The following is a 524,984-nucleotide window of genomic DNA, read 5'->3' on the forward strand; positions in this document are numbered from 1 at the left end:
TTTGAAAAGAAATTATAAAAATTACTTTATATTATATCAAATTTTTAAGGGGTTGAAAAGTTGAATAAATGATGGTTTTTGGTGTATTTTCGCTAAGGGTGCTACGAGCTATGGCCACAACTCTTAAATGCTTTAATAAATATTATAAAACCCCTCAAAAAAGCGAATGTCGAATATTGATATTGTATAGATGTAAGAGTTATAAATCAATATCAATATAATATAGTTTATTATTGAATAGATTATAGTATCAGATAGATTACTTTCATTTTAACTATTTATATATTAATTTAATATATCTATATAATAATCAAACTGATAGATTTATTATTAAAATATATATTTATTATATTTCAAAAATTGAATTCTTTATAATTTTTAAGATTTTATATAAAGAATCAATTATTTTTCAAAATATAAAATTTCAATTTTAAAAAATAGATTTAATTCTATTTAATTTTGAAATTGTATTTTCGAAATTAAATATTCAGATTTGTATAACGTGATTTATCAGTGTACGGGTCATTTGAAAATACATCAAAATTAGGCCTTTTTCAGTACTCTTATTTTAATAACTAATCATTATTTTGAAAAAAGCAAAGAATTTTCAATAACAATAAGAAATTAGCTCTTTAAAAATTTAGTTTTTTTATAAATATTTCTATTATATTCTAAAAAAAGTGGAAATTGTCACAATTTTCATTACAAAAAAGTTATTTTAATAATAACTATCATAATAATTTGATTTTTTAATAAATAATTAGATTTTTATAATATTTATATAATCAAATTTCAATATTCTCAGATTTTTTTAAATTATATTATTAAATAAAGAAAGTACACAGTTATATACAAACGAATTTTGTGTATAAAATGAGGTAATCTATTCACTGATATAACCTACACACCAATAAATCACATTATCTATTTTCTCTTTTTTAATTTAAATTAATAAATCTTTTAAAAAATTTGTAATTTAATAAAAGCTTTTTTTTGATTAATATTAATTAAATTTCAAATAATATAATTTATTAATGAATAGATTATATTATTAAATAAATCATTTTTATTTCAATTTATATTTTTCTTTTTTAATATATATTTTATTAATTAACCTAAATATAATCAAATAATAATATAATCTAAATAATCATAATTATTAAAATTATTTAAAAAGATAAAAAATTTAATATTCGAAAAGCTATTAAATTATGTAATTTATTATATATATATTATTGTCACGGAAAAATCTATATCCCGTGTAAAACCATATGAATTTCATGTGATTATAATTTTGTATACTTCTTGTAAAGTTATATTGATTATTACAATTTTCCTTATAAATAAATATATTCTTATCAAATTAATCATTAAGAGTTTCATTTATAATAGTTATATTTATAATCTATAAGGAAATTATTACTACCTATTCAAATAATCTCATTACCTATTCTAAATATATATATAAAGCTTAATCCTTTTAATCATTCCTCAAGTCAATCTAGTATATTACTATTTATTCTTATTATTCCATATTACAGTAATACCAAGTGACATAGCTATCCCCCGATAATTATTTTATTATAAAATGAATAGTTTTGCTTTCTATATTGAAATTCAAATTAATTTTTATAATTTTATAAAATTAAAAGAAATAATTATCATTCAATATATTTGTGTATAAATTTAAAAGGTTTTCTATTTAAATTCAAAAAAAAAATATAGTAAATTATATTTTTAAATTGAAAAGTTTCGAATATATTGATTTCTAAAATATCGAATCGAATTAAAAATATATTTTAATTATATTTATAATTTTTAAAAAGCTTTTTATAAAAATCCTAAATTTATTAAAAAGTAAATTCAATTAGTTACAAATATTTAAATAAAATATAACATTTTGAATAAAGATTTTTATAATTTCAATAAAATAAAATTCCTAATAAAAATTATATATCTAATAATAATTATTATTAATATTGAAAAATATAATAAAAATAAATCAATATAATCGAATAATCGAAAATGAATTATAATAATAATATATAAAAATAAAAAGAATGAAATTATTCTCTTATTTTTAATAATTCAAAAATAGATTCATTTTTTCAATTAATATATTAAAAATCGAAAAAAAAAGTAAATATCAAATATTAACATTAAATAAATATAAAAGTTATAAATTAATAGCTTTTCAAATATATTATAAAAATACTAATATTATACATTTATAATTATTATTATATTCATATTATTTAATTCAATTATTTTAATAATCTGAAATATTTATATAATAATTAAATTAATAAATTTATTAAAATATATATCAATTATATTTTGAAAATTGAATTCTTTATAACATTTAAAATTATATATAAAGAATCAATTATCTTTCAAAATATAAAATTAAAATTTCAAAAAATAGATTTAATTTTATTTATTTTTAAAATTATATTTTCAAAATTATATTTTCAAAAGTATATTTTCAAAATTATATTTTCAAAATTAAATATTTAAATTCGTATATCTATTTCTTCTTTTTTTAATCTAAATCAACAAATTTTTCAAACTCTCTATAACTTAATAAAAATTCTTTTTTAATCAATATTAATTAAATTTCAAATAACTTATTATCAATCAAATACTTCTATATCTATATTCGAAATTATATTAACTCTAATTAAAAAAATAAGAAGATTAGCTTATAAAAATACACTTTTAAATATAAAGAATCATATATTTCAAATAACAAATAAATATTAAATAGATATCAATTTATAAAAAAAACTTAATTATATTAAAAAGAAATGTTTTTTAAATAAAAGGTTTTTGATATATTATTTCAATAAGAAATTAACATTCAAATTCAATATAATAAATATCAAAAAAGGGAATTCTAATAAAAAAGTATTTTTTAATTAATATTATAATAAATATAGAAAGATAGATTATAATATAAGAACTTATTAAAATAATATAATAGATTTTAGATTATTAAACTTTTTATAATTTTAATTAATTGATTTAATTATTATTAAATAATATAATTTTGAAAATACAAATTGAAATGAAAGTGATCTATTTGATAATATAATCCATTTGAAAATATAATCCACTTGATAATATAATTCACTTGATAATAAACTATGTTATTGAAAAAAGTCAGGTAATTTTATTAAAAACAAATGTTCTTCAAACAAAAAACTTTGAGTATATTAGTTTAATGAAAGATTGATGTTTGAATTTAATATAATGAATTTTAAAAAGATAGGGATTTTGATAAAAAAACATTTTCTAATTAATATTATAGTAAATATAGAAAAACCAATTATAATATAAGAATCTACTTAAATCAAATGATGATTCTTAGATTATAAGATTCTTCATAGTTTTAACAAATTAATTCAATTGTTATTGAACAATATAATATTAAAAGAATGAATTGAGATGAAAATAGCTCACATAATAATATAACTTGTACACCGATAAACTATATTATTGTTTTTATTATCAAAATAAAGGTCATTATGCTATTCCTAATCAATATATTTTTCATATCAAAAGTAGAGTGTTTTCAGAAGAAATAGAGAAATTCGTTTGTAATAAAAATAAATGTTAATCTATAATTGAATGATTGTAAGAGACTTAATCAATATCAGTAATTTTTACAATGACATTGAAAAATAATGGGAATCTCTTATGATAAAACGTAATCAAGTTGATTTTCGAAACGAAATTTCAATTTTTAATAAGAGTTGTGGCCATAGCTCGTAACATCCTTTATCAATTCATAACAAAATCCCTATCAAAATAATGTTTTATTATACAAAATTAAATATTGAATAATTTTTTAAATCATTATATTATAAATTTGAAATTTTAATATAATATAATTTACTAAATAATAATTCAAAAAAAATAAGTGAAATATTTTTAATAATTTTTATAATTGAAATATAAAGCTTTAAAATTGAAATTTTTAGAAAATTCTAATATATAATATTTTTATTATACAAAATAATCAATTTTTCTAAAAATTTTGAAATTTTTAATTTCAAGATTTTATATCTCAATTGAAAAAAATATTAAAAAATATTTTATTCATTTTTTTAAACAATTTAAATAATTTTTAATCAATTTGAAGAGAAATTATAAAAATTATTTTATATTATATTAAATTTTTAGGGGGTTGAAAAGTTGAATAAATGATGGTTTTTGGTGTATTTTCGCTAAGAGTGCCACGAGCTATGACCACAACTCTTACAACTTTAAATCCGAAAATTCCTTAAATGATTGTAAAGATGTTTTGATTACTGTTCTTATGATCGAATCTTTTATAATGTTATATAGTATCTTGAAATTTTGGAAAAAAAAAAATTGAACATAATATAACACATTTTAGGAATAAACCGGATTATGTAGGTGAAATTCAAATTGTATGTTTTTATCGAAATTATCATTTTTCATTGAAATTGTTTTGAATTAACATGATAGTCCTTAAGAAAAGTATTTATTCTATTGACAATAAACTTCAAATTGTATACGATATTTGAAATAGATTTATAATACACAAAATTAATATACTTCTTAATCAAAAATTCGTTTTAATAAATTCAAGAGACTACCTAAGTAGTAAATCTTACTTCCGAAAAGTCAAAAAATGTTTTCATACCTAATTAAAAAAAATATATCAAAATAAATATATTATATTATTGGATTTTATTAATATAAGACCTAGTCATTGATTCAATGTAGAAATCTCATTCAGCTGTACTAGGTTGTATTATTTGAAAATTATTTTTTAAAATCTGCATAAATTACTTTGTATATCCATTATTATAATAACTACAATTTTTGAAAAAAAAGAATTATTTTCATATCATATGAATTATTAGATTGATAATAATTTATCATTGAAATTTTGATTACACTTTATTATTTAGAAGAATTTCACTCCACATGTATCAAATTATATATAGCAAGTAGTAATAAACTTAGATATTCTGAAATATTAATTAACAAAATTAATTTCTATAATGTCGTTTATCACTAAGTATACTATATCACTAAATAAACTATTTTCATCTCAATTTATACTTTCAAATATAGATTATTCAATAATTCTTGAATCGATTGATTGAAATTATAAAAATTCTGATAATCTAGAGTTTGTAACATTATTTTGATAGGTTCTTATATTATAATCTGTTTTTCCATATTTATTATAATATCGATTAGAAAATATTTTCTTGTTAGAATTCCCTTTTTTTTAATACTCTTTATATTAAACCTAAATATCAATCTCTTATGAAAACAATACATCAAAGCCTTCTATTTAATAAACACTTCTTCTTAATATAATCTGGTTTTTTTCATATATTGATATTTATTTAATATTATATTTGTTATTCGAAATATATAATTCTTTGTATTTAAAAATATATTCTTATAAGTCAATCTCCTTATACTTTTAATTAAAATTAATATAATTATAAATATAAATATAAAAAAGCATAATTAATAATGAATTATTCAAGATCTTATTAAAGTTAGTTAAGAAAAAGCTTTAATTAAATTTTAAGAGGTTTGAGAAATCTATTGATTTAAATTGAAAAAAAGAAAGGTAAATATACAAATTCGAATATTTAATTTCGAAGATACAATTTTGAAATCAAATGATATTAAATCTGTTTCTCGAAATCTCGATTTTATATTCTAAAAAATGATTAATTCTTTATATAACTTTAAAAACTAAAAAGAATTCAATTTTTAAAACATAATTAATATATATTTTAATAAATCTATCAATTTGACCATTATATAAATATTTCAGATTATCAAAACAACCAATATCAATTAACTGAATTAAATAATTTGAATAAAATAATAGATTTAAATACATAATATCGTTTCCTTTATAATATATTTGAAAACCTATTGATTTATAGCTTTTATATCTATTTAATATCAATATTCGATATTTATTCTTTCTCTGATTCTTAATATACTTATTGAAATATTTTAAGCATTCTAAATCTATATTCTTATTTTATTTATTGATTAAATATAGATTTAATAATCTATTTTATAAGAAGATTGGTTTTAATATATTAATTGAAAAAATAAACCTATCTTCAAACTATTAAAGATAAAAGATTGATTTCACTTTCTCTATTTCTATATATTATTATTATAATCCATTCTCAATTATTTAATTATATTGATTTACTTTTATTATATATTTCAATATTAATAACAATCATTACTATGTATATAATCCCCATTATAAAGCTGTATGATTGAAATTATAAAAATCATTATTCAAAATATTATATTTTATTTATATATTCATATCCAATCGAAATCATTTTTTAGTAAACTTAAAATCTTTATAAAAAGCTTTTTAAAAGTTATAAATATAATTAAAACATATCTTTAATTCAATTTAATATTTTATAAATCAATATATCTAAAGCTTTCTAATACATTTTTTATTTCTCAATCCAAGAATATAATTTGTTATATTTTTTATGTCTTTAATTTTAAATAGAAATCCTCTTTGGTTTATATCAAATATATATTCAACAATCATTTTCTCTTTCAATTCTATAATTCTATAACAATTTATTCGAATCCTTATATACGGAGTTAAACTGTCCATTTAATAATTGATTGTTGTATGAAATATTATATAATTAAGCAATCTTTCGAATATTTAGTTTTTTATTTTTTTGAAAATTTTCAATAGTTGAAACTAAATGTGTTTCTTTACTTGTAGATTCCGTAATAAATGATTGATAAAATGTGTATTGAATATCGAATAAAATATTAATCATGTAAACTTCAAAAAAAAAAACCCTTCATCGAAATTTATTTTATTTTGAAACGGCAAATCTTGAGTTAATTTACTTTAAATATAACATTGAATTCCTTTTAAGTAGAATAGAAAATAAGAGAATTGTATCACCAAAAACCAAATTGATGACTTTCATATCATTACAATTGAATTATATTTCTCAATAGACTAGATTTTATCCTGAGTTCTAGTTTTTAATTATAAATTCTTTTTTTTTTAATTGTATTATCAAGTTTATAACCTCAATCAGTACAATTTTTTTGACTGCTAATATCAAGAGATTCTTTTAAACTACTTAGAATACATTATATAGTTTATTATTTCATGTTAATTAAGTTAATATTATAGATTAAACTTGGGATTTTCATTTATATTGCATCTAATTAAAACTTCTATTGAAAATTATATATCATCATTAAATATAGAAAAGGATACTTTTTTCATGAAAGATTTAGATCAAAAATAATTTGATTTTTCAGATTTTAAAATGTTTTAAAATAATTATTAAAATATAATACCTAACTATAGACGGAACTATTTCGTATCTGTATCTGGAGAGTTTTTGAATGAGTACATATAATTTTAATTTGATAAACTTCAAAGTTATATTATAGAATTAATCAAACTTAAATTCTATTACAAATCCCATCATATTATAGTAATTTAAATAAGATTGAAAATACATGAAATGTTAGATTTCTCAAATAAAAAGTATTCAAATATATACTACCAGATCTACAACATGAAAGAAAATAATTCGAATTAAAATCCATATAACTTCTAATAACATAACTTATGGTGAGCCAGGTTATATAAAGAATCAGATCACATTTAGCCTATCATTAATTTCAAACCCCAATAGATTTTGCTATATATATTGAGTCGCTTTTTACACCTTTTCAATTTGAAAAAAATATATAGAATACTATTGTTATATTTCAATTAAAGAAATTTAAATCAATTAAAAGGATTATGAAGTATTTTGAAATTTCTAAATCAATTTTTATAATTAGAATTATTAAAAGGAAATCATATATTCAATTCTTTGAAATAATTCAAATTCTTTCAAATACAAAAGAAAATATTCTTATATAATAGATTTCATAATTTATTATTATTGGATTCTCTATTATATCTATATTGATAGAGGAAATAATCAACGAAATTCATCTTCAATATATTCAAATTTTTTCATTTCGAATTTTTGCTTTAATAGAAATTCCAAAAACAATATTCAAAATTTAAAATATATCATTTATATCAATTAGAATCTAATCAAATCAAAAAAACAATTCCAAAAAATGTTCAAATTTTATTTGATATATTTCATATATATCTTATTAAACAAAAGTATAAATTAAATGATATATATAATATAAACAAAATCAAATTTGAAACTGGAAGTATTCAAAATATATATATTATAATTATTTTCAAAATTCAAAATATGATTTCTATATAAATTTTAAAGAATATATTTCAAAACGAATAATTCTTTATTAATATAAATAAATGAATTTCAAATAATTATAAATTAAAATACTTAAAAAGTATTGAATAATCGATTTCGACTTTTGATTTTAAATAATTATTCAAATTATATTAGAAATAGTCTCATTACTTTTTATATAAAAGAGAATATTAATTTATTTACATCACCTTTTTATTCTTCTTATTTATTTTAATCGTTTAATATTACAATATATAAACTAATAAAACAATATTAAATTTGAAAAGTTGATCGATATTCTCAAATTAGTATAAAACAAATTCAATAAATTAAATAAATGAAACTCTTTCAAAATATTAAAAAAAGTATTTAATTTTATCAATATTAAAGTCAATTAAAGAGAAACTAATTTAATATTCCTTACTTTATTAAAAATATTTAATTCATTATCATTTAATTCCTTTTAACAATCTTCTATTTTATCAATAAGAATCTTTAATTGAGATTTAGATTTGTTTATATTCAAAAGCTCTTTTCCAAATAGAATAAAGCTAAGATAATCAAATTAGACCTTTAATAAAGTTTTAATAAATAATGATTTTCTTATATTATTAATTTGTCGATATATTAAAAAGAGTAATTAGATTTATAGAATCTCAAAATAGTAAAATAGTTCTATTTCGAAAACAATTCATTGATATTCAAAAACTAATTGAGATTTAAAAAAAGAAAATTAAAAACAAAAGAATCAAATCATAAAATCAATTTATGTTTAGTATTAAGGAAATACCAAAAATAATATATAAAGCAAAAAAAAAAAGAGAAAAAATTATAAGAATGATTATGCAAACACTCAATTGAAAAACCAAAAGAAGAGATTGAAAAAGAAGAGCTAAAAAATAACTCAAATAATTCAAAATTGGAATTGAATGAATATATAACTTATAGAATAAGATTATATAAAGAGAATTGAATTTTGTAATCCGGTTTCTCATATGACCCGGTTCACTATGAGTTACATTATTATAAAAAAAAATTCAAATATTTTCTTAAGAAAATGATCTTAATTAATATTCTCAATTGTTACTTAATGATTTGGCAAAAGAATTGTGAGTACCTAGGTATGTACTTTAATTGTAATCATAATAATGAAATTTTATGAAGATATAATAAATCTTTCGAACCAATTTTTTTTTTGAAAAGATTAGATATAGTACTGTTAAAAATTCAAAGGATTTAATGGAAATGAATTATATTAAAGTTTGGATTTTGAATGTTTAATAAATAATAGTTAAATATGAGTTTTGTACCTACATTGGTAGATAATATAAAAGTTTGATTTATATCCGATTTTTTTCTACCAATTTATGATTTATGAGAAAAAGAACGGGCTAGAAAATGTTATTAATTCTTGAGTATTAATTATTATTATGTTTCAAATTTCAAGAGTTTGAAAATACTATGATTGATTGGGTATATAAAACAGTAAATTTTCTACTTATTTTTTCATCATAATTTTCGTGATTTGTTTTAATTTAAATATAGAAGTAATGTTTTTCTAGAATAATTAAATTATGAAAATTGGAATATTTATTCAAAACATTTTTCATGTATTTATAGAACAAAGATTATCAATAAGGTCGAAAATAATACTTTTGGATTTTTTTGCAATTGAAGATCTTAGTCTTCATTAAATCCTAAGTACTTATGTATTATATTAAATAGAATTGATTTTACAGAATCTGAAATTTTATTACAATTTTATCAATCTTTTATAATTACATTTGAATTCAAACTCTGAGGTTTTTATATATGAAATATAATAGATAATACCAGTGTAATATTTAAGTATGGAAACAGATAAATTAAAATTACAATTCTTTTTAGGTCAATGAAGATTTTTCAATCTTAGTACAAGAAATAAAACTTTGTTCTTAGTTCTCCTAGGAATACTTTTCTTAATAATTACTAATAAATTTATCCTCATAATTGGATATTCATAAAAATAAAAAAAGGCGGTTAAACATTTTCATATAATTATTTATTTCTACGTATCATTAATTTTCTCTGTAAATAATTACCAATAAAAGCTTTCACAGCTAATTAAAAACAATATATTGATATTTAAATAAAAATATTTCCTTCCAAACGAATTGAATTACCTAATATTATGTTTTATATTAATATTTAATCTTATAAAATCTTTATTTAAAACTAAATCAAATTTCCAAGGTTTGTGATAATAATAATACCAATAAACTGAATTAAAAGAAGTAATTAAAATACATTCGGGAACATTTTTATAGATTTACTTAAAACTTTATCTAAAATTGTCTTCGTAGATACAACCATATATACCTTAATACGTTTAGTTTCAACTCTTTTTTTGGATCTTTAATTCGCAGATTTTAATATTTAAATTCAAGCGAAAATCCCAATTAGACTTTGAAGCAATAAAAAACTTAATTTGAAAACTAAATGAATAAGCCTAACTTAAATTTAAATTAATCAATAATAAATGAACAAGCTGAATGAGAAAATATGTGTATAGAAAAAAAATCTAATCATTAAGAGTCCATTCAACGAAAGCTCAAATAAGAAATGTGAACAATTGTTTTGTTATTCTATTATGATTTTCATTACTTAATTGTTTTATTTTCCACCCAAAAACTCAAATGTAATAAGAAGAAAAAGGTCATAGATCTGTCCTTGTGTGGGTATATTATATCAATTTTTTACTCTTATAATAATTCGAATATAATATATACATATGTATAATACTTAGTATTAAATATGAAAATTGAAATTTATAAACTGGAAGGTTTCTGAATTGACAGTAAAAAAAAAAGAAAAAAGAAACTTACACATCCATGAATTGAATTTTATTGTTATTAGATATTTAATTCATTTCCTATGTTATAGGTCGTTTTTGTTAATTGTTAACTAGCAGCTTTTGTAAATATAGAATCTTATAATTTCGTTACTTATCTAAGTATCAATAAATTCATTAATTATTCAATATGAGAATAATAAAAACAAAATATTAATATTCACATTTAGTTTTAGAATTCCAAAATCTTGATATTTTAAAAACAATAATTGAAAAATAACTATTGCAAGAATTATGTTGTTATTGTTGAGCTCATATTCTTCATTATATTATTTTATCGAATGTACAGATTCCACTCATATACAATGATGTATATCTTTGATTTATCTATCATTATACTTTCTTTCAAGTAAGATATATTATAATTCTCTAAATACTCAGGTACATTTCAACAACTTAATTAATATGAAATTCAATTGAAATAGTTCGTTTTGAACTAAAAGTTGTAATATCTTTAATTTTCCCAATCAATAATCAGAACATTATCTAAAAGCTAGGTGTTGAAAATTAAAAGTTCAAATCTTTCTTTAACTCTCTTTTCTTTTCAAGAGATGGGTTTTAATTGACAAAGCTTGAATATCAAGGAGATATTAGTTTTATTTGATTGAATAAGTATTATCCTGATTTAAACTTTATTATATTATAGTAGTATTCTTTATGAAAATCAAATTTCTTAATAATTGATAAAATCTTGAAACAAAAACTCAATATTTTAGATTAGTTTTCAAAGTTATATTGAAAATGTATTGTATTTTTAAGATTCTTTCTAGAATATAAATTGATTGTTTTATTTTACTATTATTTATATTTTAAATAGATCTTTATTTTAAAAATCATGAAAATTCATTATATATATCTAATTAAATATGAATATGAATTGAAATTAATATATTTTTAAATATATTTAAATGATTTCTTTTATTTATTATTATTTTATATTATAAGATTTTTTCTATTGAATATATTATTATAATATAATAAATAGCTTTAGAATATATTAAAAAGATTATATTTTATTTTCAATAATTTCTATTAAAATATTAAAGTATATAATAAATCTTTATATTTATATATAATTTATATACAAATTTTGAAATTAATATTCTTTCAGATATTTGTTTAAAAGAATTATAGAAATTTAAAGATTTCTAAATAAATTCAAAGTATTGTGAACTATATACATTTAAAAATATCTTAATTTCAATTTATATTTATATTCAATTAGATATATATAATGAGTTTTCATGATTTTTAAAATAAAGATCTATTTAAAATAGAAATAATAGTAAAATAAAACAATCAATTCATATTCTAGAAAGAACCTTAAAAGTTGCGGAAACATGAACACTTTGTGTTTTATGATATTTTCCAAAAAAAAATAGTCTAAATAAAATCACAAATTTGGATTTTAATCATATAAAAACTTAAAAATCAACACTTTAACATTTCAAATCTCGATTTGAAAAATTCTCACACTTCTTTATGTAAAACACCTTTAGGTCATGTTGTATCTTAATGAAAATATCATTAATTCAAAAAGGTAACTTTTCATAATAAAAAGTAACCTAATATCGAAAAGTTATTTAGAAAAAAGAGTATCAACCTTAACATGAATTTAAAATATAATAATAATAGAAAAATATTATTATTAACCGCATAGAATGATTAATAATATAATAACTATACTTATAATTAGCATTCTGTTTAATGAATGTTATTTAAAATCTTTATTAATATTCTTATCTTCATTTACTACATTTATAAGAGTGTAGCGATTTTTTTTTTCAACAAATTATTCGCATTTATTACAGATTAACATTAATTTGTATCTAGATAATGTCAGAATTTGTCGATTTCTCAAAAATAATTAAAATGAAATAATATAAAACTGTCTATTGGTTTAGTAACTTTAAAATCTATCTAAAATTGATTAATCAATGAACTAATGATTTTCTTGAAAACTCAATTTCTAATTGAGAGTCATTTTATTGATAAATAAAAACTCTCTTTATATAATTTAAAGTTTGCAATAATTAACATATTTCAAAATGTGTAATATATTGTTTTTATTTTATATTTGAAATGCAATTACTTTGTTTAATGAAAAATATGATTCATGTGTTAAAACATAGACTCAAAATACCCTTGTGCTTATTACAAAATTTAAAATTATTGTATATTTTGTGAAAAACAATTCATTTGACTGTAATTACGATATAGATAATAAATATAAGAAAACATTTCTATATGTATATTTTACTGACACCCTTTTATATAAATTTGATTTTTATTATTATAATTACTAACATCAATTATCTTTTTTTTTATATAGAAAAACCTTTTATTTATATTTGTTTACATCGGAAATGATCTGTCTTTTTATCTACCTAGGTATATACAAAATGTACTGAAAATAAGAAAAATCATTATATATGTAAAGTTTTAGCTTTTCCTCATAAATACTTAGTTTTTTTAGGCATTTTATCTATTTATTCTTTAAAAAGAAATTTTTTAATAAATAATTCTTGGTTTTTGATTTTATAGTATTTTAGTTCGATTGTTCATTTTAGAAAATATTTCGAGCTTATTATATGTCGTTTTATGATTAATTTTTATATATAACTATAACTATTATTTGCATAATCCTTTTATTCTATTTAGAATAGATATATATTGATTCCAATAATAAAAGGCTTGAAATAGTTTGAATCTCTTTTAAAGAAATTCTAAATCTTTTTTTCAAAGTTTTTATAAATCATAAATCCGTAAAATTTCAAAAACCCCTTCTTTATACTTAAGAGATTTCTTTATATTGTTTTTCTAATACTGTTTTCTTCTCATTATGTATTGCTTATTCCTCAATTAACAGATCAGTCTTATATCATATAAAAATGTTAAAAAGATTAATGAAAAAGCAATTCGACCTTTAGATGGTAATAATTCGAAAAAGAAGATTGATATAATCTATAGGTTGCTAGGAATATCAATCAGTTTTAACTTTATACATTTTAATAAAAGAATTATAGATTTATAAAGGACATTATGTATGGATATTGAATTTTCGTTTTCCCATGATAATCATACATATATTACATTTTTATTCATTTGTTTACATGTGTATTAATACTGAAAACAAATGAAACATTTGAATATAAATAATATTTAAATGTAATAATGACTGATAATAGTAGAAGCTTCAAATTTCAAATTTCTTATTTAATAACATCATTATTAAAATAACATTCAAAATGTAATAATGAACTTATTGTGAAATATAAAGCAATTTCAACAATATCAAAGTTAAAAAATTAAAAATATAAATGTGTCTCAAATTTTAGGTATTCTATTTATTTTATATCGATGTATAAGATGTCATTGAAAATAATCATATATTTCATAGCTACATTGAATTTAGAATAAGAAATCCTTTCTCTGAATTACTCACAACATTATTATATTTAGTTTGCATTATTGATTTACTATAAATGAAGAATTTTGAATCTGGATATTTCTTTCTCTTGATAACTGAGATTTAGTAAATTCGATAAATTCAATAGATTCAATAGATTTAAAATATCTTGTATGAAAAGGATACCAAAAATATAGCACCTACGATTGTATAAATCCTAATTGTTCAATTGTATTTCATCTCAAGAACTATCTATATACAGGGGATTCCCTTTCCCGTTTTTCATCGTTTCTTCATATTTTATTAATTTAATGCTGGGTTTATTTGTATTGATGAGATTAGTTAATGCTCAATACAGCTTTTCCTTTATTGTTGTATCAGCTGGATTATTGAGTTTGTTTATTCGAATGATTATTTTTGTTTATTAAGCTTTCATGTTTAATTATGAGTATTTCGTTGGACTTAAAGTAAAGAATAATATTGGCAGCAGTATTAATGAATATTAAGTAAGCTAGTGTAGAAGTAACTACGGTGATTTCCTTGAATTTATAAGAACTTAGTAAATTATAAATCAATCTAAATATTATAGAAAACAATGCTATACCTCAAAAGACACAAGACGAATGTAATTAGTTTCTTTCTGACTGATTAAAATAAAATTTATATAAATTCAAACATTTTCAAGCCCTAAATAAAACTCTTGGAACAAAGGAGTTTTACGAAAAGAATATCTCTAAATTATGATGATATTGCTAAATGAAAGATTTGAAATCTTAAATTGTTTGTTGTAATTTCAAAACTTATTGTTTATATATTTGTTAAACTTGTGATTCTATAAAGTGTACCTATGTAACTAAGAGATAAAAAAAACTATACGATTATTTCTATACTTTAATATTTCAACATTGATTGTCATAATCAAAGTGATAAGTCAATGTTTTAAATATTATTAGAAATAAATTGAATTCTTCGAATATATTATCAATCATTCTGCTTAAATATTATAGCTTTCATAAAAAAAATTGAATTTTTTTATAATGTATTACATAAGATTTACAAATGTCTTAATTGATTTTACGATGATAAACTCATATATCAATATTCCATATATTGATATTCTAAATACTAAAACTACTAATTAGAATCTAATATATGTATGTATAGATCGCTTTGTTTTTTGGAACGTTGATGTTCTGATTTCAATTTGAGAATATTAATCTAATTCAAATTTACAAATATGATGATATTCTAATCTCAATTTAACACATTATTATAATCTGAATGTTGTAAAAATATAATATATACATCTTATATATATGAACATAATTTTTTTTACTTTCAAAATTGAAAATTTTTATTATTATACCGAAATTCTATATCACTAAACTAATTCAAATCGAATTAAGCTTTTTATCTTATAACTCTTAGAAGTAAAATAATAAACCTTTTCGAAATCAAAATATCAATTTTATATTCAAAACAAATCGAGACCAAAATAATAATATGAATAAAGAAAAGTAGTAACTAAAATATTAGAAATACTATTTAAAGTAATATTCATTATGTTTTTGATGTTTGAATATCAATTAATAGGATATTACTATATAAAATTATGATTATTGATTTCATACGACTTATTGTGTTTTAAACTACTATTATCTCTTTTTATTTACTTTTGTTTTTGTTTAACTTTTCAATCTATATTATACCTTATACTGATTATGACTTCTCAGATGTTTAGCAAGATGATCAAGAATTCTTTTTTAAATCTTTGAATAAATGTGGAAGTATATGTATTGTGACTTTATTTTTAGTTTTACATAGTTGATAGAACTTTTGTTATGATTCAAATAGAAAACAATTTATATGATGTTGCAATCGGTTATCATTCTTTTGATAAACTTACTGTTTTTAGATTTTTTTATATAAAGAAGTATCAAAAGTATTAAAGATTTTATAATAATCAATATTTTGATCAAATATTTTGTAATTATAAGTTCAATCTTGGTTTTTATTTGTAAAAGTATTCGAAATATATTTTATAATATATATAGTTAATCAAAGATTCTTTACATTTTGAATCCAATAAACATAACTATATGATTATAGAGATTCGTATTTTCTCTATAAGGTCACACAATAATACAACTATAATCAATTATATTTTCATACTTAATGAAATTTATATACAAATTAAGAGGAATCTAATTTATTAAAAATCTTTTTCAATATGAAAATAATAACCATATCAATAGAATCATATAAACAAACTTTTTCTATAAGACTATCTAGTTCCTTATGTTGTTTAATATCTATACAAAAGTAAAATTCGTAAAATGATAAGCAAGAAATATGTTATAATTTTCTATACTTTGAGTTATTTGGAATATTATTCCTTGTAGATATATTGATTATTATAATAAATTACTCTCATACTATTGAGAATTTAATACATTCTTTTATACTATTCAAATCGATATGTATTTATTTTCTTATAACTTAGATCGCACTCTTGATAAGCTAGATTCTGTTGTAGATTCTAACTCCAAATTATAGATTTCGCTCTTAAATCTTAGGTTATAGCTGTCAGCTATAGACCCTTGCTTTGAATTATATTATTTATCATTAAATAACTATATTGTTGTCTTTTTGAGATAAAAAGTAATAAAACTCAATTCTTTTCTAGCATGAATGGCTAGCTTTTAGTATAGAATACATACTACTATTTTTTAAAGCATCTAAAAACATTTTCAAGAAGTCTCAATAATAACTTTTTTTCAGAAAAAAAATTGAATAATAATTCTAAATTCTAGTTCTATTTCTAGATTTTAATCGTTTTAGATAGCATTTAACTAGAATCAAGATATATTTAGATTTAAAAATAAAAATAAAAGTTAGAATAAGGATCTAAGTGATAACTTTAATATTCTACTACTCTACTCCTCTATCATTCTACTATTCTATTATACTCATTTTATCATTTAAGCATCTAAAATTTCCATTTTATTTTTTAAATATCTACTTGTTTAATCATTCAATTACTTAACTTTTCACTAATGTAATTTATCATCAAATGACTCATATCATTAAGTGAATCACTTTCATCTTAATTTGTATTTTCAAAATCATATTATTCAACAACAATTAAATCAATTAATGAAAACATTGAAGAATCTAATAATCTAAAGTCTATTATATTATTTTAATAAGTTTTTATATTATAATCTATCTTTCTATATTTATTATAATATTAATTAAAAAATAATTTTCTATTAAAATTCCTTTTTTTTGATACTTATTCTATTAAATTTGAATATCAATTTTTTATTGAAATAATATATCAAAAGTCTTTTATTTAATAAATATTCCTTTTTAATATAATCGAGTTTTTTTTTATATTGATATTTATTTAATATTTTATTTGTTATTCAAAGTATATAATTCTTTATATTTAAAAGTATATTCTTATAAACTAATCTTTTCATATATTTAATTAGAGTTAGTATAGTTTTGAATATAAATATAAAAGAATTTGATTAATAATGCGTTAATATAGTTTATTAGCGAGTGGATTATATTACTGAATGGATAACTTTTATTTCAATTTATATTTTCAATTTTATATTATTCAATAACAATTGAATCAACTGATTGAAATAATTAAGAATCTAATAAACTAGGATTTATTATATTATTTTAATAGGTTTTTATATTATGATCTATTTTTTGTATTTATTACAATATTAATTAAAGAATGATTTCTTATTAAAATTCCCCTATTTTTCGTGTTTATTATATTGAATTTGAATATCAATTTTTTATTAAAATAATGTACTAAAAGCTTTTTATTTAATAAATATTCTTTTTTATTATAATTAAAGCTTTTGTTGTATCGATGTTTATTTGATATTTCATTTGTTATTCAAAATATATAGTTTTTTATATTTAAAAGTATATTCTTATGAGCTAATCTCTTTATATCTTTAATTAGAATTAATAATAAATTATTTGATATTTAATTAATATTGATTAAAAAAAACTTTTATTAGATTATAAAAGATTTGGGAAATTTATTAATTTAAATTAAAAAAGAAGAGAATAAATATATAGATTTGAATATTTAATTTCAAAAATATAATTACAAAATTAGATAAAATTAAATTTTTTTTTTTGAAAATTTTTTTTTATATTTTAAAAAGTAATTGATTTTTTTATATGTAATTTTGAAAGTTATAAAGAATTCAATTTTTAAAATATATTTGATATATATTTTAATAAAGAGATTAATTCAATTTTTATATAAATATTCTAGATTGTTAAAATAATTAATATCAAATAATCAAATTAAATAATTTGAATATAATAATAATTATAAATACATAATATTTTCTTTTTTATAATATATTCGAAAAACTATTATTTTATAACTTTTATATTTATTTAATATTAATATTTGAGTTTTTCTTTCTATTTTTAATATATTTATTAAAATATTTCAAATATTTTAAGTTTATTTTATTATTTATTTATTTATTAGATATAAATTTAATAATTTATTCTATAAAAAAATTCATTGTAATATATTAATTGAAAAAATGAATTTATTTTTAAATTATTAAAAATAAAAGAATAAATTTTATGCTTTCTATTTCTATATACTATTATTATAATTCATTTTTGATTATTTGATTATATTAATTTACTTTTATTATATTTCTTAACATTAATAACAATTATTATTATAATATATATAATTCCTATTATAAAATCTATTTTATTAAAATTATAAAGATTTCTATTCAAAATACTATATTTCATTTATATATTTATAATTAATCAAAATTACTTTTTAATAAATTTAAAATTCTTACAAAAAACTTTTTGAAAATTATAAATACAATTAAAATACATCTTTAATTTAATTCAATATTTTTTAAATCGATATATTCAAAACTTTCTAATATATTTCACATTCTTCAATTCAAAAATATAATTCATTATATCTTTTATGCTTTTAAATTTAAATAGAAAATCTTTTAAATCTATATTAAAAATATATTAAATCATAATCTCTTTTTTCAATTTCACAAATTTATATCGATTCGCTTATATTTCAATATTTAAAATCAAATCATTTAATTTATAATATAATATTATAAATAATATATTATATAATTCGATAGATTATTATATATTAAGTTTTTTATTTTTAAAAATAGTTTTCATAATTGAAAAAGTATTCGAATTTTATTATTTATAAATTGATTAATAATTGATTAATAAAATATGTATTAAATTAATATATAAATAATTGAAATAAAAGTAATCTACTTAATGATATAATTTACTTAATGATAAACTACATTATTCAGATTTTGAGATATTTAATTATCAAACTATTAGAAAAAATGAAAAGGCATTAGGTAACAATAATTCAAAGTCGAGTATAATAAGTAATGAAGATCTAGAGGCTTGTTCTTATGTATATTATATTATATAATAAACTACTCTTATATTTCTAATAAACGATTTAATTACTCTTCTACTTTAAAATTGGAAAATAATTTCTGCTTATATCTTTTAGATTCTATAATAGATTCTATTTCCTTATTATAAAATCTGGATCGACCTTTCTGTTGTTTACTATAAGATCTAACTCAATATATAATTAATCTTTCTATTATTCATTATAAAGTCAATTTTCTTATTACTTATTATAAAATCTATATATAAAAGAAAGTTCAAAATATCAAATAATATTCTATCTGAAAAGCTACCTAATTTGATTCAAGAAGCTAATCTCTTTTTTATTCATTTGAGTTTACAATACAATAGTTATTGAATTGAAATTATTTACTTAGGTACTATATTTATTTCTTTATTGTAAAATGTAAAAGACATAAGAATAAATTTTCTCCCAATTTTAGGGTGTATAAGAGTAATTTGTTTTATATTATAACTACAATGATACAATAATATTAGTAGTAAGTATACATATACATATTTATAATATTATCTGTTTGAGAAAAACAATTTAAAATTCCTCTTCCTCAGCAGCTTCTATTTGATTTATAGTAGGTCAAGACTTTTCTATCAAGGAATATAATTATAAGTATTTGGTTTAATTTGAGCTATCATTGAGACATAAACAAGGCATTAGATTGTTTACTATCTGTTATTTATCTATAAGATTAAATACACTATTAACTAAAGAAAAATTAAATTGACTTTTTATTAATATTATTATTCATAAAATTATATATAATAATTCAAACCACAAGATATCAATAATTATTATTTTAATTCAATAATTTGTTTTTGGGAATTTTAAAGATAGTAGTAATACAAATAAATAAAACTTGTTTTTCCAGCTTTAATTTATTAGTAAAATCATAGTTCTGAGATGTAGTTAGTTTTGTTATTTATATAATCGATAAATATAGAAAAAAAGGTATATTATAATGAATCTTCAAATAAAAAAATATATAGTAAAATCATCTTTATGAACACAATATTCGTAATAACATAATTTTGTTATTAAGAGGAACATTTTATATACTAATATATTAATATATATATATATATGAGTATTAAAAGAGTATAAACCTTTTTTTTTAAAAAAAAACTTAAAAGGGTTCAAAAAATTTAAAAGCTTTAAAAACTTTTTAGTTAATGTAAACAATATTTTAATAAAAATTTATATGAAAGAATTGATGTTTTGCAAAAAGTAATAATTATTTGAATACGAATAACAACTCTATAAAAGCCTTTTTAGTAATCAAAATAAATTAAATATTTAAATTGATATTAATTCACTTTATTTTAATAAATTTAATATTATATTATAAGATAACAAAAAACATTAAACAATAATGAAATGTTCTTTTCATAATTTACATAGTCGATATCTTATAAATAGCTTCTTTTTATAAACTCAAAAACTTATAAAAATTATTACATCATTTTAAATGATTGAATGAAATAAAATACGCTACTTACTCTTAAAAACTGATTATATATTCTTTTAAATTCTAACTTTCTTGAAAAGAATCATAACCTGTTTTTCAATTTGAATTATGTTAATCTGAAATATATCTAGTTTATACCTAGGTAGTATAAAAAACCCATTATAAAAGAATCATTACAAATCTAATAGGTCATTCTCAGTACACCCCTCAAATAATAATTCTTGATTTCATTGGTGTCAATACAAATTCTCTTAAATTTAATTAAAATAATTAATCGTATTTGACTGTGAACAATTAAATAGAACGCTCTAAAATTCCTCTTTCTTTATATTTTATACATTAGAGAAAACAGGATTATTAGTATAATAAATATTCGAAATGACAATCTGATATATAGAAATTGTTTCTCTTAATGTTATTAAAACTATATTATAAATCTTAAAAAACTTCAAAATAAATCATAATAAGCTTAAATTCAATTAGTATTATCTTTTCTTCTATTAAAAATTACAAAAAAAGGAAAATATATATTAGTTAGTAATAACTATGAACTTATTATAGTACTAGGGCACAGCTGTTCGTCGAAAACCAAAATCACATCAGAATCATATAAAACTTATATAATTAGTTGATATATTTTCTAATGTTATTCTATATTTAATTCAATAAATCTTACATTAGTTTATTCTATTTCAATTTAAATTTAATAGAAATAGATCTATTTACTTTTAGGATGTTCATTGATTATAAAATCTATATAAAAAGTCAATATAAATTGAAAATCCTAAAAAATTTGAAATTCACTACTCAAATAAACGAAAACTAAAAACTTATTATTATTATTAATTGAATCTTATATAACGTAACTTATGATGAATCGGGTCATATGGGGAACCGAGTTACAAAATTCAATTCTCTTTATATAATCTTATTCTATAAACTATATACTTATCCAATTCTAATTCTTTTTCTTCAATTTTCTTTTCTAATTTTTCAATTTAATATTTATATAATCATCTTTATAGCTTTTTCTCCTTAGGTTTTTTCTCTATCTTATATATCATTTTCAATACTTCCTTATTATTAAAAACAAACTATATTTGTAATTTGATTCTTTTGTTTTTAATTCTCTTCTTTCGAACTTCAATTATTTCCTAAATATTAATAAACTATTTCCAAAATAAAATTATCTAAATATTTTGAAATTCTATAAACCTAATTATTCTTTTAATATATCAACAAATTAATAATATAAAAGGATTATTATTTATTAAAACTTTATTAAAAATCTAATTTACTTACTTTAACTCTATCCTATTTAAAAAAGAGCTCCTAAATATAAATAAGTTTAAATTTTAATTAAAAATTCTTATTTATAAAATAAAAGATTACTAAAAGAAATTAAATAATAATAAATCAAAAGCTTTTTATAAAACAAAAAATACTAAATCAACTTTTCTCCAACCAACTTTAATATTAAAAAAATTCAATATTTTTTTTCTAATATTTTAAAAGAATTCTATTCATTCAATTCTTTGAATTTACTTTACATTAATTCAAAAATATCAATTATTCTTTAAAACATAATATCGTTTCATTAGATCATATATTATAATATTAAATATTTAAAGCAAATAAAAATAATAAAAAGATAATATAAATAAATCAATATCCTTCTCTATATAAAAAACAATAAAGCTATTTATAATATAACTTGAATAATTATTCATAATCAAAAATCGAAACTAATCATCTGATAGTTTTTTGAATTCTAATTTGAAACCCCTTTTTAATTATTCTAATCCATAATTATTTGAAATTCATCTATTTATACTAATAAAGAACTATTAATTTTAAAATATACTTTTTAAAATCCATACAAAATTCATATTTTAAATCTTAAAAATGATTATAAATAATAAAGCCTTCTCAATTATATTAATATATTCAAATACAATTATTCATTCTTACTTATTAACTATAACTTTCTGATTCGATTTTTAAATAGAATTAATTATAATATATACATTTTGAATATTTTCAATTTCAAATCCAATTTCATTTATATTATATATGTCATCCAATTTATATTTTCGTTTAATGAGATCTATATGAAATATATCAAATCGAGTTTGAATAACATAGTTTAATACTGAGTGGGCCATATCACCGAATAGACTACTTTCACTTTAATTTACATTTTCAAATATAGATTATTCAACAACTATTAAATCAATTGATTTAAATTATTAAGAATCTAATAATTTAGAATCTATTATATTATTTTAATAGATTCTTATATTATAATCTATCTTTTCATATTTATTATAATATCAATCAAAAAATACTTTTCTATTAGAATTTCCTTCTTTTTTATATTTATCATATTGAATTTGAATATGAATCTTTTATTAAAATAATATATCAAAGATCTATTATTCAATAAATATTCCTTTTTAACTTTGAAATATATTCAATATATATTTTAAGAAATCTATCAATTCAATTATTATATATCATTTAGATTATTAAAGCAATCAATATCAAATAATTAAACTAAATAATTTAAATATAATAATAAATATAAATATATGATATTATTTTTTTATAATGTATTTAAAAAGTTATATTGATTTGTAGTTTTTATTTTTACTTAATATTAATATTCAATACTCAATTTTTTTTCATTTTTAATATACTTATTAAAATATTTCAATTATTTTAAATCTGTTTTATTACTTGTTTATTTATTAAATATAAGTTTAATAATTTAATTTATAAAAAGATTAATTTTAATATATCAATTAGAAAAATGAATTTGTTTTTGAATTATTAGAAATAAGAAAATAATTGCATTCTTTTTATTTTCATATATTATTATTATAATCCATTCTCGATTATCTAATTATATTGTTTTGCTTTTATTATTCTATTTAATATTAATTATTATTATTATTATATATATAATCTCTATTATAAACTCTACTTTTTTTGAAATTATAAAAATCTTTATTCAAAATGTTATATTTTGTTTATATATTTGTAATTAATTGAAACTATTTTTTAAAAAGCTTAGAATCTTTATAAAAAGCTTTTTCAAAATTATAAATATAATTAAAATACATTTTTAATTCAATTTAATATTTTATAAATTAATATATTCAAAGCTTTTCAATATATTTTATATTTTTCGATTCGAGAATATAATCTGTTTTATTTTCTATATTGTTAAATTTAAATAGAAAACCTTTCGAATTTATATTAAGAATATATTAAATAATTATTTCCTCTTTTAATTCTATAGTCTTATAATAATTCACTTGAGTCTTTATATATAGAAGTAAATTGTTTATTCTATAATTGATTATTGTATGAGGTATATTATATAATCGAGCAATTTATTGAATGCTTAGTTTTTTGTTTCTTTGAAAAGCTTTGATAATTAAAAATTAATTTACTTTTTTATTTATAGATTTTATAATAAATGTTTAATAGAATGTATATTGAATATAAAGAATGTAAATTAAAGTGAAAGTGACTCACTCGGTGATATGACCCACTCGGTATTAAACTATATTATTGTTTGGAGTTGCTTTTTTAATCTGATTAGATTTTAATTAATATAAATAATATATTTCACATTTTAAATAATGTTTTTGGAATTTATAAATTTATTTGTGGTTTGAAAATGGAATTTCTATTGAAATAGGAATTCGGAATAATATAATCTGAATATATCGAAAACGAATTTCGTTGATTATTTCCTTTATCAATATAGATATAATAAGGAATCTAATAATAATAAATTATGAAATCCATTATATAAGAGTGTTTTCTTTTATATTTGAAAGAATTTGAGCTATTTTGTAGAATTGAATATTTAATTTCCTTTCAGCAATTCTAATTATAAAAATTGATTTAAGAATTCCAAAATACTTTATAACCTTTTTAATTGATTTAAATTTTTTCAATTGAAATACAATAATAGTATTTTATATCTTTTTTTCAATTTAAAAAGATGTAAAAGGTGATTCAGTATATATAACAAAATTTGTTGAGGTTTGAAATTAGTAATAAGCTAAATGTTATTATAGTCAATGCAAGGTGACGACTAGTATATAATAGGATCCAGGAGAATATAAGACTTTTTATTAATCTCTTTCAATCCTTTTTGAAAGTGAAATTATATATAAAATGAAAACTCTATATTGAATAAATAATCAACCCGATATCGGTTCTATATTGATATTCCATAATAGAGCTCTTTCTTTTAGGGTTTTCGTTTTTGAAAGTTATAAATATTATAAAAGAATTCGAAAATTTTAAAGTTTATTCAACAAATTCCTTTTATTATATTAGTATATTTTCAAAGTCTTATTAAATTTTATAATAATAAATCTATTGCAATGTCTATATTCTTATTTTATAAGATTCAACTTTTTTATAATTTTGAAAGTTATATTGTAATACAAAAATGCTAAAAGCTAAACTAAACCCTTTAAAATCTTTAAAATTCGAAAATTCGGAGAATGATTATTTCCTTTCCTTTATTTTATTAATATTGATTTGCTTTTAATAAAGTAATGATTTATATTCAATAAAGCTACCTTCCCTTTTTCAACTTTTACCCCCGAAAGCTATAAGAATTTGAAAATCTGAAAGTTCGAAAATCTGAAAGCTCGAGAATCTGAAAAATCAAAAATCAACAATATCCCATTAGTATTGAACTAACCGGATATAAAAATCCCGAAAATCCTATAAAATCTTATAAAATATATAAAATCCTATAAAATCCTATAAAATTCTATAAAATCCTATAAAATCCTATAAAGTACAGAGAATTCTATAAAATCCTATAAAGTATAAAGAATCCTATAAAATCTTATAAACTGCAGAACTCCATTAACTTTCTATTGAATTCTTGAAATCTAAAAGAAATCCTAAAATCCTATAAAATACAAAGAATACTTGAAAGGCCTGAAATTCTATAAAATGTAGAGAATACTTGAGAGGTCTGAAATCCTATAAAATGCAAAGAATACTTAAAAGATCTGAAATCCTATAAAATGTAAAGAATATTTGAGAAGTCTGAAATCCTATAAAATAGTTTATTTGTATTCTCAAATGAATAACTCTAATATAAATATTGTTTTATTTTTTATTAAATATAAGTTATTTAATATAATATCAATTATTTGTAATTAACTTCTATTAATGAATTCTGATTGATTATATAATAGTTAGTTAGGCTCTTTCTTATATAAAAGACCTGAAATATTATATAAAAATATTATTATTTCGATAATAGAATTTAAATATATTATTAACATTTTATAAATATTATTTAAAATAAGATTCGCTTTCCAAAAAAGAAATTCTTCTCTTTAATATTTTCCTCTCCTTTTTTAACTTTTATTCAATTATTCTATTTCATTTCGAAAGGATATCAAAGATATATTATAAAAGTATTTTATAAGCATTTCTGAAAAGTTCGATTTATAAAAACTTTTTTTTTTAACATTCTTTTAATTCAATTTTATAAAAATAAAGGATATCTCAATAATCTGAATATTATCATTTGTATATTGATAATATATTATAGGTATATTATAGCCTAAAAGAGTTTTGAAGCTTTCAAAGCTTTTTTGAAATTATTTCCGAAAACTAATTGACAATTTGTTTTAAAAGGATTAAATGAAAAGAATTGTTAAAATCAATATAAAGTAATGATTAATATATAATAGAATCCAGAAGAATATAAGACTTTTTATTGATCCCTTTCAATCCTTTTCAAAAGTGAAACTATATATGATGTGAAAACTCTGTATCGGATAAATGATCGGCCCGATGTCGGTCCTACATCGACATTCCATAACAAATGTAACCCGGTTTCTCATATGACCCAACTCACTATAAGTTATATTATAAAAGAGTTCTTATATTTAAAATAAAAAAGTTTAATAGTTTTACACTTTTTATTATTAAGTAAAATTATATTCAATTGATGATAATAAAAAGATTTTAGTTTTAGATTTTTTATTATAAAGTAAAACCCTACTTCCAATCTCAATTAACTCTAATGATTTTAAATATTTATTTTATAATTATGAATAACGTGGTTTATCATTGAGTAGCCTATATTATCGAGTAGCCCACTTTCACTTCAATTTATACCTATCTCTTTCAATACATATTTTATTAATAATCTATAATAAATTCGAATAATCAAAAAGCTTATATATTCTTTATTATTGAAGCTATCTATAAAAATAAAAAATTAAATATTCGAAAGGCTATTATATTCTATATTATTTTTTATATAACTTTTTAATATAAAATGAAAGATTTATTTCTTTATATAGAAACTTAAATGAATTATTATAAAATTATAAAATTAAAAAAAGAGGTGATTATTTAATATATATTTAATATAAATTTAAAAGAATTTCTATTTAAATTAAAGAATATAAAAGATATAATAAATAATATTCTCGAATTGAAAAATATAAAATATATTGAAAAACTTTAGATATATTGATTTGTAAAATATCGAATTGAATTAAAGATATGTTTCAATTATATTTATAATTTTCAAAAAGCTTTTTATAAGAATTCTAAACTTTTTAAAAAACGGTTTTGATTAATTGTAAATATATGAGTGAAATATAATATTTTAAATAAAGATTTCTATAATTTTAATAAAATAAATTTTATAATAAAGATCATATATATAATAATAATAATAATTAATATTAAATGAAATAATAAAAGCAAAATAATATAATTAAACAATTGAAAATGAATTATAATAATAATATATAGAAATAAAAAGAATGAAACTATTCTTTTATTTTTAATAATTTAAAAATAAATTCATTTCTTTAATTGATATATTGAAACAAATCTTTCTACAAAATAGATTATTAAATTTATATTTAATAGATAAATGAATAATAAAATAAATTTAAAATAATTAAAATAATTAAAATATTTTAATAAATATATTAAAAATCAAAAAAAGAATAAATATTAAATATTAATATTAAATAAATATAAAAACCACAAATCAATAGTTTTTCAAATATATTATAAAAAGAATAATATTATATATTTATATTTATTACTATATTCAAATTATTTAATTTAATTATTTAATATTGATTGTTTTAATAATCTGAAATGTTTATATAATAATCAAATTAATAGATTTATTAAAATATATATTTAATATTTCAAAGATTGAATTCTTTAAAGATTTTAAAATTATATATAAAAAATCAATTACTTTTTAGAATATAAAAATAAGATTTTGAAAAATAGATTTAATCTTATTTAATTATGAAATTGTATATTCGAAATTAAATATTCGAATTTATATTTTTATCTTCTTCTTTTTCAATTTAGATTAATAAATCTCTTAAATCTTTTATAATTCAATAAAAACTCTTTTTGAATCAATTTTAATTGAATCTTAAATAACTCATTATTAATCAAATTCTTTTATATTTACATTCAAAATTATATTAATTCTAATTAAAGATATGAAGAAATTAGCTTATAAAAATATATTTTTAAATATAGAGAATTATATATTTTGAATAATAAATGAAATATTAAATAAATATCGATATATAAAAAAACTCAATTATATTAAGAAGAAGTGTTTATTAAATAAGAGATTTTCAATATATTATTTTAATAAGAGATTGATTTTCAAATTCAATATAATGAGTATTAAAAAAAGGAAAATTCTAATAGAAAAGTATTTTCTAATCAATATTACAATAAATATGAAAAAGTAGAATATAATATAAGAATCTATCAAAATAATATAATAAACTCTAGATTATTAAATTCTTAATAGTTTTAATTAATTGATTCAATTGTTATTGAATAATATAGATTTAAAGTGGTTGAATAGTATAAAAAGTAACGACCCGGTGATAAACCACATTATACTTATTTCAATATAATTTTAATATTCATTATTAAAAAAGATTTATGGATTTTGTAGATAAGTTTAGTAAAAGATTAGATTATATAGGTAATAATGAAAATGAAGATATCATTTGGCTTTTTATTTTTTAAAAGAAAATAAAGGGAAAAGTATATATTAAAATAATAAAAATCTATAAAAAGAGTTCCAATAAAAAGCTAGAATCTATTAAATTTATTAGAGCGATTTCTAATAATATTTTAAAGGGGTTAATTATTAATTATATAATAAATCATAATAAAAGTTTGAGGTTTAAAGAGTCTATGAACAATGATATATTATTTAAACAAATATAGACTAATATTACAACTAATTTTAGCACTTAAGAAGAAAAAGAGAATAAAAAGAACCGGGATTTTATTGGTTATAACTTATAATTACTAATAAAAAGTATACCAATCATTTCAAAAATTTAGATTAAAGTAGCTACTATAATCGTAATTATTTATAAGTGTCGTAGGTCGAAAGTATATGAGGGGTGAATATATATATAATATATATAATATAAAAGCATACTTATATGAATGACTAAAAAACTATATAAGCAATGTAACATATGATTTTGATTGAAAATTTTTTATGAGATTGACTTTCTTATTCTACAATTTAAGGGATTAGATCTCTTTTTATATTTATTCATTTAGAATCAATTTTCTTTATTCAAAATCCCTTTTCTAATCTGATTATTTTTTTAGATAAAAAATCTATTTTTCCTTTTATTTTTTTGAAATGATAATTAAATAATTAATTATTATTTTATCGATTTTATCTAATCGATTTATATAGCTTTCAATCTTTTATTATTAAATTATAATTCGAATTCATAATGAAAATTACTTTATTCTTATTTGAATATATATATATAAATTAAAAAATAATATTATAAACAATAATCTTTTTTAATATACATTATCTTTTTAATTTTATATATATATAAATAAAATAATAAAATAATAAATAAAACAATATTATATAATTTTATAAAGTTTTTGTAAAGTGATATCTATATACTATATATATTATTTTTAAAATATTATTAATTTCATTAAAAACCTTTTTAAAAAAATAAAAAGAATATTAATTTATATATTTTAATATTAACCTTATTAAAAACCTTTTTAAATAAATAAAAAGAATATTAATTCTTATTTTTAAATATTCAATAATATTTATAATATTCAATAATTATTATAATTTTCAATTATATTAATAAATATAAATAATTTAATTCTACTTAATAATTTAATCAATTTATTAATTAATTGATTATTAATCAAAATACAATTTAAATTAAAAGGTCCTTTATTTAAAAAATCTTTTATATAATAATATTCTTTATTTATATACTTACTTTTATTATAATATATAACATTTTCAAATATAAATTTTATTACTATATTATTTATTCATGTTAAAATTTTTTCTTAATTATATTAATTTAATTCAATTAATATTCTTTTTAAATACATAATTTCTTTGACAACTAAATTTATAGCAATTTATTTAAATTCAATTATATTTTAAATTATTATTAATTATAATTTAATTCTTTAACTAATTAGATTATTTCTATATATAAATATATATCCACTAATGAATTTTATAAAGCTTTTATTATTAATATAATCAAAATTGCAAAAGCCTTTTATAAAACTATTATAATCCTTTTTATAAATTATTTTAAAACTTTTAATATCTTTTAAATACCTAAAAATTCTTTTCATTACTACTAAATATTCTTTATTAGAATTAAATATATATCTTATTAATTTTAAAATCGAAAAAACAATATCCCACTTAGTTTTTAATACTAAATATAATAGTTTTCCTATTATTTTTTAAACTAATTTAATATCATTTAAATTCACTTTATTAAAATTTATTTTTAAATTATTTTTAACAATCATAAAAATAACTATAGAAATACAATTTTCTAAATTTAAATCTACAAAACATTTTTCAATATATTCTTTTTAAAAAAGTTTTATAAACTCTTTATTTAAATTTATTTGAATATCTAAATACTTTTTTATAAAATCTAAATCTTTTAGATTTAAATATTCTTTTAAATTTTCTATAAAATCTTTTATTAAAACTTCACTAAAACCTATAATAATAATATTACCAATGAATAACGTGATTTATCACCAAATCACCAATATCACCGGATCGCCATTTTTTATACTATTCAATTACTTCAATTTCAATACACAATACTTCAACAAATTATTATAGAAATATTATCAAAAAAAATTCGAATCATTTTAATTATTAAAGTTATTCGAAAATTTAAAAATCTATTAATTATTAAAGTTATAAAACTTTATATAATATTTCAATCTATATTATATAATAAAATCAATAATTGAAATAATTAAATAGAGATTTGAATAAATAATTATAATATTATAGAATTAGAAAAAGAGATAATAGTTTAATATATATTCGATATAAATTTAAAAGGATTTTTATTTAAATTAAAAAATATAAAAGATATAATAAATTATATTCTTGAATTAAAAGGTATAAGATATATTGGGAAGCTTTGAACATATCGATTTGTAAAGCATCAAATTGAATTAAAGATATATTTTAACTATATTTATAACTTTCAAAAAGCTTTTTATAAAGATTCTAAGCTTTTTAAAGAATGATTTTGATTAATTACAAATATATAAGCGAAATATAATATTTTGGATAGAGATTTCTATAATTTTGATAAAACAAACTTTATAATAGGAATTATATATAACGTAGTTTAACACTGAGTGGCTTATATCATTGAGTGGCCTATTTCAAAATATATCAATATTAAGCTTTTTTTAATATTTATATTTTAATAATTAAATATTATTTTTATAAAAGAAAAAGATACTAAATAATAATAAAAAATTAGTTTTTTAAAAATCTAGTTTTTATATAAATATTTCTATTATATTTTAAAAAAAATCGAAATTGTTACGATTTTTGTTACAAAAATATTATTTTAATAATAACTCATAAATCAATTTGAATTTTCCAAAGCAAATTAAATTTTTATAATATTTATATAATCAAATATTCTAATTTCAATTTTTTAAAAATTCTATCAATAAATAAAGAAAGTGTATGGTTATGTATGGACGAATTTTGTATATATTTTGAAGTGGGTTACTTGATGATATAGGCTATTTGATGTTAAACTACGTTATAATAATAATTGTTATTAATATTGAGAGATATAGTAAAAGCAAATCAATATAATTAGATAATCGAGAATAAACTACAGCAATAATATACGGAAATAAAAAGAATGAAATTATTTTTCTATTTTTAATAATTCAAAAATAAGTTTATTTCTTTAATTGATATATTGAAATAAATCTTTCTATGGAATAAACTATTAAATTTATATCTAATAGATAAACAAATAATAAGATGGATTTAGAATAATTGAAACATTTCAATAAATATATTAAGAATCGAAGAAAGGGTAAATATCGAATATTGGTACTGGATAGATATGAAAATCATAAATTAATAACTTTTTAAATATATTGTAAAAAGAATAATATTATATATTTATATTTATTATTACATTCAAATCATTTAATTTAATTATTTGATATTAATTATTTTAATAATCTGAAATGTTTATATAATAATTAAATTAATAGATTTATTAAGATATATATCAAGCATATTTCGAAGATTGAATTCTTTATAGCTTTTAAAATTGTATACAAAAAATCAATCACTTTTCAGAATATAAAAGTAGAGTTTTAAAGAATAGATTTAATTCTATTTAATTCTAAAATTGTATTTTCGAAATTAGATATTTGAATTTATATATCTATTCTCTCCTTTTTCAACCTAAATCAATAAATCTTTTAAATCTTTTATAATCCAATAAAAGCTTTTTTTCAATCAATATTAATTAAATCTCAAATAACTTATTATTAATCAAACTCTCCTATACCTATATTCGAAATTGTATTAGTTTTAATTAAAGATATAAAGAAATTAGTTTATAAGAATATACTTTTAAATATAAAGAATTATATACTTTGAATAGTAAATAAAAAATTAAATAAACATTGATATATAAAAAAAACTCAATTATATTAAGGAAAAGTATTCATTGAATAAAAGGCTTTTGATACATTATTTTAATAAAAGGTTGATATTCAAATTCAATGTGATGAATATTAAAAAGGGGGGAATTTTAATAGGGAAGTATTTTTTGTTTAATATTATAATAAATGCAGAAAAACAAAATATAATGTAAGAATCTATCAAAATAATATAATAGATTTTAGATTATTAGATTCTTAATAATTTTAATTAATTAATTCAATTGTTATTGAATAATATAAATTTAAAATAATTGAATAATATAAAAAGTGGTGATCCGGTGATGTTGGCGATCCGGTAATAAACCATGTTAAGTCAACCACCTTATTTTCTGGCCACCCCTGTTTTGGGCCACCCTTTTACACCAAAAATCGCTTTTTTGGCCTATCAATATCTCACTCAAAATTTAATATTATTATACAAAATTTAATATGATGAATCTATATATTGATATTAGTAATATACTAGATTTTTAGAATTTTAGGATTTTTCTGGATGGAGAGCTGAAGCTTCAAAATATCGATTTTTCAATTTGTATGTAAATCACATACAATTTCAAAATTCCATTTAAAACTCTTATAACTTTTTAATAAAAATTCATAAAAATAAACTGAAAATTTTTATTATATTAATAAATTATAATCAATGGAATAGATTCAAAAATATATTGAAATTTTTATTATATAAATATATATAGGGGTACTTTCGAAATTACAGGGATTAATAATCCCTGCAAAAGATTTATATCTGTAACTGTTAATTTTTTGTATATTTTTTTTGAATTTCTATATAGATATAAGATCAAAACTACTAAAAAAATGAACAGTTTATTTTTCCTTATTTTTATTGTAGTTTTATTAGAGTTCTAATTGAAATTTTGAATTTGTATGTGATTTACATACAAATTGAAAAATCGATATTTTGAAGCTTCAGCTCTCCATCCAGAAAAATCGCAAAATTCTGAAAATTCGTAATTGAATATAAAACAATTCAAATTATACTCATATAAAATTTTATTAAATTATATTGTGTTTTGATAGAGATATTAATAGGCCAAAAAAGCGATTTTTGGTGTAAAAGGGTGGCCCAAAACAGGGGTGGCCAGAAAGTAGGGTGGTTGACTTATATTTAATATTAACTTTGAATTTTTATTTATAAATATATATTTATTTGATTCTATATTAATAAAGTTTAATTTATTTAATATACTTTTTAATATAATATATTAGATTTTAATGAATTATTTTAATTTATATAAAGCTATATTTAGCTGTGATATTATATTATTATTATAATAAATTTCAGGAGATTTAATATATATATTTTTATCAATATTTTCTTAAACAAAAGCTAATATTATATCTATTTTATATATATACCACCCTTTATTTATTACTAAAACAAATATTAATTTCTAAACCATTTATTTTATTACATTAATAAATATATTTAAATAATCTAAATTATATAATTACTCAAATTCTTTAATTACATATCTAATTTTAAATTTAATATTATCTTTGAATAAATATTTAATTTTATAAATCCATTTTGTTTTTAAAACATTTAGCTTTTTAATATTATTATTCTTTTTAATAATATCGTAAATATTATTCTTTTTTAAAGTTTTTATTTTATAATTTATAACTTTTTCCTAATTTTCTTTTTGATTTGAATTTATAACTTCTAAATATAATTCAAAAATAATTAGATTTTTATTATAAAGTCTTTTTATTATTACTTTTTCTTTAGTTTTTATATTAAAATATAATAACATAGTTTATCAGTGCGTACACCATATCAATACGTGCACCATTCATTTTACATACAAAATTCGTCTGTATATAATTGTGCACTTTCTTTATTTATAAATCAAAATTTCTGAAAATTTAATATAAAATATTTAATTATATATGAATTATAAAAGTCTAATTAATTTTAAGAAAAACTTAATTTATAAAGTAGTTATTATAGAGATAACTATTTTGTAACGAAAATCGTGACAATTTTCACTTTTTCTGAGATTTAATAGGAATATTTATATAAAAACTAGACTTCTAAAAATCTATCTTTATATAATTATTTAACATTCTTTTTTTTTCTAAAATAATAATTAGTTATTAAAATAAGAATATTAAAAAAGGCCTAATTTTGATGTATTTTGAAATGGTACACATACTGATGTAATGCATGCACTAATAAACTACGTTAATATTTTATTTTTATATTAATTATTATCAATATTATTTAATTTAATTTTATAATTTTGATTTTTTGATTTAATATATAAGTGAGATTATATATATCTAATAATAATTGTATTCTTTTAATGTAAAAGAGTAGAAGGTGGTAATGGTCACACATGAAAAGCCTTCGCATATACCAAGCTTAGAGCACGTGGCTACACATAGTAGAATGGGGTGAATCGCTACATCGGGACAGCGAGGTGAGAGAGGCGGTAAGAGTTGGACACTCAATTCTTCAGGAGACAACTTTAGAGGGTAGAAAATTCGATGATTTTTGAGTCTACAGAAGAGAAGCTATAAATACTAAATGTTGGTAACACGTGACCTTGAAGTCACGTGTTTTAGCCTCACATTAATATATTTAAATTATTTTATTGAAATAAATAAATTAGAATTATATAAGATTTCCACTACTAATCTTTTATTATTATTTAAGTTAAAATCATTAGAATTGTTATTATTTAAATTATCATAAATATTATTATATATATCTACCTTTTCTTTTTGATTTTCATTTTTAAAAGTTTTTATATTTATTACTTTTAATGAATTATTTATAATAAAAATATTATTATTATTTATATCTTTATTATAATACAATTATCAAAACTTATAATTTTATTCTTATATAAAATATAAAATAATAGATTTTTAAATAATTCAAATTCTATTAAGATTCCTTTTTCTAATTTATAATCAAGCTTATTTGTTTTCTTTTTTTTATATTTTAATATATATATTAGAAACCCTAGAATTTTAATTCTTTTTAAATTAGATTCTTTATTTAATATTAATTTAAAAAGAAAGCTTTTTATAGTTCTGTTATAATATTTGTTTTTAATATAAATTATTTATTTTAATACATTAGGTTATAAAAATACAAATAGATCTTTATTTTTTATAAATATTAATATTCTTTTTATTAAATATTTATTTGATTTTTCAACTATTTTATTTTGGGAATAATAATGAGAACTTATAAATCCTAATATAATACTTTTTAATTTAACAAATAGATTTCATTAATTCGAATTAAATTCTTTAATATTATCAAATCTTATTATCTTAATGCTTTTATTAAATTGATTTAATATTAAATTATAAAAGTCTTTTAATATAATAAGAACATAAGATTTATATTTAATAAAATATATTTATATATTTTGTATAATTCATTCAATAAAAATAATAAAATATTTCTCCCTTTTTAATTCTAATATTTTAAATTATTTACAAATATTAATATTAATTCTTTCAAATTAATTTAATTTAATATTAGAAAAAGTCTTATTAATATTTTAAATCATTTTAATATATATATAGGTTTTATAATGATTTAAACTTATATTGAATTCTTTTAAATTTAATATTTTTATAATATAATCTTTATTTATATAATTTATATAATTTAAATATTTATATTAGAGATTTAAATTATTAAGATTTATATTTCTTAATTCTTTTTCAGATTCTATATTCAAATATATTTTAGAACTTTGAGATTCCTTTTTAGATTCATTTTTCGAATCTATTTTAGAATCTATATTCCTATTATTAATATTAATATTTATATTATAATTTAATTGATTTATTAATTTATAATTTATATTATATTATAAATAGAAAGCATTATTAATTCATTTAGCTTTGATTTTAATATTTAATAATTTATTTGGAAAATTATAAATATTATTAAAGGATAATATATTGCTAATGTATTCTTTTTTAGCTGCTTATTCAATAGTAATTAGAATTGATTTTAATAAAGATATATACTTAATTATTCGAATAAATATTCTTTTAATATTTATAATAATTGGAATATTCTTATATTCTAATATTAATATAGATTTTTTATTAATTATATTTTGGGATTTTATATGTTTTATAATTTATAAGCTATTCTTTATTTGGGTAGTAATGCTTTATAATTTCCGAATCTAATATAATATTATTTTTAGATTTAATAATATGATTTGTTAATAAAACTATAATATTATTTTTATATTTGAGATTAGATATAATATTGAAATCTTTTGGAGAGATCTGATTTATTTCTTTAATATTAAAGTTTTTAAAATCTTTTTTATTTTAATTATTTTTATTTTTATTGTTATTATTTTGATTAGCTTTTTTATTATTTTTATTTATATTATAGAACTTATTAAACTTTTCAAGATTATTCAATTTTTTTGTAATTTTATAAAGCTTATTTTTATTATTATTACTTTTATTAAAGTTTTTAAATCTTTTATAATCTTTATTATAAAATTCGAAATGCTTTTTAAAACATTTGCTCTTTAATTAATCTTTTTTATTACAATATATATAATTTGAAATAATATTTTAAAGCTTAATAATTTTATTAAACTTTATAGAATTTTTTGTTTTAAATTCTTTGAATATTAATTCAGATATTAATTTATTTAAATTAATATTATTATTATTATTAATTAAATCTTTAGATATTTCTTTTGTTTTTTTAAATTTAAATAAATCAAACAAGTCATTTAAGTTATTAAATATTATTTAAATTATATAAGTCTTCTGTAATTTGAATTTTAAATCTTTTAAATAAATATATAATAATAATATATAATTTGTATATTCATTTATATTATTAGAATCATTATAATTTAATTCTATTAATTTATTAAAATATCGATTTATTAGATTTAATGAGGTTTCATAATATATTTTATTTATAATATTCTAAAACTCTTTTAAATTAGATTTTTTTTTAAATCTTTTATCTAATTTTATCGATATTATAGATTTTAATATAGCAAGAATTCTTTTAGATTCTTCTTTGAAATTTTTTAATTTTTTATTATATCTTGAATAAAGCTTTTTAAATATAAATATATTATTAAATTTAAAATAATATTGTTTTTAAAATCATCATTTAAATCGTTTATATAAGGTATAATATCATTAGCTTTTAAAAAGAGCTTAGTTTTACTATATCATTCTATATAATTAAATCAATTATTCAGAATTGGGCTTATATATTTGATTCTGTAATTTATATTCAATAATCTTTTAAATATATAATATAATATAATATAATATAATAAGTACTATACAAATTAGAATTTTATTTAAAAATATTTTTTAATTTTATAAAAACTTTGTGAAATTATATTATATGTTTCAGATATTAATATGAATTTCGTATTAGATTTAATTGTTATCTTTTGATATAAATCTTATTATATATATAATAGAATTTATTCAAACTAGAGTATCTTTATATAAGATAATTACTATATTATCCATCATAGATGATATATATATACTAATATAACTTCTAGGGATTTAATTTTATTTGTTTAATTAGATTTAGTTTTAGGGATATAAGTTTATATATAAGAAGGTTAAAGAATTAGTGCTTTTATAGAGGTAGGAATTTATATTTTATTCTTTTATATTTTTCTTTTTTATTCGATTTCTAATATGATAGGGATATTGAATTATTTCAATTATATTCTTTTTCTTTTTAATATATTCAATACAAGTTTTAAATTTTGATTCTTTAGTTTGATAAGATTTATATTTGGATTTAGTGTTTTAGTTATATATGTATTTGATATATATTCTGGTAATTAGGATTTTTTAATAATTAAATTAAGATTTTTTTTTATAATTTTTATATTATAAATATAATATATAGATGTATTAAAAATAGAGTTTTCTATATTTAATTGATTTATTATATTTTGATTTTTGTTTTAATAAATTATTGAATAATATTTGATTTTTATATTGAAAATGATATAGTAATATAAGTTGTTGATATAATAGGCTTTTTTATTATTATATTGAATTATATTATATCGCTTATTATTTTTTATATTTATACATTCTTCAATCGATTAATCGGGATATCTGCATAATATATATAAGAATTGTAAATATATATATATATATATATATAAGGGAATACCTCTCGGTAATATGTTTTACCTAATAATATTATTTTGTAATACAACAGGGGTACATATAATATATATATATAAAAACTATATAAATTCGAAAAGAGGTGTAAGATCGATATTGATTTGTATTAGCGTATGTTTTTTTGTATATAATATATAAGGCATCAAATTCTAATCGAATTTCAATAGGATTTAGATGCGTTTTGAATATATCTAATTCTGGATTCGGAAATCGATTTTCTTTTAGATTTTTGAAAGCTTTTTCAATACTTTTTTGAAAGCTTTCTTATTACTTTTTCGATATGTATTGTATTGTATACTAAAATAACTTGCTTTTTAATTGTATATATAAATTACTGGGCTTATAATCTATTATAGGTCGAAAGCATATAAGGAATGATTATATATATAATATATATATATAAGAAAAAAGCATACTTGGGTGAATAACTAAAGGATTATATAAGCAATATGATATATGATTTTGATTAAAAAATTGTATAAGATTAACTTTCTTATTTTACAATTTAGAAGATTAAATCTCTTTTTATATTTATTCATTCAGAATCAGTTTCTTTATTCAAGATCCCTTTCCTAATCTAGTCATTCTTTAAATAAAAAATTTATTATTCCTTTTATTCTTTTAAAATAATAATTAAATAATTAATTATTATGTTATCAATTTTATCTAATCGATTTATTATAACTTTCAATCTTTTATTATTAAACTATAATTCGAATTCATAATGAAAATCACTTTATTATTATTTGAATATATGTATATAAATTAAAAGATATCAATATTATATTATATTATTATTTTTATTTATAAAAACAATATTATAAACAATATAATTATTAGTATTTTCCTTTGAAGATATCAAATGAGTATATTTAAGAATTTTTGAAATAAAAGTAGAATTTTGATTTTGTGTATTTTTGATAAATGTTTTGTAAATTTTATTAGAATTATATAGAGATTGGTTATATTTCCTTAATTCACAACTAATTATATTAATATATTTATTTATAATGAAATTTTCTAGATTATTAGTATTAAAGATTTTTGTATTAAATATATCTTTAATTAGTTGTATTTGTTTTATTTCTTTTTGTAATCGATTTTATTTGTTTGATTTAGTTTTCAGGTTTATTGTTTTAATAAGGAAATTTTAAATTTTATAATTGTGAATAATAGATAAGGAATCTTCTTTTACATTTTTTAGTTTTCAAAATAGTTTGTTATATTAATTATAATATATATATTTATAATTAATATATTTTTTGAAAATAGAATAATTCTTTTTAAAATTGTAATCTTTTTCTTTTAGAATATTGATGTTAATAAAAGTAATAATATCTTTTTTAAATGATATTAATATATCTTATATTATTATTTATATTATTTTATATATTATTTGAATTTAGAAAGGGGTAATATATTGATATTTGGGATTGTACAATAGAAAGGATTTTATAATTCAAATAGGGATTAAATATTTATGTCTTTTTTTTATTTTTTTTAAAAGCTTTTTTTAATTGAATAATTGTAAAAAAGTTTTTAAGTATTTTTGTAATTTATTTGATATTGCTTATTTTAGGGATGATAGAATTTTTGGTTTGTATTTTGGTTTTTTTAAATAAAACAATAATATTGATTAATTCTTTTAGATTTGAATTTTTTTTAAAATTGTTTATTTTGAGGATTTTAAATTGGGATTTATTATTTGTATATTGTATTATTTATTAAAAAACTTTATTTAATTTATTATATTAGAATTTTTTAGTTTTATTTTGAATTTAATAATATATTTATAAATAGTTTTTTTTAGAAATGTTTTTCAAAAAAGTTTTAATGATTTTATTTTTGATTAAAGCTTGATTTTTAATTAAATATTGAATAATTTGATTATATTGATATATAAAGTGTATAAGTGTATTAGTATTGTTTTTTTTATTTTGTTTATATTTTTTAGTAAAGTGTTGAAATAGTTTTTTGAATATATTTTTTAATAAATATTATTTGTTAAATGTTTTTTAAAAAAGATAGGTTTGAATTTATAATTTCAATTTCAATCTTTTTATTATTATTTTTATTATTATTTTAATATTCTTTTGAAGAATTCTTTTTATTTATAATAAAATTCAAAAATGGAAGTCTTTTTTATTTATTTTATAATTATATCAAAACTGTTTTATATTTTTGTATTATTTTATAATATTGAAATTTTAGAATTATAATATTCTTTTTTATTTAGAAAAGAATAATAATAAAGTATTTGCTTCATTTAATTGTTTTAAAATAGTAATAAATTATATAATATTAATATATCCTCTTTATATAAAAGCATTAATACTTTGTTTTTATTTGATAAGTTTAATCTTTTATTATTTCTTCATTTATTAAAAAAATAATCCTTCTTTTTTTAAAGTTTTAGAAAAAAAAATTTATTTTCAAAAATTAAATATAATAATTAAATTTAATATATCGAAAATCAAATTGAAGATTGAATCTCTTTTTTACATATAATTAATCTTTTTTTTTAAATTTAATAAGTTTTATATTATTTGAAATGATTTTTTTAATGTTTTTATTTCTGATTAATTATTATAGATTATAATTTTGAAAAAATAATAAAACTTTATATTATTGTTTTTGTATAATTTCAAAATCTTTTTATTTTATTTTATTTTATAAAAAGTTTGTAAAATTATAAAAAGATTTATTGTATTTATATTAATCAATATTTTTATTATTTTTTCATATATTGTTATTAAGTTTTTGTTAATTTATAACTTTTTATTTTTTAAGTTTTTGAAATACCTTTTAATTAAATTTTTTTTTTGTTTTTTATTTCTTGTTTATTATTAAATAAAAAAAGGTTATTTGTATGTTATTAGTAAATATTCTTCGGATAATTTTTAGTTTACTTTTATTCTAATTATATATAATTAAAATTCTATAGGGATTTTTTAATTTCATAGATTTTTAAATTTTTATTTTGTTTATTTTAATATTCTTTTATTTATATAATTTATAGATTCAAAAAGTAATAATTCTTACTTAACTTTTAAATAATATCAACAGTTTTATAAAAAGCTATTTCATTCGAAATAATTATAATATATTCTTTTGATATTATAATAAATATAAATATAAATATAATAATAAAGTTTTTCCATTTCTTTTTATTTTTATATTATAAAACTATATATTAATTTTGAGTTTTTAAAGAAATAATATCTCCTTTATTACAACAATTACAAATTATAATATTATATTATTTATAGATATTCTAATACTTTTACTATTTCGATCTATTTATTGTATTTAATAACTATTTACTTTTTGAAAACAATTTAAATGTTTAAATTTATATATAACTATTTATTCTTTTAATATTTTTATTTCTATATAGATTACTAATATAAAAGAATAAAAGGTAATAATAATTATATATAAAAAGCCTTTATATATATTAAGTATAGAGTAGATAGCTATATATAATAAAATAAAATAAATTGCTATATTATAATAATAAAATAAAAAAGGTAGTAAAAATTAGATATTCAATTCTTTAGGAGATAACTTTGAAAAATAGAAAACTCGATATATTTTTGAGTTTACAAAAAAAAGCTATAAATACTAAATGCTAATAGCACGTGACATCGATGTCACGTGTTTTAAACCTCATAATAGTATTATAATAGATTAATAATAGATTAACAAAAGTTATATTTAGAATTAGAAATAATCTAGAGGATTAATTTTAGGGATAGAATAATAAATTAGAATATTAGAATTTATAAAACAAATATTATGTAATGAAGTTTTTAGAGTTTAGGATTTAAGGAGTTAAAAGTTCGGAAATCTAGAATCTAAGAGAACTTCGAATAGAATAGAATCTTGAGTTTTATAAAGAATGAAGCTTTATATAAGAGATGGAATTTCATTATAATATAAAGCTTTATATTTAAAAACAATTATCAATTTCATTATTATAGTTATAAGAATTGCAATTAATTACAACCTTATTGAATTCCTATTTAAAATCTAATCTAAATTATCTCGAGAGATCTCTAGACGCTTCTATATGACCCTAGAGGCAGCTCCTGTAATAAGTTGACTAGTTGATTTATTACTATCATTTACTCTAACATATTCTACTTTAATTTTTTTTGGAATAAAATGCATCTTTATTTAAATTAATATTAATAATAAACAAATCACTAAAATATCATTGAAAATGTAAAACACTGTTTTCAGATCTATCTGTTATTACAACTAATATTTTTTTTAAATGCTATTCAGATTATAGTTTTAATAAGCTTGATTTTAGATGATTCTAGTATCTAATTATAGACTTTGTAATAAACTTTTGATTATGAATTCCTTTTTGAAAACTTTGAAAACATTTCTTTAAAGAAAATCCTTATGATAATATTATGATTAGAATTAAGATATTAAAGAGTTTATTATATTAATAAAGTGTTCACTTTTTAAATTACTGATTCTGCTACCACAGGGTCCATGACCTTACTGATGGTTGAGTTGAAGTGCCACAAGCTAATGCGGAAGGAGGTATACTCGTAGAGACCACCAAGAAATCACAAGCCGTGATCATTAAGTTAGATTCGACGTTTATTATTACAGTTCAACTACTTCGGGCCAATAAGACTTCAAGAAGGTTCAATAATCATATAGGCAAATTAGAACCCGCAGCAAAGTATACTGACATGGTTGAAAGCGAAGTTCTCTGAGCATGCTAGATTTTCTTCATTTTTCCATAAATTAAGACAAACTTTAAGCGATAAGGTCAATGTCCGCCATCGCGGTAAAATGCTATTTGCAGAAAAACTACCCCTCCAACTCTCCGTCACCGACTTAAGAGAGCTCAACTATCTGGAACCAAGTGAGGTCATACAGACTATGAGTTGTTATGTTGCCCCGCCCTCGATATCTAATATGCAAAACCCAATCTTCTCCGTCCTTGCTATCATGGAATGTGCAGCTAGAGAATATTCACCCTGAACCAAGCATTATCCAGACTATTCGATCGTCGGCATCTCGGTTCTGTTCGCATCACATTAGGGCCGTCTATCAGCAGATATGACATTGTACTTACAGAAGATCATGGTCCATAATCACTCCTCAGTCTCGACTCCTAACTGAGCGGCAGATTGATTATCGCTTTCTTTCTTGACCCGCTTCGATTGAATCTTTAAGGGTGCTTCCTCATCATCATCCTCTTGTCCCTCCTCAATAGAAGCAGCCTTGGACTTGCGTTTCTTGGCAGAAGTAGCAACAGGAATAGTGCTGGCGGAAGCAGAAGGAGAGCTGGTGCGCGATTCTTTTCTAATCTTCTGGAAATGTTGCCTTTCATTGCTTGGTCAGTTCTTGAGCAAAAATGATTTTGACAGGGGCAGTGGTAGAGACAGGATTTTCGAAATTCCAAAAAGTCAACTATTATGTAGACGAAGGAATACAGGGGAGATGACCTCATAATAGTAGTGCACAGTAACGGAGAAACACTGGGCTTCGATATTGATCTGAACTTCCTTGGTTGGAGATAGACCATTCAAACCATTCAAATCAAGCCAAAGACTAGAATCTTGGATATAAATCCAAGGACGAACACGAACCAGGGACAAGATATGAAATAAACCTTTGTACGTACCTGCAACCCTCATTGTTAAAAGGATGGCCTTTTCTCTGGAGCTCATGGGCAATTGTGGACCATTCAATAGCCTTGAGATTGTTTGCTTCAATGATAGCTAACAACAAATCCTTGTCGGCTACATGATCCCATTGAGAAGGCATTATTGATGAAATAATGGAAGATGGTAGGTGGCGTTCTTGTTCTTTTTGTTGCTACCTGGGTTTGTAGATTGATGAAGTTGTAGGGATGGGAAGAATATAAATGGAGGATATAATCAAGATCGGGAGAGATTGTGGAGGAGCAAACCGTGAGAATAGTGAATTTCCAAATAAGTGACATGATTTTTCAAAGTGGGTAGAGAGCAGGTATATGCACTTCAACACTTTCAATCTTCACTCTATCATTCATTCAGCTATAGTCCATAGTTCAATAGAATTTGACCATCTTCACACCTCTGGGGTGTACAGCTCAACCTTCACATTCCTTTGTCTACCTACATATGTATAGGGAGGGAGGGGAGGAGGCAGGTAGGTAGGTAGGTAGGTAGCATTCATGCAATCATGCAATCATGCGATGTTGAGCGCGGCTAAGCAAGTGTAGAGTGAAAGCAGGGCAGGGAACCAATGCAAATAACCGCAACCTTTCCAACCATGATTAGTAAGTAGCATTATCAAAAGCAAATGAATGCAACTATATCAAACACCCCCAAGAACGTTTGTCCCCATGTCGTTGGTGTCTCGGGTATTGTTTCCATCGCCAATGAATCACTTGGCTGTTGCTGCCACACTCTTGCTTGTTCCGTTTGTTTAAGCTAGTTAAGCATACGGAAAAATGGAAAGGAAAAGGAAAAGGAAAAGAAGTTCGTCTCATTGTTTTTTTGTTTGACAATTCTTTCAGGCCCTGAGGTTGTATTCATCGGTCGACCGCAAAGGGGCTCGAGCGATGGTTGTGATCACTGTGCCACACATTAGCATATTGAGTCTCTTTCTGATATCTTCAACTACCTTTCAGATCATTGTTTGAACACTTACAGCCTCACCAAAAGAGATGTATGTGTGCAGCTCAAAAGCATATCAAGTGCTCTTCAAGTTCTCTTTCAATAAACCCAGCCTGGAAAGTGCACAATCTACTACTCAATTCTGCGCAAGATTGGTGCATCAAGATGCATATTTCTATAACTTCCCCTCACAAATCCTCACATGCTTCTTTCCAGAATCACCATTCTTGCTACCCTCTAAGATTCTTGCTTCTTCGCCTTGGAAAGCAAGACCCCAAAACGCCATTTGCGCTCTATTGCATCAGCGAGGGAAGCATCCATACCCCGCTGTCTACACCACAAGGCTTCCCAGTCCTCCCAGTTTACTCTCGTTGTCCCCCCCTTAAAATAAACCGAAGATACTCGAAGTTACGAATTCTACCCTGCGGTCATCAAATTGGCTAGTCTAAGAGTGAATCAAACAATGACCAATGACGGAGCCATTAATCGCTTGCTATATGCCATACTCAGTCAAAAATGCCTCAAAGATGTATGGAATTCCCATTGAATGAAACCTCTCGTTGTGAGTGGAGCATTGACAATGACTGTACAGATTGATTGGAATAAAGTAGCGCATGATCCTATTCTTTCTCAAGAAATTACCAACGGTCACGCTGCTCGAATGCGCTACTCTCGATTCAAGAAACAAATGGACAATGCAACACCATCACCCGTCCATGCCAGGAAGATTGCTACTTCTCGACGTTCCAGGATTGAGAAGAAGAAATTCGCCAAACGAGAGCCGAAAATAAAAATCCAGAAAAATAGTCTCGATAGTGCGGACCTCCCTGTTCACTTGAAGTATGAGTCTCAGAACGCCCATACACGACTCTACACGAATACAAGTAACATTGAGACAAACCATAGCAACTCATTCCCCATACTAGAAGTCGCCAAGCGCGAGCCCACCACACCCATCACTTCCCAGTCAAAGATGAAGACCGAAGCCGAGTTCTATAAATCTCTCTCTAATCCAGCAGATTCCCCCTGTCTCCCAACCCTCTTGTCAACCAACTCATCCGCGTCTCCAAACAGTCCCAAGTTCCCTATCCCTGGTGTTGTTAGTTTCAACAGTCCCATGAGTAGCACGACAAGTCTTAACAACCGTATGACGGATGCTTTATTCTTTGGTCCGCCTATTCATGGAAAAGCTGGATACAAGGAGCCCTTCGGAGCTGCGTATCGAGACGAGCAGAGATATTGCTTTGATCCTTGGGTTCAAAGTGTTGGTGGATTTGATACCACCAGTATCGAGGACAGACATGGCATTTTGTTCAAGACGGAAGAAAACTATGATGATGGTTCTTATGAATTCTTATCGAAATAGAGATTCACGGAAAGTTGGGAAGTAGGAGAACAGAAGAGCTTGCTCAGCTTCGATGTTTAAAACTTGCTTGTCGATTTGAATGAACATATTTATTTTTATTTTTGGGACATCCGTGACTTAAGCAAATGGATCATTTTCCTCTGACAAATACTCCCGTCTGTCAATAAAGCCTAGAACCTGAGGATAATACATGCTTGACTAATCATGCTGTCCCAGAAGTGTCACGCCTCTCTCTTCATAGGCATGTCAATAACATAACAAATTTAACAATAGTACCAATTTCTCTAACGATACATCTTAAAGTTGTATCATCCAATATTACAGAGATGAAATTGAGTCATCTTCCTTCACTAGTCATGCAATATGTCATGTTCTCATTTCTTTCATCATTTTCCACCTCTTCCTTCACTCTGACATATGCTTCATCCAGTTCTTCATGATTACAGGTGGGTTTGTAACTTCTTCGATTTTTGAGACTGGTCGGAAAACAGTGGCTGGCCATCTGCGTGTCGATCTTGACGAGACCGTTGACACCGAGCTCATTTCGGTGGTGGGCTTCAGATAGCCGAGAATCAAGTGTTTGTAGAAAATTTGGGCTCGCCGCACATCCATTGAATCTCGTTTTGTAACTCTCTCTCTAGAAATTGGCGCTGTTATTCTTAAGGGAGTACAAGGACGGCTTCCAGCCTGAGATCTCGGTGCTGCTGTGACCCTGCTCCCACCAAGTGAGTGCTTTGTTGGTATACGGCCGATCATTCCAGAATTGTGTTCCAATTTTAGTATGGAATGGCTCTTCATGTACTTTGAATTAGTGAAGTATGACTGTGAGCTACCGCTTCCCGAGGCTTTAACATTTTTGGTGTCAGACCCAGATGGTGATTGTTCCCTTTCAGTTTCTGTAATGAGACCCTTCACCCATTGGCAATCTCTACCCTCATCTTTGACTTCCAGTGCATCCGTCGACTTTTGGATGTGATACCCCCTGCTCCTTCCAATGAATGAAAAGAAATACTTAGGATGAAAAGAGGGATTCAAGCTCCCCGACCTGCCTTCTCCGTAAGAGTGTATGTAATGTGCTGACATACAGATATACTCCTCGTAACCAAATTGCCTAGATATACGTTCCCATGAGTAACCGAGATGACGTGCCCTGCTGAGTCTCCTCCTATCTGACTCAGTCCACATTATACGATGAGATTCATTCTCGTCTTCATCTATCCCGTTTCTCCCCAGAAAACTCTTATATGCCACAGAAGCTGTCCCAGCGTTGGTACCAAATGCCTGGCCAATTCTTCCCCATGTCCACAAAAGACTCGATTTGCGTATTTTAAGCATATGATGCATCATTTCTTCAACTCGAGAAAGAGTCTGATGACGATGACCAGAAAGCTTTTCGGCCCTTCGAAATAGTGACGCCGAACTATGGGGATCGATCCAGAATTTCTTCTCGTACCTGGCAAGAAACTGAGCCCATGATTCTGAAACTTCTTCATTTCGCCATTCTCTGAAATTAGAAAGGTACATATCCTCCTGAGAAGAAAACTTTTGTCTTCTGCCACGCAAAGCTGGCATTCTGAGTGTGACGGAGCCTCAGCAAGGAGTAATATATAGAGTATCTTATCAGTAAAATCGTCGCTGCGAGGGATGTATCTCTTCCGCTAGGGTCTAATCTCTAAGATGAAATTTTTTAATACTCATCCGGTCTGTTAGCCGTGAATGTCCATGCCTCTTAGATTTGTTAAAAGGCTCACGCTTCAAAAGGCGCCAGTCAGCGCCAGCAGCAAACTTACAACAGCGTATGTCTTCCAAAAACTCAAATGTGGCTAGTCTTCTACGAAGCTGTACTTGAATGAAACTTTATGGTAAATGGGTATCGATAACTGTGTTATTGATGGTTTCCAACAAGAAAGAAGTCTATACAAGCACAAAATAGTAGAATGATGTTGCATTGAATAACTGAAGCATTGTGTATTCCAAGAAGGACACAGAACGAGAAGTTTAAGTATGTGATTACATTGATACCATTAAAGAAGGAACGCAGATGCATCCGGGATAGCCTGCTCGAAAAGTGGCCTCGGATATGGCAGGAACGGGGGGTTTGATAGATACTTGCACAGTTTCATTTATGCCTACCATATTGGGAAATGGAACCATAAAAGATGGAAGGACGCCGTGGATAGCAAGTCTCGAGGGGGGTTGTGCCCATTATGAAAGCTATTCTCCTATACTGCAGTCATGGGCTCGGAAGAAAATGCAATTGGACGCTAGACAATGGATTGTTTGACATACGAATGAAAGGTCTCCGAACAACTTTGGTGGACGTTGGTCACTTAAACAATTTGCAGTGCCTCTTGACTACAATATAAATTGTTTCACAGAGTTCTATACCTACTGGTATGATCAGAATGCAGATTTTCTTTACTGCAAAGATCTAAATAGCATAAGATGTCCTCCTTCCCATGCAACATTATGTGCCAAACCTCCGAACGCCAGAGACGTTACCCGCCTTTAAACGCCAACGTCATCGTGATATACCCGTTCCTAATCCACTACTTGCTGGCATCCTTTCCGTCCAGCCTCCGTCCTGTACTGTCGCCCTTGGCTTGAGGCTCTGGAGCCGGTTCGCTTTTGGCCTCCACTTTCTTGCCAGTCTTCAATGATTGTCCTTGCCCCGAGAAGTGGGGCTGTTTCGCATCTGCATTCTCTTTGTCCTTATCGGCTTGGGTTTTGACTGGTTTGACTTCGTAACCGAAGAAAAGTTTGTTGGGTGGTAACCGAAGAGGCTGAGGACCATTCGTTCTTCGAGCCGAAACAGCAGGAGTGTTCGTGCTAACTCCAGCAACAGGAGTTGACGCAGTAGGTGTGGGGGTCTTTGTGCCCTTCTTAGCGCTCAGTTTGTGACCTCCAGATACAAAGTTGGACGAGGCCGCCTTTGCGCCTTGCGCGACAGAATTAGACGTTGGTGCAATGGCATCGTAGTTGATGGCCTGTGCCATGGTTCCTTGACTGTGAAGCATACCACCTGCAGGTAAACCGCCGATGGCACTTCTGGGTGTGCTGGTTCCGCTGCCATTGCCCCTAACCGGAGTTGGCTCGACATAGCCTAATGGAGCTGCGAAGTCGACCTCAACATCCGTTTCGAGCATACTAACCCCCATCTTGTCAGTAACTGGTTTGACCTCTAAAACCGCAATATCGTAGATAGTATCATTATAGTGGAAGCTGAAGATATCGCCTTTAGTAACCGTAGAAAAGTCACGAAAGGCTTTTTCGAGTACGGCCTTTGGGTTGGAGATATCGAGAAAATTGACGGATTGAGGTTGGAGTTTGATAAGGGAGGCAGGGGGAAGGTCGGTCGATTTGATCTGGAAGAGATCTCCAGTTTCAAGTCCAAGGGTTTGCATCATCTGGAATTAGGAGGTTAGATCAAAAGTATACTATCGACGAGACAGAAAGGGTGCGTACCCAGTGTGGAAGATAAACCTTTCCTTCATCCGCAATAAACTCCAGTACACCAGCGTGCGTTAATTTTGGTCCACCAGGATGTTGGCTATTGATGAGCTCGAAAAGCATAGGGTACGTAATGTGCAGTCGAGTAAGCTTTTCTAGAGCAGATGGTGGCATAATAATCTTCCCTCCATAATTAAGGTTGTCTCGTTCAGGGCCGGGGATCATGACAGTTGGATAACATCTGTAGTATTCATCGAAACGTTTGGGAGGCCCTCGCATTCCGCGCTGCTGCAACATTTGATACATGGCAGCTGGGTCATCTCCTTCATAAAAGCCCGAGTACGACTATTGATTTCATCAGTATGCGAAGGGATACATTGCCTGCGGACCATTTCACATACCATTTTCTTTGAATGAGTGAGATCTGTGTCCGATGGTATGATGGATCAAAATCTGTATCGCAAAAAAATGAGAGCCTTGGAAATTCTGGTCGAGAAGCAAAGTACAGATATTCCTGTAAATCTTGTTCGCAATTAAATTATTAATATGGCCGTTGTAAGTAGATGTGGTTCTGGGAGTTTGTTGGTGTAGTGTGGAAGTTTATGGTAAGTTAAGCTCAAAGGCTGTCAAGAGATGACGCAGGAACCAGCTCTCTCTCTCGGTTGCTTTAAATGGCGGGGACTCTTAACTCCGAAACCTTAAAGCTTCAAATGTTTCCCGATCCTTGCAAAGAAGATACTCAGCATTTACTTCATATTATTCATATACCAGACTCTCGAAGCTTCTCAATTTATCGGGATAGCGAATTCATCAATAAGACATGTCTTCCAGATACGCAGCTGCGCGACCGAAACGTGCTGGCGAAGAATTTGCCCGTTCATATCGGAATGAAAATGAGGATGGTCCTTCAAAGAAACCAAAATTCGACTTACGGAATCCATCTGCTTTGGTAGCCGATGAACCGGAGGAAGATGCAGTTCTGGACGCAGATGTTATCGGAAGTCGAGGAACTGGTACCAAAAGAGGAGCGGTTAATATCGATGGTTATGATTCGGATTCTGATAATGAGGGTTTCGACGCGCGTGCAGATGAAAGAGCTAAAGGAAAGAAGGGCGAGGTAAACCTGGCGGAAGCGCTAGATGGATATAGCAAGGAGAAATCTGGTGCGACAAATGGGAAGACGGATATAGAGGAAGACGCGGACATGTTTGCAGACTTGGAGGATGAATTTGCGGATGGTGATGAGGACGAGGGTGAATTGAAGGCTCGCAAGAAAGGGAAAGAGGTACGATTCTTGAAGGAAGATGAGATCGAAGGTCAGGTTTTAGGCAGCAAGAGCGGAGGCCATGTATCTGGGAACTTTGCATTGGATCCAAAAGGAAAGTTATCAACGCATGCGATGGACGACCAAGAAAGCAGCGATGACGAAGAAGATGCCGTGTTGGCCGCGCAAGAAGAAGACGTGGACGAGGAAGTTGGCGCCGGTGGATTGAAGAGGAATGCCCCTAAGGTCGACGCCTTCAACATGAAGGCTGAACAGGAAGAAGGCAAATTTGATGCGAACGGCAATTTTGTGCGAAATGCAGCGGATCGAGATGCAGTGCACGATACTTGGCTGGAAGGAATTAGCAAGAAGGATATGAAAAAAGCCGCAGAAGCACATGAAAAAAGAGAGGAGGAACGACGGCAAAAAAGGCTCGAGGATGATGCCATGTTAATCTCAGACATTTTACGAACATTAATACTACGACTGGACAAAGCCGAGACAGTTCTCGAGGCACTGGCAAGACTTGGAAAGAGCCAAGTGAAGACGAAGAAAATACCGAAATGGAAATTAAAGAAGCAAAACCAAAAGGATGATTCTATGGATGTGGATGCTGAGAAGATTGAAGATCCAGAACAGACTAGGATACGAGAAGCTATAAACGCTATTACAGGCGCTGCTGATCAGTTGCTCATCAGAGGCCAAACGGATGTCTATGAGCAGGAGAGAGAGATGCTTATACGACAATACCGGAGAGAGACGGGCGAAGATTGGGAAGAGCCATCCGAAGAAGCTGCCGTGAACGAAGAGAACGGCCCAGCGCCCACTAAAATGTGGGAATATAGATGGACAGATGGTCGGGATGGGGCTGCCAAACAAGGTCCTTTTGATGGCCCGACTATGGTAGCATGGCGAGATGCGGGCTACTTTGGAGAGGGAGTCGAGTTCAAAAGAGTAGGGCAGGAGGGTAATTGGAGCAGAGTTGCGGATTTTGTATGATTATGACATGATACCCGGGATACAAATAAATAATGGGCGTAATTAGTTTTTAGTTGCATCTTAATGTTGGCTTATCTTGCTGCGACAGTGCAAAGACAAGTACATCGTTCTCGACTGATCACATGCGTTATGTCATCTCCAAGCGATTCACATATCATAGGATTAGTGTACTGCACCATATCTCAGCTAAAGGAAGTTTGCCCATTCTATTACATCTCCGGAATTGCGCCCACTTTTAGTCAGCCCTAATATACAACATAAAGTTCTACTATCTGCATTGCTTGCCACAGCAAATAGGAACGACCAACGCCAAATGATCATATCTAAAACCCTTCGAACCCTTCGCCATTCATGAAAGTTCCATTGCATCGCCATGACCATTGGTCACTGACAAATTTACACCGCCCTCCTCCCCGATGAGACGCTTTTCAAAGTCTGTAACAAATTTGACGCTACGTGCAGAGTCGAAGAAGAGAGTGAAGCTTCGTTGAACATCTTCAATACCGATTTGCTTGGCCTTTCTCTTGGCACAAATGAGTTGCGATGTGGTAATGAGATTGCTGGCATATCTGATACCAGTTTCTTGTCCAATCTTAGTAAGTAAGGCTAATGCATCGGGGGAAACATCGACTTCTTCCTCTTGAGCACGAATTGAGAGGATCTGCTGAATCTCTTCCTTGGCGTATGGGTGAGTGCTAACGATGACGACCCGATCCAAGAAATCAAGAGGTAATCCATGGGGACTTTTATAATTCGTGCCTCGAATTCTAGAATTTCCGCGGTTGCTTGCCATTATGACGATGGGTGCGAGCTCATCTTCCAACGCGCGATTAATATACGAAAAGCATTCGATATCCAGCATGTGCACTTCATCGATGAATAGAACGCCAGGTACAATCTCGGCTTTTCCTTCTTCTTTCCATTCTGCAACCTTCGTGTTGATCTGATCGCGAACCTCGCTTCTGATTTCTCCAGTGTCTCCTGAAAAGAGAGCTAAGAAACCTTGCGTTCTCGAATTGATGACATCGATCTCGTGTAAACTTACAGTGTGGACAACCTCCTTGCGCTTTTGCAGCTCTCCGTCGGGGCACTGTAAGAACTTTGTGTCTACACCCATTGCATCGTAATCTCTTGATTTCGCGTATGATCGTCCCAGCTTGGTAATTTTGCCCGAGGATTTGTCAATTGAAATAATATCACCTGCCATTACGCGCTCCTTTGTCATGGAATCGATCATCTTGCTTCCCATGTCGTATATCGTCTCCATGTCGGTGGTTTTAATGGTTAATTTGCCCTGCTTCGTACCACCCGTTACACTCCTGTCGGTCTGGATCTCAACGACCTCTCCTTCAATCATTTCACTCTCCTCCTTTATGCGCACGCCTATCGATTTTCGGAAGGCTTGAGTAAGGGCTTCAGTTTTTGACATTTCGAGGGAGAATATTTCTGAAGAAGCTAACATGGTAAATGGCACATCCGAGCCTAGAGATTGTGCCATTCCCATTGCTATCGCCGTCTTTCCAGTACTGACAGACACAAGTTAATATGGATTTTCACGACGAACTCTACAGTCACATACCTCGGGGGACCCGCAATCAAAACTGCTCGGCCTGCTATCTTCCCTTCCTTGACCATTTGTAAAATCACGGCAGCAGCTTTACGCGCCTTTTCCTGACCTACAAGTCCCTGGGAGGATGCGCGGGGCTCAAGACTATCCGGATCGACACCTAAGCCGCGAATATGAGAATGTGCGGCGATTAAATTGAGCCCGCGCAACTCTTTGCTCTCCGAGATGGTTTGAATTGACTAGAACATTGTGAGTTTTGATACCGATTTGACTTGGAATGAATTAATCTTACCGCAGCCATGGTGCAGAGTTTGCGATATGACGGAAATTTGAGATCTGAAAGAGGTGAACAGGCAGGGGAAAAAAGAGGACTTGTTGATGGGGGTGTGTGATGATGAAATGGACGAGGCGGAAGAGAAGTTCAGTTAGTTTAGTTAGTTCGTTTCTCTTATCCGATAGATAAAAAAAAGTTTTGGGGGCAGGCTTCAGTATCTGATGAGTGCCGCGTCGCGTTTCTTAGGCGTTGTCAAGCGGGATCAAGCACTGTTACTTGGAGGCCGTACTCGTCCTTCTTGTTGTTGTCGTTGTTGCTGGTGGTGTTGTTGTTGAGCTTTAAAACAATGATCGGATGACAGAGACAGGCAGATTCAAGTGCGAGTAAGCATTTCCAAGCTCGAATCTCTACTACGAGATCTACGACCAAAAAGACAAGACCACAAGGCAGTACAAAGTCTAACTGGATGCTTGTAGGCGGCCGGTCGGGATAAGTCATCAATCGTCACGCTGATCCAATGAAACACAAAGGTGGATATATCCAATCGATGTGGAGTTCTAGCAAAGAGTGATCGCTGACAGCCCACCTTACCTAAGTCGTGGCACTAAGCAGGTCCTGCTAAGCCCTTTGGCTCTTAGCTCCATCGTCCAGCATACAGTATCCCTGCTAGCGGAAGATGGACTTATTATTACCATTTTACCATGTAATTATCTAAAAACGCGTTGGATTTACTTGGCTCAGATTATATTCGATCGATATTTATCTGGTCGCCTCCATCAACTCAACCTTTCTTTCCTCATACGTTCCTTACAGATTCCTTACCTTTCCCTGCCGTACACCTCTTAATTCAAGTCGCCTGCGTTGTCTGCTCATCCATCCATCCATCCATCCATCCATCCATCCATCCATCCATCCATTCATACATACATGCATATTGCCCACAGCTTTTTTCACAAAGGTCTGAAATAAGGAGCGGTTTTTTTACAATACCAATATCAAACAAGCCCTTTCAACCTCACCCAAACTAAAAGTGATTTATAACCACAGCCCACACTTTTCTCCCCTACACTTCACAACCTACAACCTCTCAGTTTTTCACCATCCTCTCAAACTTCACGCCGACGAGGGCCATTTTCAACTACCCCTTACAAGTCTTTCAACTCTACGGAGAAAACTTTGCTAACAAGTCATCTCCGAGGATTTATCAATGCTGGCATTCTGCTTGGAGAAATCGCTTTCTTGTTCTTTCAGTCCGTTGTGCGGAAAGCCAGTCTCGCTTTTCAACATATTCAATTGAACATTGATATTGGGGTTTCTAAATTCGATCCGTGGCGAGCAAGGAGAAGAAGTACTTTTCTGTCTTTGCCAACTATGTCTAGCCGCAAAAACTCAGAGGATAGACCTCCTCTACGAGGACCAGCAAGTTCTCATCGTGGTGATATGCATAGGCCGGATAAAATTTATGGCACCAGAGACAGGCAAGTTAGTGAAGATGGACATGAGAAGCGTAGATCGGATGGAGATCACGAAAAAAAAGACAGCGGCACCAGGAGAAATGTGGAAAGGGCAGATCGAGGGAGCCGCTCTTCTGAGGAGACCAGCTCGACAAATATTCAACTTTCTAAGTCTGATAGATCCTCTCCAACGACAACAGGACAAGCAACAGTAACGACTGACATTGAATCAGTATCGAAAGGCAAGTCCAATTCATTATTATCTTTTCGAAGTTGTTTAAAGTTTGATTGAATAAGAAGCTACGGAAAGCTCCATTCTTCACACTAGCTCAAATATTGAAAGATTCTGTGAGGAAGACATTACTTTCCTCTTGAACAATCTTGTTTACTCGTCTTTGAGAAAGTGGCAACAATCTGTCCGATTTTGGGAAGGGGGGGGGGAGTAAGTCAACTAAAATATTTTGACTTTTGAACTTGAGTCTTTATTATGTTCGACAGAATTAAATTATGAAATCTAAGCTAACAAGCTATAGAGACATCTGTCAACCCTCTCATCAACCTTTCTAAACAAGTTCCTGTCACAGAATCATATCAGTTAGAATCTCTTATTGACGCATTGATGCAATTTGCCGACCAAGGGGATTCTAGGAGTCTTCTAAATCAAGTACGAAACTCGGCTGAAGAGAGTCTGAAACGGCAAGTTGAGGAAATACAGAAAATGGGTCCCATAATGCAAAGCTTCCCTACACACATGGATGTACAGAATAAGCGCAAAGTTGAGGCAGAAGAGGTTCTTAAGAAAACTAACGAAGAGCTTGAGAAGGCCAAGAGATTGCAGAAAGAGGCAGCTAAAACCATTGCCTCTCGCCTGGTTATCAAAGCCTCGCCTCCTATCGCAGATGACTCGAAGTACCTTCAGGAACGTTGCCGGAAGTTGGAAGAGAAAGTGAAGGACCTTGAGAAAACAATGACTGCCATGGATCAAAAAAATAAATTCTCAGATATCAACGACCGCTTTCAAGAAAGTCAAGCCGAACATCGTAAAGTTGTTACCGAGATCAAAAGAAGTGAGGCACGCTTTACAGAGAAGATTGAAGCCAGCGAATCCAAGATAAAGCGTGAACACCAGAATCTGTCTGACCAATTTACAAATCTTGATCAGCGACATCAAGCTACCCGCAGCGAAGTTTCTTCACTAGGTCCCCGCCTGGATAGACATGAAAATTCTTTGAAGAAGCATGACGCGTCGATCAACGTCTCAGAAGAAGAGATAGCAACAATTCAGCAGGAGGCTAGCAAACAATCTACTATCTTAAAAGCTAAAAGTGATGATATTGACCTCCTTACAAGAAAAGTCACCTCCCTTGAAAATTCATCGAAAACTCATAAGGTTTCCCTGGATGATTTTAAGTCGTCAAGTCTGGAAAAGATTAGTCAACTGAAGGACGAGACGACAAAGTTTTTTGAACTCCAGACTGCTCAAAGAGCCGTCCCCGAAGAATTTGGAGCTTACGAACAGGAACTAAACGCCATGAAGGACGCTCATAAGACCATCCTTAAAAGTCTTGGAACTAGTGTAGAGGAATTAAACTCCCTGAAGGACAAGGTTGGTCGATTGGAGCAGATTCCTCAAGCTCCATCTATTGCTATATCTCAGCCCCCCTCTAAAATAACAACTGGATCAAGCGCAACAATGATCGGGGTGATGCAGACTAGAATTCGTAATGCTCAAGAAGACATCAGGGTTTTGGATGAAAGAATCGACAAGATCGAGAGCTCTCTTGGATCTCCTAACCGCGCTACGCCCCAGGAAGATGCTAAAGTTAATGAGAAATTGAAAAGCACTCTGGAAAATTACGAATCTAGGCTAAGTGAGTTAGAGGACTCTCTCAAAAAAGTGGATTCTGTCAGCATGAATAAGCCAGTCACGAAAATGTCGCCATTTTCCACAGCAGGGCAGGATGTGACAGATGTCAAGAAAGCCTTTGAGTTTTACAAAGAGCAGCGGGAAAAAATGGACCAAATTTTGTCTAGACGCATCGAGGAGCATGATAATCAAGTCAAATCAATGCAACGCAATGATATCACTACCAACGAACAGATCGTTCAGATTCAAATTCGTATGGATGTATTCGTGGAGGATCTAAATCGCATTGCTCATCGAGTCACTGATACGGCCAACGACCAAAACGCCAATACTATCGCATTAAGGCACCTACATAGCCGATTCAACAATATATCAACAGATGATCTAGCGAAGAACATGCTACGTCAGTTGGAAGTTATTTATCCCGATGTTGGAAATGCCGAAAGAACTTTCTTAGAGTTGAGGAAGCTACATTCCAACCATATCACCCAATTGGAGAGGTTGAAGAGTCAAGTAGTGGCTCTCCAAAGCCACCCTGTTAGCAAGCAAAGCCCAGCAAATGCAGGCAATGGAGCTACTGAATCTTTACGCCAAGAAGTAGACTCGTTGACCAAAGGTCAAATTAAGCTCGGATCAACTGCTAAGAAGCTTGATGAAGCTACTACGAGCACTCAAGCTAGGTTAAATACGCTCGAACAGTCCCACACAGCCCTGGATCTTAAGATTCAAAATGTCAATGAAAAAATTGAGACTCAGCAGAAGAGTCTAACCGAAATGAGTGCGGATCTCATCGAAGCAGTCGGAGATCTGCAAGCTGGCCTAGAATATCTTCAAAATAGTATCGGCACAGAGCTCGAAGGTGATACTCCTGCGCCTGCACAGCCTACTCTGCTCCGAGCCCATCAATCTTCGGCCCAGGAAGCGGTGGCAAATGGCAAGAAAAGAAAAAACCCGACCAGTGAAGAGCTCTCAAAACCCGAGAGCTTGAACAATGGTCGCAAACGAGGCCCTTTGAGAAAGAGAACTAAGAGAGCCGAGGATGGTGAAGATCTTGAGTAATTGAACCAGAGACTCAATACAAAATAAAATACACCTTTGTAACTTTGCAGATAACACAAATCTTATGAAGCCCATGAGGCTTTTGACGGCGTACCAGCCAGAGCTTTTAGCTTTTTATGCTACTCGCATGCACAAACGACCATGGAAAATTCTAGCCTATAGCCAAGTCTAATTTTGCTTTTCTGTTTTCAGGAACCTTCAACCGCGGGATAACCAGTGTACGCAATTGGCAGCGAAGCTAGGAATTGATACTGGACTTTGTTCAGGGCTCAAAATGACGACCTTGTACATAAAAAAGCGAATTTGGGTTGAGGGATACACATGAATACATGAAACTGGTCTTTGCTAACTACATGATGAATATGTATGCTACCTGTTAAATACAGCCTTAATTTTCACCTGCTTTACTTTGAAACATAAGTGCGTTGATTAATATACTCTATGAAATGTAAAAGGGCTTCTTTAGATCTAAGATTAAAATTATGAAATTATCGAGAGAAAGAGTGAAAAAATTGATAATTAGATTCATACTAAAGAAAAGTCAAAATACTTATAAAATTAATATAAAGTTTTTATTATAAGTGATATAGTTTAACACCGAGTGACTTATATTACCGAGTGACGTATTTCAAAATATATTAAAATTAGACTTTTCTTAACATTTGTATTTTAATAACTAATCTATATATTTTTTAAAAAATAAAAGAAGATTTAATAGTAATGAGAATTTAAGTATTCTAAAAACAAAATTTTATATTGAAATTTGATTATATTAAAAATAAAGTGAAAATTATTATAATTTTCGTTATAGAAAAAATATTTCTATAATAATTACTAGAATAATTTGAGCTTCTAATAAAAGATGAGAAATTTATATTATTTATATAATGTCACGGCGCCAACTACATGTTCTATAGTTGCCTTCGTGCCTTAGGCACGGACTACTAGCGTGCCCTGCTTCCTATAAGTAGGGCCTCACTCTTTCATAGCTCTTTCACCCTTATAATACAATATAAGTCTTTACTCGTACCTTGACATATAAATAATTATAATTATATTTTATTTTAATTAACTTAAATTATATTAATAAATAAAGAAAGTATATAATTACATATAGACGAATTTTATATATTATTCTAAGAAAAGTTATAACGTGGTTTAACACCGAGTGCACCATATCACCGAATACACCACTTTTACTTCAATTTACACTTTCAATTTTATATTATTCAATAACAATTGAATCAATTGATTAAAACTATTAAAAATCTAATAATCTAAGATTTATTATATTATTTTGATAGGTTCTTGTATTATATCTTGTTTTTCCGTATTTATTATAATATCGATTAGAAAATGCTTTTCTATTAGAATTCCTTTTTTTTTGATGTTTGTTGTATTAAATTTGAATATCAATTTTTTGCTGAAATAATATATCAAGAGTTTTTTGTTTAATAAGTATTTCTTTTTGATATAATTGAGTTTTTTTCGTGTATTGATATTTATTTAATATTTCATTTATTGTTTGAAGTGTATAATTCTTTGTATTTAAAAATGTATTTTTATAAATTAATCTTTTTGTATTTTTAATTAAAACTAATATAGTTTTGAATATAGATGTAGAAGAGCTTGATTGATAATGAGTTATTCAAGATTTAATTAATATTGATTGAGAAAGAGTTTCTATTGGGTTGCAAGGGGTTTGAAAGATCTATTGATTTAAATCGAAAGAGGGGGGGGGTAGGTGTGTGAATTCGAATATTTAATTTCGAAAGTATAATTTTAAGATTAAATGGGATTAAATCTGTTCCTTGGAATTCTGATTTCATATTCTGAGAGGTGATTGATTTCTTGTATATAGCTTTAAAAACTATAAAGAATTCAATCTTCGAAATATAATTGATATATATTTTGATAAATCTATCAATTTGATTATTATATAAATATTTCAAATTGCTAAAACAGTTAATATCAAGTGGTTGAGTTAAATGATTTGAATGTGGTAGTAAATGTAAATATATAATATTATTTTTTTTATAGTATATTTGAAAAGCTATTGATTTATGGCTTTCATGTTTATTTAGTATCAATATTCGATATTTACTCTTTTTTCGATTCTTAATATATTTATTGAAGTATTTCAATCATTTTAAATCTGTTTTATTATTTGTTTATCTATTAGATATAGATTTAATAATCTATTCTATAGAAAGATTTGTTTCAATATATCAATTGAAAAGATAAACTTGTTTTTAAATTATTAGAAATAAAGGAATAGTTTTATTCTCTCTATTTTCGTATATTATTGCTATAACTCATTCTCAATTGTCTAGTTATACTACCTTACTTCTATTATTTCGTTTAGTATTAATTACTATTATTATTATATATATAATTCCCATTATAAAGTCTATTTTATCGAAATTGTAGAAATCTCTATTCAAAATACTATATTTCGCTTATATATTCGCAACTAATCGAAACCACTCTTTAAAAAACTTAAAATCCTTATAAAGAACTTTTTGAAAATTATAAATACAATTAAAATGCGTTTTTAATTCGATTCGATGTTTTACGAATCGATATATTCAAAACTTCCCAATACATTTCGCATCCCTCGATTCGAGAATATCATTCACTATATCTTCCACATTCTTTAATTTAAACAAAAATCCTTTTAAATCCATATCGAATATATATTGAATAATCACTTTTTCTTTTAATTCTATAATCTTATAACTATTCACTCAAATTTCCATACAAAAAAATAAGCCTTTCATTCTACAAAGAAATATTGTATATATTATATTATATAGCTTAACAGCTTTACAAATACTAAGCTTTTTATTTTTTTGAATAACTTTGATAGCTAAAAGTATTTGAACTTCTTTTCTTATTGATTGCATAATAAATAATCAATAAATTGTGTGTTGAAGTTGAAGAGTATAAATTGAAGTAAAAGTGATGCATTCGGTGATATGGTGCACTCGGTGTTAAACCATGTTACACTGAAATGAGTTATATACTAGTAAACTATATTAACTATTTTTAAATAGCTTTTTAGTTCTCTATTACATTTAGTGAGAGCATTAGTAATTAATTACTAATCAAACAGACACGCAGTTTCATTGGTTGAGAAACTGTGACTGAGTGGCAGTGTAAGATGCCCCCGCTTTGATAGATAGGGTATATATTTGATAGTTACACGGTAAGGCTTATCAGAGTTCGTATTGACTGAAGCTACTAATGGCGCGAATGGAATGTAATGATTGGGTATAAGTATTGGTGGTGACACAAGGGTGCAAACATAGATATCAATATTTCGCAGAATGTTTTCCTGACAGGATTTGAAGGGTTAGTACATGCGTGTGTAGTTTGTGTCACACTATGAAGATTTTGTATTGGTTCTTAACACACACCGCAAATGAGCAGTTAGCCGGTTCCAAGTTTCGCAAGAAGTAAACTTTTCTTTTAATTTCTCCCCTATACATATTTTCCATGCACCAAACGCCATTAGGGAATCTTCTCAGTCTAAGCAAACAACTCGGCATTATCCAGGGCATCCTTTGGCGCCTGTCTTCCCCCACTCGTTCTGAGTCCCAATTCTCCCTTCTTTGCCAGTCTCTCAATACCCTGTTCAGCTCTTGCATTATATCTTCCTGCCTTCTTCTTTCTGATCTCGCTTCTGACTTGGTTGGGCGACACAAACTCCTTGTTCTCGTAGATGATTGGTCCACCAAAACTTCCCTCTTGAATGACAATGGGTGTCAAAACAAATCTTGGTCCGATCTCCACCAAGTTGCATTCCGTCTCGCTGGCTCCCGAGCTTTTCGATTTGGATTTCGTGGAAGTTTCTTCTTCGGCGCCCTTCACTTTCGATGGTTCCGTCTCGCTGATCTGATAGTTTCGAATCCAGATTTTGCCATCTGCCAAAGTAAATCCCATAACATGGTCAATAAAAGGTTTCGACTTTCTTGCACCTTTTGGTACGCCGAAGATATGGAGGAAAAGTTCTTTCAGTACGCGGAGATGAGGTTCCTTATCAAAAGAGGCATCGAAAGAAAGGATGGGTCGGGAGCCCTTGAGGCAGTTTCCGGTGAAATGGAGTTCTTCCATGGTATGTACTGAGAAGCGTTAGAAAGACAGACTTTTGCATCGAAGGAGGATGATAAAATGAACATACAATTCTGCATATGCATCTTTACGGTAGGTCCATTGGGTGCCTTGCTCATCCACAGGTAAAGATCCTTTCCTTTTCTTGCCTCGAAGAAAAATACATTATTGCAATTATATAGTTCGGCCAATTCGTTCAATTGATAAAGCTTCGACTTGGTATCGAGTTTCGCATCTTTTTTACCGTGAGGAAGAAGGGACGCAAGGTCATTGAGCAGATGTCGATGTCTAATTGTGCAGAGTTAGCGTTTTTCTTGAGATTCTCTGCAATGGCACAAATTTATCTACCTGTAAGTAATTCCTCTCGAAGACAAGATCAAAACTCTTTGCTTATTTTTCTTCACCCCATTTGCAGGACCATCTTCCTTATGACCAGTGGTCTTTGATAACGACTTATAGACAGAAGCCATTGTAAATGGTGTATTGTGTTGTGTATATTAAAAAAATATATGTTCAATGCTATCAGGCGCAAAAAAGTTCTTGAAATCTCCAAACTTTCTTAAGAATTTCTTGATAGCGTAAGCGCGACCTTTAATCTTAGCGCGATCCTCAGTGTACATCCTTGCTAGCACATTTCGGTGATTCGGATGATATCTAATCGATCATTGGTTCTGCCGACCCAGCAGGTATTAACTGTCACATCGATCAAATCGCAGTCTGGTGGCCAGGTGTATTCGTTGTAATAACATGGAGGGACATATGGAGACGTGGAGACCCGGTACCGAGGAACTTTGCTTGGTATCGTATCGGAGTATTTGGTTCCCTGGGCGTAGGATAGATGAAGATCTTCCCCATGGCATCATGTTCCTGCATGCAATGTGAGTCTTTATTAAGAACACAGATCTAGAACTCCCAACTGGGATTCTGCCTACCCATTTCATGATTCTCGATGTATGTTCGATACCGGTACTCTATGGTGAACTGGATGGATATACATGATGGAGTCAATTTATGTTTTTCAAGCCTCCTTTGAAACCCCCTCTCCTCACGTAATGACGTCTTCCATTACGATCTCAATTATCAAGTGGTAAATCATGAATCTAGCTTGTCAATTTTCAGACTTGTATGGTACAAGGCAATAATCAAGTCTCCATGCGATGCTACCTACCTACTTACCAAGTATCTTCTGTTCTTCATCCAAATCAACCACAGCATACTCATATCCATTGCCACAACATCGATCATGGCAACTTTCAAATCCATCCACAATTGCCTTCTCAAGATTCCAGCCCCACTACTTCCACCTGCCTCACCTCACGATCCAACGCTTACCTCGAAAATCGCCTCCCTTCAGCTTCATCCAACTCTAGAGACTGCTCTCCACCTTTTAAATCTCGATTTACCATCAGCACACTTCTTAGCTCGCCATATGCAGTCGGCGCCAGCTTTCGAGGGCATGTATCTGCATGGGATTCTGCATCGAATCGAGGGTGACTATGATAATTCAAGAGCATGGTATAGCGATGTCAAGGAGTCAGAAATATATTCAAACCTTTGGGGACAGGGTGGTCAGACTTGGAAAGCGTGGAAGGAGGAGCATGGCAATGACGGCAACAGGGAGTCATTAGATAATGGTCAAAAGTTTTTGGATGCTGTCCAGAAATTCAAGGAGATGAATGGAAAGGGAAGCGAGAAGGAGAAGGCATCTCTCGAGAGACAAAGTAAGGAGGAGATTGATGGTGTTATTGAATGGTGTGTGAACAAGTTCGGCACATCCAGGATGATTGATGCTAGTTCTGCTTGGGTCAAACCTAGTGATGAGATCAAGAAAATGGGTGAAGATCAAGTCAGCGGAGACAGTGGAAAAAGAAAGTTTTGAAGAGAGAGTCTTTAGAACAGACATATTAAGACAAAAACCATTGCATTAGACAAGCATAGCGATCGTTGCAGACGTGAAATCCCAAAGAGGAAGAACCACCGGACAACATAATTGGAAAAAAAAAGGGAAGATATCCTTGAGCCCGCGCTCATCGAGTGCTGAGCGTTTTGCTTAGCCCTGACTTCGTAACCCCCCATGCTCCCGCAATGACACTTAAAGACGCCACACCTTTGTATCAACCATCAACCAATATGTCCGTGTAGTTGCGCGAAGTAAGAACGCCTGACTATTTAACAACATTTTCCGCCTCCCTTTGCTGCCTCGTCCGAAGGAGGAGGCGTAAGTGTAATATTTGTACCACTTGCAATAGTGGCCTGTGCAGAATCACCGTTATCGAGGGCTTTCTGGGATACAATTCGATAAATTTCTAGAGAAGGCAGACACTGTTAGGATTTGTGAATACGTAGATGAGTTGAAAGGAGTCATACCAGTTAGAATATTTTGGAAGGCAAGCTCGACGTTGCTAGCATCGAGAGCTGAGGTCTCAATGAAAGATAGGTTGTTTTCGCCTGCAATAACAAAGATCAGCATCACATCTTTGTCGTAGATATGAGGAATTCCTTACTGGCAAACTGCTTGGCCTCCTCCGTTGGCACAGCTCTAAGATGCCTTAAATCGCTCTTGTTTCCGACCAGCATGATGACAATGTTGGAGTCAGCATGATCCCTCAACTCCTTTAACCATCTTGTAACATTTTCGTAGGTTTGGTGTTTGCTAATGTCGTAAACCAGAAGAGCACCGACGGCACCTCTATAATAAGCGGATGTGATGGCGCGATATCTTTCCTGGCCAGCGGTATCCCAGATCTGCGCCTTGATTGTCTTTGCATCCACTTGAATTGATCGAGTTGCGAACTCTACACCGATGGTTGATTTCGAGTCTAGGTTGAATTCATTTCGAGTAAATCGACTCAAAAGATTGGATTTACCGACGCCAGAGTCTCCGATAAGGACAACTATGAGAGAAGAGATTAGAGGGAGCGACCACGGGAAGAATTATTATCACCAGGCAAGGCAGACGGTTGAGGGGGAGAGGAGAGGGATGCGGTATTTACCCTTGAACAGGAACTATCACACGAGACGTTAGCATATTCTGGTGCGTGGGTGAGAGGAATAGAATCTGATGGAGAGGTTGTCTACTTACGTCGTATTCGTCATTCGCCATGGTTGATGTTGAAGTAGAATAGTATTTATTATTGAAGGGGGGGAGAGGGTAACGGATTTCGTTGTTGCGATGGATAGATGGATGATGGGTGTGGATATGCGAGAAACCGGGGTTGGGGGGTTGTAAGGTTGTTTGGGAATTTGGGAATTTTTGGCTTGGGAGGGGGGGAAGTTTGAACTTTGGCGATTTTGCACGTTGGGCGGTGCTGTTATATCTCTGTTATATCTCGATTATATCTCGATTGTGCTTCACCCGTCTGAAACTTCTATCTGGACGATATTAGACAGTGAAAGTTAAAATTCAATTAACTGACGGATCGATCAGTGAGTCTTCGCGCAGTCAATTGAATCATGAGTATGATTAATACTCGGAGAGCTTCACTCGCCTCAATAAGGACCGCCAACCGTGTGCGTGTCTAACTTGATGAATGTCTAGTCTTCACCCCTCTGGCCCCTGGCTGGATGGTGACGCCTTGCTGGAGTGACGCTGGTTTTGTCTTGTCTTATCTCTCCTTTTTATTTGTCTGATGCTGGAGGGTCTGGCTGCGGATGGATAATTACTGACCAGGTACCCAAGCACGTCTCCGTCTGCGCACTGGACGGATGCTGGAAAGGAGTAGAATGCTGTCTCGCTGTCTATACTGACCATCTATCTGGCTACTGTTACTCCTGAGTAGTTAGTTCTCGGATAAAAGCGATGCAATACAAGTCTACAGATGCACCGCTGCTCAGATTCAATACGCAATCAAGAGGCGATGCTCTCGGTTCCTTTGTTCTCGTCCCCATTGGATTGTTTGAGAATGCAGACAGGTGGTTTCGAAATTCCATGTCAGAGCGGTTGGCTGCACGTGAGACGATACGTTGGGGAGCGTAGGTGTCACGATCATGAGCAGGTATATAGATACTCAGAGGAGAGGGAGAGGGGCTCTTTGAGGGCGCTTTAATGCCATTGATACCATTGATACCATTATTCACTCCACTCGACTTCCTTTTGAGCTTCTCTACACACATACCAGGCCCACTAATCAATTTTCATTCATCAACCACCAGGTGAACTCATGCGATTGACCACAGTCACGTGACACCGCATTCAATCTTTGTTTGCGGTCGCGGTCGCTCGACTTCAAGTTGTTGCAGTCAATTCAACTTATCCCCAAGCAGATAGCTTCCCCCAAAAGGAATCAAGTAAATGGAAAATTTCGCTCTCTTTATGTCCTGCAATGCAATCCTTCAATCTCTGGTGCAACCCATTCTATTCCGTCAACAAAATTTAATTCATCACACATCAAAATACTTTGTGCTATCTAAAACCCAACAAACCATTTTGCCTTCTGGCTAGGTACCTCTCATATTCTTCTTCCGTTTGACACCCCCAAAGTGAATTGGTTTGACGTTGGCAAGATTGAATACATTCTACCTCCCTCTACTTCTCTCGACCCCGTCATTCGACCTTTAGTTTGGCATCCTTCGTGCATCTGAAATTCATGGTGCCAAATGACTTCCAACCAACCGTCAAAAGAAGGGAGGTTCTCCTCACTTGAAGAAGAGGAGCTTTCCAAAATTTCATTAGAAACAACGGATGATGAGCAATATGGTTCGGATCACGAGTTCATTGTTGAACGCATTTTGGCCCAAAAAACAGAAGGCGGCCAAAGGCTGTTTCTAATTAGATGGTCGGGATTCCCAGAGGAAGATTCATCGGTAAATACCCTTTCTTAATATGAATCCCCAGTCAAAGGAGTACCCTAGTGCTTACATTCTGGTAGTGGGAGCCCAGGAAGAATATATTAGGTCAAAGCATTCTTGATGCTTGGAAAACACGACGAACTCGTGAGCTTCAGGGCTTAGATGCACCGTATGATGTCGGAAGACTGGAATCTTTAAAGAAGATCGCTGGTGCTGAAAAAGCACAACGTGTTCGTTTGCGTCGTGAGAAGAGAAAGCGCCTGGGAATAGTCGTATCGCCTCACGAATCTGATGCAGATAGTGTCGATGAGTCGCAAACTTCAGTTCCTGGCCCGCTAGTTAACTCAGCTGCACTCAGGGATGCAAGGATTTCCGAAAGACAACAGCAAGTTCAAGCTACCAGAAAATCTAAAGTAAGCCCAGTTATTTATTTGAACCAAAGACCTATCTGCACAGTGTGTGGTATTGGCACCACCCTCACATATCAAGTCTCTTCCAGTAGTGTTCCACGTTCATGGCTGGCTGGCAGAAACAGTCGCCGTGTTTTAGGAGAGATAGTATATCGAGCGGCGAGGGGCATGGTTTCCATTGTCATGTTTTCTGATAGCCTGTGATCCATATTTAGACAACAGGACATTGATTATCTAATTCGGTCGAGATATTAGATCTCTTTGACTAACTTCATCTGAAATTCAGGAACGTCAACAAATCGACTCTGATTCATCGTCTGACGAACCACTATTCGTAACTTCGCAGCGAAAGTCAACCTTGAGTGTCTCATCTTCCAGCAATCCACAAGCGCAGAAGGAGTCACAGAACGACGTTGTTTCTCATGTGACCGCCAGCGATGACCGACAGAAAGCAACAGCCGAGAGCTCTTCATTATCTAGAGGCAACCCAAAGATTCGAGGAGGGGGAGGTGCCACGAGGGGAGGCTCTTCTTCACTGTCACAGAATGTTTTTTTCAGTGGAAAAGCGCCCAGAAAACAAAAAGCGAGTTTAATTGAAGCAGCGGCAGATCCGTCAAAAGACCAGCGTCATTTCAAGAACAGGCATATCCTCAGAAAAGCGGAACTGGCTGCGAGAACTTTACCAGACCAGCAACTAGATCGTAGTGCTCTTCACCTGATAAATCCTTCGAGGGGTTCATCCTCGTCCGTACAACGACCAGAAACTCTTTACAGAACTTCTTCCGCTCCTCAGACCGAAGAGCCAATGGAATTAGTTGAATCACCTCTTGAGAAGCAAAATATCTCCCAGCGACTGCCTGCACTGCACCCATCTGAAATGGCATGGGAAGAGGTACAGCATATTCCGTACGAGAAACGAACAATTTGCTTCTTCTTTACTCAAGCCAGTGGGTGCCTTGATAGTAGCTGTAAGTATCTCCACAAGAACGATCCCCTCCTACCCGTTGCCCCACCCCCAGATGGATGGTTTGGGTCGCAGAAAATCTGCTTCTTCTATAACCTGAATGGAGACTGTAAAAATGGAGATATGTGTAGCTCTCTGCATGAATCAAACCCCAATATTCCGGTTAGGAAGCCGCCCCCCGGATGGGCAGCGCCAGATCCGTCTACTAAAATCATGCCAACGAAAGTACGGCTCCCAGCCAGTGTCGATGGTCCACAGTGGGTCTGCTATTACTGGTACCATGATAATAGTTGCACGAAAGGGGTTGACTGCAAAATGGCACACTCAGCCGATAACGACCTCCGAGTAGCAGCAAAACCTGGTTCTGTTACTTGTAGATACTGGATTCAGGGTCACTGTCGCAATGGTATAGACTGTTTTTTTGCGCATGAATCTCCTCATAACGGTCGCTCGATATCCTACACGAGCCAACCTTATTCTAACGCCGTTGATTCCGAACCCCTAGTGGAGAAAAGTGTACAGCCTCCACTACACCAGTCAAAGGTTATTCCGATATTCGGTGACGACGATGCCATAGATTTTGAGATGGACACATTGTCTGACCTTTCCCCGCTTGAGTCAAATATTGAAGGCCTTGAAAGATGTTTGAATGATCATTTAGTAACCGAAACAGTAAACATTACCAGTACCAAAATTAAGACAGTCAAGTTTGGTCCACAGACGCAATCTATCAAGCTCGACTTCACAAGCCTTCCCCTACATACTTCAGACTGGGCAAGAGCATTTGTGAGTGCAGAGATTTTGGATTTCAACCAAATATGTACCATATACGACTTCAAATTGAGATACAGCCATATTCAACACTCTACTTATTGGCAAGCTAGTATCAGCACCGATCCTACTGACCAAGATGTATGTGATACGGTCAAAAACATAGCTAAACATCTCTGTCTTCAGATGTCTGGTTTGGCGTGCATCTCGGACAATTACATTATTTTACTCTATCCAGCCGTGGCTGAAGAATGGAAGTATTTGGATGCAACACCTGATTTATCAACTGGCGCTACACTGAAATACTCAGTTTTTGGTTCTCAAAGCCCTATTCCAAGTTCCATGGAATCTGCCACAATTGACAAAATTTCAATGACGGCTCTCTCCTCCAGTGACATGATGATGAAAAGCTTCCATCATCTTGATTACGAAAAATTGACCATAGACTTGAAACTCAAGGACCAGAAGCTCAAGAAACCTATCACCTTCAACTTTTGTTTAATATTTCCTGTATCTAAACAGCCTCTTGCGGGATTGATAGCATCCTGGCTCAAGAGTTGTTCAAAAGACGACGGCAAGGTATACAACTATCAGAAGCCAGGATGTTGGAACCATTTCAAAAAGCATGTCAACGCTGGAGCTGTGCTGATACACTCATCTGCGCTCAGTCTTATCTCTGATACAGATCTCACACATGGCATGACGCTGGACGGGATGAACTATACATTTTGGTGTATTCAAGATAGTACATCTAAAGTGCCATTCTCCCAAATGCAAAAACAATCTGAGCTGGGCCAAGTTTTTATAAAACGTCTCTTACCTTTAGGGTATACTATACTCCTCACACCAAGTTTCTTGGTTGCAGAACCAGTCATGACACTCAGCTTTTTGCAATGGTACCAAAAGAAACTCAAAAACTCAATAAGTGGCTCAATCAGAGTATTGTGCTGCCACGAAATTCCGAGCTTTCTTTTAGAACTTGCGATTTCGAAGGCCGAGGAACAACAAGAATTGATGAAGCGCCTTGCTGGCGACCCGTCGATGCTTTCAAAATTAAGCGAAAGGGGATTAAGTCACGAACAGTGTACAGCGAGACTCGACCTATATTGGCTTCTTTGTGATATGCTCAGTAAGGACCTTCCTGCAAATCTATCTCCATTTGATCGTGATCCATCCGAAGAGAATTCGCGGAGTTCATTTCTCTTTGCGCCTCCATCCATCGATCAAAATGACGAGAAAAAGTTGGTCGCTTGGTTTGCAGGTTGGGCTTATGCGAATCTCGATAAATATAGACGGTTCTACGTCTTTGGTTCTGGAAAATCGAACAGAAGCTCTGGGGTTCCAGTGAGAATGATTCCAGAGTGTGAAAGCTTCCCACAAAATTCCAAGGCCTTCCAGGAAGGAGGTGCGTTAGCGTGGGCCAGGCGAGGAAGAAATCCGGTTTCAATTGGATGTACTACAGCACCATCGGGCACAAATGAACCTCGGGTTGAAAAAGCGGAAGTGAAGTTGAAGGAATTCAAATATGATTTTACGGATGAATGGTATCCTGAATGGAGGGGAAAACCAGGCGAAGGACGAAGTTCAAATCATATCATCGAGTATCGATGGAATCGTGTCTTTGAGTTGCTCAAAATTCCTTTCGAGGCGGGAAAAGTTGAATATTGATTTATGAAAGGGAGTTTTGAAGTTACTTGTGGATTTACATGAGCGTTCGTACACCCTTGCCATTATGATACCATATGCTTTGTCTTTCGTGCATGACGAAGCTACACAGAAAATAACAAGTTTAATGCCGTTGTCTGTTCAGACGATTTAGAGCCTGTGAGATAATCATCGTGCCAAAGTTTTTGCTGAACATTTATAGATGCTGTAAGTGTCATGGGTTTCCTGTAATAGTACATATTATTGGATTATATAGCAACATATAGTCCTAGATATTGTATTAGTGGTATGCAATAATTTTGAGGCGCTTTACCAATGAAGAAGCGGAATCGGGAGAAAGGAAGGAGCGATCTATTCCCCCGAGTCTATACCAGGCTATAATGATACTGCGGGCCAGCTCGCGTTGTTTCAGAGCCCTTGTGCCTGGGAGTGGGAGTACAGACACAAAGGCGAAGCTTTTTGTAACCCCCTCCAATTCCCTTTGAAGGCTCTATGGTTTTCCCAATTTATACCATAAAATGGCTCTCATCCTCTCATAAATTACCTACCACATAATCATACAATTAGCCTAATAAAGAGACCCTACGCCACACACAAAATTTCCATTAAAACTTTGGTACGATGATTTTATCGGTAGGCTCTAGAATATTTTGGAGCCTCCTCGAGTAAATTGAACAATAGAATGATAATAAAAGACTTGAGCAGCACATTAACTGCATTCAGAAGTATGCAGTTCTCAAAGATAGTCCCCTCGGAATTCATGAAATGAGGTCTGGGCTGGGCCCTTCTCAGGAAGATACAAATACAAATATGATCATGCATTCTATAAGTTATATATCCTTGGGAATATAGTAATCGAAACGATTGATAAGATAAAGAGAGACTTGTGCGAGGTGAAGGAAAGGAAGCGGTTAGAGTCTTTTTAAGTTTTTTTAGTTTTTTTTTTTTTTTTTTGAGCTGGTGGTACTTGTCTAAGTCAGTCGCTTGGTTGTAATATCACGAGGATGGATAAGTGTAGCCTCTTCGATTCGCTCTACTGACGCGTCATTTGGACTGTTAAGAGCAGATATCTATGTTAACTTTTTCCTAGTAACCCACTAGGAACGTGATGGCTCATAACATCAAATAGATAGTGCTAGGGTAAAAGAGAACAACGATGAGAAGCAAAGAACCATGGAGTGCACCAGCCCTCGCCCCTCATTTTCGCATCTCCATTGAACACGGCGTTCCCCCCAAACCTTGCATGGATATTAGCCGAGTTGTCGATGACAACAATTCAACTCTCAAGCCCCTTTTCGCTTGTAGAAGTGCATTTGGATTGATTATGTTGATGATTGTACCCATACCCCTTCCCAACTGTAATGAATTGTTTTTGCTTCTGATAGCCTGCCTGCTGAGATACTCAAACCGGAGGCTGTTATGAATACCTGCTCGTAAAAGGTAGCTGACGCCCTCCAGGTTAAAGTCCGCAGGCGACGATCTGCCTGCCGTAAGCGAATTGCAATTTTCCCTTCTTGTTCACATAGCTGCAAGGTTATTGGGTCAGACTCATGAGGGAGAGAAATTATGTATCTTGGTATCGCGGGCCTGTGGTTGTGGCAAAAGACGGAGAAGTGCCTGATGCTATTGTACAAAGGGAAGAGGAATATTGTGTGAATGAAGTAAATCCTTCGTATCTGTGTAGTGAGTGAGGTAAGCAACGTAGAGCATAGTCAATGAGATTGAGATATCTTATTATGGGATTGCATGGGATAAGGAAAGAGGTCGAGCACGAATACAATAAGGGGCCAGAAACATCAATGGTTCGTGACAGGCTCGCAGTCACTGGCTGTGCAGCTCGGAGATGAAAGGGCGATGTAAATTTAAATTTATTTGAAGGAATTGATCTATAAGAGGTCATTTGCTAAGAAGTATAGAGTGTGGTGTATGGATATTTCATATAACTCTATGAAGTATAGTAATGTAATTTGCTAGACTTATTAATGATCTAGTCCTCTTTATCATGATTTTTTGTATAGGTTATGTAGGAGGTGAATTAGCCGAAGGATTTAGAGGATTTACTACCACAATGTTATTCTAATGCTGTGTTACATACTTGTCAACTTCACAGAGTCATCTTGTAACAAATACATAGCATGAAGGCATCCCAAGGAGATACACCTGGCTGTTTCTCTCATTTCCAACCGCCTGTGCTGCTTTGTCTATCAAGCCATCCTCATGTATACCACTGTACATCGGTCGACTTTTCTAAGCACACAATAGTTGATAGATAGTTGAAGTATTGGGAATTTGCTCGCATCACTGAAGTCACCCATCCAAAAAAGAGTAAAATATAGTGAAGGTATCTTTAGATGGAGTGCGCTTAAATAATTTTGTATTTTGCCTGACAACAGAAGAAGGCTATTGATTCTTTTCCCTCCAAACCCAAAACGCCAGTATATGTAACAAGTATCATTTCCGAGAAAGAACTCATACACTCGTCACGAAACCTTTAAAATTACTACACTACTTGGATTTGCTTCCCTTCTTCTTCTTCTCCTTACTTTCCTTCTTCGTGGTATCTGTCTTCAAAGTCTCATCTTTCTTGACCTCTCCCTCCTTGGCCTCTTCCTTCTTGGCCTTCTCTTTAATTTCCTTCTTGGGCTTATCGGCCTTGGCCGACTTTTCATCCTTGGTCTCCTCTACTTTGGTATCTGCCTTTGTCTTGTCTGCTTTGGGATCAATACCCTTTCGTTTCAAGGTGTTCTTTCTCGCCTTCACCATATACTCTTCATCTTCACCGTCATCCCATCCTCCAAATGCTTCCTCTTCCTCAGTTTCTCTAATAGGTGTCTTGTCAATGTCCAACTCATCCAACTCCTTTTCAGCGTCCTTCTCGCCAGGCTTGCTCTTAGGAGATGGGCCTGTCTTCTTGAATTTAGAAACGAAGAAACCATCAACATTGTAAGCATGGGGGTAATATCTTCTTGTCATCTTCATGTTCTTGTCAAAGCTTTTGCCCATGTATGATGTGAAGCCCTCCTTACCAAAAGCTAGGCCAGTCTCTACGAGCTTAACATTTGGTCTCTTGTTGAGCACATATTGAACGACTTGCTCGTTCTCCTCAACGGTGACACTACATGTCGAATAAACGATATAACCTCCGGTCTTGCTTGCGTGGTCAACTGAGTCGATAGCTGAGAGAAGGAGCTGTTTTTGTAAATGAGGAAGCATGAGGAAATCTCGTTCTGTTTTGTTTGTCTTCACACTAGCATCCTTGGCGATGACTCCCGTACCAGAACATGGTGCATCAAGTAAGACACGATCGAAACCTCCAATAACTCTGGGGAATTCTCTCGCGTCATAATTGCACACGATTACATTCTTGGCTCCTAGACGATGGATATTACCGATCAAACCTTTAGCACGAGATTTGTTGCTATCGTTGGCGAAGATGCAACCTGTGTTCTTCATCAACGCGGCAATGTGTGTTGTTTTTCCACCGGGAGCAGAGGCCATATCGAGAACACGTTCATTTTCTTGTGGTGCGAGAGCCATCACGGGAAGGAAAGAAGAAGCGGCTTGTAGAATATAATGTCCGGCAAGGTACTCTGGAGTGGCACCCAAGGGTACAGCACTCTCGAAAATTTGCAGACCAACTTTGGACCATTTTCCCACTGGCTCTAAGACTACTCCACGGTTGATCAATGCCTGTGCAAGGTCTCTTCGATGTGTTCGCAAGGTGTTTGTTCGGATGACGACAGGTCTGGGGGTTTCGTTGGCCTCGAAAAATGCGTAAGCCTCCTTGGGTGGAAACAAGTTGAAGAGCTTCTCCGCTAAGAACTCCGAGTAACCGTAATATGCGCAAATGTCTTTAATCAACTGAGCTGTGTATTCGGCTCTGGATCTACCCTCTTCGGAAAGATTCGAGAAGTCATCCAAGACTCGGATAGTATCGTTAATTCGAGATCGTAGAAGCTGTAGATCAGGTGCCAATAAAGCATTAGTCTTGGGCGCCTCTCCGTCTTCGTCGTCGCTGTCGAATATATGGGGTCTATCTCCTGCAATGTTTGTTTGCATAGCAGCTTCCTCCAATTCAGCCTGTGCCTCTGCGGCCTCCTCAGCTTTTTGCTCATCCAATTTCCTTGACAGTCCAGCAATATTGGCAGCAGTGAGCTTTTCCTCGGCATCAGACTCGTCCTCATCCTCAGAGAACATTGCTTTTGGGTGATCATCATCCGAATCATAGACATCACTTCCACTGTCCGAGCCAAGGAAATCATCTGGAAGCCCAGGACCATCATCATCTGAAACGTCCAATTCATCAAACTCGTCATTCATGAGATCCGCCGCATCGGAGTCGACATCTTCCATCTCCTCATCTGACATGGGCAATGGTGCAGCCTTTTTCGACTTTTTCGCAGAAGGTTTCTGAACCGGTAACGAGTTTGTAAATTTTCCCTTTGTTGCGTTCTGTGCCGCCGAGTTCTTCTTGCCATTGGCAGCTCCATTGGACTTTTTCTCCGAAGTTCGACGTTTCTTATTAGGATCGGGAGCATATTGCATTGATTCTGCTCTCGATTCTGCTACTGACATTCCAGCTTTTCTTTTTAAATTGGTGAAATGTGCTTCATCGAGCGGTTCGGGCATGCCCTGCTTCTTCATACGTCTTCCGACACCCATTTTGAATGATTTCTTTGGATGTTCGTACTAAAAAGTTAAAAGTTGAATGTAAAGATTCGCAAATGCAGCAAATGCGACTTGAGGGAACTTTTTTTCTAGACGAATATAATTTTCTCGCAGATAAGGTTTAGCGCACTTAACTTATCAATCTCGGTCGCCGTTATTCCGATGCCAAGACTTTTTATCTGGTGCTATGGTCAGGTCACACAAACACACATGATGGAGTGGTGATTGTGAATTTGATTGTCTGTAGCTTGTTTTGCCCGCAGTTGAACTCCGAAGAACTATAAACCTCTCTACCCAACTTCTTCAAATATTATTCATAATGACTGAACTCACATTTGCTAAGTCCTTCATTCAGACTCTCGAGTCGCGGTCTCCCAAAATCACTGCCGATCATGTTGAAGATCCAAGAAATTATCCCTCAAGAGGGGCAGTATGTCTCCCTGGCACTCTTGTATACCTCGTTTTGCGTCACTTGCGTCACTTGCGTCACTTGCGTCTCCTTACCCTTCTCTCCCCTTCCGCTTTGAGTTGTTGCTTCCATACTAACAAGCGTGATAGGCGATTCTCCCAAAGATGAGAAAACCTCCTGCGAAACGTCAAAAGTTGAGTCCGGGACAGGAACGTAGCATCTCGGTATCTTTGAAGTCATCGCGAAACCCACCTCTCGACGTAACACTTTCCGCACTGTCGCCAAATACTTCTATTCTTAATTTGAAAGAGTCTTTGTCTGAGAAAGAAGGGATCCCCGTGGACAAATTAAGGTTACTTTACAACAAGAAACCGGTCGGAGATGCGAAAGTTTTGAAAGATGTTATTGGCGAAGAGGAAACCAAGATCGAATTTAGTATTATGGTAATGGGCGGGGCTGCTTCCGTGAGAAAAGTTGAAACGCCCGGAAAGGAAGTAGAAGCGCCAGTTGCACAAGGGCCCAGTGGACTCGAAACTCTTGCTGGGGAAGAGTTCTGGGGAGATTTGAAGGGCTTTTTGGTGCAACGATTGAGGGACGAAGAGCAGGGAAACAAACTACATCAAATATTCAAGAAAGCCTGGGAAAGTAGCGCTGAATGAGGTACATATATTCACGGGGAAACATAGCGAGGAGTTTGGCAATGTACAATTGGAAAGACACGGGCAAATTTGCCAATTCAGAAAGGAGTACTTCCGCAAAAGTCGCTTTTAATGTCTTCATATATCATCACGCTGAAATGATCAATCCGTCTTCAGAAGAATAAATTCACACCCATGCATAACATCGCATGCAATAAGCACCCAATGAAATACTGTTCCTTCCTGTCAAGTTCATTCCAAAAACCATGACGCTTGTATCTACTTGAGAGCGGCTGTACCCTTGCTGACTGTCTTCAACATCTCATTCTCTTCGAGGTCGGCTTCATCGTTTGCTTGGAGTTCATCGCCCGAAAGTCCGGATAAAGCACGCTTGAAAGATTCCTTGGTGGAGGCGTACATCATTTTAGGCTAGAAATTTGTTAGTGCTAGAAGGCGACAGTAGAAGATGGGACTTACGAAGGTACTGGCATCATCAGGGGACCACGAAATGAAAGTAAGCTTGGTTCTAGTAACAAATTAGCCCACAATCCATAAAAAACAAATGGTAGTAAAATTACCTTTGTCCCTCTCCGTTGGCCAAATCGTAGTTGAAGTCATAGACAGCATATCTGGGACCTTTACCCTGGGTTTTCTATAATCCTTATCAGCGCTTGGCCCATAATAAGAAGCTTTCAAACATACGTTCTTGTTAAGTGCCTTTGCGTTTACGAGGACCTCACGGAATGGTTCCCAGTCTGCCGACTCGCTGGAAGTGTCGACAACGACCTTTGTGCCTTCATCGTTGATCTTGTAAACAATCCACTTGATCTTCTTTTGAAGCTTCATCTCGTTGAACTTCTCGATGCATTCTTCGTCGACGGTGATACTGTAGACTTGTTAACTAATGGTCTGCGGCACTGCTCGGATTATTGGTAGGAACAGATTCGCATCAAGCTCGGTTGTCACCGCAAGTCACTGATGGTAGTGGGTTGAGTAGTGGGGTGAACTGACCCTGAGTTAGACTTTTAAAACGAGATTATTAGCAAGCGGTTGCGTGAAGGTTTGTACAATAGAAGCTACATACCATGATGTCAAGAAAGTCTATGCGACGGTTTGTGTTGGTAGAAACTGTCAAAGCAACAGAAAGTCAGCAAATGCCTAACACTTAACAACTAGACAGATAAACAAGTGGAATGACTTTGAGTCCAGATCAAGCTCTCGAACTGAGAACGTACGTTAAAGATTGTTCAGAGACCTGTTTTCCAAAGTCCACTGTATGTTGTGGGAATTGCGAGGTAGTAGGAGGAGCGAAAGAAAAGCTTGGGAGATGTTTATCTTTGGGAGAGTTTTGGATTTTGCGAACGGGGATGAAGGTCAAGAAATTGGTGGGGTTACTTGCCGGTGTGCGATCACCTGAGTGGGACGCTAAGAATACCTTGTCGTGCTTTCACACTCAATCTGGATGGGTGAAAGCTGGCAACTTGGAGAGGATTCTACCCCTTTCAAGACACACAAAATGCAAACGGCCTTTGGTGGACAACGAAGAAGACAGAAGTCGAGTCACAAACACGGATGGTGTGTTTCTGGATATGGATATGGATATGGATATGATAAAATGTCAACGGTGCGGTAGATATCTGTGGCTGGAGCAATTCCCCCCTAGAGGTGCTTGTACACTTTTTGGACGTTTTATCGGCGATTTTGGGGCAATGAAGATGTGCATATATATATGAAGCTCTTGTTGGCTGCTCAGTAGACATGTATGCACACTGTAGAAGCTACGACGGAAGACTTGAGGTTGCAGCCCTACGAGTAACAAGGCAATAATCTATTTCAATGGCTGCCTGGGTAGAAGCCACAGAAATACATCTGAAGCTGTGAGCTCCTGATTATATTTAGATGGCTGCATTTATCTCATCCATGACGAAACTACCTAGCCACCTGGATAGATGGACAAACCGGATTCGCTTACCACGTAGATATGTAGGAGGTAGGCAGAAGGATAATCGATGCTATCTCCAAGAAGCTGCGGGTAGATACCTCCACGAATATCATCAAGTGGCATGTATCATTATGAAGGCAACCCACCTAACTGATGCCATCTTACTATCTTTCCTAGATTGGATCACAAGGCAGATACCTTCCAAGAAAATTGACACGCAAACGAACACATCACCGATCTTGTATAATCAAAGTCAGCCACATTGTGTGGCCATAGAAATGAATTTGGAATTTTTCATATTTTAATTTTAGTTTCATTAATTTACATGGTCATAATCTCTTAAACACATCATATCGCTCCGTGATGCCATGCAGGACGAGGAACGAAAAGGGGTGAGTGGGGTGTTATACAATGTTTTGTCCGGTACCAAATTGTCTGGTAAAATCAAATCGCACAGACGGATGAGGCTCAGACGGGTATTTTATTTTATTTTGGCCAATAACTTTTTACATCATTCCTGTCATGTTGTTAGCATAAAGTTCATCACAACGTGTGAGATGATGTACTAACCTCCCATACCGCCCATTCCTCCCATGCCACCCATACCACCAGCTGGTGGGCCCTTCTCTTCTGGTGCCTCGACAATAGCAACTTCAGTGGTACCCAATAATGAGGCAACACCGCTGGCATCAACCAAGCCAGTGCGGACAACCTTGAATGGATCAACAATACCAGCAGCAATCATGTCAACGTACTCTCCAGTTGCGCTGTTGAATCCCTTGTTGAAGTCGGATCCAAATTCATCCATGAGCTTACCAACGACAACCGATCCTTCAGTACCAGCGTTCTCAACGATAGTGCGGGCTGGTTTGGTGATAGCGCTCTTGATAATGTTAATACCAAGTTGTTGGTCGAAGTTGGCAGGCTTAAGACCTCCAAGAGCTTGACCAGCAGCCTTGAGGAGAGCAGTTCCACCACCTGGGAGGATACCTTCTTCAACAGCGGCACGAGTAGCGTTGAGGGCATCAACGAATCGGTCCTTCTTCTCACCAACCTCGACCTCGGATGCGCCACCGACCTTGATAACGGCTACACCACCAGAAAGCTTAGCAAGACGCTCTTGGAGCTTCTCCTTCTCGTAATCGGATGTGGTAGGGTCGTTCATGACACCTCGGATTTGCTCGCATCGCTGAGCAATGGCATCCTTGCTTCCCTCACCGTTCAAGATGATGGTATCCTCCTTGGTGATGGTGATGGATCCAGTGGTACCGAGCATGTCTGCGGTAGCCTTCTCGAGCTTGAGATCAAGCTCGTCAGTGAAGACGGTAGCATTGGTCAAGATACCGAGATCGCCGAGGATGGACTTTCGGTTATCACCGAAACCGGGGGCCTTGACAGCGGCAACTTGGAGTTGACCACGGAGCTTGTTAAGAATGCATACTGCGAGAGCTTCTCCATCGATATCTTCAGCAATGATGACCAAAGGACGACGAAGTTGAGTAGACGCCTCAAGTGCTGGGATAATATCTTGGACGTTTGAAATCTTCTTCTCAGAAAGGAGAATCAATGGCTTCTCGAATTCCACCTTTTGCGACTTGGTATCGGTGATGAAGTATGGGGAAACATAACCGCGGTCAAATCTCATTCCCTCGGTAATATCGAGTTCGTCCTCCATGGTCTTTCCTTCCTTAACTGTGATAACACCTTCCTTTCCAACCTTTTCCATAGCGTTGGCAATCAATTTTCCGATGTGGGTATCACCGTTTGCACTGATAGTCGCAACTTGTGCGATTTCCTCGCTTGTTGTGATATCACGCTTGTTCTTTTGCAAAAACTCAACAACGGCCTCCACGGCAGCTTGGGTACCTCTGCGCAAGTCCATTGGGTTGCATCCTGCGGCGACGTTCTTTACGGTCTCGGAGAAAATAGATTTAGCAAGGACAGTAGCGGTTGTGGTTCCATCACCAGCGGTCTCGTTGGTTTTCGAGGCAACATCTTGGATAAGTCTAGCACCGAGGTTCTCGAATTTGTCCTTGAGGGAAATAGCTCTGGCAACGGTTACACCATCTATTCACCAATAATTAGAATCTTGAAACTAGGTAGCCGGGAGTTTTGCAAACCTTTAGTGATCTTTGGGGAGCCATATGCTGACTCAATAAGAACATTTCGGCCTTTGGGACCCAAGGTTGTAGCAACAGCTTTTGCCAAAGTCTCAACACCAGCAAGAAGAGCTGCTCTGCCCTCAACACCGAATTTGAGCTCCTAAATTAAAAACATGATCAGTTTACAATCACCAGATATCCATGTCGTATCTTAGAGCGACGTGGACTGGAGTTAATCCAACATACCTTGTGGGCAAATCTCAATTGTTGTAAAGGACGAAGCTTTGAAGCTGTCGATCCGTTCAGGATCGAAGCTCTTGCTCTAGAACTCAAAGCACGTTGCATCTTGAATCAATTGAATGAAAGACGCTTATGGAGTATAACAAATAAAAAATTGGATATTTAAAAGCTCTCAGAGTTTATAGAGAGAAGGCCTTTTTGTTGTTCAAAGTAAATAGAAAGAATGGAGACTTTGACATCTTGGAGATAATTTTTCTGGGCCCCATGTTCGGCAGAACCTTTCTCCATCGAATCTGCGAGAAACATTTGAGCTGGGTGAACGGAAGTTCCCGAATGGAGGGGCCGAGCTGCCGCACATGTATGCTTGATGACTAAGGAAATTGACTCTCGTTTTCAAACCTCACTCTAAACTTCACTCGTACTTCACCTCACTTTATTTTCAATGCAGTGGCTACTTTAATCTTCATTCATTGGACGATTGCCGATGAATGCAGGTTTATGTGTACTTGTATATCGTACTACCCAAGGTATAAAGTAGGTTCTGCTTTAAGAAATATTAGTACCAGTGAGTGGGCATGTATAGGTATAGTATGTAGTGCCTGCCACCTCCGAGATTTATGCAAAGAAGGAAAATGACACTTATGCGTGTGCATAGGTATGTAAATGTACGCCCTTAGTATTCATGGTGCTTTCTTGATCTATGCCGATACTAATATCGAGATCTCTTGACGTCCCTACGCCTCTCTTTGGTCACTTACCTCCCGGCGTCTTGAAAAGATCCGAATCGCCCTGAGTGTGATGACCATATATCAAACCCAAGTCTTTTATCTACGTTTCGAATCTGAACTCGGTGGAAAGTATTGAAAAGGAGTAGCGATTCAGTGTACGAAAATGTTAGCGAGTGCTTCCCGCGCCGACGTGAGAGTTCAGCATGCATGTACCTAAGTGAACATTGCATTCGAATGATACTGGCGCTGCATCTTTTTAAAGGCTTATCAAAGTCGAATAAAGCTTTTGCCGCTTGTACTCATGTGTGCTGTTAGTTTACTTCATTAGTGCGTTAGAAGAAACATACACACATCTTGATCTTCATCATAGCAAAGTGGATGAGCTTAAGAGCAGGTCCCAACTGCATATAGTCTTATTACTCTGAATTTGATATTGTGGTTTACGGACAATGGAAAGAAGTAATAGTGTTGCATGATTGCGACCTGTACAGTGACATGGAGCTGATACTTTTCAATTTCCACTTTTCAACGTGAGGTCAATCAATTCCCAAATAGTAAAAGTAAAAGATTCTCTTTATTAAGCAAAATAAGATGAATCCACATCATGTTTGTCCATCAATTTTCTAGGGTTATCATCCAAGCGAGGGGGTATAAATGGCCAACCCCGCAGTGGCTTCCTTTATCCACATCAGTCCTCCAATCAGCCTAGCCAAGGATTGATTCTATCGCATGTTATTGATATCATCTACCTGTATAAAGAAGCACTTTTCACCTTTTCTAGAAGAGCATATTATGTCAAGTGACCGTGTAAGTCTCAACCGCTCGCTCGTATGGGAGCCTGTTAGTCAACAAATCACATGGTAGCTTGCTTCTTGATCACTCATATGGAACTCTGCTAGCATTATATCTTATAAATCAGGGCTAAGCACCTTCTACCACAAACCAATGAGGAGTCTTGACTAATTGCACTGCTTCAAGCCCATATGGATATCAACGGATAGGAAAGGAAGTGAGGTTGAATTGTCGTAGAAGTGTTAGATTTCTATGAAAGATGGCAAGCAGGAGGAATTCTCAGGTGACAGTCATCTGATATGTAGTATGTCTTTGTAGGCTGAGTTTATAGGTGAATCCAATTCATAATCAGCTTTGATCATAATAACCTGGCTCGATCTGGAGCTAAATAATACAAAGGTCTCAAGTTTTTTTCATTCTTTGGATAACCCATAGCCTTACTGTTTACTACCAGATAAGTCTTCCAACTTCTTTAAGTCAAATCACAGCTAATTACTTGGCATTCTCATTAGAATTTCCATGATCCCTGATACTCCAAATGAGATCAGTTACAAGAAAAAAAGACAAGAACATTTTCTCATTCGAAGTACCCACTGACCAACATTGATCTCTGTGGACACCCACAGCCAAAGTAATTCGAGAAGGTGAAGGAGAGGTCGGAGTAGCACGGACCTCGCCTGTTGACTCAACAGTATTATCTAAGGTATATGATTCACCTCCACAATTCTGCCTATTGGCTTGCCAGTTTTTGTCTTTCTTCACAGATTGTTGCCTACCTCGATCACCTCTTGTTACTCTCCACCATGAGTAAAAACTAAGAGACAACCTTCCAAGCAAAAATGCATCTTGGGATTGAGAAACAAACTAACATACTACACACTCCTTCCAAATGGCAAGTAAACTTTTAACACTGCATCTTTCCTGACATTTCATGTTGAAGCATACTGATTTATCACAGAGAAACAGTCTTTCAGCCTCGAAATTCCTACAGGCCTTTGCTTGCTTTCAACTTTCTTCGACTTCAAACTACCTCATACAGCAACGAGCACTACTATCTTGGTTGGATAAAGGGAGAAAGACCACCCACATCTTCTTGATCAAGAATGCGAATGCGTTTGGAAGTTCCGTGGCATGGCCTAAATTCGCCAAATACACTCACTACTCAATTCAACTCAAGTGGAGACTGCTCACTCAATCAATCTGAGTCAAAAGTCTTGTACTGCCGTTGAAATTATTCTTCTAATACCTGCCAGGAGAAATCAATCGTGGCCACCTACAAGAACCTTAAGATGGAACGTTGCACGATTGTTGAGTCATGGTTCTGGGAGACGAATTCCCACTATCACTTGTCAGTTCTCATTCACAGCTCATCTATGAAGCGAGAAAAAGATTGCGCGTCTGCATAAGCTCACCGTATAGCTTCTGAGCAAATATCTCTTTCTAGTTTCCGAAAGAAAGAAGATTGCGTGCGTGTAGCAGCGTGTCACAGACGATTCATTGAAGTAACTTCGCCATCTACAAGAATATTAAAAAGAGAGGCTGCACGAGCTTTTGAGTCGTAGCTTAGTGGCCCGATTCTCCACCATCACTTGACAGTTTTGCCTCGCAATTTATCCACATGAATTGGGCAAAGGATGACACCTCTACATAGGCTCACTATGTAGCTGTTCTGCAAATCCTCCTCTCTCGGCAGTCACATTCATGACGACGGCATGCAGCAGCATCCAGCGGTCTTTCGTCGACAACCTTCTGAGGTAACTTCACTGACCAAAATCGACGTATTGAAGTGTCGCAGAATAGTGCCTTTCCTACCCTTGGCATTGTTCTGCAAAGCGCAGTTGAACTCTTCCAAGGGGGAGACATGCTGAGTCGCAGGGTGTTAAGTCAAATACAAAGTCGTATCACGCTGTGGGAGGCACACTACTGCCTGACCCGATTCAATAATGTTAGCATAAAAACTCACACGCATTTTCACAAGGCAAAAAATGTCATGAAAGATTGTTATTTAAAGCATCTATCTATGATACAAGGTCTTGTGTCCTCCGCTTTCTCTACTGCTGAACGAATGACGATGAAGATTTCCATTCGATGCGACCGGCAAATAACTTACGAAAACTCCTGTTGACCAAGAAAATTTCCGGAAACAAGAGCATATCGTAGTGGATTGAGGAAGCAAACAGGAAAGACTGCTCGCGCGGATACAGCAGTTTTGACAAGCAAAGCAAATTAAGGACCATATGTTTATGTCTATGAAACCGTTTACGCCCTCCGCCAAGCCCAAAGACTTCCTAAATATGATAACCAGGTTTGCCACAGAACGATGATGAAGTATTACGAAAGGAGTTTTGATAGCCAGCGTTCCATGACAACTCTAGTGCATCCAAACGCCAAAAAGACAGCGAAGAGACTTTAGATTTGTGGTAAAACAAGCATGAATCCAACTGGTCCAAAACCAATCGTTAATACAAAGAAAGAAAATGAGAAATGAAATGATTGCAAAATCGATATTGCTTTGAAAGTTACTAGACCATTTGGATGGATGAGAACTGGTATGAAAGTAACGCCAATACCAGTTGTGCCAAGGTTGTTCATCTTCGAAGGCAAAAAAAAAAAAAGACTCAAAGGTTGTTGTCATCGAAGTTGGAGGGTTGGTTGGAATCATAATCTTGAAAAAGACTATTGTCGGGAGATTCAAAATACTGTCCAGAAATTTTGATGGGATCGATGAACGTAACTGGTGCTCCATCATAGTCAGTACCGACAGAGTCAGCAAAGCTATTGAATGCGCCGGCGTTGTCTTCAAAACTAAGCGGCAAGGAACTCATGCTGTTAATGCCACCATTCAAATCTTGCATCGTCTCACCCGAGCCGTCGAAGTTCAAGCCATGATTCATAACAGGTGCTAAGCTGGAGTTTTGAAAGCCAAACGGTAGACTGTTGGAATTTGCGTTATTGAAATAATGGTAGTTACCAAGGGTGCTTTCATACAGACTCGTCTCAGCATTCATAAAGTTATGATTACTATAAGAGGTTTGGCCGTAAACTGGATTATATGCTTGAGCATTTAATGCACCTTGTGGGTTGTAAGTGCCGGAACCAGGGATAATGCCTCCATTGTAGCCATAAGGATTGAAACAAAGCTGGTTTTGAAGCCCAAAATTACCATTGTTGAGATGTGAGCCTCCTTGGCCAAAAACATCATCAACATCGCGAGCATGAGCACCGACAATTGTCTCTGAGTCATCATCACCATTGCCATAATCGACATTATACTCCATCTCATTGACTGCAACTTCCTCTTCAGCTGACTTGATAGAAAGGCCTGCAGCAAACTTCTTTAGTTTTTCAGGTGAGATTTTGAGCTTGAGTGGCAAACCGGCTAAAGGTGCCATAGCATAATTTCCGGCGACCTTCTTGCTTGGTGTCTCTGCAAGGAATTCATCATCGTCAGAGTATCCAAATGATTCATTCTCGAAATCGCTGGTCTCATCCAGATCATATTTACGCTCGGTCTTGACCTTAACCTTACGCTTACGATGACCCTTGATCTTAAGACGATTTCCGGGATCGTAATCCTCGTCTGATGGCATCTCGGCAGGATCAATTGACTCGGATCGCTCCTTCTTGATCATGAAAGACTTCTCTTTTTGGTCTGTCTTTGCCTTTGATGCTCGCTTATCGGGACGAGCTTGGGTGGAGAGGGTTTTTGTCGGAGTTTCCTCGACGATGGTCGCCTTGTTGTTTTGCCATTGGGCCCTATTGCGACGATAAGTTCCTGACCCTCTGGTAACACCAGGAATAACTAGACTCTCCTTTAAGTCCTCAATCTCTTCATCCCAAGTGACTGGACGAGTTGCTTTTGGGTCTTCAGAATTCATATCGCGAATGTATCCACGAATATTTGGATCAAAGGCATTCTTTTTTCCGAAAGGAGGGGGAACAAGGTGACCTTCAGTGATAAGAATCTCACGCAACTTATTGACATGCTGCATTGCAGCCGCACCAGAACTTCCAGGGCGTTGTCTGTGAGCGATCTTGTCCCATGGAATGGTTGTTTCAGAACGGCGAAATTCATACACCATGTTTAGAATAAATTTTTCCATCATTCTTGGTCCTATAGTTTGATTAGTTCTTGTTATTGAAGTAAATATGAGGAATGAAAGCTTACTGTGCCAAGGTACAAGCTGGCGTCCTTCGACTCGACCATTTGGATGAGTTGGCTTTCCAGCAGAGCCAATCACCTTGTCAACTTGACCCCAAGTGTTGTCGTCAGACTTGACCCCATCGTCTTCAGCCTCCCAGTCATCGTCATCGTCTTCAAGACCCTCGCGCAGTAGTGTGCTGCTCAAGTTTTCAAGGTGTTTTGTAGTCTCTCTCTTTCCTATTAAAAGATTAGCTCCGATACGACTTCGGTGTTTTTCCTCCTATTGAAGGATGTGTATTGATGACAATTTTTTTTTCTTGGAGCGACTTACTTGAGGAGTCAGTGATTCTAGAGCTCTTCTTACGCGTGCACTTAGTACTAGCAACTTTTCTTGGCGAGAGAGATCTGACTTTCTTTCTTCCATTGCCACGGACAGCTTTAGCTGGTGACTTGGATGGTGTGACTGGATCATAGCTGTCATCTACCTCGATCGAGGCCAAGAGACGATCTTTGGGTTTTGGTATAGCTTTGGCATTAGAGAAAATGCTAGACTTGGCAGGTGTAGCGACAGAACTACGACTGGAAGATTTTTGCTTCTCGATACTTTTGGGGTTCTGGTCATGGCCAAGCGCCTCGGTCACACTGGCATCTCCATCAATTGAAGTCATGCTTGCTGTAGATTGACCGTTCATGCGACTTGTGGTTGTCGTGTGGTTATTGGGCGAAGGGAAGGAGAATTATCTGGATCGAAGAAATACTTGTTAGCTTTTGTTGCTTAATTGAGCACCTTGTCAGACCTCCAGCAGATATGAGGTAGCTATTCCGAAAGCGGACTTGAGGAGCGGGGAATCTTAGATTGAGGGAAGAAAAGAGAGTGAATTTAGATTGGAGATAGGTAGGTGCGAAGATTGAAAATAGAATGAGATCGTGGAAAAATAACAACTGGACGAATCTACCAAAGGGGAAATGGTACATAAGTCTTAAGATCTGAATCCAGATGAAACCTGTCCCAGAGTTGTGGGTGGGTTTCCCACTACTCTGGGGGTTTCAGTGGAGACATCGATCGAACATGACGCCAAGTAAGAAAGCCCTTTGGGATCAGAAGCCAGATGGCAGTAGATGGTAGTTGATGCAAACACAATACATGAACGCATACTAGTGCGCAGAAAGAATTGAGTGCTTTCAATCCTGTTGATCTTGCTGGGCTTCAGATCACCGCAAAACCTCCGCAAGACAAGTATTGTTTCGGCGACGCTATCATCACCAAGAGGAAGAGTCCTCTGTGAGTCGGCAGAGCCTTAATCAGATACACCTCGATTGACTGAGGCTATGCTGATTTGAATTGGGCGTTGGGATAATGCAACTGCTAGATCGGGAAGGTGGGGTAGAGTGGTAATGGGGAAGTCGCAGCGATACTGCCATCAAGACGACGCAAAGAAATTTGAGTCTTTGGAAACATACCTGATAGAAGGCTTGAGATAATTCGAAATAGCAGAGCAGAGACAGAGGGACTCTATTTGCTCAAGTGATGAGGTGGAAAAAAGAACCGATGGTGGATTGTAAAAAGGTTGGGGGTTTGGAGAGAGAAAGATAGAGAGAGGGAGAGGGAGAAGAGCCGCAAGCGAGAACCAAATTTAAAGTATCAACAACTTCAAATTTGTGCCGGAATCTAATCGGGCCGGATAATCTTGAATTACCGGCCGACTCAAAGGAACATTTCGGGTGAGGTCAAGGACATGTAGATACTGTTGAGGTTTTTATGACTCTCTCCTGGAGTGTGAGTAAATGTTTGAGTCAAAGATTTACACTTAAAGTGGCCGTCATAGACTTCGACATGCATTCTGCTTCCGGTCTCAATACGTTTCTTATGGCAATGGCATTTTCAGAACATCCAGTTCACGTCTCGCTGATCTGAGGAGGCTACTACGAAAATTTGTGATACTCAAGGTTAGAAAGAAGTATGCGAAAGCCTCTGTTTGTGCTGGCTACCGGCTATCTAGTAGTATGGTTGGCAGAACTCGAATTTCTTCTTTGGAATAGGAAAGGGTCAGTCTAACTAATAGAGCTCATTCATAGGCTGCAAGGAATACAAACTCCGCAGAAGTTCTCCACGACGGCCCAGCTAGATATGCAGCAAGATCTACGGCGATCACTGCGCGAGAAACCTAGAAAATGCACTTCAACCAGATCACGCTGGCACTATTCCTCGACTCTGAGTTATCAATTGCTTCTTGCAATGATTCCACCTCCATTGACCCTATCTTTACGAAGAGAGAAGCGATTGACTAGATCGTTGTACGCAGGATCTTCCACCTTCCTTTAGTCACGACGCTATTCGAGTTAGAAATTTAGAAGACGACTCAATCAATAACTCCAACCACCTATTGAACGCTGTAACTTCACTACCGGAAGTTCCAATCTACCTGCACAAGTCGTTGGTGCCACCATATATTCATTGCAACGGAACCGAATATCTAGATGCTCCAATTCCACAAAGCAAAGTAAATAACGGATATTTTGGCCACTACCCAGGCAATCATGAAGCCTGAAATAGCTGCTAGTGAAATGCTATATCTGAATATTAGTATCTACGAAGCAACCACGACAACTGCCATACCGGCTGGTGCCTGTAACGACGGGAAACTTAATATGAAATACCAGGAGCTACTCGAGATGCTTATTCTACCAGCTAGCCTCTCTTGTCTTGAGCAAAGGCCTATATATACGTGCTAAAGCGATCCATCAGCCAGTATGTACCACAGTAGCGTGCTAGTAAACGTTGCTTCCCTACTGTATCCATCTTCTAAATCTTCATGACCCCATTCTGTGAATCAAATATCTAATCGACGCCCCGTGCTAACTGTGAGAAAGTAAGAGTCATGAAGTAGCCATTGAGATCGTGTAAGCCTGTTGGACTAGATGGAACGAATCAACACTTGGATAGTTATACTGTTCATTGTGGCTTTAGACGGCACATTTTGAAGAGAGTTATGTGACGAGCAAAAAGAGCCGAACATCACAATTTACATATGGGAGCTGTACTTGTGCCTAACAGCTTCTATCTACCGAGGAAAGATGCAGCCACAATTTTTACCATCATTGATGAGTTCGCCCAGAGATCCAGGGGCCAAATGGTTCACATTCAAGATGCAAATGGAGTAGAAAGACAATTTAGATGCTCAAAAATAGATTCATTAACTAGGGAATCGTATCAATGATAGCTTGAAAGTTTTCATTCAACATTGATTCCATGTTTTGAAGGCATAAATACTGATTTCGTAATTCACCACCGGTCAAACGAATTGAAGATCCGCAAATTCCATGCTACGTAAGAAGTGGCCACAAATTTCTCTCCTAGAATGTCATAACCGCAGACGCCATAAGCAACGACATTCTTCCCGACGGATAATTCCCACCCTCCAACGACCAAACAAGACCCAGCGTCTTCTATTCAACCAACAGAGGACTCTCCGAGCCGCCTTCGCTCTCATAACCTTGCCCAACAGACCAATACTGCTCCGCACTCATAGCCATTCCATTCGGTCCTGCAGCATGACTTCTAGATGCCATCATATTCTGTCCACCGTGACCACCCATACCAGTGCCGCTTCCGATCATACCGCGTCCGCCCATCATCCCACCATATCCACCCGCGCTAAAACCATATCCACTCTGCGACTGACCATCGGCATTCATAGCACCAGAGCTCGCACTAGTAGCACCCATACCGCCCGCACCCCCAACTCCAGCATACCCCTCCACATCGCCAAACTCAAGCTCACCCACCTCCCCACTAACACTCCCCGCCGCACTGCTCTCCCCACTATAAAAGTTTATTAATTCTTTATTGATATCGCACAATCCTACTCCCAGTTCCGGCCCCATCCGCATTCCCTCTCTCAACTGCGCGCTCGGAGAATCCTCTCGGTACATCTCTTCCTTAATCGCGTTTCTCGCATTCATCTCGCTCTTCACTTCCCTCTTGACTTTGTTTCTGTTGGAGCCCTGCCCGGAAGAAGATTCCTCCTCATCGTCTGCATTCTCATCTTCGTTGGAAAACTTGCGTTTCTTGTTGGAAGACTTGCTGCGGGGTGCGGAGGTGGGAGCCGAGGAGTTCGGGTTGGGCATGTTCGAGGGACCTGGGGCGGGCTTGATAGATGCGGCGTTGGGAGCGATGCCGTGGGAGCGCATCATGCGTTCGTAGCGTTTTGCGCTGGGAAATGAGAGGGTTAGTTGGGGGTGGACTTGGAAGTAGGGATATATGATAGAGGAATGAGAGAGGAAGATGGGTGAGTGGAGAAGAGGAAAACTTACGCGGCGCCTTTGGTGACGATCTTGCATTCTTTGGCTACTTGACCGAAGTCTACCTGTGTGATATTAGTAGCCGTCTTCAAAAACAGGTAAAGTAGGATTGTGGCGGGAAAGTAAATAGACTTTAAATGCGGCAGAGGAGGAGAAATACCTTTCCATTGTTGCTGTATCGAATACAGCTAATAAGGAACTTGAACTGCTCTTCGTTGGAAGCTGGAGCCATGATGAGCAAGCTGTTGTTGTATAGTGTATATCTTATGTGTATGGTTGTATTGTTGAAGTCTCCTAACTCGATAGATAGACTATTGAAGACAATGTGATAAGCTAGTCTTCTTTAAAAGTGAGCAGGGTCCTTGGTGTCTAAGTGGGAAAGAAGAAGAATTTGGCGGCAGCGGACGGAGAGATGGAGGAGGTCTTCCGATCTTGCAAGACTGACAGTTGGAGATGAGGGGAATGGTGAGAGAACGTCTTTCTTTTAAATGTCTAGACTGTGGGAGAGCGGTTGCTACTTACTGGCTTGTCTGAGATAGTCAAGCTATAGATCTAGGGCAGGCTGTCGGTGTTGAGAATGATGTGTGTGAAAGAATTGGGAATGTGGATATGAGGAGTTGGGCGATAAAAGATTGGTTTGGTTGTTCAGCCTCGGGTTCGTCAAAGAAGGTGGATTGTGGCATCATAGTTTTAACAGTGAATCTGAAAGATTTTTTTCCCGTAGATGAGGGGTCTTTCACATGGAGAAAGAGCATTTGTGTGTCACGGGTCATGAGTAGACAATGGAGTTTGATTCATGGGATATTGCATTGAATAGCAAACTCTGGAATAGCCGCAGCTATGATCGTTGATTCTGCACTTTTCCTTTCTCCTAGTTCTCCCTATGATATCATATCCTCCCTATCGCATTCCTAGAAACCCAATATCTCCCTCAAAATATGCTCCTGGCAAAGGAGGAAAAACGTGCCGTGCTTAAAGCAGAGCCAACTTGCAAATCAACAAAGTAAAATCCATCTTAATCTTGTCCATCCTTTCGACCGAGAGTAGCGAGTTGAATGAGAAAAGGAAAAGAGTCGTATTCACTCGAAATCCTCTGTCGATATAATGAAATTAGCAAATGTAGGTGTGAGTATAAAGTAAGAAAACACAATGCCTGTGTCTGATAACAATGCCCCCGAGTTAAATCAACGCAAAAGCCCACAATAAAGGCGACTCCGGAAGAAAGTTTGAAGCTTAGAGCCAAGCCTAGGACATAGCTCTCTTCAGGAATTCTCCAGGAATGTGTAATCATTGAGAGCCTTCCAATGTCGATAAGCATCAACACTCATATTAGACTGGGCAGCTAGGATTTCTTCGTCAAGATCAACCTGATTATCAACAGGACGCTCTCCAATGAGAGTAGGAGATGGCTCTTTGGCTTCGATGACAGACATTCTAGCAACGACATCTGAAATCTGAAGACTTTCAGAACATCCAGTAGAGGGGGTAACAACGGCGTTCTTTCCAAGAATTTTGGCATTGAGGGAAGGAACATGTTCTGGTAACTTGCCATCTTCGTCATCCAATACTGGCTCTGCTAACTCATCACCACTATCAACTTCTTCCTTCTTGACTTCCTTCTTGACTGCCGTCTTCTTTCCTCTGGGCTTAGGATTGGCTTTGATGGGACCGTTCTTTGGGCCAACCTTCTTCTTTGGAGAACTTCTCTTGACGGGAGTGGGAGGAACAGCACCATACCCATCATCTGGAGAAGGTCCGGCTTGCTTCTAGTAAGCATAGAGTCAGTAGTGTGTAGCTAGGTGTAGATGAAAGACGCGTTGTTGAGACAGCATCATACCTTCAACTTTTCAAATAGATTTTTGAAGCTTTGACGAGCGTTTCTGGCAAACTTGACATTAACTCGAGCGGCGACACGTTCGAAGTTGATCTATTTGACCAGTGATGTAAGTATGTAGTTAATGTTGTATAAAAATCAATGCGACGGCAGTACACGCAATTGAGATAGACGATGTCAGATGAGTGCCACTCTCTGCTATCATGTGGCATCAGAAGCCAATGAATCCACATGATATGAGCACAAACGAGCGCAACAACAGAATGACCCAAGTGATGATTCAACACAAAGAATCCTGTGCCACAAGGGGAAAAGGGAAAGAAAACTCACAGTGCTCGGAATCTCCCCCATCTCAGACATAACAGCAACAAGCATTTCAGTCTCCTTCGCGGTCAAAGTCAAGGTTGTCATATTTGCGAATGTCGATTCTGTACTCAAGTCAGCTTGAGTTTACCTGGGATCGCCCACCATCACCATCACCGCCCATGGAATCTTGAAATCCTAGGCGAAGAAGGAAAAACTTACTTTGTACGAGATGAGATAATTCCTTTTCGAATTATTGTTTCTTTGCGACGATAACTTTGAATGCGCAAGTTAATTTGTAGGAATGGCGAAGTTGTGGCTGTTTTTGTGAGATCGCGAGGTTGCGTTTGGATATGGTTTTGGTAGAGAGAAGAAGCGAAGCAGTTGAGTAGCAGCATAGCCCAGATAAATCGAGATATTATAATGATAACCAAAATAGCAGGCAGTCATGGAAGTAAAAGTGAAATTTCCAGCCATTTCTCACTTTTCTCTAGAGCATACGTGGTAATGTCTTTCCGTTTCATGAACCTTTGGGCCGAGTTTGAAAATGAATACCAGCTGTCCTATGGGAGATTCCATCCACTTCGGGTATCACATTATGCATGGAACATCGCGTGTTTACCTAGTTAGTTCTTTAACAGCGAAGGCAAAAGGAACTCATAGTCATGTAGATATTAAAAGAAGTAATGATTTGTAGAGATCCTAGATAGTGCTTTCCAGAACAACTTGAAGTTGCAGTAACCAACACCTATCTATGAATCGTCCCTTTTCCTAACGACGAGGAGTAGACAATTACTAGTATCCATAGCTGATAGCAACCTTCCTCTCCGTAATTCATAGTATCTATCATAAACCCGAATCGTCATGAACATAAAAGAAGAAGAAAATTGTCAGAACTTTAGAGATCCAACGCTGAACAGAACCACCTTTCGGCACCCACGACGAGCTTGGCTAGCACATATGTAACCTCGCTCATAGAAGCCACCAGTGACAGCCCAGAAGGATTGATGACTAGATATGGTTTACTCATCATCTTCTTCATTAGCTTCTTCCTTGACATCCTCCATCTCATCATCTTTAACATCAGAGAGTTCCTCGTCGGATTCCTCGGCCTTCTTGGCGGGTTTCTTTGCTGGTGTCTTCTTGGCACGAGGTCTGGGAGCAGCCTTGGTTTTAGTGACGCGGTTCTTGGAGGGTGTGGTAGGAACAGCAGGCTCATTGGTGCCATTGACATCGGATGCCTTCTTTGGAGAGCCGTCACCCTTGCCAACCTTGCCACCGGCCATTTCATCAGCAGTGCGCGATGAGGCACCAAAAGGAAGATCGTACTTCTTCTTAATGAAAGAGACCTTGTTGGAAACCTGAAGCGGAGAATTAGTTAAGAAAATGTTTGATGGCAAAAAGCGTGACTTACTGAGCGGGGATTCTTGTACTGCAAGAGTTGAGCGACCTTTTGAGTATCGACCTTTATAAAATTTCCCTAATCAGCTATTGGAAACAGTATTTGAATGTGGAAAAGCGGGCAAGGTAAAATGTGATTTGAAAGTGAAGGGTACGTGAGATGCGGTGCGCGCGACAGTTTTACACGCACAGAGAGCTACCAAGTGAAGGCGAGGCGATGTGGTAAAGCGCGAGAATGAAAAGCTTGTATTGATTTTCAAAAAAAAGTTTTGATTGAAAGAAAAATGAAGGTATGACACATGATTGTGATGATGAATTGTGGAAGTGAAGGATAAACACCAGAATGAGAGATTGCAAGGCGACGAGATGACTTACCTGGATAGAACCGCCGGTGGTATTGCGAAGACAACACATAAGGAAATCGACATCAGACTGGCTCATACCGCCGTTGCCTTGAGTCTGAGAGCTTGCGACATCGTTGTCGGACATCTTGATTGTGGTTGATGAAATATTTTTGGTGGAGGAATGGAATGCGACGAGATGATCTACGTATGCAAGACCAGTCAGCACGATGAAAATGTCGCAAAAGGATGAAAGGAATGATACGTACACGATGAACTTGCAAAGTAATGCAAGAGATTGATGTGTTACTGGTTGAAGTTACCGAAAGGTATGAGAACTTGAGGATGCAAGTTGATCGAGGCCGAGGAAAAAAGTTGTGTGAGTGGGATGGAGAAGTTGGGTTGAATGTGCGACGAGGATTTTCTTATATGTCTCCATGGGAACGGTGCTCACCGGAAAATTCTCTCATATCTCTCTCGCCTAATTGGGTGAAGCGGGAAGCAAACTTCACTATTCACTCAACATCATGTTCATTCTGGGAAGTTGGCCATTCTCACATGTTTTGTTTTTATTTGTATCAACTCATACTCATAGAATGAATGGATTCAGTAGAAACTTTGCTTTGAGCACCCATAGATATGGTATCAGGCGCGGGGTAATGCCTCTGGATGAATGATTTTATTGTTCCCAAAAAGCTCGAGTGGTCTCATTAAGTTACCCGAGACTACTGACCCTATCGAGTGATTACCAGACATGTTAGATCTTGATCTAGTGAGTCAGGTTAGAAGCCAACATCATTGTGCTAGAAGGGGAACGCTTGAGAAGGAATGTATCAAGTTGAGCAAAAGTCAACGACGTTTGAGTAGGAGAACATGTACTAGCAGGCTGTCAATAAATCCAAAGCCTTCGGACTTGATCTGTCCAGTACTCTCGGGATGGCTGTTTGTACATGTACGTGAAGTGAACATACGTCCGTCACCATGCATTTTCGAAACGCAGCCATAACCCCTTCGAGAAATGACTCCCTAAGAACACGCAGTTTCTTCTAAAGAAACTGTCAGTGCCGAGGAGATAATGCACGTATCCATGGTGTGATACACTGCATCATTCGCAAGACGACCTTCCAGAGAAAGAATAGTCAGTTTTAGAGACAATTTGCATGGAACTTCAAACGGATCACCACGGAAAATGGCAAACGAAACCACGAACAGGGCCTGTGACTCTCCGCTTCTGTGAGCAGAACCATGAAAACGACATAGCTACTGGATATACTAGTACGAATTTGCTTCCCCTTCACCTTAATATGTCTATCGAAGGACCCTGAGGGGTAACGGCCGCGGAAAATCATTTTTTCATCACGTCAATGCTAAGTGAAGGGTAAATTCACCATTATTTGTCTTGGCCCAAATGCACATGGAATATTGAACTCGAATCATACATCTACTACTTCTCTTATCCATCCCACATTTTTGTGTTTTTGTCCTGATTCCACGCAACAGACATTCTATTTTTTCTTAAAGGAAATGTGATTCAAAATATCACCGTCGAACAAATGAAAGCAACCCCATTCGACTTCATATGATTCCTGAATCCACTGTGACCATGAAAACTCACGCGTCTACCATACTCATATAATATCGTCTGCTGATGTATCCCCGAGCTACGAAATGAATCTTCCCCTGCAAATGATGGTTAGCCCGCTCCGCAGAAAACAGGCAACACAAATTACTTACAGGTTTGGAATATAGATAGAGATTACTGAAAATTGTGTGACAGCCCATCTAAGACCACGGGAGCTGCTTCCTTGATTTCATTGTCGGAGCCTTGATCACTGACAGTAAGGGTGTTCGTTTCTTTGTCAAATCCTTGATAATTGTTCAAGTCGAATTCCTCTTTGTTCTGAAACTCATTTTCGGAGTCATAGTCATGGCGCTCATTAGCAGTAATGATTAAGTTCGCTGCTGTGTCATTGTTCTTAGTAAGAATATATCCTTGACCACGATTTTGTTTGAACTTCGAGGGCTTCTTGGGGTCAATATTCTGGAGGTTGCCAACTCTGACCGCCTTGCGTCTGACGAGTCTGTCGTAAGCCGGGTCGGTCAGGATTTCTTTCTCAGCATCAGGTATAGGAGGATAGGTATATATTTCTGGAGGACGCATTCCAGTAATCTTAGGAACCAGCGGCTGTGCCTCTAATTCGTAATATTTCCTGAGTTTGGACCTGATCTGCCCAAAGCGAGAACGCGCCATGCAAGCATTGGAGCATCCAGCACGCTCAGCAACAAGTTTCCAATCAATCTGTATATGGAACGAAGATGTTAGTAAACTGAATCACATGATCGCTTATTAAAGGGAGAATGTCTGTAAGACAAAGTCAAAGGATGTGAAAAAATGAACAAGATGTAATATGTCGTAGACTTTTGAGTTAGTGGCATAAGAAGAAAAGGAAGCTTACATCTGGAGCAATATCGATACAATCAAAAATTATGAAAAAGAATTTGGCATCTTTCGCCGTTGGTCCGCGTGGATCAAAATTGTTAGCTCTAAGGTATGTTAGTAGAATAGAGTTGGAAATGTTGTAGTATACTGACATCTTAATTTGTTCATCAGTCATTGGAGGTATCTTGACTGCTCTCTTCTTTCCTTTTTCCTTTTTACCATCTTCCGCCTCGTCATCAGCTTCCACGCTTTCTCCATCCTCGTCATCCTGGCTTTCCTCCTCTCCCTCATCTTCCTCATCTTCCTCATCTTCTTCCTCTTCCTCATCTTCCTCGTCTTCCTCGGATTCCTCACTTCTCTCATCACTCTCATCTTCCTCGTCTTCTTCGGATTTATCTGAATCCTCATCTTCCGTGTTCTCCACCTCCTCTACCTCCTCTTCCTCCTCAATTTTTTCGGGCTCCTTACGTTTTCTAGACTGGATGAGTCAATCAGCATTAGAAAAGTTTCTATGAGTGAATCTTTCAGTTTTACCATCTTGGAGTTACGAAAGATTTTTTTGGTTTGGATATGTTGGAATGAATTTTATGGTCAAACCGTTGCTCAGTACCCGATCGATTTTTTCTTTGAGATAGTTATCGCAGTTTTCTCACAAGGTAGCAAATGTAGAAAAGATTATGTGTTTCGGTTGGACTAGTTTAAGGTTATAAATAAGCTATTGCAAATTTCTCCGTAAGCATAGGCCGATTTACCGAAAGTGAATAGCAACAGCATGAATGGGGGACGAACTGGTAAGAAATCACAGTTGTTTGGAATTCAAGACAAGATGTTTGAGTTAAACAAACTTTTCAGGAAACAGTTTTATGCTTCCAGAATATACCTATTGTTTCCAACATCTTTCAAACACAATTTTTTGGAGGGAACTAGAAGAAAGTGGAAATCGCGCGAAATTCACTTAGGCATTATTTGCCGCAATTTTATTGGTCGAGCGACGGTTCTGTGAAGTGAACAACATATGGACGGATTGAGAGTTTGTGATATTCTACCACTCCGAAGAATCTTGAGTAAACGTGCTTATTCTGCGAAAGGAAGCTCACGTATACCTCTATTGTGCAGAACAATTATGGTGGGAAAAGTTCCGTCTTTCTGCATGTCTCCCGTTAGTTCTATTTTTTTTTTGAAAAGATAAGAAATGTTAACATTGGGGAAAAGAGTCCTTCCAAGTCTGTGACGACCAATACGTGAAGCATATTTTCCATTGCTATGCTCCTGAAGATGTTGCTACCCGAAGATAACGGTGATGGTGTTCCGTTGAGCATCCAACCTTACAAACAATTTTGTTTCGTTTGCATGATCTTGCATCCGTGTTGAGAAAACAGGTTAGTGTAACCCGAGGAATAGTCCGTAGTCAGTGTCGGATTATAGCTGGAATGGATGTACCATATCAAGGATATCTGAGTATCTGGACTTGCCAATTAGATGGAAGTTTTTATTATCTAGAGATACTTCAACATGCAAAATGCGTTTGGCATCTCACACCAGTTGCAATCACCAAACTGAATCCGGATATAAAGTTCTCTATTTTTACTCTGTGTATCAGAAACCCCAACGATATCACATCTCGTTAGTTGGAAGTCGTCAATTCAAGCCCCGATTATTTTCGGCGCTTCTAAATCTCACGCGGCGATCTAGCCGCCAATATTCATGATTTAGCACTAAAGTTAACCCCGCAAAAAGAAACTTCCACAGGAGTAAGAAGACTTTGAGAATCTAAAATGTTAGAAGTTGATACGCCGATCTGAGAATGCCCAAGCTGATGTGTCAAATAATCTATTGCGCTCGTGTATGTTCCCTCGTTCATACTACCATATTCCCTTAACTCTCACCGAGAACAAACAGTATTGTTTCCAGACAGCTCAATTTGTTAATGTGGTTGCAGATGCAGAAATCCCTTAAGGTGCAGGGTTTCTCGGAAAGCTGCATTTACTGATTTGCCTCTCCCCTGCGAATATTTGCTTTGTTCAGGTGTATCCGCTTCCCCGTATTATGAAATCTAGAGATCTACTTCTCAATCTATTCTGAATCGATAGTAGTCAACGCCATTTTCTGCAAGAAACCCTTTTCCTGGCAATTTTCGAAAGGGAAGGAGAGATTTCTCAAATGATCCTGGATTATCGCTTAGGGACTCAGGAAATCAGGACATGACTGCCGCAATAGTGAGCGTTTGCAAGTGCATAGTAGACCGATCGAAACCGAAAACGCTGAGCTGAACAAGAAGATATCTACCTGGTAATAACCAAATATTATCTGGCTAAACAAACTTTGAGATGTTTTTTCACCCCTCATCTCACCATCTTTATAATTACTTTTAATTTATCTACCTGTCAGAATACTCGCTGCTCATCTGACAGAATACCTACCATCTCGTAGGGGGTCAAGTGTTCTCAATACATCAACTATTCATCGCCACGGAAAACATGAGTTCTTGTGTTTACGAGTAAGTACAAATGTCAATCAATGGCTTGTTATCTATGGTCCGCCTAGCGTCTTTGATGAATTTTCCAATTCTCAATGTTCCAGCATAATTGATCGTTTCTCTTTTTCTTATTGTCACACACGCCCTCAGTACTCTGCGATATGCATCATAGTCTTTTGAATTTAAGTTACAAACCACCAAGTCTGACACAATCACCAGACATGCCTCTTCAGGAATAGTCACCGTAATTGTAGGTCCAGAGGGAAGACCATTCTTCTTCCACGAGAGTCTCCTCTGCCAAAAATCTCCCTGGTTCCGTTTGCAACTCGAGAACCAAATGACCGAAGATTATGACTATGATTCCGCTAATGAACTCTCACCCATCGAATCATCCTTCCAACACTTCCAACACTTTCAACAAATTCAAGGAAAAGTAATATACCGCTACGAAGATGACATTCATACATTCAATCAGTTTTTCAGTTGGATGTACGGACCCATGTACCCGCTACCTCGACGTGATCCAGAAAACTATTCTACCTCGACACATATATCAGAATGGATAATGCTCCACCAACTAGCCGTTGAAATGGGAGTGATGGACTTGGCACATCAAGCTTTTTCCGAGTACGTTCTTTGTAGAGACACTCTACGGACAGGATATTGGATGCCCCTTCCCGCAGAAATCCAATTTATATATCAAAACCGAGCAACAACATATGATTTACGCAGTCTGATCGTGTTAAAGATGCGGCGTCTTTATTTTTCAACTGGGTTTGAAGGATTGCAAAGAGAACTGTCTGATATTTGCGGTTGTCATCCTGAGTTTCACACCGATGTTTATGTAGAGTTACAAAGACATTCGGAACAAATAACGCAGTGTGACCATGCGGACTGCGCTATTCATAGCCCGCAAACTGCAACTGCTGATACCTTGTACATTCCAACTACCAGCCACTTCCAAAATCCAGAATCTCCCTTGGAAGTCGAGCCACCTCCTACCTCTTCCTCTGAGTATCTAGATAACATCTCTAATCTTGATCTGAACAGCTCACCACCTTATTTATCCGATTGCGATACGACATCCACAGGAGAAAAGGATGCAAACTCCGAGCAAGCGAGAAGCGAAGCAATGGCTGAATATTATGAGAGTAGGAATACATTGATGTCTTTTGATGTGGGGAGCGGAAGGTCGATTTTGAATTAGCGAGACGGTTGGGTGTTGAAATGATATTGAGAAAATTACATTGATATTTTGGTTAGATGATGATGACGACGACGATGATGTTGATGGAAGCTAGTGTGTAGTCTATTCATATTTTGGACTAGTTCTGGAAACAGGGGCGGTTATTGTGGATACAACCAAATGGGGTTGAATATTCGCGCATCGGGATGAAGTAGAAAATTGACACAACGGCGCTATCTAAGAGCGGAAGACGGGAATCGGAATTTTTTGAATATCTTTAAAAGTAGAGCGAGAAGTATTTTTAGTGCCACAAAACTCGGATCACTAAGCTACATGCAATCCGAAATTGTGAGCAAGTACATGATCGGATGCACGGATTTCTAGATCTTTTATGCGAAACGAAACAAGCCTATTGCATGGATACCAACTTCCATTCAAGCCATTGTGTAGATGCGATTCATGAACCGAAGATATGGAACCTCCCAATAAGCTCACCATAAACTAAATCATGCCATAAACAACGAACGCAGAAAAAATTTGTAGCTCAAAGAGCCCAAAACACCAATCCAGCTCTGCCATCTCCCTCGCTTAACCTCGACCACCCTTATCTTCTCTGATCCTTTCCATTCTCTCCTCCACTCCCTCCCAAATCCTCATCCGAACAGCTTCCTGAAACTCTCTCAACACACTCTCACTCCTCAACCAGTTCTCCACACAATCTCTAGTATCTCCCGTATGACCCTCCCCCACCACATTCCACAATTGCCCCATCTTAGCCATCGCATCAACCAAAACCTCTCTCACATCCGAGCCCTCCCCCGTCATCCCAAATATCTCCACAACCTCCTCCTCCGTCGGGATTCCCCGATGAAACTTCCTCTCACCCAAACATTTCGCAATCCTAGCCAGCACACTCTCGCAGGCCTCCTCCATCTCCAAATACCTAGCAAACTTATACACTTTACACCACGCCACCAAACACCCCGAATGCCGATCAACATCAGAAGTCGGACACCCCAGTTCATTTCCATACATACAACCCACCAAATGAGCCACCACATCAACAGTGTAGAAGTGTTCCGGATCGGGATCATTATCATTGCCGTCTTTATCCTCGACTGTAAAAGTGATTCTCCGCGCGGTAGGATTCGCGCTCCATGTGTTGGCAATGAGTTTGGAGGCGTTGATGGCGATATCTTTGGGGATTTCGAAGACGTGAGAGCGCACTATGAGGTAGAGATTCATGGGGGTTTTGTTATTCGAAATCTTTTCTACTTTCTCAGAGATGTGACACGCTTCAGCTTCGGATTCGGCTTTGGACTGCGTATCAGGAGGCATCATTGGCAGTGAGGATTTCTTCTCGCAGAGAGCTGCTTTTCTCATGTAGGATTCGGGGGATCTGTGACATGAATACTGCTAGGATGGAATTTTGATGCGAGTCTTGGATTGTGGAGACAACAGTGAGAATTGTTGTGCTGACCACGAGAAGTGATATGGTGATTGATGGTGAAGGGAAAGAATCGTCTTTGGTGGCAGTTTGTTGTACTGCTTGTACTAACTTACGCGAGTGAATGATTCAGAGAGTGCGAGAAAATTATCTTGCCGACGTTTTGACGGAGGGGGTTTATTATATTGCATGGAGTCAATACCTTTACTAGTCTAATAAATGATATTGTTATATAGTAAGATCGTTCGAATGTTGTATAAGTATTAGACAATGATTCTCTTGATACTGAGGGAGGGGGCCGCAAGGGCTCTAAAATGACTCGTGCAAAGCGCACCCCAATCGATGTAAATGATTAGGCCTTGTGGAGAATTGTTTGAATTTCTTGCAATTGTATTTGAATGAAGATAGAGAAAGCTATGTCTTTCAATACCCGGTAGCTTTACAGTACGCAGCAAATGCAGCAAGTGAATATGATAAAAATTTGCACCGCAACCACAATTATGCGTGCAAGGCTGCGCATATTTCTGGTATCCCGTCTAATATTTATTGTATCAATCGATCCACTATTTATAATCCTACTCTGGATCGCTCAAGTTGAATCCCATCATCGCAGATCCCATGAACAGACTGAAGACATCGAGTCCTTCCATCTTCTCATCATCTCCTGGATGAGAACAATCGATGAACGAAACTGCACATGATTTGTGTCCTTTGTGTGCCTGGCCAGTCTATATGACAAAAGTATGTAATCAGCTAAACAACTCGACTTCAAGATGGAAGACTAGCAGACTTACAAGGTGTACATGAAAATGACAGGGGCAGAGTTTAGATCTATGAAGCATGCTAAAACTCTCATTTGAGTTCCATGGATCCGCCACTTCCTTTGAGCGTCGGCCCATGAGATGAAAGTTTCTGGAAACCCATTTAAGCATGCCTTGGAAGTATCCAGGGAAAGTAATGCAATTTGTCATTACTTCTTGCCGAAGCTTAGTACAACCACGATCTACATCGGCAAACTATCAGTGATTGCGTAGATTGATATGATACAATGGAATGAGCAAAAAGACTTTGTACAAGGGACACATGTTAGGCAAAGTGGATTGTACTTACCCATATGCATAACTGTGCTTGCAATACAAAATTCCCGCAGGATAGAATCTAACTTTGTCTCTTGCCAAATTTGGGCTGCAAGACCGGGTCCGAAGACAGTACCAAACTCAAGGTAGCCATCTTGAATGGCATCAATGGTACGATTCATCAAGTTATGAATTTCCCATCTTTCTGCAAGTGAGTACAGACTAACCAGAATTCTGAGGCTTTCATTGAACTCTGTGAGTAGCTCTAACTCGAGACGATTAATTTCGGCCTGAGATGGTTTGGTTTTGATGTATATCTTGGTTCGAGGCTTTTGAATAGTTCCTGTTTGTGATGATGGTTGTGAGTGATATGCACAATGAATCATTTCCAAATATTGCGCATGCGAGAGAGGTGAAACATACCATTGTATGTTCAATCGACAAGAAATTTGAAGACTTTTGGATTCTCATCATTGAGAAAGATCAATCCTTGCTTTCCAGCCATAGTGTCAAATAGTTTGTTGGACTCAAAGTAAGTGGTACATTGTTGAAGTATAGATTTGTGGACATTGAAGTTTTGACGCTGTGAGTTGATTAGAGAGGATATTGTACTGGGACGTAGAACAAGGATACATACAGAGTCACCAATGCCAACGTTGACCGATATAGTCTCATCGCCTAAGTTCCTGCGCATGTTAACTCTTATCCTGGCACTTTCCAGAAGAAAGCAATTGGCTACAGAGATAGCCAATTACTTGAGGAACTTGTTAGGCTTAAGACTTTGGCAAAGCATATTAAATCGATCGATCACAGCGGTGAAGTTGTAGATAGGATGGGGATATCGTGAGATATGTTCTTGCGTCCTACAGAGAACGAGCCTCTAAAGTGAAAGAGTGCTATGTATTGAGGGAGGCTTGAGGAATACACTCCGTATCTTTCTCAATTTCAAAGTCAACGTCTATGCCGTGCGATAATCTCAGTGAAAGGGTTCTGATGACAGACCGGGAATTCGACGAAGGGAAGAAAGAAAGAGGAAAAGGAAGAAAGAGTTTGGGTGAGTTTGAGAGGAGAGCTTGGGTTACTTTCATTGAAGATGCAGATTGGATGTGAAAGCAAACGAAGTGTTTGAACAAACGCAAGATGCTGTCACGTGTGTTAGGAAACATTGCCGACTTCAAGCATAAACGAGAACACACCAATTTCTACTTGAGGAAGGAGCGACTATGCACGTTTTAGCTTCTTTCCTATTAGATCACTAGACATTTAATTGCTGCTTGCTAGCTATTGACTGTATTCAAAGTAGGTATTCTGCATGGCTCATGTCATCGATGATGATTATCGCTTGAGTAGGAATGCATGTATACTTCTGATGAACAGTTTTCTAGATACCTTGTGTCTCACTGCATGGAAGACTACGGCATAAATTCATTCCATGAGTAATCCGATGGTTTAGTGATGGTCGTCGAGCAGCAATACTTGATTTTCCTGCTCATACTTCTTCGCCATGATCTCATCCTTGAGTATTTCGACTCGCTCACAGCATTACCTTTTGTGTACCAAAAAAGTTTCTCGGCCCGGTCTAGCGACGATCTGAAACATATTACCATCGTTAAGATACTTTCAGCAATTAGCCTTGCGTATTTTAGATCTCCGATCTGCACCCATGAAATGTTTCTGGGGAGGTATAAATCCCCTGGGCACATTGCATTTTCCTGGAGAAGAAATTAGATTGTGGCCCGAAAGTTTTTGGAGTATCGCCATCAGCAAGCGATCACGTAAACAGCTAACCTGAATAGCTGAATAAAGTGACTAACTCTTACCTTTGTTTTCTTGTTTGTAACTTGCACTGAGAAAAGAACCGCAAGTCAAAGCCTTCCGAAAAGGCTTTCGGTTCATGGTACCGAACCGGCTATCTGCATCGGGTCGGCTATCATAGATGTATGATTACATAATAGAATACTGTGAATGATCGTTGTCGTTCCCTATTTATAATCTCTAATATCAAATATTAATCTTCAACCTTGAATCAAATGTTAACGACAATCAAAAAGACCAGAGCACCACCATCAATTTTCCGTACATTATCGCAAACACACAGAAACCTAAGCGTCAAAGTGAAAAGATTTCATTCCCTAAAGCACAATCAATTACATTCCCTTGGAAATGAAGAATTTCATCCTCGAGCTCGGCCATTTGACCCCCGCCAATTGTTCTCCGACGGCACTCTAGTGACTCCCAAAGATATCGTCGAATACCATAAATCTAGTGGGATATCCTACTTGGCATATCCTGAAGCCGATTCTTTTTATTATGAATTCGGATTTTACTCCCCAAGAACAGTAGTGGTTGCAGTTGACGGTGCCTGTCCTGGCAATGGAACCATACAGGCTCAAAAATCCTCCTTTGGCGTGTTTTTTGGTCCAGACTCGCCTCTTAACACTTATGATACTATTACTCGACCATCCGGAGAGAAGCATACGAACAATTACGCAGAGTTAATGGCCATGCTTCATGCACTCGAGCTCCTCAAGCATCATAGCGAATTACGACAATGGATCTTCAAACACCCCCTGTTAATCGACTGTACGTTCAAAATAGGGGTAATCATCATTACGGATTCCAAGTTTGTACATGATTGTCTTATCTTGTGGCTTCCCAGCTGGTTGAAGAACGGATTCAGAACAATAGAGGGAAATCCAGTAGCAAATAAAGACCTCATTTTACGAATCCATCACATGATGGAGCTACTCTCAGGTGATCTAGATATCCAAATCTGGCACGTTAGAAGAGAGCATAATCGAGATGCGGATGAGCTGGCTATTCGAGCGCTTCGTACGTAAGTTATACATCGGGTACAATATATTGCCCCATGCAGCTGTCAACACGTTAGAAGAGAGCATGATTGAGATGTGGATGAACTTGATGTTGAAGCCCTTCGTGTGCAAGCTATACATCAGTGAAAATATATTACCTCACCAAGCCTTTAACATTTCAGATCTGGGATTATCTACCCTATCCCTCGAATAATGCATTTGGCGCATGATATTGAGATATTCCTCGAAAGAATTGTATGGAGATGAATTTGGGAGCAATAGCAATGTCCATGGTAGCGACTGGAAAAGACTGAGGAGCAAATTTCAGAACTCTCTTTGGACCGGAATACAAGTGATAATTCTTACATGTATCGAAAGCTCAGCCGTGCAGTTGTGTTTATCTTTCACTAGATGAGCCTGGCCATTATTCGTGTCCGGAAAGTGTCATCTGGAGAGCTAGGAGTTCATACAAGTATAAACTTGTAGACAAAATGCTCGACCGATTGATGATTGTGAGGCGGGAAAGCTACAAAAATAGAGTATTGACAATCAACTATTTTCGGATGGGAAGCTTCTCACTTCACCGTTGGAACTTATGTACAAGACTAATAAATTGGAATTCAGTCTTGAGCGAACATGATATGGTTTCGGGAGTGTTATCTTACACCACCGCACAATCTTTCCACAGCTTCGATCTTAACATAGATGATGTTTTTGAGGCTAGATTTCCCGATAGTATTGTCCTGTAGAGAACTCCACATTGAGTTCTATATTTTCCATAATGCATTTCAAAACGGATCCCAATTACTCGAGCAATCATTTCTTACTCACACCAGTAATACACACTCCCAGGAGATCAAATTGGTGCTGCTATACCATCTCCTCAATGTTCATCCCATTTTTGGATCATGGTACTATTACTACTCTCTCTAAATTTTTGTTCCCTACCTGAACATTAATAATATTAGTACCCCTCCTATATAAACAAAGATCTTTATTGCAACAGCATCCCGCAGTATCCAGCTTCCACAATCCATCCAGCAGATGCAGATCGAGGCTTTCGTTACGAGAGGAGAAATGGACTCGAAGTCCAATCTTCACGCACAGAAATGTAATCACACATACTACTCTACCATTCGACATACCTCCAGCAACAAGACGCCGACAGGTATATTCATCCACCGAACAATCTTGACGAGCCTTCGAGAAAATCACCGCGCCGAGGTTTTCCCCAAAGATTTTCTATAGTGGGATGGCTTACAACCAAGTCAGATAACATGGTTATATAGCGTAATAGCTGTATCAATCTCAAACGAGAGACCGTTTGGCCCTTAGGAGAGTCATAATCTCGGCCGCTCCTAGCTAGAGAGAAGAGAAAACGAAAAAGGATCATGAAGTAAATCAGATTCAAATTTATAAATTTGAAAGAACAAACAAGAAACAAAAATGAAATGTTCCACACCCCTTACTTATCCTTTCGTAAAAAGCTCAAAAAGTACAGAAAAGTAACCTCATGTCCTGCGTCTCCCATAGAAAATACATCTAGACAGACAATTCCAATAAACGTCGATATCTTTCCATATTAATATTATCTACCCCATATCCATATCCATTCCCACATCCATGCCCGTAACCATCTATATAAATCAAACTCCATTAAAAATTATTCCCTGTTCAACCCAACCCAACCCAACCCAATCCGATTTGATCCAATGTGATTCCATATTTAAGAGTTTCCAATACCTCGAGTGCAGTCTGATGATCGTAGTTATGTTACTTGTCGAATATGACCCGAAAAGTTAGCGATTAGAGAGATTGATTACATCTCGAATCTCGAATCTCGAATTTTAAATAGTCTTCGGATGTCGAGAACTCTTAATTATCAGACTGCAGCCCGCAGCTCGCAATATTAGAAACCGCTTTATTAATTGGGACACGCAACCCATTGAATACCCAACCATTGAACTTCTCACTCGAGACTGGCTCTTAACCGAATACCATCAGAAGTAAATTCACCAAACTCAAATCTTCCTCGACAACAAACACTCATCAATCGGTTGTTTCCACTCCCTCTTTTCATCCCCACAATACCAGCCCTCCTCAACCAATTCCTGTTCTTTCTTCCTCCACGACGAATACTTCCTCGCAGATTTATAATCCAGATCTCCCAAACGAGCTTCTACAACCTGGAAATTCCGATCCATACGAATATACAAAGAACAATCTCTTAGCGTCATCGCCACACAAAGTTCATGAGATGCTTTTTCCGGCTTCAAAGATGCTTTACCATCATATTCTGTCTGGAGATCGCGAAGGCGTTTGAGTAAAGGATTTTCGTGGATCCATTTTGCAAGTGATTGAACGGCAGGTGATTCACGAGGTTTGTGTAATATATGTGACGCTGATGCTTCATAATTTGCAAACTTTAACTTAGGATCATCATCGGTAAGCTTGAGTGGACAAAGATATGATTGAAGATCAGTGTTTTTTCTCTCCTCTCCAAAAGCGATCCGACGTGCGTGAAGGGCACACGTTCGACATCGTATGGCTTTCGATGGCATTTCATGAGATGGAGAGAGCCATTTTGGTTTAAATTCTACGACGGTTTCGTGTGCTGATTTCCCTGTGAATTTATTAATACGTGTAGCGAAAAAGAGCAACTATCAACTTACTGGGTGTCATATCTGTTACCAAAAGACCATAATCATCTTTCGCTAAGAAAGTACCACTTTGCGCCCTTGAACGATAGAATTTCCCTTTTGGTGGGGCAAGATGATTCGAGGTAGATGTACCACCAGGATTATCAAAACGTCTGAGATCGGTGTTCAGCCCAGGAATTACGTTGAGATGACCAATATAGACCAATTCTTGAGTAACTAATTGTTCTGGGTTGAACAGGGGTAAGATATATCCGAGCCATTGCTGGTGTGAATCTGAAGTTGGGGCTGTAGTAGGAACATCTTTTCGAAGACGTAATAATTTTCCTGGGCATCATTTAGTACCATTTTAATGTTATAGACCAAAAATATGAAGATATATTGTTCAATATCATTTGTCGAAAGGAAGTGAGAATAAGGTACCAGAGAGAAATTCTAATTCTTGATGACCCTTGTTCACTTCGGCAAGGTCTTGTGATCCTGGATCAAGCGTGATTTGATATATAACATTTGCAGCACCTTCTGCAAGAACTTTGATACTGATACGACTGGTGGGGAGACGATAAGGTTGAGCTGATAAAGGATTCATTATATTTGGATTTCTATCAAATTGATGTGAATGGAAAATTGGGGAAAAGATGACCGAGAAATGACTGAGGGAGGAATGAGTGGAACAGAAGAACAGAAACCGGATTGGGTCTTATGAAATAACGGGAACGAATGAAGCTTACTTAGTAAGTAATGTAATGCGTCATATCGGGCTTCTTCCGTTTGCCGTAATCGAAATTTAGCTTAAGCGCAAATGACGCTTGGACTTTTAGTGGTGGAGGAAGATGGGATGAAGTGGGAGGTATGAATGTATTGGAGCAAAAAGAGTCATAGAGAAATGAAACGTGATGAGGATTCCAGTAAAAGAATTCGGACGGATTTGGAGATGGAGATGGAATCAAATAGAATGGCCATTTACTTGGAAATACAATAATAATATGACCTAGCAGTGTGGTAATATAACGTTCTGTAGGTCTTGGACGAAAGTATGGTGAACATTTGCACCTGGAGACTATGTTGTAAAATGGCCAGCAGTATTGCATGGAGACTTTCGAGCTCAGTCATTCTCCATGCATCAAATGTAATCCCGACTAGAGTAAGACCAAGAAAGGAAGTGAGGTTTAATGAGATGGTTGGCTTCATGATGCTGGGAAATATGGAATGCTATTATCATATTGAAGTGTATGAGGGAAACATAGAGACTCATGGATCTGATATCACCGGAGAAAATTGGGGAAGAAGAAGCCTCCTACACTTTATCCCAATGTTCCTGCCAGAATCGCCCTTGAATGGAAGAGAACTCTTGGTGTTATTGATGTTATGGACATTATGGATGGAGATGAAGATGCATACTCCGGTGGTATATTGTATTCATGCTTCAAATTACACAACAACACTCCATACCTTCTCCGCAAACCATATAACACTTCATAGCTTCTCTGCCCATCGCATAACAACACTTCACACCTCTTTGCAAACCACGTAACACTTCACACCTTCTCTGCAAACCACCATGAAGCCTTCAGGCTGACGGCAATTGAAGGAATGACCCTGAAGAGGAAAGATCAAAATGCTGCATGAAGAGAGATGGTGGGCTAGAATTTCTATAGAACTTTCTATATGATTGAGTATCCATGTCTCTTTGGAGAGTAAAAGAGCAAAAGAAGGAGAGACGATGCAGAGATGCGGAGTGTGAAATGGACGAGATCAAACTACGATCTCTCGAGTGAGAAGCTGTATCTAACGAATGCCAAGCGACATTACATTCTATATGGATATTTTCCAATACTTTTGGTGAGTCGACATGAAACTGAATATTGTTGTTACCTTGTTAGCAATTCATCTCTTATCTCATCTCGTATATCAAATTAAAGCGTTCATGATCGGGTGAAGGATGAGTTAGTGAGACAAGTGCTGATCAGTGTTTAAGGTTGTCGTAAAAGTCCGATGTCAATCAAACAGAGATGGGACGAAAGGAACTGGGGGGACGTAACGGCCATAATACCATAATACCATAATACCATAATACCATAATACCATAATACCATAATACCATAATACCATAATACCATAATACCATAATACCATAATACCATAATACCATATTACCATATTACCATAATACCATATTACCATATTACCATAATACCATAATATGCATGAATGATTAATTATGCAAGGGTTGTACACATTCGAGACAGTAACGATGATTTTCCGGGATCAGTTCTGTTCCACGATGATCAAATTTCCGGGAAATTCCCTGTTGGGTTTTAAATAGAAATTTCTTCTTTTTTGTTTTTCTTTTTTACGAGGGACGGGAGGGGAAGGAAGCTTGGAGGGGATTGAGAGGCCGAGCACGTGCCGAGGAGAGAAGGAAGAAAAAAGATCTGGGTAGGACGACCAATGAGTGGTCAGGGCACATTTGAGTCTGTGAGCTGAGTGAAGTGAAGTGTGAAGTGTGAAGTGTGACGGGAAGTGAGGGGAAAGAAATGAAAAAAAAAAAAAAATCAAAATATGACGACGAAAGTTAAATAGGAGGAGTCGGGGATTTATTACTATATTTGCTGTCGTGATTATCGGAAGGACAGTAAATAGAGCAGTCTTTGCGATCGAATATATAGCACAGAACACAGAACACAGAACATATAACATATAACATAACACATAACATATAACACACAATATAACTATAATATACCAAACATAATACATCCTGTTGCGAAGAGATACATGTGTGATTATTCCTATTCCGTGTGAGTGATGGTATTATTATATTACTCTATCCTATAAAAAGGACCGGACATCGGCATAATGGCTTTCAAATGCCAGGGGTCCTACGGCGGGAGAAATGCGGAATGAAAAATTTACAAAGACTGGGAGGAGCTTCATTATCACTTTTATCGCTTTTTACATCCAATCCAATCCAGGACCCAGATCTTGTCCTGTCTCTCATCCACACGCACGCAAACATACACGACAAGAACATCAGACATTGATCATCTTCTGCTCGAGTGCCTATCGCGTCATCAAACTCACACCCTTCATCCTTTGCTTCTTTCCGTCGTCGTGCACACTAAGAGGATTAGCATCGACCGTTACGTCACACGATCATCAACAGCCTTTTTTGCTCGCACGATCAAATCCATCAACACCCCTCTCGAGTCGACGTCTTCTTCTATGAAGCTCCAGTCGGCGGACATCAATCCATAACTCCTTCGACATCGACCATCCGTCCTCAAACGACCTACTCCTGCGTAGGCACGTTGTGATCGTCGACATCTAATGTCACATCAACATGGCCTTCAACTTTAACTGGTCGCCGCTCACGGCCGATGCGGAATTCTATCAAAGAGCTCAAGAGATGCTCACGGCAGCTCTCAACAAATCTCCCAAACCTCCCATCATCAAAGATGACATTCTCGTCAACGAACTAAACTTGGGTTCGGTCCCTCCCGATTTGGAAATACTGGAGATTGGGGATTTGGCAGAAGATAGGTTTAGAGGAATCTTCAAGATGTGCTATTCGGGGGATGCTTTCTTGACTTTGAAAACAAGAGTTCAGGTACGTGTGCTGTGGCCTTTGCCGTCGTTGCCGTTACATTCTACATTCTACATTTCACACATTTCACATTTCACATTTCACACATTCCGCATCAACCTTCATTCTCCCACTTTTGATCGAACCCTTGATCGAACGACAAATGAGTTGTCATTGCAGAATTCTCGACGCGCATAGAGGGGAAGTCGCGTTTTAATTTAACCATCCAACTCGCATATCGCACATGCTTGACATATCCTATAACGCATAGCTAATATATCAACATAGGCTAATCCGCTCAACAATCATTTGTTCTCGAAACCATCATTCACATCTCCACAACCCCTCGCCGCAGATGCGGGGCTTACCATCCCATTACAAATCACGTTGTCGGATATCAAATTATCGGCGTTCATCATTGTCGTATTTTCAAAGTCCAAGGGATTAACCTTGGTCTTCCGAAATGATCCCCTCGAATCCCTCAAGGTCTCCTCCACCTTTGACTCGATACCGTTCATCAAGGATTATTTACAAAAGGAAATTGAGCAACAGCTGAGGACTTTGATGATGGATGAATTGCCTGCTATCATTCACAGACTATCATTGAGATTATGGTGTCCGGAATACAGAGCAAAGGAAGATCAAGAGATGGCCGAAGCGGCAAAGAAAACGAAAGACGAGGTGGCGGTAGACCCATTTGCAAGTCCACCACAAGATGCCGTTGATGCCCGTGGAAACGTTCTAGATGCGACGGAAATTTCCAATCTATCATTAGACGGGGGATCAGAGATTCACTCCTTGTTCTCGCAGAAGAACTTACTTCGATTAGCGGCACTGACTAACTCTCATCGAACATTGTCACTCTTCACTCCTTCTATTCGAGATGCGGTCTTCCGAGCTTGGGCACCTTCTGAAAGAGGAGATTCGGCTGGAACTACCACACCAGCAACTCCCTCACTTCAAAGACCTCAATCATCGCTTGGAAGTCAAAGTACCACTTATACATTTTCGAATAGAAGTTCCGATGATGGTCATGGCGGGATACCATCCAGACCGTCTTTGGTCAACATGAATTCGGCCACAACAGGATTAAGTCTTGGTGCAAATCGGGGTTCAAGATCACATCCTACAAGGAAGAAGAAGAATAGAGTGGTAAACTTGAGAAAGCCTAAAACTACGGAAAGTAGTGAGAGTGGAGAAAGTGAGACAGCTTCGACGACTGCAGTATCTGAACCAACTGTTCCATCCCGTATTCCAGAAGAGCCAGAAGATCTTCCAGTTACTCCACCATCCGGCAAGGTACGATTCAATAGTATTGATCTTGGAGATTCACCAAAGAAACTTCCACCATCTCGTTCTATGACTCCCGAACAAGTCAAAATGGATCAAATTCCATCACTTACTGTGCAGCCTTCTACCCCAATTAACACTCAGGAACAAAAGCGTCCTGCTTACAATCAATCCGCTTCCACTTCATACACCCCAGAGAAGTCAGCAATAACTCCACCACATACACCATTCTCATATCCACATGGTCTTCACTTCTCGACAACTGAATCACCATCAGGAATTCTCGAACAAGCTTGGATCATGAAGATGGCTTCTGAACTTGCTCGTCGTCAACATGATGATAAAACAGCTCGTCAAGGGTTCTGGTCTACATCAAGCAATGGAGATGATGCTCCTCCAGCCTATGAACCAAAAGCCTTGTAATGTAGGCTATATTACATTCAATTCAACCCATGTATAACATCTCGATTCTTTCCTTTGTTAATCATTTGACGGGAGTTTCATGGGAATAATTACGGACTTACGAACACTCCACTCTTTTGTGTTTTTGGAAGTACCTAATATCGATAAAAACTTTGGTGCTGCGATTTAGCGACTTACTTTTTTTGCTGGTCAAAAGATATGCTATACCTCATGGGAGGTTTGGCATCATTTGAATGTATGGATTTTGGGATGGGTTGGGTCGGGCAGGAAAGGGGTAGTATATCAATATTCTGGGTGGTTTTGGTGGTAGGTACACAAAAGTTGGTTCTTGAGGATTGTTTCGTTTTGAGCGATTTGGTTGCTTGGGGATTGTTGAGTCCTGATTTTCGAATTATGCGAAGAGGAGGAGAGAAGTTGGTTTGGATTTTTTATATACACGGGCTTTACGATTCCTTTCCTTGCAAATCGTTTTGAGCGATAATTCTCGCGTACTAACGAATTTCATTTGTCTTTGCCACCTTCAGATACCTTTCTTGCTTCGGTGCCACTTGTAGCATCATTTTAGAGAAGAGAAGTTTGGAGAGAAACAGTAGAGAGATGAGATGGATAGATGTAGTGAAATCCAATCCAGATATTATCTACATTTTTATGTGTGAGGGTTATGATATTGTGAATGTAGAGTGATTGTTAATCTGATAAATCTTCAATGAATCACTTTTCTTGTCTTTGTAGTTGAATGTACTGTTACTGAATGCCTACCCACCTACATACCTAGTAAGTATCCCGGTTTTACAGATCTAGTATCTAGTATCTAATATCTAATTATCTAGTATATCTAGATAATTAGATAGAGTGGGAGTTTGAATTCGAATTAAAGAGAATTAGGGAATTCTATTATCTGGATAGTGCAAGTAGTTAGTCGGCTAGTGAGTGAGCGAGTTAGTTTGTTTATTTGTTTTATAAGTAATAAATAATGAGGAATGAGGGTTTGAGAATGTTTTAATATTGTATTTTTGTGGGTTTGGTTGAGTAGCTGTGTGGGTGGGTGGGTGGATGGGTGGTGAGAGAGGGTTTGTGGGATGGGAGGGAGGTTTGGTGGGATAGGAGAAGGGAAGAGGGAAGAGGGAAGAGGGAATAGGGAAGAGGGAAGAGGGAAGAGGGAAGAGGGAAGAGGGAAGAGGGAAGAGGGAAGAGGGAAGAGGGAGGGGAGGGGATTTTAGATTTTTGGATTGTGGGGAGTGAGGAGTGAGGAGTAAGGAGTGAGTTAGAGAATGAAAAAGCTAATGAAATAGTAAGATACGAGGAAACCAGGAAACCAACAGCCCAGTATCGTATCCGAGCTAACATACCAATAGAAATGTATCAATAAGTTAATGTATTGACATATATATTCACTTATTAGTAATGTATATATAAGCTCACAAGATAACATAGGTATAGAGTATAGATATGTTAATATACTACTGGTACATCCACAAGTCAATATGCTAACGAAATAGGAAAGCTCGAAAATTAAAAAGCTAGAGAGAAAAGAACCTACCTACCTAGTATGCAAGCTAACATACCAATATTTCCACACACCGACACATAAATCGATACATTACACCCGCAAGTTCAATCAAGTCCACGAGATGACAAATTGAGATATCAATGGACTAGTATACAGTAATAAGCTAGCACCGTAAGATATTATAAACAAGCTATAGCGAGCGCGCTCACGCGTTATGAATATCGATATCGTGAGCTAGTGAGGGTAGTGTATCAGTATACTAGCGTGGTGATACATTGAAGGTGATAGATATATCATATCAACATACCAACAAGCCAAGGCAGCCCAAGAGTCACCACACTAACCAAAAAAAAAAAAAAAAAAAGGATGAAGTGAGAAATTCATGAATATAAGCGAATTTTCTAATCCCAAGCGAATTCGAACCGAGCACCTATTCAGATCTAGGTATTGTTTCAAGATGCAATATTTGATAATTTGAGAATTTGATGAATGGTTGATAGATAGATAGATACTAGGTACTCAATAAATTAGAGTAGTAGTAGCAGTAGAAGTAGAGGTATAAATGAAATGCAATGTAGAATTTCCATGATAGATGATGTACGAGACAAGATACATACAAAAAATAGACGAGTTTCTTTTTCTTTTCCTTCACAGAATTCAATGTGTTTGTATGAGTCCCAAGTATCTATCTACTTCTAATTACTTTCCTGTACTCCTACAAACTGACAAACATCGAGATGCTACTCTGATGTCTACCTTGACTGCCCCTCTCATCATCAGCCTTTATTTTACAACATTTCACCTCCTTTCTGATCCTTGTAAGACCCTTAGATATCGATTGTTATGTTGTAAATCGTGCTGACTCAATTTTGGTCGAGCATCTGAAAATGACCCGTGTACCCATTCTTCCTAATCCAACGCTTCCCTCGCAATATAGTATCAATATCGGCGAATGCCAGTCTCCGGTACCCTACCCTGTTTTGAAAACTATTCTTGGGACCTGTGCACCGTCCGTAATAGTGGGGAGAGCCTTCTAGCAATTTAAGCCTATGCAGTGGTGCGCCAATACTCCAATTATATGGATTTCCGATAGACTCCCAAGATTGCTTTACCCCTCGCGCATGTAGAATCGGGAACTCATTTAAACGTCCCCCAAACCCAATCGATGATTCGTAGAGCCCAAACACAATAGTGATTTCCATCCCCATTCCACTCCATTCCTATAATCAAGAATATACCCCTTCACAACGTTTCCAACTCTGCCTTTAATCTTTTCACTTCTTCCTCCTTCTCCCTTAATTCATTCCTCAACTCCTCATTCTGCCTATCCACCGTTTTCTTCCCCTCGGCCAGCTTCTTAACCTCCGCCCTCTCCCCGTCCTTACTAAATGGCTGTCCCGGTCTCTGCGTCATCGGTATAAAAACCGTTCTCTCCCCCACGCTTCCCACCATCCCTCCCCTCATCGTCCTCGTCGCTTTCCCCTTCCCCCCATTGTTTTTCTCTCTCGGCACGGGATTTGTTAGAACCTCATAGAATTGTTCATAAGGTTCATTAAAAACCATCTCGTCATATACCCAAGACCGAACCTCATTATCTCGATTTTGGGTAAATTGTAGTTGGTCATCGCCATAAGGTTCGAGGACGAGTCGATGCCAGAAACTTTGGGCTTTTTCGTTGGCGATTGGATCGTAGTAGATTTTTATTTGGATATCAAAACCACCCCAACCGGTCTCGGTGACTTGGAATGGATCGCCTGGTTTGACATTTTCGACCGCTAGAATCATGGGAAGATGAATCAGCACATTGGTTGCCATATAAGTAAAAGAGTACTGGATTCACAATCAATAGAGCGTGAGGCGCAAAGACTTGCGCAAGTTGACCAACACAAAAACAATAAAATACATACATCTCAAGTGCTGCGGATAAGTATCGTGTAGTTTGAATTGCACTTTTCGACACCAATATGTAATATCCACGTCGTCGACTCCCTTTACAAATACAGTCCATTGATGCGTATGTTCCTCTGGTGTCCCCTCTGGTTTTGGATATTTCGGACTGAATTTGTGAGATGTCGTACCATATACAAAGGGTCTATAGATTGAGACGCCTTTTGTGCGTTTTTGGGTATTCGGCGGTGCCATGCTTCCCGCAGATAGATCGATATGTAGCTGTGGTGATATTCTTGTTGTTGTTGATGAGGGGCAGACTGAAAATCGTAGATGAAGATTCAAAATGGCTGAAGTCTGAAGTCTGAAGTCTGAATTCTGAATTCTGTAGCTCGGTCGATAATTATTAAGGTTTAAGCCAAGCTAATATATCCATCCCAGGCTTGACTAGCCCTGGAAAGTTCTAGATCATTAGTGGTCAATGATTCACTTACAGAGGGCCATGACCATATATATACTGACGTCTACAAGAATACGATGGACGGGCGTTAGAAGATCCGATGAGTACCAGGATTGGAAGAATATCAAAAGATCGAGAATAGAGATCCATCAGATGTTTTCCTTCTCTTCCTTTTCTTGACCATTCTATACGAAATTCGAATCGACGACGAGTATACAGATATGTCAGTCACCAAGAGAATCGTCGTTTGTGGTGGGAATGGGTTTTTGGGTTCGAGAATCTGTAAATCAGCAGTTGCAAGGGGATGGGATGTGACCAGCATTAGGTACGTTGAAAGATGGAGTTTGGAGCTCCAATGCGATACCCCTCCATTCCTTTTGATTTTCACCAATTTCTCATATTCTAATACTAATGGTCTTCAATTCAGTCGATCCGGCGAACCAACTTGGTCTTCGGTATCATCTTCTCCTACACCACCCGCGTGGTCTCATAAAGTAACTTGGGAACGCGCCGATATCCTCAAGCCATCCACATATGCTCCCCTCCTCAAATCTGCAGACTATGTCGTTCATTCCATGGGAATTCTTCTCGAAGCCGACTACAAAGGTGTCATATCCGGTCGCGAATCCCCCATTTCCGGACTCTCTCGCGCATTTTCTTCATCCAAAGCCGGTTCTCAGAATCCATTGACTCGTCAACCAGGCGAGGATTTACATTCTCAAGAGAGAGATGGCCAAATAACCTACGAACTTATGAATCGAGATTCTGCTATTACACTCGCTTCTGAATCTTACAAAGAAAATGTCCCAGCATTCGCGTATATAAGTGCAGCAGGCGGAGCACCAGTTTTGCCTCAAAGATATATAGATACGAAGCGTGCGGCCGAAAGTACCATTGCCAGCGAGTTCCCAAAGATGAGGAGTGTGTTTGTTAGACCTGGTATGTTATATGATAGCTCGAGGAAGATTACTATGCCATTGGCGGCGGCGACAGGTTTGGGTGCCGCGTTTAATGAGCTCACGGGAGGAATGTTTGGGGGGATCATGGGGGCTGCGGGTGTCAAACCGCTCAAGGCAGATGTGGTTGCTGAAGCTGTTGTGGAGGCTTTGAGTGAGGATAGTGTTAAAGGTCCTGTCGAGGTCAAAGAGATTGAAGAATTGGCCGAGAAAGCTTGGAGAAAGGGTATGTTATAAATGAATAATGATCGAAAATTGCCTATTGTGGCTTTGTATTTGTATTTTAGACTATAGAGTGTTTGAACAACTCCGCAAAATCTATCCACCCAATCCCTCGCATAATTATATAGCTGTACCACGCTCAAAACTATCTCTAACTTCCGCAGTGTACTAAAAAATGGTTAGCAGATGCAAAGGAAATGAGAGCGTGAACTTTGCTTACCTTGTTGTAAAACCTCGACAGCTTCTGGTTGAACTGCTTGTTTTTATCATTGATATAAGTAACATCTCCATCCTCTCCATTTGCCGCATTCCTCGCCCTTTGTTTCTTCAATCTTGCCTCTTCCGCCTGTTGTAAATCCTTAACCAATCTATCCACGGCCGCCTTCTCTGGTTTGTGTTCCACAAATCCTGTCGAATCAGCCGTACTATAGAAAGTTCCATCCTTATCCACAGCAACCAATTCCCCATCATCTGTCTCCACAATCTCAAGACCTCCAGATGCCGCAGCTTTCTCTACAGCTGCCATCTTTTCCTTTTCATAAAATTCCATATCGGGCTTCAGATCGCGGATCTGTCGTTTATAAACCTTTCGACTGTCTTGTCGATAATCTTGAAATGCTTGATCATCTCGATGCGCCTCCTTTTTCTTAAGTCGCTTATCCCATCTTTCACTCTCATCGATAGTCCAATCCCAAGCTCGTTTGCGCTCGAAATCTTCGCCAGCAGCTTCGGCGTCGGCTTTGAGAAGATTGTGGGATGCGACCGCAGATTTGCGATTCAAGGATGTGAGGAGATTAGGATCGGTTGCTAGACGTTGCGATTCGAGAGTGGCCTCTTTGAGATTCGTTTGAGCGGACGATTTGGCGCGGGCTTGAAGAGCTTTGAATCTTTCTTGTCGTTCTTTGGCTTTGGCGGCGGCATCTGAGGTGGCAGAGGATGCGGTTGATGGCGTGGGTTCGCTGGTTTTCTTAGGAGTTGCGTCTGATGGTGTATCTGTTGGTTCTTCTGCGTTGGTGACGGTATCGAGTGGTTGCACTTCCTCCGATGATTCAGCTGTTGCGCGCGTCTTTCTCTTCTTTGCTGGTGGCATTTTCAGAAGATCTATGATAAATTTGCGTTTTTGGGATTGTAAGTCGAGTTCTGAGGGGATTTGACGTTCTCAAAGTAGTTGTAGAGACCCAATTTGGTTTGTGCTTTTAAATCTGGATGGATGTTTGCGGTTTGTGTAGAAATGATGGGATAATTGTGGTTGTTGTTGATGAGAAAAGAGCCTAGAGGCGGACGCTACTAAAATGGCGGTCTTGCTGACTAAGATCTCATCTGCTAATGTTACCCCGGATTTACTAGAGCTAAGGCAAGTGGAGCTTTCGCTGTTAATATTGCCTTATTAGCCGTTAGCTTCACATTTAGGATAATCAGCTGTTATTTACTAATGTAATCCGTATGAAGACACAACTTCAAAAGATTTACTCTCTTTCCGCATCGTCTTGACATCACAATGATGAATTGCCAAAAAGCTATATTGTCGATATACCGGCGCACTATCAAGTCCTCCAATTTCCCCGCAATCTCGAAATCCACCAGGCGATTCAAAGGTTATAAAAGTGAAGAACCGCTGGTCCTCCCAAGAGTAGTAATCGACCTCGACGCTCCCGAAAATCCTGCCGTGCGCGATTACGATGAAATAAAAGACAATGTCCTAACACCATTCCAACAACAGGTTGTCAGATCCACGGAAAAGGCCAAAACTAGACGTGCAAAACTGGTTCGCAAACAATTAGAACTGGGAGTGGAGGGGTTTCCTCGCAGAGGTGGAAGGAAAAACCAGCGAATTAGAGATCAATCTCTAGAGCATGAGTTAGCATACAATCCAGATGCTTCCCCGCCGAATGTCACAGCCATGGATTTAATGACTTATGCGCTGATGGGGAATCCATTCGTGGCTAAGGCATCAAAGAAGCCTCCCCATGTGAGGGACGTACATATGGAAGGGTTATTCACGGCTCATAGTATTAATTTTAAGGATACAGCAAATATGACAATCAGGGCTTTGACGGAGGACTTTGATATTTCGACGGATGGGCAAGGTGGAGAGAATGTGGATACAGAGGGGAATCGAGAAATTGTGAGAAAGAGGAAAGAAAGAAGTAAGATGCGAGAAATTGAAGAGGGAGAGCTTGTGGAGCACGAGGTTGAAACACAGTCTCGGGAACTCAACTGGGGATAGAAAGGGGCCTGGAAGATAAATCAAAAGGTTACAATCTAGATTATGAAAAAGGTCGGAGAGGGAGCCAGATAACAATCAGATCAGCTCTTACAATGAAGGGCCAGAATAATCTATAAGCTATCAGAAGATGATCCTGATCGTCCAAGAGTACCTACCCTAGACTCATTTTGATATCCCTTGTTCTTACAGCCTGAAAGTAGAGTCCCTAGAGCCCAGTAAGTATCGACAACTATCTTGTTACTTGACCTTGTATCTAAATGCTAGCCTAGAATTTGTTCTGATTCCTAATAGCGTTGGGAATCGATTTTCGAGAGGGAATTATCCGGAAGACAATTAATCATAAGCACACGCATTGATGGCTTTTTGGATTACAATTCCCGCATCTCTATAAACGCAACGAGATAGAATTCATGATGCAGAAGACGGATTAATTACAGAACTTCGATTCCAACAAAAGCTCATGACCCCTGTCGAAAGAATGCCTCTGCGGCAGCGTATTAGAAATTTTCTACTCAAGATGCCGTGGAATGCTAGTTCTACACGCTCATCAGTCATAGACCCTCGTCATAGGGGAATTAGTACAGTACTAGCTCATCTACGAGACTTGGCAATTATGATAGACTGAGATAACCATACAGGAAGAATTAGTTTACACTTCAATGGCTGATTTTAAATTTATGTAGTTTCCTATTTCCTCTCTTCGACCCATATATTACTGCTTGAGAATCATAATTCTTTAAACCTCAGTATTTCAGCCTCATCTCTCTGGCGATTATGACAGACATTACCGTGATTCCTTCTTTAAACTCGTCCCGTCTCCTTTCAATCTAAGGATCTACTAGCAGAGATGATCGCAAATCGGCATCGGGTCCGAATCCCGGTGCACAATAAATTTCAGTCACATAAGCCGCAATTATGAGATCTCACATCAGCAGTTGCTAGCTTCATATTGATTTCATGCATTTGTGTAAATCCATAGCCTCGTCGTACATATATACTTTTTCCACCATCAAAACAGCCTTGCTTGTTTCCTTCACGTGCCAATATACATCCTAGTCACCGCTATCCTCGAACTTCTCACCGTGCTTCTGACCCCAAGAGACTCACAGGGACCCCGAGTCAAGTCCAAGAGAACTCATTGCACAAAAGGCTGATACAGCATTGATTCTCGATTCTCCAGGGATCAGAAAGCTAGGCAGAATTTCAGCTCGAATTTGGGGCGTTTGATATATCGCTAATTACTTCTTCCGGATATGTAAGGAATGGAAAATGAAAGACAAAACGGGGAGGCGGGATGAAAAGTAAAAATTCGGTACGGAGTGCTCCGTGCACTGGTAAGGCTTAGAGTGCCAGGGCTTAGAGTGCCAGCCCTCGTTGCTTATTTCTACACAGCATATGCAATGAGCTATTCCTTGTCAGAACGAATCCGGAGGTGAGATCTAGTCATCATCTATTTTACGTGCGGCTCAAGAATGTGGGATTTGGAGATGTAACGTGGGGGTATGTGTAGGAGTGGCACGGTCTCGATATCCTTCCAGAGATATATATGCATGTGTTATGCAGTCATCATTGTGCAGATGGGTGAACGAACGGACAAGTGATGTCAGATGATTCTTTGAAAAATTATTTTGGCAAGCTCAGTAGAACGGCAACATAGAAGTCAGGCTCGCAGTAAATATGGACTATTCGGATTGTGTGTTTGATAACTAATACTTGCAGAGGTTGAAATAGCTATGGACAATTCGATGTGAGAATATGAAGTATGAACAAGTGACTGCAGAAAATTGCTCGCTCGCAGAGACGAAGAAGAGCATAAAAAGCGTGAAGAGAAGGGTTCGTAAAGTCATTATGAATATTCAAAATCAGATCCCAGCTGAAAGCAATGCGAGAAATATAAAATCTGAAACCTGCAGATGGGAGTGGGAGATGCATATTTCCCATTCGAGATATCAATCATCATAAAAATGACGTGATTTGCAGTCCATCGAAGATATGAGGAATATATATTAGGAAAATAGAAGCATGAATGGAAAATTTGTGATATTTCTTGGAATGAACAAGTGTCTGTCGGAACGTCATGGATCATGAAAAAACGTGAATGAGTATGTATCAAGAGTTTGGATCCAGCTGATTTCCAAACTCGTTTTTAAAAAAAGAAAAACTGATACAAGAAGTAGCAGTGAATTATCCCGAAGAAGATGGATATCATTGACTCTCGCTTGGATAGAAAGGGCATCAAGGGTAAACGAGCGAACCCCTAAACGTATGGCAGTGGCAAATTACCTAAGTCTGTTAGTTAATAATATTTTCTCCTTGGACAATTAGTTGAACCCACAGGTTACTGATTAGCTATTGTTGACCAGCACCGCTGCCTGGATCATATGTACCTTGGGGACCGTAATTATATCCTTGGCTTGTGCTGTTCGTGTATTGTTGGTGCTGCGATGTGGAATATTGTGATGAAGGGTGTTGTGGAGGGTATTGCGGAGAATATTGGGGCTGGGAATACAGCGGCGGAGCATGATCTGGGGTGAAGTATTGTGATGAGCCGTACATATTCGAACTAGCAGGTGCCGCTCCATATCCAGCTCCATAGCCGGGTGTCGATGGGGGCATTTGATTACCATAGCCGAGTATTGAAGGGTAAGATGGAGTGGAAGAATAGCCAGCTGTGTTTGCAGGGCTGCCCGGCGTAGCATAGGTGGAATTACCATAAGTAAAATTGTTCGTCGAGTAGGCGGTAGGATCAGATGGTTGAGATGATAGAAGTAATGGCTGGTTAGCATCGTCGTAAGATCTCCTCACTATCTGTTCACAACTTCGATCAACATGACCAATAAACCACACCTTGACATTGTACTCCACAGTATATATCTTAGCATAGTTTATTCTTGATGCTTCATCGAGTACGTGTCGACTAGATTCCGGTATCATTTTGACTGGATCAAATATCATCCTGCTCCCATCCTCATTGTCAACTAATCTTGGTTCAGGGGTCGTGTAAATTATTGCATGCTCTTCAGGATGTACGCCTGATTTGCTTGTCGCTCTTCCCTCGTAGGACATGATAGGTCTAGCCTCATGGTCAGTAAGAACGCAAAACAACAACAATACAGGAGGAAAGAACCCCATGATAGAAGACTCACAAACAAAGACAATGACCCTGTTTAGGGGATATAATAACAAACCTACGAACTTTGGCAAATATCTCTTGGCCATGCACCTCTCTACGTGACAGAACTGTTCCGCCACCGCCGCCAGCTGTGCTTCCGGATGGTTCAGACCAAAGAACTTTGAAGACCTGCTCCAGTTAGTACATACTACGAGATAACGAGATGAATTAATGTCATGCCTTGCCAAATCTGAATTCCCGAGCGCTGTGCAGCCTGTAATCTGCTATAATTTAGTAACAATTTATAATGTCAGACTATGAAGTACTCACGGGGATCGAAGTTCCTGTGCTGGGTAGAAGTGTTGTTCCGCTGAAGGTTAGCTACAATCGGTGGATCCCGATTGGGCCTTGGATCCAAACTCGTAGTGGCCAGCGAGTCAGTCACTAGTCCGATATTATTATTGCTTGTAGTATAATTTTGCTCGTTTGAATATTGATTTGTGTCTTCGGAGACTGTATTCAGTGGTGAGGCACCGTCAAGCCTCGGGATATGTGCAGCAGCCGATGAGCTCGAATGCAATTGGTCGTCATATTTCCACTCGATTGCACCCCCAGAATTGGTGCGATAAGATTGCCATTGTTCTCTTTTGCTATCCCATTTCCACTCACTCCATGGAGAATTGGAAGGTTCCTTCGACTTTTTTTTGTATTTGTGAGAGGTATGAGACGACATTACCACATTTGTATTATTCAGAAATCAAAATGCGAACCACAACACTAGGGATTCTTCCTGCCTTTATGAACGGCAAAGTGGGCACTCAGCAATTGCGGCTCAAATGTCCACAAAGTGGTGTAGAATCTCTCCATCTTCTCGAGGTAACATCATACGCTGTGACAAGAGCTATTGCTTCATTGCGGTATACTATTGGTACGATTGTCGGGAAACAGTATGTCTTTGAAAGTGGTTGCATTTGATGCGGGGCTATCTATTCGCTTAATTTGGCACCACCTTCACACCTCACAAGCTTAGTGACACCCTTGCTAGAAAATCAAAATGCCGCTTTAACAATTGACTTGAATCAACAATAAGACTGTGGGGGTTTGAAATGTTCTACACACCATCGTGCAATTCCTTTCTGGCATGGATTTGCATATGTTTGTACAAGGGGATGTACCACATTCAGCCTCAGTTCCGTTCATTGGATAGGCGGAGGCACACATAATAGAGGATATTCTGAGATCTCAAGGCTTCGTGCTTTTCTCTTTGCCATGTGTCTATTTCGAGTTTCCAAATCAGCCTCATTGATATCAATTAAGCAATTCTACACTTGAGAGCAAGACGATTCTGTGCCGTCAAGAGTTTCACCGGCAACAATAATTAGTTTACAGCAATACGGATGCGGGTAGCAGCCAATGGTTCTAACCGGGATACCAAACGGTCATGCGGCATTCGACAAGAGCGGATAAACATCCAAAACACGTTACAAGTGAAGGAGATTGCTCGAAACCCTCAGAGACTTCAAAAGCTTGATAAGGTCCCATCAGTTGCTGTGGCATCTTGCACCTCTTGCACATACAACTCCATGCCGTATAAGTCCAAAGGTCGCCGCAAGAGACAGAAGCCTTTCATCACGACAAAAGCAACTACAAAGCAAGACTGCCGACACACTGTTCACGATGAAGAATTGATGAGATGTCGTGAGGCCAAAGTCTCGGCGATAGTAGGGCAAGAGAAAGATCGTGGAGGTGTTTCAAATTCCAGCTCAACACCACGTGTTCTTACATACAACGAGCCACGAGAGAACCACCGTTCGATTAAAAAAGAGGATTTTGCACCCAGAAATCATCACTTGAATGGCATATACAGTGAAAACATTCTTCATATGGCATCTGAACTTAGAAGAGGAGATCCACCTTTGCCAGATATTCTGCATGAAGTTAACAGCACAGACAGTTCTGGACCTATTAGACAATCCCGTGAGACAGTAAAGCATTCGGGGCAAGCTATAGATGACAATGTCTGCAATCGTTCGCCGTCTGCCGCCACACTGCCATCAAGCAGAAGTCGAGTCCAATTGCACGAAAACTGTGGACAGCAATCCAACTCAAATCACGTGCATTGCAAAGTTTTGTCAACCAAATCAGAACCTTCCACTATTTACAGACAGACAAGTAAAAAAGCTGCTGCGTGTGATAATTCAAATCTTTCCGGGTCAAACAAAATTCTCAACAGACAAGCTGACATGAATTATTCTGTGACAACGGTGGATTCACCCAACGCGCAGAAACTTCTCAAGTCATCACCTCCCAGGCATGTTCAAGATGCTTCTTCTATATTTGAAGCGTCCATAGTATATGGTCAATGGCAAAATATTTCAAGGATGAGATCCCACATCGCTTCACTTCGCTTCTCACTTCAACATAAGCGCCATAGTCTACGTATGCTGCAAAATGAGAAATCTCTTGCAGACGAGGCGTACTTCAAACAAGTTAAAATGAGGGAACTTCACATGCCTTTTCCAAGCAAATGGTGGTCTGAAAAGACCACATCAGAGTTGCTTTGCGACTGCCAGAAAGCCAGAGACAGATATGGTTCTTTAGAAGATGAATACAATTATCTTGAGCGTGATCTAGACTCACAAGAATATGAACTTTCACGGCTTGAAGAGCATTTCTATAGTCAGATGAGGGACCCTTCCCTTTATTTACCTCCATCGACAGAGCTTTTGAGATATCCCGAGTGGACTGAAGAACCAGAGCACTTTGAACCACAAAAGCCGCAAGAATTGCACCCATTGGTGGATGCATATTTTTCGAAGCTCGGAGAGCTTGACAACTTTCGGGAACTTTATGATGATATTTTGGATGAGAAGTTGAGCCTCGAAGAGAAAGTAGACTTGAGAAACCGGTTCGATATGGAACCCCTTACTACCGAAAACCAGGAGTGGCTAGATAGCTCTCAAGCTCAATTGGACGATCTAATCTCCAAGATAACAATTTCCGAGGACGAGGAAAGAGACTTGCATCAAAAGTGCTTTTCATTAGGTCTCATAGATGAAGCTGGAGAGCCGGTAGAATCATCGAAATTAGACCAGTGTAGTCCATCCTTGGATTTAACTCTCAAGCCACTCGAAATTTCTGACCAATATTCTCAATCATCTCCATTGCACCTTTCAAAGCCAAACGACTTGGAGAAAGCCATCAAAGTATTGGATTCTGAGAATAATCACTTAGCACGAAATGAGCGATTCAATCGATGGTCACTGGAAAAGCTTCAAGTTTCTCTCCATGAGGTCAATATTTACACAAATTGCTTTGAGAAATACGATGAATCACAAGATCTATGTAAACTCAAAGAGGAAATCTGCGAAGAAGATTTCAGGAATTCCTGGTTTGCAGATGGCTTTACGGATCGTGATGCAAGATCTACTGTCTTGACGACTACCAATTCGACCTCTCAATAAATTACCTGCAGCAACTCAACTCACAGCAGAGTTTTCCCTTCAAATCTTGTATTCCTTCATGGTTCAGCTCACAATCGTACTGGTAATTTGAATAGTGCCGAGAGAGGTGTCAAGGAATGTGCTGTACCCTTTTCGAATATTATTCCTACTGCGATCTTTGGATGATCTCATTTCAAACTTGAACTTCAGTTGAGCACTTTCGACAAGCATTTTTTTCTTATTCCTGTTTTGTTTCTTTCACGAATGTTTGCATCAATCAAAGCAAGCAGAATTCAAGCGGGAGTCGGGATACATGGTGCTTGGGCTTCCAGGGAGTTATGTTCTAACACTTATCAAAGTATCAAAGTATTTCTTTGGGGGGAATTTCTTATCACGTTGTTTGAAACTATTTCTTTCCACATGCTTCTCCTAAATTATCAATCGCCTTTTCAATTGATTGCCTTTTCACCTGCTCAAATGCATAGTCATTGATATCAAATCTTCAACCAGCAAGGGGATGAATTTATCTTCATTTCATCTACAATTCTACATGGATGTACCATATCAGATGATCCGAATGATAGAAACCTTGCAATTTCTTTCAGGCTAGATAGAATTTCGACATCAAACTTGTACCCCCATCTTGTAAGCGAGCCAACTAATTGAGTCACATGGCGGAGATTAGAGACGGGTAAATAAGCAATCAGCACGGCCAACCGCAGATACGTTTGCACAGGCCAGCCCTGTCAGACTATCATTGAAGAAAATTCCGGTAATATCACATTAATAAATGAAGCCTCAGCCTATGGACTTCCCCATCTATAGAACACTACATATACCCGTAGTAGCTTACAGCTAATACTAGTCCCCCCCACTAACCCGGGCCGTCCCATAGCTTTGTCCTACATGTCACGACTTTGTTTTTATTCCAATCAAACATCTGATTAGTACACAGATCTAGTGTAGGGGTCTTTAGGCATAGCTTGTCAAAACGAAGTAATGTTAAGCCATTGAATATTACCCAGTCAATCATAAGTCGTCACGTCTAAAACCTCTCACAAAACATGTAAAGTTTCGAACCAAATCTTAAATAGTCACTAAAGCCCTTCCTCATTCCGATAGGATCACACGAGTTATGACGAACAGGGCTGTAAATCGCTGCTTTAAAATCCGTATAAGATACACGCCCGTCCAATTGTGATTAGAAATATGTATAAGGCTGAGGTATGGAAAGTGGCACAGGCGGTGAGAGCCCCTTTTTCAGACCGCTTTGATTGATATAAATTTGGCGGATTTCGTGCATGGAATTGAAAGTTTTCTGAGAAATTAATGCATGACAATGCACAAGGTGCAGTAACTCAGAATCTGAATGCAGTCTTGCCCAAATTATGCGGATGCTTATGTCTTTGGGCCTAATTAGATGTGGCGTGAACGTGGGATCAAGTGAGTGGCTGGACTACGATTAGTTGTTTATTCTGGCTTCGAGATTGCATTAGATTTTTTTAAGATTTTTAGATTTTTTTAAGGAAAAGCAGCGAGTTTCTTTGGAAGATAAAATGATCTGTGTCATATTTTGTATAGTAAACTCAAAGAACATGACGCGTGTGTGGTAGACCGTTGGCTTCTGTTCATTTTGAGGTAACGAGGCAGCAATTTTTGATCTTGTTAGTTGATTGTTGAGCGAAGATTATCACATTGGTATACCATTAAACTGTAGAGGGATTTGAACTCTTGGAAATGTGCCGCTTAGTGACAGCTGGGTTGAATGTTGCTCTCTCTTTAATACAATAGAGCCCACCAGTGGGTGTATGGACTGACGGGACACTACAAACCCTGACTTGGAAATATATTTTGAGTTATTGGTTGTAATATCCTAAAAACTGTAGCAATAACCTACAGGGGATTTAAAAAAAAGAAAGATAGATTCTGATATCAAACAATTGAAGAATGAAATAATCAAAAATATCGAAACTTGAGGAGTATCCCATCAGTCCGTACACCCACTGGTGGTCTAATATATCCAAAGAAATGGGTGTCATCAATCATGAAAAACTCGACCAAATGAGTGAACGAGCGTAAGAGTATTACCCTGCTTCAATAAAGAAAAAAGTGCTCTGATACTTGGGGAAAGCTTCGTATATGCATTGGTCTCTCGACCTCCAAGAAAACAAAATCTGGGAAGTTATCGGGAATATATGGACAAATAAGATAGGAAAAATGATTCAAGATGGACACAGTTATAGAAGAGAGCTGTGCCAAACGTTTGGCGCTAAAGAAAATAGACAAAACTGAGATTCGTGGCGCCAGAAAATATTCTTGCAGCGCATGAGAAAACTTTCGGATGTGGAACAGCTTAACGTATCGAGTTGACTGTGAAGGAATCTTTCTGTAAGCCAGTCGAAGATACCCCCTACTTATGCTCGCGGCGATTCCTACGATTGTTGGAAGATTGGCCAGATATTCTTCTGGATGGGCGATTCGAATGAGGACGCTGTGATCCAACTGGTTGGACATTTTGAGGCCAACCCGACTGACTGAGAAAGGTACCAATTGAAGTGATGGCCACCATACCAATATTTAACACACGGACATAATGCTCTACAGTATACACCTTGCTGTAATTTAATCGACTCAATGGGTGTAATAAACCCTCGGGCTCGTGACTTCGTTCACTATCGACCTGGATAGGATCTAAGACGAGATGCTCGTACACCGACTGTCCGTTACTGGCGACGTAGCTGTGCTCTTCGGGAGCCCGCGGTGTTGTATGTATGATTGTGTGTCGACCAGGAGCTGGAAGATTGGGCTTGAGCGTCGCTTGCCCTGAGTATGTTTGTATAGGACTAGCATCATTAGACCAGCACGTCAACATAGCGTAAGCATATTGTTGGGAAAACACACCAGCAAACAGAATTTCCATAACCCTTTATCACAACTACGAACCTTCGAATCTCACTATATGCTTGTTCTCCGAGAAATGTAGTGCTGAAGTGTGATCCATTGCGTGTCCCTCCGGCTGCAGGAACTTTTGGCTGTGCTGGCTCAGTCCACAGCATCATGAATACGCGGCCAACCTTCCAAAAATCATCTTGTCGATGGAGTCCACCATAGACCGTGTATCCTATATCCGATTAATGCTGGTGGTTTCAAAACTTAAGGATACAGACTTACTGGAATCCAAAGTTTCGGCATTGCCGGTGTTCGGGGCTTTGGAGATATGCTTTGCATTTATGATTGCCTGATTCACCTCCGGATCAAATGCTTCTGTTGTTTCTATTAGAGTTATGTTATAATGGAATTCAAGTGGCAATCATACCTGTAGGTACAGAACGGGGCGTTTCCAACAACATAGTTTCAAATGCACGCGCTGTGGCTTCAATTGATGAAGAGGTTGCGTCTGTGTTTGATTGGTATGCAGCATTGCTCGAAGAAGGATTTTCGGGTTGCCAAGCCACGTTTGAGTTATTGATAGCATAGTTCTGGGCTGTAGAATCTGAAGAATCGTAAAAATTGTGATTCGAGGTCGAAGTAACGTGCGATGGTCTTGGGGTTGCATTATTGTCAAAAGAATTAGAATCGCCGGTTTGGGACGATGGATATACATCTGTCAAATCTGATGTTCTGGGCGTGGCTGCTCGATTCTCAGTTCCTTCAGGGTAGCGATAGTCGTACTCCTCCTTTCCTTCGGCATTTACTCGATAAGAATACCAGTAGCTCTGTTCTGGAACCCAAATCCAACCACTCCAAGAAGTACTCTGGTCTAATCCATTCCCTTGACTCGTATGATAAGCCATGGTTGATGATTTGCTTATTTGTTACTTCAGCATGCGAACGTTACCTACATTATCGGGAAAAACGTGGAGCTTTTATAATTTGCATAAAACTGACTACCCAATGTATCAAGAGCCGCATTCGGGACTCCATTAGCCAGGATTTCTTCCTCTGTTAATGAATCAAAGCTCAGTGTAACGAATGTCCCAATATTTCATAATTGTGTATCGATTCACCAATACCGATCTAGTGGTAATGTGGACGGTTATGTTATTGGAAGTTCATACTAACTGAACCGATTTTTTCTTCATGGTTGCATTGTGGAATGTGGTGAGATCATTAGACCATCGGGCTTTCCTAATGAGGTCAGGCAGAGACCCTGTCTCGCAGTAATACAGCGCTGCTTTTGAGTTGACACGAATATTCACCTACCTAGATAGTTGCACACCTCTATTGGTCTGATTAATCCAAATATGTGTAGCTATCAGGCAGATTAATTTGATTTAAACAGATCCGCAGCTTTTCAGAAACGTTCAATGCCTTTTGTAACGCGAAGTATAGCAATTATTCACGCAGTTGAATGGCTCAACAATCAAGTGATACCACAAAGAATTCGCGAAATGAGATTCAGAACACATATTCGATGCTTCGTAAATTTTTCATAGTATCCGGTAATAAAGGATCCGCTATGAAGTCTCTTTGGGTAAAAACACATCTTCCTTGCCAGTCAATTTGGGAATCATCTTCTGGTGCATACTAACCTCCACCACAGGCGTCTATCTTTGGCAGGCCCAAGAACACCGAAGATTCGAACAATGAAAGCCATCAAAATAAAAGAGCCGGTATTCTTCCTCCCGAGAGAATAGTTGAAGAAGTTTCAGAAATTTCGAAAAATCGGAAGGAGTCCAATTGGGATCAGGGTGATGAACTAGACGAGCGTAGTGATGACGGCGAAAGTGAATCACGAACCGAAAAGTATAGATCTCGCTTTAATAATCTATTACAAGGAATAGATAAATGGCAAGAAGTCTTATCGGCAGAATTGCAAGCCAGGCAGAAGATGAGAGAGGTGGGGTTCAAGCGATCAGCTGTTTCCCAAGCAGATGCTAGCTTCATGAAAGAAGTTCAACGACTACAAGCAGAAGGTCAACTAGGTGCTTTTGAACAGCTCTCTAAGCTTGCAGATGCTTGCCAATCAGCACGCGATGGATTGGGACCTCTAGAATATGAAGGTTTCGAAGCTCAAAAGAAGCTCCAGGGACATGTGTGGGAATTGCAACAAGTAGAAGATGTGCTCTTTGAAAGCTTTGCATCCGAGCTTGGAGAAGGCTATGAAGAGTCTTCAGTCACTTCAGACTCAAGCTCAGCACATGATATTCTTGGTATTCCTGATAATCCTCCAGCCATTGCAAATAATCATGGAATTCGAAATCAACAAGACGAAGACACTGGAGAACAGTTTCACCCACCGACAAACATCATCACTGAGACTGAGAGACAACAAAGCTATTCTAATACTACACTTCCCATCAATGATCTCTCGAAAATAAAGTTGGATATACACAATTTAAGAATGCTAATCAGCCATGATGAATCTCAACCTCTTCCCGCAGTACACTTTAGACACTCAGTGGAATCGGTGTCTAGCAAAAATATGTTGAGCGATAGACCACTTCCGCTTGATAACAGTGGCATGGAAAAGCAGCAAAATCCGCTTTTACTGGGACTGGGGAGCCAAGAGGAGCTTTTGCACCAAGAGCCGCATTATGATTCTACATTGGTATTGGATCCAGAAGTTATTGAGCATGTTAACGGTGAAGGGCGGCAACTTGAACCAACTTCCGGTTCAGATTCTGGACTATTTGACCTAGATATGCTCGAAGAAAACGATATGAGCACTCTCACTACGAAACAACATTCAAGTACAGAATCATTTCCCGAGTTACTGACACAATTTGGTACTAAACGCGATCGAATCAACAAATGGTTACTGCATAAGATCCTTATATCTAGATCAGAAGCGAGTCTTATTGGGCTACAGCTACAAAAAGAGCCAGACACATCGCCATCCCCATGGGCGGAATTGATTGTTGCCTATTTTCAGTTTGATTACGATAGCTCGAAGCCTACAAATAGCCAGAAAATGAAGAACATGATCACGGAGAGAAGAACGTCAGAACTTCAGCAGTCTCCAAATTACCAAGAGGATATAACAATCACTTCACATCCTACTCTACTTTCTAAGACTACTATTGAAGATACCGTAGCTGCTCCGATAGCACACCCCGTTGAAAAAAACCGAAACTCTCAACAGCCTAACTCATCAATCGATATGCGAAAGACTGGCACAATCTGAATCTTCCAATCCTCGTTCAACCAAAGTCGATATACCCACTCTAATTCCGAAATGCGAATTATGATGATCCATGAGAGAATGGCAGCTTGACAGCACAGAATTTGTAAGAACCGAGAAGGAGTAGTGGGAATGGACCAGCAGCAGAGCTGCAGAAGATCCAGCAATGAGGGCATCGCAGGACAACCAGCCAAGAGAATCTCTACTTACAATAGCCATTCTCAAGAGTTATGGGTGTCGAATTCTGATGCCTCCCTCAACAGAGTAGCAATCATACAACCCTTGATTAAGGCGATCTGCGATTCGAATAATTCTTTAAAGTGGCAAACATCTAAGATATTGGGTTAGGTTGCGTGCGTGGTCATCTGGACAATTGTTTTATGCACAATGCTATAGAGGAGTTAATAAGATGGAAAACTTGATTCGGGATTGGCAAGAGCGTATCACATTAACTCGTGTAATCTTTAACGGATTGTACCGCATTGATGAGGGAGCAAAGTAAATTACGATACCCTGAGGGTCTTCATGCATTAGTACCGGGTGTCAATTCGTTGGCGATAATGAAGTGACATGTAGTAAGCGAGAATTATTCATAATGCGGCGAGGGTTTTGATCCCCCCCACCACCGCCCCTGGTCTAACGTCCACGTATCACTAATCTTAGGGAAAAAAAGACGTACTGAAATCTATCATCTCTCAGAAATAGAAGATCTAAATTCATCGCGCGCAAAGCGTTCATATCATGATTAGCGAAAGTGGGTCGCTATTATGACAGATATACGACAGATCATAGACTAACAAATCTTTCTACATCAACTGTTGATCAGGCTATCTTCACTTTAACTTTCAATAATCGTTGTTTGGATGGTTACACTCAATCTTCATGTCTTGTAACCACGGAGTCTATGCAGGGTTCATTTAAGACTCGGAGTTCCCAATTGGTATATACAGGGTATGAAATCATTCGATAAGCAATCACCCACATCATCTCTCCCGAGTGTTCCGTGCTGTGCTCACTGAGATCGACATTTCGCACCTAAAAATAATCTTCAGGGCGGTATACATCATCTTTGTTCAAAGAGTAAGCCTCATTTCTTTACGGATCACTCGGAAACAAAGAATTAGTCCTAATTCCATTTGACAAGAAATTAATCGCGAAAACGTTCTTGTAGAGGTACGTATTGATCTCAATTTGATTGGGCTGCGAAATTGCATCTTGGGGTTACGCGAATCGGTAATCAGGGGAAACCCTTGGAATGGTTGTATTGTCACACTCATAGTATAGGGAATAATTGATCGATTGCAGAACTTTTACTTGTCAATTTTTTTGAGAAAATAGCACATTTTGAGTTATCTCTAGACATTTAAAAGTCTTGATTGCTCAATCTTCGAAGTTTTAATATTACCATTGGGAGCTCCGGTTCACTCTAATTAAGACCAGAGGCTACAGTAAATCCGCCGGACTAGTTTCGCAGGGTGTAAAAGTCATATTGGTTGTAATACAACCGTTACAGTATATAGGCATCTCGTACTTCCATCGAGAAATTATATTACTAACAAGAACAAAGATCGCATTTCAGCCTATGGCTAGTTCCAGAATAATGCAATTTCAATGGACCCAGCCTAATTATCGGCGATATACGCAACTCACACAATTTCGTTCTCATCAATTTGTGTCACACCATTAGGCAAGAATCGGGCAAAAGAAGTTCTTCAATTCGTTGGATCGTGCATGTAGATTAGCCACAATTTCGTTTGAAGTAGGTTTAGAAGCTGGTATATAGCACAAGTTGTAGGTGGACCAGTCTGAGTACTGTCCACTCATGGATATACTGTTACAACAAGAGTTGCAACATCTTAGAAAAGCTTGTGGTATTCTCATTCGGATGTTCCACAGAGTGAACTAAACGACAATGGTATCATAAAACAAGGCTTTAGTTGTGGTAGCCTCCATTACCTCTTGGCAATGTAAGCAATCCCCACCACTGCGAAATATTTCGCTATCTCAGTCTTTTTGAGCAACGCTTTATCTGGAAAAATAACTTTGCTAGTAGGTTTTCTGCTTGTGGAATCGCCGTGAGACTGTTAGTTGCGGCTCGGGCCGCTAGCTCATGCATTAGCGCAATGGGTCCGAACATTTGCGGGGTATAATTAGATTATTTTGAGAGGAGAAATTCTGCGATTAGATAGTAGAAACAAAATATAAACGATGAAGCTACTGTTAGTTTTCGATATTGGATATGCTCTTGATTCAATAAGATTTAATACGCGAAAATATTGTAGTTGGATTCATATGGTACAAGTTTTGGATGCCTAAAGCCAAAGATTGACACGGAGACTTGAATTCATCACTATTTTCCCCAAGATCTTTCAACTTGGATCAAATTTGGGCCATAGGATATCTCGCATGTGAAAGTGGGATAATATCAACCACTGAAGCATCAATCTTAACACTTCAAAACGACGTGTTTGTCGCTTTAACAATGCGGTGATATGCAACATTAGTTGAATATTCATACTTTTCATGCAGGATAAAAGCGGCGGAAATATAGCACTGACACAGCGCATGAGCTTGTGACGTTCCTCTATGCATCATGTCAGCTGCACAGAATGCTGTTAACATCCGAGAAACGTGGGACATCATAACTCGGTTTCGTTGAAGTTTTAAGCCTCAACATCGGAGTTCTAGAAGGTTTAGATGTCCCCACGGCATCGGAACGATCGGATCACCAGACCAATACTAAGAACCAGATGAGCGGGCCGAGCCCTTAATGATATCTTTTGAATCAGTAAGTACTATGCCTGCATGTTGTCATAGCACGGGCTGCAGAAATTCGAGCTGTACGCCAATCAAGTTGTTGTGAATGTTAATTTAACCAATCTGTCGTGTCAACATACATACGTGTCGCAGAATTCTGGTGTAGATAAGACACGAGACGCGTCAAGATACACGATATACGGGTTCCCAATTGTCTGGTACCAATTAGCTGCCAGGACACTGATTACCTGTGATAATCGGTTTCATCCGCCTCGCAATGTTGACAAGCGACTACGGGATTGAGTATGTATCTAGACCTATTGAAGACTTTCTAACTACTAGCAAGCTTTGTTCTTACACAGATGGCGAGGAGCTTTGGATGTGAGGATGCAAGTAGTCATCAAAAACGCAGTTTGAAGTGGACAGGAAAACTATGGTCTAGCTAGCTTTTCGACAGCGTTCGCCATATGAAATCACCCTACAGATTGATTGGCTTTGGAGGTAATGAATCGGTCAACTAGCTCATCTCTTTGAGCTTCCGGACGTCTTCTTTGCACCTTTGACAACGATTCGCTAGAATTCCCACACACGTTTTATTTCATTATGGAAGCAATACGGAAACCTGTGCCGCGAAGAAACTAATATCATGACTCTCGCAGACATGTGAGTTAGGCACCAAAACGCTCATGATACCAAAATATTAGCCTGATTGAAATCCGCTCGAGGGTTGTTAGACTAGCAACCAATTGAACCATCGCGACGTTCGGTATCGAATAGGAGAATGCTAGGCTGAATCGCCACGAAGGTCCTGTGCATGGAAACTCAAAGGGTGGGATAGAACAGCCCGAATTGCGCCCCTTCTGTGATGATCATTCCATTTCGCGATTTGTGGTATCGAATTGTAACCTTTAGTTCTCAGCGCGTAGGTGTATCTCGTATGCTGTGATGAAAGTGACGAAGCCACAACTATGTGATGCAACAGTCTTCAGTGGCTCCCAAAACTTGTTTCTTCGTCACATCTCCACGTCCAAGAGATTCCGGTGTTATTTGAATGGAGAAAGTAGACCTCGGTGCGCTGATGTGATAAGGGCGGCGATAAGCAAGAGTCCTTGGCCCCCTGTAAGCTTACCACTCCCACCTTCTGAAAATCCTCCAACTGCCTATTTTAGGTAAACCTCCCGAGTTCATCTCATTGCAATCTTGTGCATGACACATAATAACCATGAGGACTACGATTGGTCGAGGTCGAGGTTACTCTCCAGAATGTAGTGGGAGAGGGAGCGACAAGAGAGTTCACCCCCTCATCGGACTTGCTGCAAGGCTACGATTGCACCTAGACCACGCCAGATCTTCGAACATAATGAATAACTGCTGTATGTCATCATGAAACTCCTCCAAAAACTATTAATGGCCACAGAATCGCGCAATCCTGTGCTGCGCCCCCATTATTAAGTTTGAAACTCCTGTTTCTGACTGTAGCTATTTATCGCTCGCAGCCCCCATTTATCCTAGTTGGGTTACATGGAATGGCATCCTTCCGGGCAGACTACTCTTCAGTGGAAGCTACATATAGATTTATATAGGAATTTCTTCATGTCTGTCATCAAATCTTGACACTGTGCCACACAAGTTGTCAGCGGCGTAGATTATACCCCGCTTCAGCTATATTTCTCAAGATGCGAAATGAGTGATTTCGTAAGATCCTGACTGTGTGAATCCCTATCATAATTTTCCTTGGGAGCTTAAGGTGAGAGTTGTCGCACAAAGAAGTATTCCTCACCGATCTTGTCCTTGCGTTCTTTTCCCTTTTGGCCAACGACTTTACGAATTTCGATGCAGTCAGATTCTTAATGCTTGATGATAGATACTTGAGTTGGGAAAATGTTGAATGATCATGAGGAGGGAACTTCACGATTTCCTGAACTATTGAGAGGCGATTTTGACGAGATTCAGTTGAGAGAAATACCACCGACTCCAATAGAATCAAGCTTCGATGTCGAAAGGATACCGAGAACGAGAGCGAATTCGGCAGTTTCCGATGTCTCAGAAGTCTCAGCACTATCAGTGGCAGATTCGGAACATCTTATGAAAGTAGATTCACCATCGCGAAACGCTTCTAGAACTCGAGCACGGAGTCATTCGAATGAATCACGATATTCAATTTTCCCTGTTGATTTACCAAGACGCAAGTCAACAGCATCTATCAAGACAACGAGAGCATCTAGAGCACGAGCAGCTTCTTTGGCCGCTTCAGAATGGTCGACTACGCTTGATGTACCGGTACGCTCGGAGACCCGGGCATCAAGAGCCGAAAGAGTCTCCAGCGCTTCAAGGGCTTCGAGTTCAAGCTCTGATTCAAGGTCGAGATCGCGTTCAAGGTCACCTTCTAGATCGCCCTCCAGATCGAGGGGAGACTCCAATGCGGATTCGGTTAACACGATTAGTCTTGAAGTCCCTCCGAGATCTGGCACCATTTCTTCAAGACCTAGAGGGATCTCTAATTCAGAATCTATGATCTCCACGCGGTCGTCAATTAGTCAGGATTGGGGAGATCATAGAAGTCTTTTAACGACCCAGCATCCACCACCTGCTGTTCCTCAAAATGACCTAATGGCCCAATTTGAAAACTTTGTAGAGTAAGAGTACTTATTTTTGGAGAAGAAGAAGAAACTAACGACGCGCTTTAGTGCTATTGATGAAGTACCCACAAGGAGGATAACGCTGAAGCGAGTTGTAGCACCTGCGAAGAAGACGGTCAAGTGGATGCAATTAAAAAAACTTCTTCGAAATCCTCTACGAAAAGAGTCGAACTTATTCGATGAGAAGACCAATGATTCTAATAGAGCCAAAGTTCCACAATGGAAAAGTCGATGTTCCATTGCAGCGGTACTCATGGGTGTTGTGCTTGCTGTATATGTAGTCTTCATCATCTGGGCATCGCAAAAATCGACTGATAACGTAAGTATCAGGACGATAGTTGAAGGAAGTTGCTCCACGGTCAACGCAACAAATTTTGGCTTGCACGTACTGATTAATGTATTGGGCATGGCTGTGTCCATTGCAAGTGCTTGTGCGCTCTATTTTTTGAGTTCTCCGACGAGAAACGAGATAGACGAAGCTCATGCAAAAGGAAATAGCTTCGATATTGGAGTGTTGAGTTTTCGAAACCTGAAGAGTTTCAAGAAGAAGGTTTTATTTGGTCTCCTGATAATTTCTTCTTTGCCTATTCATTTTCTGTCAGTATATGCATGTATGATTCCCCTCTCGAAAGCCCGTTGCTGACGACAGCAGTGCAAATTCCGCCGTATTTGAATCCAAATTGGAAGTGAACTATGACGTGGTTGTAGTTAGCCCGGAATTTCTAGCCCAGTCGTCCGTAGACTGTTTGCAGGATGTTGCAGCAACTTGCACAGAGATCGATGGTCACCCCAGATCGTGTGAAACCCACCCCCTCAACTTTACTACATCTCAGGAATCATCAGACCTTTGCAATACCTCCACGGTCTTACATGAAAGCGCAAATCAAAACAAGCTTCAGCGCCTCAACACAACGGAATGTCTCACGGCTTACTCAACTGCCTCGAATCCAACTTCAAATTATGGAAATCTATTGGTTGTAACGCAAAAGCAGCCACTATTTACGAATAACACAATCCTCCTTGCGTTCCATCACATGTCATATTCATCTGTTCTCAGTGGTCATGGATGGACCTGTGGACCTGACGATCCGTTGCCTGGACAGAATACATGCGATATCCCTAATCTCATCCTCAATGCCGACATTTGGACACTGGGACCTTTAATGCTTCCAACCACCACTAACTCCACATCGCTTGCATCTTATGAAAGATGGGATATCGATCATTGCCTTGTCGAAACCTTGCCAGTCCAGCCTATGTGCAGACTGCAATGCAGTCGCTTAATAATATTATGTATCATCATCGCACTCGCAGTCAAATTCATCTGCATTCTAGTCGTAGCTACTACCATGACCAAGCCAGTACTTTCGACAGTCAAAGATGCTGTCACTTCATTCCATGACCGTACGGACATGGTGACATCAAATAGAAATTTCGTTCATCGTAATTCCGCATGGAAGTCCAAAGATGGTCTATTGATTCTAGAACCAGAGGTGGAGGGAAGGCCTAGGAATTTACGATGGTTTCATGGAGCTAGTTTGCCGTTGTGGTCCACTACTCTGTTCTTGTAGGTACCCCAACGTATTTCTCGGGGAACTATCTAACAAATTCACAGAGGCGCCGTATTCCTGGCTATCCCCCTTGTTCTTCTCACCACCGCTACCGTCCCCATCCCTCACCCATATTCCATCGGTCTCGGATGTTACTCGCCTCTCGCGATAATAAGCATTTTTTCGTGGTCTAGCAAATCCTTCGTTCCCCTCCCTGAAATTACAAATACGCAACTCTTTCCGACCGTTTTCCTCGCCAATCTCCCTCAATTGGCAATTTCCGTTCTTCTTTTTCTTTTCGCACAAGTATACACTCGTATGCTATCTGCAAACACATTTTCATGTCTTACAAATCCTTCTCCGAGCTTAAAGTCCCGGAAAATCATGGGATTTTCATGCGCATATCTATATATCTCTGCGCAAGCGGTTTTGGGAACGATTCTTCACTTTCTTGCGTCTCAGGCATTATTTATACACCATGTTGAAGTTGTGGGGAGTGACGGGTTCAGGGAGTCTTTGGAGTACTTGGATTTAGCTTACAGTCCCCTGGGTATCTTGATATCTTTGGTGTTTGGTGGCATTATGCTTGGGACTTTGATGGCAAGTGGCTTATGGCGGTTGAGCGGGGGTCAATTGGTTGGAAGTGGAAGTATGGAGATCGCAGCTGCTTGTAAAAAATAAATGATGAAGAAATGTGAAAATGGGACTTGGGCATCACGATGGAGTTGTTTTTGTTAGATATGGATGGAATCGGATGGAGTGCACGACGGTATTGGTTCTACGACGTGGCATGCGGCGCTTTGTATATGATGATACCAATATGTATATATCTTCTATTCATGTATATAGTTTTGGTTTAAACTACCTCTGTACTATGGCACTATTTGTATTCTATGTTAACTCATTTTGGTTCATGACTGCGAAAGAAGTTGTGCTTGAGACTTGACAACAATAACAAAGGCCGTATTGTTTACAGGCATACTTCCCTTATAATCGTCAAATGATTATTTCTATCTGGAATTTGGAATTTGGAATTGCGTGTATGTAGCTGTTGGATACTATCGTGTGGTTCACAGAGAATGACAGCAGAGTAACTTCTCCTCTCAAAGTTTTCAGCAAGGTTTAAACGCCGAAGTTTCATCATCTCGGTTCAAATGAGCATATCATATGGCCTACTCGCCAGCGTAGATATTCCATCAAAAAACTTATTCGATTTGTGTGAGTACAAGAACCTGTACTCGGTTTCTGGGGGAATCTCACCAAAACGGTAATATAGAGTCGTGCGCATTCTTCACCCAACGCCCTGCCCCCCAGAAAAGCATTTGGACGGTACCCAATGATAGAGTTGCGGTAATGTCAAACCAAAAGAGGATGGTAATCGAGGTCACATTCTCGAGGCTTAAACAACTAGAGACAGACATGTGTCTTGGAAGAGAGATCAATTCTTTTCTTTTGAAGAATCCTGCCGTTCATAAAGCCAAAGCGGGTGGTAGAAAGTAATTTTCTCAATGTCTCAACATACCACGAAAGTTCGAGGCTGGGTTAATCACCCGAACGCAGAACTCATTATCACGTGATAGAAACAATGTGGAATGGTATCACTGCTGGAGGTCAATGGATGAGATTGATCAGCCACCGAGTAAACTAACTTCAAGATTCTGTAAGGTTTAATACATGAAACAATTGATCGTTTACTGAACTGAGTTGTTTTAACCCCTTCCATTTTGTTCTACGACGATTGGCTGATCTGAGTCCTCATTGAGGATCCCAAGCTCAAAATCACTTAAGTGATCCTCAATCTGCGCGCGGGCAGGACGGCCGACGCCTGTTTCGGTGCAGACAGCTCTTCAAAGTCTTCAAAGATATTTGGGAAACACTGGGTTTGTTTGGGACGGGCCTCGAAGCCGCCAAACCAGGCTTGATCGAGGTCGGGAATCATGCTTCAATTTACACTCAGGAAGTAAACTGCACAGGCGTGGAAAATGTACGATCAAATACGAAGATAGAACGAATTGAGACAATGTGGGTACTAGGTATATCTGCCGTCTGGGAACTAGTTCTAGCGGCAAGATCATCCACTTCTCAGAACACTCTGGGAGAAATCGTAGAGGGATGATACGATAACGTGGACTGCATCAGCCAAAGGGAATTATTCCAAAGCGATGCAGATGACTTAGATGCAGTGGTCTTCCACACTCAGACACTACGTTTGAGTAGTGGCCTCGCAGCATATCCTAATCATTGCCACATCTTTGATAAAACTCGGGAATCCTGTGCCGGCCAAGAATGCTTCGGACGAACAGCAGAAATAGCCAAAATGAGGATAAGAATCCCAATTTTTACCCAAACCCTACATTTGCCAAATTCGGCGAGTGTCAGCGCGACGAAAGCTAGATGTCAAAAGTTAGATGTCAAAACTTTGATGTCTATTGAGAATACTAATCACCATTGCCACGCGAGGATACCATCAAAACAGAAATTCCACCCCGCAAATAACGGAGGAACCGTGCGATAAACTTTCATCAGGGTCCAAGTCAAACCGAAGCATCATCATTGCAAGAGAAGCGCGTACGCCAATGTTTCCACCGGCCCTTTTGGAGTCCGGTTGCGACTTGGAATGCTTGAATTAGCTCCAGAAAAGGACCAAGGGAAAGGATGTTTTGAATAAACTGGTTCTCTGTATATGTCCCGAGCAATGAGGTCAAGTTACAAGATTTCGATGGAAGTATCGAGGTTTGCCAATTTCTTTGTTTGGGACAACACGACATAACTGGCTAATTAAAACTCGGTTCTAAGCAGACAATCTATTATCCGGTCCAAACCCCCAGAATATTAACCCACAGTGGTAATATAGTCCAACGTTGTGAAACTAAGCTATTATTGATCGTGGGGTACGGTTTCCTGAGCAATAGAACATTGCAAGCAATTTCTATCAAGTAATATCAAGCCACATGATGCACTGTGCTAAGAGGTTGGCACAGAGCATCGAAGCACACCTAGCTACTCACCTAGCTACTCTATTTTCAATGTGGCTGACGTGACTCTAGAGGGTCTAGTCAAGTTGATGTACGACTTCATTCGGAAATGATGGCTATGAATCAATTGTGCATGTTTTGCGGGGACAATGGCCTTCCCAATATAGCATTTCAGATTGGAAGATCGGTTACCAAGGTTTCAGCAATGTATGGCGTGTATGGGAAACACGATGGAAAAGAGAGGAAGCACAATCTTCCAAAAAGTGCCTGCCAGACTTCGGATTAGTTGTTGTTGCTTCACATGCTCGACACAATTAGCTTATAGCCCGAATCGAAGACGGATGCAGGTTATACAGCAGTGTTATGCAACGCATATTACACCATAGCTATTCCAGAGCTTGTGATCGGTTGTATCTTCCACCACCAAACAAACTTTTACTCGGCGTGTTCTTTCTAGTACGTAACTCTACGCATCTCAAATGAGGAGTAAATCTCGATGAGAACACCAAAGCTTTGTTCCAGAACATCTTGTCAATTCACGTGATGCTAATCCGCACCCACAGGTTCCATTTATAATTCGGTTTTGATCGGTTGAAGATCATGAGATGGGTCAAATCACATGGGGTCCCCTCACCAAAGTCATCAAAGTCCATTACCACTCGTTTAGAAAAGCGGGATTTCACCAACCACGAGTCAAACATTGGTCCACGAGTCCACTCACAGCTTATTACCATACAATAGCCAAGTCCAATACACAAGTACACCATGCGTGGTCCCAAGTCCCAACATCATCATTGTCAAATTGATTGCATAATGAATCCAATCAGAATGTGAATAGGGTCGACGGAGAACCTCAAATGGGAAACTCGCAGGAATGATACCAAGTTTCAAGAAAGTCGACGATACTTCTTGTACACCGTATCTGAAATACTTCAAGTATCAAGATAGCGACAATCACAGTTCCACCAAAGCTTATCTGGCGGTGAGGTGGCCACCCAATCCGAGCCCCTTTATTATCACGGAGCACAGGAACGGACCTTCCATAGCACCATTGCCCAAGCACCAGAATGTCGAGGAAAAACCGAACCCAATTACTCCTTTCAGCTAATACTTCGTACATTTGCTTTTAGATTGATTGGATTTCGGTCGCAGCTAATTCGGTCGATTTTTATGTGCTTCGTAAAGTTGCGGTAAGGTTTATACAGGCGAGATAGATTGCCATTACCCTTTTAGATTTTATATAACCTTGCCGGGCTATTTACCTACCATGTTTAGTGCTAGCCCAATACACAAGCCATCCACAAGTGCCCAATTTTCTGTTGGCGTCTTTTCACATTCCTCATCCCTCTAAAGTTTGATGGACCTGCGTGATCAAATCTATGAGGCATTTCAATTTCATCCACAACCTAAACATTCTATATATTGAGACATTTTCCCACCATTAATTCGCTCTTACTTTTTGACAAAAAAGAACCATACAATTGTTACACCATATCAAGCACTGCAATGGGCTTTGAACTTCATACTCTTTTAAATACCGCTTCGTCAGATAAATACTCAAGTTCGCCCAGAAGTTGATAATAACGAAAGCACTTTTTTTCTACACCGTTACGTTGTTACACATATTAATATTCATTCCAGTCTTCAGCCTTTCAACGTCGTCGACCAGATCTGCCAATCATCGACTGCAATTCCTTCCCTTCATATCTCTACAGTTTAATTTCTCCTGGATCCATTTCATAAATACCAGAATATTCAGAACAGTCATCACCATGCAGATCTCACCACCCCGTAACGCCCACGCTTTCTCCAATAAGCGAATGCTCAACTCAACTCCCTATCCGAATTACGCCTCTTCTCGACCACGACAAGCATCTTCGTCCTCGTCCCTTCGTATACCTATGGCTGCTACACACCGTAACGCTCGAGAACGGGCTCCCATTCGTCAGGTTCAACAACCAGAATCGGAAGTTAGTATTATTGTCACGACGTGGGATGATGAGGGGAAGTGTTGGTATCCGGTCGAGGCCTATGGTCCTATCGGGGAACACTTGAACAAATTTATTGAAGCCAGAAGAAGGGCTAAGCAGATGAGTGAGAGGAGAGACTCGGAGTAAATAGGGAGGATGGATCTTCATACCAAGTGTTGGAAAAGAGGATGGAGTTTCTGCGGATGTTTTCCCCATCCTTTGGGTGTCTCTTTGGAGTTTTATGACATGATGATGATGATTTTCCTTTGGGGTTATGGTATCAGGGGGTGTCGATAAAAGATTGCGTCAAAATGGTAGATGGCACATGCAATATGGTTGGTCACTGGCAACAAGGACAACTGAACTGAACGGGTATGGGGATAATAGAAGGGGTATCGGAGTTCATTTTGGGCATTTCTATACTACAGTAGCTAGTAATTCCATCTTCTAAATGAGTCGCAAGACTCGGTGCCTTCTGGCGCTTCTTGATTCGCTTGCTTGTTTGAATGATCACACTTGAAGCACCTTTTGGTTTCACTCCTTTCTTGAGTAGTCTAGGCACTGCCAAGATCCAGTCACTCACGGCCATGCATAAAACCATCCACAACATAATGTCTCCGCTGTCACGTCCCACCAGTCCGGTCAACCCGTTCATTATCAAATGAGAATAGATTGCCTACGGGACGAAGCGTCTTATCTCGTCCCGCCCATGGAACAATTTTCCCTGGGCTGAATAGTCTCCACCCGGGCTGAAAATGACAGCTATCTCCACTCCTTGGCATTCACATGCAATGCACGCTGAAGTTTTCTTCTGCCGTGCTTCTATAGATGGATCTGGATTTTTTAGAATTTTTTTTTTTCATCACGTTGGTGGTGAGGTTTTTGTGGGGATCAAGGGGTAATGGTGATGTGTATGGCATTTATACTTTATGCAGTGTGAGTTTTTGGTGGAAAAAAGGGGGGATTTAGAAGGTGGGCGGTGAGTGTATTTTGTAGCAACGACTGATCGAGTCTTTCAATTGGTTCCTGGCATAGCTAGGACCTGAAGTAGCATCGAGAAGTATCTTGTTATTCGATAATTATCCGATTTTTTTCCATCATCACTTGTCGAAGGTACAACAAGGGGACGAAGAAAAAAAAAAACGTCGAAGTGGCCAATAGCAGCCGAGATCACTACCCCGCGTTACCCCGCCATGAAAGGTTGGAAGGCACAGCATCATCTCTCGCATCATTAATATTTCATATTTTTGTTCATTAAATCATAATTTGAGATGCAAGTCATGCGGATAAAGGGAATATGCACATCACATGAGTATACACTTTAGATCTCCATCGATTATACAAATTGGTTATTGTAAAACCTAGCTCCCTAAAGTATTTGCGAAGTAACGTAACAGCATGGCATGGCATTTCCCAAGCGACTTGTGTGTACTGTATCAGGCCAAACTACCATCATCTGAAAGCTTCGCCAACTAACTTCCTGGTGAGAACTGATGGTTGATCATGCGAGGAGCCAACCATCTTCTTCAACCTCATCCTCATCCTCATCGTTACCCATAACTTCAACCCAATCATCCTCCGCATTCTCGGCATCATCCTCATCCTCTGTTATAAACTCAATTCTGTAATTATCCATAGATCCATAGATCTTGGATCCCTTGGTGGCAGTCTCACTAGCATTGTTCTTCGCATTGTTTTCCATCGTGTTGATGACAGTGTTGGAAGTCTGGGGGGAGCCGGCATAGACGTCCTTGATGGTTTCCGGGACATCTTCAAAAGGAGTGCTAGCCAAAGGAGCAACTGCAGTCTCCGTAATCATTTCTCCAGACAGTTTGGCCCCCTCAGAAGTCTCCTTATAAGGGATCTCGGCAAGTCTCTGTGCAAGAGCTTTTTCGATTCTAGCTCTGACCGCTTGACTCTCCATGATGACTCTTGTGGCTTCTGCTCTAGCGATTTGACTATGTTCGATTGCTCTTGTCGCATTGTCTCTTATCTCTTCGAATGTGGCCGGATTCTCATTGCGTGTTGGCGTGGGCATGTAGGCTGAGGTGTACAATCGTTGGTCTTCTCTGCCGCTTTCAAGACCGTAATTTTCTGGCTCGGGATTCTTTCTGGTGTTGAACTGATCTTTTTGTGGTTTCTCTTTCACATATCGATCATCGATTCGTAGATGATAGCGATCTTTTTTTGTTTTCGCTGCTGTAGCAAGGCGAGGGTCTTTCTCCTGATGCTGTTTGTCTGTTCTCTTTGTACCACCTGCATTGTGAATCCAAGGAGAATTAGCTGATTTCGTGTTTGTCTCTTGATGATGCATTCCCTGTGTTCTCGACTGGTAAGTGACTTGGGGTCCTATGCGAGCTGCCTCATACTTGGCTTGAGAGGATTGTGCAACAGTGGATGAGACATGAGAGTAAGAATTCTCAAAAGCGGCGGACTTTCTTGGATTACCACTTATTTTCTTCTTTTCTTTCATTTTGCTAACGCCTCTCTCCTTTGTATCATTGAGAGTCTGATCATATGTCAGATTGAGCATGGAATTCTTCTTGTGTCCAGATAGACTGTCCAGAAACTTTGCCGATTGATTTTGATTCATCTCCATGACCCAACGTCCTTGGCGCTGTTGTTCCATCTTCCTGGTGTTGTATCCTTCTTTAGATACCAATTCCATGAAGGTCGCATGTGAGATTTCTGTCTTGCCACGGGATGATTTGTTTGATGGCGGTAGTGATTTTGTGTAGTCTTTATCTACACGCGAGTTGGATGGTAAAATGGTTGACATGATCGAGTTGACTTTGGAATACTGAATATCCGAGATATGTTTTTGTTTGTGAGACATGTAGATGGACAGCTTCGAGCTTAGAGATGACTTTATGCCGATTTCAGAAAAGCAAGGCTGTGCAAAGGTGCCGCCGTATGGAGCTAGCGTGGGGTTTGGCGTTGTGAAGATTAGCACGTGTTTCTACCAGCAGTATTTAGGTACTGTAGAATTCATTAAGAGAGAACTCAATGTGCTACATGCTTAAATATTCAGTGAGTGGTATTGTGTAGATACCCCATGTCCAGTACTGTTTTTTTCTTTCATTCTTTATTTGAGAATAGTCCATAGTCATTTCCATGATACATATTAGCAGCATGTGATACTCCTGTGTGGCATGCTTCCAAGTATAGTGAATAAAATAACTGTGCTTCTAATTACAAAGACAGGTAAGAGAACTAAGCAAACTACTCTGATTTATAACCCTCCGCAGAGTTCATTTCTTGCACAAGCTTTACTTAGACAAGAATTGCATCATCATATGAGTGACAAATAATGTATAAAATTATTAAAGAGAGTTGAAAGAAAAGATACATCCACAATGTGATTGTGCACAGGTTTGACATTGATCATGTCCATTGTTTATTATTGTCATGGCAGATTTTGAACGCAGTGAAAGAAACCATGAACATTGCAGCTACTGAAACATTGACATTCAATGCATCATAACAGGATCTTTGACCACAGAAGAAACCATTTGTTGGTGATATCTCAGCCAGCCATCGTAAATTTAAGCTAGAAACCAATTATCATCGTCGTCTTCGCTCCCAACCGTAACAAACTTTTTGTCCACAGTGCCACCATCTATCTTCAATATGAAAGGATCATAGGCCCCATAGATCTCGAATTTATGATTGGGATCCAAATCACCAGAAGTTTCCATGAGGATTCAGACAGAATTTCTCGCGATAAAACGTTCCTAAAGTTTGTCTTGCTCAACCACCTCCTTCGAAACAATATCTTTGGAATCGGTTTGCTTCGCGGATTCTTCGTCTGGAGTAACCTTCTGGATGAAAGCTTCGTCCAAGACTCCAATTGTGACCTCCTCGATAACTTCCTTGATGGTATCTTCTATGCCATCGCCCTGGACACCTGTCTTCTTGGTGTTGATGCTAGCTGCGACATGCTTAGTCGATTCATATTTGTTGATCGCACCGGTGGAAGTAATGAAGCGTTGTCGAAGCTCTTGAACCGTGTTATTCAATGTACTTTCGGCATTCTCTATTTCGATTGCCATTTCTTGAAGGCAGGTTTCAGACTCTTGGATTCCAAGTTCTGAATCACCTTCTGCTGCTCCAGGCATCATGGCTAGATACTTGGATTTTCTGGAAGGAGCCATTGTATTATTGTGTGTTGTTGTGAATAAAATGTTTTTATTACGAAGTTTTGTGATTGCTGAGGTATTGTGAGGTACTGTGAGGTATTGTGAGGTATTGCGAGGTATTGTGAAAGTCTTGCAAGAAAGAACTAAAGTTTGTTTGAATTTGAGAAGATAGCTTCCTGTTAAAATAAATAGCCTGAGCTCCACATGCTACAACAGCTCTCAAGCGAGAGCAGCCAAGGTCGTAGCTAAATCAGGTATCTAGTGCGGCTTAGCACTGCGCCTTGATCTACAAATATTACACTAAGGCAGCTTGTTTGAATTTCTATTGATTGGATTCATATATAGTTGTGATGTGAATGTCGTAATCTTTAAGCTAAACTACAGTGAACTGTATTGATAGTTTCTAAGCTTATATATTAGAACAATAAAGAGGTGAATGACCATAAAAGCTTGTTCTACCCATCATAACCTAATCGAATCTTTTAGGGTGTGCAAGTTCTTTGATCTGACAAAGATGTGAAACATTGGAGTCAATATAGATATTCGACAATTCTACATGCTTATTAATAAGTGAACATTACCATTCAGACCAATTTCAATTTGTCCTTCTTTGCTTTCTTCAAAACTTTAACTTTTAGTTTCAATCAATTGCTTCCTGTCTTGCTTGTGAGCGCGTGACCTCCTCCGTTGGCACATCAAACTTCACGGAAAAGAAAGATTACATATCTGCTTCTCTAGCAGTAAATGTTTTATTGAATTTATTTGCTAATAAATGTGCTATGTGCATATTGGCACTGAGGAGATCTGTCAAGTTGAAGAACATGATTCTCGTTATATTGAATCTAATTCATATGACCTTGTGATGAATATAACCCAAAAGAACAAACTGAAACTGCAGCTCTAATCAAGATCCGTTCATCACTTTGATTCCCTTTCAACCATGACCCAGTCATTGTCTTGAATATCCTTGACCATGACCCAATTACCGTCTAGCTCCTCGCCCAGAATCTCGGTAACGGTTTTCTCCATAAGACTCTTCAGTTGAGGAGACTCAACATCGTAATCCTCCATAGGAATATCCTCAGAATTCCTGTCTTCGTGATTTCTCGTCGGACCCGTGCTCTGATCGTCTGCTCTGTTGAAACTTACGGAAACATTGCGGGGCGAATATTTCGGGGGTCTGCGCGTGAGCTGAAGCTGATTATTATATACCTTGCTAAGGCTAGTCAAGACATCCTGTAAGATTGAGATTAGCACCCTCCACTGAGCTTCAAGGCTGGACAATGAGTACAATTTGCTCTATTACATGAACCCCACATTCATCCATCTCGTCTCTGACCTGCGCTTGCTCATTAAAGTATTGCGCAAAGACTTCGGACTATGATGATTGAATTAGATTCCAGCTTCCAAATTCCAAAGATGTAGGGCGATAAACTCACATAAACTGGATCAGGATCTGATCCGACAAACTTTTCACCGGGAACTGAAGTCACACCATATTAGCAATTTTAATCTAACTAGTTTTAGGTTATATAGCACTTACAAAAATAATTCGAGATAGATTTGTCCCAAGCATACACGAAGTAGCTATGGTTGACTGTATCACCATAGTATTCGACGCATTTTGCCTTGTAGTTATCTATGATAACCTTTTGGTCCTTGCCAGACATCACGTGGCGAGCCAGTCTGTGAATAGCCGTTTCCCAGAATATCGAGGAATTATATGAGTCGCTTTCGCCAGGGTGCTTGTTCTGAAGCTGGATGAATTGAGGTACGAATCTAGGGACATCCATCATAATATTCTGATGTTTTGATGTTTTTGTGGTACTTTCAGAATGACCCAAAGTTGACAAGTGAATTTTTACTAATATTTTGAGATGGAGCTTAGATGCGCGAAAGAGACGCCAATGTATTATCAAACTTGGTGTAGAGTTTTGCAAGGAAGATATCAAAGAAGTTGTTTGTATTAGATTTTAGTAGAGTTAGAACTTGATATAATAATTATTCTACACCATACGGTCCACGTGTAAAGTAGTGTCACCCCGGAAACTCGGGTTTCGAATGATTCAAAAATTGTTGGCGCAGTACGATTCTATTCAACGTTTCAGATTGTATCTCGAAAATGTGAGTTTACTGGTTATTAGCATCAGGCTTGGTATTCTATTGGTTCGATATTTGGTATGGCTGTAGGCATTTAAATCTTGTATATCGTTGGAAGATCCACGTGGATTCTTCCATAACTTTTGTGGTGCTTGCAGTAACGTTGTCCCAAACTACGCTAGTGTAAATTTGCCGAGAAAGAACTAAGGGGAAGGAACCAACGAAGAGAACAAACGCAAGATATCATTTTGTCGACCAATTGAAAGTGGAGTTTTATCTTTCCATTAATATATTAACAGATGCATCTGAAACGAGAAAAAAAGAAGTACATGAGATCCTCGCGCAAGATACAATAGTTCGGACCGCCAGACTCGATAAGTGCCAGTTGATTGTGTTTATTCATATTCATCCGCACATCGTAGGTAATAGATACAATATATAGATTTTGTATAATCAAATTGATATGAACAATTAAAATGATATGACACAGTTAGTATGAAAGGAATAGGTTATCATAATATAGAAAGCTTAGTTGCTTGAAATGGGTAATCATAAAATCAACAAACAAGTCATGAGATATTGGTAAAACAGGAAACAACATGATCAGTATATCATCTGCCTTTAATTGCAGAATCTCTCCATTTAACATCCATACCCGTAAGGATACAGAATCATGCAATGGAAAATATAAGTTAGAAGTATCAACTAGACATGTGACAATAAACAGCGAACGCAACCTCATATCGGCCTACTAGAGTGCTGAGATGATGATTTCTCTCCTACGGATCATCAAGACCTAATCAATCTCTAGCACCCTTCAAAAGCCCCTCACAACATATCCCAATCATCATTCTCCCAACCGAACTCTTCATCATCCGCATCCTCCACCTCTACAACCACAAACTCATCGTCCCCACCCTGCTCCATCATCTCCTCTCTCTCTTCCTCTGCCTCAATCTCCTTGATTCTCTTCTCAGCCTCCTGAGACTCCTGAGCCTTCTTAGCCTGAATAGCGCGAATGCGGTCAGAGAAGCTCTCGGTACTAACCTCAAGTTTTCGTGCTAACATGAGTTTCTTGTTGTAAGTTTCGTTGAGGAAAATCTTCTATTTGTCAGCAATTACATCCGTTAAGAGAAATATCAACAATATATGCACGGGCGGAAAAGACTCACAAGGGCACCAATATCATCCTCTCCCTGTTCTGCCTTCTCATTGATTAATCGCTTGACAGCTGTGCAGTATTTTCTTCGAATTTGTGTCTACCATCTGTCAGTTTCGTTCTCCTCCTTCGCGTTCTCCTTCCAGGAATACTCACATAAACCGGATCAGGGTCTACACCCGGGAATTTTGCATCCTCCCAGAGACGTCTGACAAGCATACTTTGACTTCTCCATTTGATATATGCCTCTCCAACATTTGGATGACGAAGTCTATTGACTGTCTCAAGACCCGTGAGCATTTGCTGCCATGTAATCATCTTTGCTTGAGAGAGAATGATGGCAGAGGGGGCGTGGTTGTTCGCGTGGATCTATAATGGTAAAATAAGCTGGTAAGCATGAATAAAAGGGCGGGAAATGATTCTGAGATTGACGAGGAAAAATAGTCTTGGTATTGGAATAAATAGAAAATTATATACGAACAGCAATCCAGGAAATCTGATCCTTATACTCGAGCTGTGGGGGCGTATCTAAACCTTCATAGGGTTCCAAAGGAAGAAGTCCCTTGTTGAAGTTAAGGGCTTGTGATATTTCACTCAAGGCACGTGCTGCTTGATTCATGATCGATAATTTATTCTTTATGTTGTGTGATAAGACTTTTATCAGCTTCGATCGTAAATGGAGTATGAAATAAGTCGTTTTGTGTTCTTTTCGTTTGAGACTGTTCTTTTATGCTGTGGAATCTTATTTTATGTTACTTGAAGAAAGAACTCAAGGATTAAAGAATCGATATCAAGGTCTTAATGGAGAGGAATACCAGAAGTTTATACGAAATTTGATGTGCCAATACGGCAACGAATTTTCTAATGCATGGTTATTTATACCATTCAAAGGAAGAGATCAAGTGAGATGATTGTATTTTGTACGGCTAAATGGATTGTATTCTAGCCATTCACCATCACTGTGGAAATAATCTGTTTTATTGTGTCACGAGACTGTTACCTGTTGCTGATAATCCATTAAATCATGGGAGACGCATATTGTCCTACAGGGAAGTATCATGGATCAACATGGAAACCTTTCGCTGATTTTGTCGACACTAACGAACCACATCAAGCGTAGCGACTATGTCGTTGAATCATACGCCGGAAATTCGAAAGATTTTGTTTCTAGTTTCAGGAAAATGATGACTGGCCATGGCTGGAAGTTTTGTATTATGCCTTCTATACTCTATATTTCTAGCTGAAAAGATTGCTCAACGCCTTGTAAAAGCTTGGTGTCATGAGTGACTCCCATTAGCACCAATTGAACCTGAATATCGTCCGAACTAAGAACCTTGATCACCCCAGAATCGTCCCAGGAAATATCTACACTTCCACCTCCCACAATCACAAATGTCCCTTTCATTTGCTTCACCAAATTCTGTCTAGGCTTGATAATCGTTGTTAAACCTCCTTCACTATCTTTCGTGGTTGGATATTGAATGCCAGCAATTTCCCTCACAATCTCGTACATCGGAGTTGCACTCCATCCATGGCAATCACTTCTGACCATACTTTCACTTTCTGCCCAAGTGGTCAAGTTCTGGTCAAGCATCTTCTTCCACGGGCCTATTAACTCCTCCCAGACTTCTTCATAAATTCCTGCTTGTGCGACAGCTCGGAACATATAGAAGGACATTGCAAATGATGCCTTTGCAAGTCCCAGTGCTTCTCTTTCGTGGATGGTCTTTCTCATTAGGTCTTTGGCTGGCTCTCCGCTTATAGCATCTGCAAGCACTGCGAAAATCTGGACATGTTGTGAACTCTGTCCGATAGCGCCGGGCCCATCGAGATACAGACTCTTGTTGCTATCATAGCAATTTTCATTGACAGATCGAATGATAGCATTAGCTCTATCAAGGTATTCACTTGCAGTATCCTTCCTGCTAACTGCTTCACACAAAGCTGCGCCAGACCTCAAAGCTATTGCATAAACTAAGCTGTTGATAGTAGCAGCTCCTTTGTCAAAGTACGCTTTGGGAACCCCCATACTAGAAAACCCTCGTGATGGAGTAAACCACTCTTTCACCCAATCAACGAAGGCCCATGTGCCCTCTTCATGAAACTGTCCCACAAGGCCGAGATCATTTAAACGATCGCTGAAATGATCCAGAATTCCATCAATAGTACCCAAAAACTTTTTGATAAACGTGATATCTTGGAAGTGTAACGAATGATCATGAACCATAAGTATCCAGTACAAAGAGAACTGGGGTATGTTCATGGAGCGGCCAGGATTTGGAAAGTTCGTTTCCAATAGCCCGTCATCTCTACGAGATGCAAAGAACTCGTGAATTGTTTTCCGGGCAAGAAGGTCCGAGTGAGAGATTGTGTAGGAGAATAAAAGTTGGGAGCGAGTATCCATGGCAAATTGATTTTGTTCATAATACGGACAGTCCTCATGGGTTTCATGCATGCAATTGAGGAGAGTATTAACAGATGTCGAGTGGAGCTTATCCACAAGAGGGGTACTACTGATAGTAGTAGTGATAGGTAGAGGATAATGAGTGGAACGGTATGTGATGGAGTTGAATTGGAGTGAGGTATGTGGAGGGCACGTTACGGAAATCCGAATATATCGGAATGTGCGCCACCAGAAAGGTTCGTAAGAATATTTTGTCTGGTTCGCATGACAGATGTATGTATCGATCGGTCCATACAACTTTCCAGTCTTGAAATTTGTGCGGTCCTCTTTTGATCTTGGCTGGCCACCATCCATATCATTCTCGTAGGATTCAGCACAGAGAATTTCGATCTTGGGTGCAAGATATGCATGACCTTCAATCTCGAAGCTGAATTCAAGGAATCCAGTAGTCAAACTATTCGATTCAATTTCGACAATTGAATTTGTACCAGCCGCTAACTTCATAGGTCTGTCATTTTGCAATAGCATATTCCAATCGCTCAAGCTCGAATTTTCAGTGCATGTCACAGCATTGTCAAATCGTCGAGATATTTCGGGAAGATGGGGTATTGGCCTGGGCGTGAGTTTTCTTGGATCCAGCATCGGTGACATCTTTCTCTTCATGGTCCTTATCTCGGCATTCTTCCAACATGCATCATCAAACTCGACTTCCCTCCATCCCAACAATTTATTGTTTGCGTGAATCTCTTCGTTGAGGTCTAGAAAAGGAGGTCCCATCCGGAAATCCCATTTTGAAGATGGTAGGAGTGACGTTTCTTGGTCTTTGGCTGCCTTCCAAGTGGCATCGGTATGAAGCTTTTGCTCCTGATCACACAAGTTAGCTTATGAATTTTGCAAGCCGCCGCCTCAGAGTCTACTAACCCCTATCTGACACCAGAGGATGAGTCCTGGCAAAGGAGTCCTGGCCATCGATGTGCCAGCCGCATTGGTTGCGGAGAACCTCAAGACTTTGGCGCTGAATACATTCTTTCCCGGCTGTAGCAATGGAGTGATGTCCACCGTCTCGTAGTACCATCTTGTTGGATAACTCTTGCAAGGTCCGAAACTGATTCGTTTGCCGTTCAAAAACAAACGATACCGAGTATCCGCAGAAACATGAAGTACAGTTTCTTCAATTGGAAGCTTCTCCAGAGTGAACGACTTTCGGAATAGAACAAACTGGCCAGGATCAGTGGTATCATCAAAATCTGGCACCCAGATCCATTGTGCTTCGTCAGTGAGGAATGGCGAGGATGTCATGGTGAAGTCTTGAATTGTAGAAACTATAGCTCAACTGAAAGTAAGAATGAGAGCTCATGGCTACTAAGTATGTTTGGAGGTAGTCAAAGATCTAAATTGCTTTTCCTCATGAAGCTTTATTAGTCCGACTGAAGTTTGACCGGCAGATGTAGTGTACCCCATATCGTCCACTACCCCATGTGGAGGAAAAGTGGAAGGAGTGGAAGAAGTGGAAGAAGTGGAAGAGTGGACGTTCCTGGAAGGCCTATCACTCGCTTAAACACACCACGGACGCTCATGAGGCACGTGCTTGGAATGGGCGAAACAACGTCGACCGAAATGTACCAATGCATCCCCACATCTCTCTAGTACTTACCCCGAGAGTGCGATATTAGTCTAGCTGCCGACAGATATCTATAATCTCCATAAGACATGCCGTCACGAAATTATGGATCTGGAGGAGATCTCCGTCAGTGCTTTTGCCACTGCACTGGCAATGGCAACATTACAAAGCCTCGTTGATATTACTCAGAGAAGACGTAGTCTTGTCACCTCGTCGAAGGAGTCTTTATCTAATTGTCAAAAAGTCACCGACAAGTGTCCTCGGCTTCCTTTCCTATGACACGACCCTGACTTAAATCTCTCCAAGCGGGATCTGGCAAGCTTGTCGCTAATGTTGGCAAGCCATGGATATCACCCTGTTGAAGGCAGTGGCAGGGCGGCTGAGAGGAGTCGTAACCCAATCCCCACACATCCCAACGCAATGACTTCTACAGGTCAGCCACCGAAAATCTTCTCCATACCAAGGCTTTGCTTTGCTGCACTCCACACTCCCTCCACATGAACGTATTTCCTCCTCACTCCACCTAGTCCACTCTCGACAAGCCTTTCGCCTTGACTTCAAATAGGGTTATTCTCTCCCCTTATTTTCTCAATACAAATCTCGTCATCTGACGACTTTCATTACTTCAACTTGAACTGCACGATGGCGACAACAAACCCACCCGCTGCAGACAGCAAGACCACAGATGACGACGTTAAACTGTCAGCACAGCATCTCGAACGTGTGGAAACTGTTCATACAACCCAACCCGATGTTTCTGACCTCAGCATTTGGCAGACGATCAAACAAAATCCGTTCATCGTGTTATGTTGTATCTATGCTAATATGGGGGCACTGATGTATGGATTCGATAATATTGCACTTTCACTTTGTTTGAACATGGTGCCATTCCAGTTAGTTTATTTCGAATTTCCATTGGCTCAAGAGTTGACAATTTTTTTAGAGCACAGTTCGGTGAACAGGTATCTCCTGGTACATATATAATACCTGCTTATTGGCAATCGTTGTGGAATGCCATGGCACAAGTATGCACAGGTTTTGGTGCTTGGGGAGCTGGACCTATCTCAGATCGTTTCGGTCGTCGCATTTCTTTCTGTGTATCTGGACTCATATCGATTGCCGGAACTGCTGTCATATACACGGCCACAACCCCCGGGGCCTTTCTGGGAGGCAAAATGATTAATGCTATTGGGCTTGGCATGGCTTTGACTACTGGTCAAATCTATGTCTCAGAGATCACTCCTCTGAGGATTCGTGGAGTAGCATTGTCAGCGTATGCATTTAGCATGGTAAGATTTCTCATATTCAATCATTGGACTGTTTACTAACTATTTGAAGAACTTAGGATATCTCATTGCGGCATCGGTTGCTTTCGATCGTGTAACAATCATGGATCAATCCTCATACAAAGTTCTCTTCGCCTCAAATTGGGTTTGGCCGCTAGTCATCGTTTTATTCTGTTTCGTTATTCCTGAATCGCCCTACTATCTTGTCCGAAAAGGCAATTTATCATCTGCCACCAAGGGCCTTTCAAAACTTTACAACAAGTCTATCTCAGTTGAGCCCATTCTCGCTAGCATGGTCCGAATTACTCGGGAAGAAGAGAACCAAGCCAACGCGAGTAGCGAGACTTCTTACATGGACCTTTTCAAAGGCACAAATTGGCGCAGGACAAGAATCATTCTTTACACAAACGGTCTCAATCAAATGATTGGTGCTACTTTCATCTCTAATGCTCCATACTTTATGATTACAGCCGGTCTCTCGTCATCGCAAGCTTCAATGATGATTGAGTTGGGTATTGGATTTGCGCTGATTAGTAGTTTCTTCACATTTTGGTTCATGACTTTCGTTGGAAGAAGAAAAATGATATTATCTGGTATTTCCCTTGCTGTTGTCCTCTTCTTGATCATGGGTATCGCAGCAAGTGTTTCTTCATCGAAAGCATCCTTATGGTAAGTCACATCCCATTTGCCATTTATCACGCTTGTTACAGAACACAGCTAATCCCATAAACAGGTGCGTGGGTGTAACGCTCCAATTAGTTTGGTTCACCATTGGCCCCTCTATCGGCCCTTCTATCTCCCTTGCCGGAGAAATCTCCTCTCTTCGTCTACGAGCTAAATCACAATCTCTCGGTTTCTTCTTCAACTATTCTTATTCTACCGTCTGGAACGTAGCTGTACCATACATGTTCAATGCCACTGAAGGAAATCTAGGTGGAAAAATGGGATGGATCTTTTTGGCAACATCTTGTATTGCGTGGTTTGTTGTGTGGGCAGAGATACCAGAGACGAAAGACAGAACATATGGAGAGTTAGATGAGATGTTCAATGAAAGAGTGCCAGCGAGGAAGTTCAAGGCGTACAGAACGGAGAGAAGAGTGGCAGATGCAAAGGTTGAAGATGAGAATCCCGGGGTTTGAGATTGCTGGGTTCAAGATATGATGATTATGATTTCCTTTGTTGATTTCTAGGTATACGGCACAGTTAAAATTAATAAAATATAAGAAAAAAACTTTAAACAATCACAAAAAAAAATAAAAAATGAAAAGATGGCGTTTGGGGATTTTGTTTTTTTTTTTGTCATCGTTCTAGTGTTCGAGAAAGACATGTCTGTCAATTGGAGATATCTTGGGATTTGTTCTTGAATGATTTGGAGAATGATTTCTATCTAAATAATACTGAGTGATCTATCCAGAACGTAACGTTTCATTCAGCGCTCTCATTCAGGGACTCAATGAACCTATAATCTAAGAAAATTGTGCTTTTATCTAGAATCTCAGGCATCTCATCCAGGTTATGTCAGTTGTTTGCCAATTCTTCTGTTCCAGAAACCTTGCGTGTTGTTTGACAATCAAGTCACAGCTGGATTGCTTACGATTATGTGCTTCTCAAATCCTAGATTGGGTATTTGAATGATTTGAATGATTTAAGTTAAAAAAATACAGCCAAAATATTATGTGGAGACATTTGCTTCCTTCAATCAGGAACTAGTCGGCCGCTTGAAGAGCTGACTATTATATGACTGACGCTAAGTGGTGGCGTTCAAGTCAAGCACAGTCATCAAAGACGAATGCGGGGTTGAAAGCTGACAGCTGGCACCGGATAATTAGGCTAGAGGCTCTTACAACTACTACTTTTCGTCGCAATATTAATCCCTATTTCAAGTCCACAGTTGCGACTTTCTTTTCCAAATCTTTAGATTGAGATATTCTTGGACACGAGAACATGTCTTCTCGACTTTTCTATCGTGCTTACTCACCCAACAGCGCTGGTGACATCGTTTGTGGCAAAGCAAAGACAGGTTTGCGTCCTTCTCATATAGACGTAACACGGGAATTCGATAAGCATAGAGATATCGAAAATCGAATACCAACCGCTTTAGTTTCTGTGACTTCCAGCATCGTCAGAGCAATAAAAACTGCGTTCAATAAGCACTACAAAGACGGTGAAAATCGTGTTGGGATCTGGATTGTCTTTATTAGAGTCCCATATCAGGATGCAGATGCATATCACTCTGCCCGAAAGATAGCGGAAAGGTTTCATGGAATAAACCCTTTGTGGTTCAAGGATGAATATCTCTTCGAGTGGGAAATTCCAATGAAATATGTTGTGCATAGAGTTTCTGTGGGGACACTCGTTGATCGTGGTCTGGATATGAAAGAATATTGCGAGGAAATATGGGATAGAGAGTTAGATCGTCGGGTCTCCATACTACCAAGGACTGCAATTCTACGGAATAGGATTGCAAACACTGTGTGTGACGTCTCTTATGGCCACAATCTGTTTGAAAGTCATGTATACCTCGCAGAAATGGCACGAGCTTTCGGAGCAAGAGTATTCTGTTTGAACATTCCGTGGGAGATCTTCGCAGATTGCTGTGTGCATAGTTACTCCTGTCCAACAGACTTTGTGCAGCGTTATGACGCTATGCAAGAGGATTGTAACATAGTGTTGTTGGATTGGTGGCTCATTGGAGACGTGTTCAACGATGAATATGAGTCTCATTTGGAATATGCCGATGAACTCCAAGAGATAATGAAGTCGCAATGGGTTGAGTTGTCAGGAAATATGAATGACACCTCTGAGGATTCTGCCTGGTTCAAAGAAGAATATGAAAAACTCATGGAGAGAAATGAAGAGATCGAAGCTGAGATTGAGGCAAATGCGGTTAGGATAGGGTTGTAAAAACTTCATGTGCAGATTTCTTATATCATGTCAAGTAGCACTTACGTCGAAGTTAATTTTTTTCGCAAGCATATTGGGGTCAAGTTTGAATACACCGAGGGCTTCCCAATATTAGCTAGACATGTCATTTTTAAGGTTTATAAAGTATACCCATTGTCTTTTCTTACAAAACTTTCGTCATACAATGTGGCTCTTTAGAATTCCAGATTTTTTATACAAGGGTCTGACAAAAATAAATTATCAAATGAAACATTCTAATATCTACAAACCACCCCCTTCCCCCCCCCCCCCCCGAACTAATAACCAAAAGGAAGTACAATCTCATGATCTCCTTATCAATAATTTCTGACCCACTTTCTAAAATCCGTCTCTCATAGTAACCATACACTTGTGTCCCTTGGGTGCAATCAAAAAGAAATTTTCCATCTCCATTCCACTATCATCTTGGCTCGAGGCAATTCTCATTCCTTTGCACTCCCTGAAAATTAAAGCGAGAGCTAAATGCATTTCCATTTTCGCCAAATGAATACCGAGACAGGTGCGTACTCCTGCACCAAAGGGATGGTTTGCTGTTTTGAAATCATCTGATTTGGGACCAAGCCAGCGCTGAGGGTCAAACCTATAACAGAAGGTCCATGAGTTAGCTATTTGTTCTGTGGGAAGAGTGGAGCACGCGTAGTTTTTATTTTAATTATCCGGGTTGTAGTCCAACAATTTGAGGCTTTCAACCTGTGAGTCCGGCCATGGAAGCTGGCCGCAGTTCTGAATAGTGGATATTTTTGTTTGAAAAGAATGAAATGAGATCCGAATGAATGAAAGGACAGTTACCTTTCAGGTTCAGGGAAGATTTCCGGGTCGCGATGGATTGTGTAAGCCTGCGTAGAAACTGTTATGGATCCAGGGAGAAAGTATCCATCTAACTCAGCACCTTCTCGAGGAACCATTCTAGGGAGACTTGAGGGCGCTGCTCCCCATAGCCTTAACCCTTCATCAATAACCGCATTTAACAACGGCAATTCCTCCACATCCTTAGATTCAAAATCATCACCTAAAGTGCCAACCTCATCTTCTAGTTGTCTCTGCAATTCAGGATATTTCAAAATGTTGTAGACCAGATATGTGAGTGTAGTAGCAGTCGTGTCAGTCCCCGCTACTATGGAATTTGTGGCCTCCTGTTGAATGTCCAAATCTGAAAGTGGTGCATCCGCATTCTTCGATTTCCCTTCGGTGACTATCTTGTGGAATATATTATGAGCAGTACCACTCTCTGATTTTGCATTCAGGACAGCTAATGATCCATACTCATTTAATCGATCTTCGGGAGTTTGAAAAAAAGAAAGATGTGTCATCTTCCCAATTTTGAAAAGTAACGGAAATTCAGCGCTAATACCGGCTACTACGCTTACACGTTCTAGATCTTCGATGTATTGAGTTTTCTAGATTTTAAATGAGCAATTAAGCAGACGGTAGGAAGTGAAGAACTTACCCGTTCCTTTTCTAGTGTTCCAAAACTCTTTCCAAAACTGAGATGCCCTATGACATCTGTAGCCATGAATATGAAGAATTTCAAGATGTCCACTTCTCCTATCAAAGCATCTCTTTTAATTTTCTTCACCGCCATGCTTACCTTTTGTCTGACATCATTCTCCCAATTTGTTCTCAAAGAGCTCTTACTGAAAGAATGCGCAAACAATTTGCGACGGATACCATGTTCTTTCGAATCAATCATACTAAAAACACCTGCCGGTTCAGACACGAAGGTTTGATACCAAGGAGATTTGAGAAAGGGCTTAGAGATACGGTGGATTGTTTTGAAAGAAGGAATTGAAGAACATGATACTTCGGTTGGAGCAATGAGGACTATGTGCCCATAGGTCTGATGGAGGTAATGGATATAGTGCAAGCGATGCCCGGTGATTACATAGTACTTAAGAACGAGATGGGTGAATCGCGCATACCATGGGCCGGGAATCTTGCGTAGAGGTGTGAGATATGCTCGATAAATGATCTGGAGTTGTTAACATATAGAAATTGGTATCTTGGGGATTGTTCATACTTTGACAGAGAACGCCAAACAGATGAAAACGAAAGCTATTTGCGCTATACTAGAAGATTGAAACCAGACAGAGAACGCCATGTTGGGCTGGGCCAGATCAGAAGAGAAGGTTGTAACTTTTGATTGATTGATATTGAATATGGCTTTGAGGACTTCCTCTTTATATATCAGGAAAGCGGAGGAGATCAGGGCACCACTACATCATTGTCATGTCATGCCATGTCTTCACTTCCACAAAAATGCATCATGAGCATTTTCGGAGTACAATGCAACATCTTGGAAGACAGTACAACGTCTGGACAATTCTGTGTCTATCGTAGGCCGCAAACTAAGACATCGCGCGCACTAAACTAACTCTGACTCTTGATTCGATGCATCTTGTAATTGTTTATCCCTTCAAAACTGGTTAACAAAAAGTAAAGTCTTCAAGATCCAATCCTAATCCAATGCAATACAAGATGACAAATTTTCAGTGGTGAAAGGGCGAAAACCCGAGCGGAAAAAAGGTGTGGCGGAGACTCGGAATCCGCTCTAAACTCCGTCAGTTAGCGTCTAAATTCATTGGTGGAGAGCTACATCCGCCCCTATTCTCGCTAGCATGCTGAGACAGAAATCGGACAAAAGTGTTGCAATGACATGTTTCTGTCTGGAATTTTCAAATGCCGATGCAGAAGGGCGGCTATTCAGGTACCAATAAAGTCCGCAATGATCTACCCGTTAGCGTACAACTACGCCCACGAAATAGGGCGGTACCCCAGATTTCGATTATGAGATCTTTTCTCTCATTTTACATTTACCATTTGATTTTGTACGCATTACGGTGAAACTGGCAGTCATATCTGCTAATAGTCGCGCGCTATCCTGAATCAGTCTCTTCTGATGGCGGATGAAGGTATGAGACATCAAAACGCCAAGTAAGATAACTGTTATAGACAGGTACACTGATAAAGCTAATTTAGTCTAATCTATAGTTCATCCCTGTGGACACTCCCGCTATCATGTCCGGAAAAAGTAGTGGCAGATTCTAGAACAGGATTAGATTTGAATATTTTAGATTGTTGGTGGGCGCATTAGATTTTGGGGCACTAACTAAGATTCACCACCAGGATGTCTACTTCCAACCCGGCCAAACCCGATTTCGACAGTTTTCCATCACTGACGGTCCAGCCAGAGTCTCCATACAAAGTCTGATTTAAGGATACCAAATCTCGTGGCAAACTTATTACGATATCATCTACGGATCCAACATACTCTCCATTAACAATACCAACCATCATCTGCTCTCCTACAATCCACGCACTTACATCTAACAACCCACTTCCCAGTCCTTTGATTGCTTTTGTCTCAAACAAGAAATCAATCGCAGGTGAATTTTGCAACACCTTGCCCAAATTTGCACTCCCAGCGTTGGCAGAATCTGTACTTGGATAGATCCAATATGTAAGTCCCTTTGCATCATGATTCACACTCAACATCATCATAGATTCTACTTCCGCTGAACTGGGTATACTTTGCCAATACTGCGATTCGCCAAACGCTTGGACTACTGACCATGTGGGTTTATCTAGGCCTCCCTGACTACCTGGTCCTATATTTGCTTGGTAATTTTGGATGTCATCAAGTCGAGTCGCTACATCCTCTAATTCTCCGACACAATTGTCGCATCCGCAATCTCCATAAGTTTCATTGCAAGGAGTTCCCCACGTAATGGACCAAGTGGCGTTTATCGCAATCGGATAAGCGTCTTGAAATATTATATCTGCACCAGCTGAATATTCGGTGTAGTAGAAATTCTGGCAATTGAGAACAAGACTGACGGGATGATACGGGTCCAGTGATTTAAGTTGCGAATAAGCAAGTTGTGTAGAGTTTAGAGGATATGCCCATCCATCTGGTTCATCAGCAGTATACCAAGAGAGGAGAGTGGTTCTGTTTTGCCAGAGAGCTACTTGTTCCGAAATGCGCGTTGAGTTTTGGAACGCAAATCGCATATCGTAGAGATTGAAAAGGTTCAGCTCATCCATTTTATCCCAATATTCTACGAGTTGTGCAGTGGGATAAGATTGATCCGGAAGACCACCGTCTGGTACGATATTTATGGTGTTGAAACCGAGTGCCGCATATGCCTCAAGATTCGCCAGTGAAACGTTGTCGGGTGTTACGTAAGAGCCGTCGGCGTAATATCCATTTGGAAAGATAGCATACCAGCCATCCCAACCATTTTTATCATTTTGAACATAGAGTCCTCCATAGAGATTGTCGATTTTGACAGCACTGCCATATGTACGTGGTGGCAGGAAATAGACCTTAGTGCTTGCAGTGTAAGTTTGTTGGCCGTCGGGAGAAGTAGCATATAGCGAGACTGCATAAGGCTGCAATCGTGCAGTAAACGACGAAAACGAAAATTCAATTAGATTCCCAGTTGAGTTTACAGGAACCTTGTTGGTGACAAGTAAAGCACCCGACTCTTCGTTGTAAATTTCAATATCAAGCGACGTGAAAGGCGAGCTAATATTGCTTCCAGGCGTATTATATGTAGTATTTGTATACGATCCGCCAAATACATGAGATATGCTGGCATCAACAATGAAAGTTGCTTCTTCGTCACTCTCAAGGAAAATTGAGTATCGAGGCTGTATCGTTACATAGAGTAGCGGATCATGCTGAGGCTCTGGAAATTTAAACTGTCCTCCTGGATCTAACGAGTGATTTCTAATCATAACAAATGTCAGAGAAAACGCGACCCGGAACACTGTCACAACTCACGTGCTCATGTATGGCTTTCCGCACCAAGTTGGGACATCGGACGGGGCATTGAAAGCGACAGTTTGAGATATCAACATCAATAGGAAAGGGAGATACATTGCGAAGCTTACTTCTAAAAAAGAGAGAAAATGAACAAGAGAAGCGTGAGATTTTTGGTTCTACTCATGACAACAACAGAGTGGAACTTTTACCCCTCTTCAATGTCTTCAATGCACCTGCTCAATCAGGACGAAGTGCGGATCTATGTCACGTGTCGTTGTTACCCTCGTCTCTCCACTGAAAAGCCGGGGTCTGCGATAAGAACTCCAAGACATCGTCGGATCGCTAGAGTTGTACCACAGCCAACATCAGTCAATGCAGCAAATCATCAGCGGGTGCGAGTGATAGACCAACACGATCTTATTGCCATGATCCATACCCACATACGTGAAAGGAAGGTTGCTGTCTAGGGTTGAAGCAGCTGGTCAAGTCAAACAAGCTTTGACAAGCTTCGATGGCTTCGATGGCTTCGATGTTCCTTGCACATGCGTTGGAGCTATCTCTCCGCATGTAGTGAGATAAGCCGGCTTGACACCCTAGACGCAAGAATTCCCTATCACATAGCTCAACGCTGAGATAAGAAACATAGATATAGAGTATGGTTATGCGTTATTTAAAGTCGTCTCTGAATGTTTTGCAGCAGCATCGAAAGATACGTTTTTGCTTTGCATTGAGGTCCGCTGATTGAACATAGTGGTCGTCTAATCTTATAAATTTTGAGTCTGCAATGGCGGAGACAATGCTGACCCGAATAACTCGTCCAAGAGTTTCGGGCTCGTCATGGGTAGTATCAGTTCTCATGGTCCTATGTTCGTGCATCACGTCAACTACTTTTGGTTACGATGGGTCGATGATGTTAGTCTCCCCAACAAATCCACCTTTCCCGTAATTATTCCTTAATGCTCACAAAAAGATAGGAACGGACTCAATATCCTCCCCAGCTACACAGATTATTTCCATTTGAACACCGCAACTCTTTCTCTGAATACAGCCGCGCTCTGGATTGGTGGCGCCATTGCTGGCTTGACTTATGGACAAGTAACCGATATTATCGGGCGCAGATATGCATTATTTTGGGCTGCCGTTGGGACATTGTTGTCTGTAATCCTTCAGACGGCTGCGCAGAATACTGCCATGTTCGTGATAGCCAGGATTTTAGTAGGGTATGGCACTTCGGCGTCCACTCTTACGGGACCGACGTATGTCGCTGAGACGCTTCCTTATAATTGGAGAGCCTGGGGACTAGGAGTACTAAATGATTGTTATTATGTTGGTACGAGCTTTGATTGTTCAACATTAAACTAAACATCTAACAAACAGCAGGAGGACTGATTGCAGCTGGTGTGACGTATCGAACGGCTACTTACAACTCGACCTGGGCATGGAGAGTTCCTTCATTAGTCCAAGGAATCTTTAGTATTCTTTGCATTGCCATTTTGCCATTTGTGCCAGAATCACCTCGATGGCTGGCCTATGTTGGGCGTACAGAAGAGGCGTTAATCGTTATAGCCCAGACTCATGCAAACGGAGATACCTCAAATCCTATTGTACTTGCGCAATACAAGGAGATCATTGACACAATAGAATATGAGAGAAATGTTGGTGAGACCTTGAGTCTAAAGCAGATGGTCAAAACACCGGTTGCAAGAAAAAGAGTCTCTCTAGCAATCTCCGCTGCGGTAATCTCGACAATTTCAGGTTGGTAATTGATTCGTCCATTGTCCAATATGGCATTGACTTTGATAGGAAACGTAATCGCAAGTTACTACTTGGGAACAATGCTTGAGAATGCCGGCATTACTGATACCACCACGCAACTGCAAATTGTGAGATTCTTAATATTTTGGTGTAAAGAATGAGCATTGACCTTTAGCAGAATATAATACTCAATGCTTGGTGCCTCTGTTGTGCATTGGTTGGAACATACTATGCTGACAAACTTGGCCGGCGTCCAACTGCTATCATTAGCACATCACTTCTCACTGTCTTTCTTTTCATTGTCGGTGCTCTTACCAAAGGTATGCTCTTCATCTCTCGAATCTCCGCTCAAATCTTCTGACGTGTACTAAGTATATGGGACATCAACAAATAAGTCCGGTGTGTATGGGACCGTCGCTGCAATTTTTCTCTTTCAGGGGGCTTATTCTTTCGGATGGACACCACTCCTCTACTTGTACCCACCCGAAGTACTCAATTATCCTATCAGAGCTAACGGGATGGGCCTCTTCACTTTCGTCCTCAATGGTGTTGCGCTCCTGATCGTATTCTCATTCCCATTCGCGCAAGAAGCTATGGGATGGAAGATATATATGATGAATGGTGCGTGGGATGTCTTGGAGGTGGGATTGATCTGGAAGTATTGGGTTGAGACAAAAGGAAAAACGCTCGAGGAGATTGATGAATTATTCGAGGGCACCAAACATTCAGACGCACCTGATTTGGAACGCATCGTACAAGCTGAAATGCAACCAGAAGAAGTTGTTTCTGATAGCATTGAGGTTGTTGTATCCAGAAAGAGTGTTTGAATTGAGGTAAAGCCCCGGAGCAGATAATGTATTGAACGTTTTAAAGATATTGTCGGTCAATTTACGATGTTTTACAACGTAATGAAGCAGGACTAGACAACTCCTTACCTACGTGAATGGGTAACTGATATGAACATTTGAATTTCCATTGCATCACTGGTAGAAGTCGCCCTGAGAAATAGTCAAGAAAATACGCATAATCATTATGTAGAACCTATGCTGAACCTCAAGCACCGTGACAGCTCAGTTAGACAAAACCCTATCCCTAATTCTCAAACAATTTCAACCCCTCAAATAAATTAGAACAACCAATGGAATTGAGGGAACAAAATGAAGTTGTTTCAATCCAAGATATAGAAAGGAACCTACTTAAAGAGATTTTGTAATCGTTAATCTACTTTGAGAAGAGAAAAATGAATGTGAAGCTAGTCCAAGTCGTCCCATTCTTGCAACAAATCCGATGGGAGAACTCGATTTCCTTCCTCGATGTGCTTCGTCACACGCAGCGGACCTTTACCATCCCAGCTGATCTCCACGCGATGATCTTTGGAATCTCTCATGACCTCTATGATTCTCTTTAGAAGAACGTGAAATTTGCTCAGCAAAGTAGCATGTCCCTTTTCCCATTCCAGAACCTTGTCCTTGACGCCTGATACTTGCGGGTTGTTGAAGAGCCCGGACTTGTGATAGGCGATCAAGAAGTTGGGAGTCTGATTCACCCAGAGTCGAGGAAGAATTTCTTCTATGTCAAAAATTTTGAAGCAACTTCGAGTCTTCATATCAAAAATTTGACTTTGGGGCTTTTTGACGCCTTGCATTCGTAGGTCCAGCTTTGAATTCTTGGTTGTCGCAGTGGCTTTACCGACTTCCAGCTTGGTAAACAATTCATCTATTGATGTTTTTGCATCTCCCCCCCCTGATTTTGGGGAAGCAGATGCACGTGGCTCTGGCTCCTTGAGATACCCATCGGTCTCGCTACGAACCAAAAGATGAAGGTCTACAAAATCATATTCGATTATGCGTTGATGTGAGCAGGAGCCTCCCACATCTCTGTCCCATGTAGTATATCGTTCTGGAAACGTATGGCCGTAGCCTCGGAGATCCTCTATGGTTTCCGTCGGGCTTTTTCCTTTTCGGATGAAGAAAACAGTGTCTCCGACGAGATCTGCATCAAATCGAAATGGCATCTCCAGTGAGCCTGCAAATCGTAGAAGATTTCCAATTGTAGACCCGCATGCCACCAGATCTACAGCCTGCAGATTAAAATCCGGTTCAAGGGCCAAAAGTGATCGAACGACGGGCTCCATGGGATAATCAGGATATCGTGCAGCATTGATGTCGCGATATACGGCTCCGCTATCTTCGGAAAGCTTCTCATCTTGAGCAGGAGGAGACCAAGCTGGAGGGGAGCCTGTTACTCACGTGTTAATAGTTAGATACGTGGAGGGGACAATTTGTGTACAGTCGAGAGAGCATGCTGCAAAACGGCAGAGCTGGTGCTACTCAATTATGAGAATAACATTTTGCATACCTGGGACAAGAATTATGGGACTTTTCCCATCGACCCAGTTGTAAGAGGCGACATAGTTGACATTTTCAATAATGGGAGCATTTTCTTCAATCAACAGAGTTGATATATCGATGCTGTCGATCTCTGGTCCAAAAGGCTTATCTGATACTGGCGGCAGAACATGAGATGCTGAACCTTGCCTGAAGCCCCCACGAGCCCCACGAGCCCCACTAGTCTTATCCCAGTTTCTTTTTCTGTAATTGCTCTCTTTGTAGGACAACATGATCGATTGCAGTTGTCGCAAATATGAGCTGGACGATGATTTCTGCTGGTTCCTGGTTGTTACGATACGATGAGAGTTTGAGTATCAGGAATACTTCGAAATCGAAATGCTCAGCTTGGGATGAAGACTTATGTCCATTTGGTGAAGGCAAAAGCAGGAATCAGCCTCGCAATGTAACCCTGCAGGGAAGCCCATTGGCTTTGCCAACTTCTTTCTGTGCCTCACAGCGCATAGCAGACGGAAACGCCTTGCCATTTGGTTTCAGTGTATGCTGGTCGCCTTCATTGGCCTGCAGGATCTGCCATTCATATGTTTCTTTTTGAAAAGTAAATGGTGGATTGGATGGCAAGCATACTCCGCGAGGCTTTCCATTTCTGCAGCAGGCCGCAAATAGATAGGACGCTTTATCACTCGATGTGATTATGCACATTTCATGCCGCTATAGCAATGTCTATCAGAAAGGAAAGAACCTTCGAGCGTGAAAGTTATCCTGCCTGATGCTTGTCATACAAAAGAACGAAGTCGTTTGCAGGAACCAAATCTCAACTTCCAAAACTTGCTGTAATACATATCAGCTTTCCACAATATCAAAGCAACAGTTATCTTATGATATTCTATTGACAAAAAGAATACCTTTTTCTTGAGCATTATTCACAATCTTCACAGTCTTCATGGCTTCCCTTGTCGACGACCCTCGGGTCGCTCGCCTTGATCGTTTCTTCCATGACGTTATTAACGGACGAAGGATCCTATCCTCTGTCCGAGATGGAAAAACTTTTATTGAAGCAATCTGCTCTCAGAAAGATCCAGCTACAACAGCTTATAAACTATTATCTGGGCCATCGGGCCTTGATGCAATCCAAGCTTCGATGCGTTTTGACACTACACCATCGTTCCTCAACGAAACCTCTGTTCTCTTACTTCAATATTTACAATCGCCACTCTTGAAAGCCATCAACTCCGGATTAAGTTTATCAGAGCTTGTTACCGCGATAGCCGAGCCTCCCTTTTTCTGGGACGGATTCGTCAAAGCATTCAAGACTGGGCAACTGAATGAAGAGGCATCCTATTCATTTGCGTGGCTTTTACTCGAGCTCATCAGTCGTCCTGGAAAGTCACCAACTACTTATGTCCTTGTGGCGAAATCCCCCGGTATCTTGGATGCGATTCTGTCATCTGCAGACGGAAAATGTAGAAATTTGGGTCAGAAAATCAATCACACCCTATCCTTGGATGCATCCGACCTTGACAAAGACCTCGACGTTGGGCCCGGTGGAAGACACAATAACGACCATGCGAACCACCGAGAAATTTCAATCATGCCCACAGCAGATGAACTTCTATCTAAGGAACTGCCATTTCTACGTACCCCGGACACATACCTCAAAAATGCAGATCCCACTCGACTGGGAATCCATATTGATAACCAATTTCGGCTTCTTCGTGAAGACATGCTGGGCGAAATTAGGGATGAGGTTCAGAAGCTCCAAGGCTCGAAAGCGGGATACCATCGAGGTCTAACATTCGACAATATTCGAGTGGCGAGCATACATATTAAAGGAGATAAGTTCCGAGAGCCATGGGGCCTCATGTTTCAATGCCAAGATGAGCTACCGTCTTTGAAAAAAATAGATTCTAAAAATCAAAGCAAGCGCGTCAATTATCTCAAGGAGAACAGGAACATTCTTAGGCAAGGAACAATCGGATGCTTGTTTATTGATGGTGAACCTGTCGCCTTTCCATCTATCGATAGAAACGAGGAAGAATTGGCAAAAAAACCTGCTAACATTGTTTTGCAATTTCAAGATGAGACAACTGTATCAAGAACTTTGATAAAACTCAAGGTGGCTCAAAAGGTCAAATTGGTGCAAATGGACACATCAATCTTCGGCTTTGAACCATTTCTGAGGCGCCTGCAAGATATGAATGACGTTCCTTTGGCCGAGAAGCTTCTTTCATGGAGTGAGGACCAGTTCGATTCTGGACCGCCATTTCAGCCTTTACAACTGAAAGATAAGATAGAAAGAAGTTCTGGGAAAGATCTAAGTTCTCTTCTCTCGACGGGAAAGTCAATTATTCTTGATGACTCTCAGATTCAATCTCTACTTGCTATCTTGTTCCAAAAAGTCAGTTTGATTCAAGGGCCCCCAGGTATGAATCTCAACATCTCGTCATAGTTTGTACACTGGAAGAATTTTCTTGGGTTTCATAACACTTTTCAATGTCCAAATTCCAATACGACAATCAGTTTTTCACATTTCATTTCTATTTTTATTCAATTTATCAATTTATGCCTGGGCAGCAAGCTGCAAATGAATATTAACACATATCGCCAGGCACAGGAAAATCATTTATTGGAGCTCTAGGGGCGAAAATAATCCACAACTTCACATCTGAAATAATATTGGTCGTGTGTTACACAAACCACGCGTTGGACCAATTCCTCGAAGACCTTATGGACATCGGTATACCACCTTCTGATATGATACGACTTGGCGCAAAGTCCACCCCTCGAACGCAGTCGTTATCACTTAGCAAACAAGGTTCATCAAAACTTGATAACTCCCAATGGAATCGGATCCGCAAACTAGAAGAAAGTCTGCGTCGACACGAGGAGCGATTGAAGAGTGCTTTCACAAGATATTACTCTACTAATGTGAGTAAGCAACAAATATTGGATTACCTTGAGTTCCTAGATGATATCCCATTTTACGATACTTTTCTGGTACCACAAACGACCACGAATGGTATGACGAAGGTTGGGAAGAAGGGTAAAGCTGTGGACAAATTCTACTTACTTGATAGATGGACCAGAGGGCAAATGAATGCCGGATCCTTTGAACATTTACAGCACAAGAACTCGAAACTTGTTTGGGGTATTAGCCCTGATCAGAGGGCAAGGATGCTTTCAAGTTGGAAGTCGGCTGTTACAGAGGAGATGGTTGCAGAATTGGATAAAATTGGAAAGCAGTTCAATGCCGAACAGGCAGAGAAAGACAAACTTCTTGGACAAAGAGATGTAAACATCATTAAGTCAAAGAGAATCATTGGCTGTACAACTACTGCAGCTGCAAAATACTCTACCGCGATTCAAGCAGCATCTCCTGGAGTCTTGTTGGTTGAGGAAGCTGGAGAGATTCTTGAAGCTCATATCTTTACAGCCTTGGGGAGGAATACTGAACAGCTGATCCTCATCGGAGACCATAAACAACTTCGTCCGAAGTGCAACACGTACGGCCTCAAAGTTGAACAAGGCGACGGATACAACCTGGATATGTCTTTGTTTGAGAGACTCGTACTTGATGGTTTCCCACATGTTACCTTGACAAAACAGCATCGTTCTCGACCGGAGATATCGTCAATTATTAGGCATCTTACTTACCCTGACTTAGTTGATGCCGATTCAACAAAAAATCGGAAAGATCTCGTCGGGTTTAGAGACAATCTTATCTTCGTAGATCACACGTCTCCGGAACACGATATGAATGTCAGAGAGATGAGGGATAATGTGGAGTCGACATCTTCCAAAAAGAATGATTTTGAAGCCGACATGATACTCAAATGCGTCAAGTACCTTGCTCAACAAGGATATGGTTCGGACAAATTGGTTGTATTAACCCCCTATGTAGCTCAGCTTAGATTGCTGCTCGATAAACTCGGGAAAGAAAACGATCCCGTCCTTAACGACTTGGATAAATTCGATCTCATCCGTGCTGGCCTATACATTGACACTGGCGTTAAAGCTTCCAAGCCGTCACTTAGAATTTCCACTGTTGGTAAGTTTTATCTTTTCTTCTGTCTCGCTGTAATACTCCGGTCTACAATTCAAGAGTTAGAGATCTTTAACTTCTCAATCCTGTGGTAATATTCAACTCCCTGGATATCGTATAGATTTCAGGAAATTAGAACTTACATCTCGTCCTTTGGTAGAACCTTATAAGATCCTCTGATGATTTTGTTTTACCAACCAGATTAGTTTTGTGTTGTAAAGGCTTTCTGTGGCTCAATTCGTGTTGCTTTTCTTGTTGATCTTCGTTTCTTACTTTTGTTATGGGATGTTCAAATCTTCAGATTTTGCCACTAATTACGATACAGACAACTACCAAGGTGAGGAAAGCGATATAGTCCTCGTTTCTTTAACCAGAAGTAATTCTAGACACGATATTGGCTTCATGTCGCAGCCTCAACGCCTGAACGTTCTAGTTTCTCGTGCTCGAAATGCGCTAATTATGATTGGCAACTCTGAAACTTTCATACAATCTCGGAAAGGAAATATCCTATGGAAGAATTTCTTTGACTTATTGAAAGATTCAGGCCATTTCTATCCTGGTTTTCCTGTAAAATGTGCGAATCATCCTGATCGAACGGCAACTCTGACAACACCGGAGCACTTCGAAGAACAGTGCTCAGATGGCGGGTGCAATGAACCTTGGTTAGCCCCACGAATCCTTTGATTGAAGTGGACATTGGAAAGGCTAATTTGGAAACTCACAGTGGTGCTCTATTGAATTGCAATACTCATCATTGCCCTAGCAAATGTCATCAAGTTTTCGATCACTCTAAAATGCTATGTATGGAGGTCTTACAGCAAAAGTGTCCTGAAGGACATACAAACAAATCGAAGTGTCATGAAAATCTTCCAATGAAATCCTGCCCTAAGTGCGAAAGGGAAAAGCAAGATGCTGCTAAACAGGCAAAGAAAGAATTAGCTGAGCAGCTGCGACGAGATGAAATGCGGCAAAAACATCAGAAAGAACTTGAAAATCTCCAGAAAGAGTTGGATAGGGTACATCAAGAAATTCAAGACTCCCAGCTGAGAAAAGAACAGGATATAGTTCTAGCACAGAAGAGAATGGACCTATCGGCGATCAAAGATCGTCTAAATCAAATTCAGTCGACACCGATAGTAAATAGCTCGGCATCTACCACCAAGAGTAAATCGCCGGCTACTGCTGCTGCTTCCCCCATCATTCACAGTGGAATACCTACCAGTACCTCAAATACTAATCCTTCGCAACCCCGCGCAGTTCAAGCACAGTCCCCTCAGAAAAGTAAGAATGTTCCAAAAAAGCTTCAGACGCGAGTTGGCCAGAAAGTTTCGGCATCCAAGAAAGATTGGCAACGACAAAAGGACCAGGAGAATGCAATAAATCCAGCCATAGACAAGATCATGGAAATGATTGGCCTTGAAGATGTAAAATCTCAGGTACTTCGAATCAAAGCAAAAGTCGATACTTCAAAGCGCCAAGGGACAAATCTCAAAAAGGAAAGATTGGGCTTGATTTTATTGGGCAATCCTGGAACTGGTAAGTGCTCATTTATTTGATGGATTGTCAGCATTAGCGATTGTAATTCAAGTTCGATAAATTGAGTCAGTTCAATCTTCTATAAGTTCCGGATTCTCCAATGCAACTCAATAATCCGAGTGGATTCTGTAGTTCGGATGAAATCAATGACTCAACGGATTCGAACATTTCACAAGCGCTGCATCACACACATCAAGGTTCGCATGAACAGGGGCCTACATGGACTTTTTTTTTTTTTTTTTTTTCAAAAAAAAAAAAAAAAAGAATTGCCAAAGAACTATTGGAAACCCATCACTCAATCCTGATACTTGATTTCGGTCCGTGTTAACTTTAAGCAGGTAAAACAACGGTAGCGAGGCTCTATGCAAAGATCCTGACAACACTCCAAGTTCTTCCCGGCGATGAATTTGTTGAAACAACTGGGAGTCATCTTGCGCATGGCGGGGTAAATGATGTCAAAAAGCATTTAGCCATTCTTGACAGTGCTCAAGGCGGAGTTTATTTCATTGATGAAGCTTACCAATTGACAGAAGGTCATAACGTCGGTGGTAAGACAATCTTGGACTACCTTCTTACAGAAATAGAAAATCTTGTGGGTAAAGTTGTTTTCGTCTTCGCCGGATATCGCAAGCAAATGGAGAAGTTCTTCGAGCACAACCCCGGTCTACAATCACGCCTACCGTACACGCTTCATTTTGAAGATTATACCGATGCTGAACTCCTTGAAATGTTGCAATATCAGATCCATAAATTTTATCCATCTCCGATGATGATAGAAGATGGCCAAGATGGACTTTACATGCAAATTGCGGTGCAAAGACTAGGTAGGGGAAGAGGCAGAGAGGGTTTCGGAAATGCGCGAGCTCTAGAGAATATGTTTGCGAGGATTCGTGAACGTCAAGCAGATCGCTTGACAGAAGAGCGCAGGGATGGTCTGGGTCCAGACGACCATCTTATCACCAAGGAAGACCTGATAGGACCAGACCCATCTCAAGCAATTTTGAAGTGCAAGGCATGGGATGAGCTTCAAAGTCTTACTGGTCTGAAATCTGTCAAGGACTCCGTAAACTTCATGATCGATGTTATCAAAGCGAACTACGAACGGGAGCTGAAACAGAGACCAATCATTCAGGTGTCATTGAACCGTGTATTCCTTGGCTCTCCGGGTACTGGTAAAACAACAGTGGCCAAACTATATGGCCGCATTCTTTCAGATCTGGGGATACTGAGCAATGGAGAAGGTATGAGCAAATTTTTTAATTAATGTTTAGAGTTTTTAAGTCATACAAAGTCTCATATTTTGCTTCGTTGCGAGATTTCTGACTGAACATAGTGGTTACGAAAAATCCGGCCGATTTCATAGGCAGCCATATAGGACAATCGGAAGAAAACACAAAGAATATTCTTGCTACTACAATTGGGAAAGTCCTCATCATAGACGAAGCATACATGCTTTATCCTAGCTCCAAGGGTAGTCATGGTGGACATGGCGGCTCTGACATCTTTAGAACAGCAGTGATAGACACGATCGTTGCCGAAATACAGAGCGTACCTGGTGATGATCGATGTGTGTTGCTTCTAGGCTACGAAGACAAAATGAGTGAGATGTTTCAAAATGTGAACCCAGGCTTGACGAGACGTTTCCCTCTTGCAGATGGCTTTCAATTCGCCGACTTCAATGACCAAGAGCTCGAGGAAATTCTACAACAAAAGCTGAGTGTATATGGGCTCGAAGCAACTCAAAAAGCAGTATCTGTTGCCATAGATTTACTCGCACGAGCCCGAAACGGGCTTAATTTTGGAAACGGGGGTGATGTGGAGAATTTGATATCCAAGGCAAAGAAAAACTATCTATCTCGACAGTCAAAATTGCCCATTGCTCAACGATCGATTGATTTCTTGTTTGAGCCAGAAGACTTTGATCCAGATTTTGATCGAGCATCTGGTGCGGAGACAAATCTAAAAGATCTTTTCAAAGATGTCATAGGATGCGATACTATCATTGCGAAGCTGGATGGATATGTGAAAGTGGCAAAAGGCATGAGAAATCTGGGGAAAGATCCTCGGTCACAAATTCCAATGAATTTTATATTTAAAGGCCCTCCAGGTATCTAATGCTCTATCAAGATTTTATGCAGCCAGATGTGCTAATGCAAATACCAGGAACTGGGAAGACTACAACAGCACGAAAAATTGGTCAAGTTTACTACGATTTAGGGTTTCTGTCAGAGGTAAAAGTTGTTGAATGTTCCGCATCAGACCTTGTTGGTCAATATGTTGGGGATACTGGCCCCAAAACAATTAAACAACTTGAGCTTGGCCTAGGGAAAGTTCTCTTCATCGACGAAGCATATCGACTTGGGCAAGGACACTTCTCTCAAGAAGCTATTGATGAATTGGTTGATGTGAGTTGATGTCTCTTCTGACGATTAACCACTCGCGCCATAATGTGGCGTACTTGGCATACTTTGTGGTCTCCTGTTGCAATTCCAAGCATTGCCATTTATATTTGTGAAGTCAACAGGCTTTCTTTTGTACGATCACTAATTGTCTATTTCTCTAGTCCATGACTAAACCGAAGTTTTCCGGTAAAATGATTATAATTCTTGCAGGCTACGAAAAAGATATGAATACGCTGCTTACAAAAAATGAAGGCTTGAATAGCCGATTCGCTGATGAGATAAACTTTCCGGCTCTTAGCCCCAAAGATTCTCTTCTCGTTCTACAAAATGCCTTGGAAAAGGAAAATATCTCCATCGATGGGTTGAAAGATATAACCGATCACCAACCTTTCTTGGAATTGATAGCAGAACTCTCTAAATTGCCTGCTTGGGGCAACGCAAGAGATATGATCACACTCGCTAAGAGCATGACACGTGCATTCTACCAATCTGCCACGAATACTTCGTCTAATAATCCCAATATCAATCTATCATACGATGATGCCATGGCTTCTATTCAAGCTATGATTAATAGCAAGAAAGATAGGGCTTTTGTGCAAGGACAACCAAGGGGTAATTCGTCGAAAAATCTACCAGTCATGAGCAATATTCAACAACCGCCTACACCGCCTTCAACTTCTGTTAATACTTCTACCTCGACTAAGAATGCATCCAATAAAAAAGATGATGACAAGCCTCCCAAGCCCTTGTTCGAAGATGACGAACTGGATGACGACGATGGTCGTGATACTGGGGTTTCCGACGCAGTATGGACTCAACTACAGCGGGACAAAAAGGCTGCCGAAAAAGAAGCCCAACGCTACGCCGACGAAATGCGCAAGAAGCAAGAAGAGATACAAGCACTTCAAGAAGCCGAGCGAAAGGCTAGAGAGGAAATGATGCGAGAAATCCAAGCAAGGAACGAAGCCGAACGTCAAGAGCAACTTCGCTTGCGCGAGGAAGCGCGACTTCGTGAATTGAAAGCTAAGGCCGAGAGAGAACGCCTTGAGCAGGAACGAGAACGCATAAGATTGGAAGAGGAACAGAGAAGAAAAAAAGAGGCTCAAGCACAGGCAAAATTGAGAAATCTGGGGGTTTGCGTCATGGGGTATCAGTGGATTAAACAAGCTGGTGGGTATAGGTGTGCCGGGGGAAGCCATTTTGTATCGGACTCTCAATTGGGGATGTGAGGACATGAATGAGATGGCGGAAGTGAAGCTCTCTTTTCTTAGGCTTGTAGGTTTTGAATATGGGTTTATCTACTTAAGTACTTGTTGTTTCTTGACTTTCAATTTTAACGGGACATCCGATACCATGTCATCCACCATCCATTTCCACCACATGTTTGTTACACGTCGGTTCTCCAAAATTAACACATTGGAAAAGTGATTCTTCTCGTACTATCGAGACCTCTCATGTCAAGTTGTATCAATGTTCCTCGGGACACTGCAACGAGACAACATGATGAGCAAAGATACTCATTATGCTATTATACCATCACGCCATCACCCGGAATCCGCCACTCACGCACCTCCCCCTATCATCTCATGCTCCTTAACATTCCTCATCTCAATCTCATCTCCCTTTGTATCCCTCATACTTATGGTTTGTGATCCAGATTTAAGTTGTATTGTTCCAACCTCACATTTTCCAATACCTTTCTATCTTTTCAGCATTTCCTCACCGTTTCTTCTTATTCCTCAATCACCCATCCCATCTCGCATCTTGCGTCTCCATTAACCCTAATGACCTACCTTGCATAACACCATACAATCCAAGTTCTATAATATAGCTATTCACGAACCAACTCTTCAATTATCAAGACATTTTAATCGTCTCAGCAATCTCCTCAATCACATTCAGTAATTCAAAGAACTCAAGTGTTACGTAAATAAAATACAGTTTCAGATTACTGCTAACTAATTAAACCATCTCAAGTTATATGCTGAAGTTCCTCAGCTATCCATGATATATGAAAAGTATCTCTGTTAGATCTGCCATCTTTGATGATGATCCATTAACATGCCAGCTCCCAGAAAGAGCATCCACCATTCACTCCCAACGCCTTGAACAGATCTAATATTAACTCCCCAGCAAACACCATTACCCACAAACTAAGCAACCATAGATTTCCGCACCCATCAAGCATCCCGAAAACTAGATCTGATTCAAGAATCATTGGATAAGATTGCTATTTATCCATCACTAAGAACAAAAGAGGTTTTAGCACTTCCAGTGTCAGCAACGGGAGCACGCGAAGCATTCAAGGTATCCAAGCCAACAGAATGAGTAGCGGACGCACGATCGACGAGATCAGTAGTCGCAACGCCACCTTCAGCGGCCAAAGTACCCGGACGTACCAATTCAACAGGCTTCCGTGTATCAATCACGGATCCATGGGCCTCACTCCATGCCCAAGCAGGCTTTCGGTTTTTGACGACTTCCTCTTGTTCGTTGGCACCATCAATTTGAGCGTCTCCACGAGAATTAGAACGGCGAGTCCTGATACCACGAGATGTACCGGCAGAAATACTACACCTGCGACGCTTATTCTTCCTCATTGGATCATTCCAGTTGTACTTCCTCTTTTCACGAATTGGACCCGAGCAAGTTGCTCTCTTCTTCTTCTTCTTGGATAAAGTAGATTTACCGGTACCAGACATTTCTACGTCAACGCCAAAGCGACGATCATCATCACTATCCATTCCTAATGGTGATTCAGGATCTTCAGATTCATCGCCACGAGCTTCCGCAACATCGAGATGCAATCTCTCCGCAATCCAAGTTGCCCGTTCGGCACGACAGATTGGCGCAGTGTAAGGACAATGATCAAAATGTAGTGGAGCGCGAAACCCAGAGCCGTATGAATTTGCTCTCGTAGCTTCTTTCTCTGCATCAAGGCGATCTTGTACCTCTCTTTCATGTGGAGTCATGTCTTGGAAGCCAAAGAAGATATCGTCGGCATCGAAGAGATCTTCAGGTTGGACTGCAGCAACATCGGGGAGCGATTTGTCTTCTCGACGATTGGGGTACGGAAGAGTGCGGTCGATAATACCAGGAGATTTAATGAGGTAGGATGGGGGTGGAGAGTCGAGATCAGGACCGTAGACTTGATAGGGTTGATATCTAGGAAGATCAGGCGAAGGGGTTCTTGGGGGGTCGCCGTTGTTGACAGAGGGGCGACGAGGAACGGAGTTGGAGGCACGTGCGTTGATATGATTTGTTGAACGACGACCGGAACGGGGGGCCTCGGTTTCTCCAAAAGAGCTACCGGATGACTGTTATTTGTTAGTATATGCATTCGATCATAACTACACATGATAGAATGAGATGATCAACTTACACTCAACTCGTTGCCCTCGAAAATTGAATCATCATCTGAATCAGTTAAACGGGTTGCAAGAAATCCAGTAGACTTCCCCATCTTCTTAGGTTCACCATAGATTTTCCTACCCACACCAAAATATTCTCCAGCACGAATGGGCTTAACAGACTTGCCGGCAATAGCACGACGCTCTTGTCTCAAGACGTGGCTTGGTCTAAGATCTTCCTCGTCAGAATCTTGATCTCTATGCAACGGCATGTTGGCAAAGCCTCGAATACCTAATACGCGGCGAGAACCCTTGGATTTATTCTTGGCTTTATCGGGTGGCGAGACGAAGAGACCCTCCTCCTCCTCTTCTTCCTCTTCTTCATCAGAGCTAATAGGAGAGGCGCGACGAGAAGAAGCGGGAGAAGAGGTTTGAGATCGTCTTTGGGTACGCATTCTGGCATTGGCCAAAGCGACAGCAGGCTTTGCGGCTTGTTTGCTTCTAGGAGGTGGAGGACTCATACGACGGGTGTCCATTGCACGGGCGAAGATTCTCTGAGCGGGAAGGCCAGTTGCTGTCTTCCTGCGTGGGGTTTTGATTAACGGGCCTTCCGCTGGACCAGAAAGGTTGCCCGCGGAATTAGCCAAGACGTTGGTGGCTGGACGAGCGAGACTAGATGCGTGACGTGGAGGGGGGATAATGGGAGGACCGTTGTTAGATCTTTGAGTGCGACTTTGAGGGCTTGCTGCTGCCGGGAAATGAGAAGAGGCGTTGGATGGGGTTGATTTGGCAGCATTTTGTGCGTTCAATTCATTCATTTTTGTATCCTGCGAACGTTGAATTAGTCTATACTGTTGTAAAAGATGTTCTTGAAGGAGAGAATATGTTGCAAATATCGAAGGCTGTCAAACAAGATCCCTGAAAAACTAATAAATAAAAGTCGATGAAAGAATAACAGGTCTGCTATTGTCCATAGTCTATTCGATAAACATACAAGATTGAATGTCTGAAATTGATTGAAGAAAGGAATCAAGAGACAAATGTTTATAAATGCTACATTGATTCAAACAAAAGGAATTGATCAAGCATACCTTGTTTCCTGTAGTATTGGCACTATCCTCTCTCTGTTGCTGAGTATTTGGTCCTCGGGCACCATCATTAACGTTACCTCGAGTTTCCTCTTCTTGGTTGGGGCGAGCTGGCTGATGAGCAGAAGCGGACTGTCCTACATTTGCACGACTGTGTGAGTGAGCGGGTTCATCACTACTGTCTTCTTTTATATCATCCATTTTTGTAGTTCAGTATGAACAATAATACAAACAAAAGCAATGAAGTAAGAAAGTAAATGGAAGTGGTGTCATTGTTTAAAAGAAGAAGCAACAATGAGAGTGGGGAGCCGCAAAGAAGTTATCATGTAGTAGAACTGCTGTATGATTAAACGAAATTATAAGCTTACCTCCGAGCCGATGGTCATTGACCCCAAATGTAGGAGTGGCAGTATTCTCGGATGACTTTGGACCATGGACAAATTCAAAATGAGCTGGTTCTGGTATATCACTGTGTGCCTCCTAACAAAGTAGTACAGTTAATAAAAATGCTTGCTTGCTGTACAGAAATGAAAGAGATCTGTATGTCATATCAAAGAATGGGAGATCTATGCCTTTATCCCAGGTGAATATCAAGTAGATTGATGAAGATTGCATACCTGCCAATGAGTAATAAGGTCAAACTGTACTTTGCGACAGACTGTACAGCCAGGTTTGGGACATTTCCAGCCTTTGCTGTTGGGTCTTGCAGGATACTCCGTATGTAACGAGGCTCTCTTTGAAATGCCATTTCTACTACTCTTCCCGTATGTAGGCGTCTTGAAGGGAGAACTATTCTCAAAAGTGTCTTCGTCCTCGGAGAATTTCGCACGTAATGGATTTTCATCAACAACGATCTCATCACCAGTCTCTTCTCCGCTTGAATTTTGTGCAGATGAATCTTCTTTTTTAGATATTCCTGTTGGCCGTTTGCTAGTACGATCTTCATATAGGTCAGATTTTGTATGGTTACGCTTTAAGATGTGTTAGTGATCAAGTGTGTTTTCAGTGTGCGAAACGCTGTAATGAACTGTTACCTCTCTGTGATCGTACAACTCTTGCTCGGTGGAATACTCATAGGCACAGTGCTTTGCAGTGCAGCGGAATACTCCATGTTCTCTTTGATGCAACTTGAGCCCCCTTTCTTCAAAAAAAGAAGAATTGCAATCTACCGTAGGACAATTAAACCAGCCACTTTTGTCTCTATGTTTGGAATTGAAGTGACGGGTAACTCCTCTCTTATTTGTATATCTTGATAAGCATCCTGGATGAGGACAGATGAATGGCTTTTCGTTATCAGTAAAATGAACTTTATTATGGTTGTCAAGTCCATGCTTGGAAGCGTAGGATCTGCCACAATCTGGATGCTGACAATGAAAATAACTGACATCAGGTTTTGTTGTTGGCGACGGCGATAGTGAAGCCAGAAAGCTGTCGCTGTTACCCTCGATAGCATGATCATCATTAGCATTTTCGGCCATGATGAAATATTTGACGGTTCTTGTTGTGGCAATGTTAAGATTATAGTTCAATGTAAAACGAGATAGGGTAGGAAGTTGATTTTCCAGTTGCGAGTTAAACTGCTTGATTTAAAGAGAAATTTTGTGTAAGAAAGAACAAATTCAGTGAGCTTCAAAACAAGACGCTCAAATAGAAGAATATGAATGAACCAGAAGGCAGAAAATAGCAAAAAAGCAGAAGAGTATTCAGCGCAGGAGTCTGTGTGTGCTAGTAGAATGGTTGATAATGTGACAATTCAAAGCTTCCAAGTGCGCGAAATGTGGTAAGGCTAGCTGAACAGAAAATAATATGCCTCGCAATCCTATTCAGTGGTTTTTCTTTCGAAGCGTCGAGTTGTTGTGGAAACTGTGAGTAATTGTGAGAAATCGAATGAAAAAGGGTCCTTCGATTATCCTCAGAGTTTCAATCAATGAATTTTGATAAATCTCGTCAATAGGCCGTTCAGAAGGAAGTTAGATGGGCCGTACAATCTGTAATCGTGTGTTAGTGGTTGCAATAGAACAGTATCAAACCTCGATCATGGGAAAAATGTGGAGGGATTTTACCCGAGGGGGTAAATTTTTTTAGAAATTTTGAAAATTACTGACCTTAATAGATCGAGCCCAAGGGCCGAGAAATCTTCGGGTCAACTCAGTGATTGAATATTGGCAAATTTGATCCGCTGCTATAGCAAGGAATCTAATGGATTATCAGTTGGAGTATCGATGCAACTGTAGAGATCTGGAGTGATTCAGAGGTAGATCTGCCCAAAATCAGCTGCTATGTAATCGGGCACTGCTGCTAATATCTGTATCAAATACTTTAAGTAGATCCCTCGCAGACGAGAAAGACCTCAATAGAAGTCTGGAGACAAGAAATAATCGTGAAAAGTTAGATCGAAGTGAAGAACTTAGAATCTCTAAAACTAAGTTTCTCGAGGTGAAATAGAAAAAATGGTAGAGAGACCAAGGGAAGTCAACACGGACGATCTTTATACTAAAGTGGGATTCAGTTTATAGCTTGGGTGAATCCTGCACAATAGCCTGTTGAGGAAAAAGGCATTGAGAGTTGAGCACGAGGAAAAGTGTAGTTGGTGAATTTCAGGTTGAGATAGAAATCTCTCTCTCAACAAATTCTGAGTCCTGTTAATTGTCGTCGTCACAGCTCCCTACGTAGAAGGTACGAGCAAGGGACTATCGGAAGAAAGAAGATATCTACGATTAATGTTCCAGAAGGGAAAGAAGAGAGGAAGGGTTACGTCCCACCTTAGAGATTCAAGTCTCATTGCCAGACTTGTGAACGTGATATTTTTCCGCTGTATCAGAAGACATTAAAACTGAATAAAAATTACTCGAGAAGAATATCCTACTTTAATCAAGAAGAAATGGAGTCAACGAAGATTCATACATTCTCAGGTACTTCTCAAATGGCATACATGTAGAGTTAATTGAGTTTCAGTAATAGCCAGATATAAACACACGGGACTGAACTGGCCAGAGACTTTACTGCCGTCTCATTATCACTTTACAAGATATTGGCACAATCGTCTCACATCAAACAAAGTTATGTAAACATTGTAGAATGTCAATCTGAAATTCTTTCGCTATTCTCATGTAAACTTGAAATCCAGACTCCCCTCCCATAAATATCCCATGATATAGACAATCTTCGTCTCAGTCATTAGTAAAGTATTTCCCAACGCCAAGCCATGCATTATATCCCTCTAAACTCCATCCCGTAGATACAAACCAATGCTTATATAAGTAGACGTTGATGGATTAGGAAATTCCAGCTACAGCAAAGCTGAGTAAAGATCCAGCCATCAAACCTGCAACCAAATTGGTCATCATGAACGACCCACTTGCTTCTCGCTCTTCTTCATTAACATAATCAGCAGCTGCCATCATGCAAGAACTGCCGAGCCAGCCATTACTCAATCCGAATCCAGCCTGAACCACGAGAAGGTAGAATACATCGCTATTGACCTTCGCTCCCTTACCTTCGATGTTACAGAGAAGGTACAAAGGAACAAATCCAATACGAAGGATAGAGAATATGAAAAGCGGAATAGGTCGTGCCTTGGCATGAAAAGGTAGAAGTGGAAGCAGACGGCCACAAAGATCGCCGATATTCCAGACCAAAAACCCTAGAGGAATGAAAGCTTCGGGTTGAAGTATTCGAGGGGCTCCATCGGCAGGCCTTACCGAAACCACCTTTGACGTGAATACCGGGAAGAACATTGTAACAGTAAAACACATGAATACTCCTCCTGCAAGCCAATGAAGTTTTTTGAATAGTCTAACCATACCGACAACCTCGTGCTTACTGTTTTCGTCAATCTCTTCGTCACTGTCAGCTGACGACGCCGCGCGACTCTCGAGGACTCGGTTCTGCTTCCGAAGCAAGGGGTAGACAAAGACTAATGTTAGAACACTGATGACTGTAGCCGTCAAGAAATAGACAAAAGCTGAAGTTGTATTTTCCTTCACGTCTGCAACCTCTGCAGTTACATCAGCCCAATGGTCTGGCGGTGGAACAGCTAAAACAGTAGCAATTTGTGCAGCTGATGGCAGGACTCCGGCGATCGCCTGTCCCGTCATGATAGCCTGTATATATTCTGGTCGGCCGAAACTTGATGCGAAAGCGAATGCCCCATTTTGTAGGAGCCCCGTTGCGCAGGAAGTCGCAAATACCATTATCAATGTGAAAGTTAGATAGCCGCTAGACGAAACATCGCGAAAGTATGAGGTGGATATCGCAAGAAGCGTAAAGACGACAGTATTGAGGACGAGGGAGGCTATGATTCGCTTTGGGTAGGAGGCGTTCGATTGTAGGTGACTCAGGAGTAGCATGGAGCCAAGATTCGTAATCGTTCCAACAGATGTAATCGCAGATTGGAAATGTTGAAGAATACTCTCGCTGTCTTGGAATCGGCTCTGAAAGTATGGCGCGGCTGCTAAGAACATGTTCCTGTCAAGATATCAGCTTCTGCGCTCTCCCGAGACGCCCGTGGAACATACCATGCCCAAAGCATTGCCACTCCGATCAACATGAAGATTCCATACTCGAACCATGAGAACGGCTCGGTTTCGGCTTGATCTGGTAAGACGAGGACGGGTCTGCGTACATCGTCTTCGTGAATGCTGGAACTGCTCGAGATAGGTTCATATTCGGGTTCAGGATTAGGATTGTTGAATAACGCTCGCAGACGGTCGACAGCCGTTCGATTATCGATTGAATTACTCATTTGAATGATTGTTGAATTGATCGAAGATTAACTAACAATCCAGGCAAAGGCAAGGAGATTGTTCGGAATGAAGTTTATTGAAAGGTGCAAAAATACCAAACCTCATCTCATGTTTAATTTTAGACCACCAGGACTTAATGTGATATCGGCGATATCAACACGTGTGATTCACTCGTAAAGTTAATTGTGAAACCTTTGATGAATGTTTGCCATGTGCTCACAGTATTGCTCCAAGTATTGAATCCAATAGAGGTGATGATTATCGTAATCTGTCTCGGCAACCTCCGTGCTTCGAGGGTAATTCATCCGACTCCCGACTTCCGAACATCAAACTTGTTGATTGTTGAAAATGTATGACAGTTACAAAAGAACGATAATAAAGCCATCACAAGTAACTTCTTTCACCTGTCAACACGATCTTGAAGGAGGTGGCACTCAAATCATTTGTTTTTATCAAAACTATAAGCATAGGTGGACAACAAGTATCATTTCTCATGATACTTTTGATCATCAGTTGAGACAGGCCTGTGTATACGTTACAGTGCTCTAATAACTGTTGGTGCAACGTGCAACCATTATATTACCATTATAGAATTCTTTCATAGCATAAAATCACTCTCTACTAAATTCTTCACACTTTTCTTGACCAGACTTTCATGGGATATTAGTTCGTCAATACGTACATGTTAGCGCGCGCTCGCTAGCGTACAAGCGTATTACATATAGCTCTTGTAGCTCCGAACCTAGAATATATACACGCAATACAATATGATCTATTAGACCTATTATCAAGACGTCGTAATCACCACTGAGGTGATACCAATAGATATCTCTAATCTCCAGCTCTCTCAATTCTTTCTAGACCCCAGCTATCTATTTACCCGTCATGAAAATCACTCTCTTCCGTGGCTGGCTAGATCCTGTAAATTATGTATGGCCTCCATTTGTCATCAAAATTGAATTCCACTTCCGCCAGGCCAACATGAAGTACATCTTGGATGGTGGCTCACCTCGATCGGTACCAAAAGGAAAGATACCACATATCTCAGTACACAATGAGGGATCATCTCCTTTTATACTTGCCGATTCTGCACTCATTATAGCAGGATTAGTGAAATCAGACATCCTTCCAATTCTCAACTCGTCATTGGCGCCGGCACCAAAAACTCAAGATATGGCGATTCGTGCGCTTCTTGAGGATAAGCTCCACTTCTATGGGGTGAGTACAACAGTGAACTATATCCTCTCATCAGGTTGCGGTATATTCTAACTGGTCCTGGGCTCTAGATTCGAGAGCGGTGGATGGATAATCATTATACTCAAAAAAATAAAATTCTCAGATCTATCCCTTATCCGATGCGTGTTCTAGTCGGATTTCTCGCTTATCTTCAGATAAAAGCTACTGTATGGTCAAGGAACTGGACGATTCAACTCCGAGGAGATAATTGTATTCCGAGAGGAGATATCGCAAAGTCTCAATGGACTTCTGGAATCCTTAAGGAAAACCAGATCAGATGCCGCTCCCGCTAAAAATATATCCATTTTGGTGTCTTGGTGGTGACCAACCAACCCAAGCCGACGCAAGTCTCTTTGGCTTCATCGTATCAATACTCGTAAGCAGATGGGTAGACAAACTTCCCATGGCTTCGAATAGTGTATTGCTCGCTGATCCATTAAATAGTGTCACAGTGTCTAGAGAACCTGTACGATACCTTTCTGCCACCATGGATTATGTTGAAAGAATACATTATCGATGCTTTCCTAACTACGAGAAATGGAATAGTAAATCTCGCAGGACATTAATCTGAACATTGGAATGAATTTTGATGACCCATCTACAATGCCCAAAATCATGTTTCATTAGACTTCAATTGTCTGGAATGCATCAGACTCCGTGTTCTGCAGGGGTCATTGAATATTTGCTAGCGGGCCGTCCTCTCCAATACAAATTTTGCTGGGCAAAGTTGACCGCATAACGTGATCAAAATCTCATGCGATGCAGGTATGTTTTGCATGCTTCATACTGCAAATCTCGAGCGAGAAATTCGGAGATTTTCCGTTGTTGACAAAAAGTTTGCTTCACAAGAAATTGTCGGTACAACATTTGGAGGTAATCCTATTGATAATATTGGTTGTTTATTATGCATATTTATATTCGTCTATGTATGGTTGTGGCACAGTTTGTGTAATGCAAATCAATTTATTAATATTTTGGCCCCCAAGTATGACATTGTCTTAAAATTTCAAGTAAAGCTGTAGTTTTAATTTTGTAAGAAGCTTTTTGATGTTGAAATTGGAATCTTGTAAGTACAGGAATGAGGAAACGATATGCAAATGAGGAAAAATCTACTCTCATCTCAAAAATTAGATTCTTCCTGGGTCAGCTCAACTGGCTCCCATTCCCATTTTCCAGTTTTTTTCTTGATCTCCTTGACCTGAACTATTGTGCATTTATCGTGGTAAATAAGAAGGGCAGTTAAAGTTCGATACTTATCAGGGTTGAGTTTGTCTATACGTTGCGCACCAGTATCGAGACCAATTGAGAAATCTTTTATGGTCAAGCCCTTCTTAGATTCATGGCCATACATTACAGTCATCCGTTCGTTTGGTGGCAACCTCTTTTGCTTGTTCTCCCAACACTATATTTATCAGGATTAGTACTGTACATTACGAATGGAATTTCTGGTGGACATACCTCAAACCAGGGTATCATCTTGCTAAAACGTTTCTGGTCTTTCTCATCCAAGGCTTTCCTCTCTTTATCATCTTTATGCATCGAACTAGTATATCCTCTCGCTGGATCTATAGATTTGATGTTCATGGTCTCTATGACTCGTTGATCCTTCAAGTCAAGAAATGGATTCAATCCAGCGTGCACGACAGCCATGTTATTACGACCACCACATTTCCCCAGAATTAGGATGTCAGGAAGGTCTTCAAGCCAGTGTCTCTCCCCTGGCGTAAGCGCATCGTACAGATCGTAATCGCTGTCATCCCTGTGATCTGGCGTCCTCAACTTTTTCCTTGCTTGGATGTTAAACTGGTTATCCATTTCGCGGTCGATAGGTTCTTCCCAGCCATTCCTCTCGTGTTTAACATTCAGCACCCAGTCTTCATGATTACCGCGGACTCCTGAAGCTCCATCTCTTCTGGCCTGGTGCACGACATCTTTGGAAGCCTCGATGGTAATCAACTCTTTAGTTGTAGCATTCTTACTTGGGTTACTTTTTCTCCCTTTGGTTATCATATCACCGCCAAAAATCTGATGATCCAACGTTGGATCATACTTAATCCAAGCCAACAGACGGTTCTTGGCATCGGGCATCCCATGTACATCCCCAAAAACAATTAATCGCCGAGCTTTCCCATCATTGCAAGGTTGATAACATTTCGGAAGAACACCAATTCTCACCTTGTTATGCGGAGAACTGGTAGGTATCTTGGGAGCCGGTTCATCACGGCTTCGCTTTTCGCGGTTATCTGTAGCCGCAGCTTTTGATGTTTTCGAATCACTGAGCTTGAGTTTTTCCATTTCGTGATTGATAGAAGGATCTCTTCTGCCTGGTTTTAGATCTTGAGATCGATCTCTTCGACTGGAAGGAGGCACCGTCACTCTCTCGTCCTTACTCTGATTTGGTATGTCTTTGGAGATATCACCTCTTCCGCGTATTTGACTGGAATCTCTATCACTTCCGTTCGGGCCTCGGTTGCTGCTGTGATCTCTTCTTTTAATTGGTAGTGATGTATTGCAGACAGTGGTGGTAGGTGGCTTCTCAACCCTTTTGATTGAATTTCTGCTTTCATGGCTGGGAACAGGGGCAGACGACCTGCTGCCACTATTGACTTGACCTCGCTTGAGTCCGCTGTCAACGCCAGAATGTGGTTTATCACGTCCAGTCTCAACAGATTGAGATGTTCGTCTAATTTCTTTCCGTGGCTCCGGACTAACCAATTCCCTTCGTGTTTTCGCTTCTCTCTCCTCTTTATCTCTCTTTTCGTCTCTACGTCCATCTCGTCTTTTCTTACTTTTGTCTTCCTCACTGCCTTTATTTCTTCTCTCCAACTCCCGACTCGATTGATACCCCTTCTCTCCATCCATCATTCCACACCTTTCGTATCTTTTGGATAGTTCTTTCTACTCTTTTGAATAATGGTCTTGAGATAAATTGATATGAGACCGCCCCAGAAAGTATTCTCAGCATAATCATCCCATTTCAACACCAGACGCAGCAGAAAAAGCTATATAAGATATTCAAGCCCCAAAAATAAATACACGTATCATCAATTACTCACCATGACAACAATCCACGATACATAAACTTCACGCTAGGAAATGTACGAAGTAGTCACAAGGACACGAGCACCTTGGCAAAAAACAAAATTCCAACTCATCTCCCAAAAGTAAATTCCATCACGTCTGAGTTTGCTAAAATAAGATACTTTCTCCTTGCGAATTATCTGTGCGATGGCTCGGAAGGATCTCAGGTCAGATTGGGTCGTACCGTTTTATAATTTCCCACGTGAAATAATCCATCACATCATGATTTTTGGCTCGCGCATCCGGTCGCGATTTATTTCATGGCCAATTTTGAAAACCCGATCCTGTTTACCCGATATGTTTTACATCATGATGGGGGCTATAAGTATCATACTTCTAGAAAAATCTAAGAATATCTCAAGAGTGATAATTTGCGTGGGTCATTATGCGCTTGTTTTTTTGCCGCCACGTTAGGAGCTACTGTTTGTTTGGTCGTCTTAGGATTTTAGTATGGAGATAGACGAGTTTGATTGAGGCGCCGCGCTTAGGATGTTGTGGAGATGGGTGAGATTTCTTTGGCGCTGGATTTATTTCCGTTGATTGTTTTCAACCTCAAAAAATGCGTCATCATGAATCATACAGTGTTTTGAATTCAAAAGCGCATGTATTGAGTCTGAATTATTCTTTGTCTTATGAATGGTGTATAGGTAGTGATTACAACATTAAGCGAGAGGTGTTTAACATGATTGATATCTACTTGACAATATTAAAGACTCATGTTGTGAGTAACTCGAAACAGTAATCTTACGTATCTTTTCAAGATTTGAGGATCTTATCTGTTATTTTGAATCTTGAGGGGTGTATGTATGAGTCAGAAGTTGAAAAGAAGGGGCTGAATTCAGTGTTCAGGAAATGATAAAATCACTAGTACCATGGCCGATAGAATGAAATTATACAAAGAAAGAATATTAGAAAAATACAAAAATGATAAGGAAAAGAAAGGAAATGATCAGAATGAAGAAGCTTTTCCTTGTTGATGAGTAGGTTTCGTTGCATTGATGATGTTGTTAGATTAACTTATTTACCACAGTAAGTATTAACTACAGCTTTCATCTTAATATCATCATCACCATATCTATCTCTCTCAGTCTCATCATTAACTTCCTGTTATCTTCATCAATCCCCTTTCTTTTCTCCTTAACCTCTCCCTCATTCTCATTCCCCTTTAACATAACAACAACAATCACCCACTCCTCACTCTCGCCCTCTGAATAGATCACTCAGCACTATTCCACACTTTTCTATCGCAACCATGCACAATATATGCATGAGCAAGAGCGATTTCCTAAAATATAAATGCGAGGGATAGAAGATGGATATAAAGTGGAGAGTGGAGCGGGGAAGGAGAAAAGGAGAAAGCCCCTAGCATAAGCGATGTGGGGTAGGATGATGATATTTGCAACCGTGTGATAGTTTCCGATGCGATTTGGATGAGAGAGTAGGTATAAATGATTAGATGAAAGTCTGGGCTCCAGAAAAGCTAAGATTGCAATCTAACAATGAGAAGAGGTCGAGTTTGTCTGTGTCCTAGTTTACATTGACAACGGTGTGGCTGGCCTGGTAATAAGTACTGTGATTTTGGGAATAGGAGAAGGGATAGATATGGTCCAGCGATAAATCGATTTCGAGCATATTGAACACATATCACTCACATTTCGACCCAACACAATGATTGATAGTTTGCGCACGTGGAACAGGGGTACACCTTGTGTGAAGTTGTGAAGTATTTCGGGTATGTCAAATATATCTCCACCAAAACACATGCAATCTATCTTTGAAAAAAATGGTATCATTATTAAGGTGGTGATGGTGGTGGTACACTGTCCTCTACCTCTCCTCTATGCTTCTTTGGTTTTACCAATAGCAATATAAACATACCTACAACTAGTAGGATCAATAACAAAATAATTCGTCTCTTCGTTCCCTTTCTTTGGTATCCGCTTGCAACTTTTAATTCCACATTTGCAGCCTTGACGTCTACTGCCATTCTTTCCACGTTGTAGTCTATACGATCCAACATTGTTCCTTGATCTATAATCATAGTTTGAAGTTCTTTAAAAATGTCGGCGAGTTCGATAATACCTTGCGCAATATCATTGATTTCACGTTCCCGTTGCATGATGGCTGCATCATTGGAGGTGAGTTGTTTTTGAGAGGTTTGTTGGAGGGTTGCTTGGGAGAATGATTTATCGGCGTCGGATTCCATGATGGAGGGGTCGATGTAATTACTGTAAAGAGGGGTAGATGTTCGTTCGATAGGTGCATTCATACCTCCCAAGCCTCGTAACTCTGATGATTGGTCAGTATAAATTCTTTCCCGTCTTGCCATGGCGTCTTCAATCAATATAGTGTGAACTCACTCTTCAGATAAGTACTTTGCTTTTTTCTGAATCCCGCACTTGCTTCTTGTACCCTCGATGCTAGTGAAATCTGGATATTCCTTGCCATAGTTTCCTCTCCTTTACTTATGCCTCCTTGATGCCGCGAGTCACGAACAATTTGTTCTACTCTTTGAATTGACCTCTGACAATCGTGAAATCCCTTGGTAATTTGTTGCGTCAATAGTTCAATCTCCCTTTCTTCCTTTTTCTTGACTTCCTCATCATCGAATCCTGGCAATACATGTTTTTGATGTAACTTCTCCAATTTTTGACTCTTGTTTGCGATGTCCGTAAGATATTCTGTGACTTCGTCGCTGATATCTGCCCATCTCGGTGGCAGTAAATCCATTTCTATTATCGCATCGCCGTCATCTTCGAATGCGCCAGCGGACATGAGTCCTCTGCGTTCCTCCGAGGCTCCCCCAATACTGTCTGAGTATCCATTGCCAGAAGAGCTTGAATATTTTGGTTTCTTTGCGGGGTGATGTGCATATGATTGTCGATAGGAGATATAGCTGATAGATTAGGTGTCAGTATCTATCCAAGCTTGTGAAAGGGACAACAGCAATCAGAACATACAGATTTGTACGATCACGCCACATGGCGATTTGAAAAGAATCTCACAGTATCACAAGATATAATAGAGGAAGAATTTCGCATAGAAACTCGAAGGATTGTAATTTATATGGGAGTTTGTTATTGAATGTCGCATGTTGGTCTTGTTTTGATACTTCCAAGCTCTCCCCAGCTTCGGCCTCTTCGCCTGAGGAATCCCAGACACCCAGACCCTTATGTCATTCGGCTACCGTACAACCACTACCTTTGACCATTATGGTATCTATGCTTCACCGAATCCAAGCATCTGAACAGTTGAATCGCAATCACAGCCCACAACACAACAAGATCCTCCTTACTTTAACCGTACAACCTTTCTTCCCGTTTTCCATATACCTTAGAAATACTACAAACCCCAAAAGTTATTATACTTACTTTCAATCAAATACTCTACAATGGTTTGTTTCCATCTCCCAAAGACGGCTGGGCCTTGAACAACCCCGCGGTTTTCAGCATTCGACTTGAAGCTGTAGCTGCAAGTTGGAGGGAAAGAATGTGATAATGGAGGACAAAAGGATCGCAACTGACATGCGCATTTATACAGGCCGATTCTCTTACTGAAGAGCAAGTCTCCGAGTTCAAGGAGGCCTTCTCCCTCTTTGTACGTTGATATTCCCTACTTGATACTCTCAGCCCTATGGACACTTGGCAGGGCATATTTGAAGATTTGAAAGCTAATAGCTGTGACTCTACAGGACAAGAATGGTGATGGTTCGTACTTCCATATTATTCCTTTGAAATTGCAGATCTCGAATATCCTCCTGTGTTTACACACTTGCCCTCTCGACCGCCCCAGCCCCTATCTCGAACAATTGTACCAATAATGGGGACAGCGACGCAAATCGGCAGAACAATGTAGAGAGACAGCACTGATATATGGATCTATAGGACAAATCACTAGCAAGGAGTTGGGAACCGTCATGCGATCCCTTGGTCAAAACCCTTCCGAGTCCGAGTTGCAAGACATGATCAACGAGGTCGATGCTGACAACAACGGTACCATTGATTTCCCAGGTATGGCGCAACACAATAAAGCTCATGACTTAAAATGCTGACGCGACCAGAATTTCTTACTATGATGGCAAGAAAGATGAAGGATACCGACTCTGAGGAGGAGATTCGTGAAGCATTCAAGGTTGGAATTCTACAAGTCACTTGATGTGGCAGAGGCTGATATGTCGTTGGTATAGGTCTTCGATCGTGATAACAACGGTTTCATCTCCGCTGCTGAACTTCGTCATGTCATGACCTCCATCGGAGAGAAGTTGACTGATGACGAGGTTGATGAGATGATTAGGGAAGCCGATCAAGATGGTGACGGAAGAATCGACTGTATGTACCCCTTTTCCAACAATTTTTCTTCAAGTTCATATGCTAATGATCATTTACAGACAACGAATTTGTACAGCTTATGATGCAAAAGTAATCGAGCTTGCTTTTTTTGCGTGGTCTTTTGCTGCTGGGAGGGAGAATAGTCGGCGTACACATCACGGGTCTTTTGGACATCCAGAATTCTTGTGGGCGTAGGACTGGACTGGTTGACATTCACGTAGAGCGTTCCCGTTTTTAGTGACCTTCATGATCAATGATAACCCATCAGACATCTTATTGTCTTGTTAATACCCTTTACCAGAGTCTTCATGATGCGTTGATTGCTATGTGAACCTTGGATAGTGACAAATATCTTGGTAGGCTAACATTGAGATCAAGCCCGTCAGCGAATCTCAGTCTCATATCTAGGAGAACTCGAATCGTGCAAATATGGAATCAAGAGAGGAGCGGAAGACTTATTATTAGCAAAATTGTGTATATCTTTTGACAACTATTCGACACGACAGATTTTCAGGGGAAACCTGTGGATCATCCTTAGTGGTACTTTGCAATCAACTTGATGATATCACAATTAGAAGTGGGTACAGCCGTTTAGCTTTTAGTTGAAGGGGAGGGAATGAGAGACGGGATGGATATCGGAGATATATAACTTCAAAGAGAACCATTCATACGGTACCGAAATCGAATAGTAGCCCTGCTCCAACAGATTGGGATGTTGGTAACCATAAGCGATTACCCCTAATGGAGACGTCGATTTCCTTTCGTACGGAGTATGCTTCTTTTAAACTTTCTATACTATAACATGTGGCGAAACACAAGATTGGATAGTGGGGAGCAACCTAGTCAATCGGTCCCGGTGGGTACGGAGATGCGAATGTCTGGCTTTGATCCCTTACCGCAGGGTTCAATTATTTTCTCTTGGCGAGTCATCGACTCTTCAGCCATGAAGCAGAAGAGACGAAACTGACTGATACATTCCTCGGCAACATGTAGATCAATTGGATGTCCAGCTCACCCTGTTTTTAATGGTAGGTTGACTTTCTTTTCTATCTTCTTTCGTTCCTGCTATTTCGCTTCTTGATTGTTCGTTTCTTGGAGTTCTACGGAAGGTGTTCTATCAACTTGGGAGTTTCAACGAAGTACATTGGATGAAGCACAGCTGCTGTCAAAGCAATCAATTGATGAAATCGGGTTACACATTCTAGGAATGTGACACACAACACTTCCAAACTTCTCTTCTTCTATTTTGCCTATTCAATCGTTCGCGCAGTAAATGCTGCAGCAGACATGCCGTCAATCATTAAAAGATGGAGAGCAGCATTCATAGCTGCAGTGTTCATGATTTTTACTCTTCATTACCTTCATTCACGGCGTAACACTTGGAGCTATGACGCGAATTACTTATCTTCGATAGGAAAACTTCATCTGCCAGATGGAAAAACCCACTGGTCGAAATTACCAGAACGATATCCAGTAACTTCATACATTCCTTTGCCAACTGGAAAACCGAAGAAGATCCCGCAGATCCAAAGTGCGCCTCCAAAAGAAGACGCGGCGCAGAAGGAGGAGAGATTAAGGCGGTTGGCGGCCGTAAAAGAGAGTTTCGTACACAGTTGGGAGGGATATAAAGCGCACGCATGGTTACGAGATGAGGTTTCTCCTCTATCAGGGTCCTGGAAAGATACCTTTGGTGGCTGGGCCGCGACATTGGTTGATTCTTTGGATACTTTGTGGATTATGGGGTTAAAGGAAGATTTTGAAATCGCGGTGCGATCAATCGAGGGAATTGATTTCACGACAACGGAGCAAAATGATATTAATGTTTTTGAAACAACAATCAGATATATGGGTGGGTTCCTGGCTGCGTACGATATGAGTGGAGCGAAATATCCGGTTTTGTTGTTAAAAGCTGTGGAGGTTGCGGAGTTGCTGATGAGTTGTTTTGACACCCCGAATAGAATGCCAATTCCTAGATGGGATTGGAAGAAGTAGGTCCTATTTCTCTTATCCGAAAAGGAAGCTATTGACAATGCATAGGTATCTAGAAGGAGAGGATCAACTGGCGCCTAGAAGAGTTCTTGTTTCTGAACCCGGTTCTCTAAGTCTCGAATTTACTAGACTCAGTCAATTGACCGGAAATTCGAAATACTATGATGCGGTGCAACGTATCTCTGATGAATTTGAGAAAAGTCAGAACTCCACTCGATATCCCGGATTATGGCCTGTCAGTATTGATCTTCAAAAGCTCCGATTTGATGAAGATACCATGTTTACCATGGGTGGCATGTCGGATTCTACTTACGAATATTTACCGAAACAATACATGGTTCTTGGGGGCGTCCTAGACCAACCCAAGAAGATGTATGAAAGTTTCATTTCTGTAGCCCAAGAAACAATGTTCTTTCCAATCCTAAACGAAAAAAACCAGAAAATCAGAGTATCAGGAGATGTACGCACCAAAGGTATAGCTGAGAGCAGTACTCCGGAGCTTATTCCTCGTGGTCAACATCTCACCTGTTTCACTGGAGGCATGATTGGAATCGCCTCGAAAATCTTCGACCGCCCCTCCGATCTCGCCTTAGCTGAGGAACTCACAAATGGATGTATATGGGCGTACGATAATAGTCCCAATGGCATCGCACCCGAAATCTTCAGCGTGGTTCCATGTCCTAAAGATCACGATTGTACGTATTCGAAACAGAAGTGGTATGATGCTCTCGCAGCTGTATACACACATCCGATTACGCATACAGAAGAGGAGACGGAAAAGAAATTGAAAGAGATTATAGAGGAAAGAAGATTAAGTCCGGGGTTCACGGCAGTAGATGATCGGAGATATATTTTGAGGCCAGAGGCTATTGAAAGTGTGTGGATTCTGTGGAGGATCACGGGGGATAGAAAATATATGGATGCGGCGTGGAGAATGTTCCAGGCGATTGAGAAGATTTGTAGGACGGAGATCGCATCGGCAGCCATACTGGATGTTACGGTCAAGGCAGTGGTGGGCGGAGAGGGGAAGGGCAAGAACGGAAATAGGAAGCAAGAAGACCGTTTCGCGCATGAATTGGATGAGACCAATGGAGAGGAAGGCGTGGAGCAGGCAGATAGTATGGAGAGTTTCTGGCTAGCAGAGACGTTGAAGTATTTCTACTTGGTTTTCAGTGAGTGGGATGTGGTGAGTCTTGATGAATGGGTGTTGAATACGGAGGCGCACCCACTGAAGAGATTGAAAAGGTGACGTTGGTAGGTAGCATGAAAGTTGGTAGAGATAATTTCTAAAAGAGAATAAGATATTTCAATTTCTACGTGGCTTGCATGACACGCTGTGTCGATATGAGGTATAACAATTCATAGTGACGGCGTCTCAGGGCGTGGTCTATAATATGAAAAAATATGAATTAGTTCAATATCACATGAAATGGGCCTTCCTCAAACGCTCCAACAAATAATGATTGGCACGGTTTTGATTAGCTAAAGCCAAGCTTCATCATATAGGTGATCAAAGTGGCACAATCGAAAGAGGTACTGCATGAAGGGCGAGAGGGGGTGAGCGGAGCGCGCCCCTCCGTTAATTCACGTTTGATCTGTTGACAAGTGTCATCAGAATAGATACAATTATGAGAAATATTCAGCGAGCAAGCATTTCTTGATTTTAGCATTAGAATAGCTAGTGGTGTCATGTGACAACGGTGAGCGCCGATCACCTCGCACCTCAAGAACTGTTACAAGGTAAGGAAACATACAAATCACAACATCTCAATTTACTTCCATCAAAAACCAACGCAAAGTTTTCTCAATCCCTTATACCAAAAACAGCATACAGAAATCGGACACGAACTTCTCCAATTAAGAAATGTTTTTCCCAACATAAACATAGCGAATAAACAGATAAACATTTTCGCTCGCGACCGCTGCAACTGGAACTGCGTTCGCCTTGAGTTTCCAATTTAGGTTCCTTTCAGTCATTGTGCATTGTCTGGTAAAGAGATCCCCAGAGTAGATACCATCGGTTCCATTGTACGCAGGTGAATTTGGATCCACCAATATACTTAATCTGTCCCTCACGTTTTTGTTTCGAGACATCAACGTGAAGGACTGAACCTGAAGTTCTTTTTGATGACGTGACCAGAAAGGTAGACGGTCTTTCAAATTGCCAAGGTCTAAGGTTGCTACCACGTTAGGAGTAAGGAGCGTTTTTTCAAAATCTGCCCATTTTCCAGCAAAGTCGGTCTTGAGGTCCCAAAGTGCCCAGTATCCTTGATGTTGACCTTGAGCTTCAACGGTTTGAGCTGCCTGGACAACTGCGTCCTTCGCCGCCTTTCTCAGTGTTGGGCCTCCCTCGTAAGCAGTGTACTGTATGTGTAGTCGCACATCAGTGATTGACTCGTAATTGAAATGCCGGATTGGTGCCGGAAACTCCAGACGCCATGTTGAAATGGCACCGGCGCCCTCGAATGGCATGTACCGGGGACCAGAGAAGTCAAGCTCAAAAACCCCGGAGTCTTTAGCACCAGAGCTGACCGCTATTGCTGTTATCGGAATTCGGTCGGTTCTGAATGCTTCACTTCCAGTGGCAGATTGGGAAGCAGCATAGTCAGCTGCGCTTTGTGTTACGCGATACTTATGCTCTAGCAACGTCAAGACGGCATTTGTGTTGGTCTCACTCTCTATATCTGATGGCACAGAGACGCTAACAGATCGAATTCTGCGCATGTAATGACCTGGAAAATCCATATCATAAAGCAGTTCGCCAATGGAGAAGTCCGTTGTTCCCGTGATTCTGAGTTTCATCAACGCCATAGGATCAAAGTCTTTTAGAGATACAGTCTTACTGATGTTGTAATCAGCAGCTGTACAATCTAATTGCGCGCTTTCTAGTCTTCTCAGGTCCAGATAAAGACTCTCGGCAGCAAGAAGGCCATCTTGAGAAGGGTTCCAATACCCCCCTTTGTTGATTATCGAACTTCTACTGCCGGCTTCGAAGTTGAACGAGCTTTCCGCCCGAAGTGCCATGGTCATTGAGAGTTCGTAAGCCTGGAAATAAAGATTTCTGAAGATTTTCTCCATCCATGTATACAATTGTTCGCTGGTGTACTTGGTACGGTACCACTCCTCGGCCCCAGCTGCATCTTCTATTTCAGATATTTGTATCTCAATGTCCTTCTGAATTGAAGTGATATGAATTTTCTGGATTTCGACCTCCTTGTCGATTGACTTGATTTCACGACCACTCATATTTGCTGCGAGTCTTCGTTCCCGTAACTGCATCGTTAGGCTAGCTTTCTTGTCTGCTCGACCGGCTTCATCTACTAGAACAGCTGAAATTCCTCTCGCCAATGTGGACCCAGCCGCTACTGCATCAGCAATTGCGCTTCCAGCGAAAGAAATAGATCCACCGACACCAAGAGGTTCAAAGTTGGTTGTTGCTTGTGGAACGAGATAAAGAGGGATTGAAAGTGCATCAGTGGCTACGGCCGCACGATTTTTGGCCCCAGCAGAGAGGGATTGTGTCACTATTAAAAATCATGGGGTCAGTATTGCCTGCTCAAGAATATTTTTGGGGATAATTAAGAACAAATATTGTGTTAGCAAACGGAAAGGATATGCTCGAGGGAAAGGGCACAGCAGGGCTTGAGATTTTGAACACAATATTCGAAAGCTTGTGAAATATTCAAACAACGTACTTTCCGCTTTCTCATATGAAGACATTCGAAGTTCATCTTGTGTGGGGGTATCGATGCTTTGTTGAATATCGACCCAATCATCCTTGGGCTTTGGAATCATGGAATCTGGCTCGCCGATAAGCTGGAGATAGTAATTCAATTGCGCCTCGAGCGAGCTACGATTGATCAAGAGCGATTCGACAGTCTGTTGTGCCTCTTCAAGCTCGACATTCTTGATATCCAGCATCATTTTCTGTATGACCGAAGCGTGCTGAGCGTTGCCGATATTGAAAGTTTCCATCTCTTTCTTTTCAACTACGGATACAAGTCGTCCTGAAAGTTTGCGCACCTCGATACATAATGCTAGGGCCTGCTTCAGAAGAGCATCAAAACGCTGCCGTGGTAGTGGACTATTTCGTTCACCAGATACCATGCTGAGAATATCAGATACTCCCATACCTCCTTTGCTGAGAGCTATCAAGGCTCCCGGATCAATGGGTGGTTCACGAAGGCCATAAATTACTGGCTTCCCTTGAATGTCGAAAGAATTTCGGAGATTGTAAAGGCGTTCGTGAACAAGGCTTCGCATTTGCTTGAACTTAGGATTTAGAGGGGCGCAGAAATAGTTCGTTCGGAGGAAACAAGCGATGTTCTCTTTTTTTGGATCCCTGTCTGCTATTTCGGCTGCGCCTTTCTTTAATTTGGCCGAGAAAGGCAAGCCCAAATCGAATACGACAGAGTCATACATAATATCTTCTTCTCTCAGTTGCTCGAAAGTCATTGCCTTTCTTTTTCTTTTTCCCAAATCTGGTACTTTGGGCGGTTCCTGACCCAATACTCGAGCAGCCTCGATATATCGCTGCGTAGCTATCGGTAAGCTCTCAAGCGAAGCCCGGCGAAAATAAACATCGCCCATTGCAATGAGGATCTCTGCGTACTTCATCACTATCCACTTCATATAACTGATTGGTCTTCCCCTGGCTGCGGCATGCACAAGTGAGCCATACGAACGACGCTCCTTGATGGCAAGCTGGATTTCTTTGCTTAAATGGTCAAGATTCAAAGGATCGAACGAAGTCTCACCCCGGATGGCAATTTGTCGGGCCATTTCCTGGAACGGAGGAAATCGCCAGCATGATCGATAGGTCAATTTGTCATCCACGTTTAGTTCTAGGTCTGCAGATGGATCAAAGACTAGTCGCGCAACTTCCAATGCTTCTTCGTATTGCTGGGTGGCAGAAAATCGATCGACTGCCAATAACACTGTGTGCAGGCCAACCTCCCAACTGTAACGTGATTAGCTGTCATTCCTAACAAATTATTCAGATGGGTTGAATCTTTTGGATCCATTGCATCCCTCTAAAACAATGGAGGCCATTTTAAAGATGACTTCTCTCAATCCATTTTCGTGCCAAAAAGACACGAATCATCAAAAGCAACGTGTTATTAAAAAGAAGAAGAAAATTGTTTCTCTTTAAAACCTGCAAACAGGCTACTGTAACCTCGTTTCCGTTTTTTATTTTGGGTTTTTCTCATAAAAGATATGAACTTACTTGTACAGAGCGGTGGGACGTCCTAGCTCATGATACCTGTGTTGATCCGCGGTTAGTTCACTATTGGAATACTAATATTAAAGGTGAAGTGAGCTAGGGTAAATTACCATGCCTCATGACTACCAGCCCCAAAACTTTCTCTCATCACGCCAGCAGGTAGCTGTGCTATCTTGTTGTACAAACAGCGTAGCGGATCAATTCGGTCAGCGGTAGCTTCCATGAGTTCGTGCGAAAATATGTGGTCAATAGAAACAAGTTCCGTATTGTTCTTGATGACGTCTTTAGTCCACGTCGAACTGAGAAGCTCCATTTTTGGTATATTGAAGAAACTTGCTCTTCTGCCTTCGCTAACCTTTGCGCTAACAACGAGTCCTGTCACTCTCTGTGGCAACTTTGACAAAGTCCAGGAGACATCTGAAGCCCCTTTGGCACTCTCCAATTCAGGTGGTACCCAAATCAAAGGTGAGGAATTGGTATATTTGGAACCTCCAGGGAGTGATTCGAGATCCATGCCTTGTTTCAATGCTTTTTGAAAGTATGTTGCAAATGAACCCGCCTGAGTAGAGGTTGCTGCGGCGTTCGAAATACTTATTTGGTCGTTGCAGAATATGAATGATCCAATAACCTTGGAAGTGGTTTTTTCAGCCTCTCCATAGCTGACCTGGAGTGTCAAAGTATTTTCTTGTAGTGTGGGATCGACCCGGAGTTGCGATGAGGATGCCTCTAAGCCTACACTGAGACTGCCAGAGGAAACTCTCTTGGGTGTCCAACTGTCGTTGACGAACTCTGTCCACGCCATTGTTATTTCCCAGATGCGTACAGGCTCCGCCATGTTCGGCTTTTCTTTGCGCAGGTCGTCAAAAGTCGTTACTTTGGACATACTTGAGATATTCTTCACTAATGTCTTGGGCACAATTGAAGGCATAAACAAGTACAGCCTACCCTTAATCATGATTGGAAGGAGATAACTGCCTGTATCTATAAGTCTTTGGCCCTCCCATTCCGTCTCAATTGACGCAATGTCGACCTCGACCTTGGACCATGGTTGCCAAAACACCTCAGCGGTTCTCAATCTTGTCAGGGTGCGGTAGTAGAAGGTATACGGCCCACTGCGGGTCCGGCCAAACAAGTGAAAGATGTCCGAGGCCGATGGTTGCGGTTCATGAACATAGGCGACTATATCGAGACTTGAAATTCCATCTAGATCATACAAATAACTCTGGATCGCTTGGAGAAACGTCTTGATACTCAAGTCTTTCTGCATTAAAGTGGCCTCAAACTGGTCAAAAAGCTCGGATTTGTCGTCTCGGAGCATTGGGTCGATCCAGTTCTCAGGATATAAAAAGATCTTTCTATGCACCTCCCAGAGAGTGTATTGTTGTAGCCAATCCCACTTTTCATGACCCAGAACTGACTTCGAAACTCCTTCTTCCATCCCGAGGAGACAGCGTTGGACAAACATTTGCACGACCGAGATAGCTGTTTTTATACGTGAAGTTCGAATTTGTGGCCCCATCTGTACATCAACCAAGAAATGCTCGAACAATCCATCTGCATCCCAAATCCCAAGGTCTTGGGTGATGAACTTTTGCTGTAGAAGATAAGCTACGAGTGTCTTGCGCTGGCTCTCCATCAACCCTTCATCTGATGCCTCTCGCTGCGAAGGCGTCAATCTTTGTTGCAGAGTTTTGGCGGCTTCCATATATGTATCTCCACTGTTGAGCTGTGATAGAGGTTTTGCAAGGTAAAATAATTCTGTCATAAGAGGCTTGGAGGTAACATCAGATGTATTTCCCAAACCGTCGTATATAACAAGAATAGCTTTGAGGTTGATAAAGGCATTGTGGTTGCGCAAAACTGCTACAAGATCCGCAGGAGTATGATTTGGGTATTTTGCCTTGAGGACGCTTTCTACCAACGTGTCTTTCCAACCAGTGCTTGCTGCGATTTTAGCTGTAATTGTCTTCATGTCTGGATTTTTAGGGTTGTAAAACCACGAGAAAAGGCTGATCAGGTCATTGTCTGGGATCATCATATTATCTGGGATCATTATATTATCTCTCAGCTCGCGGTACTCTTGAAGCTGCACCAAGTTTATCAAAGAAGGTGTATTAAGATTCATTGATAGCATCTCATTCTCTGATTTCCCCACTCTGTCAATATATTCGAGCTCTGATTTCGTGAGTTTTAAAGTCTGGCAAATACACACTGCTCTCTGGATGGCCTCCAAAATCAATGTTGCTTGTTGGATAGATGTTGATGGCTGAAGCTCTTCATCAGTGAAAGGTGACATCATTGATCTGCATGTTGACCATGAAATTTCGGAGGGAGGAATGCTACTCTGCAGAAGATATGGCTGTCTGGCATTCATGCGAAATACGTTCCAAGTTTTCGAGTTTTGATCAAACGGCACTTCAATCCCATTTATCATTAGACTGATAGTGCTATTCAATACACCAGTATAGTGCAGTTTGAAATCATCTGTTGTTGAAGGTGTGAAGTATGCATCTAGCGTCTTAGCTTTAGTCACGGTTTCAACTGGTACGCTGAGTTGTTTTAGAGCTGCCATAGCTGATTCGAGCGCATTATTCTCGTTTGTTGATACCTTCACAGTGTCTGTGAGAAGGGTTGAAAGAACTGTTATATCAACACCTTCCACAAGATCTTTCATTGTATTGAGGATAGATGTCGTGAGAGTGTCTTGAATAATCACAGGTTTCGCCATCTTGACAAAGGCAACTCGTCGTGCTTGTACTTGTGACTCGGTCTCAATCGAAATTTCATTCACAGAGGGGATTGGATCGGCAGAGAGCTTGGTTGGAGCCCAGTCTTGCAAAATGATATCATCTGTTAGTTCGTTTATGTTGCTCTGAAAACGGGACTTGATGACGGCTTGAGGAAAGAGAGAGTTCTCAACAAGATTCTGTAGCGCCGTCTTCACGGCAGGAAGGCCTGCGGATTCATCCATAATTTTCTTCTTCTCATTCGCCGCCAATATGCCTGTGAGTTTGAGTTGAGCAGACCACGTATTAGCTGTCGAGGAAGGAATTACAGAAATTTTGGTTGGCCAGTTTTTGGAGAAGTTTATGAGGCTCTGTAAATCTTGCTTCGTCTCAAGCGTTGCAGTATTGGTTCGAACCTGAGATCCCTCCACAAATTCAACGACTAGGCTGGCCGTAATTGAGTCAAAGCTACGTCCCGCACATTCGACGACAGTTTCATGAGTGGGAGCGGCCCCATTGAAAAGTGATGAAAATGATTTCCTCGAGTCTTTAGTCCCATCTAGTAACGCACTCGCTAGCTTTTGTCCAGGGTTTCCTAAAGTAATACTGCTTTCATCGCTCGTAGATTTACCAAGAACTAGTACAAGCGTTTCAATAGTCCAGCCTGAATTTAGTAACATTGTCCAATTTGTGATAGTACCAAGCGTCTTATTGGGATTTGCTAAGTGATCTTCCTCATCGAAGAATATCTTAAAGAATGGCACACATTCTTTGGGAGGGACAGAAAGCATTCGACATATAGTAACATATCGATACAAGATAGAAAAAGTCTCGATATTCAGATCATCATTTGCAAGATTTGTGGCTCCGAGTAGATCATTGAAGTATTCAAAACGCCAGTTGAGGCTTGCACAAATGCTCGCACCGCACTCTTGAATTTTTACTACCTTCCCTCCAGGTTGGAAGTATGCACCGTCTTTGGGAACCGCAAATACTTCTCCCAGAGAAGAGCTGAGAAATTTGCGATGAAGGAGAGATTCGTCACCAAATGAATCGATAAGACCCCATAGGGGAATAAGAGCAGCAGGTTCTAATCCGCATAGGTCACTCAGCTTCACAATAGAGGCAATTCCTTTGATGACGTATACGGAGATCGAAGCTACTTGGGAAACAGTGTTTGATCTGAAGGATGGCGAACTCTCCATTTCCTTGTTGCGTAAACAGTGAATAGCAGCATCGAGTACTTTGGTTGACCACCCAAGCTTGGCCTTCAGACGCAAGAAAGATTGAATGTTTCGGCATATGTTTGAAGTAAGAGGCTGAAACGGTGGACTGGATGCGTTTGATAGCAGTCGAAGCTCGGCAAGTGACTCAGTGAACTCGTTGGACCCAGCTTCATTGGTAATAACAAGCTGTTGGTCGAAAAGCTGGGTCTTTACAAGGTCGAGGACATCTTGAAACTCCAGCCCGGACCTCTGCATCAATTGATTCTTGATTTGTGTTAAGCCCTCAGTAGCGCTTAACATGGTTTCGTCATCCTCGTAACCCCACATCTGGCAAAACTCGTGCTCTTGTATTTTCGTATCAATGATAGTGTCGCTTGAGAGACCTTTCAGCAGGTCACTAAAAGATTGTGGGTAGAAGGTTTCTCCGGTGATAGCTGCAAATTCCATCTGGTGCAGGCCCAGTGCTTCTGCAGCTCTCTGCCTCTTCAAGACTTCTTCCGCTCCTAAGTTCAGCGATCTCTTCACTTGATCTGTAGTTGCTGCCGTTATTGTTTGCAGAATAATTTCTGGTGCTTGAAATTTCTCAACGAAGTCAAAATGGGATACTTGGAAGATGTCAAAGTAAGAGAGTACCATATTACGCGCCTGATCGTATGGAAAGTTGTTAAAGGGGAATCTTTGCTTTGAGATGATCTTGGAATAGACCTCATAGTCTGTATTCCCGGGCAGATTGAGTGGTGTAGGAGAATGCTCATCGTCTTGGGCATCAATAGGAGTATTGAACACTCGAATAGAATCTGGCGAACCAAGACATTTATGTCGGATGAAAGATTCAAGCACCTCGTTCACAAGACTGATGTACGGAATCAAAGTCTGTGAATTTGCACAGGTAAGCTCAAGATTCCTGAGATCTGGACGCCGTTGCGATAGAAGATTCAACAGGCTATTCCGAGTTCCTGGTGGGTCATCATATTGTGAATTTGTGCCCGTCGGTGTCGTGTTACTGAGCAAGCTCAAGAGATCGGCGAAATAGGCGGACAGGGATGTGATAGAACAGCATTCCTCACAAGTCGTATCTTCGAGCCGGAAGATATCAGTGAGATTGTTATGGGATTTGCCCATCCAGCTTTCATCACTCGGTACGTCTGTAGTATCCCCTTCAAAGTAAGGGTCAATCATGACTGAATCTGCTCTACGAGAATTCATCAGATGTAGCCAGAGTTGCTCGTTCCAGCAATCGACACGTTCTGCGCAGTCATATATTTTGAGTGAACTCTCGACGCTGGCACCAGCTGTGACCAAAGCATTCTTAAAGTTACTCTTTGACTGGGCTGTGATGCTTCGTACAGAATGGTAGTTGGAGTTGTAGAGATGCACCACGTCTTCAGGATCTTCAACAAGACTCGAGAAGATTTTCAAAGTCTTGATGAATTCAATCGCAGCTGAGAATTCCGCATCCTTCAAGTCTGAAAAGGCTTTCTTCACATAGGCTAAAAGCTCTGGCGATCCAATTTCAAGCTCATCACCGATCATCGCGGTCAGAATGCAATCGGCAATTCTTTGAAGGCGCTCTTCGATGGAAAACTTATCCTCTCTCAGCAGGATAAGCGACACAATGAGCGAGTGATTATCGAGGAATTCAGCGCGTACTTCTTCCAATTTGGCAATGGTCAAATTGGTGGTTGTCCAGTTGTATGGAAAGCTGGCTGGTGTCGCTGTCACTCTTTGATCCAACAGATTGCGAGGAAAAAGCAACGCTGCCAGACCCTCAATATTATAGGAGCTCAAGAGCGTCAGAATCTTCCCACAAACGTACTCTTCGTCGTCAAAATAAAATAAGAGCGATCTCACGAAAGTTATGGCGGCAATGGTTTCCGCTGGTACATTTCCTCCCTCGAGGAACCAATCAATGGCTGATCGAGGATCTCCAGGCCAAAGTTCGCTGGCATGATTCAACCTATCTCTGAGGTCACCAGGAAGAAGACCATTTTCGATAGCCTCAATGAAAGAAGACATGGCGGATTTGTTAGTTACTGCAGTATGCTATTGATTTAGATTTTGATTTTGGGCGTGTTTTTTTTTTTGTTTTTTTTACAACATCAAATGTAGGAAGCAGTTCAGAATGAAATTGGTGCTGGCTTTGAAGTTTATTCTTCCCAACTATTTTGAATGTCTGTTACTCGTGATTTCTATCATTTTCTCGATATTATCTCATGCGCGGATCCCACAACCGATCTAAACCCCACGTCCCCTCCTCCCCCACATCACGTTCTGCAGCGGAACGAGGTGCCATAATGCACTGCGATCGGGTGAGTGAATTAATTCAAAATTTTCAGCTTGAAACAATTTGCATAAATTGATTGTATGCAATGCAGTCCGCAAGGGTATGCGGAGGCGTGCGCTCCGTGATGGGACCGGTGATGCTTGAGGATGCAGTGCAGAACTATACGACGACATGATTCAGGTAAATCGAAAACCCCTCCTGCTCTGCAGCTCCATTTACGCAATTTGTACCGCCAGATATGCATTCGTGTCTGGATCAGTAAGGTCGGTTCGTGCTTTAAGGGCGAGGAGGTCGTAAGTGAACCTCCCAATGTATTTCCCGGACCCCCACGGCGCAATCCGTTACCTTAATACGAGAGGTTTATCAAAGCCCGGTATTGATCATCGCGCAACGTGCATGAACCGATCTGCAAAAGCGACAAGAACCTCGATAGCATCGTGATAGGTGGAAAACATGGCACGTTGAATTTGCCTCCGCATCCAGTGTTCACCAGTCCTACGCCGGATGACCAGAGAGTGTCGCTGCCCGGATTCAATTGGCGTATCCGACTGGCCCAGAAGATTGCATACCTGAACGTGTTCGATATAGTGGCGGGTAGCTATGCGCAGGTTGCAAATGCTTTTGATTCTCCAGCTGAAATGTCGACTACCAGAAACCCTGCCGGTCATCTGCCACACTTTACCGCAGTCAAGCGCAGTCAAGCGCAGTCAAGCGCAGTCAAGCGCAATTCCTAAAAATAAGCTTATTCTCGGAACCTCTTCGGCACCCCAATGTGGTAAGACGTATGCATGCAAGCCAGCACTTCCCGCTGTATTCTGTCTCGTTAATCAAGATCGGTTAGTTGTTCCGAGACATATGCAGGTCATGCTCGATGCGTGCCATGTTGATTCATCTTGATCTCGACGGGTAATGTTGCATGTCTTTACCCTCGGGGCTTGCTTGTTTGCATCCCTTACGGCAAAATCAAGCCAGTAATGCTTGTTCCACTCGATTTTCGACAAGTAACCTTTTCCGTATTTCCTATGTTTGCGTTCATGCTCTTGCTTCACTGCTGGTGGAATAATCCGAAAATTTCACAAATCTCTCCACCCTCAAAAGTCATGGACTCTTTTACACAATAATATGCCAAAATCTTCAACTTACTAGCTAGTCAAGTATCTTTTTTGCATTTCGAACCATTTCGCTTTACAGATCCCACGATGTCTTTGAGTCTTTCTTCCGGCCCTGTCAAGCTCGACACCAGTGGCAATGGCGACGGACTTCAGCATTATGATCAAGTTTGTGCCATCTCTCAAGCTGCTATCAACAGAGGCTTTGTAAAGCTTTTCGAAAAGCAGCCGCTTGCAGCACGGTCAATTCACTGGAGCAATGAAGATGTTTTTGATGGACAGTTGGTGGCTACAATGCTGCCCCCTCAAATAGGTAAAAGAAAATTTCAAAAGTCATTGCTAGTCAATGAATCAGCGCTATAATGCAGCCAATGAGTTTGTCGAGTACTGATTTTATGATTGTGCAGAGCTTGATGTAGAATCTGGCGATAGCTCCAAATTTATGCTCCAACTTCGCTTTGATCAGGGGAGAATTTTCCTTGGCCAAAATACCTATCAGACTATTGATGGCTGGGTGATTGCTTTCACACCACTTTCCTTCGCAGATTGTCTAAATGCAACAAGCGGAGATCTTACTGCGGCGGCGAATGTGGAAGATACGGAAGACAGTGTGGTCTTTAAATCCGACACGCCAACAAAGCTATGTCCTGGAGAATACTCAATCCATCGCTTGTTTGCTGCTATTGCTGGTGAGAGCTTATGAAAGGAATCGCGGAAGCTAAAATTAATTCATTTTGATATAGATCTCTCATGGGGCAGCATCATATGGGAGCGCTCATACATGATGCAACCCAGTAGGCAAAAACTCTCTCTTGAACAATGGGCCAAAGACCCCGCAAACAACGCTCTTTACAACGAGGTCCAGCAATGTTTGAGGGAGTGGACCTTGGAGAACAAACTTGCCTCTTGTTTTACACAAGGGATGTTGTTGAAAGTGCCCAAAGCAAAAGGTTAGTCTACTAGCAATAATTGTTGCTGTCACTAACTCCTCTGAAGCTAGTAGTGGGAAGGTGACATTCGGTAAGTCTCTTTTGAGCGCCTCCCAATATTGCCATTTTGACTTTGAATCAAGCTGCGAGGGCATTACGATTGCAGAATTACCCATACATAGATGAAGAGAGACAAATACAATTATCAAGTAGCAAGCAAGCTATGAAGGGTATAAATGGAAGCCCTTATAATTGTCTCTGCTTTTGTGAAGTGGTGGGAAGCAGAGTTGACCTTCCCACAACCAAATTCCTACCATTTACTGTAAGATAATGACCTGAAGACTTTGGTCGGTCGATTCTGGAGACAAAATTGACTTTTTTTTTGTTCAATAGATCCTGCAGCTAACTTTCTGATACAGGGGAACTTAGCAGGGCCTGGCAAAGGCACAAGTGGTGAGTATCTGGGAACTTTCATACTCGACCGCCGCCTTGTTTCCGGAGGAACCCAGTTGTTATCGCCACTACAAGATCTTTGTCTTGCAATGCAGACGATACCGTTCGGACCCGAGGCAAGAATTGGTGGAAATTATCTAGCTTCCGGCCGACGACTTCGCGTCGTTGGTAACACGGCAGATTTGACGGCTGGCAAACCGTATCGTTGGGAACAGGTAAAGGATAATACGGGGGCGAGCACCCGTTATTTAGCGAATATTTCAGGAAGAAAGACTAGAACAACATCTATGGCGAAAATAACGATAGAAGCTGGACCGCAAATGGCCGCTTTAACGGTAAGAGGCGAATATGGCTATACCTGTCGGAGCGAATACTCGAGGTATGTAGGACACCAATTCTCCTTCGAGTAGGGACTGACCAAGCAAAGCCTTGTTATTAGTGACATCGCTTCCTGGACATTCACTATTAGTGTCAGCGGCTCTCAGGATATGGTGGGTAACCTCGCAGTCTTAAATAACCCCAAAGCTATTTTGGGGGGATGCACAATAGAGAAAGACCCATACACTGGACTTGATATAATCATACCCAATGACTTCTCTGCTAATCTTACTGGAACCCCATCAGATCCAAGATGGGTTCTGATACGGTCGGCCATGAGAGTCAACATTGGAAGAGCTTTATCCAAACTCGCTACCGATTTGAAATTTCTTCAAGGAATCAATAAGCTCACGTATGGAGGGAATGGCGAATTCACATTCGGACCCACCATGCTCAACGAAGATCTGAGTGCATTTGCAACTATCAACTTCTCGTAAGTGCAACAAACCCCCCTGATAGCTAAATCTATCATTGACATGTCGAAAATTACGCAGTCCAAAAGAAAGCCGAGTTGATTGGCCTTCCTTGGAAACGAAGGGCGCTGGAGACAACGTTGTCATAGAAAAATATACCTCCGACACCTCTGTGACAGACCTGCACCCGCGTCTAAATTGGACTTCTCTCGTGAATGTCTATGACTCCGCCGCGCAAACCATTGATCTCACCTTGACTGCTTCGAACAGCTCTAATGACGGAATAGCTTTTAAGTCCATTTCCGTCATCTGCCTTAAAATGAAAGGACTGGAAGGTAAAATGTTGTTTGACACGGGACTGGAGCATTGGAACGTTGAGGACTCCAGCGTTCAGTCTGTCAAGCCTTGGTCAATTACGACTGAAAAGATAACCCAAGCCCTCGATTTGAGTGCAAGTGTTGTCAATGCTGGACTCCAATTAAAAGTTTTCCCTGCTGTCCTCGGTACTTTACATGATGGCACGGATTTGCCATCCAAATTTATAGTGCCTTCAAAGGGCTCTTTCACATTGAAATTGAAGGGACCAGTTTACACGAAATCGGATGCCGGCCTTTATATCGTGCAACTAGATGAAGTTTGGACAGGTATCAGGGCAATCAAACCACTGGAAGGACGCGCGAGCACGTTTTTGGTGTTGGAATTGAAAGCGGATAGCCAAAATCCAACTCCCTATACTGTCACTCAAGCAGAGGCTGACGAGAAACGAGGAGTCTCACACGCTTGATCACTCCTAGGGCAATTTAGGGAATTTGCTTCATAGATTGAGTCTGACTCAATTCCTGACTTTGATTTCTATGCTTTCCTTGGATATTTTGTTTCATTTTGATATTGTTTGGTCATAGTTTCCAATGACTAGGTTGTACTTTTGGCATGAAATACCTTGAATTATCGGTTGTTGTAAATACGACGAAATGATTCCTAGATGTCTTGCAACATGCTAGCTTAAATTGTCTCTTTTTGAGCAGTAAAATCTAACCTTTACAATGCTTTCTGATAGATCTTCAAATTACTAGCAATCACATAGCACAACATGATCGTAAACGAGTGCTCATGCACATATTACTTTTTGCCGTCACTTCGCTTCTGTAGGACCTCCCATACTGTCACCTCTTACAAGTCAGCTTTTATTTGAAGACAGGAAGACTCAGTTCCGAAATCCAAATTGGTGTAAAGCGGGGAAATAGTCTGAGTACAAGCATCGATTGTCGGTTGAACAAGGTACCAAGACGCAAACTTGTGAACATTCCATGTCAATGCGTGGCTGTCGTATCCTTTCTACCCCTGCGCGCTTCATTTGGTGACATGCAGAAAGATAGTCATGATGTGCATCATTTGTCCAAACTCGTTTCAACGGGCATCTACACTCCGCTATAAACGGCCCATTTTCAGGTAAATCATGCAGTCATCGCGGTTGTACTCGGCAACAAGAAACAAGGGCTGGATCCCTCGACTAAAAGAACTACTTGCATTAGCATTACGTATCTGTGACATTGCATGAGGCCAAGTACAAAAAGGAAGCTGATTCAATTTATTTGCAATCTGTGGTTACAATCACTAGTTGCGTGATGTGTCAATCATTACACCATACTTGTTTTTCTTCCACGAGTAATATCTTATCATATTTCTTAGGTGAGATAAACTCAAAGTCCCTTGAAACAAGACTAGCATAAGTTAAAGCTCATTGAACTTTTTGTTCCATGGTTTCTTGTTCAGCTTTCCAACTTTTCGTACGTTAATCCACCATATCCAAAATAACAGACGTCTAGAAGAACAGTGAATATCAGTACATTGCAGGCACTCTAGGTTGAAGTATATCTCAATTGATATATATAATATAGAGATGTCTCAGGGAGTCACAATTTCAACAACGCTGAACGAGGTGGAGTCCATTAGCCCTGATGCGTGAGTCCTTGTTCCAATGGAAAATTATCTTTCTTTGTCTCTTTATTTGTTTCTGATCTCTCATTTCCATTGTCGTTCTTCAATCTTGATGGACCTCCGATTCATTACATGCCAAAACTTCTGGCTAACGAACCCTCTCAGAGCTCTTTGGGTGCAAAGTATGTTTCCTGCAAAATTCCACGGAAATCTATGATTTTGTCGTATCATAAATCGACGTAACATGGCTAATAAACCTAGATTGGGAGGCAAAAAAGTGGTCTGATGTTGACACAAATGGTGTTTCGTGAGTTTGTTTATTTGGTGATATACCCTTCTGAAACTTTCATCTCAATTTTGTGGCTTTGGGAGATGGTAGTGGAAGCTTTATTTCAATTCCAGAGTCGAAATTTTGTGACCTATCTGGAGCATCTTCCCCTTTAATTCTTATCACATCTCGCTTTCCATGCTGATTATTTTGTGTTACTAGTGGGGGTATCTTTATTGATGGTAAGAAAACAATCCTGTCAACACTACGTACTCGTAGCTCGTAAGGTTTAACGAACTTAGATCCTGTGATTTTGTCTCTACCAAATGGAAAGGTTCATGCATTTGCCACGTAAGTTTCTTTACTTTAAAAAAATGTTATTAAAAAGAAATCGATCCTGACTTTGATAGCGGTACCGATTACAATCTGAATCACAAATGGTACAGTCAATCAACAGGATGGTCAAGTTGGGTCTCCACCGGAAGACAGACTTTTTCTCCTCCTGTTGTCACACATTATGGCGCTGCCACTGCCAATACATTCGCTGTCTTAATTTTGGGATTAGATCATCTCCCGTACGGAGGGATTAGTACTTCTGAGTATGTTCTCCGTTTTCATCCACCAAATATAGAGGATTCAATTTGAAACTAAAATTTATGACAGTACCGCTTTCACCTGGACAGCTATTGGTGACGGGGCTAAGAAGTTGTGAGTAACTCTCTAGACATTACGGCTTCCAGATGAAATTATTAACGTAAAAAAGACGACATAACTCTCTAGTAGCCTTAGATCGAAGCTACGACCAATCCATGTCCATTGTCGGCGTTGAGCTTACTACAGGACAGCTTTTCCACACATGGACTAACGTAGGTACCTGGGCGACCACTTGGGAAACGTGGACTGGAGTTAGCTATTGCTTGAGTAAACCCACTATTGTGTGTTCCAAAGCATCATGTATCGATATCTTCGTGTTTGCAGCAGATCGCGGTTTATGGCAATTACCCCACCGACCTGGCACTGGGTGGGGAACTTGGAAGAATCTTTACGGCTTATATTTATACGATGTGAGTCTCCTCAACTGTAGTGAGAGATACAAACTCATAATGAATGAAGCCTACCTCTATCTCGGTATCTCCTGGCCGAGTTGATGTCTTTGGAATCGGTAGTGATGGGAAAATTTATCAAAATACTTCGACTGCGAGTGGGAATGAGGTTGCAATTTTTACACAGAAATGCATCGGTGCCCCTTCTGGTTCATCTCCGAAGGCACAAGTCACATCACCTGGTGTGTTTTCGGTGACTACTAGGAAATCAAAGGGTGTTTACCAACAGATTGTGCAAGTAACTATGAGCCATCTTGGAACTTTCTTACTGACTTTTATAGTTACGAGTCTTCTACCGGCGTATGGGTACCCCAAGGTGGCGTGACGGAAATAACCCCATCTAATTGAAGGGATCATGACCGATATCAGGATGAGAAGCGAATCATGTGACATGACACTAGATCCAGAAGCGTCGAACGATACTAAAATGTCTCACGGTGGTTTCATGATGGCTTTATGTGATTGTCAGCAATCGATTTTTAATGAACACTCTTTCTAAGAACTTGAACTACTGTAGTGTTTGAAAATTGGCTCTCGGCAATAGGTCAGAGCAGGTATAAGCTTTTAGAAAAATCAGAGATAGCCTAGCGTTTTCCTACATCCCATGATTGTCTCATAGACCTCCTTGAGAAGCTCTTGCGTGAATTTTCCATCGAACTGTCCCAAATCCTATTCGATGTACTTCCCTTTGGATACACATGTATTCAAAGCATCAAGGACAAATCTTTCATACGTGGTCATTTCTCGCCACTGTAAATTGTTTACTTAATGAGAATCTTCACCACCAACTGCAAAACAAAGAAAGCGCCAATATTTATACATCTATCCATCTAATGAATAACACCGTGACATATGATACGACAATATATAAACATGAATTAAGGCAAAAATCAAATTCAGCCCATACCAAACAATTCTATCATGCTAATCCATTCCATGAAATCCAAAGGAACTTGCCTACCCAGAGTCATCGACGCCATAAAGATTATCCGCAACCCACCTGCTTCCATCCTGTCAAAAGCCATACCATACCTGGATATTCAAAGCGCCGCCAACAACACAATTTCCGTCCAAACAAAATATGTCCTTGATTGACTATTTTGGAGATGACAGAGATTTCTTTTTCTTTTCTAACTCAAGAGATGAATCTTCTCGTAGACTTAAACGACTTGTGTCTGCGCCCCCTAAATCTTCTTCGCAGACCCATCCCATATCAAACGCGTATTGTAATACGTCTCCCGCACAGCCCAGTCCTAGTTCTTCTTCCTCTTCCCCCTCATCTCCACATTCTTCTTTGTCATCACTTGCAACATTTCCAGGTACCCAATCTGGATCTAAAAGCCACCTCAACTCCTCCGTCTCCTTTACCCATGCCTGTCTCCCCTTTTTCCCCCTGCCTCCCTTTGGCGCTACCTCTGTCAGATACTCCATCAAGAAGTACAACCACAACACATTACTATACGGCATGTATTCCTCCCAGGAATGTTTCTTTTGTTTGATAGCATCTCGTATAGCCTTTGAAGGTGTGTTAGCGTTAGTATTTGAGAGGCCGCCTGAAAAAAGATAGGCTCGCATCCGACGGTAGGTATCGAATTGAATTCCGGCAATGCTGGACGGTTCAAAAGAAGAGAAGACAGCAGTGTCGGATTCAAGGTTGTAGAAAACTGTTTCGGGGGCTGGAGAAGGATTTGACGTGGAGGAAACGGGATAAATGGTGGCGCGGGATAAGCCATAGTCGAGGATTGTTATTTCGAGACCTGAGTTACCAAATTTGTGGGGAGATGGTGGATTTTGGGGCTTGGTCTTTGATCTTGATTTTGGATTCGCTTTAGGAGCATCCGACGGAGGTATGCGTTCGAGGATACAGATATTGTTTTCGTGAAGATCACGGTGTTCAAATTCATGTTCTATTTCTGCTCTTGCGAGAGCGATGACGACACCGAGGAATATGTCCCATAGCTGGTCGACATTTTTTATTGGGTATTTCTCCAAAACATGTCCTGCGTCACCAAGTTCGATAGCTAGGAAAACCGCATGTTTGGAAATTTTGTTTGGATGTGGAAAATATGATTCTCCACCAGCATCCAAGTACCCTTCGTATGCTGTTACAAACGCTGCTGGTGGTTTACCTTCTACTATGTGGGCGTCTTTGAAATTCACAAACCCGGGGATTTCTGTAAGTGCATTCATAAGACGCATCTCAGATACGACAGTGTCGACCTTGATTGCGGTATCCGACTTCTTTGATGTAGGATCTGTAGGAACCTTGAGGCGTAGAAGTTTAAGAATTGAGGACCCGACTGGGTTTGTTATGCGAAATACTTCTGCATATGATGCTTCGGCAATTTTCTGAATACTCGAGCCTGGTGCCAGAACGTCGTCCCAGTTTTTGGTAGCCAGAGGGTAGCCATTATCTTTCTCGTAGGCGGCCAAAAGAGGCAATAGAGAGGCTGCGAGGCGTGGATTAATTGGGAGTGGCGTGGGAGAGAGGGAAACGGGTGTCTGAGGAATTGGGATTTCGATTTTAGGTTCAATCGCTGCTAAAGATTTCTCTAAGCAGGTAATAGTTTCGATAGTACTGTCCAGAATTGTCTCGTCTAAGATTCTGGGAGCGTCTTTAGAAGAAGAGTCTTGACGAATGTTCTCGAGGTCAAGAGGCTTGTTAAGATTATCGACATGGCTTTCTAAACTCGTCTTCTCAAGAAGCACGGCTACCTCGTCGGTACTTTCTTTAAGCGTTGTGTTTTCCAAAAGATCCGTGACCTCTGTAAGATCTCTCTGTGGATATTGCGATTTGAGTATTGTAGTGGAATCTTTAGTTACCGAAGCAACTGATTGAGGCGTGGATCCAAAAATGGCTACAGCTGCCGCACTTGCAGCAGGACGCTTCTTTCCATATTTTCGCGTCATGACACTATTCAGAGTTAGTCATTGTTCGTTATTGCTCACACCACAGAGAGATGTGTGTAAAATGTGGGCGGGTACTAAGACGATGAGAATAGAAGTTCATGATTTGAAACTTAAACTTCAGTAAGTCTCTCATAGCTGTATGATACTTGAACATCAAGCAAAAGTCCTCACATCGACCAATACATCTTACAGCTTCATGAAATATAGAAGACCTCAAGAAACCACACTGACACCATCATTGAATGTTGTTATATTGCGAGGTTCCTTGAGTAGTTTGCTCGTGGCTTTGGGTGGAAAAGTACCCAGATCCCAGCTAGGAGTATGCACTTACAATTTAGTGACTGATCCAGCAGTCGTTTATTTTGTAGTTATGATTTCAGATATGGATACTTCATATACGTGCTTGGAAGTAACAAGAGCGATATCTGTCTGAGTAGACATAGTTTGTGTAAAACTTCATATTACCATATTCGGTAATGGGTAAACTTCGGAATGTTGGTTGTCCAAGAGACAAACAAAAGGGCGGTCAAAGTTTGCCATGCGGCAGAATAACACTACATCACATTAACCTTGATACAGTTAGCATGGATATCGGAAGTAATTTACCCACAATCTCAAGCTTCGAAACGAAAGCTCCAGCTCACCATCAATTCAAGATCAATTTCACCAACAATGGCGGCATTATTGAATGGTCTCTTCGGAAGCTCCGAGCCATCTGCAGCTCCTGTTCAAGCTGGAGATTCTGGTAAATTTCTACTCAATGCTTCGTCGTTCGTAACATGCACTAAATTTATCTATCAACAGATTTCGCCGACTTCGCTGGAGCTCCAGATCCAACTCCAGCGTTCTCCGCAATCCCTTCGGCGGCTGACTACACTGGACCAGTAGCAACTCCTACTGGTGCTGCAGTTCCCTACACCAAATGGTACAATGTTCATGAGCGACATTCTCTGAGCGAGTTTAAGCAAGAAGGTATCATTTTAGGATTGTTGATTATCATTGTTTCTATCCACTTGTTCGGAACAGGCGCAAACCGCAAGAAGGCGAAAAAATGGATGAGCGCACACGCACCAGTTCTGCGCAAGGAATTTGCATTGGTTGGGTTCGGTGGCCGCGCTCCAACAACTCAGGAAATCGAAGACCAAGAAACCGCAAAGTCAATGGCTAGGCAACTCGAATTGCCCGAAGATATGTTGAAGGAGAAATCCCCACAAGACTACGCAACCTACGCGACTGGTCGTCAAAATATCGCATTTCTTGACGTCAACATCAAACTTCTCAAGCGTTACAATCCTTTCGCACTCGCTGTTGAGTACGCCTTCAGTCTCTTCTTTGACACCATTGCAACACCTGTTGAGCGCATGGAAGCTATACTTTATCCATTCGATGGCAGAGAGAACCTTACCGTTCCTGGCCAAGCTCCCGGCGCACATGAATTGCGCAAAGATAATAAGAGCACCTATGACAACTTCGTTTGGGCTATTGTAAACAAGGAGACAATGAAATCACTTCGTGATGACAGATATGACGTCTCCATCACTGGTACTAAGGATAGTCCTAAGCTTCCAAACTGGGCTACCGTCATGAGCGAGAGCGCTGAGGTTACCGACTTCTTACTTACTCCTGCATTAATTGAAGCAGTCGAATTAGCCGGAGATCTACTTGAGCATCTCATTATTACTGATCAACCAATCGATCAACCTTTGAAGTAAGTACCCCACATTTTACATTCTGGAAACGTCAATTTACTTACAATTTCCACAGACTTGATGATACTGTTCCAAAGAAACGCATCTATCTATCCATGAAACTTCCTTCCGGTGACGATTACTCCCGAGTTCTTCCTCTCTTTGAGCACTTTATCAGAATCACGGATCAACTTGCATCTGGCGCTCATTTCCGACCGGAAGTTATGCGTAAAGTGCGCATGACCCGTGAAGATACAATCAAGAGACTTCAAAAAGCGGATGAAGAAGAGAAAGCCGAGGAACGTGCATTAGAACGTGAAAAGGCCAAGAAATTGAAGAGAGATCTTGAACTGAAGGGTCTTGACGCCAAAGCACAAAAGAAATACCTTGAAAAGGAAAAGGAAAAGGAGATGAGAAAGGCTCAAAAGAAACAAACTCAACGAGGATGATCTTGTCTATAACATGATTTATATATTACGTGAAATGTATACAGGTTTGGCAAAATCGTGGATTTGGGCACGGGATCGGCGGCGGCGGGGGGGCGTGGAACGGGGGCAGGTGAATGATTTGTATGATATCAAGTGTAAAGAACGACTTATATACATCTACTATTTATTCCCTCGAAATTAATGAGTAAATTTATTATCATTTCATAATTTCAACTCAAATCTTGCGTGAGCATGCAATCACCTTGCAGTTTGTGGGACCGGAAGCTCAATGCTTATATAATGAATTTTGCTATGTAATCGGATGTTCCAACGACATCAGACTAACTAATCCTACAATTATCATGCATTCCTGGCCCCCCATCCGATGGATTCCTTGCATTTTATATCAACCTGAACTTGAATTCTGAGTTCTTGAGGTTCTTCTAAAGGATTTCAATACTAGTGCAGACTTCTTCGAATGCTGTATGCTGAATGTCCGAATGCGATTTGGAGTATAGAAGCTTGACTGAGATGACGGTGCACGAAGATTGGCATTCAGCTCTCGAAAAGGAAGGTCATTGTTGATTGTCGAATATCTGAAATGAAGCTGATGATTCCATTGTATTATTCGCGATCCTATAGAATGTTGTATGCCGAAAGTCTAGTCTGAGGTGGAGTCGATTATTTCAGGACAATTTGAGGCTGCTTCGAAAGCTGAAAATTGACTGCTTGATGTGCAGCGGATGATTTCAGGGTACAGTGTGAGGCTCCATATCTCTCATGAGAGAAACAACTTTTATCTCTTGGCAAATCTCGTTGTCTTCTCCCACAACTCCTTGACTACAATTCCCACCGGTCTCTCTCTTAACATCCGAGCCTTGTAATAAATTCCTGGAGTCTCAAGCCCAGACTCCTTCAAAATTTCCCATACACGAAGCTTTTCTCTCTTTGTCTGGACCAATAGCCGCAGATACGGGTCCAATACTGCGGGATCTGCAGCTGCAGATGCTTTGACTAATCCTACGCATACTCTAATCCATTGTGTTATTCTTTCCGTATCGAGTGTTGCTTCATGCTGGCGAAACTCAATCGTACGCTTGGTACTTCCGACGTTCTGACTCGGTTGTAGATTGACGAAGTTGTAGGCACCGCTCTGCATGCAGATAGTGTCGAGGAATTCACGCACTGTGGGAGGTGTTCTGGTTAAAATCCAATCGAGTACCTCTCCTTCTGGGTCTTTGAGCGATTTTTCTCCAATCTCGCGTCCCAAGTTAGAACAGCGATGGAAGCTTTGACAGAATGGATTGTTTCTGCGATGGGGAGGGTGAATGGTCTCGATCCATTTCTCTGTAGTCCAGATAATGCTCCACAAATTTCTTAAAGTTTCGCCGTCGAATGCATCAACTCCGTTACCAACATGAACATGCAATCCCATCGATTCATTTGTAATGACTTTATAGGTGGAAGCGATGATCTCCCAAACTCTCTTAACATCGTTTAGCGCTTCCTCGCTGTAATAATAAACTGGAGATTTGATTTCGAGCTTGTGGTAGTCATAGATAGACTCATCTGGGAGGTCAATACTGATGTCAGTCCCAATGATCCACTTGCTGGTCATTTCATTAGTATATCCAGTTTTCTGGTATTCTGCATCCTCCATATGTATAGCTGGAAATCCAGCGCAGCTGAGGGTTTGTGCAATATTTTCATACACACAAAGACGGCCCTCCAGTCTATATATGCGTTCTGCGACGGAACTCTCGCCAAAGTTCGCTGGTCTTGGATCATGTTTCAATGGAGCTGAGTTGGCAGGACGACCTACTCCATAGACTCGACGAAGATCTTTTGGTGTTGGGTTTTCGCATATGTCCCTTAAAGTACCAACAGCAATCTCCAATTCCACACCGAAGGTTAAGCGTGGTGATTTACCAGTTGATCCTGGTTTCGGATATGTGTTGCTTAATTTTACGTGCGAGATGTCGAGAGTCTCGGCTTCAGCGTGCGACTCGAAGTCGACCTCCACCATGTGAGTTTTTGGGTTTCTCTTGGTGTTTGAATCCATATTGACAAGCTATGGCTTCCTTCCACAGCTATCTGCGTTGTATTTTCACTGCAAAATATCTCTGAGCCAACTGGGCTTAAGAGATTGGTCCAAGTGGATATGGAGGAATAATTATCGAGATATGATATGATTCTTTGAAAATCGATTATGATATCGCGAGGTCGTGGTGGTACTTGATTTCCAGAGTTTCCTTGGTAAAAAAAAAAAGTTGAGATCTTTGTCTGGGTCTTTCGACGTTAATTATCTTTTGGTAAACTGAAATCTGCAGTTGCTTGAAATCTTCATTTCATGTCTTGTACCCAAGAAAAGAAATTTAATCTGTTGATGGAAGCTAGTGGTTTGTATTTTTGACATCGGCAGGGCGACCACCATCTCGGTGCCTTGCGGCCTCGAGGACGTATGAATTGTTCACATCTCGAGGAGACTGTCACAAGTTTTGTCTCTGGATTGGACCGCATACTTTCAAATAATAAGAAGTTCTCATCATTATTTACATATGGAATGTTAGTTTCTATTAATGAAACCCCCTTTCAGGGGCTCGGCTGGTGTTGATTGTGGTATCTTTCTTGTTTCCCTTTATTTTGGGGATATTTCCATTTGAATTTTCTTCTCAGATGGCTGATTCCCTATCCATCAAGTGGGTTGTGTAAACAGTATTTATAAAAATCCTCATCAAAGAATGTTGTTCAACTTTATTTCGGTGTTGCATCTGTTCATCAAGGGAAATTGATATTCGCTTCGCCTCAAGAATTCAAAGGTCCTAGAATGGTGGAGTATCTCTTGTGCGAGTCTTCCAGCATTGTTTTGGGAAAGATCTTGGTAGTGACAACTTTGCAGCAAGTCGTTCGTCACTGAGCTCAACGTATTTTCTGCTTGGATATAGTTGAAGAAGCTGAATATTCTGTGGATAGTGTCGAAAATATCCTGTAAAGCATGCGAAAGCGAATGGGGGGCTCAACCCAAAGATATCCATAAGCTCACTCCTTGCAACCTAGATATTGGTAATGGGCGTTGGATTATGCTCATTATGAGAATGTCTCAAATTGCATTTGCAACGATGTGAAAACTCATACAATCGTTGGAACTGATCGAAGTCAGCATAAGACTCATGTTAAGGAGAGCGGTGCAATTACCTACCCTGATATGCTTATCCTGAGAGTCGTCGGTGATCTCAACTTGAACAACCATTGACGACTTATAGTCCTGATTGTTTTAAATATAACAGTCATTTTCGCTCACTGCTTTGGAGGAAGTATCAATCCTCGTTGTCCTCCAGTCGAACGTTGTGTGTTAGCGAGGTTTTAGATGACGAAATAATCATTCTTAACGTTGGTTGACGCTCAATTGATATCGAAAAAAGTTAGTTTTCAACATTAAGACAAACGCCTTTTCGAATTAGTATATGATGCAACGGTTGTGTGAGCAGTTTCTTACCAATTTCGATCGTATAACCTCTCGACTAGGATAAACTTTTAATGCCATTTAGAAGACCTTAGTAATCGAAGATGAACTGTGCTATAACCCAAAGCTAATATTTCGAGTAATGTCTACCAGAGCGGTTTCTAAGGTATGTATGCCAAGGATGACACCAGCGGGCAGCACAAAATGTGCCAATGCACCGTTCGAATCATGTAAAGCCTTTTATTGCACCCTGAAAAACTTCAAGATCGTCGCATACAGCCAAAATGTACCATGTTTTTTTCGATGCACACGAGTTGATATCGTGAGGCTTGGCTTTTATCGTTTGAGGTTGCTCTAAGATCTGAGGCAGGTTAGTATTCTACTTCAATACCTCGATTCTTGAAACCACTCACATTGGGTAAATCCATAGCTGTGTTGATGAGTAATGACCAAAAAAGTCGGCTCTGAAGATGAAGTCATAATCGACCTCACTTATCGATCCCCATTCAATCATATTTCAAGCTCGAAATGGTGCCATGGTAAATGAGGCTGTCACTCTCTGCCTTTGTTCCAGAAATCTCTGAGAGTCATTTGAAAGCTAGAGACAGCGTGTTTCAGAGCGATCCTATTTTCAAAATTTGTGAGCCCAGGCTCTAGTCTCTTAACAATTCTCCAGAGTGAGCGGTGTTCTACGATTCTTCCGAACTCCACAATTTGGTTTGCCACTTTCGCGGAGGCGCCAAAAACTATCGAGACTAGATCGATAGCAGCGATGAAATCACCAAAGGCTACTCCCAACTCAGTTGACATACTGATAGGCTTTGGAAAGGTTGATAGAAACCCGACGATTTTAGATTTAAAAATTATTCTGGGTTGAAAAGAGTTTTAAGAACATAATGTATTTTAGACATTGCATACTTAGTGAGGCTCGCGAAATATTGAAGTGCAGAATATTGGGGTATTGTAGATATTGCAGATGGATCTTCGGGAACAAATTTGTAGATATTTGTGGGAAAAAGTTAAAGATCAAGGGAAGTTGAATATAATTTGTGTGCTCGGTAACCAGGCAGGCAGGCGGTGGGAGGAAAGTGGCAGTTCTCTGAGCTCGAGATTGTTCTAGGAAGACTCATGGGATTATTAAATTGCTTGAATAATTTAATTGTGAATCACCTGGACTTTGAAAGACTAATAACTGAGCAAGAAAACTAGAGCTTCTTTATGCTTCTAGAGTATGCGTTTTGTTCTTTCTTTACATACTTCACGATTTACAAAGATTGTCCTTAGTGGCTCAGCACATTGTTGGATGCAGAATTTGGTCAAAGAGTGGAAATCAATCTTGTCGACATGGGTACAACATGTTACTCTGATTCTCCTTGGTACTATAGGAGAACATAGATTGATAAGCTCAAAATTCAGACATCGATTATAGGAGTAGATTTATAAGGATTTCGATTTCAGTATGAATCTGTAAGCCCCACCTGCTTCTACATCGTAAGCGACATATCCACTCTACCCCCCTTTCTCACTTCAATGATGTCTGCTAAACGCTCCACGACTACCCCAGCGTCCTCCAAGTCCATTAGACCCTCCTGCATGATGGATCTTCGACCCATGATGAAGCGAAAAACTTCGTTGCCTTCGGTATGCCAAATTGCCATTATGTAAAGGGTGGTGCGGAGATTGATGTAGTAGGTGTCTGTCAAGTGGCATGGGTACAATGGTTCTGTGTATGTATGGTTCGACAAAAATCGGCATTCTGGTTGTGCCGAGATTGGAGCTGTAGGTGGGTGGGAGTATACTGTGGAAAAGGAGAGGAGTGTTAGTAAGTAGTTTGTGGTGAATAGGGAGTTGAAGAGGGATATATGAACCGATTCGTCACAAAGTAGCTTACTCGATGACTCGGGGTGGAACAAAAGGACGTGAGTGGAGCGGAGGAGATCCACTGGCCATGCCAAAGCAACACATTTTGGAAGAGGATAAGTGCTTTGATAGTTGGGAAGTTAAGATTAAAGGAAGAATGCGAACTACTGGCTATATGAGTCAAGTACGCTTTCTGGGATGTTCAGATCAATTTGGACTCCTGGGCCGCTTAAGGAATCACTGTGAATGAATATTTACCCTGTTACACGGTGTGCCCATTGTGGTACAAAGTACTCGGTGGAGTGGTACTTGTGTCTTCTATGTCACATTTTGACAATAATGGCGGCTCTCCGGAGAGACATTTTGTAGACATTTGATAGACTTTTTGACCCACTCTACTTGCACCTCGTGTTATAACTCATGAGCATGAAGCTACTTGCTAATTTGGGCGTTCGCTAGAAACGCAACCATCTTCACACGAGTAGAAGCGGGGTATAGGATGTATCACTCACTAACCACTAGAAACATAGGATTCGTGTTTCTGTTCAAGATTTTTATGAATCTCTGCTGCCACGTTTGTAAAGATTCTTTTAAAGTTAACAAAAGCTCATTGTAGTCAATGAACTGCGGGGCACTCGATTTGATCTGAATTCTACATCCACTTCGGTGTCATCCTCACAAAAATCGGATTGACATCGAGGACTCTCTGATGACTAGACAGTCATTCTGTCTCAAAACCTGCTATAGCAGATTATATAGAGTTTCTTTGTGTATGCCTGGATGAGAAGTAGATTTTGTACACATCTCTATTGATACATGCCGAGTTTCTCCGAACCCCGCAGCTTATGCAGTTCCTCTCGTAAAGATTTTTATTCCATGTTGACAACAGCTCCCAATTCCTTCAAAGTTGCAATGATCTTCTCTGCCTCCTCCTTTGGTACGCCCTCCTTCATCATCTTTGGCGCACTTTCGACGAACTTTTTGCTGTCCACCAAACTTAATCCCAACATGCTCTTGATCTCTTTGATAATCTTAGGTTTTGCCCCCGCATCAAATGAGGCCAACTTCAGGTTGAACAAGGTCTTCTCTTGTTGTACTGGTGCCGCATCTTCCTCTTCAACAGGTGCAGCGGCTTGGACAGGGCCAGCAGAAAATCCCCCCATTGGCATATCGGGAATATTTAGTCGTGACTGGAGAACAGGTTGATCAGTGACTGCGAAAAACTTCCTCGGGCGCATATATTCGCGAAGAATTTCCTTACCTTTAAGCTAGCAACTAAATCGGCTGTCTCTAATAAAGTCAATTGGCTGATTTGGTCCACAATCCCGGAGATCTTTGGGTTCGCTGACGCTGCCTCTGTTGATGCCCATCTCGCGGAAGGATTTCTTCTTTGTGCAAGGGAGGCTGTGGAAACGCGGAGGGATGAGGATGATCGGAGAGATCTTATGCAGCTGCGAGCTGCGGACTGGCAGGATAACGACATCGTGTGTGGGTATGGCAGGCGATATGATAGTACAATCTATAATAATTGTTGACGAGGACTTTGTAGACTTTCTGCATTGTGGAGCTAAATTTCTAGCGCGTCGGTGAAACTTCGGCAGAGTCAAAAAAAGTTGATTGCGATTAAGAAAAAAGTTCGAGATAGTTGCATAGATTTAAACAATTGATATCCCACGATTTTTATGATTGAACGAAATGGAGGCTATTCAGGATAGAAATAATCCTGATATAACCATGGAAAGCAACCTACAAACAAACCTTCCCGAGGAGATTCTGGAAATCGTTAACCTTCAACAATCCCCTCACTTCCTCGAAACTCTCGCCATATCTGCATTGAAGCCCAAACAAACACTCAAATTATTCACATATTTTAATTCCTTAATCGCGGACTCGGCTGCAAGATGGGTTGCCAATTCGCACCTTGGTACCCAAAAAAATGAAATCATTGAAGCATTTTCACGAATACTATACCTTGCGCCGCACCTCACTACCTTTCTCGATAAATATCTCTCCGAAACTACACCCTCTACAGAGAATGGCTCTTCTCGCAATATAATCAGCCTGGGAGATGGTGCAAGTGTGTTGAGTAATGGTCAGTCTGATCTGGCGCTGCAACGGATTCTGCTGGCAACATGGAGGCTTCTCAACTTCGACAAGCAGGCCTACTCTGGGACAGTTTCAAACTCCACGATTCAAAGCCTTCTCGGACATACTGATATAGCAGTTCGGTATCTTGCGGTGAGAATTTTCTGCCAGCTTCAATTTGCCTCGGACGATAGGTTGGAGGCAATGGTTGCGAAATTCGTTGGAAATACAATGGCAGTAATGGGGGACTTCGACGGCGAAATGGTGGACTATGGATTCCTTAGTATCTTCGAAGAAAAGCGGCTGAAAAATGCTGCTTTGTGCTTGAGAACGGAGACAGAGATGTTTCAATCTCAAAAGGTATTACAGGAGTTTTCACCACTGGTTGTGCAATATTCAGATGTGCTCTTACCTCGTCCAAACGGCTATCCTTCGCAGCCATCTAAACTCATATCAACAACCACAACCGCGCAGAATAGGGAATCTTTTGCCAAGGCCCTTATGTCTTCATCGCCAATCTTACTTCACGGGTTAGCTGGCGCAGGAAAGACTTCGTTGGTTAATGACTTCGCACGGGAACTTGGGATGGATTCAAGCATGGTTACGCTTCATTTGAATGAGCAGACTGATGCAAAAATGCTTATTGGGATGTACGCTACAGGTTCTACACCCGGATCTTTCACCTGGCGAGCAGGCGTTCTAACTACAGCTGTAAAGGAAGGGCGCTGGGTTTTCATTGAGGATCTTGATCGCGCTCCAAATGAAGTTATCAGCGTGATACTGCCACTTGTGGAGAGAGGCGAGCTTCTAATACCAAGTCGGGGTGAATCTATCAAGGCCAAGGCAGGTTTTAAGCTCCTTGCGAGTATTCGAACCTCTTTGAATGTGAGTGGGGGAGAGATTCCACCCGCATTACACATGCTCGGAGCACGAATGTGGCAGCGTGTTCCTATTCACATGCCAAATCAAGACGAGTTTCGAGAAATAATTGAAGGTACTTACCCAATATTGCGCCAATTTTTGCCTGGAATCATAAGCGTCTACGAGAGACTCTACCAACTCTCTGTTAAGCCTTCTTTTGCATCTAAAAGTCGAACTTCAATTGGACGCCCAATAAGTCCTCGGGATCTTCTCAAGTGGTGCAGAAGACTAGCAAGTGTTCTTACATCATCTGGATCCAAGACCGGCAGTGAGCCTATAACCGACAGCACAAAATATGAGATGTTTTTAGAAGCCGCCGATTGCTTTGCCGGAAGTCTACAGTCTGAGGAATCTCGGAGGTCGGTGGTTTCATGCATTGCTGAGGAAATGCACATTGATCCTCAGACTATGGAACATTTTCTCACTGGCCATATTCCGCGTTACGATGACGGCGATAACGAGCTTCTGATTGGTAGAGTGCGATTGTCTAAGAAACGTAGTAGTCGTGTTACGAAGCCCACTAAAAAGAGCCGCCCCTTTGCGAACACAACGCATGCCAAAAAGCTGCTGGAACAAGTTGGAGTAGCAGTCCGGATGTCTGAGCCAGTTCTATTAGTTGGAGAGACTGGTATTGGTAAGACTACCGTCGTACAACAGCTTGCAGATTCGTTGGGCTTCAAACTCACTGCTGTGAACTTATCACAACAAAGTGAAGTCGGTGATTTGCTTGGAGGCTTTAAACCTGTGAATGTCCGGAGTCTTGCAATCCCACTCAAAGATGAATTCGATGATCTATTTGCGTCGACAGGCATCTCTGCCACAAAGAATCAAAAGTACATTGATCAACTTGGAAAGTGCGTCGCAAAGAGTCAATGGAGCAAGGCATCGAAATTGTGGCGTGAGGCTCCCAAAATGTTTGAAAAAATTGTATCTGAGCTTGCAAAAAGAGAAGAAACAAGCACGCCCACCACCTCTGAGCAACCAACAAAGAGGCGAAAGACGGAGTCAAAGTTACAGTCACTGTTGAAATTGAAATCTCGTTGGTTAAGGTTTTCGCAGAGCTTGGACCAATTCGATATTCAGTTATCCGCAGGCTCCAAAGGTTTTGCTTTCTCATTTGTCGAAGGTAATATTGTCAAAGCAGCTCGCAATGGAGAATGGGTACTTCTTGATGAAGTCAATTTAGCATCTCCAGATACCCTTGAGAGTATAGCTGATCTGTTGCATGGTGGTACTGGTTCTCCCTCAATTCTTCTTTCTGAAACTGGTGAAATAGAGCGGATCCAAGCACACCCAGACTTCCGCATATTTGGTGCCATGAATCCAGCAACAGATGTTGGAAAGCGTGACCTTCCTATGGGGCTACGTTCTAGGTTCACTGAACTCTACGTTGATAGTCCAGACAAGAATCTAGATGATCTTTTAGCTGTGATCAAAGCATATCTCAAAGGGACAAGTAGCAACGACGAAAGGGCTGCTCATGATGTCGCACGTCTTTATATGAACACCAAACGACTCGCCGAAGAGAAGCGATTGGTTGATGGTGCAAATGAAGTACCGCACTTCAGTTTGCGGACATTGACTCGTGTTCTCTCCTACGTCACCGAAATTGCTCCATCTTATGGCTTACGTAGGGCGCTGTACGAAGGGTTTGCGATGGGGTTCTTGACTCTTCTGGATCGAGAATCCGAAAAAATGCTAACTCCACTTATCGAGCACCATTTGTTAGACAGCCATGGCAACCCACAAGCTCTTTTGGCCCAAACTCCAAAACATCCAGAGGATGGAAAACAATATGTACGATTTATGAACAAGAAAAGAGATCGTCAATATTGGATGCTTCAAGGTTATGAGGCCCCCCAAGAGCAACCTCACTACATCATCACGCCATTTGTCGAGCGTAACATGCTCAACTTAGTCCGTGCAACTTCAACTCGTCGCTTTCCAGTCTTGATTCAAGGTCCAACTTCATCCGGAAAGACTAGTATGATCGAATATCTTGCTAAGTTTAGCGGAAATAAATTTGTGCGAATCAACAATCATGAACATACTGATCTACAAGAGTACTTGGGCACTTACGTCTCCGATTCAGACGGAAAGCTGCGCTTCCAAGAAGGTTTGCTCGTTCAAGCTCTTCGTCAAGGCCATTGGATTGTTCTCGATGAACTCAATTTGGCTCCTACCGATGTTCTAGAAGCACTTAACCGTCTTCTGGATGACAATCGTGAACTTCTCATCCCAGAAACGCAGGAGATTGTTCGCCCACATGAGAACTTCATGCTCTTTGCAACACAGAATCCTCCAGGACTTTATGGTGGTCGTAAGACTCTATCTAGGGCCTTCCGTAACCGTTTCCTTGAGCTCCACTTTGACGATATCCCAGAAGACGAACTCGATTTTATCCTTGAGAAACGAAGTCAAAAGGTTGCGCCCTCAGATTGTCGAAGAATTGTCGCAGTATACAAGGAGCTTTCGCGCCTTAGGCAATCTACACGTCTTTTCGAACAGAAGGATAGTTTTGCTACCCTCCGTGATCTTTTCCGATGGGCACTACGAGATGCTGACAATAGGGAGCAGCTTGCCGCTAATGGGTACATGCTACTTGCCGAACGTGTTCGCAATTCGGAAGAGAGGGCAGCCGTCAAGGAAATTATTGAGAAAGTCATGAAGGTCAAAATTGATATAGATGATCTTTACAGCAACAATCTTGCAGAGATCAAAGCCTACAATTCAACCACGAATTCGCAAGGTGTAGTCTGGACACAGGCAATGCGCAGGCTTTATGTTTTAGTCTCTCATGCTCTCCGAAATAATGAGCCTGTGTTGCTTGTGGGTGAAACCGGATGTGGTAAGACTACAGTGTGCCAGATGCTAGCTGAAGCATTCGGAAAGACTCTCCACATTGTAAATGCACATCAGAATACAGAGACAGGAGATCTGATTGGAGCTCAAAGACCAGTGCGAAACAGAGCCGCTGTCTTGGAGCAGCTTAAACAAGATCTTCTGCAGTCCTTGGACGGGGTTGGTCAAGGTCAATCCGAATCTGAGAGCCTCGACTCATTATGGGCCACATATAAATCTCTTCCAGAAACAACTCTTTCTCGCGTACCAATTGATCTGTCATCGCGAATTCAACTCAATCAAATCAAGGCCAAGGCTCTTTTTGAGTGGTCTGATGGAAGTCTCGTGCAAGCATTGAAGGAAGGACAGTTCTTTTTACTTGACGAAATATCACTCGCAGACGACTCAGTGTTGGAGAGATTAAACTCCGTTTTGGAGTCACATCGAACAATTTTGCTCGCAGAGAAGGGCGTAGAGAACTCCTTTGTCCAGGCTGCTGACGGGTTCCAATTTTTCGCAACTATGAATCCTGGGGGTGATTACGGTAAGAGGGAATTATCACCCGCTCTTCGCAACAGATTCACGGAAATCTGGGTTCCAGCCTTATCAGACCATGCAGATGTCATACAAATTGTGGAAGCCAAGTTGAATCCCAAGATGAAACAATTTTCGGAGCCCATGGTCAAGTTTGCAGAATGGTTTGGTGAAACATACCGGTCTACATCCTCGACCTCAATATCTGTTCGTGATATCTTGGCATGGATCAAATTCATGAATGAATGCTCGACTACCAACCCTCATTACGCTGTTCTTCATGGTGCGGCTATGGTTTACATTGATACCCTTGGAGCAAATCCAGCTGCTCTCTTGGCAATTAATCCGGAAACAATTCATGAGGAACGTGCAAAATGTCTCCGCCAGTTGAGCGCTTTACTCAACTACGATGTCAATGCCATATACTTTACACCAATAGAATTTCAGGACCAGAATAGTCATATCTCTATGGGTGGCTTCCATGTTTCAAAACAGGCTGGCTCTGATAGCGACCCAGGGTTTGCCTTCGATGCACCTACGACAAAACTCAACGGCATGCGGGTACTTCGTGCTCTCCAAGTTCAGAAGCCCATACTTATCGAAGGTAGCCCTGGTGTTGGCAAGACGACCTTGATTGCAGCATTGGCACGTGCATGTAATAGACCATTGACTCGTATCAATTTGTCAGAGCAGACTGACCTTATGGATTTGTTTGGATCAGACGTTCCTGTTGAAGGTGCCGAAGCGGGACATTTTGCGTGGCGTGATGCTCCATTTCTTCAAGCAATGCAGCGAGGAGAATGGGTACTTCTTGACGAAATGAACCTTGCATCCCAGTCGGTTCTTGAAGGTCTAAATGCTTGTCTTGATCACCGTGGAGAGGTATACATCTCAGAGTTAGACCAGACGTTCAAACGCCATCCGAACTTCTCTGTTTTTGCCGCTCAAAATCCTCATCACCAAGGTGGCGGCAGAAAGGGTCTCCCTAGCTCTTTTGTTAATCGATTTACTGTTGTCTATGCTGATGTGTTTAGAGATGATGATATGAAGCTAATTTGCCAGCATAATTTCCCTTCCATGCCACAGGAATTAATTACAACCATTATCAATTTCGTCACACGACTAGAAGACGAGATTGTACACAAGCGGAAATTTGGCTCCCAGGGCGGTCCTTGGGAGTTCAATTTGCGAGATATCCTTCGATGGTTGCACTTGTTGACATCGTCAGCTCCATTCCTTGCTAATCGAGCTCCAGCCGATTTCTTGAATTTGATCTTTCGACAGCGTTTTAGGACTACCAAAGACAGAGAAGAGCTGGATGGAGTGTTTGCGCAGGCATTTGGTTCAGATGTACCATTCCGTCAATTCTATCACAATATGAGCCCAACCGCCTATCAGGTAGGAATAGCATATATGCCAAGACATGCACTCTACCAACGCACGGCATTTCCACAAGTTGACCTTGTTAATCGTCTTCCGGAGTTGGAGTCACTAATCATGTGTGTTCAACAAAATCTACCTTGTATTTTAGTAGGATCATCAGGCTCTGGAAAGTCTACACTTCTTGAGCATGTTGCGGCTGCTAGTGGTAAATCCCTCACGGTATTCCCATTGAACGCAGATATCGATACCATGGATCTAGTGGGTGGATTTGAACAAGTCGATCCGCGACGGGCTGCCAGCAAGTTTTTACAAGAGCTTCTCGAGTTTATGGAAGGTCGTATACTTAGCACAATTCCTCAACAGATTCCCGAAGATGCAATCAAAGTTCTTGATATTTTGAGAAAGAATACTACAAACTCCTCTTTCTCGTTCCAGGAAATTTCTCTCCATCTTCGAAAGCTGGAACAAACAAGCTCTTTACCAGAATTTGGAGCATTGGCAGAGACGTGCGAAACTTTTGCAAGTCGCCCTATGGGCGTCGAGAATGCCAGGTTTGAATGGGTGGATGGCATCTTGATCAAGGCATTGGAGCAGGGAAAATGGTTGGTGCTTGATAATGCTAATCTATGTAGTGCTTCCGTATTGGACAGACTCAATTCGCTACTTGAACCAAATGGATTTCTTAGTATCAATGAACATTGTGGACCAGATGGAGAGCCAAAAATTGTCAAACCACATGCCGATTTCAGAATTTTCCTAACCATGGATCCTCGATTTGGGGAGCTATCGCGAGCTATGAGAAATCGTGCTGTGGAGATTTTCCTGGAGCCACTCTCGCCAGAGAGCGACCCTATTTTCGGCACTCAGTTTTCCATTCGACCAGAAGCCACACTTCAGAGATATCGCCAGATGTCAAAAATTCTAGACCTTCAATATTTAAATCCTACTCAGGCAGATCTTATTAACCGCATTGCACTGGATAATCTAGCTTGGTCCGATTTACCACTTCTTACAAGATATGCCGAAAGCGTGGCCCAGAATCTTGAGCAACAGGGGATACCCACCGCGAGGTTGTCGACAATATCTCGACAATATATGCAGTTATACCAGTCCGAAGATAGCCGCGATTTGAGAAATGCAGTGGGAGATTTATTAAATAAAGTTGCGAAGAAGACCTTGTTACCCGCAGGCTTCAGTGACGCACAGGTTAGTGACCGTGCAGTCCCATTCATAGTTAAACAATGTACTGATAGCGCAAATAAAATATGTAGATCATCCATCCTCTCCAAAACTCGCCATTGGTGCCATTACTGCAATCTACTTCCAATGAATTACAGGTTCATTGGATTGCAGCATGCCTGGAGTATAAACTTCAAATTGCAGCTGCGTCAGAGGCCCACCAAGAACAAGAATCTGTCATTCAAACCCTTAAGCCTTCCCAAATGAACCGCCTCCAACGATCCATGGTCAGTGACAGAGTAGCTTCAGTAGCAAAAGACTCCACATTACGAGTCTCTCACTTTTTGATGCATACACTTCAATCCATCAACTCTTATCTGAATGCTCACGTTACGGCAAATGATCATTGCAAGGTAAGTTTTCAGGCAAACATCGTTGCACTTGCTTGCGCTCTTTCTAATTCCAATCTAGTTCCGAAAGCAAATTATCACTTCTCTAATCCGCTATTGGTGGAGTACTTTCAATCTTGTCACTGCGCCGACGTTTGAAGAAGCGACATTCCAGTCCCATTTGACAATTGGAAATACAGTCATGGAAGAACTAATCAAGAACAACCCTCTGGTTGCTGAGCAGAACTCTCTAATCACAACCTTTGTCTCAGAATTACAAACAAGTTTCGCTTCCGGATTCAAGTTGACGACGGGACTAAGCATGGAGTCACTCTGGAAAAAACTCCGGCCTATGGTTCCTACTAAATTTGAAGTTATGCAAATTATGGATCAGATGGAAAAACTGGCTGTTAGGTTTGATGCTCTACGATGGAAAGCTTCGATCTCAGTCGCTGAGCTTGGAGGTATTATGACTTCCCTCGTGAAAGCACATCAACTCCTCCTATCTTCGGATGTGGATGGAGCTGCTCTCATTCAAACTTTGACATCGGAGATTGAAACCCTCGAAAAGAGTGTTGATTCTGAGGAGGAAAGTCCTCGTCCTTTCCTACATGACCAATTCGAAGCTCTGAGGCAATTTCAAGTTCTTGCAGCTCTGGCGTCCAATCAGCAAGCTAGTGATATGGTAGACATCGATACTGTTGTTCTCGCCGATCATCCAATCACATCACAAATGCGTCTGAATACATCAAGCACAACTTCATGGCTGCTACAAAATATTGACTATCTATGGTCTGGTGATCATGGCCTTCAGCCTATTGCCGGCAGCTTTTCGACTGATTTCCTGCATCAAATGAATATCATCAGCGAGGTTGACCTCAAATCCCTGAGGTTGCTCGAGTCCGAGCTGCCTGTCATGGCAGAAAAGCTTGCAAAGTCTAGTGGAATATTGTCCAGCAGCCAACTGGTGGCTACCAATCAAGTCCTTTCTAATCTCGTGTCGAGAATTATTAGTGCACACGGTGATCAAAGTTTCAATAATTATCTGAACAGAAAAGAAATTCTTGCTTCGCAGGATGTTACTGAAGCCTGGCACAAATCCACTCTAGACAATTTCTATGAAACGGTTTCTGCTTACCAAGCGAAACATTTCAATGGTCAACCGTTGATTGATACAGATATCAATTCTGATATTGAAAAGGCAGTTTTTGCCATGGAAGCTGCAATTAAGTCGCCTAAAGATAATATGCAGTATTCAGCTCTAGCGTGGGTTCATTTTGCTGTGGGCTGCATTTCCCTTTACGTCCCAGATCGAGCGTTTGATCCCGACAAGAGACAGCGACTTGAGCAACAGAGGCACGAAGAAGTAATCCAGGAGTTGCAAAATAAGCTCGATGCCCTTCAGAAATTCGAGCGTCTCTTCTCTGGCCAAGAATCAAATCTCCGCTGCCAACTTCTTGAAGAAGATATAGTAGAAATTGGTGCCCCTCCAGAGGCATCAGAGCAAGTTTATCGGCCAGCGTTTTCCCAGTTGGACAAGCTTCAAGGTGAATTCAAGAACCTCTTGAAAGTTGTCTTGCCCTCACCTGCTATCACGTCGAAAATTTATCAATACTTGATAAACGACGATCAAGATATCTTGAACGAAATTAAGCTCATTCAGAATAACGTCCTTCAAATCATACGCCGTCTTTCGGAACGTTTCCACGCATATAGCGATCTTACCACGCCTGTGATAAATATTCTTCGCTGTCTTCAAATAGGATTGTACATGGCTGCACTTATATCGAAGGATCCATCAAATAACAGCAAGGCAGCTTTGGCTCTAAGTAAAGCAACACCATTCTTGGGGGGCACACCTAAGTCTATTGATGAAGAGATTGTATCTGGTCAGCCATTAGAGTACTTGACATTGATGGCTACTACTACGACAATTGAGAGTGTCGATTCCCTAGATCCACAAACTCGTGAATCACTCTTTACGTCTATTCATTCATGTTATGAGCAATGGGCCAAAAAGCTTGACGCCGACCGACTTGAGGGAGAAACGAGGTCTGGTTTGTACAGATTCCGCGGAAGTGCTGAAGACGAAGACGAGATCGACCAAGAACAATTTAATGAGCTTTTCCCCTCTTATGATGAAGAGAATCCAAGCGCGTCAAGTGCTATATCACAACAACAAAATGTCAGAGATACTGCTGTCTCTTTAGCTCGTGTGCATGGCGATATATTTTTGGGTGGACCATTGCCATCTGAAAGTATAATGTCTTTGATCAAGCACATTTCTACTCATATGGGCAAACTCCATGGAAGTGACGCTGGATTTGGGGATCAGAATAGGATCAAATCTCTTCTTCCAGGCTCGATATTGCTATTGAGTGACAAGATTGACGCTCTAAGTTCTTCCGCCACAGTAGCCGAGAATTACAATTTTTACACCGACGCAAATCTTCCGGAGACTCGCAAGTTGGTCAGTTTGATTCATCAAGTGCAGACAAGATTCAGAGAACTCCAAGCTGTGGACGAGATTGCTCACATGCAACCCCTTGAAGATGTCATGGTCTCATGTAAAGAATTGCTTCAATTCCGCCACACAGAGCCACTTGCGAAGATCATCACCAAGGTAGAGAAAGTCCATAGCTTCATGCACGAATGGCAATTTGGTGGATGGGCCAGTCGTGCAAATTCTGCACTCCCTCTATACGACAACTTGACTGCTACAATAGTAAATTGGCGTCGTCTTGAATTATCAACATGGGCGAAATTGTTTGACATGGAGAACAAACAGTGCGACGACGATGCAAGATCCTGGTGGTTCGTCGCATACCAGACAATTGTTGCCGGTCCACTCTCAATATGTGAGTCTGTTGAGGAGCTCAAAGCTTATGCCCAGAAGCTCCTTCAAGATCTTGAGACCTATTTCTCAACAGCCATAATGGGTCAATATGTGCAACGTCTCAAGTTGTTGAAGCAACTAGAAAAACACGTTGAACTCCTAGTATTGGACTATCCAAACCTGTCTATAATCGGGAGCGCTCTGGCCAATTTCATTGCTCTTTATTCGAGGTACGAAAAGTTAGTAGAGGATAGTTTGAAGAGAGGTCGAGTATCACTAGAGAAAGCCATGCGTGATGTGCTACTTCTTGCAAGCTGGAAAGACACAAATATTGTTGCTTTACGCGACAGTGCCAAGAGATCTCATCACAAGCTTTTCAAAATTGTTCGAAAGTACAGAGCACTTCTTGGCCAACCTATGGATTCACTTATCAAGCAAGGCCTTCCTGATGAAGTCGCCGCCAGTGAAGACAAAATCAGCTACCTGCCCCCAACACAATTCCCTACTGTCGACCAATCTGCCCTCGCATTATGTGCTTCCACGGTTCCTAGTTGGACACAAAAGCCCAAGAGATTTATCAATGTATCCAACACTGTCAGTATGATGGCGGACAAAAGTCAATTGCTTGGGTCTTCGGTGGATGGATCAACCTATCTTGAGTCATTCCTCGAGAACATCATCACGTCAACGTCGGAGTTACAAAAGGCCACCCCGTCAATACTTACGGAAGACAACAAAGATACTGTCAAACATCTTAAATCTCAAAAGCGCAAACTCTTTGCGGATACATTGAAAGATCTTCGTCAAATGGGAATCAAATACAACTTGGGTGTCAACGCACTTGCCAAGCAAGACTCATTGTCTCTTGTTCTGGCCAACACAAATTATATCTCTCCAAACGGTTCTCAAGATCTAGAGTACTACTTTCATAAGACAGTGGAGCTTGCTCCAAGAGCAAGAGAGGCATCAAGACAACATTCTGACGATCTAAGCGGCGCAGAGGTAGCAAGAAGTACTGGATTCTTGGAAGGCTTATTGCAAGTTCTCCTGGACCAACGCAACAGTCTCTCAAATGCAATGACAAACATGAAGGTCTTGCGAAATATCATCAAAATGGCGAAGGGACTTTGGACTCCGGAAATATATGAGCTTAAGACGGCTAGTACGATCTCTAACCACGAGAATGTCCTACAGTGGTTGCCCAACATTCTGAGTGTTGGACTAGAGCTTGTCAACACGCATGCAAAACTTGGAAAGGTTGACGCTAAATCAGTTGTGGAAAGCTTGTCCTCGTGGAAAGATATATTCGTTGATCTTCGGACCAGATGGTCTTCGTCGTCTGTTCTACCATTTGGAATCGTGTCAACTCAACGCCTAGAACTCGAGATGGCTATCAATGATGCCACTAAGCAGCTAACAATTGATCTGAGGAATCTCATCGAGCAGCGTCCAGACCTAGGTTTCGTCCTCGATCAGATCTTACCTTGGACTGTCATTGACTCGTTATCGACTACAGCAGTTCCTACAAAAGCCCGTTTGGAAGATCTTGACCAGAAGCTTTCCGCTGTTTGCAACACGATCTTGGCCGCCATGGAGAAATATCACGGATCCATTAGTGATCTCCCGACGTCAACTGAAGATCAAGGCTGGCTTATCAAGAGCGATACTACCCTCGTAAACAGCATTAAAGCTCTCCACTGTGACAATATTGCTGGTCAGATTAAGCAATCATTTGCCATCCTTCAACGTCTCAATCTTGCAGATGACAATGTTAGTCGAAGCGCCGGTGCTATATTTGCAGTTGCCCTTCCAATCATCCAACAATACTACAACACATTGGAAGAAAGTATTACTCGATACGCGACGTTACATCGTTCAACATGTAAGACTTCATACGTTCTTGCCAAGACCTTCACACAAATTGCATCACAAGGTTTCTGTACACCATCAGAAAAACAAGATGCTCAAGATGGCAAGACCGAGAAATTAGAAGGGGGAACTGGACTGGGCGATGGAGAAGGTGCTGAGGATATAAGTAAAGATATTGGAGAAGATGAAGATCTTGATGAATTGGCTCAAGAACCAAACAAAGAAGAGAGAGGAGAAATTGAAGATGAACAAGATGCAGTTGATATGGCTGATGGTGAGATGGAAGGTCAAATGGGAGAAGCTGAGAAAGAAGACGAGGAAGGCTCGGGAGATGAAGAGAAAGATGGCGATGAGATGGATGAGGAAGCTGGAGATGTGGACGATTTGGATCCTAATGCAGTGGATGAGAAGATGTGGGATGGTGATAATGAGCAAGCTGAGAAAGATCAAGAAGGGGATGAATCGAAGGGAAAGGCCTCAAAAGACGAACAAGTCGCTGCTCAAGAAAATAAAAAAGAATCTGGAGAGGGCGATGAGGGTAATGATGGGGAAGAAGATGAGGAGGAGATGGCGGGAGCTGAGCAAAGTGAGGAAGTTCAACAACAAGATGATGTAGAAAAGCATGACCCCCATGCCGATGAAGGGGATGCTTTGGACTTACCTGATGATATGCAATTGGATGGAGAAGAGAAAGAGGGGAGCGATGGCAGTGATGATGGAATGGACGACGGAATGGATGATCTTCCTGATATGGAAGACGAGGCCAAAGAAACAGATGAAGTCGCGAATGATGGAAAAGAAGAAGCGGATGCCGAGAATGCCGATGGCCAGGAAGATCAAGATATGGGTGATGAGATGGATGTTATTGATTTGGATGAAGAAAAGGATGAAGAAGGAGAGAAGACTGAAGAGGCCGGTGAGAAAGCTGATGAAGAACCAGAAGAAGAACAACAACCGGAAGATCAGGAAGGGTTGTTGCGTGATCGCGAGGATGAAGCAACAGCTGATACCGAGAATGCTGTTCCCAGTGATGTTCAAGGCGTCGGCGAGGACCAGGACGACAATGAAGCTGATAAAAATGCCGATTCCAATAGCAAGGCTCAAAGAGATGATGGTGGTCAAGGTGGCGACTCATCTGAGAACAAGCAATCAGCTGCCGAAGATGGTGAAAAGGGTCGACAAGCTGCAGGTGATGCGCCACAGAACACACAAGATGATACTGAAGATAGCTCTGCTCCTCAGCCATTCAAGAAGCTTGGAGATGCGCTCGAGAAATGGCATCGTCAACAATCTCAAATCAGAGAGCCTACCGAGCAAGAAGATCAAGCTCAAGATCAAGCTCAAGATCAGAACATTGATATGGGAACAGAAAGCAATGAATTTCAACATTTGCAAGATGAGGATGCCGAAGCGGACACTCAAGCTTTAGGCACTGCTACAGAGGAGCAAGCTCATGCTCTTGACGAGTCTATGGCTGTCGATCCGGAAACTCAAGATATGCCAGAAATATTCCAGCCAGATGAAGTTGAGAAAGATGCCATTGACGAAGATGTTATGGATCTCGAAGATGATACTCTGGAGCCGAAAGAACCTTCCAACGCGTATGAAGGCCGAGCAGGTGCTTCTATCCATCAAGCCAATAACAATATGGACGAAAATATGGACGACAACACTCACGCCAAAGCCAACGAGGATATGGATGAAGAGATTGAAGAAGTTGATACCCAGCTTGATAATACTCATCTTGATCCTAGTACCACTGTTTCCATTCGATCTGCAACAGAAGCTCGCGCTCAATGGACTCATTACGAATCTATCACGCGTCCACTTTCCCTTTCCCTGACTGAGCAACTCCGATTAATCCTCGCTCCTACATTGGCAACCAAAATGCGAGGTGATTTCCGTACTGGTAAACGTCTTAACATCAAGCGAATCATTCCTTACATTGCCTCTTCGTTTAAGCGTGATAAAATCTGGATGCGTCGCAGTATCCCCTCCAAGCGTTCTTACCAAATCATGCTCGCCGTCGACGACTCAAAATCCATGGGAGAATCCGGTTCTGGAAGTCTCGCAATGGAGACATTAGTCATGATCTCAAGGTCTCTCGCTATGCTTGAGGTTGGTGAGATATGCGTCGTTGGATTTGGAGAGAACGTTAAAGTGGCACATGAATTCGATGTGCCCTTCAGCTCTGAGGCTGGACCTGTTATCTTTGAGAACTTCGGATTCGAGCAATCGCGAACAGATATTACAAGACTCATTCGTGAGAGTATCAATTTGTTCCGTACCGCAAGACAGAAGGCATCATCATCTCCAGCGGATCTTTGGCAAATCTCCTTGATTATCTCAGATGGTGTTTGTAGTTCTTCTGAACATGACAACATCAGACGATTATTGAGAGAAGCGGAAGAGGAAAGAATTCTGATGGTATTTGTGATTGTGGATGATGTGAGAACTAAGAAGAAGGGAGAAAGTGTGTTGGATCTTAAGGAAGCTAAGTTCGTGAATAATGAGATGACAGGAAGAAGTGAAGTAAAGATCGAGAGATATCTAGATACTTTCCCATTTAGATACTATGTTGTAGTAGGAGATGTAGGAGAATTGCCAGGTGTGTTGGCAGGTGTATTGAGACAGTGGTTTGGGGAGGTTGTTGGTAGTGGTTGATAGATGGTTCTGAGTGGAGAAATTAGATTGTATATTTGTATTGATGCTTTTGCGCGGTTTGGCATATTTGCAGGAGCAAGGGAATTGGCTGGCTGACTTGTGGATAGTTTGGAGTTCTGCTGTCCATATATGGTTTTTTGTAGATCGCAATGAAAAGTTATTTGATTTTCCAGCCGCCGTGCATTGAATTGAACATTCAACTCATTCATACATACTTATTAATATCTTCCTCAAGCACAATGATGATGGGACCATACTAAACAATCCCGTTTAAAAGAGACTAGTCCAATTAGCCAGCGATGATGACTAATATAAAAGGATAATGATCACAAATCGTATGTCGAAATATAAGCACGATCAAACTATTCTCTGACTAAACTGTATCATTTTATATCAAAAGAAACAGGCAACGAAATGCTCAGGTTGTTGAGGTAAGCACATCCAATGAAGAATGCTTGATGAAATGGAAGGTCAGTCTCCATCTCGGATACGGAGTTTCAAAACGAGCCTAAACTCCGCTTGATAATTGAAAAGACCTCAAATCGATGTGTTATTGTTCGAATATTCAACAACTTCTCATTCCAAGCAACTCCAATATCTTCTTCTCAATCTCCGTACGATAGGAGACATCAGTTATCAAATTCCGAAACCATTTCTCTTCCCCATCTTTGTACGTTCGTGTATACTTCACTCGCCCTCCTAATTGGTGCAACGACTTGCCGGTTCGTAGTGCTCAGAAAATGGAGGCGTCTCCTGTGCAGAACAGTGTCACGCCGAAGATATCGAGACATGGAAAATCTTGTGTCAATTGTGCGAAAGCCAAGGTTAAATGCGTAGAAAAGAATGGTGTTGCTTCTTGTGAAAGGTATGTAGAATCTAATCACGTGATTCTATCCCGCTTCTATGGTCTTGGGATTGCTAGTGGATTCCCTTCTGTGTGTACCAATTCTGTCTATGTTTGTCAGAACGTCGAGTCAATATGTCGATTCTCAAATATGGAAACTGGATCATCTGTTGTTGTTTTGGATATGGTAGTATTGAAATGAAAGATTTGCAGCCTTTGAACAGCACAACATTTTTAAAATTCTTGTATTGATTTGGAAAGGGTGTGATACTTTTTAATCTAGTGTCTTTTTTTTCTCTCGGGCCTTACATGAATAGACTAGTTAAGAAACAAACTGATGCTCTCCAGATGCCATCGACTCGCGAAGGATTGCCAACCGATCACCAGAACAAAGAGGCGGAAGCCGGCGAAGAAAACCGCAGCTGCGAGAACTGCCGAGCTCGAGCAGAAGCTTGATGGGCTAGTTTCATTATTGACTGCAGCCACTCAAGATCAGAATACTCCCCATTCTTCAACGGTCTCAAATCATAGTGTGTCATCGGACCCTAGGAGTGAAACTCAATGTTTCGAGTATCAGACTGGATCAAATGTTGGTAATCCGCCTGTAAGAGGACTTGCAGCGCTCGACATAAAACTTTCCACCAATAGCTCTTACAGTTTGAATTCTATCCCCGTTGATCCGCCTCTACCAGGGCCAGCGAGTGAAAGACCTCTTCGTGATACTAGTGGTGATTATTGCGCTACCGATATACCAACGGCAATACCACCCGTGTCTCTAATTCCATCTGGCCTAGAATTGTCTCCGGCAGAAGAAGAGAATGCACTACATTGCTTTCGAACTAATTCGATAAAATACCTTCCATTCATGGTCATATCATCAGATACAAATGTCCTCGAATTCAAGAAAGAAAATCCATTTTGGTGGCTGGCTATTGTAATGGCTACAACAAAGAGGACCTCAAAACAAATAGCATTGGGGATGCATATTCGTCAGCTTTTAGGTCAAAAACTGCTCATTTCCGGCGAGCGCAATCTTGATCTTCTGTGGGGATTATTAACTTATATTGCATGGTATGTGAGCTAAACTTTATAGTTGAGGGTTTGATATTAATACTGAGTAGGAGCCAGTGTCATTACCAACAGAGACCAGTAGTAAGTCATCTTTATTTCTATACAGAACCTTTACAGTATGAAATACTCTCTAACCCATTGTTTTTTAGTGGAGTAGTATGATTCAGCTTGCTATAGGAATAGTATTTGATCTCGGATTAAACAAAACTCCACCGAAAGAGGCACCTTATTTGCTCTTGAACTTCGATGCCCGAGGATGTCCGAAACCGTTTATACATGTTGTTGGATCGCAACAAGAAAAAAGAGCTTTACTTTGCTTATACTCTCTAAGCTCCAGGTACGTCACTTCGATGTGGTTTGTGGGGCGTGTCTGATTTTGTTTAGCTTTTCGTTATATGTCCAAAAGATTGAGACTCTTCGATGGACACCGTACGCAGACGAATGTTTGAAGACACTCTCGGAAAATCCTGAGTCTCTCCACGATATTTTAATGACTCAGATTGTCCGCTTGCAACTTATTCAGGAGCGTGTGAAGGACTCTCCGTGGTACGACACAACAGGCGATGGGAGTACTGCTTTCAAAGCACCTACTATTTTCTATCTAAAGGCCTTGAAAAATCAAATGGAAACTTTCAGACAACAAATTCCGAATGAAGTTCGAGAAAACTGTATGTGAATGAATGAAAGTTATTCATGCATGATTAATAGTCACTAATCACACATAGGTACTTTTCTGATGCATCTTTACAATACTGAACTAACGATCCACGAAGTCACTCTCTCCAAAGAGTACCTTGCTGACATTCCGGATTCCCAACGCTTGGAATCCCTTTGCATTTGTTTTCAATCTGTAAAATCATGGTTTGAACTTTATTTTTCAACGCCATGTAGGGATCACACATCATTTACTTTCCCAATCTACACACATATGGCGCATTGCATGGTGGCTCTCTATCGTCTATCAGTATTCGAAGATCCACAATGGGATATCCAACTTGTGCGTCAACAACTCGATCTCTCGCTCATTCTAGGTCAAATTATAAAGACATGGGAAAATGTCAAAGTTGAAGCTGGACTGGATGCTGGATTGGCTAAGGTAGAAGATGCTGATATTTATACTTCTAATTCGAAGAGAATCGGATTGGTCAAGACTTGGTGGGATGCCAAAGTAGCAGGGGAAGCTTCGAGTAATGCGTCAAGTAACAAGTTTGCAAATGCAAATGCAAATGGGAGTGAGAACGGAAACGGAAATATGGGTACGGAACCCATATCTCACACTCAAGGTCAAACACTCGAGCCCCCAACATTCAATATGGACATGGGACAGGACCTGTGGGATGATGGATGGTGGCAGGATGTTTTTGGTACCTGGGGGAATCAGTTTGATATTATGAGTGCACCGGCTCCAGTCCAATTTTAGACATGACGCCGAGGATAGCGAATTATTTTTAGACGTTCCAGGAATTTTGAAAGCAAAGGGTAGGTACATGTAATATAGAATAGCATTTGAACGAAGTCCAAAAACTGGACTAGAGGGATCGAGCTTCTCATCTCAACCTGCATGTACTTTGTAATATCTAGATAAAAAAAAAACCATCAACAAAATATCTCGAGAGAACAGATAAACCCCAATGAAGCGTTTTCTATATTCTGGAATTTTGTAAAACTATACGACAGAGAAGGTATGAGCATCTAACTAAGTATCAAACACCTCAGATGTCGACATAATTAACGACTCCACCCACCAACCGAGAACTAAACGTCCATTCAATCTGCATTCAATACGCCTATCAACGAGCCATTCTAATCCTAGGTAACCATAATGATATAGATACCTCAAATTCCAATCCATCCCATCTATAAATTAAAAAAAGCGCTATTCCCTACCAAACACATGATCGCTTACACAAAAACAAAAGCACAGCATCGGAGTTTCCCCTGAAAAATCAAAACTCGGCTCGGGAATTTTCTTTTCCAAAATTCCCGATGCATCTCAGATTTTGAAGTTTCGTCTTACATGTTGTAATGTTATAAATACGTATAGAATGGCCGCTTGTTGAACTCTATCTTTTTTGGTTCCTCGGGATTTTATTCGTCTGTTTGCTTGGGATTCGACTGTTGCTGTTATTATTCTTCAACTGGGTTATCATTCTCGTTTTTTTTGGGTGTATATACACAGTTGATTCGCATCATCGGTTATCAATCACCTTTAAATCTCTCCGGATCGTCAGCATATAAACATATACATACACAGATCATATCAGTCATTCCTATCTATATCTATAAGATAAGCAAGCAACATCAAATTCCGCCTTAACGCACACCATGTCTCCTAGCAAAGGCTCAGAAAACGTCTCTGGAGAGAATTCAAATTCCCACACTACATCTAGCGAGCCCGACATTCGCAAGCCATCAAATACGATTTCGAATGTAGCCGAGAAGAATATAGACTCGGAGAAAGAGGAAAGTGCAATTACGGAGTCTTCTTTGAGAAATGAAGATGTTTCTTTGGGAAAAGTGCATGATGTGGATAGAGTGGATAAAGTAAATGGAAAAGAAGATGGTAAAGAAGAGGAAAATCATGAATATATCTCTGGATATAAGATTTTTGTAGTCATAACTGCGATTACACTTACGACGTTTTTGGCGCTGTTGGATACGACGATTGTTGCTACCGTGAGTATCTTTTTCTTTCTCTGGTTCATGAGGGGGGTGTATGCTCCATCTTGAGGTTTGCGTTGGAGTCATATTAAGATCTGGCGTTGTTCGGTGGCTGAGTAGCTATCCTATGGTTGGGAATGATATTTTAATTGGAGTCGGGATGGTAATGCTCATTGATGAGGAAGTTTGCTTCATCCCAGGATTCAACAATATGACTTACATATAGAAATATCCGATACAAGAAACAAACAGGACAAACACTAATCCAACACAACACAACTACAGGCCATCCCCCTTATAACAAACCACTTCCACTCCCTCTCGGACGTAGGCTGGTACGGAAGCGCCTACCTCATCACCAACTGTTCGCTACAACCGCTCTCAGGAAAACTCTACACATATTTCCGTTCCAAATATGTATTCCTCTCCTTTTTCTTCCTTTTCGAATTCGGTTCTTTATTATGTGGAACGGCCGTTTCGTCGAAGATGTTGATTGTTGGACGAGCGGTTGCGGGGATGGGCTCGGCGGGCTTGATGAATGGCGCGATTACGATTTTAACGCATTCGGTGCCGATAGAGAAGAGGCCGGTTTATTTAGGATTTATGATTTCGACCTCCCAGTTGGCGTTGGCGGTAGGCCCGTTGATTGGAGGCGCGCTGACGCAGTATGCTAGTTGGAGATGGTGTGAGTTTGGTGTTTATATTTCTTGTTTTCTGGGGTTTTCCGTGGCGGAATATGTCGCCTCCTTCATTTGCTGTCTTGAGTTCTCATTTGAGATTATTCTCTCAAGATTATTTTTCAAGGTTCAATTTGAAACCAAGAAGACGATTACTTTCATTTTGTATCTTAAAGATGAAAGTCCCCCAGTGGCTGATAATCCTAGGCTTCTATATCAATCTTCCATGCGGCTTCCTCGTCAGTCTTCTTCTCCTCTCCATCACCATCCCAGAGCGTCTCCACCCCGCCGCCCTAACTCTCACCCCTCTCCAACGAATCCAACACCTCGATCTCCTAGGCTTCTCTCTCTTTGCTCCCACTGCCATTCAATTACTTCTCGCTCTAGAATGGGGTGGGACAACGTATCCTTGGTCATCTTCTCACATAATCGGACTTTTCATCGGATCGTTCTTCAATTTTCTTCTTTTCCTCTACCGCGAATATCGCGCGGGAGATGAAGCTATGGTTCCTTTATCCCTTGTGAGAAATACTGTCGTGTGGACGTGTTGCTGCACGAACTTTTTGTTTATGGCGGGTATGTTGACGTTGAGCTATTACTTGCCGATTTATTTTCAGGGGGTAAGGGGTGTACAACCGACGATGAGTGGAGTATATACTTTACCGGGGATTTTATCACAGATGTTCTTTGCGATTATCTCTGGGTTTGCTGGTATGTTTCTCTTCGCTTCTCTGAGATTGAGAATGGAATTGGTGATTTGACATTTCTGCAGTGCAAAAGATAGGTTATTACCTTCCATTCAGTATCGTGGGTGGATGTTTCGCCGCAATAGGATATGGGTTGATATCCACCTATACCCCATCCACTCCGGCATCGAAATGGATCGGCTATCAAATCATCGGTGGAATCGGGCGTGGTCTATCTATGCAAATGGTATTTCGAATCCTCTCCCCTATCGCCTCCCCTATCACCTCCAGCTCTCCCGCTAACAAAACGTAGGTCATAATAGCCATCCAAAACAACCTCACCGGGACCAAAATCGTCATCGCACAAACCCTCGTGATATTTTTCCAATACCTCGGCGGAGCACTCTGTCTTACCTTCGCATCTACAATCTTCACCGCGAAACTCAAATCCGGATTGCGAACATATGCGCCAACAGTAAATTCGCAACTGGTGATCGAGGCCGGCGCAACGGCATATCGTGATGTAATACCGAAGGATCAGGTGACGAATGTGGTGACGGCATATAGTTTAGCGATCAATCATTGTTTTTACTTGGCGGCGGGGTTGGCGGCGGGCGTCATGTTGTTTGTGTGGGGAATGGGGTGGAAGAAGATTGGGACAAAGAGTGACGGGAAGAATGTGGAGGCGGGGCAGGAAGGCGGAGGAGCGGAAGCTTGAAGGAATGGGCTGTGATGCATTTGAAAATTGGAGGATTCCTGGAGGATAAATGTCGGTTTTCTTTTCAACACACAAATACCTTCTTGTATTTCGATCACATAGGAATAGATTTAATGATTCTCCCACCATACTCGAATCCTGATAACTTGCAGATACGTATTTTTGCCATGATGATATTCACATTTCAATCCAAAACACCCAGAAATCGATAAACCTTGAATTTGCAAGGACCTTTTCAATGCAAAGTATCGTCCTTAGATACGCGATACCATCTCGTGCATACATCATAAGCAAGCAACCATCTATCGACCGACCTCACGATTCCAACGCATAAACACATGCAGCAAGGCCAAAGAACTGCTTAGCTACTCGGTCCCATCTTCTACAACACCAGCGCCAATAAACATCACCACACAACCCATCCGCAGCGCTCCCAACCACCCCCCCCAACATGCAGCGAGCATCCCTCCCCCATGCAACCACCAGCCCCATCACACGACCTGCGCATCCGCGATCCGACTTCTGAATCACACATTAGAATTTCCCCGCAACTCTTTGATTATTTTGGCTTTTCCACTTCCATGCGTGCATGTTCCTCTCCATCATACTGCAGTCGTGCATCCACGTCATCGATTTCTTTCTGTGCTGCTTGCGTTATAGTCCGGGTGTTTCTGTCTATCTTTCTATCTATCTATCCCTATTCATCTCACCCATCAACACATCAACACATCAATCTATCAATCCATCAATTTCGATCTTGATTCAAGTCGTTGCGCATACAGACAGCAGACAGACAGACAGACACACAAGAAACGCCACCCCGCCAGAAGATCCAACTACCGACAATCAAGACAAGATAAGATAAGCATCGCACCTGTCCAGTCACCTCGATATCTCCTCTCCTCCCGAGAAAATGTTCGAGGCACGCCTGGAGAGGAAAGAGCGTGTAAAGCCACAAAGCTTGGGAGTAGCCTCGGATTCAAAAAGAAGTGATGATATGGTTCTTGACACATCGGGATTGTTTCCTATCAAGGTTCGTTGGATTTCTGGTTTATCTATTATTGTTGTTGTTATTGTTTTTGTTATGGGTGGACCGCACGTGGATGTCACGTTTTGTTTGTTTATTTTCGTCTGGGAATTGCTGTGCTGGAATTTGGAGGGATAGTGAGGAGAAGAAGGTTTCATTGGGAATGGGAATTCAAGAGTTTCGAAAAGCTCGCGGTGATTTGAAAGGAAAGGGATGATGCTGTTGATACATGAGAGATCGAGTTGTCTCTATCTATTATCACACAGCAAAAAGGCTTCCATCCACAACGACATCGAAACACCAAACCACTCAAAATCAAAACCCCCTACTTTTCCAGTTCCGACAAACAGCAAACAACAATTTTTGAAAATTCATTCTCGTCAGCCGATGCAAAACCTATAAATATATATATATATATATACTAACCCTACCCCACAAACAGGAACCCTTTTTCGTCACCGCAAAATTCTGGAAACGATTCTCCGTCTACGCCTCTGTAATCCTCTCGGTAGCCTCTCTCGTCATATCCTCCATCGCCTCTCTAAAGCCCACTACTGCAGCCGACATGAAAGGTCCATCACTCTTTCTCTCCCTCTTTTCTCCCTCCCCCCTCTTTTCCCCTCTCCCATAAACCCGACTAACCACTCCTCCAGCTCTAATAGTAACCAGCATAATCATCAACGCACTCTCGGTCACACTTTCCGCACTCACGTCTCTCGACTGGCAAAGCCAAGCGACGACGGATCGCCAATTCGCACAGATGCTGAGTCAGATAAGTCATGTGCATGATGGGAAGGAAGGGGGGAGGATTGTGGTTTTGGGACGCGAGAGGGAGAGAGAGGAGGAGGAGAGGATGATGAGGGAGAGAGGAGTGAGTATGGGAATTGGGAGAGCGTTGTGAGGTTTTGCCGGCGTTTGTGATGTGAATAGGACGGGCGTTGGGTAGGGAATGAGGGGTGGGATGTATGGATTCTCAAGTGTTCTGGTTGTGTTTAGAGGAAGATACAGAGAGGCATTATCTCCATTTTCAACTTCGCTGGAAATGGAGATTGGGAGTGGGCGCCTTGATAACGAAAGATTGATAGACAAGACGTGTATATTTTTGGCGTTGAAGCTAATAGCTTGCTGGTATGCTGGGATAATGGATGGCTAGGCTAGATTGCATTGAGGGATTGCGAACATGTATAACTATATACCCCGTTTTTTTTTCTTCCGCATATGTATTAATTAATAATTCACAACCCTAAATTCATGATACAATCCAATATATGGAATAATAAAAAATGGTTTAGAAATATGCATTTTATTTCAACCTCATCTCGTACACATTATCGACGCTCTACTTAATTTTTTATGCAATACCTAGGTAATCATCTCAAACCAATCACATTCTTCTCCACCACTTTCATACCATCTCTAACCGCAGGACAATAATGCAGTCTTAACAATTCTCCTTCCCAGATTGTGCTCGCCATTGGATTACTTCCTTCTACTTCAGTACTACATCCATCGAACATTCCATCACCCTTTCTCTCTTCTGTATTCCAGAGACTCTTCACCTTGGTCTCGTGAATCTTGGCAACTTTGCCCAACAAAGCCATCATTGCGGTAGCCGACTTCTCGGGCAGTTGGAGAGAGCATGTCATGAGTTGTTTAGTGAAAGCCGCGATTCTGAGAGGTGGGACTGCGCGGGCAGCAAGGGGCGGTAAGAGAACGGAGGAGAGCGAGCGAAGGAGAAGAACGGTGGTGGTTTGGATGTTGACTTTGTTGTCGGTTGTTGAGGGGGCGTTTGGATCTGGTAGATGGAGGGATTTGGAGGAGAGTTCGATGTCAGGGTTGAGAGATAGGGCGTGGAGAGTGCGGTAAAGATGAGTGATGAAGAAACTCAAATCTAAGCTTAACGATGCTTGAGCTTTATGGGCGTCTTGGCCTTCTAGAAGTGCGAATGCGGTGATGATACAGAGGAGAGATTCACGGGTGAGATTGCGAGAGGTTTCCGAGTCCTCATCTTCTGCTTCAGTTTCCTCAAGATCATCTCCTGTCTCGGCATGACCAATAAGATCTTTAAGCGCTTCTAGAAGATCACCGAAGAAATCTTGATTGATGAGATGGGCGTATCGAGCCAAACCCTCAAGTACGGCACCCATGAGAGATGGTGATCGAACTTTAAGAATGCGGAAATATGTCACAAACACTAGTTTCAAGGTTTCTGACTGCATCCTCTCGCGATCTTCGTGGCTGACCGTTGCGTCTGCTTGAACCATCTCCTTTTCAACTGCTTTTCGTTCCTTCATCAATTTTCGCTCCTTTTTGGTGCGGAATACTCTCTTTTCCTTGAGTTTCTTGCCCCCGAAACTGTCTTCCTCATGATCGACATGATTCGTTGATGCCTTTCCAGAGAATTCTGATAATAATCTCAAATGTAGGAAGGTATTCAATACACTTTCGTCGACTCTGTATCCTCTCCCTTTCATCATTCTCGTTAAAATGTTCACCGCATCCAGAGATGAGGTTCCATCATCATCATTCTTGAACAACGTTTCGATAGTCTCTCGACACTTGACAAATTCGGCATCCACCTTTCTCGTACTGAGCTTCCCTACCAATATCTTCAATAGATCTGATCTGAAATTGAAATGAGGTACAGCTTCTAACAATGCGCATGCACAAGAAATGGCAACCGTAGAAAGACCTGCGCCGCCATCACTCGTGTTGTGAGATTTTCCAGAAGTTGCGAGCCTGCCCAATTCCTTGACATATCCTTGATATCCTCCCACAAGAGCCTGCTCGTACGCCCTCAACTTTCGCACCTCCTTCGAAACCTTCTCTTCCATATTATCTTCTGATAAAGGTCGTATCCGATATCCTGGAATAACATCCTTATAAACAGCCAATTGCGTAGCCAATGCCAATTTCTTGATCGTAATGTTGTGCGATTTTCCAAATTCTGCTATGGCTCTAAATGCTCCTACGTTTTCTTCTGGATCTTCATTTAACATCAATGCTATACGAGCCAATTCCTCCTTTGCTTCGAGAATCTGCTGTCGTATCGGCACGGAAGGCTTTTTCTCGACCTTCTCTTCGGGCTCCTCATCCTCCTCAACATCATCCGCACCAATCCATTCTAAATCACTTTCCTCCTCGTTAACTTCCACTGGCGCTTCTACTTGTTCAACCAATCCTTCCTTGGTCTTAATTGGCAATCTTGTACTTTCTTTCTTCTCCTTCTTTCCTTTGCGCGGTCTCATTTCGTAATCCTGTTCTAAATTCCATTTCGAAGCCGTCTTGAAAAACGCATTCGGATTTGGCGCATTCTCCAAAGTCGACGGAGTCGAATCTTCTCCCTCAGTTGGCGGAGGTGTAAGCTTGCGCCTCTTGACTGCTGGTACTTTTGCCATCTTTAATTATGTCGCAAAAAAACCAATCGATGATAGAAGATTGTTATGAAAGTTATCGTTCGAAAAAAAGTTCCTACAAGGGTTCTGTAGAAAATATTCTGAAGCGGGCACGAAGCGGCCGCTCGCTCACCAGCCAAAAAAAAAAGTTTCCAGCCTTATCAGTAGGCCCGCCAAAAAAAATTCATAGGAACTCTGCAATCTAGAGCTTCAACTTCCATCTCGCAAACTTCACAAACAATTATTATCCCAACACCACAATCCCAAGATGCGTCCTCTCACCGAACCAGAAACTCAAACTCTCTTCGCCAAGTTGGCAGGCTATACGGGAAACTCATTGAAGAATCTGATCGCGCCGTTGGACAACACCCCAAATGCTGATCGATATGTCTTCCGAGTCCAACAATCAAGATGTTATTATGTACGATTATCGCTCGCAAACCTTGCGACTTCTATCTCTAGAGACAAGTTGTTGTCATTAGGAATCTGTCTTGGTATGTATTCCAATTCTACCATTGCAAAAGCGTCACGTCTAACATAACCCTCGCAGGAAAATTCACAAAATCAGGCAAATTCCGCATTCACATCACCGCACTCCCTATCCTCGCCGAACACGCCCGCTACAAGGTCTGGGTCAAAGCCAATGGAGAAATGCCATTCCTCTACGGCGGTCACATTGTGAAAGCGCATGTTGGAAGATGGTCGGAAGATTGTCCCGAGCATCAGGGTGTTGTTGTTTACAGTATGAACGATACACCATTGGGGTTTGGGGTTACGGCGAGAAGCACACAGGAGGCTAGAAGATTGGATCCTACCGGTATTGTTTGTTTCAGACAAGCGGATGCTGGAGAGTATTTGAGAGATGAGGATACGCTTTTTGCGACTTCTTAGGGGGAGGTCTTGTACTTGGAAGTGCTGAAACGGAATGGAGTTTGGGATATAAAACGGCGTTTATATGGTGCAGGGAAAAGCATAATTATAGGCAAGTTGCCATTCCTGATGCAAGCTTGCTTAGACAAAATGACAATATTTGATGATCATTGCGATCTCATATGAACAAGCTACTATACTTCCATCTTTTGTTTCGTTCATCCAATCTTACATGCCATCGTTCTAATGCCTGAATTGTTGGCTACATTTTTTTGTTTGATGGAACCAAATGAATTCATATATCTCAATGCTATGTCGATCATACTGCATCATTACTTTCGTCATTTTCCAGATCAAATTCAAGCCGTAGCGATGGAACATAGGGGGCGTTGTTATACAAACATCGAAAGACAACAAACCTAACGTGTGCCAGGTGCAAAGTTGACAATCGATGTGTCCTTCAATTTTAGTTTACCCTACACTTTCGGTCACGTCTACTTGAATGTAATTTTGGGAGTTACAATTGATCTTGAACAGTAGGGACGCAAGCAGCGACATGAGCAAGGGGACAATTATCAAATCTTATAAACTCACTTACAAGAATCACCTGTCGAAACAATAGGAATTGCATTCCACTGCAGGGTGAGAACACTTACTATAGAATACAAATAACTATATAGAACTGAAACCCAATGATGGACTTTGATTTCGTTCACACTTTATTTGTATAAAACTTACCTGCTCACTTGTACAACTTTCAAATTTTTACCGCGAGATAAATTAAGTGATTGTTCTATTTTACTATATTAAAATATTTCTTTTCGCTCTCCCAATACCAAATCAAATGATAACAAACATGACTAACTTCTAAGGAGGGTATTCGTACTGTGGAGCCGTCATTCGTATATACTTTTCTTTGCTCTTCATGCAAATCATTAACACCATCCATCATACACGCCGTGCATACTCCAACGTTCAATAGAGAAGGGAATCCATCCATTATACAAACCGTGGCTATCATGCCATTCCCCGTAATAAACCTAATCAACTCTAACGGGATATCTTTCTCTCAATCGCGCACCATACTTATAAATGAAAAAGGGCGCTGGAATTAAGCTCAGCCCAATGAATCCCAGAACGCTGTTTCCCCAACCCAATCCCAAATTATTATACAACGGCCGACCTGCCAGCGGTAGGAACGCCGCAAACAAACATCGAATGGCGGTGAGACCAGCCATGGCGGATGCTGCGTATTGCTTTCCCGTATCGATATAGTATGTTTGAATACCAGCAAACACACCCATGGTTCCGAAACCGAAAGGTATCAAACCGAGAATCGGAACGATCCAATGGACGCCGTAATAGGAGGACCATCCGTACCAGAAGAAGGAACCGGGGATGAAAAAAGCAAAGAAGAGACCATTACGGAGACGGAACTCAGGTTGGTATACACCGTTGTTTTTCTTGGTTAAGGAAATTATGGTGGGATCTGATGTTTTGGCAACTGTGAACATGCCAAGGAAGAAGCCGAGACCGAGACCTAGATATGCTAGCGAGGCGATCTCGATAGAGAATCCGTACTTCTGCTCAAACACTTGCGCGATGGATGTGAGGAGGAGATAGATCAACCCAAAGATAAAAGACATCCATAATGCGAGCATAGGCAGGATAGGAGAGGAAAACATCATGCGGAAGGGTCTTGCAATACCCGTGAGGAGGACTGCTCTGAGCTTCAATGCAGCAGCTGGTTTCTTGGCATCGTATGCGGATATGAGAGATTCATTTCCAGTTTCCTTGCGAAGAGCGGCGGTTTTGCGACGGATGAGGACCGGAGCAGATGTTTCTTTTCCGACGATCACGTAGAAGATGGAGAGACAGGCGCAAGCGATTAAGAGGACCCAATACACCCAGCGCCATCCCGCACGCTGGGCGATGAATCCTCCGATCACGGGACCGAGAACAGGGCCGAAGAGTGGTCCCATGACGAACATAGCTTGTGCTTTACCACGTTGCTGGATTGGGAATAAATCTGCAACGACACCGCCACCGATAGCGAGACAGGCGGATCCTCCTAAGCCTGCAAAGAAGCGGAAGAGGATGAGGAGGTGGATGTTTGGAGCAAGTGCGCATCCGAGTTGCCTGTAGTGGGGTTGTATGAGCACTGTTTCAATTGAATGACAAGCACATGACAAGTGTTAGACTTACCATATTGTCAATAGGAAATTGCAATACATGAGAATTGGTTGACGTCCATAAATCTCACTCAGTGGTGACAAAACAAGTGGCCCGGCCGCAAATCCAAAAATGAACATACTAACAACAAAGGTATCTAGTATATCGGAAGTAGTACCAAACTCTTTGTTCATGAGTGTAATACCAGGTGCTACAATCGATGAAGATAGAGGACTACAATTGGTTAATCAAGATGTGGCATGAAGTAATCATTAGGTAAACGTACCTCAAGAAGGTAATCAGACTGACAGACGCCAGCATCAACCATTTCTTTTTATCCGGAAGATTCCTTTTTCAGGTCAGTATTGGTGTAACCATCACGCACTATCAATTCAAGCATACCTTGGATGTGATGGATCATCTTGTCCTGACCATCCTACTAAATTATTTTCCATATCCATCTCCGGGAAGATCTCCTTTGGTGGTCCTCCAGGTCCACCTGGCCCTCCAGGTCCTGGAGGACCTGGTGGACCTGCAAGCTCCTTCTTTTCCACAGGTACCTTGATTTCTTCTGATGTCGGCCTTGAGAGCTTCAGAGATGAAGCAAGTGTGTCCTCTGAAAATGGTCTCGAAGGCTTCGAAGACGCAGCAAGTGATTCCTCTGAAGTCATTGCGAAAATTTCCGGATAGGTATCTCGTATACTTTTTGATGGAGGTTCTGGAGGAGGAGATCGCTTTAAATTCCTGATTGACATCATTTTGAATAACCCTGGCGTGCTTTTGAAGCTCTTCGTGCTTTTCGTGCTCATTTGCCTTTCCATCTGTGACGGTCCTACGGGTGATGATTCCGGAGTAGTATATAAAGAACGTGCATTCAAAGCTTCCAGCTCCAAGCTATCTTTTCTCTCCATCTTTTCTTCGTAGGTATCTTCGTAGATGGACGAGGTAAAATCTTGCGCCGTTTCTAATGCTGAGTTGTAAGTCGAAGTTTCAACGTCGTATCCATAAGGAATGTCTAGATAATAATGGTAATCATAATCTTCTGGATTATAAGGGAACTCGTATAACGGTTCCTTCTTCTCGGGTGAAGCCATGTCTTCGATCAGCATACGAAATTTAGTGTGCAATTAGTGGGGACGCAAATTTGCGGTATACAGAATCAGGAAAAGAACGTGGGATCGAGCAGGTAGTAAATGATTTTCGTCCTGTGCAGATGGCACTATTGGATTGTGCCTTTACTAGATATGGACTTTGGCTTGAAAATAACAGCAGGCTGGGTGTGCGTAGGTTCCTGCCCGTGCAGAAGGGGCCTTAGACTTCAACTACTTCATAAATTGGTCATTTGAAATCGCGGATAATATACACACCGAATGATGAACTTTCAATCTCATTGGTTGATCCATGAAGCTCTTCATTAGATTCTGAAGCTGTGATGAAGAAAAAGGAATGAAAGATTTGGAGAGAGCATAGAATCGGAAACCAAAGCGACCGAGCACCGAACTCTATTAGTTTCAGCTCCTACTCGAATATAATGGCACTAACGAAGCTATAAATAAAGATCTGGTATGGCTCTGGGCACATCTTGATGTGATCCACAGATATGTTTCAGGATTGATGAATCAAAGAGTTTGTTTGTTTGAAGGAGAGCTGAGGTTCTTCCCTGCGTATCTTCTTGTTTATCAGTTGAACGCATCGCAGAACAGAACGGATGATAGGATCAATGCAAGACGTGTAAGTGTTGACACATCGATCCTGTACAACAAGTCTCAATCTGAGTAAGCTTCCAAGGTTCGGGTTGTTTTGTGTTGATGATCAGATTTTTATGTAGTTGTATAGTTGTATAGTTGTTCAGTTGTTCGCACGTGGAGAAGATTGACGATCTGCGGAAGCGAAAATGGATCTGAGCCCAACAAACAAACTAGTTTAGTTTGGTTTTAGTCCAGTAATAATGAATGATAATGTAAACACGGGTAACTTTAAGGTCGCAGGTAAAACATTGTAAAGATGTAAGATCTTAGAACAAGCACAGACCGATGGGGCTGGAAGGAGAAAAATGATAAAAAGATAAAAAAGATACTTCATAAAAAAGAACTCTTATCTCACTTATCTCGTATCCGCATACCTCCCACAGCATTTTGTGCCGTGCTGCATATACCGAGAGCATCATTGTGATGTCTGCCCGTCTAGCCAAGTAGTAGTAAGCGATATCCAGGCCAGGACTATTAGAGTTCGCTCGAACTTCGATAACTTTCGGTGGCGGCACATCGACTGGTGGTGATATCATCTATAAGGTTAAGTTCAAAAGCAACGTAACAGAAAAAACTCAGTATCGAAGAGTGTAACTAATCTGTAACATGTAGATTTTTCACATCGTATTGGCACAATACAAGCACATGAGTTGCGCAAGTTCGGAACAGTTACATATACACTCCGTCTCCGCCAGACTTGTCCATTCAATCTGATATATTACCTTGCGGGGCATTTCCACTTTCTATCTATGACACTCGGTGCCGATTGATGTTGTACTTTATGTCTTTCGCTCTGGGTGTCGAAAAGTTTCACGATTCGGGGTAGTGGATGCAACTTGCAAGAAACTGTTGCCCCACACAATGTACGAAACACTGCACGCCAAAGCATTCCTTCTCAAGTTCTCTGAAATTTTATATCAAGTTAAAACATCTTCAAAACTAGGAGATCATTTGTTTGCTCAGTCTTTTTTCCTTGGAATGACGAATTGAGTTACATGTACGTAAGCAAGGGAGGCTGTTTTAATTTGTTGAGTCTCGGTTTAGATTATGAAGAATTATGTAGAATGTCTAATGAGTGTATTCTTATTGAAACTAGAGCTAAGGTCTAAAATGACAGATAGTCATGTGGAATGAAGTCTCTGTACTTCATGGGGTTGGTGAATGTTGAAAATGCCAAAACGAATATTGTGGCGGGTAAAACAAATGCATCGTCGTCGTGATAGTCTTTGCGTATCCTCATATCCTAGTTTGACAGCTCCAGCATGATCATCTTTACCATTCTATAATATCTCAACGGTTGTCTCCCCCGCCCTCTCAACTCTTCGCATAAAATTGTTATGCCAGCCGTAACTCTGAAAGCCAAAAGCTCTGACCCTGTTGTGCAAATATCCTACTCTTTCAAACCGTCGAAAATTTGCCTTCTCACGCTCTTTCAATATAAGTGCGCATAATCCGCCGTTAACAATATTTCCAACCAGGCAAATCCATACTTTTGTACTTGAGCACAAAAAATCTTCTTGGACCTGGTCTTCAACCACGTCTACGCTCACAAGAGCCTCCTTGTCTTCAAGATCTCCAGCGATGGGCAGGTCAAGAACATTAACAGCCGGGGAGGGCTCATTTGTTATTGGTTTGAAGGAACCCTGAACGTCGAGATAGACATTTGGCCAGAAACAAGGATAGTAGTCATCGTCTAATGCATCTGCTTCTAAAAACTGAATAGTATGTCTTGCATCAGCTTCCAAGTATGGGTGTGTAAATATCTGGGCTGCAATGAGGATGCCTTTGATTCGTAATAATCCACCACAAACTGAACCATATGTGTACTTTCCCACGTCCGATGTCGCCAGTTGAGTCTCGGCACGACGAATACGGAAGTTTTTAGATTGTTCAAACTTCTTTCCAAAATTTGAATGGTAAACAACCGGGCTACAAGGCGATTCTCCGTCAAAATCAACAGAAGCCCACGACCAAGTAGGAGCTCTGTACGGCTCCGCTCTTGAAGGAACACAATGACCTTCAATCACCTTGACCCACCAGCAAAGGTCACTCGGAAGATTACGCATCCACAGCCCAGCGAGATATCTCTGTCCAATGTATGAATTGGGGAGTAAAAAGTAACCCGAGAAGCGGGAGGCCATACCGGATGCTGCCAGTAGATAGCTGTTATAGAGAGAGTCAGAAATTGCCAACTAATAAACAGAACCTTAAGTAGTTCGGACTGCAGTCTGAGAATGACTCCCTTTCAATTCTGAATCCACTTGGAACACTTGATTTATGTCGATGCCAAACCATTCCAGAATACTGAAAGTTAGGATACGTTTCACTACTACTCTGGGCTGCTAGAGACTCCGACAAAGCAATATGAACGTGGGAAGTGGTTACAAACTCTGAAGAATGCCTGAATTTGAGACTTGAAAATAGAGTTACAAAATGGTGCCAACAATCACTAGCTACCACTTCGTCAAGGCCGTAGAACCCTTCACTCGCGAGTTGTGATGGTGGTCTTACAGTCGTACGATTCAATCTTTGGTGGAAATAGATTGATGTACCACATTCACATTTAATTTCGGCACTGTCAGGACAATCATATGCTGGATAAAAGCTGATAGACCGAGGGAAGGATTCCTGTAGGAAAACATCACTAAAGAGAGTCAGCAATCAAGTTAAGTAATAGGTCTCCAATAAAGCGAACTGTCTACAGCCTAGGACAAAGTCCATATCGAGCGTCCTGTCGCGATTAATCATATCGAGGACTTGTTGATGATCAGAATAATGATGTGAAAAAATAGACAAGTTTGAATTTTGGAACCCTTGGAGAGTATTTTTGAGACGGGAAGAATTGAAAATCAAGAACCCATTCAAGAACTGCGATTTTGATGCAGCTTCCCAAAAGCTGAATAGGAAAGTATGACTGACCTTAATGGTTGCGAATCGTCACAACGGCAAGTCCTAAAAGACTGTAACTTCCCTGGCAAAAACTATATGATGGTTGAATTTTGAATTGAAAATCCCATCTTTCAAGTTTGGAGGGCTAGATAAGCACTATGTATAACAATCCTGATGAGTAGAGATAGATGTGAGCATTCAATGCCAGAAGACAAATCAAGATTCTAAGTGGGATCAGGAATTCGAGAAATGTGATTTGGGATTGAGATATATTTCACTGTCACACTACAGCGCGGGCTATTGGAGATCCTGGACAAGATATCTGCAGTTTCAACGTGAAAGGAAAGTACTAGTATTCTATGGTGGGCTCCTTCTCCAATAAACTCATTCCCTCATTGATATGCTCGAAGCGAAGAGACTTCTCATGCCCCATAACGTAGAGACACTTTTCTTAACAAGAATATATCATAGAACAAACAAGGGATGGGTAGATCTGAAGAAAAAGGAAATTGTGCATAGATGAAAATGAATATGAATAGGGACATGGAAGCTTTCACAGAACCCTTACAGCAAACATCTCATCTGTCCTCGAATCAAGGATTCAGCCGATACATCATTGTTCGCAACCTGATGGATTCTGCATATATGACCTAGTAGGTGTGATTCCGAACTTCTCAGATGATAAATTAGAGATTGACAGCGAGCGTATCTCCGAAGAAGTGTGCAGATCGCCTATATAAATCAAAGGAGGCCGAAAGAAATAGCTTGAAAGTGGTTATGATGGAGTCTGTCAATACCAGCTCAAAAATTTTATGTTCAAGAAACTGTGCAGTGGATAGTGCAAACTGAGTTTTTCGTAATTTGAAAGCAATGCAAAATCGTAGATATATCTTGTCAGACTCGAATCCCAGGATGAGACCGATTTGAAAGGAAAGCAACAGCAACATTCAGAATTGCCTGTAACTGTCGTATATTGAATACTTTATTATGAAAAGTAGATTGTCAAGAAGTCACCGGTAGATGAGCGTGTGATCCTGGTAGTTTTTCTCGTCTCACCGCCTTTACTTTTGCCTCCAACTAATTAATTCTGCCAACACAGAATAATTTCTCATGGATAATTGATCAAGAGCGGGAGAAAATATACTAACACATTCACAAAATAGTTTGTTTTTATTATGCTCCGGCCGAAGCCTGCAAAATGTCTGCTCTGTTCATTCAGAGCAGCTCAGAACCCGCCGATCCAAAAATGGCCCAGCAGATCCATGTCTATGAGATCTAGACTACCCAGTCGACCAAATCGCATGAGTCTGGCGGGCGCAGGAAAAGTTAGCTCGTCGCCAACAAAAGAGGGACCTACAAGAAGAAAGCAAGATGGACCTTTTGGGGGAATGAATCTGCGAGAGGCGAAAATTCGTGGAGTTCCAGAACGACCATCAGCGGCACAAGAACGTCGATCATCGAGGCTCGATCGCGGAGATAAAGATGACAAGAAGGGCAGAGGGTTTCATGCATTGAAGATGCAAAGGGCTCTTTCGCCAGTTTCATACACCAGGAGGTCGGATATAAAAGATAGAATAAAGGAAGTAGATAGCTTCGAACAATTTGCCCTGTTAGACAGTGTGAAGGAAGCAATCTACAAACAGGCTCTTCCAGAAATTGAAAGCCATGTTCCGACACCGGTACAAAGGATTGCCGTACCAGCCTTGCTTGGGAATCAACAGAAGAAGGGAAAGCAGAGTGAGAGTGAGCAGTATTTGATTGCTGCTGAGACTGGGTCAGGGAAAACATTATCATATTTAATACCAACGATAAATGCAGTCAAAATTGCAGAGGCAAAGGATGCGGAGATTGAGGCCTATGAGAAAGAGTTACAAGAAGAGAAACTACGACAAAATAACTTAACACTGGTCTCACCTCCTTTATCCAATATGCCACATCCTACAACAGGCAGACCAAGAGCAATCATACTTGTGCCCACGTCTGAATTGGTAACCCAGGTGGGGACACTTGTAAAGGCGTTTGGGCATACTGTTAAATTTAAATCGGCCATGATATCTTCTAATTTCTCTGGGAAGGTCATTCGTAACCGTCTTTTCTCTCCATCTGGAATTGATGTACTTGTATCTACACCTCATCTCCTCTCGTCTATTGCCGACTCCGACCCAAACATTTTATCTCGCGTCACTCATCTTGTGATTGATGAAGCCGACTCTCTCTTGGATCGAGGCTTCTCCCCCCTAACATCAGCAATCATCGATCGCGCCACTCCATCGCTCGAACAACTCGTTCTCTGCTCTGCAACAATTCCTCGTTCTCTCGACTCATTCCTTCGAAAGCGATTCCCCTCCATTAATCGTCTAGTTACACCAAACCTTCACGCTATTCCTCGACGTGTCCAACTCGGCGTCGTCGATGTTGAACGTGATCCATATCGTAACAATAAAAATCTCGCTTGCGCAGACACTATCTGGACCATTGGCAAAGCGGCTGCTGAACACGATGGGCCCGTCAAAGGAGTAATGGATGTCAAGCGCATCTTAGTATTCGTTAATGAGCGCGAGAAAACCCAAGAAGTGGCTGATTATCTCAAATCCAAGGGTATAGATGCCATCGCTCTATCTCGTGATACTCCGGAGGAACGTCAGAGTGAGATGTTGGCGTCTTTCACTTCATCCGCCAGACTCAGCATGCCTAAACCAGAATCTCATCCTGGATCTTTATCAGACAATCAACCAAATTATGTACCATTTGGAAAGGTCGCTCCTCCAGTTAAGAGACAATTACCTAACACCAAAGTCTTGGTTACTACGGATTTGGGCTCGAGAGGTATCGATACTGTGGCTGTAAGACATGTTATTCTATATGATGTGCCACACTCCACGATTGATTTTATCCATAGACTGGGTAGAACTGGACGTATGGGGAAGAGAGGAAGAGGCATAGTTTTGGTTGGAAAGGGAGATAGAAGGGATGTGGTTAAGGAAGTCAGAGATGGCATGTTTGAGGGCAAGGCATTGATTTAAAAGGATGTAATTGTATAGATATGAATATATGCATAATGCGTACAGTATATGAAGGGGTTTGGAACTGGGTACATGGATGTTTGAGAATCTCCACCTGCAAAATATATGATCATGACGTGGGAAAATCAATCAAGAGATATGTACATACGGACTTTCACTGTAAGCATAGAAGACAAAAAAAAAGGATATCGGAACACTAGTACGAATTCTCAACATACCAAGACTACCTCTTATAGTATGGTATGGTCATTTGCTCTGTAGTCTTCGCCACTGACTTCTACATATCATCTGACTATTCCTGTTCGTTCCTGCTTGTATGTCCCTTTGATTCTATGATACTAGCCTTTACTCCCTCAATTCACCAGTTATCCCCAGTACCATGGATGTTACCTCATCGGGAGACCAAATCCCAATTATAGAACAGGGGTAAGATGTGATCGGCTATCAACCGCATCAAATCTCAAGTTTGACATCAGTGATAGGAGTGGACTTTGAGTGGAGAGGATTGTATCTGGGACGAACTCCAAATAGAACCCTCATCTCCAAGTAGGGCAATCGAATTCTGCCCAAGAACCCGGGCCACAACATCGAGAAAGACTCTGGCAAGTCGGTGCGATGTTGTGAAATTCATTGAGGCAGCGCTATTTATGGCTTGCGGAGAGACTTTGAGTTTCGTCCTGGAGGAGACATTGGCGTGTTAAGGGGCCAGCTTAACCAATATATGAAGCTTCGAAAAACGCACTGCAAACATGTCACTCCTCGGGAATGGTTTGAAGGCTATACACCATTTTCATCCCTTCACGTCTATCCATCCTGTGGCCTTTCAATCCAGATCGCGAATTTTTATTGTTCGACGAGATATCGCAGCGAAGAAACATGAATGTGGTAGCAATGAGAGAAAATGGCGAGAAAGGAACTAACATACAGAACGTCGAGTGGGTTTCGGACGGATAAGCTGGACTAGACATTGAGAGGGTGCTTATGAATAAAGATGAGGTAATTTTTGCAATGATTACAAAACGCCCAGTGGGCTGGTGGGCATTAAAAGTCGAAGTCTTTTTGGAGAATCGGCGGGAAACACAAGGCAGCTCAACAACACTATGTGTTTTCCAGAAAAAATGTGCGTATCCGCGCGGGTCTGCGCAGCATTCCAGTTTTGTGTTTGGAATGACCTTTTTGTCCCGAAGTCTTTCAATTGTTGGACGGTGGAATGATCCTTATGATTACAGAACAACAGGACGTACAGGTGGGCGGCCAGCGCTTACATACTGTGGAGTTGAGGGGCAGCTCTCTAGAGAAGCGCGCTTACATAAGCTGGATCAAAATTGTCCAGCTGTCGACCAAGTGGCTCGCAAATTCTATGGATTGAACCGAACAGAATCAAGACATACATCTTCAAGTGATGCATCCCCGCCTAAAGCTTTGCTAACTCTATTAGTATCTAGTATGCTTAGCTGTATGGAGACATTGGGCGGCGAAAGGCATGAGTTGAAACTTGCGTTTTCCTTGCCTTTGAACGACTGACTCCTTGGCCGAATTGTGGGGCTGAACAATTCCTCACCGAGTGCAAATATGGAAGTGAAGGGGATACACACGAGGAGGCGACCTAGTTGGTTGAATCAGATGAACGTTCCTCAGTGTATTAATGCTTGCACAAATTCCGGTGCAGGCTGGAGCAGTTGCGCGAGTAGTCACCGTTCAATGAGTTGAGCCTCCACGCAACAGGGTGTGCCACCACATACGCAATGGCAATATACCGTGAGATTCTTCCACAAGCCAAGCCTTTTTCACAAATATACGGAATTGAGTTTAGTCAGCAGGGTCGTGACCAATGATGTGACCGTAAGCGCACTGAAGTCAGATGCTAAGCCTCACTAGGTCTGTTCAACAGCCACAGCAAACACCGGGGTCTAATCGGTTAAGACCGTTTGACTGTGTGTGTGCCTGTTGGTATAGCAGAGCGACAAGATGTCCAAACGCCAACATATTCCTGAATATAAAGTTCATCACCTCATGACTCTATCGGGAATATCACATTACATCCTTTCTCATTACATTCTTACCTGAAAAGAAACAAGTATTGCTACGTATCTAGCGAGAAGAGGCCCTCCTTTACGTATACTACTTGTGACTCCACGTTCATACAGACTAGTCCACATATTCTATTTCTCCAAGTTATCTACATATTTAGACTCTTGCATCTCCACCAGACTGCGAGAACTCATCAGAGTTCATCGCCAACATGAACGATTCCGTTCCTTACGACACGATGGGGAATCCCGGACACCATTCAGCTGGAGATAGCACCGGGCAGGCAACTTTTGGCTACTCACAACCTCACATAATCGATATGTTTTTCCCGGGATTCTCACTCTTCGCAACTGCTCTGAAGAACTACACCGCCATCGACCTTAATATCTACATACCCATGCTCGTGATTATGGGTATACTGATATTCTGTTGGCAATATCTCGAAACATGGTTTTGGATTGAGCTTGACGCTTATTTTATGTCAACTGCTGATGTTCGCATGGATGATGAAATGTATAACATGGTAATGGCATGGATATCTGAACAATCTTTTGCGCAACGATCTCGTCATTTTGTCGCCAGTACCAATTTGAATAGTCGTATGTGGTTCATGTGGAACTTTAATGAGGACGAAGAAAATGAGGAGGAGGAGGATGACTTTGAGATCGACGAGGATGGAAGTCCCGTTCCAAAGAAAGCATCTGAAAAGGAGAAGAGAGTCCGATTCACACCAAGCTTTGGAACTCATTACTTTTGGTACAAGAGGAGATTGTTGCAATTCAGACGTTTGCAGACTCAATCATTAAATAGTTCGGCTATGAGTGAGAAAGAGGAAATCTCAATTTCTTCCTTTGGGAGAAACCCTCGCATTCTCAAGGAGTTACTTGATGAGTGCCGCCAAGCCTTTATCAAAAACGATGAAAACAAGACAATCATCTACAGAGGCGGTGCCAAGGGTGGTTCCTTCGGGGAGCCGGGCTGGACTCGTCTTCTTTCCCGCACCTCTCGTCCCTTCTCTACAGTTGTTCTCGATGAAGTGGTAAAACAAAACATCATTGCTGATATGAAAGATTACCTGCATCCGTACACTAAGCGATGGTATTCTAACCGCGGTATCCCATATCGTCGTGGGTACTTACTTCATGGGCCGCCTGGCACAGGAAAAAGTTCTCTGAGCTTCGCAATCGCAGGATATTTTAAGCTCAAGATCTATATCGTTTCTTTAAATTCCGGTTCGATGAATGAAGAAACCCTCAGTACACTTTTTGCCGAACTTCCCAAGCAGTGTGTTGTACTTCTTGAAGATATTGATACGGCCGGTCTTACCCACACTCGTGACAATGACGAAGATGAGGATAGTTCTGAATTTGACGAAGAGGCTGGCCCTGCATCTCCATTGACCAAGGCAACCAAAGCTATGGAGGCTATGGCAAATAAAAACGGCGACAAGGATCATTCAGGTAAGGTCTCTCTGAGTGCGTTGCTCAACGTAATTGATGGAGTTGCATCGCAAGAAGGTAGAATTCTCATTATGACGACAAATCACATCGAAAAGCTAGACGAGGCACTTATCAGGCCCGGTCGAGTTGACATGACTGTTCACTTTGATTTGGCTACTAAGGAAAACATGGAACAAATCTTTAGAAGTATCTATGCAACTCTCGAAGGAGATTATCCCGAGCTCAAGAGCTCTGAAAGTGGATCTTCAGATGGCGGAAGCGTCAAATCAGAATCTGCTAGAGGGAGAAGCCCGGGCAGTGAGGTACCAGTCAGCAAGCGGGGCATGCACAAGAAGAAGCCGAGAAGTCCTTCAAAAGAAAGAAGAATACAGGCAGAATTGGATCGAATCATTGCGGCGGAAGAGGAGCAAAGAAAACTTGAGGATGAGGAGAGAATAGCAAAATTAGCAAAGCTCTTTAGCGAGAAGGTTCCTGAAGCAAAGTTCAGTCCAGCAGAAATTCAAGGTTACTTGTTGAAGCACAAGAGAAATGCGGAAAACGCTGTTGAGGGAGCAGAAAAATGGGTTAAGGAGAGAGAGGAAGAGAAAGAGAGAGCGAAGTTGAAAGAGAGTGAAGAAAGAGAGAAGAGAGACAAGGAGAAGGCAAAGTTGGAAAAGGAAATCGAGAAATTGAAGAAAGAAAAGGAGGCTGAAGATGGCGATGGTGGCGAGGGGGATGAGGATGAGAATGAGGGAGAGGGAGAGGGGGATTCTGAAAAGGCAATGAAAGAAGTTGAAACTATCAAGGAACAGACTGAGATGGTTAAGAAAGAGGTCGAGGCCTTGAAAGATGAAGTCTTCAATGGAATGGAGAAGAAAATGCATAAGATGGAGAAGGTTGGAATTAAGTTGAAGGATATCGAAATGGCAAGTGGGAAGAAAGCCACGCATAAGTCCGATGTGGAGATGGTTGAGTTTGCGGAAACTGGATCTCAGACTGATCCAGATGAGATTCTTGTCTAGGAAAGATATCATATTTGAGAAATTGATGTAGGATAGATATCTTAAGAGCGAACAGGTATTGAAAGTGGCAGTTGGGGAGTTGGGGCTCAAGGAGAGTTACATTTGGAGTTCTGTATTTTGCTGTTGTCTGGTGGCAGGCATTGTTTGGTGTTCATTGGCAAGGAATGGTTGGCATACAGGAAATTGTATGAGAAAACTCGTTGAGATAATCAATATGTAATGAAACTGATATTATAAAACGTTAGGTATACTTTTGGTGTCCTTTGAAATAGCGAACAAATGTATGTGAATAATTTTCATGGGCAGGAACGATGTAGCGACCATCAACCTGGTAAGTTGGCTGGGCTGAAATGAGATGTCTTATCCACAACACAACTTTGAAAGGAATCGGAGTGATCTTGCAAAAGTCATTACTCTGTAGATTTGTCAAGAGAATAATAATAAGCGTTGGAAGTAATGCATGTGTATCATATAGTTATACAGTGTGTCATACTACCTATCTACCGACCAACCAACCAACCAACTAACAAGTGAATCATGCGTCGATCATTCTAGACGCTCGCGTGATAATAAGTATGTCTGTCTATGTCTATGTGAGAGGGAGGAATATCGTGTGTGTGTGTGTGTGTGTGTGTGCGTATCAGTGAAATCTCAAGTACGGTACGGGACGATAACCTATGCCCTAAATGCGGGGAGGGGAGAAGTGCTTGAGTTGAGTCGTGAATTGATGAAAGAAATTTAGATGGGAATGGAAATTGGAATGGAGAATATAGTGGATATATAAGTAAATGAATGTATTTATATAGAGATTATAATATTATATTATAGAGTATGTGATTAATGGGATTGGATTTTGGGAATAGATGGAATATTATTGTATATTGTTTGTTGTAATGCATTTTAGAGAAGGGCTTGGAATTACGTGGGTGAGATAGTGAGGATATATAGATTGTAGGGTGCTCTTTACTATACTATTGTATACTGCTCTATTCGCCTGCTTTTCCTTATTGTAAATATACTAATTAAGCAAATGAATAATGCATTTATGTAGAAATTATAATATAGAGTGTTCGACTATAACACATTGGAGAAGAAGCTTTAGAATTACCCAGATAGTAGGGATATATAGATTATAGTAGTTATACTCGAAGACCTAAAATCTCTAGACTACTTTGCTATACTACTCTATCTATACTATTCTGCATATCTACTTTTTCTTATTGTGAACAGATTAAAAAGAGTTTTAGAATTACTTAGATAATAATAAGGATAGTTAACTAACTTATGTAGATTACCACTCAAGTATCTAAAATCTCTAGAGCAAATCAATCAATGCATGCGGCAAGTACCTCCCACTAATAAAATACCACCAATGCCACCCACCGCACAACCACTCCTACCTATTATAGTGCCTCGTACCTAGTTCCTAGTCCCTAGCACATACCCTTCCTTATATTCACGTCGAGGTTCAACGTTGGATGCAAAAAATTCCCCCCCTCCCATCAACAACAAGAGAAAAGGTCGAAAAATTGTGCGTTTTCTTGAATTTTCCACAAAGATCAGAATTTCAAGTCTTTTCCTTCTTTAGAATACCTCATGACGACACGAATTCGCAAATGATCTTAGTCATTCCTTTTTCCAACTTCACCTAAAAAAAAACACAGCAATTCACCTACCTACCTACCGACCTACCTACATCTTCGGAATCACACAGTCGCATTACGGAACCTTCGATGCTTACGAACAACACTTTGGATTCTTCTACCATCTACGAATCTAGAGCGGCAAAGGCTGCTCGCTTTCACGACGTCTTCCACAAAGAAAAGAAAGCTTTCTTCGCAGATCGTACCTGGCATAGAAACCGATAGAGGCCCTGACTTCCCCATATCGTCGGTGGAAGGTCGCGAATCACAATCCCCCACCGATCTGCCTTTATTCGACACTTCTGCCCAGGAAATCCACCGTGCAGAATCTCTACCTCCTCATAACATTCCTTCAAGCCGCCTACCTTCTTCCATTTTCATTACCGGCGATCATATTCCTTCTGCTGCGAGTTCACCAACTGGGGCCTACGCGGATCTCTCGTTAGATAGCGATAAAGGCGGGGAATTCACCAGCAGTAAAAATCGAAGACGATTTCCTTCCGAGGCTTTCGAATCAGAGCAACGAGGAAAATCTCCACGGCACAGGGCGATCATGGGTGGTGCAGAAGATATGCCGCAGAGGTCGTCGTCACCGTTGAAACGACCCGCTTCGGAATTAGAACCAGATGTACCGTTGTCAAGCCAGAAGGAAGATGTCGATATGGTCATGGTGCCAGATACACAAGAAGACTCAGAGGTTGCTATAGCAGCTCCGACCGCAATCAGAGCAGTATCAATGGATATGTTGAGAGATGAATCTACCAAAGAAGATGCTGCTCAATCGGTAACTGCCACGGAGAATGTTCAAAACATTGGTAACATCCACTCGTGTTGTATGTGTATCGAAGTACTGACGTGCAAGTATAGATCCCAAAACAGAAATTCCACCCATCGACGTTCAGGTTGCGACTGTAACAAGTTTAATTAGAGCAGCGAGAGATGGTCCACTCACCGAGGGCGACAAAACGTACCTGGTTTCGAGGAAATGGCTTGAGAAAGTTACTTCGAATACCTCAGAGGCTCGAGCGAAAAGCAAGAAAGTGGTGGAAGAAAAAATCGGGCCAGTTGATAATTCTAACATCATTCAGCAAATCATCCCTCAGCCCGGACGTGAGGACTTTGTTCAACTGAAGCATGGAATCGGGGAAGATTTGTTCGAATTGTTTCCAGGCGACGCATGGGACATGGTTCTAGAATGGCATGATATAATGACGGGCACGAAACCAATCGTTCGATTTGCACACAACACAAATCCCGACAAGGGACCCAATGCAATAGCGAATGTGTCCTACGAATATCATCCTCCAATTTTTCACATCCACCGTGTATGGTCCGAACTAGGCGATAAAGTGGATGCAGCCACCAAGTCTGCAAATCCGGATGCGCCTGTAGTTGTTGCAAGTAGATCTATGAGGATGCATGACTTTTTGAAACTCATAAAAGAGATTGCGGGGGTCCCTATCAAGCAAAAAATACGGCTTTGGAGAGTGCCAAGAACACTGCCCGCTGCAGACCCGGCCCTTTCAATTGCTAATGGCGCCGCTACCCCTCCTTCATCCAGACCTGGGACACCAACAGTCGACACTAATGCAACGGCTCCTGAAGTACAAGATTCATGGAAGAAGTTATTACTGGGTGTCGCAGATTTCACCAAGGTGGAAAGAGATTCGGGGAGAATGAAGATTGAGTTCGAGGATTCGACAGTGAACGAAAACTACAATGGCAATTTGAATCTGGGCCAATTAGGCCTTGGAGATGATCAAGCAATTGTCATCGATGAACTTGTCGAGGGCAAAGATGGCTTCGTTTCGAACACCAGAGCCTCGCCAAATGGAAAAGCCAACGGTGTTGGCCGTAAAAACAATTCGAGCATCATTGTTAGCAGCCAAAACAATAGCGGTCGTAATAGCCCAGCACCATCGTCCAGTTATAACCTTCGCTCTTTTAACCGAAAATCGAAAAATGGACGCACGCCAGGAACTGTTGGTCTTGGTAACCTTGGAAATACCTGTTACATGAACTCTGCTTTACAGTGTGTTCGAAGTGTGGAAGAGCTAACCAAGTATTTTGTGCACGATGTGTACAAGGCAGAACTCAACAGCGATAATCCTCTGGGTCACGGAGGTTGCGTTGCTAAGGCATATGCAGACCTTCTAAAGGAAATATACAAGGAGCCTGCACCAGTTTCAGTTCAACCTCGGAACTTCAAGAACACTGTTAGTAGATTTGCCACTCAATTCTCAGGATATGGACAACAAGATTCTCAAGAATTCATCGGATTTTTACTTGATGGTCTCCAAGAAGATCTCAGCAGAGTGAGGAAGAAGCCATACATTGAGAAACCCGATTCAACTGACGAAATGATCGGAAATCCGGAAGCGATCAGAGAAATGGCCACCAAGGTTTGGGATATTACGAAGCAACGGGACGACTCAGTGATTGCAGATTTGTTCACTGGAATGTATAAATCCACTCTTGTCTGTCCACACTGTGATAAAGTCAGCATCACTTTTGATCCTTTTAACAATATGACTTTACAATTACCGATCGAAAGTATCTGGACCCGAATCGTCAATTTCTTTCCACTCAATGACAAGCCAGTTTCTGTAGTGGTTGAGACAGACAAGCATGCAAGCGTTGGGACGCTTAAGCGTATAATCAGCCAAAAGGTCGGAGTTCCAGCGGAGAGAATTTTCTCCTGTGAGGTATACGAAGGGAAATTCTACAAGTGGTACCTTGATCATGAAGTTGCTTCGGAAGCCATCGAAGGTGCTAAGGACATAGCCAACTTTTACGAGCTGGAGACAACACCTACCAATTTGCCAAAAGACTCGGGCAATAAGCATACTGGTTTCGGCAAAAACAACTCCACAGACAACGAGAATTTGCCCTGGGACTCTCCAGAGGCCGAGAAGTTGCTTGTTCCAGTGTTTCATCGTCGCCCCAAGCGTGAAAGATTTGGCAAAAAACCTACTTCGGGCTCGTGGGAACTGACACTTACCCCTCATTTCATAGTGGTTAATCGTAATGAGGTAATAAATTCCTATCTACTTGCTCTTATACTCTCTTGCTTTTAGACATCTTTTGATCAAATCATTGACATGACACATGACAGGCACGAAGCGAAGAAGCCATCAAGCGCAAGCTTTTAGAAAAGGTGTCTACATTCACCACATGGCCCAGTATCAATGATGAATATGATCCTTCCAGCGCGTCTGAGAGTATTGACCCAGACTTGGTTGTCACCACTGGCTCTGATGCAGATTCATCTGGGGACGGTAAATTTGTTGCTCAATCTTTGGACGGGGAAGATGAACTAGTCGACGTGGCCATGAAAGATTCCAATCCTGTTCATGAATCTACCGAGCAAAGTCCTGGGTGAGTCGACTCTTCTCGTTGCATGATATATCGTACTAACGCTAGATAGTGCACCTCTGAAAGTCTTTAATAGCCGTCGGCCGAAATGGATTGATCCAGCAGAGTTCCTTGCGCCTGAATTGCAGAATCTTTTCGAAATCTCCTACATCGTTGACGCAAAGGGAGGCATACCAACAGCTTGGGCTGTAAACCTAGATTCTACCAGGTACCCAAAGATATCCGAAAGGAACCCACAAGTACATCAAATCAATGAAGATGACGCTTCAAACGATTATGATGCTATAGACAGTACAGCTGGATCCATCTCTAGCAAATCCAGTAGGGAGAGCAGCGATGATACTAATGGGCTCGCTCCAAGCATAACGAGGATGACTGAAGATTTAGAGAGTGACGATGATGCTCTGAAGCCAATCTCTCCTCATAGAGTAAGTTGTTCAACATCAAAATTATTGATAGCACGTTCCATCTTTTATTAAAAGAATGGCTCTTTGGTTTTTAGTAATGCTAATTGTGAAATAGGCTCTTCCAGTACGACCGGCTGCGCCAAAGTCGGGCGCTAGGGTAGGTCCCAAGAATAAACGTCGCACACGTAACATGAAAACTTACTCAAAGAAGGGCAAATCAGTTGCACGAAAGCGACATCAATCCGAGGCTGAGTCTGAACAAGATGCTCCTGATGATGGCCCTCTGATCCGCCTGGGTGAAGGAATTGTTGTTGACTGGAATGAAGATGCATGGGAAACGTTGTTTGGCAGTTACAATGACAGCGATAATTTCCGTGGCAGACCTACTTATGAAAATCCTCCTACTCTTGTCGATTTAGCTCTTGACTCAAAGCGTCAAGCTCGTGAGTCGAGAAGAAAGCAAGGTATCACTCTCGAAGATTGCCTTGATGAATTCGGCAAGGAAGAAATCCTTTCCGAGATGGATACTTGGTATTGTCCTAGATGCAAAGAACATCGTAGAGCAAGTAAAAAGTTCGAAATTTGGAGAACGCCAGATATTCTTATCATGCATCTTAAACGTTTCAGCGCTAGTGGCTTTCAAAGGAATAAGCTCGTCGACCATGTTGATTTTCCGATTGAGGGATTGGATCTTTCATCACGAGTCATTGAATCACAAGATGGCAAAGAAGAGATATACGATTTGATAGCTGTTGATGATCATTACGGTGGTATGGGCGGAGGGCATTATACCGCTTTTGCGAAGAACTTCTCTGATCAAAAGTGGTATGAATACAATGGTATGATCTTTCTCTGAACTCTGTCAATACCAATAACTAACTTCTTCAGATTCTTCGGTGTCAGAAACGAAAAATCTCAACAGTATGGTCACAAAGAACGCATATCTTCTTTTCTACCGAAGACGTTCATCAGAACCTCTTGGTGGTAAGGCTTTGCGTGACATTGTGAACTCTCTTGATAACGCTTCTTCGGATGAGGAAGATTCGGGGGAAGGCAGACGCCTCGGCGAAAACTCCTCCCAGCATGGGTCGCCGAGCGCCTTGACAGGAGTCGGAGCAGCTCTCCGTCGGCCAGAACTTGGTTCGGAGGATGGCGGGGCGAGGACGACAGTAAATCTACAGGCTCTTGAGCATGCTCCACTCGATAACGATGATACCCAAGGTGATGAACTATTCTACGACAACCCTTTATACCTACCTTCTTACAGCGACGTCCAAGCAAGTACTGAGACTGACGAAGCTATAGACATGTCAGATCAAAATAATGTTGCACCAAATCTTCATCAACAATCATGGGGTTTTGAAGCATTTAACCATAATTCTCCAACATTTGCTTCTGGTGCAGCTTCTGAAGCTGGCGAAGCTGGTAGTTTATATGGTAGCGATGGGATTGAACATGGCTCGAATCCGGATCAGGCTACCAAGGATGAGCGAGAGCTAGAGTTTAATAATGCCATGGTTGACGAAGATTATCAAGAGAGTTATATACCCGATACCGATGTCGAGGGTCCGAATCCCCTTGACGTGATGGCGGTATCAAATGCTGTAAAGCAAAGGAATCGAGCAGAGCAACGCAATTACGAAATCCCGGTTGATACCCCAGAAGATGAGGAACCTGCTACTGAAATACATGTTGAGGAGGGTGAAGGGGTTTAGACTTGATTAGGGGTCCTTTGATTTATCATATTTTCTTGTATGAGTGTCGTTCATGAAAAATAAAGGAGTTTTGGTATTGCTATTGGCAAAAGGGGGGTGGAGATGAGAAAGTTGACTCTATACAAACAAAGAATTGGTGGATGTGCACAAATGATGTTGTTATTAGACATGAAACTAAATATGCTGTTATGATATTTTATTTTTTCTTTGCTCTGAATAGCATATGATTTGATGAAGAGGGTTGGGTAGGATGGGGTAGGATGGGGTGGAGTGGGGTGGAAAATATCCGATGCATCTATGCATGCATGCATACATACAATGAAATGAAATGTAGTAAATATTGAATTTTTTTTATCTTTTGGTTTTTAATTTTTTGGTTTTTAATCTTTTCCTTTTCTTGATTTGAATTGAATTGTTAGTTGGTTAGCTGGTGAATGAAGAAAGGGAAGAGAAAAGAAAGAAATTGAAAACGAAACAGGAAAGTCTATAAACCAGATTCTAGGACTGTGTATAGTTAGTTGTGTTGCACCCCCCCATCCCCTGATTTCTCGAACATCTTCACGATCTAGATCTAGCTTCTCGGCGCGCCGATATTTTGACTTTTATCATCGTTTGTTTTTAGTATAGATAATGTATTATCTTGTGGTTATTTGATGTGGTTCCTGTATTGTAGTTTGGGGTGTGTGGTGTGTGGTGTGCTCCTTGGGGGCTTTGGTGGTGATGTTTGAATGTTTTTCTGGGGGGGGGGGGGGGGGGGAGGGGGATAGAGAAAGGAGGGGAAGGGAAGGGAAGGGAAGGGGGGATAGGTTAATCTTGTTTTGTTTTGTTTTGTCTTGTGTTTGAGTGGGAAATTTAGGGTTGGGTGTTGGAATATTGTGAGATGAGAGGGATTATGGGGATGGGAATGGAGATGGGGATGGGGATGGCGGGTTTGGCTTTGTGGACGAGGATGAGGATGTTTGGATTTTGGGGGAATGGGTCATTATGGTGGTGAGTGCATCGGGTGTGAGTGTGAGTGTGAGTGTGAGTGTGAGTGTGAGTGTGAGTGTGAGTGTGAGTGTGGGATTTGTATATGTATTTGGGATTCGGGGATTCTTAGATTTTGGATTTTGGGTAATGGGAGATGGAGATGGAGATGGAGATGGGGATACATATTCAGGATGGGAAAATTTGTGTAGATTGATTGATTGATTGATTGACTTGGGGGAGAGAGTTGGATGTCAAAAATACTTTTGCGATATATGGATGGATCTATTCGGATGGGATGGATACTAGAGTAATTGGTTCTTGAGGATTGAGATCTGGCTTAGGTGTTCTGGATGGGGAGGACCGAAAGAATGGGTGTATGATTTAATGACTTGGGAATATTAGGTTATGGAATTATTCCTATGCTTGCGATAGGGTGATAATATCTGATAAATGATCTAATCGATATTATTAAAATCTGTGAAGATGTTGAAGCGAAGATGCTTTTCTTTTCGCGAGGGATAGAAATTTATATATGATATCGCGTCAGATTTAAGTATTGAAGTCTTCTCAATGTAGCATGCATGTGGTCTTGATATTTATGCATCGCGGGGTGTTTTGATTAATTAGTCACTCCTTGGTGATATTGTGGGGACTGCTCAGGGCTCTTATAAGGGTTATTGTAGGTAAAGTAGTTGAATGATGAGTTGTGAATCGAGGTTATATTCCTTTGTTGGGTGTAGTTGGTGAGTGGATCAGTATTGCTTTTATTCTACTTTTTCCCATCAACTCGTAGACCTTGTGGATATTTTAGTCACTGCTATGTTCCTATTATGTGACATTGTTGTTCGAGTTTGACTGGTCAATTGAATACAAAATTGAATAAACACTTCATGTATAAAAGTATCAATTCTGATTTCGTACGAGATGATGATAGGGTGTGGTAGATAGGTATCTGGGGAGGGGGCTTGGTACTTTTGGGGGGGAGAAAAGGGAAGAGGAGAAAATGTGAAGTTGGATTGCATTGTATTGTGTTGTATTAATTACTTAGGAAGGAACATTGACAATGGGATTGGTGTTTGGGGTTGATGCTGATGTTGATATTGAATAGAAGGAATAACTTAGATGATAATTGAAAGAAAAGAATAGTGTAGCTTGTAATATCGGTATGCCGTACAGAATATATGAGGATTATTATCATATGAACTAGAAAGGTTCGTAGAATATTCTACTTTGTGATATACTACGAGGGAAAAATAATTTCGGTCTGCCGACTCTATTAGCTAGATCTTATCAGCCGCCGACTAGTGGATAGGCGGAGATTCATGTCATCTCGCATCGTAGAATTAATCTTCGAACCATATCAGAACATAAAATATTATAAAAGAAAAAGGGAACACTTACATCATTTCACATTCTCGGGGATTTATATCCACAACATAAGACTCCAGTATCGTATCTCAGACTATCCAACCCTCTGTTGAAAAGATACGACACGTACACCTTTATTGCATATATAATATGTTTCCTTCTTAGTTAGACTTAGATCACTACTACAATTCTACATAGTCCATAATGCATGCATTCCACTGGCCTGCGCCTTTAATTGTGAATACCCTCCTCTTTTCCGAAAACGTCTAACGCCCAGGCAAGTATTCTCTAGACATCTCGGTACGTACCGAACGCACGGACTTATTCTCGAAACCTTCTAGAACTTTGCATCATCACTAACCCCTGAATAGATCTCTACCATTCTCTGGTCCGTTCCGCAAGATTGCGGGACGTTCTGATCATTCCTATTCGCTTGTTTTGTTCGCGATAAGTGTAATGTTATTGACCGCGCGTCTGATTGGCTTATGGGGGGAGTGTGGGTAGGAGAGCTTTGTTGGTAGCAATTCTACGCTGATTTGAATGTGGATGAATCCTACCTATCATATTTACTTTGATCTCGTGATCACTTTCCATAAGTTTATCATCTGAGGAGCCGGATAAGATGTCTATTGTGATTGAATTATATGTATAACTCGAAAAGTTTGATAATACCTCCTAAGATCATTGTTACCTCACTATCGCTGACGGATAATGCCTGGTGAGTAGATGGCATGGTAGTTGGTTTGAGCAGTTTCCCAAACTGATATCTCTGTCATAAAGCTCAACAGATATCTTCAAAGTATTCGCGTATCATACACAGTGCTATCTTATAATGTCTCTGAGTCTTTAGTATAATTCTGTTTGAACATCAATATTTTCACGTGACTGTTCGGGAGCGGCTAAACACTAGCCCCGAACGGTTTGACGTAGCCTGACGTCGCTTCTTCTTTTCGCCTCACATTTCCATGACATGACAACAATTTCTTCGCGACAAGACAATAGTCCGCAAAGATGGTCTCTGGGAACGTCACGAACTATACCTGGAGCTTGAATGCGGCATTAATCAACTCGATCGGGATTTTGTTGAAGACCATTAGAAATTAATGCGCGAAGAGCCATATCATTCTTGCAAATCTGGCGACTTGCTTATCTCTGTTTTCGACGTTTTGTCCATGCTCAAATGCACGAAATTGGACAGACGCAAAAGATGCGCGACTGCTTGGAATCCAGACCGGTCAGCGAGGCAGTGCAACAAAGTTCAAGCGTACCTCAAACATTGGTATGCCTGAAATGGTCGAAATCGCCGTGAATTATGAACTCGTAAGAATTAAGTCATGTCAACGCACAAGTCAGGTGTGCTTGTCGAACATCAATTCAGAGGTCATTGTCCAGATATGGTCACGTGATAATATTTGGATCTCACTACTTCATTCTCTATCAGACAACGAACGAATTGAACGCTTTATACACTAAATATGCAGTAATTTATAGTATCAAACGCATAATTAAGTTATCGCGATTCTACCCATATCCTTACGCCGCTTATATATACCAACTCCAAACCAAAAATGTATATGCCGTCTGTGGGCTTCTTCCCCTCCTTGTCTTCCTCCTTCGTCTTGTCCGTCTGTTTTCTTATCGTTGCGCATGCCAGCGACGTACTGAATGGATTTCCTCCATCATCATATATCCGCGGGGGGCTTGGTGTGCGTATTGCTCGAGGTCTCCTAGTATAACAACTAATTAGCATGGTTTCCAACGAAATGACATTCCGGACTTAAAACATGCCTGTATCAAGCTTTAACCTTTTTCTGAGATATTTTGGGAGAGAAAAATCCATATGCTTGAACTCCTCGAAAGATTGCGCTATTAAAAATATAAAAATATAACTAACCTGATGGGTTGTGTGCTGAGGAACGGTTCCTCAAAATAATAGCTGTGATAGTAGGTATGGTTATTGATGCAATTCCGAAGACTACAGCGAGAGTATTGTCTAGAACTAGAAGGTATCATTAGTATGGAGTATTTAGTTGAGAAATACAACTCACTCATAGCTGAGCTCAGGAATAAAGAGAATTAGGTCTTTGGTATGATGCTTCTGATTTTTAAGTTGGACCGGGCTATGAAATGGGACGGAGGATGTATCAGTACTTGAATAGAGTGCGCCGTCTCATAATTGCAGATGCGAAAGCTTGGACCAACCAAGGAACGTTCGACATCAATACTCATAGGTGCAGATTCACTAGGTGAACCTATCACCACCATGCTAAGACGAATGAGACTGAAATTCCCCTGGACTTATTACAGTCCTAAGGTCCGGTGGTAATCATGTGCATTACATTAAAATCCATTTTTCTTCTACCAATCCAATTAGCCCCTGTAAACTTAGAAGCCAGAAAATCACTGACTCATCAAAAATCTACAAAGCAAGATATCCTTCGCAATACTCTCGCGTTATTACTGGGCGGACGCCCAAAAAAAGGATTCGAACGCTTCATCTAACGTTATTCCTTCCGTTTCCCTTCCACAAACTTACAAGACGAATCATAATCGAAATTTAGATCTCAGATCTTATTAGCTTATCGAAGTGAAATCAATACATGGAAAATTCTATAAAACTTCCAAAACTTTGAGACCAATTTATCGTTCAATTTCAGACAATATCTTGGTTTAGTTAGTCCACCAGTGGGTGCACAGACTCACGGGACAACGTGACAGGAAAGCACAATTTCACACTCAAATTTATCAGCTTCAGAATTCAATTAAAATTTGAAACGTGACTTTATATCGATTAGATTAGTATATTGTATTATTAAAGCATTCAAAAAGAAGGGTTTCAAGATTTATCCCCAAAAAATGAGATTTGAGCTCAAAAAACAAGTAGTACGCTCTCTCACTAAAAGTTTTGGTGGGTATTATATATTCTTTTATAAAAATGCTAATATCAATCTCTTTGAGTCAATTATGAAACTACACGATACTCTCATGCTCGAAATGTATCTAGGTAAATTTCAAAGAAATTCATAGATATTTTGAATTTTAGTTAAATTATTAAAAGCGCTTTTTTGGTGTGAAATTGTGCTTTCTTCGTGAGTGTCCCGTGAGTCTGTGCACCCACTGGTGGTCTGAAATTCGGGAGCGATTGAAATGGCGACACGCTAATTGCGAGTTAAGCCTAATAAGGAATCACGGAAAATCCTAACACCAATATAGGCATACATTACCGAGCCCTACAATTTACACCCAATACAATATATAGCAAATAGAATACAATAATTGCTTTCTTTTTTATATTATATTAATAATTGATTTAGAAATAATAGACTTTGAAAACCTTAAAAATCTTTAAGTTTAATTATTGAAAATCAGTAAGGAGGCTTTGTATTATAAAAAGAAGAAAAAAACATTGAAGTCAATTTTTTTTACAAAGAGTGATTGAATAATACTTAATTGAGTTTAGTTTATTTAATGTGTTGCTATTTCAATCGCTCCCCTGAAATTCTGCTTATCTAATTAGCGGAGTGGTAATATCTCTCAAGATCTCAATAACTGAGCGAGAGATAATATTTACGAAATTTCAATTCCTAAACTGTGATCCTAACCCTTTTTCAAAAGCTCAATCTTTGCTTCACTAGTACAATCCGTGGAGCTAATCCATAGCTAGCTTCAATCATACCATCAAAGTCGCGCATTGACATTTCTAGACTAGTAGAATACTGGCGAGCCATCAAAATGATGTCATTTCCACTGGGAAGATAGTTCTAGACATTCGAAAGGCTGCAAATGCGCAACCGAAAATGAAGAGGACTTTGTTAAGGCCGGTCCACATAGTTCCTTAAACAGCTACAAAAATTGAGATCTAAGTTTTGCCCGGAATCTTCGATTAGTCTCAGTTAATTAGATGCAAAGGGATTGAAAGGCTTTATCGCTGGTATACAAGGAGGAAGTTCTAGATTTCTCCATGAGTATTTAGCGAAAAATGAACAATGAAAACAAGGAGCCTAGCCCGTAGATGTAAGTTCGGACCCGGGAGATTGGACAGAAGCCCCAAATACTATGTCGGGGAGCTGGAAGATTGGCGGAGTGAAGAATTAAAAACTAACTAGATGACGTGTTTAGTTATGATAGTATAGGGTCGTATTTGCAGCATTAATATTAGGAGTTGCTAGAAATATTTGGTTAAGAGATCAATTGTTTTCTTGGTATGTAAAAATTGCCTTCTCGCTCACTGTCGTTCAGAATAAGTTGAGGTCGGAGATCCATTGAATCAATGAGGGGATTGTAAAGACACTTCCCGTCCTAGGTTTTAGGTAGGATAGATTTTCAGTAAAGGCTGAAGAGATCTTCGATCTGCAGAAAAACTTTAAACATTCATGCGACTGATTAGAACATAATCCAAGGGTTGGAAAACAAAGTCTTCTTGACAGCAAGGAATGATCAGGGGTATCTATTCATGTACAATCGGCACAATTTGAACAGTGATTCTAGTGTAAGAACTCTAATCTCTTGAAACATCCAAAACTTTTCAGACATACGTATTCACTTAAATGCTTGTAATTCAGACCCTCCCAGGCATTCAAACCTACTCAGATGTTCAGTCCCATGAACATTCAACTTAGGGCAAACATCCAGAGTGATTTAAAAGCTTGACTTCAATTAAACATTCACATCTGATTGTGTATTCCCAACCAACTGATCGATTGAGAAAATCGAACTCCCCTAAGCGAATGGAATAGATGTTTGGTGAACTTCTACCAACTTCCTTGGCCCTCTCTGCATGTGAAAAATTATGATATAATTTCAAAGCCAACAAGTTGTGACCTGCGTTAAAGGGTAGTGAAATTTGAGAATGTGCTTAATATCTTATGGCAATCAACATTTGAGAAAAATAGCATTTGATTGCGGATCAATACACATATGAAAAGAATTCGGAAATGCTTGATGAACAGAGAGAGCGAGACTTTTCTGAGTTAAATCAGAGTGTAATGAGGTCTTGGTCAGCACTGATTTAACTCGCCGAGTATCTAGTGAAGAGTAATGACGTCAAGTACATGACGTCCAGTACATGACTCCAAACCGATACATTCATTCCGTGCGACACCCATAGCCATGCAGAAAAAGGACACGAGATCTTGGGAGAATTGACAGAATTGGATGGAAAGCAGAGATAGGAGGTCTCTGAGAATTATGGGGTTCCTACGAAAGTGATCGAGCAGAAAGTGGAGAAGAGAAGAGCAATGTTCTGGTTCAACTTTGGATTCTCGGGTGTTCAACGTGGAATTAGAGGTATGATTAGGATAGGAGAGATTTCGTTATTTGACGGAGCTATCAATACGGTCAGAATGGCCTTGGAAGTTGAGGAGCTTTTTTGCTGGTTTTCAGTTTCAAGGACAATTTTCATAAAGCGTGTGTCATGTTGAATAGTACAGAACTATTCGTGCCGAGATAAAAGACAATTCTAAGTTCTCAGAATCTGTCATAGTCTGGAAGATCGAATGCATTCAATATACCTCTACCAATGGAACTCGACATCAATTTAATAGCTAAGTATTAGATCGAATTCGAGGGAGGTTCTTAAAAGATCCTGAATCTCGATACACTTATTACAAGAATATCATTTTACACGGGCAAATCTAGGACAAAAGTGCCCTAAAAATCTGCGCGGAACACTGCAAGATGAATAATGAACAACTTTAAAATCTGCGTAAAACTTTCAAGTCTCTGGAGTCCCTCATCATTGCAGTTTCCGAACATCTGGATTCGTAGTCCGCAAGAATTACTATCTAATGCTTTGAGCGCTAATACAAACTTATCTGCACCATATATATTCTCAAGACACAACACGTTAAAGAATTCTTCTACCTCAACGTTCTCTAGCACTTCCACATAATCTGCAGACAGAACAGCCGCAGTTTATCTCTTCAGATTTTAAATTACCCGCCCCGCTGACAGATAATCCGCAGATTATTTGTTGGGTCTATAATTCGCGAGGCAGGTACACATTGCGCAGCTTAGTAGTTAATGGGTTTCTGTGAGAGACTGTAATATTGATAGGTACTCGAAGGATTCTGGATGTTGAATAAACTGTAGACAATAGACATGACTCGCTCAGTGGATAGGTACACTTCATATGAGTACATCCCAGACACTGAAAAGTTTTCTATAGAGTATGTATCTACTGAAAACCATACCACTCACGAAGAAAGATAGAACACGTGTATGATAACCCTAAAGACTAAACACAAACAACAAGACAAGACGAGAAATCCAGTGCAGACCCACTCTCTAAGTATTTCATTTCTTACAACGCCTCATCACATCAACGCATATCATACATATTACACACTTTTACAAACCCATCATGAACATGACCATCACACAAAGCACGAAGACAAACATGCGAGACGAGAGCAAACCAAACAATCGATTCTAATTCTAAGTTACAATACACCGAAACCATAAACAAAAGCAAGCATGACCAAATCCCCACCCCCACACATCACCATCTATCTCACACAACCAGATCCAACCCCCCTCCCAAGCAAAAGACAAGTAAGTTAGACAACCCCCCCCCCCCCCCCCCCCCCCAAAAAAAACAACCAACAAAGCAAAATTAAAGACAAGAAATCAACTCTCGATCTTTCGAGACCAGCTCTCATTCTCTCACGCAAGCACCCGCCATGCTCCAGCCAGTCCCAAACACCCTCCCTCCGAGCAACCATTCTCTCTGTTCGGAATTGAAAACCGTGCATATAATTGACACTAAGAGCGCCATCATATCGCACCGGGCTTCTATGCCCACGATACCATTATCCGCATTTAACAGAAAAAGTCAGTGGTCCAAGTCCAAACCTCTGGCTTATCCCCGCTACCACCGCTCACTGTTTTATCCCCAAGGTAAAGACCCGTGTATTCGACTGTTTTGGGTGAATTGACTCCTACTTCGTACTGGTAACTGTTGATGACGTTATGCGACTTCTTATACCCCTTTTCCACCAAATCGAGTTGGATTTCGCTCGAGTATTTATACACGCATCCTGTGTATGTATCATTAAGTTTAATCCCTTCTGCGTTGGCGACGAGGGGATAAGCCAGTTGGTGGCCGGTAGGTGGGCTCCTCTCGTTGTAGTAGCAAGTTACTCCTCCGTTATCTAAATACGAAATAAAAAGATTGCTTGGAGCGTTGTCGGTTCCAAAAGTGTAAACTACACTAACGTTCATGCAGCCGAGAGCGGATGGAATGAGGGCTGCGGCCGAAATGAGAAGGGTAGAGAATTGCATCTTGAAGTTGTTACTCGAAATAAAGTGATTGACAAGAAATGTGTTTCTGAATGAGTGTGTAAGTGTGGTTGTGCTGTGAAACTTTACAAAAAAATGATTGTTAAGACAAAGGAAAGTTTAAAAAAGATTGTTTGATGGCAATGCCGATGGTTGGATGTTTTGATGTGGAAGTGATTGTTGATATGAGTTGTCTACAGGATGGTTTGAAGTCTTTTATATATCTTCAAATTTATTTCAAGCATATTCGAAAACTGAGGATTAGACGTTTTTTGGCCATGCGCTTGTATTTTTAGGCACGCTAGGCCATATCATCCTAACGACAAAAGGGGCCCTTTGCAACGCGTTATTCTTGGGTCAATTCCATAAAGACCCGCTGTTGTCCGGATTTGAACTTCGGCTTACTTTGAAAGGAATTAAGACCAGCAATGTGGTCGGCTTGGAGATCAATTGAGAATCTGAGACCGAAGTAGATGGTCCCTTCAGGGCTTGACAATGGCGTCTGGAAGGTGGTATTTTGGTGGAAACATACAGATATTCCAAGTACGAGAAACCGATAAATTTGATATCACGAGTATCAAGACATACTTCTTGGTAAAGCATGGCTTTGAAAATAAACGTGATACCGAGATAAATTCACGGAATTTGTGCCCCTCACCGGTTTGTTCCCAATCAAAGTATTTGCTAAGCAAATGTTAGTAAGGTCGAGGCCAAGCGAATGCTCCTCCCCGCATTGACCAGAGATCCACCCATGGAGGATTAATCGCATCGCTTTAGATACCAGAAATAACTTCAATCTGTGGAGTAAGCGTTTCGAGAGTTGGAAGGATTGACGTAATAATATAATCTAACCGCCTCACAACGGCCATGTTCGGCCCATTCTCTTTACGTAGAAGGACAAAATCTTGTAAGCCCCGAACTTGCTCATGAATTTCGGTACCGTGGAGCTGCACCGAAGCAAGCCAACCAACAAGTCCGGATGCTTTTCGCATAGACTACTTTCATCTGTGGGCTCAACATAGGACATAGGAGTAAGGACTATGGTCTCTCACGAATAGCACTACTTGTGCATCAAGGGGCAGTAACACAGGAATGGCGAATTAGTATACGAGCTTGCTGCTATACCTAGTAGAACTGGCAAGTGTATGCTTAATTAGAGTGTCAACAAAATGTGGTCCTGGTGGAATGTTAAGTGGGTGCCGGCGATTCAACTGTAGAGGTATGGAAGCTGTGGAGACTACCGCTTTCACAAAATAAAATTTCGCCTCACAAAAAGGATTCGTGTATAAATTGTCCTGTATTTGATTTTAAAGCATTGCCGCTTCTTTCCTCGTACTTTTTTTTCTATTTCTGCTTACACTTGCTGAGATTCTACTAACATCGAATTTTAGCTGTTTCAATCTCCGTCCCAACGTTGGAAAAAGATTTTCTAGAAGGCGAAGACTTGATCTTCCAATTTGCTGACTGGCTTTGCCTTTTTGAAGCCCAAACCTTCAGAGGCTTTCTTCATAGCACTGATCATGGGTGGTGGTCCACAGAGCAAAAGTTTAACATCTTCTGCTGGCTTAGGAAGCCATTTCTGCATAAAATTAGCACTGATAATTGGGTATATCAAAACTTTTCAGAGACTTACAGTGATCATTTCAGGAGTGACAAAACCAACACCGCCGTCCCATTTCTCGGGTGGGTTGTTCAAAACGTAGTGAACACGGAAACCCTTGTCCTGAGCAGCCAAACTATCCAAGTCATCTTTCAACAAGATATCCTCAGGATTAACATTTGCGAAAATTAAATCGACCTCAGTCTTATCTCCAGCAGCTCTGCCTCTAATGACAGCACGAATGACCTGTAACATGGGTGTAATACCGGTTCCACCAGCGATCATACCAAAATGACGAACCATGTTGGGAGTATAGACCATTGCACCTTTTGGACCCCGGACCTTGATAGTTTGACCAACAGTGAGGGAAGCCATATGTTTAGAGATATTTCCGGTGGGGTAGGACTTGATGAGGAGGTCGAAGTAGCCTGGTTGGTGATCGCCAGAGACAGGTGTATAAGATCGAACGATTTCCTTGTTTGACCCATCGGGTTGGGGAAGAACAGCGGAAATGGAGATGTGCTGACCGATAGGAAGACCGAGGATAGAGGTAGGTTTTGGCAGACTGAATCGATAACTATGCACATGTTAGAAACATCCAAGGTGGCTTAGAATCAAACTGACATTGCTACATTGTGAGAGATGACAGTCTTCTCCTTGAGCTCAAAATCTTGGAAGACAGTTGGCTTGAGAACTGGGGTTTCTTCTGCATAAATTGTCAATATGCATTCCATTGCTACAGACCGCGTGCAAAGCGTGAACTTACGGCTTGACCAAATCTTGTATCCCCCGAGCACGGCAGCAAGAGCAACGGCGAACGGAAGCCAATCTTTTTTGACAATAAAACATCCAAGTATCAAAAGGCCAGACGGAATATAGATGCCATCAACGTATGCCTTTGACAAGAACTTATTTGCTGGTGCTGTACTCATTTTGGCAGGTTTGGTGAGAGCACAAGAAATTGTTGGGCTTTTGTTGCGATCCTTGCACTTTTTGCTCTTCCGAAGATCCCACCGAATGAAGATCACAATATAGAATATACTCTTCTCACAGTTTCGACAACTCTCGAGCGTTGGGAGACCCGACTTAAAAGGAAAAGTAAGAGTGGTGAGATGGTAAGAGAGAAGTATAACGTGCGGTTCTTCTCCGCGGGAAAGTCAGTACCAAAATAATTTAGCTCAAGTCTGGCTGTCATTGTTGATTTCGGCTGGGGTCAGAGCTCGCTTGCCGAACCTTACCCCGATGAGGATAAGGTTTCCTCAACTCGAAGTCACTCCGATAGATGAAACTTTAAACCTCACCATTTTGACAGGGCTGAATACATTTCTAATCCAAGCAACTTTCAGCCGCCGTGTGAAGAAATGGGCGAATCGATTCATCAGAGTGGAGGGAATGCAGGTGATAAATCGGACGATTCGCCATTTCCTCTCACGGACACAGATAGATGGGTGTTGTCACAAACTGACGATGAATTTCATCTGCACGATTGGGACGAGTTGAAAGAGATTATAGGTGAGCTATCCTCAAGCATATCCATTATAAGAGCTTCATTTCTATGTTAGACATGAATTGCAAAACATCAAAAGATACAAGAAGGATCACCAGCGTGATGATAATCGGCCTCCCGGGTTCTATCCTATGCAGCTTTCTCACATGACATTGCGTATTTTAGCTCAATTCTCTCTCTAATTCTTGTCAAGCAACGAATAATCTATCAATCCTCAAACGAAAGCCCTCTGACCTTCGTCGATATATGTCTTGGTCCACAAGCATTAAAGCCGAGTATGGAAGTATGATGAATTATATCCTCCAACACCGACTTCCCTGGGGTTCGCCACCATTCACCTACATCTCCTCAATCCCATTTGAGAATCCCTCGGATTATAAAATTTTGCTAAATGATTGGCCATACGGTCTCTCGAAAGATGTTACCCATTTTGTGGTGTGGTCAAAAACACCCATCGCCACCGACGATGAGAATGGAGATGTGACGGATGAGAGCCGGAAAATAATTCAAGATTTCGTGAAGAGAACATTTGCTGATAGGTTGGAAGGCACCGATAGAGTGATGTGGTTTAAGAACTGGGTCGCATTGCAGAGTGTCAGGGCCCTTGAGCACATCCATGTTTTGATCAAAGATGTCCAGAAGGATGATATTGAGTTCTGGACCGAGAACAGGGTCTAGAACAATGGATATGCACAAAAATGTATCTCATATGTACATTGCTCACACCGCCTAGTATATCGAAGCTCTATCTTGCATGACCTTGGCTGGAACCATATACAGTAAACCATCAAACACAAGCAGAAAAGCGACTCTACTGTCTCCTCTGTCTTCTATTGCCTGCCATTGGCATTTGTTCTTCGGGTGCTTGGGCTTTCTGACCACCGCCCATCATGCCCTTTGCTCCCGACCACAGACCAAAAACCTTGTAAAGTCCATATATAGGCACGACCGAGAAAATGAGCCAGCCCCAGTTACCAAATATAACAACAACAAGCAATGACAGCCAATGCATCCATATAATGTCAAACATGTATTCTGTTAGTCCTGGTGCTGCAAGGTCTTCTCCTGCAGACACCATCTTGCCAGCTTGATCGAATTTGGGGCGACTGTTCTGTTCAAGGAACCATTCAATAACCCAGGGTGCAAGTGAGAAAAGCACGTATGCCCACATATTTCTTGATCGTATTAAGAAGTGGAAGAGGCAGAACAAAGCATTTGCAAGAAATGTCCCATAATGGAGGTAGTTTAGTGCTTGAATGTTGGCCTTTGCCCGGTCTTTCTTCGCTTTTTGTGCCATTGTGTGTGAGGATGCAAGGTGATATCGGATCTGAATGAGTAGATGTGTTTAGGATCTGGCCTTTTCTAGATGGCTGAGAAGCGAGGTCAATTCGATACAACGTGTCGCCGATTGAACAATGGAGAGGTACCTTTTCAGTAAAAGACTCCCTCAGCCCAACTTTCCCAGGAGATCAACCGGATTGGAGAATTGGGACAGAATGCTGCTTTTCGTAAAGTCGAGCCCCTCGTGGTGGTGTACTGGGTTATTGAGCTTCTTCACAAGGCTGAGTCTGCAAGGAACAATTCAGAAGCAGAAGTGCTGTTGTGTACCTTGCTGACTAATACCCAAATCCCCCAATTGACTGATTGTTGCTGGGTGGATGGTCTGCAACCAATCAGTTCCACCGCGATCAGACAAACAACAGAACAAAAATCGAAGAGGTCGAGGATGAGCAAGGTTTTGATGTTATCCTGAACTAATAGCAAGGAATATTCGACTATACCCATACAAAATCGTTTGTATTGGATTTTGGATTCATCGCATTTGCATTTGCGCCGTATACAGCCCTGTATACAGCCTTCCCCTTTCCTTTGGTCTGGTCTTTATTCTTTACTGCAACTTCATACGATCTTCCTTCCTTCCAAAGCAAGTCCACCTCGATACCCATACACTATACACCCACACGCATACACGGTCCTTATTAGAGTCCCGATTCAGCCTTTGCTTTTGGATGCAGGCAACGACCGTTTTCTGCCTACCTTGCCTTGTCTTCTCACCCTCATCGTTACATGATAAATAGTAACCAGCAACGACAACAACTCTGTTTTTACGACCTTACGATCGTATTCCCAAAGTTCCTATTTGCTTCTTTTCACCTACCACTTTCAACAACAATACAGCCAGATAATATTAATGCCATCGATCCTGGGATAGCTTTCGTGGAGCTGCGAAAAATTTACACTTATCAGATCGACCAAACAACGCAAACAACGCCACGCGCAGGAGAGTTATTTTCCATTGTTCGAAGTTCAAGGGAGCTCCTAACTAAGGAGACCTTTCGACCAATCCAGCTCGACTATAATCGAAAATCGGAAGCTCTGTTGACTTCATGGCGAGAGATTCACAACAAATATAAAATTCGCGATTTGGATCTACTACCTCTCTTCACCACCCTACACAATGCCCTCCTCTAGGAAGGAATCAATCAATCCTTGTATCACGAATCAACTATGCCAACTCATCTACTACCACATTGACAATAACCTCCTCAAGAACGCCTTGTTCTTCGCAGAAAGATTGCATGCATACACCCCGAAAGGTCCCGAATCTTCTTACCTTCTTTCCTTGTGCTATTTGCGACTTGGCGATTATGCTTCCGCATTTGAGGTTGTGAAGAGCCCAAACACTAGATCGGGGCATCTTGGCTGTGCATACATCTACGCGCAAGCATGTCTTGCATTGGGAAAGCTTAAAGAGGGAATCTTGGCATTAGAAAAGAATAGAGGTTGCTGGGGGGCACAGAATTCATTTGGTAAACACACACAATACTCACGACATCCTGATCCTGACGCATCTGCGGTTTGTTGTTTACTGGGGAAGCTCTATCGTGCTTTTGATGACAAAAAGCAGTCGATCGGTTATTTTGAAGAGGCGCTGAAATTGAATCCATTCATGTGGGATGCATTTACTAATCTTTGTGATATGGGTACAAGCGTTAGGGCCTCGAGTACTTTTAGAATGAGTCTAGAGATGGAGGCAATACTGAAATCGAATACACAAGACCGGGAGGGGCCAATAGAAACACTGTCAGTGGAGGAACCTAGGCCAAGCCGACCTAGCGCGCGATCTTACCAGAGTGACCCTACCGATCCTTTCAATAATAATTCTTCGTCTCGATCATTCGCGGGTGGACTTTTCGGATCACTTGCGACTTCTGCATCATCGAAACTCGCTGAAAGCAACCCGAGTCTTACAAATCTCCCCGCGACTGGAGGCATCAGCATTAGCTCTGATACAATGGAAACGCCCACTGGACCTAGCGCCCCCCTCGATTATACCACTGCGCCCAGTCGAAAAGACACTAGTATGACATCTGCATTTCCCATCAACATGGAACCCCCACAGGCCCCCGTTCGCAGAAATCGAACTTTACAAGGCCTTGGTATGGACTTCAGTATGGATGTTCCCAAGATGGGCCGATCTATGACTTCAAAACGACTTCAAAAGGCGGCTGCTGAAATTTCGGAAGATAGTAGCGCGGGGCATAATTCTCGCCACAACTCTGTTACGGTACCGGGTGGGGATAGGAAACGAACGGTATCCGGACAAGTAGTACCCCGGCAACCTTCGGAAGATCCTGGAGCACCCCAGAGAAGAAGCGTCAGGTTGATTAACCAATTCCGACCGACAAGCAACAAATCCTCCAGTAATCTTGCGACTGTAGGGCCTGCGCCTGGAAGAGAATTAAAGAAAGCTAGGCCTCCGATATCAAAGATGATGCGTCCGGCTGGGTCCTCTACGGCTGGAAGACAGGTCAGTGGTAATCGAAAACCAGTGGAAGATTCTATGGAATTAGATCAAAGGGAAGGGGAAATAAGACCCCGGGTATCCACAAAATCTTTTGGTACTAGATCGTCAGAATCGGACACTGGAACCCGAGAGGAAGCTTTGAGATGGCTTCTCGATTTGTTCAAGAAGTTTGGGACTGGTTATTTTTTACTTGCAAGATTTCAATCTCATCAGGCTTTAGAGGCGTTCTCTACACTATCTACTCAACAGCAAGATACCCCTTGGGTGTTGTCACAAATGGGACGTGCTCATTACGAGCAAGCGTCATATACCGAAGCTGAATCCTTGTATAAACGAATTCGACAGATAGCACCAACACGCTTTGAGGACATGGAGATCTATTCTACTGTGCTGTGGCATCTGAAGAAAGAAACCGATCTGGCCTTCCTGGCCCATGAATTGGTGGATTCTTCGTGGCAGTCGCCAGAAGCTTGGTGTGCACTTGGAAATTCCTGGTCACTTATGCGTGATCACGAACAAGCTTTACGGTGTTTCAAACGGGCTACACAATTAAATCCTAAGTTTGCTTATGCTTTTACACTTCAAGGCCATGAGCATGTTATGAATGAAGAATATGATAAAGCGCTTACTTCATACAGACATGCAATGGCTGTTGACAGGCGACACTACAATGCCTACTACGGAGTTGGTAAAGTGTATGAAAAGATGGGTAATTACGACAAAGCATTTATACACTTCGAAGCCGCCTCCAAAATCAACCCAACAAATGCAGTGCTTTTGGGTCTTATGGGAAGTGTTGTTGACAAGAAAGGAAACAAAGGCCTAGCACTTTCATACTTCAAGAAGGCAATCGATCTGGATCCAAAATCAGCGCTGACTCGTTTCAAGAAAGCCCGCTGCTTAATGACGATGGGTAGATTGGAGGATGCCTTAGATGAACTGAAGATCTTGAAAGACTTGGCTCCTGATGAGGCAATGGTTCATTTCTTATTGGGGAGATTATATAAGAGTATGAAACAAAAGGGCGCTTCGGTTCGGCATTTTACCATTGCTTTAAACCTAGATCCAAAGGTATGTATATATATGTAAACAATGCTGATCAAAAGACCTACCACTAATCAAAAACAGGCGAGTCAACAAATTAAAGAAGCGATCGAAAGTCTAGAGCAAGGAGATGACGATGATGATGATGAGACCAGCATGATGGGCTGATTTGAAACGACTGTGCTCGAAATCTTGGCCACAATGGATCTCCTTCAAATTACATCGCCCTTTTTGTTTTTGCGTTGCTTTTCGAATCGTCTCTTTCAAAGATACCCATTACTTATCGAACTATTATTAACTCCAATCATTGAATGGCCTTTTAATATCAGATTGGCTTCATTGCCCCAAATTCACTACTCACACTGCAATTGAGTATTCCCACAAAAACTACAAAAAAAGCTGTCAACCCTACAGCAAAACATGATGATACGATAAAACTGGAAGACGACTCGGTTACGATAGGAAAAGAATCTTAGCATTTGCATTGGGTTGGCGTTCTTGTTTCCGGCATAGTTTCTCATCGTAGATGAGTCGATGGATAGTAAAATCCATTTCTCTTCTTGACCACACAATCTGCCGATTGCGTTATATCACTACGTTAGAATTGCTCTAGTGGCAGGTGGCCATTATTCAGTGGCCTGAGAGCAATTACAGCGGGACTTGACATACAGGGGCAGGAGGACGTGTAAAATGAATTATTGTAGACTATAATCATCTCTTTCATTGCCCTTTCTAAGGGTCATAGGAAGAAGGGGTGAAGGAGAAAAGTTGAAGATCAAAGAATTGTGTCATACTTTTCTACTAAAAGAGATAAGACTTGCCTGGATTTATGTGATTGCCATTATGTGAGTGATTGAATGCTTGGATCGTATCGAGAAAGGCTGGCGATGTCCTAAGGTGACGAGTGCCACCCCATTTATTCTTGAAGCTACTTGCTTCTACTTTGACTTTCTCGTGCCTCGGCCGTTTTACTTGATTTTTCAATGGAGATTATCGAAGTGAGAGTTCACATTTACTCTAACTGTCCCTTGATTCCGATGGTTCTCTTTGTTCTCGTTAAAACAATGGCGTTGTTCTGTTGTGCTCAAATTGTATGGATTTAGCATATATATCGAGATTTGCGGAGACAGCTTTGTTTTATTCCTTGACTTGGGGGAACAATGACCTTGTTAAGACAGCATTGCTCAGGATCCCCTAGCTCCCACTAAGTAAACATCCTGCAAACTGTCCTGGACCTGTTATTCAGATCGTGAACAATGCCATTGAGAATTTTATAAATGTCCAGGTGATATCTCTGGGTTCTGCTATTAAAACTCCAGTCATATCTAAACCTTCATCTACTTTAAGAGACTACTGAACCATTACAACAACTAGTACTAGCAATCTCCTAGTTACGTTTTGAAAGATGTGTCTCACCATTACTCTAAAGTATATGACGTGTGGTCACAAAGAATTATACGTTCGTCCATGCGGACCTGATAGCATTCGTTGCAATATGATGTCAACCCATACCTGCAATATAAGATCCAAAGTGTGCCGCACTTGTTGGATGCTCGATGACTTTAGACAAGCTCCTGGTTATTGTCCTGAGCAGTCAATGATGGAGAACGACGTATCACTTTACCAGGCTTGGAATTTGGAAGCTGAAACACAAGAATTAAATGCTCAGCTCCCAACCATACCCCTCCCCAACCTTCCTAATCAATATGCTCACTTCTACTCGACAAATACAGTGGCTTTTGATTTACTTAATCAGAATGCTTTAGAAGTACTCTTTGAGATTGTTTATCAACACTTAGATCCAGCTTTCCAGGCGCGTATCATTAACGGTGAGAATATTTCACTTGCTGACAGAATACAGACCCTAAATATCCGTCAAGTCTTATTGTTAAATTATGCTCTGGCAGATGCTTCTCAATCTCTTCACAGCGATGACTGGCGTATTGCGATGGGTTACAGGGCCATCATAGACTTCCACAATTCGGAACATTTTACTCTGCTTGAAGACCTACAAGCACTCGTGGACGAGTGCGGTATTTGCAGAACTTCTTTTGCTCACCCTGATGAAGGAGAAACGAATCATGCTGTAGTAAAGACAAGCTGCAATCATATATTTCATGAGAGTTGCTTGGAGCGATGGTTTGTATCATCCGATCGTGGCGACTGTCCCATGTGCAGAAGAATGATTCGAGGCGCAGAACTCCCAGAAATTCCCGCCCTCCTGGAAGCAGATGGACCCTTCCCAGAATGGCTGGCGATTCTAAATAGGTGTATCCGCCCAGTTATTCCTCGTCCCGCAGCTGTCACCCGTCTAGACATCCTACGACTAGAACTCGAGGTTTTGGAAGTTCTCGAACTTGTCGAAACCGCCAGAGAAGAATTCACCGCCGCCGAAAGAAGTGTACGCGCGGCATCCGACGCCTTGCAGACCCACGAATTCGTTCCTCGGGAAGAGCTCCGTGCATTCCAAGATCAATTGTTGGACCATGCTGCGGATATCGAGGAGCAAGCATTTCGACATTATCAGTATACACTTCGTCAACATCAAAGAACACGTCTCATACGCGAGAATCTTCTTCGTGATTGTTTGCGTATGAGAGAACGGTGCGATCATGTATATGGTCTTGCTCAGTCGAGATACTATACTGTTGCGAGAGCGTTGAGGATGGCGCGGGATGTTGTAGCAGCGCAAAATGTGGAGGAAGTTGAAGAGGCTCGGGGAGAAGAGGGGATCTGATGATTCTGATGCAGGTGAGCGTGCGATAGAACGGAGAATGATGGATAACTTGTCGATTAAGTAGACTTTGTGTACCATCGCCATATTTCATTGTTTGCGCTCTACACAACGGCTGGTTCTGTCTTCGTTCGTGTCTTCTCTTTTACTAATAACTTTCACATTTATTTACAATAAAATATAAAATACAAAAAATATATATATCAATACCAACAAATTTTAATCGTATACTCTGCCACGTGATCATGTACTAAATCCGACTAAAAACCATCATTAAGAATATTCTACTTCCAGATCCTGCTTTCATTCCAAGTTGATAAAAAAAAAATCGTGTGAGAGTGATGAGTAAATATCATATATCGATATGAATAATCTTTCTATAGATATTTGATCATATCTTATACTTTCACAACTGATCACTAATAGTGAGTTGATGAACCAAACCCAAATTCTGAATCACAAAAATCAACAAATAGTATTTCGAGTATGTACTCATCAGCCTGATTGTTTTCTTCTTCTTCGAGATTCTCTTTGGTCGATTTAATTGGAGTCAGAAGAAAAGGTATCTCGAATAGTGCTTTCTTTGTGTTGTTGAAAGAGGGTATGTCAAACCCCCAAAATTAAGCGAGTGCGGGAATACTGGGGATGAAAGTGAAGAGGAGATGAGAGTAGAGGAAAAGAGGAGTAGTGTTGAGACCAAACCCCAAGGAAATCCAATTGAGAAAGTAAACTGAAGTACTAGTAGAGAAGAGAGGGGGGGAGAATGAAAGATTGAAAGGAAAACGGGGTGGAGTAGCGCTAGGAGAAAAGTTTTTGGATTATGGAATTTGAACACCAATGTTTTGTTTTTGCATCTACTTGGTCGTAGAAATGGTGACCAGGAATAAGTCAGTCTGTCTTATTCTTTGTTTTGTTCACAAGGAAAATGTTTGCTTTGTTGGCGTCCGTGGGACCTTTGTATTAATTCATTACTTTGTTGGTGTGCATATATATATAGGTGCTTTGTATCAATTGATTGTTCTGTAAAATTCCGTTGATTCGAGTCGACTGTAACATTTTTTCTGTTCCTTCATCCCTTATATTCAGTAGAAATTTACAATTAAGTTGAAACTAAGACAAATCTACTTGTATTTTGAAAGGTTGTTAAATTTGTCACTTCGAGAACAATGCCATGAGGAGCATGTCAAATAGTCGAGAGTTTCCTAGAATATTTATACTTCATTCTCATCATATCTAGACCACTATACCTAACATCTATTTATCTTTAGAAACTTTTAAGCTCTTTGAAAGATAGACCTAGTGCAAGATGTGTATCACCATTGACTTTGTCTTTTCAGAGTGTGGTCATAAAGCCACATTCGTCCGCTCATGCCGGGAAGATTTTTCTCTCTGCGGAAACATGGTGACTGACCCTTTAGTATCAACACATGCTGACTTCTGCAATGATTGCTTTATGCTTCCTGATCCCAGAATATCTATAGCTAGAGAATACCAACCTGAAAACTCATCAATTGATTTGATGACAGAGCTTTATCAGATGCGTCATGTTGAAGATGAAACCATGGATCTACAGGTTCGACTCCAAGACTTGCCCCTTCCTGATGATGTCCAAGATCCCAGTTACCATTCATCCATGTTTAGAGCAATGTTTCTACTTCCCAGAGATAGTCTTGATTTGCTATTTATTATGGTCAATCAGCGCTTGATTCCTGATTTTTGGCTTCGCGTGCTCAACGGCCAATCCCCTTCTCCTTTGATCAGACGTTCAATTTTACACCTTCGACAAATTTTGATCTTGAACCTTGCACTTCATCGTTCGAGAACAACCCTTTCGAAAACTGAATGGTATATTGCTATGGGCTATGAGCTTTTTTACCAGGTCGATTCTACTTCCTCTGATGATGATTGTGGAATTTGCCGCCAACCGCTCAACGAGATAGGTGAGGAAGGCGTACCGGTAAGAACCCAATGCAGTCATGCATTTCATCTAAAATGTCTTGGAGAATGGATTGACGTGTCCCCTCATAGCGATTGTCCAGCTTGCAGAGAAGTGATTTTAAAGACACTTGAGCCTATTCATGATACTCCAGCACGAGGCCCACATCCAGAATGGCTTATCTCTTTATTCCCTCCCGTGCCACAAATTACTCCCAATAATCCAACCCTTATAGCACAAGAACTCGCACAGTTAGAGTATGATAGCGAAAATGCGCGTCTGAGAGTCTTGGAGACTGATCAAAGTCTCACTGCTCTCGAGGCTGAATTACAAGTTTCAAGAATAGACCTTTCCGGAACCGAAAACCTAAGTAATGTATACATTCACACTGCAAGCGAACATATTATTAGAAATCTAACAGGCTTGTCTTCCGCAGCAGATTTTTTTAGGTATCAAAGTCAGGTTCGTCTCCATCGAATGAGTCTCGCACGGTTTGACATGTCTTCTCAAAGACTTGCTGAGCGGAGGCGAGAGGTAGAAAGATCCAATGATCACGCTCAAAGAAGATATCGTCCCACCACACTCGCGCTTGTAAAATCTCAAGTTGATTTTCTAATCGGTATTATAGACTCGTCATTGGAATAGTACATGGAGTATTCTGTATATACCCCATTAGAGTGATATATATATATATTCTACACCATAACCCTAGCCAATACTACTCCAATGACTAGTATAGACCGAAATATTTCTTAACTCTGACGAATTCGGGCAATTCGTCACAGAAAACCCCGATGAGTTGCATACCGGATTATTAATGCTTTAATTTCATTTCACTTTTCTATTTTATAGCATCATGAACTCACTCCTTACACGTATAAAACAACTCATATAAACCACAACCCCCAAAATTTCTCATAATTCCCACGCGTCAAAATACCGAACTTGACTGATTGAAACTAGGTTCATGGAAAGACTCAAATCAAAGATAGATTGAAATCTAGAAATTACAATGTTCTATTAAATGTTTCAATGTATCTTGCATAATATATATTTATTGTTTATTACTTCATAAGCTGCAACTTCGAATAATGATATCATTCACATTCAAATTTCGACTTCTGAAAAGACTATTGATATTAAGGGCCTGTTCAGATCGTTTTTTGAATTTGTTAACAAAATAATTTGTTGATTAATAATTTAGCCTAAATTTTGTAGATCTACAAAATGTAGAATATCAAATGTTATCAAATGTTATCAAATGTTAATAAAAGTTGTATTACAGATTTGATAAGGTTTAGCAAAGCTGTTATATAAATTTTCAAAATTTGTAAATTCATATTTTGTAGCTTTTTGTAACTCAATATAAACATGTAGCTCTATATCGCCTAAAAAATCGATCCGAACGGGCCTTAAGAGTTCGTTCTGATATGATATGGAATGTTCGAAAAGATCAATGTTTCACAGCTCGAGTCTGTATCGTTGCAAATCACAACACAGCTTTTGTCAAGTGTGCATATGGCCATTCTTTCCCGCATTTTTGTACCGGCTATGTAGCCTAGCTTGCTTCCAAAACCTTGCCTATAGTATTCAATCTCATGGGCTCATTTGAATCTGCCTTATTGTTGGTGCGAGAAGGATACGAAAGACGTAGCACCCACGAATTGCATAGGTCCTGTATGTCTAATTGTATTCTGTCTAGAAAGCTAGCTACGTATTGAAAGTAGTAAGTCTTATATAGACTTACTGAAAGAGCTAGTCTCTTTCGCATTCGCTTAGGGCTTTACCACAGTAGCTATATTACGGTGGCAATTGAATTGAAGTCATTCACTTCGTTCACACACTTATTTCGCTAATATGCGGCTCTTCAAATCTTCTCCAACCACACTCTCATTAATAATCCTCCAAACCAGAATCTTGATCAACAGCCCTCCCACTTTCTTCCATTTACCCAGCTTACAATTCCAGCTCTTCAACTCCACAACCCCCTCTTGACCATCCATCTCATCTACACTCATATCCCACGCTTTTCTATATCAAGCAAGAGAGTCATCCTCGTTACCATATGATCTCATCACCAATCGCTGATTCTCCTCGTTAAAGTCACCGTCACATCCAACAGTCAAAACTAGTTATATCATCACCTTACCATCTCATACCTCTCACCCACAACTTAACCACTTTGCATTTTCTATCACCAGAAACTTCGAATCTCTAACTCCAGCGATTCCACTAAGTTCAAATCCATATTATCAATAATATCTATCTATCCAATCTCTCATTTTACATTTTCTACATTAACACCTAACAATCTAACGATCGCTATTTTTTCTGATTTTTTTACTTTATATTGCACTTCAATATCCTATATATCAGTATAAATTGATTTACTTTTGTTACAACGCTATTCACCAATCCCTCTCTCCTCTCCTCTCCTCTTCTCTACCCATATTGTACACATTAACTACCTAGATAACGCACCTCCCACGCCCCAAAATTCTACACCATCTAATCTCTAGAATCTACCCACACCCCACCCCATCCAGCAAACCCAACATCACAACATCCACAACTCTTAGAATTTTTTTTTCTTTCACTTCCATTCCCTCCTAACCCCTCCAAACAAGCCACACAACCTAAACCCCCGTCAGATCCCATTTACCCATCCATGCATCCATGCATCCACCCACCAAACTCCCATCCAACAGCATCCATCTCTCTTTCCAAATCCAAATCCACAACATCGATATCAAAACTCTCCTCCTACGCAACTCCTTATCCCAACCTCCTCACTCCTACCAGCCAGCTTATTATTAAGCTACAATCACCACCACCCCCTTCATTTCATTACCCCATCAACAAACATGCATTCTCTACCTACCTATCTACATGCACACACCATCAACACAACAACTAACCAATCACCACATCTCGAACATGACTCCCGTCGCCACACTCAATTTTCCATCCTCCATCTCCATTCTCTTCTCTCCACTCCACTCCACTGCATTCTCTACTTCACTTTACTTTACTTTCTCCTAATCCCATCCCATCCCATCCCATCCACTCTACTCCATCAATAAAAAATATATAAAATAAGCGAGTTTTTCCTCTTTGACCCCTTATTCTTCTTTTACCCTATCTTTTTTATTTCCTCATTCCTCATTCCTCATCCCCCATTTCCCATTTTCTATTCTCCACTCGCTATTTCTCAATTTTTATTTCTCAATATATCTATCTATTTCTATTTTTTCTTCCTCAATCCCCATTCTCTATTCCCTATTCCCATTCCCAAACAAAAATATCTTTATAACCACCACCAATTTTATTCTCTAACTTCACTTCACTTCACTTCACTTCAATTCATCTCAACCCATTCCAATACATCTCATCTCAACTCTTCTATTTTCTCACTATCTTCCTATTTTATAATTTCAACAACTTTCTAATGAATTTCTCTACCTTCCAGCACCCAGCACCCAGCACCCATCCACGCATCTACCCCTCATTATACATCTCTCTCGCTACCCCACCCACACCCCTATCTACTTCTCGGTTACGAAACAATCACCCCCCACTCAAACATCAAGGAAAAAAAGACAACCCTATCCCATTTATTAATTCCATCCCTTCCTCACCCTTTCCTCTACGCAACCAATATTAACATTCCGAATTCCCACAGGGTATAATATCCCCGCCCGTCCGCCCATCCATCCGATCCACTCTCCCCCCACCCCTACCTTCCACAACATCATCCCATCCACCCCGTTTCCCAATCCCATATATTATACACAAATCCATCACTCCTTCGAATCCCATCCCATTCCATCACCACCCAAATCCCTATTTATATAAACAAAGTATCCATCGAACTGAACTGAATGGTAACATATACATTCGTACCCTCGTACTTCCATCTGTCCAGCCCTTTAAACCCCAAACCAAAACCCATAAACACCATGCTATGAACCATGCATACAAGTTCTCCATGAAAAACATCGCAGTACAAGCGCAAGCAAAACTCACGTGAAGAAGAAGAAAAAAAGGTCAAATCTCGATCTTTGCTGTTTTGATCATAGAACGTGAACAGAAAAGATGTCATGAAAATAACGAAGCGAATAACCAATCGGTAGACTCAGGTCGAAGCGAGAGTTAATATCGAGAGCATGCTAGGAAATTTGAGGTTGCATGTCACTCTTTGAGTCAATTCACCCTCTAGAAATCCCCACCACCCCTGACTTCCTCAGGAATCACTTCTTCTCTCCATTTGACACCACCCTCCACATCAACACCTCCTTTGATCCACTCATTTTCCTGAACTTTTTCCAATGTCCACCTACTCCTTGCTCTCTTCAACAATCCCTCTGTAATCTCCATTGCACCTAACAATCCCTTTTCCTTGAATTTATCCGGGTCACTCTCATGGTCTCCCTCTTCACCGAAATATTCAATCCATCTCCATTCAACTCGTGCAATTCGATGACTTGTTCGACTGCGCTGTTTGTGTCCTTCTGGCATTCCGGGGTTAGGATCGAATGGCAATCTACTTTCCAGTAATGCATAAAGTAAGACACCAAGAGACCAAGCATCAGTGGCGCGTCCATCATATGGTTGACCCATAATAACTTCCGGGGCAGCATAATCATCCGATCCACAACGGGTAGTAAGTTTTTCATCATCAGCTACCCGGCGAGAGAGACCGAGATCGGTGAGGGTAATGATGGAGTAAGGGTATTTAGTCCAATCTTGAGATTTTGCAAGTTCATGTTGAGGAAGGTTGACCAAGACATCTGAACAAGGGGACTCGGTTAGTATGTGGTGTTTAAATTCCAACAGATCATCGAAGAAAAAATGTAAAAAAAACTTACTTTCTAATTTGATATCCCGGTGAACAATACGTCTATCGTGCAAATATTGAACAGCACCAATCAGCTCTGCAAACATCCGCCTAAGTAACGATGGGACGAGAATATCTCGATGCTGACTGGCCACTTCAAATAAATCTCCACCGGGACAATAACTTAGAACCAAAATAGCTCTTGTCTCTTCTATGCTCCATGCTTTGAGGTGAACCAATGAAGGATGATGTATCGATTTCATGATTTCCAATTCACGCTTTAGCGACATTTCTACTCTTTCTTCCGACGCCCCTCCTTTCGGACCGTGTTCACAAATCTTGATCGCTACCAATTTTTTTCGGTCGACTTTCGTCTCGACAGGTGTAACAATCGATTCAATTCCGAACACATTATCTTCATCTATGCGGCCTGCATCATCTTGAACTTGACTGGTAGCCAAAATCACTTTGCTGAAAGTGCCTTGGCCCAAAACTTTTATACCTCTCCACCTTCGTCGTTTAGAATCATTTCTAGTATACGCATCAAAGTATTCATATCTCGATCTTCGAAGAGCTCTAGGAATGGGGTTAGTGGTCAGTGATGAATCACTATCACTGCTTTCCCCTCCTGTTCGACTCGATGGTGGGGTTGGTGGTCTTGGTATGGGAGCCAATCCTCGTTGAACTGCTAAATGTGGTTCTCTCCGCATATGCATGTCTGATTGTGGACCATCTACCGCTCCGTCCATCATTGGAGCATGTGAGCCCGATACCGTGATATTTCGAGTTTTTGGTGCTTGAGAAGCTTCCGGAACATATTCGCTCATGCTTCTATTCCTAGTATGTCCTTCTACGTTCTTTTTGCGATTGATTTGAGCATCCGTCAACCCAGATTCGCCAGCATTTGTTATTAGTCCGTGATATGCCCTTCTCTTTTGTTGATTTGCCATTGCAGAGGAAACCGATTCACCATTGGATGTGATCAGAGCCGAATCCGAGTGTATCGGCAGCATCTGCTCGCGGGATGTTCGTCGCGAATTTAATCGTTTCCATGGACCAGGCGAGTCTCCGGACATGAGTGGTGAGGGTAGAGGGGTAACATCTGCCATTGCGTTCAACATTGGTGAGGATAATGCTGAGTTTGGCGCCGAGCCGCTGCTACCCATGCTACTCGCCAGGACATTCTTCACACTCGGAGTTCGCGCGAGAGACATTCCTATCTGCCCACCGGATCTTGACTGAGTTCGTGTAGTATCGGGAGATTCGCGCTCACCAATTCCGGTTCCGGTGCTGGCAGAAGTGATTGTGCAACCTGGAACGATATCGGTTTGTATTCGCAGACCCGCGCTTAGAGGACTCGGAGTTTGACTATATGACGAATCTATATTTGGGTGAAGACGAGAAGTGGTGTCAAGCGCAAGTGGGGTGTATGCGTCGTTTGTTGAAGTGGATCTGCTGTGAGGGGGCGAAGGTGCGATAGTATTCGATTTGAAAATGGCAGTGAAAGCTGGAATTTGATTTGATTGAAGAGGCAGAGGCACGGAAATGTTTGAGTTTTGTGTTGCTTTTACATCGTTCATCAAAGGTGTTGTACTATGCCCAGCTTGGTCAGACATTAGACCTGACACAGCTTCGAGACTTCCATTTTGTATTCGGCTCTCGAGCATTCTTTGTTCCGAATTCGACATGTTGGGGGGGGAGGGAGAATGCGGGTTAATTGGAGAGAAAGTTAATTTTCCTTTAATTTCTTTTGGAAGAAAAGAAGAGGGAGAGGGAGGTTGCGGTTGAGGACGAGGGCTTTTGGGTGGGATAATTAAAAGCAAAGTAACGTTATGATAACTGTTTTCCAGGGATTGTTGTGATGAAGACCGTAATTTGGATATACTGCAGTGTAACTGGGGACCTGGTAAATCTCAATCAACAATCGACAATCAATAAAACGAGCCAACGATCCCACAAGCCAGCAAGCCAGCAAGCAAGCAATCGATCAATCAATCAAATGCCACCTCGAGAAATGACTCAAAGAAGAGGAGGACAAGGCGTGCGGATAAATTGACTGGTTGCATGTGGCTGTATTGTGTGTGCTGTGTCGATATTTCTGTTTGGACTGAGAAATATAAAGTGAGGTGGGGGGTTTTGCGTACAATAAATGAACGAACGGATAAGATAGGGATGTGGATGTGGAAGTGGGTGTGGGTGTGGATGGAGATGGGGATGGGACAAGATAGGATGGACAAGATGGGATGGATGGGATGTGATGGATTCCAAGGTTGGCGGGAGGAAATGAAGCTAGTGACGACAACAAGCCAGGTGGTGAAGAAGAAAATATATAACAAATTAGATGGAGATGTGGTAATAGTGTCGTAAATCGGCTTTTCTCATAAAACACGTAGTTATATAGGTAAATACGAGTAAATATAAGAATGCCGAGAGAGAGGGGAGAGCAGAGAAGAAGAATTGACTAGATTGACCAAGTCGAGTACATCCACCAGGTGATCAAGTAAATCAAGCAAAGGTCTTTCTTTCGTATTCGTGCGTTGACGTGAAATTGCTTGCAGACTATTGTTTGTTCTGGCTCTGGCTCTGGCTCTGCTTCTGGTCTGGGGTGGGCTATTTTCTCTCTCATTTCATTTCATTTCCCTTCACACTTCACCAATCTCAGGCTTCACTGATCTCAGGCTTCACTCATCTCAGGCTTCACTCATTTCACACTTCACTCATCTCACACTTCACTCATTTTACCCTCCACACTTTTCACACTTCACTTATCTCAGGCTTTACTCATTTCATACTTCACTCATTTCACTCTTCACTCATTTCACTCTTCACTCATCTCACCCTCCATTCATCTCACCCTTCACAACCTGCCCGCGCTGACGACCTCATTTCACGGGTCACAGGTCACAGGTGACAGACCACCTTCGACGGCTCGTGTCACATCTATAAAGTTTCAATAGTTACACGTACATGCTCGATGCCTCTCACCCACGTACCCAGTCGCGAGAGCTACAAAGAGCTCATCACTGACCGTCGCATTTTAATTGCGTCTTGGTTGAGAACTCATAAGCGACGATGCGACCATGGGTGGATTTCCATGCTCGGTCGGTAGATAGATAGATAACCTTTTCTCCCGTACATCTTCAGCAGTCACAAGGAAACCTCTCGTCTGCTCCTCTGCTCCTCTGCTCCTCTCATCCGCCCGCCCTCCCGCCGCGGCACGAATGAAACAATGGGTTCAATTGACACACCACCAATTGACTCCTTTCCCTCCCTGGCTGGTCCTCTTCCAGGGTCACGCTTTAACGTTTAAGCTCAAGTAACGTTGGAAACCTAAAAATCGATAGGCCAATTTCACTTCCAACGTGGGTGGAACGATAGGCAAAATGATATTGATATCAAATTAACAGGGGATCTATCTTTGACACACAAGGGATCATTATCTTCTTGAAAGTACCCAGTCACTCCAAACTCTCCTTCATGATAAGAATCTGACCATCCTGCTTCTCCTCCTTGGCCCTTGGCCTCTACTTCGTGGAAATATTCCGGAGTCGTCCCTCAGCTGTTACTCTTTTCTTCTGTCACTCGGACTGGTATTGATGAATGCAGTAATCCGGCCGTCTCGGATATGCCGATATTGGAATGGGCAAACCACTTCTTTTGGTCCAGAAAGGTCGATTTCGGTAATTATCAATGACAAACGCTCGGTGATAGCTCTTCACCCATCGCAGATTCATCCTACACCCATACCCATACCCTCTTTTTTTTCCTTCTCTTTTGGGCAAGACTTTCAACGAAGAGGACCTAGGAAGCAGAGTGACGTCTTCATCAGTCTTCGGTTCTTCCATTCCTCGATGCTTGTATAAGTTTCAGATGGGAAAGCATGCATACCAGCCGGTCTAGTGATTCAGAATTCTTGGTGAACGATGAAAAAGAATGGGGAAGAGAGAACAAATTCCTACCCACTCTGCTGGTATCAAAAGATTACCTACGAGGTGTCTTGAACCGACTTACTCATTTGCTTCTTGTGCCATGTTCAGCGTGTGTGTGATTGGAAATAATTCGACTTTGGGCCATTTTTGCTGCAGAGTGATGGAGCAGTCAAGTCTTGTATGCAGAAAGTGGATTTTGGCGTCACCATACATTTTAATGACCCTCACCCCCTTCATCGAATCCGCTTAACCACACTGTCTTACAAAAGTATATGTACGGTGATATGTACGGAGTGCTATCTATCCTACAAACTCAATGCCATCAACAAATCTACCATGATACCAAAGCAGGTCCTTCACTCTCCATTTGCATTCTCTCGTGGACAAATTGTACTCGGGTTTTCATGCTCTACCCAAGTCTCGAGGATCTGAATTCTGAAAATGATTTCTCAGCTGACCCCTCCCTTCTTTTGATTTGGTACCTGGATCTCCGGCCCACCCAATCGACGTGCCCCACCATATCAAAAACATTTTGATATTCAAACCATCCCATGCTCCCACGCGGCGCCAAGACAACACAAACGCCCAATTGAAATTGATGTTGGTGGTCTCGAGGGATTTAAGACGAGAATCCCGAATCGCCGGCTTGTCATCCATCCTCGTTCTCATTCTCATTCTCATTCTTCAAGACATAGGCAGGTAGTGGGTAGGTGCCGGCACACACGCGTGAAGAAGTCATCACATCAACAGAATATCCCACGTTTGAAAGCATCATCTCCAATTGGATGCGTACCTTGGATGTCATCAGCAAGGATAGGTTTTACCCGCAACCAAACCACCATTTGATGCTTGTTTGTACGACATGATACGCACTCCTGTGCGTTGTAGAATCCGGATAGATGTGTTTCATGTGTTTCATGGCACTCAGTCATGTGAATTGGCGTTGTGGGTAATGTGAAGATATTACGTATGTGAGATGCACTGCTCTGTTCTCTCTCATTGGATGATGATGTAGACTTCGGATGCGGTGGTGCTATAGGTTGGGACTCAAATACAAGCGTATAATTGTATGCAACAGCTTCGCAGAAGCAAACATTGTAATCAAGCACCGGATGTCCGTACTTTGGTGACAAGATCTTTGTGAGTAGGTCTACTTGAGAGAACATTCACAAACTGATATGACAATAAGCCAAACGTTGAATGTATGAGAGCTTCTGTTTGCGGTCTACATCTCTCTGACACTCTGTTTGATAGTCTCAACGTCTCATTCCTCGTAGGTGTTCTCCATATCGACATTAGCTAGCTAGCTAGCTGACTGACAATTTGTTCTCAAAAACTCAAATTATGCTCGATTGGAACAATCATATCATGTCGGAAGGAAATCTTGCTCTGTTCTCGCCATCCGATTGCTTTCAGATTTTCTCCGGCTAACCACACCCCTCATGCATTCTCTAGTAAAAAATCAAGCACACAGACCAAGCTACCCACACACCCTCAGCAATGCTATCCTCGCGGCAAATTTGTTTACTCCGACCTCGGTAAAAAAAAGAATTGGCGTATCGCGAAAATGAAATTTAACATCACTCCCTTATCACTGTCATTAAAACTCCATGATTCATCGAGTTGACCCACAATCTTTGTATCATTCTGCCCCGGTTTTTCACAAGACAATCGCGCGGTAAAGGAATTAGCATATGAATGGGGGATTCGAGGTAGGTATTGCCGCGAGCCTCGGTATGGCGTCTCTTTGGTCTGAACTCTTTTCCCTAACTTTTCCTCGTGTTTCCCCTTTACTTAACTTTTGGCTTCCTCTATATTGTCGGTGGCAATTTACTCTAGATTTCTTTTTGTTCGTTCACTTTCACATTTCATAGATATTCCATTTCGGGAGTTGTTCAAAGATACAGCAGTTACTATGAGTAAGAAAGGGGATTTTGCCGCCGTCCGAAAGGATATTGTTGGCCTTTTACACCAACCGGAATATGATGATGGCAGTGCTGGACCAGTTCTTGTGCGCTTAGCATGGTATGTGGTCTTTTACTCAATTTCCTTTCCAGACTGTGCGCAGTCAATGCAATCCCTCTCGGCGCAAACGATTCCTTTCTGTTCACAAACTAATATCATCTAGGCATTCGGCCGGAACATACGATTCTGAGACAGACACTGGTGGATCCAATGGAGCTGGCATGCGATACGAGAGTGAAGGAGGAGATCCAGCAAATGCTGGTCTACAACACGCGCGAGTCTTCCTCGAACCAGTCAAAGCAAAGCACCCCTGGATAACATATGCGGATCTATGGACATTAGCAGGAGTCGTGGCGATTAAAGAGATGGGTGGACCAGATATCCCATGGCAAGGTGGACGAACAGATTACGTTGATGATTCGAAATTGCCCCCGCGAGGACGTCTACCAGATGCAGCACAAGGTTCCGATCATCTTCGATGGATTTTCTACCGCATGGGATTTGATGATCAGGAAATCGTTGCGTTGAGTGGAGCTCATAATCTGGGACGATGCCACAGCGATCGATCTGGTTTCGAAGGAGCTTGGGTTAATAATCCCACGAGATTCTCGAATCAATATTACAGACTTTTGCTTTCCCTTCAGTGGCGCAAGAAGAAGTTGCCAAATGGAATCGAACAATTTGTCAACTATGACGAGGATACCGAGACGGAATTGATGATGCTTCCAACGGATTTGGCTCTGACGCAAGATAAGGAGTTCAAGCGATGGGTCGGAAAATATGCAGATGATAAGGAGAAGTTCTTTGAAGATTTCAGTAAAGTCTTTTCGAAGCTGATCGAGTTGGGTATTCGAAGAGATAGCAAGGGTAATATTACAAATTTGGATAATGAAAAGGGCGGATATCATTCAGCGCCAAAGAAGAAGGATACTCCTGGTAGTCCAGCGAAGAACACAGATGATAAGAAAGTGAATGTTAGCGAGGCGGCTCCATTGCAGGAGGAGAACAAGAAGTTCAACTCGAAGTTGTAGAAGTTGGTTTTTGGGTTAGATGTATGGATGCCTGGTCTTTTTCCTTTTCGCAACTATAGACGTATAGAGACAACTAGAGAGGGCGAAGATTTTAGACTATAGAAAAGATAAACTAGATCTAGACATAGAAAGAATTAATAGATAGTGCACAACTAGTCGACGCTATACAATCTGGGAAAGTACAACCCAATCGTTCCTTTTTTTGCAGCATGTATACCTTATTCCATCTCTCCATCTCATTTTTTTCAATTATATTCCTAAATCCATTCCCCTAATTCAAAACATCATCAGCACTACCATCCATCCCTACAAAAATAATTTATCCCCCGGTCCCCAAGGCTCCCCCCCACCATGCGCACCTTCTTCTCTCGCTCCCCCGATCTCGAAGGCGGACAAAATCGCAGCTACAAAAAAGGATTTACAGGCGACCATCGCGGCCGCTCCCACATCCCCCCCAACCCCTCTCCCCTCTTCACCCCCCAATCCCAATATTCCCCCTTCAGCCTCCCTTCCACCTCCTACCGACACGACACCATCTTCCGCGCGCCTCCCAGTCCTAGCCCCAAGAGCGTCACCTTCAGCGAGCCTTCGTGGAGTGCGGTTCCCGGGCCTGGAAATGTTTCTGGACATGGTCCTGCGGCTGCGTCTGCGTCTGCGTCTGCACGTGTGGGGGAAAAGGGATACTGGGATTTGGACGACGAGCAAATTTCACGGCTTCGGGAGGTTTTGGGCGGGGTTCCCGAGAGAGCATCGCCCCGGATGCAGAGGGCAAGGAGAGGGTTTAGTTGGAGCGATCCTGATGAGCGGGCTTTTTGTACTTCTCCTGTCCCGCTGTCGCCACACTCGCGGCTGAAGAAAAATCTCAAGCAGAAAGTTGCGGAACAGCAGTTTCGGAGACGGAATCAGAGTGGGAGCGCGGTGCAGAGTCAGGATGGGTTGCTGGGGGATGCGGAGAGGGTGGAGTATCAAACGAGGGTTTTTAGGGAGGTGTTGGGGATGGCGTTGGGGAGGAGGGGGGAGGAGGAGATGGGGGGGAGGGAGATGGATGCGGATGGGGATGGAGATGCGGAGGGAGAGGGAAAGAGACCGGTTGTGCAGAGGAGGGGTGCGAGTGAGGGGGTGAGAGAGGGTGGGTTTACGGGAAAGGTGGAGAGGGAGAGGGAGAGTGCGAGAGAGGAGGATGTAGGGCCGAGAGATTTGAGTGAGTTTTTGGAGAAATATGATCCAAGACCGGAGGATCTACCGGATGTGTGAGTTTTTTTATAGAAATTTTTTTTTTTGGTCTTTGGCGGGAGGGGAGGAGAGAGATTTGGTGTGATTTGATGATTTGATAATGTGAGGAGATGAGAAAATGCTAATACCAAAACCAAAAAAAATAGTTATCCAATGGGTGAACATAGAGCGATGCTGAGAACTATGTACATGGAAGATATTTTGCATTCGACGGCGAAATTGCATATGCATAATTGGATCTTGATGAGTCGGAATGAGGAATATGATAATTGTGGGTTGGGTTTTCTTTGTTTATTTTACTTGAAGCTTTTTCTTTCTTTCTTTCTTTCTAAGTTTGAAGTTGGGAGTTGAGATTTGCATTAACAGCTAACAAAAAATCATCTCAAAGTACGCATTCCCGCGCGCTGGGACCAAATCCAAGAAGATCTCGAGAAATACAGTCCGTCTCACCCATCTCTCATTTCTCATTTTAACCCCACTAACACTCCCCCCCCCCTCCTTCTAGCCCGCTCAATCCGCAACTACGAATACTGGCTCACGTCTCTGATCCCTCGTCTCGAACTCCCCAAGACTTCTCTCCCCCCGCGCTTCCATCTCTACGGCAAACAGCTTGCGATTCTCGAATGTGCGCGCGCGTGGAATCGTCCGTGCGAAGAGCCGTTGGTGGCGGAGTTGGAGCGGAAGTTGGTGGCGTATCAGACGGATTGGAGTGTGAGTAATGGGGTTTGGAGGGGGGTGAGGAGGGAGACGAGGAAGAGGGGTTGGGGGAGTGGGAGAGGGTGGGGAAGCGGTGTGGGGAGGGGATTGGGGGGTGTGATTGGTGAGTATTTTTTTGAGTTTCTCTGAGTTTCTTTGAGTTTGGGTTTGTTGTTGGATATACTTGTACACCAGAAACTTACACTCTACCATCTACCCTCCCCCGAAATCATAATCACAATCACCACTAAACCCCCTACTAACCACCCTCCCCTCAAGGCGGAAGCAGCATCCTGGCGCCCATCAGCATTCTCCTCCTCTGGCCAGGCGGCATATCCAAAACCGGCGGCGTAGGAATCATCGGTGTAAGCGTCGCGATTCTAGGGATCATATTAGTATGGATTGTGGATGGGGGAGGGCCGAAAAAAAGTGGATGGGAGGGGATTGAGGGGGAGAGGGAGAGGGATGGGAGAGGGCGAGGAGGAATTTGGGGAGGGGGTCATGGGGAATGGGGAATCAAGGATGTGATGGTGGTTTTGGGGGCGTATGCGGGGGTTTTGGCGGTGTTTTTGGGAGTGGCGGTTGTGTAGTTAGATTGGGATTGGATTAGATTGGAGATTGGAGATTGGAGATTGGGAGGAAAATAAATGGTTTTTGTGCTGCTTGGGCCCTATTAATGTGATCATCTTATGTGATTGTTGCTTTTGCGTGTTGTACTGTGCTATGCAGTGTGTTATTTGCAATATTCTACCGTAACTGAACAAATCATGAATCATGAATCATGAATCACAATGTGCAAATTTGATATGTTTAATCAACTAACATGTCATTATTATAGCACAACTTAAGGTATCACCATGTGCCTGGGTAGATGGCTAGATATTACTCGCTAATTCGATAAGGAGTCATAGTAGCGTTAAATAGATTGTATGATATCGATATATCTGAGCATGTGTGTACGTATACATGTGTATGAACCATCAAGCTAATTTCATTTCAAAGAATTTTTTTTTTTGGATAAATTTCATGTAAATTATTTTTTCAATTTTTGAAAATGACAATATATCAATTTGAGCAATATTAAGTTATATTTCGAATTTCGATTGAATTTTGAAGTTGATCAATTTCAGTGTGAAATCGCGCTTTGCTGTCACATTGTCCTGTGAGTTTGTGCACCCACCCACTGGTGAACTACGCTAGTGAACCCGTGACATTATGTTCGATCTTGAGCTGGCATTGACTTCCACTGAATCTCTGGCATATTGTAAGAGAGTAGAAGGTTGTAGAGATCACGCAAGAAAAGCCTTCGCATATACCATAGCCAGCCTAACAGCTATGCCTAGTGATTGGAGGTGAATCACTACATAGCGACAGCGAGGAGCGAGGACGCACATGGGCTAAAAAACACAACGTAGGGGTCAAAGTAAGAGGGAGTAAATTCGATTCCATTTTCAGTCTACAGAAGGAGGAACTATAAATACTAAATATTCTTGTCAAGTGACCCATACACAGGTCACGTTTTTCCACGCACAATATCATCCTGTACCCACGGTCGAATGGGATTCCCGAGCCAGCGAGTAGCTGGTGGAATTTTCTCACCCCGCATTACCAAAGAAGAGGGACCAATAGTCGTAACAGATCCAACGACTGTGCCCGGCAAAGATACTGAATACGGACCAAGAGTGGCTCCAGGTTGTAAGTCGACAATGTCCAGGCGCATCAGACGGTCATGGAAGAGATGAGTTTGGAGTACAGAGCCTCTGTTAATTGTGGCGCCATCTCCGATATGAACCAACTCTGCTTCTGACAGTTTGTGAGTCTCACACCATACACCTGTACCAATACTTGCTCCCAGTGTCCGTAGCCATACTAACAGCATCGGAGTACCGTAACACATCTTTGCTAGCCAAGGGACGGCGAGCGACTCAACAAACGTGTCGGCCAATTCATTCCTCCAAACAAACGAGCTCCACAGCGGATGCTTTCCTTCGGGTTTAATTTTAGGTGTCAAGATCCACCTAGCAGCCGATGCAAGGGCACAAGCAACTACCCCCGCAGTCATTAGAAGTACACCACTTGCGGCTACTGCCCAGCGGAAGCCCAAAATATCCGAAGTTTTAGTCATGCCGAGTATGGCGAATCGCGCAAGAATGAGAGAGCAGACCAACGGAAGAAGCCTCCATATTTCAACCAATGACCTAGCTATTTTCAGCTGAAGAGTTGGATTGAATGTCCGGCTCTGGTCTAGAAGTTCTTCAGCTTTGCGTGGGAGCGGGAATGTCGGCCGTCCAAGCCACGATGAACCTGGATCCATCTGGGCTGGGGCAGGTGCTGTACCTAGCACGCCAATCAACCCGCCATTCTGTACTGCGTGCTCCAGTTTGACAATGGCAGAATTACCGACAAATGCCCTTGTGCCAATCGAGGAAGTACCTAGTCGAAGATAACCTGCGCACAACTCGTATGGTGCGATCAAGACATCATCAGCTATGAAAGATTCATCACCGACGTGAAGCAGTGATGGGGGTGTTAAGACAGTCGATGCTTCTGTATGCCCGCCAACATCAGCGCCCAAAAGACTCAACCAGGTTGGGGTCAGTATGCTCGCATATAGTGGGAACAGTACGATGCGAGCTTCCCACATAAGGCAATGTGTTAGCCACGCTGCCCATGCTGCAGTACTGTGCCATGAATGAAGCCCCGGCTGGAGATACCGACTTGCAAGACGAACCAGCGCGACGATGACGCTCGCGTAGCAAAGCATCCCGACCAAAGTGACCGGCCAAGCAGTTACGAAGATTTCTACAATGGCATTCGGATAATTTTTTGTAGCAGAGCGAACGATCAATGAACCCGCTGTAACAGCAGGCGCGGCAGCTATCACTGGTATAGTTTCTAATAGAAACAGTGAGAGCGTGTATCTTAGCTGGGTCCAGAAATTCTCTCCACTTCCGACCGGATACTTGGATTCAAGATCAAAAGCCCCGCCTTGGGGGCTACTTTTATAGACCGTTCCACTCACACACAATCCAGGCTGAACATTTGCGAACGGCTTAATTACCGTGTTAGGCATGATGGTCGAACGTGCACCAACTCTTGCTCCTTCGCCGATGGATATTAATCCGACATGCAGTACATCTCCATCAAGCCACCAGCCAGCCAAATCCACCTCTGGCTCTATTGCACATGTCGCCCCAAAGGTAGCCAGGCCTGTTACAGGTGGAAGGGAATGTAACTGTACATCACGTCCGACCTGATATCCAAGAAGCCTTGCGTATCGTCGACTCCAGTGTGTACCGGCAATAGAATTGATATGGTTGAGAGTTACTAGTCGTTCCGCGGCCCATAATCTCAGATGGATTGACCCACCTCGACGATATTGGCCAGGCGACATGCCAGCAGTAATTAGCCTCACGGCTACCGCTGACATGATGACTCTACCAGGTATGCTTACCAAGGCAAGCCACCCTAAAAAGATCTGCCACCATGGGAAGTCGAGAGAATCATTCGTCCATAGTGACGGGCCAGTGCCGAACGCAATGGCTTTGCCTAACAATGCCATAAGAATAAGCCACCGCAGACCTTCCAAGGTGAACAATGCGAGCACAATCGGAAACTGAACATATCCCGCCCGCCGAGGAGTCGGTAAAACCACGCGATCATTTCGCTTGATACCTGCAAGCACTTCTATCCGCGCAGCCATCTCTGCGAGTGTGTGGTTCTCATAAACATCAGAAACAGAGAGCGAAGGAAATTGCTGCCGTAGCTGGGATACAAGCTGTGCTACGCCCAGGCTGTTCCCACCCATATCGAAGAAATTTGCATCTGCGCTTGTGACTGGGACACCGAGAATCCGTTGCCATTGCTCAGAAACTATCCTTATTATCCCGGGTGGTAGTGAATCGGCATTGAATTGGGGTGGCGGAGGCCACGGTAAAGCATTGCGGTCAATCTTGCCGGAGGTACGCACAGGCAGATTGTTCACTGCAACAAGCATTGGCACTTGCGTGGCAGGTAGCTTTTCCAAGAGCATTTTTCGGTCAATAGTTGAGTTAGCAGCGCCGTTTCGAACAATATAGCCGACAAGCACCTGGTGGCCCGTTTCACTTCGGCGTACTGCGCTTGCAGCTGCTTCGACGCCGGGAAGTGTCATCAGTGCAGAATCAATTTCGCCCAGCTCAATGCGCCGTCCTCCGAGTTTTATCTGCTCATCGTTGCGTCCAACAAAAACAAGACCTTCTGGATCCGCTCGTACAAGATCTCCAGTGCGATAACAACGTTCTTCCTTCTCGTCTCGACTGAAAATGCACAGAGGCGCGAATTTGATCGCATCATTACTGGTGTCCAGGTAACGTGCTACTCCAGCTCCACCAATTACCAGCTCACCAATCTCACCCCAACGCACTGGCCGATCATCAGGGCCCAGAACAGCTAATTTCCAACCGACAAGTGGAAGACCAATACGCATAGTCTGCTTCGGTGTAGAAGTCAGAAGAGCGGCGCAAGCCACAACCGTAGCTTCGGTAGGGCCGTATGTGTTCCACACCTCTCCTCCCGGCGCGACGCTCTCAGCCATCCTACAAGCAAGCTCTGGAGGGCATGCTTCACCTCCCATGATAAGCAGTCTGACATCACATAAGGCCTTCGTGGGCCAAAGAGTAGCGAGAGTTGGCACCGTCGAGACAACAGATATTCGCTGCTCTGTTAGAAACGCTCCAAGATCAGCACCGGCCTTTACCAAGGCGCGCGGCGCTGGTACCAGGCAAGCACCATGTCTCCAAGCCAGCCACATTTCTTCACACGAAGCATCGAATGCTACCGATAGTCCCGCAAGCACACGGTCGCCAGGCTGCAAAGGTGCTAGCTTACCAGATGCAAACAATTGAGCTTCCGCGTCCACGAATGCCGCTGCACTACGATGTGTGACAGCTACACCTTTCGGTCTGCCTGTCGACCCTGAGGTGAAGATGATCCAAGCATCATCAGATGGATTTGGTCGGCGCTTCGCAGGATTGCAATGAATTTTCGAGGTGTGTGTTTGATAGGGGGTCAACGTACCCTCATCAGTGAATATCGCACGTACTTCAGCCTCAGCCCATATGAGCTGTGCTCTTTCCTCTGGGTCATCGATATCTACAGGTACATAGGCAGCACCAATTGCCAGTACAGAGAGGATGCTCACGTAGAGGTCTGTAGTGCCTGAGCTCACTCGAATACCCACTCTGTCACCAGCCCCAATTCCTGATTTCCACAAAACCTCCTTCCGTTCTGATATCTGTCCTGCTAAGTCTTCATAACTTAGGAGAATCTTACCATTGTCGATGGACGCCTCGTGGGGGTGGGATAAGATGGACGCATCTAGTACGTCTATAAGTGTACGAGCTGTAGTTGGCTGTTGAGTTGGATAAACGGCCAAATCATCTGGCTCAGGTATTTTGCCTCGCACTGATGAATGTACTTTATGTTTAATAGAACGCATGATTTATTTAATATGATCTTAAACTTTAAGGGGTTGTCGTGCGATGGTGTCTTGCTTGATGAAGAGGATTTTGGCTCTTACTAGACAACTCATAGTTGAAGAAAGAAAGTATTGGCATCCAAGGTATTTCACATTAGATATACGATTAGAATTCAATGCACTCCGGTTCAGAATATTTAACTTGAAAATTCCACCTTCCAACATTTTTTTTTGATTTTTCCAATCTATTTACATTGGTGTACAAATTGCGATAAGAAATGGGGGTGCTGTGAAGGAAAAGAAGGATTCAAAATATTGGTTGCCTATCACACATCATGATAGCCGCTATCTCACAACTTACACTAGTTGGCTAGAAGCCTTGATGCGCACTACTGACACGTTTCAATCAAAAATTTACGCAGCGTGGAATTGTGGGAAGATGGCAATCAAGTCCTTCTTTCAGCTTTTTTCGTATACAAATTCTGACCACATCAAAGCTTTCGCGATTTCCATCAACCCCTTCGTCTGCGATACGCTCTTGAAGGCTAGGTTTTTAATAAAATCCAGCGGCACTGCAAGCCATGTACTTTAAATGATGTCAAATCAAGTGAAATATAAGAATGCCTTTCTAGCTCGGAAAGGCAGGTTTGGTTTCTCCTATGCTGGATATACACAGGCTATTCAGCCACGTTGTGATTTCACCAAAAAGAGATCTTTCAAACTCAAGAGTCATTCGATCTTATATCACCATGTGTTCACAATTAAGGGAGTAGGCTAGTGGAATGCATGTATTATTGACTATGTAGAATTGCTATAGTGATCTAAATCTGAATCCAGAAGTGGAAGATATTATATATGCACTTAAGGTACACGTGACATATCTTTCCAACACCATTTTATATTTAATTGTTGTAAGAACAGGTACACTAGCCTCTCCACCTACAGATTCTTCGAGAGGTTAATTGTACTTCATACTTCACTTGCGGTATTGATGTGCACGGTGTACGCACTAACTAACGGGTGGAGTTGTACAGCCGGGGCGAGCCGTACTAGCTTGATCTACAACGAGTCATACTTTATTGAGCTATACTCGGAGCATCCACATCTCATCGAGACTAACCAGAGCCTAAAACGATTGTCCTATAACTCATGTCCTTGAAGCAAATGGGTTAAATTGAAACTGAATTGGATTGCTGAAAACCCCAGCCTATTTAAAAGGATCTCAATGAATGGAACAAGGAGTTGAACACGCTATAGCCTAGCTAGATCATTACTAAATTGTCTTTATAGGAGCGATTCGATGTGCACTCTACCAGCCCCTTTGACCCTATAATCCTTTGGCCTGCAAATATATGATTGATTGATTTAAATTACGTTCATCTCCAGTCCCCGACTCTATAGGATGGCTAGTACAAGAGGCTAGACCTTGAACAAATTGAAGGAATGGATTCAGACTAGCCGTCGGCAGAAAAGAATTTGAAGACTACGAATTCGTAGAATTTCTTATTTTCTTATTAGAAACATCACTAGAAGTTCCCAAGATATTCCTTTTTCGGGACAAGACTTTTCTGCTCTCCCCGTTTATACTGATATTTGAGCAGTCAAATTCGACCCAGATGCGAAGCAGGAAATCAGTTTTCTGAAGCTTATACTGATTCTTATTACATAGGCGAGCAGCATTACCAAGCTTTAGAAAATCGTCTATTAATATAGTCATCTCAGCGCCACGGTGAAATGTATTAACCCATTTGATGAGCCCAGCCATATCCGAGACAAACCATTCATCCGTGAGTTTGCTTGAATCTGTAGGGTCGCATAAGAATAGTGCAGAACACCAAGGTCTAATGGCGTCGAACATTCCAACATTAGATGCATGGACACTATCACCAAGAGCGAATAACTTTTTGGTCAGTCCGCTGTGTTCGTACACATTTTCATTTATTGACATTGCTGCCTTCAACCACTCTTTAAGTTCTAACCGAAGAGCCTCCGAGCTTGTCTCTTGCCTGATTTGTTGACTACATTGTTGAGCATGCAAGGCGGCAAGGTATTCTTCATCCGAGTCCCTCTCAAGATATGGTTCGACATGTCCTGAATCTTTGCGAATATCGTCAAGATCCAAGTCTTCTGCAACATCTGATGGCTCTCCGCAGTCGGGAGAGAATATACCATGGCACACCGGTAGAAGGCTTGGAGTTGCCGGTACAATATCTTTGTTTGAGTATGCATCTGCGACTGGTGGTGACCGTGGAACCTGCACTTCAGTCGACCTTTGTGCGTCATGTTTGGTGTATGGTGGCGGTTGCGGTGGCGGTGGCAGTAGTCTGCCCTTGAGTTCTCGGTGTTTGATCTGGGCCCAGTCAACTAGCATAATACCTTGTCGAGAGTATATCTTTCGCATATCAGGTTCGCAGATCCATACGCCCTTATCACGTAAGCGCTCATCAACCGTTCTTAAATTTGCCCGCGCGTAATCGGAAGGTCTGATATAAACCTTAAAGCTCTTTGTAACAGATAAAGATTTGAGTTTCTGCATCAATGTACTCGAGGCGGAGTTGGAAGGTAATATAGTCGCAGATTCCCTCTCCTTTCTAACAACAAATCCTTCAAACTGTAGATCGAATGGTAGGACGATTATATGCTCCAAGTTACTTATACCGGCTTCATGAAGCGCAGATGCGTCATGGGAAGACAAATCGTCAAGCTCCGATATTGGAAGAGACTTCAAGTAACAGTCAAAGTTACCATGCGGCGGGACAACCAATAACATCTCCATTGAACGATTTTTGCCAGTATGCTTGTGTGTCGCCTTCAGGGAGAAATAGACATGAATACGTTTTTCCGAATCGCAGACCACTTTCATAAGAAAATTGATATTTTCTTTATTGTCGGCTAAGCAAGAACCCAACGTATAAGTATGTCCCTCATCAACCCATTTTACATACACTCTCTCCTGCAAGAGATTCTCCAGTCCAAGTTTTTCGATCGGAACCGCCATACCGTGTACTATAATTATGATCAGCGATGAACATGATGAGGGACAATTTTCTTGGAAATAAATGATCCCACACTCGATGTGTATCCCACCCACCCAGGCTAATAGAGCAGCCTTGACTCTTTAGTATAAACCGAATCAGACTGATTCAAACAGTGTGTACTGAGGAACCTAATCATCAATGCTGTAGAGCTATATCAGGGGTTTAAAATAGCAGATACTGAAGAGCACGACCCTTATTTAATACGACAATAGAGGTGAAGAAATGAAGTAGGAGTGGAGATGAATATGAGTAAGATATTGTTTCCATAAAATGAGAAAGATAGTAGGAATCGGAATAATTCAAACAGCAGATGCTGAGGAACCTAACCACCAATACTGTACAACTATCAGAGTTTTTCCCAAACAGTAAATACCGAGGAACCTAACCACCGATACTGTACAGCTATTAGAGTTGTTCCCAAACAACAGATACTGAGGAACCTAACCACCAATACTATACAGCTATCAGAGTTTTTCCCAAACAGTAAATACTGAGGAACCTAACCACCGATACTGTACAGCTATTAGAGTTGTTCCCAAACAGCAGACACTGAGGAACCTAACCACCAATACTATACAGCTATCAGAGTTTTTCCCAAACAGTAAATACTGAGGAACCTAACCACCAATACTGTACAGTTATATCAGGGTTGTTCCCAAACAGTAAATGCTGAAGAATACAACCTTTGTATGAATATAAGTGATATTGCAATGATCGATAAAGATGATAAAAGCGGGGAAATGAAGTAGAAGTGGAGATGAAAGTAAGCAAGACACTCTTTCCACGAAGCGAAAAAAACGGTGGATTTGGATTTGGTTATATAAATCGTGGTGTACGTTTGCCCATGATTGCCAGAAGTGCAGCAACTGGCACACCAAGAGGCTGCCGTAATCCGTGATAGCTTGGCACGGTGGAACGTGGCACGTGATCATTGGAACCTCATCACGCGAATCAATTTGGAAAGTCATAACTTATCATCTAGAATATAACATGCTATAAATACCTACTCTCATCTTCGTTTCTATAGAAAAGACATCTATTTGAGTCTCAACATGATCTATTCAGCTGTTTCTTATTGCAACTCTCCCCTGGAATGCTATCGGAATACATACTCTCGATTCTCCTCTTTTCGAACTGATATAGCTAGTAAGACCGGGAACCTTTATGAAGATTTAATAATATTGAAGTCGTCATGATGATCATAGAAACTTACCCTTAGAGTCAGTATTTTGATGCCTAGGGATGTACCTAGTGTCGTCTACTCTAGAGATTGTAATATTACGTCGTTGTCATGAAAGAAACCAAGAGACCTTTCGTTATGATTGAACCGTTCCTACAGGTCATAGCTCTTGAGAATCGAGAATTTCACAGTGGATTGTTTGCAAAGCTACTATAAACATGTAAGTCAAGCCCTCGGAGGATAAATTAACAATACAAGAATGAGGAAATCAGCATCAAAGAGTCGCAAGACAGAGGATTCTTCTCGAAAAAGAGATCTAAGAAAAAGCTTTCCAACAACCACATCATTCAGAAGATCACACCGCCAAGCACAACAATAAGATTCATCTCACTTCTGAGCTGTGCTTACACCGGGGTACACATAAGGACTGTCCTGCATTTTTTCCCAGTCAACCCCTGTTCCGTTGCAATATGTATAAACAAAGTACAATTTTCCATCAGCCATACCAGCGGTATTTTTATACGGAGTGGTATTGCACCAATTGGGTGTGTTTGTGTAGGAGGGTTTGTCACAGTACTGGTACGTCACAGAGTTCATATACCCGGCGGGTGCCGATTTCTCTGCTGCTTCTGTCAAGGTGCCGCAGGATCTAATTTTCGATCATTAGTCTGCTTTCAGTGACGCTTTGTATTTCACATTCGTAGGAGGAGAGGTACAGCATACTCTAGTACATAAGGAATAAAAGTCCAGTATCCACACTCATTCTCACCCAAATCTTTCTTAGACCCCACTGTATCCGAGTAGGTGAGAGTTTTTGAGAAAGTATAGGTTGCTCCGATGTCGAAGGCCGACTCCAACACTTTGGCTACCGCTCCACCTATGCCTGCATTGATTGAGAATGTGTTGACGTAGCTAATGGTTTGGGTAGTGCTGATGGAACATTCGGTTCCACTCCCACATGAACTTTAATTTGGAGATGTTAGCAAGTGGCTTCCGCCAAACAGATAAAAACATTGATCTTGATAGCGAGAGAATGTTGTTTCATTGGGATTTCAGTGCAGAGCACAAAATCCTGGAAGAATATGCTCAACAACTCGAGTTTGTTTGAGCTAGAACTTTTATTGTACTCACGCTCCTGACATAGGCATTTCTTGCCCGTACTTCAAGGTCAAGCGTATTTCACAGTACGCTGAGCACCCTTCCTTGCCAGGTACGTTTGGAATCGGTTTAGAGCAGTAGCCTTTGCTATCGAGCGTATTCTTCTTGGGACAGTTATAGTCGCTGACGTCTACCTTCATATTTTCTGCGCTGCAGATACCATTGTCTCGATCAAAAAGAACATGACGGGCAGGAATTGCCGATGTGCCTGCGGCGAAGCCAAGGAGAAGGAGGCGCTGAAGAAGCATATTGCGGATGTAAATAATAATATAAAGAATGTATTCAGAGATCAAAACTTGTTAGGAAAGAAAATTAAAGAAAATGAATGACTGAGTTGTGAAATGAGAGACTTAGACCGATGCACCACTCCTTTAATAATGGACTTGCAGTCTAAGATAGACATCAGATACGAGATCAAACGCAACTTCCATCCACACAAACAATATATCCATCACAATTCCTCCTTGTAAGATTGAAAAATAGACTCATCCTTCGTATCGAGGGTATGTTTCCGTTGCGTTCGCTAGCACAGCAAGGAGACACTGGTGAACAGCCTTTACGTGCGCCAACAGTATGATGAAAAGGGGTGAATATCATATCCAGAAAGAGCACTGCTACTCTAATCCTACGACATAATTTCAAACTTCGATATGCCAAGCTTTTATACAATTCAAACTTCCTCTTTATCAAACAGAACTTTGCTCTGAGCCTTTGAGTTGCGGCACGAAGCTCTAATTTTGCACATGCCAAGAGTCTTAAGAAAGGAAATAGAATGGTTGTAAGGCTATGAAATTGCTGTTTGCTATTTCGGTCACACATTATCGATGGTTATAGGTTTAGGTTGTAAGTTGTTGTCGCAGGCTACGAAGATTGGAAGCTGGATTAACATTTGATGCAGTTGGTGACCATTACTACATGTACTTTCCAAAACTGATCGTGAAAACTATGTGGAAAGGACTCGTTAGATGTTCCTACCAATGGTTATTTCTATCGATCTTGGAACTGTGGATGCTGATTTGCCGAATAAGATGGTGGCAGTGCTCAGAGAGCGTCTGTGCCGCATGTGCCCCATACTCCTAGTAACAACTTCGAAATGGTGGCATTGACAACACAGTGTGACTTCCTATGTTGGTGGCACGCAGCGAAGGACTTTAGGTCAAACGAAGTTTGACTCTCTGCGACCATGCATATCATAACCGTAATTCCTTTTCTGTTGACATCCCCAGACTCATAATACGATATCGCTCTGATCTGGAATGCTTTCTAGTCAAGATTAGACTGAAATCAAAATTGTCTTCATATCTCTACCTCCAGCTTTCTCGTTGATTATTTGCTGCTTCTAACTTCATCTTGGAGTCCTGATAATTGCCAGTTTTCACCAGCTTTCACAATGTCGAACGATAGCCATTGCATCAACGATAATGGCGGTGTATCCAGCACTCTCGGCAACCAATCTGCTTGTTTCTGGCCTTTTGTTTCGACCGATCCAAATAGTACCCAGTTTGGCAATGTGTCACTTTCCGCGCTAAAAGCATGTTGCGGCACTTCCGACCTCATCGATTATCCGCTCAATGACCAATACAACTGCACAATTCAGTATTGCCACTTTCCTCCACCAAATGGCGACGACACGATCATGCAATGCCTCCAAGACGTGTTTGACAGTGGCAATTCAAGCCATCGGGTTGACCTCCTCTGCACGGGGATTGACAAGATTGAGTCGATGGGTCCAATTGTTCGAAGAGGTACAATCAATACGATCCTTTTGGCGACGGCAGTCATTGCATTTGGGAGTTGGGCTCTTTAAAAAGAAGTTCAACTCATTTCAAGAAATTGTGGAATCATTTGGTGGGATGATGGATCTAATCGTGGGTTGTGATGCGGAACTACTGGTGTACGGTCCCGTGATAAGGCGGATGTAGCGAATGTGTCGTATCGGCCCTGGTCTTAGCCTTCCGCGACAATTTCCCCTATCGTTTGATGTGTAGATTTGATCGATATCATAATGAGATAAAATCGGATTGATGAGCTATCAAGACTTTTCAAACTCATCAACTTAAGCACTCAATTCCATTTTATGATGGCAAAATAAAGGCGGTGTAGGTAAATCAAAATGGACAGCTGACCTGACGATATTCAAGCCGTGGCGTGCTTCAATTGCTCAGCCGTTCGAACGATAACTCCTGTTGTCTTTATGTTATTGCGCATCAAAAGTTTTGAATCTTGCATGTTTCATAAATAATAGTAATGGAAGTCCTGCCAAACTATTCTTACACGCCCCTCGACACCTCCAAACCTTCAATTCGTCTTCTCCGTCTCCAGCGCAACGAACAAGGTTCAATCAGTGGCTTGCTAGAAAGTTTTCCCCTTGATGACCCGGAACGTCCGGTCTTTAGAACTTTGTCTTATGTTTGGGGCCCTAAAGTCTTTCCTCACAACATCCTTATCAATGGGTGTTCGTTTCCTATACTGAGCAGTCTTCAGCCATTTTTAGAAATCATCTGTGATGACGAAAAGTTGAAGCAAAGTTGGTGGTGGATTGACTCAATTTGCATTGATCAGAATGTGGGATTGATCGCAGAAGTGGAGCGCAATACGCAGGTCGCTATGATGAGGAGAATTTACGAGGAATCAGAAAGGAGTTTCGGTTGGCTCGGTCCGGGAGACGATGAGGGCGAGCAAGCAATCCGCTTTTTGAAGATGCTAGCAAATCAGAAGAAAAGATTAGATTTGCTTCACCAAAGAAGATTGGGCGGAGATAAAAAAGCGAAAGATGAAGAGCTAGGAAACGAGTTGAGCGATAGGAAAAAATGGGCTGCATTAGAAAAGTTGTTACTGAGGCCTTGGTGGACGAGAGTTTGGACACTTCAAGAGTATCTTGTTCCGCGAAAATTTGTGTTTCAGTGCGGACACGAAACCATAGATCGGCGGAAATTGACTAAAGCAATGAGTACAATAGGCACATGCAGGAGAATCGATGAGACATTGCTGGCTCATAAAGCATTTGAAGCTCCATGGATACGTCGTCGTGTATTCCATTGGTATCAAAGAGGTGCCCCGACACAGTTGATAGGGTTGATGGGATACATTTCGGATTACAAAGCTACTGATCCTAGGGATAGAATCTACTCTGTTCTCGGCTTGGCTGCGGATGGATTCTTGGCTGATCCGCCGAGATATCAGGACAGTTTTGAAACGGTTTATTCAAATTTGGTCAAAAGCTTTGTTGAGAAACACAAGAGTTTGGATATTCTCTGCTTCGTGGACCGGTTCCATTGTTTAGAATATTTGAATGGCCAGCTAATACTTCCCTCTTGGGTGCCAGATTGGAGAGCCGATGTACAGCCGTGGATGGTTCCTGCAATAGCTGCTCAAAGTGGTGCAGGTCACATCGGAAACCTTCGTCCTATAATGTTCTGGCATCCCAAGGGCAACAATTATGATGTTTTTATGGCTGGAAAGAGCAATCCCCCTCTAAAATACAATTTCTCCACAGATCTCAGGATACTGACCTGCCAAGGAGTGTTCGTAGATCATGTCGACGGTATTGGCGGCCTCAAGGTAGTTTACACAGACGAAGATAAGACAAGCGACGAAATTGCCGAGGTGTATCAGAGTATCGAGTCAACAAGCATACATGGAACAACTAAAGCTTCTCAAAGCAACATCGAGTTACTAACTCAAGCTGAATTGGATCCAAAACAGGCATCTAGATACATGGATCACATTTTTCGCTGCTTGATGCTAAATCGGCAAGACCGATATCTTAGTCAGGATATATCAGCCAGGGAATTTTCGTATCTAGAGTTCCAAGCATTTTGCTTCGCGGCAATGAAAAGGCCAGGTGATGTGCATCCCCTGTTTCTCGATTGGTTTGAACGCAATCGGACACTCCGAATCGGTTCCCACTCACTCGAGCAGATATGCAGAGCAACACCATTTCCGGAGTCTGAGTCCTTCGCCGGCTTTGACTTCATGGATATCTCAACCAACGAACAAGGATTCATTTCTCGTTTCAGAGATACCACCAAATGGATGGCGCGAAGACTCATGACCACAGACCAAGGATTCATTGGTATGGTTCCGTGTCGAGCACGGAAAAGCGATCAAGTTTGGATCCTGCTTGGATGTAGCATTCCTTTAATTTTGAGAAAATGGGAGGACAAGAAAGGCTATCAAGTGATTGGAGAATGTTATCTCCACGGATATATGAGTGGCGAAATTCAAAAAGAAGTCATAAGTAGAATCCGAATAATCGAGGATGTATGCTTGTTATGACGAATAACATCAACATTCTTATTAGTCCGGAGCACAATTCCGGCTCAGAAACTTATGAGTTCTTGGTATTATATGGCATCTCAAGTGTTGTAGTCCCTCAGATGATCCATTAATGAGATCGATCCGACATTCTGATCAATTAGAATAGGTAAATTCAAGGCCTAAACCCTTCTTGTCTTTGTGTGTACAGCACTTCTGATCATAGAAATGGTGACCCGCGATTCCTGGATAACAGCTGAATATTAGTTTACATCAATCATTTAATATCCAGCAAAGAAGTTCTGATAGTCTGAACCTTGAATATTTATGATATGCTTTAAAATGGTCCGACGCTCAATAGCCATGAAGTCACTCCCATGCTCAAGACAGACGCGTCCAAGTACATAATCACTGAACGTTGACTTTGAGTAGACAGAAATTGTACAAGTTCCTACTTTCCCCACATTTACCAGTACTTGAAGGCTTTAAGTAAAAACTCAGTTTTGACTACTCACCATCTAAGAACAACGTGAAAATGGTAGTAGGAAATGCTCCCCACTCATACATTGCAGATCTCTATTTTCCATGAGTTTTTGCAAATATCACATAAATCACTCAGTCGAACAGTAAAACGATTTCTAATGCATGCGCGCGAATAGCGCATTATGAAATCTGGAACATATAGATAGATTACCACACTCAGAAAATGCATTACCCCAATCCAGAGGGCAAGGTCCCTCAGCTAAAGAAACTATTGCAAGTAAGCCTTGCAGATTAAGCCCAATGCATGAAGATCCCAAAACGTCCAGCCGACTTCGGCCATTCCAAGCCCCCGGGCCATGGGATACATACGGTAACACGGGTACATGGATTGTATTGTGAAACTCGGTTTGCATGGGGTAAGTAAGCCATGACACGGGTTGATATGCGGGATTCCGAAAAAAGATTCTTAGGTCTGTTGAAGTTTGGTATGCGTCCTGCACGAGGGATTAAGTAGATAGGAATGATGAATATTGAAACCTGGTAGCTGTTTAATGATTTGATTGACATAACTTTTGTTTTTTTGTATTTCTTGTGTTCTGGTCAGTTTTATATTGTGCGAATCCCCGATTTATGTTACGCGATGTCAGTTCCCATCCGCTTTCATGTTCTTACATCCATTTATGAACCTCGGATATTACTCTCCTAGTTGTGCTCCGTAACTCCATGAGAATTCCTCACTCCGTCCGGAGGTTATGTCATCCCGCACGCACACAGTACACCATTTCAATGAAATTGGCGCTTTCAGACCTGGCATGTGTGGTGTATATTCTGTCTAGTGTAGGTAGTGATTTTCGTCTTTGGAGATTTGGGCAAAAGGTTATGGGGAAGTGACAGTTCTTTTGACATGTATGTGCTGGATGAGGAATGGTGTGGTGAGAGGAGTTGCTTCTGCTGCGAGGGATTGAAAACAAGTGGCAGAAGGTTAGTCCTCGTGTTTGTGCAGTAAGATATGTTTCGTACCAGGTGGGTATTCGGTGAGTGGAGAATTTGTATAGCATGTTAGATTGGAGTGATTGATCATGCACGAAAAACAAGTCGAGGCAATTGGAGTACAATCATCCAGAATCTGCTTTGCTGGCGACAGAAGACTCAATGGAAAATCCCCGAGTCGAATGCAAAGTATCATCCGTCAGCGTATTTACCGTTTTCACAGGACTCCTTCGTCTGAGAATTAAAGGTGCACGGCATTCTGCATTGAGCCTTCATGGCAGGGATTCCCAAACTTGTTTCTTCTAACGCGTAACACGAGATCCATATTGTGTGTTGTGCGCTACAGATTCATCGTTGTCAACTTTACCATCTCTCATCCCACGCTGTGTTTGTAGATCAGATGGACCGCTAGGTCAGCCGTGAGAGCATGAGTGGAACTATAGGTATCCAATGCCAAGTTCCAACTTGATAGTTCAAGCACCCATTCTTCGTTTTTAACAGCTGACATCATGTATAGAAGCATTGATGGCGAAAGAAGGTAACCCCAAAACGAGTTCATCTCCCAGTATTTCCGAAATCAAGAGATGTGATGATCAGATGATATGCCCTTCAGTGCAAAAGTAACTCAAGATAGGTATGCATTGTATGCATCTTCACGGCATATCCCTTTATCGTATTTGAAATCTAGAGTCCAGGAGCTTTCTGGGTATGACGATTAACCACCTTGGCCAATTGACAAAGGCTCCGATATAAATGACAACCTGGTAGGTATTGATAGGATACTCTATCTTTGAGGCTTTGAAAGGTTACCAGAAGTGACAAGTGTAGAGATTCATCGCCTTGTATCCGTGCTTGTGCCCGTTTGTAGTTTCTCAAGTACGCCTGTGTTTTCTTTGAATTCTCGAATACATGTGCAAGAACCGGAAAACAAAACCATAACGATTTTGCCCCATAAATGTACATAACGACCCTCCCCCTAGTAGATTTTAGGCTGAATTCCAAACACTTTGAAAACGGCCAATAGAGTATATAGGGGGGTCAACTTTAGGAACCAAGATTGAGTAGAGCGGGGTAGTCCCGATGTTACACATGAAATAGCTAGCCATTCATTCTCATCTTTGGCGGCGTACAGATCAAGCTTTTTTGGATATTACTGTAGGAAGGCTATTCAATCCAGCAACCCGGCGAGAGGGACCAATGAATTTCGATAATCATGGTTACCCAATTTTTTACCGGACGAACCCATTTTGAGCCGTCGGGGCTACGGCATTTTGGTAAATTGTAATACCAAGATCTGTCGAGAGGAAATCAAGTCTTTCGCCCTAGACAACCGGAAGGTTTTTTAGGATGACGGAGGGTATTTCAACGGCTGTCATTGCCATGTCCTCATCCGTTGAAAATTGTCTTTGTTCCCTTCGGCACACAAAGTCTGTTCGTTTCAGCTACGATACCAAGCTAAAAGAATAGGAACCAAGTGGAAAATACACCTTGTTCCTAATCTACGAAATATCTTGGTCGTCAGCATGAGCGAAAGGATATTGGTCTCCAAGTCGGATACATGGCCAATAACCATGTTTCTGGAGATGTAGTGATTTTGCGAGCTCTGTTTGGCTTAGTAGTGTCAGCATCTTTGCGACGTAACAGGATCCTCTTACCGAAAAATAAATATCTCGGTTCATCGCCAGTAAGGTAACATATACTATAGGTTAAAAACTAATCCCCCAAATATCCATAATGCTGTATGTTCTTTAGCTAACCAAGATTCTATTAGGATATCGAAATTGCAAGTTTCAAAAAACAGGCCTTCATAAGTAGGTAATCATGTTCCAGGTGGTGCCGGAATTTTGTTGAGTGAGTGCGGGACGTTGTGCAGAATTGACCAGGCTCTGATTCCGATAAAGATTCTTCACCATCATTTTCTTGTATAATTTGGGCCTCAGGGATACTGAACACTGCATACGAGAGTGACCAGACAGCATTCTTCTTGGTAGATATATGTTGTGATAATTATCTGGATGCTGCAGAGGCAATGACCTTCTATGCACCACAATTTTTCTTATTCGAAAAAGGAATGATGCTACTGATTAAGTTCAGCGGTGGCCTGATTATTCCCTGCTTCGATAACTTCATGTACCAAATTAAAATTCGTTGATCGTTTGATAGTTTTGGGAAAGATCCGTTGCTAGGGTTGCTAGAGGATAGAATACCTCGGCATAAGTTTCCTCTTGAAGCAATTTAAATTCTGACTCTGTAGAACATGAGCTGAGATAATGGGAGTCAAGATATTACACCATCATAGATGCATACCTCCATGGTAATAGGCAAGAAAAGTCACAACAATTGAGCCTGTCAGGCAGCGTGAGCGCAGCAGATCTACATCGAATTGAATCAGTTTGGTAGGTTATGACCTTGGCCCAAGTCTCTATAACGAATGATCGAAACCCACGATAACTTTGGGAAGAGAAGAGATAATAAAGAAGCAACAATGACAGGATGTGCCCTGAAAGACCTCTCATGTCTCTCGGAGTCTGTTTGTTAGCCGGCCAATGATAGTGAATATGTGTATGTCACCTCTTCCGTGAAACGTGACACTGAAGCTCCGAAGCGGGAAGAGTACATGCACAGTGAAAATGATGCTTTTTCCATTAAGCCTTGAGTAAGGTCACCGGCATCTACGCTTGCCATCCTCCCAATGGACGTAAAACCAAGGGAGAGGACAACTAGAAGAATGTTCCTCTGGATAGACGACTCTCTTGCACGACCTTGCGCAACAGATGGAGCGATGATACACTGGCGGTGTGGTGGTAGAAAGAGATGAGAGAAGAGGGGGAGGAGTAAAATGAGTAGCAGCAGAAACAATGGTAGCGGATGGTAGCGGATAGGTGGGTAGGCATTGGTTAATGATTAGACGCATTGTGGATGAATAGTTCGGGGGTTTAAGCCATGGATTGTAATCGTGATTCCTAGCTTTTTAACACCACCGCCCACCACTACCACCCACCACTGTCTGCGAGTGCATCACCAGCATTGTGTTGGTACGTAGGTACTCAAGGTACACTATATACTTTGCAGCTTTGCTGTATGCCGGAAAGAATTGATTGGGCTAGTCGGTCAACTTTTCCTTGCAGTGAACTAGCCCCCAAGTCCTCCTCTAATTTGAGTACGAAGAAATGTCCCGTGAAAATCCATGTAAATCTCCAATGAAAGTCGGCAAGGCAGGCCTTTACATCAAGCACGAGTCGTAAGGATGATCATGGTTTGAATTGGAATACACAGCCAACGTCTCTGTCCCTCCGGAGCGCCTTCCTCTGATAGAATCGAGTTGCCATTGTCAGAGGATTTCAAAAGAAATATAGAGTAGTGCAGATGTCTTTATCAACTCTATGCGAATAGTGCATAGCGCACGGATCGAAGAACGGGGAACTAGAACTTTAGCGGCACCTTCAACATCCACTTCCCAAATGCAACTAAAATGTTACAATCCCGGAAATGTTTCGAACCGTCAAACATCACAGCTGTACCCCTCAAGCCCTGTCAAGGACAAGTCCAACAAGACCGCAAAAACCAAAATTCATTAACTTACCTGGCTAGGGTTAAGCCAAAAAAAGAATCAAACCCTTGCCTGGCACTTTATCCGCATGCTCAAAAACACGGAGAGCTGGGCATGCTAAATCATGCTGCAATAGTAGTCGTCCGCCAGTCATTCATCGCAATTCAAGACACATCCACCAAACATACCACACCTTATCCCGCAAAGTAGGAGTTTGAACCAACCAGAAAGCTATCCATACTGCAGGTCGCACTCTCGATATCGCTCACCCGGTTCCTGGGTCTTTCGCAGCTTCCTTGAAGCCTCCGGCCATTACCATGCTTCCTGTCACTCCAGGGTTGTCCTCCATGGGAGTTTCTATATCTCCCCCCAGCTTTCCCCACGACTGTCAATGAAGAGCTGCTCTCTTTTCCTTTCTATCGTTATTGTACTTTGACGTTACACATATATTACAATTGGTTGCAACCCTCATTCATGCACTCGCAATCAGATTTCGAACAATCAAACAAATATCTTGTACTTCGCCCTCCTCGGCCACCAACATATAGCACCACATCTCTGGTTGAGCATTCACTATCATCAATTCATTCGTATCTCGAGATATTAATGAAACTCAAAGGTAGCACCTCTTCCACATCTCTACTGTCAATTGTTAAGCTCTAATATGTTAGATACTTACTAGTAGCCTATGCAGATACCTCTACCCGACAATACTCAATCGAACGTCTATAATATCACGATATATTTGACAATCTCCTACAATATGTACCATTCGAATCACGACGCGCTCCCAATTCATCAGCCTTCTGATGGCAGAACCATTAGCTATGGACGAGAGCCGTTACCGTACCACGACATCGGCGATGACAGGGCGCAAATGCCGAATTTCAATCCCCCCAGACTTCCTCCCATATCTTCATTGCTATCCTCTTTACCACCGGAACAAGTTGAGGAGGGTCAGACGTTTGATGAGTCGTATCGTCCGCCATCACAAGGACCACGGTCTCCAGTAGCATTGAACAGGCCAATGTACCTACATCAGCAACAACGTAGTCCTCGGGAGCTCGAACGCACTTTTAAGCACTCCCAGAGCCCGTTATCTCCATACTCGACATGTCCACCGACACCCATGTCAGATGTATTTGCGACTAGTGAAGGTTCTGTCGCAGCTCATCACCACGGTCCGTTTGCCCCTCCCAGGTATGTTATTTTGGTATCCATTGTCAATGGATGAAGGCTCATTGTACTCAAAGGGCTCCGCCACCACTCCCCCCTCAGCCAGAATGTAGACTGGTCGTCATGCAACAGCCAATATCCGCACGAGCTTGTGGATACGGAGACAAGGACCGTCGAATGATAGACCCGCCCCCAATTCTGACGCTCGAAGTATTTGATAAGGATACAGGTCAGGCTGTCAATCCAAAGGAGAGAAAGAATGTCTTGAGTAAATACATGCCGATTGTGCATTGCACACTATGGAATCCCTACACAAATTGCGAAGATGACAAGATCGAGGGAAGTAGTGACCGTAGAAATCAAAGGAGGATGGTAGGAACGATGGTGTGTAACGGTTTCAAAGCACTAGATATTCATGGCGATGAGCGATTCTTCTTCACTTTCGCCGATTTGTCTGTTCGATTCCCGGGTGACTATCAATTGAAATTCAGATTGACGTTAATCGACCCAGCTGCAATGGGGAAAGGTCAAAGAAACGGGATTATGAGTCCATTGTTAAGCAATATCTTTAAGGTACATAATGCCAAAGACTTCGAGGGGATGAGGCCTAGTTCGGATCTGGCGAAATCTCTTGTTAGCCAGGGCTATCCGAATATTCTCAAGATTAAGAAAGGAAATGCGAAAACAATTGCAATGGTTGGCCAAGGGGACGACGAGGATGACGATGATGAAATGGGAGGAATGTAAGTGAGGAATGCGTGTGAAGTCAGTTCTAGCTGGAAATATTTATAAGGAGTCAGCCAAGCTCTAGTGAATGGCTGCTTTGATATTGAAGACGGAGACCGACGAGCTTTGATTTTTGCATTGGATTCATTGTTGATCCGTTGAAAGCGGGAGTTAGCGTCTCAAAATGGTTGCTCTTTTGGTGAAGAGATTTGGACAATGGTATGAATTTATGAATTTATGAAGAGCAAGAGCGAGAGTCAGGGCAGCAACGTTGGTATTGGGTTGTACTGATAATTGTACTGGTTGTTTGGTGAAAACTTCGGTATCGTGATCAAACTTCACCCCAAGTTTTGCATTCTACAAATTGTTATTGTGGCAGTGGAAGATATACCAATGAATACGAATAAATGTTAAACGTCAAATATCAAAAATCACATATCAATTCAAAATGGTATATCAAAATTTGTTCTTATTCTTTACTTTTCTTTCTGTCATTCAATTAGCTTTAGCTATTCATCTAGCTACCTACGTATCTACATAGATCTAGGCAGCTTCGAATCCTTCTTCTACTATAATAGTCTTAATAATAATAAAATATTGAGTTCTTTAGAAACAGCCCTATATATTCCATGCTACTCTCCACATCAACGGCAAACTTGAAAAGTAGGGGTTTCTTGGGAGTAGATTTACCTATTACATTTCTACTCGTTTGTCTATCAAACGACTCTGATATCTGAGTAGGTTGATGTAGACAATTTTGAACGCATGATCCACAATATTATATTAACTATGACCCCCAGACCTTCCTCAAGATTGATATAGCTGTCGTTTTGCCTCGTTTACTACGTGACTATTCAAAAACATGAATAATAAGTGCAAGCAATTTCATATCCTTTGAGAAGTAAGGAATAGAACAAACACAAACCAAGCAGTGTGTGCCACACAAGGCTGGTAAGGCTGGTAAGGCTGATATTGATCAGCCACAAACATTGACCCCGCCAATGAATTTCGAGTCAGTCGAGCCGGTCTAATCCAAGATAGGCTTAGTGTGCGATAGGCACTAGGACCCCACCACCAAAAACTTTAAACTTTCGATTGAGATTTTCCTTTTCCTTTCCTCCTTCCCTCTGGCATAAGCCAGGAAGGGTACCATAAATTTCGTTAAGTTTGTCAAGATGAAGTACGTTCTTGTATCTGGAGGTACGTATATGATTGAATCCTATGACTTGCTTTTGAGCCAAGAAAAAATGAGTGCTAACATGGTTTTTAGGTGTCATTTCCGGCATTGGAAAGGGCGTTATCGGTATGTGACCAAATTTTGGGGAATGACGACAGAGAGATGTGAAGGATACAAAATGAACAGTATGCTGATTAAGTGGTTGCGCAACAGCCTCTTCCACCGGCTTGCTACTCAAGACGATTGGATTGAAGATATGTTCCCGATAAATCAAAAAATCAGGCAGAATCCTTGGCTAACTTCGAAAGAACGTCACATCCATTAAAATCGATCCTTACATGAATGTCGATGCCGGAACTATGAATCCTCTCGAGTGCGTCTATTATGTCTTTCTACGAAATCTGGGATTGAGCTAATAGGCGAGTGTGTAGGCATGGAGAGGTCTTTGTTCTCGATGACGGAGGAGAAGTCGATCTTGATCTTGGAAACTACGAGCGCTATCTCAATATCACCCTTACTCGCGAAAACAACATCACCACGGGCAAAGTCTATCAGCATGTCATCGAGCGTGAACGTAGAGGCGATTATCTCGGAAAGACTGTCCAAGTTGTGCCACATTTGACCGATGCAATTCAAGACTGGATCGAGAGAGTCGCGCGAATTCCTGTCGACGACACAAAGGAGACTCCAGATGTTTGTATCATTGAGCTGGGGGGTACCGTTGGAGATATTGAGAGTGCTCCATTTATTGAGGCTATGAGACAATTGAAGAGAAGAGCTGGAAAAGGCAACTTCTTGCAAATTCATGTCTCTTTGGTGCCTGTCATTCAAGGCGAGCAGAAGACGAAGCCAACCCAACAAGCCATCAGAGACGTTGGTAGAGCTGGATTGGTTCCAGATTTGGTAAATTACTCGGCTGAAAATTCTGAAGTTTTGGGGGCTAATTATTCTAGATTGCTTGCCGATGTGATGTTCCACTTGAGAAAAGTACTATCGAGAAGATCGCGATGTTCTGTCAAGTTGAAGGCGAACAAGTCGTTGGTGTACACAACGTCAAATCTACCTACCACGTTCCTTTACTTCTCGAACAGCAAGGTCTTATCTCGACACTGAACAAAATTCTCAACCTCGACGAAATCTCCATGACGAAGGCTGCCGTTGAAAAAGGACAGCGAACATGGACCGAATGGAAGTCCCTCACAAGCCAACAAGAGCGTTCATTTGACGATGTTTCCATTGTTCTTGTTGGCAAATATACCAAACTTCACGACTCGTACCTTAGTGTTATCAAATCGCTCGAGCATTCAGCAATGCGATGCGGAAAGAAGCTTAAATTGATCTGGGTTGAAGCTGAGCACCTCGAGGATGATGCTAAGCCAACCGAGTTTCACAAAGCGTGGCATGAGGTCTGCACTGCAGATGGTATTCTCGTTCCTGGAGGATTTGGTGACCGTGGAACCGAGGGTATGATTGCAGCTGCAAAGTGGGCACGTACCAACAAGACTCCTTATTTGGGAATCTGTTTGGGTATGCAAATTGCCGTTATTGAATTTGCTCGTAACGTCTGTGGCATTACTTCTGCTAATTCAGTGGAGCTTAATGCAAACGCAACCGATAAAGTTATTATCTACATGCCAGAGATTGACAAGGTAAATCTTGGTGGAACTATGCGTCTCGGATTACGCCCTACAGAATTTCAGCCGGGATCTGAATGGTCTCGTCTCCGTAAACTTTATGGTGATAAAACCGAAGTCCACGAACGTCATCGCCATCGATATGAAGTCAACCCAGAGTACGTTGACCGGTTACACGATGGTGGTCTTGAATTCGTCGGAAAGGATGACAAGGGTGAGAGAATGGAGATCGTTGAGATAAAAGATCATCCTTGGTACGTAGGTGTACAATTCCATCCGGAATACCTCTCCCGAGTTTTGGCTCCAAGTAAATCATACTTGGGATTTGTAGCAGCAGCAGCGGGATGTTTGGAAAAGATCACAGAGGATTGTTTGAAAGCTGAGTTGGACAACAGCGTCAATGGGGATTTGACAAATGGAATCAATGGTGTTACGATCTAAGGAAACTGGGATGGAAGGGACTTTTGCATTGGGTTTGGCTGGATGGAAGAATCATAATGTGCCCTTATGTTTGGCTATTTTATAGAAAAAATATTCGAAATGGCGGATAGAGTTCACGGCGTTATCATGGCTGTAATTATACTGGATAAATGAGACATCTAAATGACATACCATTTCTCACTCAATCTCGCTGACGGTAAAGTGATACGCACAATTTATTTCAAAGGAGGTGCCCGCAGATAAGTGTCTGGGTACCTCGAGCTTACTAATTTTGTAGCAACTGTGGATTCTTTCACAAGTTATTGCAATTGGGAGCAGGAACTAATCTTATACGTGGAAATATCGGGGGACCAGACAGGAGAGAGAATTTCATAAGTTATTTGAATTAGAGATGTCGAAGTGAGATAGATGGGTTATGTCGTCCATTTCCAGCTATTTGATAATATGATCTCGATACCGTCTTATCGATTTTCCCAAGTTGTTGATGGAAAAATTTCCTTTTCTCTAGTCAAAGTATATCAAGAGACAAAACAATTCTATGCTCCCACATCCTACCCAATCCTGAATATTTCTTAATTCTCGTCAGTCTGTCATCCTAACATCACGAACATATATTTCAAGCTCAAGAATCGCTGCTCTCTCTTCCTCATCCTCAAATTCTCTAAGAACCGATAACTGATCATATCCCATCAACTTCATCTGATCCACCGGTATCCCCGTCTCTTTCTCGGTCAACATCTCTTTCATCTGATGAACCGTCGTCGTGGTTAACAATCCGGTCAAATATACTATGCCTTTTACGATTTCTTCTTTGCCCTTGAACTCAATAACGGTGCAAAATAAAATCGAATCCTTGAGTTCAGGGATTGCAAGAGCACGGAGTAGAAAGGGTGTGTCGACATCTTTTTGTAAGCCGATGGGAAACTCGGGCCAATCGACAACTTTTTCCGAAGGTTTCTTTCTTCCCCCTCCACCTATTATGATTCCTCCTCCAATGTCTATAGATGCCATGGAACTATCGCCAGAATGGGGCTTGCTTTGTCCTTTGCCTGATGCGCTTGTTATTTCTATGCTTTCGAAACCTCCAAGATCTCTCCCCACAAAACCAGCTGGTATTGTTGGCGCTCTCATATATTCAGGAGTCTCCCTACGAGACGGTGGTTTCATGTGGTCAGGCGTAGACTCAAAGTTTCTCAAATAACTTGGCGTGCTATCGCCTTCATAAGAGAATCTTTTGGGTTTGTTTGGACTGTTTTTAGGGCGAGTTGGTCCTTCATCACCTTCACCAATTGCAGAAAGCGGGGTTCTTGTGTCAGGATTCATGACTGTTAGCCCACCGCGTGGTTTCTTAGAAGGACCGGTCATTGGATTACGTCTTTTTGAGTTGTCCTGGAGTACTCCATGTTGCCAGTCTTCTGGAAATGGAGCGGGCACTTTGTATTGTGGTTTTGTTCTTTGGCCCCGTGCTCTCCTTGTTTCCGTCAAATATGTATTATAAGATGCGTGGTTTCTCGCGATAAGCTCACGTGCATGAACATCCTCATAATCGGACATGTTAACAATAGGATTCTCTCGAGCCCATTTTATGACCTCTTGTACCTTTTCATGCTCCTCGGTCGCATAAAATAGGTCAAAAAGATAGAGTGGGTGAGATTCTTCATCTTCTCTCATGGGTTGGCCAAGGCCTCCTCCTGGTATCAACGTGGTGTCATTCCACGGGGCTGGAAGCTCTCCAAGGTTGGGCTCGGGAGAATAAGGAGCTGGAAGCAAGGGTTCTATCAGGTCTTGATACAATTTCTTCACTTGTTGCGTTTTTCGGTATAGATCCTCGACATGGATTCGAGCTTCGCCTTGCACGATCAGACAATCCATCACGCATTTGTGTAAGGTGTCGCTATATGTGTGATTCTTGCGAGCTTTTGCCCTGGCTTCATTTTCCATTTCTCTCTTTTTCTTAGCCATAGCTTTCTGCTCTTCAGGCTGATCGGGATCTATATCGGTCTCGGGCTCAGATGGTAGTGCGTCGTACGCTCCATTAAAGTAATCCATATCGTCTTGCGTAGCAAGTGTATGCACTCCACCTGCTTCTTCATTTACCCCAAGCCAGGTATTCGCTACTTTATAAAGTTTAAGTGCAAACCTTCCCGGGTAACCAGGTTCTGGGTGCCTCCTACTGCCTTCCCATTCCACATCGGGGTCATATAGATATGGAAGTGATGGGTTTCCATCCTGGCACCATTCAGTAGTGTGTATCATTTGCCATATTATGATTCCGAGTTGCCATATGTTCGAGTGAGTTCCATAACGAAGATTATTGAGGACATTTCCGTCGCCTGCTTCACGCATAGTTTTTGGCTACATTTGAGGATTAGTGCATAATAACGGTGTAATTGGGATTGAGGAAGCATGATTGACTTTGCACGTACCATTCTATCCATCCATGGTCTTTCTAGAGGATTTTTTCGAGTTCTAAGTTGTTCCTTGCAGAAAAAGTTAATACGATATGTGTGCAGAAACCCAAGAGCTAACTTACAGGTAATTTATATCTTGCTGTTCCATACTTTCTATGTTCGAAATTGTAAATTAGGTCTTGCTCATTGGGAACCTCTGAGCTATGCCCATAATCACCAATCTATTTATCCTAGGTGTCAGGGATACAACAAATATTAGAGAGTCGTCTTATAAGTGTTAAATTGACAACCGTACCTTCATTACAAGTGATCCTCTATGTTCATCATCTCTGGGACCAGCGCCCATGAAAACTAGAAAATGGTAAATAGATATGAACTGAAAGTTGTGTTCGAAGCTGTGGCTTACCATTTTGAGCTTTGAAATCAAAATGAACTATCTCGTCCCGATCCCATCGTTCCTCTTGAAGAGATTCGTGTCCAGAATGCATAGCGTACAGGCCGCGGGCTATACAATGGAAGGCATCCCATATCTCGTTTTCGTCAAAAATATATCTATCCAGTCAGTTTATAACACATATTTTGATACAACAACTTACTTATCCTTGAAGCGATCAAATATCCTGCCTTGAAGGTCCCCCCCCGCACAGTCTTCTAAATATATCCTAGTTACAGCACCACTTCTATCCGCATAAATTGTATTAAGACCTTGATCCTCATAGATCCTCCGAAACATCTTCACCAGATGCTGAGAATTCGTATGTCGCAGCAACTCGTATATTTCCACTTCATTTCGCATATCTCCCCCTGCCCATCCCCCAGCTTGCTGTTTTACCACGACGCTTTCGAATGGCATTCTACCCGGCGTGCCCTCCGGAGGGTTAGGATATGTCAATCTCCATCTTCCCGCTGTCCCATTACCGCCTTCTCCTATGATCTGTATCCCGGTCCATTCCGGACTCATACCCATCCGACTTTCCGGAGTCCAAAGCGGTTCTGATGCCAGCCATGCGTTCGCACGAGCATTCATTTCTTTTGCACGTCCCCGATTGATTTTTGGGGGCACCTGATCGAGCCGGAATCCAAGGCGTACCTCGGCCTCATCGTACGTTTCGCCGGGTAGTAGTAAACTCATCTTGGTGTAAAGCTGTCTAAGATTTCTAGCTTTAGATTTATGTTACGTCTTAGATGATTAACTGAGCTATCGATTTACAACTAGCTATACGTAACGAACACATTAGTCTTCAAATTCAATTAAATACGAAATATCAGATCCAATATCTATACGTGTTTTGTGATACTGGAGATAGTAATTGAATGTTGCTTTGTGGAAGATATGTTCTTTGTTTCCTGTGTATGGTGGCTGTTCTTGGATATCCAATAATGCTTCTTTGTGTATTTCATTCTTTGGTGTATACTAAGGACAACAACCCCTGGTTATCTAAATGTCAGATGAAAGAAAGAATTTGTCTGGAAAATGCATTGAGAGCTTAGTAGCAGAAATCACGTTGAAAGCTGGGAGGGACGAAAATACCATGGTTCTCTCTCCTCAATTCTGTTCGCTAATTTGGTCGTTATTGTTCTAAAGTCCATATGCTCGTTCTTATTCTCGATTCTGAAGCATTAATTTCTTTTCTTTTGACGTGTTTATTGCTAGCTGTATAGCCTCTAAAAGTCCAACAATTAATCGCTACTTATGCAATCGACTTGAGATACAGACCTCGGCGGTTTCTGAAGCACTTCACCAACAGTAGGGAAGTAGTTTTCCTTCAATAACAATCAAGTCCATATATGTATATATCACTTCGATTCTTACTATTTTAATATATTTCAAGCTATCTGCTTTCAACTGTAACTACTCGAAGACCAAAAACGATAGTGTATGCTGCCCATCTTATCTTCTCTTCATTTCTCCAAGGTATATTAACATCCGCTCCACTTCAATTTCTAAACCTGATCTGCACCTTTATCATGCATTTCATGATGTTCTGTCTCAACAGCACCATTGTGTTCAATTCCCTTCGAGATATCATCTGGAAGGGTACCGAGTGCGCGATCGCCGAAGAGAAGATCGATTTCTTCGAGGGAGAGTTGTTTGGTTTCTTTGAAGAAGAAAAAGACAATGGGAATAGTGACTACTACGTTCCATGCTGTGATAAATTCTGTTAGTACACGTTTCAGAGATATGACGAAGGGAACACAAGGCAACTCACCAGCAAACAAGAAATAAAATTTCCACGTCAGCGCTTTCAAAGCTTGAGGGGAAACTTGTGCCCAGAATGTAGCGACAAGCCAGTTACCAATACCAGTTGCGAATGCATTTCCACGAGCACGGATTTGCATGGGCATGACTTCGGACATGTAGACCCAGGAGATGGGACCCCATGAGAATGAGAAGATGACGGTGACGCAGAAAATGAAGAAGACTCCTCCGATAGAGAGACCACGCTGTGCGTTTTCGGGATCAATTCGACTGTTGATTATAGATTGGCAGACAAGGGCGATGGTGATACCGACGGTTCCCCAGAGGAGTGGCTTGCGACGTCCGACTCGATCGATCATAAAGGTGATGAAGACGAGATCTGGAGTTTGTTGTTAGCTTCTGTAGTATTTTATCTTGGTCGGTAGTATATGTGACTTACTTCCCAAAGGTCCCATGCAGTTGTAGATTCCAGAGACGAGCAAGGCTTTGTTTCCAGTAATTCCCAACGCCTTGTACATAGTATTTTGGTAGTAACCAATAACGTCTATCTCATGTCAGCAACCATGTATTCCCTGTGTTCTCTTCAAACTTACTAATTCCAGTGAACTGAGTAAATGCTTGAACAGCAACTCCATGACCTAATCTTGTTCTCCATTGTGGTACTGTAAACATGACTCTCCATCCTGGCACCGTAACTGCCTTTTCTGCCGCAATGGTTTCCTTGATCTCGTTGAATTCTTTGACGATGAATTCATCATTCGAACCGTTGAAATGCAATTTTCTCAAAATCGCCAATGCCTGATCTTCACGATCGGTTTCCATGAGGTGACGAGGCGACTCGGGGAAGAAAAGAATGCCAGAAGCGAGGATAAGACAAGGAATCATTTGTACAGCGAGTGGTACTCGCCATTGAATAGGACTGTCTTTTGTAACACCACAGCCATATCCTACCCAAGTTGATCTTGTACCACGTCAGTAATCTCTCTTGAATTTTCGGAGAAAGAAACAACATACACAATAAAACCGACTCCAATCATCTGTTGACTCAATCCCACAATCAATCCTCTAATTTTCGGATCCGCACACTCCGCGTTGTAAACTGGTACAGCCATACTGAGCAGACCGACCGCCCATCCTGTAAAGATACGACCCACGAGAATCATGGCCAGATTTTGTGCAGCAGTTTGTAAAACTGCTCCAACGAGACAGATCAATGCACCCATGAAGATAGTAATCTTTCGTCCATATCGATCCATCGTAAGACCGCCCTGAAGGGCACCAAACACAGCACCACCATTGAAGGTTGAGTTGATAGCACCGATAATAGAGGAATCTTGTGTTGTGTTGAAGAAAGTGAGGAAATTTTGAGAGGCTATCACATCTGTCATCACACCAGCATCGTAACCAAAAAGAAACGATCTATTATTGAAAACCGGTTAGAAAATCTCCACATCACTCAACACGCTCTGTCAACGAAAGGCTCAAACATACCCGGTAGATGCAAACACCGCCAGTGAGATATTGAAAAACTTTCCCATCTTGTCGTCCTTGTTCCCTTGGAACTACTCAATCGTGAAGCACAAAGACAACGACGAGAAAGAAAAAAAAAACCCCGAGTTTCAAGAATAAAATTCTTGGCAAGTACAACGTGGAGTGGCATGGTACTATATCTATATATGAAGATTGCAAGACGACCTTGTCATGCCATTCACTCAATTGGTACGTCTATGTAGCATGTGCACTGCACCGGTTAAAACGAACCTCTGTGTTGGAACATGGATAATTGGAACTCCTCCCCTGTTTCCCATTCACGCCTATTTCCTCACCAAACAACGAGCATCTATCCCCATCTATCACCCCGATTCCGCAGCCAGAGGAAGAAAAACCATGTCGAACCCGCATTTGCACATCCGAGGATATAATCCAGTCCGCATGCTGCAGCCCATCTATTGGTGGAAATTCTGCGTTGTTCATCACGAAGCGAAAAGGCTGGTGATGTTTGGATTTAGCCTAATGATCCTCTCCACATTTTCGCAAGACAGGGGGTAATCTTCACTTACCCTGCCGAAGTATAGACGCCTGCTAATCTACTGAACCCCATGGAGTAAGCCCCAATGCGGGGTTTTCCCAAGGTAAGATTTTACCAACCGCTTGGCCAATTGGCTCCGCTCCATCTTAGTTCAGAAAAATCGGATCATCTTCTTCCTTGGATGCAAAGAGTTTAATGCATCGCGAGTACATGACTATATTTACATTTACCCGGCCTCGAATCAGTTCTCAAATGTATCGTGTTTGCCACTACTAGGTACTTATTAACACGAGGTACGCACGGGACCGAGAACGTTATTTGTTCACCGATCTTGTGAGTCAAGGACTTTTCAATACCTGGGACGGACGAGTCGAGAACTGTATGATCTAGGGGCAAAAAACACCATTGTATCAGTACTAAGATTTGGTCTTTTCCATCCGTCAAATGAACGAGTCCAGAACCACGATAGTCATGAGGCGAACCCTAGAATATCAACCATTACCTCTACAGATTTTACAATAGACCAATCAAATCGAGACTCCGGAACTGGTAGGCCGAACGTGCAGTCGGGCACTTTGGGTGTTTGTTGGGGGTGTTTGATACGTCGGTGATTCGCTAATACACGTTCGAAACCTCCTAATCGTTGCATATACAAATATGCATGCGGAAAACTTCACCAAATTGGCGTCCTCTGTGAGCTTCGTCTCAGTAACCAAAATTCTCAATTCGAAAAAGTCTCTTATTATTGGCCGTAATAAGATGGTAACAGGAGAGAAAAGTTGATTAATATTTCTCCCCATATTAATCAGCCAGGCAAAACAATCTGTGCCTTTATGACCTAGACTAAATATTGCGAGTACAATAAATCATCACTCGATTTCATTGAACTGAAATTATCATTCCATTCAAACGATCAAGTCAAATCACTTCTAATGCTAAAGATCAGATCGCTTCTGCTCGTTCTTCCTCATATCGTCTCCGTTCAACAAGACACTTTTGCTCCCCTTGAAATTCGCTTCACGTAAATGCCACACATAAATCAATCAGCTCAATGATATTATCCAACGCCATGCCAGTCACAATGCATTCAATTATAAACGCTCCCAGTTTCTCCAAGAAACTGCCCAGCATGCATACCCACTCCACCTACTAATATATACCCTGGGTACGATATTGGAAAGTATCGTATCTATCAATTTTCAATTAGCATTCATCCACGATCATGAAAGGGGCAGGAAATCATACAATCGTGTGTAATAACTCCCCAAAGACTTTCCAATTAAGTCTGTCTCCACAAACGTCTCTGCCTCATCGGCGCTCATCTGCAGCTGGAACCTCTGCCTCAGACTGTTCGTTGCTTGAGCAACTCCATACGAAAAACATGGCATTTTTGATTCTCGTCCCATCATACTAACAAGATCGATTAGATTATCTGCTGATCTACGTAATGCTACACTTTGTTAGAAATAAATCGCCCATAAATATACTGAAATTCATACCTTGGAAAGCTTGTTTGCATAACTTTTTGTAATCATCAAATGCAGGTGATCCAACACCTCCTAGGACATCAACATAATCCTGTGTTAATTTGAAAGGTGCAGCTTCGAAACCAACCGACCCAGGAGAGTTGGACAGCATAAAGCCGAAGTCGATGTGAATAATGTGCCCTTCGTTATCAATGAGAACATTACCATTATGTCGATCTTTCAACTGTAAAATGTATGAGATGATGCTATATGCTGCGAGTGATCTTTTGAAAGAGTCTTCTGCAGCTTTGTATGCATCACTATCGGGTGGTCCAAAGGTCTTCACGAAGTGATCTCTCAACGTAGCAATTCTCCTTCGGGGATTTTGACCTGCTTCAATCGTGGCAAGTGTGAGACTACGCTTTAACGAATGTAAGGACACACCGTTCGTGATTGTCTCTATCAAACCAGATGACTCCCCGGTGACCAAAATTCTCATTCGTTTGACCCAAACTGGAGTTCCCGCATCCTGCCAGATATTATCACAGCATTGAATGAGCTGACATGCAAATGCTTCTTGTCGTAAATCAGCACCTGTCTTTACGATGACACTCAAAACATCCCAATTTTTCATCCACCCATAAGGCGAGGACTTCCTGATACGTTCTTTCTTGACGTTCCATGCTTCTCCGAATGTCGCAGCACTTGGATCGTCTCTGTCCCCTTTTCTTTGAACACCACCAGTCTTTTGATCATTCTCCATTCGAGCTGCACCAGCTCCGACATTAATAACAGCATCCGCATCAGTTGGTGATACTTCCTCGATATCTTCCGGTGCAACATTTGCTGCTGCCGCATTCGCTTTTTCCATAATCATGTCAAAAGTCTGCGATTGCACATTGTCTTCTGAGTCATAATTTTGCTCTTCAAGGCTCTGTATACTGGCGATAATTTTATGACGAATTGCATCAACCTCATGTTTGGGTCTTTTCCCACTCGTCGAATTGAGCTGGGTAAGCATTTGTGTAGCAGTCCTAATATGCGTTGTTAAGGTAGAAAAGTCCGGTTGATCTTTCTCTCCCGATCGACCTACTCCTGGAATGGTCATCTTCCTTCTCGGTGTAGGACTGATGGATCTAGACGTTGATGTTCCGGATGTCCTAGGTGTTGCAACACCGGATAAGCTCGATAAAGTCGTTGCACCGCTTGATTTGCGCGTAGGCCGGGAGGTTGTTGCATTTTCCTTGTAAGTTGGGGTGTGTACGTCCTCCTCGTCGTGATCTATTTCTTTGATTAATGGTGAGCTGCCCAAATCGCCACTGATTGGCTCAAAAACACTATCGGGGGTATTATCCGTACTTTTGATGATGTGACTACCGTACGATCGTCCAGATTCCGAGAGGTCAAATCTTCGTCTCTTATGTGTTCCTTCCTCTGACACTAATCGGCTCAATAAACGTTCATTGTCTAGAGTTTCCGGGTTGAAGGAGAAATCATCCCGAAGTACTTCTACCATCAAAAGATAAGGTACTTTCTCGGCGCTATTCAAAACTGTCGCTTCCGCTGGGTTCAGGCGAACAATACGGTGATGTTTACTTTTGCTAGGAATTCCATCCACGAGAGTGGCAGGACAAATAACTGGTATATCAACTTCAGCTGGCAAATCCTGAGCAATAAGTGCAAGTTCGGCACGCAATGCACTAAGGCGCGCTGGCTTTGGGACGATGACTAGACGATTTGATATATCCTCCAGAGCCGTTAAAAATTGGGTTTCAGATCGAAAATAGTTTTGCCTTAATAATTTGACTTTCTGCTTGTCAGTTAATGATGCTGGAGTCAGAAGTTTTCCGCCATGTGAATGCTGAGAGTATCTTTTATTGATTGGTTCAGTCAGCCTTGTTGGAAGACCAGCTGTAACGGGTGTTGCTGGTCTACTGGGTAGATTTGGATTTCTTAATTCTGGAAGGGATGCCGAGCTTTGATTTCGAGGCTCTAATGCTTTGAGGTCTAAACGCGAAGGCCGTATCTGTTCTAGGGGTACCTTTCGGCTAGAGTTCGATGAGGTGGGTCTAGTTAAGGAGTTCGATCGAGCCAGATCTGGTGGGGCTTCAGAGGGTCCAGCACTATCCAGACCACCACTGCCTGGGGCGCTGGCGATCCTTGCAGCCTCTCTCCTCTGTTTTGTTCGTGTAGACCCCGGTGTCGTTGTATGACTTCGAACAATCTTTTGTGTCTGCATCTGACTAGTATCTGCGACCACATTCCCTGTACTTTGAGGTTTCCGTGCCTGTGAAATAGCCAATGGTCCAGCCCATTTTGGTAGAAAGGGAACTGCTATGCTCGCCAGAACAAAACTTGCTAGAACAGTAACAGGTAAGACATTCTCACTGATCTTCTTCGTGGGAGTTTCCGAGACCCCGAATACGATATGCTGGACCTTATTATAAATTCGTCTGCACGTTTTGAAAGCTTCGGATTGAGGATTCGCAGAAAGATCGTGGAGATATGTTTGGAACAGCCAGAATGTCTGCGATTCTAGTTAGTGATTTGTCCCATCTTGCATGTCCTGTCTCCAAACACACCAATAATGCAGCATTGACCGATTCCTCGCACAAATCCAGAATGAATTCCTCCAGAGCCACAGACTCATTATCGACACTGATAATTAGGTGGCATAGCTGCGGGAGGAAGAACTCAATCTCCTCATAACTAAATTGTCGCAACTTCGAGCAGAGAACATAATGTATCCCGACATGGTCTGCATACCGTCTGCCAACTCAAGCAATCAGTAAAGGGAGTCTGCGACTGAACGGAAAGGGGTAATTGGCATACGAAAGATAGGCTACGGAGAGGAATGGATTCTGATTGAAAACATCGGACTCGATAAATCGCTTTAACAAATCCCAAGACATTTGGTGACTCGGGATCAGCTCCTCGATTTGCCTAATTCTTGATTTATAGAAAAGGTTTAAGGATCAAGGGGGTTTTGAGGCGCAATGCCTCTAATAATCTCGGCATTAACAGATTATGAGTATTGTAGTTATCATGACTATGCGAGCCAGAAAATGAGTGCGAGAAAGGGACGATTAATGAGGAAGTATGTGAGTATATGTATGTGCAGGAATGAATCGTTTGTTGTCAAATCAATTTCGTCGTCTTGAGCTTGATTGACCGGTATCTAATTGTATCCTTTCGTATTAAGGTTTGAAAGTGGCAGAATTGGAGAAATGTAAAAGCGGCCAGAAAAGTGGAGTGAATCATTTCTAAGGACAGCAAGACGACAGCCTTGGAGAAAGTCGAGAACAGCCTCACCGGGAGATTTCGAAGGGTTCTGTCAGTCCCGCCCGTTTGAGATAACCGAGAGTTCTCTTATCCACTTGTCTCAGCCTTCTCTCGGACATTGCCTAGCATGTAACGGCTTTCATCTCGTCGTCGATCCATCAGATGTCATTGATTATAATGCAGATTGATTTGTTACTTGTATTGGAATCAAGTGGTTGGTAACGCAACTAGTCTTGATTGTTTTAATCAGCCCTCACTTCCCTTGGTTGAAAAGTACCATGTTCATATCAGTAACCAATTCATCGCGGAATCTCATTTGTTTACAGAGCCAAAGGAGAATATAGATTGCCTCGAATACACAATAACGTATTCACTTTGCATGATATCGATTCCCGGGCTGATTAAAACAGTCAATTGACGATTGCTATTCTAGCACATTTCGAAACCATATCTCTTGAAGTTTGCCTGGAGTTCACCTGCCCAATATCCCTCTCCTATTGATCTTACGTGATCGATTATATCCATTTTGTTCCTTGTTGTCGACCATTTACTCCGTTGAGGCTATTTAGAATATGCTTCAAGTGGAAATCTAGCAGCAGTGCTCTCTTCTGAAACGTACCGGCTACATCCATCAATATCACACTACCGCTTACATTGCGTCACAAGTGTAAACCTCATCCTGTCAATATTGCTTATTCAATTCTTTTTGATTCGTCTAGATACGCTTCGAGTGATCGTCTGGAAGTATGATTGTATCGATTAGGCCGAGGCGCAAGAATCAAGGCACAGGATATAGAGAACAGGTCAAACGTTTCTTTGCAGAGCAAGAGATCATTTGACCCAAGTGTGTTCTCAATTAATGGGTGGTTATAATCATCCTCACCGATCTCATCTATATCCATATCTCGTAAAAACAATCGGCAAACTCTCTGAGTATACCGGTCTAGTAGTTGCGTGCGTTTCCGAAATCAAATTGGGATGGCAATCAAAACTAAATCGGCTTGTTCATGCAATCTCAAATTCCTCTTTCATGATTCCTACTCCTCACTATTCGTATGTAAAATTAAAGTAATTCTAACACACGCTTATCACCCCCAAATATCATCTTCTCGCCATCTCCTCCCCCCCTCACACTTTGTCGCTTCTTCTTCCTCCCCGGTCCAACAACTCCAAACCCCACTCTCCCCCCTCCATCGCCAACCGAACGACGTCCTTCCCAACATCTCCACCCCCACCCCCTCCTTTCCCCAAAGGAACTCGATCCCCGCCACAACCCTCAACCTTTCAATCACATTTTCTCCGATCTTTTCCCTTTCCCCATTCATCCACTCAAACAATCTCCTCGTCCTCTTCCCCAACTCTTCTTCTTCCCTCTCACATCTTTCCACTTCCAACATATCCGCTTGATCCTGGAACTTACGATCATCTACTTCAATTATCTCTACTTCTCCTGATCTTGTGTACATCCCTTGTCGATTAACGCGTTTCACTTGATGCCACCAGCATTCAGGTGCTGGAACATGGAATTCCACGCTCTTCAACTGAGGCTGTCGAGCAAGAGGCGTGAAAGCTTTATATATCTCTTCATGTGAGATTTTCGGATCAATTCCATCAGTCTTCCAATTACCATTCTCGGACTTTGAGTAATTGGAGCCGGGGAGTGATGGTATATCAATTGCGAGATCTTCAATTGACGATGAATTAAGAACAGAAACCAATGTGGAGATCTGCTTCGGTAATTGTGAGTCTGATCCCCAAGAGAAAAATGGTATCCCGTCGTACATGTGAAGTTTTGTGAGATTCGTATGTCTTAATAAGGCATCCAGTAATTTCTCTGTAGCTTTATATTCTGTTGTCGAATCGTTGCAGGTAATCATTCTCGGGAACGAAGTTTCACGGATCGAAAGAGATGTGAGACTTGTTCCGTTGCTCGTGATATCGTCCAAAAAATCCACTACTGTTTCCCATTCCGATTTTACGTCGTATTTCCATGGATTTCTCATTCCATGGATTTTCAGCTCTTTCAATCCAGTCAATACACCTGCAATCCCCAATTTCTGCACCGCAACTGGACTAGGTTTTATTATATGAAGAGTCTTCAATTTAGACCAATCCATGACTTTTAACCAAACATCCAAATTCGACACCCCATCAAAGGATGGAAGTCGTTCAATAGGTATGTAACGAATCGCATTCACGCTACTCAAACGATATTTTCCAATCTGGTCAATGAGCCACATTGGGAGTTTATTCCAAGGAAACTTGAGAAGTGTCCGCCAATCAACTTTGGGCGTTTCGATATTCCTGTACCATCCACTTCCTCCATCAGGCGATTCCTCAAAGTCATATCCTTCCACGACCAACTTTTCCAGCGGGGGAAATTGGATCGATGTCATATTTTCCCTATCTGTATTAAACTCGCTCGAAAGAAATGGAAAGGCCTCAATCTCATTATCAACCACGCATCCAAAGTGCGACAATCTCAACTGTAATTCCCGCAAATTCGGCGGATTAGAGCGCAGGATCTCGAAAAGAATCCGCATCGAAGCCGGATCTGTCGGGTAGGAATTTTCGATGTCGACATTGATGGAATATAATAATGGAGAGCCAATGATCGAACGTGCATCTTCCTGCAGACGATTTGCCACAGCGGTGGAGTTCTCCGAGACCTCTGTATAATACCATAGATTGGAATATCTCATGCGGGGAAGTTTGTGTAAGTGAATGCGGATACCTGGATTCGTTACGCTGAGATTGGAAAGCATCTCGGGGGGGATAGGTTGAGAAATTTTCCAATCCAGGACTGAGAGATTAGGAAGATTTAAAAGCAGATTTGTAATGCCGGGCCAGATCACGCTTTCGGTGTATTCGTCACTCCATCCTGTAATTTCGAATGTTTGGACTGCTTTTCTGTATTCAGTGGATGAGGGTTGATTGAAGAACTGAAGTAAACTATCGAAAAACCGTGTGTCTTCCGGTACGGACAATTCGATTTGAAAGTCTCGGTAGCTCTCTGGCGGTTGTGGCTTGAAAGGTTTTGGTGAAGACATGTAGCTGCTGTCTGACAGACCCATATCCGGTTCTCCAAAGTTTTCCCATTCTTCTTCAAGTGCTATCAAGGCGTCTCGTGCATCGAAATTCTCACGAGCCATCGTTTGTGCTATCAGCAACAGAAACATAAAAAGCAGCACGACCGAACGTGAAAATGTACGGCTACTCGAAGAAGCCATGTTGAAAATCCTGTAACAGAGAAGAGCTTGATTACTCTCGCGCTGATACTTTCAGTGTTTATATATTTATACACGCTCCTCTCGTCATACTTTTAGGCAACTGTGCCGCTTGCTTTAGGTATCATGTGGCCTCAACAACCGTCAGCATATGTGTTCTCATAACCCGACGTCGTAATCCCATCCATTCCATTTCTGCCTTGAACGATATATAGAGAATAGGAACAGTAATATTCGTCAGTAGAGTCATGATCATGATAATTTCAAAATGCATGTGATTCAGCCTGTTGAGATTCAGGAGGGTGGGGATGCTGACCAATCTTATGATGGTTGAGGATTCTAGGTGCATGGAGGAGTGTGATTGATTATCCACGTGGTAATTCCAATATATGATATATTACATGACTATGTAAATACTCATATACATACGCTGAATAAGTAGCCACATCGTCTCATCCTCAAGCCTCACAAGTACCAATTCCACTCCCAACTCCTTGTCGCAAGATTCTTCCCCCTAATTTGCATTCGATCAATCGATCGATCCATCCATCCATCCATACCACCAACCTACTCTACTCTACTCTACTCTACACCATTCCATCCGCAAATCCAGCTAGATTACTATATTTTCAATTCCATCCATCCATCCATCCATCCATCCACCTCATCTTAGATACTCTACCTATTTATCAGATAGACAGACATATAGATAGATAAATAGATAAAAAGATAAATACCCAACACATCTCGAAGAAAACTAGACCATCAAAACACATTAGTTAATACTTAACATTTTATATATGAGATTCGACATTCGACATTCGACATTCGACATTCGACAGTACCCCAGATTCATATATAAAATAAGCAGTATTGAAATTAACATTAACATCAACCCAGACGCAAACAAATAAGCAAACAAGTAAACATGAAATCTACTAGAACATCGTCATTTTCTAATCCGATCAAAGAAAAAAAACAAAAAAAACAAAAAAAACACACAGCAATAATAATACAATACAATACATATTGACACTACCTTTAAAAGAATCATACCCCCTCTGCACTCTCCACATAATCAATACCAACCATCTTTATAAAACATTTTCTACAAAAATCCATCCTTTCCAGTCCCGCTCGAATTCCTTCCTGCGTTCTTCATAGAGAAACACTATGTATAGATCTCCAATTCCAATTCCAATTCCAATTCCAATTCCAATTCCAATTCTGACCCCGTACCCCCGCTACTCTATGCTTTTATATGGATTACATAGTTCAACCTATTTAATGTAAATGCGCTTGCATTTTGTTTATTCGCTTGGCTGAATAGGAAGATGGGAAGATAGGAAGAAAGAGAGAAAGAGTTGAATAGAAGAGAGGAGAAGAGAAGAGAAGAGAAGATGATTTTTATCCATCCATCCAAGACAGAGAGAGAGAGAGAGAGAGGATGATTGAGAAGAAGATTTAAGAATTACAATGAAATGATATAGGTGGATGTGATAGATAGATAGTACGATGATTAGCAATCTCGATCATGTATTCCACCATTTCAAAAGGCAAGAAGAAGAAGAAGAAGAAGAAGAAGAAGAAAAACACAAATGTCCAATTCAAAACGAGCCACCGAGCAAACACCAAGTATAAAGCCAAAGTTTAAAATCTAAACCGACAATATCACCATCACCAGCAGCAGCATGAAACTTAACAACCCATCCTCATCCCACCTATCAAAAGAAGAAGAAGAAGAAGAAGAAGAAGAAGAAGAAGAAAAGACCTCGCACCCATCCAATCCCCAAGAAATCATCAACAGCCAGCCATCCAGCCAGCCAAGCCCTGTCCCGCCCCGCCCCAACAGAGCAAGAGCAAGAGCAAGACCAAGACCAAGACCAAGACCGCGACCACCACAAGACCCCCAAGCCAAGTTACCCACCCAACCCCATACCACCAGGCAACCTACCCACCCACCTACCCACCCACCAGCCCAGATGCACCCAGCAACCGATGTAACTATACAAGGATATATGATGTACTAAACTGTACTAGACTATAAATCACGAATGTACACATCGTACTTCATGAATAAACGAGGCTGAGTGAAGATCGATTTGGATTTTTGGTTGAATTTTTCGATTTGGTTATTCGTAGAGAGGGAGGCAGGGAGGGAGGGTGAGTAAAATAGATTTGAATGAAACTCTGAGTGGAAATTGGGGATTGGATGTACTGGGTAGAGGTGGTAGATATATCTATATCTATATATATAGGTTATAGAGATTTAGAATGAGAATGAGAATGAGAATGAGAACGATATCTCTATAGTGTATATATGTAGATATATGATTTGCTTGCTTGCATGCTTGCTTGTGTGAGAGATTTGGAAGTTTGTTCGGGGTGTGGAATGGAATGAATGAATGAAAGGAAAACACACGTGATATGGAGTGGAGCGGAAAATCGCGATATGTTGAGAAGAAATAATATAGTACGATACGATACGATACGATATGATATTTCACCCCTCTATCCCATCTCATCTCATCTCATCCCATCCCATGTGATTCCGATCCGATTCGAGGAGAGAGAGAGAGAGAGAGAGAGAGAGAGAGAGAGAGAGAGAGAGAGAGAGAGCTTTCTAGTCCTACTTACCTTGGAACTATATGTATGTATGTATGTATGTATGTATGTATGTATGTATGTATGTATATTCATCCATCCATCCATCCATCCATCCATCCATCCATCCATCCCAAGACAAGACAAGACAAGACAAGACAAGACTAGATATGAAAATGCAGCGGTGAACTATCACCATCATCACCATTACCACTATCACTACCATCACTACCATCAAAAACTCACCATCAAAAACTCACCACCATATCCTATCCTATCCTATCCTATCATATGCGAATGCGATAATGGGAAATACGATTGATTAGGATCGGGATCGGGATCAAGATTGGGAATGGGATTGGGAATGGGTTGGGTTGGTGTAACATCGCTTTTGGGATGGATGGATGGATAGATGGGAACGTGAGGGTTTATTTTATTTTATTTATGGATGGATGGATGGAGGCAGGGAGGCAGGGAGGGAGGGGGATCCACTTGATTGTAACATTGGGGGGTCTTGGTGGGTGAGGGAGTGAGTGAGTTGATGGATTGATAGAATTGATAGAATGAACTACTTGTGTATGTACGTATGTAAATAGATAGATAGATAGATAGATAGATAGCAAATCGGATTATCAAAACCATCAAAACTATTCTGTTCCGTTCTATTGTATTGTATTGTATTTTATCATTATTCCTATTCCTATTACATTACCTACCTACCTAACTACCTTTTAATTCCCAATCGTTCCATTCCATCGTCCAAACCTTATCAATTATGGAGAGAAAGTCCTCTCTCTCTCTCTCTCTCTCTCTCTCTCTCTCTCTCTCTCTCGCATAATAACAGATCGACGTCTATCATTCGAGAACAATTATGAATCATGAATATGGGACTCTGCGAAAGGAGATGAATTTGAAATAGTTCAATGATTTGGAAATACAATATAATATAATATAATGTTACGGTTCGGTTCGGTATAGTATGTCTGGTATGGTATGGTATGGTATGTATGCGTGGACTTGAGTATGGATGAGACAAGCAGATGGACAGACAACCAAGTATGATGACCCATGAGCATGCCATGATTATAGAAACCAATGAATAGAAGAATTTCAGTAATCGCTTCCTGCTCGGTTCAATATCCTTGTTGTGTCTTGTGCTTGTTCGCTCTGATTGCTATGTTTTATGTTTTACGTTGTATGTATGTAAGTATGCCTGCTTACTTACGATGTATCTCTCGGGATTTGTGTTTTGTTTCTTGGGAGGCGAGGATGGATGGACGAGAGGGATCGGGAGACCTAGTAAGAACCGGTGGACCTTCCGTGTTCTGGTGGGTAGGAGGGTGGTGCTGCAGTCAGAACTTAAGATACGAGTCCATTCATTCATTCATTCAATCAATCAATCTGTTCATTTCCTACGAGAGAACCAAGAATAAATCCTCCTCGTACACGATGACAATGATCCAAGTATCCATACCCAACCAAGCAAGGCAAGAAAACCAAAGGCCAACCAACCGCTTCGAGGATGGCACGGCACGACTCGAAAACCAAAGGACGACGAGGTGAAATCCCGAGCAGGCCAGACGAAATGCTTAAATTGAGTTTGTCCCGACGCGGACTATCGTGCGTGCTATTTGTTAGATCGATTTCTCGGATCAAGGATTTTTCTTGCAGACGGTTTAATTCGGCGAGGCGGCAAAGAAAGCTTGCCCTTCTTATACGAAGCAAGCTCGAGGCAGGCAGAGTGCGGAAATGGAAATGGAAAAATTGTTCTGGGCTTGGGGCGGATAGGATAGAATAGGATAGGATAGGATAGGTACGTACAGGATTGCCAGGTGGCGATCATGAGGCAGAGGGAGAGGGAGAGGGAGAAATAATTCATCGGCTGCAACAATCACAGTCATAATCACAAGCATAACCATAACCATAACCATAACCACATAACCACGATCATAACACAGGGGGAAGGGTGAGAATAGGGCCGGATCATTGATCTTTGACGTGGTGCCAGAAATTCGGGCGAGAATGATCGGTGTGATAACCTTATGATATGCAGATGATATGTATTGGGATGGATGGGATTGGATAAGCGGCGATGAACGATGGATGAGACGAGAAAACGATAAACGGTAAACGGTAAACGGTATACGATAAAGCAAGCAGACAAGCCAAGCTGTATGTATTTGTTTTTTTTTTTCACACACACACACACACACACACTCTCTCTCTCTCTCTCTCTCTCTCGATATCTATATAGATAGATAGGTACACCGGTCAGGTCAGGACAGGTCAGGTCAGGACAATTCCCATCAATTGGTATGATATGATGGTCTCTTTCTTTTCTCGGAGAATTTTAGAGGGGAGTGGATAGAACGATGAATGATGAACGATGAACGATGAACGATGAGACGTATCTATTAGTTGATCTTTTGGGGAATCTCGAGATAACCACTCGCACCGTAACCTTGGGGGGGAAGATTATCGGTGTTTCCAAATTCCAATCAGTTGGGTTTTGGTATCGTGATGCTGATTCGATTACTTGAGATTTTGTACCGTGTTCTCCACTATTGTGGTGTGGAGGTGTTGGGACTTGGGACTTGAGGGATGTTGGTGGGTGGTGATGTTGAAATGATACTGATACTGATGTTGATATGATACTGATATGTATGTACTGATATGTATGCACTGATACTCCTAATGATACTAATCCTGATACCCAATCCAAAAGATCAAATGAACGTCTCTCGTCCTATCTGAAACCCATCCCAAAGTCATCCCATCCATACCATCCGTACCATCTATACCATCCATACCATCCATTCTTCTTTCTCCCTCCCATCCTCCCTTTCCACCACCAATATCATACGTTACATACAAAGATCATCTTCAAAATCGGTGGTAAGATGAACTCTCCCACCCCCATTCAATGTAGTATGGCATGCAACCATCCGTTGAGGGTTAAACCCAGATGCAATTTTCATGCAGCCAAGAATGAATTCAAAGGCCAAATCCCATGGATCCACCGAAACCCTTGCCCCGCATTTTCATCCGGTAGGTGGTTACTACTCTGCACTTGGAATTGTTCGGATGGCTTTGGATGTTGGGTGGTGGGTGTTGGATATTGTGTATTGGGTCTTGGGTATTGGATGCTGGATGTTGGATATTGGACGCTGGGCATTGGACCTTGGACCTTGGGCCTTGACCGATGACTGTGGCCGTCGTCGAACTTCCTGTCTGTGGAATTCCAATGAAGAAGGCGTTCTTCAGATTTGGAGCGAGCGGTAGAAATTGTAAGCGTAATTACTAAGGAATCAGTCATTCATTCTCCAACAAATCCCATGATGCAAAATCATTCTCATGTCTCTTCCTTCGAGCAGCCTTCACTCTAGCCTTCACTCTAGCCTTCACTCCAGTCAGTCTTCACTCCCCGACACTTGCCTCTCTCACCAGTCAAATCGCTTCCCTCCCCTTCCCCATGTCGATTGTCGTGCGGAGAAGGTTACTAATTTGAATCATTTCTCACCTACCAGGCAAGCCCAAGCTCCAATTAAACCGCCGGGGCTTTGATAAGTCGTGCATGAGATTACTCCTTTGAGAGGAGAGAGGAAAGAGAAAGAAAAAAAAAAAGATTGGCGGGCAAAGATAGATAACGTATCAATGATTGTCATGATTATCACAGACTCGCACGTCCATCCGACATCACACTTATTACTAAATCAAGAACCGCCTGGTGATTGATTCAAACATCTGCAATTAAAACATGGGGGAACATAATTGTGGATGCGCAGTGCAGGGACAGGCAAGGGCTAAGAATGGAGATGCAGCTTATAAGTAGTTTAAGAACTGCATCCGTCGTGGTTGATATACGATGTGGTTGTTGCTAGTGCTTCATAGGTCGAGAAGTATAATATCACATTGACCTCGCCTTACCTCACCTCACCTCGCCTCACTTCACCTCAACGTCACTTCATTTGGACCTCATTCTATTGCTTGCTGACCTGGATATATAATTTGCATCTTCGTTCCGATTCACTTTCCCCGGCTGCGAAAGACGCGAAGAAGAATATTCATATTCACCGTAGACTTGTCACCAATCTCATCGGAATAACGGATTCACGCTTGGGAACGGCTTGATACCTTTTGTGTCACTTTTGTTCGTGTACAGGTCAACAAGGTGATTGGACCATATCGAGGATCTGAAGACGCACTAAGGGTGAATCTTTTCTCCACGACGGCTTCAAAAGATCTCTACCGCAGCGGGAAATTCGCATAAGACTTTCTTCCTACCACTTCTCAAATCTCTCCCCTTCAACTCTCCCACACCAAACAACTTCTTCATCCGCCCACCCATCGACCGTCTTTTCCATTAAGAGATCGATCTCCAACTCACGTTACACTCTTTCTCAATAATACCAATCATACCTAATATCCCAAAACATTAATTCGCATTCGTCCATTCAATATGGAGAAAGAAGCGGCGCATGCGCATTCCCCAGAGGTTGCCTCCGTTCAAGATAATGTCGATTTTCGCACCAATACTCCTACTACCGCCGTCGATCAGCATGGATGGAAGCATAAGCATCGTCAATTCCTAGGCATGACCTTTTGGTATGCATCTCCTCGAGTTCAACTTACCATGGTTGCATTCGTCTGCTTCCTCTGTCCGGGTATGTTTAATGCGCTTGGTGGTCTTGGTGGTGGTGGAAGATCAGATACTACTCTTGCAGACCATATGGTGAGTTATCTTCTGTTGATGCTTCTTTAAATTCGATTCTCGATCTTGGCGTTCATGATGATGGAATTTCCCTGTATAAAATCGAGGCATTTTCCAGTCACGAATTTATTACTAACATGATACTTCCTAGAACACCGCTCTATACTCAACCTTTGCAGTCTTCGCTTTCTTCGGTGGAACTTTCGTCAATAAATTGGGTATCAAGGTTTGTTTGGCCTTTGGTGGTATTGGATATTGTATTTATGCAATTTCTCTCCTCGCCTCTGTTCACGCACATGTTGATGGCTTTAACATCTTCGCCGGTGCGCTTCTTGGTATTTGTGCTGGTCTATTGTGGACTGCGCAAGGAACTATCATGGTTTCCTATCCATATGAAGGTGACAAGGGAAAATACTTTGGTATTTTCTGGGCTGTTTTCAACTTTGGTGCTGTCCTTGGTGCTTTGGTAAGTTTGATACCATTTTTTTGCACTTTCTGTGTGATCAAGTTTATCTATAGCTTGTTTCGCTCTTTCCGACTTTTCTGTTTCTTCTCATTTGAGGTTTCAGGTGTGAAGAAGACATCGTTTCAGGCACTACAGATAAATGTCAGAAGATCACAGACTAACAGGTTTTAGATCCCACTTGGTCAAAATATCAATGTCAAAACCAACAGTACTGTCACTGATGGAACCTATATCGCATTTATCATTCTCATGTTTGCCGGTGCTGTTCTAGCTCTCTTTTTATGCAACGCCGATGATATTGTTCGACCTGATGGTACCAAAGTTGTTCTCATGAAACATCCATCCTGGAAATCCGAATTTATCGGTCTTTACGACACCATTGTTCAAGAACCATTCATCATCCTCCTCTTCCCCATGTTCTGGGCTTCCAATTGGTTCTACACTTATCAACAAAATGGAATCAACGCTGCTGTTTTCAATACCCGTACTCGTGCTCTCAACAACGTTTTATACTGGACTGCACAAATTTTCGGCGCCATCATCTTCGGTTTCGGTCTCGATGCTGGTAACTTCCGTCGTTCGGTTCGTGCCAAGTCTGCTCTCGCTCTCCTTTTCTCTATCACCATGGTTACTTGGGGTGGTGGATATGCTTTCGAAAAAACCTATACCCGTGAGAGCGTCAGTTCAGGAGATTATGTTCCTGTCGACTGGACTGATGGAGGTAAAAAATACATTGGTCCTATGTTCCTCTACATCTTTTATGGATTCTTCGACTCTGCATGGCAAGGATCGGTATACTGGTTCATGGGTGCTCTTTCTAACTCTGGTCGTAAATCTGCCAATTACGTCGGCTTTTACAAGGGTATTCAATCAGCTGGCGGTGCGGTCATGTGGGCATTGGATGCGAAGAAAATTTCCTACCATGATGAATTCATCAGTAACTGGATTCTCCTCTCCGTCTCTTGCGTCATCGCTGCTCCGGTCATTTTCTTGAGAATCAAGGATACGGTTACCGTCGCGGAAGATTTACAAGGCACGGATGAAACACTCGCAGATGTGGTTCCGGAAGGCCACGAGGAGAAGTTGGGTGGGGGTCATGAATTGAATACTCATGCTCGTTCTGATCATGTTTAGATACTCGTTTCTTTTCGGGTTGCGTGCGTCTTATTACTCATTCTTTTTTCGATTTGAGATTAATTTATCGCGTGGGCTTTTGTGGATTTTGCTTTGGGGTGTGATTTCTGGGGTTTGTGGTGGTGGGGATGGGGATGGGGATGGGAGGGTTGAAATGAATGAATGGATACATTGATTAATGGATGCGTTGATGCATTAATGCATTGATTGATGAATGGCAGGATGGATGAATGGATAAATGAATAGCTAAATAAGAAGATAAACATACTTCATTCCTAATTTGCGCTCTCTCTCTCTCTCTCTCTCTCTCTCTCTCTCTCTCGCTTCTCATCATCTCTCACCATTCAATACGCTATTTCGGGAAAATGTAACGTTCTTTCTAATCATAGCTAGTTTTTGGTCAGTCAGTCAGTCAGTCAGTTGATTCTATCTCTCTTTTTGTCTTGTTCTTGCTCTTGCTCTTGTTGATAAGTCAGATTAGACTAGATTAGATTAGGTTAGGTTGGGTTGGATTTGATTGAAATGGATTGGAGAGAGAGAGAGAGAGAGAGATGAATAAGCTGGATTGGAATTATGAATTATAAGAATTACATGAGTTATATGAGTTGAGTTGATATCATAAAATTTATAAATATAATGTGATGTGATATGATATGATATGATATGATGTGAATTGTGCTTTTAGCTGAGCGTAGCTGAGTGGAGTGGAGTGGAGTTTGATTGGGCTTGGGGTTTGTTGGGTTTTTGGGATGGATGCTGAGATGGCTTTTTGATTAGATGATTGGATGAATGGCGGATTAGATGGTTGGATGGTTGGATAACTAGGTAGATGGATAACTAGATAGCTATACTATACTCATTATCATACCATTCTATAGTATTATAAATATCCAAATATCTACTTAATAAATATCATCTTTATAATCTCTATGTAACTATTATATATTATGTATTATATATAGGTTTTTGATAATGTATATGTATATATATTTGATATGTAAAGTAAAGTGAAGTGAAGTGAATATTATAGTGTTATTATTATTATTCTTTCTTTTTTATAAGTTGGTTAGTGATTTTGTGGATTTGTGTTGTTGTATTGTATTGTTGTGGGTGTGTGGGTGTGTGAGTGTATGGATTGGTATGGAGGTGGATGGATAGGGAGGAGAAAAGAGAAAGGGGGGAGGGAGGGAAGTAGAGAGAAAGGGAGGGAAGTAGAGAGATGGGATTGGAGTCATGTATATATGTATATATAGCTATCTCTTACTTGTTCGAGTATGATAGGATGGATGTATTCTGATCTGTATATGCTGCGAGTGAGTGAGTGAGTAAGTAAATAAGTGAAAAGGAATGTGAAAATAAATGTAAATATAAACACAGTAATGTATATAAATAAAATAAACCCTTCATTGAAAATATTCGGATTCCTGTTTATTTCCTCCACGATTCACCTCGTTTATTATATTTATATATAAGTTATACTATTAATTATTTACTTATAAATAAACTTACAAATAAGAGTTTCGTTTGTATATATTATTATTATTATTATTATTATTATTATTATTATTATTATTATTATTATTATTATTATTATTATTTATAATTAAATCTCGAGCGTAGCGAGGATCGGGGGTTTGGGGGCTGGCCCCCATAAAGATTAAAGAAATAAAATTAAAATTATATATATCTTAAAAAAAAGAAAAAAAAGAAAAAAAAAGGAAAAAAGAAAAAAAAAGAAAAAAAGCTACTATGAATCCACAGTCTGAAAAATTCTTTTTCCCCGACGGCTAGTCTTGAATGTTAGTATTGTATTGTATTATATTATATTGTGTTTTGTTTTGTTTAGAGTGGATAGCGACTAGCGGTTAGCTATGTATATATGTGTAGTAGAGAGTGGATTTTATATGAGGGAGCTTGTTTAGAAGAGCTGGGAGAGGGAGGAGTTGGCTTTATGGGGAGGGGTATGATGTAGGAGTTGTGGGATTGGAGGGTTTTATTGTGTTTGTGTGATTGGTTGATTTTATTTGTTTATATTTGAGTTTGGGCTTGAGGGGTTTTCTGAAGTTTTGTGGGATGTGGTAGGGTAGGGGAGAGGGGAAGGAGAGGGGAGTAAAGATGAAATGAGTAACTCGTAGTTTACAGTTTGTTAGGTTTAGATTTGAGAGTTATATTTTATTAGGAGAGGGAATAAGAAACAGGGGATTAAATATTAAATATTAAATACTATAAATTACTCTTATATTATAGAATTAGAAGATAGTTTAGTTTACTCTTCTTATATCTTTTAGATTCTATAATAGATTCTTTAATAGATTCTACCTTTTCATAACTTACTATAGATTCTATCTTCCTACTACTCATTACGAAACCTAAGAGATATTTGAATCATTAATCTTAGAATTCAAATGTCGCTCGAGTAAATCTAGATCAACTAAGTAACATCAAACCCATCCCCTCTGAAAATAATATAATACAACTTCTCTGATTCAGACTATTAAATAATGTAAATATTATATACTTATATATACAGAACTTGAGTAGATTAATTTAAATCAGTATTTATTAGTTAATTTATCACGGAAAGAAACGAGGAAGTAATTAGATGAGTATAAATATAATTTAATTACATAGGTATACAAATGAATCATTACCATCCGCTTAAAAGTACCCCGCTTCAAATAACTACAAAACTTACTTAGAGAAAGAATTCTCAACCCATGTAGGTAATATAATACAAATCAATATACACAGAAATGCCCAAATGATTTCTGCTTCCGTATTCGAAAATACTAAAAAATGAGTCTGGGATTCATGAGCAAGATTTAGTGAGTCAATCTGATGAGTCGAGTAGGTATATTCTGTTGATGAAATGATATGTGAATATAACAAGCAAGGGGTCACGGGAACGATGTCCAGGAAACGGAATATGTATCAAGAAAAATCTCACAGCGTTCAGGAGTGATATGTAAATCGTATCTCACATCTCCCAAGTATGAATAATCTACCCATGGAACGCAAGATGTCGAATCCCGAATCCACCAATCTCATCCGGAATCCACGCACGTGGAAGATGGATATGTGTATTTGGTATTGGAGATGGCTTTTACGCGTGTTCTCTGCGTATCTGTAGTCTCCTGCGAAATTGTCGGGGTGGGTCGGTGTCTGGTATGGGTTGGAGGAAGGTTGTGTGGAGGATTGGTGGGAGTGTTGATATGGGGAATTTATGGGTGAGTATGCGGTGATGGGGTATGTAGTGTAGTGGGGGGTGGGAAGGTGTATGAGGGGGCGAGGAGTGGGGAGAGGATGGGTTTGTGGAGGTTGAGGGAGGTGTGTTGGAGGAAGTTTATGGAGGGGATCTGGTGGGGGGAAGGAGATGGGTTCGTTGGGTGTCCCGTTTCAGAAATGAGAGGTGGAATGGAATGCTTGGTGATGTGCGGGAGGAGGAAGATGGTGGGTAGTGAAGATAGTTAGGATCGAGTTTGTTTGAGTATAAGATATGGGAAACTTTAAGGGGTGTTTGTATTGTCTCAACTCGCGATGAATTTCAATAGGGAAACACGTATTTACTGTAAATGTATAGCCAACTCTCCAAAACTTAAACACACTATTCCAAGAGACACTTCATACATGATGAAATTAAAGCGCCTAGTAAGCCGCTTGGAATTGTCGCGTTGGGCCAAATATCAAAACTTGGAATAGTCAAGAGCAGCATTCTCTGTATTCACGAAGTATGAATATTGTAAATATGAGTAAAATAGACTAGACTAGATTCACGTGGGAAACTTCGGCACACGCCAATGTCATTGATAGGGGTCCGAACCTTAATAATTAGCTAATGGCCGCCAAGTATTGGGCACTAATAATTCCTCGAGCTCAGCTTAGCTAAATCTCGATCTCGATCTCAACCTCCCTCCATTGTAGATACGGAGAAGTGCTTGAAGTAACTTTTTCGCAGGTATTATCAAGATACTGTCCTGACGATACTAGACTCTTGGACACGCACTTGATACATTCAAAAGTCGAGACGTGTATGGATTCCTACTCTTGCTTTGATATCCTGTGACCAGAATATACTATAATAGAGCAGAACCAACTGGTTAACGATACAGTCTTCGGACATCCCCAATCATGAGATGTACGTATTTAACCACGTATATGCAGCCAGCAACGCTAAAGAAGATATCAAGAACCTGTACATACATTGAACTATGGAAGTGAGAAGCCCCCAAATTCTCACTTGATGAATGATGGATGGTGAATGATTTATGATTTCTCGTCCAGCGCCACGCACGACCGACACGATTCTTTCTCACCACAACATATCTCGTGAGATTGATATGTATGCATCAAGAAAATTAAACAACAAGTACACCCGTCCATTCAAAAAGCAGTCTACCCGTATAGATAAGTAAGTAAGTAGGTCTGCATCCGTGTCAAGTGTCCGGCCGAACGAGAAGAAAAAAAGACGAGAGGTTGGGGAACGCGCCACGGCTTCGGTCTATCCCATCCATGCCAATGCCCATGCCCATGCCCATGCATATTAATTATCCTTATGTGATCCCATGTCATTCCATGTCATCCCACTCCACCGTCGAAGGTTTTGGTTCCTGAATGAGTGATTCACGCAGTTTCTAGACGGGGCTTGGATCGGAATTGCTCAATGTGATTTATAGACAATTCACGAGATGGGATGTCGTTGTATGGGATTTGATAGGTTCGTTGCTCTCGCCATCAACAGAATCAAGGGCACGATATGGAATTATATGGAGCCATCATGTATTTATCACCTAATGGAGCGTGAAGCCAAAGTCCCACCGGCGATTTGCGTATTATTGGGATCATTGGGATTGTTGGTATTCATTCTTCTTCCTTTTCTTGCCCTGCCCTGCCCTTTCGTGCCCTTTCCCAGCCACACGTTTGTTAATTACTTATTTGATCCAGGAGACTGACGGTACACACTCGAGGCTGATTGAATTGATAAGGATATCGATCGTTCGTCTTCAGCTCCGTCCAAAACATATTTTGTTTTTCCATTTCCCTTCCCTTCCCTTCCCTTCCCTTTCAAAGTACACCACGCACGACACCTCAACCCTCTGTTCCCGCATCTGCATCTACCGCCCATCTCCCATCTCCCATCTCCCATCTCCCATCTCCCATCTCTGCCTATCACTTTTTCTCTCCGATATCAAAATCAATCAATTGTGTTTCACAAACGCATCCCATCCATAAATTCTGCCGATTCGAAGAGAGGAGACTGGAACTCACGTCTTGTACATCCATTCCTGTCGGCACTTGTGGTTTTCCTATTGATAGAGTCATCCGATAACAATGGCATCCCCTCCATCCCCACCATAGTAAGTCCTATCTACTCTCTTCATTTATTGATTCATACATCCCAAGTTGCACTCATTCAATCTTTCAATCTTTCCATTTTCAACCCATATCCACACGTACACACACATACACATACACACATACACACACACACACACACACACACACACACACACACACACACACACATCATATCACATCAAACCACATCAAACCACCGTATGCATTGGCACATTTTCAAAATGCCACGCAACAAATACACGCCCACAGGCTCCATCCCTCCTACCCACCCCCAAGCATCTCCTCGCGAACCCATTCTCCCCTCCAAACCTCAAACTCTAACACATTCATCTCCTTCCAGCGATAATACCGAGGATCCTTTGGCCAGTCAGAAAATGATGCATGGCAATTCCATGCCGGAACCCAGCGAATCTCCCAAATCTCAATTGCATGATGCCATTGAGAGGATTCAGTCTTTGCACAAGAGGAGAGCCCAGATTAAGACGATTTATGAAAATGAGAGACAGTATCTGGATCAGAGGAGTCAGAAGACGAAGAGTAGTTTTGAGGGGTTGATTGTTAGTACGGAGGAACAGATACAGAGTATTAATGAGGTGAGCTTTGATTCTTTTTCTTGAACCTTGAATCGAGGTATGAGGGTAGGAATAGCTAGATGTGGAAAAGCTAGACGTTGGAAATACATCGAGATCAAAGCGAAGGGTTCAATCCAAATTTGCAGCTTCTAACATTTTAAAAACAGTTCCCAGCTTTCGACAGTCATCCAGATTATACAGAGGTTAATGGAAAACTACATTCCGTCGCATTGGACACCAAAGCTCTCTTTCAAAATGTTAATGCTTTGAGCGAATCAATCATCATGGCACTGGACGCTTGGTATCAAAAAGAAGTCGATAAATGCGCATATGAAATCAAGCTCGCAGAAAAAGATTACAAGGTACATTCACACTCTTCTCACCACACCCTTCCACTACACCTAATCCTAGCTACCCAAATCTCAAATTTCCAATAACTAACACTCTCCAGCGTTCCTTCGATACCTGGCAAGATCTCATCAAATCCGGCGATCTCTTCGGCGCATCCGAACCCTTCAAAGCTCCCGCTCCAACAAATCCCGGTCCTAGTTCCTCTCGTTCCTCGCACCAATTGCAAGATGGTCCCGATCCTCATATGTATGCAGCTCCTCCGGTTCCCAATCCTAATAATTCCATTCCGCATAAATCCGACACGATCACTTCACAGCACAATATTAGACCTCAAAGTAGTAGAAATGCGAGTATAGATATGGGTGCGAATATGAGTGGTGCGATGATGAACGGTAGTATGAATGGAAGAGGAAATGGAAATGGAAATGCGAATGCGAGTATGAATGGAGATATGAATTATCCGCCTAACTCTAGTGAGAAGCGATCTGGGGGAAAGAAGAAAACTTTTAGTTGGTTGAGTGGAGGGAGTGGGAATGGGAAATATATTGAGTGAGTGGGTGGTAGATGTGGTGATAATGGATGGAGATGGAGATGAGTATCGAATTATGAGGATGGATGGTTGCGAATAAAATGGGTTGGATGGTTGGTTGGAGGGGATATCTTTGTAAATGAATGGCGTTTGGGAATACCGTTTATGGATGTCATGCTAAGGCATACATTGAATAGCAAGAAGATGGTACATATAGTGAGAGATGAAGGGATGGATTGGAGCTTCATTATGTTATGTTTGATTTTTTTTTTTTTTTTTGATTTCTTTTTCTTGCGAATTGGTAATGATGATGAAATGAAATGAAATGAAATGGAATGGGATAATTACATATGATGGATGTAGAGATTATGTATTTAATTAATGATTATACGATTGTTATGATATATGTGTGTGGGTATATGTTTAAGTGAATGACAGAGTGAGTCTAGGAGGGAGTTATGGGTGGGGATTGAGTATGGAAATCAGATGGATGAATGGATGGATGAGTAAACTAGATTATTATAGGAGGGGGAGTGCAGAGGGCGAGTGCGGGACAGAGGTAGGAAGCGAGATAGATGGGAAAGGGGGATGGGGGATGGGGGAAAGGAGAATAAACGAATGGATGGATGGATGGATGGATTTGATAAGAGAGAGTTTAAGATGGGGTGGTTCGCTTCGATTCGCTTCGGTTGGCTTTATGAAGGAGGGGAGAGGGGAGAGAGATTTGATTTCTAGTTTTTGGGTTGAGGGGTTTGGGGTTTGGGGTTTTTCGATTTTGGGAGGGGAGGGGAGGGAAGATTTAACAATGGGTGTTTATTTTTATATCTCTATCTATCTATCTATCTATCTATCTATCTATCTATCTATCTATATACCCAGATCTTTAATCCCAACCCCCCCTCCAAAAGAAATAACAATATATACATACTCCTTCTAAATCCTCTCCTCTTTTCTCTCTTGCTCCTTTCAAGAGGTATAAGAGTAATTCATCGAAATGCATTTCAACTATACTGGCATCGGAATAATATGCATACTCTGGATAATTTGAGCACCCACCTGGGAAATTTTCTATCTTGGGAGGATTTTTTATTTGTCTGTTTCTGTTTGGGTGACTTGGATGGATGGATAGATGGATAGAGAGACTGGGTATATACTATTATGTATGTATGTGTGTATGTATGTGATTATCTCTACTTTGTCTTTGAGGTTTGGGGTTTGGGGTTGCGAAGAAATGGATATGTATAGTTATAACTACCTATCTAGAGCGACTAGCTTGTTGTTATGAAAGCGCTTGCGGATGGATTGGTTTGGTTGGGACTTTTTATTAAAAAAAAAAATTTGGGGGGGGGGGGGGGGGGAATTGATGATGAGGTGAGGTATGAGATAGATTGATTCTTTTGGTAGGATTGTTTATTCATCGGGAGATGGATGGATGCTCTATTCAACTTCTCGGTGGCTTGGAAGATTATGGATTCGTAAAAGCAAACCAAGTAATTATGTACTCCATATATCTATATAGTAGGTCATTTTCATATTTGCAGATTTATAAAACCTCTTCTGATTGATCATAAATAATATACAAAACTTTCTATTAATTGAAACTTAATTTTTCTAATCAAACAAAGGGAAAAACTATACAAAACTATTTCAATCCAATACACAACCTTAAAAGGAAAAAAAAAAAAAAAATCGATTAAAAAAGAAGTAATTAAATTAAAGCAATTGAAAGCTTTCTAATAATCTAATTAGTTTTAGAATAAACCCTATAATAATAATAATAGAATCAATTGATTAAATTGAAAGAATCAATAAAAATAAATTTGAAGATATATTTGTAAGCAAATATATAATATCTGAGACACAATTGCCTTAGTCATTTTTCAATATTAGAATCTGAATTAGAATCTGAATTAGAATGTGAAAATAAGAAAGAGAATTAGAAAGAGAATTAGAAAGAGAATTAGAGAGAGAATAAGAGAGAGAATTAGAAAGAGAATAAGAAAGAGATTTAGAAAAGAAAAGAGATTTAGAAAGAGAGTAAGAAAGAGATTTAGAAAAGAAAAGAGAATTATAAGATTTTAAGATTTTAAAATTTTAAAATTTTAAAGTTTAATTACATTTCTAATGTCTTTATATAAGTAAGAAGTAAGGGATTAGTAAAGTTTATAAATTATTATTATTATTATTATTATTTATAATTAAATCTCGAGCGTAGCGAGGATCGGGGGTTTGGGGGCTGGCCCCCATAAAGATTAAAGAAAAAAAATAAAAAATTTATATATCTTAAAAAAAAGAAAAAAAGATAAAAAGCTTCTACGAATCCACAGTCTGAAAAATTCTTTTTCCCCGACGGCTAGTATTACATCAGATTAGATTGCATGTCCTCCTCCTCCTTCCTCCCTCTATCCTTCTCTATTCAGAGAGGGAAAAAAATATTTTTTCATTCTGTATGTTTGAAAGATTGTATAGTGTATCAATCAATAGTCCTACCAAGATAAGCTCAATTGTATATATAGTGTTGTGATCGATGTTCAATTTAAGAATATATTGAATGGATGTTGTGACTATATTATTCCGTGTACGCTCCCATACTGTGTCGCGCTGGGTAAGCGTGCTAGTCCTGTTGTCTGTGTCTCACTCTTTTAATTCTGTCTCATGTACACTCACAAATATCACAAATGGCACAGGATTTTTTTAAAAGAAAAGTCAATTTAGTTAAATTACAAAACTCCAGAACAAAGACAATAAAGAAATTGTGAGACGAGATCAGAACCAGCCTGATCATCATCATCATCAAAACTTACCACCAGAAAAGAAATCTAATTCAAAATACTCACCAAAGCCATCAGATCAACCGAGACAACAGGAGAAGCAGGGGAAGAATCTTCCTTCTCGGAACCATCAACTGCGAGATTTCGAAACTCGCGAGCAAACGCTGGAGTGTCATTTCGCGAATCGGAAACGGGGATCTCGGCGCCAGCAGGTGAAGAATCTTCATCATCGGCGATGATAATGGGTTGTCTGCGGGTTCTTCCCAGGGGGGTAAGCTGAGGCGAGAGCTCGGTAGCTGTAGAGCGCTGTCTATGACGAGTCACTTGCCCGCGAGCAATCGTAGTAGCGTTCAAATGGGCTCTTCCTTGCAACTCTCTCCCAACGACTTGACGGATGCGCGGAAGCGCAAGACGAAGAGCGGGGCTTCTTCGGAGAGTTTGAAAGTGAGCGGGAGCGAGCGTGAGAGCACCGGCTCGGGGTTGACTTCGATTCTCGGGCTGTGGAGTGCCATGAGGAGGAGAAGCTTGCGGGGTTTTGATCAGAATTCGTCCGTTGGGTAGGAGAATCTGCTTGTCCGGGAGGAGTAGACAGTTCGGTGGGATGCGAATGCTGCCGCCTGAGACTCGGATGTTGCCTGCTCGGAGGAGAATGGTGCCTGGAGGGAATGAAGGCCTTGAGGCTTGGTTGACGGGGCCTTGCATTGGAACTTGGAAAGGCACTTGCTGTGTCTGTGGGGCTTGGAGTGGAACTTGGAAGAGCACTTGCTGTGTCTGTGGGGCTTGGAGTGGGACTTGAACTGGCACTTCTCTCTGCTCTCGCACTTGCTGTTGCAGTTGCTCTTGCATCGGCGTCTGAATTCTACTTTGTCGCTTCATCCTTTGCGCGTTCGCCGCAGTCATCTCATCGGCTCCGTTGCAGCATTCGCGATACTTCAGTTTGAGGGGCCCGCGCTGTATCAATCTATGCGGCCAGCATTCCGAAGAATGAAGATCGCCGCCGGGTCGATGTCGTGCTTGTTCGGTCAAAAATATGCTGAGGAGCGTGGAGCCTTTTATCTCTCCAGAAGACCGTGATTTGGAGATTGATTTGAGGAACTCGACCTCGGGTACTGACCATATATGATTCACCATGGTGGGCTTTGGAGTGTGAAAAAAGGTTCGGTGTAAATACTCGGGGGTATCCGACTTGGTTAGTTGGTTGTAGTAAGAAGTGTTGGGTTTGAGTAGATAGTTTGAAATGCTGAGATACTTTATTACTGTGATATTTTCTGTCCACTTTATGCGTGTGCACGTGGACTGTTCAGTAATTCTTCTCGGACAATGTTTCTTTGGCCCAGTTCGTTTTTCTTTCAGAAATTATTAGACAAAGAATTTTTACACAAAGAGGATTTCGAGATTAACCATACGTTATTGTGCTCTTGTTATTGGTGTGAGCATTGTTCGTTTGTTGATACGGAAATGTTCACTATTTAGTCTGAGAATTAGTAGTGTGTGTAAGCACCCTCCTGAACTAAGTGGACTATCCACCAAGCCAGAATACTAGCATCTGAACAAGATTTACATATATATAGTAACGGCCTCGTCTCGACGTTCCTCTCCCATCTGTCCACTATAACTACTTTGCTTTTCTGATAATCCTATTCGAACTCCCCCAAAGACAAAAGTAAGTACTAAGTAAACACTCCAAACCCCAAACCCCACCAACAAACTAATCATGCGTCAACCCCCTACCCCCTTCCCTCCCAGCGAGAAATCCCACATCCTCTCCCTCTGCACCCAGCACAACATCCGTCTCGACCACCGCACCAGCCGGTACACCTGGCCACAACTCATCTTCGCGCTAGAACGCGAAGCTCCTCTCCACTATCCCGGGGGAGAACACTTTGTCACCGATCCTTGGCCCCCAAGAATTTACATCACTCGATCTCTCAGAGGATACGTCAGGCGCTGGATGCGCGCGGCGAAAATAGAAGAGGCTAGGAGGATGAGAGCTGAGCGGGGAAAGACTTTGACGGAGACTATTGAGGAACACATTGAGTCGGGGAATTGTGTGAGGACGGATTTTTGGGGGTGGGTTATGGAGCCTGGGTGGGTTTAGTATCGCTTGAGGTGGTTTCGCTTAGGTGAGTGTTTGTTTCGGTAAGGGCTTGGCGGATAGATGGTTGAAATAGAATTTATTATATTATCATATAGAGAAAACGAGATTTGAATGTGATGAGATAGACATGAGTGAAAGAATTTGAATCGTGAGTGACAAGATATTTCAGAAGGATTTGAACATTCAGCCTATGATTAGACGATAGTCTGGCCCATTGAAATGGTCACGTGTAACTTTAACTTAAATTAGACGACAGTTTAGAGATTCTATCTTCCAAGCACTTCAATTCGTTGGAATATGCCATCATTTGAAATTAGATGTTTATGTATAAGCACCGTAGAATTGTCATGAAGTTAGAGGGTCTGGCAGCAAATCTACAAGTGGAACATTACGGGTGCACTTTCGACAAAAAGAGAGGACGACGTCATCGCATGGTAGTAGTGGCTGTTTCTCTATTGATTCAGTCTATCCATAGCTAATATCACACCGAATATAAGATGCGCCTATGAATGTTTGGATGCACGAGATGATAGAGTTTTTTCTAATGATGTACGCTAGGTCGCTGGCTTTCTTGTGTGTATAAAAACTATCATACTTGTAGCTTTCAATCGAGACAATTGATCAACCATACCTAGCATCACACCTTTGTGCTAATGACTGTAAAGATCTTGCACTCAGTTTTCAAACAGCTACTGGTCATTCCTCAAGAAGCGAATTCAACTAATCCCCGAGGAATTATGAGTTAGATACCACGATTAGATGAGACGATCAAGCTGTCTACTAATATATTTCTAGAAGTGAATTTGTTAATAATTTTGCCCATGCGCCGCCCCATGTATGCTAATTAGACAAGCTCACTTCTTCGTAGTACGGTCGGCCTGCCGCTATCTCTCAACAGATGTACGATCATCAAAGTAATTTACTGACGTCTTCAAAAAGTCAACTAACTCATAACTTCTTCATATCCCCCTTGGACCAATTAGATACGTACGATTTGGTTGAGCAAAAGGAAATTTTCAGCAAAACGGCAAGTTCAAAGCTCATCCACTTAGATATCTAACATAGTGAATTCATCCATGCAAGATGAGAGCGCATGGGAAGTGACATTTATCAGAGATACGGCAGACACCAGCGATTGCGCGTGCGGGGTGAATCAAAACTGAAATCCAGCAGCTCGCTATTTAAGAGGTCAACCTTTTGCCTCCCACGATTTTATTTCTTTACCTTTACAACAAATTCTACCATATCCACCCCAGCCTTTGTCTCTCGAGTTTTCGAGTAACATCCATCTTTCATCATGCCTTCAAACAATCGTCCTTCTCGCAATCGCAAGATGCCTGAGAGATTTAACTCTCCATCCGTTCAAATCGAAACCTCCACCCACAGCCAGACTGTTGCCACTGTACCTAGCACACCTCCACCAAGCACTCCTAATCATGCTTCTTCCAGTTCTCCATCTTCTGCCGCATCAACTCCAACTCCTCTCATCAGAAGCGGAGGTATTCAGTGGAGAAAGAACCTTAGAGCTACTTTGCCTGCAGCAACCGAAGTGCAACATTTATCAGCACAACATAGGCAAGAGTCTGAAGCCTCGGTCGTAGAAGCTCAGGCCAATTCCATTCCGGAACCCAGGCGTGAGGTTGGAGAAATTTCGGTTCACAAGCCTGAAGATGAATACGACGTTGATTCGCCTTACTTTGGACTGGAACATACTCCAGAGTGGGATGATTTGGGAATTGATATCGATGATCAAAGCCAAGGAAGATGGTATCCACCTGTGAGTTCTAACATTCTAACATTCTATCACTCGTTTCATGTAGCTAATTATTGTGTTCTTCTAGGGATTGATGGCACCTCCTGCTTACAACTCTCTTTCCCCCGCTGCAAGAATCATGCTATTTCACGAAGTCACTAAGAAGATGCCGTTCAAGAATCTAGTCGCGTATCTTAATGTCACCGATGATCAATTGGATAACTTCGTTGAACTACACAATTCAGAAATTATGCGATACATAAAAGAGGAAGAGCTTGAACGCTCTGTTGAGGCACGAATGAGCGAAATCCGCAGACGTGAGAACCGATTGGTCACATCTGAAGAATTTGACTTGATGTTGTACGAAGAGGTCGACTCGAAGCTTCCACCAACAGTCCTTGATTCTCCCATTTCACTTTTGGAAATTGGCAAGGCTATCGCTTTTCTTCAGACCTGCTATGGCTCACAAATACCTGGAAACCACTTAAACAATGGCTTGCGTTTAAACAATGTCGTTCTCTCATTATCTGAGTTCAACGAGATCATCGAGGAAATGGGAAAATACCATTGGCTTGGTGAGAGCCATTACTATGATTTCAATCATGATTTGGGCTTGGCAGAATATATTGATGAGATCAATCGTGTTAACAGTGTCCAAGAAAGCGTTTCTTCTGCCCAAGAGGCTGAGAAACCAGCTAAGCAACCCATTGGTCGCCCAAAGAAGCGAGGAAAGCAGTTCGGCAACAAACCACTTCGCAACAAAGCAGAACTCTTGAAGATGGTTCTGTCTTCTAAGGTACAGCAAATGGATAGCGGTGAGGACGAGGCTGCAAAAAATGCTGAGGGTGGAGCTGTAGACAAGGGAAAGAGAAAAATGCTTTGAATGTTTCAAATTCGTTCGCACATTGGGATTGGGTTTTCGCGGGGAATCAACATTTTGTTACATAGCATAAAAACATTCGCAGATTATCGTCTTCATAATGATGATGATGTTTCTTAGATAAAAATCGATGAATTTTCTGAACATATTGCATTTCACGTGACCATATATGTATCTCGCTAAATAATGAAGAAGCCCAATATGAAGAATTAGACCTTCCAGAATCAGTATTTTAGGTGATAACTTATGAATTTTATGAAATAGATTCAAAATTTCAGATGATAATGGTAAAATCTCAGTCAATCCAATCGACTAGTTCGTAGATCATGTGCTCTGAAATAATCACTGGCTTTACTATAGAAATCAAATGTCGAAAAATAATTTGTGTGCATCCCCAGTTTCGGACTTTGACAGATCTCATGAAACTATCACAGTAGTGAATTTTTCTCCTAGTTATTGGAAGCAAAGAGATTTTTACTGTATAGCCTTGAGCCAGGTGAATTTTCAATGATACCGGAACTGATTCCGTGCCCACGATTCACATGTCAAACAAAACACTTAGGGCCCGTTCGGATCGATTTTTTAGGCGATGTAGAGCTATATTTGTTGACAATATAGATCCAAATTAGTGTTTATCGAATGCAAATGTTGCTCAACAATCTATATTGATAATAAAATTGAAAAAAAGTAATTTGCTGAATGTTGATGTTGAGTTACAAAAAGTTACAAAATGTGAATTTACAAATTTTGAAAATTTGTATGATAGCTTTGTTAAGCCTTGTCAAATCTGTAATGCAACTTTTATTAGTATTTGATAATATTTGTTAACATTTGTTACTTTATATTTTGTAGATTTATAAAATTTAGGTTAAATTATTAGTCAACAAATTATTTTGTCAACAAATTAAAAAAACGATCCGAACAGGCCCTTACTCATCGAATCAAGCTGGGGCATGCAAACGAAAGTCACAGCGTGCGGCTTAATATGATTACTCCCGATGTACTACTTTGCGTGCTGAGGGTAAGAGTCCAGATAATTTACTGTTAGTTACACCTCGGTGGTGATTGTGATATTTTTGTAATGGGTATGGTTTAGGGTTCGTTCGGATCGATCTTTTATTTTATTGATGAAATCTCTAATAATAATAAAATGGCAAGGGATTTGAAATATTGGTATTTGAATGAAGCTAATATATTTGGAGTAATATTGGGACGTGCGAGGTTGAATTGAAAATGAAGAAGATAACGCTTTTTCTCAAATATATTAGCCCAACTAGATCTCAAAAGCTGCTGTTGGCCACTGTATGAGAAAGGTTAAGAAAATCTGTTGCATTTGTCACTTTAAGATTATTAGACTCAATATTTTATTAGATCTAATATTGCGTTCGGTAAACGCATTTATTTGAGCTAGTATATATTGGGCTTAATATTGCGTTCGGTAAACACCATATTAGGTCTAATATGTCTAATATATTGTTCTAATGTCAATTTTTTTTTTGATCCGAACGGGCCCTTAATGATGTATTGCATTGTGTCTATGTTATTCTAGGTTTAGTGCTACGAAGCTGTATGAAATACTTTCGTGCGCTGGTTTGCTGGTGCAATCATGTGCAGATATTCACTTCAGTCGCAACATTTACAGGATATTGAGATAGATGATCGAAGAGCCAGATGATGTGATGCTTGAGGGGCGAATGAAGTCCTGCAATGACGAGGTGAAGTTTCATGGGCGGACTTTTGTCACAGGTAAATAAAATTATGTAAAAACCAAGAACAAAAAAGATTTAATCCATCTTATGTGCGCAATTCATGTATGATCTGATTATATGGAAAGATATGAGAACTCATGTGTTGGAGTACCGTGAATATGATTGTGGGCGTATAATCAAAAAAGCGTCAAGCCTCTTCGATTATGAAGTGAAAAGAATGTCAAATCACCCAAACACAAGTCGAAATATCATGTCAAAACTCACTTGATTGATTTTGAAGTTATCACGAACCCATTTTCATGTTTATATTGGAAAGTCATGAATTGAAAATTGATAAGAACGGCGCAAGAAACCTTTTATCGCCCATGCTAAGAGAAATGGAGCAAAACATTCTTGGGAGCAAAAAGGTCACTAGTTCATCTGAGGGGATAGCGCCATATCTGTGGGCTAGTTATCCGGTACTTCACTCCGCTGGAATCGAACCTGCGAACACCCAGTGCCACACTTAAGGGGTGAGGGCTCAGAGCCTGAATCGACCATAACAGTCTATCAGGAAAGATAATATGACCCAATGCTCTTTTTACCGAGGGTGAATCTGCTTAAAGCATGGTACGACTCATTGTTCCCAGGGTGTCTATTATCTATGTCCGACGGCGGCATCGTTTGAATGATAGGCGGGAAACCCACAACACCTAACTTTCATCAACCGTCCAGTGATCTTCTGATACAGAAGACCCCCGGAGATACATCGCATCAACATATGGTGATAATGATCGATGAAGACTGCCTCCTCAACCGGGTAACGCATCCTCGCGCAAACTTGGGGTGTTTTCAGGCTCCCCAGGGGGTGATTTCGGTTCCCAAGATGTTTAAGTATTACCCACCACACTAGCCGTTGCTAAAACATTTGTTGAAAATGCGAAGCGTGTACTCTACCATTGAGCCAGCAGCCTGTGGGTGTTCGATGTCTTACGCGAGTCTATTCAATATTATATCGATCTAACACGTTTGCCGAAAAGTGAATTGATATTGTGGGCTGGACACAAGAGAAAAGGTGGCGAACCGCCACAAGTTTCTCAATAATAATGAGAGTCTTTACCAAGACTTGCGACAAGCTTCCATGAAAATGATCCAACCTAAAACATTTCAGACGGTGTGATAAAATAACCAAAAAGGATTACAGCAAAGCATGCGATGCTTCAACGTCTTTTGGTCACACATGCGCTATTATGCACGGCACTGGTGCTGCATATGTTGAACAAATATTGTAGACCGAATATGGCGGGCAAAAAGATTCGAGAGTTTACTTTATGAGCACTGAGGAATGAATAAGAAATACCAACCAAATTAATACATACGTGGATCGAAAATTCACGAATAATGCAGGGAAAACCATGTTTGACTGAAAAACAAACCTGCAACAAAATAACACTTAATAGATACAGTATCTCACGGTATCACAAGGTGCGGCAGAAGATCAAAATTTGTAGTAAAATCTCGAATTCTATCACTAATTGTCTCAAGGAGTGTCCACATCATCATCTTAAAACTTGTTGATCAATCCCGCCAAACACTCAAAATATGCTTCTCCCCTCCCCACAGAGACAGCAAACATAGAGAAGAAACCTTGGGGAGCACAACTTCCTGGAAACAACGAACTGAAAGTTCTACCAAAGTTCTTTTCGATAGCTGCTGTTAAGTTGACCATGGCTATTCGGCAGTTCATGATGATAGAAAGACGAGATGTTTGCTTAATTTCGAGTTCCCCGATTGTCTCGCAACCATGGCGGAGTTAGGTGCGGATATCCATCAATTTCTAGGGATCGCAAGTGTAGATCTTCGAAATAGTTACCTTCTGTCATTTCGTAATCGCACTTTTCAGCCTTGTATTCCTCGTGTTTCTCGTTATTCCCCAATGTATACGACCCATAGCGTTTTCTGTCTTCTCTGAACTTGTTCTTAAGGCTAGGGTTGATCATGAGATTCTGTAGTCAACATGGCTTCTCATGGGTGTCTTATCTAGGGTGAATCGTTATTTGTTATACACTAGTCAGAAAACGTGTATTGTTTTGAAGGGATGATGCATCACTGCAAAATCTCAACGCCATCTTGAAGCGCACTGAGGAAATACACGCATAACGAGGAAGTATTCGAGGTCCCAGCATAGGTCGACACGCCATTTTTGCTTTATCGAGTGATTCAATACACGTTTTTACTTCTAGATGTTCCTCGCCCCGCACATCCCAGAATGACAAGTGGTATGAAGGTGTAAGATGGTATTTGGCAACCTTACGAAGGGAAGCTTCTGACCTTTGGATGCTGCGTGGCTCTAAAATAATTCCAGATCCCATTAGTTCTGTGATTACATACCACTTCTTCAATCCAGTAAATAGCTTCCAGATATATTCATCCCGATGAACACGGTATCGATCCATATACCAAGCCAGGTTTCTGATGCGCTTCACCTCGTCATCCGGGAACCACCTTACTGAAAGAAGAGGATTGATTCGATTCGCCAACTGATCCTCTCGCGACGACCAAAGCTCAACAGCGAGGTTGTAATTGATAAGTAGAGAGTCTCGTTCAAAATCGAACCATACAAACGACGTATCATCATCCGGTTGACACTGTCCAGGCTTGCAGCAACGAAATGCACGACGATATTGTTTTGAAGCGACAGAGAACGATTCTTGATTAATACAGAGGACTGTAGGGATCAAAGCATATGATTTCGTTGCTCGTGTGACTTAAGTCTTGAGCGATGTGAGCGACGCGTGGCTCAGGAATCGCGTATTCCCAGATGGAAAGACGGATTCTTTTGGGAACTTGACGAAACTGGGGGAAATACAATGTATTTGCGGCGGAGAAAATCGGAGACAAGTGTTTTCCTGGCAAAGAGACGATGATAAGGAATTTGATTGAAGAAAGGTGTGTCGTTAAAGTGTAAACGCGGAAGCTTGTTTTGAAATACAGGAGGTTGAACAAAAGAAGAACGGCAACTGAAAGAAACGGAACCAAAGCCCTGCCTTGGTTTTTTAAAGCAGGTACTGTGTAAGATTTTGTTTATGTAGAATACTCAAGGCCGTCAACTCACTTGAGGAAGGTTCAAATGTTCGAAAGGTGAAGGAAGGTGACTCTCATTTCATTGAGAGTCTACCAGCCTTGGCCGCTTTCACGGGCTCACTTGCACTGATAACAAATCCAGCAAGAAGCATTCCTTTTTATTCTGCTATGTCACATTACTCATTTCTATTTCTCATTCTCATTATCACACAATTCATATCCATCTCGAAGCCACGTCAACAATCAACCCTAACATCTAAGAAGAGCCAGTAACGTCAATCGCAAGAACCTTTCCGCCCTCAGTGTAAACTCCCTCATTCTTTCCACTCTGACTAACATACGCCCAACCCAATCCATCACCAGCTCTGCCTAACTGAACACTCGTTGGACCAGACAAAACCGTCTCATTCGCAGTTCCAGTCGTGTCACTCTCTCCACCAATAACCACACTCACATCACCACCCTCAAGACCAATCTTCAACACACTAGCTCCGGTTCCATAAGCCAAATAAGCAACTCCTTGATCAGGATCTAGTGCGAAATCATCAGCTCCATAAGCATCCGTAAGGATCTCTACTGGTCCTGTGACGTTCAAGGTGCTAAGCGAGAACGGAATTCGTCCAAAAGTCGTAAGACCTGTGTTTGTGTAATAGATATACACTTGATTAGTGTCACCAGTGGTAGGGGTCAAAACCTTAATACCATTGACACCGAATGCCAAACTAGTGGAAACGGGTGGTTTCAACTCTGCGAGGTCGAGAAGAACAGAGTATTCGGAAGTGAGAACGTTGATGGACCAGATGACTCCGAGGATAGGATCAGCTGCGATGATCAAATTTTGGGATTCGGAAAGGGTGGTGAGTCCATTGAGAGATCCGGCGCCGGATATGATTGCAACTTTTGAGACAGAGGCACCGCTATTGGTGGAGGGGGTGTAGGATGTGAGATCAACAGAGTAGATGGTGTTGACGCCGGTGAGAGTGCTAGCTACTGAGGAGAGGGTGAAGTTTCTTGTGATGAGGTAAAAATGGGAGGGTGCGACTTCGGTGATGCCTAGGAGAGATAGTTCGGGTGTGAAAGAATGAACGAGTGTGGCAGTGTCGTTTGAATCTGGTGCGGATGAGGAAATCGTAGGGTCGATATAGTAAAGGTAAGGATTTGTGATATCAGTGACAAGTATTTTGTCACTGGAGGTTATCACAATATTCTCGAGCCAGGTTGGATTGGGGAACTGGTGGATCACGCGGGAAGGGAGATCTGAGCGGGGAGCATGGCGGATGGCGGCTGAAAACGCGGAGGACAGGAGAGAGGTAGAAACTAGAAGATTTCGAGGTGAGAAATACATGATGGTTTCGTGATATAGTGAAAGGCAAATCAGTATTCGAAAGAAATAAAGATGGATAGAATTCAAAGCAACATCAAGAACATAAAGGAATTGGCACGAGGAAAAGATCAGCTCATTTGTACCTGTAGATCTTCATCCCAGTCATTGAATCTTCACCTGCACCGCCCGTGTGTAGAACACGCACGCATCTCTCGGATATCAAGGATATCAGTCTCCAGCTACCTAAATGAGAAGTTCTTCACCGTTGTCGAAAGCATGTCTTGATTCCGCCCGGCAGTGCCAAGGAACTACCGTCGCAATGACACCCTCAATTACTCGATTGCGGGGTTGTCACATCAGTATCTGCCCTTTCAACCCTGAATCAGGATGTCAATATCCGTGTGGAATTCTGACGATTCTTATGATTGGATGTGAAAGGGGAGAAATGGGTTAAGATCCTAGTATGTGGCTAGGAGAATTAGTGGACTAAATCTAAAACAAGCATAATTCTCGGGACCGAAAGTTTATTGCAGAAATTTTGAAGAAGCGGAAACCGAAGTAACACAAATCTTTAAGCCCATTTGATAATGAAGATTACAGATAAATACTGAGAGAGCCATGGAAGAAGATGGCAGAGAATTATACTGCGTAAACAGGTAGGAAGAAAAGATGGGCATCATCTAGAACCTGGTGTCGGTTCGGAGGTTATTCGAGACATTAAATATCCGATAAACAACTCTGAGACCTCGAAACTGAAACTCAAAGAATTGTATTGCAAGCACATTTCTGACATATATTTCAAAGAGTTCAAAGCAAATATCATGTTCGTATTGCTATTGTATACTTCTCATGTACCTTGACAGTCTTCGTGTATTGACTGGGCCACGTGCTGCTCCTTGACAAGCGCAGTGCTTACGCCTAGTAGGCATTTTGTGCTTTACGTTCATCGAAAACCCTCAAAGCTTCCTCAGCGGCTTTCACGCCAGATAGTGCCATGGCACCGAAGGTGGGACCCTATGACAACGTTCTAGTCAGAATTTGTGCGATAGGTTATGGAAAGCTGAAGTACTTACCATACGGTTTGCACCATCGACCTCGGACAATTCCATGCCACCGACAATCAAACCTGGAACAATTTCTCTAGTTCTCTTGACGATAGCGTCTTCAGCGACCTACAACATTAAAGTCAGTATGTATTCATTAATAAAAAAGCTTTGATGTCTTACATTCATATCGAGCCCCCTCATACCACCGAGTTTCTCGATCTGATTCATTGAAACCAAACGCTTGACACAGAACGCGCCAAATGGGCCATCATGTCCAGTGGTAGAGATGACAATAGGAGCGTTGATTGTGTTTGGATCCATGCAACTCTGGTCGTCATGGTGCATTGTGACAAGTGTCCAGTTTGTCACCACTCCTGCAATTCTGATGCTGCCGTCGGGAGTTTGACGTGTGATGAGATCCTCAACGGCGGTCGCGTTGAAAAGCTTGATGTTCGGGAAAGCAAGAACCTTGGATAAAAGAGTTGATGTGAATAAAGCCTGTCCATAGCTGTTATTAGTATCATATGCACGATAAAAGAATACGGAGAGTATCTTGGAGTGCACTGGACAACGAAAGCTTGTGAAACATACAGCGTGCTTGACCACAACAAAGTCTCCTTCATCTTCAAAAGGAACACCAAGATCAGTCAAGAAGGCATCAGCAGGCTTTCGCATAACCATAGCGCTGAAGAGTTGTCCGCCCAACCATGCGCCTCCACCTGGAGATACAGAAGCCTCAATGACGGCAATCTTAAGATCGGGACGAGCCTTGCCTAGCATGTAGGCGGTACTGAGACCACAGGATCCAGCACCGACAATGACGATATCAGACTCTGCATATGTATCGAGATCATTGAAGTAGCGGCGGGTCATGGCACGCGAGACTTGAGATTCACGAATAGGAGCAAACGTAAATCCTTGGTCCCATTTCTCAGCAAGGTCAGCAAGCGTCTTGCCTTGAGTAGCTGCCTGCGAGGATCCGACTTTGACGTCGAAGGCTGATTTCAATTGAACTCCGTCGACGGGAGACGTTTCTCCGGTAAACAATGCTGATGGTGGTGCCATTTTCGATATTTTTCAAGTTGTTACCTGCGAGAGATTAGTGACGTCCATAAGGACGGAATGGAAGAGCATGATCCTTTCGCTGGTATTATCCAGATCAAGTTCATATAACCGTATAATCTCAGAACGACCCCTCATCAGCGGCACTCTCATATCATCTTACTGAGTAAGGTGGTAATTGAGAGGCAGGCTGACGATTTGCAGGATCGAACACCGGTTCATGCGAGAGTGACTTATACAATTGATGCGATACCTTGATCCGCGAAGCGGATAATGTCCATGCTGAGGATTACATGACTTCCAATTGTTGGAAGTGAGTTGTACTTGGTACGAGTAGTCGTTTGCTAGGATGAGTAGACAACATCAGTATTTCCCTCCAATTGGTGCAAGATGACTGACATGAACGTTTGTTTAGTTTTGATACGTAAGTGACGAGCTTTCTGGAAGATGGAGGGAAAAGAACAGATTGTGTTGGGAATCATACAGAGATTAAGTAGTCCGAAAATCATGAGCTAAGTGAGGGGTAAACTTTTAGTGGCCCCGTGCCCAGAACCTAACCTCTTTAAGGTGCACCAACATCGCTATCGCTGCCATCTGATTGACCGATCCAAAACCTGGGATGTCAAAGTTTTACCTCACTGGACTGTCAAATTTTGATCACCGATCCTAATTGTCATAGTATGTAACTGGCACACTTTGATTGGAGTGAGCTCATAGCTTCCTGCAGTGGTTTGCGAGACTTGGAATATATCAACATCCACCGAATCACGGAGAGATGGGTAAAGGCAATACCAAAACCCATGTCTACCTGCTTCTGTGGTTTGAAAAAGCTTTCTATGACAATGACTCACAGCTGCGGCGTTCGATTGAGAGAGAAAAATGGCTGGGCTGGGTTTGTATACATCTAGCAGCAATCAGCAATGCTTGGTTCCATTAAATTCCGCTTGAGTAAGCCTGGCAATTCTCTGTCCCTCAGCCAGAATAAGAAATACCTCAACTCTCAAATTTCAAGAAAGACCCAGTCATCAATTGGCACTCTAGTTCCTATCATGGCCAGCCATTCATGCTTCGTAGATTCCAATGATTCTCACGAGAATCTCAACTATAACACCAATACAAGCTTCTTTGAATTCTTCATATGTATGCAAATATTCTTAGATATGGATCACATGAAGCAAAGAAAATGCAATGAAGCAATTGCTAAGAAACACAGGGACAGATAATATCTACTGTAGTAATTTCTGTTTTTGGAATAGGTCATAACAGTATCATGAAGAACCTTCCTTGCACTATACTCCGATGTGCACTCCAGCTGTGTATGAGCGAAACGCTTAGCATAGGTTATTTTCACAAACAACTTCGGTATAGTAGGATAATTCCTGAAGATGCAGAGCTCAGTCAAAGCTCAATTACACATTCCCGACTTCTTCTTTCTGTGCAGACCTAGTACTAGGAAGGAGCCACCCTAATACTCTAGTCAATCTCAAATGAAGGCCTTTTGTTTGTTGTGAAAAGCTCTTCCGCAAACTTATCAAATAAACAATACATCTCTATATTATATATAGCAATTCATAAATCAATATGGCTACAGAAAAGGTGAGGAGTCCCATCAGTCACTGGTTATATTGAGTTTGAAACAAAGAGATGTAGGTTACACGTCCACCGAAACCAATAGTCGTTCCTATCAAAGCCTCAGGTGCTCTAGGGGAATATGATATATCATTCTCTCAACACGATTTTGTGGTCGAATTATCCAAGGCCCCTTGGTTGGGAGCATATATCGATTTGGTGCCAAGAGTAAATGGACATTATTCCCAAGAAGGCTATGGGTGCTACTACGATCCAGATGAATCCGTCCCCTACTTCTTCGTAGCTGCTCAGGGAACCATATGTGGATATTTCTTCTGCCTCGAAATGCTTCCTATTGAGCTTTCACATTACTATAAACTCTGCCAAACGCTTCAAGTTGTATCAGCCAAGGGTCTCTCTTCAAACCCCGAGTCTCTACAGGAATTATGGGATACAATTGCATTCCTTGATAAACCAGAGACCTCCGAAGATGACAAAAAGAGCCGTTCAAAAGTTGGCACTCCTGCTTTCAAATTTGTGTATTTAATGATAATGGGCGACTTCGACCTCGACTCGGAGGCTCTGGAAGCAAAGCAAGAGCAGGCACTAATGTTCGTGAAGACCATTTTATTTAATAAAGATTATATCAGATGGGAAACAAGAATGGTTGTTCGAGCTGCGTATCAAGTCCGATTTGAGACCACTTGGGAAGTATTTAAGATGTTAGATGATTTTGGGGGGCAATTCGCATCAAAAGAAGAAGATTTCGAAGCGAAAGAAGCAGTGAGAGAAGAGGCAGCGAAGAAAAAGGCAGCGCAGGAAAAGGTAGCTAAGGAAGAAGCAGAAAGGAAACGGGCGAAAAAGCAAAGGGCGTCAATACAACAGCATAGGAAGTAGGACTGTGATCATAACTTTGTATATTCAGGCTTATACAATTTCAGCGATTAGCAGGAGTAATTCTATGACTATGAGTTAGCAGCAAAGCAATTATTGAGTTGGTACGTCAAATTCTATACTCATTAGTATCAGGCTTTTAATCCATCTATATGTCCCCGCGAAGTCTCCAACATGAACGCATGTCATGAAAAGTGATCTGCTCTCAACCATTTATCAGGGCATCGATCTATAAATTCATCAGAAATTCCATTTTTGACGTCATAAAAGGCGTGAGACAGACAAATGTGGCGGTGCTCATATGTGGCGGAGAAGGTATAATAACAAGTCACTACGTTACATTTATAAAGCTTCGATATAGAGTTACAATCCTCAAGCTAAAAGTCAGCCTAATCGATTAAGAAAATGACTGATATTCACCCATTCAATATCTTAGTCCCTCAGGACAAGATCAACACCCTTCAAACCAAACTTTCATTAGCCACGTTCCCCGACGAGCTGCCTTCCGAGTCGGCGTCAGCATGGGATCAAGGACCTCCGTTGTCCGAAATCCAAAGATTGACTGAGAAATGGAAGACCTGGATTTGGAGAAATGTAGAAAACTCACTTAACGAGTACCCGCAGTTTACAACCAAAATTGATGTAGAAGGTTTCGGAGAACTAGACATACATTTCCTCCATCAGGAAAGTCCTGTCAAAAATGCTATTCCATTGTTATTTGTCCATGGGTGTAAGATGACTCCACGAATCCTCACTATACAATCATGCTTACAAACAATCATCAGGGCCGGGCTCCTTTCTCGAGGTCCTCAAAATTCTTCCCCACTTGCAAAGCCCCGCCGCCTCCACATCTTCCCCGCACCCCAGTTTCCACATCGTCGCCCCATCTCTCCCAAACTTCGGATTTAGCTCCGGTGTCAAAAAGAGAGGATTTGCAATGGCTCAATATGCGGAAACTCTCAATAAGCTCATGATAAAACTTGGGTACAGTGAATATGTCACCCAAGCGGGTGACTGGGGTTTTTGGATTACCAGAGCGATAGGAAAGTTGTATCCGAAGCACTGCAAAGCAAGCCATCTCAACATGGTATATGCGCAGCCTCCCAAGCTGCTTAGTAATCCAATCGAAAAGATTGGAGATATGTTCATGCCCTACAGCGAGCTGGAAAAAAGAGCTGTCGAGAGGAGAAAATGGTTTCAGGCTGAAAGTAGAGGTAAAGAGTTTTATGTGTTGACGGCTCATTTAACTTCATCGGTCCAGAGCTGACATAAACAGGCTACAATGTCCTTCAATCTACCAAGCCTCAGACCCTAGCATACGGACTAGCTGATTCGCCAGTCGCGCTTCTGGGCTGGATATATGAGAAACTACACGATTGGTCTGATGAGTATCCATGGTCAGATGACGAAATTCTGACCTGGGTGAGCGTATACTACTTTAGTACAGCAGGACCAGGAACTCCTCAAAGAATCTACTATGAAACTATGCACACTTCAGAGGATAAGGAATGTACGGTTGATAAACTACAGCAATGGACAGCAGATGTGAAATTAGGCCTAGCATACAATCCAAAGGATTTGGAGAACGTCCCAAAGCGATGGGGAAGAACACTTGGAAATGTGGTGTACGAAGTTGAGAATGATAGTGGAGGGCGAGTCTGGCATTTTCTACTCAACAAAGACTGTGCAGCTAACCATTCTGATAGACATTTCTATTCTCATGAGAAACCGGATCTTTTGGTGCGAGACTTGAGAGCTATGTTTGGAAAAGGAGGAAAAGCGTTCAGTATAGTGCAGGGGCGGGACGGGTATGAATAAACATATTAGTAGCAAGTTTCGATAGGGACAGTTAGTGTAGATATAATGGAATTCTACATAAATTCAACATTCGAGTCGCTTGTAAGCTCCAGTACATCAGAAAATAACATGTTGATTACGTGAATGTTTCGTCAAAATAAGGGGACTTGAAACAATTTCTTCATTAAAACTTATCTCTCAGTAGATTTATGCCCTCACAAACCTACATTCTAACTTCTGGATGGGTTCTAGTCACCCACCCCCTCTGAATTTTCGTTATGAAAGGGAAAGTACGTTTTGATTCATTGATGATTTCCTATGTATGCAGGATTGTTTTCTGTGAATATGAGATACATCTCAATACTAAACTTAGAACCTACTCGATAAACCCATATCTACTGCAATAACTGAGCTAACAGCCTATAGAGTCTTCGTTATCCCCTCACATCTTTAGTTCACAAAGCCTGGCTCGTTTCTCGAGAGATATCCTGTACTGGATGTAACAGATACTAGCCGGCCACAGTCTACCACGGAGCCCCTTCAAAGATCTGTGCGAGCCCCTTATATTTATTCAACGGCGACCCATCTTCATGGGCTAAAATCCACGCCTGAAAAGAAAAACAGTAGAGCCTAGGCTCAGGCGCCTTTTTGCCCAAAATTTCCCAATTAGAATCGGTATCAAGCTTGCAAAGCAACGCAGTTGTAAGCTTCACTTTCTTCCAGTATTCAAAATTGTCTCTATCCTCCATATTTTCCAAACTTCTCAGATATTCAGTTTCCTTTACTTTGGCATCTTCAAGAACATTTCTAATGGAATTTATGTGATACCTCATGCGGCCATCATCGTCCCAATAGTCGCCGTGCCACATTTCTGGGTCAGTATCGATAACATGGTACCCTCTCATGTTTTCAAAGCGGTATAGCCCTGGAAAAGTGTGGACTGGAAACATTGATACTATCTGAAAGTTTTTAAGATCAGGACACCTTGTGGAAATAAAGAGCAGTAGAAAAGTAAAATTGTCCAATTTATGCCGGGCTGACCGATTGAAATCAGTCGGAAATGAGGTAATTGCAATGCGCTCGACATTGGAAAGATCTATGCTTCTTCCGAGCTTCTCCAGCAACATAAGGTCCGGGATATTGAGCATCAGGGTGTCTCTCACAGGATCGATATAGGTTTGGATGGGACGTCTACCATCCACCCAGAAATAACGGATCGGTATTCCGTCTGTAGTTCTTTTCATAGTACCGTGCGGATCTGGTGTCGATAATGAGATGTTTTTCAGCTGGTCATAGACCACTGTTCGTGAGAGTTTGCAGGCATTCAAAAGCGGCAGTAAATGGCTCGCAGGAGATATCTCATCGTAGATTGAAACCAAAAACTTGGTACGATCTCTACAGACTTGAAAGAAGAAATCCGCCACTTGTGAATTGCGATTAGGAACAGCCTTCCCGAAGACCATTATCCGTATCTCGGGAGGCAAAAGCTTGAATTGAGGGAAAGTGGAAATATTATTCTCGGGTGCTGGGAAAAGCTGGTGTGCCGAGCTCTGATATAGGAAATCTTCATCGGATAGATAATCAATGAATGACTCCGAGAGGAAAAGCGGAGATAGATCTGTTAAGAATTTAGTACCACACATCCAATTGGAGATTAAATGAGATTGGCACCTTGTGAGTTCGCTAATTTCATAGTGATGCAAAAAATCAAAAAAAAAGTTAAAATCAGGTGCCAGTAATCTGTTTCTCGAATGTGGCTACGGATGAATGAGGCCGAAACTGAGTGGAAACTTCTTGCTTTGGGCGATTTTCGTGACTTCAAAGTCGCAAATGATATGTAGCTCAGAATTCAATATTTCGTCTTTGGCTAAAGCTTGGACTTGCAATGAGGATATGCAAAAATGAGTAGTGCTTGTGATCCTGTAGTTCTTGTAATATAAGAAACTGACAAGATAAATGAATAGAATATTTCGACGTTACAAGGTGCTCTCATGGAAAGTGCTTTCAAGAGCTGGGTGTATAAGGCAAGAACTTCTCACATGTGATAATCAATCTCTTTCCGTTTCGGATGGGTAGTTCACTCTGAAATTTACCACAATATTTAACACGTTCTCAAACATTCGTGAAAACGAGCAAATTGAATGACGCGGTTGTCACTGAGAAGAAGAAAATAACCAACGAAAGGTTTAATTTTGATACTTTATTTCGGTCCAAGTAGATCTACTCTGAAAGCTAGAGTACAAACTCCTCGACTATCATGTTTGAGAGAGGTACCTCTTGTGCAAACCAACTTTTCACAGCTCATTTTCAATAGAAATACACGATTTTCGTGGAGTAGACTGGTGTAACCACGCTCAAGACATCGTCTTTCTATTTTACTCACTAAGTGAACAGGCTCGCACGTAGCCCCTGTAATGATTATTGGCTAAAAGTTTTAGTAAATTTGGCTGGAATGATCAAACTATCAATCAGTACAAATACGACTTTCCAACATTGAGATATGGTCATGGTATTGGCGACCAAAGTGATGATCCTTCAAGTCACTGAGCTTACCGAAAGTCTAAGTATCAGTCCATTGAGACACTCAAAAACATATCACAGATCTGAGCTTTCACGCTTGGAAAATCATCCTCAGAGAAGTCATTTTCATAAAAAAGCGCGACACCAAGTAAATTAAAGAATATCTCCTCTGCACAACCTATCCACCGACCACAAATCAAAACGTTCCATATCAAGCCAAACGGTCCAACATCCTTAACCATTTAATGTCCTGCTTTCCTTCGATGCTCCAAAACCTTGTCACTTCTACTATAGGTCTTTCCACAACCAGTTCTGGGACACTGATGAGCGCGACGTCCTACTCCGTGAACAGATGCCATGTGGCGTGGAAGATCCGATCGACGAGAGAAGGTACGTGGACAACGCGTACAAGTAGTACGTTGGTGTGTTTGTTGTACGCATGGGAGAACAGGCTGGTGAGCAGGTACTTGGGCAGGTACGTAGTAAGCACCGTCTGGGTTGATAAATGCTGTTGGGTATACAGCCGGGGCAAGCATAGGGGCCGAATTATTGGAGATGGTGACATCGGTATAATCGACGCTTGGGAATTCATTGAAAACATCCTGTCCGAAGACATTCATGTATGTGCCTGTAAGGTTTCCGTTCTCAACCGATCCTTCGACTAAGAAATCAGCGATAAAAGGTCCTGGGTCGGTTAAGTTGGAGAAGTCGGTGTTGGGGTACGTTGTAGCCGCGCTGTTCCAAAACCCGAATTGGATCTCCAATCCCGTGGCTCCTAAGTCGGGGCGACGGACCTTTTTAAATACCTTGTGTTAGAAAAGTAAAAAAAAAAAAAAGCTCACCCAATCAGCCCCATTCTCAAAACCCATGCCAGGGTAGAGAAGCAGGCCAAAATTTGGGGGAGTGATTTGCTGGTCGATTGGCTGTGAAGCCATATCCTCCAAAGAGGTTGTCTCGTGGCGTGCAGCTTGCATGAGGGCGATGCGCTAAGGGCGCTGATTAACCGAGTGTTACTGTAAAAAAAAAAAGTAAGGCTGTCGAAGCGTGCCAATGAATAGGCAAAAAGTGTTGATGAGTGCGAAAAAAGGCTCAAAACTGGGTACGGGAAGAGTGCAGACTATATACTTTTCATTGAACTGCCAGAAATATTGCATCAATACTGTACAATCACCCTTGGCTTCGCCCTCCAGAGTAGCATTGCTGGGCTGAGGGCGCTGGCCCCCATGTCGCTACAAAGCAGCCAATATGAATGAATTATTCTATTTGAAAGCTTGAAGTGCCTCTGATGCCTGGGTGATGATGCATACACATCATTTCTAGGTTCCTGCATAAGGTCTAACGTCCAATACGTCTACAAGAACCAGACTAGATGCATCATGGCAAGAGCCGGCGAAAGGAAAATGGTGAAAATAGAGGACGGGAAATTGTGAGGAGGGAGAGAGAGTAATCCCATTTATCTCTGCTATCTTTGAGATGCTATGTAAGAGAGTGGTCGCTACACCAGGACCGTTTAGTCACGACACACCTTCCAATATACACCAATGTACAATTCAATATCTAAAATCAACTAAACCAGAGTGGTACACTTGAAGCATTAAATCAGCAACTAACAATTCCTTAAATCCCAAAATAACATGTTGTTGTTCTTTGGTCCATTTCAGACAGGATTGAACATCAACTTACGTGCCATGACTTCGCGACAGCGCGTGCCAAAATAGCGAATGAAAGAAACGACATGAAACTTTGATAACATTTCTGTTCATGGGAAGGGGAAACCCAAACTGTGTGGGCTTTTTTCGGAAGACAATTGAGAGCAAAGAGGAATACCGGGTAGTATTTACAATTTTGACAGAGAGATTTTGTGTAAGAAAAATGGTTGAAAATTCAGAGGAGCTGGGGAAGGTAATATTGCAATTAATGGAAGTTTATAAAACTATGGATTAAGTGACTTTCACCAAACCTCAACTTTATATGTAAATATAATGGAGGAAAACACGTATAACATGATTGAAAAGATGGCTCAAATGCTAACATTATCATGAATTGGTGTCATAAAATTGAGAATGTCTAGCTCAATGCAATCTGTTTTCAAGCCCTTGATATGATCCATACACACAGAATTGCCGTACTGTTCCTTACTGGACCAACAACTCAACATCTCTGCTTCCCTTCTTCTGCTCCCATAACTCCCAAAACTTGGTAGCAATATGCTTTGGGTTATTGACCGGCTCTTGTTCGCTGACTGGACCTCCAATTGTAACAAGAGCAACATGCACCTCATCCTTGGTCTGCTCAATCAATAACTTGACCAAGTTTGCCTGCGCAGCCTTTGCCATACTGAGTGAAAATACAGGTGCAAAAGGCTGATAAATAATCGGCGAACTGGTGACGAAAAGCGAAGGATGAGACTCCGGTTTCTCCTTTGCTAATGCTTGCAAACCGGGAAGCAACACCTTTGCAGTTGTGTACAATCCCAAGTTTGGAATCTTGAAATCTTCGACAATGTCGGCCTCGCTGTACTCGCCGAAATTTCCGTAGCTGACACGGGCCGCATTGTAGACTACTACTTCTGGGGACCCGACTTCTTTGACGGCAGTCTGGAGAGCGGATGTTAGACCGGAGGTATCGATCACATCAGCTGAGTAGGTGTGGATTTTAGCTGATGGAGCTGCGGCGGCAATGAAGTCGCGTGATGCAGAGAGGGTAGATTCAGAACGTGCAAAGAGTGCAATGTGTGTGAAAGTGTGGGTCGCGAAAAGGCGGGGGATGTGAGATCCGATCATGGGACCGGTGCCGACAATGAAAAGAGGTCCTGGGGAAGACATGATTGTGTTTCTTGTTGATTTGAGAAATGTATGTGTTTGGTATAGAGAATAGAGGAACTCGACTTGAAAGCGGTAGAAATAGCTATACTGCGCCGTGCGCTTATCCATATACATATATCTCGATCAAAACTATATGCCCCACTACGGAACGGCCGTGGATACACTAGACCTTTTTTATGAAGGATTCATTATATGGTCACCTACAGCCAAGGACTCCAAGCGCCCCGTAGTTCTAGGATTCGGGTATCATTGAAGCCGCGGGCGTACAGTTACCGCATTATTTATAAAGACCTAGTCGCCGCGATGTGATAGTGAGATTCATATATCCTTGTCCTCGAGGAACAAAGCATATACCGTGGGATTAGTAACGGAGTCACGGAGCTGGAGGGATTCTGGCTGCTTCTGATGCAAAGGTAAGGGGTGAATGGGGTAGTGTTGCATGATCCTATGGCGTTGTGCTGCCATTGTAAGATCTGTCGTAATCCATGTCGTGTTCTGACGAATGTTCATCTATCGCCGATAATGAATGCGGTAAGAGACACACTGTGCTTAGATACCCTAGAATAGTTCTCGTTCTGTCCAAAAACACAAAGTGGTTGAATCAATTCTGATGCCATTGTGGCAAGTGCTTGTCAAGGATTGTAGAATAGCGACGTTGGATCGTTCGTCTGCCAGAAATAAACATATACTCACGTGATGCTTTAGCAATATGAAGAGGTGCCCGGGCTAAGATCATTAACGACTAATAAAACGTATAACTCAGCGACGATTATGAGCGCAGGTAATTCCGCAATTAACGTAAATCAAGGTGGTAAAGGTAGTAAAGGTGGTATTGGTAGTGGAATCATTTTGAGGTATTACTGTGTCGTCTTATGTAAGCATTATATAAGCATTTAAGCTTCTCCTTAAGTGCCCATTTCAGGAAATGAGTGCCTTAGTGCCAACTGGGAATGTTGTTGGATAGAGAAACAATATCCTGAGGCGTGCAGTCAAAGTTTTTTCTCAACGTTAACGGTATGATTTTGGCAATTATGCACTCTCTGGCCATCACCAAATTCTGTGTGACAATTATAAGGCATTTGATGCTCATTTTGTACGTCTATCTAAATTACAATATTTTTACATTGGCACATAGATTGCAGAACTCGATATACATGCAATCGCATTTCCCTCACGAAGTAACCAGCACAACCAACTCGGATTCACTAATTCGGGGCTTTGGATGGACCAAAGGAAGAAGCCCAAGGATCATATGACTCTGCTGCCATGAGTTCTTGCATATGTCTTCTACGAATGCCTACATTGCCACCGTCAAAAATTGGTAGGACAATGGCTGTGTTCAATAGATCTCCGAAAGGCTGCTCGGCACTGTATGCAGTTCTATGATGGATAATTAGTGATCTTCCTACTTTGTGAAGAATGGCGTGATAGGGAACTTACATTCCAACAGCATTGATGGCTTCTGTAACCGCTTTGACGCTCTCTTCTGAGCAATAAATCTTCGCCGCCAATGCCAATTCACGTCTGGCGTTATAATCACCTGGACCATTCTCAAGAGTATAAGCTGCCTTCCATGTCAAAGCTCTGGAAGCTTCTGCCTTCATTTTGATACCGCTTAGGATATCTGCGAAAGCTTGTCTTGACAACAGATCTTCTGCTCCTCTACGATTGTCGGCTTTGGCAAATGCTAGAGCTGCCTCGAAAGCGGCTCTCATAACACTGACACTCATGGCACCGACCAAAACAGCAGAACAATCGAATGACCCAGATACTACAGGAACACCTTGACCTGGTGGGCATAGAACATTCTTGGTAGGAACTCTTAAGTTGGTATATTTGATATGTGGGCCAGAGCAAGCAGGGTGTCCGGCAGTTGCTACATGTTTGAGTGTTTTGAAAGCGCCCTTTTCGTTACGTTCGATATCAGCTCTACTGACGAGCAGTATCATGATTGCGTCGGCGGGTTCATCTGAAGTAACACTCGGATCACGGCAGACTACACATTGAAGGTCTGCACCTTCAAAGTCCCAGCCTGCACAGTTGGTAGCCCACATCTGTTTCCCGAGTTAGTTTCACTTTCAGGTGCGGGTTCAGTTTTCTTCTAGCTTTTCTTACCTTTTCTCCATTAAGTACCCATTCATCACCTTCAAGTGTGGCCGTTGTGTTGAGCCCCGGAGCACCTTTCTCTAAGAAGTTTGCAACTCCTCCTGGCTCAGAGAATACCAAACTTGCTAATGGTGCCCCTTCACCATTCAAAAATGGTTCCAAAAATTCTTTGTGCTCTTCTTTTCCAGCCAAATTCAATGGCGTCAACCCCAATCCAGTTGCAAAAATTGTTAAAGATGCGGAAGGATCAACAGCATACATCTCTTCGACTAAGATAGTTGATTCAGTTAAACTTCCACCTACTCCTCCAATATGAGGTCCTATCAAGCCTTTGATCATGCCCCCAGCTGTTGCACCAGCATAGAAAGGCTTTAATGATTGGAACTGTTCCTCGTCTTTCTTCGCGGAGTAAACCTTCTTGATATCTTTTAGAGGACCAGCAGCGAAGGCAGCTGCATGTTTTCGGATGCCATCCTCGGATGCAGAGAGTTGAAAGTCTATAGGCATATTGTAAAATTTGTAAATGGGGAGTTTTTTTTTTTTTTTTGAAAGATGATGTTAGAAATTTTACAGATGAAAATGTATTTGAAAACTGGTGTGTGTTTATTTTTCTGCAAATTATTTGAAGAAAATCAGAATTGAGAGTTGTTAAAATACAAGAAGTAATTTGAACTTTATGAGGGGTAGTTTCCAAAATAGACTAGGGCTGATGTAAAGTGCGGAACTGTCGAGTTCGTTGGAAGGATGCTGGTGACAGGGTTTGTCATGTTATCGCTGACATTCTGACGGGCCATTCACTAAGTGACATGGGGCTCTTGGCCGACGGTTTTACAGGCATTACCAATCTGTCAAGCACTACAATGGTTGACGGCATAATAATAATAATAAGTATTGTACAGTGGCTATATGAGTAAGTAGTGTAAACCCCACTTTTAGCAAAACCTTGCTGTTTTTAGACATTTCGCTACTGTTTTAGGGAATTCAAGTACACATTAAACTATTCCCCTCGAATTTCGCTTTTCAACGTTTCTTTTAGCTTAGAAAGCTTTATAAACTTCTAATAAGACCTTCAAGAACTTTAATAAACTTTCTAACAAAATTAAAATCGGAGGATTTTCAAGGAATAGATCTACTTTAATAAATTAGTATACCCTTGTATGCGGATGAAAGCTCGACCTAACCGCAAAAAAGCTCGGTCACTTTTTGATGTTTTACAATACTTACGCCGTCTCGAGGCCGTCAACCTCCGTATATACCATGATCCTATTGCAACACAAGCCCTTGAACTAACTATTATAGGAAACGCTAGTCCTGTCCTGTACAGTATCATCTTTCCAAATCCGTTTATTCGAAATCCGAGGATATGACCCTATGTATGAGGTATCCTGCATTCGCGTCTCAATATGTTTTTCATCACTTCAACGGGCAAGATTACAACCCTGTTGGGGATTCGCATAGGCAGGATTAGGCGTTTATAATTGGTTCCGAGATTGATAGTTGTTGATCCTTCTTCATCATATCTACGGTGCCATTACCGCGCCGCCCCCGACATTAAGTTTCGGGTCCACTCACTTCTTCTCTGCAAAAAAAGCTGCATATATCTCCTCGGAATAGCAACAAACTGTTTGTTTATTGTCCGACTTTTTTTATTTACATTTTTAACCCAGTCAAAACGCAATGTCTGCCACAGACCCCAATATACCGCATGACTCCAAGGTGAATCAGATATTGGGAGTATGTTCTGCCATGTTGGTGATTACTACAATAGTGGTAGCAGCAAGAATTTGGACCCGCTTGAAGCTTGCTCAGGGTGGACTTGGAGCCGATGACTGGTGTATAATTGTTGCTTGGGTTTTGGCTGTAGCTTATGATCTTGATCCAATTAATCGTGAGTTCTTTCCGAAAAGATGCACGGCGGTCTTTCGTTTGCTGTTGGAGTCATGTCACTGTCCTTGGGGTGAAGCAGATGTCAAGCGCATGAATATGACTGATATGTTTGATAGAAGTAACATTTGGATTGGGTCAACACATATATGATCTGCCTGAAAGTACAAATTTCAGTGCTTCTCTAGAGGTGAATCTAGCAACTTGGCGATGAATCTCCCACCATGTTAACACAAATTCAAGCTCTATTACTTCGGTGAAATCATCTACTTCGTCTGTGTCGGCGTCACGAAAGTAGCTATCCTCATTCTATATCTTCGTCTAGCCACCTCCAAGGTCTTTCGAACCCTCATCTGGGGTGTAATGGCCTTCGTGATCCTTACATCTTTCTCCTTCGTCATTGCGACTATTTTCCAATGTACGCCGATTTCCAAGGCGTGGGAACAACCTGTTACAAGTAAGGGACATTGTATCCAAGTCAATGCTATGTTCTATGCCAATGCCGGCTTGGATATCTTTCAGGATCTGTTGATATACGTTTTGCCAATGAAGATGTTGTATTCGATTCAGATACCGAGGAGACAGAAATTCGCACTTATGATTGTTTTTGCGGTAGGAGGCTTTGTGGTTGTCACGGGCATGATCAGACTTTATTATCTGCAAGGTGCTCAAGCATCGCAGGATCCTTCTTGTGAGTAATTTTCCTACTGATACCGGGAATTCTTTCAGTGGGCTTGTTATCTAACAGCCGTCTAGATGACAATGTAGGCGGTGCCGTCTGGTCTTGCATCGAATGCAACATAGGCGTAGTGTGTGCCTCGCTCCCACATTTCAAGCCCCTCTTCGACCGATTCTTCCCATCGTTAATGGGTCGATCTGTCGGCGCCTCAAATCACAACGGTCATTCAGGAGGGCCAGATTTACGAAATAATTACGTTAAACAAAATAATGAATATGAGCTGGAAAATGGAGGCGCGAAGAAGAAAGTGTGGAAAGATACTTACGAGGGGAAGTATGGGAAAGACTTGGCCAATAATATTGAGGTGGGTGATACGATCTACGGGGGAAACGATAGCGAGGAGAGGTTGAGAGGGTTGACACCGCCCGAGACTGAGGGATACAATGCAGGGGGGATTTACAAAAGCACAAAGGTTGTGGTTAGTAGGTTGCCGGCAAATTGAAGGACGAAAGAACGATGTTTGGTATGAAAGATAGGGTCTACGCAATGATATATTATGGGTCAGCATGGAAAGGCGTTGGATATAATAATGGTATTACCCATGGACTTGAACTTGAGGCTCAAAACTCTTCAGAGAACAGATAGTTTTTACGAGAACTTATGCTTCGCGGCCTTGGAATTTTGTAAATCATCTAGAAATATATTACATTACATCGTTGGGCGAAAACCTCTATGAAACTTCTTCTTTTCATCCAGTTGATCCCTCAACGTACCTCTCCATCTCCATCCCCTTTACAATCATGCGACTAATCTTCCACTTTCCACTTTTCATTTTCCATCTCACTCCCAAATCCCAAATTGCATCTCACCCTCAACGTTACAATCGCGATTCCTTACGTCAGACGAAACGAAAGAAAATAGCGCTAGTACGTACCAGGATCGGACTTTAGAAAGTCGCCTTCTAGACTTTGACGTTTCATCCAAATCCAAATCCAAATCCCGATGCCTATCACTATCCCTATCCCGATGCCTATCTCTATCCCTATTCACATTCACAATCACAATCACATTCACAACTAGGCCGACACAATTAAATCCATCTCTTTCGGGAACTCTACAGGGGCAACAAATGTGATGCATAATATGCATGCAAGGTGTGCGATCCCGACGCGCGGGTATTGTTTCTGTGGTGTGTGATGATTTGCTTTTCTTCATTTGGGATTCTACCTTACTTATCAAAGAGGGAGGGGTGGGATTCTGGAATTTTAAAGTAGGGAAGGGTGGGATGGTGATGGTGATGGTGATGGATATGATGATTAATTGATGACACATGCAAAAGCAAAGCGAGTGCTAATTATGTTTAATTTGGGGGCGATATATACACATCTGCACTTACTACTATTTCGCGAATCGCTCATTCATCTATGGCAAGGAATGGAATGCTAGCTTCGTAGGTAACTAGGTAGATATAATATATACTTGAGAGATCGAATTCACATATCCGTCCCTCCATCCCATTTTCTTCACACTCCCCATGTCATCCCAGCAATACAAATCATCCCCACACAATCAACAGCATCCCAGCATCCCAGCATCCCAGCATCCCAGCATCCCAGCATCCCACCCCCACACCCCATGTTACCCTACCATTTATTATTCACTACCTACCTACCTACTACCTAGTAAGTATTCCTCTATTATCTACTGCATCCAAGCATCCCATCCCCATCCCATCCCATCCCATCCCATCCCCATTCCTGCAAATCTCCCAATCCAGCATCTCAGTCCCACCCCAAGATCCAGCACGCACTAGACAACTAAAAATCCCCCAAAAAATCAATAAAAATAAAAATAAAAAATAAAAATAAAATAAATCAAAATGTCACCGCAGCATGCACACATCCGCAACACACCCAAAAATAACTCTAAAAATCCAATACCACGCACACCACGCCACACAAGAAGCTTAAATCTTTAAATTGTCGTCCCCCAAAAAGGAAGGCGCATATACGAAATTTAGCAGTCGGGGGTAGTATTGCGGAAGAGAAACAGGACGAGGCGTAAGTAAGTAATCGGCACATCTTTTTCTTCCGAGTCTGGATCTACATACCTATGCATATGTGGCGCCGTGTATGAAACGTGACGGAATGGGAGGAACGAGTGTGAGTATGGTATGGATGTGGCACGGTGTAGAGAGAGAAGGTCGAGGGATGCATTGTATAGTATCGAGGAGGGGGGAGTTTCGTGTACTGGATTGATTTTCTTTGTGAAGCGTGTATGTGTTCATGTATATGATCCTGATCCTGATCCTGATCGTGATCGTGATTGATTAGTACTACCTTTCCGCGAGTATACAGGAATGGAATCTGTAAGAAAGTTTGATATATATATATTGCAGAAGATAAACACTAGAGAATGATCAGGTTACAAATTACCATGTAGTTGTCACAAAGTATGAAGCGTATATACTGCGTAGCTTCTCTCGGGATCTATCTTTGCGGTGTGGTAGCACCCAAGTTGATACTGAGTAGTATCGCTGAAGTAGAGTGCAAAGTTGCATTAGCTATTACCAAGATTGTAACTTTCACCGCTACTATCACTTCACTTAACGGATGGATTTCCTTCCGGTATTATGACGATCGTCGCTAGGAGCCTAGGAGCTCGCGAAAGTCAATCTACTCATAGCTACATAAAGAGATATGTATCGAACACTCACTCTAAAGAATCTACCTCCAAATCAGAAAATGGAGGTTCAATCAAGTTGAGAAGGTTCGACAGACTATCATTGTAACCTCAATAGAGGCCAAGTTAGGAACATACAGAATCAAGTATCAAGTTGGTACAATATTGAATCTCATAGAAATTCTACGTGTACCGAATCCAGAACCCAAACAAGCCACTCCAAACTATAGTGAAGTAAAGTAAAGCAAAGCAAAACAAAACAAAACAAAACAGAACAAAGCAATCTTACCTCTTCCCCAAGGAAAACACATACACATACACATACACATACACATACACATACACATACACATCCACAAACGGTATCTCAAATCTCAAATCCAACTCCAAATCCACAAACAACCCACGTCCACAATTCCCATCCCCATCGCCATCTCTATCCCCAAGAAAAACATCACCCCACCCCACTCCAAACCCCTCATTCCAAACCCCTCACTCCAAACTCCAATTCAAAATCACAACCACAATACAAAACTCAACAACCAATCCATATAAGCATGCATCTCTCAGCAGAACACATACAAGATTTCCAGTCCGAGACAATCCTAACTAATATCAAGCACAAGCTTGAGTTTCTAGAAACCGACATGAAGTGACTGTCGCAAGAATCAAACTGTTCCTTGGGGTCACTTGACTCGGGATATTTTTTTAAAAAATAATAAAAATTAATAAAAATTAAATGCCGAGGCCACTCACTAGTGTTCTTCTAAGAACTAGAGTTGATTAAGTTTAAGAAGAATGACAATGCTACTTTTCTTCAAAGCCTGGTTAATAGTCATGAGTACAGTAGCCGCTAGTTATAATTTGAAAATACATTTGCAAGATCAACAGTAAAAAATCAACAAGAGGGGGTAAAGTTAAGACATTCATAGCATTAAGGATATCTATTTCTATTTCTCATCACCACCTTCAGCTGCCAAAGCATCAATTCTCGAGGCCCTCAAATTTCCCGATTTTCCTTTCGTAGACGATCTCAATGATCTGGTACTTGCGGAATCAGCATCGCCTGAGAGTGGTGTAACCGGCCTCTCACTATCTAGAGAAGAAAGACTAGTGTAGCTACTTTCTCTAACTAATGGCGATGGAACATCAGGAGTAGATGATCTAGAGCCTCCGGCTCCAACTCTGGGAGAAGGAGGGGCGAGTTTCTGCCCACTAGTTGGAACAGAAAGAGTCTTCTTTCTCCTACGTTCAGAGGCAGTGGACGCGCTGCTGGCTTTCCTTGTATGACTACTGCCAGGTCTTTCATCGGCTTCCGCAGTAGGTGTTGCGCTTCGAGATGAGTTACGAGAATGAGAGTGTGATCGTACGCTTGCACTCCTATCGCGTTTCGATGCAGTACTTTGTCGACGAGGTCGATGATGAATCTTCTCAACATCCGTCGCATGCCCTGAACTCCATCCGCGGTATCCGGTCCACCATAACCATCCCCCTTGTTGCTTTGCTAGTTTCCTTTCCCGTTCCTTCAATTTCTGTCGTAATATTTTTCGTCGCTCGTTTTCCTTTTCCCAGTATTCCGTACGATATATATCCCAATTTTCTCTGAAATTAGGAGAGAAAGGTTTGGGAAGCAATAAAAGCTTCACGTAATCTCCACCGGGTGCCAAGTCTTCTTCATAACGTTTCGTATCATCATCATCATGTATATTCCGTAGCGCATGATGCCCTCCATTCTTCGTAGCCTTCTCCGACTCTTTCAATAACGATTGATCCACAAAACGATATGAGCTCCCACCGCTGCTGCCCGAGAACAAGCCGTACGAAAATAGAAATGATAATGCCGACAATAATTCCTTCCACCATGATTGCTTAATAACCACCAGCTTACAATTAAATCCTCGAAGCCCTCTGTTCGTAATACCCACAAATCTCCGCGGCCATCGAATGCCTCGCTCCCATTGTCCAGTCCCCCAGATTAATAGTGCTGTTACTATACCGCCCATGAAACACATTTTCTCCGTCATCTCCACAACCCAGTATACAGATCCGCCTACACCACTACCGTCTTCTCTCGGTGCCAGGAACAAGGCATACCCAAACCATATAATCCATAGCCCCAGCAAACTTAAAAAGAACGCATGTTGCCGCCTTCGCGTGCGAAGTTGTAGCCACTGTGCGCGTAGTGAAGCTTCGAGGATTAGAAGATTAAGGTAGATCTGCGGGGGAGAAGAGGGAAGGGACGCGAGAGGATCAGTGATGGAAGGCTCGGACGGTGTAACACCAGTAGTTGGGATAGGAGGAATATGGGCTCCTGGAGGCGGAGCGCCTTTGACTATCTGGTCGAGATTAGACATCGCGATGGATGAACGTCTGTAGTATGTGAAGCTATGGCAGTATCATCGTGCTCTCCTCGTAGCTGTTGTGGAACGGTAGAATTGGAGGCTGGTGCGCAATGAGTGGAAAATGTTGGGAAGCACGAAGTTGTTCTGAAAGTCGTAAAAAAGAAAAGCGCTGTTGGGTAAACAAAGTCCAGTATCAGCTACCAATAGAATAAATTTGGAGTTGTGGAGCAATATGGGGTGGCATAGTTCATTCACCGATAGTACTGGTATGCTGGTATGCTGGTATGCACGTATGAAGTTGGGTTGGGTTGAGGTTCAATATTCCAGAAGCTCGGCAATGATAACTTTTAGGTGTGACGGAACATGCAAGCAGCTGACACCGTCATCGGTGTGGGTGGCAGATGTTTTCTTATGGCCACCACCAACCTCAGTACTAAATATCTATAATAAATTTGATAATAAATTTGACAATAAAATGTTATATAACTTATTCTATCTTATACACAGCTTAATAAGCGTGTTTTATATATACCAAGGCCCAATCGCAATGAAGCAAATGCGAATAGAGGAAACTTGGTCCATTCTCAAGGCCTTTTTCTATGGAACTTCGGACTGTGGGTGCTCCGACCACCGAGCGTGGTTGATCGCATTCGCATGTGCATTTACGATGACGCCCCAAGAACCAGCTAACAAATCGCATCTGGTAAATCTCACTCTTCCACGTCAACCCCCCCTTAAATACTCCCTCGAATGATTTTATGCATTCTACGGCGTGAACTTTACTTATCCTCGCAGTGTCTGACCTTATTATTCCATCTATTTCCTCACTCCCTACAGTTCATAAGCCGGCTGAACATTTAAAGTGGCGTTCACCGGCCGTACCTGTTCCAAAGTCCTTAACTCCGTCGACAGTGAAAGTAAAATTACTTCCTTTATAAGCAATCGAGAGGTGCACGAGTTGCCTCTCAATCATTCAAGTTGTATCAAACAAATTTCACATCGCTATTATTGCGATCAGGTCCATTCGACACGTTCAGTGGACGAAAGTCTGCTCTTCCATATCTGAGACGACTCTCCAATCTTACATCCTACACTACAATGGCTACCTCTGATACTGAGGCTTCTCGAAGCCAGCAGTCTCCATTGGCTTCGAGCCGCGAGGCCTCCAAAGGAGTTCCTCAAGCAAAAGGCTTTTTTCCTCTAGGTTATAAGCCGGCATTCAGTCAGTGGTGGGCAAGCGTTTCACCCGCTGTCGCAGAACATACTGTTATGTCCTTCGTTCCATATCTACAAAAGCCACCTACGCATACTCAGACTGGCTCTGCCCCAGTTTCTGCTGGCACATCGACACTTTCAGTAAACGATGATCCGAATGCTCTATCGACGCCAGTTCAAACGAATTCTATAAACGATCCTCATGGTCCAAGACAATGGCATTCGAATCTTGTGAAACTGAGTGGGAAGAACAGGGCATTGAATGAGTTTTCTGTGGAAAGAGTGGGAGAAAAAGTCGAGGATACATTAGTAATGCTTCACGGCTACGGCGCAGGTCTTGGATTCTTCTACAAAAACTTCGAGGGGTTAAGTCGAGTGCCAGGTTGGAAAATATACGCCCTGGACATGCTGGGAATGGGACGAAGCACTCGGCCACCTTTCAAAATAAGTGCTAAGGATCAAGCTGGAAAAATTGCAGAAACAGAGAGTTGGTTTATTGATGCGCTGGAAGAATGGCGTGTTCTAAAGAAACTCGACAAATTTACACTTTTAGGCCACAGTATGGGTGGTTATATGGCTGTTGCATACGCACTTAAATATCCTGGCCATCTTAACAAATTGATACTCGCCTCACCAGTGGGAATTCCTGAAGATCCTTACGCCACCTCAGCGGCTATGCCCGAGCCTGAGGAATCTACTCTCGCAAGTGAATTTACACAAGACCAAGAAGCAGATATCGTCTCCTCATCATCCTCCAATCCAAGTAGACGTACCACCGGCGGTGATAACAACAATTTTGGAAATATGCGTAACAAACGCGAAAACAACAAATCCAAAAACGAACCCGCCAAGCGACCTCTCCCCTTCTGGCTCACCTACCTCTGGGACGCAAACGTATCCCCCTTTTCTTTCGTCCGCTGGGCCGGTCCCTTTGGACCCCGTCTCGTCTCCGGTTGGACATCCCGTCGCTTTTCCCATCTCCCTAGTAACGAAAACGAAGCGCTACACATGTACGCCTACTCCCTCTTCCGCCAACGTGGATCCGGCGAATATGCACTCCCCTATATTCTAGCCCCGGGGGCCTTTGCTCGCTCCCCTCTAATCCACCGCATCCATGGCGTAGGTCGTCAACAAATCCCTTCCACTTCCACCTCACCCATCACCCAAAAAGAACACGGCTACCCCGTCCTCTTAATGTACGGTGATAACGATTGGATGGACGTAGCCGGTGGATATGCCGCCGAACAAGCTTGCAAAGAGGAGCGCGAAAAAACTCTCGCTAAAGCATCAAAAGAGGAAAAGGAACTAGAAAACGGTAGCGCAAAAGTTGTCATTATCCAAAAAGCAGGCCATCATTTGTATCTAGATGGATGGGAAGAATTCAATGAATTCATGAGAGGCGAGATGAAGGAGACGACCATGGACAATCGCAAGATGAAAAGTGTTTTAGAGAAGCTGGGGGTGGAGGTTGAGGAAAGATCATAGTATGTAGTTCGCAGAAAGGAAGTGAAATTTTGAATTGGATTGGGTTAGGTTTAGAGGGGACACGGTGCGGGATTATATCAGGTATACTTAATGGTTTTGGCTCTAGTTTTGTATGGGAACAAGCAATACAGGATTGTGTGTGATGTTGGAGTTTTTGGGGACTGATCACTCTAGATTTATTTACATGGACAAAGGCGAGTAGAGCGAGCAGGGTGTTTTTCTTCTTCTTCTTCTCCTTTCTATATCCATACTTGTAAAAGTACAATGCACCCACTCGACCACCCATTAGCAGACGCATTCATGAGATATATATAGACTCATAAACTTAGACAGACTTAAATAAAAATAAATGCAGAAGCATAGCATAGCATAGTATCGCATAGCATCGCACCGAGAAGATAGTCACATCCAATATCCGTACTATCACATCCATACAAGTAATTACCAAAATTATATACACATAAAAAAAAAGAAATATCCAACACCTTTTGCCGTCTGTGCTGGCCGTGTCTTCAAAAAGAGGCCTGGGTATATCGAACCTCCACACGTGCGCGCCTGATTTGACCTTTCCTTTCCTTTCCTGACCTGACCTGACCTGACTAGGCCTGACAAATACTAATAATACGAATACCAATACCAATACCAATATCAGTCCCATGATTATGCCCGTGATTACATCGCTATCGCTATATCATTACATTTTACATTATTGCTCCATCGTTTGTGCGTTTGTTCTTCCGTTTATTTGGTTTGTTTGTTTGTGTATTCATTCAAAACTTGGTACCGTTGACGTATGGTAGGAGGTTTTGAGTGCCTAGCGTGCGACCCTCTGGAGGGGGAGAGAGAGATGTGGTTAGTTATAGTAGTGGTGATAATAATGATAACAAGGGGATTTTTATATCTTTCTAGAGCAAGAGAGGGAGAGAGGGATAGCAATAGTAAAAGTAACACGTACTAACAAACCAAACAATCAAGCTCGGCAATTTAAAATTTCCCGACCTGCCCGTCGCCTTGCTCCGTCCAAGAGCCACCGCAATCATCGGGGCCCCGTCCGTTTTATACACCACGGGGGCTTTCGATCTCAGCACCAGATCTAAATTTTTCGCCAGCGCGTGCGCCTGTTTATCCGCGTAGACGAACTGGCTCGGTTGCGCATCGATAATGTCGCCTGCGGCCCAGACATCTTCGGCGCCGTGGACGCGCAGCTGCGGATCGACTTTTACGAAGTTTTGACCGTCGAGCAGGTCTCTGGGGATGAATTGGCTGTTTGGGATGGTGCCCAGCGTGGGGAGATAGAGATCGCAAAGCAGTTTTTCGCCATTGGATAGGGAGAGTTCGGTTTGGGAGGTGGGGAGCACTTTGGTGGAGTTGATTCGCGTGCGGAGTCGCACGTTGACATGCATTTTCTCGAGCTCTTTTTGGGCTCCTGAGGCGATGGGGCTCGTGACTGCGCCTTTGAGAATTTCGTCGCTGGATGTGATCTTTGTTTTTCGGTTAGCATGTCGTCTATCTATTTATATGGGAATTAGATCGGTATGCGATAGTACGTACTAATATGACATCCTTGGTCTTTCCAAATTCGAATCCTAACTCTCCGACGGTCTCTACACCCGTGGGTCCTGCGCCTCCCACTACAATAATTTTTGCGTTGGCTACCTTCTCGCGAAATCTATGAAGGAGCTCTTTGGTCTGTTCGTATCCGGACGGTGCTCCTTTCCACGGTACTTCGCCTATGGTGTGACTACCGGTAGCAATAACCAACGAATCGTATGATTGAACTGAATCGTGTCCCGCCGTAGTTTTGATCGTGACGGTTTTAGCGACCGCATCCATACTCGTAGCGGTCCCTAAGAGGAACTCGAAAGATTCGCTTGGATATTTGGAAAAGCCAGGCGCAATCTCGGCGAACATCTGGAAAAAAAGTGTCAATTACGTAGCGAGAGGTTGGAGAAAATTCCAAATATCAAGAATTGGCGTACCTTTTCATCTCCGAATTGTCCTGGAACAATTGCTATTATCGTTTGTGAGAATAAGATCCAAAAACAAGTGTGAATAGATGTCTTGCTACAAACCTCGAACTGAAGCCATGTTCCAATATAGATGTGTGGTAGGCGAGACCAAAACTATCTTGAGGTCAGGAACCGCCGACAGAGTCGTTTTCAAAAGCCTGCGTAGCATTAGTTACTCTCTTTACTACATCATATAGTATAAAGATACTGACTTATGCGCGACTGTGAGTCCAACATAGGAAGCCCCGAGAATCAGGACAGTTTTCGACATCTTTGCGCGAATGATCAGTATTCTCTAGAAAAACGAGGTTCTGATCTTGTGTTGTCTTTTGAAACATTGAAGAAATGAAATATCGCGAATAGTTATAAGAAAATGTGTTAGTGAAGATGAGATGGGAACCATCAGTGCTGAAACAATAGTTTGATGTCAAAGAATGAGGGTAGCAAAAAGTAATAAGAATTAGTCCTTGTGCGCAGAACAATCTCATATTAATAGCAATGATATTATGTCTACCTAGTACCCATCAGTAGAGCAGCGCCACGAATAGTTCGCCGGCTTGGTATTGAAATTACTTGGGGCCTTAAAGGCTGCATAGTAAATTATATAGAGGGTCGAAGAAGGGAAAGCGAGAAGAAAAGGTCCACATCAGCGAAAGTTTGTTGTGATACTTGTGAAGATGTTTGGGACCTTTGGGAAGCGAAGTCTACTAAAGGATGATTCAACCCGAGACCCCGTAATATAATATTTGGTCCGAGAGGATCTGCGTCTCTGCACGGACGAGATCCTCAAAGACTTATTTTTGAGCTCTGTGCGATAGATTCATCTCAATTAAGCTTTCGGGTTTCGGACGAAGAATCTCATATCGACCAATGAAAGCGACGGATTTAGATCAAAACGCGTAAATTGCTTGATTCAGAAGTGGTCCAAACATTGCGGTTGACTTAGATGTCAGCAACACCACGGGGAAAACATGTGGAAATACAACGCAGCACACGATAGCAGCAAGGTTATTGTTCACTTAATATCACACGGTGGCCATTTTCGAGATCATGTGCAGAAGAGAAGAGGGACTACGTAGCTTCCTTGTTATGTTCTCAGCCCACCTCAGGTGGAAGACCCTGGACAATATATAAGCTCTCCTTGTCAATAGATTAATGATCAACAACTAAAAGTATCAATTGACAGGCACCTTATCTTCAACCCCAAAAGAAACGATTCGACATCCCAGTGGGGATATATGATATAATGATATTGGTACCTATATCAACAACTCCCTAACCCAGCCACTCAGCCATCAATCACATCCCTTCCATATCCATATTTCCTCTTATTGGGTATCCGCAGATTCCCAATGCCTTCAAGTCTCCTAAAATTTCATGAAAGCCAAGAAAAAATCCTTCCATATCATTTCCAGAATATTTCTGTTCCAGATTATATCAATAATGCCTCCCCCTTTCCAAACCTCGTTAAAAATATTATACAATCATAGAGCCAACTACCTCCATCCGGGAAACATTGTTCACCCCTCTCACCCCGCCATTTCCATCCTCACAAGTCACGCGAAGGTATTGGTGTAGGTCGACCCAAAAGATTAATACAATTGGTTAACAATAAAGCAGCTTCATGCAACAATTGCCACCTCGTTTTTTCAAAAACGCTTTTCAAAACCATCAGCATCCCAGAACATCCATTAAGACCAGTCAACTTTTTCAGTTCCTCAGGATTATCCACCGAGCCAAATCTTCGTAAATAGGCCCGCATGTCCCGAACTTGGTCGTCCATTGAGTCTGGAGAAGGTACTGGGGCAGTGGTATGTCCTTCGAGTGCATATCCGTAGCACCATACAATCAGAGCAGCGAAATACATAACCCACGGTCTGTTTAGTAGAATATCGTCGCGGGCCGAATAATCAAATGGTGGATCTGGTTGTGCATGATCAAAGCCGTGGGAGGCTGAGGTAGGCTCTTTGGGGAGAAGAACTGTGCAAAGAAATTTGATTGCATAAAATGTCGCATCCCTAGCTCTAGCGGTGGGTGCCCAAGTTTCTTTCATTCTTTTCTGAGCACTATTCAAGTCCTGGGATCCAATCGTGCGACCAAGAAGACGTTTTGCTCTTGCAAATATTTGACAGTCGACAACATCAACATGCATTGCCATGTGTGCTAGGTGATGAAGCACTGTCCTGGATTGATAGACAACATTGTTTTCCTTGCCGGTGTATGCATATGGTCCTGTCATCGTTTCAGATTGTTGCAGCAAAGATATGTCGAAATCTCGTTTCCAAAGGTCAAATGCTCGAGTCAAGGATCCTCTCCATTTGTCCCGGCCACCCAACGCCTGTGATACACCCAATGAGTTCACCTGCAGATCACGCTGATGCATATGCCAGCTAACGCTCAAGAGTCCTGCCATCAATATCGTACGACCAAATGAGTTTGTTCGCACCGTTTGAGCATTAAGGGTTCGTTTAAGACCTTCCAAAAACGATATAGGCTTTACTCCATTGGCTTGGAGGGTTGACTCCAATCTGCCAACTTCAGCACTACTTGTGGCATTCCACATGGCTTCATCGCATGGTAAAGGAAGACGCATCTCGTGAGCGACCATGACTGTAGAATGTCCGAACATCGTTGCGTGCGTAGAGTCAATAACAAAGGCCGCAAACGCGGCACGTCTTGTCGCTTCGTTTGTGATCCAATGATTCCACCACTCATCAGGCGTGTTAGCTCCTGGGGTTGACGATTGACGTGAATTATTGTGCCCTTGTTCCTTCGCACTTGGGGGAGAATCCAGAGCAGAGCGGCCTATTAACGAGCTACCCCGACGCATCAATGTGATTGTGGTTGCATGATGAATGTGGGCTCTTTCGTGGAGCGCTCTGGTAGAATACATTTTTTCATACACTTCTAATAGCAAAAGAGCCTGGAATACCCACAACTTGGCTGGAGGGCGAAATTGCTGATCACTGAATATCTCCCATCTCAAGTGCCATGCCAGGAAATTTGACAGTTCCGCACCAGCCTGCGTCACATCTTCAGCGTACGTGTTGTCAAGAAGAGATGCGCCTATGGCCATCATTGCAATCAGAAGGAGATTCGGTGTATTATCTGGAGAAAAGGTTGGTTTGTGTACTAAAACGATTATTAGCAAGCTCTACTTGACGTCAATTAACGAAACACAAAAATCCTACATATTGGCATTTGATCGCTAAAATGGTACCAGTAACTACCAATATACGTTTGCATCATTTTTCTACTCATCATATGACTGTCATTACTACGGTCCCCATCAAAAAGTGCATCCTTTTTCTGCTTAACAAGGGGTGCGTTTCCAGTCTCGTTGAATCTTTCCTTAATTAAGTCAATAATGGCTTGGCTCTTTTCTTCTGACAATACTGTCTCCGGCAAGCTAGTGTCAAGCAAACTAGTTACGGCCATAGGATGATGGGGTTGATGAGAATTATGAGGGTAAAACCCCTCGAGGCCAATATCGTTAGTAAAATAAGGTGCGTAGTATTGCGCTGTAGCGTCAGGGTAGCTGCTAGAAATGTAAATTAGGCACTTATTACACTGGGCAATTGTGTTATAATACTCACTTTGCGTAAGGTTGTTGACTCATCTGACCCATTTCGTTCTGTTGACTGCTGAAAAGGTATGCTACAAAATCTTCGGGTATGGCGAACGGAGATCGATTGTAACATCCTTCGCCACCGAATACGGGCATTGTGTTTGACGTGGTCATCTGATCTAGAAGCACCATGTCTGGGCCTGAATGTTGAGCTTGACTTGTGCCGTTAGAATACTCGGTAGAGACAGGAGTTTGAAATTGTGACTCGGGCTCACGTGAGGGCATCGTGGTTGCAGTCACATTCGCAAATCCTGGCGGTGGTAAGCTAAAAGGAGGAAAGTTTTGCTGGCTTATGTATGCATGCGGGCTATGTGGTTGATTGCTATGGTAGTTTTGGTTGTTTGAGGCGTTCGGTAGCATAGCGTAATGACCAACATTAGTTTGCAATGATCTGGAAAAATCTGAAGACCTAGTATCAGGTGTTCCAAAGCTTTGGTGTCGTTGGCCTCTGCCATTAGAACCTGCAGATGATGAGTTTTGGCCCCTCTGGATCATATCAGAATCGGACCGCGTGTAATTGGCAGATGGATATCCATCTGCGCCATTAATTGCGCCAGCACCAGAATAAGTTCCGGGTGCTGATTTAGTCACTGGCGAGTATGAGGTTGGTCGAATATCTTGTGGAGACTGGTAAGGTATTTGCGTTGTTTGTATCTTGGGCCCTACTAGACTCGGCCTTGTTACTTCAGGAGACGCGGACCCTCGAGGTACCTGTGGTTGTGAGATCTGCGATACTGGTGACCCTTGACTCAACATTGAATCTTTTCTATGTAATTGAGATCCTTTTGCAGTATGCCGGTCTCGATGCCTATTACATAAATCTTGTCTGACAAACGTTCTCGAGCACCCCTCAAAGTCGCAGTTGTATATCTGTTTCGGGGTATGGTTTAATTGATGGCGGTAGCTAAATGGACAAGTTGTCAGTAATCAAACTACACATTAATACGACTGTGTAGGTCTTACAGATGCTCAGCTCTAGAATAGCTCTTCCCACAGCCTGATGTAGAGCATTCAAACTTCTTGTCTAGACCTTTGCGACTTCTCCTTCGCTTTCGCGAGGGGCCATCGTCACCAGAAGTGTGACCCTCTGGAAGTTCTTCATGCGAAAGCTCGCCATCATCTTCTGTGGTTTTCAATGATATACGGCTTCGACGTCTACCGCGATTCTTATCAGCCATGATATTATTCGCAGGGAAATTAAGAGGATTCGCAGCTAATATCGAAGTCATAATCTCATGATATCTTGTAGTAAGTGTCGCAATATGTACGGTATCTTGGTTTGCCAATACTCTGTCGGGCGGTTCTTGAAAGCTTTGGGGAGCTGAGGCTGGCGCATAGGGTGGCGAAATCACTCTACTATCGACCGAGGTCAGACTGGATGGAGCATTCTATATATGAAGAAGAAAAGACAGGGCAAGTCAATGTGAGTGAGTGAAGATGAATGATTAGCTAGACATGATGCGAAATGCCGCAGTATAACCCAAGACTCTCATACGCATCAAGTAACGCGGGGAAATGTGCTGTGAGCTCCCTGGTCAACACGAGAGTACTCTATGTCGGACAGATGATGGAGTCGCAACGTGAGATGTGGCTAGGTCATGCAACACACGCGGTGAACCGAAGCTGACGAACGCGCATAGGGCGCTTGCGTGAGAATAGAAAAGAAAATGGAAATGGAAAAGGAAATGGGAATCAAAGATCGACATGGTATACAGCTAGAAGAAGTGTTCTCGATTACTCACTCATGCTTCAAAGTTTGTGTTGTCGATCACCAAGGGAGAAATGGAGGGGGGGAAGGCGATATATCTCGTGCTAAATTTTGAGTTTGTGCTTGTTGAACCGTAACCGTAGATTATCAAGTGTCTGGGGCCGGAAGCTTTTCTTTTAGCGGATCAGTTAAGCTGCGGTGGATCTCATGGGGACATTACACTTGGCTTAATCAGGTGTTTGGCCACTTTTTTCTTCTTCCTTTCTTGCGTGCTTATGCTCGCTTTCTGTCGGTCCGGGGAATCACTGTTGGTCGTGCGGACTCGAATTTGTATTGGGTGTCGACACACGATGTAATCCTTTCGCATACGAACTGCGCGAGGTATCGATCGAGAGAGGGGGGGAGAGGGGCGTGATGTCTTTAAGAATCAATTGCTGGAATGCGGAAAGCGTTCTCTGGGGGGACTTCTTCTCTGGTAAACTCTGTTGAGGGCTAAAGTCCCTCCTTGTTAATCGGCCACGACGTTCATTTGTGTGCGTGGAATATTGTTCCGATGGGTTGGGTAAGGTTAGGAACTGGTTGGGGTTATGTAGGATTGAACGCTTTTCCAAGACATCAAGAGTAGTTACGAGGCGGAAAAGAGCTTCTCTGCTTACTGATTGAGAATCGACTTGTGCTTTTGGCTTGCCAGGCTTAGGCAGGCTTGCAGGGCCAATCTGACGGAACGGGCGATGTGAAGGATTTGGAGTGGATGGATAATATCTTAACCTTGAAATTTCATTTTATCAGCTGCACGTACTTGTTCTTTCTTGTGCCGTGTGAATGTCTTGAAAGCCGAAATGCTGCTCATCCACTGCTCACGACCTTGTGCTGCTTGGGTTGCGTGAGGAGAGTCCACGGTCGTTTAGATTCCCATCTCGCTCGATGTCAAATATACATTAACCCTTCTCGCGGGGATTCCAGTTACACCCGTCCTCAGTCTCCATGGAAGTCATGTGCATCGTGTGGCGTGAAGTCGGAGTGTTCGATGGAATAAGTAGATGGTTGTGTACAGCTCATCTGAATCAACCTTCCGACCTCGACCTGAAGACGCACCGTCCCAGGAAAAAGATTGGCTCTTCCCTACCTTGCTTAGCAGCTGCCTGGGTCTGGACGGAGCATGAGTCTTGGGATCAGATCTGTTTTCCATCCTTCCTGAACGAACGACGCACCCCAAACAGAGATTTCTACAAGGAAGGAATGAGGGGTATGTTTCTATGTTTGCATGTTTGCATGCTTGCATGCTTGCATGTTCCTTGCGGGACCGGAGCCCCAGCACAGCGAGATCACAATTAGAACCAGAATCAATAGACATGTCTTTGCTTTTTTACGCCGTGTGATGCAATCCTCTCTGGAATGATTTGAGGAGAGTTACGAACGATATCGCCGTCTTCCGACGAGGCTCGCTTGACTCCCTGATCCTTATCATCCCAAGCCACGCCATGCCATGCCATGCCATGCCATGCTCCAATGTCAATTTTGATTTGAAACAGAGAGCTCTTCCCTGATGGTCTATGTTGGTGCTCGCGCCCGTACCTGTACTTCTCCGTGGAACGAAGAGAGTGTCGGGTCGAGTGCTCACAACCACAATGCCAGCGACAGCTAAACTTTGGAAGGCTAAGAAATACCTAATGTGCATTAGCAGCACCCGGAAAGTGGCTCTGGATGTCTTGATCCGCTACTAATAAATCCGGGGTACGTAAACTTCCCTAGCAGTATCCAATTTCTTAGCCCCAGTAAACTTTCCTGTTGGTGTGTCGGATCTTTTTTTATTCACCAGGTCCTGATGACGATCTTTCAACTTTCAACCGGATCATCTTTCAACTCCAGAAAATCGAACGATTTCTACTGCCAATGTGATCCCAATTTTTAATATCACATTTATCAATCAACAATCCAATCCCCAAATTTCAAGCTCCCAGGACCATTTTCCGACCGCTTCCAAGATGCGTAAAGGGCCTCGTCCGCAGCAGCCTGATGATTCAGAAGCATCGAGTACCAAAGAGAAAGGAAATCCAATATCAACACCAGCTACGAACGGAAAAGGCAAGCGGGTGGCAAGCAGTGCAGTTAATGCAAATCTATCGGGCCCAAATAGCACACCCAATGCGTCTAGTACTATGGCAGGAGCTGTGGGAGGTAGCAATACCGACGGGAACTCTAAAGTATTATGAACCGCCCTCGTCACTGTTGAAGATTAAGCACACACGCTAACAATAACCTCCTTCATAGATACAGTGGTCGGAGTTCGAAGCATCTTTTTTGCACAGCTATCGATACGAATACGGATTAAACACACCTGCTGCCTTCAACAGTGCATACAATCAAACGGTTCTCTCTCAATCGAGCATCGGCCGCATGTCACCAAGTATGGTCCGTAAGAATAAGAGGCAGAGCAAAGAACAATTGGCCAACGCGGTACGCAAGCACTTCAACAGTCAGTCGGTCAACGAAAACGAATGCGTGGCCAAGACCTTATATAAAGTTCGATATCAGGGTGAGCCAATATGGTGCTATTCGTAGCTGGTAACGACATCCCAGCTGATTGTTTATAGACAAGAAATTTCGCATGAGATTCATGCCACAGGCGCGGCCTATGGAGCGGTCTCAGCCAGAACGATCCGCCTAGCCAAAGTACATACAACTGCTTGTGAGCAAATTGGCTTCTATTCAATCGATATGCAGCGACTGCCATCCTAATTTAATAATACAATGAACATACGACGGAGGGGAATGAATTGCTGGTGTTATAAGGACAATAGGGTTAGACTTGTATAATACATTGTACAAAGCACTTTACGAAGGGCCTTTTCATTTAGGGAGTTGGGGATTACGAGCTTTTCACTGTGGAGTTTAGTTATTTCAAAATAATGACCGTTATGACCAATGGACAATAGAATGGAATCAGTACTTTAAACTAATCAATCATCTATTAATGGATCAATGGAGAGATTTTGTTTTGCGTATCAAAACTTTTGATAACTTTCAGCCTTGTTGCGATTTGTAATAAATTACTGGGGTCAATTACGCTCATCCAATCATAGTTGATCTATCTCCATTGCCTTGCCGGCAAAGAAAAAAATATTGGAGCTTTCCAGAATGATCGTTGATATTCATGATAGTTTTAGCTTAACTTCAACAATACATTCACCTGAAATAGTTTTTATTTGTTCCTATGATCATTGCACATCTTGATATATCTATTGCGTACATGGTGAACATCAATCTATCATAATGAAGACAGGAACAACGAGCCTTCTCTCAAAGGCGGCCAATCCATCTCGAATTTTATATTCCACACCAGCCAGCCGTCATTGCACATTGAAAAGAGATGACCATAAGCCATCTCAAACACGGAGTCTTTCAACAATACGCGCATCGAGAGGAAGATGTAGATCTTCTCAGAATGACCTATCATTGAACACAATACAGCGACGAGTGAGTATCTATCCTGTCAAACTGCTCAAAGTCGCATAACAAAGTACTAACATAAAGTCTTCCTAGTCTTTTCATGCATCAACAAGGAACCAAGCTACGAAGAATCCATATGATGTTCTCGGAGTTGACAATGGCGCTTCCGCTTCAGCTATTAAGAAAGCATATTATGGTCTTGCCAAAAAGTTCCATCCAGACACCAATAAAGATCCAAATGCTAAGGATAAATTTGCGGAAGCGCAATCTGCCTATGAACTTTTAACCGATCCACAGAAAAAGGCAGCTTGGGATCAGTATGGATCTGCAGCATTCGACCAAGGAGCAGGACCCGGACCTGGTGCTGATCCATTCGGCGGTGCGGGGGGTTTTGGGGGTTTTGGGGGTGGATCTGGTGGTTTCCCAGGTGGAGGATTTGGAGCCGATTTCAATTTTGAAGATTTGTTTAAAGGTTTCACTGGAGGCAAAAGGGGTAGAGGTGGTGGACGTAATCCGTTTCAAGAAGAAATACTTGTGGGAGACAGTATTGAGGTTCAAACAAACATCTCGTTCATGGAAGCGGCAAAAGGGACCAGCAAAACCATCAGCATATCTCCGTTATCTACTTGTAAAACATGTACTGGAAACGGTATGAAATCTGGGACGAAGCGATCGGCGTGTAAGTCTTGTGGGGGAACCGGTACTCGCGTGCATTCCATGGGTGGTTTTCAAATGGCTTCAACATGTAGCGCCTGTGGTGGCCAAGGAATGTCGATTCCACCGGGAGGAGAATGTAAGACATGTTCTGGAAATGGCGTTGTGCGTGAGCGGAAAACGATCAACGTTGACATACCAGGAGGTATTGAGGATGGTATGCGATTGAGGTTAGATAGGGAAGGTGATGCTCCAGCTACTGGTCAGGCTGCAAACCCCAATAGCCCTTCACAACCTGGCGATCTCTATGTACTCGTTCGAGTAGCCACAGATCCAAAATTCAGTCGCTCTGGGTCCAACATCCTGTACACCGCAACAATCCCTTTTACAACTGCATTACTTGGAGGTGAGGTAAAGATACCGACCTTGGACGGAGATGTCAGTGTTAAGGTGGCAACTGGAACCGGCACTGGAGACAAGATTACTTTAGGGGGCATGGGAATGAAGAAGTTGGAAGGACGCAGAGGAGGAAATGGCGACCTCAAAGTTGAATTTAAGGTCAACATGCCCAAATACTTGAGTGCTAACCAGCGAACAATTGTGGAAATGCTTGCCGACGAGATGGACGATAAGACGGCGAAGCGTATTATGAATGTTGGCCGTTCCTCAAGTTCTTCGTAAGTTCAGTGTCATTGTTTTCAATCCAGACACTGACGGAGACAGGTCATCCTCCCCATCAAATACCGAAGAAAACAACAAGCAAGAAGGATTTCTCAAATCCGTCTGGCACAAATTCACAGACGGTGCTAATTTGCCAAATGAAGGCGATAAAGAAGACGACTCTAAGAAGAAATGAAAGAAATGACGAAACTCGCTGTATAATAAAATGGCAAAGGTCTAGAAATGCCACTCTGTATAAATGATAAAGGGGTAAAATGAAGGAGCATGGCGTCTCCTGATGGTAGGAATGATGGATGGTTGTCAATCTACGAATGCAAATCTTCTAGAATGCCGTTTAGAATATATCCATGGCCCATACATAGTATAAAATGAAATGATATCTCAACTCACAAATGTGACATGACTAACACATGGAATATTTCAATGATATTATATTCTAGGGTCATCTTCGCTTGATGCCCGTTCATCCCACTACCGAGAGTATTTCATCTCAGCCTACATGCACGTCGACGACTGGATGTGATGAACCTGGGAAATACGAGGCTTTCCTACCAATCAAAATGTATTATACATGGCTGCCGTGACGACTACCGTCTGCAAAGAACATGCCAGCAACCTAGTACTTATTTTGTATGCTGCCTTCATTTGTATGCGGAGATAGAGCCTGAATGGCCCAATACCAGACGATCTGTTCATATGGGATGAGCATTCCTGATAGTACATGATGTCTGTTGAATATGGCGTATCTTTCGATATATATTTTACTGAGTCGAGTTTACCTCCTTATCTAAACAGGGCGCTTATGGCATACGCTGACACCCTATAGTTTGAGTAACACTCTTCCATAGTCAGATAAATGGTGGGTCGTCACCCGGTTGTGGTTGAAGAGAGAGCCAACTGTTGGGTTGATGTTTGTTCATGTCCGTCTTCTTGTTTTGTGATTACTATGAGGTGTGTGACGGATATCAATTCGACCACATCCATGTATTGATTGACGGCGACCATGACGATGATGGTGAGAAGAGCATCCGTATATGGATAGAGTACGAAACGGAAACAAGCATCCGGAATGTGAGGCGTATAGCAAGCCAACTTATATACCATCACCACGCTCATTGACGGTGCAAATGTTCCCTGGCGCTTATCTGAGCAAATCTGGGTCTCCTGAAGGGTCGCAGAAAGAAAAAGAAAAACGCAGTGCAGATTCCCTGTCTTGTAGCACCAGCTAGTGCCCCGTAGTCCCACACGCTCCATAGCACAAAGTAATGATAGCTTTGGGCACCTGCTTTACATCGATTGATTCCACGTCCAATACCTAGATAGTCAGTCACAAATATCTGCTATTTCTCCTCCAACATATCAAACTACATGATAATAGATCAATATTGTACTTCGATAGTTTCCCAGGTATGACACAGCCATGACATATATGAGTGAAATTTTGCGCAAGGATCGGACCATTCTTTCAAGATACTGCGCATCCAAATAAATTAACAAATTAACAAGTCTTACCTTACCACTGACGACACCAACCCCTCCTCCCCACCGCTTTCCCATCCACATTCGACGAATATCGGTGTACACGATATTGTCCATTATATTTGTTTGATACCTACAGTCAAATCTATTGAATACCCTCTGAAGTGATATATCTCCCTCGCAAATTTTGCCCGGGTATCGATAATCAGGGTGTCGAGCATCATCCTGTCAATCTTCGAGATGCAAGCCCCGATGATATCAGCGCCTCTTAAGGCAACCAACGAAATCGACTGGATCCAGCCGTTGAAGAATTATATCAGACAGACATATGGCGACGACCCGGAACGATATGCGGAGGAATGTGCTACCTTGAACCGCTTGCGACAGGATATGCGAGGAGCAGGGAAGGACAGTGCTGCTGGAAGGGACCTACTCTACAGATATTATGGACAGCTGGAACTATTGGACCTGCGATTTCCGGTCGATGAGAATCACATCAAAATCTCCTTTACTTGGTAAGGTTTCAATCAAATGAGGGGCATCAGAATCCTGCTAACAATATTGCCAGGTTCGATGCGTTTACACACAAAGCCACTGCACAATACTCTCTGGCGTACGAAAAAGCTTCGATCATATTCAACATTTCTGCCGTACTTTCATGCCATGCAGCGCATCAAAACCGATCAGAGGACTCCGGTCTGAAAACCGCATATCATTCTTTCCAAGCATCCGCTGGCATGTTCACTTATATTAATGAGAACTTTCTCCATGCACCATCTACGGACTTAAGTCGAGATACAGTTAAGACTTTGATTCAGATTATGCTTGCTCAGGGCCAGGAAGTGTTTCTTGAAAAGCAAATTGCCGATGGTAAAAAGGTTGGGCTATTAGCAAAACTTGCTAGCCAAGCAAGCTATTTGTATTCTCAAGCGCTTGAAGGAACCCAGGACAACGTGAATAAGGCCATATTCGAAAAGGTCTGGCTTCTGGTGGTACAAGTAGGTGTTAATCTTTTTCACTTTTCTGCGGCACGCTTCGGCCATAGTGATGATGCAATAGCAAATTCGTACTAACACAAATAGATCAAAGCAAATTACATGTCATCTCTGGCTCAATATTATCAGGCTCTTGCGGATGATGATGCAAATTCACATGGTGTAGCTATTGCGAGATTACAGGCAGCAGAAATATCATCTAAGGATGCCAGTAAATTTGCAAACAGTTTCCCTGGAAATGTGCCCGTCAATTCAAACTTCACTTCAGAGACAGGCACGACCTTGATAGAAATTAATAGGCGTCATCTTACCAATGTCCAGGAAAAACTTGCTGAGCTTATCAAGGATAATGACTATATCTATCACCAGACTGTTCCAGCCGAAGCGGCTCTCACTGTGATCCCAAAACTTCCTGCTGCTAAAGCGATACCAGTTAGCGAACTCTATGCTGGTCAAGATATTCAACGTATCACGGGACCTGACATCTTCCAAAAGATAGTTCCCATGTCTGTGACGGAATCAGCTAGCTTATACGACGAGGAAAAGGCTAAATTGGTACGTGCAGAGACGGAACGTGTAGAAACTGCCAACAGTGAGATGGCTGCAAGTCTTGACTATCTCAGATTACCTGGAGCGTTACAAGTTCTTAAGGGTGGTTTTGATCAAGAGCTGAGCGGGGGCGAAGATTTCAGGAACTGGTGCGATGATTTAGCTGGACATGTTTCCCCAATGTCAACCTTCGATTCTTTGAAATCTAGCAAAGAAGCTATAGTGTCAATATTGGAAAAGAGCAGCAAACAGTTGGATATGGAGGAGAGTGTTTGTGAGAAAATGCGATCAAAGTACGAAGGAGAATGGACTCAGCAACCGAGCTCTCGGCTCACATCTACACTTCGAAACGATATACGAAATTATCGAGAAGCCCTTGAGGAGGCTGCTCGCAGCGATAATCAGCTTTACTCGAAAATATGCCAGCATGAAGTTGACTTTGACGAGATGCGCTCTGCTGGTGAGCTCGGTGAGTCTGATGTGCTCTTCCAAAGAGCGTTGATTCAGGTCGGTGGAAAGTCGAGAAATGCTGCTGGAAGTCCTAGCGCACGTGAAGGAAATCTACTAGATGATGATTTCGATGATGGAAAAAAGAGTGTCACAGACCAGATAGCCAAAGTTGAGGACATACTTAAGAAATTGAATTTGGTCAAGCGGGAAAGGTCACAAGTTTTAAAAGATCTTAAGGAAAAGGTTCGTTGGAAGCTTCACATTTAGGTTTATTTTCGCTAATCATAGGATAGGCGCATAACGATGACATTTCTCACGTTCTCATCCTCAACAAAAAAGGCATCTCAAATTATGAGAATCAGCTTTTCCAAGCAGAGCTTGAGAAGTATCGACCTCATCAGAGTCGTTTATTGTCTGCGAACCACAAACAGTCTTCACTAATGAAGGAACTAACACTCACATTTAATGATCTTCTGCAAGACAAGAGAGTCCGATCCGAGCAAAGCAAATATGAGACGATGACCCGTCAACGATCATCAGTGATGTCGAAGTATAAGCGGATCCATCAAGAATATCTAGATCTACAAGCAGGTCTCGAAGGTGCTAAACAGTGGTATACCGAGATGAAGGATACTGTTAATAGTCTTGATAAGAATGTCGAGACATTTGTCAATAATCGTAGGTCAGAGGGTGCTCAGCTTTTAAATCAAATCGAGCAAGATCGGGCAAGCAATGCAAATGGGCATGCGGATAGGGAGCGTGAACGTCTTAGAGGATTGATGGAGCGCATGTCTATGGACCCGTCGACCTCGCCAACATCAAGCAAACCTCCTCGTAGGGGATCTAATGCATACAGTAATACATCTCCATCGACAAGGTATCCAAGTACAAACTTTGCTGGACAGTACCAGGTACCAACATCGCCGCCTCCACAAACCACGACTGCACCTCCTGCACGTGGCTCTATACCAGCCTCTGCCAATGGAGGATATTACCCTCAACAACAACCTCAGAGAGCCGACCCATACAGCTCAGCCCCCGGAAGATCTTCGCCATATGGACAATACAACCCAAGCACGCATTCGCGTAATCCCTCCCAACCCCTTTCGCCTCCACCAAACCAGAGCCAATTCCCACGTTCACCTCCGCCACAGCAAACTCAGTTTCAACAGAATCAACATCCATACGCGACAATGGCACCGCAACAACAAGGCCAATATGTGCCAGCTGGCTATGTACCACCACCCCCACCACCTGGACCGCCACCCCTTGGCCCTCAACAAACATACCACCAACCCAGTGGCTCTATGGCAGGTCATAACGATTATGGATATGGAAACAGTGCTACTTCTCATCAACGTGGTCAATCACAGCAAAGTGCGAGCGATCCTTGGGCTGGACTTAATGCATGGAAGTGAGGAATGTCGAGTCTATCGGGGCGTTTTCAGTCACAGGATGAGCGGATTACTCGGGGAATAACACCTTGGCTTATGGGGGACATGGCGCCGAGGAAGAAGGAATGAGTAAATGAAGAATGTGATACCAATTCATTGCGGCAATGGCACGGAGGGAGGCAGAAAATGTATTTTTATCCATTGAATCACAGAACCGTCCGGTCTACTTGATATTCCAATAGCCATCACGTAAGCAATTTTGCAAATGCACATACACGCTTGTAGTCAATATTGTCAAATGTGGCCGAATATGGTCAAGACTACAAGTGTTTAGAAGCCCAGGAGATATGAGTACACGAATACTATGGACATTCAAGTTGAGAAAGGAAATTTGTAATCATCTTCCCCGTAATTTAACAAATGAAGAATGAGAGTGTTAATTGAATTTTATTTCGACCGAGTCTTTAATTTAACTGGTACAAATTTTGAGGGGGACTGGAGGGGGGGCAATTCAGGCCCGCCGGATTACGTTTATCCGAAGTTCGGGTCACCGATATTGCCGATGGGCTTAGAAAGCAGCTTCGAATGTCATGACGAGCAGATAGTGGTGGTAGGGAAGCTCATGGAATAATTGTCACCGTTTACGATTTACCATTGCCATCCACATCAACCATTTTTTCACGTTCTAAATCAGCGGTTTTTATTCTTTTCTAGTATACAATTTAGATATTCTTTTGTCTTCTGTATTCTATTTCCTAATTATCCATTCACCCCATAATCCAAAGCTATGCTTTACGGCCAAAACCTACCGTGGCGGATTGCGCTTCGAAATGTAACCATTAAACAAAATACCGAAGTTTCAAGTACGGTTTTGAGGAGGACAATCAGACAGTATCATGGCAGATCCGCACCGTCGTCGGTCTCTTTACGATCTCCTTCCTTTCGTTCAGGCCTTGGTGGCGTCGCAAGGTTTTCAACATCTCCTGCTGTACGAAAAGATGTCCCGAAAGACTTGTTCAATCAAGCAGAAATAGCATCTGCGGAGGAGAAGAAGGAGAAGAAGTCAAAGGCTAAGACTGAATCAGTCGAGGAAGTCAGTGGCGAGAAGGAAATAGAAACCAAGAGCAAGACAGGCGAAGCAACATCTTCTGGCAGTAATACTTCTTCTGGGAGTGCGGCTGATGGGAAAGGAAGTAGTGCTGGCGGCGCAGGAGATTCTGGCAATAATGATGGCGGAAAGAAAGGTCGCAAAGGAGCTTCGGAAAAGGCTCTACAAAAAACTATGGTTCCAGAAGTATATCCACAAGTGATGGCAATTCCAATCACCAAGAGACCTCTATTCCCTGGATTCTACAAGGCTGTCACTGTGCGAGATCCCAATGTTGTAGCTGCTATTCAGGATATGATGAAGAGGGGCCAGCCATACATTGGAGCTTTCTTATTCAAGGACGACAATATGGATAAAGATGTCATTGAGAACATAGATGACGTACATGATGTAGGAGTTTTCGCACAAATTACTAGCGCTTTTCCCGTTCACGGGGATGATTCAGCTCTGACTGCGGTACTTTATCCACATCGTCGAATTAAGATGTCTGCTCTCATCAGTCCTGAGCGTGAGAACACTGATGCAAAGAAGACCGAAAGCACGCAAGCTGAACCACCTGTTCCCGAGATCATACCCGCAAAATCTACAAAGGAGGAACCTTCTGAAAAGAAGGGTGATGTTGTAGCTAGTTTCGAAGAAGGAACGGTGACGCAGAAAACTTCAGACCGACCCGTGTTGCCGTACGAGCCAATATCGTTCTTGCGCAAATACCCCGTCAGTCTGGCAAACGTGGAGAATCTGACCGAAGAGTCGTATGATCCTAAAAGCCCTATAATCCGTGCCGTTACAAATGAAATTGTCAATGTGTTCAAGGAGGTGGCAACTCTCAACAGTCTCTTCCGAGATCAAATTTCCACATTTTCAATGAGTCAGTCATCGGGCAATGTTATGTCAGAGCCTGGGAAACTTGCAGACTTTGCTGCAGCTGTCTCTGCTGGTGAAGTCTCCGAGCTTCAAGATGTGCTTGAGACTCTCAATATTGAGGAGAGATTACAAAAGGGTTTGACTGTCTTGAAGAAGGAGTTAATGAATGCTCAGTTGCAATCGAAAATTTCAAAAGATGTTGAGAATAAGATTCAGAAGCGTCAACGTGAATACTACTTGATGGAACAATTGAAGGGTATTCGTAGAGAGCTTGGTATTGAGTCTGATGGTAAAGATAAGCTGGTTGAGAAATTCAAGGAGAAGGCAGCCAAGCTTGCGATGCCGGAAGTAGTCAGGAAAGTTTTCGATGAAGAAATCAACAAACTAGCACATCTTGAACCAGCTGCGTCTGAGTTCAATGTCACGAGAAATTACTTGGATTGGTTGACACAAATCCCATGGGGTCAACGCAGTGCAGAAAACTTCGGAATCAACAATGCTATGACTGTGCTTGACGAAGATCACCATGGTTTGAAGGATGTGAAAGATCGCATTTTGGAATTTATCGCGGTTGGTAAACTGAGAGGTACCGTAGAGGGTAAAATCTTATGCTTCGTTGGTCCTCCTGGTGTCGGTAAGACAAGTATTGGTAAGAGTATTGCCAGAGCTCTTAACCGTCAATACTACAGATTTAGTGTGGGAGGTCTCACAGATGTTGCGGAAATCAAGGGTCACAGAAGAACATATGTTGGAGCACTTCCTGGAAGAATCATTCAGGCGCTGAAGAAATGTCAAACTGAAAACCCATTGATTTTGATTGATGAGATTGACAAGATTGGTAGAGGTCATCAAGGTGATCCTGCATCTGCACTTTTGGAATTACTGGATCCTGAACAAAACACTTCTTTCCTCGACCATTATCTCGATGTTCCTGTGGATCTCTCTAAAGTTCTTTTTGTCTGCACAGCCAACATGACCGATACCATTCCTCGTCCTTTACTTGATCGTATGGAGATGATTGAATTGTCAGGATACGTTGCGGATGAAAAGATGGCAATTGCGGAGCGCTATCTTGGACCCGCAGCCAAGGAATTAGCTGGTCTGAAGGAGGTTGATGTGAACCTTAGTAAAGAAGCCATTGAGGAACTCATTAAGTCATACTGCAGAGAGTCTGGAGTTAGAAACCTCAAGAAACAGATTGAAAAGGTTTACCGTAAATCTGCTTTAAAGATTGTTCAGGACCTTGGAGAGAGTGTTCTTCCTGAAGAAGAGGCCTTGACTGAAGAAGGCAAGGCAGCTCTAGAGGAATCCAAGAAAGATGAGACTGATGTTAAAGAAACGCCTGAAACGATTGAAAAGGAGACTACTGAGGTACCTCGAGTTAGTCTTAAGGTTCCTGATGATGTACACGTCACCATTGGAAAGGATAACCTTAAGGATTACGTGGGTCCACCAGTCTTCACCTCGGATCGTCTATATGATGTTACACCTCCTGGTGTCGCAATGGGTCTGGCCTGGACACAAATGGGTGGTGCCGCATTATACGTTGAATCCATTCTCGAAAGTGCCTTATCCCCTTCCTCCACCCCTGGTCTCGCTACCACTGGTAATCTCCAAGCTGTCATGAAAGAATCCACCACGATCGCGTATTCCTTTGCCAAATCAGTCATGGCCAAAAACTTCCCCGATAATCACTTCTTCGATAAGGCGAAATTGCATCTTCATTGTCCTGAGGGAGCGGTTCCAAAAGATGGACCGAGCGCGGGTATCACGATGGCTACTTCGTTGCTTTCGCTAGCACTAGATAGACCGCTTGATCCAACGATTGCTATGACGGGTGAACTTACCGTCACGGGCAAGGTACTTAGGATTGGAGGGTTAAGGGAGAAGACAGTAGCGGCGAGAAGGGCGGGAAGCAAAATGATTATCTTCCCAGATGATAATATGAGTGATTGGTTGGAGCTTCCAGCTGTAAGTTTTTCTTTCTTTATATATCTAATTGTAGGCAAGGAGAAAATGCTAATTTGAGAAAAAATAGAACATCAAAGATGGAATTGAAGGTAAACCTGCCAAATGGTATTCGGACGTATTTGATCTCGTCTTCCCAAATCTGGATAAAGAGGCTGCAAATGGGCTTTGGAAAGATCGATTGGTGAAGAAGAAGGGGGAGAAGGATGGCGATGAAGAGTGAGGAATTCATTTACTCCATTTGATTGGGGGGGAATGAAAATATACATGGAGACATAGTGTAAATAGTAGAAGAAGAATCTGGTGAAAATTACCGTTGTGGTATTGTGGCACTGGTGATCTTGGTGCAGTTGTGTGCATGCTTGATTCTTGAGCAGAGATGGATGATTGGATGGATGGATGGGCATTTTATGGCGTTGGCTGGGAGTTTTTTTTTTTTTTCCTTTTTAAATGATGGATGAACGGATGGATGAACGGATGGATGGATGGATCTCTACTCTACGCATAAATATGGATTTACAAATGGCTTTTGAGGGGATTGAAGCATGGATGGGTGGATGGATGGGTGGATGGGTGACAATTTTGGGAGGGGGAAGGGGAATCGGGAGGAGGGGAGGTATATATGATCTACATGTTCATTAACACTTTTTGGTAACTCTGGGAGGAGAAGAGGGGGAGAGGGAGGGAAGAGAGGGAGGGAAGGGGAGAGGTAGATAGATTTGGTATGATGTAATCGTATTTTTATTTTTATTTTGTTTAAGTTTATGTGTGTGTGTGTGTGTGTGTGTTTAGTATATTTGAATATCGTACAATAGAAACGGAAGTGGAAAGTAGAAGTGACAAGAATGGAGAGGTGAGAACTTTGTAGCAGGTAGCTATGCTATGCTGTGCTGTGCTGTGCTATTATATTATATTATATTATATCATATCGGGAACTTTGGGGAGTTTGTATTAAAGTAGATGGGATGAGATGATTTGCTCTTACTATTTATTGATCTGGGGTATTTAAGAATTCTATTCTATTCTATTCTATTTAGACTGTTCAGGCTGTTTAGACTAGATAGGTACATAGATAGATATTACTTAATACCTTAATACCTAACTTCTTCCCTTTCTCTCCTTTTTTTCCTTTCCTTCTTTCTTTTTTTTTCCTTATTTTTTCTTTTTTTTTTTTTCTTCTTTTCGTTGCTAACCTTGGATATGTATGTATGTATGTACGTATGTATCTGTGTAGGTACATAGGTATCTATCTATATCTATATCTACACACACACACACACACACACACACACAACCCAAGCATTCTAATCAGAAAGAAAAGAAGAAAAAATATCATACGATTGAGAATGTCTATGAAATCAACATCTGTGAAATCATAATAGGAGATGGAGTAAGAGTCGGGAGTAAGAGTCTAGGAGCACTTGCTCCTTTTCATGTAACTCCAATTAGGTTACTCTGGTTGTGTAGTATCGTGATTGGGGGGTTGATTGGGGAAGTCGGTTGTGTGAGATGAGATGAGATGGTATGAGATGGTATGATTCGTTTGAGCCTTGGGTGTGCTTTTTTTTGTGTTTTTGGTATGGATAGACGGGAGGAGTGAGGAGTGAGGAGTGAGGAGTGAGGAGTGAGGAGTGAGGAGTGAGGAGTGCGTGAGGGGTGGTGTGGTATGGGTTGGGATGTATAGTATGGGTATGGGATGAGCTGTATGGTATAGTATATATGTCGTGTCTACCAGACTATTGGCCTGCAAACTTGGGCGCGATCTGCATGGTTCTCTTGAGTTGATGCTGGCGGGATCGGGGAGGGTATGTATCGTGTGCTTTGCTTTGCTTCTTGGTTATGTCATGGTGAGTACCTTGTGCTCGGAAGGGGCTGGGAGCTTCCGGTCACGGGTGTTGGGATTCTCGGTATGGTGTTGGGGCTGCTACTGGACTGGTTGAGAGGGTGGGGCTGAGTAGATGTAAGGAGTGCGGGGACCTACAGGTTGTTCTAACGGCGGGCGGGGCGACCGTTGTCGTTTGTTTGGGAGGATTGGAGGATTGGAGGATTGGAGGGGATTGAGGCAATTGAGGCAATTGAGGCAATTGATTGATTGATTGATTGATTATTACTTACTCGAGTAGGTGGTACCGTATATACATAGCTCGTTCGTTTCGGTTCGTCTATTCGGGCTCGGACGGTAGGTTATGATATTCTTCATACGTATATACACACATATGCATCCGGTGGGTGAATGGATGAATAGATAAATGGACAAAAGCAGTAAGCCAAACTTCACCACTGACGCCTGGTGAAACGGAAGTGTGCCTATGTTTCCTTCATTCGGCTTGCTCGTATACAATTAGCAGATATCATTTCCCGATTCTCAAGGTGTGAATCGGATATTTCAAGGTTCCCGCCTCGCTCCAGACTAGGGAATGTGAGAAGCGCATGATTGCTACGTGGGCAATTGAAAACAAGAAGCCTCATGGCGACCCAAAGAGTGGCTTGGTTTTATGGTTTTTTTAGGTTCATGCCCAACGAGACGGTCATTGAGTGTTGGATGAGACGGGCTGTTTTAGGATGTGATTACGAACGAGGACATGATGCTATTGTTCAAAGGAGGTCGAACATCAGTTGATACTTGGTGTCATGGTTTGGGGGAACAGATAGGTGTATCGTGTATCGTGTATCGTGTATCACTAGATGCGTATAAAGCATAGAACGCTATATGGATGTGTGTTGGGAAGTACACCTACGTCCTGCCTCTACCTCTTACCTAGGTCGTCGTACGATGCTATGTGTGGTAGCTGGTGAGTTGTAACACCGTTTGGAATGAATTCCCGTGGTCACCAAGGGAGCTTGTGTTTCGTGTTGAGATTCGAGATTCGAGATTCGAGATTCGAGATTCGAGCGGAGTGTGAGAGCGGATCGGCATTGTAGAGAGATGTATTTGCAACGATGAAAGTATGGCGAGTACTCCACAGTACGTATGTATGTGTGTCCCGATGATATACATAACCTTGTCATTGTCATTGTTACTGTCATTGCCATTGTACCAGACTCGGGCGTTCAATATATAAAAAAAAGTGAGGCAATTCAAGAGAAAAGAGGGAAAAGAAAAGATCACAATAAGAGACAACCAGTGGGGAAGGAGGAGAACAGCGAAGAGGATCCAAGTTCGTCATTCCAAAACAAAAACTCCCCATCGTATCGTGTTCCTGAAATTCCGGGTGTTGTCATCCACCTACTCCATACCTACCTACACCTACCTATACCGACCTAGTCAGTCCTGTTTCCCTATGCCACCTCATATATATTTCTGGGGGAAAATACAACTCAAACGCAAACTCAAACTCAACCACATCCATATCCATATCCACATCCACCTGTCCTGTCCTGTCCTGTCCATTCAGATCCATACCAATCCATACCAATCCAGACTCGTATCCACTCATCCACTCACTCACACACTGCATTGATGCATGTGCATCATACACACAGCAAATAATGAGACGGTATTTTATCTTCTTGTTTTCCCACGTTCCTTCAATTTGAATTGATCAAAAAAAAGTGTACAGCCTTCTTTTTCTCTCTTTGCATTGCATCGCATCGCATCTTTTTATCCCTTTTCTATTCTGAAAGTATACATCCCTATCGATCTCTACAATTCTTTTGGGCGCATGATATGTGATACGAATAAGGCAGGGGCGCAATTCAACAGGTTGATCTTATTCACGACCTCGTCAAGAAAGTTCCAATAAATATCGACGTCAATATCTCCGAATAGAATACTTTTCTTCGCCTCTCCTGCTTTGCTTGCATGCTTCGTTGAATTTAATGATACCCTTTCTTCTCAAGACATTGAGAAAGCATCGTCTGTCTTCTCTTCTTCTTTTTACCGGATAGCTGCTTGCTACACTGCACAATCAATTCTACTCCGTACAGTCATCTTACCAGCCTACCGAATCATTGATGTGACCTTGTTGAAAATCTTCTACTGTTATCCTTCTAGGGTGTTACTTCTTTTCCGCAGACGTAGGAATCGATTCTCTTTGCACAACACTTCAATTCGAGTGTACTGACGTGTATCCCAGTTTATGGGAAAATACTGGCTCAAATTTGCGAGAAGGATGATGGCACAAACGGAGCCAGGTTCGCCGGAATCGAACGATCATAAAATATCTTGGTTTCGGAAGCTCATATTTCCCAAGAAGGGTGAAAATCACACACCGCCGAGTTCTCCACCGAATGAAGCTCGACCGCCAGGATTGGGTCGTCGACTTTCGAGAAGGGTTGTCCCTGGGCTTCCAAGAGCGGGCACCTTTAAAAGACAACAATCCGAGCTGAGAGATAGATTAGAGCCAGTCAAGCCAAATCATGATGAACGGCGGACAGCTTCAGTCGATCGTCGACTTAATAACTCGCATCGTTCGTCATCAGCTGCTATAAATCGTGGACCAAGAACCAGCGCGCCTGAATTTTTAGAAAGAGTGGAAACGATCGATAAGACATTTGACAATGTATCTGTGCGACCACCTACAGCAACGACAAATGAACATGAGAACGAATCTCAAGAGTATGTGGATGTTTCAAAAGAGGAGAAGCAGGGCTCACATATCGAAGAGCAATCAATATCCACAGATACATTCGATGAAACAATACTTGAGGAGCTGGAAAAGAAATGGATTTTGAATCTGAGCATGCATTTTCGAGATAAATCTAAGAGAGAGAAGTTCTTTGTTACTTACGCAGAATCACCAACACATTGGCGGAGAGTTACAATTTCCCTGGATTATAGAAATGCGCCGAGTAATTCATTGGAGGAGGAACTACAAAGGACAAGGTTCCAAAGAGACAAAAGTGCCCGCATATATGAGGCGATCCGGGAATCACTCCAGGACATACAATTTTACGATACTGTGACAAATCTCAAGTTAGAAACACAGGATGAACGGCTTCACGTTCATGTTGTGGAAGATCTCTCCGAAGTTATTAATTTTCCTCCTATAAAGGCTCTTGATCACCTTCCGTGTCGCAGATTTCTAGAAGCGGAGCTTGAATTTGATTCTCATCTATCTGGGTTCGTCTACAAAGTTACCGTGGCCGGCCAAGTTTTTATCAAAAAGGAAATTCCAGGACCAGATCAAGTGGACGAATTTTTGTATGAGATTAATGCCCTTCATCAACTTTCTGGGTCTCATAGTGTTATTCAGTTTGGTGGCGTGGTACTTGATAATGAAGCAAAATGCGTAAAAGGACTTCTTATTAGCTTCGCTGAACAGGGTGCATTAATTGATGTTATTTATGATGGCGATAATGGGATTCCTTGGGCACGACGGGAACGTTGGGCCAAACAGATTGTTCATGGGCTTTCCGAGATTCACGAGGCGGGTTTTGTTCAAGGAGATTTCACACTATCGAATATTGTTATAGACGGGGATGATAATGCGAAAATAATCGATATCAACCGAAGAGGATGCCCAGTTGGATGGGAACCTCCGGAAGTTGCTGAGTTAATAGCAAGCAACCAGAGGATTTCGATGTATATAGGCGTCAAATCCGATTTGTATCAACTTGGGATGGTTCTCTACGCCTTGGCTACTCAACATGATGAGCCGGAGACTCAGAGACCGTTGAAACTATCGGATTTCCCTCCTGATGTGCCGAAATATTTCCGGGAAGTTTGTGGTCGTTGTCTTAGCGATGATCCACGAAATCGATCACAAGCTGCTGCTCTGCTGGACATTTTTCCAGATATTGATGAGTATCATGGTGCATATGATGGTCAATCACCAACTCCAATTGTGATTGATGTTAGGCATGCCGATGAAGGGGAGCTTTTGGTCACTGTTCATGATAATAACGATAGGCGAGATAGCATTTCTGATATACATGACTACGATGTACCAGAAAGGGGCCGGTCACGATCTAAACCTTATTCACCACCATTCATCTCATCCAGATCACCAGATGCGGCATTTACATACTTAAATACACAGGATATCAGGCCATCGCAAATCCAATTACCCTCATCCACTTCCGGTTCTGATTATACGCATGATCCAATCGATCGACAATATAATTACCAAAACACATCAACCATAGAAAATTCAACCTTAGAAACTCGACAGGAACAAAATTCAGAACGCCCTTCATATTCAGAAAATGATAAAACAGATATTCAACCCAATTCAACGACAGAACCGCGAACCACAGTAGCGACAAATAATATATCAATGGCATTTGCGGGGGATTTAGCACACATTGGAACAGGTGTTGATAGTGCACATATGGGAACACTTTTTGGGGCGGTCAATTTAGATGATGATGATTTAACGATAGATAATGATGGGAATGGCGTTTTGTTTATGACGTCGGAAGAAAAGATGGCAGTTTCATAGCTAGCATAAGGATGGAGTGAGACCTCGGGAGGCAAATATGCTTTGGATAAATCTTTTTGAGCAGCTGGCATAATGAACTTTTTCCCTTCGAATGGATTGCATGTGCTATTTTGGGATCAAAAGCTTTTGGGTGGTGGATGGGAATAGGTATTCTGTTTCGGAAATGCACGATGTCCGGAATGTGAAGGGGACTGCAACGGGCTAGATTCGACCAATTCGATGAAGGATGAGGTCACTATCGAACCTGAAACCCTTTCGTCTTTCTTTTTAACATGGTTAATGTAGCCGCCTTCCGCAATATCAATCTCGATACCTATGTCTATATTTCTTTCCTCCAAATTGTCCACAATACCTTCGGGTCCGTGATCGGCTACGGAGGGCTCCGCCCAACAAGCTAACGTGGCTAGCATGAAGATCATTGGATTTCTATTGGATTTCTTGACCCCAGTCGTAATCCGACGGATTGGGGGGGATGATAACCAGTGCGATAAGAGCTTATCAATCCAATTGTATTACTCGATTAGAATAGCTTTTTGTATCTTTAAACTTTTTCTCTTACGGCTCGACAAATGTCAGTGTTGGGTTTCCTTATCGCCACGAATGCAGATGTGGTCAAGCTGCGCGAGCTGCGAGCTACGGTAAGGGGCGGACTCCATTTTTTTCTGTTGCATGTGGGAACTGGGAGTCCAGATTGAGGGTTTTTGTGAAATTGTGAGAATTGTGACTGGGTTTGGGGGGAGAACAGATGGGGGGTGTGGGTGAGTATCTACGCGTGGAGAAAGAAATTTGATGAGTGGGTGGTGATTACCTAGTGTGTAAGATACTAGATTAACCTATTATTGTGAGCTGAGCGAGCTGCTACCTCTGAGATGATATGATATGATATGGGCTTGGTCGGAATTGCAAAGCGCAGAATTCATTTTCTCGGGATTTCCGTCCGGAGTGGAAGTGGACGTCTCCGATTTTTTCCTCGGTGGTTCATTTAGACGCATATTTATCGTCGCTCGCTGTGGTTGGTGTTGGGTGGAGAGGATATATAGAGTTGAAGATCCTCTTTTTCCTTCATTACTATCATTCGGTTTTGTTCTGTTGTGTCCTGTTGTTTGCATTGCATTCATTGCATTTATCGTTCAATTGCGTTCCATTGCGTTTAATTATTTGAACTCGAAAACGATCTAGTAACTATCTAGCTTGGTGTTTTGATTTTGACTTTGAGATCGTCGTCAAAAAAGCTACCTACGCGAGTATTAACCTTACTTAAACGCAACGCAACCTCGAAATTAGTTCATCGATATTCGACGAGTGTGTCGCGGAAAGATATAAAATGGCGGTTACGATTGATAGCGGACCGCAGGATGGACCGGATAGAATTGTGTCTGAGAACTCGAGGGAGAGGACGATGGGAGAGAGATTGCGGGGGACTGTGAGGGCTTTTACGACCAAGGAGGGGCTGGTGGGGAATTATGATTATGGTAGGTTTGAATTGGGGATGGGATATTCTTTCATCTCGTCCCTCCTGTCCCGATTACCTCATGAATGATGAAGCTCCAATCTCATCTTCACGAATGATTCCAAAGCTAAATAATCATAGCCTTCCTCTTTAAACCCAATCTTCCTTTCATGAAGAAATCCAAAAGACGAGCTCCTTTCTTCGGCCTCCAAGATCGTATGCCAGTTTTACTAGGTCTTCTTCTCGGATTTCAACATGCTCTATCTATGTTAGCTGGTATTATTACCCCTCCTATCCTTATAGCCGGGTCCGCATATTTCGACACGGAAACTACTCAATATCTCGTTTCTACTTCTCTGATTGTATCGGGTCTTCTATCTGCGGTTCAGATCACTCGGTTCAAGGTCATGAAAACACCTTATTATATTGGTACGGGGTTGATTTCGGTCGTGGGTACTTCGTTTGCTATCATCCCTCTGGCTTCAAAGGGGTTCTCACAAATGTACGCAAATGGTATGTGTAAAACGGCGGAAGATGGAACACCATTACCTTGTCCAGAGGGATATGGTGCATTACTTGGAACCGCATCTTTATGTGCCCTTCTCGAAATAGGACTCTCGTTTATGACACCTAAACTTCTGAAGAAACTTTTCCCACCGATTGTTACGGGTCCCACGGTTATGCTAATTGGTGTTTCGCTTATTCTAACGGGATTGGAAGGTTGGGCTGGGGGAAGCGGAACTTGTATGTCGAGGCCTACTTCGGGGGATTACATGTTTTGCCCTTCTAATGCTGCACCACATCCGCTTCCTTGGGGGTCTGCTGAGTTTATTGGTCTTGGTTTCTCGGTCTTCATCACTATTATCATTTGCGAACGTTTCGGATCACCAATCATGAAATCTCTCGCTGTTGTTCTCGGTCTTTTGGTCGGTTGCATTATCGCAGCTGCATGTGGCTATTTCGACAGCAGTGGAATTACAGCAGCTCCAGCCGCATCTTTTATCTGGGTTAAAACTTTCCCATTGAGCGTCTACGGTCCTTTCATATTACCTCTTCTAGCCATCTACCTGATCCTAATGATGGAAGCTATTGGCGACATAACTGCCACCTGCGATGTATCTCGTCTCCAAGTCGACGGTGTTCTCTTCGATTCGCGTATTCAAGGAGGTGTTCTCGCAGATGGTCTTAACGGCATGTTAGCCGGGCTCTGCACAATCACCCCCATGTCAACCTTTGCTCAAAACAACGGCGTCATCGCCTTAACACGTTGCGCCAACCGCAAAGCCGGCTTTGCAGCATGCTTTTTTCTCGTCGTCATGGGCGTCTTTGCCAAATTCGCAGCGGCCATCACGTCGATTCCAGATGCGGTTCTAGGCGGCATGACGACTTTCCTCTTTGCGAGTGTAGCGGTCTCGGGCTTGAGAATTATCTCAACAGTGCCGTTTACAAGGAGAACGAGATTTATCTTGACGGCTAGTTTGGCGCTGGGATATGGAGCGACGCTCGTGCCAACGTGGTTTTCGTATGTTTTCACGTATACGGGGGACAATAAGGCGAAGGCGGGGTTCTTTGATGCGATTGTTTTGGTGATGGAGACGGGCTTTGCGGTCACGGCGTTTGTGGCTGTGGCGTTGAATTTGGGGTTGCCGGAGGAGGATGAGGATGAGGAGGTGGAGAGTTTGGCGGGGGATTTGGGGGAAAGAGAAGCGGAGGAGAGGGCGTTGGAGGGGAGGGAACTGGGGACGATGGGGGAACACGGCAGTGGGAGTGGAAGTTTTGAGATGGGGAAGGCGGGAGAGGTGGGGCTGGGGAGGGAGGGGAAATAATTTAACCTGAGAGCGTTTTTGAATATTGCGTCGGATTCGTTTATGTGTGTTTTGTGGAAAATATTGGATAGTGATGGGATGGGATCTGGAAAAGGAGTTTGGAGGGCGGGTAAAATCGAATCTAGTGCATGAGAGAGAGGGTGAAAAACTATCGGTTTGGAAATACTGTGTAGAGCTAAGCGAAAACAAGCTGCTGGCTGGGATTAAGAGGCTTATGAATAGGAACTATAATATAATGATCACTTAACTGTATGTTTAATGTCATATTGGGCTTTTGCTTTGCTTCGGTGTGGAGAGAATGATGTGAATGGGGTGAATGAGGTTTTAGTTTTACGTCTGAAACTTCATTTAGTTATTGTGAGTATACATGTATTGTATTGTATTATATTATATTATATTAACCATGTTATATCATATTGTATGGGGATAGCTGCGGCTGATTGAAGGATGAAGAATGATTTAAGGTTGTGTCATTTATGAGATAGGTCTCAATTCATGATGATGATGGTGATGAGAATTCATAATGGATTAAGAGTAATGGTAATACTTTGATAGTCTAGTTTCTATAGATGGGTATCGATTATATATATGGTATATGGTATATGATATATGGTATTCAAATGTATTGAGAATCTTGGGCTAGATATGGAATGCTAGTGGAATGTAGGTAGGTGTAGATAGTTATATACCTTTTAGATATCGATTGCATCTATAATTATCTGAATATATAATGTGCAAGTAAGTAAGTAAGTATATAGCAGGTGACTGACTGACTGACAGACTGACTGACTGACTGACTACATACTTCCTCACCATTATCATTATATATCAAAACTCTCCCCTACCCCAACAAATCTCGTACCTGCGCCCACATCCCCACACTAGAGCACCATAACCTTACCAACCTACCGACCCTGTCCTTCCTCTCACGAACAACACAACACAACCCATTCCAACTCGAGCACACACTCTCCGGACACCCTCCCAAATCAACCCGACCGCCCATCAGATCTGCAGGCACAGCACAAAGGACGAATTTGGAAACGTATCTGCGTCGGAGGCGCAGCCCGAAAAGGATATTTGACCGGTTGAGTAAGCACACGTCTTGTGATGATGATTCGTGGAGCTATCTGGGATGGGGGATTGGGAGATGGAAATGGGGAATTGTGGATAGCGAGGGAGGGGGAGGGGGAGCGACGCTTCGTATTCTGATCATGTAGATATATTCTTTTCTTGTCATCTGTCATCTGTCTGTCTGTCTGTCTATCATCCACACTTTAAGTTTAACTCTAACCCCATGAACAACTATTTTTTAGAGTTTTTTTTTTGGAGGGGGGGTTCGTCTTTTTTTTTTTTCATCGGTGCAGGATTGGATTTTATTGGTACCGAGTTTTTGCGAGCCAGCATTGCAGATGGAGGCCCCCAAGCCGCACAAGGAGTAAAGTAAATAAAGTAAGTAAGTGACAAGAACATAAGCAAGCCACGCACAAAAAACCCCAGGTATACGAAAGCAAACCCCCCCCAGAAAGAGGTACACCGGTGTATCTAACGGTTTAATTACATAAATTCCTGTGTTTCCATACGATACGATGTGTGGATGTGCAAAGCCGTCTGTCTGTCCAGTCCACTCTTACTCTTACCGTTTTCCTCTCGGTTCAATTGAGATGAGATGAGTGAGATTGGAGAAGTATATGAGTGTCAGGTATTCCCCGGATTGTTTTATTGATTTTTTTATTTTTTTGGTTCGATTTGATTGGAACTTCAATTTTTATTGTGAGAGCTGAGAGGGATGCGTATAAATACAATACTGTCGTAAAGATCCGACTGCGCTCGCTTTGAATTTTTTTGTATTATTTTTTTTTACCTACGTATATATATACTTCTATATACATACCTACGTACAGAGAGATATTTATATCTGCTCGCCGCAGTTTCTGTTTGACATTCGTTTTACGGGGGATTCTTTTTGACATATAAAGAACGGCTTTATATTACCTCTTCACACATTTCTGCAACTGATTGCGCTCGTTGTTCCTGTTTGTGTGGGAATTTCATGATTGAATCGTTCATTAATCTGCTGTTCACTATTTATCAATTTTTCAAGTGGAAGTCCGCGCATCTTTCTTCATCATGCGAGTCGTACGGATTTTGAGTCTAGTCGCGCAATCGGTGATGGTGGTGAGAGGGACATCTTTGACTTGTCAAACGCAGATTGATCCAAGTAGTGTCAGTGTTGCTACACGCTGTAAGTTGTTTAATTTATACTTCCGTTATATTACATACATTCTGTTGGAATGTTCTAGGAGAATCAGATTAACGAATTCCATATCCAGCTCAATGGTGTACATCTCAAGTCAACACATGCGGAACCCTTTGCGGTGGTGTCACGGATGAAAATTCTTGTGATATAGTACGTATCCATCTTTTCTCCTCTCTTCCATCTCAAATCACTCTCCTTCCATACACATCTCTTCCCAAACCCTAACCCACCCCATAGACATCCCTCTGCTACGAATGCACCTGCACATCCAACTCCTCATCTCCCGCGCTCCAGCTGTACATCTCCACAATCCCATTCTTTGTATGCGAGCAAAGATACATGAATTGTATCTTAGCCGGGGAAGACGATCCCGCTGCCCAGAAAATATGTAGAGCTATCGAAGAAGAAAATTGCGGCACGCTAGATCCAGATACTGTTTCTTCTTTCGCTTCTACTTTGCCGTCTAGATCGACAGGGATACCCACCCCCATACCTCAGATGACGTCGCAAACGGAAACGAGTACGGGTACGGAGGATCTGATAACTAGCACGACGAAAACGGTCACGCCTACCCCGACAGGAACGACGACTGTGTGGACTACTTCTACGGCTTCTTCTGGGTCGGAAAGTTCGGGTAATGGAACGACGGGGAGTGGGAGTTCAAGTGAAAGTGCAGGTGCAAGTGCTACGCGGAGTTTGTCGTCGTCATCGGGGGTGACGGATGTTAGTAGCGGTAGTGGTAGTACTGCAACGTCGACAGTGTCGAGGACGAGTAGTTCGGGGACGGCGACGGGAACAGCGATACGAACGAGTGCACCGAGTACTATTAGTGAGGGTGGGGCGGAGAGAATGAGAATTGGGGCAACGCGGATGATTTGGGGTGTGTTGATGGCTGTAGGTGGATTTGGGTTCATGTGAGATAGTAGGGGGTTATAGGAGAGTGAATTTCCTAAGTTGGGGGAGATGTCGAGTGATAATGAAGGAAATGTGGAGGAAATAATGAAGAAATGTTAACATCCCACGATGAAGTGAGGATGAGAAATCAAGCGAGAAATGAATTGGAAATTGCCGAGGAATTTAATACCCATTTGAATATGTAGGAGTCGTTTGGGGGGGGGGGGGGGGGGGGGGGTTGGTTTTGTTTTTTTAACAAGAAAGATTTCTCAACAGATTTCCGCAAAATGAATAGTCATTCAAGTCTCCGATTCTGATACATATGATATTACATCACACCAACTACTCTCTGCTCGTGCTTCATTTCTAACACCTACAAGTTCCTCAGCGAGCACCTATCCGGATTTCCAAACGGCGCCCCTCTAAACTCCACGAGTTTCCAAGGTCCAATTTCCGAGCGCGATACTTCTTCCTGTAGGGCTTCTATAAACGCTTCGTATCGGGGAACGCGCACAATGCCATACCCTTGAGACGTGGGATTGGAGGCCCAGAAATGAAAATTCAAGCCCGAGTATTGGCGGAATTGGAGGAGGGAACGTAGCCATGGTGGGGGGTTGTCAAATTGTGTTGTGAAAGGGATGTGTTGGTGGAGACTGGGACGGAAGAGGGTGCTTTGCGCTAGAGGGGAGAGGAGAGGGTATTAGCTAGTTAGTTGGTAAAGGGAATGTAGGTGTGGGGGATGTTTGACGAATGAAAGAAAGGAGACATTTAGATGAGATGAAGGAGATGACTTACCGGATTCCGGATAGTTCATCCCGATATCCATTCTGGGTTCGCCTTTGTAGCGGAGAGATGCAATATCCACATCCCAACTTGTGCTACCGAACCCAACTTGCCATTTTTTGTACATGCGGTCACTGTTGTGGTAATAGTAACAGGAGGAATAGTAAAAATACCATGGTTTTTTCAAGAACATCGAATTGTCGTCATCAAGACGGAGCTAATATGAGAAGTAGGTCAATATTCACAGCTCCATCACCACACACGCCTTAAAAAATTGGAGAAGAGAAGGAAAAGAAGAAAAACACATACCGTTTCTCGAACCCAGGGACAACTGAAATAATTCATAATTGCTTCCCAGGCGTTAAACTCGATTCCCTCAGCATATCTGTTCATAGCCAAGGAATACGGAACCGGTAATCTGAGATGCGTGATAGCCGCTCTATCGCACTCCTCCAATCCAAACAGAAACTCCTCGGCATCCAGCAAATTATCAAAATGCAGCGCATTTTTCGCAAAGAAAGTTGCTCTCGCGTCTGGAAGCTCTAGATTCATCTGTTTGCACACCAGGCGATAGGAAGGGAAATCGGAACGACTGGTCCTCGCACACAGCGCATGATCTCCTTCTCCCGCAGGACACGCCGAGCTTTCGAGCCCCTTGGTCGCCACGCACGAATGGTACATAAAAGATGAAGGTGTAACTGTAGATGAAGAAGCATCGTCAACCCGGGAAATATGTACAATGTTTCCCTGCACAACATCTTTCCAAATCGTATCTCGGATTTCTCGTGGGAGATGCAGTAGCACAGATTTGCTCTGCGCCTCGCAAGCTCGTATGTGCGCTGCTTGTCTTTCCGCGCTTGCGATTTTTCGAAGCGCTTCTTTCTTTTCTCTTGCTTCTTCTCCCTCCTCTACTTGTGCCCTAGCTAGCTCGAAAGCTTCTCGTTCGTCAAAGAGTATTCGGACTCGGTGATACTCTTGAATCAAATCATCATGTCCTTCCAAAATCTCTCCAATTGCCACCTCAAAATCTTCGCGTGACATTTCCTCATCTTCTTGAAAGTTCTGAATAGTCTCTATGAAGTGTTCATAAATCTGTGGTTCATCTTGGAATCGATTCTACGCTTTGCGATTAGTCTCATTGTCTATGTCTCTTCAAAAGTTTAGATGGCTTTGTACTTTGACCATGTGCAAATAGCCTTGAATCCTAAAACAGACAGCTGGCTCTCGAGTCTCGAACAATGGACTTGGTTGATTGACTTGAGGAGCAATAATTTCCATAATTGGTGATGTTGAACGGTTGTTCTCGTTTAATAATTCATCGAGGGGCAACAATTGGAAGAAAAGATAGTTTTGGCAAGCCAACGATATAGAACTGGGATGATATGAAGCTTATACACTTGTACTTATACCTATACGTATACCTAGTCAACTTGTCAATATCATGGTAGCAGGTATGCATTTCTAAACTTGGAACACAGGTCAAGGTAGCTAGACAAGCATGTGAAGCTCGAATCAGTTTAGTTTAGGCAGTACCGTGTCACATGACCCTTAACCAAGCACATTCGAGATGCTTGCCTGCTTTGGCTGGTGCGTTCTGATAATTACGACAATTGACAGATAGACTGGTACAAATTTTGTATATTATTATTATTAATTCGATCATGAATGACTTTGAAGAGTCAAATTTTGTATTTCACAGGCAAATCGTTTCGATGACATTCTGGTATGCGACATGCCAATAGACTCCCATACTCCGATCCCCCATCCCACTTCCCAGAACGACCTTTCAAATTTTATTCAATATACAACTATTGCAATACACGATGTGGAAATATTTTTCGTCCCGCCACATTCACCTGATATTCATGAATTCCATCTCCGGCACCAATGTATCTGTGAATTGTCAGTAATGTGAATATAGAAAATATAGAAAAGCACATACAGTAGCCTACTATCTTCGCTCCAAGCGAGCCCCATGGTGTCAACTGGCTCGCTCCTACCCTCTCGCTCTCGTCTCAATATATTACTATCGTTCCTCACATCAATACTAAGCCTGGTGAGCGCATCCGAGGAACCCCAGGGCGGTCTTGGTCTTTGACCGGATTCTTGATCTTCTTCCTCTTCATCGCCGGGTTGATCCCGAGAGTATCGTGTTCTATACACTTCTTCAAGTTCAGCCCAAGCATTAGGGGCTGCTTCAGAGCCAATGGTTGGAAGACGAGGAGCGAGTGACAGACGCTCCAAACCAGAAAAGGTGTCTGCACTTGTCCGTACCGTCCTGTCAGACTCGGCATCTACGGTGGGATCATCCAATACTGATGATGCTTGTTGTCGCCTGATTACATTCCTAATCTCGTTCTGTACTACACGCCTTTCACGGTCCTGATTTTGTCGATCGATGAAGGCTCGGAAGGAAGCTGGTGTGCGGTCTGAATTCACAAATTCTCGCAAAGCACTTGGGAGACCAGCTGTAGATATGCGGCGTTCTGTTTCAGCAAAAACATCTGTCATCCTACCTCCTTCCAAAATACCCCATCTGGAGGCGGTTCCCGTTTCTCGGGCCTCACGGATTGCATCCCTTTGTCGACGAGCTGTTCGATGTGCCTGTAATATCTCCATCTCATCAGCAGTTGGCGGAAGTTGGTGTCTGTCTGCCAAATCACGGGCAAGGATCCTTAGTTGTTGCCGATCAAAATCCAAGCCTAGATGATCTGGTATTGCGCTTGCAGAAGCCTCAGAAGGTGGCTCTGTATAAAAACCACGAGGCCTTGCATCTAACCTAGCCTCTATCGGCGTATGATTGTTTGAGCGCTCAGTGACCCAGACTCGTTCAACGCCCTCCCCGCGAGAATTTATATCAATTACTTGCCGGGAAGTGAATAAATCCCGGACATCTGCAACTCCAACGCGTCCGCTAGCTTCAGTCCAGGCAAGTAGATCAAAATTATTTGGCGAAAATTCCATGGCTCTAACAGCCCCCGATTCAACATTAGGTCGTGATGTAGTAAAACTAACTTCCAAAGGATCGACGTCATCTCTGGTTAGCCGTTCAGCCAAGAATATTGATATAACTCCATACTGAGTGGCTACAGCAAGATATTTGCCCGAATTAGAAAAGCATGCTGCAAATGAGCCTCTCATGGCACTTTTGTCAGATGGTCGTTGACCTTCGAGCTGAATTCTGCCAGAAAATACCCACTCATACTCCTCATTTGCACGCGAAGTACAATGTGTTTTTGAGATCTGTTTCGGCTGTCTTTTGTGAATATAGAGGAATGGATCGTCGCAACTATTACAAATTAATAAAGTGTCAACGTCGAGTGAGCTTGAGGAGCCTACATTGCAATGAGGATATTTCCTTTCGGTGATATTACGGCGCGGTTCACATAATCAGGATAAGTGAGAGCATCCAGCAGTTCGGAGTCATGTAAGTTTAGTATAGCGACAGAACTGTCGTTGAGTGCTGCAACAGCAACAGGTTCCTTGTATCCCATCGGCAGCGATGATTCTGAGGGGAACCAAAGTGTTATACAGTTTACTACGTCAGAACCTATCTTCTCGGTCACATGCGGAGTAGGAGCATCAGGACTAGATCTTCGGGAATCATCGGTAGATTCTCTTTGAATTGATCTTGCTGATGGTTGCAGGATGAGAGGCAATCGAGCATCGGCATCAGCACTCAAATCGAAACCCGAGTTTGACTTGCCAGGTCTCTCTCCTTCTCCCACATAAAAGCTTGTGAATTGTCCTCTATCTCCTCCGGCACACACCCAATCCTTTGCGGCCGTCAAACATCGCGGCTCGTATTTTAAAGTTGCGAGAAGTTCGCGTTCGCGAGATTTTGTATTAAGGCAAATTATGTCGTGTGAACTCGGGTAGTAAACAACATGCTGTTTCGGAGAGCTCAACAGATCGTGCAACTGCCAATGACTATAAGAAGTTAGAAACCCCGTCAGGCTGTTCGGCAGACACCAGCAAGTGCTGTGGAAGGCATTGTAATTCCGACTGATTTCTTTTTACAAGACACAGTAATTAATGGAAGCCATCAACAATTCTGCAACAATAATAAACATCCACGTCCTTGGATCTGTTTCAAACACGAATGCGCGCAACAGGGTATCTTCCGTACCTTGGGCTAATGGAGGCTCGATAGTATTTCCGTGGCGACAATCGAATTAAGTCGTCCGTAGGATGGTATCTATCAAAGTGCAAGAGATCAGAATGTGAATCAGAACTGAATAAATAGAACAAGAATTATGTGGTACAAACTCACGAGCTTTCTTCTTTGACAGCCATACTGCCATGCACTCGAGATATTGCAACCATGCACAACAAATACAAACAAAGTATTTAAGCAACAGGCTGCGATTAAACTGTAAAGATACTGAATATTATCTATGCACCCAAATGTGGTCTTTCAACGACACTCCTAATACTGTGATGAAAGGAATAATTTGAAGTTTTCCAAGCTGTAAGGCGTATTGGGGAGGTACAGAAACAGATGTTGTGATTAATAGATGTCAAGCTCGAGGTTTCAACATTCATTTCACGACGTCAAGTTCACTAGTTTGAGCAACTAATCGTATCCCGCATTCTGAGTGGATAATGACATAAGCACCCATTCGATAACCTGATAACCTCATAATCCTTGCCACATCGAATGTGTCCGTGTCCTGAGGTAGAGTCACGTGTTTTTGGTTTCGATGATGTTCTACCAATTGACCAAGAAAAAGACGCTAAAACTAAAAATGACATTTTTTTCCTTGTGGCCCGCGGTAGATTTATATTTTCTCCCTCCATCGCCTCAATCTTGAAAACCATCTACTTATACCTTTTTTCTACCTATTCCTTCTTCTCATACTTAATTCATATTACTTCTTCAATTGAGTTTTCTGTATTATAGAAGCATCACAGATAAAGATGTTTGCTTCCAGAATTTCCAGAGCTGTAAGTTTTCGAATTGAAGCAGAGTCAAAACTATGACATTATCACCACAAAAACTAATTTTTCTTACTCAACAGCTTCCAAGAGCAACTTCATCTGTCACACGTTCAGCTCCTCTACGCACACCATTAGGATCATCGTTTACTAGACGATGGAACTCAGATGATGCGGATAAGAAGGTCAAGGGACCAGTCATTGGTATTGATTTGGGTATGTTTACTTCATGCAGTGGCAAGCAAGCTTTTTCGAATCGCATACTAATCTCTCAATAGGAACCACTAATTCAGCAGTTGCTGTAATGGAAGGACAAACTGCTAAGATTATCGAGAACTCAGAAGGTAATTACTGCCTTCGAATTCCACTGCTGTTGACCCCGCACTAACTCAATTTCTAGGTGCCCGCACAACTCCATCCGTAGTAGCTTTCGCACAAGATGGTGAGAGACTGGTCGGTGTATCTGCAAAGCGTCAAGCTGTTGTCAACCCAGAGAACACTTTGTTCGCAACAAAGCGTTTGATCGGACGAAAGTTCACTGACGCTGAGGTTCAACGTGATATCAAGGAGGTTCCATACAAGATCGTTCAACACACAAACGGTGATGCCTGGGTTTCTGCCCGTGGCGAGAAATACTCTCCATCGCAAATTGGTGGATTTGTTTTACAAAAGATGAAGGAAACCGCCGAGGCTTACCTCACCAAGCCTGTTCAAAATGCCGTCGTTACCGTTCCAGCCTACTTCAACGATTCCCAACGTCAAGCCACCAAGGATGCTGGTCAAATTGCTGGTTTGAACGTTCTCAGAGTCGTCAACGAGCCAACTGCTGCCGCTCTTGCCTACGGATTGGAGAAGGATGAGGACAAGATCATCGCTGTCTACGATTTGGGTGGAGGTACTTTCGATATCTCTGTCCTCGAGATCCAAAAGGGTGTTTTCGAAGTCAAGTCTACCAACGGAGATACTCACTTGGGAGGTGAAGATTTCGATATCCACTTGGTTCGCCACTTGGTTCAACAATTCAAGAAGGATTCCGGCATTGATCTTGCCGGTGATCGTATGGCCATTCAACGTATCCGTGAAGCTGCTGAGAAGGCTAAGATCGAATTATCTTCCTCCATGCAAACTGATATTAACCTTCCTTTCATCACTGCCGACTCTTCTGGACCAAAGCACATTAACCAAAAGCTTTCTAGATCTCAACTCGAGAAGCTCGTTGATCCATTGATCACCCGCACTATCGAGCCAGTCAGAAAGGCTTTGAAGGATGCCAACCTCGCTGCCAAGGACATCCAAGAAGTTATCTTGGTTGGTGGAATGACCCGTATGCCAAAGGTCAGCGAATCGGTCAAGTCCATCTTTGGTCGGGACCCAGCCAAGTCCGTCAACCCGGATGAGGCTGTTGCCATGGGTGCCGCTATTCAGGGTGGTGTTCTCGCTGGTAACGTTACCGACGTCCTTCTCTTGGATGTCACCCCATTGTCTCTTGGTATTGAGACCCTCGGAGGTGTATTCACCAGATTGATCAACCGAAACACCACCATCCCCACTAAGAAGTCTCAAATCTTCTCTACCGCCGCTGATTTCCAGACTGCTGTCGAGATCAAGGTTTACCAGGGTGAGCGTGAGCTTGTCCGTGACAACAAGATGCTTGGAAACTTCCAACTTGTTGGTATCCCACCTGCTCACAGAGGTGTTCCTCAAATTGAGGTCACTTTTGACATTGATGCCGACGCCATCGTCCATGTCCACGCCAAGGACAAGTCAACCAACAAGGATCACTCCATCACCATTGCCTCCGGCTCTGGTCTTTCTGATGCTGAGATCCAAAACATGGTTGATGACTCTGAGAGATATGCCGAGTCTGATAAGGAGCGTAAGGCTGCTATCGAGGCTGCCAACCGATCCGACAGTGTTCTTAACGATACTGAGAAGGCTTTGAATGAATTCGCCGACAGACTTGACAAGACCGAGGCTGATGGTATTCGTGAGAAGATCACCGCACTCCGTGAGTTCGTCAGCAAGAGCCAGTCCGGCGAAGGTACTGCCACCGCTGCTGAGTTGAAGGAGAAGACCGACGAGCTCCAAATGGCTAGCTTGAACCTCTTCGATAAGATGCACAAGGCCCGCGCCGAGTCCGGTGAGGCCAAGCCAGAAGGTACCGAGGGCAGCGCATCAGAAGGTGAGGCTAAGGACGGAGAGAAGAAGCCTTGAAAACTTTAATATAGGCACATTTCATCTCAACTCTTTTTAGCGATATCCAGGGACACGCATAGAACCACTGTTCATTGTATTTTTGTACTCATATGTTGCATATAGGCAACAATTTCCCTTGTCATACATACAAACTCTTTTTTTTACTCTTCATAGCTTTGGGACAAAAGGCGTTGGAGCAACCAATACTGTTCGCTAGATTTAAGCGTTCAGGGAATGTGTTATGAGGCAAAATTACGGAAAATGGCATTACTCTAGCTGTGTATAAAAATTAGGATAAGACGACGAATAATATGACATCCCCTCTCATTACCCAATCCAACAATTCCAACATCTAATTACATTTGTCATTTGTGACTCATGTTTTGTGCTCTGCTTCAAGCTGACGGTTGGCTTTGCTAAAACCTCATGCACATACCTCTCGAATGTGTTGCAAACGTGACATGATATGATACTTGAATACCACAATTAATTATTGTCTTGATGTGAAAATCATTTAGTGTTTCTTTTGGCAACTCTATGACGATTAACAACTTGACAATAGGTAGCATGCCATCCTTTCTTACAACTGACTGGCTAACTGGAGTATTTAAATTGCCTGAATTTCTTCATAACGAAGTGCAAGTTTGTACCATGAAACTTGCCACAATGCTGCCCCAATGATTCTACAAACCTTACACGACTGTTATACATCAAGTTAAATAAAGCATTTTCAGGCGAGTCAAACAGCAGCTGATGGAACGTATTCTTTGAAAGCTTGAGGACGTGAAAGGGTGCGGCGAGAGCAAGACAAGGCTGTATGTTACCCCGCTAGTGCCGGAAGTGGTTAGATCATTTATTGGATAACGAAAGCTCGCCCTAGCAAATTTGCCCACCCACTCAAAGCGATATTTTAAATAAGAACTTCACGTTGAACATCGAACCACCCCACAATCGAAGTCACGATCAACTACTCTGCCGTCGAATTCCAGCAGAGATAATTAAGGGAGCTTGATACAGCAAAAGGCTTGTATCTTGGGGTCGTAATAAGCGCATTACATCACCCTCCAAAGGCAAAAGCACACCTATCAAAAAAAAATGTCTAGAGTCGCAAAGTGAGAAAATTCGGCATTTTTAACTTAGCCTCAGCACAATCTAACAAACACCATAGTAATCGCGATTGGGCCGATGATGAGGATCTCGAGGATTCTAACGAGCTCCCACAGTCAACCACCACTACCAACAAAGATGGCACACAAACGATTGTAACCTGGAGATTCAACGATGATGGAAAGAAGGTCAAGACTACTCGCCGCATCAGATTCACGAAAGTCAAAGAAATCGTGAACCCAAGGGTCGCTGAGAGAAAATCCTGGGGCAAATTCGGATTATCCCAAAAGGATGCTGCAGGGGTGAGTTTAAAAGTGTTCCAATCTAGGGGGGAATGTTGACTGATTTGTTCATGACTTCAGCCTGCTTCGGATACAACCAGTGTAGGAGAGAACATTATATTCAGACCAAGCACAAACTGGAGAAAGGACGCCAAGGAGGAGGTCTCGGATGCCGGAGCCATGAAGAACAAGTTGAAGGACAAGCAAGTCAAATGTCGTATTTGTAGCGGAGAGCATTTCACAGCTAAGTGTCCTTTCAAAGGTACCATGGCACCTTTGGGCGAGGAAGGGGCAGTCGATGTCGCAGCTGGTCACGCAGATACTCCAGAGGGTCCAGGTGGCCTTGGTGCTGGCAAATCTTCATACGTACCACCTCATCTCAGAAATGGCGGTACCGCTGGTGGTGAGAGAATGGGTGGCGGCAAGTTCGAGAGGGATGATTTGGCTACTTTACGTGTCACTAACGTAAGTTCTCTGCTTTCCATTAATCTAATCTGCTTCGCTAATCTACAGAATAGGTGTCAGAAATGGCCGAGGAACAAGAACTTCGGGATATGTTCGAACGTTTCGGCAGAGTCACAAGAGTTTTCTTGGCGAAGGACCGAGAAACTGGTTTGGCAAAGGGCTTTGCATTTATTAGTTTCCAGGAAAGATCAGATGCTGCAAAGGCTTGCGAAAAAATGGACGGTTATGGTTTCAAGCATTTGATTTTACGAGTCGAGTTTGCAAAGAAGGCTTCATAGATATATCGAGATTTATGAAAGGGCGGTTATGTGTAATGGGATATCATTGTTTCCTTGCCTTTATTGGTCATGGCTTATGGATTTTATGAACTTTTCTTCACTATCAGAACTGTTCTGACCGCAAGTATGAAAAAAATCAATTACGCGAGATACTTTTGAACCAAAATTCCTCGTACCTGAACATTGAAATGCAGCCTAAGACTACAAGTGAAGATGTAAAACACTAGGGCAATCATCGCTGCATTATCCAGCCACGATTTGAATCAAACCCATATGGACTCCACCACGTTTTTCTCTCGAGTCATTATTGAAAGTTTTAGTCCGAGAGCCTTCAATAGCGCAGACACACAGACATAACACTTAAACATTTTGATGTTCTCGTTCAACCTTTTTTCCGAGCTGGACTAGGTTTCGCTAAATGCACTGCCTATCACAATCTCCCTTTCATCTCAAGTCCACCGGTGGTCTCAAATTCTATCTAAGCCACTGACAGAAAAACATTCTCAATAGTGTGAAGCTTATGATCAAAATCAGACCATTCTTCCCATCAGATGTGGTATCAAACCCGAGTCCTTGGTGCTCTAGAGTCTAGAGTTAGAGGAACAGAAAGCCAGCGGGGGAAGCAGGGTCTGATATATAATCGCGTCTGTGTAATTGCTATTTGCATTACCACTGATGCATGCACATGCGCATGCGCAGCATTCTGCACGGAGTCTTTATTATAAATCATCCCATCCATCGGAGATGTCCAAGATATCTACTTCCATGATCCATCGTTTGAGAGTTCCCTATCTGTATCTGGATTGGATAGAAGATAAGATTGTGAGGGTTCTCCGCATGTTCTTCCTCATGGCCTCCAAGTGGCCAATGAAAGCTCCATATCAGCGGCGCGGCAAGCGTACTCCGCAGATGTGGTACCTTAGTAAAGAAGAGGAATTGCAGGACTGGTCCAAGTGAAAAAGATGGGATGCGCTTTTCGTGGATTTGAGGCTGGTCACAGCGAGAATGCTTGACCGCATACCGTTCGGTTTTAATCGCCGTAGGGCCCTCTATGAAAAGTTTACTTTCCCTCTCTTCCTCTTCTCGTCCTTACTTTTGCTGATTGCTGTCTCTAATTTCTCTTACTGGTTAATACTGGTAGATACTGGTCTTGATTGCACATACATCTTTGTCTTTGCTTGACGTATTGATATGAGATGCATCTTACTTTCTTTTGAACCCTTCCAACGCTCTATTGATTACTAGGTAGCTAGTAGTGTTTCATTCACTCCACAATCTTTCGCAATCTTTTTCTCGATCTACAATATATCTTCCTTTCCTTTCGATTTCAAACGAGTTTTTTTACGTCTGAAGTCGCAGAGACCACTTGGAATATGCAAAAACCTCCCGCCTGGGTAATAGCCGCGTGGCCTGAGCCCAATTACGTCGATCCAGAAACACATGGATGGGGGAATGTTATTTTGAATATCGTGTTATTCGTAGTTCTATGTTGCTTTATTTCACTGAGGATATGGACGAGGACAAGACTGAGGGCTTCCTTTGGGGCGGATGATATGATGATCTTATTTGCTATGGTTGGTTTTGCCTACTATCCAAACCAGAGTCTGCGCGTGCAAAGAAGATGGATGCAATATTACACGATTGGAAATGCTAATGCCATGATGATGTAGATTCCAACGACCGGGTTCTTCATTTTGAGTCTGCTGGCAGATCTGAAATTCATGTGGACCAGACATCAAGTATGTATCCCTCTCACAACACAAACCCTTCTCTGTGTCCATCGCTTACAATAGTCAAGTACGACATCCCTAGCTCACATGTAGAATTCGGACTGAAGATGGTTCTCTTGATAGAGATCATGTTCGCATCAGCATGCACCTTCACCAAATTGTCCATGCTAATGCTTGTCCGTCGCATGTTAACCAGTGCCACGATATTCTGGAGACGAGTGACTCTGGGTGCTATTTGTATAGTCGGGTTACAAGGAGCGTTATTTTGTATCGTGTTGGTGTTTCAATGTAGGTTAGTTAAAATCATTGCTTTTTCCTATGTTTGATATGCCAATGAGGGGCAAGTGTTAAGATTTGCAACGATGTACATACTAACACGTCATAGACCCCCGCAGGACTACTGGAAAATTACCGACGAACCCCAACCGAATTGTATAGACCAATCTTCTACACTCCTTTTTGCCGGAATCGTCAACACTCTCACAGATTTTCTCGTGGTCATCCTCCCCATCCGTACAGTGGTAAAGTCTTCTCATTCCTCTCATCCACGAACAAGAACCTAACTAGAACAAATTAGTACTCAACAAATCTCCCCCGTCGTCAAACCCTCATCGTCTCTTTCCTCTTCACCCTCGGTTTCCTATCATGTTTTGCAGGTGTCATCCGTACATACTACATGTACCAAGTAACACAAACATATGATCAAGTATGGGCTTCCTTTCCCGTATGGGTTTCCGCAGCTGTGGAACTATATGTTGGAATTGTAAGTCTCTCAACGCTCCACCTTCCTCCGCTTCCTAAAATTCTAGACTCTAATACTTCCCAAATAGATATGCACCTCTATCCCCGCCACAAAGGTCTTCTTCGCAACCTACATTCCCAAAATCTTTAATTCCCACCCGTCCCGCCCCTCCCAATCTTCTTTCAGCGCCCCAAATATTTTCAAGAGTCTCCCAATCCCACCTCCCGGCTTCGGCATCACATCAACCTCAAAATCCACAAACTCTCTCCCCAAATCAAAATCACGCTCAAACTCCAATCCCAAAATCCTCCACAGTCAAAGCTCCCAAGTTCCTCTAAACGGACGCGAAGAAGATACACAATACGATCACGACACCGACCTCGACCAAACCATCGGAACGAGTATTTTCGAACTCGGCTCCTACACAAACCGCTCTAGCAAATCGAGCAAAACAAGCACGACCCCAATAATCGCAGACGAGGAAGTATACATCGGAACCGCATCCGTGATATCACCGCTGAACAGCAACCCCGTTTCCAACAGCACCAATAATATCGCGAATCTAGGACGCAGTATCCTGGGCTCCGTGCGACGGGATAAATTAACGCTCGGTGGAGATCGCTCGCGAAATCGATCGAGGTCGAGGAATCGATCGAGAAACCAGGACAGAGAAAACGACGATCCCTATATGTCCATCTCTGAAGAATCGCGGCGGAAAGAAAAGGAAGGGGGCTGGGATATACATATTGATGTGGTGAGGACAGTGGAGGTGGAGGAGGAATGTATTGCAGAGAGGATATGATGTGGTGTGATGTGTTAATGGATAATGGATACGCCCTGGAGGCTCGACTTCAAGTTTAAAGTCTTGAAAGTCTTGAAAGTCAAAAGTAGTCTCGGAGAGGTCTTTGCTTGATGTTTTCGTGTACATAATTTTTTCTTCTTCAAACTGTATCTTATTGTACTGTATGTAGCTTGATTGTTGGACTTTGTATGTAATGATCTTAATGAGAATATTTTGAGGCTTTTCTAATATATTGCGCATGGTTTGATTGTGAGTTCTTTGGGGGATACCAGGTTTCAAGCAAGCAAGCAAGCAGTTCAATCGACATCAATTTTGATGAGAATGTCTAGATAGTAGATATTAAGCATCTTGTTATCTTCGTCGCGCCATAATCACCGCACATCAACATCAAGAAACACTAGATTCACTGAGCATCACATCACATCACAGCGTGGTATAAATGAGGCAACGCACAACGCATTTAATTGCTACGTCAAATCCCTCTCTCTGCCCACCATACCCGCAACCGTCCCCCATCCAGCGAGTTTTGTACAGCTCCACAATCGAAACGCCAGCCAGTCATAAAAGAGTCCAGCAGCCAGAGCAAGTTGTTCCCTCCTATTTACTCCGCTAAAAAAGAAAGCCAAGCCCCATATATGCCCCGCAGCAAATACAAGTCTTGTACCATTGATTAGAGAAACGAGGATACTATGTATTCAGCCGTGTGAAATTATTCATGTTATTTTGATCGATACGTGCGGTATTCATGAAAATGTATGATTCCGCCCGTCGAGAAAAAGAGACCGAATTTGACTATGGGTTGTATTGGATAAATTAAAACCGATCTTCGACTCTTTCCAAATCATCATAAGATAATGTGAATTCCCGCTACAATAAAGTTAGTTAAACATACTTGGGGTAGAATGAATACCTCGACACTTACTCGTTGTCTTGACCAAGTCTTTACATCGAAAAAGATGTAATAGCCTTGCTCCATCTGTTGGGTGAGTTGACGGGGAACCATCAAATCATCCTTGGTAAGCCAAACTTGCATCTTTTTATGATAACGCCAATTCCTATTGCCACTATCAAGCAAAGAGTATATTAGTAAGTGACTTGCGATAGACCAGGTGTTTTACTTACAGCTCCCTAGCTGCCATAAGCTGCTGCTTGTCACCCGGATTACTGTAGAACATAAACAGTAGGGCTTCTTCGTTAAAATTAGGCATCTTGCTTTCGAGGGGAGCAACATTAAGAACACGATAACATTCAGGTAGGTTGAAACGAGCGACATCTGGTCGCGGGGGCTCGTTGTCCCATAGAGAGTAAATTTGGCTTGAGATAGGTCTTGCGAGTTGTTAGCATGGCTAAAATATTTGGTTTGAAAGGCAGAAAGCTGTCAAGCCAATACTCACTGCTCAGAATTTAGATCGAGACCCAGGTGGCTGATGTCAGTTCCAGTAACAAGAGCAGCATAGTCCGGAAAATTGTTCATCATGTAGGAAAATCCCTTGAGTCCAAATCTGTCGGTATCACTCATGTGAGCTAATGGATCTTGTACTTTTGAGTCCGCGTTATCAGCACTTCTTGATAGAGAACTAGGGTCGAGTTCTTGTGCTTGGGTCAGGGTTGATGGACCATCTGGTCGCGAGTTGGTTGTCGTGGGCATATTAAATTGTTGATTGTCGTCTTCTCTGAGTGGTATTGGATTTGAAGAGCCAAAATTAGTGTCTGGAAAGCTCTAGGCAAATTGGTCAGCAAAAGTTCAATACATTAGAGGAATTCATTAACATACCCCGACTTCATTCTCTCCAAGGCGTGGTAAACCTTGCCGGCTGGAGTCTATTGGAGATCTATTTGTGGATGGGCCTGAATCAAGGATTAAGTTAGCCGAGCAGGACAATATTATATTACCCAATCACCATTGGCAATCTACTCACCTGACAAACTTGCTGGTGAATCAATTCTATTACCTGGTGCCACTCGACCACCAGTAGATAATGCATTTAAAAGGCCATTACTCCTGGCTTGCTGCGGTGGGTTATTAGAACCAAATCCCAATCCACCACCAGCTCCAAACCCTACATTTTGTAATAGACCAGAACTTCGATCTTGGCCGATCTCTCCATTCGAATTGCCCAGAGGTGGGAAATCATCTGCGCTTCTTGGTTGTGAAGACTGACCAACTGCATTTTGAGCCCCAAATCTGAACCCCCCCGAATTGTTCGATAATTGAGTTGATGAGTTGAAGAGCTCGTCTTGCTGCTGTTGTTGCTGTGCAGCATGTTGTGCGGATAATCCAGCTGATTGCTGTAAACGTATATTTGCTGGGCCAATATTACGCGCTCCTGCCGCTCCCCATGTTGACTGGTTGTGCTGTGGCTGATTTCCTGATAGTGAGGGAAATTCACTAAATGATGTGAGCAAAGTCAACTGTCAAGCTTTGTAGTGTTGAGAGAGAAATTAATGAAACCCAGACAGAATTAAGCAGACAGTGTAATCTGTACTGAATGCAGCAGAGCTATGAATTTTATCTCTAACGTATGGAACCTGACTGTGTGTATTTGAAGATTGTTCGAATTTTTGTACCTTCCAGGACAATATAGATGTGGAGGGACGTCATCTCTTGATGAACGTGCTTTTCCCATATTTGAGTAGTTGTAGAAAAAAGGGAAAGATTGCAGCAAGAAGAAAAACTCTCAACAGAAAACTGAGAAGTAAAGTACAAAATTCAAAAGTAGGCAACGACTTACGACAAATCTAATGGTGTTGCTGGTTGTGAAGATCCTCCTATTGTTTGTGCAAAGCTTGCCATAGGTCCATTGTTTGGACGTGGATTTCCTAGACCTGCTCCCCCCATCGGTACACCTCCAAATGCCCACGTCGCTCCATTGTTTGCTAGAAGTCGTAAACAAACATCAGTATACCTAAAGCTTCTCCCAATGTCTCAAATATGAGGGGTGTGAATCGTACTCATTTTCCCACTAGGTGGTATCCTATTTGATACGTTCCTGTTCTGCATCTGCTGTTGATTTGGGAATCCATTGGGTATGCCACGCATGGCCTGCGGTCCTACACCTGAGAAAACAAAGTCAGCACATTTCCATAACTAGTCCTTCCGGTACAGAAAGTCCAATGAAAGCCCCATGATAGCTGCAGGTTAATGCGCCCAAAAACTTTCCAGCCACACCAGCACTTCCTTCAACGCCGAATATCAGATCTAGACTTCTCCCCTTCGAGATACGCCAGCAGACCCAACAACTACCCCTTCATGGAAGCTCTCTCGTCCAATCTCGTCTGGGTTATAAAATACAGCTTCAAGCAGAGCTTGTGCAATATTCCCGCGATCCATCCATACCCCCGCTTTAGAGTCCCTATACACTGCTGGCAGTCCACTGGATCCCGTATCCTTCTGACATCCGGTATTCTCTCGCATTTGAAGTACCATCCAATGCAAGCTGTCCCCCTTCTCTCTGGCAGCCGTGCAGCGGGGCAGTTGTGGGGTGGAAAAGGGAGTTGGAGAGCCTCATACCTGGTCGATTCATGGTCGATGTTGCGATTCCCGATATTAATTTTTTCGTATTATTTTTCGACTTAGGACGAGAACTTGTGCGCTTCTGAATGTGTTGTGATAGTAGAGTCGTTGGTTCAATTAACCATTGAATTTCATGAAGCTTGGGGAACCTTATTGCGCGCATGGGCACATGCCTCCCCGTAGTCTACTTCTGGATAAGGTCGGTTACAACTTACAAGGAACCAACCACAAGAATACATCACATCGTCTAGAGATCACCAATGCATCGGACGCGGAGTATAGAAGGTGGAAAATAGATATAGAAAGTTAGAACTTTTCATACCAACTTCTATTCGAGATTTCATTAGTATTTACGCTACTATCAAATGCCTGCTTAGGTCGTACTTGTTGAAACTGGAATCTAGACAGCTGTGTGCTCATGTATATAGATAGAGGTAAATCTCTAGATATCTATACAAATGTTTACTTTATTATTCACTTCGCACAACGTCAAGGCTTATGGTTGCTCATCCATTCATTGGGATCTTGTTGTTTGATTTGACATTATTGGGGTGTCAGATTATACCACGCATAATGCATTGATATATGATCACATACTCCGTGCAAGCAATGCTTTCTCGTAGCATCTGATGACCGCTGCTTCACCCTAGGGAAGATGGGACCCCGCTCCTGTGCCCTCTCCTCGATGATTACAGCCACGCGGTCATTACGACTGCGCTACTCTGTGCTAAAGTTTAATAAGCTGTCCTATTTCTTCTTCTCTTGGATTTCCTCAGTGTAGCGTTTCAACACGATGTCCTCTAGTCCGGTTGTGAGATTTACTCTGAAGTAGCATCACAACGGGAATTTGAACACCACGTAGCTATTCCAATTTATGGTAGTCCATACGATAAGTTTTGTCTCGGAAATCTCGTCTTATTTATCAATAGCTCCCACTTTGATTGTTCCAGGAAGACTGTTCGCTCCTAAAATCGCCCCCATACTCATTTTGACTGTAATCATTACTTGTCTGAGCAGGAGACCACCCAGAGCTACTAGCTACGTCGACGTCCGTGGCCACTGACTTTCCCCTATTGCTCATCTGAGGTGAGCTATCACTCTGATCACTGATATCCATAGCAGAGAATACCGCCTTCATGTCCTGCACATCTTTGCTCTCAGCGTTCTTTGGCGAGGAGGTTCGATCCTCGACGAATTTTCGTATAGATCGGATTATTGGATGATACAGTTCGTCGTTTGGTAACCACCAATGCATGCAAGAATTATCTCGAAACAGTTCCGCCATTTTGCTTCTGAAAGCGAAAGTTTGTATGAAACTAGTTGTTGTGTTAGCAGTAGAACATCTGTGAATACTGTGAACAGTAGTGCATATTACCCCTGAGACTCTATCGTTGCCAACTTTCGGCGCATCCACATATTATATTCTTCATCTTTGGATAGAAAAAATACCGCAATACCAAGACCTCCTTGGAGACCAACGGCTGCCCCTTTTGGTGTCTCTGGGTGATGCAAAATTGCCTCATACATCTGACATAAATCCTCAGATAACCTGTTCATAACTTCAAAATCGGGTGGCATCTGCATCGCCTGAGCAGTATGCAGTCCATGCATCAAGGCTACAGCATACCGATCCATTGAATCTATGTTAATCGTCCAAAGCGGCCCACGATAAAGTAAACCTGGCATGCATGGATCAAATAGACTCCCGGGTTGTGCTGTGGGAAAATCCGTGACCAAATATCGACTATCCAGCAGCGCTGGATCCATGTCATCTCTCCAATTCTTCATCCGCTGTGCCATCTTTGCATTCTCAAAGACAAATTGTTCATGAGTAATTTCTCCTTTTCCTTGCTTCGCAAATAATGTCGACATGTCTTTGCCTACAAGACGCATTGCTGACGACTGATGCTCCAATCTCCATACTAATTCATCTGGCTCTTGCGCGATTTTATTCTTGAAATATTCCTGTGCGTATGAAAACCATTCTCGCGAAATGGAGGCATCAAAACCACCCATAATTCCCGCCATGACATCGAAGCGTGTATACCAGCCGAAAATGGCGCGGCTTATGCCTGTCTCAAAGATGGTTTGTGGGGAATATAGATCTATTAAAATTTCGTATGCAGCCTTTTGATGGCCTAAAAGATTCGCCCAATCCCCAAGATACTCCTGTAAGTAATCAGTACACCATCCTGGAGTATTCATTCGTGATACATACTTCGATCGTTGCCAATTGTAAGATAGCTAAAAGTGTACCTGTAGTATGCTGAGCACCTTTCTTTAGTGAGACCAAAAGCAACGATACTGCTTTATTGTAGTATTGTAGAAAGTCTTGAATTTTGCCTTCTTGTTTCTCTACTGCATATTGGAAAGCTGAAAACCCTACCACTGCGTAAAGAAGTGGTTCATGGCGTATAGCGACATCCAATAACAGTTTGTGAATAAAGCCCTCGTTGTTGGACCTTAAGCTATAATGCATGAAGGTGATATTTTGACAGTAATATGTTAAGTAGAATTGTAGATCGGGTGGTAAATGCGACCAGCTGCTCCATGATTTATCGGACCCCAAGTCATTTGCGAGTGTCTGGTCGTAGAATTGGGGACTACCGCCAAGTTGGTCAAATGAAGAATAGCCAATAGAGCCTTCAGTTGAAGGTGTCGGGGAAGAACCTGTTTCTTGTATCAAAGAAGGGGTCTCTGAGCTTTGCCTCGTACTACTTTTAACACGAGTGGAAGATTGCGAACTTTGTGCGCTGGCATTGAGGTTCGTGCTTTTTGAATACTTGGATTGGCTTTCGATCTCATCTTCATCTCGAATAACCTCCAGACGCTCAACGTCTCGGTCCTCGTATTCATCCTCAGATGAACCAGGGCTCTCTGATGGCTTTGACTGCCCAGCCTTAGATGAAGTGTTTGCTGCACCCTTTGTCGATTTCTGCACATCAGGGTATACGCATTCTCGATTGCCTTTTGTGCATCCTATATGTTGAGGTTAGCAGCATGTTACCAAATATAAGCTCATAATCTCACTATCACATTTTGGACGGTGTTCGTCACACTAGAAAGTTAGCACGTTTTTGATTTAAAAAAAATGCAATTGTCAAGTGAGTACCTTCACTCGTCTACTGCGACAAGTATAACAACCAGATCTTGTCCGACGATGCTTCACATGCTCAGTTCCCTGACTTGATTTTCGTCGGTTTGGTTTCGGAATGGGCCCAATCATCGTTATGTCCTGGGCCCCAAAAAGATAGTTCAGATCCGCATAGGACCGGGCCGAACTTAGGAACCGTTGAGAATGCTGTGCCTGAGGGTCGCGCTCGAGTGTAAGAAGATGCTGACCCGGTATTGATTGCTTAGACAGGTCTAGGCGACCTGTACCAGTCATGATAACGAGATGTGGTGAGCTACGAGCAGCACCTTTCGTACGATATTCAAATAGATTGGAATGTGTGTTAAGTTGTAGTTTCCTAAGCACCTTCTACATCAAACTGTTTGCTCTATTGTGGAATTTGGAGCAGTTGTCGAAGATACTCTAACGTTGGTGGGGACTGTAAAGAGTATAATCTTCAAGTACAGCAGTCGATGATGTATGAATGGATCAGCATATACAATTATGGAGCACACGGGTAGCTGAAGTTTCGACTGTTCTGGAAGTGCCCAGCTTATGCACAGTGCCCTTCCGTGGTGATGTCTGGCGATATAGATTTGGAACTGGTTGCGGTGTACAGTTCTTTTGTCATGGGGTGTGGATATTAAAGTTTCATGAGATGAAATGACACAAAACCTAATCCATAGAGCTATCGAAGGGCTTCTGGAGATGCAAGACTAGCTAGCTGCATCGGAACTGAGATGCAGCAAGGCGAGGGGGTTTCCAGTTATCCAACGAATAATATGATCTGATGTCAGGATCTGAAAATGTTAATATCATGAGAGAAAGGGGGACTTTATCTGCCGGGCGTTGCATACGTGTGAGTCCTGATAAGAGGGAATAGGTTATTAGAGCCCGGGAAAAGCTGATGATTTCGAGATTTGATTACTGGTGTAACGACTAGACAAGGGAACTCATGTGCCTCATCAATCTCAGGAGAACCTATTGCGTCGTAGACCCGGATTCCGGGTACTACAATCTAGGGTGGGGTCGGTCAAGATGAGAAGTTCTGTACATAGGAAAGTAGTAATTCTTTTGGGAATTTGGAATATAAGGAACAGGAGAGTTTTGGATTGTGGGTGAGCTGCAGTACAATGTGGAGATGATTTTACGGAGCGCCACATTTTCTGTCTGTGCAAGTTCTGGTGACAAGGTCCAGGGTCAGGCCAGTCAAGAAGAACAACAGATGCTTGGGTTTCAAAATTCCAGATGCTGTTATTTGAATGCCTTAACGTGCAGCTTCCAAATCCACGAGTTGAGTGTTTTTAAGGTTTTTCATGACGTGCACTAAGAGAATGGAGAACAGCTTCCATTCCACCACCTAGATGCATGAACCAAGCATGCACAGTGTCCAGAGCCAAATCAATGGTAGGGCCCCCTCGTAGTACTTAAGCTCCACACAGCACTGCCAGGCTAGTCAGTAACAGGAGCAGTTGCCACGGCGAAGATTGGTAGGGCGTGGCTTCTACGTTTCTAGAAACAGATACTGCTAGGTCGACCGTCATGAAGGATCAAGATTTAATATAGGATTCCAGAATTCCAGAATCCAAGAATCCAAGAACCCCAGTTCAAAATCTCAACACATCGATCGGAATATAGAAAACCTACGGCCTGGTAAAGGTATGACGAGGGGCCGGGACATCGTGCTCAGTGAGTGCATGAAAACCTTCAGTGAGAGCCGGGGTGATGTTCCAAATGGGGCGGTATCAATATTGAACTTAATTTATAGCGTCCGGCTGGGAGTCGGACGATGTGATTAGCAGCTGTGTACAGCAACGATCGGGACAACTCTGTGCCGTGCCGGTAGTGGTGACAGGAATTTGATTCATCTAGCTCATCATCAACGTTCTTTAGCCACATAAGAGGTCGCATTTTACCTCACAGTGCATTTCTCAAGCTTGTTGACAAACATCAATGGGTACTTTGCAACCTGCCAATGGTGCCTGTACATTTCAGCTAGTATGTAATCTCATCGTCGGAGAACAATTAGCACGACAAGATTCTATTGGTCTCGGAATGGGGAAAAGCTGTCTAGTGCCGGAGTGTTCCAAAAGCAGTAAATTGGTGGCAGGAAGCCAGCCAGGTAAGGACGGGCCGACAATCGATCATGCCCGAACCAAGGTGATGGGACTTCATTCCTTCGCAAGTGCGTACCCAGCTGGAATTTAGATCAATGGCTTGATGTATGGGAAATAGAACACGGCATTATTTTTTGATTATCAGACCTTGATGTCAGATCATCAAACACATCGTCTTGTAACCTCGTATCTAAATGCGTGTGTGTATGTTTGCTATTGATGTTAATGCTTCGAGAATGCCTACGTCCTACCTGCTTAATATGTAGCATGGAGCGTGGTATATCATTGCTGCTCTAGCTTCACGCAGCACCGAGGTTGATCTGCATTGTATCAAAGAGGAAGGCGAAGAACAGGGCTCCGGAAGGCTTGCACCACTATCCGTGGAAGAATGTGTAGATCATTTTGTGTTCGGAGTATGGTTATGTTTGATAAACCCCGTACTACCTGATCAACGAACCACACACAGGTGGGCGATGGTGATACACAATGACAATTGTGAACTGTCCCCCAGCCATCTCATATGTACACGATTCCAAAAACCGATAATTAGGCATAATTGCGGTATCTGATAGGTGGATTAGTTCTCAGGAGCGAGGTGAAGGAAATTCTCGAATTTATCTCGTCTCTCATTCGTTTAGGGCTAACGCATCCATGGCAAAATGACCTGATTAGTTGGAGAATGAAAGCGGTGTCACACAACCTTGAGTGAAATGGGCATTTTTCAACAGCGTTTTCGTACAACCCATCCTGTCCTCACATCCTCATCCTCATCCTCACGATATAACACATCATCGTTGTGCTCTTGCCGCATGCATGAAAACTCAATTCTAAAAACTTTGAAGTTTGAATACGAGTACGAAACATCATACGAATACATCAAAGTCAGACAGAGTCCACTTCTAATTGGACTCAGATGTACCACCTTTTCGGTGCTGCACTGAATCCTGATATCAATATGGTGAAGGGGGCGGCTCCACGGGCGAAGCACTATAATACTTTTAACTCCACCACGAATCCTTAATTGTGCCATGTGTCCTTCCCCCATGGCAAGTTCCTTGGTGTGATGTCAGAATGTCAGACTTACAGCGCAACTTTTTTTTTTAATTATATGAATGGGACCGAAAGTTTCTAATGTTCTTCCGTTCATCATTTCTCAGCCCATAGGATCTAGCTTTTGGGTCTGGATTTACTCTAGAAAACTGATCTACCTATCCACATTGCACGATCATCACCTAATAGCTTTGCAAGGCAAATGGTAGTAATCTACTGGTGGAAGTATTTACCATGGATTTTCATACTACAGTGCTCCAGCCCTATTGAGCGGCCCAGAATCACATCGAGAAGATTTTCATTACCAACTCGTAATGTCAACTAGTGTAACTGAGAATCGAGATGTCACCATTGCAGCTTCTCAAGATAGGTGATCGACTATATACCAGTTTCTACTACTAGCCCTGAAATGCCGCTGGATTGGTTTGTTCACATACTTCACTCTAAACCCCATGTGGCTGTTGTAAAGAATAATGGGGACTTCGTGGGGACTTCGTGGAGACTGCCGGAGCACTTACATTACTCAGCGGCGATCATGGCATGAGCTTGGTAACACTTCGGCGATTGGTCTTCCATAATTGTTAGGTCGGCCACAACCTATCACACTCCTCGGTCGGCACCGAAACGAGCAAGATCCCGTTCCACTTGCAGAGGTCAATATCGACCAATTTGTTCCCAACATCTTAATGTCCATTGACAAATAAGGGTTGTTGGACATACAATACGATATTATACTTGATATAATTCTACGATGTACGTTTTTACAGTGTTGAATTAGAGCTGATAAGCTCCTGGTCTTTAACAGGCTAATAATGTATGAACGAATGAGGTCTGAGAAGTCTGGAAGTTGTTTATAATCACCAACAGTTGCAAATCCGTCGATATCGATCGAGCATGCAATAAGATTCCCTTAGTAACCCGTCGATTTGCTTCCTGTTGAACATCATAGGCACGAATATATCACATTCACATGCAGTATAACTCTTCTACCAAGTGGCTGCAATTTGTTTGCAATTCTAGTCTATTTAAGAACAAGTGCTGAGCAAAACTTTTTTCTAATATCCATGACAATGCCAAATATCTCGAATGAGTGAGAGCATATCTGGGAGAAACAACCACCCTGGTCTTTTAGGGCCAGATGGCTCTTTTAAATAAATAAAAATCTGATACTCCCGGTTTGGGGTATCCTAAGAAAACAAACACATAGGGGATTCTTCGGTCAACGAAAACCTCATTGATAAAGCCCAATAAAAGAAGTAACGAGGAATCCAACGAGAAGGGTATCTAAGCTCCGTTAGAACTCCCAATTGAATTCTCACACCAGAAACTGGTAACCGGGACAAAAAAAAAGAAATAATAGAAGAAATACTTATTGCACATGGTTCCTGAGTATCCTACGATCCCATCGTGTGTTGCAGTAATGGTCGTCGTGAAGGGGCAGTTTCGGTGGGCTTTATGTGTACAGGCTGTTCTTCTACCTGTCGCCTTGTTGATATTGTTCTTCGGAATAAGTCTTAGCGAATGGTGCGTCCACAGGAGGCTCCATGGGATAATTCCTCGAGTCCATACTCTCCTCGAAGCTATTATCATATTGATTATCCCCTCTATTGATGTCCCTCGCTACTCCTCTTTCTGTGCCCGGTATGATAGGTATGCGCGCTGGCTTGTAACCGTTATGGCCTTCCCAGAAAGGGTCCCCTCCGTGTGCTTTAGCGATTGCGCTCAATTTACGATATCTTCTCTGCACTACTGATGCATTCACCGATCTGGGTGGCCAAGTGTCATTCTGACGATGTCTTCTCTGTTCTCCATTGAAAGCAGCAACCAATTTTTCACAATCCTCTTTCTTCAGAGTCTCGGGAATGCCACCTCCTGCAAGCTTCATACTTTCATTCCACAAGACCTTATCCTCATCATTGGTCCACAAATATACGTTTCCACGCTCAAGCCGTTGCCAATCAGGTTTTCCGTTGAAACCTGCCGAAGTCATCGTCACGTCTAGATGCTTGACTGATGAGGACTAAGTGGCTGTGGGAAGTTTTAATCCTGTTCAAGATTTGTGATGTTAAATTGGAGGCAATAGGCAATGCAGCAATTTACTTGGCTCGATTCGATGTTACGGTAGACGTTGATATCGTAGAGGGTGGACAGGGGTAAAGTGAAGCGGTTTAGGTTGATGGTAGCGTTGAAAAAGGTTTGAGATACAAAATGGCGGTGGTAATACTGCTTGGCAAATGGCTTGATGTAATTCGTGTTTGGCGGTTTTGTTTCGGATGTTTGACTTCGAGTTGATTTTGGAAATGGATGGAGAGAGGATACTTCGAATCTATTTAAGCACATTTGGCCTCACTTTGGCGAGGTTTGATAGAGAGATAATGACTGGAAATACTCTCATTTTGTGATTGGAAATGGTCAGTTTGAGTGCTAAAATGACATTTTCCGCTTGATATCAACACAATGACTGCAGATAGCAATCTGTATGAGTAGGAACAGGCCATAGGTGACTTAAAATCGACAGTATGATGCGGATTCTAGCACTGCTTACTCCAAATACACATTATGGCTTGAGAAAGATATTGTCATGACTGAAAATTCATTCACTCGATGACTAGAAATAGATGTCTTAACTCCCAACAGCTACTTCTCGATCAAACATCAACAGAGTGACTTTGAATAATGTCTTTCGTGAGTGTGAATAGTATGACAAGTTACTAAAAATAGACGACATTGCGTATGTTCTTGGACTTTCGATTTCGAACAGGCGTAATGACTGAGAACAATAATTTTCATGACTAGGAATTGGGAGATGGGTGACTTGAAACGAATATTTTGACTCCAAATAAGCATTATGCTTCAAAAAGCTCATCTCCAGGACTGGAACTGAGCATTTCTGACCAATTACTGGATCGCGACTCGAAATGTGTACAGTAACTACAAATTGAGGCATATATGAATAAGAAGTACGATGGTTCCTACAATTCAAATAATATATGATTCGAAGCGTCAGTATTCGGATTCGGTAATATGAGTATCCTATATGACTAGTAATATCGACATTGACTCCCTATCATAGCATCTTCAACTCAAATAGACGTATTTACTTGGATGGCCACGTTATGATTAGTGGTATCGGCAGTTGTTATGTATGAGTTGCGATGTGACTCGAGATATTGTATTCTGAGTGGAGATGGAAAGAATTATAATGCAGGGCAGTAATAACATACACTCACAACGCATCACATGAAGAGTCCAGATTCTCTCGCCTACCTCTCACTACCCGTAGCCTATCTACCTAGAAGTCCCATCAATCCTTTTGGCTGACAAATGTTTAGAAATCAAACTGCCTCAACCTTTTTGACAACCCCCTCCCCCTTTATTGCCCGCTTAGTAATGATAGAACAAAGGTAATATGAGCCTCATATCGATCCTTACCTTCTCACATATATACTCAGGCCGCACAAAACTATCTGCCGTACAAATATGGAGGCTTCAAGCGATCTCATTATCATTGGCCCTCGAGACTCCACCTGTGAAGTACGTGTATGATCCAAGATGCAGCTCTTACCATAAAAAGCACCCCTCAAGATAAAGTATCCCTACCAAGCCAAGCGAATATTCTGTTTGGTGCATGTTATTTCCATGTTTCAGAAACCCCTTTCTCTCAAAACTTGATAGAGGCTACTTAATCATGATAGGTAAATTACGTACGAAGTGTTCTGGTCAAAATATACCAGAAAGTTTTCAAGACTTCTCCTTTGTGGGTATGCAAATACTTGATGTATAACTTAGTAGTGAGTTGCGGCACTACCTTCCGAGAGTCGGGTGAAGCTTCCTGGTGTAAGAGTTCTAAAGACAGTATTACAAACGACATGAAACTGAAGACAAGAAATTATAAACAAGCTTGGGTTCGTTATCATTGAACTAGAATGTATCCGGCTCGCTTGAGCGTTCTTATAGTTGGCTTACCACCACTTTCTCCGTTAGATATTTGCTTTCACGTCTGCAATGAGCCCCTTAAAACTTCAAACGACTTTTACCACCACCCATTGCTAACATGAACATAGTACTATCTTGCCCTTATCCATCTTATTCAGCCACAGGCTTCTGATCCAGGCAACTCTCACACATATCTGGAACATTTTTTCGGACATTTCGTAAGAAAACTAGAATGTCTGATTCCAGAGCTACTATCTTTTACCTTGTTGTAGTCCCCTTCAAGTTTGGCGAGTGGCTTGCTAATGAAAATGTTATGAATGTATGCGATGGGTAGTTGAGACTTTTGAGACCTGAAGATGAATATATGAGATCAGTAAGTTTAAATATACCAGAATAAACCATAAAATATATGCACTTCTTTGAATCATGCCACTTGAGTTTTTCGGGGTCTCGTCTCTCTATGCTATACTGACTTCTGTTCGTGGTAAATCGGGTAGAGTATGAAATTATTGCGCGCCTGTAGTTTAGTCAAGGCGCTTATCATTTCACAGCTACATACTATTATTGGTTTACTACAATTTCAATCCTATGCGCATTTGCATTTGAGTGATGCGAAATTGTGAAAGTTATTGATGAAAGTCTGGTGTGACGGGATAAAGTTTAACGATGAGGAGGGGTACGGAATGGAATAACCAATTGATCCGAGGTTGCTGCGGACCCAAATTGCGTTGTTTACTCTCACGCGCAAATCAAAATATAAATATTTACGACTTTACGACCAACGATATTACGACTCAACACCGCCATAATGAGGGTAGTAGAAGTCATTATAGATGTATGCCTCATCAGCAAACTGCTCAAAATCCTTAGATCTCTTGGCTAACTCATGTCCAGGGTTTCAAATCGTACGCTGTGCGTACTGTAATTTCAGGATGGTAAACAATGCAAACGAAAGATTCTTTGGTACATATTCTTACATCTGATCTAGGGATGAGAGTTTCAATTCGATTACTGGTCTGAACGGTAGTGGTAAATCAAATATCCTCGACTCAATATGTTTTGTTCTTGGTATTACGAATATGACAACAGTTCGGGCGCAAAATCTTCAGGTATATTATAGCCCCTCACATGGGCATGAAACGTATTGATAGGCGTCTTTAGGATCTGATATATAAACGTGGACAAGCCGGAGTAACGAAAGCTAGTGTGACAATCGTTTTCGACAATAGAGACAAGAAGAAATCGCCCATTGGATTTGAGGAATATGCTCAAATCAGTGTTACTCGACAAATTGTCCTGGGAGGTACCAGCAAATATCTGATAAATGGACATCGAGCACAACAACAAACTGTGCAAAACCTCTTCCAATCCGTCCAGCTCAATATCAACAACCCCAATTTCTTGATTATGCAAGGACGAATCACAAAAGTGTTGAACATGAAAGCGGTAGAAATTCTTGCCATGATTGAAGAGGCAGCAGGGACACGAATGTTCGAGGATAGGAGAGACAAGGCTTTCAAGACAATGGCTAAGAAAGAAATGAAGGTTCAAGAGATCACTGAGTTATTGAAAGAAGAAATCGAGCCAAAGTTGGAAAAGCTGCGGACGGAGAAACGGGCTTTCCTGGATTATCAACAAACACAGAACGATCTGGAGAGACTCACAAGAGTGGTGGTGGCGCATGATTACTTGAAGAATCAAGAAAAGGTTGCTCAATCAGCTAATGATCTCGATCTCAAGAAACAACGGGCAATAGAATTGGAGGAATCTGCGAATCGATTGAAAAGCGAAATCTCATTCCTGGAAGAAGATATCAAACGGGTAAAGGCACAACGGGAGAAAGAACTAAAGAAGGGTGGAAAATCCTCGGCTTTAGAAGAAGAGGTTAAGAAGTATTCTCATGAATTGGTTCGACTTGCGACGGTCATGGATCTGAAAAAATCAAGTATGGCGGAAGAGCAGGAACGAAAGTTGGCAACGCAAAAGACGGTTTCCGAGATGGAATCATTACTCAAACAAAAAACCAAGGTTTACGAAAAAGTACAATCACAATACGACAAGGCCAAGGAAGATTTAGAGAAGCAAAACTTAGAAGCCGAGACAAAAGAGGAGCTTTTGCAAACTTTACAAACTGGTGTCGCATCCAAGGAAGGTCAAGAGAGTGGATATCAAGGACAATTACAAGATGCAAGGAATCGAATGAGTGCTGCATCTACCGAGCAAGAACAAGCCAAATTGAAGATCACTCATCTTGAGAAGCGAATCAAAGAAGAAGAGCCAAGGTCGAAAAAGGCTAAAGAGCAGAATGCTGGACTACTTGGAGACCTTGAGGGATTACGATCTGAAGCTCAGAAACTCGAAAAGGAGCTTCAAAAATTGGGCTTCGAAGCAGGCAAGGAGGATGATATGTACAAGCAAGAATCGACTATTCAGCAGAATATTCGAAGAATTCGAGAACAGACAGATGTATTGAAACGTAAAGTAGCAAATGTGGACTTCAATTACGCAGATCCTACTCCAAATTTCGATAGATCGAAAGTTAAGGGTTTGGTGGCTCAACTTTTCACAATCGACAAGAACCACACAGCTGCGGGAACAGCTCTCGAAATTTGTGCAGGTGGCCGATTGTACAATGTTGTCGTTGACACAGAAGTTACCGGTACTCAATTACTTCAAAATGGAAAATTAAGGAAGCGAGTCACTATTATACCCCTGAACAAGATTGCCGCTTTCCGAGCCTCAGCAGAAAAGATTGGTGCTGCTCAAAGAATTGCCCCTGGCAAGGTCGATCTCGCACTATCCTTAGTCGGATACGATGAAGAAGTTTCGACTGCTATGGATTACGTATTCGGAAACACTCTCATCTGCGCAGATGCTGCTACGGCTAAGCGGGTTACATTTGATCCTTCTGTTCGTATGAAGAGTATTACATTAGAAGGTGACTCTTATGATCCATCTGGTACATTGTCTGGAGGTAGTTCTCCCAACTCAAGCGGAGTTCTAGTCACTATGCAGAAGTTAAATGAGCTTAACAAAGAACTCAGATCACAAGAGAAAGAGTTGGCTGATCTTCAGGCCACCATTGCCAGAGAGAAGAAGAAGATGGACCAAGCACGAAAGATCAAACAAGAATTAGATCTCAAATCTCACGAGGTCAAGCTTACAGAAGAACAAATCGGAAGCAACTCCTCCTCGTCCATTATCCAAGAGATTGAGAATATGAAGGCTAGCATTATTCAACTCAAGCAGGACCTGGTCGAAGCAAAGAAACGACAGGATGAAGCCACAAAAGATATCAAACGTATTGAGAAGGATATGAAAGAGTTTGACAGCAACAAAGATGGCAAGCTCGTTGAGTTGCAAAGCTCTCTTGATTCTTTAAGGAAAGCACTCACCAAGAACTCTGCGGCTGTCAAGGCACTGCATAAAGAGTTGCAAAGTGCCCAGATGGACACGGAACAAGTTGGAGGTGATCTTTCAAATGCTCAAGAACAACTCCAAGAAGTCGAGCAAACATTAAAGGCCCAGGAAGAAGAAATTACAAGTTTAGTCTCTGAGCAGGCCAAGGTCAAGGTTAGTAATCATCTTAAAAATCATATGTACGAAACTAATGTGGTATAGGATTCGCATGATATCTCACAGGCACATCTCGACGATGAACGAGCTAAATTAACAGGATTTGATGATGAATTACATTCTCTTGAGCAAGCATCAAGATCAAAAGCTTCTCGCATTACCGAAGAAGGTTTAGAGATGCAAAAACTTGGCCATCAGATTGAGAAGTTCCACAAAGAGCAACAAGTGGCCGTGCAAACAGTATCCCACATGGAACAGGAGCACGAATGGATTGCTGACGAGAAAGACAATTTTGGTCGAACTGGAACTCCCTACGATTTCAAGAGTCAAAATATCGCAGAATGTAAATCTACATTGAGGAATCTTACCGAGCGCTCTCAAGGGATGAAAAAGAAGATCAATCCTAAGGTCATGAACATGATTGAAAGTGTTGAAAAGAAGGAAATTGCACTTAAGAACATGATGAAAACCGTCATCAGAGATAAGAAGAAGATTGAAGAAACTATTAGCAGTCTTGATGAGTACAAGAAGAAAGCTTTGCAAGAGACATGGCAGAAGGTTAATAAAAATTTCGGACAAATCTTTGCCGAATTATTACCAGGCAGTTTTGCAAAGTTGGATCCTCCTGAAGGAAAGACTATCGCGGATGGTTTAGAAGTCAAGGTGTCTCTTGGTAAAGTTTGGAAACAGAGTTTAACAGAATTGAGTGGTGGACAAAGGTATTTACTTCTACGAGATTTTTGACTATATTTACATTTACTAACTCACAAATCACAGATCACTAATTGCACTTTCACTCATCATGGCTCTGTTACAATTCAACCCAGCCCCAATCTATATTCTCGATGAAGTAGATGCTGCGCTTGATTTGTCACATACGCAAAATATTGGCCGTTTGATCAAAACTCGTTTTGGTGGCAGTCAATTTATTGTTGTTAGTTTGAAAGATGGCATGTTCCAAAATGCGAATCGCATTTTTAGAACGAGGTTTAGTGAAGGAACGAGTGTGGTGCAGAGTTTGACGGCAGCAGATTTTAATTGATTGGTTTTTGAGGGGGCGAGGGGCGGGAATCGATGATTAAATAGGCAGGTTGTTCACTGAATGTTGGTCACTTGGGTTGATGGCGGTATGGATGAATGTATGGATGAATGGTTGGATGGGTGGTTGGATGGATGAATGAATGATGGCGTTGGTTTTATATGTATGGCGTATTGGGGATGGGGAGCAGGCTTTGGAATAGGCGAAATCCTTTGAATGTTACCTAGGCATGAGGGGGAAATAGAAGGTGGGGGAGAGGGGGAGGGGGGAGAATAACTGAAGTAATGATTGTATGAATGAATATGATGAATCTACAGATATTTAAAATGACTTTTTCTTGGTGATGGGATTTTGAGATAATGATAGTGTGAGGATATTGAGATTGTTAGGGATGGGATGACTTGTGTGTGTATTTGCACTTTTGATATTTGGTTATCTAGGTAGGTAGTTTGATGCTATGAATATCTGGTAGAGAATATCCATCAATCGCAGTTACAATTAGAGAGACAGAGAGAGATATCGTATATCGCAGCTTATCAATATTGCAATGGTATGTAGGTAGCACAATTGATTACAAGGCTATTTGGTAGATAGATAGATAGATAGACTATAAATAATAGATGCTCAGGTTTCAACCCCTCAAGGGTCATCGTCGGTCTAGATTGGATTGGATTGGATTGGATGGGGTGGAAATTTATTCATCGTGTATTCATCGTATTGATTGATTGATTGATGGTTGATGTGTGCATGGGATGAACGGTTGAGCTGGATGAATGGGGGATGGGTTATCGAACGCCTTTTTTTTTTTTTTTTTTTCTTCTTCTTCTCTTTCTCTTTCTGGTAATTTTTGTGTGTGTGTGTTATGGGATGGGACGGCTGAGATGGGTGATGGGTGGTGGGTGGTGTTCCCTTTGGGCCTTTGGGGGGTTTTTTTTCGTGTATTGTGCATTGTGCTTGGGTGGAAGGGGACTGACTGGATGGGATTAGATTAGATTGGAATGAGGAGAGGGGAGAAAGTTGGGGGTTCTCATTCACATGTAAATTGTTGTTGTTGTTGTTGTTGTTGTTGTTATTGTTGTTATTGGAACTCGGCTGGTTGTGTATGGGTTGGTTTGGATGTTTGGGTGTTGGTCGTGGGGTAGGGGAGAGGAGGGGGAGGGGGAGAGGGAGAGGGAGAGGGAGGGGGAGGGGTATAGAATCTAGATGTATATTGGCTATGAGAATTATAGGATAGGATGAGATTGGATTGGATTGGATTGGTAGGTTCGGTGTGTAGAGCCGAATCTAGAGTCTAGAGCCTAGAATTTGGAATTTGGAATTTCAAACTTGGAATCGGGAATCGGGAATCGGGAATCTGGATGCAATGAGAATCACAGGATTGGATTGATGATAGGCTCGGTTTGGATGGAGAGCCAGCTGGTTGGGTTTAGTGTGATGCATGCATGTGTATGGTTTGTTTGCTATGTATGGTATTTGGTATTTGGTATTTAGCATGGTGCGGTATGCTATGCTATGCTATGCTATGCTATGGTATCTAGATACCTAGTGAAATACCTCCCTACCTATAGCTAGTACAGAATAGAAATAGAGGTAGCGATGATGATTTTGTGAGCTTATGAAAGCGCCATCTCGTGAAGGCGGCGTGCTGTGTATATATGTATATATATATATATATATATATGTGTGTGTGTGTGTGTGTGTGTATGTATGTATGTATGTATGTACAGAATATGTAATGCAATGAAATGTAATGTAATGTGTAATGTGATGTGATGAAAGTAACTTAAAAGTGATGGATGATAGATATGGGAAGTTCGGAAATTACATTTGGATTCGGATTAGGATTTGAAATGGCCTTTTATTACATAAACTAGGTACGCTACGCTACCTACGGACGGTGAAAGCCCGAGTCCGAATTCGAGGCTCTGAGTTTGGGGATGCGAGTCCGAGTCCGAGGTTTGGCATTGGGATTGGGATTGGGTTTGGGATTGGGTTTGGGGGCATGCGGTGGATGGGGAGGAGGATACAAAATATTGGATACGGTCAAAAAGATCGTTGTGTGTATTATTTTCTAAGAAAAAAAAAATTAAATAAAAAAAAGATTTATATGAAATGAAATGTTGTTATTTTTGATTTTGATTTTGATTTTGGGTTGGAGATACTGAATTAGAAGCTTGTGATTTATAATAAAAGTTTATTTTACTTGATTTGTTATATGCTTTTTGAATTGTGGTTTAATTTTACAATAGTATTGTTTTTTTTTGGTGTGTGTGTGTGTGTGTGTTTTCTTTAAAAAAGGCTATTTTGATGGGTTTGATATAAGGAGGGGAGTTGGGTTTGTAGATTTAGGGTTGTTGGTTGGGACTTAGGGTTATAGATTGTGGTTTTTAGACTACTTAACTCTACTATAGCGATCTACTACCTAATTGTGAAACCCCTACCTCCCTACCTACCTACTTACTTATCTAAATATAAATCCAAGAAAGAATATACATTGTACAAACCACGGAAAACGGAGCCCAAAAATCCCAAATCCCCCCAAAACGGAATCCAAAGAACCCCGAAAAAGACAACGGACAATTCGAAGACTTAGAGCAAAAAGCTATCTCCGTTTGTATCCGTCTGTATTCGTTTATTTCGATCTACCGAATGGAATATTTGGATAGAGATAGAGATAGAGATAAAGATAAGGAAGAGGAAAAGGAAAAAAAAAGCCAAAAAAAAAAGCCGAGATAAGTAACTATGCGTTTTCTCTCGGCATGTGAGCTTGGATTCGGATTCGGATTTGGATTTGGACTCCCTAATTGGGAAGGGGTGGGTGGCAAGATACTTGTAGAATACGCGGAGTTTTGTTGATGGGTAGATGGATGGGTAGAGATACCAGGAGCGAGGAGCGAGGAATTCGGATTTTGATCTTTATGCGTTGTGATGTGATGGGATGGGATGTGGTGGGATGTAGGATACGATATGATGCGAGAATACTAATGACTACACTATACGATGGATACGATACGATGATGTGATGATGTGATGAATGCTATACGATGGATACGGCGAATACGGTCAATACGGTGGGCGATATTCATGTGTGGTAGTGTGTGTATATGTTACTACTCCATATAGTATGTTATATGATGTTATGTGATGTTATGTTATGTGATGTGATGTGATGTTATATACGAATTACAGTATAGTAAGAAAAGAAGATGCCACTGCGAATTCGTTTCTGTATGTACCATACCGGTATGCACGTTCATTGCACTTGCATGGATGTGCATTGGGTATGCATTCTTGTATGGTGGATTAGATGGATGGGCGGAGTATGCGAAGTATGCTAAGTATGTGAGTAGTCTGAACATGTGTGTTGGTGTTGGTGTTTGGGAGGCGAGTTTGGGAGTTTGAACTTTGCTTTGCTTTGGATGGAGGATGGAGAGTGTGTGAGCGTGTGAGCGTGTGAGCGTGTATCATTGGGGGTGGGGGTGGATGGGTGGAGGGAGAGGAGGTTAGTGTCGGGTTAGGGTTATGGTGTGTATTGATGTGTGTAGTATGTGTATTTGTGTGCGTAAATCTTAGGATCTTGTACTATTTTCAAGTTTTCAGGGTTTCAGGGTACCCCCCTCCCTCCCTCTTATTATTCTGTTTGCAAAAGGATCGTTAACACTTAAGTTAGTGTTACTTAGTGTTGCTTTGATAGGCGGGGAGTGATTTGGGTGGATAGATGGAGAGTTTTCGATTCGGAGGGTTTGGTGGAGAGGGAGAGATATCGGGAGGGGGAGGGGGGAGGTTTGTGGAATATCTTGATGGGGAGAAGGGGAGGAAGAGAGAGGGAGAGAGGATTGATTTATTAGATAGGTAGGTAGGTAGGTAGGTATGTAATGTACATTGGATGAAGGAAGCGTGATTGACGATTGTAGTTTTGGGATCGGATCTTGGAATCTTGGACTTTCTTGGATAATGGGGATATTTTTATAAGAGAAACAATAGAACATTCACAGAAACTTGGAATAGGGGTCCTGGGGCATTTACTAGGTAGTGTGATTGAACCCCATTTATTAACAAGTTATGGATGCTATGTTTGCGCAATGAGAATGAGGACCGATTGAGTGTCCATTATTAAAAATGTTAATTGAGTGGTTTGTACGTGTGTGTGTGTATGTGTGTGTGTATGTGTGTGTGTATGTGTGTGTGTATGTGTGTATGTATGTGTGTATGTATGTATGTGTGTATGTGTGTATGTATGTATGTATGTATGTATGTATGTATGTATGTATGGTTATCATTGTGTGGGATCAGAGACCAAGAGAAAAGACCCCTATTTTATTATTCTCTCCCTACATGTTATTATTTCATCATATGAGGCGGGGAGTTTCTTGGTTCGTGAAATTAGTATGAAGATTATCTTTTCTTGCTGGGTATGTGTGTACTAGGTATGCATACCCTTTTCATCAGGTGATTTCTGTATATGAATATCTTGGCTATCTTATTAGATACATACTCACACCATAGTGATCCATCGTATACATCGAATGTCGAATATATATATATATATATATATATATATATATCTACTCACCATAGACTGATCCTATACACAATCCATCGAACGTTCATGTCTACTTCCGCCAAACTAAAAATGGCATCCAGAGTCCAAAGCTCCAGAAACTCTCTTTCCAGGGAAATTAACTAAATAAATAAAATCCCACACACCCCTACGTTGCTGAAAAAGATAACCAGGGGCCCGGGGGGTTACATTGCATCTCGAAGATTTTCTTTCTAGAAGAACGTTAGTGCGCGAGACCAGACGAAATTTAATTCCTGTACGGAGATCTGGAAAAGAATCTTGGAAGCCGAGACCAGACCCTGATTTTGTGATTTAAATAAAAATGGAATGCGTTGAAGAGGGGCTTGGGTGGGTTGCACGTCGTACCTTACGGATTATGGGGCAAGATGACTTGGATGGTACAGGAAGGAGTCCAACAGTATGTGTCGTAGGACCGCAGGAGAGAGGTGGAGACGTGTATGTGTGTAGGGTGAGGGACCGAGAGTGCTTAGTGGAAAGTTAAAAAGATGGAAAGGATAGGAGAGGAGAGATTTTGGGATAGATTGGAAAGATTGGCCCGAGAGATGTTGTGATAACGTACGTCGATGTGTTAGATTGTATCAAAAGCATGATGAAACTAATTAATAAGAAAGTCAGAAACGAATTCACCAACTACCGGCTGCAAAGAGAATGAATGGACTGAAGGTTACTCTGATGTGATATCACGTACCTACAACGAAGATCAAATGAATCGAAACTGACCGACCCAACGGCACTCTCATCATTCAAAGCACCATCCGAGACCCGTGATCTGTGACCTCGCCAACTTTGCACTTTACCCGTTTGCACAGCCCATTGCGATGATCCAAAAGTGGAAAGCAGGACGCGCCTTCACTTCCAAGGTTATCATCATGCTACCTTGGTCGGTGGGTGGTTAGAGTGAGCAGACCCTTTCTTATTCTCTTGGCTTGGCCGATTTTAACTTTTTTCCCCTGCTGCCCTGTTGTTCTGTTGAAGTCGAGCATCCTGATTATGTGCTGGGAGTGTGAAGAATGTTTGGGATTTTGGTGTCGAGAGTAGAGAGGTAGAGTAGTAGAGTAGTAGAGTAGTAAACAGATGGAATATCGTGAACACCGCACATATTGGCCAGAGAGTAGAAATTCGACAGCAGAAAGTGGAAATTAAACCTCCTTTCTTCAATTCGCTTCGATTACCACTATACGCTTATGCAGTCGTATCTACCGTGTATTTATATTATCTCTAGTTATACCGAGAAGCATGAATTAATTCTCCTTTTCCATTTGCCCCCCTCTTTCCTACGATCAATGATACCCTTTGAACCCTTTTTGTTTCTAGCTCGCCCATCAAAAGAAAACCACCCCACTGAAGATCACGGATTCATGCTAAGTTCCAACTCATTACTCGAACCCTAGGCAGGTTGTCATTGGTATTATTGTTGTTGTGAGGTGTCTGTCTGTATCGAGTACCAACGGACAATATTGTATTCCCTTTCCGGTTTTGGCAATCCCTCCTTGTACAGAGTCTTGTCTCTGTGATCACTGCTCCTGACTTTCGTATATCATTTTTGCCATGTCTGCATGTACATACAGTTGCACATGCACAGTCTAATGGCTACGCCCTCCCCCCTGCTTCTACTCTCGTTCTACTCAAGTAATACCCAAGACTCTAGAAACAACAGAAACAGCCGCGCATCAAGAAAGATTCCTCCCCACTAAACTGCGAATATCAAACGTGTGTCTGACTAGGGGATCCAATACTATCCGCGGGAACTTGATCCAATTGGGTTTAGCCGGAGATTCAGTCAAACCTAGGATTCAGATTCATCCACACATACATACGATACAACACGGATACGCTCTTATTATTTAAAATTCTTTCTATTATCAGAACTAGGTAGATGCAAACACCCCTACTATTCCGCAAAACGATCCAAATAACCCAGCCTTGGAGAAGACAGCAGGAGAGAAGTTGAGAGCTTAATTTCCTAATTTGGAATTGTTTCCTGCCAATTCTTGTGTGCTCCTATCCTCCATTTGACGCTAGTGCTTTCACAAAAAAAGAACCGGCACGAGTGACAAGAGCTACTTCAAAAGTCTCAAACGCAATAATACTTTCGACCTTCCTTCTATCTTCATCCTTTTCAACACTTTTCATCGTTTCTCCAATTCATATTCAATTCCTTCGACTTTTCAAGAATTAAACTCTTGCCTTGACGAGTTGCTGCTGTTTCTGCTGCTGCTGCTGCTGCCTCTATTCCTGCAATCCTATTCTTGTCATTTCATTCCTTCTCTTCTTACGCTCTTTAATTCGCATCTTCCATGTACATTTTCTGGTAATACAAATTCACTTCCGTGCCAGAGGCGCAATTACAGATCAGAAAGTTGACATCTTTCACCAGAATTTAGATTGCACATCATCGTGCTTTTGTTTCTCAAATCAACTCACTCACTCGCTCGCTCACTATGTCTTCACTCATTCAACCATATGTCGACCTTGCCTTGAGGCAACTCGAAATTTACAAGGACCAATTGATCCAACAAATCCCAGTCATCTCTACGACCACATATGTCCTAACGATTCTGGCAATCTGTATCCCCCCTATTGTCCTCTTGGTCTTCTACGAAATCGAACAATCGCGACAACGCGCCGAACAGCCTAAAGGTTGTAGAAAACTTGGATTGAAAATCGACAGCAATCTTACCAATGAATTCGATCCCAAATTCTCCGTGGGACGTCCTCCCAGTACTGAGGAAACATCTGCAGAATGGTGGAGATTGAAGAGTATGTGGATCTATCCAGTCAAGAGTTGTAAAGGGGTTGAGTTGGGTAGAGGAACCATTATTGCAAGCGGAATGGAATACGATCGTCAATTTACCTTTGCACAATTGAAAAGTCCATTTCCCGTCGCAGAGAACGATCCAAATTCACAAAAGGCAGCTCACAAATGGGAATTTATTACTCAACGACAATTTCCATTGTTGGCGAAAGTTAGGACCGAAATGTGGGTTCCAGATCAAAGCGTGGATACATATGCTCCTCATATCGATGATGTTGAGAGTGGAGGAGTTATAATCATGAGTTTCCCATATCAAGAACCTGGATGGAGAGGAACAGTTGCAAGTTGGGGTGCCAAAGTTATGGGAACCGTTCCTGAAAAACAATTCCGTGTGCCATTCGATCCTTCGCCAGTCCAAATTGAAAAAGCAGGTTATACTGTTGAGAAGATGACCATCTGGAGGGAAACGGTTGATGCTTTGAATGTGGAAATTGAGATTCCAGAAGAACTCAGATATTACCTTGGTATCAGCAATAAGTTGGGTTTGTTCAGAGTTGATAGCGCAAAGCCGAGAGAAGTTTTCAGAAATGCGCCTTCAAAGGAAGAACTTGGGTATCAACCAGTTACTGGATTTCAAGACGCTGTAAGTTTTTCTGAAACGCTTAAAACCTCCTGTGTGAATTCTTTACTAATTTGATCTAGTATCCTATCCACATGATCAATCTTGCTAGTATTCGTGATGTTGAGAGTAAAATGCCAAAGGTTAAGGGGGCTCCAAGATTATCCGCAGGACAATTCCGTGCCAATTTAATCAGTATGCTATTCTCAAGTTTCACAATTTGTTTGTCTCTTTACTAACATCTTTTAGTTACCGGACCTCCAGCTTACCACGAAGACGATTGGCGACGAATTAAAATTGGGTTTTACGAATACGATGTTTCTTGTCGTACAGTAAGATGCAAAATGCCAAATGTAAATCAAGAAACTGGAGTTAGACATCCATCCGAACCCGATAAAACTTTACGAACCTTCAGAGCTATTGATGAAGGAGCCGGAAAGAATTTAGGATGTTTGGGTATGCAATTAGTACCTACTACTAAAGATGGAGCACTGCGGGTTGGAGATGAAATTACGGTGTTGGAAGTTGGTGAACATCATTATCAAAAATTATTCCCGGAATTGAATAATTGATTGCTAGGCGAACATTCTTGTATTGTGTTGTCTGTGTATCAAGAGAGTACAGGAGTAATGGACATATAAAATATGGAATGGTAGCAAGGAGTTTGGGATTGATCGGTCGGCTGGATGGATGGCTGACTGAATTACTTTACATATAAATACTTTTTTTCTCTTCAATATTTTCGGTCTATTTGTGTGTTTGTGTTTGTGTGTTGGTCTTTGAAGATTTACTACTTACTTGTGTGTTTTTATATATACAATATATCTTGTAGGCGGGTTAGAGGTTCCGAGTTTTTCTTTTTCTTTTTCTCTTTCTTTCTTTGTTGCTGTGCTTTTGAAAGGAAGGAAGGAGGATAGATATTCGTGGGGAGTTTTTATTAAAGATGATGGATGGGTGGATGGATTAGTTATTTTGTAATTGTCTTTTTTTCTTCATTTTCACTTTTTTTATGTTGTTATTGTTGTTGATATTGATGTTAATTTTGAAGTTGATATTGAAGTTTGAAGTTTGAAGGTTTGGAGTTTGAAGATTTGGAGAGGGAGAGGGAGAGGGAGAGGGAGAGGGAGAAAGGGTAGAGAGAAAGGGAGAGGGAGGGGTAGAGAGAAAGGGTAGAGAGTGTGTGGGATGGGATGAGATGAGATGGGATGGAAGTTGAGATTTGGGGAGTGGAGGGTAAGGAGGGAGTGAATAAGGAGGGAGTAGGGGGTAAGGGGTAAGGGGTTGGTGAGGATTTGGGAGATTGAAGATGGAGAGAGATTGAAGATTGAAGATTGAAGATGAGAGGAAATATTTGTGTATATGTGTATATATATATAATATAACTAGATAAAAGTAATATATTCCATAATAGGATAGGGTGTACAAATTGACGTTTAGGATTCTTGATCATCTCCATCTATTTATTTATTTATTCATTCATCTACTCATATATCCACCTATTTATTTACATACCCCTTTCCTCCTCCCCCCCATCCACCATCAAACATCTGCTCCAACCTCCACTCGCTCTCCTCTCCCCTCTCAACTCTCAAAAAATCTACAATTTCGACTCTTTCCCCTCCCTTCCCTTCTCCTTCGAACCGGGTAATTCCACGCCCACAATGTTCACCTTGCTGTGTTCGCAAATTGCGAGGACTTCGCCGGTTCTGCGTTTCATGGTTGCTGGGGAGGGGGTGTGAGTGTTAGTTTTGGTGTTTGAAAGGGGGATTGGGAAGTGGATAGGGGGGAATGGCCTTGAAGTATTTTTGAGATGATTGGCGGAGGGAAGTGTATTGAGGAAACGAGGGAATGAATGGAGGATGATGTGATGTGACGTGATGTGATGTGATGGTAGAGATAGAGAGGATAAATCGAGAAGTAGAAAGACAAAGCAAGAAATAGAGTGAGAAATGGAAATGCACCACCGCATCATCCCATCTCCAATTTCCTTCCCTCCACCCCCCCCCCCAAATAAACGAAAGCAGAATGAAGAAGATGAAGATGGAGAAAAAAACACTAACCTCTCAAAACCACATTTCTCTTCCCCAACCCCCCCACAACTTCACACTCAACCAAAACATCATTCTTCCCCTCTTCTCCTTCAGATTCCTCATGAATAGTAATTCCTTTCAAATACGTACACCCGAGTCCTCTACTGACTCCACCACCGCCCCATTTCTGAGCACTGTATCGACCCATCAGAGCTACGGATGTGCAGGCATCGAAGACGGTTGCGATGCAGCCGCCGTGGACGGTGGAGTTTGCGTTGCTGGGAGTGGGTTAGTGGGGTGTTGAAGGGGGGGGACATGAAGCTGTCAATGAAAGGGATAGGATAATAGGGAAAAAAGAAAGTCCCAATCAGAGCCTTTTAAGTTCGTAATAAGATATCACAAGAAGCAAAATAAACTCAGAGAAAGCGAAGTGGGAGGAAAGAAAAAAAGATGCCAGAAAGTAACCACACCCAAGAAATGGGTTCCCTTTAAAGCAAAAGAAAAACTAACCAATGATGCACAGTCGGTTTAAAGATAAACGTCGTCACATTCTCCTTATGATGTTCCGGATCTGTAGAAAGCGAAAGAGAAGGTAGGAGATCGTGACCCCATCCCTAGAAAAAGGAGATTTGTTAGTTATAACTAGATTTTTTTTTTTTGGATTCGAGGTGTTAATGTTGATGTTGATGTGAATGAGAGAGATGAAGATAAAATGAAATGAACCGAGCTAAATTGGACTAAACTTCTAGCTTGGAAATTGAAGAGTTTGATTAAGGGGTTGAGATCAGAAGATTAAGAGATTAGGATGTAATTATTAGATTTGGAATTCTGGAAGAATGAGGGAGTGAAGAATTGGAAAGAGATGAAAGGGAATGGATGAGAGTAGGTATCGCGGTGAGGGGCATAGAGGTGAAGAGACGGGGAGACGGGGAGAAGAAAGGGAAGAGTGTGTGCAGCGAACTCGCAACTCGCAACTCGCAGATCGCAGAGACCAAATACGAAATCGGAATCTCAATCTCAATCCTCCTCTTCCTCTCTCTCTCCCTAGAAGCAACCAAGCAACTAAACCAAGCAAGCATTCCAACCAAAACCAACTCCAACTTCAACTCCAAGACCCAAGAAATCAAGAAGAAGAAAAAGACACATCCTTCTCCTCTCCTCTCCTCTCATCTCCTCTCATCTCTTCCTCCCCATTCTCCCTCCAATCTCATCTTTCTCTCCTTCTCCTCCCCTCCCCTCCCCTCTCCCCTCTCCCCCCAAAATCCCCAATCAACCAAATCAAAACCCAAAACCCAACCCCCCCCCAAAAAAAGATCAACCCACAATATACCCCTCCTTACTACCCTTCCAGCCCTTCATCAAAAACCCCAATCGTTTCAATCCCACATCATTCTTCGCGTCGAATGTCCCTTGCGATTCTGCTGGCGCCATATCTCCGCTCCGCTCCTCTCTATTTCTCTCCGGAAAGATAAAGATAAACAATACAAGAATCTTCTAAATCCAAATCCAAATCCAAATCCAATCTCTCAGATGGGAAATTCAAAAGGTTGTACTGTATTGTATTGTATTGTATTGTATTCGAGTATCGATGTAAGCAAGTATCTCTCAAATCCCAAATCCCAAACATCAGGGGTCCATCCATCCAATTTCATTGAACCTCGGCACACATGCACACGGAAAAACAAACATTAGAATCCGAGTCCGGGGTTTAGTGCCCGTTGGGTGGATGCTGATGCTCTATATATAGGATTGAGATTGGATTGAGATTGGATTGGATTGGATAGGAGAACATGATTCATATATAAATAATTCGAGATTTAATATTTGTATCTGTACGAGTATGTGTGAAAGCAATCTTAAAAAGGTCGAGGGTCTTTAGCTTTCTGATTGTGTCAGATCCTAAGACTTGAAAGACATCTTACCTATCTATATCATCTATCTACATAGCTTGATGTGAAAGATATACAATTCATAGCAAAGACAAACATCGTCATATCACGTAGAACAGCACTGAAAATCATCTCAAGTGGAAGTGCAAGTGAAAGTAACAGTTTCAATTCCATCGACTCAAATTATTTCAGAGCGATCTAACCCCTTCCAAAATGTAGCAAGTCTTTTTTTCTCTCACGCTTGTCTAAGATACATAATCTGAACCATTTATCGTCTTGCTCAGTTTAATAAAAACTAACCCATCCCACCATCCTTTCCTTGACTTTAATATTAAAATCACCATGTTGACCAGTATTACCAACGCCCCAGTCTAAAACGACTCACTAACCCACGCTTGTAAAAACAAAGATGCAATTTTTAATTCTTGCCATTCAATTGAAGGCAATCTAATCATCCACTCATTAATGAAAATGCTTATGCAGCATCTGCTGATGGAACAGGTTCCGCAATGCGGGTTACCTGGCTACCAGCTCGGATGATCTTTTGACCAGCTGTATCACTGACAAAAGAAATATCCTTGTTCTCACGTTGAGCACGCTTCCAGATCTCAACTTCGCATCCACCGCGTAGGACACCTACACGCATAGTTGAAAGAAGATTGTGGGCAGCGTTGGAATGATTGTAGACACCACCATTGAAAATAGCAGTTGCGTCTTTGCCAATACCGGATGTGATAAGAGCCTTTCCACCTGGATGTTCCTTTACGAAATCGGTGACATCGTGAATAACACCAGCGACAGCAACAAGAGCACGTCCATTCTTGGCTTCGGTTTGATAAGTGTCCCAGTCGATGATTGGTAATTGTTCAAGAGGAATACCCCAGTCAAGAGTTTGTCTCTTTTGGTCGAGTTTCTTTTGGAGTTGTTGAAGACGGCCCTTCTCGATTTCGTTGGACTTGAATTGCTTAAGATCGTAGGCGAGACCGAGTTGCTTCCACATCCAGATGGACCATTTGGTTGGGTCATATTGATGCCATTCGATAGCATTACGGTAATCGGAGGGGAATTCGTGATGGAAGTTGTGGTAACCTTCTCCGAGAGTAACGAGAGCAGTGATGACGTGATCACGAGGAGAGTTGCGGTCATCGAAAGGTTGGTCACCAAGCCAATGAGCCAAAGAGTTGACACAGAAAGTAGCTTGTTGAACGAAGAAAATTCTGAGGATACCAGCATAGATGAAACCACCAAACCAATCACCCCAACCGAGACCAGTGACGAGACATGGGAAGACCATACCCATGAAGATGACGGTCTTGATGTAGTTGCGATGTTGCCAAACGACAACTGGGTCATCGTTCAAATCGGAGATATCGGTACGTCCAATACGCTTTGGGTTTTGCTTCATGATCATCCATCCGAAGTGGGAGTATAGGAGACCTTTTCGTACGGAGTATGGGTCTTTGTCGGTATCGGTATATCTGTGATGAGCTCTGTGATCTCTTGACCACCATCTGATGGAACCTTCGACGGCTCCACCTCCAACGGCTGCGAGGAAAATCTTTAATGGGAGGGTGGCAGAGTATGAGGAATGTGCCCAAAGTCTGTGGTAACCTGAAGAAATGTGTTAGGTGTAATTCATGACGGAAAAAGTATCGATTGAAACCTACCAGCTGTAATACCCAAACCGGTCATAAAGTAGTAAAGGACGGCCCAGACAGCAGTCTTCCACTGCAGAGGAGTCCAGTATGCCATGATGAGACCATAGATAGGCACTCCCACAATGAGAGTGACGTTAAGCCAGTTAACGTGTTTGTACCAATTTGCCTTGGTAATGGGCTCCTCGGTGATGTGAGGCTTCTTTGGGTCGTACTTCTTGTTGCGATTAGGCTCAGAAGTCTTCGCCATGCTCGAAGGTGGTGACACGTTCGAAGCCATTTTGAAAGAAAGTTGATGATGTGGGGGGAAGAGAGCGTGAGGGAAGGAGGAAGCAAAAGTATTTATGGAGGAGTGGTTGCACTTATAAGTAGATTTGATGGTGTTTGGAAATGGACTAAATTGTGCTTTCCGAACCAGGATCTGTAGGGATGGAGAATTGAATGGGTCAAGACGTTCAAGGGACTGGATGAATCGGTAACTCGGTTGGGTGATCAAACGTAAGGAAGGCAAGGTAAAAAGTCAGGTAAAAATGGAGCCTTTTTTTATGGCGGATTTTTATTTTTTTTGATGGGAAACCCTAGAGAAGGCTAGTAAATCAAGCGTGGAGCTATATTCTGGATTGATCTTTTCATTATTATTGTTATTATTGTTATTATTATTAATAAGCTGTAAATCTGGAAATTCGCCACTGGGTCTTGCTTCCCCTTCCCCTTGCCCATCAAGCATCGACGTCCGCATGGTGGATCTCTAATCAGAATTCCAAGACAGTGCGACAGCGTAGGGAATTAGCTGTATTTTGGGACGGAATTCCCTAGCATGTTCTGATTTGGCGTACCGTCACAACGAGGGAAACGGAGGGTTGGAGATACTTCCTCTTTCTCTCTTCTCTCCTCGGCGCTTTCCTCCTTGGAATTCATCATTTCTGTCTGATTTCACATGTGGCCGTCCATCGCAGACAGGCTGGCAGGCTGTGAGTGAGTGATATCCCCCAATCCTCAACGTCCCAACAGATTTCAGAATGGGGCTGATTCATTGGCTCGTTAAGCGAGCTGAGATACATTCGCAGGAATCTCCTAGTGACTTCTGTCGTCCATTCCAACAACATCCATTGCTCATCGGACAAAGCAGGAAGTTATTGCCTAGATGGTTTGGCCAGAAAAGATCGTGTGCATAATACCGGTTTTTGATCTCGAACACGACGAACTTTATCCAGGTTATGTTATCCGGTTACAGCTTTTGTCATTGGGAAATTCCAAGATGTCTCAACCGCGCAATCAATCAGCCAGTCAGTCCGTCCGTCCGTCCGTCAGTCAATATCAATATCAGTATCAATATCAATATCTATGTAATTCCACGCAACTAGCCAAACTTATTAAGATTGAGTCGAGGGTCTGGTTAAAAGTACAATGTGCAAGCCCAGCACACGCACACGCACACGCACATCCACACGCCCAAACACCCGTACGCAAGCCACATTTGAGACCTTCTTTTGGACCCTTACTCTTTAAATAACTCTGGGATGCCACTAATTAATCCCTTCACAACCTAACATCTCACAGCCTTAGACATGTTGGACTCGGACCTGCATTATCGTTACATACCTAGGGAGGTAAACATACCATACGCGGATTGCCTCTGGGAGCTGGAGATAACATCTTCCATCCTTCCATCCTTCTAAATTCGTAATTCGTAATTCGTAATTCGTAATTCGTAATTCGTAATTCGTAATTCGTAATTCCTAGTTTTATTCTTAATTGGGATCTCTGCCGATTGATAGTTGGACCACCCCGTTCCCGTTCGATTTCGTGTAGACAGCTTTCTTGCTCCATTCCAGTCAGTCTCTTCATCGCCAATTAAGAACAACTTTGCTTAAATCACCATGTTCCATTGGTCGGAATTCGGAAATTCAAATCTTCTTCTGCGCCAATTAAAATCAAAGAATTGAAGATTGACCTGACACTTCACTCCCGATTCCCCAACATGGAACAACCCCCAGACCACATCCGGTTTTCACCCTTTCCCTAGTGGTGGACCATACAACAAATCACTTTTTTGTTGAGGAGCGGGCGGAACAGGATCAAACTACCACCGATAAGATTGTCGAGGAAAAAATGTACGAATTCTGCGTTTCTCCACAAATTTCATGCATCAGAATAATCCATGCAGCCACCCACCCACCTCCACATTCATATCCATTACCGAGGCTGGGAACCTCGTGAGTTTTTGCCACCGACGCGGTTGTTGGTTGGTCCGTCGAGTCCATCTATCCCTTCTTTGAGTAACGGTTGGTTGGTCAATGGCGTGTTCATGGGATTTATGGATATCCTGTCTCAGTCCGGCACCACAGTGGACACATGATTAACCCACTTTGAATGGCGTGTTTGATAAGATCGTAAGGATCAATGAGGGCAAATACTTTGTTGGGCATCGAGTATGCGAACACGAGAGGCGGAGAGGCGGGGTCTTAATTCAATGCAGTGTAGTGCTGTGCAGATGATAAAGACTTTTGGAATGGTGTCTGAAAATCTCACGACAGCATGTTTGATTTCGAATGAAATTCTGCAACGTTCTTTGATTACAGGAAAGCTGGATGGCTGGCTAGTTGCCAGCGATCTGGAAATGTATTGTTCTCTTTCAAGCGTAGCAGATACTTCGCCTCATCATTAAACTTCAAGTAAAGTCATAGTGGTCAAGATTGTATAAGTTCGATCCTCAACGAGATCTTTAAGTCAGTCAGTCATATGAATGACCCCAATAAAGTGATTCGATCATTCCATTTGCATTTTATACCACACGAAGGCAAGTAAGTATCTTTCAATTTCAATTTACATCTACATTTTAGATCGCCACATTGCTCTCGAAAGATTGTCCGGGTTTCAAACCCCCTCAGATATACACTTGATGTCTCCCCTTTCCCCGTCCCCCGAGCGAAAACCCTCATAAGCTGGCAAGGCGACCCAAGTTTTATGAACATAAAACGACATTCAATGGACTCTTTACTAGAATTCTATGGAAGGATTCAAACCCCGTTCTCACGGAACTCTATACAGTAGTCTGCCACCACGGCAGTGGCCCCCGGAGGGTCAGCGAAGCGTCGTTTGTCATGGGGGCAAGCCCCCAAACCCCCATAGCTCGCTACGCTCGAATATAGAGTTGTTGTTGTTCATGTACAGTTCAACATATCATGTTTGCGTTGATTGTCCAAGATCTGTAGTTTAGATCATGAAAATTTGTGTAAAGTCCAGACGGAATTTATTTGCTAAAAGTACCTTCTCTGCAAGGTCTTCGAATATATTAGTATCAGTATTAGGTTTCTTAATTACATTCTTACATAACCAACAAGCGGTATGAGGAAATCATTGATTGTTGAGACAGACAGAAAATGGGAACGGTAAGAGGAGTTACTATTCCCCTTATAATTCCAGCAGTGGCAATCCAGAAACGACTCTTCCCACAACAAATGCGGCAAAGCTCGGAGCAGCTCCTCGTAAGACGGAGCCTACTTCTAATAATCAAAAAATATTTGAGGGGATGGTTTTCACGGCCTAGAGGATGCAGTATCTTTCCAAGTTATATTTACAATGAGCCACAGATCAACAGGTATGCGTTCCCACACTAGCCGAGTTCTGGGAAAGAACTACATTCCCCTATTATTTCTGGTACAGCATCTGAATATGTTGGCTCATACATTCAATCTCAGCTGCTGAGAATGAATCGAGAAGTCGAGCGAAACATTAATATTGGAAATGAAGATATACCAGGGGAGGATATAATGCGGTCTAGGGCTACTAGAAACATAGTTATAGAGACGCAGACCAGCACAGAAAATATTCGATTAAAAGACCTCTCTTGATAGGTTTCTTTGGGTTGGATCGGGGTGGCATTGTATTCGATTACCACATCCTCAGAGCTCTCATTGAGCTGCGTTATACTCCGACTTTCTCATTGTGCAACTTCTCTGTCAGGAATAGGACCAGAAATTCCCGAATCATGTTATATATGCGCAATGGCCTGCTATGAGTATAACTTGCGATGGATTTAAAGCTAACAAAAGGCAGGGGGGAGTGGAAGACCCGTAATTGTATAATGAGGGGCGTTTGAGACAGCTCGTGGTTGGTGGAGTCGGGTTGCAGTGCTAAACAAAAGTATAATGGCGATGTAGATGCTTTGAGTAAGGTAAAGCTAATTTTCCAGGAACGTATGTTCATACTTGAATAAACTTGATGTTCTAGTAAGTATGTGTTGTTTTCTTTCTAATAAAGATTGAGGTTCGCACGTACTGCATGGAATTCATATAGTACCAATATCGAGTAATAATATCTACATGTCAAGCAATGATCATGACTGTACACTTAGAAGCATATCGACTTCTCAGAGTCATTAACTATATCGATTCCTATGGATGAAGCCAATATATAATAACCCAACATGCTATGTGGGTGAAATATGAATCTAGATCGATCCCAAACGCCGCGGCGGGGTACCATATTAGAGCGAAGCAAAAAGACCTCCACAGCAGTAATCCAGCAGAGCTTCATTCAACTTCAGAGAAGAGGAGCCTTGACCTAAGCATGATTGAAAGCGAGATGAGCTTTTCTCATTCTTTGGTGCTACTTCTTTGATATATAATTTAATTTCTAATCTTTTGAGACTTAACCGTCAGCGAGCATTGTAAATCCCGATTGGTCAAATTGCGCGATGAGTCAGCGGCCATCCTTAACATCCTCATTGTACGTACAATTTAGAGCTTCGACTTCACACACCGAATGATATAGATTATAACAACATTCTTTAGGTTGTAAAGTAATCATTCTGCATGCCAAGGAATAGATATGTACACTTATATCATCATCGCCTCCATCGTCTAAGGAGGCTCTTTCCTGCTTGACTGCGGCCTATGCTTTATCCATCAATATCGAATTTACAAAATTGAACGTATAATTCTCTCAAAATAGTATCATAATTGTGTGATATTACAAGAACTGGCTGAAAGCCATGTCAAAATTGCCACCTGTTCAGTTAGATGAGGGGGCTCCAGACATGTCCCCTACGACGTCAACCATCACCTCATCTTCGAAATCACAACGTGTACTCGCTTGTCGGCGTTGTCAACAGAGAAAAATAAAGTGTGATCGCAGAGAACCGTGTTCCTCCTGCGTCAAGTCACGAGTACAATGTATACCAGCAACACAGTTTCCTCGTCAGCGACGACGCAGGTTTGCAGAACGAGAACTACTAGATCGTCTTCGTAAGTACGAAGATCTTCTACGCCAAAATAATATCAAGTTCGAGCCACTTCACAAAGGATCTCCTCGGACAGGAAGTCACAATGATTCCGATGATGAACAGCCAAAAGCGACTGCAAGCACATCGTCTCCTTCGTCAACCACCAATCCTGACAAAATACACGGTGTTATGTATGTAACCTTCAAGAAGCTATTTGACCCCCACTAACAGTATTAGGAATTTGTGGCACGCTATGAATCAAGAAGTATATGATGCCAAGTCAACTCTTATGATTTGTTTTTCACTTACTGACTGTGGATTAGTTTCGGGAACCTGACAATATCAGTGATTCTGACGATGACGATGTGCGTGGAGGCGATGTGAAAAGAGTATGGGATCAAGTATCTGACAACGATAATTTTTTGTTTGGATCGCGGATATCGAACGTTGATATCTCTACTTTTCATCCCGAACCAGTTCAAATATTCCGACTTTGGCAGATTTACCTGGAAAACATTGATCCATTACTCAAGGTTACGCATACTCCCAGTCTCCAGGCACTTATCATAGAAGCTGCTGGCAATCTCCGGAATATTAAACCTCAGCTAGAAGCGTTAATGTTCGGCATTTATTGCGTGGCAATTTCGAGTCTTTCCTACGAAGATTGCCAGCTTATGTTTTACACGTCAAAGTCAGACCTCTTGACAAGATACCAGTTTGGTTGTCAGCAGGGTCTATTAAATAGTGGTTTCTTACGGAATAGAGATGATCGAGACACCTTGACTGCATTGTTTTTCTACTTAGTGAGTGTAGTGGGCCATAACGAATCCACATTCTAACTGTTTCAGATGTCTTTCAGAACCAAATCAGTCCCTCAATCTTTGTCTTCTTTGTTGGCAATTGCTGTTCGAATTGCGCAACGTATGGATTGCCATAACGAATTTGCCTTATCTAAACTCAATCCTCTGGAGGCTGAAATGCGTCGAAGACTTTGGTGGTCACTTGTGCTTTACGATACTCGTATCGGCGAAATCGCAGATTCCAAGCACGTCATCTTGACTCCTACTTGGAGTTGCAACATCCCCCTCAATGCGAGCGATTCGGATTTTCATGCAGAGATGAAGGATCCTCCGCAAAGTCAGCAGAAACCAACGGAGGCAATTTTTGCTGTTTTACGTGGCGAATTGGGAAACTTCATTCGAAATACCACATTCCATCTTGATTTTAATAACCCGACTCTAAAATCTGCTGCCAAAAATCACCAGCATGATTTTACTACAGAAGGCAGCGAACTCACCGATCTAGAAAAGATGGTTGAGGAAAAATATCTCAGATTCTGTGATCCAAAAAATCCACTTCATTTCACCACAATTTGGACTACACGAATGAGTCTTGCCAAATGGCATCTGGTAGAACACTGGCACTTTTCTGGCAAAAATCACTCCTCAAAAGTGGGTTTAGTGCGCGATGCCACTATTGCCCATGCCCTCAATATGCTTGAATGCGATACGAAATTAATGACATCTCCTCTGGCGAAAGGCTTCATGTGGATGTCCAACATGCATTTCCCCTTCCCTGCATACTTCCAAATCGTACAGAATTTCAAACGCAGACCGCTTTGTCAACAAGCAGAAAAAGCTTGGGAAACAATGACCCAGAACTATGAAGCGAGATTCAATTCCCTTCTTTACGACGAAATACCCGGACCCTTTTTCCTAATTTTTGCAAAAATCATTCTGCAGGCTTGGGAGGTGAGGGAGGTGGCTTTTAGAAGCATGGGGGAGGAGATTGCGGAACCGGGGATTGTAAGTAGTATTCGGCAGAGGATGGCAGGTATGACGCAGATGGGGGAGGAAGGCGAGGGTCAGGTTGGAAAGAAAGGTGTGGAGGTGGATGGTCATGATTTTTCTCGCGTGGCGCCCATATCTTTCTATGGGCTGGGGGAGGAATTGGGGTATCCTGCATCGGGAACATCGGGAGCGGGGGCATATATAGATACCCCGGGAATGGGGTTGATTGATGCGGATATCAGTACGTTGGATTGGTCGGCAATGGATTGGGGTGCGGTGGATATGAACATTTTGGCTGAACAGGCGGGAGGAATTCCTTATTAGGTGGAGCGGAGATGTCCTCATCTATCGTGTATGTATATATTGTATTTATAGATTTATGAAGTCACAGACAGGTAGGATAACTAATAGTCTCCCCTCCCCCCATTAGATGAGATGGGTATACAAAATAGCAATAGATACCTACCCCACACAATCTCAACAACAGATTCAAATATCGCACGGGATATCTATCTATTGAATAAACAAACAATCTCCTCCATATGAATATGCGGGATAGAAATATGCAGTTGGTCAGTTAGTCATACAAACTGCAATCTTTCTATATGTGAAAAAAAAACAAAGAAATACGCAAGTGTCTATTCTACTCTTTAGGAAGGTTGTTTCGTATGTAAGTATGGAATTTGTTTACTAGTATAATATTATGTGCTGTGTTGTGTTGTATTGTATTGTATATTTCCATGTTCATATTCATATTCATATATATACATATATACATTCCAGAAAACTAAATTTTGAGATAGTAGCTTGCTTGTAGGCTTTAGATCTCTTCTCTTCTCTTCTCTTCTCTTCTCTTCTCTTCTCTTCTCCGCTTATCTTGTGTTCTTATGTATCGGTGTTGTAACTATAGTTTGTGTTGAGTGGTGTTCTTGCTGTGTTGGATATTGGGGATTGGGGATTGGATTATATGTATGCATGTATATATATATATATATACTACAAGACTAGGAGACTAGATATTATTCTGGGATGAAAATGTCGTAATTTAATGTTGATGTGATATTGATATTGATATTGATATTGATATTGATACCAACGTATTGGATGGATGGGTGGATAGGGGGGTTGTAGCGGAGTGTAATATAAGCATAGCACTTACATATATGAGGGGGTGGTATCTTGTGAGGAATCAGGATGGGGGATGGGTATAAATACTTGATGAGTGGGAAGTAAGAATCTTTTTCTTTTTGGAGGTGTAGAGAAAGAGTTGGAGGGAGAGAAAGGGATTTATATATTTGCTTTATTTTACTCTACTTTGCTTTCCATGCTTATATATTACATATATATCAATCAATCAATCAATCAATCACTTGCAACACGAAGATTCGATGTATTTGAAAAACGAAAGAAGAAAACCAAGATTCAATCACACTCACCATGTCAGCAATTCCCATCCCAAATGGTATTCCTGCTTCCTATCTCGCTTCTCTCCAAAGTTCCTTTAAGACGAAAAATGATACGTTTATTGTAGGAAGTGAAACTTCTGGACTTGGTATGTATATATCTATCTATCTATCTTCCGCTCTACATAATCAACAATCGAGATCAAATCACCATTTCAAATCCCCAACCCTCCAAACCGTCCTTCCCTCTTCTTTACCCCCTTCGTCCCCATTCCTTTACTCCCCTACAAACTTCGTTCCCCTTCAAAAAAACATTTACTCGTTCATTTCTTTTCCTCCCCTAAAAGTAGTAGCAACCCGTCTCACCCAAGACCCATCCATCCGTGTCCTCGTTCTCAAGGCAGGAAATGATCATTTTCCATCCCCACAATCACCACACCCAGTCTCTGGCCTGCGAATCTGGACACGGAGACCGATTGAGCTTTTTTGATTGCTTCGCAGGTACGCTCTGAGGTTTTCCCTTATGGATTTTCCTTCTTATCTACCTGTCTTGTTTTTCCTACCCCCTTCTTCCTCGGAACTTGATATATTCGATCGATTCCCGATATCACGGGACTCAAGATAAACGTACCAGAAACAAAAACAAAGAAAGACGATCTGATAAATCCCAGAAACATCTCAACGGTAAGCAAATCCCTCTATCCCAAAGCCGACTTCTAGGCGGCTCAACCGCCATCAACGGCGGCGCATTCATCGCCAAATTCCGCTTCAGCATTGAAGCCTGGGAATTTCTCGGAAACCCCTCTTGGTCATGAGACTTCCTACTTTCCTATTATCAAAAATCCTTCACCCTTACACTCCCACTCCCGAAACCATAGCCAACCTATCCCTCTCCCACATCGATACCGACCTCCAGAAAAACTTTTCCGGACCCCTCCAAGTCTCCTTCTCGGAAGAGAGAGACGGACTCCCAAAAGCCTGGGTAGACTCATGGAAACACATGGGCCGGGGTCTTTCCAGCGCTCCCTTTACCGGAGACGCAGTAGGCGGATACATCAACGCGATGAACATTAACGCGGCGACCAAAACGAGCAGTCATGCGCTATCCGTCTACTATCCCCCTATGGCGATGCACGAGAACTTGGTCGTGGTAACTTCGGCACTGGTGACTAAAATCGTGTTTTCGGATTCGAGAGATGAGAAGGGCGATATACTCGCCACGGGTATTTCGTACACCAAAGACTCGCACAGCTGTACCGCTGTCGCGAAACGAGAAGTGGTTCTCGCGGCAAGCGCGTTGCAAACTCCCAAATTGCTTGAATTGTCTGTCTGGGATTGGTTCTGCGGCTCTGCTTTCGGATCTGGATATTCCGGTACTTGTCGATAATGGAAATGTGGGCGAGAATCTACAAGATCATCTCAATTGTGGGTTTTAATTTGAAGTAGAAGAGGGGGTAAAAACAATGGATGCATTGGCACGACAAGATGGTGCTGCGATTGGGGAGGCAATGGGGGTGTATTTGAGCGAAAAGAGCGGACCATTTGCAACCGGAGGAAATTTTTGCATGGGGGATCCTACCAGTTGTAGATTTTCTTGCGGATGACAGAGAGGAATTGGACGCGACATTGAAAGAATTCGGAAAGGGATATGAGAATAAACACCTTTCTCAGAACCTCATGCAGAATTCGTACAATCTCTTCTCCGAAGCCCAACCGAAGGCTCCGGAGGATATTTCTCCTACACCGCGCTTGGGAATTTTATCCCCGAAGCCGGCTCTGGCGATACCATCGGGAAGCAAAATGCGAGTACAAGTTCTGATACTAAGGATGGTGCTGCTTCACCTGGAAATTATCTCACCATCGCTTGTATGTTACTGCATCCGCTCTCCCGTGAAAATACACATATCACCAGCTCCGACCCCGAAATCACTCCTCAAATCGATCCCAAATGCCTTTCTCACCCCCTCGATCTTGCAATTCTCTCTCGCCACGTCCGCTATAATTCTAAGATTATTTCCCCCCCTCCTCTTTCCACGCATCTCAAACCTTCCGGGAGGAGAAATCACGGCGCGCCTTCTGATATTATGGATCTTGATGCTGTCAAGGAATACGCGAAGAAAGCAGCACTGAGTGCATGGCATCCAACAAGCACATGTGCAGTGTTGCCATCGGAGAAAGGAGGGGTCGTAAGTGAAAAGTTAATAGTGTATGGAACGAAGAATTTGAGAATTGTGGGTGCGAGTATTTTCCCATTGTCTACGAGAAGTAATTGTCAGACTACAGTTTATGCGGTTGCGGAGGAGGTGGCAGATATGATTCGGGGGGATTATGGGATTAAGGTCTGAATTTTGAAGTGTGTAGAGATGGTCTTCAATAGGTTGTAGTTGAGAAAAGAGAAATGTATTATTCTCCTTGGTCAATTTGCATACCTGAAAAACGATGCTCTGAATATAGCCGATCTTTAAACGCAAGCGACAAATGACGCACCGAGGTACTCTACAACTAGCCCGCGAGCGAAGGGATTCGAGTACTCTGGAAAGCGATTTCAGGAACTTCTTCAATCGTCCTTGCGAGGAACATTCCAAACTGCTGTAACGCAGAATTTAGTTTACTGATCTCAATAATTCCTAGGTCTTACTTATACAAGCAAAGGCGACACCATCAAACATGTAGCCCTCTTCGCAACATTCCACATCTGAAGCTGAGAGACCCCTTGGCCCACAGGTTTGGATATTAAATTGAACAACATCATTAGAACTTAAGCCTGATAAGAGATGACTTAAATGTGGCACTGAAGAGTTTTGAGGATAGGATTTGGCATGATATTTGTTTTGTCCATTGCCTTTCCATACACTAGTAGGCAGGATTCCGAGGAAATTTCAGATACATTGCAACTTTCTTATTCGTAAATTTTAGTATAACGCACTACAAGCGGAATGTATAGTCAAACGATCTTCTACAAGTAAGACTTCCATATGCATTAATGTCATTCATTCATGTCAATTAAGATGCCTAAAATTGACTAGTCCATGCTAGATTGAATCCAGACTTTTCTCGTTATTCGAAATCTTAATTCGCGGGTAAGCGTTCAACAACAGCTGCCATCTCCTCATCAGTGTAAATTCGGAAACCCTTCTCCTTGGTGACACTAGCCAATTGCACATTCTTTGAATCTAATTTCTCTTCCATGACCTGCTTCAACGTCTTCAACACCAAAGTTTCTGCCTCTTCGATTGTGAGCGACTAAGGTTTAGGTCAGTGACAAATCATTTATAGGTGATCATGTATCTTGTTGTACCTTGTGAAACTCGTTCTGTAGTTCGGCTTGAGCTCCCTCTGAACCTGAGCCAATAGCCTTTGCATCATATCTGTAAAAGGTTCCACTTGGCTCAGCGTGGTATAATTGTGGTCCATCCTCATCGTATCCAGCAATCAAAAGAGCAACACCGAATGGTCTACTCATGATACTCTCTTCTCCATCCGCACCCTCACCAAATCTCAAGGCCAAATCACAGATGGCTTGAGTACAGCTCTCGACTCTTAAAGGTTCGTTATAGTGGAAACTGTGGTTTTGAGATTCGACTCGGGCGTGTTCTACCATTGATCGTGCATCTGCTTGAAGTCCTGACATGGCACATCCAATGTGACGATCGATTTCGACAATCTTCTCGACGGAAGATGTTTCGAGTAAAGTAGAGGTTACGCGCTTTTCAACACCGAGAACCACTCCGCCACCGGTTGCAACTCCTATTGCCGTTGATCCCAATTTGATGGCCTCTAGAGAGTATTCTACTTGGAACAAACGACCTTCCGGGGAAAAGGTGCTGGGATTATATTAATATTGACCTGCAATGTGGGATGTTTGTTGCAGCTAAGACTTTGACATACTTGATACCCCGATCTGCGAATTTGTTAGCTGGTACAACGAAGGCATAGGCGCCGCAGAAAGCATTCAAGCAACTCACCATATTCGGATCTTGCAATAAACATCTTGAGAAACAGCCGTTGGCAAAAGTAAGAGAAGGTATGTGCTTGTTGACGAAGAGACAAGGTTTCGATGGAATGCGCTGATTGAATGCAAATAAGTAACTTGAGGGTATTCGCAGAGAGATAATTTCAGAACGTTGACGTTATGAACGAACAGCTTGTTACAGAGGTTGGTAGCTATCAGATTTAGGAGCTACTTTAGGCAAGCACAGGCATGCGAAGCTATCAAAAGGCCTGTTCCTGAGGCTTTGGTAGCAAGATTACTAAGGTCAAATAGGCTTAGCGTAATCTACACGTCTCTCAAGGAAGTTTATTGTATCGAAACGCGTGAAGAGGGGGAAAGATAGGACCTATAGAAAATAATTTAATAGTCACGGCAATGGAGATATACGGTTTACTGTCGCATACAATTAGTTGCCATTCTCAATTTAAGATCTTCTCGACTTCTTCGTGCTCATAATTTACAACCCCAGATGTGATAATTATGTCTTCGCAAGCTAGAGTTTCTTCACAGTCTGAGCGAAGGTCGAATGATAATCCTAGATCTCGCCCACCGTCCGCACTGGCTGGCACAAGGAATGAGAGACCAGATGTACGCCGACGTCCTTCGCCGCCACCAGGAGCTGCGGAATCGAATCACCGAAGAGCTCAATCGAGCTCACAACGGAGTAATCGAGGGGTAGACGAGAGGAGGACTGAACGGGTGCATATCTCAAGTAGAGAGACAGTGACGTCTAGAACAAGAAGTCCGGATCGTCGCGCACCTACGGAACGTCCCAGGGCCAATGATACATCTAGATCGCGCGGGGAAGAGATTCCGCCAAAAGCATCAAAAGTCGAAACCCAACCTGGTAAGTGCCTTCTGAGGGGGGAATTATGCAGTTATTCTAAATGTTACGATTTTAGTATTGCCATGGGATCCGCAAGTATCCTTAGTGCCGCATACAACTGCGCCATTAGCGTCCAGAATCTCCATTCCACCACTTGCTTCTCAAGCTCCACAAGCCTTACAGCCTCAGCCCCTTCACGAATTGTCTCTGGAAGTACAAGAGGCAGCTATATTGGAGGATCTTCTGTTTGTTTTCATGGGATATGAAGGGCAATATATTAGATTTGGGAAGGGATATGATCCCCTCATTGAGAAGGATCGTCTTGCTGGTCCCAGCTTTAGGATTTTACCTGGCTTGGATCCTAGTTTACAGGACCTAACTACGACCATGCTCAAGATGGCTACAAATTACGGCGCAACCGAGGCATTTGTTGAAGTACAAAGCCGGGAAGAGTTTGGAGCTGTCAACCATGCATTGTGCGCTGCCATGAGGAAACTCCTACAAGATTACCTCATTTTGATCGCTCAGCTTGAAACCCAATTTCTTACCAACCCATCGTTTACTTTACACGTTCTAAACCTCCATACTCTTCCCACAAGCCACATGATGCTTCAGTTATCTTCGCTTGCCCATGAAATATTGAAGAGGAACTCTATGCTTGAGGAAGATGAGGAAGATGGGGATGGAATGGATGACTTCGAAAATATCCTAGAAAGTCTCCGTGAGGGTGGAGACCTTGGGCTTGGGAATATTCCAGGTAAAAAGATTTGCAAAGGTGGAAGCGTACTGGGTCTCATTACGAAGCGACTGGAGACAATGTCTGGTGATCCAGCCGCTCGGTCTCTCCTGACTTCACTGTTGAGAGATGCTAGTCGTCCTTACATGGTAATGCTCAACGAGTGGTTGCATCACGGAAGCATTAAAGACCCACACGCGGAGTTTTTAGTGAGAGAACAGAAGAGTATAAAGAGGGAGAGGTTGGAGGAAGATTATACCGACGAGTACTGGGAGAGACGATATACGATTAGGGATACTGATGTACCTCCTCAATTAGAAGGCGTGAAAGATAAAGTTCTCTTGGCCGGTAAGTATCTGAATGTCGTCCGTGAATGCGGGGGTGTCGATGTGAGCAAAGAGGTGAAAGACGTTCCTCGATCATTTGATGATAATCGATTTCTGGAAAATGTCAATAGTGCCTACGCGCACGCCAATGAGTCTTTACTTAACCTGTTATTGACTGCTCATTCCTTGCCTGCACGTTTGAGGTCTTTGAAGCACTATTTCTTCTTGGATCGCTCGGACTTCTTCTCTTATTTCCTCGAGCTCGGTAATTCTGAGTTGCGAAAACCTCTCAAAGCTGTTAATACTAGTAAGCTTCAGTCATTACTTGATCTTGTTCTTCGACAACCTGGAAGTGTCGCCGCCCAGGATCCCTTCAAGGAAGACATCAAAGTTGAGATGAATGATATCAGCTTAACAAATATGTTGACCAGAGTAGTCAATATATCTGGCATTGAACAGGGAGAATCACTACAAACTCCTGCTCAACCAGTCACAGAGAACGATAAGGCTGCTGTAGGGTTTACTTCTCTTCAACTTGATTATTCTGTCCCATTCCCAGTGTCTCTTGTCATCAGTAGGAAGACAGTCTGGAGATATCAAGCACTCTTTCGATATCTGTTGTCTTTGCGTTATCTCGAGCAACAGCTTGTCACATGTTGGCAAACACATAATCGGGCCGCTACTTGGTCTCACAAAAGCTCAAATCGAAATCTTGAACTGTGGAAGCGAAGAGTGTTTACGTTGCGAGCAAGAATGCTGGTATTTGTGCAGCAACTTCTCTACTTTTGTACATCTGAAGTCATCGAACCAAACTGGCAGGGTTTGATGGCTCGACTCAATGCAAAAGAAGATGATAAAGTAGGGAAGACACCAGCCGTCAGAACAGTCGATGAACTCATGCAAGATCATGTCGACTTCCTTGATACGTGTATGAAGGAGTGCATGCTTACGAACAGCAGACTTTTGAGGGTATGTTTATCCATAATTATTGCCTCGTTAAGCTCTACTAATACTTTACAGATTCACTCTAAATTAATGTCGACCTGCACTATGTTCGCAACGTTCACGTCATGGCTCTCAAGAGAATTGGAGAAGATCGACACGGATTTACTGGGCACAGAAAGACCCAGTACCATGAACTCGCAGCAATGGGCTCGCTACCAGCGTGACCGGGGTTCTAGAAATGGGGAACCTAACAATGGGAACCCATTTTCGGAGGGAGGTTTTGATGAAGCTCGACTCGAAAAGATGTATGAGATCATCAAGAAATACGAGTTCAACTTTAGCAAGCATTTGCAAATTTTGCTAGATGCTCTTAACCATTATGCTGCCACGGAAACTGTGGTGTTACTGGGATTGTGTGCAAGATTGAGTACTGCCAACCAAGGCACTCAATTCAACGGCCTGCGGACTGATGAAGATGGTGCGGGACAACAATAGTGTTTTCGTTTAATTGGCATTCTTGTCGGTCTAGAATTTAGCATGCAAATGGCATGTTGTGATGATATCCAGGGATGAAAACATGGAGTGCTGGCGTTGGTTAATATTCTCAAGTTTATTGGCGGTGCTGTTGAGAGACTGGAGGCGAATCCTTTGTGACGATTTTCTTGTAGAGATAAAGCAAGAGATAGTTCAAACTACATAGTGTAAAACAATAACAACAGCATTAGATAGATGTCCGGTCCGGCATTGGAGGATAGTGCCTCTTTTTGGACCATCTTGATTTCGCGGAATCCAGATATACCACTTGGGGGTATATTCGTCTCCACACAGTCGGAACCATCTCATGGTAAAATGGGACTCTGTGGCGTGCCGTATGAGGGGCAATTTTCTCGGCGCCCGAAAGTTTTGGTGACAAATTTTGTAGGGAACACCACCAGCACTAAGCTCCGCGAAATTAAGTGGTCGTACTGTACAAACAGACACCCTTCAACAGTGAGACCAAGCTTCCATGCTCCGAAAAAGAGTTGAAAAAGTACTTAGGTAATAAGTATTGATAAGATGTGTCTCCTTCTCTTATCGTTCTGCTTGCAATTGTCTTGAGCATTGAGAATTGAGAATTGGGAATTCATTGTTCTATTGTTCATTGCACGCCCACCATTGGAGGGAACTGCGAATTGTGGAGTTGATACACTGTCATTGGACCAAATTTTGTCTCGATTGACATCTACATAATTTTCTGGAACCTTTTCTACCACCTCCCTCTCTTAGCTTTGTACATCTACCAGTATTTCACCCCCAATTTGTTTGCAGCAAACCTCCGTAGTACAATCATCAATACAAAACAATCCAAGTACATGCTGCGAGACGTAGCAGATCGTTGGGCTCGTAAAAGGTATTTTGGCTAGTATCCATCTAGTCCTCTTCATTCTATATTATCATTCCGAGGATCTAGTCTAGCCTCCTTGAAAAGAGCATATCTTCACAAAAGGCAATAAAAAGGTACCACGCTTCACTACCGTCCCTTACACTCAATCTGCCAATCTGTATTGGGTTGCTCAGGGCTTCGATTCTGCCATTGGTGAAAGCGTTGCGGCGTGGATACGATACAAATCTGACAACCTCACGGTTTGAAGCCACCTTCACCACCCAGCTATCTCAGAGGCTTCAGTGAATTATTGCTAACATCGTTTGTTTTCAGTTTCTACATCAATTCAACAGTATCACCATTTGCAGATCCTTAACTTTCAAGATGCACATCAAAGACATGCTCTCGGAGGCTGAAAGGTCGGGCAATCCCTCTTTCTCTTTCGAATTTTTCCCACCAAAAACTGCTCAAGGTGTACAAAATCTTTACGATCGTATGGACCGCATGCATGGGTTAGGACCTAGTTTCATTGATATTACCTGGGGAGCAGGTGGTCGTCTCGCTCAATTGACCTGTGAGATGGTAGGAGTGGCTCAATCGCAATATGGATTGGAGACTTGCATGCATTTAACTTGTACCGATATGGGAAAAGAGAAGGTCGATGAAGCTCTCAGAAATGCCTACAAAGCTGGTTGCACGAACATTCTTGCTCTTAGAGGAGATCCACCGAGAGAAAAGGAAAAGTGGGAAGCAACTGAAGGAGGATTTCAATACGCGAAAGATCTTGTCCACCATATTCGTCAAACTTATGGCAATCATTTTGATATCGGAGTTGCTGGATACCCCGAGGGTTGCGATGACCAGGACGACGAAGATTTGTTATTGGACCATTTGAAGGAGAAAGTTGATGCGGGTGCTACTTTTATTGTCACACAAATGTTCTACGATGTCGACAATTTCATCGATTGGCTGGGAAAAGTCAAAGCAAGAGGTGTTAACGTTCCTGTCATCCCAGGAATTATGCCCATTAACACATACGCAAGTTTCCTTCGAAGATGTAACCACATGGGGTGCAAGATTCCACCAAAGTGGAGTGCAGCTCTCGAAGAGGTCAAGAATGATGATGCTGCTGTACGAAACATTGGAAAAGATCTAGTTGCTGAGATGTGTCGTCGAATCATTGAAGCTGGAGTACATCATCTACATTTCTACACCATGAATTTGGCTCAGGCAACTCGTATGGTACTCGAAGAACTTAGTTTGACTCCGTCAAACCAACGTCCATTGAAGCACGCACTTCCATGGAGACAATCCCTTGGCCTTGGTCGTAGGGAGGAAGATGTTCGTCCAATTTTCTGGAAAAACCGAAACAAGTCTTACGTGGCTAGAACCCAAGATTGGGATGAATTTCCCAACGGTAGATGGGGAGACTCGAGATCTCCTGCCTTTGGTGAATTGGATGCTTATGGAATCGGATTGAAGGGTAGCAACGAACAGAACATTAAACTCTGGGGTCAGCCTAAGTCTATCAAAGATATCGCTGAACTATTCGTCAGTTACCTTGAGAGTGGCATAGAAAGTCTTCCTTGGAGTGAAGCTCCAATCTCAAGCGAAGCAGATATCATTAAGTCTGATTTGATTGAGCTCAATCGTCGTGGATTTCTTACCATCAACTCTCAACCTGCTGTTGATGGTGTCAAGTCATCTGATCCCGTTTATGGTTGGGGACCCACCAATGGTTACGTCTACCAAAAAGCTTATTTGGAACTTTTGGTCGCTCCTGATATGATGCCAGAGTTAGTGCGTCGTATCCAGCACGAACCCGATCTGACATACTATGCTGTCAAGAAGACTGGAGACGTGCAAACAAACGCACAAAGTGATGGACCGAACGCTGTCACTTGGGGAGTATTCCCTGGCAAGGAGATTGTTCAACCTACTATTGTCGAAACCATTAGTTTCTTGGCATGGAAAGATGAGGCATTCCGTCTGGGAACAGACTGGGCTCATTGCCATTCCGCACTTAGCCCAAGTCGTGGACTCATTGAATCCATTATGGATTCATGGTATCTTGTCAATATTGGTCAGTTGATTTTCAACCTCTATTTTGAAATTGCAACTAAAGCTAACATAAAACTTAGTTCATAACGACTTCCACAAGTCACATGGGCTCTTCCCACTTTTCGATGGGCTCACTGTAAAGAATCTCAACGAACCTTTCGAAACCTCCGAGAGTGGTGACGTTGATGGTGTACGATTTATCGAGCCCCAAACCGTCCCACTAACAAACGGAGAGGCCAATGGCCATTAATACTTTCAACATGATTATACTTACTTAAACTTTTTCAACACGATTTTACGATTCAACATGCATGAGGATGGGTTCACAATGGTTTTATGGCATTTAACATTGCATTTAGCGCTGGTGTTTATGGGCAAACTTCAACAAGTTTGGCGTTCAAAAAGGGATCTCAACGATCTCTAACATGGAATGAAAGGGAATGGGTGGGGGTTTATAAAAGCAACGGCCAATATTTTTTTAATGGAATGGGGCACGTACTTGGACGGACTTGAGATATCATTGCCTTCAACGGCGCTTTTATAGATGAGCGATTCGTTAGTGTTTATTATTGCGGACATCTTCTTTGGAGATATTGGTATTGAAATATATCGAATCAAATGAAGATTATTTCTCTGCATGCCGTCTTGATATTTTATTGTTATGCAAGTGAAGGAAATCTGATGCTTTAGTTGGCCTCTCGCCGAAAGCATGTGGATAGCTCGACTTTCTTAGTCACTAAATATCTAACTAGGTACTTCTCAAAAGCAAAAGCACAAGCAGAAAGCAGAAATTACACATTCAGATTCAACATCTCACCGCACCTCGCCCCACCAGGTCACATCCCATCTCACTATTTTCTCCGCACATATCTTATTCTATCCCTCCCTTCTCCTGTCTACCCCCCTCCGAACCTCTCCCACAAACCCAGATCGTCTCCGCCTTTTCCATACTTCCCAAACCATACATCATATCCTACATCTTATATCTACTAAAGAGTATTCTCCATTTTCTCATTCCCCATTCTCATTCTCATTCCCGTTGCGAGCCATTCCAAGTCAAACTTCTTAACAAATCCCTCCTCCTATTCTATTTCTAGCTACTTCACTCGTTTGATAACCTTATACACTGCAATGAAGTAAACATATTTTTACGACCGACTCTTCTTACTTCCTCCACCTCACGCACAACACAGGACAATCAGGATCTGAAAGCAATACATAAGAACTCCCTTTTATAAATTTTGAATTTTTTTTTTATTCTATCTAGTGTATAATACAATACCCCCCGAATTTCTTCTCTTCCTAGCAAAAGAGTTTCATCAAGAGGTACCAATCAATCGTTTTATCTTAACCCATCCCAATATACCCATGCATTCCGCCCCAAATTTTCCCCTCAAGCTGTGTAACGCAATGTAAAAGTAGCAAAGAATAAACAAACACCTGAAAAGAGCAAGCAAGCGCAACCCCCGAAAAAGCTGAGCTGTGAAGAAATAGGAAAGTCTTGCATATAAAAATACACACAACCCTTTCTATTTATCGCGCTCTTTTTCTGTCCCGCCAACTATCTCATCCAGCAAGCAAGCTAAAGCTGCATGAGATTGCAATACCAAAATGTATGTTTTTGGTCTGGTGAAATTGTATTTTTTTTGTCCTTGTCTGTTGCGTGAGCGAAGGTCCATCCTCTTTTCTTCCACCCAAATTGTCTCATATGCTTTTTATCATCCCGGTCAAAGGACACCTCATCTTCTCCCCCCAACAACCCATCATAACGTCTCTATAAACAAGGAACCAATTGAGAAAAAAGCAAGGCCATCTAATGCAGCGCTCAAAGAAGCTGGTATCCGTCTATAACATTTTCCTTCATTTCCCCCTTCCCGAAATCTGAATGAAATGTGATGTTGAACAGGGACAACAATGTGAATGAAATAAAATCCTCGGCAACACAAAAATTGCTAGACCTCTAACTACAGCGCATCCATTCGCCGCCAAATGCAATGTTAATATATAAAACCACGCAAACTTTTCTTGAAACCGAATGTTGTAAACCTCGACGCTGTTAGATGGAGCAAAGTTAAAGAAAAATATAACAACGCCCATGCAATGCAATAAAAACCGTCTATAAGTTGCCCCTCCCAAACGTATTATTCGTATCATTTCGCTCTTAAATGTTGGTATGTACACCCTGCACCGGAGAATCGGTCTTTGCATTTACTGGCCTAAACAATTGAGCCATGTCTAGTGTCAAGTTCGCTACTCCAAAGTCCTTGTCAATGTCGCTAACTGATCCAGGCTCCTCTCCTCTTTTTGCTGTGTCGGTGGAGGCCCATCGCTTGGAAAACTTCAACAGTTGAATCACATGTGTGAATCTTTGGTCTGAAGGCATCTGCCAATCGGGCTTTTGAGAAAGCATACACTTTTGAAGCCAGTAAAAATGTGCGCCATCGCGGCAGAATCCGAAACGGCGAGAGTAAGAAGATCCTGGAGGATATTGGACACTGATATCCTCATCCCAAGCTTTCTTCCACTTTTCGAAGGCGGTTGTAACAGTTTTCAGAAGCTGATGAGAATGTGCAGATTGGCCATCGACAGGAGTTGCTCGGCCACTGTTGTTCGCACTTGGTGCTCCACTGCCGCCTTGATCCCCGCTCCTAACTACCCAATCGTTTTGACTTAATGGTGTGTTTGCTCCACTGTTTAAGGATGCAGTGATTTGTCCAGATTCTTGTGACATCTGTTTTTGAGCAGTCCACAATTGTACATGAAGGGCATGAATCAGAACGAATTTGGAGAATAAGTTCGTGGTTCCTGGCTGCATTTCATATGTGTGATGCATCAGGGTTCTAAGCACGGTGTGCATTTCTGGTTGCTTGCGTCGACGGCTACCTTCAGGGTTCTTCTGTGCCGAGACTGCGGCACCATTGAGACCGAGAGCATCAGCACACTCTGCAGAACTACGAGCTTCCCATGCAGCGTCATCTGCAGGAAGAGGAAGGCGAATCTCCAGTGCATCAAATGCAGGGGCAATATTGAAGAAAATAACCAAAGCGGAATCTAACAGAAAGATCATATAAAGTAGTCTCGATCTCTTTTCCTGCTCAACCCACGCGTTCCAATCGAAATTTGCGGCAACAAAAGCATCGACGTTTACATGACCTTGGTGCAAAACGCTGAAAGAGTTTGTGGTCATTGGTTGTGTGAGACCTGCCCTTCTGGCCAAAGAAACAACCATGGGGAAGTCACGTCGGGCTTTCTCGCGCTGCAGTGGTGTACCATGCCATGTGAAAAGCATTTGCATCAAGAAAATCGCTGCGATTTGTTCAATCTCAGATTTGGATGATCCGATTGGTTCATTGGCATAATCAGCATTTGGTGCGCGAGAAATCACTGAGTAGACTTGAGAGTTGGACTCTATAACCATCTTTACAATCTCCATCATCTCGCGTACTTGGGCTGGGCTCATACGATCAGAGTAAACTGCACCAATGCAGATCATACCTAGTAGAAGACCTTCATAAGAATCGGTGATACGAAATGTTGACATGTGGATGATAGGGAAATGACCCTGGAAATTGCTAAACTGTTCAAGAAAGTGTTTAATATTGTCGGCAGAGAGGAATTTTCTAATTTCTTGGCTGCGAGCGTTGAATTGTGGATTTGTGGAAAGGCAAAAATTTAGCAATTGGCTTGAAATTTGCTGGAGCGGATCATTTGGAGCTGGAATATTCCAATTGGAGAAATCGGAACCAGGAATATCGGAAGCACCAGGATAGACACCAGTGAGGAAACCGTGGTTAGAAGATTCTTGTTTTATTTGTAATTGTGAGTTGGCGAGGTTCGAGTTGTATGGTTCTTGTTTTATTTGCATTTGTTGATTCGCGAGGTTCGAGTTGTTGTAAGGAGTCATGAAGTTGTTTTGACCGTTCGATTGCATGTGAGGCCATTCGAGTATCGAATGTTGGCTGGCGTTCGCTCCTGCATAGACAGGCATCGAGGGTCGTCCGTTAGAAACAGTTGACATTCCCTCCATCGACTGCGCATGCAAGTTAGCAGTGTTGCCTTGAGAAGCAAAATCGTAGCTCTGACTGTAAGAATGACCATTCTGTCCATTTGGCATACTGAATGCCATGGCAGGGTTCATAGCGGAAGACATAGTACTCGGCATCCCTCCTCCGTATCCTTGATCAAAACTCGATCGACTTGAGCCGCCTGCAGCGGGCCCACCAATTCTTCGGTCTCTGTTATCGGGGTTGCCCAGTCGCTGAAGGTCGTTCGAAGCTTTCGAAGCTTGATCATCTGTTAGGTTAGAGCTAGCATCGGCAATACTTCCGTCGGGAACAACACCAAATGGGTGCATTGAGCCATCATTTGGCATACCATTGTTTGGCATGCCGTTCATGCCATTCATACCCATAATATCAGATTCGGGGCCCATTGTTTGATGTGCCTTTGGTCCCGGGTGTGACTTTTTTAGATGTGCTTGTGCATGAGACAAGTGACTTGCTCCGGTAGGGTTTCCACGGCGAATTGAACATTTTTGGAAATGACGTTTCAAAATATCACTGCGAGAAAAGGTATCACGACAAAGTACGCACATGTACGGACGATCTCCAGTATCTACGGAACGTTAAAGACTCATTCAACAGTCGACAGATATGATAATGGGGAGATACTCACGTCTCAATAAATGACGCTTAAGATGTTTGGCGTGAAGGTACGTTTTAGTACAGTGAGGACAAGGAAATTTTCCATCAGCATCCTTTGCGGGGATCATGGCATTTTTTGTGGATCCAGGACCAGTAGCAGTGACCTGCGGCCGACCCGGAGCACTAGGTAATATTCCTCTTCGGCCCTGCGAACCCACTACATGGGTAGGAGGTTCTTCTGCAAGCACTTGCTGTAGCATATTGGGCTGAGAATAAGCCGAATGCATCGACAGATGTTGTGGGACATTGCTCGCCGGCATTGGTCTCAGAGGGGGGCCTCGACTACTTGCAGGAGCTGGAGCAATTGGCTGATTGTGTGATAACGCGCCAGATGATTGAGGCATCATCGAGGGCGAAGGACGGTATTGATGCTGCGGGGGTTGCTGCTGATAAGAATTTCCATACATCATTTGTGCAGGCCTTGATTGTGCCCCAACCTGCTGGTATCCTAAGCTAGCAGATCCTGGAGTGTTTGGGGTGCCGGGAGTGCGGGGAGTATGAGGCGCGCTCCATGATTGTTGTTGCTGCTGCTGCTGCTGCTGCTGCTGCTGCTGCTGTTGCATGGCAGCGTGTTGCTGCGGTTGAAGAGGCGGCAAAGTGTGAGGAGGCAAGTTCGAATTGTGTTGAAGCTGGTGAGGGGAAATGCCAGGAAGCGGCGAGTATGGCGAGTTTCCGTTGCTCATCGCGTTTGAATGATATTGCGCGTTGTCCATTACGAGTGTGGACTTTTTAGTTCGAACTTTCTTGACTGAACGATCGACTACTCAATCACAAAAAACTTCCGCTACACCGTCTATGTGACTGGATCTTGATATCTAGTTCGTGAGACGGAACTGTGATAGACTGCGACCCAATTGGTTTTGTCGCGTCGAAATATTTACAAGAGAAGTTTTCGAGTTTTCTTTTTTTTTCCGTCAACGGATGTACGTATTGCAGGTCTCGTCAATGGGACTGAACCGTAGAAAGTTTAAAAGGTCCCTGCGTCAAGAGTGATGCGCGCCGTAACCAATATGATATCGAGGCCGTTATGGAGAATGGAGAACACTTTGGGGGTAGCTTGAACGAAGCGCGACGAGGTCTTGCTTTGAGGCTCAAGATGTTTACTCTGAATGTTCGTGTTCGAAGCAATAAGTGGATCCAAAGAAGACTTTATCCGTCCAAAGATGGGCGCAAATAAACGCGGTGGTGGGGAACTTTTTTTTTCTTGCGAGTATGAGGATGCGGTCGATCAACAGGGTCCCTTCAACGCTTTTTAGGAGCCAGAAAAAAATAAGAATCCGCCAAAGCAGTTTGAAAGCTGTCTCTCTGTAGCACGGCGTCTATTAAACTGGAGATTGAGGGGGTGGGATGCGGGAAGGAAGGTATGCTTGTTGCCTTTTTACCTTTCCTCGATCAATCTTCAAACCGGATGGGAAAAGTTATAAGAGTGGACACTGAGCAGGTTCGGTGGGTTGGAAGATGGATGGCAAGAAAGGTAGTAAGATGGAGAAGAAAAACGACGGACGTCTGTTTGAGTGGAGAGGGCGTCACAAGAAATTTTCTCTCTCTCGGCCTCTTCTTGAGGGAAAAAAAAAGGAAAAGGGAAAAATTGAATAGTACTAGGTAGTGTTCGGTATTTAGTGCGGTGAATGAGTAAGGATTTTCTTCCCTGAATCAATAAGATAATGCCGCTTTACGAAGAGATGTTCCTCTTTCGGTGATAGAATGAATGCAAGTGATTTCCAAACGAATATTCCTTCGCGTTCATGGATTGAAATAGAATAGTTTGGATTTATAACGGTGAGGATGGGATGATGGTTGAGAGCGAAAAAACGCATTAGCTCGACGAAGCATTGACATGGCAAGCACCATCGAGCAGACAGGACAAGGGAGAGAGAGGACGCCCGACTTAGAGTTTAGACGTCTGCTTCAAACTCTTGTCGACTTCATACTTCCATTTACCCAGTTACTGCTGCTTTCTCGAGCAAACGATTCAGCACGTCTTGTCTAGGTAGATGTGTGTTCTAGTTGCAAATGCGTAGTGTCTACTCTCTTGCCAATCCATCACTACATTGTGTTTCCTCCAGGAAGTGAGGCATCTGGTGAGCTCCATGTACGTCTGTCTGTCTGGTTATCGAGATGCTGCTGCTCGATCTACTGTGACGCTTCCCACATTACACGCTTCTGTTATGTAAAGCCGCATTCGTGTTTTACTACTTGATGCAGCGTAGAGTGTAAATAAATGCCGCTGACTAATGTCTATTCTTCCTAGCTGGAGATGCTTTTCGGCCCAGGTCACTACGTAGCAAGTATGGGATGTGTGTATGTACTGCAGTCTACAAACGGCTCCTGCGAAAAGTTAGTTTCCCAAAATCGACATCCGGATCTCGCTGACAGAGAGGGATCAATCTTGAGTCGCTATGTTTTCAGTCCCGGGCCAAATGCTGTCAATAACCGTGTGATAAAGCCATCTACCGTATATGTACTATGACTTGGTTGAGCAATGAGTAGACAGACGATGGACGCTTACCAAACTCTCTTGTAAAGGGGGTTTATGTCATGCTGGAAAAGTCGTAAATTTCTCACCATACCCAGCTGGGTGCTTCGCAGTGAGCAGCAATAAAATGCACCCTTGTCGACCAATTTGTTTTACCCTTTCGATTCTCGAACTCCGAAAGAACAAGAGTAATTCTTCTACCGTGTATTTAGAGTTTTGCCGAATTTCCTGCGTAGGCGATGGAATTGATGAAAATGGCATTATCGCCTGATTCCCAATTCATCTCGAATCGACAAACTTACGAGGCACACATCTACCGGCCGGCATGTGGGCAAGGTTCGGTTCTACTCAGCTCGCCATCCTTTCGCGATGCTTTTTGTTCAATGGCCTGTTCTCTAGGTGGCAGTTAGACTTTCCGCTTGTATGTGAGCTATGTAGGAAATAAACAGTCTTGATTCGACAGCATTGGTGCGAGAGCTCAATGGTGCTTCCAAACCGCTTCCACTAATAAAGATTGAGCCTTCCCAAACCTCTTTTCCACGCATCCCTCGACGCATCCAACCATCCATTTGTGAATCCCGAAGTTTCGTCGCATCGTCGAACGCTCAATACTACCTACCACTCTTCAATAACAGGTCACCAACGCACCATCTGATAACACAAGAAACGGTTTGCTCCGTGATATCATCTACCTCAAACAACTTAATACCTAGCAAGCCAGATGCAGTATCATGTACTGTGTACAACACATTCAAAACATTGTCCTACTAAGTCCTACTTTGTCCATCAACTGGCACGCTACCGCCAGCTCAGGCCCTGATGCATTTCATCACTTTCAGAACAGCCACGCTGCCTTCGCACACTCGTCCACGAATGCTATGCGGCCAAGTATGATCGTGAGGCAATGAAACTCAACCAAAGCCGCACGTCCGGCTGGTGACAGGTCCTTTCCCGGATACAGACACCCTACAAGTTACGAAGTACTCCTTTAATGCTCAAATTTCTTTTTTGGGCAAAGTTTATATCCAGAAGATCTCTCCAATAGGAGCACCAATTCCGAAATCCCGAGTTACCGTGGTCACTGAAAACAAGAAGTTGGCCATGGGTTCCTCACAATCACAACAAATGAGAAAATGGAAGTTGACGATCCTTTCTCTGCCACCTCAAACGTCGATAAGTTGTTTTTTTGGGAAGGTTTTGTTATTTTATTGTATAATCGCAGGGTTCTCAAGCAGCCGACAGAGTGTTTCTGCATGCTGCTTTTCCACAAAAGTCCCGGCACACTTGCCGAATCATACGACATGGATTCCAGCCATGTTGGACTGCGTGCTGCGTCATCTAGAAGAAACACACAAACGGTGTGGCGGTACGGAGTAATATGTGTGTGTGTGCCAGGTGCTAGGTAGGGACCATGTAACCTTTTTGTTCTTGTTCATTTGTGAAAAGGCTCGGGATTTCTTATCGATTCGGACTATCACTGGTCAATGTCCCGTTAGACTTCTCTTGGTATGGCATCTTCCCAACTCTCCAGTCTCAATGTTGTTGTTGGCTACCTCCTACCTAGTCGCCCAGTTCTCCCGAAATTGGGATCTATATGATTGCTTACCACTATCGTCTTCGTCGTCGTCATCATTGAATTGTTCGGGCTGCTCTGAGCCATTGATAAAAATAAGCCATCCCGCGACCAAGCACAACAGCGGCTATGTGCCAATTGCGAGAGGCGTGTGATGTAATTTCCAGCGAAAAGCTATCCTTTTCTGTGTGGCGCTACCACTGCATTGTCGATATGCTCAATCATTCAAGGCGGCCATGTTTACTGCTCTGTACGAGCGCTCAGGAATCAGGATACGTCCTAAACTGCTTACAGGCTTGGATGAAAGTTAAACCCAGCTTCTAGTCCGGTTCTTTGCTTCATTTGGGTTGTCCATCCGTCTTAAACCTTGCAGAACTCGTCCTGTTCACGAATCACCATTGGCATTTGGCATCATGGCATGATCGATCAATTCCGATTTTCAGACAGTTGGTAACTCTTCCTATGCCAATGGTATTATCTACATATCTCAGTGCGACTGCAGTCTGCAGCTCACAAGGTTGATGAACGCATAATATTCCATTCAGATAGATCAAACGTCAAACTGATACCCTCTAAGAGAGCCAAGTCATTGAACAATTTCGTATCGATAAACTTCGGACCTTGCACCAATCAAAGCAGCCATACTAACACCCAGAGGCTAAAGTATATTCTCTTCTGGAAACTGTGTAAATCTCTAACACGACTCACGACTCACGACTCGTGACTGGTGCAATTATGTCGCAATATTAGAATGGAAGTATACCGCCCAAATTCCCAATGCAATGCCGCACTTTGACTTTTCTTTACCGAGGTTCAGGCGACAAACTGCTCTTTTATTGAGAGCGGAAGGGAAGTCTCGAATCCCCAAAAAGAGTTTTCCTCCGTACGCATGCGTGGCTGCCAGCGATCAAATATCTAGCTGGCTGGCTGCTCTAGCTTCGGCATCGTGAAGGTTGGGAATTTCAACCCCTTGCTATCCGACAGCATTTCCCTCAAGTGCCCTTTTCGAATCACTGACAAACCACTCGATGGTAATGGCGCCGAAGGAATTTTACACCGCTCGCCTCCACATGCTGACCTGGAGATTTTCCATGTATCGAGTCCCCAATGTACGATATCAGGTGATTGTAAAGGATTACATGAGGTACGATGTACATACGTTGAGCAGATACATCATCCGGCCTATTGAACGCTTGCTTTGATAGAAGATTGGAAAGGGTTGATGCACTGCAAGACCCGCGTACGAAGCATCCATCATGCGGTGTAACAGGAGTATTTTCCCTGTACATAAAATCAGCAGCATTCACAGCGTTCTGACCATCGTTGCTTATGATTCGTTAATCTGGTGATTCTGATCTGAGAGAAAGTCAAGGGTCAGATCTGAACAAATTGCATTATGAGCTTCGTGTCAAAAGGATCGAACTAAAAAGTCTCACTAATACATAATTGGACCGCCAGATAACCAGACAACTCATTATTTAACGGAAGAGGCTGGCAGGTTGCATTCCAAAACGAGATCTACAAGGATTTATGCTTGATCCTCTCCCAAATCAACCTGTCAGGCAGGGGAGGGAGAGGTCAGATCCATTTCTTTGCGCTTCCATGCCCATTTTTTTATTCTTCAGGCGCGCCGTTTCCGCTACTGTGACAGTGCGATTTTTTCTTCGATGTCTTGCTGTTATAACAACAATGCCACGTTCCTACTTTCTTGCGAGTCATGCATGGAAAAGCCCGTGTTTCAATGCATCAAAAGTGGGATGCTATTGTATTGTCCGAATAAGCATTGTTGAGGCGGTACTGTGCGACAAAAGCTGTGTATATCAATACTCGATATTCCACCGCCTCGCGTCGCGACTTCGTGCCACAAACTTATTTCCAAAATTGTCCGTCATGTACATTCGAGGTAATATATGGTTCTCTGAGCAGGATGATGCGGTCTGAATATAGCACATTTTAAATGAGGGTGTGCTCTCGATCAGACCTTTCAACTTCAAGTGAAGCAATTTCAAGGATCAATTGATTCTCTCACAATTCTATTGCCTCGCTCCTCTTAATTTCTTTTTACACATTACTATAGGTCTGCCATGACCGCTATGATCACAAAGTCTGACCTTCCGGTCTAGATTGAACGATAGTTCATTTTCACCGATAGGTTGAATAGGTGTATTCTCTTGCAATCATTTCTACTGTCTTCGTATGTAAGATGAGACGGGGTGAAGAAGTTTCAAACATTAATTGACATCCAAGAAGATCTTCGCTTCACCTTGTCTTACTTGGATTTCATGTTAAAAATCTCGTAATTTAGGTCACATGATTCACCGTGCCTCCAGAATTCTGGACTGTTGATCGTTCTATATATAAATCTTACCGAGACAAGAAGTGGTGCCCCTTACAAGGCTGTGTAATTTCCTATTGCCACACACAAATAAATAAGCTTAGTATTTGAACCATTCGATTCTCTGCTTTCTTTTGCAAATACATTCACAGACAAACAAACAAACCACCTTCGTTTTAATTCATACAATTCTACAATTCTATAAGCTCAGGCTTTTTAATCTCCAAAACTTTCCAAAACAACGTCAATCACCTTCCTCATCACCAATTCTCACCCCACGTTCAAAATGCAGCCTTCCATCTTCCTCGTTGCTTTCGCATCTATTGCAGCAGCCACTACTGCATCTTCTGATTCCTCAACTCCAACCAGCGCTATCGCCCCACTCGCCAGCGGCACCTTCACGAACGGAACCTCAACCAACGGTACCATTAGCGGCTCCACGACTCGTTCCCCTTCGGCTTCTGGTACTGGAAGCGCGGGTTCTTCAGCAACTAGCAAGGCTGCTGCTCCCGCCAACTTTGTCTCAGGAGGTGCATTTGCTGCAGCCGCTGCAGGAATGGTCTACCTCTTGTAATTTTCGATCGATCTTTGGCTTTCAAATTGTTGTGATACCCGGGTCATTGCATGCGAGAATGTCACCCTCTTGATTACTGTTTGCCATGCATGGCGTTGCTTAGGGTACTCTTCTAGATAAGATTGAGTGTGCATTGGAGGAGCTTCGGAACGGTGGAGGGCATAAGGCTTAGGCGGAGACGTACATTTAGATGTGGAGATAATATAACCATCCTGGCATTCTTTACATGCTAGCTTCAATTCTATCATACCCTTTTCAGACTACCAGTTGCCAATGAATGTGACAACCTTTTAGATATTAGCCTCCATGTGAATGAAAAATCAGTACACTAAATAACTCGAAGAGAATCAGATATTGAAGATGTTCGAATTTCAATACCTCTTAAGGACATCAATTTGCATTGAAACACTGATAGTATGGAATGTACAACAGGCTCATAACTTCTCAATGTTTTTGTTCAAATTTCGATTTGAAATACCGATTGTTTAATTTGATATTGAATATTGAATAGAGCATATATTTTAGATGGCCCGTCCTTTCTGTCCTCCTGGGACTAGCTTCAATAAATTGATCCTCCATTAATTATCACCAACCACCATCTAACCTTTGAAGATCGGAACAGTAAACCATCAAAAGCAATGCTACTATGATAACTGACAGAATACAAGACGTCTTTCAGGAACGATCATCCCCAGCTCCCTGGAAACCAATACCAAACACTAGACACGACTGTAGAACATAGCACCAAAACAGCTAAACATGCAAACGAATCTAGATCCAGCTCCTGTGACTTCAAATTCATGCATGCAATAGGATATGGATGTTCTGGGCGGATCTATGCATTTGTTTGTGCGAGTCGCAGCTGGAATATCGCCATCGTACCACCGCACTAGCATGGCTTCAGATTGATAGGTATCCCAAGCAGCTTTGTACCTAAGAAATAAATGGCTATCCCGAAGAAACAAGTGTCGCGTCTAACATGCAACTATACCATTCGGCATCGGCATAGTGCATTTGTGCCGTTTTGATCAGCATTGGTGGTGTTGCACATGTCATATCAACCCAATCATAGATTATTAGAAGCCATGGTATGCATTGTTAGATAGATGGAGAATAAAGGGAAAGCCGATGGGGCCTAGAATAGCTTCAGCTTATTTCTCGGTTCGGTATGGTATGTTGAGACTTTAGGTTGGGCATTTCAATTGAGGCATCGGGCGCAAATCCGATATGCAACAAAACTTCTTGTGCGACACCCGAAAGACTGTAAAAGGATGCTTGTGTGACAGGTGGTTACTAAAGTCATGTGGTTGCAATAAATTCTGGATATACATTGACTTGCGCTTTTGGTGTCAAAATTCTACCCCACCTCAAATTTATACGGTAACCGAAATAATTTATCGAGTTTTCGAGATTCTTGACTGATGAGGAAGTAATCTGGAGCCGGTGAGTGCATCGCCATTGACAACCTCAACATAAGATGTCGACCTCTACAGTTATTCGACCTGTAGCTCGCAGTCTTCTACAACTCCGAAAGGCAGGAAATACCCCGCCAGCATTCCTCCTTCCCTGCCTACAAAGCTCCTCCACAACTTCATCATGCACTCAATCCACCTCCTTCTCTACCAGCAGCACACACCTATATCCCCGGGACATGAACCGTCTGCGCGGAGTATCTACTCAAAGACGAACGGGGCCCCGTCAACCTCTCTCAGTATCCAATGCGAAACTACCCCAACCAGTCCTAGATGAATCGAAACGATTAAAAGTCAAGGTTGATGAGAATCACGGATTATACGAGTTTTTCAGGCATAAGGACAAGGCACTTAGCACGCCAGCTGAGGAGGGAAGTCATGGCAGACCATGGAGCGCAGAAGAGTTGAGGGGGAAAAGTTGGGAAGATTTACATTCACTTTGGTGGATTTGCTGCAAGGAGAGGAATCGCATTGCTACGGAAAGTTACGAGAGGCAGAGATTGGAGGCGGGTTATGGTGATGAGGATGCGGAGAAGAGGGATATGACTGTGAGTGGTTATCTCGGTTTACGTCCTATTTGGCTTGTGTGCCGCGCAAATTTAAGGACTGAGAATGGAAGCTAATTTCGGGGATCACAGGTTCGGAGAACACAGAGAGCTATCAAACAAGTTTTGACTGAAAGATATTATTCGTGGCAAGAAGCGGAGGTTATTGCGAAGGATGACCCAGAAATTGACTTTTCGGGTGAAGGACCATTATACACCCCCAGAGATTTTGAGGAAGAGTTTGAGGAGGATGTGTTAGCTGAAGCTGAGGGAGAGGCAGAGCCAAAACCTGCTCAGGTTACAGCTTAGATCATGGAGGATATATGATAGAGGACCATACCCTAGATCGAAAATAATGAGTCTTGGGGAAGGAAAGGTGTCTCCAGTTGGCATGAATGATTTGGTTTCCTACAGCCATCATCTGTATAAGTAGAAACGCATATGGGGCAAGACAGCCATGGCCGCATTATGCATTTATGTGAATCTGAGAAAAGGATTATCTTTGTCTAAAACAATTGAAAAGATTGGTATAGTACAAGCAGAATCTCTCGTTACTTGGTACCTTATAACGAGATCAAAGCGAAAGCGTCAATCTGAGTGAATACCGTTAGAAATTCAATTTAACAGATTCCATGTACCAAATACATATATCAATTTGTCAAGACCCAAAATCAATCGTGACAATTTACCAGGAACTCCACAAATTCGCCCCTGAGCATAATTACACCAAGACAAAATCTACCAGCAGCAACAACAAAGCGGTACTCCAGTTTCCCCCTTTAGCGAGGCCAATCAAGAGAATTGGTGCAGCAGAACGACGTTGTACGTCTCACCGACCATTTCCATAACTGCCCTTGCAATTTCAGCATAAACCACATTTGCGATTTTTCCTCATCAAGAAAGCTTTCTATATTCTTCTTCTTCTTCTATTTTCGCAAACCCAACCTACTATCTAATAAATATCAAGATTCTAATTCAAGATGGATGAAATCGCCCCCGAGTATGATGTTGTCGTTTTGGGCACTGGTAAGCTTGCTTAACCCCGCATTGGCTGGAGGGGCATGGATAGGAGCATTTATGCTTTGTTGGAGATATATGGCTAATACTGAACTCTAGGTTTGACGGAATGTGTTCTTTCTGGGTATGTCGATTTGGGAAAAGTTGATGAGCTTGTATACTGACGTTTTGGGGGTAGAGTTTTGAGTGTTAAGGGTCAAAAGGTCTTGCATATTGATCGAAATGATCACTATGGAGGGTATGTGTTTCAAGCTCGCAGAATAGGCAGATAAGTCAACAATAGCTAATTTCCTCACAGTGAAGCTGCTTCCGTCAATATCGAAGCTGTGAGTACGATTTTTGAGTCTGCGAAGCTCTGTTCTGACAATCACGATAGCTCTTCAAGAAGTACGGAAACTATAATCAGGGGGAGGAGCCATGGAAGAAGTACGGGCGTGCCAATGATTGGAATATCGATTTGGTACCAAAGCTTTTGATGTCTTCGGGTGAGCTCACAAATATCCTCGTTTCAACTGATGTTACGAGATATCTTGAGTTTAGATCTGTGGCTGGAAGTTATGTACAACAAGGTACTGGTCCAAAGGCCATGGTTGCAAAGGTCCCATCAGATGCTGGTGAGGCTTTGAGATCATCTTTAATGGGCATCTTTGAGAAGAGAAGAATGAAGAGTTTCCTTGAGTGGATTGGCACATTCGATGCTGCAGATCCTGCTACTCACAAGGGTAAGGTGGTTGAAATATCTCCTATTCGGTAATTTACTGACAAAAACAAGGACTTAACATGAGCACCTGCACCATGAAGGATATTTATGATAAATTCGGACTCGAGACTGGTACTCGGGACTTCCTTGGCCATGCTATGGCTTTGTACCAAACCGATGACTATATCAACGAGAAGGGCACAGCTCCAGCAACCATCGACCGCATTCGTTTGTATGGTAACTCAGTCGCCCGTTACGGAAAGTCCCCATACATTTACCCAGCATACGGACTCGGTGAACTTCCTCAAGGTTTCGCTCGTTTGTCTGCTATTTACGGTGGTACCTATATGCTTAATGCAAGCATTGATGAGTTCAAATATGATGGAGATAAGATCTGTGGTATCAAGGCTTCTATGCACGAGAAGGATGCTCAAGGAAATGACTCAACCATGAATTTCGAGACTAAGACAAAGAAGATCATTGCAGACCCATCATACTTCCCTGACAAGGTTCGCGTTGTCGGTCAACTCTTGAAGGCTATCTGCATCTTGAACCACCCACTTGCTGGAACAGATAATGCTGATTCTGCTCAACTTATCATTCCTCAATCTCAAGTCGGACGCAAGAACGGTACGTTTTTCAAAGATACAAAGCGTTAGGATATTGTGACTGACATATTTATAGATATCTACATTGCTGTCGTTTCCAGCGCCCACAGTGTTTGTCCAAAGGGTTACTATATCGCCATTGTTTCCACCATTGCAGAGACCGATTCGAACCACCATTTGGAACTTGCACCAGGTCTTGAGCGTCTTGGAAAGATTGAGGAGAAGTTCATGGTAAGCAATTTTTCTTTTGCCACTACCCTTTCAGTATGATCAAAATTCTCCAGTGCTAACATGAATAACTAAACAGGGTCCCCCAATTCCTCTCTATGAGCCACTCGAGAGTGGCGAGAAGGACCGTATCTTTATCTCTAAATCTTACGACGCCACATCCCATTTCGAAACTACTACAGACGATGTTAAGGATATCTACCGTCGGGCTGAGGGACATGATTTGGTTGTTGAGGGTTTGAGAGAGGGTACTAATTTGGTTGGAGGGGAGCAATAAATTTTGATTGAGAATACAGGTATGGGCGGAGAATATTCCGAGAAATTAGGAGTAGATAGTTAAGGTTATGCGTACATAGTGAGGATGAACATGGATAGGAGGTCCTTAAGCTATTGAGTGGGCAGAAAGCTTTTATGTATAGGAATGGTATAAGGTACTTTTTTTGCCTGTGCAATATTTGATTTATATTTATAGTTCTAGTATTTTTTTGATTCGTTTGTTTATGCACAGCCAATCTTTTTTATAATAGCAAGTACTTGTTTCTTTCAGCTAGGAGCGAACGATGAGAGGAACTCTCAATATTCTGATTTGTGTATGGACGTGCATTTCTGTGTCTTGATCTTCGTCTTCCCCTTTGCCTCTGTCTTTATGGTTATCGAGCTTAGGCTTTGCTTTCGAGTAAGATAGGTGGGACAAGTACTGTTGAATGGGGAAAGTAAAGAGATACAGAGGAGAGGAATACATTGTGTGCTTTGCTTCAAGTCGTGCGTCTAATGCTGTGATTCCGATTCTTTATAGCTCGAGGGGGAGAGGTTTGAGGGAGATATACGGATAGAAGAGCCGTGGTGGTGAAAAGGGTACGAGGTTGGTTACCCGCGTTTAGGGTGATGGATTCGTGGGTAGTGTGCTTGGATTTTAGAAAGAAAGATTTGAGAGAGATTGCATGTATGATATTGTTACTCCACACACTAGCAACGGCCGCGAAGAGAGACCACTTCGAACTAGTCGATGTTCAGAGTAGGGAATTTGGAGAGAGAGAGAGAGGTTAGAGTTGGATTGCAATGGATGGCTTCGATGAAGATAGATTTGTATCAGAATGGTAGGGGGTTGGGTAGATGGTTTATCAGTTCTCTGGTTTAGTGATGGGCATAAAATGAGGTGAGCTGGAAAGGGTGGACAAGATGGATGAATGAATGGAAACTGATAGATGTATGTAGGTATCTGAACTTACATGACACTCGCCAAACGAGAAAGTGCAGCAAAACTTTTTTACAATTGCATAGTTTTTTTTTGGCGATGATGTATTTCAGCTATTAACCTATCAAGTAACCCCTCTAACTTGAACAACATGACTGGATAAACCCAATGATCCCCTTCAAAAGTTCACCTCGACAGACAGTTGCTCTCCCTGACAAATTCATAACCTTTTTTCCATACCACTATCACAGACCTCAAGTTACCGTAGGCGATATATGAGCGGTTCAAGCCGAGGAATGAAAATTCCAGTTATTTTGATCCGTGTGTTTATACTCCCTCTTCCTCTTCCAGTTGCTTGTTGCTCATCATATCCTAATCAAATTATCATTCCTTCTCAATCAAAGCCTCCGATCAACGACTCACAAGGCAAGACAGTTTTATAAGAATTACAGAGAGCTCTTGATAGATGGAGAAGGAAGGAGGCTAGTAGCGAGAGATTTCTTTAGAGGGTTTCTCAAGAATAGTGAAGTGATTGCGATGTCGCGAGAACCAGTTGAAATGCGTTCAATGCTTTGCCTCAACCAAAACTTGAAATGGAGATGGATGTTGACGCTGAGTCGCTGACCTCTATTCGCTCCTGTTTACTCGTCTTCTATCACAAATAAAACAATGCATGAGCAAATTTGAACACTCGATATGATTTCAATCGTCGACGCCCCCGTTAAGAACTAGTGTATTCATACAAATGGAAGGAAAATGAGTATAATCCTTTGATTATATCCCTGCCGCTAGTATTGCTCTTTGTTGCTGCAGCCGCTAACACATATGAAGATGGCTCATAGAGCGGGGTTGTGGTATGGAAACACGCATAGATGTGCCGTAAAGTATCGTTGCCATTCAGGTAACGAATTCAGAAGACAGTATAAAGATAGAAGTAAGATGTTATGAGAACGCAACCCACAGTTAATGAGTTAGCATTGCTTTCAGGAGTGATTATCTCGATATTTGATTGGGAAACGAGAGCAAAAGAGGAAGAGAATGAATTGTGGAGTTTGAAGAATCTGAAAAGTTCTTACATGACACTCACTAATAAGGTAATGGAGCTATTGGGATGGTGCTTATCAATTTCTTGAGTTTAAGCTAAACCACAGCTTGCCAGCTCATATTGAAACGCCCCTGATACTTTATGCATAGTGTGAATTGTTAGCTGGGAGCTTGCAACTGAAGTGCCGCATATTTGGCTTTCTCTCTTGAGGCGATATGATCCACTGATGTGCTGCGTATTCATCAAGAAGATGAGAGCAATGGAATGTGTCAACTTATGTAGTAATTGTGATGCCAGCAGTGTGTTTTGTAGTTCGATCAGAAGTATTGTTGGGGCAACATACCTTGTTTGCTAAGATGTAATGAGACGTTGGTATGTAACTTGAAGGCTTGCTTGTTCGGAGACGTGGTGCAAACAGTTTTCTTCAAACAAACTCCAAAAGATAATTGCTCGAGTAGGTCTGAACGCTAGCAGTGAACGGTAAGTGCTTTTCAATCGACGTGCGGGCTCTGAAGTCTTGGAATAGTGATGGCCAGCGAATCGCCCAGAGCCAAATCTTAACTGCTGCGACGAAACCTAAAGCCCTGTTCTTATGTTGAGCGGCGTGGAAGCAGCAGTGATGTCTAGGATGAAAGCAAAGCTATCACTTGCAGGTGTAAGAGGTATTGTCATGGGAACAACAAGTTATGGAGGAATGATGCCAGTAATAAAGTGGTTGCAGTTGCGGTTATGGTTGTCGCTGATGAAGATACGATGATAGATTCAAAGAAGAAGTCGGTGGGTTGTCCATTGAACCACCAAAACAGTACGGCAGATGGTGATCGCAGGTCTCAGAGTCTGAAATGCTCTTCCGATTTCCTCTATTAGGTCCATAATTGACGTGTATCGGGATAAAAGCGTTGCTTTGAGCAGATATAGTGCCGATTACCCCAGAGAGCGGAGCAAATCTCAACCTCTGCAACCAGAACTGAATTCTTGTATCGGCATAGCTGACCAGGGGAGGGCCCACGCCAGTGCCATTGGGCCACCTAATTTGAATATTAGAAAATGTAAAAGAAAAAAATCACCAAAAAAAAAGCTTGTATTATATCAGGAGATAAAAGTTTACCGACTCCTCCACGACCTTGTTCTTGCCAGAACCGATTTAAGGCCTACTTCTCTTTTGTTTCTATCGTCCGAGCCGGTTGGCTTGGAAGACTGGATTGGGATTGATTGTCGTT

The 524,984-nt window shown here is 41.0% G+C and overlaps 140 protein-coding genes across 182 annotated transcripts; 67 read left to right on the forward strand and 73 right to left on the reverse strand.

The window, feature by feature from the left end:
• Positions 1-44,620: 44,620 nt before the first annotated feature.
• BCIN_07g05000 (hypothetical protein) lies at positions 44,621-45,852 on the reverse strand. The gene is made up of 3 exons (XM_024694111.1): positions 45,545-45,852; positions 44,993-45,243; positions 44,621-44,940 (listed from the first exon to the last, which is right to left on the reverse strand). Exons 1-2 carry the CDS (start codon positions 45,685-45,687, stop codon positions 45,012-45,014), a joined length of 375 nt encoding a protein of 124 aa, XP_024549900.1. The 5' UTR covers positions 45,688-45,852; the 3' UTR covers positions 44,621-44,940; positions 44,993-45,011.
• Positions 45,853-46,536: 684 nt separating this feature from the next.
• BCIN_07g05010 (hypothetical protein) lies at positions 46,537-47,987 on the forward strand. Its single transcript, XM_001552140.2, has one exon. It carries the CDS (start codon positions 47,071-47,073, stop codon positions 47,887-47,889), a length of 819 nt encoding a protein of 272 aa, XP_001552190.2. The 5' UTR covers positions 46,537-47,070; the 3' UTR covers positions 47,890-47,987.
• Positions 47,988-48,002: 15 nt separating this feature from the next.
• BCIN_07g05020 (hypothetical protein) lies at positions 48,003-49,963 on the reverse strand. Of its 2 annotated transcripts, none has more exons than XM_024694113.1 (2): positions 49,680-49,963; positions 48,003-49,582 (listed from the first exon to the last, which is right to left on the reverse strand). In XM_024694113.1, the coding sequence occupies exon 2, from the start codon at positions 49,459-49,461 to the stop codon at positions 48,295-48,297; it is 1,167 nt and encodes a 388-aa protein (XP_024549901.1). In that variant the 5' UTR covers positions 49,462-49,582; positions 49,680-49,963; the 3' UTR covers positions 48,003-48,294. The 2 variants fall into 2 exon arrangements, with proteins under 2 accessions (XP_024549901.1, XP_024549902.1); XM_024694112.1 differs by having other exon boundaries at positions 49,641-49,963.
• Positions 49,964-50,205: 242 nt separating this feature from the next.
• Positions 50,206-51,967, reverse strand: Bcufd1. The gene is made up of 3 exons (XM_024694114.1): positions 51,741-51,967; positions 51,355-51,684; positions 50,206-51,296 (listed from the first exon to the last, which is right to left on the reverse strand). The coding sequence occupies exons 1-3, from the start codon at positions 51,741-51,743 to the stop codon at positions 50,439-50,441; spliced, it is 1,191 nt and encodes a 396-aa protein (XP_024549903.1). The 5' UTR covers positions 51,744-51,967; the 3' UTR covers positions 50,206-50,438.
• Positions 51,968-52,012: 45 nt separating this feature from the next.
• BCIN_07g05040 (hypothetical protein) lies at positions 52,013-53,689 on the forward strand. The gene has a single exon (XM_001552137.2). The coding sequence runs from the start codon at positions 52,160-52,162 to the stop codon at positions 53,600-53,602; it is 1,443 nt and encodes a 480-aa protein (XP_001552187.1). The 5' UTR covers positions 52,013-52,159; the 3' UTR covers positions 53,603-53,689.
• A 95-nt stretch (positions 53,690-53,784) lies between these two features.
• Positions 53,785-55,863, reverse strand: BCIN_07g05050 (hypothetical protein). The gene is made up of 3 exons (XM_001552136.2): positions 55,462-55,863; positions 55,182-55,408; positions 53,785-55,128 (listed from the first exon to the last, which is right to left on the reverse strand). Exons 1-3 carry the CDS (start codon positions 55,468-55,470, stop codon positions 53,952-53,954), a joined length of 1,413 nt encoding a protein of 470 aa, XP_001552186.1. The 5' UTR covers positions 55,471-55,863; the 3' UTR covers positions 53,785-53,951.
• A 299-nt stretch (positions 55,864-56,162) lies between these two features.
• On the forward strand, positions 56,163-60,288 carry BCIN_07g05060 (hypothetical protein). The gene is made up of 2 exons (XM_024694115.1): positions 56,163-57,139; positions 57,431-60,288. The coding sequence occupies exons 1-2, from the start codon at positions 56,815-56,817 to the stop codon at positions 59,821-59,823; spliced, it is 2,718 nt and encodes a 905-aa protein (XP_024549904.1). The 5' UTR covers positions 56,163-56,814; the 3' UTR covers positions 59,824-60,288.
• A 2,865-nt stretch (positions 60,289-63,153) lies between these two features.
• On the reverse strand, positions 63,154-64,558 carry Bcbrx1. Its single transcript, XM_001552134.2, has 3 exons — positions 64,285-64,558; positions 64,007-64,224; positions 63,154-63,947 (listed from the first exon to the last, which is right to left on the reverse strand). Exons 1-3 carry the CDS (start codon positions 64,404-64,406, stop codon positions 63,355-63,357), a joined length of 933 nt encoding a protein of 310 aa, XP_001552184.1. The 5' UTR covers positions 64,407-64,558; the 3' UTR covers positions 63,154-63,354.
• Positions 64,559-64,655: 97 nt separating this feature from the next.
• Positions 64,656-65,867, forward strand: BCIN_07g05080 (hypothetical protein). Its single transcript, XM_001552133.2, has one exon. It carries the CDS (start codon positions 65,180-65,182, stop codon positions 65,813-65,815), a length of 636 nt encoding a protein of 211 aa, XP_001552183.2. The 5' UTR covers positions 64,656-65,179; the 3' UTR covers positions 65,816-65,867.
• A 27-nt stretch (positions 65,868-65,894) lies between these two features.
• BCIN_07g05090 (hypothetical protein) lies at positions 65,895-67,869 on the reverse strand. Of its 2 annotated transcripts, none has more exons than XM_024694117.1 (6): positions 67,425-67,869; positions 67,019-67,308; positions 66,930-66,942; positions 66,441-66,830; positions 66,304-66,384; positions 65,895-66,242 (listed from the first exon to the last, which is right to left on the reverse strand). In XM_024694117.1, exons 2-6 carry the CDS (start codon positions 67,037-67,039, stop codon positions 66,106-66,108), a joined length of 642 nt encoding a protein of 213 aa, XP_024549906.1. In that variant the 5' UTR covers positions 67,040-67,308; positions 67,425-67,869; the 3' UTR covers positions 65,895-66,105. The 2 variants fall into 2 exon arrangements, with proteins under 2 accessions (XP_024549906.1, XP_024549905.1); XM_024694116.1 differs by having other exon boundaries at positions 67,019-67,347.
• A 218-nt stretch (positions 67,870-68,087) lies between these two features.
• BCIN_07g05100 (hypothetical protein) lies at positions 68,088-72,678 on the forward strand. 2 transcript variants are annotated; one of them, XM_024694119.1, is made up of 4 exons: positions 68,088-68,377; positions 68,440-68,739; positions 68,805-69,137; positions 69,421-72,678. In XM_024694119.1, the coding sequence occupies exons 2-4, from the start codon at positions 68,533-68,535 to the stop codon at positions 72,535-72,537; spliced, it is 3,657 nt and encodes a 1,218-aa protein (XP_024549908.1). In that variant the 5' UTR covers positions 68,088-68,377; positions 68,440-68,532; the 3' UTR covers positions 72,538-72,678. The 2 variants fall into 2 exon arrangements, with proteins under 2 accessions (XP_024549908.1, XP_024549907.1); XM_024694118.1 differs by having other exon boundaries at positions 68,088-68,739.
• Positions 72,679-74,797: 2,119 nt separating this feature from the next.
• On the reverse strand, positions 74,798-77,284 carry Bcnop2. The gene has a single exon (XM_001552130.2). The coding sequence runs from the start codon at positions 77,194-77,196 to the stop codon at positions 75,040-75,042; it is 2,157 nt and encodes a 718-aa protein (XP_001552180.1). The 5' UTR covers positions 77,197-77,284; the 3' UTR covers positions 74,798-75,039.
• Positions 77,285-77,414: 130 nt separating this feature from the next.
• On the forward strand, positions 77,415-78,336 carry BCIN_07g05120 (hypothetical protein). The gene is made up of 2 exons (XM_001552129.2): positions 77,415-77,632; positions 77,761-78,336. The coding sequence occupies exons 1-2, from the start codon at positions 77,522-77,524 to the stop codon at positions 78,268-78,270; spliced, it is 621 nt and encodes a 206-aa protein (XP_001552179.1). The 5' UTR covers positions 77,415-77,521; the 3' UTR covers positions 78,271-78,336.
• Positions 78,337-78,408: 72 nt separating this feature from the next.
• Bccof1 lies at positions 78,409-79,625 on the reverse strand. Of its 2 annotated transcripts, XM_024694120.1 has the most exons (7): positions 79,485-79,625; positions 79,334-79,377; positions 79,261-79,271; positions 78,952-79,135; positions 78,828-78,901; positions 78,727-78,775; positions 78,409-78,678 (listed from the first exon to the last, which is right to left on the reverse strand). In XM_024694120.1, the coding sequence occupies exons 2-7, from the start codon at positions 79,334-79,336 to the stop codon at positions 78,529-78,531; spliced, it is 471 nt and encodes a 156-aa protein (XP_024549910.1). In that variant the 5' UTR covers positions 79,337-79,377; positions 79,485-79,625; the 3' UTR covers positions 78,409-78,528. The 2 variants fall into 2 exon arrangements, with proteins under 2 accessions (XP_024549910.1, XP_024549909.1); XM_024694121.1 differs by lacking the exon at positions 79,261-79,271 and having other exon boundaries at positions 78,952-79,255.
• Positions 79,626-80,431: 806 nt separating this feature from the next.
• Positions 80,432-82,789, reverse strand: Bchsp60. The gene is made up of 4 exons (XM_001552127.2): positions 82,540-82,789; positions 82,312-82,453; positions 80,762-82,258; positions 80,432-80,708 (listed from the first exon to the last, which is right to left on the reverse strand). The coding sequence occupies exons 1-4, from the start codon at positions 82,636-82,638 to the stop codon at positions 80,698-80,700; spliced, it is 1,749 nt and encodes a 582-aa protein (XP_001552177.1). The 5' UTR covers positions 82,639-82,789; the 3' UTR covers positions 80,432-80,697.
• A 3,028-nt stretch (positions 82,790-85,817) lies between these two features.
• BCIN_07g05160 (hypothetical protein) lies at positions 85,818-89,968 on the reverse strand. Of its 2 annotated transcripts, XM_024694122.1 has the most exons (4): positions 89,659-89,968; positions 88,529-88,938; positions 88,222-88,434; positions 85,818-88,167 (listed from the first exon to the last, which is right to left on the reverse strand). In XM_024694122.1, the coding sequence occupies exons 2-4, from the start codon at positions 88,887-88,889 to the stop codon at positions 86,672-86,674; spliced, it is 2,070 nt and encodes a 689-aa protein (XP_024549911.1). In that variant the 5' UTR covers positions 88,890-88,938; positions 89,659-89,968; the 3' UTR covers positions 85,818-86,671. The 2 variants fall into 2 exon arrangements, with proteins under 2 accessions (XP_024549911.1, XP_024549912.1); XM_024694123.1 differs by having other exon boundaries at positions 85,818-88,434.
• A 1,383-nt stretch (positions 89,969-91,351) lies between these two features.
• On the reverse strand, positions 91,352-93,270 carry BCIN_07g05170 (hypothetical protein). 2 transcript variants are annotated; one of them, XM_024694124.1, is made up of 4 exons: positions 93,022-93,270; positions 92,660-92,810; positions 92,512-92,564; positions 91,352-92,410 (listed from the first exon to the last, which is right to left on the reverse strand). In XM_024694124.1, the coding sequence occupies exons 2-4, from the start codon at positions 92,729-92,731 to the stop codon at positions 91,645-91,647; spliced, it is 891 nt and encodes a 296-aa protein (XP_024549913.1). In that variant the 5' UTR covers positions 92,732-92,810; positions 93,022-93,270; the 3' UTR covers positions 91,352-91,644. The 2 variants fall into 2 exon arrangements, with proteins under 2 accessions (XP_024549913.1, XP_001552170.1); XM_001552120.2 differs by having other exon boundaries at positions 92,660-93,270.
• Positions 93,271-93,296: 26 nt separating this feature from the next.
• BCIN_07g05180 (hypothetical protein) lies at positions 93,297-95,048 on the reverse strand. 2 transcript variants are annotated; one of them, XM_024694125.1, is made up of 5 exons: positions 94,859-95,048; positions 94,664-94,761; positions 94,337-94,426; positions 94,049-94,265; positions 93,297-93,592 (listed from the first exon to the last, which is right to left on the reverse strand). In XM_024694125.1, exons 2-5 carry the CDS (start codon positions 94,742-94,744, stop codon positions 93,579-93,581), a joined length of 402 nt encoding a protein of 133 aa, XP_024549915.1. In that variant the 5' UTR covers positions 94,745-94,761; positions 94,859-95,048; the 3' UTR covers positions 93,297-93,578. The 2 variants fall into 2 exon arrangements, with proteins under 2 accessions (XP_024549915.1, XP_024549914.1); XM_024694126.1 differs by having other exon boundaries at positions 93,297-94,265.
• Positions 95,049-95,302: 254 nt separating this feature from the next.
• On the reverse strand, positions 95,303-96,860 carry BCIN_07g05190 (hypothetical protein). Its single transcript, XM_024694127.1, has 4 exons — positions 96,648-96,860; positions 96,413-96,582; positions 96,051-96,101; positions 95,303-95,997 (listed from the first exon to the last, which is right to left on the reverse strand). The coding sequence occupies exons 2-4, from the start codon at positions 96,524-96,526 to the stop codon at positions 95,659-95,661; spliced, it is 504 nt and encodes a 167-aa protein (XP_024549916.1). The 5' UTR covers positions 96,527-96,582; positions 96,648-96,860; the 3' UTR covers positions 95,303-95,658.
• An 890-nt stretch (positions 96,861-97,750) lies between these two features.
• BCIN_07g05200 (hypothetical protein) lies at positions 97,751-99,469 on the reverse strand. The gene is made up of 5 exons (XM_024694128.1): positions 99,353-99,469; positions 98,971-99,296; positions 98,835-98,922; positions 98,113-98,677; positions 97,751-98,058 (listed from the first exon to the last, which is right to left on the reverse strand). Exons 1-4 carry the CDS (start codon positions 99,353-99,355, stop codon positions 98,135-98,137), a joined length of 960 nt encoding a protein of 319 aa, XP_024549917.1. The 5' UTR covers positions 99,356-99,469; the 3' UTR covers positions 97,751-98,058; positions 98,113-98,134.
• A 1,612-nt stretch (positions 99,470-101,081) lies between these two features.
• BCIN_07g05210 (hypothetical protein) lies at positions 101,082-102,766 on the forward strand. The gene is made up of 2 exons (XM_024694129.1): positions 101,082-101,315; positions 101,514-102,766. The coding sequence occupies exons 1-2, from the start codon at positions 101,296-101,298 to the stop codon at positions 102,499-102,501; spliced, it is 1,008 nt and encodes a 335-aa protein (XP_024549918.1). The 5' UTR covers positions 101,082-101,295; the 3' UTR covers positions 102,502-102,766.
• A 48-nt stretch (positions 102,767-102,814) lies between these two features.
• Positions 102,815-104,098, reverse strand: BCIN_07g05220 (hypothetical protein). The gene has a single exon (XM_001552114.2). The coding sequence runs from the start codon at positions 103,861-103,863 to the stop codon at positions 103,069-103,071; it is 795 nt and encodes a 264-aa protein (XP_001552164.1). The 5' UTR covers positions 103,864-104,098; the 3' UTR covers positions 102,815-103,068.
• Positions 104,099-104,289: 191 nt separating this feature from the next.
• On the reverse strand, positions 104,290-106,151 carry BCIN_07g05230 (hypothetical protein). Of its 2 annotated transcripts, XM_024694130.1 has the most exons (6): positions 105,759-106,151; positions 105,641-105,689; positions 105,427-105,586; positions 105,038-105,346; positions 104,722-104,930; positions 104,290-104,655 (listed from the first exon to the last, which is right to left on the reverse strand). In XM_024694130.1, exons 4-6 carry the CDS (start codon positions 105,183-105,185, stop codon positions 104,503-104,505), a joined length of 510 nt encoding a protein of 169 aa, XP_024549920.1. In that variant the 5' UTR covers positions 105,186-105,346; positions 105,427-105,586; positions 105,641-105,689; positions 105,759-106,151; the 3' UTR covers positions 104,290-104,502. The 2 variants fall into 2 exon arrangements, with proteins under 2 accessions (XP_024549920.1, XP_024549919.1); XM_024694131.1 differs by having other exon boundaries at positions 105,641-106,151.
• A 3,057-nt stretch (positions 106,152-109,208) lies between these two features.
• Positions 109,209-111,242, reverse strand: BCIN_07g05240 (hypothetical protein). The gene is made up of 3 exons (XM_001552110.2): positions 110,897-111,242; positions 110,489-110,800; positions 109,209-110,439 (listed from the first exon to the last, which is right to left on the reverse strand). Exons 1-3 carry the CDS (start codon positions 111,060-111,062, stop codon positions 109,838-109,840), a joined length of 1,080 nt encoding a protein of 359 aa, XP_001552160.1. The 5' UTR covers positions 111,063-111,242; the 3' UTR covers positions 109,209-109,837.
• A 1,999-nt stretch (positions 111,243-113,241) lies between these two features.
• BCIN_07g05250 (hypothetical protein) lies at positions 113,242-116,534 on the forward strand. The gene is made up of 2 exons (XM_001552108.2): positions 113,242-114,083; positions 114,348-116,534. The coding sequence occupies exons 1-2, from the start codon at positions 113,817-113,819 to the stop codon at positions 115,770-115,772; spliced, it is 1,692 nt and encodes a 563-aa protein (XP_001552158.1). The 5' UTR covers positions 113,242-113,816; the 3' UTR covers positions 115,773-116,534.
• A 1,242-nt stretch (positions 116,535-117,776) lies between these two features.
• Positions 117,777-119,639, reverse strand: Bcyaf9. The gene is made up of 2 exons (XM_001552107.2): positions 119,190-119,639; positions 117,777-119,057 (listed from the first exon to the last, which is right to left on the reverse strand). Exons 1-2 carry the CDS (start codon positions 119,422-119,424, stop codon positions 118,525-118,527), a joined length of 768 nt encoding a protein of 255 aa, XP_001552157.1. The 5' UTR covers positions 119,425-119,639; the 3' UTR covers positions 117,777-118,524.
• A 34-nt stretch (positions 119,640-119,673) lies between these two features.
• Positions 119,674-120,860, forward strand: BCIN_07g05270 (hypothetical protein). The gene is made up of 2 exons (XM_001552106.2): positions 119,674-119,954; positions 120,057-120,860. The coding sequence occupies exons 1-2, from the start codon at positions 119,851-119,853 to the stop codon at positions 120,820-120,822; spliced, it is 870 nt and encodes a 289-aa protein (XP_001552156.1). The 5' UTR covers positions 119,674-119,850; the 3' UTR covers positions 120,823-120,860.
• Positions 120,861-120,885: 25 nt separating this feature from the next.
• BCIN_07g05280 (hypothetical protein) lies at positions 120,886-122,108 on the reverse strand. The gene is made up of 2 exons (XM_024694132.1): positions 121,028-122,108; positions 120,886-120,975 (listed from the first exon to the last, which is right to left on the reverse strand). Exons 1-2 carry the CDS (start codon positions 121,895-121,897, stop codon positions 120,928-120,930), a joined length of 918 nt encoding a protein of 305 aa, XP_024549921.1. The 5' UTR covers positions 121,898-122,108; the 3' UTR covers positions 120,886-120,927.
• A 35-nt stretch (positions 122,109-122,143) lies between these two features.
• BCIN_07g05290 (hypothetical protein) lies at positions 122,144-123,470 on the forward strand. Its single transcript, XM_024694133.1, has 2 exons — positions 122,144-123,249; positions 123,304-123,470. Exon 1 carries the CDS (start codon positions 122,306-122,308, stop codon positions 123,032-123,034), a length of 729 nt encoding a protein of 242 aa, XP_024549922.1. The 5' UTR covers positions 122,144-122,305; the 3' UTR covers positions 123,035-123,249; positions 123,304-123,470.
• Positions 123,471-124,688: 1,218 nt separating this feature from the next.
• On the reverse strand, positions 124,689-126,990 carry BCIN_07g05300 (hypothetical protein). The gene is made up of 5 exons (XM_024694134.1): positions 126,477-126,990; positions 126,387-126,427; positions 126,181-126,335; positions 125,370-126,107; positions 124,689-125,317 (listed from the first exon to the last, which is right to left on the reverse strand). Exons 1-4 carry the CDS (start codon positions 126,877-126,879, stop codon positions 125,384-125,386), a joined length of 1,323 nt encoding a protein of 440 aa, XP_024549923.1. The 5' UTR covers positions 126,880-126,990; the 3' UTR covers positions 124,689-125,317; positions 125,370-125,383.
• A 422-nt stretch (positions 126,991-127,412) lies between these two features.
• On the forward strand, positions 127,413-130,229 carry BCIN_07g05310 (hypothetical protein). Its single transcript, XM_001552102.2, has one exon. It carries the CDS (start codon positions 127,544-127,546, stop codon positions 129,608-129,610), a length of 2,067 nt encoding a protein of 688 aa, XP_001552152.1. The 5' UTR covers positions 127,413-127,543; the 3' UTR covers positions 129,611-130,229.
• A 1,059-nt stretch (positions 130,230-131,288) lies between these two features.
• On the reverse strand, positions 131,289-133,418 carry BCIN_07g05320 (hypothetical protein). Its single transcript, XM_024694135.1, has 4 exons — positions 132,906-133,418; positions 132,761-132,853; positions 132,491-132,710; positions 131,289-132,432 (listed from the first exon to the last, which is right to left on the reverse strand). Exons 1-4 carry the CDS (start codon positions 133,381-133,383, stop codon positions 132,000-132,002), a joined length of 1,224 nt encoding a protein of 407 aa, XP_024549924.1. The 5' UTR covers positions 133,384-133,418; the 3' UTR covers positions 131,289-131,999.
• Positions 133,419-133,870: 452 nt separating this feature from the next.
• On the forward strand, positions 133,871-136,239 carry BCIN_07g05330 (hypothetical protein). Its single transcript, XM_024694136.1, has 2 exons — positions 133,871-134,063; positions 134,133-136,239. The coding sequence occupies exons 1-2, from the start codon at positions 133,941-133,943 to the stop codon at positions 135,714-135,716; spliced, it is 1,707 nt and encodes a 568-aa protein (XP_024549925.1). The 5' UTR covers positions 133,871-133,940; the 3' UTR covers positions 135,717-136,239.
• Positions 136,240-139,474: 3,235 nt separating this feature from the next.
• BCIN_07g05340 (hypothetical protein) lies at positions 139,475-143,507 on the forward strand. Its single transcript, XM_024694137.1, has 4 exons — positions 139,475-141,106; positions 141,158-141,706; positions 141,762-142,676; positions 142,725-143,507. The coding sequence occupies exons 1-4, from the start codon at positions 140,352-140,354 to the stop codon at positions 143,338-143,340; spliced, it is 2,835 nt and encodes a 944-aa protein (XP_024549926.1). The 5' UTR covers positions 139,475-140,351; the 3' UTR covers positions 143,341-143,507.
• A 3,551-nt stretch (positions 143,508-147,058) lies between these two features.
• On the forward strand, positions 147,059-148,065 carry BCIN_07g05350 (hypothetical protein). Its single transcript, XM_001552094.2, has one exon. It carries the CDS (start codon positions 147,407-147,409, stop codon positions 147,749-147,751), a length of 345 nt encoding a protein of 114 aa, XP_001552144.1. The 5' UTR covers positions 147,059-147,406; the 3' UTR covers positions 147,752-148,065.
• Positions 148,066-148,926: 861 nt separating this feature from the next.
• On the reverse strand, positions 148,927-150,528 carry BCIN_07g05360 (hypothetical protein). Its single transcript, XM_001552093.2, has one exon. The coding sequence runs from the start codon at positions 150,438-150,440 to the stop codon at positions 149,106-149,108; it is 1,335 nt and encodes a 444-aa protein (XP_001552143.2). The 5' UTR covers positions 150,441-150,528; the 3' UTR covers positions 148,927-149,105.
• A 441-nt stretch (positions 150,529-150,969) lies between these two features.
• On the reverse strand, positions 150,970-151,873 carry BCIN_07g05370 (hypothetical protein). The gene has a single exon (XM_001552092.2). It carries the CDS (start codon positions 151,756-151,758, stop codon positions 151,339-151,341), a length of 420 nt encoding a protein of 139 aa, XP_001552142.2. The 5' UTR covers positions 151,759-151,873; the 3' UTR covers positions 150,970-151,338.
• Positions 151,874-152,496: 623 nt separating this feature from the next.
• BCIN_07g05380 (hypothetical protein) lies at positions 152,497-153,693 on the reverse strand. Its single transcript, XM_024694138.1, has 4 exons — positions 153,287-153,693; positions 153,183-153,226; positions 153,035-153,121; positions 152,497-152,979 (listed from the first exon to the last, which is right to left on the reverse strand). The coding sequence occupies exons 1-4, from the start codon at positions 153,537-153,539 to the stop codon at positions 152,662-152,664; spliced, it is 702 nt and encodes a 233-aa protein (XP_024549927.1). The 5' UTR covers positions 153,540-153,693; the 3' UTR covers positions 152,497-152,661.
• Positions 153,694-154,584: 891 nt separating this feature from the next.
• BCIN_07g05390 (hypothetical protein) lies at positions 154,585-155,889 on the reverse strand. Of its 2 annotated transcripts, XM_024694140.1 has the most exons (5): positions 155,484-155,889; positions 155,159-155,371; positions 155,016-155,102; positions 154,891-154,944; positions 154,585-154,833 (listed from the first exon to the last, which is right to left on the reverse strand). In XM_024694140.1, the coding sequence occupies exons 1-5, from the start codon at positions 155,619-155,621 to the stop codon at positions 154,672-154,674; spliced, it is 654 nt and encodes a 217-aa protein (XP_024549929.1). In that variant the 5' UTR covers positions 155,622-155,889; the 3' UTR covers positions 154,585-154,671. The 2 variants fall into 2 exon arrangements, with proteins under 2 accessions (XP_024549929.1, XP_024549928.1); XM_024694139.1 differs by having other exon boundaries at positions 154,585-154,944.
• A 298-nt stretch (positions 155,890-156,187) lies between these two features.
• Positions 156,188-158,874, reverse strand: BCIN_07g05400 (hypothetical protein). Its single transcript, XM_001552089.2, has 2 exons — positions 158,328-158,874; positions 156,188-158,270 (listed from the first exon to the last, which is right to left on the reverse strand). The coding sequence occupies exons 1-2, from the start codon at positions 158,703-158,705 to the stop codon at positions 156,231-156,233; spliced, it is 2,418 nt and encodes an 805-aa protein (XP_001552139.1). The 5' UTR covers positions 158,706-158,874; the 3' UTR covers positions 156,188-156,230.
• Positions 158,875-159,052: 178 nt separating this feature from the next.
• BCIN_07g05410 (hypothetical protein) lies at positions 159,053-161,553 on the forward strand. Its single transcript, XM_024694141.1, has 4 exons — positions 159,053-159,920; positions 159,971-160,316; positions 160,366-160,982; positions 161,047-161,553. The coding sequence occupies exons 1-4, from the start codon at positions 159,670-159,672 to the stop codon at positions 161,450-161,452; spliced, it is 1,620 nt and encodes a 539-aa protein (XP_024549930.1). The 5' UTR covers positions 159,053-159,669; the 3' UTR covers positions 161,453-161,553.
• Positions 161,554-162,171: 618 nt separating this feature from the next.
• Positions 162,172-163,325, forward strand: BCIN_07g05420 (hypothetical protein). Its single transcript, XM_001552087.2, has one exon. The coding sequence runs from the start codon at positions 162,258-162,260 to the stop codon at positions 163,215-163,217; it is 960 nt and encodes a 319-aa protein (XP_001552137.1). The 5' UTR covers positions 162,172-162,257; the 3' UTR covers positions 163,218-163,325.
• A 206-nt stretch (positions 163,326-163,531) lies between these two features.
• Positions 163,532-165,398, reverse strand: BCIN_07g05430 (hypothetical protein). The gene is made up of 4 exons (XM_024694142.1): positions 165,274-165,398; positions 164,704-165,225; positions 164,046-164,653; positions 163,532-163,836 (listed from the first exon to the last, which is right to left on the reverse strand). The coding sequence occupies exons 1-4, from the start codon at positions 165,352-165,354 to the stop codon at positions 163,575-163,577; spliced, it is 1,473 nt and encodes a 490-aa protein (XP_024549931.1). The 5' UTR covers positions 165,355-165,398; the 3' UTR covers positions 163,532-163,574.
• Positions 165,399-166,061: 663 nt separating this feature from the next.
• On the reverse strand, positions 166,062-168,224 carry BCIN_07g05440 (hypothetical protein). Its single transcript, XM_024694143.1, has 3 exons — positions 168,040-168,224; positions 166,364-167,985; positions 166,062-166,297 (listed from the first exon to the last, which is right to left on the reverse strand). Exons 1-3 carry the CDS (start codon positions 168,135-168,137, stop codon positions 166,239-166,241), a joined length of 1,779 nt encoding a protein of 592 aa, XP_024549932.1. The 5' UTR covers positions 168,138-168,224; the 3' UTR covers positions 166,062-166,238.
• Positions 168,225-168,297: 73 nt separating this feature from the next.
• On the forward strand, positions 168,298-170,759 carry BCIN_07g05450 (hypothetical protein). 2 transcript variants are annotated; one of them, XM_024694145.1, is made up of 7 exons: positions 168,298-168,674; positions 168,773-168,933; positions 168,996-169,351; positions 169,402-169,776; positions 169,825-169,904; positions 169,955-170,096; positions 170,149-170,759. In XM_024694145.1, exons 2-7 carry the CDS (start codon positions 168,806-168,808, stop codon positions 170,601-170,603), a joined length of 1,536 nt encoding a protein of 511 aa, XP_024549934.1. In that variant the 5' UTR covers positions 168,298-168,674; positions 168,773-168,805; the 3' UTR covers positions 170,604-170,759. The 2 variants fall into 2 exon arrangements, with proteins under 2 accessions (XP_024549934.1, XP_024549933.1); XM_024694144.1 differs by having other exon boundaries at positions 168,298-168,933.
• A 23-nt stretch (positions 170,760-170,782) lies between these two features.
• Positions 170,783-172,499, reverse strand: BCIN_07g05460 (hypothetical protein). The gene is made up of 2 exons (XM_001552082.2): positions 172,135-172,499; positions 170,783-172,014 (listed from the first exon to the last, which is right to left on the reverse strand). The coding sequence occupies exons 1-2, from the start codon at positions 172,394-172,396 to the stop codon at positions 171,029-171,031; spliced, it is 1,248 nt and encodes a 415-aa protein (XP_001552132.1). The 5' UTR covers positions 172,397-172,499; the 3' UTR covers positions 170,783-171,028.
• A 516-nt stretch (positions 172,500-173,015) lies between these two features.
• On the forward strand, positions 173,016-181,474 carry BCIN_07g05470 (hypothetical protein). Its single transcript, XM_024694146.1, has 8 exons — positions 173,016-174,547; positions 174,733-176,172; positions 176,492-176,828; positions 176,891-177,702; positions 178,041-178,943; positions 179,036-179,809; positions 179,866-180,107; positions 180,266-181,474. Exons 1-8 carry the CDS (start codon positions 173,068-173,070, stop codon positions 181,331-181,333), a joined length of 7,056 nt encoding a protein of 2,351 aa, XP_024549935.1. The 5' UTR covers positions 173,016-173,067; the 3' UTR covers positions 181,334-181,474.
• A 557-nt stretch (positions 181,475-182,031) lies between these two features.
• Positions 182,032-187,237, reverse strand: BCIN_07g05480 (hypothetical protein). Of its 4 annotated transcripts, XM_024694149.1 has the most exons (10): positions 186,861-187,237; positions 186,648-186,802; positions 185,928-186,530; positions 185,577-185,825; positions 185,160-185,513; positions 184,911-185,022; positions 184,546-184,679; positions 183,487-184,281; positions 182,504-183,421; positions 182,032-182,348 (listed from the first exon to the last, which is right to left on the reverse strand). In XM_024694149.1, the coding sequence occupies exons 3-10, from the start codon at positions 186,018-186,020 to the stop codon at positions 182,346-182,348; spliced, it is 2,658 nt and encodes an 885-aa protein (XP_024549936.1). In that variant the 5' UTR covers positions 186,021-186,530; positions 186,648-186,802; positions 186,861-187,237; the 3' UTR covers positions 182,032-182,345. The 4 variants fall into 4 exon arrangements, with proteins under 4 accessions (XP_024549936.1, XP_024549937.1, XP_024549938.1 ...); XM_024694147.1 differs by having other exon boundaries at positions 182,032-183,421; XM_024694148.1 differs by having other exon boundaries at positions 185,577-186,530.
• Positions 187,238-187,545: 308 nt separating this feature from the next.
• On the reverse strand, positions 187,546-189,507 carry Bcfun26. The gene is made up of 2 exons (XM_001552077.2): positions 189,060-189,507; positions 187,546-189,009 (listed from the first exon to the last, which is right to left on the reverse strand). The coding sequence occupies exons 1-2, from the start codon at positions 189,284-189,286 to the stop codon at positions 187,818-187,820; spliced, it is 1,419 nt and encodes a 472-aa protein (XP_001552127.1). The 5' UTR covers positions 189,287-189,507; the 3' UTR covers positions 187,546-187,817.
• Positions 189,508-191,475: 1,968 nt separating this feature from the next.
• On the reverse strand, positions 191,476-193,569 carry BCIN_07g05500 (hypothetical protein). Its single transcript, XM_001552075.2, has 2 exons — positions 191,982-193,569; positions 191,476-191,925 (listed from the first exon to the last, which is right to left on the reverse strand). Exons 1-2 carry the CDS (start codon positions 193,386-193,388, stop codon positions 191,644-191,646), a joined length of 1,689 nt encoding a protein of 562 aa, XP_001552125.2. The 5' UTR covers positions 193,389-193,569; the 3' UTR covers positions 191,476-191,643.
• A 1,690-nt stretch (positions 193,570-195,259) lies between these two features.
• On the reverse strand, positions 195,260-196,720 carry Bctlg2. Its single transcript, XM_001552074.2, has 3 exons — positions 196,565-196,720; positions 195,965-196,500; positions 195,260-195,893 (listed from the first exon to the last, which is right to left on the reverse strand). Exons 1-3 carry the CDS (start codon positions 196,585-196,587, stop codon positions 195,400-195,402), a joined length of 1,053 nt encoding a protein of 350 aa, XP_001552124.2. The 5' UTR covers positions 196,588-196,720; the 3' UTR covers positions 195,260-195,399.
• A 49-nt stretch (positions 196,721-196,769) lies between these two features.
• On the forward strand, positions 196,770-198,232 carry Bc4. Its single transcript, XM_001552073.2, has 7 exons — positions 196,770-196,998; positions 197,145-197,201; positions 197,296-197,311; positions 197,489-197,614; positions 197,665-197,735; positions 197,791-197,932; positions 197,992-198,232. Exons 1-7 carry the CDS (start codon positions 196,996-196,998, stop codon positions 198,024-198,026), a joined length of 450 nt encoding a protein of 149 aa, XP_001552123.1. The 5' UTR covers positions 196,770-196,995; the 3' UTR covers positions 198,027-198,232.
• A 666-nt stretch (positions 198,233-198,898) lies between these two features.
• Positions 198,899-201,230, forward strand: BCIN_07g05530 (hypothetical protein). 2 transcript variants are annotated; one of them, XM_024694151.1, is made up of 3 exons: positions 198,899-198,960; positions 199,347-199,920; positions 199,970-201,230. In XM_024694151.1, exons 2-3 carry the CDS (start codon positions 199,670-199,672, stop codon positions 201,168-201,170), a joined length of 1,452 nt encoding a protein of 483 aa, XP_024549940.1. In that variant the 5' UTR covers positions 198,899-198,960; positions 199,347-199,669; the 3' UTR covers positions 201,171-201,230. The 2 variants fall into 2 exon arrangements, with proteins under 2 accessions (XP_024549940.1, XP_001552122.2); XM_001552072.2 differs by having other exon boundaries at positions 198,899-199,920.
• Positions 201,231-201,527: 297 nt separating this feature from the next.
• Positions 201,528-212,012, reverse strand: BCIN_07g05540 (hypothetical protein). Its single transcript, XM_001552071.2, has 4 exons — positions 205,256-212,012; positions 205,149-205,184; positions 203,617-204,881; positions 201,528-203,445 (listed from the first exon to the last, which is right to left on the reverse strand). The coding sequence occupies exons 1-4, from the start codon at positions 211,111-211,113 to the stop codon at positions 201,779-201,781; spliced, it is 8,826 nt and encodes a 2,941-aa protein (XP_001552121.2). The 5' UTR covers positions 211,114-212,012; the 3' UTR covers positions 201,528-201,778.
• Positions 212,013-212,231: 219 nt separating this feature from the next.
• On the forward strand, positions 212,232-215,762 carry BCIN_07g05550 (hypothetical protein). The gene is made up of 8 exons (XM_024694152.1): positions 212,232-212,803; positions 212,898-213,179; positions 213,234-213,440; positions 213,487-213,510; positions 213,563-213,741; positions 213,839-214,251; positions 214,300-214,683; positions 214,745-215,762. Exons 1-8 carry the CDS (start codon positions 212,581-212,583, stop codon positions 215,445-215,447), a joined length of 2,415 nt encoding a protein of 804 aa, XP_024549941.1. The 5' UTR covers positions 212,232-212,580; the 3' UTR covers positions 215,448-215,762.
• A 504-nt stretch (positions 215,763-216,266) lies between these two features.
• Positions 216,267-218,637, forward strand: BCIN_07g05560 (hypothetical protein). 2 transcript variants are annotated; one of them, XM_024694153.1, is made up of 11 exons: positions 216,267-216,352; positions 216,490-216,625; positions 216,767-216,783; positions 216,863-216,908; positions 217,092-217,111; positions 217,172-217,220; positions 217,280-217,468; positions 217,533-217,577; positions 217,633-217,933; positions 217,983-218,204; positions 218,254-218,637. In XM_024694153.1, exons 2-11 carry the CDS (start codon positions 216,564-216,566, stop codon positions 218,314-218,316), a joined length of 1,014 nt encoding a protein of 337 aa, XP_024549943.1. In that variant the 5' UTR covers positions 216,267-216,352; positions 216,490-216,563; the 3' UTR covers positions 218,317-218,637. The 2 variants fall into 2 exon arrangements, with proteins under 2 accessions (XP_024549943.1, XP_024549942.1); XM_024694154.1 differs by having other exon boundaries at positions 217,983-218,637.
• Positions 218,638-218,761: 124 nt separating this feature from the next.
• BCIN_07g05570 (hypothetical protein) lies at positions 218,762-221,340 on the reverse strand. The gene is made up of 2 exons (XM_024694155.1): positions 221,214-221,340; positions 218,762-220,886 (listed from the first exon to the last, which is right to left on the reverse strand). Exon 2 carries the CDS (start codon positions 220,880-220,882, stop codon positions 219,068-219,070), a length of 1,815 nt encoding a protein of 604 aa, XP_024549944.1. The 5' UTR covers positions 220,883-220,886; positions 221,214-221,340; the 3' UTR covers positions 218,762-219,067.
• Positions 221,341-221,468: 128 nt separating this feature from the next.
• Positions 221,469-223,251, forward strand: BCIN_07g05580 (hypothetical protein). Its single transcript, XM_001552064.2, has 3 exons — positions 221,469-221,627; positions 221,687-222,590; positions 222,647-223,251. Exons 1-3 carry the CDS (start codon positions 221,555-221,557, stop codon positions 223,017-223,019), a joined length of 1,350 nt encoding a protein of 449 aa, XP_001552114.1. The 5' UTR covers positions 221,469-221,554; the 3' UTR covers positions 223,020-223,251.
• Positions 223,252-223,321: 70 nt separating this feature from the next.
• BCIN_07g05590 (hypothetical protein) lies at positions 223,322-225,427 on the reverse strand. The gene has a single exon (XM_001552063.2). The coding sequence runs from the start codon at positions 225,058-225,060 to the stop codon at positions 223,795-223,797; it is 1,266 nt and encodes a 421-aa protein (XP_001552113.2). The 5' UTR covers positions 225,061-225,427; the 3' UTR covers positions 223,322-223,794.
• A 2,273-nt stretch (positions 225,428-227,700) lies between these two features.
• Positions 227,701-228,670, reverse strand: BCIN_07g05600 (hypothetical protein). Of its 2 annotated transcripts, none has more exons than XM_024694156.1 (2): positions 228,353-228,670; positions 227,701-228,259 (listed from the first exon to the last, which is right to left on the reverse strand). In XM_024694156.1, the coding sequence occupies exons 1-2, from the start codon at positions 228,424-228,426 to the stop codon at positions 227,989-227,991; spliced, it is 345 nt and encodes a 114-aa protein (XP_024549946.1). In that variant the 5' UTR covers positions 228,427-228,670; the 3' UTR covers positions 227,701-227,988. The 2 variants fall into 2 exon arrangements, with proteins under 2 accessions (XP_024549946.1, XP_024549945.1); XM_024694157.1 differs by having other exon boundaries at positions 228,330-228,670.
• Positions 228,671-228,857: 187 nt separating this feature from the next.
• Positions 228,858-229,897, reverse strand: Bcmnp1. Its single transcript, XM_001552060.2, has 2 exons — positions 229,583-229,897; positions 228,858-229,511 (listed from the first exon to the last, which is right to left on the reverse strand). The coding sequence occupies exons 1-2, from the start codon at positions 229,802-229,804 to the stop codon at positions 229,191-229,193; spliced, it is 543 nt and encodes a 180-aa protein (XP_001552110.1). The 5' UTR covers positions 229,805-229,897; the 3' UTR covers positions 228,858-229,190.
• A 76-nt stretch (positions 229,898-229,973) lies between these two features.
• Bcmdn1 lies at positions 229,974-245,226 on the forward strand. The gene is made up of 3 exons (XM_001552058.2): positions 229,974-237,291; positions 237,357-237,677; positions 237,736-245,226. Exons 1-3 carry the CDS (start codon positions 230,017-230,019, stop codon positions 245,020-245,022), a joined length of 14,883 nt encoding a protein of 4,960 aa, XP_001552108.2. The 5' UTR covers positions 229,974-230,016; the 3' UTR covers positions 245,023-245,226.
• Positions 245,227-245,393: 167 nt separating this feature from the next.
• Positions 245,394-248,557, forward strand: BCIN_07g05630 (hypothetical protein). The gene is made up of 6 exons (XM_024694158.1): positions 245,394-245,887; positions 246,215-246,937; positions 246,988-247,018; positions 247,087-247,274; positions 247,322-247,605; positions 247,663-248,557. Exons 1-6 carry the CDS (start codon positions 245,763-245,765, stop codon positions 248,355-248,357), a joined length of 2,046 nt encoding a protein of 681 aa, XP_024549947.1. The 5' UTR covers positions 245,394-245,762; the 3' UTR covers positions 248,358-248,557.
• A 438-nt stretch (positions 248,558-248,995) lies between these two features.
• Positions 248,996-251,804, forward strand: Bcmfs1. The gene is made up of 5 exons (XM_024694159.1): positions 248,996-249,613; positions 249,884-250,283; positions 250,483-250,986; positions 251,048-251,208; positions 251,275-251,804. Exons 1-5 carry the CDS (start codon positions 249,263-249,265, stop codon positions 251,677-251,679), a joined length of 1,821 nt encoding a protein of 606 aa, XP_024549948.1. The 5' UTR covers positions 248,996-249,262; the 3' UTR covers positions 251,680-251,804.
• A 26-nt stretch (positions 251,805-251,830) lies between these two features.
• On the forward strand, positions 251,831-253,965 carry BCIN_07g05650 (hypothetical protein). Its single transcript, XM_024694160.1, has 3 exons — positions 251,831-252,712; positions 253,149-253,278; positions 253,360-253,965. Exons 1-3 carry the CDS (start codon positions 252,593-252,595, stop codon positions 253,605-253,607), a joined length of 498 nt encoding a protein of 165 aa, XP_024549949.1. The 5' UTR covers positions 251,831-252,592; the 3' UTR covers positions 253,608-253,965.
• Positions 253,966-253,990: 25 nt separating this feature from the next.
• On the reverse strand, positions 253,991-256,178 carry Bcnoc3. The gene has a single exon (XM_001552053.2). It carries the CDS (start codon positions 256,102-256,104, stop codon positions 254,077-254,079), a length of 2,028 nt encoding a protein of 675 aa, XP_001552103.1. The 5' UTR covers positions 256,105-256,178; the 3' UTR covers positions 253,991-254,076.
• A 42-nt stretch (positions 256,179-256,220) lies between these two features.
• On the forward strand, positions 256,221-257,564 carry Bcnip7. Its single transcript, XM_001552052.2, has 2 exons — positions 256,221-256,595; positions 256,652-257,564. Exons 1-2 carry the CDS (start codon positions 256,370-256,372, stop codon positions 256,990-256,992), a joined length of 567 nt encoding a protein of 188 aa, XP_001552102.1. The 5' UTR covers positions 256,221-256,369; the 3' UTR covers positions 256,993-257,564.
• Positions 257,565-257,718: 154 nt separating this feature from the next.
• Positions 257,719-260,993, reverse strand: BCIN_07g05680 (hypothetical protein). The gene is made up of 4 exons (XM_001552051.2): positions 259,546-260,993; positions 259,430-259,492; positions 259,177-259,377; positions 257,719-259,110 (listed from the first exon to the last, which is right to left on the reverse strand). The coding sequence occupies exons 1-4, from the start codon at positions 260,250-260,252 to the stop codon at positions 258,012-258,014; spliced, it is 2,070 nt and encodes a 689-aa protein (XP_001552101.2). The 5' UTR covers positions 260,253-260,993; the 3' UTR covers positions 257,719-258,011.
• Positions 260,994-261,893: 900 nt separating this feature from the next.
• On the reverse strand, positions 261,894-263,704 carry BCIN_07g05690 (hypothetical protein). The gene is made up of 3 exons (XM_024694161.1): positions 263,587-263,704; positions 263,281-263,535; positions 261,894-263,054 (listed from the first exon to the last, which is right to left on the reverse strand). Exons 1-3 carry the CDS (start codon positions 263,637-263,639, stop codon positions 262,172-262,174), a joined length of 1,191 nt encoding a protein of 396 aa, XP_024549950.1. The 5' UTR covers positions 263,640-263,704; the 3' UTR covers positions 261,894-262,171.
• Positions 263,705-264,900: 1,196 nt separating this feature from the next.
• Bcmrh4 lies at positions 264,901-268,031 on the forward strand. Its single transcript, XM_024694162.1, has one exon. The coding sequence runs from the start codon at positions 264,956-264,958 to the stop codon at positions 266,801-266,803; it is 1,848 nt and encodes a 615-aa protein (XP_024549951.1). The 5' UTR covers positions 264,901-264,955; the 3' UTR covers positions 266,804-268,031.
• A 577-nt stretch (positions 268,032-268,608) lies between these two features.
• On the forward strand, positions 268,609-271,531 carry BCIN_07g05710 (hypothetical protein). The gene has a single exon (XM_024694163.1). The coding sequence runs from the start codon at positions 269,046-269,048 to the stop codon at positions 271,293-271,295; it is 2,250 nt and encodes a 749-aa protein (XP_024549952.1). The 5' UTR covers positions 268,609-269,045; the 3' UTR covers positions 271,296-271,531.
• Positions 271,532-272,635: 1,104 nt separating this feature from the next.
• Bcubp12 lies at positions 272,636-279,089 on the forward strand. 4 transcript variants are annotated; one of them, XM_024694165.1, is made up of 8 exons: positions 272,636-273,753; positions 273,806-275,970; positions 276,054-276,316; positions 276,366-276,741; positions 276,836-276,877; positions 276,932-277,559; positions 277,609-277,941; positions 278,026-279,089. In XM_024694165.1, the coding sequence occupies exons 1-8, from the start codon at positions 273,492-273,494 to the stop codon at positions 278,433-278,435; spliced, it is 4,479 nt and encodes a 1,492-aa protein (XP_024549955.1). In that variant the 5' UTR covers positions 272,636-273,491; the 3' UTR covers positions 278,436-279,089. The 4 variants fall into 4 exon arrangements, with proteins under 4 accessions (XP_024549955.1, XP_024549956.1, XP_024549953.1 ...); XM_024694166.1 differs by having other exon boundaries at positions 276,836-277,559; XM_024694164.1 differs by having other exon boundaries at positions 277,609-279,089.
• Positions 279,090-281,738: 2,649 nt separating this feature from the next.
• On the reverse strand, positions 281,739-282,944 carry BCIN_07g05730 (hypothetical protein). Its single transcript, XM_024694168.1, has 3 exons — positions 282,821-282,944; positions 282,667-282,771; positions 281,739-282,499 (listed from the first exon to the last, which is right to left on the reverse strand). Exons 1-3 carry the CDS (start codon positions 282,822-282,824, stop codon positions 282,408-282,410), a joined length of 201 nt encoding a protein of 66 aa, XP_024549957.1. The 5' UTR covers positions 282,825-282,944; the 3' UTR covers positions 281,739-282,407.
• A 4,442-nt stretch (positions 282,945-287,386) lies between these two features.
• BCIN_07g05740 (hypothetical protein) lies at positions 287,387-288,328 on the reverse strand. Its single transcript, XM_001545377.2, has one exon. The coding sequence runs from the start codon at positions 288,051-288,053 to the stop codon at positions 287,592-287,594; it is 462 nt and encodes a 153-aa protein (XP_001545427.1). The 5' UTR covers positions 288,054-288,328; the 3' UTR covers positions 287,387-287,591.
• Positions 288,329-289,281: 953 nt separating this feature from the next.
• Positions 289,282-290,843, reverse strand: Bccbr1. The gene is made up of 4 exons (XM_001545375.2): positions 290,417-290,843; positions 290,275-290,356; positions 289,684-290,227; positions 289,282-289,629 (listed from the first exon to the last, which is right to left on the reverse strand). The coding sequence occupies exons 1-4, from the start codon at positions 290,580-290,582 to the stop codon at positions 289,480-289,482; spliced, it is 942 nt and encodes a 313-aa protein (XP_001545425.1). The 5' UTR covers positions 290,583-290,843; the 3' UTR covers positions 289,282-289,479.
• Positions 290,844-290,902: 59 nt separating this feature from the next.
• On the forward strand, positions 290,903-291,880 carry BCIN_07g05760 (hypothetical protein). The gene is made up of 2 exons (XM_024694169.1): positions 290,903-291,162; positions 291,351-291,880. The coding sequence occupies exons 1-2, from the start codon at positions 291,012-291,014 to the stop codon at positions 291,833-291,835; spliced, it is 636 nt and encodes a 211-aa protein (XP_024549958.1). The 5' UTR covers positions 290,903-291,011; the 3' UTR covers positions 291,836-291,880.
• Positions 291,881-291,918: 38 nt separating this feature from the next.
• On the reverse strand, positions 291,919-292,766 carry Bcenv10. 2 transcript variants are annotated; one of them, XM_024694170.1, is made up of 2 exons: positions 292,585-292,766; positions 291,919-292,527 (listed from the first exon to the last, which is right to left on the reverse strand). In XM_024694170.1, exon 2 carries the CDS (start codon positions 292,452-292,454, stop codon positions 291,969-291,971), a length of 486 nt encoding a protein of 161 aa, XP_024549960.1. In that variant the 5' UTR covers positions 292,455-292,527; positions 292,585-292,766; the 3' UTR covers positions 291,919-291,968. The 2 variants fall into 2 exon arrangements, with proteins under 2 accessions (XP_024549960.1, XP_024549959.1); XM_024694171.1 differs by having other exon boundaries at positions 291,919-292,766.
• An 82-nt stretch (positions 292,767-292,848) lies between these two features.
• Bccdc27 lies at positions 292,849-296,825 on the forward strand. The gene is made up of 2 exons (XM_024694172.1): positions 292,849-296,036; positions 296,094-296,825. Exons 1-2 carry the CDS (start codon positions 293,616-293,618, stop codon positions 296,175-296,177), a joined length of 2,505 nt encoding a protein of 834 aa, XP_024549961.1. The 5' UTR covers positions 292,849-293,615; the 3' UTR covers positions 296,178-296,825.
• Positions 296,826-297,399: 574 nt separating this feature from the next.
• BCIN_07g05790 (hypothetical protein) lies at positions 297,400-298,958 on the forward strand. The gene has a single exon (XM_001545369.2). It carries the CDS (start codon positions 297,415-297,417, stop codon positions 298,744-298,746), a length of 1,332 nt encoding a protein of 443 aa, XP_001545419.2. The 5' UTR covers positions 297,400-297,414; the 3' UTR covers positions 298,747-298,958.
• A 5,074-nt stretch (positions 298,959-304,032) lies between these two features.
• Positions 304,033-307,993, reverse strand: Bcprr1. The gene is made up of 2 exons (XM_024694173.1): positions 305,548-307,993; positions 304,033-305,469 (listed from the first exon to the last, which is right to left on the reverse strand). The coding sequence occupies exons 1-2, from the start codon at positions 307,202-307,204 to the stop codon at positions 304,895-304,897; spliced, it is 2,232 nt and encodes a 743-aa protein (XP_024549962.1). The 5' UTR covers positions 307,205-307,993; the 3' UTR covers positions 304,033-304,894.
• A 3,005-nt stretch (positions 307,994-310,998) lies between these two features.
• Bcccp2 lies at positions 310,999-312,610 on the forward strand. Of its 2 annotated transcripts, none has more exons than XM_001549529.2 (2): positions 310,999-311,470; positions 311,574-312,610. In XM_001549529.2, exons 1-2 carry the CDS (start codon positions 311,361-311,363, stop codon positions 312,439-312,441), a joined length of 978 nt encoding a protein of 325 aa, XP_001549579.1. In that variant the 5' UTR covers positions 310,999-311,360; the 3' UTR covers positions 312,442-312,610. The 2 variants fall into 2 exon arrangements, with proteins under 2 accessions (XP_001549579.1, XP_024549963.1); XM_024694174.1 differs by having other exon boundaries at positions 310,999-311,157.
• Positions 312,611-312,652: 42 nt separating this feature from the next.
• BCIN_07g05820 (hypothetical protein) lies at positions 312,653-315,060 on the forward strand. 4 transcript variants are annotated; one of them, XM_024694175.1, is made up of 5 exons: positions 312,653-313,691; positions 313,821-313,945; positions 314,063-314,113; positions 314,180-314,494; positions 314,650-315,060. In XM_024694175.1, exons 1-5 carry the CDS (start codon positions 312,793-312,795, stop codon positions 314,958-314,960), a joined length of 1,701 nt encoding a protein of 566 aa, XP_024549965.1. In that variant the 5' UTR covers positions 312,653-312,792; the 3' UTR covers positions 314,961-315,060. The 4 variants fall into 4 exon arrangements, with proteins under 4 accessions (XP_024549965.1, XP_024549966.1, XP_024549967.1 ...); XM_024694176.1 differs by having other exon boundaries at positions 314,063-314,494; XM_024694177.1 differs by having other exon boundaries at positions 314,180-315,060.
• Positions 315,061-315,788: 728 nt separating this feature from the next.
• Positions 315,789-319,965, reverse strand: BCIN_07g05830 (hypothetical protein). The gene has a single exon (XM_024694179.1). The coding sequence runs from the start codon at positions 319,847-319,849 to the stop codon at positions 315,884-315,886; it is 3,966 nt and encodes a 1,321-aa protein (XP_024549968.1). The 5' UTR covers positions 319,850-319,965; the 3' UTR covers positions 315,789-315,883.
• Positions 319,966-320,606: 641 nt separating this feature from the next.
• On the reverse strand, positions 320,607-323,643 carry BCIN_07g05840 (hypothetical protein). The gene is made up of 2 exons (XM_024694180.1): positions 322,920-323,643; positions 320,607-322,834 (listed from the first exon to the last, which is right to left on the reverse strand). Exon 2 carries the CDS (start codon positions 322,824-322,826, stop codon positions 321,312-321,314), a length of 1,515 nt encoding a protein of 504 aa, XP_024549969.1. The 5' UTR covers positions 322,827-322,834; positions 322,920-323,643; the 3' UTR covers positions 320,607-321,311.
• Positions 323,644-323,697: 54 nt separating this feature from the next.
• On the reverse strand, positions 323,698-325,654 carry BCIN_07g05850 (hypothetical protein). The gene is made up of 3 exons (XM_024694181.1): positions 325,178-325,654; positions 324,770-325,009; positions 323,698-324,695 (listed from the first exon to the last, which is right to left on the reverse strand). Exons 1-3 carry the CDS (start codon positions 325,450-325,452, stop codon positions 324,434-324,436), a joined length of 777 nt encoding a protein of 258 aa, XP_024549970.1. The 5' UTR covers positions 325,453-325,654; the 3' UTR covers positions 323,698-324,433.
• A 20-nt stretch (positions 325,655-325,674) lies between these two features.
• BCIN_07g05860 (hypothetical protein) lies at positions 325,675-327,290 on the forward strand. Its single transcript, XM_024694182.1, has one exon. It carries the CDS (start codon positions 326,595-326,597, stop codon positions 327,009-327,011), a length of 417 nt encoding a protein of 138 aa, XP_024549971.1. The 5' UTR covers positions 325,675-326,594; the 3' UTR covers positions 327,012-327,290.
• A 29-nt stretch (positions 327,291-327,319) lies between these two features.
• BCIN_07g05870 (hypothetical protein) lies at positions 327,320-330,075 on the forward strand. Its single transcript, XM_024694183.1, has one exon. The coding sequence runs from the start codon at positions 327,452-327,454 to the stop codon at positions 329,480-329,482; it is 2,031 nt and encodes a 676-aa protein (XP_024549972.1). The 5' UTR covers positions 327,320-327,451; the 3' UTR covers positions 329,483-330,075.
• A 4,195-nt stretch (positions 330,076-334,270) lies between these two features.
• Positions 334,271-337,001, forward strand: Bcvel4. 4 transcript variants are annotated; one of them, XM_024694185.1, is made up of 3 exons: positions 334,271-335,103; positions 335,156-335,684; positions 335,738-337,001. In XM_024694185.1, exons 2-3 carry the CDS (start codon positions 335,173-335,175, stop codon positions 336,405-336,407), a joined length of 1,182 nt encoding a protein of 393 aa, XP_024549976.1. In that variant the 5' UTR covers positions 334,271-335,103; positions 335,156-335,172; the 3' UTR covers positions 336,408-337,001. The 4 variants fall into 4 exon arrangements, with proteins under 4 accessions (XP_024549976.1, XP_024549975.1, XP_024549974.1 ...); XM_024694187.1 differs by having other exon boundaries at positions 335,167-335,684; XM_024694184.1 differs by having other exon boundaries at positions 335,170-335,684.
• Positions 337,002-337,515: 514 nt separating this feature from the next.
• On the forward strand, positions 337,516-339,849 carry BCIN_07g05890 (hypothetical protein). The gene is made up of 6 exons (XM_024694188.1): positions 337,516-337,586; positions 337,657-337,689; positions 337,777-337,817; positions 337,875-337,936; positions 337,995-338,466; positions 338,517-339,849. The coding sequence occupies exons 1-6, from the start codon at positions 337,562-337,564 to the stop codon at positions 339,636-339,638; spliced, it is 1,755 nt and encodes a 584-aa protein (XP_024549977.1). The 5' UTR covers positions 337,516-337,561; the 3' UTR covers positions 339,639-339,849.
• Positions 339,850-340,038: 189 nt separating this feature from the next.
• On the reverse strand, positions 340,039-343,424 carry BCIN_07g05900 (hypothetical protein). The gene is made up of 6 exons (XM_024694189.1): positions 342,646-343,424; positions 342,456-342,601; positions 342,345-342,400; positions 342,172-342,270; positions 342,065-342,118; positions 340,039-341,993 (listed from the first exon to the last, which is right to left on the reverse strand). Exons 1-6 carry the CDS (start codon positions 343,179-343,181, stop codon positions 340,221-340,223), a joined length of 2,664 nt encoding a protein of 887 aa, XP_024549978.1. The 5' UTR covers positions 343,182-343,424; the 3' UTR covers positions 340,039-340,220.
• Positions 343,425-343,582: 158 nt separating this feature from the next.
• On the reverse strand, positions 343,583-346,224 carry BCIN_07g05910 (hypothetical protein). The gene is made up of 6 exons (XM_001549541.2): positions 345,741-346,224; positions 345,264-345,668; positions 344,843-345,210; positions 344,689-344,793; positions 344,260-344,628; positions 343,583-344,196 (listed from the first exon to the last, which is right to left on the reverse strand). Exons 1-6 carry the CDS (start codon positions 345,785-345,787, stop codon positions 343,994-343,996), a joined length of 1,497 nt encoding a protein of 498 aa, XP_001549591.1. The 5' UTR covers positions 345,788-346,224; the 3' UTR covers positions 343,583-343,993.
• A 748-nt stretch (positions 346,225-346,972) lies between these two features.
• Bcpik1 lies at positions 346,973-351,111 on the reverse strand. 2 transcript variants are annotated; one of them, XM_024694190.1, is made up of 6 exons: positions 350,577-351,111; positions 350,327-350,513; positions 349,104-350,271; positions 347,778-349,025; positions 347,524-347,728; positions 346,973-347,467 (listed from the first exon to the last, which is right to left on the reverse strand). In XM_024694190.1, exons 1-6 carry the CDS (start codon positions 350,654-350,656, stop codon positions 347,428-347,430), a joined length of 2,928 nt encoding a protein of 975 aa, XP_024549980.1. In that variant the 5' UTR covers positions 350,657-351,111; the 3' UTR covers positions 346,973-347,427. The 2 variants fall into 2 exon arrangements, with proteins under 2 accessions (XP_024549980.1, XP_024549979.1); XM_024694191.1 differs by having other exon boundaries at positions 347,778-350,271.
• A 581-nt stretch (positions 351,112-351,692) lies between these two features.
• Positions 351,693-354,574, reverse strand: BCIN_07g05930 (hypothetical protein). Its single transcript, XM_001549543.2, has one exon. The coding sequence runs from the start codon at positions 354,254-354,256 to the stop codon at positions 352,115-352,117; it is 2,142 nt and encodes a 713-aa protein (XP_001549593.2). The 5' UTR covers positions 354,257-354,574; the 3' UTR covers positions 351,693-352,114.
• Positions 354,575-359,128: 4,554 nt separating this feature from the next.
• On the reverse strand, positions 359,129-360,488 carry BCIN_07g05940 (hypothetical protein). Of its 2 annotated transcripts, none has more exons than XM_024694192.1 (2): positions 360,382-360,488; positions 359,129-360,157 (listed from the first exon to the last, which is right to left on the reverse strand). In XM_024694192.1, exons 1-2 carry the CDS (start codon positions 360,431-360,433, stop codon positions 359,832-359,834), a joined length of 378 nt encoding a protein of 125 aa, XP_024549981.1. In that variant the 5' UTR covers positions 360,434-360,488; the 3' UTR covers positions 359,129-359,831. The 2 variants fall into 2 exon arrangements, with proteins under 2 accessions (XP_024549981.1, XP_024549982.1); XM_024694193.1 differs by having other exon boundaries at positions 360,378-360,488.
• Positions 360,489-360,513: 25 nt separating this feature from the next.
• Positions 360,514-363,760, forward strand: BCIN_07g05950 (hypothetical protein). The gene is made up of 3 exons (XM_001549545.2): positions 360,514-361,589; positions 361,720-362,034; positions 362,206-363,760. The coding sequence occupies exons 1-3, from the start codon at positions 361,317-361,319 to the stop codon at positions 363,166-363,168; spliced, it is 1,551 nt and encodes a 516-aa protein (XP_001549595.1). The 5' UTR covers positions 360,514-361,316; the 3' UTR covers positions 363,169-363,760.
• A 3,972-nt stretch (positions 363,761-367,732) lies between these two features.
• Positions 367,733-370,412, forward strand: BCIN_07g05960 (hypothetical protein). 3 transcript variants are annotated; one of them, XM_024694195.1, is made up of 5 exons: positions 367,733-368,021; positions 368,110-368,522; positions 368,864-369,116; positions 369,263-369,457; positions 369,547-370,412. In XM_024694195.1, exons 2-5 carry the CDS (start codon positions 368,497-368,499, stop codon positions 369,997-369,999), a joined length of 927 nt encoding a protein of 308 aa, XP_024549985.1. In that variant the 5' UTR covers positions 367,733-368,021; positions 368,110-368,496; the 3' UTR covers positions 370,000-370,412. The 3 variants fall into 3 exon arrangements, with proteins under 3 accessions (XP_024549985.1, XP_024549983.1, XP_024549984.1); XM_024694196.1 differs by having other exon boundaries at positions 367,733-367,882; XM_024694194.1 differs by having other exon boundaries at positions 367,733-368,522.
• Positions 370,413-372,631: 2,219 nt separating this feature from the next.
• BCIN_07g05970 (hypothetical protein) lies at positions 372,632-373,987 on the reverse strand. Its single transcript, XM_024694197.1, has one exon. It carries the CDS (start codon positions 373,875-373,877, stop codon positions 372,795-372,797), a length of 1,083 nt encoding a protein of 360 aa, XP_024549986.1. The 5' UTR covers positions 373,878-373,987; the 3' UTR covers positions 372,632-372,794.
• A 415-nt stretch (positions 373,988-374,402) lies between these two features.
• Positions 374,403-374,934, forward strand: BCIN_07g05980 (hypothetical protein). The gene has a single exon (XM_001549548.2). It carries the CDS (start codon positions 374,461-374,463, stop codon positions 374,842-374,844), a length of 384 nt encoding a protein of 127 aa, XP_001549598.2. The 5' UTR covers positions 374,403-374,460; the 3' UTR covers positions 374,845-374,934.
• Positions 374,935-376,052: 1,118 nt separating this feature from the next.
• BCIN_07g05990 (hypothetical protein) lies at positions 376,053-377,547 on the forward strand. The gene is made up of 2 exons (XM_001549549.2): positions 376,053-376,621; positions 376,686-377,547. Exons 1-2 carry the CDS (start codon positions 376,142-376,144, stop codon positions 377,478-377,480), a joined length of 1,275 nt encoding a protein of 424 aa, XP_001549599.1. The 5' UTR covers positions 376,053-376,141; the 3' UTR covers positions 377,481-377,547.
• Positions 377,548-382,376: 4,829 nt separating this feature from the next.
• On the reverse strand, positions 382,377-383,737 carry BCIN_07g06000 (hypothetical protein). Its single transcript, XM_001549551.2, has one exon. The coding sequence runs from the start codon at positions 383,592-383,594 to the stop codon at positions 382,506-382,508; it is 1,089 nt and encodes a 362-aa protein (XP_001549601.1). The 5' UTR covers positions 383,595-383,737; the 3' UTR covers positions 382,377-382,505.
• A 246-nt stretch (positions 383,738-383,983) lies between these two features.
• Positions 383,984-386,161, reverse strand: Bcthi4. 3 transcript variants are annotated; one of them, XM_024694198.1, is made up of 6 exons: positions 386,081-386,161; positions 386,006-386,025; positions 385,211-385,708; positions 384,800-385,117; positions 384,647-384,745; positions 383,984-384,587 (listed from the first exon to the last, which is right to left on the reverse strand). In XM_024694198.1, the coding sequence occupies exons 3-6, from the start codon at positions 385,682-385,684 to the stop codon at positions 384,492-384,494; spliced, it is 987 nt and encodes a 328-aa protein (XP_024549987.1). In that variant the 5' UTR covers positions 385,685-385,708; positions 386,006-386,025; positions 386,081-386,161; the 3' UTR covers positions 383,984-384,491. The 3 variants fall into 3 exon arrangements, with proteins under 3 accessions (XP_024549987.1, XP_024549988.1, XP_024549989.1); XM_024694199.1 differs by having other exon boundaries at positions 385,935-386,025; XM_024694200.1 differs by having other exon boundaries at positions 385,921-386,025.
• A 738-nt stretch (positions 386,162-386,899) lies between these two features.
• BCIN_07g06020 (hypothetical protein) lies at positions 386,900-388,316 on the forward strand. Its single transcript, XM_001549553.2, has 2 exons — positions 386,900-387,277; positions 387,332-388,316. Exons 1-2 carry the CDS (start codon positions 387,263-387,265, stop codon positions 388,145-388,147), a joined length of 831 nt encoding a protein of 276 aa, XP_001549603.1. The 5' UTR covers positions 386,900-387,262; the 3' UTR covers positions 388,148-388,316.
• Positions 388,317-388,433: 117 nt separating this feature from the next.
• BCIN_07g06030 (hypothetical protein) lies at positions 388,434-390,031 on the forward strand. Its single transcript, XM_024694201.1, has 4 exons — positions 388,434-388,874; positions 388,930-389,358; positions 389,421-389,796; positions 389,851-390,031. The coding sequence occupies exons 1-4, from the start codon at positions 388,550-388,552 to the stop codon at positions 389,960-389,962; spliced, it is 1,242 nt and encodes a 413-aa protein (XP_024549990.1). The 5' UTR covers positions 388,434-388,549; the 3' UTR covers positions 389,963-390,031.
• A 55-nt stretch (positions 390,032-390,086) lies between these two features.
• On the reverse strand, positions 390,087-391,870 carry BCIN_07g06040 (hypothetical protein). Its single transcript, XM_024694202.1, has 2 exons — positions 391,613-391,870; positions 390,087-391,559 (listed from the first exon to the last, which is right to left on the reverse strand). The coding sequence occupies exons 1-2, from the start codon at positions 391,632-391,634 to the stop codon at positions 390,466-390,468; spliced, it is 1,116 nt and encodes a 371-aa protein (XP_024549991.1). The 5' UTR covers positions 391,635-391,870; the 3' UTR covers positions 390,087-390,465.
• A 493-nt stretch (positions 391,871-392,363) lies between these two features.
• Positions 392,364-393,268, reverse strand: BCIN_07g06050 (hypothetical protein). The gene has a single exon (XM_001549556.2). The coding sequence runs from the start codon at positions 393,079-393,081 to the stop codon at positions 392,704-392,706; it is 378 nt and encodes a 125-aa protein (XP_001549606.2). The 5' UTR covers positions 393,082-393,268; the 3' UTR covers positions 392,364-392,703.
• Positions 393,269-394,323: 1,055 nt separating this feature from the next.
• BCIN_07g06060 (hypothetical protein) lies at positions 394,324-396,091 on the reverse strand. The gene has a single exon (XM_001549557.2). It carries the CDS (start codon positions 395,398-395,400, stop codon positions 394,597-394,599), a length of 804 nt encoding a protein of 267 aa, XP_001549607.2. The 5' UTR covers positions 395,401-396,091; the 3' UTR covers positions 394,324-394,596.
• Positions 396,092-396,270: 179 nt separating this feature from the next.
• BCIN_07g06070 (hypothetical protein) lies at positions 396,271-398,127 on the reverse strand. The gene is made up of 3 exons (XM_001549559.2): positions 397,402-398,127; positions 396,727-397,340; positions 396,271-396,666 (listed from the first exon to the last, which is right to left on the reverse strand). The coding sequence occupies exons 1-3, from the start codon at positions 397,897-397,899 to the stop codon at positions 396,492-396,494; spliced, it is 1,287 nt and encodes a 428-aa protein (XP_001549609.1). The 5' UTR covers positions 397,900-398,127; the 3' UTR covers positions 396,271-396,491.
• Positions 398,128-398,456: 329 nt separating this feature from the next.
• On the forward strand, positions 398,457-400,779 carry BCIN_07g06080 (hypothetical protein). The gene is made up of 5 exons (XM_024694203.1): positions 398,457-398,640; positions 398,692-399,280; positions 399,396-399,466; positions 399,520-399,967; positions 400,033-400,779. Exons 2-5 carry the CDS (start codon positions 399,070-399,072, stop codon positions 400,455-400,457), a joined length of 1,155 nt encoding a protein of 384 aa, XP_024549992.1. The 5' UTR covers positions 398,457-398,640; positions 398,692-399,069; the 3' UTR covers positions 400,458-400,779.
• A 2,617-nt stretch (positions 400,780-403,396) lies between these two features.
• On the reverse strand, positions 403,397-405,421 carry Bcspo7. The gene has a single exon (XM_001549563.2). The coding sequence runs from the start codon at positions 404,989-404,991 to the stop codon at positions 403,588-403,590; it is 1,404 nt and encodes a 467-aa protein (XP_001549613.1). The 5' UTR covers positions 404,992-405,421; the 3' UTR covers positions 403,397-403,587.
• Positions 405,422-405,514: 93 nt separating this feature from the next.
• Positions 405,515-408,049, forward strand: BCIN_07g06100 (hypothetical protein). Its single transcript, XM_001549564.2, has one exon. It carries the CDS (start codon positions 406,078-406,080, stop codon positions 407,677-407,679), a length of 1,602 nt encoding a protein of 533 aa, XP_001549614.1. The 5' UTR covers positions 405,515-406,077; the 3' UTR covers positions 407,680-408,049.
• Positions 408,050-408,100: 51 nt separating this feature from the next.
• On the reverse strand, positions 408,101-410,377 carry Bcalo2. The gene is made up of 6 exons (XM_024694204.1): positions 409,901-410,377; positions 409,752-409,846; positions 409,659-409,690; positions 409,231-409,590; positions 408,635-409,160; positions 408,101-408,508 (listed from the first exon to the last, which is right to left on the reverse strand). The coding sequence occupies exons 1-6, from the start codon at positions 409,957-409,959 to the stop codon at positions 408,450-408,452; spliced, it is 1,131 nt and encodes a 376-aa protein (XP_024549993.1). The 5' UTR covers positions 409,960-410,377; the 3' UTR covers positions 408,101-408,449.
• Positions 410,378-410,700: 323 nt separating this feature from the next.
• Positions 410,701-415,860, reverse strand: BCIN_07g06120 (hypothetical protein). Of its 4 annotated transcripts, none has more exons than XM_024694205.1 (6): positions 415,245-415,860; positions 415,059-415,179; positions 414,280-414,669; positions 413,285-414,220; positions 412,880-413,226; positions 410,701-412,820 (listed from the first exon to the last, which is right to left on the reverse strand). In XM_024694205.1, exons 3-6 carry the CDS (start codon positions 414,543-414,545, stop codon positions 411,238-411,240), a joined length of 3,132 nt encoding a protein of 1,043 aa, XP_024549995.1. In that variant the 5' UTR covers positions 414,546-414,669; positions 415,059-415,179; positions 415,245-415,860; the 3' UTR covers positions 410,701-411,237. The 4 variants fall into 4 exon arrangements, with proteins under 4 accessions (XP_024549995.1, XP_024549994.1, XP_024549996.1 ...); XM_024694207.1 differs by having other exon boundaries at positions 415,059-415,192; XM_024694206.1 differs by having other exon boundaries at positions 414,280-414,672; positions 415,059-415,197.
• A 667-nt stretch (positions 415,861-416,527) lies between these two features.
• BCIN_07g06130 (hypothetical protein) lies at positions 416,528-418,086 on the forward strand. The gene is made up of 3 exons (XM_024694209.1): positions 416,528-417,228; positions 417,296-417,560; positions 417,619-418,086. The coding sequence occupies exons 1-3, from the start codon at positions 417,010-417,012 to the stop codon at positions 417,690-417,692; spliced, it is 558 nt and encodes a 185-aa protein (XP_024549998.1). The 5' UTR covers positions 416,528-417,009; the 3' UTR covers positions 417,693-418,086.
• Positions 418,087-418,171: 85 nt separating this feature from the next.
• Bcmdj1 lies at positions 418,172-420,220 on the forward strand. 2 transcript variants are annotated; one of them, XM_024694210.1, is made up of 3 exons: positions 418,172-418,501; positions 418,568-419,805; positions 419,852-420,220. In XM_024694210.1, exons 1-3 carry the CDS (start codon positions 418,298-418,300, stop codon positions 419,982-419,984), a joined length of 1,575 nt encoding a protein of 524 aa, XP_024550000.1. In that variant the 5' UTR covers positions 418,172-418,297; the 3' UTR covers positions 419,985-420,220. The 2 variants fall into 2 exon arrangements, with proteins under 2 accessions (XP_024550000.1, XP_024549999.1); XM_024694211.1 differs by having other exon boundaries at positions 418,568-420,220.
• Positions 420,221-421,076: 856 nt separating this feature from the next.
• On the forward strand, positions 421,077-425,157 carry Bcbro1. 2 transcript variants are annotated; one of them, XM_024694212.1, is made up of 5 exons: positions 421,077-421,216; positions 421,316-421,803; positions 421,857-422,286; positions 422,371-423,525; positions 423,576-425,157. In XM_024694212.1, the coding sequence occupies exons 2-5, from the start codon at positions 421,529-421,531 to the stop codon at positions 424,698-424,700; spliced, it is 2,985 nt and encodes a 994-aa protein (XP_024550001.1). In that variant the 5' UTR covers positions 421,077-421,216; positions 421,316-421,528; the 3' UTR covers positions 424,701-425,157. The 2 variants fall into 2 exon arrangements, with proteins under 2 accessions (XP_024550001.1, XP_001549622.2); XM_001549572.2 differs by having other exon boundaries at positions 421,077-421,803.
• A 114-nt stretch (positions 425,158-425,271) lies between these two features.
• Positions 425,272-429,542, forward strand: Bcpim1. Its single transcript, XM_024694213.1, has 2 exons — positions 425,272-428,619; positions 428,687-429,542. Exons 1-2 carry the CDS (start codon positions 425,464-425,466, stop codon positions 428,837-428,839), a joined length of 3,309 nt encoding a protein of 1,102 aa, XP_024550002.1. The 5' UTR covers positions 425,272-425,463; the 3' UTR covers positions 428,840-429,542.
• Positions 429,543-431,471: 1,929 nt separating this feature from the next.
• BCIN_07g06170 (hypothetical protein) lies at positions 431,472-435,462 on the forward strand. 2 transcript variants are annotated; one of them, XM_024694214.1, is made up of 2 exons: positions 431,472-432,633; positions 432,693-435,462. In XM_024694214.1, exon 2 carries the CDS (start codon positions 432,696-432,698, stop codon positions 434,997-434,999), a length of 2,304 nt encoding a protein of 767 aa, XP_024550003.1. In that variant the 5' UTR covers positions 431,472-432,633; positions 432,693-432,695; the 3' UTR covers positions 435,000-435,462. The 2 variants fall into 2 exon arrangements, with proteins under 2 accessions (XP_024550003.1, XP_001549624.2); XM_001549574.2 differs by having other exon boundaries at positions 431,472-435,462.
• A 614-nt stretch (positions 435,463-436,076) lies between these two features.
• On the forward strand, positions 436,077-438,622 carry BCIN_07g06180 (hypothetical protein). Its single transcript, XM_024694215.1, has 2 exons — positions 436,077-436,471; positions 436,591-438,622. Exons 1-2 carry the CDS (start codon positions 436,324-436,326, stop codon positions 438,273-438,275), a joined length of 1,833 nt encoding a protein of 610 aa, XP_024550004.1. The 5' UTR covers positions 436,077-436,323; the 3' UTR covers positions 438,276-438,622.
• Positions 438,623-439,799: 1,177 nt separating this feature from the next.
• BCIN_07g06190 (hypothetical protein) lies at positions 439,800-441,634 on the forward strand. The gene is made up of 3 exons (XM_024694216.1): positions 439,800-440,520; positions 440,609-440,685; positions 440,773-441,634. Exons 1-3 carry the CDS (start codon positions 440,406-440,408, stop codon positions 441,451-441,453), a joined length of 873 nt encoding a protein of 290 aa, XP_024550005.1. The 5' UTR covers positions 439,800-440,405; the 3' UTR covers positions 441,454-441,634.
• Positions 441,635-441,674: 40 nt separating this feature from the next.
• BCIN_07g06200 (hypothetical protein) lies at positions 441,675-443,693 on the reverse strand. Its single transcript, XM_024694217.1, has 4 exons — positions 443,389-443,693; positions 442,522-443,328; positions 442,225-442,429; positions 441,675-442,107 (listed from the first exon to the last, which is right to left on the reverse strand). Exons 1-4 carry the CDS (start codon positions 443,488-443,490, stop codon positions 441,803-441,805), a joined length of 1,419 nt encoding a protein of 472 aa, XP_024550006.1. The 5' UTR covers positions 443,491-443,693; the 3' UTR covers positions 441,675-441,802.
• Positions 443,694-443,823: 130 nt separating this feature from the next.
• On the reverse strand, positions 443,824-446,748 carry BCIN_07g06210 (hypothetical protein). The gene is made up of 5 exons (XM_024694218.1): positions 446,486-446,748; positions 446,342-446,410; positions 445,552-446,142; positions 444,155-445,501; positions 443,824-444,105 (listed from the first exon to the last, which is right to left on the reverse strand). Exons 1-5 carry the CDS (start codon positions 446,536-446,538, stop codon positions 444,021-444,023), a joined length of 2,145 nt encoding a protein of 714 aa, XP_024550007.1. The 5' UTR covers positions 446,539-446,748; the 3' UTR covers positions 443,824-444,020.
• A 214-nt stretch (positions 446,749-446,962) lies between these two features.
• On the forward strand, positions 446,963-449,725 carry BCIN_07g06220 (hypothetical protein). The gene is made up of 4 exons (XM_001549579.2): positions 446,963-447,159; positions 447,234-447,366; positions 447,429-447,494; positions 447,551-449,725. Exons 1-4 carry the CDS (start codon positions 447,133-447,135, stop codon positions 449,362-449,364), a joined length of 2,040 nt encoding a protein of 679 aa, XP_001549629.1. The 5' UTR covers positions 446,963-447,132; the 3' UTR covers positions 449,365-449,725.
• A 457-nt stretch (positions 449,726-450,182) lies between these two features.
• Positions 450,183-451,727, forward strand: Bctif35. Its single transcript, XM_001549580.2, has 4 exons — positions 450,183-450,458; positions 450,515-450,755; positions 450,816-451,199; positions 451,253-451,727. Exons 1-4 carry the CDS (start codon positions 450,442-450,444, stop codon positions 451,475-451,477), a joined length of 867 nt encoding a protein of 288 aa, XP_001549630.1. The 5' UTR covers positions 450,183-450,441; the 3' UTR covers positions 451,478-451,727.
• Positions 451,728-452,457: 730 nt separating this feature from the next.
• BCIN_07g06240 (hypothetical protein) lies at positions 452,458-454,990 on the forward strand. The gene is made up of 6 exons (XM_024694219.1): positions 452,458-453,051; positions 453,148-453,216; positions 453,276-453,499; positions 453,593-453,728; positions 453,785-453,970; positions 454,038-454,990. The coding sequence occupies exons 1-6, from the start codon at positions 452,851-452,853 to the stop codon at positions 454,749-454,751; spliced, it is 1,530 nt and encodes a 509-aa protein (XP_024550008.1). The 5' UTR covers positions 452,458-452,850; the 3' UTR covers positions 454,752-454,990.
• An 83-nt stretch (positions 454,991-455,073) lies between these two features.
• Bccdc36 lies at positions 455,074-458,415 on the reverse strand. The gene is made up of 9 exons (XM_024694220.1): positions 458,263-458,415; positions 457,704-457,808; positions 457,484-457,628; positions 456,671-457,140; positions 456,526-456,599; positions 456,146-456,471; positions 455,874-456,077; positions 455,674-455,815; positions 455,074-455,618 (listed from the first exon to the last, which is right to left on the reverse strand). Exons 1-9 carry the CDS (start codon positions 458,273-458,275, stop codon positions 455,565-455,567), a joined length of 1,533 nt encoding a protein of 510 aa, XP_024550009.1. The 5' UTR covers positions 458,276-458,415; the 3' UTR covers positions 455,074-455,564.
• Positions 458,416-458,551: 136 nt separating this feature from the next.
• Positions 458,552-462,666, reverse strand: BCIN_07g06260 (hypothetical protein). Its single transcript, XM_024694221.1, has 6 exons — positions 462,235-462,666; positions 461,378-462,177; positions 461,296-461,323; positions 460,484-461,244; positions 459,641-460,434; positions 458,552-459,581 (listed from the first exon to the last, which is right to left on the reverse strand). Exons 2-6 carry the CDS (start codon positions 461,651-461,653, stop codon positions 459,188-459,190), a joined length of 2,253 nt encoding a protein of 750 aa, XP_024550010.1. The 5' UTR covers positions 461,654-462,177; positions 462,235-462,666; the 3' UTR covers positions 458,552-459,187.
• Positions 462,667-464,109: 1,443 nt separating this feature from the next.
• BCIN_07g06270 (hypothetical protein) lies at positions 464,110-467,334 on the reverse strand. The gene has a single exon (XM_024694222.1). It carries the CDS (start codon positions 466,532-466,534, stop codon positions 466,019-466,021), a length of 516 nt encoding a protein of 171 aa, XP_024550011.1. The 5' UTR covers positions 466,535-467,334; the 3' UTR covers positions 464,110-466,018.
• Positions 467,335-469,155: 1,821 nt separating this feature from the next.
• Bcsmc2 lies at positions 469,156-473,424 on the forward strand. The gene is made up of 6 exons (XM_024694223.1): positions 469,156-469,315; positions 469,375-469,415; positions 469,469-469,589; positions 469,642-472,053; positions 472,102-472,775; positions 472,834-473,424. Exons 1-6 carry the CDS (start codon positions 469,289-469,291, stop codon positions 473,096-473,098), a joined length of 3,540 nt encoding a protein of 1,179 aa, XP_024550012.1. The 5' UTR covers positions 469,156-469,288; the 3' UTR covers positions 473,099-473,424.
• Positions 473,425-479,504: 6,080 nt separating this feature from the next.
• Positions 479,505-481,787, forward strand: BCIN_07g06290 (hypothetical protein). Its single transcript, XM_024694224.1, has 4 exons — positions 479,505-479,988; positions 480,055-481,075; positions 481,135-481,246; positions 481,301-481,787. The coding sequence occupies exons 2-4, from the start codon at positions 480,119-480,121 to the stop codon at positions 481,621-481,623; spliced, it is 1,392 nt and encodes a 463-aa protein (XP_024550013.1). The 5' UTR covers positions 479,505-479,988; positions 480,055-480,118; the 3' UTR covers positions 481,624-481,787.
• Positions 481,788-482,494: 707 nt separating this feature from the next.
• Positions 482,495-484,709, reverse strand: BCIN_07g06300 (hypothetical protein). The gene is made up of 4 exons (XM_024694225.1): positions 484,405-484,709; positions 483,592-483,695; positions 483,112-483,359; positions 482,495-482,773 (listed from the first exon to the last, which is right to left on the reverse strand). The coding sequence occupies exons 1-4, from the start codon at positions 484,510-484,512 to the stop codon at positions 482,649-482,651; spliced, it is 585 nt and encodes a 194-aa protein (XP_024550014.1). The 5' UTR covers positions 484,513-484,709; the 3' UTR covers positions 482,495-482,648.
• A 411-nt stretch (positions 484,710-485,120) lies between these two features.
• Bcole1 lies at positions 485,121-487,204 on the reverse strand. The gene is made up of 2 exons (XM_001547712.2): positions 486,638-487,204; positions 485,121-486,581 (listed from the first exon to the last, which is right to left on the reverse strand). Exons 1-2 carry the CDS (start codon positions 486,903-486,905, stop codon positions 485,446-485,448), a joined length of 1,404 nt encoding a protein of 467 aa, XP_001547762.1. The 5' UTR covers positions 486,906-487,204; the 3' UTR covers positions 485,121-485,445.
• A 3,969-nt stretch (positions 487,205-491,173) lies between these two features.
• BCIN_07g06320 (hypothetical protein) lies at positions 491,174-494,158 on the forward strand. The gene is made up of 5 exons (XM_024694226.1): positions 491,174-491,356; positions 491,422-492,043; positions 492,090-492,117; positions 492,176-492,655; positions 492,701-494,158. The coding sequence occupies exons 2-5, from the start codon at positions 491,622-491,624 to the stop codon at positions 493,964-493,966; spliced, it is 2,196 nt and encodes a 731-aa protein (XP_024550015.1). The 5' UTR covers positions 491,174-491,356; positions 491,422-491,621; the 3' UTR covers positions 493,967-494,158.
• Positions 494,159-495,150: 992 nt separating this feature from the next.
• BCIN_07g06330 (hypothetical protein) lies at positions 495,151-497,690 on the forward strand. Its single transcript, XM_024694227.1, has one exon. It carries the CDS (start codon positions 495,857-495,859, stop codon positions 496,430-496,432), a length of 576 nt encoding a protein of 191 aa, XP_024550016.1. The 5' UTR covers positions 495,151-495,856; the 3' UTR covers positions 496,433-497,690.
• Positions 497,691-497,929: 239 nt separating this feature from the next.
• Bcpup2 lies at positions 497,930-499,214 on the reverse strand. Its single transcript, XM_001547707.2, has 4 exons — positions 499,011-499,214; positions 498,934-498,946; positions 498,344-498,869; positions 497,930-498,288 (listed from the first exon to the last, which is right to left on the reverse strand). Exons 1-4 carry the CDS (start codon positions 499,033-499,035, stop codon positions 498,115-498,117), a joined length of 738 nt encoding a protein of 245 aa, XP_001547757.1. The 5' UTR covers positions 499,036-499,214; the 3' UTR covers positions 497,930-498,114.
• A 173-nt stretch (positions 499,215-499,387) lies between these two features.
• On the forward strand, positions 499,388-502,597 carry Bcspc97. Its single transcript, XM_001547706.2, has 3 exons — positions 499,388-499,883; positions 499,939-501,893; positions 501,945-502,597. The coding sequence occupies exons 1-3, from the start codon at positions 499,517-499,519 to the stop codon at positions 502,362-502,364; spliced, it is 2,742 nt and encodes a 913-aa protein (XP_001547756.1). The 5' UTR covers positions 499,388-499,516; the 3' UTR covers positions 502,365-502,597.
• A 348-nt stretch (positions 502,598-502,945) lies between these two features.
• Positions 502,946-505,930, forward strand: Bcmet13. Of its 3 annotated transcripts, none has more exons than XM_024694229.1 (3): positions 502,946-503,492; positions 503,566-505,315; positions 505,374-505,930. In XM_024694229.1, the coding sequence occupies exons 2-3, from the start codon at positions 503,617-503,619 to the stop codon at positions 505,541-505,543; spliced, it is 1,869 nt and encodes a 622-aa protein (XP_024550019.1). In that variant the 5' UTR covers positions 502,946-503,492; positions 503,566-503,616; the 3' UTR covers positions 505,544-505,930. The 3 variants fall into 3 exon arrangements, with proteins under 3 accessions (XP_024550019.1, XP_024550018.1, XP_024550017.1); XM_024694228.1 differs by having other exon boundaries at positions 502,946-503,366; XM_024694230.1 differs by having other exon boundaries at positions 502,946-503,259.
• A 582-nt stretch (positions 505,931-506,512) lies between these two features.
• BCIN_07g06370 (hypothetical protein) lies at positions 506,513-511,607 on the reverse strand. 2 transcript variants are annotated; one of them, XM_024694232.1, is made up of 3 exons: positions 509,968-511,607; positions 509,377-509,907; positions 506,513-509,323 (listed from the first exon to the last, which is right to left on the reverse strand). In XM_024694232.1, the coding sequence occupies exons 1-3, from the start codon at positions 510,707-510,709 to the stop codon at positions 509,295-509,297; spliced, it is 1,302 nt and encodes a 433-aa protein (XP_024550021.1). In that variant the 5' UTR covers positions 510,710-511,607; the 3' UTR covers positions 506,513-509,294. The 2 variants fall into 2 exon arrangements, with proteins under 2 accessions (XP_024550021.1, XP_024550020.1); XM_024694231.1 differs by having other exon boundaries at positions 506,513-509,907.
• Positions 511,608-516,531: 4,924 nt separating this feature from the next.
• BCIN_07g06380 (hypothetical protein) lies at positions 516,532-517,247 on the forward strand. Its single transcript, XM_001547699.2, has one exon. It carries the CDS (start codon positions 516,667-516,669, stop codon positions 516,952-516,954), a length of 288 nt encoding a protein of 95 aa, XP_001547749.1. The 5' UTR covers positions 516,532-516,666; the 3' UTR covers positions 516,955-517,247.
• Positions 517,248-518,333: 1,086 nt separating this feature from the next.
• On the forward strand, positions 518,334-519,611 carry Bcmrpl4. Its single transcript, XM_001547698.2, has 2 exons — positions 518,334-518,974; positions 519,065-519,611. Exons 1-2 carry the CDS (start codon positions 518,432-518,434, stop codon positions 519,278-519,280), a joined length of 759 nt encoding a protein of 252 aa, XP_001547748.1. The 5' UTR covers positions 518,334-518,431; the 3' UTR covers positions 519,281-519,611.
• Positions 519,612-519,821: 210 nt separating this feature from the next.
• Positions 519,822-522,074, forward strand: Bcgdi1. Its single transcript, XM_001547697.2, has 8 exons — positions 519,822-519,997; positions 520,088-520,112; positions 520,167-520,226; positions 520,287-520,314; positions 520,365-520,710; positions 520,761-521,318; positions 521,373-521,527; positions 521,604-522,074. The coding sequence occupies exons 1-8, from the start codon at positions 519,952-519,954 to the stop codon at positions 521,799-521,801; spliced, it is 1,416 nt and encodes a 471-aa protein (XP_001547747.1). The 5' UTR covers positions 519,822-519,951; the 3' UTR covers positions 521,802-522,074.
• Positions 522,075-524,984: the final 2,910 nt, after the last annotated feature.

This window comes from Botrytis cinerea, chromosome 7 (genome assembly GCF_000143535.2).
Source record: "Botrytis cinerea B05.10 chromosome 7, complete sequence".
NCBI classification, from domain to species: Eukaryota; Fungi; Ascomycota; class Leotiomycetes; order Helotiales; family Sclerotiniaceae; genus Botrytis; species Botrytis cinerea.

Bases quoted from the DNA above. Each gene is read 5' to 3' on its own strand.
- BCIN_07g05000 (XM_024694111.1), bottom strand. From the start codon at position 45,687: ATGCCTTCTCAATGGGATCATGTAGCCGACAAGGATTTGTTGTTAGCT. The intron at 45,244-45,544 runs GTACGTACAAAG...AAGCAATGAAAG, and splicing joins TTTAACAATGAGGGTTGCAG to GCAACATTTCCAGAAGATTA.
- BCIN_07g05010 (XM_001552140.2), top strand. From the start codon at position 47,071: ATGAAACCTCTCGTTGTGAGTGGAGCATTGACAATGACTGTACAGATT.
- BCIN_07g05020 (XM_024694113.1), bottom strand. From the start codon at position 49,461: ATGCCAGCTTTGCGTGGCAGAAGACAAAAGTTTTCTTCTCAGGAGGAT.
- Bcufd1 (XM_024694114.1), bottom strand. The intron at 51,297-51,354 runs GTACGCACCCTT...TCCTAATTCCAG, and splicing joins AGGTTTATCTTCCACACTGG to ATGATGCAAACCCTTGGACT.
- BCIN_07g05040 (XM_001552137.2), top strand. From the start codon at position 52,160: ATGTCTTCCAGATACGCAGCTGCGCGACCGAAACGTGCTGGCGAAGAA.
- BCIN_07g05050 (XM_001552136.2), bottom strand. The intron at 55,129-55,181 runs GTATGTGACTGT...TGTGTCTGTCAG, and splicing joins TTGATTGCGGGTCCCCCGAG to TACTGGAAAGACGGCGATAG.
- BCIN_07g05060 (XM_024694115.1), top strand. From the start codon at position 56,815: ATGTCTAGCCGCAAAAACTCAGAGGATAGACCTCCTCTACGAGGACCA. The intron at 57,140-57,430 runs GCAAGTCCAATT...AACAAGCTATAG, and splicing joins CATTGAATCAGTATCGAAAG to AGACATCTGTCAACCCTCTC.
- Bcbrx1 (XM_001552134.2), bottom strand. From the start codon at position 64,406: ATGGCTTCTGTCTATAAGTCGTTATCAAAGACCACTGGTCATAAGGAA. The intron at 64,225-64,284 runs GTAGATAAATTT...CTGCACAATTAG, and splicing joins TCGAGAGGAATTACTTACAG to ACATCGACATCTGCTCAATG. The intron at 63,948-64,006 runs GTATGTTCATTT...AACGCTTCTCAG, and splicing joins AAAGATGCATATGCAGAATT to TACATACCATGGAAGAACTC.
- BCIN_07g05080 (XM_001552133.2), top strand. From the start codon at position 65,180: ATGGCAACTTTCAAATCCATCCACAATTGCCTTCTCAAGATTCCAGCC.
- BCIN_07g05090 (XM_024694117.1), bottom strand. From the start codon at position 67,039: ATGGCGAATGACGAATACGAC. The intron at 66,385-66,440 runs GTAAGGAATTCC...TTGTTATTGCAG, and splicing joins GGAGGCCAAGCAGTTTGCCA to GCGAAAACAACCTATCTTTC. The intron at 66,243-66,303 runs GTATGACTCCTT...TGCCTTCTCTAG, and splicing joins CTTCCAAAATATTCTAACTG to AAATTTATCGAATTGTATCC.
- BCIN_07g05100 (XM_024694118.1), top strand. From the start codon at position 68,533: ATGACTTCCAACCAACCGTCAAAAGAAGGGAGGTTCTCCTCACTTGAA. The intron at 68,740-68,804 runs GTAAATACCCTT...ACATTCTGGTAG, and splicing joins TCCCAGAGGAAGATTCATCG to TGGGAGCCCAGGAAGAATAT. The intron at 69,138-69,420 runs GTAAGCCCAGTT...TCTGAAATTCAG, and splicing joins AAGCTACCAGAAAATCTAAA to GAACGTCAACAAATCGACTC.
- Bcnop2 (XM_001552130.2), bottom strand. From the start codon at position 77,196: ATGGGTGTCGGAAGACGTATGAAGAAGCAGGGCATGCCCGAACCGCTC.
- BCIN_07g05120 (XM_001552129.2), top strand. From the start codon at position 77,522: ATGACTGAACTCACATTTGCTAAGTCCTTCATTCAGACTCTCGAGTCG. The intron at 77,633-77,760 runs GTATGTCTCCCT...CAAGCGTGATAG, and splicing joins ATTATCCCTCAAGAGGGGCA to GCGATTCTCCCAAAGATGAG.
- Bccof1 (XM_024694120.1), bottom strand. The intron at 78,776-78,827 runs GTAATTTTACTA...ATTTGTTACTAG, and splicing joins GCCAACGGAGAGGGACAAAG to AACCAAGCTTACTTTCATTT. The intron at 78,679-78,726 runs GTAAGTCCCATC...ACAAATTTCTAG, and splicing joins CTGATGATGCCAGTACCTTC to CCTAAAATGATGTACGCCTC.
- Bchsp60 (XM_001552127.2), bottom strand. From the start codon at position 82,638: ATGCAACGTGCTTTGAGTTCTAGAGCAAGAGCTTCGATCCTGAACGGA. The intron at 82,454-82,539 runs GTATGTTGGATT...TTTTTAATTTAG, and splicing joins AATTGAGATTTGCCCACAAG to GAGCTCAAATTCGGTGTTGA. The intron at 82,259-82,311 runs GTTTGCAAAACT...ATTGGTGAATAG, and splicing joins CTCCCCAAAGATCACTAAAG to ATGGTGTAACCGTTGCCAGA.
- BCIN_07g05160 (XM_024694123.1), bottom strand. From the start codon at position 88,889: ATGAACGGTCAATCTACAGCAAGCATGACTTCAATTGATGGAGATGCC. The intron at 88,435-88,528 runs GTAAGTCGCTCC...ATCTTTTAATAG, and splicing joins TAGAATCACTGACTCCTCAA to GAAAGAGAGAGACTACAAAA.
- BCIN_07g05170 (XM_024694124.1), bottom strand. From the start codon at position 92,731: ATGGCTCCAGCTTCCAACGAAGAGCAGTTCAAGTTCCTTATTAGCTGT. The intron at 92,565-92,659 runs GTATTTCTCCTC...AATATCACACAG, and splicing joins GATACAGCAACAATGGAAAG to GTAGACTTCGGTCAAGTAGC. The intron at 92,411-92,511 runs GTAAGTTTTCCT...CTCATTTCCCAG, and splicing joins ATCGTCACCAAAGGCGCCGC to CGCAAAACGCTACGAACGCA.
- BCIN_07g05180 (XM_024694126.1), bottom strand. From the start codon at position 94,744: ATGACAACCTTGACTTTGACCGCGAAGGAGACTGAAATGCTTGTTGCT. The intron at 94,427-94,663 runs GTGAGTTTTCTT...CTGGTCAAATAG, and splicing joins TGGGGGAGATTCCGAGCACT to ATCAACTTCGAACGTGTCGC. The intron at 94,266-94,336 runs GTATGATGCTGT...TATGCTTACTAG, and splicing joins ATCTATTTGAAAAGTTGAAG to AAGCAAGCCGGACCTTCTCC.
- BCIN_07g05190 (XM_024694127.1), bottom strand. From the start codon at position 96,526: ATGTCCGACAACGATGTCGCAAGCTCTCAGACTCAAGGCAACGGCGGT. The intron at 96,102-96,412 runs GTAAGTCATCTC...AATTTTATAAAG, and splicing joins CCACCGGCGGTTCTATCCAG to GTCGATACTCAAAAGGTCGC. The intron at 95,998-96,050 runs GTAAGTCACGCT...TCTCCGCTTCAG, and splicing joins AGTACAAGAATCCCCGCTCA to GTTTCCAACAAGGTCTCTTT.
- BCIN_07g05200 (XM_024694128.1), bottom strand. The intron at 98,923-98,970 runs GTCAGTATACTA...AACATACCTTAG, and splicing joins ACTGATGAACAAATTAAGAT to AGCTAACAATTTTGATCCAC. The intron at 98,678-98,834 runs GTAAGCTTCCTT...TTCCATATACAG, and splicing joins GTATCGATATTGCTCCAGAT to ATTGATTGGAAACTTGTTGC.
- BCIN_07g05210 (XM_024694129.1), top strand. From the start codon at position 101,296: ATGAGTTCTTGTGTTTACGA. The intron at 101,316-101,513 runs GTAAGTACAAAT...CACAATCACCAG, and splicing joins ATGAGTTCTTGTGTTTACGA to ACATGCCTCTTCAGGAATAG.
- BCIN_07g05220 (XM_001552114.2), bottom strand. From the start codon at position 103,863: ATGAGAAAAGCAGCTCTCTGCGAGAAGAAATCCTCACTGCCAATGATG.
- BCIN_07g05230 (XM_024694130.1), bottom strand. From the start codon at position 105,185: ATGAATCGTACCATTGATGCCATTCAAGATGGCTACCTTGAGTTTGGT. The intron at 104,931-105,037 runs GTAAGTACAATC...TTGCCGATGTAG, and splicing joins AAGCACAGTTATGCATATGG to ATCGTGGTTGTACTAAGCTT. The intron at 104,656-104,721 runs GTAAGTCTGCTA...TTTGTCATATAG, and splicing joins GTCATTTTCATGTACACCTT to ACTGGCCAGGCACACAAAGG.
- BCIN_07g05240 (XM_001552110.2), bottom strand. From the start codon at position 111,062: ATGAATCCTTTATCAGCTCAACCTTATCGTCTCCCCACCAGTCGTATC. The intron at 110,801-110,896 runs GTACCTTATTCT...AATGATGCCCAG, and splicing joins AGAATTAGAATTTCTCTCTG to GAAAATTATTACGTCTTCGA. The intron at 110,440-110,488 runs GTAAGTTGATAG...ATAAATTCACAG, and splicing joins GGTAACAGATATGACACCCA to GGAAATCAGCACACGAAACC.
- BCIN_07g05250 (XM_001552108.2), top strand. From the start codon at position 113,817: ATGGCCTTCAACTTTAACTGGTCGCCGCTCACGGCCGATGCGGAATTC. The intron at 114,084-114,347 runs GTACGTGTGCTG...ATATCAACATAG, and splicing joins CTTTGAAAACAAGAGTTCAG to GCTAATCCGCTCAACAATCA.
- Bcyaf9 (XM_001552107.2), bottom strand. From the start codon at position 119,424: ATGGCACCGCCGAATACCCAAAAACGCACAAAAGGCGTCTCAATCTAT. The intron at 119,058-119,189 runs GTATGTATTTTA...CCATGATTCTAG, and splicing joins TTATCCGCAGCACTTGAGAT to CGGTCGAAAATGTCAAACCA.
- BCIN_07g05270 (XM_001552106.2), top strand. From the start codon at position 119,851: ATGTCAGTCACCAAGAGAATCGTCGTTTGTGGTGGGAATGGGTTTTTG. The intron at 119,955-120,056 runs GTACGTTGAAAG...TCTTCAATTCAG, and splicing joins TGGGATGTGACCAGCATTAG to TCGATCCGGCGAACCAACTT.
- BCIN_07g05280 (XM_024694132.1), bottom strand. From the start codon at position 121,897: ATGCCACCAGCAAAGAAGAGAAAGACGCGCGCAACAGCTGAATCATCG. The intron at 120,976-121,027 runs GTAAGCAAAGTT...ACCATTTTTTAG, and splicing joins TGTCGAGGTTTTACAACAAG to TACACTGCGGAAGTTAGAGA.
- BCIN_07g05290 (XM_024694133.1), top strand. From the start codon at position 122,306: ATGATGAATTGCCAAAAAGCTATATTGTCGATATACCGGCGCACTATC.
- BCIN_07g05300 (XM_024694134.1), bottom strand. From the start codon at position 126,879: ATGTCGTCTCATACCTCTCACAAATACAAAAAAAAGTCGAAGGAACCT. The intron at 126,336-126,386 runs GCATGACATTAA...TAACTGGAGCAG, and splicing joins GGGAATTCAGATTTGGCAAG to GTCTTCAAAGTTCTTTGGTC. The intron at 126,108-126,180 runs GTGAGTCTTCTA...CCATGAGGCTAG, and splicing joins CAGGGTCATTGTCTTTGTTT to ACCTATCATGTCCTACGAGG.
- BCIN_07g05310 (XM_001552102.2), top strand. From the start codon at position 127,544: ATGCGGGTAGCAGCCAATGGTTCTAACCGGGATACCAAACGGTCATGC.
- BCIN_07g05320 (XM_024694135.1), bottom strand. From the start codon at position 133,383: ATGGCTTATCATACGAGTCAAGGGAATGGATTAGACCAGAGTACTTCT. The intron at 132,854-132,905 runs GTATGATTGCCA...TAGAAACAACAG, and splicing joins GCCCCGTTCTGTACCTACAG to AAGCATTTGATCCGGAGGTG. The intron at 132,433-132,490 runs GTGTGTTTTCCC...TAATGATGCTAG, and splicing joins TATGGAAATTCTGTTTGCTG to TCCTATACAAACATACTCAG.
- BCIN_07g05330 (XM_024694136.1), top strand. From the start codon at position 133,941: ATGGCTCAACAATCAAGTGATACCACAAAGAATTCGCGAAATGAGATT. The intron at 134,064-134,132 runs GTAAAAACACAT...CCTCCACCACAG, and splicing joins CCGCTATGAAGTCTCTTTGG to GCGTCTATCTTTGGCAGGCC.
- BCIN_07g05340 (XM_024694137.1), top strand. From the start codon at position 140,352: ATGTTGAATGATCATGAGGAGGGAACTTCACGATTTCCTGAACTATTG. The intron at 141,707-141,761 runs GTCAGTATATGC...TGACGACAGCAG, and splicing joins TCTTTGCCTATTCATTTTCT to TGCAAATTCCGCCGTATTTG. The intron at 142,677-142,724 runs GTAGGTACCCCA...ACAAATTCACAG, and splicing joins TGGTCCACTACTCTGTTCTT to AGGCGCCGTATTCCTGGCTA.
- BCIN_07g05350 (XM_001552094.2), top strand. From the start codon at position 147,407: ATGCAGATCTCACCACCCCGTAACGCCCACGCTTTCTCCAATAAGCGA.
- BCIN_07g05360 (XM_001552093.2), bottom strand. From the start codon at position 150,440: ATGTCTCACAAACAAAAACATATCTCGGATATTCAGTATTCCAAAGTC.
- BCIN_07g05370 (XM_001552092.2), bottom strand. From the start codon at position 151,758: ATGGCTCCTTCCAGAAAATCCAAGTATCTAGCCATGATGCCTGGAGCA.
- BCIN_07g05380 (XM_024694138.1), bottom strand. From the start codon at position 153,539: ATGATGGATGTCCCTAGATTCGTACCTCAATTCATCCAGCTTCAGAAC. The intron at 153,227-153,286 runs GTAAGTGCTATA...GTGTGACTTCAG, and splicing joins ATCTATCTCGAATTATTTTT to TTCCCGGTGAAAAGTTTGTC. The intron at 152,980-153,034 runs GTACTCATTGTC...TCAATCTTACAG, and splicing joins TTCATGTAATAGAGCAAATT to GATGTCTTGACTAGCCTTAG.
- BCIN_07g05390 (XM_024694139.1), bottom strand. From the start codon at position 155,621: ATGAATCAAGCAGCACGTGCCTTGAGTGAAATATCACAAGCCCTTAAC. The intron at 155,103-155,158 runs GTGAGTATTCCT...GACAGATGGTAG, and splicing joins TAGACCCTGATCCGGTTTAT to ACACAAATTCGAAGAAAATA. The intron at 154,945-155,015 runs GTGAGTCTTTTC...GACAAATAGAAG, and splicing joins AGGATGATATTGGTGCCCTT to ATTTTCCTCAACGAAACTTA.
- BCIN_07g05400 (XM_001552089.2), bottom strand. From the start codon at position 158,705: ATGACATCCTCGCCATTCCTCACTGACGAAGCACAATGGATCTGGGTG. The intron at 158,271-158,327 runs GTTAGTAGACTC...TTGTGTGATCAG, and splicing joins TCCTCTGGTGTCAGATAGGG to GAGCAAAAGCTTCATACCGA.
- BCIN_07g05410 (XM_024694141.1), top strand. From the start codon at position 159,670: ATGGCGACAACAAACCCACCCGCTGCAGACAGCAAGACCACAGATGAC. The intron at 159,921-159,970 runs GTTAGTTTATTT...CAATTTTTTTAG, and splicing joins TTGAACATGGTGCCATTCCA to AGCACAGTTCGGTGAACAGG. The intron at 160,317-160,365 runs GTAAGATTTCTC...AACTATTTGAAG, and splicing joins CAGCGTATGCATTTAGCATG to AACTTAGGATATCTCATTGC.
- BCIN_07g05420 (XM_001552087.2), top strand. From the start codon at position 162,258: ATGTCTTCTCGACTTTTCTATCGTGCTTACTCACCCAACAGCGCTGGT.
- BCIN_07g05430 (XM_024694142.1), bottom strand. From the start codon at position 165,354: ATGGCGTTCTCTGTCTGGTTTCAATCTTCTAGTATAGCGCAAATAGCT. The intron at 165,226-165,273 runs GTATGAACAATC...TAACAACTCCAG, and splicing joins GTTTGGCGTTCTCTGTCAAA to ATCATTTATCGAGCATATCT. The intron at 163,837-164,045 runs GTAACTGTCCTT...CTTCTGTTATAG, and splicing joins ATCTTCCCTGAACCTGAAAG to GTTTGACCCTCAGCGCTGGC.
- BCIN_07g05440 (XM_024694143.1), bottom strand. From the start codon at position 168,137: ATGTATCTCCCTTTCCTATTGATGTTGATATCTCAAACTGTCGCTTTC. The intron at 167,986-168,039 runs GTGAGTTGTGAC...TGTTATGATTAG, and splicing joins GGAAAGCCATACATGAGCAC to AAATCACTCGTTAGATCCAG. The intron at 166,298-166,363 runs GTTAGTGCCCCA...ATCCTGTTCTAG, and splicing joins CATCCTGGTGGTGAATCTTA to AATCTGCCACTACTTTTTCC.
- BCIN_07g05450 (XM_024694144.1), top strand. From the start codon at position 168,806: ATGGCGGAGACAATGCTGACCCGAATAACTCGTCCAAGAGTTTCGGGC. The intron at 169,905-169,954 runs GTGAGATTCTTA...GACCTTTAGCAG, and splicing joins CCACCACGCAACTGCAAATT to AATATAATACTCAATGCTTG. The intron at 170,097-170,148 runs GTATGCTCTTCA...ACGTGTACTAAG, and splicing joins TGTCGGTGCTCTTACCAAAG to TATATGGGACATCAACAAAT.
- BCIN_07g05460 (XM_001552082.2), bottom strand. From the start codon at position 172,396: ATGTTGTCCTACAAAGAGAGCAATTACAGAAAAAGAAACTGGGATAAG. The intron at 172,015-172,134 runs GTATGCAAAATG...CGTGAGTAACAG, and splicing joins TCCCATAATTCTTGTCCCAG to GCTCCCCTCCAGCTTGGTCT.
- BCIN_07g05470 (XM_024694146.1), top strand. From the start codon at position 173,068: ATGGCTTCCCTTGTCGACGACCCTCGGGTCGCTCGCCTTGATCGTTTC. The intron at 176,173-176,491 runs GTAAGTTTTATC...ATTACGATACAG, and splicing joins ACTTAGAATTTCCACTGTTG to ACAACTACCAAGGTGAGGAA. The intron at 178,944-179,035 runs GTATGAGCAAAT...GACTGAACATAG, and splicing joins GATACTGAGCAATGGAGAAG to TGGTTACGAAAAATCCGGCC.
- BCIN_07g05480 (XM_024694150.1), bottom strand. From the start codon at position 186,020: ATGGCCGAAAATGCTAATGATGATCATGCTATCGAGGGTAACAGCGAC. The intron at 185,023-185,159 runs GTATGCAATCTT...CTACTTTGTTAG, and splicing joins ACCTTATTACTCATTGGCAG to GAGGCACACAGTGATATACC. The intron at 184,282-184,545 runs GTATGCTTGATC...CAACGTTCGCAG, and splicing joins CCAATACTACAGGAAACAAG to GATACAAAAATGAATGAATT.
- Bcfun26 (XM_001552077.2), bottom strand. From the start codon at position 189,286: ATGAGTAATTCAATCGATAATCGAACGGCTGTCGACCGTCTGCGAGCG. The intron at 189,010-189,059 runs GTATGTTCCACG...ATATCTTGACAG, and splicing joins GTGGCAATGCTTTGGGCATG to GAACATGTTCTTAGCAGCCG.
- BCIN_07g05500 (XM_001552075.2), bottom strand. From the start codon at position 193,388: ATGATGGATGGAGAGAAGGGGTATCAATCGAGTCGGGAGTTGGAGAGA. The intron at 191,926-191,981 runs GTATGTCCACCA...TGATAAATATAG, and splicing joins AGATGATACCCTGGTTTGAG to TGTTGGGAGAACAAGCAAAA.
- Bctlg2 (XM_001552074.2), bottom strand. From the start codon at position 196,587: ATGTGGCGTGATCGTACAAATCT. The intron at 196,501-196,564 runs GTATGTTCTGAT...CTAATCTATCAG, and splicing joins TGGCGTGATCGTACAAATCT to CTATATCTCCTATCGACAAT. The intron at 195,894-195,964 runs GTGAGTTCACAC...ACCAATCATCAG, and splicing joins GCAAAGTACTTATCTGAAGA to AGTTACGAGGCTTGGGAGGT.
- Bc4 (XM_001552073.2), top strand. The intron at 197,736-197,790 runs GTTGGAATTCTA...TCGTTGGTATAG, and splicing joins AGATTCGTGAAGCATTCAAG to GTCTTCGATCGTGATAACAA. The intron at 197,933-197,991 runs GTATGTACCCCT...GATCATTTACAG, and splicing joins TGGTGACGGAAGAATCGACT to ACAACGAATTTGTACAGCTT.
- BCIN_07g05530 (XM_001552072.2), top strand. From the start codon at position 199,220: ATGCCGTCAATCATTAAAAGATGGAGAGCAGCATTCATAGCTGCAGTG. The intron at 199,921-199,969 runs GTAGGTCCTATT...GACAATGCATAG, and splicing joins CCTAGATGGGATTGGAAGAA to GTATCTAGAAGGAGAGGATC.
- BCIN_07g05540 (XM_001552071.2), bottom strand. From the start codon at position 211,113: ATGTCTTCTTTCATTGAGGCTATCGAAAATGGTCTTCTTCCTGGTGAC. The intron at 205,185-205,255 runs GTAATTTACCCT...GGATCAACACAG, and splicing joins GCTGGTAGTCATGAGGCATG to GTATCATGAGCTAGGACGTC. The intron at 203,446-203,616 runs GTACGTTGTTTG...GATTTTTAATAG, and splicing joins TTCATATGAGAAAGCGGAAA to TGACACAATCCCTCTCTGCT.
- BCIN_07g05550 (XM_024694152.1), top strand. From the start codon at position 212,581: ATGTCTTTGAGTCTTTCTTCCGGCCCTGTCAAGCTCGACACCAGTGGC. The intron at 213,180-213,233 runs GTGAGAGCTTAT...ATTTTGATATAG, and splicing joins CTTGTTTGCTGCTATTGCTG to ATCTCTCATGGGGCAGCATC. The intron at 214,684-214,744 runs GTAAGTGCAACA...AAAATTACGCAG, and splicing joins TTTGCAACTATCAACTTCTC to TCCAAAAGAAAGCCGAGTTG.
- BCIN_07g05560 (XM_024694154.1), top strand. From the start codon at position 216,564: ATGTCTCAGGGAGTCACAATTTCAACAACGCTGAACGAGGTGGAGTCC. The intron at 216,909-217,091 runs GTGAGTTTGTTT...TTGTGTTACTAG, and splicing joins GTTGACACAAATGGTGTTTC to TGGGGGTATCTTTATTGATG. The intron at 217,112-217,171 runs GTAAGAAAACAA...TAACGAACTTAG, and splicing joins TGGGGGTATCTTTATTGATG to ATCCTGTGATTTTGTCTCTA.
- BCIN_07g05570 (XM_024694155.1), bottom strand. From the start codon at position 220,882: ATGACGCGAAAATATGGAAAGAAGCGTCCTGCTGCAAGTGCGGCAGCT.
- BCIN_07g05580 (XM_001552064.2), top strand. From the start codon at position 221,555: ATGGCGGCATTATTGAATGGTCTCTTCGGAAGCTCCGAGCCATCTGCA. The intron at 221,628-221,686 runs GTAAATTTCTAC...ATCTATCAACAG, and splicing joins TGTTCAAGCTGGAGATTCTG to ATTTCGCCGACTTCGCTGGA. The intron at 222,591-222,646 runs GTAAGTACCCCA...CAATTTCCACAG, and splicing joins CCAATCGATCAACCTTTGAA to ACTTGATGATACTGTTCCAA.
- BCIN_07g05590 (XM_001552063.2), bottom strand. From the start codon at position 225,060: ATGGATTCAAACACCAAGAGAAACCCAAAAACTCACATGGTGGAGGTC.
- BCIN_07g05600 (XM_024694156.1), bottom strand. From the start codon at position 228,426: ATGTGTTGCTTTGGCATGGCCAGTGGATCTCCTCCGCTCCACTCACGT. The intron at 228,260-228,352 runs GTAAGCTACTTT...CCTTTTCCACAG, and splicing joins GTTCCACCCCGAGTCATCGA to TATACTCCCACCCACCTACA.
- Bcmnp1 (XM_001552060.2), bottom strand. From the start codon at position 229,804: ATGTCGTTATCCTGCCAGTCCGCAGCTCGCAGCTGCATAAGATCTCTC. The intron at 229,512-229,582 runs GTAAGGAAATTC...CCTGTTCTCCAG, and splicing joins ATTTAGTTGCTAGCTTAAAG to TCACGACTAAATATTCCCGA.
- Bcmdn1 (XM_001552058.2), top strand. From the start codon at position 230,017: ATGGAGGCTATTCAGGATAGAAATAATCCTGATATAACCATGGAAAGC. The intron at 237,292-237,356 runs GTTAGTGACCGT...TAAAATATGTAG, and splicing joins CAGGCTTCAGTGACGCACAG to ATCATCCATCCTCTCCAAAA. The intron at 237,678-237,735 runs GTAAGTTTTCAG...ATTCCAATCTAG, and splicing joins CGGCAAATGATCATTGCAAG to TTCCGAAAGCAAATTATCAC.
- BCIN_07g05630 (XM_024694158.1), top strand. From the start codon at position 245,763: ATGGAGGCGTCTCCTGTGCAGAACAGTGTCACGCCGAAGATATCGAGA. The intron at 246,938-246,987 runs GTATGTGAGCTA...AATACTGAGTAG, and splicing joins TTATTAACTTATATTGCATG to GAGCCAGTGTCATTACCAAC. The intron at 247,275-247,321 runs GTACGTCACTTC...GATTTTGTTTAG, and splicing joins TTATACTCTCTAAGCTCCAG to CTTTTCGTTATATGTCCAAA.
- Bcmfs1 (XM_024694159.1), top strand. From the start codon at position 249,263: ATGTCTCCTAGCAAAGGCTCAGAAAACGTCTCTGGAGAGAATTCAAAT. The intron at 250,284-250,482 runs GTGAGTTTGGTG...TGATAATCCTAG, and splicing joins GTATGCTAGTTGGAGATGGT to GCTTCTATATCAATCTTCCA. The intron at 250,987-251,047 runs GTATGTTTCTCT...ACATTTCTGCAG, and splicing joins GATTATCTCTGGGTTTGCTG to TGCAAAAGATAGGTTATTAC.
- BCIN_07g05650 (XM_024694160.1), top strand. From the start codon at position 252,593: ATGTTCGAGGCACGCCTGGAGAGGAAAGAGCGTGTAAAGCCACAAAGC. The intron at 252,713-253,148 runs GTTCGTTGGATT...CCCCACAAACAG, and splicing joins CGGGATTGTTTCCTATCAAG to GAACCCTTTTTCGTCACCGC. The intron at 253,279-253,359 runs GTCCATCACTCT...CCACTCCTCCAG, and splicing joins TACTGCAGCCGACATGAAAG to CTCTAATAGTAACCAGCATA.
- Bcnoc3 (XM_001552053.2), bottom strand. From the start codon at position 256,104: ATGGCAAAAGTACCAGCAGTCAAGAGGCGCAAGCTTACACCTCCGCCA.
- Bcnip7 (XM_001552052.2), top strand. From the start codon at position 256,370: ATGCGTCCTCTCACCGAACCAGAAACTCAAACTCTCTTCGCCAAGTTG. The intron at 256,596-256,651 runs GTATGTATTCCA...TAACCCTCGCAG, and splicing joins GTCATTAGGAATCTGTCTTG to GAAAATTCACAAAATCAGGC.
- BCIN_07g05680 (XM_001552051.2), bottom strand. From the start codon at position 260,252: ATGCTGATCGAAGACATGGCTTCACCCGAGAAGAAGGAACCGTTATAC. The intron at 259,378-259,429 runs GTACGTTTACCT...AACCAATTGTAG, and splicing joins AGTCTGATTACCTTCTTGAG to TCCTCTATCTTCATCGATTG. The intron at 259,111-259,176 runs GTAAGTCTAACA...ACCCCACTACAG, and splicing joins AATTTCCTATTGACAATATG to GCAACTCGGATGCGCACTTG.
- BCIN_07g05690 (XM_024694161.1), bottom strand. From the start codon at position 263,639: ATGATTAATCGCGACAGGACGCTCGATATGGACTTTGTCCTAGGCTGT. The intron at 263,536-263,586 runs GTTCGCTTTATT...GACTCTCTTTAG, and splicing joins TTTGTCCTAGGCTGTAGACA to TGATGTTTTCCTACAGGAAT. The intron at 263,055-263,280 runs GTTTGTAACCAC...TCTCTATAACAG, and splicing joins AAATTCAGGCATTCTTCAGA to CTATCTACTGGCAGCATCCG.
- Bcmrh4 (XM_024694162.1), top strand. From the start codon at position 264,956: ATGCTCCGGCCGAAGCCTGCAAAATGTCTGCTCTGTTCATTCAGAGCA.
- BCIN_07g05710 (XM_024694163.1), top strand. From the start codon at position 269,046: ATGAACGATTCCGTTCCTTACGACACGATGGGGAATCCCGGACACCAT.
- Bcubp12 (XM_024694167.1), top strand. From the start codon at position 273,492: ATGGGTGGTGCAGAAGATATGCCGCAGAGGTCGTCGTCACCGTTGAAA. The intron at 275,971-276,053 runs GTAATAAATTCC...GACACATGACAG, and splicing joins TAGTGGTTAATCGTAATGAG to GCACGAAGCGAAGAAGCCAT. The intron at 276,317-276,365 runs GTGAGTCGACTC...AACGCTAGATAG, and splicing joins TCTACCGAGCAAAGTCCTGG to TGCACCTCTGAAAGTCTTTA.
- BCIN_07g05730 (XM_024694168.1), bottom strand. The intron at 282,500-282,666 runs GTTAGTTATATT...TTGTTATACTAG, and splicing joins CTCAGCACACAACCCATCAG to GAGACCTCGAGCAATACGCA.
- BCIN_07g05740 (XM_001545377.2), bottom strand. From the start codon at position 288,053: ATGCAATTCTCTACCCTTCTCATTTCGGCCGCAGCCCTCATTCCATCC.
- Bccbr1 (XM_001545375.2), bottom strand. From the start codon at position 290,582: ATGAGTACAGCACCAGCAAATAAGTTCTTGTCAAAGGCATACGTTGAT. The intron at 290,228-290,274 runs GTCAGTTTGATT...ACATGTGCATAG, and splicing joins ATCTCTCACAATGTAGCAAT to TTATCGATTCAGTCTGCCAA. The intron at 289,630-289,683 runs GTAAGTCTCTGA...AATTTTATGCAG, and splicing joins TCACTCCTGAAATGATCACT to AAATGGCTTCCTAAGCCAGC.
- BCIN_07g05760 (XM_024694169.1), top strand. From the start codon at position 291,012: ATGGGCGAATCGATTCATCAGAGTGGAGGGAATGCAGGTGATAAATCG. The intron at 291,163-291,350 runs GTGAGCTATCCT...ATTCTTGTCAAG, and splicing joins CGAGTTGAAAGAGATTATAG to CAACGAATAATCTATCAATC.
- Bcenv10 (XM_024694170.1), bottom strand. From the start codon at position 292,454: ATGGCACAAAAAGCGAAGAAAGACCGGGCAAAGGCCAACATTCAAGCA.
- Bccdc27 (XM_024694172.1), top strand. From the start codon at position 293,616: ATGCCCTCCTCTAGGAAGGAATCAATCAATCCTTGTATCACGAATCAA. The intron at 296,037-296,093 runs GTATGTATATAT...AATCAAAAACAG, and splicing joins CTTTAAACCTAGATCCAAAG to GCGAGTCAACAAATTAAAGA.
- BCIN_07g05790 (XM_001545369.2), top strand. From the start codon at position 297,415: ATGTGTCTCACCATTACTCTAAAGTATATGACGTGTGGTCACAAAGAA.
- Bcprr1 (XM_024694173.1), bottom strand. From the start codon at position 307,204: ATGTCGAATTCGGAACAAAGAATGCTCGAGAGCCGAATACAAAATGGA. The intron at 305,470-305,547 runs GTAAGTTTTTTT...CCCCTTGTTCAG, and splicing joins CCGGGATATCAAATTAGAAA to ATGTCTTGGTCAACCTTCCT.
- Bcccp2 (XM_001549529.2), top strand. From the start codon at position 311,361: ATGAGTAAGAAAGGGGATTTTGCCGCCGTCCGAAAGGATATTGTTGGC. The intron at 311,471-311,573 runs GTATGTGGTCTT...AATATCATCTAG, and splicing joins GTTCTTGTGCGCTTAGCATG to GCATTCGGCCGGAACATACG.
- BCIN_07g05820 (XM_024694176.1), top strand. From the start codon at position 312,793: ATGCGCACCTTCTTCTCTCGCTCCCCCGATCTCGAAGGCGGACAAAAT. The intron at 313,946-314,062 runs GTGGGTTGGGTT...ATCATCTCAAAG, and splicing joins GAATGAGGAATATGATAATT to TACGCATTCCCGCGCGCTGG. The intron at 314,495-314,649 runs GTGAGTATTTTT...CCTCCCCTCAAG, and splicing joins GGGATTGGGGGGTGTGATTG to GCGGAAGCAGCATCCTGGCG.
- BCIN_07g05830 (XM_024694179.1), bottom strand. From the start codon at position 319,849: ATGCGTTCTATTAAACATAAAGTACATTCATCAGTGCGAGGCAAAATA.
- BCIN_07g05840 (XM_024694180.1), bottom strand. From the start codon at position 322,826: ATGGCGGTTCCGATCGAAAAACTTGGACTGGAGAATCTCTTGCAGGAG.
- BCIN_07g05850 (XM_024694181.1), bottom strand. From the start codon at position 325,452: ATGCTTCTTCAGCGCCTCCTTCTCCTTGGCTTCGCCGCAGGCACATCG. The intron at 325,010-325,177 runs GTGAGTACAATA...TCCAAATTAAAG, and splicing joins GAAATGCCTATGTCAGGAGC to TTCATGTGGGAGTGGAACCG. The intron at 324,696-324,769 runs GTATGCTGTACC...ATCGAAAATTAG, and splicing joins TTTATTCCTTATGTACTAGA to ATCCTGCGGCACCTTGACAG.
- BCIN_07g05860 (XM_024694182.1), top strand. From the start codon at position 326,595: ATGTCGAACGATAGCCATTGCATCAACGATAATGGCGGTGTATCCAGC.
- BCIN_07g05870 (XM_024694183.1), top strand. From the start codon at position 327,452: ATGGAAGTCCTGCCAAACTATTCTTACACGCCCCTCGACACCTCCAAA.
- Bcvel4 (XM_024694185.1), top strand. From the start codon at position 335,173: ATGCAGATACCTCTACCCGACAATACTCAATCGAACGTCTATAATATC. The intron at 335,685-335,737 runs GTATGTTATTTT...TTGTACTCAAAG, and splicing joins GGTCCGTTTGCCCCTCCCAG to GGCTCCGCCACCACTCCCCC.
- BCIN_07g05890 (XM_024694188.1), top strand. From the start codon at position 337,562: ATGAAGTACGTTCTTGTATCTGGAG. The intron at 337,587-337,656 runs GTACGTATATGA...CATGGTTTTTAG, and splicing joins GTACGTTCTTGTATCTGGAG to GTGTCATTTCCGGCATTGGA. The intron at 337,937-337,994 runs GTGCGTCTATTA...GCGAGTGTGTAG, and splicing joins GGAACTATGAATCCTCTCGA to GCATGGAGAGGTCTTTGTTC.
- BCIN_07g05900 (XM_024694189.1), bottom strand. From the start codon at position 343,181: ATGAGTTTACTACTACCCGGCGAAACGTACGATGAGGCCGAGGTACGC. The intron at 342,602-342,645 runs GTAAGTTGTTGT...CTGACTGGATAG, and splicing joins TTTGATCGCTTCAAGGATAA to ATATATTTTTGACGAAAACG. The intron at 342,271-342,344 runs GTACGGTTGTCA...TAGGATAAATAG, and splicing joins GAGGATCACTTGTAATGAAG to ATTGGTGATTATGGGCATAG.
- BCIN_07g05910 (XM_001549541.2), bottom strand. From the start codon at position 345,787: ATGGGAAAGTTTTTCAATATCTCACTGGCGGTGTTTGCATCTACCGG. The intron at 345,669-345,740 runs GTATGTTTGAGC...TTTCAATAATAG, and splicing joins GCGGTGTTTGCATCTACCGG to ATCGTTTCTTTTTGGTTACG. The intron at 344,794-344,842 runs GTAAGTTTGAAG...GACATGAGATAG, and splicing joins TACTCAGTTCACTGGAATTA to ACGTTATTGGTTACTACCAA.
- Bcpik1 (XM_024694191.1), bottom strand. From the start codon at position 350,656: ATGTCTTGGGATTTGTTAAAGCGATTTATCGAGTCCGATGTTTTCAAT. The intron at 350,514-350,576 runs GTATGCCAATTA...TTGAGTTGGCAG, and splicing joins CTCTCCGTAGCCTATCTTTC to ACGGTATGCAGACCATGTCG. The intron at 347,729-347,777 runs GTATGAATTTCA...AACAAAGTGTAG, and splicing joins ATGCAAACAAGCTTTCCAAG to CATTACGTAGATCAGCAGAT.
- BCIN_07g05930 (XM_001549543.2), bottom strand. From the start codon at position 354,256: ATGGCTTCTTCGAGTAGCCGTACATTTTCACGTTCGGTCGTGCTGCTT.
- BCIN_07g05940 (XM_024694192.1), bottom strand. From the start codon at position 360,433: ATGCACGACTTATCAAAGCCCCGGCGGTTTAATTGGAGCTTGGGCTTG. The intron at 360,158-360,381 runs GTAGGTGAGAAA...CTGATTCCTTAG, and splicing joins TTGGAGCTTGGGCTTGCCTG to TAATTACGCTTACAATTTCT.
- BCIN_07g05950 (XM_001549545.2), top strand. From the start codon at position 361,317: ATGGAGAAAGAAGCGGCGCATGCGCATTCCCCAGAGGTTGCCTCCGTT. The intron at 361,590-361,719 runs GTGAGTTATCTT...GATACTTCCTAG, and splicing joins CTACTCTTGCAGACCATATG to AACACCGCTCTATACTCAAC. The intron at 362,035-362,205 runs GTAAGTTTGATA...AACAGGTTTTAG, and splicing joins GTGCTGTCCTTGGTGCTTTG to ATCCCACTTGGTCAAAATAT.
- BCIN_07g05960 (XM_024694194.1), top strand. From the start codon at position 368,497: ATGGCATCCCCTCCATCCCCACCATA. The intron at 369,117-369,262 runs GTGAGCTTTGAT...TTTTAAAAACAG, and splicing joins AGATACAGAGTATTAATGAG to TTCCCAGCTTTCGACAGTCA. The intron at 369,458-369,546 runs GTACATTCACAC...AACACTCTCCAG, and splicing joins TCGCAGAAAAAGATTACAAG to CGTTCCTTCGATACCTGGCA.
- BCIN_07g05970 (XM_024694197.1), bottom strand. From the start codon at position 373,877: ATGGTGAATCATATATGGTCAGTACCCGAGGTCGAGTTCCTCAAATCA.
- BCIN_07g05980 (XM_001549548.2), top strand. From the start codon at position 374,461: ATGCGTCAACCCCCTACCCCCTTCCCTCCCAGCGAGAAATCCCACATC.
- BCIN_07g05990 (XM_001549549.2), top strand. From the start codon at position 376,142: ATGCCTTCAAACAATCGTCCTTCTCGCAATCGCAAGATGCCTGAGAGA. The intron at 376,622-376,685 runs GTGAGTTCTAAC...GTGTTCTTCTAG, and splicing joins AAGGAAGATGGTATCCACCT to GGATTGATGGCACCTCCTGC.
- BCIN_07g06000 (XM_001549551.2), bottom strand. From the start codon at position 383,594: ATGTATTTCTCACCTCGAAATCTTCTAGTTTCTACCTCTCTCCTGTCC.
- Bcthi4 (XM_024694198.1), bottom strand. From the start codon at position 385,684: ATGGCACCACCATCAGCATTGTTTACCGGAGAAACGTCTCCCGTCGAC. The intron at 384,746-384,799 runs GTAAGACATCAA...TTAATGTTGTAG, and splicing joins TGAGGGGGCTCGATATGAAT to GTCGCTGAAGACGCTATCGT. The intron at 384,588-384,646 runs GTAAGTACTTCA...ACGTTGTCATAG, and splicing joins TCGATGGTGCAAACCGTATG to GGTCCCACCTTCGGTGCCAT.
- BCIN_07g06030 (XM_024694201.1), top strand. From the start codon at position 388,550: ATGACTGATATTCACCCATTCAATATCTTAGTCCCTCAGGACAAGATC. The intron at 388,875-388,929 runs GTAAGATGACTC...AACAATCATCAG, and splicing joins ATTGTTATTTGTCCATGGGT to GGCCGGGCTCCTTTCTCGAG. The intron at 389,797-389,850 runs GCGAGTCTGGCA...CCATTCTGATAG, and splicing joins GTTGAGAATGATAGTGGAGG to ACATTTCTATTCTCATGAGA.
- BCIN_07g06040 (XM_024694202.1), bottom strand. From the start codon at position 391,634: ATGAAATTAGCGAACTCACAAG. The intron at 391,560-391,612 runs GTGCCAATCTCA...AATTCTTAACAG, and splicing joins GAAATTAGCGAACTCACAAG to ATCTATCTCCGCTTTTCCTC.
- BCIN_07g06050 (XM_001549556.2), bottom strand. From the start codon at position 393,081: ATGAATGTCTTCGGACAGGATGTTTTCAATGAATTCCCAAGCGTCGAT.
- BCIN_07g06060 (XM_001549557.2), bottom strand. From the start codon at position 395,400: ATGTATATGGATAAGCGCACGGCGCAGTATAGCTATTTCTACCGCTTT.
- BCIN_07g06070 (XM_001549559.2), bottom strand. From the start codon at position 397,899: ATGCCTATAGACTTTCAACTCTCTGCATCCGAGGATGGCATCCGAAAA. The intron at 397,341-397,401 runs GTAAGAAAAGCT...CTCGGGAAACAG, and splicing joins GGGTACTTAATGGAGAAAAG to ATGTGGGCTACCAACTGTGC. The intron at 396,667-396,726 runs GTAAGTTCCCTA...TATCCATCATAG, and splicing joins GCCATCAATGCTGTTGGAAT to AACTGCATACAGTGCCGAGC.
- BCIN_07g06080 (XM_024694203.1), top strand. From the start codon at position 399,070: ATGTCTGCCACAGACCCCAATATACCGCATGACTCCAAGGTGAATCAG. The intron at 399,281-399,395 runs GTGAGTTCTTTC...TATGTTTGATAG, and splicing joins TGATCTTGATCCAATTAATC to AAGTAACATTTGGATTGGGT. The intron at 399,968-400,032 runs GTGAGTAATTTT...ACAGCCGTCTAG, and splicing joins AGCATCGCAGGATCCTTCTT to ATGACAATGTAGGCGGTGCC.
- Bcspo7 (XM_001549563.2), bottom strand. From the start codon at position 404,991: ATGTCTAATCTCGACCAGATAGTCAAAGGCGCTCCGCCTCCAGGAGCC.
- BCIN_07g06100 (XM_001549564.2), top strand. From the start codon at position 406,078: ATGGCTACCTCTGATACTGAGGCTTCTCGAAGCCAGCAGTCTCCATTG.
- Bcalo2 (XM_024694204.1), bottom strand. From the start codon at position 409,959: ATGTCGAAAACTGTCCTGATTCTCGGGGCTTCCTATGTTGGACTCACA. The intron at 409,847-409,900 runs GTCAGTATCTTT...AATGCTACGCAG, and splicing joins GGACTCACAGTCGCGCATAA to GCTTTTGAAAACGACTCTGT. The intron at 408,509-408,634 runs GTACGTGTTACT...CTCCCCCTCCAG, and splicing joins CTTGATTGTTTGGTTTGTTA to AGGGTCGCACGCTAGGCACT.
- BCIN_07g06120 (XM_024694205.1), bottom strand. From the start codon at position 414,545: ATGACTTCGATATTAGCTGCGAATCCTCTTAATTTCCCTGCGAATAAT. The intron at 414,221-414,279 runs GTAAGACCTACA...TTGTCCATTTAG, and splicing joins TATTCTAGAGCTGAGCATCT to CTACCGCCATCAATTAAACC. The intron at 412,821-412,879 runs GTAGGATTTTTG...TAATCGTTTTAG, and splicing joins TAGCGATCAAATGCCAATAT to TACACAAACCAACCTTTTCT.
- BCIN_07g06130 (XM_024694209.1), top strand. From the start codon at position 417,010: ATGCGTAAAGGGCCTCGTCCGCAGCAGCCTGATGATTCAGAAGCATCG. The intron at 417,229-417,295 runs GTATTATGAACC...CCTCCTTCATAG, and splicing joins ATACCGACGGGAACTCTAAA to ATACAGTGGTCGGAGTTCGA. The intron at 417,561-417,618 runs GTGAGCCAATAT...GATTGTTTATAG, and splicing joins ATATAAAGTTCGATATCAGG to ACAAGAAATTTCGCATGAGA.
- Bcmdj1 (XM_024694210.1), top strand. From the start codon at position 418,298: ATGAAGACAGGAACAACGAGCCTTCTCTCAAAGGCGGCCAATCCATCT. The intron at 418,502-418,567 runs GTGAGTATCTAT...AAGTCTTCCTAG, and splicing joins TGAACACAATACAGCGACGA to TCTTTTCATGCATCAACAAG. The intron at 419,806-419,851 runs GTAAGTTCAGTG...TGACGGAGACAG, and splicing joins GGCCGTTCCTCAAGTTCTTC to GTCATCCTCCCCATCAAATA.
- Bcbro1 (XM_001549572.2), top strand. From the start codon at position 421,529: ATGCAAGCCCCGATGATATCAGCGCCTCTTAAGGCAACCAACGAAATC. The intron at 422,287-422,370 runs GTAGGTGTTAAT...TAACACAAATAG, and splicing joins TCTGGCTTCTGGTGGTACAA to ATCAAAGCAAATTACATGTC. The intron at 423,526-423,575 runs GTTCGTTGGAAG...ATCATAGGATAG, and splicing joins TAAAAGATCTTAAGGAAAAG to GCGCATAACGATGACATTTC.
- Bcpim1 (XM_024694213.1), top strand. From the start codon at position 425,464: ATGCTTTACGGCCAAAACCTACCGTGGCGGATTGCGCTTCGAAATGTA. The intron at 428,620-428,686 runs GTAAGTTTTTCT...GAGAAAAAATAG, and splicing joins ATTGGTTGGAGCTTCCAGCT to AACATCAAAGATGGAATTGA.
- BCIN_07g06170 (XM_001549574.2), top strand. From the start codon at position 432,696: ATGGGAAAATACTGGCTCAAATTTGCGAGAAGGATGATGGCACAAACG.
- BCIN_07g06180 (XM_024694215.1), top strand. From the start codon at position 436,324: ATGGCGGTTACGATTGATAGCGGACCGCAGGATGGACCGGATAGAATT. The intron at 436,472-436,590 runs GTAGGTTTGAAT...AAATAATCATAG, and splicing joins GGTGGGGAATTATGATTATG to CCTTCCTCTTTAAACCCAAT.
- BCIN_07g06190 (XM_024694216.1), top strand. From the start codon at position 440,406: ATGCGAGTCGTACGGATTTTGAGTCTAGTCGCGCAATCGGTGATGGTG. The intron at 440,521-440,608 runs GTAAGTTGTTTA...TTCCATATCCAG, and splicing joins TGTCAGTGTTGCTACACGCT to CTCAATGGTGTACATCTCAA. The intron at 440,686-440,772 runs GTACGTATCCAT...CCCACCCCATAG, and splicing joins ATGAAAATTCTTGTGATATA to ACATCCCTCTGCTACGAATG.
- BCIN_07g06200 (XM_024694217.1), bottom strand. From the start codon at position 443,490: ATGGAAATTATTGCTCCTCAAGTCAATCAACCAAGTCCATTGTTCGAG. The intron at 443,329-443,388 runs GTACAAAGCCAT...CGCAAAGCGTAG, and splicing joins GCTATTTGCACATGGTCAAA to AATCGATTCCAAGATGAACC. The intron at 442,108-442,224 runs GTAAGTCATCTC...TCTCCCCTCTAG, and splicing joins GATGAACTATCCGGAATCCG to CGCAAAGCACCCTCTTCCGT.
- BCIN_07g06210 (XM_024694218.1), bottom strand. From the start codon at position 446,538: ATGGTTGCAATATCTCGAGTGCATGGCAGTATGGCTGTCAAAGAAGAA. The intron at 446,411-446,485 runs GTGAGTTTGTAC...GCACTTTGATAG, and splicing joins GCTGTCAAAGAAGAAAGCTC to ATACCATCCTACGGACGACT. The intron at 446,143-446,341 runs GTACGGAAGATA...AACTTCTTATAG, and splicing joins CGAGCCTCCATTAGCCCAAG to TCATTGGCAGTTGCACGATC.
- BCIN_07g06220 (XM_001549579.2), top strand. From the start codon at position 447,133: ATGTTTGCTTCCAGAATTTCCAGAGCT. The intron at 447,367-447,428 runs GTATGTTTACTT...ATCTCTCAATAG, and splicing joins AGTCATTGGTATTGATTTGG to GAACCACTAATTCAGCAGTT. The intron at 447,495-447,550 runs GTAATTACTGCC...CTCAATTTCTAG, and splicing joins GATTATCGAGAACTCAGAAG to GTGCCCGCACAACTCCATCC.
- Bctif35 (XM_001549580.2), top strand. The intron at 450,756-450,815 runs GTGAGTTTAAAA...TCATGACTTCAG, and splicing joins CCCAAAAGGATGCTGCAGGG to CCTGCTTCGGATACAACCAG. The intron at 451,200-451,252 runs GTAAGTTCTCTG...TCTACAGAATAG, and splicing joins CTACTTTACGTGTCACTAAC to GTGTCAGAAATGGCCGAGGA.
- BCIN_07g06240 (XM_024694219.1), top strand. From the start codon at position 452,851: ATGCAAAAACCTCCCGCCTGGGTAATAGCCGCGTGGCCTGAGCCCAAT. The intron at 453,052-453,147 runs GTTGGTTTTGCC...ATGATGATGTAG, and splicing joins TGATGATCTTATTTGCTATG to ATTCCAACGACCGGGTTCTT. The intron at 453,971-454,037 runs GTAAGTCTCTCA...CTTCCCAAATAG, and splicing joins TGGAACTATATGTTGGAATT to ATATGCACCTCTATCCCCGC.
- Bccdc36 (XM_024694220.1), bottom strand. The intron at 456,078-456,145 runs GTGAGTATTGGC...ACAACTCGCAAG, and splicing joins CTCGATCTAAATTCTGAGCA to ACCTATCTCAAGCCAAATTT. The intron at 455,619-455,673 runs GTAAGTGTCGAG...ACTTTATTGTAG, and splicing joins AGACTTGGTCAAGACAACGA to CGGGAATTCACATTATCTTA.
- BCIN_07g06260 (XM_024694221.1), bottom strand. From the start codon at position 461,653: ATGACTGGTACAGGTCGCCTAGACCTGTCTAAGCAATCAATACCGGGT. The intron at 460,435-460,483 runs GTATGTATCACG...GATTACTTACAG, and splicing joins TACAATTGGCAACGATCGAA to GAGTATCTTGGGGATTGGGC. The intron at 459,582-459,640 runs GTAATATGCACT...CACAACAACTAG, and splicing joins GCAACGATAGAGTCTCAGGG to TTTCATACAAACTTTCGCTT.
- BCIN_07g06270 (XM_024694222.1), bottom strand. From the start codon at position 466,534: ATGACTTCGGCAGGTTTCAACGGAAAACCTGATTGGCAACGGCTTGAG.
- Bcsmc2 (XM_024694223.1), top strand. From the start codon at position 469,289: ATGAGGGTAGTAGAAGTCATTATAGAT. The intron at 469,416-469,468 runs GTAAACAATGCA...CATCTGATCTAG, and splicing joins CGTACTGTAATTTCAGGATG to GGATGAGAGTTTCAATTCGA. The intron at 472,054-472,101 runs GTTAGTAATCAT...AATGTGGTATAG, and splicing joins CTGAGCAGGCCAAGGTCAAG to GATTCGCATGATATCTCACA.
- BCIN_07g06290 (XM_024694224.1), top strand. From the start codon at position 480,119: ATGTCTTCACTCATTCAACCATATGTCGACCTTGCCTTGAGGCAACTC. The intron at 481,076-481,134 runs GTAAGTTTTTCT...AATTTGATCTAG, and splicing joins TTACTGGATTTCAAGACGCT to TATCCTATCCACATGATCAA. The intron at 481,247-481,300 runs GTATGCTATTCT...AACATCTTTTAG, and splicing joins ATTCCGTGCCAATTTAATCA to TTACCGGACCTCCAGCTTAC.
- BCIN_07g06300 (XM_024694225.1), bottom strand. From the start codon at position 484,512: ATGGCGCCAGCAGAATCGCAAGGGACATTCGACGCGAAGAATGATGTG. The intron at 483,696-484,404 runs GTGGGTTGATCT...TCCTTTTTCTAG, and splicing joins GTAGTAAGGAGGGGTATATT to GGATGGGGTCACGATCTCCT. The intron at 483,360-483,591 runs GTTAGTTTTTCT...ACCCACTCCCAG, and splicing joins AAACCGACTGTGCATCATTG to CAACGCAAACTCCACCGTCC.
- Bcole1 (XM_001547712.2), bottom strand. From the start codon at position 486,905: ATGGCTTCGAACGTGTCACCACCTTCGAGCATGGCGAAGACTTCTGAG. The intron at 486,582-486,637 runs GTAGGTTTCAAT...ACATTTCTTCAG, and splicing joins CGGTTTGGGTATTACAGCTG to GTTACCACAGACTTTGGGCA.
- BCIN_07g06320 (XM_024694226.1), top strand. From the start codon at position 491,622: ATGTCAAAATTGCCACCTGTTCAGTTAGATGAGGGGGCTCCAGACATG. The intron at 492,118-492,175 runs GTATATGATGCC...ACTGTGGATTAG, and splicing joins GGCACGCTATGAATCAAGAA to TTTCGGGAACCTGACAATAT. The intron at 492,656-492,700 runs GTGAGTGTAGTG...TAACTGTTTCAG, and splicing joins CTGCATTGTTTTTCTACTTA to ATGTCTTTCAGAACCAAATC.
- BCIN_07g06330 (XM_024694227.1), top strand. From the start codon at position 495,857: ATGAGACTTCCTACTTTCCTATTATCAAAAATCCTTCACCCTTACACT.
- Bcpup2 (XM_001547707.2), bottom strand. From the start codon at position 499,035: ATGTTTATTGCAAGATCCGAATATG. The intron at 498,289-498,343 runs GTACAACAAGAT...CCTAAACCTTAG, and splicing joins TACAGAACGAGTTTCACAAG to TCGCTCACAATCGAAGAGGC.
- Bcspc97 (XM_001547706.2), top strand. From the start codon at position 499,517: ATGTCTTCGCAAGCTAGAGTTTCTTCACAGTCTGAGCGAAGGTCGAAT. The intron at 499,884-499,938 runs GTAAGTGCCTTC...TTACGATTTTAG, and splicing joins AAAAGTCGAAACCCAACCTG to TATTGCCATGGGATCCGCAA. The intron at 501,894-501,944 runs GTATGTTTATCC...AATACTTTACAG, and splicing joins CGAACAGCAGACTTTTGAGG to ATTCACTCTAAATTAATGTC.
- Bcmet13 (XM_024694229.1), top strand. From the start codon at position 503,617: ATGCACATCAAAGACATGCTCTCGGAGGCTGAAAGGTCGGGCAATCCC. The intron at 505,316-505,373 runs GTCAGTTGATTT...CATAAAACTTAG, and splicing joins ATGGTATCTTGTCAATATTG to TTCATAACGACTTCCACAAG.
- BCIN_07g06370 (XM_024694231.1), bottom strand. From the start codon at position 510,709: ATGGACAACGCGCAATATCATTCAAACGCGATGAGCAACGGAAACTCG. The intron at 509,908-509,967 runs GTGAGTATCTCC...AACGTTCCGTAG, and splicing joins TAAGCGTCATTTATTGAGAC to ATACTGGAGATCGTCCGTAC.
- BCIN_07g06380 (XM_001547699.2), top strand. From the start codon at position 516,667: ATGCAGCCTTCCATCTTCCTCGTTGCTTTCGCATCTATTGCAGCAGCC.
- Bcmrpl4 (XM_001547698.2), top strand. From the start codon at position 518,432: ATGTCGACCTCTACAGTTATTCGACCTGTAGCTCGCAGTCTTCTACAA. The intron at 518,975-519,064 runs GTGAGTGGTTAT...CGGGGATCACAG, and splicing joins CGGAGAAGAGGGATATGACT to GTTCGGAGAACACAGAGAGC.
- Bcgdi1 (XM_001547697.2), top strand. From the start codon at position 519,952: ATGGATGAAATCGCCCCCGAGTATGATGTTGTCGTTTTGGGCACTG. The intron at 520,711-520,760 runs GTAAGGTGGTTG...GACAAAAACAAG, and splicing joins AGATCCTGCTACTCACAAGG to GACTTAACATGAGCACCTGC. The intron at 521,319-521,372 runs GTACGTTTTTCA...ACATATTTATAG, and splicing joins TCAAGTCGGACGCAAGAACG to ATATCTACATTGCTGTCGTT.